At 35.0% G+C, this 504692-nt stretch overlaps 2 protein-coding genes and 1 non-coding gene across 6 annotated transcripts; all 3 read left to right on the top strand.

The window, feature by feature from the left end:
- Positions 1–10155: 10155 nt before the first annotated feature.
- Positions 10156–108210, top strand: Hn (phenylalanine hydroxylase). Of its 3 annotated transcripts, none has more exons than XM_090396729.1 (13): positions 10156–10312; positions 51904–52029; positions 52391–52568; positions 63125–63219; positions 65948–66015; positions 68068–68118; positions 69804–69949; positions 82958–83093; positions 86817–86943; positions 94267–94362; positions 94583–94716; positions 99005–99120; positions 107800–108210. In XM_090396729.1, exons 1-13 carry the CDS (start codon positions 10256–10258, stop codon positions 107841–107843), a joined length of 1374 nt encoding a protein of 457 aa, XP_090252855.1. In that variant the 5' UTR covers positions 10156–10255; the 3' UTR covers positions 107844–108210. The 3 variants fall into 3 exon arrangements, with proteins under 3 accessions (XP_090252855.1, XP_090252856.1, XP_090252854.1); XM_090396730.1 differs by lacking the exon at positions 10156–10312 and adding an exon at positions 43958–44052; XM_090396728.1 differs by lacking the exon at positions 10156–10312 and adding an exon at positions 47864–48008.
- TRNAT-CGU (transfer RNA threonine (anticodon CGU)) lies at positions 67337–67409 on the top strand. The gene has a single exon. It is a non-coding gene; the product is annotated as a tRNA-Thr (tRNA).
- Positions 108211–122601: 14391 nt separating the features above from the next.
- Positions 122602–499658, top strand: su(f) (cleavage stimulation factor subunit su(f)). 2 transcript variants are annotated; one of them, XM_090396725.1, is made up of 21 exons: positions 122602–122703; positions 128411–128521; positions 156371–156466; positions 177869–177901; positions 213167–213264; positions 252459–252560; positions 264596–264722; positions 272970–273128; positions 290499–290580; positions 305882–305991; positions 325062–325178; positions 325526–325600; positions 330448–330591; positions 388919–389021; positions 424617–424686; positions 447528–447624; positions 453757–453861; positions 461877–462027; positions 466982–467076; positions 490836–490899; positions 499217–499658. In XM_090396725.1, the coding sequence occupies exons 1-21, from the start codon at positions 122689–122691 to the stop codon at positions 499426–499428; spliced, it is 2166 nt and encodes a 721-aa protein (XP_090252851.1). In that variant the 5' UTR covers positions 122602–122688; the 3' UTR covers positions 499429–499658. The 2 variants fall into 2 exon arrangements, with proteins under 2 accessions (XP_090252851.1, XP_090252852.1); XM_090396726.1 differs by lacking the exon at positions 122602–122703 and adding an exon at positions 127301–127810.
- The last annotated feature ends 5034 nt before the right edge of the window (positions 499659–504692 follow it).

Genomic DNA, 504692 nt, shown 5'->3' with positions numbered 1-504692 from the left:
GTTTCCTAACAACTTATTTGAAAGTATCTGATAAGAGAAAATTGTTTTAAGAATGTTTGACAATATCACATCCTATTCTTTTACCTGAAGAATAAAAAAATTCCTATCCTTCTTTTAGTTCTTTTATTTCTACTAAATAGCCTTGCTAATACTTAAATCTATTTGTATTTTTTGGATATCACCTGGGTAAAAAAGATGGAATGAGATGATATCATTAAAAGTTTTATGCAAAATTTGCATTTCAAAAATCATCAGTGTGCCTTAACTTTATTCATGCAGAAATATATGTGGTATATCGTATTAGAAGAGTTAGAATTTTGTTTCATAAATTAAATCACAAAACATCTAATTATTTTATAAAAGTAATAGTGACCGTGATAGTCTGTTTTTGTATATATGATTACTTTCAGTTTCTCTATGGGAGAGAAATATATGGTTATCATTCAACACTCATTTTACAAATGAGTTCTAAATTATTGCAATTTAGTGAATTCATTAAGTTGAAACATACATACAAATTTTTCTTTCCAAAATACAGCATTCATCACCTTCTCTCTCTCTCTCAAAAAAAAAAAACTGTTAAATTAAAAATTCTTAAGTTGTAAAAAATACGTATCACAGTAGTTCAGACAAGTAGCATATGCTTTGAAATAATAATCTTTCTGTACTTAATAAAATAGGGGAGGTGGAAGGAATAGAGAGAGAGACCAATGATTGTAATGGTTGCCTTTGTTTTCTCTTTTTGCTTTTGTTCAAAGCAAAATCTTGCAGTCTTCTATAATCATAAAATAAATTTGCTTGAAATATATGTGAACTTCATTAAGAGCAGAAATCAATATATTATTATTATATGTGCACCTCCATGCAGTCCATAGACTCATCGTGGGAGGTCCACTAACCATCAGTACCAGCCCTGCCAGATTTTGCTTTGAATTTATTCATCAACAAAGCACTTACAACTGACTGACAATCCATTCCACTCATTCTCTACTCTCCAAACAAAAAAATCTAGTCCTCATGCCCATGGTAACAATGGTTGGCATGAGGCTCTCTGTAAGTTTTAAACCCCCCCCCACCCCAAACAACTTATATATCTCTCATATTCCTTCCTTTATCTGCCTATCAACCAGTCTGTGTAACCCACATATCTTCAATCTCTCCTCATGTGGAGCATCCTACAGGCCCTCCACCATCTTGGTTACTCATCTCTGAATCTGTTCCACATCTCCAAGAAACTCAGATGACCAGATCTGTGTGCAATAATCCAGATGAAGCCTTATAAATAAATAGGAACAACTTGATTATCTCCACTTGTTAGGAGGTTCTTTGATAACCATGTTATCCTGTGTGCTGTTTTAGCCACTTTTGCAATATGTTCTCTGAACTCCCCATTCACCAACACCTCAAATCCCTGACTTTATCAATTTCCTGGAGTATTGTTCCATCAATATGGTACACAGCTGGTGATCTTTTCCCTCCAAAGTATATTGTCTTACACTTTGCCACATTAAAATGACATCCGTTCCACTTTGCCCATACTGCCACTCTATTTAAATCATCCTGTAAAATATCAATTCCTTATTGACTATTGCTCTACCTAATTTTTTCATCATATGCAGACATTTGAATATTTCCCCTCAGGTTATTTCCTATATCATTCACGTATAAATTAAATAGTAGTTGCCCAAGTACAGAGCTACGTGGCACACCACTACTCACAGGCCTTCTACGGTATACTGTGTTCCTGAATAAACTACTGTCTGATATCTCACCATCTTTGCTGATATATTTCATTAATGCAACTCTGAAATAAGTTCTTGAAAATTTACCTGCATGATGTGTCTACTGTTGAAAATGTCATTTCATTAGTTATTATTTATACAGATACTCCATGGAGGCAAACAACTCATCACGTGACCCACGTTATCCATTCACACAATACCTATCATACATCTCCTTAAACCTATTCACTGTTGGACTGCTCACAAAAACATCTGGCAGTCCATTCTGCTCATTCACCACTCTCCAGGTGAATGAGCAGAGTCCTAGTCCACACACACTCTTAGATAGTTGCCAAGTGTGACCCCTTTTTTCCCCCCCTACTCCCCAAGTATTGAAAAATTTCTTTTGTTCCCATCTTATAGAATCCCTTTAGTAACTTATAAGTTTCTATCATATCTCCTCTCCTCCACTCATCAGCTAAACTGCAACCCCCACACCTTCAATCTACCCTGATAGGGAACATTCCACAGACCTGTCATGAGCTTGGTTACTCATCTCTGAATCCTCTCAGTCCCCTAAAAACACAGGTGACCAAATCTGTGCATAGTAATCAACATTTTGGCCAAAATAGCCTTATAAAGAGGGATAATAACCTCCATATCTTTACTTGTATGTGTATTCTTCAACATCCAAGTGATCCTCTGAGCTATTTTGCCAATTCTTTCAGTATGTACTCTGAATTTCAAATCTCTATCTACCATTACTCCCAGATCCCTAGCCTCATCAATTTCCTGTAATCTAGTACCATTAAATGATACAAAGTATGTAACACTGCATTACCTCACATTTTACATTAAATTGACAACCATTGGCCTTTGCCCACACTGCCAATTTATTTGTCATTCTTTAATATACAAATTAAAGAGTAGTGGTCCTAGTACAGAGCCCTGGGGCATTCCACCTCATTTGCCTTGATTCCACTCTACCATATATACCACCATCTGATGTCTGTCATTCAGTCATCCCCTTCCTATCCATTCCAACTTATGTAATAATTTTCCATGTGGTATTCTGTCACATTCCTTTGTAAAGTTCAGCAATATCATAGTGCAGCCTTTATCCAATTTCACTGTCACCTTGTTATAAATGTAAATAAATTACTGATGCAGGACCTCCCTGTTACAAAGCCATGCTGCCCCCTATAGAGTATCATATTCCTGTCCACCCATTCCTGAATTTTACTTTTAACCAACTTCTCCAATACTTTAGAAAAGTTGGTCTCACTGATGCCAATTCGAGCTAACCAATGTCAAAACTCCCCGCCTATATTTCTGATACTTGGAGCATTTGTGTAAGTGTATTTGAACACCCCCTCTTGGGCCCACAGTTACCCTCACATAATGTCATTACTTGCCCATTCAGATTTGAAACCTGGGAAACTGTAACTCAGCCCTTCACAATCATTCCTGTACTCATACCTATGCCAAATTTAGCTGTTTTCTCACAGTCATTCCTGCACTCACACTTATTTTTCCCAACGTAGCTAGACATGTTTGATTCCCCCTCCCTCCCCAAATATCTCTAGTTTTTAACTGGTTTTGCACTTCCAAACTCTCATTGAACAACACTTTCTCCAAGCATTAAACTCTAAAACCATTTAAGTGCATTCCATCAGGCATATAAAGGTCCTTTCGTCTATCAAGTTCACTCTGCACATCTATAAACTGCACTATTTGTCCCATGCAATGCAATCTTCTCATTAAGCACAGTATTGTATACTTCTTATCACTGAATCCCCCATACAATACTTTCTATTTTCTCGCACTTCTATGCTTTTCCCATTCACTTTCTCACTCCTGCTGTACCACGTGCCAGTCGTTTCTCCAGTCGCTTGAGCTCACGTTTTGTCCTGTGAAGGAGTCTGCGTAAGCTCGCAATTTTTGCACTGGCATCTCATCATCCACATTATTACTTTCATCCACTTCCTTCAAACTCTCCTATTTTGTGCTCTATCATTTACCTGCTTCCGCCACATTCTCCATAATGCTTTGACAATCCCGTGTCATATCCTGAATATTATTACTATTACTATTATTATGGGCGACTCCAGGGAGTCCTTAGACTCATCGAGGGAGGCCCTAAACATCATGTCCACACAACTATACAACATTCTCACAGTATCTATCATACCTTGCCTTGAACTCACCCACAACAGACTCTGTCAGCTTATTCCACTCATTTACCACTCTAAAAGTAAAGAACCCAGCTCTAACACCCCTGCTAACCATACTCTTGCCCAGCTTCCATAGGTGTCCCCTAGTTCTCCCACCACCACCAGGCCTGATCTCAAAAATATCCTCTGAATTAATCCTATAGAAACCCTTTAGCAATTTGAATGTCTCAATCATATGTCCCCTTTTCCGCCTATCAACTAATTTCTGCAACCCACAAATCTTCAACTTGTTATCATATTGTTCATTCCATAGACCTGCTATCATCTTAGTCACTCACCTCTGGATCCTCTCCACCTCCTCCCCATCAAGAAGGAACCTAGGTGACCAAATCTGGGTCACCTAGGTTCCTCCCAGAGTCTTACCAAGCTCGGTACAGATGTACAATAACTTGCTTGTTTCTGCTTGTCAAGGTATTTTTCAACAACCAAGTGAGTTGATGAGCTGATGATTTAACTACTTTTGCAATGTGCCCCCTAAACTTCATCTCCCTATCCACCAACACTCCCAAGTCCCTGGCGTCATCAATCTCCTGGAGTACAGTTCCACCAATGTGGTATACTGCTGCTAATCTTTTCACCCCAAAATGCATAACCTTAAATTTTGTCACATTAAATTGACATCCATTCTCCTTAGCCCAGAACTCCAATCTATCCAAGTCTTCCCAAGATTTTGAGATCTTCTGCATTCACTAGTGCCCTACCCAATTTTGCATCATCAGCAAACAAATGATCTGTTCTTCTTAGATCCTTCCCTATATCGTTAATGAACAAATTAAACAGCAGTTCCAAGAACAGAACCCTGCGGCATACCACTAGTCTCAGGCCGTCTTTTGGACTCTACTCCTGAATAAAGTACTCTTTGATATCTCTCCATCTCACCAACCCTATATCCATTCCCACATGTTGTAGTTTACGGATTAGAATTCCATGTGGTATCCTGTCAAATGCCTTAGCCAGGTCCAGCAGTATCACTGAAAACCCATTACCCTTATCCAGTTCAGCCGATCACTGTGTTATAAAACTTGAGCAAGTTACTGAGGCATGATCTACCCTTCACAAAGCCATGCTGTCCCCCCGTACAGTATCGCATTTTCATCAATCCATTCCTGTATTTTTCCCTTGACTACTTTCTCCAAGACCTTGACAACGACTCCTGATATGCTGATCGGTCGGTAATTTGCAACCATAGTCTTGGATCCTCCTTTATGCAGTGGAACTATTTTCCCCTCTTTCCACACCTTCGGGACTAAACCAGACCCTGAGACTCAGATTAAACAACATGGTCAAGGGCACTGATAATTCTTTAGCCGCTTCACGTAAGACCCGTGCCGGTATACCATCCAATCCCACAGATGTATTCACATTAAGGTTCTGTAATAGACTATTCACCTCCACTTCATTCACCACAATTCCCGTATAAACTAATGGTTCCTTCATTCTTTCAATGTCACCACCGGGATGATATACTTTTGCAAAGTGCTCGCTCAGTAACTCCACTATATTGACTGATTCAGTGACCTTCTTACCATCGTCATTCCTCAAAATCATTTTGCCGTGTAGTTTTTTTTTTTTTTTTTTTGTTTTGTTTGCAGCATATTGAAAGAACTGTTTGGGATTCTCTTTAACTTGTATAGCTAGTTTCTTTTCATAATCCGCTTTTGCTTATTTTTACCACACTCGTTACCCTTCTGGCCTTCACTTTATACCGTTCGTGTGCCTGCAGGTCACCTCTTTCTTTAAATTCCCTCCACAGTTGTTTCTTTTTTTTGCAGCTCAAGCTTAATGGTGTTATTCATCCATTTAACCCCTACTTGTTTTACTATTCATACCCTAGGTATACAATCAGCCATAACCTCCTGTAAATGCTTCTTTACCACTTTCCATGCTCTGTCGACATCCAGCCCTTGCAGTTGTACATGCCATGGCACTAATCCAAGCAATCTCCTAAGCTTGTCATACTTGCCAGCACGGTAATTCCACATATACCCTGTCTTAATCGAAAATTCTACACCTTTAGCCACCTCCCAGGCCAAGGCCTTATGATCACTCTCACCAATAGGTGGCAACATGGTCATATTCATTACAGTCAAATTCTCAGATGCTATTACCAGGTCAAGCACTCTCACACCCCCTAGTATTTTCAATTACATGCTGTCTCAGATAGTTATCCCTTAATGATTGAATAAAATCCATTTCCTTCCTCACATGTGTCCTCTCCTCCTTCCAATCAATGTTACCATTGTTGAAATCCCCCATAATAATTATCTTCCTCCCACTCATTTTATCAATTTTTTTATGCATACTATCTCCACCATCTATTCCATCACCTGGTCTTTATCTCCACCATCTATTCCATCACCTGGTCTATAGCAGCACCTGACTGTATATTTTGTTCTGCCAGTCTCAATCTCACACCAAATAGCCTCAAATGAGCTCTTTTCACTATCCTGCGATACAACTTCAATTCTTCTTGGCTGCAGTTCATCAGCTATCATCAATAACACCTCTCCCCCCATTTTATTCTCTCTGTCCTTCCTAAACATATAACCTGCACATTCTATCCCACTAACTATATCATCTTCCATAAGCCATGTTTCCCTAATGCCAATAACCTGTGGCCAGGAAGAGCCAATCAAGGCCAAAAATTCTTCCTTCTTGTTCCTAATACCCCTGATATTAGTATACATGAAATGCAGTGGTCTCTTTGTCCCACCCCTATCTTGATGCGTTATTCTAACTATCCCATTCTTTCCGATATCCGATTTTTTGTCCTTAGTACTGGCTCAGGTACATTATATACATTCTTACACTCAACTGTCTCACTGATGTCCGCATATCCACCCCCCCCCCTTGGTAGTTCTAGTTTCCTTGGTTCTGCGCATCCATTTTCACTTCATTCAGCAACACTTTTTCCCGTCTTCGCACACCGAATCCATTCAAATGCAGGCCATCCATCTTGTATAAATCCTTTCGCCCATCAAACTCATTCCACACTTTCACGAATTCCACACCACACCGTCTGTATAACCTGCGCATAATGTCATTTGCGATTATGGCCCTCCTTCTAAACTCCTCTGTCATACCGCGGCAACAGACTCACCATTCTAACTCTGTCACTCTTTTCTTTTGCTACCTTTAACAAACTTTCAAGTCCTCTCATAAAAAAATTATCTCCTTTCAAATTCATTCGTACCCGCCACAACTATCAATTCTTTCACCCTCTGGTTTTGCGCTCTAATACTCTCACTTACATCCTTAAATTTCGTACCCGGTAAGTACGATTTAGTTAAACTCCCATCTATCACTCCTCTTAATAACGAGTCACCATACAGAATCAGTTACTTCATTCTTCAGCTCCCGACATGACACATTTTTTTTGCATGCATGCTCACGAAACATTTACGACAAACATTCCATTTTCGCTCTCGTACTATAACCACACTCGGCAATGAATATATTAAGCACGTTTCATCGCACTAAATAAATCGTGCATATTAATATAGTGCGTACGTAGTGCAGTTGGAAAAAAGACGCTAGCTTTCGCCCTTCGATTGGAAAAGGCTTAAGTTCGATTCTCGTCGTGACGAGAGAAAATTATTAAATCTGTATGTTTTTATTTTCTTCAGTTGAAAGTGAGTTAGCTGATCTCATACAGAGGTAGCAGGGTTCTTCTCCGAAAACTCGTAGTTTTCATTCCGCATACAGACAAGTCGGCCTCGCGAACACACGCAATTCAAGACAAAAAATACTGGTAGTGAGCAGTAGATGGCGTTTGTGTAGGTGAGGATGGTAGTGGTGTTTCGCTGTAATTGGTGGAGAAGGAGTTGTGGTGTGGTTACCCTCCCTCGATGAGTCTTTGTACTCCTTGGAGGTTTCACGTAATAATAATAATAATTCAACATCGATTTTTCGCCATTTTTCTCGTACGCATTGGTGGCATAACGTAGAACCCTTTTGAAATAATAGTCGCGACTAAACACCATACTGAAGAACACAGTCAAAAATAATGAAAATAACACCATTTATATTTAACAATATCGCCAATGTTTACTAGAAATAAGGTATCTGAACAACACTGTACCGCAGCCAGTAGTGCACGCAGGATTTAATCTTGGGGGGGGGGGGGTTAAGTTGAAGACACGACACAACATAAATAAAAAAAAAAAGAATTGTAATTAGGAAAAGATTTTTGGAAAATTTTCTAGTGTTTGTTTTTTTTTTTTCCCTTTTTCTTTGGGGCGGCCCTGTCCCCCTCCCCTCTGGGTGCGCCACTGACCGCAGCCACTACTAAGGACGATGCTACATATATATATATACACACTGAATCACAATATACTTTCAAGGTACATGAGTTAATAATAATAATAATAAAAGGCAAAGATTTTTAACTCAACTAAATATTTTGACTTTGCATTCTTAATTTTTTTTTTTTTTGAAGAGACTAGACCGAATAGTTTTATTTCGTATTTTGTCAGAACTTCTGCAATTCCGCAACGTTAACAACGTTGTCCTTTGGTTGGAAAAAGCCGAGTTCGAATCTTGTCTAGGAAGCGAAGAATTTCTGTGAGGACTATTCAGCTAAGGCTAGTGAATGAATCTCATACGAAATGAAGGGTTTTCATTCTTCAAAAGAGACCAGAAAATGCACTCAATTTACAGACAAAATTACATTTCAATTGCATTGCCGTGGATTATTTAATAAGGTGGTGTAAATGTGATTTTCCAATGGAATCCTGAAAGCAACTATGCGCCATATTATATATATCTAACGCCATATTATATATCTAACGATTACTCTGATGGCGCATAGATTATATAATAAGCTACTTCCTTACAGTTGGATAAACTTATATAGACCAGAAAAAGTATTATAAAGTGCTAAACAAAGCACATACCCTATTGGGGATCGTGTAGCCAGATAAAACGAAATTTAATTAGCAGAACTTGTTGCGCAGTTTGATTTTGACAAATTTAAGTGTAAATCTCAGTATTTCAGATCATCCTTCTAATAAGGTGACCATTCGTCTCCGAAACAAGACTCATGGTCTAATTTTGTTCCCGCAGTTTTATTTTTCGCCTTCCGGATCATATTCGCATTACGAACCATTCCAGCAAAAATAAATATTGAATTACCTTGTGAAGCATTCAGTGAATCCAGATATATGAAGAAGATGCATTCTTCGAAAAATTATTTTGCCTTCTATTAATTACGTACTTAATTAGTGATGGGAATATCGTTCTTTTCAAAGTAGATATGTGAAGAAGAAAAAAAAAAGGCACTTTATCTTATAACCACTAGTTCGAGTTAGAGCATGGTCTGATAAGAATTATGAGCAGTGTTACCCTTAGATCCGGAAAGAGAGGCACCTTCCTCGGACCCCACGCTTTTGAGGTCCTCGCATATTACAAACACAAAAAATAAATGCATTAAATGAGGGGTAAAAAATGAAATATTCAGACTCAGTCTCATGGAAAAATAAATTGTATGTAATAAATATATGATCATTTATGAATTATGTTTTTATTTTATTACTCTTCTAAACATCGCCGGCACATCAATAGAATGCCCAGGCATGAGCAATAATAATTCATTTCGCTCATCTTTGATATTTCTTCCGTCTTTCGGTCATAATAAAATCATAGCTTTACACATTTTTCAATTTTTGTTGTTATGAAGGTATACTTGTCAAGGTAGAAGGATAAAACTTACTTTATTTAACAGTTTGCTAGCTTGATTTATAAATTTTTAAATATGTGGAAATATGGTATACGGGCTTCTATTTGTACTCTTGTACCCCACAATTGTTAGGGGAGGGCCTGATTATGAAGATGCAAATTTAGCGCTCATAATCGTTTATAACACTTATATGTATGCCGCTGAAGAGCTCTTATTTTCTTCCTCCAAAGTTCTGAATTCTGAAGTTTAATAACTTTTCAAAAACAATGATTATAACTGTTAAAACGACATCTTTTGTCGTTTTGTTAACTTAATGGACATATCTTTTACACCACTGTAAAGTATATGATTAGGTTGTACCCAGTTACAGGTCGGTGTTTCTTCTAAATATCCTGATTTATCACTTCCATTGGCTGAAATCCATAAAATTGATAACACCCGCAGGCAGATCGATAACTCGATGTAACCTCATTTGAGGTTGGCGATTCACTGATAAGTTCCTCGTGTGCCAAGGACACGTTCTTAAGGCAGAGGGAGAGGGGGGAAAAAAGAAAAGAAAAGAAACTTAAGAAGAAGAACGAACGAACACACAAAAGCCTGCAATTTTAAGTATACCTGCCGACATGGATATAATGATACAAAACGAGGAAATTAGAATTTTTGATAATGAAGATAATATGGTAAGTATATTTAAGTTATTTTTGTTAGTTGAACCAATAAGCGATTTTCGGTTACGAGAAATGGGAGAATTGAGGTTTTAATTTCATTTTTATTAATGAATAAAAATATGAAGTTAATTCTAAACAATTCTTCCTCTTAATCGGAAGAACGGCATCTTAGATTTGGTTTGCTTGTAATTGGAAACTGGATGTCAAATGCATTCTTCAATAGGCTATTATTAATTCTGGCTAAGTGTAAGCGAATGAAAAGATAGAATGTTTGACTCGATGTCTCCTCTCCCTCGTTTTCTTTAAAAATGCAAGAATAAACAAATAACCAATGATTTAGTTTTATTAACTTTATAAAATCTAAACAATTACATTTTGGAAAGACCTGGGTTTGAATCGCGAAAATCTTTTCAACGAAAGGGTGAGGTTAGGGGTTAGATGTCTCCTATAGAGATTGCAGGTTTTTACCCTTTCCCTAAAAAAAAAAAAAACTGGCAAATAAGCAGGAGCGCAATTAACAGATTTAATACACCGGCTTTGTAGTTATAGTTGCTTCTGTAATATCAGACAAATCAATTCAACGCCTGTAACATCTCAAAATTCGTTTCATTCCTTATATGCATTCAGATCCAAAGTTTTCTGGATTATATTCCTTTATTTCTAAGATAATGGAATTGATCTACTATTCCACTGTTGTCCTGGTTGGAAACATTTGCAGTCTTGCTTGCAAGTACAGGTAACCCTCGTATAACGCGGATGTTAGGTTCCAAAATCTTTTTTTTTTTTAAGATTATATAAACAATGACATATCCAACAAAAATATTTTTTTATTTAATTCAGGTAATTCATGTAAGTTAAGAAAACATAAACTATGAAACAAATACATAGTATAAAATTATAAAACATTATAAATTATAGGTAAACTTCATTGCACATAATACATAAATGTTTTAGGCAAAATAAAATAAAGTGTATATTTTAATCGTCATCACTCTCTTCAAAACTAACATTTCGTGATGTTCTTTATTTATTTACGAGTGGCCGGACGTCGTCATCACTTGAAATCTCTTGAACATCATTTACATAATTCTCATTGCATACATCGGCTGGTTTAGTTATCAAGAAGTCAGTAATAAGACCTTGTTTACCACCAGGGCCGGCTCTACCGACGATGCAAGACGTGCATTTGCACGGGGCGACAAAGTTGGCATAAACGATACGAAAAATAAGGGAGAAGGGGCGGCCCTGCTTACCACTATGCTGCAATTTTTTATTAAGTTCATAATATGGAGCTAAACAAATATCCAAATGTCTCGTGAATTTTCCGGAGCGCTCCATTCAGAGATCATTATCCATAAATTAACTTTCTTGCCAAGTCCAATCCTTCTGCTAATTCTTTAACGGATTCATCACAATCAGAATCTTTGGCAGAACTTTCCCCGCCATTTGGTTTTACGCCATCTATTAATTGTACCAGTTCCTCCTCATTTAAATCTATTTCCCTATCAAGTAATTCACTATTGAAAAGATTGGAGCACTTATGAAGAAGTTCGCGAAGTTGTCTCATGTGCTGATCAAAACCGAATGTATCTTCAGTCTTGTTCAATTGTTACCTTGGCAGTTGATATTAACACATTTATGATTTTTAATGCGCTTTCCTGGCAGAAAACGAAGACAATTTTCAACAATAAATACTTTATACGGTAAACAATTGACGAACATATCTTCAGTCTTGTTCAATTGTTACCTTGGCAGTTGATATTAACACATTTATGATTTTTAATGCGCTTTCCTGGCAGAAAACGAAGACAATTTTCAACAATAAATACTTTATACGGTAAACAATTGACGAACATACGTGCTAAAGGGTATTTCCCCTAATATAAATTCGCCACTTATATATCTACATGCGCGATAGGGGCAGACGCAAATTTAACGAAGATAAAATTTGATTTTTAAGTCGCGCGTTGAAAAATATGAAAAGATAAAGGGTTACTACAGTTTGTAGGCCGTCTTATATTGAAATCGCGTTGTATAAGTACCGCGTTCAACAAGGGTTACTACAATTTGTAGACCGCGTTGTATAAGTACTGCATTATACAAGGGTTACCTATACAGATTTTGATTCTTTTTAATCGTGATGATGTTGAATTTTTTTCCATTTTTGTAACAGTTTGAATCTTAAAAAGAAAAAAAAAGTTGGAAGAGTAAGGCTGGTTTACAACAAATCAGTCATGTTTTTTTTTTCTTGTAATTCCTGCATTAAAAAGAAATAAACAGTGAGCTGACAAAAAGCCTGTCTCCTATCTGTAGCTCATAATTTAACTGGTTACAAAATCGCCATAAATCGGCTTATCAGTATGTCACTAAGTAAATAATGCTCTGTTAAAGATGACGTAACAAAGGATACCTAATTATTTAGAAGAGTTAGAGAAAATAATAACAGTATATAGGTGAAACAAATGACTGACTGAAAATATCAGCAAAAATAAATAAATAAAATAAAAATTCAGTGCAGGAGGATGAATGCGAAATCGGAAGCATAACCCCACCACAGTGGATTTTGAAGAAATCAAACCTCAGCATAGTAAAATTTTAAAACTAAATGTAGGAGGTCTGCAAAAGTTACTAAAACAATAATTTATGAATAAATATAAATTAAACAGAAATTTGACTACAAAATAATATATATATATATATATATATATATATATATATATATATATATATATATATATATATATATATATATATATATATATATATATATATATATGTGCACATACATATAAGCGGAATTGATAATAATTGAAACCTGGTTAAAAGTTTTCGATATATTTTTCAAAACACTTTTGCCTGAGTAAGAAAAGCAACAGATACATCACAAAGACGATTCCATTATTTAAAAATCGATTTTTTCAAAAGTTGGATCAGTTTTATTTTTTCTTTTCTTTCTTTCTTTTCTTTTTTTTTTTTTTAAATGTGAATTCCATCTATGAAGAATTGTAAACTTTTACCGTCAGAGGCATGGGTAGGCTAATCTGAAAACTGTTCTAGAGACCAAACAATCGAGAAAAATTGGGGTGCTGCATTTCCGCAGTGCCTATGCACGAGACGCCCCTGCATAGGTTCTCCAAACCGCAATGTTAATGCAAGATTTAAGGAAACATATCTCTATTTTCAATATAACTCTGCATAATAAAAAAAGAAGAAAAAATCGCATTATTACGCTTAAAAACATAACTCAACTTGTACAAATTATTGAAAAGCAGTACATGCTACTACAGTTCAACCTCTATACGTATGACTTTCTCAAACTATCGTGCCGGCGATGAAGTGTTCCAATATACCAGAGTCGCTCTCCGTAACGAAACTTTATTTTCCTCAGTCCGCCCAACCCATTTAAAAATCGAAACCAACCAATTAAAAAAAAAGCGAATTGATCTTCAATCAATTGTCTTTTTTTAATTGGTTGGGTTAGAAGGCAATTGATCTTCAATCAATTGAAATTGATTTGAGGCTTCCAAAAAAAAAGTTTAATCACATCACTGGACAATGAAATTCATCTCCAATGAAGGGAATAGACACTTGACCAACAAGGCTGACAAAGTTCTGCTTTTAATAGTAGTTCGTTTATAATTTCATTTCGTTGCTGTAGAATGGTCTTCTTAGGTTAAGATCTCCTGTTTCAATTTTTAAATGGGTTGGGGGACTGAGGAAAATAAAGTTTCGGTTACGGAGAGCGACTCTGGTATGTTGGAACACTTCATCGTCGGCACGATAGTTTGAGAAAGTCATACGTATAGACGTTGAACTGTATAGCATGTACTGCTTTTCAATAATTTGTACAAGTTGAGTTATGTTTTTAAGCGTAATAATGCGATTTTTTCTTCTTTTTTTATTATGCAGAGTTATATTGAAAATAGAGATATGTTTCCTTAAATCTTCCTTAAATTAAAGAGCCTGTGTAGCTCAGTGGATGTGGCGTTTGCACACCACCGCGCTAGGCCGCACGAAGGAAGTCTTGGTTTCGAGTCTAGTCGGCGACTAGAGGAAATTTTTCTAAGCCTTTTTTCGACCGGTTCCCGAGTTAGTCGATCTCTGGCACGGGCAAGCAGGTTTTTCCTCCCGGAAACTCGGGTTTTTCGTTCTGTAAACTCAAGAAAATCGACCGTAGAACCCACATTATTTCAGACATTAAATATATTGTGTTAGGGTTAGAGACCACGAGATGGCGGCACATTTGAGCCGTCTCTCTTCACTGCGTACCGCTTAATTAGTGATAGCCTTGGGCCATCTGTCTCTGATTGGGTACCAGTGGAGATTGAACTGCCCACTCAGTCTCCAAAAAGTTAGATAGGGCTAAATGGCCTCGCCTACTCCCGTATATAAGGGAATAAAAAGGCGTTAGCTGATTTTTTTTTTTTTTTTTTTTTTTCCTTAAATCTTGCATTAACATTGCGGTTTGGGGAACCTATACAGGGGCATCTCGTGCATAGGCACTGCAGAAATGCAGCACCCTAATTTTTCTCGATATATAAATATATTTATTAATTTATTTATATTTGCTTGTAATATTTAATTTTAACATCAACAATCCTATACAATTCTCTTATTTTGTATAAACAATAATAAAAATCCATTTTGTAGCCCTTAGGAGGGCGAAGGACTTTAGCAGCACTGTGTTTACCACAGTGTCATATTGCACGTAATGTCATATTAGTGTAATGCGGGGCTGTCCGTCGCGCAGTTCCACTGTTGTTTATATGCAGTTTGCGCCAGTAGTAGAGTGTTCGTAGTGCTTATCGTGTTTACCCCGTCTCTTTAAATATTTGGACATTACAATTAAAGGATTTAATTGTAATGTCCAAAAATTGTAAATTACAATTAAAGGAATGGATTTTATTTTTAAGTAATTTTGAATTATACTAAACTGTATAATTTTATCGATAATAAACAATATTTTTTCATGTTTATTTTATTTTTTTTAATTTTTACCATAATTTTGATATTTTATCCAAATATCTATACATTGTACTTACAGTGTGTATGTATATTTCGAAAGTTGCAGCTCCCCGACGATTTCAAGCCACGAGTCGCCACTGTATATATATATATATATATATATATATATATATATATATATATATATATATATATATATATATATATATATATATATATATATATATATATATATATATATATATATATATACACACCATGTCATAACCATAATCTAAACAAAGTTGTCAAACATTGCATTCTTGGTTGTACGAATTACTGTTTTGCATTATTATAATCATAGACTTTTGTGGCTCTATATGTAACATTCGTATTTCATTCTTAAACAGTTTCAATAATAAAAAAATTCTCTTAACGGCCTTTTATTCCTCAAAGGGGATAGCCAGAACTCTTTTGGTCCTAACTTTTGGAAACTGGGCAGTTGATCTCCAACGTTAATCATCACCAATAACTGAGATCGTGGCTATATGATAATTGAAGGAATTGGAAAGAGAGGGGGAAGAGAATGTCAAACAACTTCCGCCATTTAGCGATCCTAAATTCTAGCAGTTGTATTGTTCGGTGAAATAGCGTCAGTTCTACGAGCGAGTTGATGGGTTAAAAACCCGAGTTTTCCAGGAAACGTTTTCCTGTGCAAATATCGACAAACTTGGGAACTGTCTGAACAAACAGTGACTAGAATGATAATTTGAATTAATTACATAAAGCCAAAGAGAAATAATTTAGTTCTATTATTATTGTTATTATTATTATTCTATTACTGGATTTATTATATACCTGACTATCATGTTAGTCACTGGATCTCAACCCAACTGAACATATGTGGGTTAAATTGGAAAGCAAGCTAATTGAACTTTGCAGGAATCTGATTGGGGTTCACTCTCAGGACTGAGTGAATCCCACTATTGACAAACTGAATTCCTTCTGAAGGCTAAAGAGTATAACTGCTCGCTAACAGTTAGGTTTTTCGAATAAACTAATGTAATAGTGTATACACGCACTTTAAAACAAAATAAGAAACAAACCGCAAGGATTTTCGACTCAGATCTTTGATATTCTGACAAACGGAAGAATTTTCGCTTGATGAAGAGATTTATTCAATCAGTCTTGATGCAGTTTGTGTGTTGGTTGGAAGTGGCATGTGTAAAGTACCATATCATAAAACGCCACTCAGGAGAATCGACTCTCGATAAATATAAGTTATTATTTTATTTTTTTTTTCTGTTTTTAATATGCGAAAGTAAAGGTCTATTTCAACGAACAGCGACTCTGCTATGCTGGAACACTCCATCGCCAGTACGATAGAGTGTTGCCATAATATGTTAATGCAGATTTATCAATATCTTTAACAGAAAAAGAGTTAAGATGTAAATTTTCATGTGGTCATCTCCAAACTCTAATCTTACTGTCATCAATTATCGGTAATTTGGATTGGCTACCCATAGAACCTCGCATCATTAGTCAACAGTCGGGAATTAAGGTTCCTGAGAGTACTGTAGACTTACTGACTTTCTATATTACTATATTGCAAAAAAATAAATGAATGTGGTGTCAGAATAGGCATAGTTAACTACAAATAGATTGTACAGATCTCGACAACATTGTTGACAATGGGGACCACACTTGAAATACTTGAGGATCTTTGTTGTCTTAGGCCACAGAAGCAGATTCTATGAAACTGTTGTCTTTTGACCGATTTTTTTATTTTTATTTTTATTTTATTTATTTATTTTTGCGAAGAAATCCTGTCATTTTCTCAAATAGCGTTGTGGCTTTTTAAGATTTTCCGGATATGCTGTGAAAGTCGCTAATATTACCTGATTGCCTATTCTTAACACATTCTCTTTATTACCGTTGATGCTATGTATTTGTATACAATGAAGTTTTGCAATTTTATATCGCAACTGGTGGGGGGGGGGGGAGTCTGTCGCGTTCAGTTTCTCAATACATCCGCCATCGAAATTCTGCTTCCTGTTTTTACTCTCGCTTCCGCATTTTTGCTCTCCTTGGCCACACTTGTTTATTCTACTGCCCTTAGCTGATCTAGAATCTCGTCTACGTCATGGATGAGGCGATCAGGGTTTTATCTCTCTTTCTCACTATCTGTTTTACAAAATGAGATAAATGTAAAAATCTCAAAGAGCACGTTCAGCACATATTAATCAATGTTTGTATTTCATTACGGCTGGGATCAACACCCAATCAGCAAATCAAAAAATAGATAATTTCTGGATGTGCAGACAAACAGTAGTATTTACAAAAGATTAATTTTGCGTTACTTCTGATTTTTTTCGGTAATCCATGTCGTCGTAAATAAAAATGAGATACGGGGGAAACATATAAAATGCAATTAATTTTATTACAATATTATATTTAAAATATTACAAGGGAAAAAACATGATTGTAGATTTATTGCGATGATTCCCAAATTTTTCGTCCATGGCCAAAATTTGAATTCACATTCACCTTGTTCTCACTCAGAAGCCAATCAAACGGCTATTGATTTATGTTATATTAAAGGAAACATTCATCATCATCATCATACATATCAAGGATTTAGGCCTAGTATGGCCTGTTCCGGCCTTAGAAGTCATCGTTGAATCGTTTAAGAGGACGTCCTGGTTTTCTTTTTCCTAATGGCTTGTACTTTAAGGCTTGTTTTGGTCATCTTTCTGTTTTCATTCTTTGAACGTGTTCCATCCATCTATGTTTATATATTTTAATTTTTTCAATTACTGGTTCTTGGTTTAATTCTTTCATAATATCTTCGTTTCTTTTGTGATCAAATAGGGTATACTTTGCAGTTTTTCTCATAAACTTCATTTCTGCTGTTGTTAATCTTTGTTTGTCTTTTTGTTTTATTGTCCAGATTTCGCTTCCATACATTAAGACCGGTAGGGCTAATGTATTGTATACTTTTAGCCTGGTTTGTTTTTGAACTAGGTTTGGTTTAAATATAGAGTTAATTACTCCTGTTATTTTTAAATATTTTGCAATTTTTATGTTTATATCTTTTTCATTTTCATAAGTGATCATACATCCTAGGTAGTTAAATGAATTCACCTGTTCTAAGATCTTGTTATCTAATACTATTTTAGTTCTTGCTGGATCTTGTCCTTTAAATGCCATAGTTTTTGATTTTTCCGTTGATATTATCATACCATAATCTTTGGATATCTCATTTAGATTTAAAATAGCTTTCTGTAAGTTATCTTCAGAATTTGTAATTATTATTTGGTCGTCTGCAAAGAGGAGAGTGTTTAAGTTAACTGTAGGTGAAAGTTTAATTACTTGATGTAAATCTTTACTCCATTTTATTATTATTTCATTTAAGTAGATATTAAAAAGAGTTGCTGAGAGGGGACATCCCTGTCGGACCCCTTGGTTTATCTCTCTTGTATATGATAGCTCGTGATTTAATCTTATTTGTATTTGATTATTTTCATATATACTTGTGACAGCTTTTAGGATATTATTTGGTATTTGTCTTTCTTTTAATATGTTAAATAATATGTTTCTTTTAACTTTGTCAAATGCTTTTTCAAAGTCAATAAATGCAATATGTGTTTCTAAATTATATTCTCTTCTTTTCTCTATTAATTAAAGGAAACAATATTATATTAAAGGAACAAATACAACTGCATGCATAGTTCACTTGAAATCAAATGGTTTTAGTTGTTGTTGATATTATATACTGATTGGCCAGTGTGGAAATATTCATGTGATAATGTGTTAGATCACTATAACTCTTCAAGAACATCTTGGGATATATTGGTGAATCGATTCTATGAGACACCAGAAGCAATCTACAGATGTCCTACCCCATTCGGTTTGTAATATTAGTGAATTTCATTCAGGATGGAGGTTTCTAATATTTTGGCCACTGAATGCAGAAAATATTGTTTAAACACTTCGTGAATATTCATAAACATTTTTAATTGCATACTTTGACTTCAAAAAAGGAAGTACAACATTGTTGGCGTCGGTGTTAAAACAGAGGTCTTGTTTATTTAAAAAATAAATAAAACTGAAAAAGTTAAGTAGCCTTCAGTTACAAATAAAATAAAACTTAAAAGTTTTTAAAGAACATTTTGAACTTAAAAGTTTCATTATTTGTTATTGTTGTTGATATTTATTATCAGCGAAAAATCAAATAAAACTCAATAAATGATAATAAATTAGTTATTTTTATATTTCCAGACACACTGCTCTCCAAATATATTCGGAATATAATTTAAAATTACAGGATTACATTTATTTTATTTTCTTCTCACTTCTGTAAAAGGAGTGTATAATATATAGTAGTGTATAATAGTTGAATGATATTAAGCATGTTTGGAACTCTGGACCTCCTCTTGCTAATTTTCCTTCATATGACGTCACAAAAGTAAAAAAAAAAAAAAAAATCCATAGTCGGGTAGGAAGAAAAAATACCTAAAACTTTAGGTTTTTTTTTTTTTTTTTAGATAAGTTTATTTCTGTTTTTGTGGCTTCCGCAGTCATAAAGCACATTTAAACAAAAAACAACAAAAAAAAACGGCTTTATGTGTTCTGGTAATGATTATCACACCACGAGAATGCTATTATGAATATATACCGTTTTATCATTGACTATGATCATTTCTAGATTTATTTATTTATTTATTTATTTATTATCACAAAAATTGCACTTTTCTGATACGTTGATAAAATTTACAATACATTTTTACGATTATTTAAAAAAAATGAATATTCTTTATACTGTATTATAATAATGCCCAATCGTCTGCCACGTCAAAAAAGCAACAAAATAAATTTAAAGATGCCTTTTAGGTAATGAAATCCCTTTTGAATATTAGTGGTTGGGCAGCAGATTAAGGTCATACTATTCGAAATGCATTTTGAAGACCTCGAATACATTTAAACCTTGTTATTATTTTTTTCGCTGCACTTGCCGACGGCGCTGAACTGTTTATTTTCTATACGAAGCTTCATTTGATGGATGGATGCAAATCACCATCGCTGACGATATTCTTGACCTTGAATTAAAGGAGATTAAAATGTTATCAGAAGAGAAGAAATAGGAAACCGCGGAGATACCAAACGCAGCAAAATAGCAAAGAGCGATAGCATCGCCATCTCGTAACTATCATGAGACTTCATATCACAAAGCACAACCAATGTGGTAATCACTTATTTGCTATCCTTGGAAGGAGCCTTCTAGGGTTCGTTTGAAACGATGGCCTCGCAGAACTGTCCTGTCCGATCTTTTCTACTGCCTCTTTTAGTTATACATTGTATAATACAAAACATAGTATCATAATGTATATTTTATATCCTCACCATAAATACTTTCGTTTCCTCCTCTTCTTCAGTATCCAAATCGACTTTCATATACTTTCACGACATGATTAAACGATTCAATGTGTATAGTACGAAGAACAATGATCTAGTTTTAAGGTGTCTAGTTATCACATACGTGGTGTATGTGGTTCACGACTTCAATTGTATCGTTGTAATATTAAGCAACTTCAATCCGGGTATCCAATTTGAATGGCGTGGAAATAGTTAATTGCAAAATCTAATCTCAGAAAAGAGATTACATTTTGCAATCGGAGTTTCAGACTTTTCCGATTGCAAGTAAATTTTAAAATAATTTATAAATGGGTATTGTAATACTGTATTTTATTTCCGTAGCAACAGCTACGATGAGATTGTGGATCCAACTTTTTTTTTTCTTTAATGTAAATACCATGCATAAATGGTTACAGATCTATCGAGCAATAATACAATGAGGAAAGAAAGGATTAGATCAGCCTTTCTCGATATTTTTACCGTGGAGTAACCAAATCCCGAGCCCGAAGAATAAAATTGGGGGGGGGGAGCAATGGTGAACTATCCTGTAAAAAATCTCACCAAGAACACTTTATGAGATATGCCGACAAAGTCACCTAGGGTCGGAAACGACTGAAAGGGGAAACCACCACTATATATATATATTATACGATGTTTATTTATTTATTTTTAATCATCATCTCTCACTGAACCATTAGCGACATCTTGCCGGAAGGTTGAGAAACCCTGGATTAGAATATACGGATACCATGAGACAAAACAAGAAATTTTTTCAAGTCACTTGAGGGGTTACACTGGTGGCGCCATTGGTAACGCTGGCTGTGGAAATCATCTACTGCTTAAAAATCTTCACGACGATCCATACCACAGTGGGATTTCAACGCCAGTCTTTTAGCTGCAAAGCGAACAGGCTTTCTACTCAAATGCCAAGACTTTGTTGGATCCTCTATCCCCATCTCCTCGGACTGTTTTTTTTTTTCATTTAGATAAATGAAAAGATATATATATATATATATATATATATATATATATTAAACTATATATAGAAGGGCGATACATATTTTTGTCAAGTCAGATCTGAAACGTAGAATCCCCTCTATACGATCTACTCTGGCTCACCTTTCTATCTTTACCTCTTCCCTAATTAGATCACAATGGTTATTTATCTCTGAGAGTTGATTTCATGCAGCCTAATTAACCAAACTGTGAGATTACTTTCTGGAGATATAAATATACGTCAAACTTGCTCTCCTTGTCTAACTTCACCTTCACAGATCAAACTGGAAGGGAAGCTGAAATTATTTGCTATCAATCAAGATCTAACACAAATTGTTCAGATGTCAACCACAATACCAGATAATTTTCATGATTCCACTAACACACCCTGAACCCTTTCTAAACCACATCTCTCTCCAAATACGTTGTAGATGTTTGCTCTCCTCTTGGCATCTCTAACCATAAACTTATCCAAGTTTCCTTTTTTTTTCCTTTTTTTTTTTTTTTTGCAGATCGATCTTCTCTCAGCCTCGTATTCCAACTTGGATAACCAGGATTTCTACGTCTGTTTCCCAAGGTCTTATTACTATTTTCGCTCTAATGATTCAAACATCCGAAACAATCCTTAGTGACATAGGGATTTTCATTCCCTGTCCCACTGCAAATCGTATACTTCTTATCCAATCTTATCCAACTTCCAATTCTCTAAAAATGTGCCAAAGCGGTCCAAGATGAAAATTCAGAATATATTCAATAGTTCAAGTCGAAAACTTCAGTTTTTCATTCAGCTTGTATTACAGCCCGAAATTGGCGTAAGAAGATTATCAAATCCAGAACAAACTTCATAAGGGCAAAATGCAAAAAACTCGCTTCGTGTTCAGATAACAGCTGAATCTTATGATCCTTCACCAAGGCTGTTGGGCGTAATTTTTGCCTTTCTTTGTTTTCATCTCTGATATCTTGATAGTAACATACCATGGCGACATCACCCAAAGATAAGGCAAATCTCTTGGCATCAGTCTTTTCCTATAGCTCTTGTATAGATGACCTCACCAAATCACCTCCTACTATACCACAAGATGCTCACAGCAAAGCTCCTCTGATCTTTGGCCAGAAGGACATTAGAAAAATCTTCACTAGTTGTGATACTAATAAGTCGCCTGGTTCAGATACTGTCTCTCACCTATACAAGCTATCGTGCTCATCTGGCCTCACCCAACAGTATGGTAGCAATCCATTATCCAGCCTATCCCTAAGAAGGGAGATTTTGTCAGCCATCACACAATCATCCCATTGCCTCAACTCAGTACTCTTAGGCATTGTGTAAAAGTCCATTAACAGCCAGCTTCTTCACTAACTGAAGACCCATCAGTTAATTAGTAATCAGCAATATGAATTTCACCATTCTCATTCTACAGCAAACCTCCTCGTTTACCCTTCCTACCTGTGGATGACACAGGCTATAAAATATCTGGAATAAGATATTCACGTGATTGCTCTTGATATTCCAAAGGCATTTGATTGTATCAGGAGGCTTTTTCAACAAACTACTATCTGCTGGTCTCTCTCAAGTCTTTTGGATTGGACTGCTAGCTTCCTCTTTGGTTGTTCACTGAATGCTATGTTGGATGATTTCCTCTAGTCAGATTTTTTTTTTTTTTATCAATGCCGAATTTACCCCAGAGTTCTGAATAATCTTCCCCAATCAATGACGTTCTCTCACTCTCTGTAACTTCAAATCTCATTCGTATATTTTCCTGATAACAGTACTCCCCATTCCTTTTCTTCATTCGAAAAACTTTGTCGCACTCAAATGATTCAAGCTTCAAGATCTTCCATAACCCAGATGCTGCCATTTCCCTCTCGCTCAGATGCCCTCCCATCACTTTCTCAGCGATGCTTTCTGCATTATTTTGTATATGCTACTTCAAGTCTCTCTCTCCTAAACTGCTTTTCCCACACGGCACTTTTGTGTTATAGGCAGTGGTGAGCTATGGAAATTTTAACAAAGGGCTCGCATCGACGAAAAAAAAAAAAAAAGAAAAAAAAAAAGAAATGAAAGCCGTATTTCACACAAAAACTTTTATTAATACAGCTTGTGTACAAATTCCAATCAAAAAGTGTGAGAGAACAATCGACCTGTAAAAGCTATCACTTTTAAACAAATATTTCATGATCTAAACATGAAATATTTGCACATAAGAAAAACATTTTTTAACTATCAAAATATAAATCTTTTATAAAACATTTGATTGGTTACTAGTTTTACCATACGATTGGCTACCAGAAGGGAGAAGGGTAAAGATAGCGCATGCGCTTATTTTATTTTCAAACTTGGGCGCATTCGTTATAGAGGAGTTGAAACAATAATTCCAAATAATCCCCACACTGCCGAATAGACTAATTTTTGTTAGTACCGTATGAGTTTGTCGCTTAATATGTTTAACAAAAAAAAAACAATTCTTTTTTTGAAAAAATAAAAAAGTAAACAAAAAGAATAAGGGGCTCGCAAATTTGAGAAAAATTTAACAAAGGGCTCGCGCGAGCCCCCGCGAACCCCTTTTAGCTCACCACTGGCTATAGGTTGTGATCTCTTGAGTGTGGAGTTATATAAAAGTGTAAGAAAATTATTTATTGCTATTTAACACTCGGTGTCATTCGCCTTTACGTAAATATATTATTTTCCATGGTTTCCCATTTTTCATCAAGATCATGCAACGAGATAGCAATTTTTGTCAGATTTAGAAAAATAATTTAAAAAAATATATTTGAAATATAAAACACTGCTGAATTAGGAAAATTTCGAAATTCTCTTTATTATTTTAGCAATTGACTAATGTACTTTCTGTCAGGGTAGCTGTAATGAATTAAACACGGCAACAGTTTGATTCTAAGGTCAATAGCATTGAATTATTATCATTGCTTGTCGTAATAGCGTTACGACACACGTCGCCACACTCCATGATTAATTTATTACCATACACTACAATTATGTAAAAAGTTTCAAATCGAAAACTACACGTTGGTTTTCGTAATTTTTTTTTTTTTTAATGGAGTTCTCTAAAAGTTCTTGTACGTTTAACTGTGAACTGGAACTTCGGTACTTCATTATTAACTCTACAGAGGCCCAATTATTATTTAATTATTAAAGAATATTTTTTTTTCCGGCAAAAGGTGTGGAAGCTTGGCTGAAAAAAAGGACGAGAACTGCCTTGGGAGGTAATTCAGCTATTTTTTTTTACGATCGAAATGCGAGTAGGTATCAAAACTTGCCCTCAGCGATAAACTAGTTCATGAGATACATGAACTGCGCCACTTTATGTCATGATAATCTGCAAAACGTGAGAAAAATTTGAAAACTTTGCACTTAAGAGCAAATCGCTATCGCGTTACAAGAACGTTCGCTATATAATATTATATACAAAGCTCAGCAGTAAATGATTATTTCGTGGTGACTTATCGTCGACTCTATTGGCAAAAGTTTGCGACGATTTCAGAAGAATGCAGAAATTATGCAGTGCGTGTAATAAATGGCGCGGATTTTTTTTTAATATACTTTCCCCGACAAATAATATGGGGATCATGCGAATGAATAAATATTCTAGACATCTTTCAAATTGAATTCCATTCCATTACTAGTAAACGGACAAAAATAAATAAATAAATAAAATATCCACCACACACCACTAATTTTATTTCCTCTGTTGTGCTGATTTCATACTCCTTCAGTCTCCAGAAGTTAGACAAGACTAAAACGGCTTTGCCTACTTCCTATAAGGGAATAAAAGGCGTTAACGGATTTATTTTAATTAATAGAGACTATTTTCTTAAATAGACTTTAAATCAGCAGTTTCTTTATCAGAACTTGAAAAAAGAATTATTATTTCCCAGAACTTGATAACAAAGGTTTTTGGTTCCATTATGGTTTACCATAATGGAACCAAAAGCAATGGAATCTTTTGAAGAGCTGCAGGTTGTAGTTGTTTGGGAATACTTCATGAGGAAGGCTGTTCCAGAGAACAGAGACAGACAGAATAAAAGAGGAAGAGGAGAGGCAAGTTCGTTGTGTTTGCAGTTGCACAGTAAAGGGATGCTGGGAGGCTGCTGCTCTATATTAACAGGTGCAATAGAAAGTGGAGGAATGATAATTGCCAATTCACTGGACCATAGAATTGACACAGTGCTGAAACACTGTGCTTATGAGATGTCCTCTTGAACGAAAGAGAATGACTAGTTTTTCGGATGTCGAGGAGGCTATTGATGGAATGTGTTTATGCCAGGAGAGACTGGAGGCAAACTTTAATCTAAGCTGATCTTGTCTGGTGAGATTTGATTACTCGGTGGCTCTGACCACCGAGAAATTGACGGTATAACCATAGCATTTGGATTGGGAGAAATGCCTTTTCTAGTGTATGTCCGAGACTAAGGTGGAAACCCCAATGTGGGTTCGCCACCTTGATTATCACATTTTGGTTGGTAACCAACTTAAGGGAAATTATTTTTCGAAAATATCGAAATAAATTTATCAGACAGCCCTTTTGGATAAAGACTAAAGACAGCATTATTTTTATTGAAAACAGATATTCTAAACTATAAGTGCACAAATTCAGTACCATGGACTAATCTTGCCCATTCTCCAGTCCTATACTGCCCGCAAAACAAATAAAGGAATACTTAAAAAAATTCTTACAAGTAATGTGATATGAAATGCATCACAACACACACGATAAAATCTTGCATTATTGCTTTTTGGTGTATTGCTAATTAATTATGCAGAAATTTTAATACTGTCGGTATTTTTTTAATACATGAACTAGAACCCTTTATGCAGATATACGTAAACGTCACTTACGGCGCGTATGTGCAAAATAGTTAGTGACGTGCGTCACCACGTGCTCTAGGCAACTGTTTAAAATGCTACTAGTCAGTAATCGTCAATTGTATTGATCAGAATGGGAAAAACAGGATCTTTCAGAGTTCGATAAAATACTTATTGTGGGTGCCGGTCTGGCTGGAGATGATTTTGAAAACAGCAGAGTAGAAATGATTTCTCAAAAGGTAAGATATTCTGGATGTGTAATCAGTGGAAAAATAACCCATTTGCTTGTCTAAAAGACGTAACTGTGGTTCTAAAGCAGTTTGTTAGGAACGAGATCGGCGTCGTCTGAAGACTTGTACGGACAAACAGAACTTCCTGTGTGCAACAATTGACCAAAGCATTTAATGAAGACTTTCCCGACCCACAACTCACCGAACTATGCGCAGGAGAATTGAAGAGGATCGGTATTGGTAATCCTATAAGTAAAAATGTCCAATTAAGTGGCCAGTATGAGTACTTGCATAATAATGTAGAAATGTGTCGCAAATAATACATTTGTACATCTGTCATTTAAACGGTATAACTGACATCAGTAGCTGGTAGAGTAGTTCGTTATCGTAGGTGGGCCCCCCCCCCTCCACATCCACACAAAAACGCGCGCTGAAAAAAAATCATGGTAAAGTAAGTTTGCTATTAAATTAATGAGATAAGAAGCGAACAGTAATATTCAAAGAAAATATAGTGGATGGTTTTTTCTGATTGTAATATATAAATAATATATAAAAGTTAATTATCAATAGCGTAATTTTAAAACTGAAACCTTTCATTGTATATTAAAATATTACAAAATAATTTTATTATTTTAAAATACATCATTTATAATCTTATATGAATAAATAAATTAAAGAATTTATAAAGGCCTCACCTAATTGTAGAATGAAAACATTATACGCTAAAATTTAGGAAATTTTTAACATTTAGAAAATCAAAAGAAAATGAACTCATACAGATTTCGCAAAGATTTCAAATTTATGGGTTACATACAGCCAAATGTTTTTTTTTAAATATTAGAATTCATCGTATATATACATGATGCATATCAGAGAAGATTACGCTGGGGGAGGGATCGTAATATATCAAGGTATTTGTGAGACTGAACCATTAGCTCCTTAAGTGTCCTAATAAGATTACATCCTTTAAATCTCTGCAAGCTTATATATTTCTTGTTGCTTGAAAATTCTATCTGCGAAATGGATAGTGATGCCTTCTTCGAATGAAAACTAACTATAAGTTTAGTGTGTGTGCGTGTGTGCGCGCGCTGACATCTTGTGATTACAGTGAGCAATATTCCAGGAGAGCTATATTTTCTTTCTTCGAACATTTTTTTCATATCCAAGGTAATCATAAATGCACAAACGAGGGTGCGTAATGTTAATAAGATTAATTCTACACAACGAGACCTTGCATTTAAGAAGGTATTCTCTGCGATTAAGTTTACTAGCATCTTACTGAAATGTGTCAGCACTAATCCTGTAATCTGATTTCTTAAAAATCTTTCCCCCCCCCACCTCTTAATCTTATCTCCGAACGTCATTGAAAACGCATACAAAAGTAACATCGCAGTTTTCTTATAAACATACATATCAAATGGAGAAATCCACACACGCACACACACACATAAGATCAACTTCCAATGTTTGTAATCTAACATAAATTACTGATATTGTGTGAATTATATGGTGTTAATATATCGATATATAAAAATATAAATATGAATATTGATACAAAAATATAAATGTTAATCAGTACTTGTACGCTACATGTAATATATGCATTATATGCAATGGAGCATGTAGGAATAAATTACCTCCTGGTAGGGTTACTATTGGGAGGAAAATGCAAAACACACACACACACACACACACACACACAGAGAGAGAGAGAGAGAGAGAGAGAGAGAGAGAGAGAGACAGAGCGGCTTACAGAAAACTGGAGAATGTATACAGGTAGTTGTTATCTAGAAACATTCTGTTAGTTCTTTCGGAAATTTAGTTTTGGCATGATCATTTGTCATGTACAAAAACAGTCTTGATCGGATCACATAATACTCCTAAATGTAGCGTAAAATGCTGTCCTATAGCGGAAAGTGTATGACTGTTTTAGTTTCAGTTTATCTCATTTCCCATTACGTGTTCAGCTGATTGCTTACCGCTGCCAAGTAATTCGGCTTCATTTATACTTTGATATTGCGATTAATCCTACAATCCTACTTGCATTGTCTGTCAACTGCTTGGGTCTGCCGATTTGTCACGGGATAAGAAACTTAATTTATTGGGAGAAAATCTCGCCACATCTGTATGGGACCTTACCTTCACTTAAAAAAAAAAAAAAAAAAAAAAAAAAAAACTTATAAAGATTCTTGCCGTCGACGGGATTCGATCCGAGGGCTGTTTAAATTTGAATTCATTTAAATTCAAATTTGAATGTGAATTCAAATTTAAATTCCCGATAGGAATTCAAATTTAAATTTGAATTCTGTCTGTCTCAATTAAATGTTCTGTCTCAAAACGGTTCTGTCTCAATTAAATGTTCTCAAATCTGCACCTTTTATTATTATTTTTTTTTGGTTTGCTTTTTGCGGTTTTAAATTTTGCGTCCTGGTGGTCAATTTCTCCACTTGCTTATACCTATAGTCAGCATACAAAGAACGTTCCATTGCGATATTAACTAACAAGTATATTCACATACTGCTGAGAGCAAATTTTTTACTTGTATTTTTCCACTTCTATGATAGTAGGAAGAATAACTTTCTAGTGAAGGGTAACAAAAACCCAAAGTGATCTTAATGTACTTCTGTAAGATATATATTATAATATAAATAAAATAAATATCGGACATATTTACTTCAATTAAGAATACCCAATTTTATGCGTTTATAAAAATAATGTTTATAAAGGAAAGCGACCAAGCTAGGTCGATTAATTAATACTTCTCAAAATAAAGAAATACTTCTACTGTATGATGCTTTGTTGTTGCTTCATCTGAAGTTGCATTTCAGCTGCAAGTGAATTATGCAGTTCGTTCTAATACAGAAGTGGCGGGGTTTTAACTTTCGTAAACTGCGCCACTGCATGTGGAACAATATGCTTACATCATTCGAACAAAGTGGATGCAATTAAAAAAAAAATTGTCAAAATCCTTAGAAATAATAACAAACTATGACCCCAACCCATACTACACATACACCACATCCCTACCTACACCAAAAATACAACAGATAAACTGAGTTTGCTTCTAAAACAACACAGAATTAGAGCAGTCTACAAACCACCTCTGAAAAACGTTTCCACCTTAATGAGTCAAATCAAGTACCACCAGGATCCTTTCTCATTCCCAGGTGTCTACAGTATTCAGAAAAAAATATCAGAAAAAAAAAATTACATTCGATATGGACAACCAAAAACGAACTAGCACCACATGCATTGAAACATGCTTTATTTAATCATAGATCAAATGAAGAACGTTTTTGTCTCCTTTATGCACATGAATATCCTTATTCTCGAGGTCACTTCATTCTTAGCCTTTATTCAGTGGGTGCCTTTAAAGTGCCTTTGATAATGTTAACTTGAGCTGGCGAAACGTCTGTGTGTAAATAGTTTCATTACGGTTCCATTTAATTGTTTTTTTTTTCAAAAAATTCCCCATGAATAAATGCAATAACTAAATAAATGTAAACATAAAAATACATTAATTAATATTAATTGAATTTTAAGTGTTTCCAGAATTTTCATTGAAAATTCCTCCTTACAAAAGGATCAAAATCTTTCATAGCTTCCTCTATGATAACATGATTTACATGATACATGAGTCTACAACACTCCCACATCACGAGGTCACTGGTCTGTGTAGATTCCACCATACTTTTCAATTTATTTGAGAAATATCTTAATTCCTTGATGTACAGTTGATGAATACTGAGAACTCTGCGTTTCTTTCCCTATTTGGCATAGTAGTTTCTATGCATTTTAAATACACGCTCTCAAGTAATATTTAAAATAAAAATAAAAAAAAGCGAATCTGGTTGGGATTTAATTTCATCTCTCTACACTTATAATCATCCATATATATATATATTGTTCGATACAAATTAATAAATCTCATCAGAAATCTCATCTCATCTTCCTTTTACCCTCTTTTACTTTGTGGTGTCGAGGGTTTATTAATCATCGGACCTTAAACCGTTCACAGGATAAGGTGGTCAGCCCTACGCCCCGGTGTGTCCGATGTCCGTAGTGTTGAGTTCTCAAGGCCGGTTTGCCTGCTTTGCGGGATGAAAAAAAACCCAGGATAAACTGGGGAAAAAAACCTACTGTCCACGCCCAAGACCAGGTAACTTGGCTACGGCTGAGGAAGATCCTTCAGCTCCTCACGTCACCGACGGGAATCGAACCTAGGACACTCCTTCCCCAGGCATCGTGCTGCATATCAGTCTCACAGAAGGTGTAGAACTAGTAAGCTCCATTGTTGGAGTATTCTGCAACTAGGCTAACCACGCGGACTTAATAAACAGAAATATGGTGATAAAAGAATAGAATCCGTTGTTATTTCAATTAACCGTATCCGATGTTTAACCAACCATATCAGAAAAGCATTCCAAAAGAAAAAAAAATTGTTCTCCGAATTTCATCATATATATTGTTAGTTAATATATTATTAATATATTATTAGATATTGCAGGAAAAAAATCAAATGCAAAAAATTATGAAATGTGAAATTAGTTTTGGCTAGCTAATGTGAAAAAAAGGACTGCAGTAGATTTAGTAGATGCCGACTACACACTTTGTAGAGACCGCTTTGATGCCAAATACATAAGTCTGAATCCCTTCTAGGTCAGACAAACTTTTATCGTCATCATCATCATTCATATCAAAGATTTAGGCCTAGGAGGACAAACTTTTATGGGCACTGGATTACTATAGCTGGATTAGCTACTGTCATATACAGGTAGAAGGGTATCAACGTTCCAGAAATTCCAGTGTCATCCTATTAAACAATCGGGAAAGACTCTCCTATCATACCATATAATCAGTAAATTGCAGCATATGGGAATGGACATAGGGTTGGTGAGATGGATAGGAGGGTGGTTGACGGAGAGATATCAGAGAGTGGTTTACTCGGGAGTAGAGTCCACAAGACGGCCTGTGACTAGTGGTGTGCCACAAGGATCTGTTCTTGGACCACTGCTGTTTAATTTGTTCATAAATGATATAGGAAATGATCTGAGAGGAACAGTTCATTTGTTTGCGGATGATGCGAAGTTGGGTAGGGCAATAGTGAATGCAGATGACGTCAAAATTTTGCAGGATGATTTGGATAGATTGGAGGTCTGGGCTAAGGAGAATGGATGTCAGTTTAATGTGGCAAAATGTAAGGTTATGCATTTTGGGGTGAAAAGATTGGCGGCAGTTTACTGCATTGGTGGAACCGTGCTCCAGGAAATTGATGAGGCACGAGATTTAGGAGTGTTGGTAGATAAGGAATTGAAATTTAGGGGACACATTGCAAAAGTGACCAAAGCAGCTCATCAAATCACTTGGTTGCTGAAGAATACGATGACAAGCAGAGACAAGCAGGTTATTGTTCCTCTGTATCGAGCCTTGATAAGACCCCATCTAGACTACTGTGCTCAGATTTGGTCACCTAGGTTTCTTCTTGATGGGGAGGAGGTGGAGAGGATCCAGAGGCGAGTGACCAAGATGATAGCAGGTCTGTGGAATGAACCGTATGAGAACAGGTTGAGGATTTGTGGGTTGCAAAAATTGGTTGATAGGCGGAGGAGGGGAGATATGATTGAGACATTCAAATTACTGAAGGGTTTCTATAAAATTAATTCAGAAGATATTTTTGAGAACAGGGCTGGTTGTGGGAGGACTAGGGGACATCCATGGAAAGTGGGCAAAAGTGTGGTTAGTAAAGGTGTTAGAGCTGGGTTCTTTACTTTTAGAGTAGTGAATGAGTGGAATGCGCTCCCTGAGTCTGTGGTGGATGCTGTGACAGTGAATGAGTTTAAGGCGAGGTATGATAGATACTGTATGAATGTCAAATAGTTGTGATGAATATGATTTGGGGCCTCCCTCGATGAGTCCAATGACTCCCTGGAGTTGCCTAATAATAGTAATAGTAATAATACCAGGATTAAGTTTATACGAAATGGCGTTATCTGGCAATGGTTCATTAGGCCTAAAACGTTTTTAAAAAGAACGCAGAGTGGAAAGGAATATGAAATATATGGAACAACGATTATCAGTAAAACACAATATATAGTAATTAAATATAATTATCAAACGATTTAATTGCAAATGAAGTGAATACCAAATAATGACTAAATGATAACCGGCATTGTCACAACTGAATGTAGTCTGCGATCAACTTTATAATTACAGGTATCCCTCGTTATACGTGATCTCACGTTACGCGTTTTCGCTATAACGCGATTTTAAAAAGTTAATTTCAAAAATCGCAACCGGTAACAATTTCGCAGTCACGCTGTGCGTGGTCTTTGTGCGCGCCGCTTTGACAAGGCGACATCGTGCTGCATGTCCGTCTCACAGAAAGTGTAGAACTAGTAAGCTCCATTGTTGGAGTCTTCTGCAACGCAAACATTATGGAAAAAAGAGGTAATTGTGATCAAAATACTTCCAGGACTAAAAAAACAGAGAAAAGCTATAACACTGGAGGAAAAATTAGAAGTTATAAAGAGGTATGAACGTAAGGAGCACACAGTCGACATAGTCAGCGCTACAGGAATTTCAGAATCAACTTCAAGAACAATAAGAAATCAACGTGCTGTTCCGTTATCCATCTTGATTATCCAGGCTAAAGCGAAAAGTTTGTTTGGTGATTTGCAATTGATCCTGATCCTAAAGTGCAATATTTTGCTGCAAGTGCAGGACAGTTTGAACGTTTCAAGGTGCGACATGGATTCCATAATCTCAAGTTGACTTTCGAGGCTGCGGGAGCTGATGTTGTTGCTGCTGAGAACTTTCCAGCAAAATTTCTAAGTGTAATTCAGGAACATGGTTATTTGCCTCAGCAAGTGTTCAATCTCGACGAAATTTGTGTGTTTTGTTTATAAGTTTAAATAATTCCCTATCCATATCTCACCCATGCTAAATTTTAGTGATTTCATGTTACGAAATTATTTCATAGAACCAATTACTCGCGTAAAGCGACGGACACCTGCATTCGGAATTACTTGAATAATTATCTGGGTTCTAATTATATAACACTATATTAGAACTTCAAAGTATGTCTTAATTATTTATTTATTCAGAAGGTATTACTGTTAAATACATATTTTTAGTCAAGTATGGAAATTACTACTTCGAATAACGAAAATTGTAATAGTTTGTTTTCTTTCTAAACCTTTTTTTTTTTAAAATAATTGAAATACAGTACTTTGAAAGGAAAAAAAAACTACCTTTTCTGATGCAATCAGCTAAGCATTGTTTAAAAACAGGTTTTGCATAAACGATTTTAAGAACGAATCAGCTATTAAGAATATTGTTTTTATTTTTTAGATTTTATTTTTGCCTTACTTGGGATGATGAAATACGCAGTAGAGTTACTGATATAATGCCACTTAAATTACGGGATATATATACTGACTAGCAAGATTTGCTAGATAGGATTAAATAAAAGAAATAGAATACTGAGAACCTCAGTTCAGTTTATACTATTGCATGTTATGATATGGCATAAACTTTTCAGCTGTCGGCATTTATTTTAGCTTCTCGCTTTTAATCTTCTTGACCCATTTCCTTTGAGGGAATCATGGGAGTATAAATTACACGAGTAAAGTTTTTTCTTTTTTTTCATTTAATAGATAGACTTGGGAATTGTAAGTATCAAGGTAGTTAGTTGGATCACCTATCCCAAGTGAAAGGTAAGGAATAATGTCTAGTTAACAAGGCACGGTGACAAGTGGCCTAAACGGCCTACTTGCCATTCTGGAAAAGTGATTAACAGACTATAAATAAGTGACTACTTGTTTTGTACAAATCAAGTGATAGAAGTACTCTCTCAATGTTGGTAGAGAACATCGATTAATTTTAATACAGGTAAAGCAGTACAATCTACCAGTTCTATGTCACTGATAACCACTTTAAGTTATTGTCTGAGTTAGTTTTAACTTTATCTAGATCTTACAAACTATAAATATCCAGTTTTCCGGGTTTTTTTAGTAGTTGGTCCCAATATCTTGAAGTACAACTTAATAAATGGGATAGCCTACGATTTTAATGCTATATTAAATATTTACTGGTGAAATCCTAGTACGGCGTTTAAAGATAAATAACTGGAATTCCTCATGCGAGATATACCAAAGAGGCAAATTATATCGAAGGCGAGCACATTTCCAAATAAGAATCCTGACTATCGCATTCTAGAAACTTCGATTTTATAAGGAATATAGTATACAGCATTGGTTGTTTTATTTTGGAATAAAAATAGAAACTGATTTCGGAGAAGTGTATATATATTTCGCTTATATTTTAGATTCTTCATTAAATTTCAGATATTTTTATTGCCATTAACGGCGATTTTTGAAGAAGAATAGCATCTTTGTTTTGGTGAAATGTCTGCCGTTTCTGAATATTCGACTCAAATACAACGATTTTGTTTGCTACGTCATTAAATAAATGTATATATTCGTAGCACATAATTAAATATATATGTTTATTTAACAGCAGTCATTTTCCTTCTCATAATGGTTGAGTATTAAAAAAAAACTTGGCTACTATTGCCTCCAAAAAAAAAAAAGTGATATGTATTTTATTATTATTTAGTGCTCGCTTACATATGAAGAAAATATAAGCATTTTTTTAAACATTTTTTTATATAACTAACTTTCACACGAGTATAAATTCTGCTGTTAATTTGGGGAAACATTTTACGAATTAACAAATCAGTTTCGCTAGCCATATGTTTTCATCAATTCACCCTTTAAGATAACTTTTATCAAATGTATTAAATATATAATGTTTATGTTAAAAAAGAAAGCATGCAAATAATATTCAACTGAGGTTATAGAAAATTAGTCTTGCAGAGAATGACTATGGAATATTAATTTGGTAGGACAGGATGAACAAATAAAAAGAATAAAACTTAGTAAATAGTCAAAAATATTTTTTCGAGTGCATATAATTTTTTCTAGTGTAATTAGGTAACCTTTCCAGAATAACAGATAGTGCTATTTATTGAAACGAGATAGTGCTTGTCAATCAACAATCCGCTTTGCATTTCTCGCCAATCAACTCAATTTGTAGAGAATTTGCTGTATCACGCCTTTATCTTTACATCTCTAGTCATTGAAGAAGTGCATGAACTTTCTAATTAAATGAACTGTCATATCCAATAAACCAAACTGTTATTTACAGTATAATACCAGGCATAGTTTTACGTGGTTATGGTTAGGATTTTTACCGCACTTACACTATTATTATTATTATTATTGTTGTTGTTGTTGTTGTTGTTGTTATATTCAATTAATAGAGTTCATAGTCAAAGAATAATGGCATATTATGTTCAAGATGTCTATCTGTCTGAATTTTAAAATCCCATATAATATCTTGGCATTTTCGTTTTCAATAACTTTTTCAACTGTGTGTTACTAAGGGATTTGGCAAGTTGGGAAACCATATTTCCTGTACAAGCTCCAGTGTATACAGATTTTGCTACCCGATCATGCCTTTGTTTATAGCTTTATGGGCAATCTTGCTGCAAGAACTAATTAGATAGTCCACTGTCTCTTCTTTGTCTCTGCTCTGCTGAGTTGGCATTTGTTGTTGTTGTTGTTGTTGTTCTTCTTATTATTATTATTATTGTTATTTGAGAGAGTATTGCAGTTTAATCCTGACCTTTTTTTTTTAAGATAATACATTCACGACGAGTGGAATGATTCATGTTATTGGTCAGGTGATGCATTATTGGTATGTGTACTTAATATATAAAGTTGCAGTCTCTAATAAATGAAGTTCATTTCCATGGCCAACTATATCTTCGGGTATAACTCATGTTTTTCATTCCATTTTTCATTCAATTAAGAAAATAATGGAAGAAATTTGGGTTTTTCTTCTCTTAAAGAGGAGCGCTTCTTGGAGTGGTCCTGGGTTGGAAGCTCACTTAGGATGCTAAGAATATTTATAAGGACTTTCCCTCTGAAGGCGAATTAGCTGCTCCTCCTAGACAGTGAGTGAGTAATGGATTTTCATCTGCTCTGAAAACTCGAGATTTTACTCCATTCCTCCGGAAAAACACACAGTTAACAAACATAATACTTTTCCCTCTTGGCCTTAGCAATCCCATTTTTACTGAAGAAGTACACCAAAAATATTATCTGCATATCGTTGGTACACATCGCATTTTTTTCATTGCTTCAAATGTTTCCGTATGAAACGTATATTAATGATTTGTGTAGATAACACTTATTCAGTCTTTGCGTTTGGTCATAGATATTGTCACAATTCACTACAAATACGCTTTAGGCAATAAACAGACTTTATCTGGACGAAGTTTTTAGCAATTCGGCATTTCGGTGGTTGAGAATTTTTTTGTGTCTTACTTGCTATATCTGTGGTTTTTGTTATATATCTGCAAACGATGGAACCTCTTTCAAAATGAAGAAGGAAAAATATTGTGTGTATGTGAATTGCGCCATTAACTTGCTTTATTTTTCTCTTTAAATACATAGTGCAATCGATCGATGATCGATTGCACTATGAGAACAATTCACCTCTTAAAAGCAAACACATCAATCAGCGTGTTCATTCGGCAACTGCTTTGAAGAGGGGGGGGGGGATTGTTCAGATATTCCATAATATGACAATGTGTGGTTAAGTAATCTGTATGTACACCAAAACCATACGGTACTATGTGTATTGAGTAAGACACTTGAATGTTGCCTAGACTTGAATGTTCCGTTACATGTCAGAAAGTAAATATTCAAAGTTAAAAAAAATCCCAAGCATCTTTTCCGTTCACCGGGCAATGTTAGACTATAAAGCGGTAAGATTTACTTAAATCTGAATATCTGATGATTACATAATATATAGAATTAATTCTTTATGAGCAAATATAATTAATTCTATTTAATAATAAAAAAAGCAAACAACTCTACTATCATGGATGCCAATTAATACTGAGAAAAATGAAAAATCTGTTGGCTGATCTAATCCAGTAGTGTTAGCTGAAGATACCTTTTGAAACGTGCAAAAATGTGTTAGGCCTTAGTACTCATAATTGATAGAACGGCTTATAATAAAGAAATAGAAAATACTCCGAGATTGTAAACGCAGTACTTATTACTTTGTGTGGACGGTCATACCTAGCTTGTACTGGAAAAAGCTATTGGAGACGACTAACCAACATAATGTTGGCTCATCTGTGTTACGCAATATTTTACATACTTGTAAATAATGCAAAATGATGTGCTTATTTTTCAAGCAGCTAGCGCAAAGAATTTTTTTTTTTTTTTGTGAAAGCGACATCAACTCAGTATTCAGAAAATGTAAGACCTCATAAAGGGATGATGAGTATGTAGATTTTTCGTAGGAATAGTTACATAAAATTAAAAATAAAACAGAAACACGTGGACCGTGGAAGCTAGCACGGGTCAGTTATTGTTCTATACGTATGCATGATAGTTGGTAGAAATGTTAGTCTGACGTGTGGAAAGATCTAATAAGTGACTTCCAAATATCACATAAAATCATTCCTTGGTTTCTGTTGAGTGTGCTTTGCGAGTGGATAACCATCTTAGACTCTTTGATGTTGCAGGCACTGAAGTTGTCTTCTATGTAAGGCATGGCGCGCTTGTCCCATTCAATGCTGTGGTGAGTGTTGGAGAAACAGAAAGCCAGGCCTGAGCTGTCTTCTCTGTTGTTATTAGCGTCTCCAATAGGCTTTTTCTGTCTAATTTCTCAACTTCTAGATGTTTGTCCTGTGACCAAGGCCACAAGAACATGGAATATTGAACTCCAGGATGTTTGTTGAAAGGGTTGTGGTCCTTAGGTGAACATAACAGAGTTCGTATAATCACAATGAGCTTGAAAGTTACTCTTATGTCGCGAGATTTCATGAGATTGGCGATTTTGAGAGAAAGTTTGCCAATGTAAGGAATGGAAATGGAGGCTCTGTACTGAATGTCAGGGATGATTTGTTGTCGTGGAGGTGGAGGAAGAGAATATTATTCTTTGTACCATTTTCTTAAAATATGCATTGCTCACCAATAGTTGGAAAAGCGAATGTAATTCTTATTTTAGTGTTTCTTCATCTTCTGTAATAGAGATCTCCCTTTTTTCAACGTATGTATGATACCTAATTGTTGCGATATATGGTGGAATGAAGAGAAATGTATGAGTAGGCTTACGGTATGCGCTAAGAGAGAGAGAGAGAGAGAGAGAGAGAGAGAGAGAGAGAGGCCTCTTGCTTTTTTTTTTTTTCGAAATGAAAACATCTAGGAAAGGAAATTTTCCTTCATTTTCAAGTTCTAAAGTGAATTTAATTTTATGATTGAAGGAGTTAATGGATGAAAGAAAATCGTCTAAATCAGCCGCACTGTGTTTCCAGATTATAAATACGTCATCTACGTATCTCCACCAAAGTGAACGGTTTTGGATTTGTGTAGATAGCCGGAAATCTTTTCCAGTGTTTTCCATGAATAAGTCAGCATATAGAGAAGATAGAAGGATTCCCATTACAATTCCAGATAGTTTGTAGATTATTCCATTCAAATAGAAATAATTTGAGTTGAGACAATGTCTAAATATTTGGGAGATATCAGGAGGGAACAGATAATTTGCAAGTCCGTCACTTCGTCTACAGGATGGGAACAAAGATAGAAATTTCTCCCAGTTTTTCTACAAAACTGGGGAAAATTTCTTTATAATCGTGGAGTTAAGGAGTGTATTGATTTCAACCTTTTTTAAAGAACGGTAAACTACGTGGCCATGTTGCGTAAAAGGTTATTGGTTTCTTTATGGTTTGTCCAAGTAGGGTCATAATCTAATGGAGTGTAAGTAGAGGTATCTGAGAGTAAAAATGAAATTTTGGACATATCAACAGTTGTATTCATGATAATAGTTGAATTGCCTTTATCAACCTTAAGTATTATAATATATTTGTTCTTCTTTAAATTTGGAAGAACTCTTTTTTCTGAGGAATTGATGTTCTTTTTAGGAGGACGAGAAAGAGAGAAGGATCGCAGTTTTCAATCTAATGTCATTTGCAGCAAGTTGAGGTAGAAAGTAAAGAACCTTTTCTACGTTGCTAAATAATACATATCTATTTTAGGAATGTGCTCTGGCGTGACAGCAAATTTGAATCCTTTCTTTAAAATGCTAACTACCGCTGCTGCCAAATGATGATTAGAAATAATTAATTGTACTTTTTTCATCCTTTTCTCTTACGCGTTAAATTTTTTGATTTGCCTGTTTTTGGAGGCTAGAAAAATGTTATTTTAAGTAGTGCTGATCTAAACAAAACCATAGGTCAGCATCGAAGCAGTTAGATATAATACAAGTGAAGACACGATTAATCAAATGATCAAATGCTTTTTGATAAATCTATTTAGCTCTTCTACAATGGAAACATTCTTTGAAATATAAAAACTTATTCGGAATTACATTATTGTTCCTCCTATATCTTTTTAGGAATGTAAGTTGATTCAGAAGTCTGACCTTCTTGCATTTTAATTGTTCTAATTTACGCACGTTTCTTTTTACTTCCCCATCAAGTCTGTTCATGATGAGTATGTAGATTTTTAGACCAAAAAAAAAAAAAAAAAAACTAACGTGACAAATGATAACTGACACCAGGTTTAATAGATCCTGATAATATAGACAGTTAAACCGACTTTTTGTTTTTGCATTGTATCAAAGACACACACTCTCTCTCTCTCTCTCTCTCTCTCTCTCTCTCTCTCTCTCTCTCTCTCTCTCTCTCTCTCTCTCTCTCTCTCTCTCTCGGTAATGACAATACCTTTTGATTGGAAAGATCTGGATATCAATTCCATCTACTAGGAAGTGAAGTTTATGAGGACGTTCCAACTCATAAATGTGAGTTAGTAGGTCTCATGCGGTGGTAGAGGGTTTAATCTCCCGGAAACGAGAGTTTTGCATCCGACAAGAACCTAAACCGGCGAGGAGAACAAATAACAGTCATAATAGACTAGCCTTATAGTTGTTTCCACCGTAATGCTACAACAATAACTGACACATTCCAGCATTGTTCTGACCACATTTATGACTAACTCTATAGAAGTAAACTTTTCAGGCTTGCTACTCTAACATTGTGGTTGCATTCTGTGAGAAGCTCCCTGTATATCAAGCATCCACATGTACTGAATAAAATGCGTCACTTTTGTAGAAAATTAGGGAGAACTTTATCTTTAATCAACGTTTCTAGAAAGAGGCGAATATTAAACAAAACAAAACTCTTTCATCATATTGATCGTAGTTGTCAAACAGTCACAATGAAAATTAAAGTATGAGGTTAAACTTTGATTCATGAATGCTTTTGTTAAGTTTCTTCTATCAGGGTGCAATATATATACAAAATATAGGTGCTACAAAGACATTCATGTGGCTAGCTGTACTTACCAATCGAAAGAAGGAAATGGTGTGTTTGGATAGTCTCAAAATGTTACTGACCTATTTTGATGCAAATCAAGAAAATTTCAAAATACTCCTATCTGATTTTTCAGCTTATTTTGCAAAGTCAAGGACAAAAAAAGAAATAAAAAAACAAACAAACCGTAATTTATAAAGTAAACTCAACAGCGATAAGATCTAATAAAGTGATAGAAATGGTGGACAACAGTATATAAGATACCACCACACACACACACACAGTTACTTAACTTATTGTTGCTCAACTTCATTTGAAAAGAAAAGTGCAATAATATTTAGTTTTTCTATACGGGAGAAAGCGAATTGCTCTGAAATAATTGCTTCTCAATAATTCACTTTTTGAGGTCATGGTTTTTCTTTTAATAATACGACCATCTTTTGCTCTAAATATATTGTGCTTTGTTTAGAATTATTGACGAGGAAACGTGTATAATATCATCATTGCACCTGTTATTAGACTGCAGGTTAGCTACGATCAGTTAATTCGTCTCTTCTTGGTCTTGGAGTTCTTTCGTCACAGGTATGAACTCAGTCAAATGCTAATAAATTTATATGTGATGATAAAACTGCTCATTCACAGAAGCTTAGATTCGGTTTAATTGCTTAGAATTGATCAGGTTCAAGAGTGCATTTTTACTTTGTTCCTTTTTAAACGCAAAGTAACGAAATATCGTAAACTGGGACTCAATGTATGACAAATTTTGGAGGCGTCTTTAAGAGTCATCATGCATGACGAGATGTATAAAGAATTTTGCTGAGCTCCGGCTTGTTACTGTGGTCTATGATTGATTATAAACCGATTTTGAACTATAGAATGCTTTATTTCCACAGTTTTCCACACTTTATTTCCAAAAAAGAACGTCTAAATCTTGAATAGTTATAGTTTCGTAGACTGGAGCGTGAAGATACTGATGTCATTTAGGTTCCGGAATAGCTTAGAGAATGGTGATTATCCGGATTTCAAAAATAAATTACGTAAAAACAAACTGCTTGAATCTTATTGGTTGATCTTATAATGATTGTGATTGTTTAACGTCACAGGAGACAACTATGACCACGCCCCCATTTATTATATCCGCTAACTGTGTATGTGTGTTTGTTCTATGGCTGACGTGTGTGTTTTGCTGACGGAAATAAAATACCCTGCTACCTCTGTATGAGACCGCCTTCAGATTCATTAAGTCCTAGAACGGACTCATCTATCGTATGCTTAAAGTTCGAATGAGATGGTATTATTTTAGATTAGCATGGTTTTAATTAATGCAATGAAACAGCTATCAAGCTGCATGCATTTTGAGACGAAACCTGTATCAGTGAGAAGAAACTAACGTTTCCAAAGGGTAAACTTGCCATTTTCTAAAACCGGATTATTCTGAATAAAGCAACTATGGTAGTAGTATTTAATCCTTTATCTGTATTTTTATCCAATAGGCATATCATTTGGAAAAACCATCCCATTGGCATACCTGAGAGCAGCTAAATTTCTATCAAGCGTTTGGTTATTCCCACTAATGAAAGAAACCCTCATCAGTGGAATGACTTTCAATGTGGGTGTAAGGATTACGGCAATATCAAGAAGTTGTGCGTATAAAAGACACAAGTCCTTAGAAGGCGGAGGTGGATTTCCTTTGTTTGTCACAATAGATAAATAACTCAAGATCATATAGATTGCATCATGTCTTATGTAATTCGGTTGAAACTTCCCCCTAATAAGTAACTGCGGTAGAGCTGCAGTACATGCATAAACATCATATGAGGATTATTAATATTGATACATTCCAGACATGATAAATGTCTGGAAAATGTATTTTGCGTCGTGGAATGGTGACGTATTTTGGACTCGGATTGACTGAATTCCTAACTATAATTTGCACAGATTAATATTCGGAACAATTTTCAACTACTATAACAATGTTCTGGATAATCTTGCATCAAAATACTAATTGCTCGCTATCAGTAAATTGACACTCTAAATGGTTGAAGTGATATTAATTTTCTGAAGCCATGCGGTATTGATAATTAGTAGGATCCAAATATCTTTTTTTTTTCAGTATTAAAAGAATTTTCCAGAGAACAATAAACATTTCGTGAACAAAAAAAAGAAGGAAACGATATACAATTGAATTTGAGATCGTTATATCTGATACTGAACAATTCATCAATAAACTTCGAGAATCATCAAATGTTTTGGCATTTTTTAAATAAAATTAAATTATTCGATTTAAATTTTTTTAAAGTGAATTTATGCATCTTAAAAAAACGGAAAAAAAATGTGCAGCATGTTGTTCGATCCTCTAAATTTCTTACTATTTCCCATTTTTGCAGAATATCTCATGGAATAAATGGCTATTCAAGATAAAAGTATTTCAAGTATTTCCTTTAAAGTGTGCTTCTCATGTATTATTCATGTTTTTTTTAACGTCTAGTGTTATGTTGGTTATTTAACATCCGTAATTTTTCTCTTTTTTTAATACGAATGCCATTTATATAATAAAATAATGGCGTAAGTGACTTTCAGGAAGTGACAGATAATTTAGCTCAAGGTGATCTCCCCTGAAAACTAATGAATCCTGAAAGAGCTGTTCCAGCTTAATATGCCCTAATATTTGACATGGGGGGGGGTAGTCCAGTGAAAATTGTCTCTTTTTCTCTCTCTGTAAAATCAGGGCACTTGAAACCTGTATATCAAGGTCACCTGATGAAATCTGATAATAAGATGACATCATACAATAGGATATAACTATGCTTCCTCTACTTATGCCCATCGAAAGCATGTACTCTCCTATAATTTCTCCGGCAAAATCCTATTTGGCGCATTTCCTAACCATTGAAAGACATGAACAACAGTGCTTAAAATCCCTTTCGTTACATTCCGATTTTGAGATGTCAAGGTATGCTTTAGTTTAGCAGTCAATAATAATGATTGTATTAGCATATGTATGATCTTTTGGTCTATACATTTTCTAAGTTGTAACTCAAAATGTTAATTATTTAAACATACTTTCACTTGAGTATTCCGAATTATTAATATTGCTTGTGAAGGAAAAGATGTTCAAATATTTCATTAATCTTAATTTATAATAGAAAAATGATCTAATCAAATTATGTATTTGTTTACTGATGCCATCGTCAAAACAAAAGCAGGCCTGTAATACAATCTGCTTTTCAATAAATAAATAAATTAGGGTTCAGTCCCCTAATGAGGGGGGTTTACGACGAATTAATGCAGCCGGCTCGTCCCTCCTCTGCTGCATTCCTCTAAGGGCAAGTATTCCTAACTGTAGATCCGTGTGTGTTCACTGGGACGCTTTAGCTGTTCTGAGGGACAAAAAACCCGAGTTTCCGGGTAAAAAAAAAAAACACTGTACCTCCGGCTAACTCACGTTTAGTCAAAGAGACCAGATAAAGGTTCCTTAAGTCATAGACGGGAATCGAACCCAGATCTTTCCGACTGAGCTACGGAGGCGCTGACAATAACATATGATTAAATTATATATTATATCGTATAACAAAATGCAAGATTCTACAAGAAATTTAAATTATAACAAAATCAATGCTTAAAAAAATAATTAACGTTTATGTATGTCCTTAATGTAAAAGTAAATTCTAAAGTAAGTATGTGCATTCCGGAATTGGTCAACTTTAGCTGAGTTAAGCGAACCTCACCCTAGAAATTCGAGCACCTTCCAAATTCAGAAAAATAAGAAAACAAACTGTAATATAATTAGGATTAGGGACGTGCAATGGTGTCAGTAACTGCCCTATTCTGAGTTCACATTTCGATTAATATCCTGCTAGGAACACACTGAATTTCCAGAATGGGAAAGAATAATATATATTTCATTTTCTTTGCGTGTCAAGGCTCAATGGCCTAATTTAATGCCCTGATAAGGCAGTTAATCCTATCTATGCAGTGTATTAATATGGCATCAACTGTGCGTGTTCTTCTGACCAGTTTGCTTGTTTTGCGGGATGAAAAATGCTACTTTCAGAAAGGAAAACTTTCCGCTGCCTTATAAGATCGCAAATTCATCTTCATTTGTAAAGCTTCTATACACTGCTCAAAACAATTAGGGATATTTTAGTTTCTGTCGGATAATTATAAATTTCTGCAAATAATTATAACTATTGGATACTTTATACATGAATAAATATTACTTACTTATGGATAGGATATTATTGATGAGATATTGTTTAAATAATCGATATTTATTACAAATTTAACAAATTATCATTTTAGCGTGAAATAATTTTAATAAGAATAACAACACGAATAGCCGAAAACGCTTTTATTAATTTTTAATAGGGCGTATGGTCTCCGTTAACAGCCAAAACAGCGGTACATTTTGATTGCATGGACCGGACAAGATGATCCAACAGTTCTTGTGGGTTATTTCCCCACTCTTCTGTGAGAGCAATTTCGAGCTCTTGAAGAGATCGTTTCGACAAGTCTTAACATGATTTTGTACGCAGTTGCATTTTCTACACTGTTGTATATTAAGAATATTTTGAAATAAATGTGTTACATTTGTAAATTACTTTTATAACTTTATAATTAAATGAAAACCAAAATATCCCCTAATTGTTTTGAGCAGTGTAGTTCCTAGCATCCTATGTTGGATTCGAACTCAGAGCTTTCCAACCAAATGGAATTGGTGAAACCGACTCAGTTGCGAAGGCTCAGTCATAAATATATAAGTAAACAATAGAAAAAAAGTGTGCCCACACACAAAATTAATAATAATAATAATAATAATAAGTGACCCCATATGACTTACAAAAAACAGCATTAATTGGAACAGTCCATATTTTACGACGCTACCTGACGGACTATTCTTAGATTCTTGGGTAGAATCTGAATTGATCTGTATCACCAGTCAAATTTTTGTTTATATGATATCTGGTTTTGACTGTGTATCAATTATGTGAATAATAATAATAATAATAATAATAATAATAATAATAATAATTTTTTTAACATTTTATTGTCTCAGATAAATTACATACATAGATACAACAATAGTTTTATATACACGTATATATATATACATAATATTTATAATACATTACAATTGTGAATAACAAATACTGGTGAGTTATTAATATTTTTAAATAATAATAATTTTTTTAAATAAATAATATTTTTGTTCACTGCTAAAATATTTACACATATATATACAATAGTTATCTTGAGTATAATAATAATAATTTATTTATTTATTTATTATTTTTTTTTAAAAAAAAATATTTTATTATGTCTCAGTATAAGTTACATACAATAATAATATTTACAGTATTTACAATAAGGATTATACAGAATTTTTGAATTTAGAATATACATAATTATAATAATAACAATAATAATAATTTATTTATTTTATTTATTATTATTATTATTTTTAATGTCTCAGATGAATTGCATACATAGTTGCTGTAGTAATTATATATATATATATATATAATATTTATAACGCATTACAAGTGTGTATAACAGATACTTGCAAGTTAGTAATTTTCTTCCTCGAAGCTCAGCAGAGCTTATCTGAGGAAGATAATAGATGACAGAGGGTGGTGGTTTCATGGTTGTGTTCCTATACTGGTCACAAGCCAGGTGTTGATTTTACTGTTTGTTGGTACGTGCTTGAAAGACTTTGACTGCTATTACAGTTTAACTTTTTTTTTGTGCAAATAGGGTTGGATTTAGACATGGTGTGTGTGTGTGTTCTTGTAGTGATAGTTTTTGAGAGGGGGGTTGTCATAGGTTTGTGTGTGTGTGCATGTGTGGTGGGGGAGAGAGAAACAGGAATTGCTCTAATTTTCATTCTCGCTATAATATTTATATAGTGCCTGTTTCAGCTCTCTGTATGTTCCTAGGTTTCTGTTGTCGAACGGCAGTTTGTTTACATGTCACGTACGTAGAAGTTTCGGGTGGCTTTGCCGTTGTGATTGTTGTACTTATATGTTATGTAGTTTGTTGACCGTGGTCTTGTTATTTGATATATTGTTCTGGTTACTCTATATTTTGGGCTGTAGTAGTGTTTTAACATGACTGTGTAGTGGCATAAGTGTTTCACCTTAAATATTTTGTGTTTTGTCCGTGCTTCCTGCATAAGAGTGGGTTGTTCCCAGAATATCAGTTTTATCATTTTATCTTGCAACCATTGTAGCCTGTTAAGTCTGTAATCTGTGCAGAATGCGTATGATGTGATTGCATATCTTAAAATGTTTTCACATAATGCTTTATAGATTAGTATTTTTATGTGGGTTGGGGCAATGTGTTTTAATCTGTATAGTTTGCTTGCTATTATCCTAAGCTTGGTATGTAGGTAGTTTGTATGGCTATTCCAACTTTGATCAGCATCGAAGTGAAGTAAGATAGCGTGTTGTTTTCACCTGTGTGATGGTTGTGATTTTAGGTTCTGCACTTTGTGTATAGGAGGATGAATGTTTGATAGTGAGATATTTAGTTTCCATGGGCAGGGTTTGGGGGTTTTTGAATATCATTAGCTTTGTTTTTCCAGGGTTTATATCTATGCCGTTTTCGGTTAACCAGTTAGTGATTTGATTGATGTCGTGTTGCATATTTTTGTAAGCGATATTTGCATTGTTGTGAATGGATACTATGGCAGTGTCGTCTACATACTGGAAGATTTTACTTTTTAGAGGGAGTTGGCTTATGTCGTGTGTGTATATGTTAAATAGAATGGGAGATAGGACAGCTCCTTGCGGTACTCCACAGGTTACATGTACCTCTTTGCTGTGTGCTGATCCTATACGTGTGATGTGCTTTCTGTTTTTCGTGTATGCTTTAAACCACTGGAGTAGACGACCTCCAATTCCGATTTGGGTAAGTTTCGTTAACAAGGTTTTATGTGTTAGTGTGTCAAATGCTTTTGTTAGGTCAATGAATACCACTAATGTTATTCTGTTTTTATCCAATGAAGCGTTTATTAGATTTGTGAAATCTTCCAGGAGTGTTGCTGTTCCTTTATTTTTTTGAAAGCCATATTGTGTTTTGGGTATGATTTGAAATTTTTCAACGTATGTGGAGAGTTTCTGATGTACAATGCGCTCCATGATTTGGTTGATTACAGGCAGCGTGGCGATAGGTCTGTAATTACTTATTATGTTTCTTTTTCCCTGTTTGTGTATGGGTGTAATTAATGCAGTCTTCAGTGTTTCAGGCATGTGTCCCGTTTCGAATATTTTATTTAACAGTTTTTGTATAACTGGAAGTAGGTCGGTTGAGTGTTTCTTGATGTCTTTTGGTCTGATTCCGTCTATCCCCGGTCCTTTGTTAGGATTAATTTGTTGAATTGCCAGTGATAGTTCTTCTTTTGTTACTGTGGGGAACCACATCGACTGTGTTGCTCGTGGACTTAGTGGAGAATGTTCGTTTGTGTGAGGAAAGGTTGTTTCTTGTAGCTTTTGGACAGAGTTCACGAAGTGCTGATTAAAGTTGTTTGCCAACTGTTTGAGGGATTTGGGATCGCAGGCAAAGCTGTGTTTTATTGTTTCTGAGGCAGTGGTTCTGTGTATATTGTCCAGTATTTCATTAATCAGGTGCCAGGTTTCCTTTATGTCATTCTGAGCTGTTGTTAATTTGTTGCTGTAATAGTTTCTTTTTGCCGTTCTAATCTGGGTTGTTAGGAGATTCCGTTTTCTTTTGTATTCAGCTTTTAAAGTGATATTGTTCGGCGACTTCTTAAGTTGTTTCCATAGGGCATCTTTTCTTTGTATGTCTGTTAGTATGTTGTCTGTTATCCATGGATTTTGTTTCGTTTGGGGGCGTATTTTTATTTTTGTTAATGCTTTGTTATATATTTTGTTAAATGCAAGTTTAAGATTATTATATACAGCTTCAGCAGAGTCTAAAGATGCTATCTGCATCCAGTCTGTTTTTCTGATTTCATCGTTCACTATTGCTTCGTTTACAATGCTATGATACTGTTTTGTAGTCTCAGTGATTTTTATGGGTTCTGGTTCAGTGTGTAACTGCAATGCTGTGAAATAATGATCTGCTAGTTTGCATGTTATGACGGCTGCTGTGTGGCTGTTTGGAGGGGCCCTTATATATATATGATCAATGCAGGTTGAGGTTGTTGTGTTTCCGACTATCTCTTCTCGTGTATACGACTGTATGGATGGAGTTATGTTATATGCCGATAATAGGTCTAGGTATTGTTCTGTGTTGTTATTTATGTTCCTAATGTTTATATTAATGTCTCCTATTATTATCAAGTATTTTGAGGTGCCTTCTTTCGTGGCTTAAAGCCATCTGTTTAGTTCTTCTAGGAATTTTTTGGTGCTTAAGTTGGGTGGTCTGTATATTGTGTTTAATATCAGGGAGTTTTCTTGTTTGGTGTTTTTAATTTCGATGCATATGTTTTCTGCGTATTCTAATTTATAGTTTATTTCTGTTACTTCTAGTTTATGTTTGGTAAATATTATTATACCACCGCCTCGTTTTGTTTGTCTGCAGTGTTTGTATTGTTGGAAGTGTGGCATTTGGTTGGAGGATGCCTCTTCGTTTGTCGTAGATACTTCAGTCAGTATTAAAATGTCTATTTCGTCTATATCTTCCTTCAGATAAGCTTGCAGGGTCAGCCAGTATTTTTGAATGCTTCTGATGTTGATGTGGAGAATAGATAGTCCTGTTTTGGGTATTGTCAGTTGTTTCCATTCTGATATTGATTTCAGAATGTGGCAATTATCATGTTCCGGGGTGATTACGTCTGCTTGATGGTGTGCATTCATGTTGGTTGGTGTGCTGTTCCTTCTTTACGAGTTGTCAATATTCCTTTCAATGTGACAGCCTGTTGAGGTCATCTACGGATTTTATTTCGATTGGTTTTGCGTCTTGTGTCTTTCTAAGGAATATTTTGCTGTCTCTTATCCATATAAACTGGTAACTGTTTTCTATTTTTACTTTCCTTGCTTGGTAGAATATTTTCTGATAGTGTGGAGTAAGGTATTCAGACAAGTATATTGGAGTGTTGTCGTGGTCTCCTTTCAGATCCTTTACTACTGGATTTTTAATCCTGCTAGCTTTTATAAGTGTAGTTTTTGTTAGGCTGTTGGTGAGTCGCACTACGACGGGAGAAGGACGGGTATTATTTTCTCTTTTCCTTTTTTGTGGTAACCCATGCACTGACTGGATGTCTCTTGATTCAATGGGAGAACCGATTTTTTGGCTTAGTTGTATTACAGTGTCTCTTAGATGTTCCGTAGCTATTTCTGGGAGACCATTTATGAGGAGGTCATTTTTGTGCTGCTGTTGGTCTGAGAGCTCGTACTGTTGCTTTAGAGAGTTTAGTTCTTGCCGTAGGTCCGTTGTCTCTTGAATTAAATTATGCTGTCTTTCAGTTAGCTCTTTGACGCAGTTTTTAATTTCTCTAACGGTCTGTAACATATCTTCTACCGAGTTATTATTAAATTTAATAAGTTCCTCATATTGGTTGAATTTTTCTGTAATTTGTGCGGTATGTTTTTTAAATAGTTCTCCAACAAAATCGATTAAACAGTCTTTTAGGTTTTGTAATCTATTTTCAAGTAATGCATTTAAAGATGGCTCACCTGGGTTTCCGTTGTTGTTTTCTTTGTTTTTAATTCCCTCTGTTGTTGATAGCTGTTTACTGCCTGCGGTTGTTTTCTGCATTGGCTGTTTTCCGCCTGCGGTCGAAAGCGACGTTCCTTTGTTGTCTCTGCAAAGGGGACACTTCCACTCGTCACGATTCTTGTTTGATTTTCGCTGCCAAGTAGTCTCAGACAATCCTGAACATAAAAAATGCATGTTTCTTTGGCAGTTCCTACATGTTACGTGGTTTTCTTCCCCCGTTAGGTCTTCTTGGCATTTGTATTTCATATTTCTTGTTTGACGATCTTGCTGTAATTTCTAATATGGCGTCTTCCTTTGTTCTCTTCTCGCGTAGTTGACCAACGTATACTTCGAACTTTTAATACTTATATTTTACTTATTACTTAACAGATACTTACAGCTTTTACATCTATATGTTCGTCTTGAAGAACGGAGTTCACTGATGTACTTTAAATTTTAATTCACAAGAAAAGATCTACTTTGCAACTTAAAATATGGGAGCATCGAAATAGCGTGCTTGAGACTTCTTGCTGCTAAAGCGCCCTCTTTAATAATAATAATAATAATAATAATAATAATAATAATAATAATAATAATAATAATAATAACAATCCCATAGTACCATTTATTGTTATATCAATCAATTTTAAAACAAGTTTTAGCTTGCCAAACTTGAAAATTAAAAGAATACACCAACAGTTTTTACTATAAAAATTTTAAAACTTTTTATTCCCCAAAGAACGAGGTACTTAATTTTTAGAAATCTGTTTATCAGTCTGTCTCAACCCGTCTTCATCGCTGATGTTAGTACGATCTCTGGCAGGTGTGCACAGATGAATGCAACGCAAGAATACTTCTCATATTCTCCATTTCACCTTTTTTATCCTAAGTAATGATATTGCTTGAATATCACTACTAGCCTATGCAAAAGATCAATTAACTTGAGAACGAGCTGGAAAAAAAAGCCTTAGAAAAAGTTCATAAAGAATAAACTATTTTAGAATTCCAACAGTCATTAAGATTACTGCTATGAATGTCGTATAAGTTTAAGAGTTTAGACTATGTCGATAGATTGAAATTAATATGATCATCATCCAATTTTCTTCCTCAAAAATGTATGCAGATCACTGTTATTTCTGTTTAGCATCCTAGCCGAAAAACTGGTGGTTCGTACATCATGGAAGGAAACGGAGAATTACATGTGATGAGCGTGATATTTTCCCTAAAAGAGGATGTGGGAGTGTTAGCAGAAGCCTTGAAAGTTTTCAAGGTAAGACTATTCAATTCCTTTCATAATATAATAATAATCAAAAAAAGTTAAAAACACTAGTAAACTGGATTTCGTTCTTCGTTCATTTCTTGTTATATTAAATTGCATATTTATTGCATATTAAATCCATTATTTAAACTTAGATTCCCAGCTAAGTTTCGATTAACGAACGAATTATTTGCTTTCCTCAAAGGGAAGCTTTTATTCAGAACTTAAGATTTTAAAACCCATGTGATTATGTGTTCAAAAGGGAAGTCAAGTTGTTTATTTGACTCTTCGAAATAAGCCATTTTTGGAGAGAAAAAAAAAAAATTCCAGTGAAAGTTTTTTGGCTTCTCATGATCAATACTCTATCTTTCAGGACAATAAAGTTAACCTCCACCACATCGAATCTCGGTCTTCCAAACGATTTGAAGATGATTACGAATTCATCCTTGAATGCGATACCAGATCCGGTAATTTGAATGCAGCGTTGGAAAAACTTCGGAACAAATCTCAATATATGACAATAATATCAAGAGACCACAAGGATAATGCCGGTGAGTTTGAAGCAACTTGAAGAGTTTGTATTTAAAGAAAAAAAATGAATTAATATTATTCAAATTATCAAAAAGCGTATAACAATAAAATTCTCCCACAAAAAAACTGCTTTAATTAGGAATAAACATCATATAACAGATTTGCTCTATCCAGAACAATAATGTGTATATTCTCTGATTGGTTTGTTACAGACAATGCCAATCGCATACGGTATATTCGCTTGAACCTTAGTTGTTTTGTATATTCCAAAACAACTACAGATCCCCCCCCCCCGCGCAGTTTTTGAAAACTGCGCGGAGAACTGCGGGGATTCATTTTCTTAATACCATCAAGATAGCACATAGTGTAATTATTATTTTGTCATAATATATTATCAAATGATGTTATATTTCGACTGATCAAAGATAAAACATTACGATTATGTTATCGATAGATAATATTTCTAAATAATAAATGAAATGACAGGTTATCAGTTGCTATTATGCGAGAGAAAATATTATAGTCATATCTCGTGATATAACAATTACAGCTTAGGCCAGATAAAATATATTACCAATTATATGGTTACCCGCTGCCTGTAGTCCTTTAAAGAACAAAAGAAGTTTGGTCTAATTATCTATGTTGTCCAGAATTCGGTATCAAGACAACAATAATGTTATATTTTTTTTTTTGTGACTAGATGGGTGAAGCAAGAATGTTTTACATATTGCCCTTTATCTGTAGAAGAAGATGTATGGATGGGAGTGTTATTGAGCTATAAGCTCTGGTCATGGAGGTATAACGGCAATTGCCGACCTTCAGTTAAAACTTCATTGGCTACAGCATTGTTGTCATCCATATTCACCAATGTTATCAATTTGCATAACGCTACTGTCAGGATGGGTGAAGCACATGTGCTTTTCATATTCCCCTTTGTCTGTGCTGGAAGTTGTTTGGGAAAGGGAGTTTTGTGAGCAATTAAGCTCGCCCACTGGGGGCAGTTGTGTTAGCTATGAACAGTTGGGAGTAGAATAGCCTTCGGTCTTTTATATTTGTAGTAATCTGTTTCATTGTAATTGACAGCTTGTACGATCAGCGGGTTTGATTGCGAACTTGACTTGACGAAGAATTTTTCTGTGAGATCACGAAGAAAGGAGAAGATGTATGGAATGTCGGTTTCTCAATGAAAATGTGAATTTCTGATTAAACATGGGGTCTAGAATAATCCTTAGGCATTTATTTTGGATCTTTGTAGTTTTAAAATGTTTGATCGTGACGTGTGACTCTATGCTGGTGAGGCGTAGCTTATAACTGGACGTATAACCATCCGGTAAAGTAGATTTATTTTGTAAGTTCAGTTTGCTCTTAAGGTTGATCATTGGGTTGTGCTGGGCGTTGCTTTGGATGTCTTGGAGCGAATGAGATTGATGTGCTTATTAAAAAGGAGTTTCTTGTCCAGTATTACCCCGAGATATTTGGTCTCTGATTGCCATGGGATCTTTTGACCAGAAAACAAGATGTCCTCTTTGATGCAGACCTTTTTTCTAGAGAACAGCATGGCTGAGCTTTTGAGGGGGGGGGGGTTTACTTGAATCCTCCAGTTTGTGAACCAGTCTTCCAGCGCGTTGATACTTCCTTGGAGTCTAGAGATTGTCAGGCGAGGGCTGAGAGATCTTGCTAGAATAGCGGTGTCATCGGCATAAAGGGCCGTAATGGTTGTTCCTGAGTTAAGAGGGATGTCTGATACGTAAGTTGTGAACAGTAGTGGGGCAAGGAGGGAACCTTAAGGTACACCAGCGCGGATTTTGCGTCTTGATGAGACGATTCCGTAAATCTTTACTTGCATGTGTCTGTCTTTAAGGTATGAATAAATAACGTTCACTAGCTTAATTGGGATGTTGTTTACAATTAGTTTGAAGATAAGGCCTTGATGAAGATAAGACCTTATCAAAGGCCTTGACTACATCCAAGAATATAGCAGCAGTGTGAAGGTGCCAGTTAAAACCATGGGTTATGCGTTCTGTTAATCGGTGAATTTACTGTGCTGTGCTGTGAGCTTTTGCGAAAACCAAATTGCTCATTAGGGATTATTTTATGATTGTCAACTGCTAATTGAAGCCCTACTAGGATGACTTTTTCTGTTACTTTACCGAGGCAGGAAAGAAGACTAATGGACATGTGGCTTTGGGGGGGTTGTGGGTTGTTACCAGGCTTTTTCAGAGGGATGATATCAGCAGTTTTCCAGGCTGTAGGAAAGTACTAGAATCTTAAAATGGAATTGGTAATATTAACTAGATGAATTATGGCCTTCCTTGGGAATAATTTTATTATTCTATTGGTGATACCATCGGGACCAGGAGCCTTTTTATTCTTCAATTGGGATATAATATTAATTATTTCTGTTGGAGTAGTGGGGATGACGGATACTGAATCATCCTTAGACTGACTTAAGGCTTTTCTGACTTGACGATGAACTTTATAAATGAGATTAATATTTAAGTTTTCGTAAGATGAGCTGCATTGATTTTCCAGATTGTCAATAAGGGCATCTACTTTTTCACCATCTGAGTGTGCAATTCCAAGTTTGGTCTTTATAGGAGGGGGAGGTTGTCTTTTGTTACGAAGAGATTTTAAAAATTTCCACATGGAGTTATCTTCTGGGTTGATATCTATGAGTTTAAATTCCCATTCTGAATTCCTGTGATTCTGGAGAGCTTCTCGAACGAACCCGTCTGTTTAGGTTGTTTAAGGTTGTTTTGTCCTGTGAGCTCTAGTGTTGTGATATCGCTTTCTGGCTTTGTTTTTGGCCCTTAGGTCCATTATCTCTTCTGGGATCTGGTTGGATGCGAGAAGACAGTGGTTTGAGTGACTGACTATTGCTGTACTGATTTGCTTAGTTAGGTTGCTTACAACTATGTCTTCTTTTTTTGCGAATGACAGGATGTGGGTCGATGTGGACTGGGAGGACCATAGAGAACTTGTCCCATGCTAAGAAAGAATGTTGAGGAGAGAGCTGATCCTCGATTCCTAGCTTGAGCTGAATGGGATTATGATCTGAGTTAAGCTCTTCTAGTGTCTCCAGCTGGTACTGATATCTGATGTTCCTGAGGATAACTATGTCTAGTACGTCAGAACTTCTTGATGGACTGTAGTGGGTGGGGCTCAGTAGGTCCAGCTACTATTGATGAGTTGAGTGACGTGTAGTTAAATAAAGTACGGCCTTTCGAGTTGATTGATGAACTGAACAAGCTGTATGTTTGGAGTTGAGATCACCTGCTATAATTATGGAATCCTTGGAGCCGAGGATGGAGTCGAAGTCTGTTGTCAATAGTGGAATGCTGGGAGGATTGTACGCTGCATAGATTTTAAGTTTGTCTGAGTTGTTTGTATGCACCTCTACACTTGTCACGTCAAGGTTTAAAGTTTGGGGGCCGGTCAATACATTGTGGCTTAAATAATTTTTAATAAAAATCGCTGTGCCGCTGCCACTACTAGAGTTAAACCTGTCTGTCCTATATAGAATATAACCTCTTAGTCTTGGGTTGTTTGATGGTCTGAGGTGGGATTCACTGATCAAGATTATGTCTGGATTGTATCTCTTTGCGAATTCTTGCAGCTCAAGAATTTTATTTGTCAAGCCACGTTCCATGCTATTATCATGAGGGAATTTGGTTTGAATTTTTTAAACATTATAGAGGGCTGTTAATATGGATTGAGTTTCCAGATAAAATCTCTTTCTTGAATATGGTAAAGGGCTTGCTTTACTGAATTCATGCAGCATTGTTGCAAGTGAAGAAGTTAGAGCTGATATTAGTTTGGAGCTTATTTGCTCTTGAGATGAGGGAATCTGAGTTCGTACAGCCTCTGCATATGATTTGGACATGAATTAAGGTCGAGTGCCTTCCTGTGCTGCTGAATGTGAGGTATTACGATCAGGAGGGCGACCAGCTTGGTTGTTTAGGGAGGAACATAGTTTGTTCTTGTTGACCCACGATTTTTTGGGTGGAAAAGGCATGCCCTTGTAATTTGCGGGATGTAGTCCTCTACAGTTGGCACAACAGGCAGGTATGGATCTGGGCTTGGTACATGATTTTGTCTGGTGATCCTCACCACATTTCAGGCATATGTAGGCATCTTACAGCTTTTGGGCGTGCCCGAATCTTTGGCATCTGTGACATTGCCCTGCCGATGCTTTCTTCCTTAAAGGCTCAGTTGTAATTTTGAGCCTACAAATGTCAGTTACTTCATAAATCCTTTTCTGTGTATTGCTGATTTCGACCAACACCAGCGGCATTGGCCTTTTATATGACCTCAGCATCCTGCTGACTTTGATTCTTTGATTGGGGCCAGTCCTTGACTGATGAGGTCAGCTGTGATCTTATCAGTTGTGATGCCCTCAGCAACCCCTCTTATGACCACTTTTAGATTTTTCTCGCTTGCTAGCGTGCAGGTGTGAAAGGGCACGTTGGAGTTTGTCCAGCATTTTTTTCATCTTACGATAATCTGTAACAGTAGTAGGATGAATATTTACACCCTGGTCAGTATTTCTTGCCCAGGAGAAATTGATGTTTTGTTCTCCAAGGGATCTTGAGACTGTGGTCCATTTTTCTTTATCCCGAAGAGGGACCTTTTCTTTTCTATCTTGGGTGTCATGTGTTGTTACATCCTCTTCCATGTCATCTTCGGAAGTTCTACAGTACGTCTTTTATTAGATTGTTCCTCCAGCGAAAAATCGAACTGATGGGGAGTCTTTGGAGGTGTAACAGGTGTGAAGTCACCTTCAGGGTCCACATCATCTTCTTCCGTGTCATTAACCTGAGTGAAGAGATTCAGACAACCAGGATATTCTGTTTCGAATTTCTTTAAGGTGAATTTAAGAACGCCAAGTGTCAGATCTTTGTTTAAATTTCGAATGGCGTCCTTAATATATTTTACGTTCTCCATCCTTGCACACCGTATATAATCAAGGGATATTCCGATGTCTTTAGATAATCCTGTAGACTTTGGAGAGTCTACTGACAAATTCCGTAGTCTCACGCGTGAGTATACCAGCAAAACAATATATAATCGCAAAAATAGTCACAAAACGAAGAAAGCTTACCTCTAAATATCTTGATTTCCTCCTTTACCCTTACGTAACTTAGCCATCAATTCTTAATTCAAATATCAAACTCCAATTCCTTTCAATCAATTCATCGAAAAATGGTTAAACTTCTACAACTCACCACTCAAATCCGCCATCTTCCCATTAATCTGAACAAATAATCAACTCATCGTCGCCTATCAATGGTCAATTGACAATTGACATTTATGACTTAAGGGGTGAAGCAAAAAGCTTTTCATATTCCCCGTTGTCTGTTACGGTCACAGTGAGGGAAAATATTATGAGCCGTTTGCTCACCCAGAATGGGCATGGAGATTATACATCACTGAAGGAAGTTAAAATGGCTTTTGGTCTTTTGTGTTTGAATGTATCCGTAGGCTCATAGGCTACAGCTTGCTGAACTAGATCATTAGGATGAGTGGACGTCTTTAGGAATAACTTTGCAGCTAAAGTTTGTAGGAAGGTATATTTGTATCTCGGTGAAGTTGATGATTTCTGACGAACCATGGGGCGTTTAGGATCATTCTCAAGCACTTGTTCTGAACACGTTGCAATTTGATAATATTTGTAGTGGAGGTGTGGCTCCAGGCTGGAGAAGCATTAGTAACTATAGGACGAATCGTCAGCTGGTATAAAAGCAGTTTGATTCTGATGTTTAGCTTGCTGCTTTTGTTTATTAGGGGGTAGATCTGAGCGATGGCTTTAGATGCCTTTGCACATGTAGCCTTGATGTATTGGTTAAAAGTTAATTTTTTTGTCGAGGAGGACACCTAAATATTTTGTTTCCGTCTGCCAGGGAATTTTGGTGTTGAATAATAAGATGTCTCCTACAGGAGATATCGACATTTTTGTGAAGAGAATAGCTGAAATTTTTAGGGGATTTACTTGCAGTCTCCATTTGGAGAACCATCTTTCTAATTTTAGAAGGTTTTCTAGTAACGAAATGTGGTCGGAGAGATCTGACTAATAATGCTGTATCATCTGCATACAGGGCCATGATGGATGACATTGGATTGTGCGGGATATCAGACATGTATACAGAGAACAGCAATGGAGCCAGTAGTGATCCCTGTGGCACTACAGCCAAGATGGGTCGCTGAGATGAGGTAGTGCCGTTCATCTTGACTTGCATGGTCCTGTTCTGCTGATATGAACTAACTAAATGTGTCAATTTTATTGAGATACCAGCTGAGATAAATTTATGTAACAATCCAAAATGCCATATTTTGTCAAATGCTTTAGATAGCTTCCGTGTATTGACGCCACTTGTTTCTGGTAGTAATGTATTCCTCAATTCTGTGGATTTGGTGAGTAGTACTGTGGTATTGCCGAAAACCGAACTGCTCTTTAGGAAGGATGTCTAGTTCATTTATTGAGGCTTGAAGACGTGCGAGGATGACCTTCTACGCAATCTTGCCTAGGTTGGAGATGAGACTGAGTGGACGATAATTTTGAGACAGGTAAGGATCCTTTCCTGGCTTATGTATAGGAATTACATCGGCCAGTTTCCAGGTGGATGGAAAATAGTGAAGACTTAGGATTGCATTTATAATTATGGTCAGGTGCACTCTACTTTTCGGGGCAGAAGTTTGATCTCCCGATTAGTAATGCCGTCTGGCCCTGGAGCTTTTTTATTCTTTAATTTTTTAATAATGTCATATATCTCAGCAGGTGATGTTGGTGCAATATGGTCAGTGCTAGTGTCAGGAAGTTTGAGTGAGTGTCTGACCTTGCTGTGAATCTTATATATGTGATCAAAGTCAAGGTTTTCATACGAAGACCTGCATTGCTCCTCCAAATTGTTTGCTATAACTTCTGCTTTGTCTACATCTGTGTGAGCAAGGCCCTGGTCAGAAAATATTTGGGGAAGGGATCTGTCTTTGTTTCTGATATTTTTCAGTAGTCCCCCAGATGATCAGTAGGTGAAATAGAGGCTAACTTTTCTTCTCATACTTGGTCTCTATGAGCGTTGAGTACATCTCTTACTGCCCCATTTATCCTGTTTAGAGCTGTTTTATCTTGTGGTGCACACGTGTTACCGAATCTTTTCCTAGCTCTGTTTTTGTCTCTGATCAAGTTCATGACGTTTTCAGGTAAACGATCTGGCTTGCGGACAGATTTGTAGGAGGTTGCTACCGTTACAGCAGAATTAATTGTTGTGTGAGGTTTGTAACTGCAGTTTCTACTTCTTTGGTGCATATGTGAGGAACAGGTCCAATATAATCCTTGACTGCTCTTGATAGTCCTTCCCATGCTATGTAGGAGTGAGAAGGAGGAGACAGGTATCCTTGTTTTCCCAGCTGTAGTAGAATTGGGTTGTGATCGGATGATAGTTCACCCATAGATATGATGCTGTATTGAAGTTTGATATCCTGCAGGATAGCTATATCCAGGATGTCAGCAGTGCCAAACGTACTGAGATGAGTTGGTTCGGTGGGGCCTGCCACAACAGCGTTGCTTGATCCTAAGTAATTGGAAAGGATGCAACCATTCTTGTTGGTGGTTGTGCAATTCCACGCAGGGTGCTTGGAGTTCAGATCCCCGGCTATAATGGTGGGCTCTCTGATGCATAAGATGGCATTTAGGTCAGAGTGAAGTAGAGATTTTTGGGGAGGGTTGTAAGCTGAGTAGATTTTCAGTTTGCCAGCGGAGCTGGTGACTACTTCCACGCCTGTGATCTCAAGGGTAGTGGTTGAAGGGTTCCTCAGAGAGTGGTGCTTGATGTAATTCTTAATGAAGATGGCAGTGCCGACGCCTCTGTAGAGTAATCTATCATTTCTGTGTAGGCGATAACCCCTTATTTTAGGATTGTCTGAGGGTCTTAAATGAGTTTCACTGATTAATATAATATCTGGTTGATACCTATATGTGAAATCTCGGAGTTCCAGAATTTTGTTTTTGAGGCCATTTGCGTTCCAAGCAACTATCTGAAGTGATGCTGGAATGAGAGCAGTGAGGATGACCTGAGTTTCACGAAGAAATCTTTTTGTGGAAGTTGCAGTAGGATTTGACAGGCTGAAATCTTGTGGCATGTTTGCGACGATCAATTCGTCGAATTCATCCTTAAATAAGCTCAGGTGACAAAAGATACCGAATGGTGTATTGAAACTTAACGTTATTTTTAGGAAAATAAAACATTTTAATAAAATAATTTTAAACAGTTATTTTATTATAATAAACAAAAGAAAATATAATAGTTATTTCATAAATTTATTTAAACTATATTGAGTTATTTTTTCAAATAAATAGCAAATGCTATGTTTGCTTTTTATTTGTAAAACATCTGTAATTCGGAAATGGAAAGGAAGTATTAAGTCAATCACAGGGAAAAGTGTGACACTAGAACTTGTATTAATGACTACAATTCATATCCACAATTTGCTGACGATAGCGCACGTCATTTCTTTTCTTTATCCGAAAAACTGTTCAAGCTTAAGATCTTCAATAACCAATGTGTTAAACAGTGATCACTTTACCATTCTCTAGTGAGGGAAGGATATTCTAGTGAACTTCAACACTGTAAAACATATGATTGTGTATTATTTCTTGTAAGAAAGATCCATATCGCGCTATCTTACTTGTGATCATATTTAGATCTCAACCAAAAACAAATGTATCTTCTTGGGCTGACTTACACTCCTAGCCTTTTCTGGTATATCATTTATAATCTCCGATATTACCTCTCACCTGTACAACTTTAACATTATATAATACAATATAATCTCAAATCAACCCAGCCTTTGGGATGGTGCACGAAGAATGCTTGCCGCTGTACAAAAAGAGGGTAATCTGCTCAACAGACGAATTTCTCACACACACACAGAAACTGTTTTTTTTTTTTTTTTGTAGATATTTTCTGCTCCATTTAATTGTTCACCACAGTTTGTCTAAATACGAACAGCTGCTAGTCAACATCACAATTCAACTTCAAACTTCTCATCCTGCTCTTTCGTTTTTATTTACCTCTATTCTTTTGAACAGCTTTCCTTTACCCTCCCCGCCCCAAAGAGTATGGACTCTAGTTGTGCATTAAACTCATCAACAAATTCCTTTTTTCTCTCATTAATTTCCCTCTGGTAGTGGTTTTTGCAATCTCCCGTGTGTGGGGTTGATATATAAATATATGAACAAAGTTTCAAGCAATATGATAAATTAAATGTGTTATTGATAAAAAGAAGAAATATAATTAGTTAACTTTTATAAATAGCTTATCATCGCTATCACCATAAAAAAAAAATACAATCATAGTACGATACTTACTTTTGATGAAAATCTAGTCATAAATAATAATAATAATAATAATAATAATAATAATAATAAACAAATTGCAAATAAACTGTATATTGAGTAATCACTACTACTGACGACTATGGAATTTTGTGTTATGCGTAATACAAAATTCATAATTACCATCCCACACACATTCACGCCTTTTTTTTCTCTTTCATGTTCTCATATTCTTACTTGCTAATTCTTTCTCTCTCTCTCTCTCTTAAAGTTACCTAAATGCATCACTTTCTATTGCCGAAGGTCATTACACATATTTTAGGAAAATATTTTGAATGACCTTCGGCAATAGAATAACCGTAAAATAAAAAAAAAATTCTGTAATTCATAATTAAAATATAATGACATATTTAATTTCTCTGTTTTTATTATCAATAATAGAAATAACTAAATGCCATGTTCATAAAAGGCGTACATAAGAAACAATAAATTTGTTTGACACGTTCTTGTGGATTAGAACCAATGAGTGGTGGTAATCCACAAGAACTTGTGGTCGAAAACATTTTTCAAACAAGTGGTAATCCACTTGTTTTAAAAATGTCAGCTGCCCTTTGGAGTGAATTTCATGAATTGCAATGGTTATTTTTTACAATACAATCCCCAAGAATAATCCAGCCGAACCTACAAGGTTTTACCCTTTGGATGGAAAAATGTGAGTCCGAATTACGTCATATAAAGCGAAGAAGCGTTATATGAACTGTTCAATTGAAGATGAGTTATCTGGTCATATAGTGTAGTGGGGGGGGGGGGAACCCTTAGTTGCTTTTCTATAATTACGAAAAACCTTTGTAGTTTCGAAGCACATCGAACCCTACAAATGTTAATTCTGTAGCGGATCATTTTAATTTTTTTTTTTTAATTTGTTGTTAGTTACGTGGCTTTTTCCTCCTGGAAACTTTGATTTTTTTTTTCATCCCTCAAAACAGACAAACCTACCAGAAGAACATGCTCAATTAACAAGCATAATACATTGGACTCTTAACCATAGTTGCTTCGAGTAATTCAAAACAACACAAGTCAACTCATGTTAGATAATATTTCCTTTTTCTCCAACCGATGAATACTTTAAATATTTCTGTTATGAAAGTCACTCAGCAATCATCTTTGTATATTTTATATTTCTGATATTTCTGTAAAAATATATTAGATTCTAAGATTACTTTATTTTATTATTTATTTATTTAGATACCGTACCTTGGTTTCCTCGGAAGATAGTTGAACTTGATCGTTTTGCTAATCATATCCTTTCCTATGGCTCTGAATTAGAAGCAGACCATCCGGTAAGAAATAATTTCATTTTGATTCTAAAATAGCAATGTTGAGATTGTTTTCATTATTATTATTTTTTTATTTTTTATTTTACAGGAAGAAACAGTATAATTCCATACAGAACAAGAAAAAAATGTAGTCTGGAACCTGGCGCAACAATTGCTTACAGCGACTTTTATGTTCCGTTTAAGGGCCTTTTAGTATAAGCTGCATTAAAAACTGCCTTTCTTCCCTTCGACAAGAATTAACTCTTCTTGGCACATTGCCAGCAGCGGGTCTCGCATCTGTGGTAGGAAGTATTTCGATGCTGGCTAGTGCATTTTTACTCCCTGACACCTCGTGTAATGTCAGTATAAAATTGCTATTTTAATTTTCACTTGCTCCCACACGTCAAATATATATTCTGTAAATGCTGTTTTCACTGTCCCACTCTAGTTACACAATATATACTCGTATAAAAAAGTGCAGTTAACCAAGCACTGCTTGTGACGCCTCCGTCTAACAACGAGAATGATACACTTCAAAGTTCGAATAATTAGCCTATGTGATGTGACCCACACATCACATAGGCTAATTAACATACGCGAATCATCAGCCTGTTGGTTGGAGAGCAAGTATGCTAACTATTCTGCCAACCATGACGGAACCCCAGGAAATATTTATTTTGTTTTTATTATGATATTTGGATGATTTCCATATGTATTATTTAATTGTGTGAAAGCAGTATTTGCTTTTGTAGATGTTTGCATTATATCCCTCTTAAATTCTTAACTTCTTCTACTACATGTTGAGGGATTTAATTTCTTTGTGGCATTTGTTGTTCAATTTAAGTACTTTTGTTTAAGTCATTTTTATTTTAAGACCAACCTTTTCGGATTTTTTATACAAGACTTCCTTTTTTTTGCATGTCAGTGTATTTTGATGATATCAATACTATATCGCCTACATAATCTAGATCTTCTAACTGTGACATAGGAGTCCATTTAATTCCACTTCTTAAACCTGTAACTTTTCTCATAATCCAATCAATGACTATGTTAAACAGTAAACCAAACATTACACAACCTTGTTTCCCACTAGTCCTTATCTGAAACCATTCTGATGTTGTTTTGCTGTGCAATGACACAACTTTTACTTCCCTTATACATTTCTTTGATTATTCTCACATATTTCTCAGGAATACTATAGTTTCTAATAATTAATCATAATGCATCTCTATCAATATTGTCAAATGCCTGGCAAAGTCTATAAAATTTAGATATAACGAGCTTCTAATTTCTATATTTTGTTCAATTATATTTCAATGCGAATCCCTACTTCAAAATCCGAAGCGTAGTCCTTATAAGGACTGGCTTAAAGGGGCGAAGCAAGAATGCTTTTCATCTTCCCCGTTATCTGTAGAGGACAGTGTAGGGATAAGGTGTTATTGAGCTATTAAAGCTCTGGTCATGGCAGGTGGGTAACAGCAATAGCCGAGCCTTAGTTAGAACTTCATTAGCTACAGCATTGCCATCCATTACCCTCCAAGGGTATTGGATTGAATGAATCAATCACCGCATCTCACAGTCGATTGATTCCACACAGCGATCAATCAGAAGTCATATTTTCTATATGCGAAAAGAAAAGTAGTGTACTATTATTATTAAACATATTATTAAACATTCTGTATTAAAAGGCAATATAGAAGATGTTTTGAATTTTTTTAAAAAAAGGGAAATTATATTATTGTTTTAATCTTTTATTTAAGAATAAGCAAATCAAATAAAGGTCAAAACCCGTCTAGTGGCCCTTCCCACAACGCATAGCAATATATTCATCCGGAAAAAAGAAAAAAAAGAAAACACACACACACACACACACACACACACACACACACACACACACACACATATATATATATATATATATATATATACACACACACACACACACACACACACACACACACACACGTAGTCTAGTCGTTACGATACGCCAGTAATCCCGCCGGCCTTAAGCCGATTGAATATAATCGGGTCCCAAAGCAAGAATAAAATTGAATATAATTTTGAAAGATTTTACTGAAAAAAAAAACTTTCTTTCAATACTTTTTCAATCAATCAATATTATTTAATTTTAATATTATTAATAGCATATATTCTCGATACTTAAAACGATTCTAATTGGATCCCAAATATGCTACGACAGCAACTGCACTTCACGCGCAATTTTTATTTACTCAGGTTTGGATCAAGCATTAAAACAGGAATATAATTTCTTCGCTCGTATGATTTCTTTCCAGTTAATACCGTTGCTAAAGGCAATACTATTGCTGTTGACTAAAGTCAATTCAAGTGATATTATGACAGTTATGCACTAATGAAAGAAACACTAAAAAAAGAAAAGTGATATAGAACGAGGAATATTTGAATCATCCACTGCCTGCATTAGATACCAGAAACGTTGGAAAGAATACTTTTTATTTAAAGATAAGTTTTTAGATTGTTATAAACAGACTATCAGTCAATTATAAAAACTCTTTTGTGTAATATTTCATAAAGATAATTTAAACAATCGGTAAATCTTTGGAGAAGACACACACAATCTCTCTCTCTCTCTCTCTCTCATAGTTTACCAATGAAGTTGGTAAACTATGCTAACAACTAACAACTCATAACAAAAAAAGTCAACTAAAGTTTTTATTTAAAATAAGTCATTTATTAATGTTATTAATGGTAATTTGTTTCTCATGGTTTTCAGGGCTTCAAGGATCAAGAATACCGTGCCAGAAGAAAACAATTCGCTGACATTGCTTTCCATTACAGACAGTAAGTGGCACTAACAACTAACATTAACAAAAAATAAATAAATAAAAATCATTATTTTGAAGATCAAGTTGGGATAACCAGTTTTATTTTATTTTAATGTTCGCATACTTTATTGTTTTAAATTCAATAATCTATACTTAATCGTGAACAGGTATGATAGAACCGATAATGCTGTTCTAATGATGTAAATTCAAGAAAATAGAATTTCAAGGATGAAAAAAATTTAAAAAACTCTATTAAATCTTATTTAAGTTAAGGGATATTGGATCCCATATTGTTTCATAGCCGAATAAGAAACTCAAAGAGTTTCATGCCGAATATAGAAACTATATAAAGTTCGGCGAGTCCAAGCGTAAGCAAATACCTGAATAGTGCAACTGACCCATTTGGTAGTGCAACATTGAGGCAACACATAGTAAGGGTGGAGCAAGCTCCGATCACTATTCTTGGTATTTTCCCATAATGTGAAAACCAGCTCCTAGGAGCTGTATTACTGTTCTACATTATGAGAGAAGGTTACTCCCTACCCAGACCGGTTGAAGCCGGTCTGGGTAGTGACCTAAAGGTTGAAACCGGTCTGGGTAGTGACCTTTCTCTCATAATGTAGAACAGTAATACAGCTCCTAGGAGCTAGGTTCACATTATGGGAAAATACCAAGAATAGTGATCGGAGCTTGCTCCACCCTTACTATGAGTTGTCTCAGTGTTGCACTACCAAATGGGTCAGTTATTTCCAGGTATTTGCTTACGCTTGGACTCGCCGAACTTTATATAGCTTCTATATTCGGCATGAAACTCTTTGAGTTTCTTATTCGGCTATGAAACAATATGGGATACAATATCCCTTAATTTAAATAAGTTCATGTCGCCGAATTGAAGCCTTTGGCTCTTCATATAATTAATAATCTATTAAATCTATTTATTCTATTTATTAAATTGTAACATGGATTTCAAAATTGACTTCGCGCTATACATCTTCAAAGCAATTGTCAATGTTATTTTAGTGGATCTCCACTCTGACAACATTCACCTGCTTTCATTAAGAATATCTCTTCCCCCCGAAGATGCCAAACTGTCCCTACTCTATTCACGTCTGCTTGTCGTGATCAAAAAAAAAAAAAAAAGTTCTTATGAAAAGACTAGTCACTGAACTGGTGGCACTATTTCTAGAATTTCTTTATCCGATTTTCAAGTTAATCGAGATGCAAAAAAAATTTTTCCTATTTGGAACTCAGATTTTTAATCAACCAGAGAAATTACACTTAATAATATAGTTAAGATTAAGAAAACGAGATGAAAGCAGGTGTCTGTTATATCATCAGCCACCATAGCTCAGTGGTTAGAGCACTGGTCTCGTAAACCAGGGGTCGTGAGTTCAAATCTCACTGGTGGCTAGGTTGTTAGCAAAAAAAAGTGGAATTACTTTTTTTTTTTTTTTGCCGGTCTGGTTGGCCGAGTGGTTAGCTTATCCCCTCTTCATCCAAAAGGCTGCAGGTTCGAATCCCACCGTACTCATGGTTGTTTGTAATTGTCTCTGAAAATACTAATGATGGTGATGGGATGTTGATGTAGATGATGCGGTTCGCTGTAGTTGGTGGACTGAGTGCTGGAGACGGAGAGTTGTAGAGCAGGTATCCTCCCTCGCTGACTCTTTGAATTCCTTGGAGGAGTCACTTAATAATAATAATAATAATATTCTCATACACACTTTCGTGTATGCTCGCCGGCTAAAGATCGCATTAATCTTCTGATGAGGGCGAAATGGAGACCGAACGCCAACCAAATTCCAAAAAAGTGAGGATTGAAGAATGACACTTTAGAGATGGAAGAAAAAGACGGAATAAAAAGCCGTAGCGAATTGATTTATTTATAAAAATGATTTCAACTTTCTTTTTTCTTTAATTCCACCATAAATTCGTAGTTTGCATCATAAAGAAGGATTTTGATATATTTCTTATTTGCTATTTAATAAAAAATAATGTATTATATATATTGAAAACATTAGTAAGGTATTAAATATAAAAGTGTTAATTATCAATCTCATTTGTGCAGTGGTCAACCAATCCCAAGAGTGAAATATACAGAAGAAGAAATAAAAACATGGTGAGTAATAATAAAAAATATCTAAAAATTGAAAGCTGTTGGAAAAAGATATATTATGTAACATTTAATTATACTACTGTCAAAAATTATAATACATACCCTGCCCCCGCCTTTTTTTTTTTACATAAAGTCTTTTCAGTGTTCTTTCCTTTGAGGTGTCAGTTCCAATATTTTAAATCATACTGCATGTTAAAAATATATCAATTTTGTGCTGAATTAAGGTATTTCACGTTTCAACATCGATATGAAACCTGATAACCCTACTAAGAAAGGAGGTCCAGAGTGAATAAAATGCACCTGCAAAGCATAGATTTGTCTCGAGTTGGTAAAAGTGAACACAGAAGGAAAAAATTCTGTTTATGGTAAAACATTGGGCGTCAAGGAGTCACTTGCTAGTTGGAGAGGTAAGGGTGAGGTCACCGTGTGTTACTTTTCAAGATCTCTTCTAAAATTAATGAAATATAGAATTTCTAGTCGTCTTAGAAATGACTGAAAAAAAAATTGATCGAAACATTTGTTAAATACAAAGATAGAGATAAAAAAATAAATATTTGTACCACAGATTTTCTGTGAAAAGGCTGTTAAAAGGACACTGAATAAAAAACAAGACAAGAAACTCAATTTTATAAACTAATGGCCGCTTACATTCTAAACCATATTCTACATGATTTAGAAATGTGAACTGCTAAAAAGAAAGATCCAAGTACGGGCTGCAAAAATGAAATAGACCGCATAATAATGAAGACATTAAAAGAGAGCTAGGTATTTGCCAACTAAATGAAAGATCAAAGAATATAGTGAGAAGTGAAAAGAGCATTTCTATAAAATGGAAAGATCGATCGGCTACCAAAAGAAGTAGATAAATATAGACCAAAGGGATAAAGAGAGGAAGAATAGTTGCAAGATAGAAAGACCAGTAAAGCTAAGCAGGCAAATATCAAATTCTTGATTAGAAGAAGAGGATGATGATGATGATCATTGATTAATATAATTAATAAGCATGTTGTTTTTAAAATAAATTCATGAAGCATTATGGAAATAAATAATAAAACATCATGACTTTCGGTGCAAAATAACTATTTAATTTCAGAGATAATGGCATTTAGATTTGCATTAAAGTGCTTTTATTGCATTCATTAGGAATTTGGAGTCTCTTGAACTCAGTCAGTATCAAAAATGTCGTTTGACTTAAGTTAGAAATCCATCTAGGACATGAAGATCCTTTATAAGTGCTTCCCATCTGAAAATGAGTTAGCCGGCCTCATACGCAAAAGTGGAAAACTAATTTATTCATTTATTTGCTTAGTGTTCGATACCTAAAATGTAACTTAAGACTTTAACATCTCTTTAACTAATTTTTCATATCCTATGAAACTGTATTCATAATTAATCCTGCAATTGCAAGTTTATTCGTGTGTCGTGTGCGCCCGTATGTTTTGCATCTTCCTTAATAATTCACTAAATATTTCTTTTCATGTAAATCATTTAAAATACTAGAATTTGTTTTATTTTATTTTATTTTTAATTTATACAACGTAATAATACTTTTGAAAATTATTATTATGTTATCCAAAATCGTCTCGCAATTTTGGAGAACTTCAAATTATAAATAATAAAAATTAAAATTAAAATTAAAAAAAACAAAAAACATTTCAGTGCGATTAAATGTATTAGATTTTTCTTAGGGGCCAGGTGTTCCGTCAGCTCACCAAGTTGTATCCAACTCACGCCTGCAAAGAACACAATCATATTTTCCCCTTGATGGTTGCAAATTGTGGTTATAGAGAGGACAATATTCCACAGCTCGATGACGTTTCCAAATTTTTAAAAGGTAAATGCCTTTTCTCTTTCAATGAATGACTGCTTAAATATAGTTGGCTTTTAATTATAATCAGCTTTGATTTTGAGTATTTTATTAGTGCAAATGGTTTATTATCTGTTTTAACTCCAGAGACGAAACTTTATTAATAATGATAATTGCATGACCAGACTTTAAAAGAATTTTTAAAGAAATATAAACGATATATATGAAACGATAGATGATGAAAGTAGTTGCTGTTCGTTGTAGTTGGTGGATTGAGTGGCGGAGACGGAGAGTTGTGGAGTTGGTGCTCTCCCTCGATGAGTCTTTGTACTCCCTGGAGGTGTCATGTAATAATAATAATAATAATTTTTTATTTTTTTTATTTTTAATAATATTTTTTATTGATTTCAAAATATTTACACAATTACGATAATCATCTTTAGTGACATTTCAACTTGTAATTTTTAAATAATTCAGCACTAAGTACAGCATATGCGATTCAGTTTCTACATTGCATTTCAATTAAAATTTTGATAATAATACTTTTTTGCATCTAAATTTACAACACATGTTCTTCTAATATTATTATGAAGATTATATGGAATTTTTGAATAATGGATAATAATAATAATAATAATAATAATAATGTCTCAGATAAATTACATACATATATTAATAGTAATAATAATAATTTATATATATATATATATAATATTTATAATGCATTACAAGAATACAATTGCTCATAATACGTGCAAGTACATAGTATTTTTTAAATAATAATAATTGTTCATCATTATCATCATGCATATCAAGGATTTAGGCTTAGCATGGCCTGTTCCGGCATTAGAAGTCATCGTTGAATCGTTTAAGAGGACGTCCTGGTTTTCTTTTTCCTAATGGCTTGTACTTTAAGGCTTGTTTTTGGTAATCTTTCTGTTTTCATTCTTTGAACGTGTTCCATCCATTTATATTTATATTTTTTAATTTTTTCTATTACTGGTTCTTGGTTTAATTCTTTCATAATTTCTTCATTTCTTTTGTGATCAAATAGGGTATACTTTGCAGTTTTTCTCATAAACTTCATTTCTGCTGTTGTTAATCTTTGCTTGTCTTTTTGTTTCATTGTCCAGATTTCGCTTCCATACATTAAGACGTAGTATTGTATACTTTTAGTCTGGTTCGTTTTTGAACTAGGCTTGGTTTAAATATAGAGTTAATTACACCTGTTATTTTTAAATATTTTGCAATTTTTACGTTTACATCTTTTTCATTTTCATATGTGATCGTACATCCTAGGTAGTTAAATGAATTCACCTGTTCTAAGATCTTGTTATCTATCACTATTTTAGTTCTTGCTGGATCTTGTCCTTTAAAGGCCATAGTTTTTGATTTTTCTGTTGATATTATCATACCATAATCTATGGATATCTCATTTAGATCTAAAATAGCTTTCTGTAGTTTATCTTCAGAATTTGTAATTATTATTTGGTCGTCGGCAAAGAGGAGAGTGTTTAAGTTCACTGTAGGAGAAAGTTTAATTCCTTGATGTTAATTTTTATTCCACTTTATTATTATTTCATTTAAGTAGATATTAAAAAGAGTTGCTGAGAGGGGACATCCCTGTCGGACCCCTTGGTTTATCTCTCTTGTATATGATAGCTCATGATTTAATCTTATTTGTATTTGATTATTTTCATATATACTTGTGACAGCTTTTAGGATATTATTTGGTATTTGTCTTTCTTTTAATATGTTAAATAATATGTTTCTTTTAACTTTGTCAAATGCTTTTTCAAAGTCAATAAATGCAATATGTATTTCTAAATTATATTCTCTTCTTTTCTCTATTATTAATTTTAGGCAAAAGGCTGGGTCTATACATGATCGTCCTTTTCTAAATTCATTCTGTACTTCTAAAATAAAGTTTCGGAATATTTCGTTAGTTTGCTATTTAAGATTCTGCTATATATTTTGTAACAGAAATTTAGTATACTGATACCTCTATAGTTTTATGGTCATCTCTATTACCTTTTTTAAGGATAGGAATCACAATTGCTTTTTTCCTTTCTATTGGGGGGATACCAGTTGAATGAATTTTATTTAAAAATAATAAGAGTCTTTCTTTGAATCTATTTCCTGCATATTTATATAGTTCTGAACCTATTTTATCTTCTCCAGGTGATTTTCCGTTTCTTGTTTCTTTCAGGCTGATTTCTAATTCTTCTTTAGTTATTTCCTTTTCATTTTCATTAATTGTTTGCCAGTTGTCTTTTTCAAAATATTTGTCTGTCCACAATTCTGTGTAGTAATTTAGAAATTCTTCTAATTTCAGTTCAGTTTTTAGTTTTATGTTTTCTTTGGTATCTGCATTTAAGTGTTTCAAAATTTTATATACATTGGGTCTTATTTTATATAAATCATGTTCTAAATTAGAAACAAATTTGTTCCATGATTCTCTATGTCTTTTTCTGACTTCTCTTTTAGCTATGGCTCTTATTCTTTTATATTCTATTTCATCTTCTAATCTTTTACTACTTAACCATTTGTGATAGGCTTATTTTCTCTTTTTGATTATTTCTTTCATTGTATCATCCAAGATCTTCAGTTTTTTCCTTTTATTGAATTTTTTGGTCTTTCCTAATCTTTCATTTGCTGCTGCATTTAGTATCGTTTTTATGTTAAGCCATTCTATTTCTATTTCTTCATTTTGTTTTATTTTGTCTAGATATTGGTTAATTCTTTGTTTATTGTACATTTGTGTCATTCAAAGTCTAGTTTTATAAACAAATGTTTCAATTTTTCTTTCTGTTCTTGTTACTTGTAGCCATTTAGGTGGTAATCTTAATTTTATTTTAACAAGGAAGTGGTCACTGCTTATTTCATATCCTCTGTGAACTCTAACATCTAGTGAAAATTTTGATGTCTTTTCATTTAATATGAAGTAATCTAATGTTGATTTCCATTCTCTTGCTGCCCAATTATATTTATGTATGTCTTTATGTTTATAGAAGGAATTCATTATTTTTAGGTTATTATAAACCACAAAGTCAATCAATTTTTTACCATTCCTGTTTAGAGTATGTTCTCCATGTATTCCTATATTATTATTAATTTTCGTGTTTCCAATTCTTGCATTTAAGTCTCCTACTAAAATTACGTAATCATTTTTATTTATTTTATTATATATGTTTTGTAGCTGATTATAAAAATCAATATTATCTTGTTCTCTTCCCTCTTCTGGGGCATATAAACCAATAATTGTTAAATAGCCTCTATCTATTTTTATTCTAGCTTCTATTATTCTTTCATTCCATAATTTATAATGTGTTAACTGTTTTGAAAGGGAGTTATGAATCCAAATCATGACTCCTGTTTGTGCTCTTTGGTCTCTGTCAGCTCCAACTGTATATCACATTAAAATTTTCAGTTCTCATAGTTCCTTTTAATTTCTTTTTTGTTTCAGTTATTACTGCTATTTTAAAATTTCTTTCATTTAATAATTGGTCTAATTCTATTTCTTTATATGCTATTCCTCTTACATTCCAGTTTGCTATGTGTATTATATTTTGTCGTTTCCATTTTCATTTTATCTTTTCCATTCCAGGGTCGTTTCCTATAGATTCAATCCGATTATCTTTTTCTGTCAGCTTACTAGTAGGATTATGTTCTCCATGTCAGGGGACTAGCCTGACGATGGAATAGTTCAGTGGTAGGGCTGCTACCTTAAGGCTTCTGAACTAGCCTTCTTCCGAATTTAAACCCATAGGAGGAATAGGGTATATTGAAGGGGGGAAAGAGTAGATTATAGAAGAATTACATTAAGGTTTATAGAGAGGGCATAGTTGTATGGCCAGAAATGAAAAGACCCCATGGCCCTCGAGTACTCTAATAGCATAGGGGTCATAAAATAAGAAGAGTTATAGGAAATATTAAAGTAAGTGGATCTTCCTCAAAGTAGTAGAAGGAGAGGAGATAATCCAGCTAGGGGTCCATGGGAGTGCCGCTTCCCTTACAATCAAGATGATTGCCCTTTATGGGCAATCATCTTGATTGGACCTTGATTGGACTCGTGGACCTGTTGGTCCACGAGTCCTTATTCAGTATATTCGGACCATCCCACTATATACACACGCACGCACGCGTGCACACACACACATGGTGGGCTCCCCTATCCGCCACCCAGGGGACGCGCTCTCTAGGGGTTACAGGGCCCCCGAGAGAATAATTGTTTAATTATTCTCTCGGCGGACCCTGTTGAATAATTATTGTAAACAATAATTGTTTACAACGTATATTATTATAATATTAACATTGATGGTTATTACAGACATTTTTTGCATGTTGACACATTACGTATAAAATAACAAGTTTTCTATTTTCATCGTACAGAGTATTTACATATTTACAATAATTAATGCATATTACACTTGCTGCTAAGTCGCATTATTTGAATTTGGATACAAATTCATATACTGTTTTTGATATCAGTATCTTCATTATTATTATACGCCGCCGTACTGACTGTTTTGTGACATAATTTGCAGTCTTTGATTATGAGGATTACGTGTAGATGAATGAGGCGGATTAATCCCACCTTCTTCGAAGCTTGGGTTAGCTTTTATGAAGAGAGTGGGATTAGCCTTCACTATTTATGTTGTTGTTACTGTTTATGGATGTGATGTAGGCATTGGATGCTGGTGATTTGTGATGTGCATATTAGTGTTAATGGTATTATCTTAACTTTGTTAGTATATTTTCCAGAGTTCGTGTTTTAATGTTCTGTAGTTGAATATGTTTTAAATTTCTTGGTAGGTTGTTGAGTAGCGTGAGTATCTGATGTGATCTCACAAAAGAACCGTTTGACTTGTTGAAGGATGTTGGAATGTAGAGAGTTGTTGTGGGTCGTGTTATACGATATATGTCTCTGTTGTTTCGATAGGTGATGTTGAAGTAACTCCTTAGTAATATTATGTAGTGTTTCAGATTTTTAATGCTCAGGATTCTGTGTATCGCCATGTATTGATTGGATATTGGCTATTGTATATAAAGTGTCCAAATCACTATCGACAAACAAATTTCCTATGTGGCTGTTTGATGTGTTTGCATAGACTGTTATATATATTATATATATATAATAGTTTTTAGTGTATCTGAGTAAGGATTCGCAGATACCGTAATATAGGAGTTTTTTTATGTTAGATGGAATAATGTCTTTTACTTGGAAGAGTTTTGCTGAGTTGATACGGAGTTTGGCATGTAAGTATTCTATATGTTTTGTCCATTTAGGTACGGACCAATCTAGGTACGGACCAAGGTATTTTGCATGTGTTACAGGTTTGATTTCGGGATATTGGCAGGTTTTTTTTTTTGTTGTTAATGCAACGGTGTGTGTGACAGTGTAACGATAGTGGTGCGGGGACGGATGATTCTCGGGATGTGTTATTAACATCTGTGTTTTGGTGCCGTTGATTACAATTGAGTTTTGGTAGAAGTATGTTGTGATTTCATTTAGGTCTTGTTGTGCTTTGGAGAGAGCCGTTGATGTCTGTGTGGATTGCTAGTACTGTGGTGTCATCTGCATACTGAAATATTTGACTTCTCATGGCCAGGTTATGAAAATCGTTAATGTATATGTTGAACAGAGTGGGTGATAATATGGCGCCTTGAGGGACACCGTGTTTTATTTGTATACCCCGGCTGTGACATGTACCTATATTTGTTACTTGTGTTCTGTTTGATAGTTCCTGAGCTAGGTGTGCAGTGTTCCTCTTATACCTATTGAGTATAGTTTGGTGAGTAGTATGTCATGTTCAAGTGTATCAAATGCTTTGGTTAAGTCAAGCAGTATAAGGCTGGAGTACTTGTTTTTGTCAAGAGCTTTGTTTATTGCGTCTGCGATGTCTGCTAATAAAGTGCTGGTGCTTTTTATTTTCTGAAAGCCGTGTTGGTTTTGGAAGATGATGTTGTACTTCTGTAGATAGTTCTGTAGTCTGGCGTGTGTTATTTTTTCTAGAATTTTTGAAATGACTGGTAGGGTGGCTATTGGTCTGTAGTTCTAAGTATCGTTTCTCTTACCATGTTCGTAAATTGGCGTAATTATTGCAGTTTTTAGTTGTTGTGGAATAATGCCAGTGTCGAATGTTATGTTCACGAGTTTCAAAAGTATTGGATTTATTTATTCAAAGTGGGTTAAAAGGTCTGTGAGTGTTATTTTGTCTATTCCTGGAGTGGTCTTTGGTTTTAGCTGCAAGAGTGCTTATTTCAGTTCCTGTTTTGTTACAAGTGGAATATACATAGTTTGTTGTTAACTTTGTGTCGGTAGTTTTTTGTTGATCGTTGGTAGATTGTCTTTTGAGTTGTGTGATATTGTTTGTGAATTCATGGTTGAATGAGTCTGCTAGTTCCTCTTGGTTTGTATCCTGACCGAAACTTTTTGCAATAAAATCCTGTGCTGAAATTTTCTTTTATGGCGTTACTAATTCGTTGAGTGTAGCCCATGTTTGCTTCATGTTGTCGTTATATTCCATGAATTTTTGTAAGTAGTAGTCTCTTTTTGCCCTACGAATTTTTGCTGTTAGTTGATTTCTTGTGTTTTTGTATGTTTGTAAATATGTGTGTTACTGGGTGACTTTTTTAGTTTTTTCCATAGATTTTCTTTTACAGTCATACTTTTTTAGTATATCACCATTTATCCCTGGATTATTGTCTGTTTGCCGCCTCTTTTGTGTAGGCTTTGTTGCTTTTTTGTATATTTCTGTGAACAGGCAATTCCAGTCTGTATTTTTTACGGTTGTCGACAATGCTCTTTAATATGATCGAGTTTTATTGACTTTTGTGGTGGTGAGGATGGGGGATAGGTAACCTAATAAAACGAAATTGAGACAAAGTAGTGATCGGCAATTTTGACGTTAATTACTGATGATGTATATTATGGATGGAAGCCTGTATGTTGATATGGTCAATGCATGTGAAGTGTTGAATATTTCTTCTCTTGTTGGGGAGTTTATAGTAGGATTCATTTTGTACTGACTTAGTATATCAAGGTATGTGTTAGTGGTTGATGAAGCATGATCAAGAGTATTTATGTTAATGTTTCCTATTAGGATGAGGCTACGTGTTGTAGGGGTTGTTCAATGCCGCTTAGCCATGCAATCTAACTTATGCAGAAAGTTGAGTGGATTATTATCTGGGATCTGTATATTATGTTTATTGTGTATTTGATACTATGTTTGTCGCTATTTCTGATTTCCAAAATTAGTGTTTCCGCGTTTTCGAAACGAGTTTTTTCCGGTCACATTGTATTTTTCTTTGATAAATGCCACGATACCAACTCCTCTTTTGTTTGGTCTACATAAGTTGTAGATTTGGTAATTATTAATGTTGTATGCATAAATTTCTGTGTCGTTTATTGAAACTTCGGTCAGTATTAGCGCATCCATGTTTGTCAAGGTGTAGTTGAGCAGTGTTATCAGTGTAAGCCAGTATTTTTTTATACTTCTTATGTTTGTGTGTGTATGATAGTGAAGTTGATATTCTAGCATAAGTGGCTTTGGTCTAGGGGTATGATTCTCGCTGAGATTGTGGTTGGTGGATTGAATTGTGGAGACAGATTTGTAAGGTAGGTGCCTTCCCTCGATGAGTCTTTGGATTCCCTAGAGGGTGTCAAGTGATAATAATAATAATAATAATAATAATAATAATAATAATAATAATAATAAAAACACCAAGGTGCAAGTGTCAGACCTGAGTACTTTTAACCTTCTGTTGCAATTATCAATTATTATATATAGATTAATACACACGCAAAGTAAATAATATTATTACATATTGCCGTTTTTATTCAAATTTTATAATTCATATGTGTTTATAATTATAATTTTATAATTACTATTTACAAACATATGTGTGCCTACAAATACATACATATGTAATATGCATAATACTCATTGGGGGAGAGCTTGGAGACAAATAATTACATCAATAAATTTTTATTTAATTATTTAATTAAATAATTAAATAAAATAACTAATTAATAATTAAAATAAATTCATAAATTTTAAATTAATAAATTAATTATTAATAAATAAATGAATAAATTAAAAATAAATAATTAAAAAAATAAAATACCTCCATATCCTAAAAATTCTTCCCTTATATATTTATTTTCGTCAACAAACCTAAGAGCCTGTGTAGCTCAGTGGATGTGGCGTTTGCACACCACCGCGCTAGGCCGCACGAAGGAAGTCTTGGTTTCGAGTCTAGTCGGCGACTAGAGGAAATTTTTCTAAGCCTTTTTTCGACCGGTTCCCGAGTTAGTCGATCTCTGGCACGGGCAAGCAGGTTTTTCCTCCCGGAAACTCGGGTTTTTCGTCCTGTAAACTCAAGAAAATCGACCGTAGAACCCACATTATTTCAGACATTAAATATATTGTGTTACGGTTAGAGACCACGAGATGGCGGCACATTTGAGCCGTCTCTCTTCACTGCGTACCGCTTAATTAGTGATAGCCTTGGGCCATCTGTCTCTGATTGGGTACCAGTGGAGATTGAACTGCCCACTCAGTCTCCAAAAGTTAGATAGGGCTAAATGGCCTCGCCTACTCCCGTATATACGGGAATAAAAAGGCGTTAGCTGATTTTTTTTTTTTTTTAGCTGAACCTAATGCCAAGTGAAAGCTGCTCTATCCCAGCAATATCTGCGGCTTCGTCAGCTAACATTGAAAACCCAATAGATTCATTTGCAGCAGATACAATGCTTTCTTGTATTTCCATTTCACAAAGTTCTATTAGTTGCTATTCAGTGCTTACAGAAGTATACCAACCATTTGTAGGAGCTTTCATGAAATGATCTTTTAAAATTAAGTCTCCCGCTTCGATCCGAAATTGAAATAAATCATGAATTTCCTGGAAATTCAGCAAAGGAATTCATGCTGTGGTTTGCTTTGCTGAACTTAATTACCATTTCTCACAAAGGGACAGTTATGACTGCAGCTTTGCTGGATTTTGTTAGGTGCTGGAGAAGTTTATCTAGTAGTTTTTGACTCCGTGTATGAGGCATATGCTTGGGTCGTTTGATGTGCAACTTGGGGAGATAGGCATTTCTAGAAACCCGTGAACTAGTGGGGTTCTTTGGTTTCTTTTGCTGATTTTTGAAAGGCTAAGTATTGCTTGCACCCTCTAGTTGGTATGATGTGGTCTGCTAGAGTTGACACTTTTAGGTTTGTTTTTAAATTTTGCATTAAGCTGAATTTTTGACAATGGTGGCATTGTCGAGTTGTTACCGTCCACCGTAGTGGTTCAACTTCTACAGCCTGATCATTGATAGTTATGCCATAGATTTCTCCCTATTGTTTTCCGATATCCACCAGGACAAGAGGCATTCACTATTTTTCTACTCAGAGTATATGGCTAACTTTAACTCCAAAGCCATCAGAATAATAATCCTGATGGCTTTGGAGGTTGTTTGTAACTTTCTTCATGTCTATGGGTAATTATGCTATGCAGTACCACCTGGACGTTTTTCACTTTCTAGAGCAAATATGTGGTGCTGGACATTGCTGCCCAAAAATTTAGTGGGTGCACAGTATTTGATTACTTAAAAATACATTTGCTTTTCTGGTAGACATTTTCTTTTCTTTTTCTTTTTTTTTGTGGGGGGGGGATATGGAAGGAGCTCTTGATACCCAAGAAATAAATATGAGAACCTGAAGTATATTTTCAATCTTGCTTTCTTCACAAGTGTGATGGACAAAATTCTAAAATTGGAGAAGCATAAGGCACGTTCAGTCTTGGAGTGAGAATAAAAGTAGACTGAGTGAGCATGTGTATAAACTTAGAATATAAACACCATTTTATAGGAGCACCAAGCTTGAGAATTTATTTTTTCAGTATAGTTGCTAGTGGAAATTGTACAGAAAGACTGGACTACTTCTGCTGAAATGTACCCATTGTTCTGGGAGGGGGGGAACAGATATGGGTTAGATGCTATTTAAAATTTCTGTGGTAAATGTAAAAAAGTCAGTATGCTTATTCTAAAAGAACGTAGCATATGAACAGAACATTCATAATGGTTCATGAGCTAGCTGTTCTCCCCCTGCATGCTGTTTAACTGAAGCTCGTCAAGCTGATCCACAAATGCAATTCTGTTTGCACACCACGGCACTTGGTCGCACGAAGAAAGATTTGATCTCGAGTCTAGTCGGCCACTAGAGGAAGTTTTTCTAAGCCTTTTTTCGACCGGTTCCCGAGTTAGTCGAAATCTGGCACGGGCAAGCGGGTTTTTTCGTCCCGTAAACTCAAGAAAATCGACCGTAGAACCCACATTATTTCAGACATTAAATACGAGTGTTAGGGTTATGGACCACGAGATGGCGGCACTTGTTGAGCCGTCACCTCTTCACTGCGTGCCGCTTAATTAGTGATAACCTTGGGCCTACAAGGAAAAACAAGGAAAACAATATACTGAATTTTTGCATTTAGAATACAATAACCAATTTCTGTGTATATTTTTTATTACTTAATCGTTTATAATAATAATCTGCTGAAAATGATCTGTTTTTTTTTTTATCTTTTGGGAAATCAATATCATATATTTGTTTTGGTCCAACATCTATTAGAATCATTTTGAGATTATCAGTTATTTTTAAAGGCCTCTTTCCTGGATTATCAAAATCATGCTCAAGGATAGAATTCATAAGAGAGTTTTCAGTTGTGATACTTGTATTGCACACGCTTTTGTCACCTGTTTCTTTCGGTGAACCGAGTGAGCTGTTGAGAGCTTCAGAAGTGAAGCTCTCAACAGCTGAACGATGAATTTTCTAAGCATCGTTTTTTAGCAGCTATAGACGCTTCAGTTAAATGCATGGCAGAAGAAGAAGAAGAATCTTCAAAATTTTCTCGAGCGACTGAAGATTTGTCTGTACATGAAGATGTAAATACAAAATAATTGGAAATAGGAGTCGTAAATTTTTTTTACATTTTCTTCTTTCTGTGCTCTTCGTTTTCTATATTCTGCTAATGAAAATCTTTTTCTTCTGTCTGACATCTAAAAGTAACTGTTATTAATATTATTTAGTTAAATTTTACGATGTAGGATATACCAAGAAATGAATATTATTACTATTAATGATTATACTGCATTATATAATCCAAATTAGATATTAACTACATAAAATAAATATTTGATATTTATTTCTTGCTGCCCTATCAATGTTGTCGCCCGGGTGTGGTGCACCCTCGGGTTGGCGCGGCCCTGCTTAGGATAATTCAAATTGCCTCGATACGAAAACTGACTTTGGGCTCTGCAAATGGTTGAGTCAAAACTGTCTTGTGCAGCTTCATTTTTTACATTTATTTCTTGTTTACGTATTAACTATTGTCTTTATTTATAAACTATAAGCACAATACCAATATCGTTTCCCATTCCGATAACTTAATATTCCCCAAATTTTTCTTGAACGTTTGTTAAAACTTCTATATTGTATCTTAATGTTTCTAATAAATAGCTTTCATTGCAAAAATTTTTACATATATACACTTAGATAGTTGTCGTTATTGACACTTTTTTCTTTTTTGTAATCCCATATCCAGGCAGAGGGAAAAGAACTTAGTGGACAGAAAGACTTGTAGATTGTACTCATATCAACAAAAAAATCCCTGGGGGATATCTACAGGAAATATTCCCACAAGCAAGCAGTGATGGAACGAGCTTATCTACATCAGGCTCGTTCCATTACCCTCAAAAATATTTATTCCTTATTTTTATATTAATTATTTAAGCAATAATTATTTATTGCTTAAATAATGCTAATAAGAAACTTCTCTTTGCAGAAGAACCATCCCGTAATAACTCAGAAATTAATTACAAAGCTACGGTATCTATCATACGTTGGCAATGCATCAAGAAAAATAACCCAAATATTAAAATTAGTCAACATCTGAACAGCCTTCAAACCAGTTCACACCTTACGAAGCTTCCTACATTCCCCTAAAGAAAAAATCCCACTTTTAAAATATAGGTCAAATTGGGAGAAGTTTCGAAATCTATATCAAAGACCACATGCGATGTGTGTGTGCTTGAAGTTCAGGTCTCCTGCTATTGGTACTGTTTGGATCTGGAATTTCAATTGTCTGCTTTCAGTAAATATTTACAGAGCTATATGTGGAGTACATTTTTGGGGATGGGTTGCATTGCAGTATAGAGCATACGCTATCTTGACAAGAGTATTTGGACACCTTACGTGTTATGCAAATTTTTAGCAAGTGTCTGGTAATAAAAGGTGGAATGTGCTTCATAATTTGCACTATACTTGGTGTCAGAACTAGAACTCTGCAGAGAGTTGCATGCCTTATGCCACCATGGCTGAGCTGCTGCAAAACCTCCACACATCACGCTCATCCTCAATAGAAAACGATAGTTGGACTGGTGTCTTTGTCAATTCCTGGAACGAGAATGATTTAAAAAGGAGCAACGAATCATGCTTCCAGATATTTCACTCCGATGATCGCATCTTGATCTGGAGATCACCTGGGGAACAGTTCCATCAGGACTGCATGATAATACTACTGTATAAAAACTATCATCATCATAGATAGTATTCATTTATGTAAAATTAAAATATTATTGTTACACTTTTTTGTTCACCACAGAGATTCGGTGTACAATGCTGAATGTATTTTTATATTTATTTTTAAGTATAGATTTCCCAGAGAGATTATTATTATTCAGGCTGTTCACATTTATGCAGTTAACACATTGCAATTTCTGATCTGTTCGAAGAGTCTTCCAATAGATAAAGCGCTATGTGAATATTATTAATATTATTATTATTATTACATTATTACTTTAACAATAATAACGATGGTTATGAGGATAAGCAGATTTAATGAGTGTTGAGACGATCTAATCCCATCGACTTCGAAGCTAGGGTTAGCTTTTATAAATATTTATGAACAACAACAACAGTGATTATGCATTGAAGTAAATATTCGTGATATTTAATTTTAAATATTCTTTTATTATAACCATTTTAGATTGCACTGGCTTCACCTTGCGTCCAGTAGCTGGCTTGCTGAGTTCCCGTGATTTCTTGGCTGGTCTAGCATTCCGAGTATTCCATTCTACTCAGTACATTCGACATCCTTCCATGCCACTCTATACTCCCGAACCGTGAGTTCCCTTCAATTTCATAGTTATTTCGAAACGTTTCTTCTTCTAACGGTTAATAATATTCAAAGAGCTCATTGTACATGTTCCCTTTGAAAAGTGTACATAATTGTCTTCTTCTTCTTATTATTATTATTATTAAAAAATGTTAATAGAATTACAAAACCATTCTGAACATCGTAGTTATTGGACTTAAAGCAATCTTCATTTCAATGTAAGAATTATGATGTGCCCGATCATTTGTTTATTGAATAGTCAAGAAAAAGTTATTTTGGTGATACTTTTTTTTTTATTAATCCAGGAAATGTTTTAATACATAATTTCTTTATTTTGACTGTTGTTCTAGAAAAGATCAAAGAACAATCTTTTAACACTGAGATTGAAATATTATTTGAATATGATTGAAATATTATTGATATTGCCATTAATTGAGATATTGATGCATCCATTAGGTTGTCAAAAAATTAACTAACGCCTTTTATTCCCTAATAGGGAGTACACGGGACCTTTATACCCACCTAGCTTTTGGAGACTGAGTGGGCAGTTCAATCTCCACCGGTAGCCAATCAGAGATAGCTTGCCCATGTCTATCACTAATTATAGCAGCCACCGATGAAGAGGCTGGCAAACAAGTGCTGCCATCTCTTGGTAACAAGATATGTCACTGTCTGAAATAATGTTGGTACTACGGTCAATTTTCTTGTGTTTACGGGACGAAAAACCCGAGTTTCCGGGAGGAAAAACCCGCTTGCCCGTGCCAGAGATCGACTAACTCGGGAACCGGTCGAAGATAGGCTTAGAAAAAGTTCCTCCGGTCAGCGACTAGACTAGAACCTAGGTCTAACTTCGAGCGACCAAGCGCAGAGGACGCAAGCGTCACTTCCACTGAGCTACACAGGCCTTAGGTTGTAGCTGAAAATTAGGTGAAAATGGCAAATAAAATAGTAAATCGAGCACAGAACTCAATTCAGATCTTTCAGTAAGATTATAAACAGTTTGGAAATTAAGATATAGTCATTAATAAATACGACTTACCGGTAACTCCGAGCAATTCTTTTTGGCGTCTTTTCTTCATCTGCGACCTCAAAGCTCACTTTCACGATATGATTGTTATGTTATGGTAATAGGACACTCCGACAAGGATTCAAATCTTTTTCGCTATATTTTAATTCCACCGTCTTTTGTTTAATTTCATGTCCTTGTTTTCCACAATTTGCTCCTTATATGATACAAATCGAAAAAGAATTTCTTAGCAAGAAGCAACTCATACTGATAAAGTCATAAAGTTAATTCGTCGGAGAGAATTATGATTAATAAAGTGTGGAGATAATTTTTATGGAGATGGTAAAATAATAAAGACGAAACTGTAGATATTACATCTTTTATTTTATATTTATAAGCTTTTAAGAGGAAACGATCCATTCTTCAACTTTATCTGATAAATATAATAGCCAAATAATAAATAATAATAATAATACCCCAAAAGCGTAAATACTATCAGATATTTACGTTTATCAAATAAATGTCAATACACATTTTTGCACGAATGAATTATTAATTTAAAAAACGTTTAAGACTGATAGATCAACTTAAAAAAAAGAAAACTTTTGTAGAAGACTCAGAAGTTAAAAGTGAAGAGATAGGGCTATCACCTATCGGATTGGTTACCATCGAAGTAACTTCCGACGTTCACATGCCATTGTGCATACGGAGAAACAGGATGTACCAACCAACTGGAACTAAAAATTCTAATGAATTATATTTAGTTCCAGAAGTTCGAATTAAAATTCCGTTGCATTTTATAGTTATACAACTGCCTATTTAAATAAAATAAAATGAAGTTATGCCACTTTTTGACATCACGCTGTCTGCGCATTTAAAATTGATCTGACTTTAAACAATTTATTTTAAATTTTAATAACATCTTCTTCTTCTTCCTGTTCCTTTTAATATTTTTATAATAAATTTACAAAATGGTGTTAAATATGTTCCTTAGAGGTTCATCAGCCTGCTAGAGTTTCACCAATTTGTTTTATGTATAGGCTCCTTTTAAATTGAAGTTGACTGTGTATTATCTCTGACTGCTTGGAAGAGAATGGATGGCCTTAACTAATTTGGTAGCTATTTTGCTGAAAGAAGACTAATAAAAAACGGGTTTCAATTATTACTTCGATATCATGTTTCAGTATTAATTAAAATAATAATCCTTTTTTATTTTATTTATTTTTATATACAGAAATAATCGGCTCTATACTTTACTTGATGGAGTTAACTTTTTTTAATACAAAAAATATTTTTTTTAAATGATAACAGAAATTACCTATGCGGGATTTATTCTTAGATTTATTATAGTAAACAAAACTTCTACATATTGTGCTGTTTGCCAACTAACAGCTTCATCAAGAAGATAAACGTACTAGAGAATATACTGTAAAAAAATGTGAACAGTTTTAACGAACGCTATTCTTCAGAAGTTTTGTTTATTTTTATATTCAATTCTCGAGTAAATCCTACATATCTATTTTCTGTTAATTATTGTCTTAGTCTGGTTTATAAAAATGATATTTTATATAAAAATAAGATTACATTGACATTATTTCTAACTGCTTCCTGGAATTACCATCATCATCATAGTGCCATAACAGCGTTTCACAAAGATCATGATATACCGTAAAGGACACAAACTAAACGATTCTTTAAAGGTAATTTTAGTGTTAAGGAGTCCAAAATGGATTCTCGCAATCAATGATGTAATTTATGAGTTTATGGCCACCCGTTATTATTATTATTTTATACATTATTAAATTACAAAATCAAACACAACTTCAAGGTCTTGAGTGATTTTATAATTGAGAGATAATATGTTAAGTATCGTTTATCGACATGATACATTTTAATACCATCACTCACAAACGGCAGTAAACATATAGAACGTGAAATGAGAATTCAATAGGCCAGGAATTCAGCCTTGGAGGATAAGCAGCGTACATCTTTGCCACTTCAAGTACCCAGTAGGAATAGTTGGAATTACGGAAAGGAAATGTGTTAATATGTATTCTTCTCCATCCAGTTTGTTTATTTTGCAGGAGTAAAAACCACTTTTCCAGGAGAAAAATGGAATGAGGTATTCCTTCACTTTCATATGAAACTCGCTTTCAGTTGTAAAACCCTTTGGTCCTCTCGTTCAAGACGGGATTTGAACAAAGGCCTTTCTAGAAGAGAACATCGCGTTGTCCTGAATGAAGCCCTTAAACTGGATAATGAAAATCAATCTAATTACGATGCTTATTCTGTTTACTAGAATTAATACCGTAATTGGATTACGATATATAAATATACTCTTCTTTGATAATTAGTATTAGTAATCTTACTTATTGCTACAACATTATTGTCGGATTGTAGTGTTATTAATAATATTTAAATTAGGAGCAATAATAGTTATATGACTCATTAAACTATATTTGTTAGGTTTATTAAGATTAACGTATATAGTGAAACCAGTATCCATAACTGTAGAATAACACGTATGCTACAGTAAATAACTTTTACTGTTATTAAGATTAAATCCTATTATAAAAGATCTCTACTCATTCTTTAAAGATTTAGAGAATTTCAGCTTTTATATATGTTGCAATACGTACATTCTAATCACTTAATAGTATTTGTTCAAAGATAAAAAAAAAAAAAGACGCCAAAAAATAAGATACATGTCTATTCTATTTACAGAGATGTTTGTCACGAGCTTTTAGGGCATGCGCCTTTATTTGCAGATCGTAGTTTTGCTCGTTTCTCCCAAGAAATTGGTCTCGCTTCTCTTGGAGCTCCTGATGAGTACATTGAGAAACTGGCTACAGTAAGTAAACGGGTTTCATGTTTATACTTAATTTTTTCAAATATCACAATTTGACAATAAATGAAAAGGAGACTAGGATATTAGTGATTGTGGACATTATGAACCGTGTTTTCGTTTCTCATTTAAAGACCCTTCTGTTAGTTGTACAATCTCTTTGTTTCTCTGAAGGCTTTACAAACATTCATTTCTACATCGGAATCCATAGGATAATCTTCAAGTTGTAAAATGCGGTGTGTGTCGAGAAACTTCTACTGTGCAATAGAAAACCGATTTAAAAACCTATCCTAGTTTCCTTTAACATCTACTAAAAAGAAACAATGACTTTTAAGAACTAAGAAACTAAACATCGTTCTTAAAATACAATTAAAAAAAATTAATGCAAGCAATATACTTGGCTGCATTATCTTGATTTGTTTGTCTAATACTTATCAACATTGTAAATGTTTGGTTTCTTCCGGATCCTTCAGATCATCTTTTGTTGTGGTGGTTTTCGCTAAGCGTTTCTGTCTGAAATTCGAAATGACTAAAAGAATTTTTTTGCCTTGCATTTGGTGAAATTATTTTTTTAAAATTTTGTTCAATAATCTGAAATCTAAAAAATATATTTTTGGTGTTACTCTTTTTCAACGATGATGGAGCTATACTGTTAAATCTTTAACATGAGATTCTATCTTCTTCCAGATATGTTTAATTTAGTTTAAGCCTGCAGTTCCTGGATTCTTTCATGACTACAGTTTTTAAAATTCTTTACATTGTTCTTCCGTTACACAGAATAACATAGTATTAAAAACCTGTTGGACGTTACTGTATCATATAATTAAAACTAAAATTGGACATAGCCCAGACAGATAATTCTTATAGACCTGATCAAGCAAGAACAACGACCCTCCTAGATCCTAATGCTGTCAGCTAAGAACAGGGAGATGCGGCTTCAGTGGGCACGTGATCTCCAACACTGGACTGCTGAGGACTGCAAAACGTCCTCTGGTCTGAGGTTTGTAAGGTATCATACTGATAGCAGAATCGGAATATGGCAGCAACAACGAGAACATGAGGCCATGGACTCTTTCCACCAAGTAGCAATAGCTCACTCTTGTGGTGGGGATGTAATGTGTGGGAAATGTTTTATTCTATATATATATATATATATATATATATATTACAATTCATCGTCATAACTGTTACTGATAAATATAGATTTCATGGTATTCGGTGCTGTCGCAGCAAGCCATCTGATATATGCCCTATGAACTAAGATGGTAATGATGTTCGATTTCTGCCCAGGGTAATGATATTACAAATGATGAATATTCTACTGCTTGTATGCTGTCGAAATAGTAAAGTATTTAACAGAAGCAGATTTAATTTCCTTCTTCTTGAACTAAATACGGAAACTAGATGAGGGGAAAATCATCTAGTTCTGTTTTAGAGGCGGTCGATGCGAGAAAATATCGTCCAAAATATCGGCTATACTAAGCTAAAGGATGGGAGTATCCTATCCTTTCTGTATCCTATCCTTTCTTTAGAAAGTGAATCTCAGAATCTTCAATTTAAATTGCAATCCCTTTTACCTGTATTTCATTTAGACTGTTTTATACGGCCTAAATCAAAAATATTGATTTTATTGATTAAATGCGAAGGGGAATATCACCTTAATGTTAATCGAGGTTAGCTGAGTAGACTGCGTTCTCCGCTTTTTGACCTCTACAAGCAGTAATTTGCAATCCTACTGTGGTTAGGATGTTTGTGAAACTCTTTAGGTGAAAGATGGATTTTTCTAGCCTCCCCGCTTCATTTGTGCAAAGTACTTTTTTAAGCTATTTAAGATCACTTCCACTGGATGACCGAAGTGTTTTGTCAGAGTACCACGTTTGATCTCTAGAGCATTGATATTTGATTATCTAACTATAAGCCTAACAACGTTGCTAAATGTATGATTTAAAACATTTCATTGGTGGAATTACCATAACAAAGGACAACATCCTTCATTTGGATCTTGAGAGAACTCAGTGCTGCACGATCATCTATCTCTACGAGATTAGTTGTCCAGGATCTCTGCTGGAATGAAACCAATGTTTTATTTCCTTTTTTTGGAAAGACTAATGGTGTTCAACTTTCGTTAAACTTTTACAATTTTTGGAAGTATTCTTACATAGCTATTCAGGTGTCTGATTTTATTTATTTTATCATTATTTATCATTATTGAAAGTCGACGTCAGTGTTGTTCATTTTTTTTATCACTCAGAACTCTGTTTCATTGACAATTCTTCTATTTCAAAACTATACTTTCTCGCTTACAAAGTTAAGTGTCAATTATTCACATTATTTCTTGATCATAACATCCCATGACTACTGTACTGCCTTCATTTTTTAAGAGAACATGTGAAATATCCAATTGTTATCCAAAAAAGTTATCCTTTGATTTAAATAGATACCGTTTGGATTCACAGATTTAGATTGAATATATGTTATCTAAATAAAGAATAAAATTAACTTTATAATTTCCTGCATACCATAAAATGATATAAAAAAGTATCAGCTAACGCCTTTTATTCTCGTATAGGGAGTAGGCGAAGCTGTTTTAGCCTTATCTAATTTTTGTAGAATGAGTGGGCAGTTCAATCTCCACTGGTAGCCAATCAGAGATAGAGACGCAAGGCTATTACTAATTTAAGCAGGCCCGCAGTGAAGAGACGGCTCAACAAGTGCCTCCATCTCATGGTCTCTAACCTTAACACAATATTTTTAATGTCTGAAATAGTGTGGGTTCTACGGACGATTTTCTTGAGTTTACGGAGAAAAAATCCACTTGACCATGCCAAAGATCTACTAACTCAGGAACCGATCGAAAAAAGGCTTAGAAAAAATTCCTCCAGTCGGCAACTAGACTTGAAATTAAGTCTATCTTCTGGTGGTTTAGGGCTGAGGAGTGCAAACACTACTTCCACTGAGCTTCACAGGCTCTTGTAAGATATAAAATTCTTTAAATTATTTCTTTAATTTAATATATTATATCTAGTATAATTAAAATAAATTAATATACCATATTATTTTTAAAATATAAAAATTCCCTAGTATATTTTACATAATCTTTATTTTTGTAATTGGTATATTGAGATATATTTACTATTCTTAATGGAAGGTTTTTCACTGGCTTTTCAGCTTTTAAGAAGGTGAACTAGAAGGGGCTTAGAGATCTAGAATCTCGGATGGAAAGAAGTAAATCTACCTACTCAGATCTTTTAACGCCAACAGAGTTAATTCCTAAGTAATTTTGAATTTTTTCAACAAATTGTCCACTCAGGAGTAGGGAGAATGTTAAAAAGGATATGGGACAAACAATTTAATTTTTTGGACTACTTGTAGAATATAGTAGGGCGTTAAATAGGATTTTATAAAAAGCTATGTGTAATAATATAAGTGAATAAACGAGCTACGTACTAAGGAAGCAAGATGTTGGCTGCCTTTTGGAAGCGAATAATGGCAAATTTTGTAAAACTGCAAGGAAGAGTGTCAAAGGTTATAACATTTCATTAAATTTGCAAGCATTTTAGGCTTTATACTCTATAGTGTGTATATATAATTTTGTACGAATATGATCCGATTAAAACCAAAATAAAAATAAAGCCTAAATATCATATAGCATTAAATTCCTCAGCAAACTGCAAATAAAATGCGTTGATTAAAGCCAAAATTAAACATGAACATCTTCATGTGTTTATTCCAAATCTTTTTTTTTTTTTAATTTAAGCCACTGCGGAGTCAATGCAATATTTAAATTGCAGTAGCACACCTTTTGTGCCCCTGCAAATGATTCGATTAAAACAGAAATTCGAATGTTTCGATTTCGTAATAGATGCAAGTGACCTCAGATGTGGAATTTGTGTTTTATCGTTTTGAGAAAGCGTTTAACTAGCGGAAATGAGGTGTTTTTTTTGTTGTTGTTGTTGTTTTGGTTTTTATTTTCGTGTACTTACAGCTTGCTTGCACTTTTGTTATATAATTACGAGCTATCTGGATAACATTCATTCGCACGTGTGATAGCCAAGAAATTTTATCGGCAGAGCAATTTCTTAACATACGTAACCGGATATAATTAGCTGTCGCGTGTAGATCATTCTATCTGCATCATTTACGGTGTCTACCCTAGAAAAGGTCTCAATGGAACACGTGGATGTACTGGTATTTCCCAGTTCCATTGGTTCAAAATGGCTTGATACATTGTACCATATGATTCGTGTACTCTATGAATCCATCTATCAAGGATCGAGTGTTCTTCATAAATAGTTTCGTCATCTCGAAGTTTTGGTAGCAATTGATATTGAAGGAATGAGCAATGATAGGCTGTGCGTGCACTCCATAGAATAGAATGTCCTCAGACATTTTTCTTGTTTTTTTTTAACACAAAAAATTATTCTAATTTTGTGTTCTGAATTTCTGAGTAGGCATTCTCTACTTTCTTCCAAATGCTGCACGTCACTGTATCAGATTACCAGCATTGGTAATCAAAAGCAATTTACTTTTATTCTTTTCTTTCACAATCCTCGTATTTTTATATATGCAGAATGAAATACAAACGATTTGATGAATGTTTTCATGTTTTATTAGAATACCAAACCTATTCTATTGAACTATAATTTAATAATATTATTCAAGCGTTACAAGGGTTAAATAAGAACTTTTAGGGACTTCTTAATACGATTATTATTATTATTATTATTAGTAGTAGTAGTAGTAGTAGTAGTAGTAGTAGTAGTAGTATAAAAACCTCCATGGAGTCAAAGACTCATCTTGGGAAGTCCACTGTTATACACATAGTTTATCATACCGCGCCTTAAATATATTTACTGTCTCTGCGCTCACACTCTCGGGCAATGCATTCCAATTACTCACCACTCTCTATGCAAAAAACCTTCTCCTCATTCCCTTTCCGACATCCTCCTTATACAGCTTCCAGGGATAACCTCTTGTTCTCTTCCTATCTTCACCCATTCTGTGCAAAATTTCCCCGACATTAATCTGGTAATAACCCCTTAACAGCTTATATGTCTCGATCATTTCCACTCTCCTCCTTCTGTCCACTAATTTCAGCAAATTGCATTTTGTCAATCAGTCTTCATAGTCAATATTCCAGAGACCAGAAACCACCTTAGTCAATCGTTTCTGGACTTTTTCCAACACATCTTCATCTTTTGAAAACCAAGTGACCAGCAGGAAAATGTGCACAGTAATTCATATGTGGCCTGATCAAAGCCTTGTACAAAGGAACCATAACATCCTTACTTCTACAAGTCAGTGCCCTATTCATCATTCCCATTATCCGCTGTGTTGTCTTCACAATTTTAATAACATGTCCCCGAAATTTTAGGTCCTTGTATACAATCACTCCCAGATCTCTCATCTATTCTACCACTTCCAGATATTTCCATCGATTGTGTACTCTACATCCCATTTCTGCTTCCCAAATTCAAAACCTTACACTTCGCAACACTGAATTGATATCCCCACTCATTTACCCATTCAGCCAGTGTATTCAAGTCCTCTTGTAAAGCTACAGCATTTGCTCTACTCCTGATAGCTCTCCCCAACTTTGCATCATCTGCAAACAATTGTATATCATCATTCAGACCTCTCCAAATATCATTTACATACAAATTAAACAGAATGGACCCAAAACAGACCCTTGGGATACACCACTAGACAACTCGCTGATACCTATCAGACAGCCAATCTCCAATACAACGAACTAATCTACTGTTCAGCCCCATCCGTTCCAATTTAATTACCAATTTGTCATGTGGCAATTTATCAAACGCCTTTGCAAAATCTAAATATACCACTGTATATGCAACACCCTTATCCAATGCATTTGTCACTTGATTATAAAAAGTAAGCAGATTGCTAAAGCACGATCTTCCTTTAGTAAATCCATGCTGACTGCCAAAGAGTATTTTTATGTTGTCAACCCAATTCTGAATCTTAGTCCTAACTAACTTCTCTAATACCTTAAACACAACTCCAGACACACAGACTGGTCTATAATTCAAGGCCATATTCTTATCACCTCCCTCATGAATTGGAACAATTTTATTCTCTTTCCACTCTTTGTAAAATTGATCCAGTGAGAGACTCATGTTGAAAAAATATGCAAAAGCTGTTGTTAACTCTCTCTCTGGAACATTCCCTCAAAACACGTGGTGAAATAACATAAAGTCTATTCAATTCCTCATATACCTCCTGCTCACTTACTAACAGTTCCTCCTCCTCCTCCTCCTTCTTCTTTCCCACTGTTTTCAAGTTCTGCATGATGTCACATTCACAAGAGTGAAATACCTTTATTAATTGCTCATTAAACATCTCAACTATATTCTCCGCAGCGGTTATTATTCCTCCGTTTTCACCAATCATTCCCATCCTACCATAATTATTCTTTCTTCTACTGGCCACATACCGAAAAAACCTTAGAATATTTTTGGCCGCTTTAGCTACCTGCTGCTCATATTGCACTTTTGCTACCTTTATCAAGCGAGTCACCTTCCTCGCCTGTTCTTTGTACTTCTCATGCAACTGGTTGTTATAACTACTCATCTTGTGTTTCTTCCATAATGCCTTCTTCTTCCGGATTGCATACCGTATCTCTTGATTCATCCATTTCACACCTGCTCTATTTACCCTCCTAACCTTGATATCCTTTCCATCCGTTCCTCTTTCCAATTTATCATTGCAAGCTGTTTCCCGAGCTTTTCATAATTACCAGTCTTATAATTCCACATATATCCCTTTCTAACAGACGTCCTCGAATGACTGGTCATCCTGCAAGTGATAACCTCATGGTCACTCTCACCAACTGGTGGAAGATTTGACACCTCATTTATAATAACATCATCTGATGAAATGATTAAATCCAATACTCCTTATCCTCGTGTGCCCTCCGTTACGCACTGCCTAAGATAATTGTCTTTAAAAACTCCAAAAATTAATTTTCTTTATCCCCAGATGCAGTCTCTTGATTCCAGTCTATATTAACATAATTAAAGTTGCCCATAATGGTCACTTGTCTCTTGCTGTTATCCAAATGTTTAATCTTTGTGGACTAAAGTTATATTTTATTTTCACTGTTTAATTTATTTTATTATTTTATTTTATTGTGATATTATTTTATTTTATTATTTTATTTTATTGTGATATTATTTTATTTTATTATTTTATTTTATCTTATTATTTATTTTATTTTATTATTCATTTTATTTTATTTTATGTTTGCTTATATATAAAATGAAAGCATTGGCTCCGTATAATTGACTTTATCTTTTCAATGACCAGTGCTACTGGTTTACCGTCGAGTTTGGACTGTGTAAACAAGGAGGAAAAATCAAAGCTTATGGAGCTGGACTGTTATCATCTTATGGAGAACTAGAGGTAACTATGCTTTAAGTCAATACAAATAATCGTTTTCTTTAAGTTCGTATATTACAGAAACGTGAAACACAGCTCAATTTATAATAAGCCGATTTTAAAGATATGGTAAAATTACTTCTGGAAGATTTCCGAAAAACTAATTGCTTGTTTTTTCTTCTTTCTTAATTTTATTTGTTTTGTGTATTTAAAATATTCGATAAAAGATGTGTTTATTTTCAAGTATTGTGTGAGTGGAAAGCCTGAAGTCCGACCATTTGATCCTTGCACAACAGGTGTGCAGAACTATCCAGTTACAGAGTATCAGCCGGTCTATTTTCTTGCAGAAACTTTTGAGAGCGCTCAAGAGAAAATGAGGTAAATACGAACTGTTTAAATTATATATAATTTTTACTAATATTTCAAAATATTAATTTGAAAATCCACGTTTTTCAAATATTTTCTAACTGCCAACGTCGATAAATTCCTATTCCAATGCGCTATGGAACAGAAACAGCCACAATTCATTTACTTGAACTTTTATTATATTAACAATAAGTAATGAAATTAAAAAAAATTATAAAAATACATCTAATTCAAAAGTGTGCATAAGTATTTCTTTCTTTTAAGTGTCTTTGTATGTTGTCTATCTTCGAAGTAATCATCACCAACTTCCTACCATACTAATCTCCGTTTCCCATGGTGTCGTTGCTTCATACTAATAATATGATTATGGAATCGTTCACCGTTCTGATCAACACCCACGATTTTCAAGGAAAGAAGTTTGGTGAGTATAAAGAAAGTGAGCTATCAGTAGCATCCTGGTTCCTCATCTTGAATCACTTTGTCGTAAACATTGCAAATAGTTCTTTATAATTTTCAGATTTATTGTTACCCCAGCAATCTATCCGTAGCATTTCCGAACGATTTCTAGTTTCTGTTTCAGTAACATTCTTTTCATTTTTTTTTCTTTTAATATTTCCTTAATTTTAGATCCAATAAATATATATTTCTTAAGCGTGGCTTCTGAATATTTTTGAAATTTTGAAGTTAGGTCCTGGAATGCATGCATGTACATTTTGGTCCTATGCTTGAACAAAGTTTCTCGCGAGATTTGCAATTGCGTCAATTTATGCTTGGGTGTCAACAGGGTGGCTTATGTCTTACGTTCTTTCTTCTTGATAGAAATTCTTTTGCTGTTATTATGTTTTGCAAATCTTCCTTGCATTTTCAGAAGTAACGCAATTAATTTTACATTGCCGCAAATATTCAAATAGTAGTTCTTGTGCTTGATTACGTTCATCAATTTTTTGGATATATTTATAAATGTTTCTTTCATTCTTCGTGCTTGCTTGATATGGAAGTTTTTTCTGTTTGCTGTTATGCAAAAAACTGCTTTTAAATTTGTTTAGAATGCATCAACAAATAAGAGCCAACCTTTCAGATTATTACCATCATTCATTTTTCTCCAAATAATACTTATGTAACAACCATAGTAAATTATTCTTTATCTGAAAGTATTAAGTTGAATCTTAATAGGCCGTTCAAATTGTTATTTCGATAAATTCAAATCTTAAACATGATCATTTATTTTCTTCTTGATAACTTCATAAATGCTTTCATAGGATGACAATGACTTTCTAGCACGCCAGAAGCGGATTCATCATCAATCAACATTGCAATATCTTACGATAATGATGAAGCAAGTGCTGGAAAACCTAAAGCGTGATGCACAATGGTTGATTCCAAGGTTAAACAAGAAAGTATGCAGAAAGAAAGCATTAGAAAGTATGTAGTCGTTGTGACACAAGAGATGTTGTGTCACTGATTAATAGTTGTAATAATCACAAGCACATGACAAAAACAATCTGCACATATGTTACACTATTCGGTCATGTTAAACTGGTTCAGATATGTTCAAACATGTCCAGACTATGCCGCCATTTTCAGATATTGTCATCACATGCCTTAAGAGTCATAGCAGTTATAAAAGGGCAATCGGTATTATCAATATTATTATTTAGTATTATAATTAGTATTATAAATTCTAATTTATAATAGTGGTTCATGAGAAAATATTCCAAAAACCATTAAAAAGTTTACATATTTGTAAAAATAAAAATGAACTTACGTGATGAATTTTTTTTGGATTGCAGATTTGGTACAGTACCTCGAGATACATTATAATTACCTTGATTTCGGTTATTCCCTTCGATAATAGTTGTAAAACTAGCAAAAAGTATAATAGTTCAAACATTCTAATTAACAAATACACAGAGTATGGAGAAAGACACTGTTGAAAATAGAATATAAGAGATAAGAACAGTTATGGTCACTCCTCAGCTGCCCAAAATGAGACTACATCGTTCGGAAAGCAGCTAAGCACTGTTTCGGGGAAGTCGCTAAGACGCACTGAACGATTTCTTCGGTTTTACAGTCTTGGCCACGATTAAATGGCTCAGACTAGATGAGCCAGATCAAAGTGGCATGAGCAGTGTTGTGTAGCACGAATAGGATGGTGAAGGCATCATTAAATCATTTTCTTTGAGTTGGTATTTCACTGGACGATCATGCGAACAAAAACAGTAGCAATAAAAGAAACACCGACCATCATCGAAGTGAAATCTGATTGACATAAGGTAAGTGTACTCTAGTGGACCGTGAGAATGTGTTAGAGTATCATAACTTAGTTGATTGAGTAGTCAGCACACCAGCCCTCTAAACCAACAAGCTGTGGATTTGAATCACGCCTTGGGTGAATGTTTATGTGATCTTTAGGTGGAAAATGAATTTCATCGACCCATGAGGGACTCCATCTTGCTCATTGGAGGCTTGAAATGGCTTTAAAAAGTTCCATGTTTGAAATCTAGAGCAGGATTTCCGAATTATGTAATCATTATCCCACTGACGATATTAATGTACTATAATAGGTTTATTTACAATCTCTAGTGGCAGTATTCACATTAGACAGAAAGGTGAGGGGGGGGGAGAAACTTGCTGTCGAACGATATCTTAAACTTCTTTTTTAGGAAAATAGCACACAGTGTACGGACTATAAACAGGGAGGCAAAAACATTACAACTGAAGTTATAGCATCGCCTGCATATCCTTTGCCCTTTCCATAATATTGTTAATCTTATTTATTTCCATAATTAGCAATGCCAGTTAGCGTCCAGATACAATAAAGAAGTAAATGGCTTTCCTCTTGTCTTATCGAATGTGTCAACAGAACAGCGAAAATGAATCTTCAGGGGAATCAGAAGTAGTACGATTGTTGCCCACTTATGTTTCTGGTCCTTTTTTTTTTTTTTTTTTTTTTTTTTTGTGGGGAGGTAATGGACTACATCATCAGCTGACAATCACAGTTTTTACCTATATAAAATTATGTTAGTAGAATAAATAAATAGTTCAAACTTAAACTTTCACTTGCACCTGAGAAAAATGTCGAGTATAAAATTAGTTTAACAAAGTACAGTGGATATAATATTAATATCTGGTCGACAGAGACTACACTGCTTGAATGTCCTAATCTATGCAAATTTACTGATACTTGGAACCTTGTATAATGACTCACATTATATAATATAATTATTCCAAATATAATATCCACTTTGATTTAAAAATCGAGACGTAAGTAGAAGATAGTGCATATAATATCGCGCGTTTTCAATTGAATTTATGTCCTCTTTTTTGTGATCGTTTTCGTATAATCCTATTGAAATGAAACACATCTGAAAATTCTACAAATAAAAAGATTTAAATTAACGTAGTTTAATTAAGTCAGTCGAAAATGTGTGAAATGAGATTGACTGCAACGTACATGGTAACACCTTTATTTCTGAATAGCAGTTGAAAATGATTTAGAAGGAATAGGTAAGTACGATTCCAGAATATACAAAGAAGACTGCCTCTAGAAATCCTTCAAAAACCACATAAGTTAATATTAAGCATGTATTAACTCAAAGTGGTTTCTTAATCGAGTACTAAATTTAGATTTATATGTTTGATTTTGTTTTATTTATAATTTTATTTTTATATTTGTTGTTATTTTGGAATGTATTACCACTCAGCTTTTTTTTTTTTTTTTGTATACATGCAACATACTTTTCCCATGCACTGGACTTACAAATGGGGGGGAAAAAAGTCACATTCGGCCCAGCATTCCGATTTACCTCAGATTTCACATTTGCTATTATTAAACTACATCATGATAATACATCTGGCTTCTTTGGATATAAAAGAAAGAAAACCAAGATACATTTATTATTTCTAACTCATAAAAACAGAAAAGGCGTATTAATAAATTTCAGGTTTAATATAAGAATAAAAAAAAAATTGCATATTTTTATTTGATTATGAGTTAAAATAAACTTTTTTCTAGATTTTATTTAAATAATATTTATATTAAAATAAATAAAAAATATACAATTTCGCAATTAGGAATTGTTATTTTATTAAATTTCTAGGAGAGCTAGATATCAGTGGAGAGAGAGAGAAAGACGGCAAAGGCCGCATTTCAGCCTTTCGGGCAGCAGAGGATTTAATATATTGTAATGAGGGAGGGAGAGAACACATTCAATGTAATCGTAAAAATAAAAAGAATTTAATTGTACTAGGGGTTATACTATGAACACCTCAGTTACTCCAAATGTTTATTCTTTTGTAGGGAATTTGCTTTATCTATCCCTCGTCCTTTCACCGTTCGCTATAATCCATATACTCAGAGCGTAGAAATTCTAGACGCTAAACCTCAGTTGGAAGGCTTAGCAAGAGATATTCAATGTAAGTATTCTAGTATTTAAAAATTAATTTTTTTACTCATTACTCCTCAAAATAGTTTTAGTGAAATATGAAAAACAGTATATATTATTAGTATTGGCCTTTCATCAAGAGTTAAAGTCCTACAAGGGTGATAAAGATATAATTTCATGAATTACCCATATTTACCATCACAGTGCATGAAACCGTTACCAAATGTGTTCAAGGCTGGTTTTATGTTTGTGAGGAGGAAAAAGAAAGAGAAGAAAAAACTGAGAGTAACACTCCATTGATCAAGTGATAAATGAAAGATGCAATTTTCTATTTATTTTATTTTATTTTTACATAACACAAAACACGATGTTCAAAACATAACACAATGGTATGTTGTTGAACACAAAAGTATAACATTGATAGATTCAGGGTTTCAGACTAAGTTAGATAACCATTATACATGTTTTAATTAACCTACTCCTCCAGTAATAACAGTTATAATTCATTCTTCAAGCTACTTCATTTTTTTTTTCAATAACCCATTGCTGAAGGCTATTTCCGCTTATTTTCAATATCCTAAAGTGAATTAGCATATATCTTATAACTCTTTATTATCTTTATATTATGCCTTCTAGTAGAGCCCAGAACATCTAGAAGCAAGAAACTTCCACCACATATCTCATATACCTTCTTTTAATTAATTATACAATCTGCTGAGATTTAGTAGTTTTCTTATTTAAGTTTAGGAATTAATATAATTCCTCAACTTAAATTCCTTGTCATTAACGCTTTCTATAGCCAATTTGTTCAACTTATAATGAAGGTTTATTTTCTTGATCCTGAGAATTAGTAATAATATTTTTGGTTTACAGATCAAGTGTTGATCAATTTTATTAACTTAACCAACTAGTTTCGCCAAACTTTAACTGTTGGCGACTTCAGGGCACTTACATATAGGCTGAAACAATCTCACAATTATGTGTAACTATAAGACTGACAAGAATAACTGTAAAAACTGACTAGAATAATTACAAATAAAATAGTATCGAACGTGCGTGAAACATGTATCGTGTGTATAAGATAAGCTAGCTGTTGCTAAGGGACTTTCTGTAGTTTGTATTAAAGTTCATTTCTTTTGTTTTTAAAGATTTGATTAGGGTTTTCCATATCTCTGGGAGTATTAGGCCTTGATTTCTGTTAAGGTTGACAGTAGAACTGGCGACTGTGGCTGCTTCTTTGAAAATTCTTGAATGGTAATCTTCCTCCAAGTAAGGGGAACAACTTTTGTCCCACTCGATGACATGGTTAGTTGGAGAGAAATGAGACCATAGGCCAGAAATGTCCTGTCTGTTGTTTTTGACATAGTCAATGTGCTCTTTTTGCCTGATTCCAAGGCTTCTCGAGGTCTGTCCGATGTAATTAGAGCCACACGAGCATGGAATATTATAAACTCCAGCATATTTATAGAAAGGGTGGTTGTCTTTTGGAGATCTTAGTAGTTTACGAATAGATTCTATTGGTTTAAATGTTACTCTTATTTTGTGTTGTTTGAGGAGGCTGGCGAGTTTGTAGGAGATGCCACTTACAAACGGAATTGCAATAGTTTTTATATATTGAATATCTTCTTGTTCTTTTTGTGGTGGTTCATAGAAAAGGACTTTATTGACTAGTCTTCTTGGATAACCGTCCAAGTACAGATTGTTGGAAATTAATGTTAACTCATCTTGAAGGGTCTCGTTGTCTGTTGTGATGCGAATCGCTCTCTCTTCTTTAACATGTGTACAATGCTGAGTTTATGTGAGATGTGGTGAGATGAGCTGAAATGTAGGTAGCGACCTGTATTGGTCGGTTTTCTGTACACCGATAGATTTAAACTGCCATCAATTTGTTTTTTTTTTAAGATGTCTAAATTTAATAGAATGATGGAAGGAGTTGATCTTTTTGAGAAAATCATAGAGGTCATCTTTGTTGTTGTTCCGCACGATAAAGATATCGTCCACATATCTGAACCAAATTTTAGGTTTGGGATTAATTTGGGATAGGATTTTATTTTCTAAGTCTTCCATAAAGAGGTCAGCACATGAAGGTGAGAGTGGGCTCTCCTCTCTTTACAAACGTTCCTATAGTGGAGGTCATTGACATCGTAAGTACCTTGTTCCCACAACATATAACCTCATTGTTTGCTCACTGCCTAAATTCTAACTACTCTTCGTGGAAAAGTAAGATCTACCAACAATTAACAGGCTTGGCGATGGGGAACCCACTCTCACCTTCATGTATTAACCTCTTTATGGAAGACTCAGAAAATAAAATCCTATCCCAAATTATTCCCAAACCTAAAATTTGGTTCAGATATGTGGACGATATCTTCATCGTGCGGAACAACAACAAAGTGCCCTATATGATTTTCTCAAAAAGATCAACTCCTTCCATCATTCTATTAAATTTACTCTGAAACTTGAAAGAGAAAAACAACTACCGTTTTTAGACATCTTAATCAAAAAAAAAAAAAATTGATGGTAGTATAAATCTATCGGTGTACAGAAAACCGACCAATACAGGTCGCTACCTACATTTCAGCTCATCTCACCACATCTCACATAAACTCAGCATTGTACACATGTTAAAGCAGAGAGAGCGATTTGCATCACAACAGACAACGAGACCCTTCAAGATGAGTTAACATTAATTTCCAACAATCTGTACTTGGACGGTTATCCAAGAAGACTAGTCAATAAAGTCCTTTTCTATGAACCACCACAAAAAGAACAAGAAGATATTCAATATATAAAAACTATTGCAATTCCGTTTGTAAGTGGCATCTCCTACAAACTCGCCAGCCTCCTCAAACAACACAAAATAAGAATGACATTTAAACCAATAGAATCTATTCGTAAACTACTAAGATCTCCAAAAGACAACCACCCTTTCTATAAATATGCTGGAGTTTATAATATTCCATGCTCGTGTGTCTCTAATTACATCGGACAGACCTCGAGAAGCCTTGGAATCAGGCAAAAAGAGCACATTGGCTATGTCAAAAACAACAGACAGGACATTTCTGGCCTATCGTCTCATTTCTCTACAACTAACCATGTCATCGAGTGGGACAAAAGTTGTTCCCCTTACTTAGAGGAAGATTACCATTCAAGAATTTTCAAAGAAGCAGCCACAGTCGCCCGTTCTACTGTCAACCTTAACAGAAATCAAGGCCTAATACTCCCAGAGATATGGAAAAGCCCTAATCAAATCTTTAAAAACAAAAGAAATGAACTTTCATACAAACTATAGAAAGTTCCCTAGTAACAGCTAGCTAATCTTGTACACACGATACGTGTTTGACGCACGTTCGATACTATTTTATTTGTAATTATTCTAGTCAGTTTTTTACATAAATATAAAGAGCCAATAGGCTTCAGTATTTTACAGCTATTCTTGTCAGTTTTATAGTTACACATAATTGTGAGATTGTTTCAGCCTATATGTAAGTGCCTTGAAGACGCCAACAGTTAAAGCTTGGCAAAACGATTTGGTTAAGTTAATAAAATTGATCAACACTTGATCTGTAAACCAAAAATATTATTACTAATTGTTCAACTTATATTTATCACATTTTACCTTCTTACCAAACCGCATATACTTGCATTTCTTCGCATTAAATTTCAACCCACCCCCATTTCATCGCCAGCTATTTTACGACCATCCTACAAAGAACAAAGGTCAGGAGAACAATTGATACCTTCATGTCATCAGCAAAAAGAGAAATTTTAATCTTAATAAAAACCAAACTTTCACCAAACCCTGAGATTCCGGCATCCAGCCACATTCTCTTATGACCACTCTACCTTCAAATATTAACTAATTTCCTACACATCTCACTAGGTAATAATAATATTTATTGCCTGTTTGGAAATAAATATTATAGGTTTTTAAGCAACTTCCTATGTGGAACGCTATCAAAGATTTTGCTAAAACAATGAATCACATCACATTTATTACCTGGTCTATTTTTCTCTTAACATGTTCATAAAAAAGTAAGCGGGTTTATTACATAATCGATCTCGCCCTTAAGAGAAGTTTGTTGTACTCTGCTCAACAATATCCTAGATATGATTATTAAGCAACTAATGTTTTTCTACGTATAACATTAATAAATTGATTCTTCCTAGCCCAGTAAGTGATAGTGATTTCCTGGATTTGAATTCTATTTAGGATACAAAGGATCACTCTCAGGGTTTTTCAGGTGAAGGCGAGTTAACCGGTCTCATATGGTAGCGAAAGAGTTTTCCGTCGCAAACTCGGATTTTTAATTCCGCAAACAAGTCAGAAGAACACACGCAATTTACAGACAAAATATTTTACAATAGCATAAGACAAAACACCATATCGTACTAAATAAGATTTCGGAAAGCATGGAATACTTGAACGATTATGTACCTCAAAATCCTGAAGAAGAAAAAGAAATTTCAAGGGTTAATCCAAATAAGGATGGTAGATCGCTAGGTAGTCTCCGGGTTACGAACGAGATACGTTCCTGAGAACGTCCGTAAGTCGAATTTGTATGTAACTCGGATCCTTGATGAACAGCGCATATGCGGTAATAATAATAATAATAACAATACCATAATATCTCATATGTGGCAATAATAATACAGTGTAATACTGTAATAATATTATTATTATTATTAATATTAATACCCCTGTAGTAATAATAAGAATATTAAAGTTTGCATCAATGTCTTGCTTCCTGGAAGGGGCATTTCTGAGGCAAGAAGGTAGGCTAACATTAATCGGGAGATGGTGCTGGAGAATCAGGAATTGATTATGTTTCTAGTGGAGGGGAGCTTACCACTAAAGTCGATTTTTTGAAAAAGGTATCTAGGTTTGTTTGCACAGCCTTTTTCTTTTTTTCATCATAAATGGCCTTGTAGCAGCTGATGTTCTCACTAACTGCACGACAAATCTTTCTAAACCGCTGAATGTTGGGATCTTGCTCCTCAAACTTAGCAAAATCCTGCTTCAATGAGACGAAAGGGTTCAGATAATTCTTTTGTCGTAAACTTTCTTGGCTCTAGATATCTGATTCTTCGTGTTCTTGTGTTTTTATCAGCTGCTTTTTTATCTCCATAAGGTCTTCATTGATTAATTCTTGTGAATGGGACTCTAGTAAGTCAATGATATCATTTTCATTGATGTTCAATAGCAGTGCATTGCAACTATCCACCACAGCTTTTCTGGCTTCGGCGATGTCTTCTGTGAAACCACGAAATCATCACAGAACGGAGGGCACAGTTTGTTCCGCACCCCCTTTAATTATTGATTGCTTCACTTCCTGCCAAGAATCAGCAATGTTTTTAATGGTATTATGGATGTTATAATTCTTTCAGAACTCTCTCAAGGAAATGTACGCTGTAAGTAATAAATGACTCCCTGGTCCATTGGCTGGAGTAATGTACTGTTGGGTGGTAAAAATACGACCTTTACATTAGGGTGAAGGTCATCCAAAGATGTTGGAAGTCCAGGAGCACCGCCCAGCACAAGCAGAATTTTAAAGGGAATTTTTTACGAACAATAACGTTCCACAGCAGGAATAAACAAGTTCAAGAACCAATCTTCAAACATGGAGAGTTGGAGAGTTTGACCAAGGCTTAAATTTGACTTCCAAATAACGGGAAGAGCTGCTTTAATAATGCGGCGAAGTGCGGATTTGTTTACATGCGCGAAAGAAACTAGTTCCCGAATTATTAATTTAATTATTTCATTATTAATTATCCTTATGGGGAGCCTTGGGAGCCCGTTTGTAAGTACGGTAAGTAACGCCGTAAGTCGGGTCGTCCATAATAGCTGATATCAGACATCGCCACTTCCTTCTTCTGTATTATGCTATTAGGTTATTAAAACCTGCCTCTTAAGAAGTATTTCGCCTTAAAGTGACCAATGTTCACGTATACACTAGCAAAAATACTCGTTAAATTCTTGTCCATCCCAAGCTGGATCATTCAAAATTATTTTTAGGAGTTTTTTATGCTAATTCGTTTATCTTATTCTTTTTACATGTCTATAATCGTTTTTGGATTAATCCTGGCATTTCTAGCTAGGTGTAATTCAAGTTTTGCTAAATTTTTCAGTTAACAGTTCAGTCAACGCAAGTTGTCGTATATTTATGATACTCAATAGCTGTTTTTTTTTTTTTTCCCAATTTTATATGCTTCAACTGAATTTTCTAACATAACACTAATTGCGGAATGTATCTTTCTGCCAACACAAGGGAATTTTCAAAGAGGCTAACAAGAAAGAGCGAGATAATGAGGAAAATAAGACAAAAATAATTAATCTTTTTATAACTAAATATTCTTATTTAAATATTTGTATACTTTTGTGTAATAGTTTCTCTGTAGAATACTTATGTGCACATTTTAAATTTCCGCTGCATTTGTATTCATCTGCACATTAGAACAAAGGCTGATTCTTAAGCCTATAAAGTTATCTTTCATGAAATTTCACACCTGATACTTTGGTAATTATAATTTCTCCCTTTTAATCTTAGTTTTCCTTCTAAGGTCAAATGATTACCATCACACAGACTCTGGATAATTAATATTGTTTTTCACTAATTCCTCTGATTAGTGATATTCTGCCCTTTCTAGTTGGTTCGTGTGCATGTTGCTCATATCACTATCATGAAGTATTACCTCCACAAATGTATTACCTCATATTATCAGATATTTCTTTCTCCTACTCACTATATTCATCTTAAAATTCCTTCTCTTTAAATAAATAATATTATCACTGCTTCCTCCATTAACACACTCCCATCCTCAACTATGTACACTTCATGGTTATGAAGCATCACGCTGTCTTGCATTTCTCCTTCCCTATTAAACAGAAATTGTATTTATTATCGATCTCAGGGTAAATCTTCTCTTACATCTCCTCTTTTTTTTTTCTATTCGAATTCTTCTGACAACGTTATAGTCGCCATTACGTACTTTGATATCAGCATTTTGGTTCAAGTCAGAACGAAAACCTCTCCACATATACGGCTGAGTTTCTTCAATTGTAATTAAAACCACAAGTATTTATTCTTTAACCTTTGTGCATTAGTATATCATTTCTTGAAAGCATTCAAAGTACACTTTAAAGTCGACTTTCCACTTCCGTCAATATTATTATTCCTTCATTCGCTACTTCTACAATCAATTGCCATAAATTTCTTTTGATTTATTTTCTAAATTTCTAAAGCGTATTAAAACATTACATATTTTATGGTTTTATTTAATTCGATGGGTCTAAAAACCAAAACAAAAAAAAACATTTTTTATTATTAATAAGCTGATGGCATAAAGTAACAAACTAGCTTATGTACGAAGCATAACGTAGTTTACTTAGAATTTATTTGAATTTACGTAATTGACTTAGAATAGTTAGAATTAGTTGCCATTGCTATGTCCACGGATTCCTCGCTGTTAAACTCAGAACGTCATAATAATGAAATTAATGGTTTTACTTTTGATTTAACAGCTAATATGATTACCAGAAAAAAAAAACTGTGGCATTTTAAATAATACAAGTTTTACATTATTCGTTCCCACTAGCGTGAACTCCTCAGAAGTTCTGTTACTTTCCTTTCACATAGCTTTGTTTTTTTTTTTTAGTTCACTGTTTAGCTCCAAGGGAGTGACATTCATATGATCTAACCTAAAGAAAATATTCCCTGTCTTTCTAATCACAGAATCGCCATGAATTTTCTAGCACTTATAGTGTAATCAATGATCAGTTTTCCAATTATAATGAATTCACTATCAGAAGGAAATGGTAGTTATATCATAGAACGAATAATTAATTCCTTATAGAAATATTAATTACATTGGATTTTAAGGAGAGGTAGACAGACGGACATCTAGTGAGAAGTTCAGTTGTAAAGATTGCAAATTCAGCAGAACTTAAGACGGGGAGGGGGTGAAAAAACTCTTTCGACAATAATTTAAATTCTACTTGTATTATTAATAAATGCATTTTATGACAGTACTACATGCAAAGGGTGGAAATCTATGGCCTATTAATACTGTGGGTAGCTCCTTAATTTCCTCATAATACTTTGATGAGTCTATGCGTTGACAGATTAAAAACAGTTTTAGTCATCCTTAATTCTAACGTGCAGTTTGACACCAAATGTACAATGGTAACAAACGATTGTACATAGGAAATTTAATATTCGGGCAGTTAAAAGTATTATATAGAATACAAGTTATGACGTAGTTCGTTGTCTGATTTGGAATTTTTAAAACTTGTGTAGTGGAGAAAAGAAAACGCAAGCTTAGAATATAGTCTGGATGAAGTTCTGTTTTGAATTTGATTTAGAAAAGGTTTGGAAATTACTGCAATACCAACCAACTCAACCACACACACACACACACACACACACACACACACACACACACACACACACACACACACACACACACACACACACACACACACACACACACACACACACACACACAAATTTCCCGGATTAACAATGTTTTCCAATACCATCCCATTTGATGGGAATGATACTAGCAGTGTTCCTCTTTCATTATTCCCCGCTTATGTGCATAACAGTAAAACGGCACATATTTGATACCCCAGTTTAACATTTCAACAAGTTATGAATCAAATTATTTTAGTATTGAATGAATATTGAATAATCAGTTTATATCGTTTCAGTCGAGATGCAGTTGCTAATAGATGGCATGAAGAAAGTCCACTGAATATTGGAGCGTATTTTAAAGGACATCGATTCAAATTTTGTACGTTGATCAATCAGATATACAGCGATCTGTAGCATCATATAATCGGAGGATATTTCAATGAAAACTCATCATATGGGGGTGGTGATAATATATATATTATCACCACCCCTATATGATGAGTTTTGTCATCTCTTAGGTTACCTTTAGCATTCCATTCAACTTTTAGGTTTATTGAGTTACAAATAAGTATAACATATCCTCTGAAATGTTAAACTAATGACAGAGTATTTTTCTTGTAGTTTGATTAATGCTTCAGTTTTTACACAAAATGCTATTTCATAATGTACAGAATACCATATGTAATAAACTATTGTTATTAACAGAGTGTGGTTTTAGCGTTCATATAATGTGTGTACGCACTTTAGATGCAATGCTAAATACAATAATGCATTGCAATAACGGAGCCTCCATAGTTCAGTCGTTAATGAACAAAACATTATTCTAAGAAACTGAAATTTCTGAGTGTGAAACAACATAATCACACACACACACACAAAGCTTAGTTTGCCCTTTTCACAGTATGGATGTTTTACGATAAAGAAATCTGATACAAATCGCACAAATGAACAGATTTATGGAAAAGCTCTTCAAACAGCTAGTTATTATTCTAGATAATGAAAGCAGATTTATAAAGTACAAAACTTCATTCAATTTTTGAATTTTCCTCAAATACAATGATATAAATTATATAATTTATGTGGTGCGTAGATTACTTTCTTAATTAATTTGGAATATTAACATTGAAATAAAATTTTAATATTCAGTAAACTGATCATGTATATTACTTACTATTATATATGATTAATTATAATTATTGTTTACAGTCGACTATATTCAGACACAGAACATGTTGAGAAATCAACATGTTGAGAAATCATAGCCAAGGGCCGCTAGATGGCAGCACTGACTACTGATAATTTGCACCTGTACAGCAAGACGATATAAACATATTTACGCAAAGAATTTACAGCAACGTTATTAGGGAATATGCCGTCCCCAAGCCAACACTATTTTACAACTCCTAAATTCAAGAATATATAATAAATAAATAATATAAAACAACGGTGTTTTTTTTATAATCTAATATCAAACTTTATTCTATATTTTTAAAAAAACTATTACATCCATTCCTTTAAGCAAAATATAAAATATAAAACAGCAATAATTTCCGATTTTAATATTTGAGAAACTTGAATAATACCTAAAAGTGCGTGTATCGTGAATAATACATTTACAAAAGAATCTACTGTCTTTTTTTTCTTTTGTTTAGCACCTAATAGCTAGTTGTTTGAAACCTTTTACGAAGTCAGATCTAAATATTAAATATTAATACTTGCACGAAAGTATAAAACGAAATGACCGAACAGTTAATTAAACATTTAAAGTATGCATTAATTGATATAATACTGAAAAGTGTACAAATTCCATAAGGAGTCAAGTTCATGAGCTTGTAAGTTAAGCAGAAGCTCATATAGGCTGCAATAACGCATGCAAAATCTTGCATGCGTTGTTGCAGCCTACATTCGTTAATTATTCAATAGTCCATAAAGTTAGTTTATTAGGCAATTTCCTGATAACGTTATAAGCAGTTTGACAGCGAAACATTATGTAGATGTACTCTCTTTATTCTAATTGAAAAAATATTTTTCTAACAAGTATATCCTCTGTATTTCACTTATTCATATTTAGTCATCGTGTATTTCCTTTATAGCATATATGATAGTTTCAATTTTTAATTTATGGAAAACATGATGAAATCCCGTTGGAGGATTTTTTAGCCAGTTAAAATGTGTATGGAAATAATTGTAGTTTTAAAATGATATGTCTCGTAATCACAGGAACCGCACTTAAGACATACATGTTGACCTATGTAATATGGATTTAATTCTGTCTTTATCCAAATTTGCCATTAGAGTGTTCTAATTATAGAGAAGAAAGAAAAGAAAATAGTATCATCGTTTCAAATCATTTTGCCAATAAAAACGGATTTACAATGAAATATATACGTATATATTTTCAACAATGTTTGAACTAAGGACTGGTTTAGTAATGTAAACTACTGCCCAGAAGAATATCCATTCGAATACATTGAACTTGGGATCAACTTCTCTTATAATTATTTATATACACTATAGTATTATATCAGAAATCAAAACCGAAACGAAAACAATTCCATATTTTAACAGAGACGTGATTTCATTAAATTCCATTCACCTAGAGGAATTATTAATATCAATTCAAATTATTTTTTAAATTCCATAGAGTCAAGATTGAAATATACAACATACAGTTTCGAATATGTTTTTCTCCTCCTTGTCTCTCTGGAAACGGAGGTCATCCCATCCACCCCCCACCCCCCCCAAAAAAAGGAAGGAACTTTAGAAATTTCTGCAAGGATTCCAAATACTCGATATGAGCAAAATGTACGCAATCTTACCAATCTTACAACATATTATGTACTGACAGATGGGTATCTTATAGATTCTTTGTATTTTCTGAAACTCGTCTAGAAGTGAATTATCCTTAAGTGATATAGCACTTTTATTTTTGAACATCTCTTCCATGTCACAAAATTCCAAACAGCATCAAATCATCCTTCGCCAAAGACGACCAACCCAAAGTAAATAATAACAAAAAAATAAATAAAATAAATCAAGTTGCCTATATTGTACATTGAACAGATGCAAATGGCAGTTATATTTTTCACTGTTTGTTAGGTCAGTGACAACTAAATGAAAAATAACATTTATTAAAGACATCTGTCGGACAACCGCTTTGATTATTTAGTACAAACAGAACTTTAATGAAATATGTTTTTATGTTCTCTTAATCGACAAGTACACATAATTTTTTATCATATTTATAGAAAGAAAACCAATAGAAACACTTCAGATATTTACTGTTTTGTACCTTGAATTTTCGGTTAGTTTGGATTATTTTCGAAGTCTAAGTTCACTAAAGGAAGTATTTCATTGGATCCCTCGCTCTCTCTCCCCAATGAGGATTTCATAATTTGTGTCATGAATTACCTTCCTCCATTTCAAATCCATACATGCTAGACTAAATAAATACGATTGCACGAGCAGTACCATTAGCTATGATTAGCTGTTAGATTAAAGCAATTTTGCATATTTTTTCCTAAACCCCACCCGAAATAAAGTAATGTGGTACTGCTGCATTACTCGCTGCTACCTTTATATAAACCAACTTGTTGCTACTTCAACATCATTTTCTTCTCATTCTCATTAAATACTGGAGATTCTCTATGGCTTAACTTTCAAATCCTTCACGATCTTTGTTGCTGTTGCTTAGAATGGTATTGCCAGTACATGTTTAGCAGGATGGAAGAAGGGCGACTATCTTTGTAAATTTATCTGTAAAATAATAACAACAGTCTTATTCTTTTTTCTTCTTCGACATAGTGAGTAGTAATCAGTACAAATGTTTTCAAGTACGTGAATAAATACTGTCTGACATATCATGTAACGCGAAATTCCAAACATATGTCCTGTGTGTTTAATCGGAAGAGGCTGAAATTAAAATTTGTGAAGAAAATATAGAAATATATGGAAATAGAACAAGTGGATTCTGCAATGCCTTCGAAATTGTCATAAAAATTATTCTAAATCGCTTAATGAATGGGATAATTCTTAACAGGTGCAGAATCGTTAAAAAAAAAGTTCATCGTGTGAGACTGAAAGGTAAATAATATCCAAATTAAATTGTTCTGTTTTCTAACATTCTTCAAGGATTGCATAATAGCTACTGAAAAAAAAAAAAAAAAACACGTCTGCATTTTTACTAGTAACAACAAAACAATCTCGTTTTTACATGTATTAACATTTGTAAATTCATTCACCTGATTAAAAGCAGTGCAATTTAATAATGAAACAATATCTTCTTACAAACTTCCACGAATTGGTAATAAATATTTGTGAATGAAAAAAAAAAAAAAAAAAACCACGAACTGGCAGAAAATTAGTTGGCTGTGTTTGATAATGTTGTATTGAGTAATACATCTACTGCAATAACATACTGCTGATTGTTTCTTACACATTTTTTATTTCTTAATCATTACATTACAGTACGGTTTGCCGATGGGAGCAACACGTAATATTGCAGGTCATTTGAGAAACACTAATACATACGTTCAACCAAGCTCTAGCAAGCCTCTCTCCAACACGTAGCAGCAGGGGTTTAACGAGCAAGTAGGAGGATTACATTTCTTGTGTGTGTGTGTGTGTGTGTGTGTGTGTGTGTGTGTGTGTGTGTGTGTGTGTGTGAAGAGAAGTTTTATTGTAGAAGTGAATTTTGCCTTTGTTAAATTTATTAAGAATCAAAAGTAACATCTGAAGTTGTGTTAGATTTATTAGTCAGTTTCTTCACCGTGTTTCACCCCACCCCACCCCGGAAACCCTGGCATCTCGAACGTATTTTAGATGATTCTCATTTCATACACAAGAAATGAGAATACATTTGATGTTGTATTTTAACTTTTTTTGTTATACATTTTCAAAACTGTGTAATAAGTAATAAAACAATGTGAAGCATCTAACTAAGCATGTTCCAAAGAATGCCATGAGAAATTATCATCTTCAGTTATAAACTCATTGTCCTTATGATTTTTGTTATAAAATACAATAAAAATGTATACGCAGTTTCTAATATTGTAGTTAATTTGCTTATTATTATCATTATTATATCATATTAACATCAATATATACAAACATATTCTTATATAAATTTTAGTAATTATTATGCTTTTAATATAAATGAAGGATTAATATAACCATTGCGTTTTGGGATCAATTACTGAAAGTTTTAGATAACTACCTTGCTTATATTTATTGCTCTTTATGCCTGTGAGGTGCATGAGGCCAGCCAAGAGTTTAGCGCTTCATCCTCCTTGGTCTAGTGCTGCTTCTTTTGCTCTTACCCCCCCCCCCACACACACACCCAGCTTGACCATCTAGTTTGTTTCGTTCTTCGATTACCATCCAGCGCCATGTCATTTTGAGTCTTCCCCTCTTCCTTTTTACCATTAGGTGCCCATACTAATACTGTTCTTGACTGTTCTAATATTAGCATTCTCAATACATGGCCTATCCAGTCTACTGCGTTTTTCTTTTTTCTTTTTCTTTTTTTTTTTAAGTTCTGTTGTGATGGGTTTTGTTTTTGTTTTGTTGTATATTTCAATATTTGAGATTTTATTTGGCCAGTAAATTTTGAGGATTCTGCGAAGACATTTTGTTTGGAAGGTATCGATTTTATTTTCTTGTTGTTTGGTTAATTTCCATGATTCACTTCCATAGATATCTGCCTCGGTTGGGTATATATTTCTTTAATCTAGTGTCATTTGGATGACCCTATAATTAATAATATAAGTATGATGTCATTTTTTGTTTTAACATATTAACATTGCAGCTACCATCTCTATATTCTTCTTTGTTTGTTTGTTTGTTTTTTTTTCTTTTCATTCTGCCCCTTGAAATTAGGGGGGAAAAAAGATAGGACAAAAAATTAATATAAGCAAAACAATTTGTGAACATCAGTATGAAAATTACAAAAATTAATTTTAAATGACAAAATATATCAAATAGTTCGCAAGTGAATCGTCATCGTAGTGTCTAATTAATTTCTATACTACCCAAAATGTGCAAAAGAATATAGATTCGATTCTAGTCACGTTTTCTAGGTTTTTTATAACTAATTGCACAGTTAGTCGATCGTTCACACAGGCAGTTCTCCCCCCCCCCTGTTCTCAGGAGAGACTCAAGGTTTTGGTTTCGAAACATCAGAAAAACGAACTGGACAACTCACGCTATTACTTACAATAAATATTGATTAGAATTAGAAATGAAATAGCGGCATTTCATTTCTAATTCTTTATCCAGTTCCAATTATTTATTTATTTATCCAGTTCTGTGCTGTTCTCGTGTGAGTCACTGAAGTGCACTTAACAGTGAGAAGGGCAACTACCGACCAGTGCGGGCTCAAGGGTATGTGGGGCCCCTAGGCTAGTTTTATAAACGCATTGTAAGTGAAGACAGGCATCATAAAATTCTTTATTGTTAAAAGCAGTTTATAGTTATTGCCAAATAAATGGCAACTTTTTTTTGTACTATTACTTCGACTAATACTGTTACTTTTTTTACGATGCTGGCACCCCTAGGTCGATGCGTTTTGTACCTAAGCCTACAGCAAACCCTGCTACCGACTTACAAAAATAAAATAAAATAAAAATCAAATTCCACGTAATCTCTGGTAGTTGGAAGATTTCGTTACTCAGCAGAATGACATTTCTTTCGCATTATTTTTTACATAATTACAATGCGCAGCTATAAAGTTTGTTTTATATATTTACCTGTGTGGGTACGTTTTCTGTAAATTGAGGAAGAAAGAGTGCCTTTGGAATATGTGATTAGAGTATCTAGAAAAGGCAGGCTGTTATTATTTTTCTTTTTCTGTAGTAAACTAGATTCTAATCAAAAGGAAACTACATCTATTTGGCCATATATGTAGAATGAATGATGAGAGAATACTTAAAACGTTGCTGTTTGGAATAATTGCAGGAAAGAACAAAAGAGGAAGACTAAACAGAAAATGGGGCGATGACATTGTCAAATGGCGCGGAAGCTCTATACACAAACTGAGTCATCTTGCACAATATAGAATGCAATGGAAGAATCATATCAAGATGGCAGCAGACATCTACAGGCATTGGACCCATGGTTGTTGTTGATGATGAAACTAGATTCTGAGATGCAGGAGGAATGAGTCTATTGTGTCTGAGTCATGAGGCCAAATAGAGAACATGTCATCAATATATCTGAGCCATATAAAAGATTTGAGAATAGCAGTATCAAGAACACGTTTTTCAAAATGCTTTTTGTAGAAATTGACCAGAGGAGAAGGGTAGACGGGATAGCCCATGGCTGTATCCTCTGTCTGTTACTTCCAAGTAAAGTAACTGGTATGGATGATAAAATTGAAGAGATTAATTATGCCTGGATGAAAACATTTTTTACTAAAGTTAGTGTCAAAAAGGGGCTATTGGTCAATAAAGAAGTAATAACGGCTGATCATGATATCAGCATTATTTAAAACTAAATTTTTGATTAAATATTTGCGATGGCTCAAACAAGTGTCACCATCTCGTGGTCCCTAACCCTAAAGTAATATTTAAATGTCTGAAATAGTGTGGCTTCTACAATCGATCTTCTTCACTGAGGTCCACTTAAATTAGTGATACCCATGGGCAAGCTATTTCTAATTAGCTACCAGTGGAGATTGAGCTACTCACTCAATCTCCAAAAAGTTAGATAGGGCTAAAAGGGCCTCGCCTACAGCCTATACGGGAATAAAAGGCGTTGGCTGATTTTTTTTTTTAATATTTGAAATGAGTGGAGTTGTTTATATAAGATGAAGTACGACCAGTGTGTGGAATTAAATATTCAGCTAAATGTTTGCTATTTTAAAAGATGAGTGAATGGCATCTGTTGAAGGACAAAGAGAATCTAACCACATCCACTTATTGCTTTATATGTTTATGTGTATTATTATAATTTTAGTACTATATCCCTGAAGGTTTCTGTGTCATAGAGGAAATATAGGAGCTAGTAAATCCGTGGTTAATTATTTTTGGTACTATATTTGTTCTATTAAACCTAATTACGAGTGTAAAGTTCATTAATTATTACATGTGCCGAATACATTTTATGCCAGAAACTGCTGTGATGAATGTAATAAAGAGGTTAGGCACTCCTGCTCTTTCTTTTTGTCTAAAGTGAGAGGCAAGCTCCTTCATCCCTAAGTAAGTAATTTTTGAAGATCTGTGAGCATCTGGTTCTACTTTTAGTGGTCATCGACAGCTGATCCCGAGGCTATCAATGATTTTATAGGCGACTGGGGAATAGATTAGGGAAAACAAGACCTCGTGCTACTGAACTCCAACAGTATATTTTTTTATGTAAAAATGTGTGAATTCTATAGTCATTTTTGAGCTGCGGCATTAAAAACACGAGTTTCTGGAACACAACAGTCGATCTTGAAGCAAAGATCGAACATACTTTAATATACTCAAGAAATGCCAGAGAAGATTTCTCTCCTCAGCGATGGGAATCGAACCTATAACGGACTTTTTTTTTTTTTTGACAGTCTAGCACAATCGGTGCACTTGCCATTTCTACAGGGTTATATAGTCATTCTATATTTGAAAACCAGCTGGCAGCCAATTTCTTAGTCATCTAGTTCAAGAGAGTTCAAGACTACCGAGAGTTTCCAGGCATCGGGACAAGAATACAGCAAACAACTAGCGCCATCTCGTGTTACTAAATTCTAAGTTATATATACATGTCCGAAACAGCGTAAGTTCTGCAGTCCAGTTTTCAATCATTGGGATATTTTTATTTTATTATTTATTTATTTATTATTATTACGTGACACCTCCAAGGAGTTCAAAGACTCATCGAGGGAGGGCACCTGCTCAACAACTCTCTGTCTCCAACCCACTCATTTCGACTAACCACAACAACACCAATGCCATCTGCTGTCCACCACTACTAGTATTTCTGCAGACAATCACAAACATCCATGCCCACAGCCGAATTCGAACCCGCAGCCTTTTGGCTGGAGAGCGGATATGCTAACCACTCGGCCAACCAGGCCGGCCGAGGTTTAATCCCTCAGCGATTTTTCAAAATCTGTATATATACTAGTAAAACGCTTCATGACATTGAATATGCTCGGGATTTAAGTGTTCGAATGCAGAAGTTGAGTTTAGTGGAAGTATTGCAAAGGTAGTAAAGAGGCAAATGATATCCGCTACATAGAGAACAATGATTAATATAATTAAAGAAGTTCTTGCTCTCCTTTATAAAAACGTATCTGACACTACACCACACGAACTACGTTCACCTGAAATTCAAGTAGATATGGAAACCACAGAGAAAGTCCAAAGATAAATAATATAATACAATAGTATTAAAAGGCTACATCAAGTGTATTGGCATATCAGTGATGGTACGCAAGGGACATTTCGATTTTACAGTGCTATGGTTGGACGATGGGCAGCACATTTTTTAGTATAAAAAATATTTTGACTAAAATATGATTGATGTACATTTTTAAATTGCCTTTTACAACAGAACATGTTAAAGATGAATTCAGATTAATGGAACAAATTTTTTTCTGATAAATCGAATTAGCTCACACAGGCTAGTGTAGCTCAGTGGAAGTGGCGATTGCGTCCTCTGCGCTTGATCACTCGAAGTTAGACTTAAGTTTTAATCCAGTCGCCGACCGGAGAAACTTTTTCTAAGCCTTTTTCGACCGGAGTTAGTCGATCTCTGGCACGGAAAAGCGGGTTTTTCCTCCCAGAAACTCGGGTTTTTCATCCTGTAAACTCAAGAAAATCGACCGTATTACCCACATTATTTTAGACAGTAACATATCTTGTTAGGGTTAAGTACCAAGAGATGGCAACATTTGTTTGCCAGCCTCTTCATCGGTGGCTGCTATAATTAGTGATAGACATGGGCCAGCTATCTCTGATTGGCTACCGGTGGAGAAGATTGAACTGCCCACTCAGTCTCCAACAGCTAGATAGGGTATAAAGGCCTACTCCCTATACGGAAATAAAAGGCGTCAGCTGAAAGATTTGATTCAATTAGCCAGCCTCCTTGGTTGGAAAAACCTAGATTCTAATCCTAGGTTGGTACATGAAACATTCCCATTATCCATACATGGTATTAACATACTATAAATTGATCAACCAAACTCTCGTGTATGGAATCAGCATTAAAAAAAAGTATGCAATGCTACTGACAGAAAGCGGTTAGTAGACGTATTTAGTAGTACTAGTCGTCGTCGTCGTCGTAGTAGTAGTAGTAGTAGACACAGATGTAGGAAAGGCTCTAGGCTTAGGCACAAGAGGCACTGGCCTAGGGATGCAATGGCTTTGGGGCGCGAACATCGTAAAAAATGTAATAGTATTAGTCGAAGCGTTGGTGCTACGAGCAGTGCCCCCAAAATGCTCTATACGCATAATACGTTAAACTGCTTTTAACGATAAAGAACTTTATGATGCCTGTCTTGTCTTACAATGCATTGATAACACTGGCCTATGGGCGCAAAATACCGTCGAGCCGGCACTGCATGGAGAATTCCATCATTGGGTCAGTTAGACCGTCTCTTTTACACAGAAGGTTTGACAATTTTCTTTGAAAGGATTTTGGGGTTTTTTTTTGCTTGTATTCTTATAGTGTCAGTGTTCTTTCTTGAATATTGATGCTATCAATAATTATTAACCGAAAGTACATGTTATTTTAGTTCGTTCATTAACTTTTCGTCCTGCCCTTCTATTTCCTATATGTAAAATGCTACCTTCAGAAACAAAACATCAAAACACTATTATGCCTTGGTAAGAGCTAAGATTTAATCTTCTTGGGCACTGCAGGTATTTGACCAGTAATCAGAAAAACGAGTAGAGAAAAATGGGAAACGATAACACTCAGTACCAATCATGTGTGTGTAACTTATTTCAAGAACATACTACACATAGTCTTATAATAATAATGATGATAAAGGCAAAAATTGGTCTGACAAAATTCTTAGGAAACAACATTAAAAAAAAAAAAAAAATCAGCTACCGCCTTTTATTCCCTTATTGACAATTGACATTAATGTCTTTAGGGGTGAAGCAAGAAGCTTTCATATTCCCTGCTATCTGTTACGGCTACAGTGAGGATAGAGTTTTATGAGCAGTTTGCTCACCCTGGATGGGCATGGAAATTCTACATTGCTACAAGATGTTAAAATAGCTTTTGGTCTTTTATATTTGAATGTATCAGTTGCCTCGTATGCTACAGCTTGGTGGACTAGATCATTGGGGGGGGGGGGGGTATGGATGTCTTTGAGAAGAACTTCGTTGCTAAAGATTGTAGGAAAGAGAAAATATATGGAATATTTGTATCTCGATGAAGTTGATTGTTTCTGATGAACCACGGGACGTTCAGGATCATTCACAAGCACTTGTTTTGCACACGTTGCAGTTTGATAATATTTGTAGTGGAGGTGTGGCTCCAGGCTGGAGAAGCGTAAGTGACTATAGGACGAATAATCAGCTGGTATAAATACAATTTGATTCTAATGTTTAGCTTGCTGTTCCTGTTGATTAGGGGATAGATCTGGGCGATGACTTTAGATGCCTTTGCACATGTAGCCTTGACGTGTTGGTTAAAAGTTAATTTTTTTGTCGAGGATGACACCAAAGTATTTTGTTTCTGTCTGCCAACAAATTTTGGTATTGAATTGTATGACGTCTCCTGCAGGAGATTTTTCGTAAAGAGAATGGCTGAGCTTTTTTGTGCGTTCACTTCCAGTCTCCATTAGGAAAGCAATCTCACTAATTTTAGGTTTTCTTGAAGCTTTCTAGTAATGAAATGTGGTCAAAGAGACCTGACTAACAATGCTGTGTCATCTGCACAAAGAGCCATGAGGTATGACATTGGTTGCGCGGGATATCTGGCAATGGAGCCAGTAGGGACCCTTCGGTACTCTGGCCAAGATATGGCGCTGAGATGAGGCAGTACCATTGATCTTGACTTTCATGGTTCTGTTTTGTAGATATAATTTAACTAATGTACCATTTTTAGTGAGATACCAGCTGAGATAAGTTTGTGTAGCAATCCGAAGTGCCATATTTTGTCAAATGCTCAGGATAGATCAAGAAAAACAGCTCCCGTGTATTGACGCTAGTTGTAGATGGTGGTAATATATTCCACAATTCTGTGGATTTGCTGGGTAGTAGTATGATGTTGCCGAAAACCGAACTGTTCTTTAGGAAGGATGTCTAATTCATTTATCGAGGCTTGAAGTCGTGAGAGGATGACCTTCTCCGCAACCTTACCTAGGTTGGAGATGAGACTGATTGGGCAATAATTCTGAGGTAGGTGTGGGTTCTTGCCTGACTTATGTATAGGGGTTACATCAGCCAGTTTACAGGTGCAAGGAAAATAGTGAAATCTGAAGATTGCATTTATTATTCCCTTATAGGGAGTAGGAGAGGTCTTTATACCCTATCTAGCTTTTAAAGACTGAGTGGGCAGTTCAGTCTTCACCGGTATCCAATCAGAGATAGTCGGCCCATGTCTATCACTATTTATAGTTGGCTACTGATGAAGAGACCAGCAAACAAGTGCTGCCATCTCTTGGTGCCTAACCCCAACATGATATGTTACTGTCTGAAATAATGTGAGTACTACGGTCGATTTTCTTGAGTTTATGGGACGAAAAACCCGAGTTTCCGGGAGAAAAAACCTGCTTGCCTGCCAGGGATCGACTAACTCTGGAACCGGTAGACGATAGGCTTAGAAAAGGTTCCTGCAGTCGGCGACTAGATTTGAAACTAAGTCTAACCTCGAGCAACCAAGCGCAGAGGACGCAAGCTCCACTTGTACTGAGCTACGCAGTCCTAGGAAACAATATATTTATTAACATACAGAATATTCTTATACACGCAAGTTACTGTATGTTTAGTGTTTGCTGCAGCTCAGGTAATCCATTTGGCTTCTATATGTTCAGTGTGTATGTATGGCATCAACTTTTTGAAACATCGGGGAGGTTACTCAAACAATAATGTTATTCATGTTTGTTTGTTTGTGTGTGTGTGAAGAAGTGCTTTCTACAAAAGTTATATTCATTCACTCAAATGTTTGTATTTCGTATATTACCGAAAGCTAACAACATTTCTTTTTAACCACTTATCATGATATAGCATGTCAAACACGAAGATAGATTAAGGTAGTGTAAATTGCTGATCTTGGCAAATAGGCAGATATAAAAAAATTAATGAGAAATAAATTTGTGATCGGAGTTTATAGGATAGATAGACTGTAATATTTCACTATTTGGGCAGGAGGGTAATGAATGAGCAGGAAGCATTGTAAGTGAAGCATGCACTGATGGTGAATGAAATAGACATTGTGTGAGGTAGAACAGTGTAAGTTTTTTTTTAAAAATGTGCAAATTCCACTACTTGTTGATAAATGGAACACATGTATTAATCCTCCAACAAAAGGCAACCAGTTTTTTCTCTTTCTTTCGTTTTTTTTTGTAACTTTTTTGAAAATCGATAAGTAGGCAAATGGACTGTATTTCTCTCTTGATGATTGGTATTTGAGTTTCTATCTACTGGCGATTTTTAGTCTTACGCGTGATGAAAGGACAACAGACATCTGCTGTCATCTCATATTCCTTATCTTTATTATTATTCGTGACACCGCCAAGGAGTATAATGACTCATCGAGGGAGAGCACCTACTCTACAACTCTCTGTCTCCACCACACAATCCATCAACTACAGAGAAAAGCATCATCAACACCAGCCATCTACTGCTCACCTCTACCACAGCATTTTCACAGACAATCACAAAAAACATCCATACCCATGACGGGAATCGAACCCGCAACCTTTTGGCTGGAAAGCTGATACCCTAGCTGACCACTCGGCCAACCAGGCCAGCCTTAACCGTAACTCATTATTTTCTGAATATTATGAATTCTACGTCAATATTTTTGAATTGAGAGTTAAAAACACTGAATTTTGTGGAGGAAAAAACCTATTTGGGCCAATGGCTGATTAATTATCTTAAATGATAGAAAAAATTTCTAGTCATAAACTAGAGTCTAACATATAACGGTCTTTCTTTTGCTAGTCTAATGTTAAGGAAGCAGTATTGCAACACAATACAAGAAGTTCTTAGTGCACACACATCATTTTGCATATTTTTTTAGCTCTACCGATAAGTCGTGTCGTACAGCAATCAAGTAGGGTACAATGGCAAGGGTGCACGGTGCACCCTAAATGACCGTAGTGTTGTCTATGATACAAGAAACTGTGTAGGGCTTAAAGTTGACTGATGAACTGACTTCCAGCGAGGAAGTTAGTTAAGAAGCTTGAAACACAGTTAGCACTTTCGCGATCAACAGTAGTTGACATCACTGGAAGCTGGAAAGGTTGGTGAAAAGAAAGAGTGATAGGTAATAGATAAACTGATGGAAACGATAATAGTATGATAAATATGGTACAGTCCTCGGGTCCTTCTTTGTGTGCTGCAGAGCACGCCGTGATCGGAAAGCAGATATTGGAAGCAGTAGTACACGGTGACCTTTATCATCACGTAAATAAGCATGTTAACATTCTGCACAGTTCTGTATTGCTTATGTAGCGGCTGTTCTATGGAAATAACGAGGATGCATAACCTCGTGATAATGCGCTCATGCTGTAAATCTGTGAAAACGTCGTTCGAAGCAATAGGCGTGTGCCAAAGTTAGCCTGCTCAGCACATACTTTTAATTGAGTAGGGTTACGCTTCAGCCTAATCCCTGTGTAGTAGTTACCCCTTTGGAACGATAACAATTTAGGTTTTGACCGAAAGTAGTTGGTATAACTACACACTACAGCTGACTGGCATTCTGGAAGAATGAAATAAAATGCCTGCTGATCAATTGCTATTTATTTGTAAAAATTATCCTTCAGATATTAGGTGTTGTTTGTTATTTTATTGATGATGATGTCTACTCTGATTTTTAATAGATAAGCAATCTCAGTTCATATTTAAAGTGGAACTGGATTGAAATTCGAGTACAGACAGAAGTGCATATTATGTGATCACAGCGCCCCTTTAAAATTTGAGGTACGCATGCGTGCCAGTATTTGTTGATCTGTTATCGTGTTGTGTTCGAACTTTTAGAATTTGTCTTTTGTGTTCGTTTGTGTATTTGTTCTATTTAACCGCAAAAACATGTCTACTGTAGAGGTAAGATGATTCAGAAATATTAATTAATTATTTGTAAAAAGTTATACATCTTTATTTTAACTAAAAATAGCTTAAGATCTAAATTGTAAATATTTCGCTTTCACGCTTTATGTATGTACAGTATATATATATATATATATTTCTTTTTATTGCAGACACCGTAATTGGCTTTTATATTGATGCTTTCGTCTTCTGTATTCTTGTACGCTGCTATATAAAAATGGGAGCCGATTACAGAGTTAACTTTCCGTTGAGTGATGATATCTTATTATCCTTGCTTTAGCCGCGGCGCTGGTCTTGGGAAGGTGCCTGTAGCGTACCTCATCGGAATTGCTTTTTGGTGCGGAAACCGCTGGAACATTGGCGTATCTATCGTACTCGAACCGAGGAGTTTAATGGGCCCCAAAATTCTGCGGACTATAAATGTATCGAACTGCACGCTGTTTCACTCAGCTGGTATGCAGCAGTAGCGCTACAACAACTACAAAAATTATAATTAAATGGTTTTATATCTTCCTCCCTAGCCTTCTCATGGGTCCAGATGCCATCTACAATGCTTTAATTTTTATAAACATGTTCACAGTACCGTTCTTGTAAGTTTCTTCCCCCCCTCTCCTAAAATGATATAAAAACAAGTTTTTTTTTTTTTTTTTTTTTTTTTTTTTTTTTTTTGTTGCAGGCGAAGGGATCCCACAAGTGTGACTTATTTTTTGAAAACTATATAAATATGTAAAATTGATCTATTTTTAATTTAAAAAACAGCAAAACTGGATACCATCACAATAAAATCAAAAAGAGAAGTAAGAATAAATTGTTATTTCTGTAATTTTATAAATGTAAATGAATAGCAGAGATTTTTTTTTTTGCATGGAAAGTAGTGGGCACAAGATGATAAACAGAAATGTTTCAGAAACTGTTTATCAAAGCTACTTAAGGAAACTGCAGTAACTAGTTGAACACTTATTTTGTTTCAATAAGGAAATACCATGAGTAGGCATATTTAAATAAATTATAATACTGGAATGAAATCTGCATAATCTATTATTTTATTAAAGTAAAATTTTTGTCTAAGTATCAAAGGCATCTTCAATACAAGAATGTTTAATGGTAATCAAACATTAACAGACAATTCCAAAAGATGGCATCTAAGTAACTAATGTAAGATAACTAAAAATGTCATTAAATTTCCTAACTTATTAAAAAAATTATACAATTAGATAAAATAAAGTTAGTACTTTTTAAGTTCAGCTCATCTTTCCTATCTCCCACAGAGGGAATAGATGTAGACCATCAGATCTCTTTAAGTTAGGAGAGTGAAGTAACATTTCACATTTCTTTATAAACTGTTACGGAAAGAATTGCCACGTTATTTCCACTTTTTTATTTAATATAAGGATTCTTTTATCAAAAGAGCTTTGAACAGTTTTGGTATATCTGCCTCTTCAAATACAGAAGAAATAACTTGTATTCCTATCCCTTATGTGCAAGGCATTAGTGGATGCCTAGTGAAAGTTCTAAAACCACTGAAGATTTTTGTTGCCTTTTTTCCCATCAGAAAAATCTGCACCTTTCTCGCTTCTCCTAAGGACAAGCTTCCACATCTCAATTATCCACACATCTACAAGATTCCTTGCTCTTGTGGGTTATCTTATTTTAGACAAACAAAGATCTGCTTTTATTTGGCTAGAAGAACACAAGTTTTATATTCAATATCTTGAACCTGAACAGTCTATGCTTGCGAAGCATGCTATCAACACTAGACGTGGAGTTCATTGGAAAAAGATAAGAGTCCTTCACAAAAGTCAGTTCCTCGTGGAATGGCTTTATAAAGGCGTGTGAAACTTTACTTCACTCTCTTAACTTCAACAGATCCGATGATCTACATCTATCCTCTTTATGGGAGATAGTACACTTTTTAAATCAACTAGTCTTTCTTAACTTTATTTTATCTAATTATATTCTTTTTTTTTTTTTTAATAAGTTTGGAAATTTAATGACCTTTTTAGTTATCTGACATTAGGTACATAGGTAGTGCCAATTATATATTTGGTTTAATCCTTTATCCAAGTGTAAGCAAAACAAAGTTTGCACCTGAAGTATTTTCAGGACTGGGGAAACTCATGGTAAAGGTGGTATAAGTTCTGATCACTTGCATTAGTATCCCATAATGCAAAGCACATCTCCTTGTAGACATGTATATTGCTATGCATTAAGGGAAGGGTCACTACCCAGAATGGTTTCGACCTTTATTGAGGTGCTGTTTAAGTAAAGACCTCTCAAAAAATCAGGCTGCCCCCCCCCCCCCCCCCCCCCCCCCGACCACTCCCCTATGAGTGACCAAAGGACTGTCCAACTCAGCATTGTTCCACTCAGTGATAGACTCACCCTGTCACCGGGAAGAACTTCTTAGCGTTGGCTCTACCCAGTGGCATGCTCACCCCCACCACCAGACAAAGCCATAATCTCAGCGGTTGCCCCACTCAGAGACAGGCAAAAACCTACCCAAGCAGAGCCTCTTTGCAGAGGGGAAAAATCATGCACTTATGCATGAGAGTGACTAACTCCTCCTGAAGGGGGAGTTAACCACTGTAATTAAGACTAAAATACATTTCAATGGAATTACATTGTTTTCTTAGATTATAGTGTGATATAATCCTGCAGTGAGCCTTGAGACTAGTGTCTGCTTAATATAATGAACGTTATGGCTTAATTGAATTTATAGTTAATATCACTGAAAATATCAATTACATATGAAAACTGCTAACTATAAACATTGATGCAGCAAACTTATCCTACACTGGTGTCCAAACCTAAGGATGAACACTACGAGAGTGGTCAGAAAAGTTCTCGGCCTAACAATGAAAAAACGAATTTATAATTTCAAAATTATTTTTATTTTTCAACATAATCTCCCTTAAGACTAATACATTTATTCCAGCAATGTTCCAGTGCCATTATCCCATCCCTGTAGTGGTTCTCAGTAAGATCTGCAAAATACCTCTCTATAGCTGCAATCACCTCTTGATTCAAAGAAAAACACTGACCAGCGAGGAAGAGTTTTAGTTTTGGGAAGAGGTAGAAGTCAGAGAGAGCCAAATCTGGGGAATAGGGTGGATGTTCAAACAATTTATAGTGCAGATCCCTTAATTTTCCCATTACCAAAACACCTTTGTGGGCAGGTGCATTGTCCTGATGAAAGATGATTTTTTTTTCTTCTGCAAACCGGGTCTTATCTCACAAATTTTTTCATCTGGTCTGGTTAAAAGATCGGAATAATATTCCCCAGTTATTGTTTTACCCTTTTCAAGATAATTAATAAACAAAATGCTTTTAGCATTCCAAAACACCGATACTATGACCTATCCTGCTGGTGCAACCGAGTTTGTCTTCTTTGGCGCTGAACAACCGACTTCTGTCCACTATTTTGACTGCTGTTTGGATTCTGGTATGTAATGGTGAATCAAAGTCTCATCCATAGTAATAAATTGACACACAGTTTTATTCTTGTTAAATTGCTCCAACACTATTCAGAGATTTTCATGCAAATGTGTTTTTGATATGCCTATAGTCTCAGCAATTTCATGCACTTTGACTCGCCAGTCATCCAATACCATGTCATGAACTTGACCAATGATTTCTGGTGTTGTACACTTTTTGGACGTCCTTCACATGGAGCATCTTCAAGGCTGGTACGGCCACATTTAAACTCGGCAGCCCATTTCTTAAATGTCAAGAAGGAAAGAGAAGAGTGCTCATAAACTTTTATGAGCTTTGAATGAATTCTTTTGGCGTTAAACCTTCTTTTACAAAGAATTTTATAACCGCATGATACTCAATTTTATCCATTTCAAGGGATACAGACAACACTTTTGCTTCAGAGAGATGTATAAAACAAACTACTTGATAGAATGACTTGCAATTTCACATGGATGGCTTATGACAGATGTACCAACTTAGAAAAAAAAAATCTTGCCGATAGTTTTGCCATCTATGGTCGAGGTCGAGAACCTTTCAAACCACCCTTGTATTTCTGAGGATTACAACTGCAAATTCAGATGAATTAGCTCGTTTAATTAATAATTTTGAGTAGAAAGCAAGTAAACACTCAAATTTTTGAATTGTGCACAAAGGGGTCACATGGTAGCACTCAACAGGAAAGAAGGGAAAAGGCTGAACTAAGTGAATTGTGTTTAAAGGAAGTTCTTTTCATGAAGGAATAAAGTTGCAAACTTGGATGTCTTGTAATGTCTCAAAGACATCATCTAGATTAGAAAGCTTGATGAAGGCTGCAGAATAATGATATTGTCAGAGAGTTTGGAATCTCACATAGTATTGTATACAGGCTCTGGGTAACTTATAACCAAAGACATGTTTTTGGTTATAAACAGCAAAACATAATCAATGCATCATGGGAGGTCAGCTTGCAAGTTGCCTCCATTCAAGCTTTGTAAAAATATCCATAGGTATGTGGATATTTTTACAAACTGGCAAGACATCTACAACAGGTAAAATAAAAATTGAACAAAACATCAATAAGCTAATGTACTCTTTTACAAATGACAGTCGTTTTAATCTTTTCTCTGATTCTAGATGACACTTGGTGTCTGGTGTGAAAGTATACTGCTTACCATTGCGAGAGTTCTTGAAAGGGATAGATACAGTGGTACTAGGGTCACGGTGTAGGGAGGCAGTATGCTTAATGGATGCACCGAGATACAAGTGCCAGACAAAGGGACTATGACTGGTGTACGTTATTGGAGCTGAGTTCTTCAACGTCATGTTCGATTGTTCCATGGATGACATTGCCACACCACATCGTATATGGAGACCAAGGATATTAATCAAATTGAGTAACTAGTACACTCCCCAGATCTCACCCTGATAGAAGAACAAATTTGGGATGCCATAGGGAAACACATTGCTGCTTGAAATTCCCCTCCAGAAAATAAACAAGGCCTTATCCTTGTCCTGAAGGAGGAGCAGGCTGATTTTTGCCTCAAGAACTTCTGAATCACTTGGTGCTAAGCATGGTATGACATTGCGAGAGCTGCATCACAGTTCGTGGTGGACATATTCCATATTGAAATGTCTCTCTGCATAGTTTTCTGTAAGTGGTGTGCATTACTTCCTTAACAATGTTCTTAGGAAATTTGTAACTTTTGCCAAGAATGTGTTGCAATTTAATTTGTATGAAATTTATAACACTTTTTTGTCTAATATAATTCATTAGTAATAACTTTATGTTCACATTTGTTATTTGTTCACATGAAAAATTTTTTAATATACAGATAAAAATGTACTTAGCTTTTGGACATCAGTGTATATTTGTATTGTCATTCTTACAATTATTTTGCATTTCCATTATGAGAAGATATACAATCTAATGTCATTAATATGTAACTTGTCATTAAAATAGTATTATCTATCAAAGTCATATCTTGAATTTTTTTTTTTGCATTAATGTCAATAAAGTTAAAAATATTTGCTGTCTTGTACACTGTAACACAAAATTCTGTGTGTGTTCTGTATCTACTATCCCTCCAGATAACTTCATTTTTATGTTGACTGCAATCATTTAAATTCAGTTCCTTTTGCTGCTGTGCAAAATCATGTAATATGAATTAGAATAAATTGAATCCAAGTAGTAAAATCAGTTTAATTTTATACAGTTCTACTTAACTCTTTTTTTATCTTCTTCTTTCTATAGGATCCAAAGCAACAAGGTTACATTCCAGATAGAATGAAAAAAGCAGAGAAACGGCTGGAGCAAAATCCATATGATGTGGAGGCTTGGAGCATTCTGATTAGAGATGCTCAGGTAAAGTTTACATTGCATTTTTTTATTTAGAAAAGGTGAAATTGTTTTATTCCTAAAATTTCTTAATTTATTGCAACATCAAATATTTGCTTCTGGTGAAAAATTCTTAATGAGTTGACCACTGGTTCTGTGGCTCTTCTAAGTACTTAGAAGTGTGAGATTGTAAGGATTTGGATCAGTTAGTCATTAATCTTACAGTTCATAAACCTGTCCACTCACTGAATACCATTTTTTGATAGTAAAAAGAGGATAATTAGACTCAGTGATTCATCTCTCAGTGACTCATGCTTTCTTTCATACAGGTGTCATTTTTTTTTGCTATATACATTTTATATAGTCACTATTTATGAGTATTGACCTTAGTAATTAATCTGGTAAGTTATATAATTAGCATTTAGTCATCACCCGTATACAGTTCAAAATTCACAAAAGTGGTTTTGTTCTTATGTGGTTCCTAAAAAAAATACTGAATGTAGGTCTTGAAATATAGTGTTAACCAGCCCTTTCTTCAACTTCCTGCCATAGCACACAATACCAAATCCCAAATGATACAGAATACCGCATGGAATTTTGTTTCGGAATTACTATTTATAGAAGTGATATATATAGAAATATATTAATGCCCCAGCAAAGTTATAGTTTGATTAATTTAACATAAGTTTTATATTTTTTTGTTTGGGTGTATTTTTCCATTACTGCCCAGCACTAGTGATTTTTTCCTCTATGCTTTTAGAGCATATTCTGAATCACTATTAGAAACTTTCCATATGCTTTTTTTTTTCTTTTTATTTTTTTTTTCTTGACCTCTAGCTTTCTATCCATTTTTTTCTATCTGTGCAATGCCTTCCTGGCTGAAGTATTCTGTTTTCTTCACAGTCTGCCACCTGGATTGTAGGTCTGCTAGGAGGGTTTGATTACTTGTTTCAAACTCAACTTTTTTCTCCATTAACATTTATATATTTCAGTATATGATTTGCCTCTGAATGGTGCTCAACTTTGATTTGTTTTAAAATTTGCTTATACACTTTTCTTTTCAGTGTAGTATTCAATTTAATCCTGCTCAAAACTGAATGGTGTGGTAATCACTTCCTGTTTCAAATTGCCTGTGTCCTGAACCAGCATGAAGATATCACTATCAACACAAGTAACATAGCCAATGAGACTTTTCTTATTTCCTATCTTCTCTCCGTGTAATTTGTGCACATGTTGGAACATGGTGTTAGTGATTATTAATCTGTGTTCTGAATAGAAATCGAGCAAGTATTGCCTGAATATAACATCCTGTACTTTTAAAATCTTAGAATAGAAGGAATTAACAGAAAGAAGTTCCACTTCTTTTCTATTAATATTTCTTATACTGATGGTGACTGTCTTGAATTCTGCTGATGATGAGTTAAGTTGGTGTTTGTTCTTGTAGCAGCTGGCTTTTTTATTACTCGCTTTGGTTCAGTGATGAAAACAGCAACAGCTTTGCCAGTATGACATTTCATTTGGTATCATCATCTTTCTGTTTAGGTTGATACAGAATACAATTTGGTCTGCAAAGTCCCATAATGGAATGCATCACTAGAAATTTTGATGCACCTGAACACAAGAACTCGAGGATTTGACATTAGGTCAGAAGTTGCATTCGGATCTCTGCTTCCTTTAAAAGACTATGTGGAGTGTTTCCTAGTTATCTAGCTTTGACTCTTAGCATTTCTTTATATTTTTTATCATCATCAAATTCCTGATATGTATCTTCAGGGGATGTACAGGATAATTATATGAACTACTAACTACATGAAAAAGTAACGTCATTACTAACTTCTGATCAATAATTTTCCTTCAAATTAATTTGTTATCTGTTAAGAATATAGTATTATCAGAATTATATTTCTGTTTTTTAAAGTTTATATTGTATGTCTATAGTTTTTATTGTATCAATCCATCTACATCTTGGTCTTTTTTCTGCCACCCTGGCAAAGAACACATGTTTTGCTAATCGTTCCTCTTCCGTTATGTTTAAGTGGCCATACCATTTCAGATTAGCTCTACTAACACATTCCTGAATGCTAACAATGGCAAGTTCTTTTCTAATATCCTCATTTTTGATGTGATACTCCATTCATGCCATCTGTTCACTTCACTAATCTTTCCTCACAACTCTCATATCAGAGGTCTCTAGTCTTTGATCAAGTGTTTTATTTTTAACCCAGCTCTCAGATCCATAAATTAAAATTAGTTTGAAGACTATCTAGTATATAGCTAATTTAATGTTTTGATTAATTTCTTTCTTATTTCATAAAAATTTATTTAGCTGACTTCCTATCTTACCAGCTTTACCAATTCTGTTGTCTATTTCCATATTTAATTTACCATCCTCACTAAATATTGCGCTTTAAGATCTGAAAGCACATCCAAACTCAACATCACCAGAGTTAAAGATCGGTACTATCAACATAACAAGCCTGAAAGGCAAAGAAATGGAGCTAGCTGAGGAACTAGATAAGTACCAGATCGACATAATAGGGGTGACTGAAATAAAAAAGACAAAAACTGGTGGGATCTTTCTGAGCAATAAATACAAAATGTTATATTCAGGCAATGGCAATCAAGGAAAAGAAGGAGTAAAGATATCAGAATGGGGAACTGGACAATGAGACTTATTTGTGCCAGCAGTGGAGGAATTTTTTGAGGCTCTAGAGAAAGCTACTGACACAATGAAAAAGGAATAGTTGGTTCTTGTTGTGGATCTATATAGCAGAGTAGGAAGTGATTGTCAGACATACAAAAATGTTTTGGGAAAATTTGGAGAAAAAAGTAAAGCTAATAATAATGGCAAATACCTGTTGGATTTATTTTCAGGACATGGACTGGTTATTACTAACACCATTTCCAACATAAAAATGTGCACAAACTCACATAGAAAGAAGAGGCAAGAATAAAAAAAGTATCATTGATTATATTATTGTTGATAGTGATGTTTTCTCCCTGGTGCAGGACACCAGAGTGTACAGAGGATTTGAAATTGAAAGAGATCACTATTTAGTCTTGAGCACGATAAAATCGAATTTCGTATTGCAAAAAGAATAACATGTAAGAAAGTTTTACAGCGAATAAAAGTTGAGCAGCTCTCAGATGTGAACTGTAGACTAAAATACACAAAGTTTATTGAAGAAAAAATGAAAGAGTTTCAGAACAAGAACCAAACCTTGGAGATTAAGTAGCAAACCTTGAAGAAAACCCTGATTGATTCAGCCAGAGAGGCATGTGGTGAGGTTGTCTGCAAGGATAGAAAAATCAGAACTCCATGGTGGACACAGGAAGTTAAAGAGGCAGTGAAGGAAAAGAAGAAAGCATATCAAAAGTTCCTGGCAAATAAGTCAGCTTGTGCTCTGAGAGAATACAGAGACAAATGTAAGAAAGCTAAACAGTATGTAAAACTAGCTAAACAAAATTCATGGGAGAACTTTGGCAAGAACATAGAAAATAAATATCAAGAAGGTGGTAAGTTATTCTGTGTTGAAGAAGCTTAGAAATGGAGGAAAGAGTGCTGTAAAAGGAGTTAGAGATGATAAAGGTGATATGAAAATGGGAGAAAAAGATATCCTTTAAGTATGGATTAATTACTTCGAGAAATTGCTAAATGAAACAAGCAGTGATAGTTTGTTTCATTTAACAATTAGAAGCTTAGAAATGGAGAAAAGAGTGCTGTAAAAGGAGTTAGAGATGATAAAGGTGGCATGAAAACGGGAGAAAAAGATATCCTTGAAGTATCGAGTAATTACTTCGAAAAATTGCTAAATTAAACAAGCAGTGATAGCACAGTGGTAAAAAACATTCAACAGGCATACAGTCAGGAATCCATACTTGAAGTAGAAAAAATCATCAAAGGCTTGAAATGTGGAAAGGCAACAGGAGTAGATGATATTCTACCAGAAATACTGAAGTATGGTGGTATAAAAGTCTTACAGTGGCTGCACTGCATAGTTCAGAAGGCCTGGACAGAGGAACGAATTCCTGATGATTGGAGTGGAGCTGTAATAATACCCATATATAAAAAGGGAAATAAAACTGAATGTGAGAATTACAGAGATATTTCCCTACTGAGTGTTCTGGGCAAGATTTATGTCGGCATACTTGAGAAACGGTTGAAATGAATTGTGGAAGAAAAGCTTGATAAAGAACAAGCTGGATTCGAGCCAGATAGAGACTGTCAGGATCAGATCTTCACTTTATGACAATTAGTTGAGAAAGCATGGGAATATAACAAAGATCTGTATTTAAGTTTTGTCGATCTGAGAGAGAGAGAGAGAAGCAATTCAATACACTACAGTTATATGGTGTCAAATGGGCATTATATCAAGTAATACTTCGTCTTTATTTGAGTTGCAAGTCAGCAGTTAGAATTGAAGGAAGTATGGGAAGATGGTTTAATGTTAAATTTGGTTTGAGACAAGGATGTACATTATCCCCTCTGTTATTCATTATCTATATGGATCACATTATGAAGGAAAGTGGTATTAAACATGATATCAGAATTTGGGATGTTAATATCAGCTCTTTGCTTTATGCAAACAATGTTATACTTCTAAATAAATCTGCTACAAGTTTGGAAGATTTCCTGATTAATTGAATTACTGTTGTAATAGATATAGTATGAAGATTAGCAATAAAAAGATAAAGACAATGAAAATAGGTAGAATCGTTGAAAATGTCAACTGTGTTGTGAATGGAGAACCTGTGGAACAAGTGAAACAATTCAGCTACTTAGGCATGATTTTTAATGAAGATGATAAATTAAATATGGAAATAGACAACAGAATCAACAAAGCTGGTATTGTAGGAAGTTAGTTGAATAAATTCATATGTAATAAGAGAGAGAAATTAGTCGGAACACTAAATTAGCTGTATACAAGACAGTGTTCAAACCAGTTTTAACCTATGGATCTGAGAGCTGGGTCAGAAGTAAAATACTTGGCCAGAGACTAGAGTCCACAGATATGAGAGTCCTGAGAAAGATTAGAGGCGTAAACAGATGGCATCGATGGCAACATGATATTAAAAACGAGGATATTAGGAAAGAACTTGACATTGTCTGCATCCAGGAATCCGTTAGCAGAGCTAATCTCAGGTGGTATGGTCACTTGAACAGAATGAGCGAGGAAAAATTAGCAAAACAAGTTTTCTCTGCCAGGTTGGCAGGAAAACGACCCAGAGGAAGACCAATATATAGGTGGATTGATACGGTACAAAGTACCTTAGTTGATAGAAATATAAGATCTGATAATGATGTTGGAGTCTTGACAAGTAACAGACTGATTTGGAAGAAAATTGGAAAATAGGAAGTTAGTAATGAGATAAATTTTTCATGAACTACTATCATATCCTGTACACCCCTTGAGAGTACATGTCAGGAATTTGATGATGATGACTAAATATTGTGCCTAAATAGCTGAATTGTTTTACTTGTTATGTAGGTTCACCATTCAGGATAGAGTTGATGCTTCAGTGTTCCTGCCTATTTCATTTTTTTTTATTGTTGATTTTCATACCAAACCTATTACAATAGTTATTCAATTTAGTCGGGGAATCTTGCAGACTTATACTGGAATTTATTCAGAATTATAACATCATCTGCATAAAGTAAAGAACTGAGATTAACATCACCAATTTTGATATTAGATTTAATACCACTTTCCCTAACCTTTTTAACTGCTGAGATACTAAATAATCAGTATGACCCTCCTTGCTGAGTTATTTTCACAATTATAAAATATTTTATAATAATATAAATAGTTACTATAATGTATTACACATTTTGCATTGTTTTCTTGTATAAATTGAAGTCACTGAACAAAACTGTTGAAAGTTTATTTTTCGCTTGGTTAGAGTATAATAAATTTAGTTTAATCCTTTATCCAAGTGTGAGCAAACAAAGTTTGCGCCTGAAAGTATCTTCAGGACTGGGGTAAGGTGGTACAACACCAGGGCACTCCTTGCAAAGGTAGAGCAAGCTACCAACACTCCTATCTCGGTATCTCCCATAATGCAAACACATCTCCTTGCAGATATGTCTAAGTTATGCATTAAGGCAAGGGCCACAACCCAGACTAGTTTCGACCTTTATTGAGGTCTCTTCAGTGGGAGCCAGGCCCAAGTGGAGATACCAGGCAGAAGCATTAGCAGGTCATCTCTACCTATAGGAGTTGCCAAATGATGTGCTACCCTTTTTTAATAAATTACTCTGGATTTAGAGAAAGATGTTGAAAGTTTATTTTTCACTTGGTTAGAGTATAATAAATTTAGTTTAATCCTTTATCCAAGTGTGAGCAAACAAAGTTTGCGCCTGAAAGTATCTTCAGGACTGGGGTAAGGTGGTAAAACACCAGTGCACTCCTTGCAAAGGTGGAGCAAGATACCAACACTCCTATCTCAGTATCTCCCATAATGCAGAACACATCTCCTTGCAGATATGTCTAAGTTATGCATTAAGGGAAGGGCCACAACCCAGACTAGTTTCGACCTTTATTGAGGTCTCTTCAGTGGGAGCCAAGCCCAAGTTGAGATACCAGGAAGAAGCATTAGCAGGTCACACTTGGATAAAGGATTAAACTGAATTTATTATACTCTAACCAAGTGAAAAATAAACTTTCAACATCTTTCTCTAAATCCAGAGTAATTTATTAAAAAAGGGTAGCACACCATTTGGCAACTCCTATAGGTAGAGATGCCCTGCTAATGCTTCTGCCTGGTATCTCCACTTGGGCCTGGCTCCCACTGAAGAGACCTCAATAAAGGTCGAAACAGTCTGGGTTGTGGCCCTTCCCTTAATGCACAACTTAGACATATCCACAAGGAGATGTGTTTTGCATTATGGGAGATTCTGAGATAGGAGTGTTGGTAGCTTGCTCCACCTTTACAAGGAGTGCCCTGGTGTTGTACCACCTTACCCCAGTCCTGAAGATACTTTCAGGTGCAAACTTTGTTTGCTCACACTTGGATAAAGGATTAAACTAAATTTATTATACTGAACCAAACTGTTAAATAGGAATTTTATTTTCAAGTTAGGGATGTCCAAAATTTATCTTGAAATTTATTTGTTTATTCCATGTCAAATAATGTCACACACAACTTCAAGTGAGAAACACCTCCCCTTAAATACTTCAATAATTTAGTAGTGTGTGGTAATTTTGAAAACAGGGGGTGTACACATTTGGCACAACAGCCGGCTCTGTTTTCTTTTTCTTTGCCCTAATGTGGTATTTGAACACACACCCATGACAATGCCTAGTGGGGTTTGCTTTCTTGGATGTGGGTGGCACAGGCATTAAGAAATGTCTTTCCCTCAGTCTGAGGGGTTCGTCACCCTGTGATGGTCGTCCAGGTGTAGTGGTTGGTCTTGGCATGTGGAACTTTTAAAAAATTTCTCTGATGAGAGTCAATTGAAAATTAGCATGTGTGATATTTTCTCCAGTATGTACATTATACAAAATATGTGAATTGAGAACAGTGAGATCCAAGAGATGGAAAAAGAATTTTCTATACCATTGAAGGCCTTTTGCACACATTCAAGAGAACTGACCATCATGTCTGTCCTATCCACAGCCCCCATATTCCTATTATAATCCATGACACATTCAGGTTTCATTATTGGTGTGTTTGTTGTCCTGTCAACTTTCCCTGATTATTTCATAGAGTCTGTGTGGAGTGTGGTCAACGTACAAACTTGTCGTTTGTCAATCCATTTTACCACCATCATATTATCTGTATGTCTAGATTCTACCTGTCCTTTGTCTAATTTTTTGTTCAATTTCGGCACCCCTTTCCTGTTTTTCCTAACAATCCCACATGCATTGGTACCATTTTTATGTAGCCAGTCGTACAGAAGAGAGCCAGAATACCAATTGTCTATATGTGTGCCCTTTCTGCAAATACTTTGCCACTAGGGTTTGCACCACGGCCACAGAAATCCCAAATTCACTTTCTAGAATAATGTCTGTAGTTGCCCCTGTGTACACTACAAAATCTAACACATATCCATTTTCACAGTCACACAACACAAAAACTTTGATCCCGAATCTATGTCTTTTCGAAGGATTGTACTGTTTGAACTGGAGGCAGCCCTTGAACAGTACTAAGCTCTCGTCGATACATATATTTTGATAAAGGGTAAATACTTCACTGTAGGTTTTTCTCAGATGATCGATAATTGGTTATAGTTTGTGTAGTCTTTGTCCCAGAACCTGAGTTTCATTGTCATTAAAATGTAAAATACATAAAAGTAAAAGGAATCTGTCCCTGGATATGTAGTCTGTGAACTACTCCACTGTTCACAGGCTACATGTCCTGTGAACTATGGAATCTAGACACCTATGAGGGGATCCTTGGACTGATATTCTGCTATTGTTAGTTTTTTTTACCCTAGCCATAAACATTATTATTCCAAAAAATATATATAATTCCTCTGGGGTAGTATTTTTCCATTTTTGTAAATGAGATTGCTGGTGATAGTTTCTGAGTCAAAAGTACGTAATATTTATTAGTTTCGTCAGCAATTGCTGATGAAATATTGCTGAAATACCTGCTATAATTGCTGAAATACCTGAATTATCGTTATTGAATTGGTTAACTGTTGGACAAAAATTTGTATTGCGTCATTGAAACAATGAAGCATCAATACAATTTCTTTTTCATAGATGCAGTGGTGCTGGTGGTTCATTATCTGAACTTTCACTATCACTATTTTCTAAAAAATAAATATCATCATTATCACTGAAATCTGATAAATCAGAAGGTAAAGTTTCTAATACATCTACTAATTCTGCCTCAGTAAAAGAACGCTGCCGTCTACTTGTCGAAGCCATTTTTACTAACCCTGGAATCATGGGATTACTTGGCTCCTATTTTCAAGGACGGTTCTGATAACATTGTGCATGGTCTCACAATTTTTTACGAAGTTACCGCCACAAAGCAGACAGAAGCTTGAAAATTAGCTCTTTCTAATCCTAAGAGATGGCACTATAAGCCCGCTCAATTCAAATGCTTTCACAAACTAAATTAAATGAGTATTATACATTGAAAGTTCAAATCAAGTTAGCTCGATCATATCAAGGTCGCCATTTTTTCCACGCTCGACTTAACTCAAGCGTGGTAGCTAAAGGGTTAATAATGTGATTCATATAAATAAAAGAATAACAGTGGAGATAATGTGCACTCTTGCTGCCCACTTGCTTTCAAACCATTTTCCTGTACTTCCAGTTCTAACTGCTGACTTACAGCTTAAATAGAGATTATGTGTTGCTTGATATAATGTCCCATTTATACCATATATCTGTAGCGTTTTGAAGAGCTTTCCTTTTGGCCCTCGTCACCTACCTTTTCTCATCATCATCATCATCAAATTTCTGCCATATACCCATAAAGGGTGTACAGGATATGATAGTACTACATGAAACATATATATCATTACTAACTTCCTATCTACAATTTTCCGCTAAATCAGTCTCTTACCTGTCAAGACTCCAACATTATCAGATCTTATATTTATATCTTCTAAGGCACTTTTTACCATATCAATCCACCTATATCTTGATCTTTCTCTGGGTCTTTCTTCCCTGCCAACCTGGCAGAGAACACTTGTTTTGCTAATCTTTCCTTGCCCATTCCGTTTAGGTGACCATACCACCTGAGATTAGCTTACTAATCTCAGGTAATTCTCATTTTAAATATGATATTGCCATTGATGCCATCTGTTCATGCCCCTAATCTTTCTCAGGACTTTCATGTCTACGGTCTCTAGGCTTTGGTGAAGTGACTTCTGACCCATCTCTGAGATCCATAAGTTCAAATTGGTTTGAACACTGCCTCGTATACAGCTAATTTGACTAATTTCTCTCTTATTCCTTATAAATTTATTCAGATGACTTCTTCCACACCCCAGCTTTGTTGATTCTGTTGTCTATTTCCATATTTAATGTACCATCCTCACTAAAAATCATGCCTAATTAGCTGAAATGTTTCATTTGTTCTATAGGTTTTCCATTCAAAATGCAGTTGATATTTTAACTGCTTCTGCCTATTTTTATTGTCTTTGTCTTGTTATTGCTGACCTTCATACCATATCTATTACAACAATTATTCAATTTAGTCAGGGAATCTTGCAGACTTATAGCAGATTTATTTAGAAGTATATCATCGTCTACATAAAGCAAAGAGCTGACATTAACATCTCCAATTTTGATATCAGGTTTAATACCACTTTCCTTCATAATATGATTCATATACTTTTATAATTCATATACTTCATAATGTGATTCATATATTTAGGTTGGAATAGTTGGTAAAAGTTGCAGTAAATTCAAAGAAAAATCTCTTAAATTTAAATTTGCTTCAGTGGAGTAAGGAGACTTTTGTCAGTGAATTGTGTGTCGGGTATCCAGGGCATGGTTTGCTAATGCTGAGCAGCCATAGTGATGGAAATAAATGTAATCCTGGTGCTCTGATATATGGATGTTAGCTGTTTGGCTATAGTATGAACGGTTGCAGCTGCAAGGCACCTAGTACACTTCAGGTGAATTCAGTGGTTGTAGTTGGTCATTAGGAAAGTGGATAAGGGATGCTAGCTTTCTGTGTTTTATAAATGGTCACAAGACTTTGCTTTTTTTTAAAAATCTTGGCACCTTTTCTGAGATGCTATGAATATATGGGATCTTGATGGATTTGCTGTAATCTATATTTGTAATGGGGGGAGGGGATGTGATTAGTGTTAGAATTCTTTTTATCTGGTGGGAGGTGTAGCTTTTGACCAAAAAAGTGTTTTTTAGGTGGTTGAGTTCTGAGTGAGTGTAGTGTTATCTGAGCAAATTATTTTTTCCCAGTAGGAGTGTGTGTGTGGGGGGGGGGGGGAGATGTGACTGTTGATATATTTACCTGTGTGTGTGGGTTTTCTGTAGATGCTGAGGGTTAGAATTATAACACCATGTACCCCCCCCTTCTTTCCCTTTTCAAATATAGATTACAGCAAATCCATCACCATCATGGCAGCTTGGAAAAGAAGGGGGGGGGTACATGGTGTTATTATAAGAGTTGGTAAGAGTTGCAAGAGTTGGTACATGGTGTTATAATAGTTGGTAAGAGTTGAAAGTTAACTTGCAATCACTAATAAACTGCAGAGAAAGCTAGCAACCCTTATCCTCTCCTCCAAAGACCAGCTACAACCACTGGATTTATCTGGAGTGTACCAGGTATCTTGCAGTAGCAACTGTTCATACATCCATTTCTATCTGGATACCCAGCACATGATCCATTGGAAAAAAACCTCCTTACTCCACCAAAGCAAATTTAAATTTTGAGAGGCTTTTCCTCGAATCTGCTGCAGCTCTTACAAACTATCCCAACCTAAACAAATATGGTTGTATCAAACTACCTCTCATGTGGAAACAATCATCTGAAGACAATTAGCTCAACACCCAAGAACACATCTCTCCTGTTCCATCTTTGTTGCTGAATTGTGCATGTGTATTATGTGTATTTGATACCAGTATATTAATCTCTGAAGATGCCGATTTAGCTTTGCCAAAATATAGGAAGTGATAATTTAAAATTTTTAGTTATTATTTAGTCTAAGTCTTCAATTTCCTCAAACCACACAATGCAATGTTTGTGATTTTATGCTTTTGAAAGGGTTGGAAATTGTACTTTGAAAAGTAGAAAAGCTCAAAGTAGAAACCTGACATATAACTGATTTTTGCACTTATATTCTTTGTTTTGTTTTTTATATATTTTATATATAAATTAGTTATATATAAAAATATATAATTCATGAAATTATGTTGGGCATGAAATTAATGAAATTGTGTAAAAAATATGTGCCTAGCATAACAATTGAACTAAATTTTGCTTGCATATACAGCATGCTCCAATATCCAGCTGAGCTCTTCAATCAAAATCTCTGAAGTTCTACAACTATGGGTAACCCTCGTATAACGCGGATGTTAGGTTCCGCAGAAATGCCGCATTATATAAATCGGGTTATGCGAGTCTCAGATCACATAGAAAAAGTAGGATTATGTTCCGAAATCGTTTTTTTTTTTTTTAATTATATAAACAACAATGACATCCAACAAAAATATCTATTTTTATTTAATTCAGGTAATTCACGTATGTTAAGAAAACATATAAACTATGAAACAAATACATAGTATAAAAATTACAAATTGTACTTAAAGTTCTATCTATTAATATTAATTAAGTTTTTAAATTTAAATTAATTAAATTAATTAAATTAAAAAAATTAATTTAATTAAACTTTAAAAAATTAATTACGATTAATTAATTATATTAAACTATCTAAATTCATCACCATTCCCTATATCCGAGACACCTCGATAAAAATTACAAAAATCCTAAAAAAACATGACTTAACTTCTTGTTACAGACCTTATAAAAAATTGGCATCCTTTATCCGCTCTACTAAAGACCTACCTGGTATATACCAAGTCCCTTGCAGCTGTAAGCTGTCCTACTTTGGCCAAACAGGCAGGACAGCTAATATCAGAATTTCAGAGCACAAGCACTACATCCGGTTTCACCAATACGGCCACTCTGGTCTTGCAGACCATGCACCGGATTCCTGCCATAGAATTCGGTGGAAGAAAGCCACGATAATACACCATAGTAAATTCAAATACGAAAGGCTATTCATGGAATCAGCCTCAGTCCTAAGAAACAATCCAAACCTAAACAAATTCGGTTGCATGAGACTGCCCCAAATTTGGGAAACCTACATCTGAAGACCTTCAGCCCAATTGGCCAAGAATTGCAACATTGCCTGCTAGGGGGTGCCATCAGGACATTTAGGAGAAAGAATAGCTTCCTGCTTCTTTGGCCAAACAGGCAGGATAGCTAATATCAGAATTTCAGAACACAAGGACTACATCCGGTTTCACCAATACGGCCACTCTGGTCTTGCAGACCATGCACCGGATTCCTGCCATAGAATTCGGTGGAAGAAAGCCACGATAATACACCATAGTAAATTCAAATACGAAAGGCTATTCATGGAATCAGCCTCAGTCCTAAGAAACAATCCAAACCTAAACAAATTCGGTTGCATGAGACTGCCCCAAATTTGGGAAACCTACATCTGAAGACCTGTATTTAACAAAGATCTGTATTTAAGTTTTGTCGATTTGGAAAAGGCATATGACAAGGTGCCAAGAGAGAAGCTATTCAATACGCTGCAGTTGTATGGTGTCAATGGGGCATTATATCAAGCAATACTTAGTCTTTATTTGAGTTGTGAATCAGCAGTTAGAATTGAAGGAAGTACAGGAAGATGGTTTAATGTTAAATCTGGTGTGAGACAAGGATGTACATTATCCCCTCTGTTATTCATTATCTATATGGATCACATTATGAAGGAATGTGGTATTAAACCTGATATCAAAATTGGAGATGTTAATGTCAGCTCTTTGCTTTATGCGGATGATGTTATACTTCTAAATAAATCCGCTACAAGTCTGCAAGATTCTCTGACTAAATTGAATAGCTGTTGTAATAGATATGGTATGAAGGTCAGCAATAAAAAGACAAAGACAATGAAAATAGGCAGAATCATTGAAAATGTCAACTGTGTTGTGAATGGAGAACCTGTGGAACAAGTAAAACATTTCAGCTACTTAGGCACAATTTTTACTGAAGATGGTAAACTAAATATAGAAATAGACAACAGAATCAGCAAAGCTGGTATGGTGGGAAGTCAACTGAATAAATTCATATGGAATAAGAAAGAAATTAGTCGGAACACTAAATTAGCTGTATACAAGACTGTGTTCAAACCAATTTTAACTTATGGATCTGAGAGCTGGGTCAGAAGTAAAACACTTGACCAAAGACTAGAGACCGCAGATATGAGAGTCCTGAGAAAGATTAGAGCTTTGAACAGATGGCATCAATGGCAATATCATATTAAAAATGAGGATATTAGGAAAGAACTTGACATTGTCAGCATCCAGGAATGCGTTAGCAGAGCTAATCTCAGATGGTATGGTCACTTAAATAGAATGGGAGAGGAAAGATTAGCAAAACAAGTGTTCTCTGCCAGGTTGGCAGGAAAACGACCCAGAGGAAGACCAAGATATAGGTGGATTGATACGGTACAAAGTGCCTTAGACGATAGAAATATAAGATCTGATGATGTTGGAGTCTTGACAAGTAACAGACTGATTTGGAGGAAAATTGTAGATGGGAAGTTAGTAATGATGTAATTTTTTCATGTAGTACTGTCATATCCTGTACACCCCTTGAGGGTACATGGCAGGAATTTGATGATGATGATGATGATGACATCTGAAGACCTTCAGCCCAATTGGCCAAGAATAGCAACATTGCCTGCTAGGGGGTACCATCAGGACATTTAGGAGAAAGAATAGCTTCCTGCTTCGTTCCTCATTTACTGTGTGTTGTGCTTGTGTGCACGTCTTGTATTTAAGTTCCTGTGATAATGGCAACGTGATGTTGCCGAAATATTGGAAGTGTATTAAATTTTATTTTAATGTATATTCTATTGTATGTTGTAATTTCCTTAAGCTATTTAGTAAGAAAGCACTTAAACTTCATTGCACATAATGCATAAATGTTTTAGGCAAAATAAAATAGTGCATATTTTAATCTTTCATAGCACGAGGATTTGAGGAGTGGTTAATAAACACTGGTTTTGTCATGTAATCACCTGATGCATTACTACAAAACAATAGAGTAATTCTATCTTTGGAAAATTTGAATCCAGGAGCCGATCTTTCATTTTTCGAAATATAGGTGCGTTTTTGCACTTTTTTCCAATATAACCCGGATTCACCCGCATTGAACACCTGGTCTGCCCAATAAATGTTTATAAACTTTGAGAGGTTTTTGTTTAATAAGATTTCCATCTATAGGAATTAGAATATCGCATACACGAGCAACGCGCTTTGCACTTATCGTTGACCCAACAATAAACACTTTCTCTTATTTTATGTTCATTTTGTTTGATTGTTCGAATTGTTGATTCATTTAAATTCAAAGTCCCTGTAAAAACTCCTGGTTTTCCTCCATTTTTCAACCGATCCAAGATTTTGAATGTTTTTGTTTGAGAGAAATTAATTTTGTTTTCAATGTTGGTTTTTCCCTTTCGTTGTAGTTTGTGGCCATTACTATAAAAATAATTTTTTACACAAAAAAGCAAGCATTACATATTGTATGTAACTCACCAGAAAATAAAGTGCTCAGCTTGAGATGAACACACTTATGATTTTTAATGCACTTTCCTGGCAGAAACGAGGACAATTTTCAACAATAAACGTTTTATACGGTAAACAATTGAGGTGTGCATGTGTGTGCTATGATCCGTCGAGTCGTTCCGACTCCTGGTGACTCCACGAACGTACACTCTCTATTCCGATCTGTCCCTGACCATGTCAGAACCCTCAAGCGCACTCCATTTGCTTCTTTAACTCCATCCACCCATCTAATTCTTGGTCTTCCTCTTCTCCTGCTTCCATCAACTTTAGCAAGCATCATCTTCTCCAGACTGTCATTTGCTCGCATAATATGTCCAAAGTATGACAATTTTTGCTCGATGATCATTGCTTCAAGGGAGCAATCTGGCTTTATTCTGTCTATCACTGATTTATTGGTTTGCTTTGCAGTCCATGGTATTCTTAGTAAGCATCTCCAAATCCATAATTCAAATACATCTATCTTCCTTCTTACACTCTTTCTCAGGGTCCAACTTTCACATCCATACAACACCACAGGGAATACCATTACTTTCACGATTCTGATTTTTGTTGTGAGGCTAATATCTTTATCTTTAAAGATCTTGCTTAAATTTGTCATTGCTTTTTTTTCCGAGTAATAATCTTCTAACTTCTTCGGTACAATAGCCATCTTTATCAATTCGGGATCCTAGGAACACAAGATTGTTAACTGCTTCCATTTTCTCCTCATCTACTTCAAAACAATTGAGGTACATGCGTGCTAAAGGGTATTTCCCCCTAATATAAATTCGCTACTTATAAGTACATGCGGGATACAGGCAGCCACAAATTTAACAAAGATAAAATTTGATTTTTAAGTCACTCGATGAAAAACATATGAAAAGATAAAGGATTACTACAATTTGTTGACAGTGTTTTTATCGGAACCGTGTTGTATAAGTACCGCGTTCAACAAGGGTTATTACTACTATTTTAGACCGTGTTATATCGAAACCGCGTTGTATAAGCACCATGTTATACGAGGGTTACTTGTATAAGGAACTAGCCTGTTTAAAACAATATTTTATTGGCTGGTTGCATCTTTTTAGAGTGAAGAATATGCCCATCTGAACATAATGAAATATTAAATTCATATAGTGTAACCTTATAATCTCTGAACTTTAGGTTGGTGTGTTTTGAATTGGGCCAAAGCAGCTAAAGCTATGAGATAATGTATTATGTCTTTTAATTGCATGTGTCCTTCTGTGATTGGTTTGCCAGATGAAAAACCAATTTTTGGAAGGGGGGGAAAAAAAACGATCATCATATGAGGCTAATAAACTCATCCTGAATTTAAAAAAATGCTTAATTTTGCTTAGGATGCAAAGGTTCTTTGCATCCTAAACAAGTTTCAAACCCAGATCTTTACAACAAAAGTCATTGATGACAAGCAACAGAGTGGCTCTGTGTTAACTAAGTAGGCAATGTTAGTTGGTAACTTCTCTGAATTAGGAGATGGTGTTAGTTTCTGTGATTATACACGTGTAGGAACTTTTTTTTAAAGAAAAATATGTTATTTTCTTCTCACTCTTGTGGAAAGGTGAAAATAACATTTTTTATTCTGTTCCTATCTATGAAAGGTTATCTCCAAACCTATAGTACATTTTTTTACTGTAGGTGGGGGTAAGGATTTTTTTTTTTTTTTTATCAATTTATATATATATTTTTTTTTTGTATTTTAAAAATTTGTTTACATAGTCTAGAAACCCTGCTGTATAAACGAAAGATGAAACTTTTTCAAGTCACTTCAGGTCTCCAATAAGCAAGGCACTGGTTTCACACCAGCCAATGAAATTCATTTTCCACCTAACACAATCACAAACATCCATGCCCATGGTAGATTAAAATCTGCAACTTGTTGGATGAAGAGCTGGTATACTAATTGCATACCTATTCAGCCAACCGGGCTGGCTGGGTGTGTTCCTTTGATGTGCCCACTTGAGGATAGTGTAACCACTGCTTTGTACCTACCCTGTAATCTGTGTCCGAAGAAAATGATACTTAAGTCACCATATTCTTGTTATCCCTAAATGACTGTAAACATATCAAGGATTGGTGCAATGTTATTGAAATTGTATAGTATGCAAAAATAAAATTAATTAATTCCACAGACACAAATAAACAAGTGTTTCTGTGTTTGACAAAATATAATGAAATAAATTTTATATTGCACATATCCTAGTTACATCTGCAGCCCATCATCAGCCATTTGTTTTTTTACAAAGTACAGAATAAATATGCAAAAAAAATTGGATATCGCTTGTTTCACTGTATTTTACCATAATAATACTTGCATTCTAATTCCGACTTACAGAAAAGTTCACTCCTGTTTCTTTGTGCTATATGTACTGGGTGGCCATACAATAACTTTTCCTCTTTGGAGGCATCTGTAGTTAAAACCAATAAATGGAATGAGATCAAATTTTATATTGAGACTTTTGAAGGCATGGGGAGATGATTTCTGGAAAAAAAAAAAAAAAAAAATTAGTACCAAAAGTCGAAAACAGGGGAAATTTTGCTGCTGGTGGAGCTGAAAGCAGACAAATATTTGCCGTAAACACAGGTAATAAGGATTATGCAAATTTTACTGTGCATACGTGACAGCAGTGCCACCAATTCCACCTAAAAAGGAATTGGGAACATTCAGGCAGTTATTCGAATGACACGAATTGTGCTCGATATGCGTCCTACCTTACCTCAGCGTACTTTACTTGTTAAGTTGTTTTACCTTAAACAGTGCAATACCGTAACGGCCCTTCAGGAATTTAGAAAGCTTCATAACCTGCGTACAGATCCAATGTCAGCTGTAGCACTGAGAGCTATGATTAAGAAGTTTGAAGAAACTGAATCACTAGGAGTTAGACCTGGCAGAGGACAGAAAGCAGTGCAAAAGGAGACAATAATTCTGATGAATAAAACATTATTTCCTGTAAGTTCAATCATTACATTAATTTCTGTGTCTCTCGCAAGTTGTTGTTTTAGTTTAATTATTATTCTTATTATCATCGTAACACACCACATATTCAGCTGGAATGAGTGACTCGGCTCTCGCTTACACCGTCGAAATGTTATTATTCCATTTTATCTGCCTTTAATGTAATTATCTGCTTGTTTTTGGCCCCGCCAGCGCCAAAATTTTCCCTATCGACGACTTTTGGTACTAAATCTTTTTTTCGCAGAAATCATCTCCCCATGCCAAAAGTCTCATTCCATTTATTGGTTTTAGCTACAGATGCCTCCAAAGAGGAAAAGTTATTTTATGGCCACCTGGTATTATCATTTAGTATAACTTACAGTATTATAATATAAGATTTTTTATTATTATTATTTGACACCTCCAGGGAGTCCAAAGACTCATCGAGGAGAGTGTGTCAACAGCATCGAACGATGGACCCCTTCCGACTACTAACCGTGTTCAAACTTGCTTAACTTTTTGCATGAGCCATTAGTAGCAGAGACTCTACCAATCAACCAACCTTTGCTGACACACACACATATATCAAGTGCGAATATTCAGGGTGTATAGTGCATATCCACTGAATAGCAATATCACGAATATTATATTTTTGCATTTATTCCCATTAAAGACTCCCCTAATTGTTTCCTGAATTCGCATGATTCCTAAAATTAAACACAATATAGTAATGCTTTATGATACTTTTCGACGCATAAGCATTGCATCACATTCATGTTAATCGTGGGTGTGCAGTCACAAATACGTACACCTTTAAGCCCTTTGAAAAGACGTATAGATGGTGCAGCGGGTCATTTTCTTAAGTGTTCCAGTGATTTCCAATGGAAATCAATGGCTGTGATTGGTTGTTGTGTTACCCAATCCAATTGAGCATTATCATTTTTCATGAGTTGCTGTTTTTGTTTTCTGAGTTTCATCTGTTTTGCATATGTGCAGTGCTGGATTAAGGGGCAGGCTGACTGGGCACCTGCCTAGGGCACCAAATGTAGAGGGGAGGAGTGCTGGGTGTCAAAACTTGCTGACAATTCCTATAATGGTAGTAACAGCTGAAAGAAGTTTTAGCAAATTAAAACTTATCAAAACAATTGCGATCAACAATGGGGAGTGAGAGATTAAATTCTTTAGCCTTGTTATCTATTGAAAATGCTGTTGCTCAGAAAATAGACATTAGTGAAAGAATAAAAGCTTTCACAGATTTAAAATCAAGAAAAAAAATATCTAAATTATAATTGATTAAATTAAAATTACAGTGTAAAATCGATAATTTTTGTTTGTAATCATTTTTATTTGTTTCTTTTTTATGTAGTATATCTGAGTGAATAAAAATGATAAGTAGAAATAATGAAGTTATGAAATGATTTACAATTTGAAAAAAATACTTATACTTACAATTAGAAAGTACTTAAGTATTAAAAAAACAAAAAAACTTAGGGGCATCACAGATGGAGTCTGCCCGGGGTGCAAAATTATCTTGGTCTACCACTGTGCATGTGAAATGTGAATTGGTGAGTTTAGGATACTGATATAATTTTCTAAAAATAATCTAACTTTTTTGCCCATATTTATAATGGGAAATGGTGTTGATAATTTGCTGAATCTCCCATTTTCTGCCAGAGCTTTCATGGATTGTATGACTATGATTATAGTTGAAGAAGGTTGGAACTTGTGCATAAATAAGTAAGCAAAACATTATTTCAACCTTTGTTTGGTTCAATCCGGAAAAGTAATAATTTCCCAAGTGATTACTTTTCCAATTTCTGTGCATATTATATGGTTGTATTTTAAAATTGTATCAAAATTCAAATTATCCATGTCTCACTCTAGTTTTTGCTGATGATAATCTAATCTCACCATGAAGCGTAAACCCTCTGTGCTTCTCACATAAACAGTGCACGTGAAGCATGCTATTGTTCAATTGACCTTTATGCTTTCTATATATTTAAAATTATATTAATTGATAAAGTATTCAATATTATTCTACAGTTAATTGCATTGGGCCAATTAACACGAGCGCGTATGCACTATGCATGCTTAAAACTTTTCTACATCGATAAAAATGCAATCATACCATCAAATTGTTGTGAATTTTGTAGTAAGGGTTGCATAATCCATACAACAGCACACCCAACCTAAATGGGCATGTAATATCACTGATATATATATATATATATATATATATATATACATATATATATATATACAGGTATCCCTCGATTAACGCGGTTAATTAATCCCTCGATGTTACCACGTATATCAAAATCGCATTAATCAAATCTAATAATCAGTGGTAAAAATTACAATTCATCCATGATCGATTACTGTATTAATAATTAGTTTTATATGGTACTCTTTTAGGAAAGATAAAAAATGAATGCAAAGTAAATGTTTAATAAATACTTGTACCTACATTATTTACTGCAATTTTTTTATCAAACAAAGTTATCAAGAGTCGTTTGAACAGTTTTAGTTTTTTTCTTATCAGCATAAATTCTACGATAACAAGCAAAATGACTCTCCAGACCTCGGCAAACAAGCAATAAAACATAAAGAAAAAACACTGCAAATATAATACATGATGGTACAAATTAAGTGGATATTGAATCCACTTAATTTCATAATTTCGTTATTTCATAGATGAATATAGAAACTACAAGAATTTTGTGCCGAATATATAGAAACTAAAAGTTTCGGCACATGCAAACATAAGTATCCTTATGGGCAACTCATAGTAAAGGTGGAGTAAGCTCCAGATCACTTTCCTTAATATTTTCCATAATGTAAAGCACATCTCCTAGAGGACATGTATGATAAATAAGCCTTTGGCTCTCTATTTCAGTAATACGTGATAGTTTATTTATTTTCAGTTACAATCTAAAAATTATTGAACAAAGAATAAAAAACAACAACTAAACCATACTCTACTGATATCGGAGGCCACAGTATCTTTCAGGTACAATGTAGTGTCAAATATCATAAACCTTTACATAATACATGATAAACAAAACAGTGCGGAATATCACTAGTAGCATATGAATCCACAGCTACTCATGACCTCCAAGCTATACACTGAATTGTTTAAGAATATTTATATTAAACATTTTGCGTGTACCTATCAGATCAACTGCGAGATCCCCGCAGGGTTAAAGGCATGTTAATCAAAACTCTTCCCATATATATCAAGGGATTGCCGCAATTAATTTCGCTGCGTTAATCAAATCCAGCATTAAGCAAAACCTTGTTAAGTAAAGGGATACCTGTATATATATATTCTGAACATTCATTTTTACTTGGTAGAAATATTGTAAATTATTTTAAATGACTGATACCTAGAGATAAAGAGATGACATGATTTATTTAAAACGATACTATTAGTTTACTAGTTTTGTTGAATGGATCAACTTCTTCAGGTATCAAAATCAAAGAAATATACAAAATATAACAGAGACTGAAAAATTACATTAACAATACTAGTCCACAAAAAACAGTAGTACATTTTGAAAACAGTAATGCGAGCTTGAATTCCAAATAAAAGTTGACTACGTGCTGTTACGAGTGCGCCAGTATTAAACAGAAGCAATGTGTGCGTCAAAAAGATTGAAATTTAGGGAGTTATTAATATGGGAAGAATCTAAGGCAATTTCACTGGCCTTGACAATCTTTCTTTCAAGTTCATCATAGCATACATGGATATTAGAAGTTTGTGTCCAGTCCACAATGTGTTGGCAGCCTTCATCTGAGTTAACAGAGAAAAGAATGTGGCTAGAGAGAGTGCTGGCTATAGTCCTGTTGTAGGAAATATCTCTATGATGTTCTTCCAGATGAAGAAGGATGGATTCAGCAGTTTGGCTGTAGTACGGCTTTCCGAAATCACATAAGATCTTGTAGACGCCTGGAAACTGAGTTAGATGTTTCTCTTTAAGTTTACTAAGTATGGATTGAAGTTTTGGAAACGTACTGAAGCAAGTTCTGAAGTTAAATTTCTTTAGAATTTTAGCTAGTTTTGGTGAAAGAGAGCTCATGTAAGGCAAAGAAATGAAGGCTCTGGGGGAAGAGGGATCTTCAGAAGCAGTGACGGAGAGAAAGAAATTTTTCAATATTATTAGGAGAGAAACCATTATTGATAAAAATCTTTTTAAGAAAAAGGAGTTCATTTTCGATTTCTGTTAGTAAAGATTAGGCCCAGTGAGCTAAGGTAGAAATAATACCAAATTTTTGCAGAGGGTAGTGATGGGAAGAAGCATGAGGGTATCTGTCAGTATGAGTAGGTTTTCTAAAAATTGAGATTTTAATACTTTCAGAACATCTGGTAAGCTTCAGATATAGAAAGGGGAGGCAGTCATCGGATTCTAGTTCGAAGGTAAAAGAAATTTTTTCACGAAACTTGTTTAGGTGGTCCAAAAATAAATTGAGGTTGTTGACACCGTCTTCCCAGATGAGGAATATATCGTCTATATATAAATATAACAAAATTTTGGTTTAAGGGGGAAAGAGTTAACCTCCCTACCAGCCAATGTGGATGAAATAGTGACACCAAATTGCACTTCTTATCCATGTTATTCAATGGGTTTTAGAGCTTCGTATCCAGATTTATCTCGACGTCTATAGACATCGTGGCCAGTTGGGGGGTTAATAGCTTTTTCTTCAAAATCGTTAAGAAATATATCTGCGAGAATCGGAGAGAGAGTGGGCTGCCCACGGCTTGACCTGAGTTTTGTAAGTAGAGCGTGTTGTCATATTTGAAGTATCTTGACTTTATGCAATGGGAGAGTAAAGCAAAGAGTTTTTTGGATAATTTGTTCTTAAGAAGATTGAGGACTTCTTGAGCAGGAACATTTGTGAAGAGAGAGACAATATCGAAACTAGCCATCGAAATCATGCTAGACTACCTCCAGACAACATCTCTTACTCTGAAAGAGCAACTATTTAGTCTTTAAAAAATAATAATGACATCGTGATTCTACCTGCTAACAAAGGGAATGCGACTGTCATCTTAGACAAGTCTGATTACCATAATAAAATTTTGGAACTTTTAAATAGTGATGCTTACTCTGAACTTAACAGTGATCCTACAATTGAATTACACAATAGGACTATTTATTAAAAACCACCTTGGACTTACCAAGAAACATCTGTCTTTCACTTAGATCACTTCATCCTTTAATCCATCTATATATGGTCTCCCCCAATACACACAAGGCAAACGTCCCACTCAGACTAATAGTTGAAGGGATACACTCACCTACATACACCTTTGTAAGTACCTCGCAAGTTTTTTAAGAAATCTTTCTGGAATTTCCTCTTCTCATATTAAAATCTTTGCTGACTTTTGTATCAAAAATAAAGGACATCAAACTTAAAAAAAAAAAAACAGATTTAATGTCTACTTTCGATATTCTCTCTCTCTTCACAAATGTTCCTGCTCAAGAAGTCCTCAGTCTTCTTAAGAACAAATTATCCAAAAAACTCTTTGCTTTACTCTCCCATTGCATAAAGTCAGGATACTTCAAATATGACAACATGATCTACTTACAAAAATCAGGTCTTGCCATGGGCAGCCCACTCTCTCCGAGTCTCACAGATATATTTCTTAACGATTTTGAAGAAAAAGCTATTATCTCCTTCTCCCTTAAACCAAAATTTTGGTATCTTATATAGACGATATATATTCATCTGGGAAGACGGTGTCAACAACCTCAATTTATTTTTGGACCACCTAAACAAGTTTCATGAAAAAAATCTCTTTTACCTTCGAACTAGAATCAGATGACTGCCTCCCCTTTCTAGATCTGAAGCTTACCAGATGTTCTGAAAGTATTAAAATCTCAATTTTTAGAAAACCTACTCATACTGACAGATACCTTCATGCTTCTTCCCATCACTACTGTCTGCAAAAATTTGGTATTATTTCTACCTTAGCACACCGGGCCAAATCTTTACTAACAGAAGAAACAGAAATTGAAAATGAACTCCTTTTTCTTAAAAAGTCTTTTATCAATAATGGTTTCTCTCCTAATAAGATTGAAACATTTCTTTCTCTCCGTCACTCAACTGCTTCTGAAGATCCCTCCCCCCCCAGTGCCTTTATTTCTTTGCTTTACTTCAGCTCTCTTTCATCAAAACTAGCTAAAATTCTAAAGAAATTTAACTTCAGAACTTGCTTCACTACGCTCCTAAAACTTTGATCCATACTTAGTAAACTTAAAGAGAAACATCTTCCAACTCAGTTTCCAGTAGTCTACAAGATGTTATGTGATTGTGGAAAGCCATACTATGGCAAACTGCTAAATCCATCCTCCTTCATCTGGAAGAACATCATAGAGATATTTCCTACAACAGGACTAGAGCCAGCTCTCTCTCTCGCTAGCCACATTGTTTTCTAAGGTAAACTCAGATGAAGGCCGCCAACACATTGTGGACTGGACACAAACTTCTAATATTCATGTGTGCTATGATGAACTTGAAAGAAAGATTGTCGAGTCCAGAGAAATTGCCTTAGATTCTTCCCATATCAATGACACCCTAAGTTTCAATCTTTCTGATGCACGCATTGCCTCTGTTCAATACTGGTGCACTAGTGATAGCACGTATTTAATTTTTATTTGGAACTCAAGCTCACATTACTGTTTTCAAAATGTACTACTATTTTTTTTTTGGATTAGTACTGTTAATGCAATTTTTCAGTCTGTTATTTTTTGTATATTTCTTTGATTTTGATACCTGAAGAAGTTGATCCATTCAACGAGACTAGTAAACTAGTAGTATCTTTTTAAATACAAACTTATTTATTAATTACTGACCATTTACGAAAAACAAAGCTACATTAGAACTTACCAGTTTTGCCAGCAAACTCTCTGGCTTTTTCAAGGCGTTTACGGAGACATAAAAACTAGTAAATGCAAATTGAAAGAAACATAAAAAAATGTTGTAAACCAACTAGTAGCTAAGGTTACACGTTCGTGTGACAGAGATGACTTATTGTTCTTATTCATTATCACGCATGTATGTTTGTTGTAAACGTGTAATGTGATTACTGGCTAGCTGTAGTTCAGATTGAATTAGAGAGAGGATCAAGTTTTTCTGATTTCTGTTGAGGTTTCCACCGGTTATTAACCCTATTGTGGCTTCCTTGAATAAACGATGTCTGTAGTCGTCATCCAGATATGGCATGGAGCTGTTTTGCTACTTTACCGTGTGGTTATATGTACAGAAATGATGTGCTAAGCCGGAAGAGATACTTCTGTTGTGATTTACATCACCAACATGTTCTTTTTGTCTGATTTCTAAATTCCGTGAAGTTTGTCCGATGTAGACAGGACCACAGGAGAAAGGAATGTAATATACTCCTACATATTTGTAGAAAGGCACCTTCTCTTTTGGGAATCCTAAAACTTGTCTGATGCTGGTGGTTGGTTTGAAGACCAATCTGATGTAGGCTCTTAGTATTCTGGCTATTTGATAAGAAATTGACTCGATGAAAGGGATTACTACAGTGGAAATGTGCTGGGAGCGTGATTCTTCTTGTCTGGGGTTGTCACCGTATAGATATTTTTTGATGATGTTTTCACGCTCCCAGCACATTTCTACTGTAGTGATCCCTTTCGTTGAGTCAATGTCTTATCAAATAGCCAGAATACTAAGAGCCTACAACATCAGAGTGGTCTTCAAACTAACCACTTTAGGATCCCCAAAAGATAAGGTGCCTTTCTACAAATATGTAGGAGTATATTACATTCCTTTTTCCTGTGGTCTTGTCTACATCGGACAAACTTCACGGAGTTTAGAAATCAGACAAAAAGAACATGTTGGTGATGTAAACCACAACAGAAGTATCTTTTCTGGCTTAGCACATCATTTCTGTACATCTAACCACACAATAAAGTGGCAAAACAGCTCCATGCCATATCTGAATGACGACTACAGACATCATTTATTCAAGGAAGCCACAATAGTGTTAATAACCAGTGGAAACCTCAACAGAAATCAGGGTGCGATCCTAAACAGTTAGTGGAAAAACTTGATCCTCTCTCTAAATCAGTCTGAACTACAGATAACCAGTAATCACATTACAGTTTACAACAAACATGCATGCGTGATAATGAATAAGAACAATGTCCTCTCTGTCACGCGAACATGTAACTTTAGCTACTAGTTGGTTTACAACATGTTTACAACTCCATAAACGCCTTGAAAAAGCCAGACAGTTTGCTGGCGAAACTCGTAGGCTCTAATGTAGTTTTGTTTTTCGTAAATGGTCAGTAATAAATAAGTTTGTATTTGAATTATATAAACGACCAAATATGTTTAGTTTAAACCAAGGGTCGCCAAACTTCTTTGACCGTCGACCCTTTCAAGAGTTTCTTGGTGTTTTATTGACCCCCTCTATTTTACTATTACGTAATTATAATAGGACAAGCGAAAAAGACGCTTATGTGAGTTTTTGATTGTTTATTTTATAGTTACAGTGTTTATTGTATGTATAATATAGTATATATATTATTATATTACTATTACTAGTAATATTAATATATTGGTATTAATATCACTGGTATTACTACCAGCCCTTCTCAATTCTTCAACATAGAGAAGTTTAGTTCGTGAATGAATAACGATTGAATTGTAATATGTATGTTGATGAATTTTAGAACATTAACGCTCACTTGTATGTCGATGGCAAAAATGAGACTGGGATCGAATATGTGTAAGTATAAGTAAATAAGCAACCGCGCACGTGTTGCCATCTCGCTCCCGCTGCGCCGGCCGGGCAGGAACCACGGACATCCGTTCATTGGTAAATACATCATTTTGGCCTCTGTAACTATTTTCGTGACCTTGGTCCCATTCTTACAGGTCCTATTCATGTCACTGTTCCCACGATTCATTCTTAATTGCATTGTCATTCAGGATGGAGGTAATCCAAGTTAACCAAATTAAATATTACACGTACAATGATGTCTTATATTTTTCTATTGAACCTAGCCAGAATCGACCCTCTAACAATGTTATATCGACCCCTGATATAACATTGTTAGAGCTTTCGATCCCTGATATAACATGGTCGCCAAAGTGGCCGATGGCGACCACTGGTTTAAACAGTATCTTTTTAAATAAATCATGTCCTCTCTTTATCTCTCGGTACCAGTCATTTAAAATAATATATATATATATATATATATTGCACACTTTCCCTCGATGAGTCTTTGGACTCTCTGGGGGTGTCGCATAATAATAATAAAAATTATTTTTTTCTTCTTCTTTTTTAACACAAAGAAACATAATTATGAAGTTATGCTTATTTGTAAATTTGTATAATAATATAGCTATTTTAGAAGTGCTTTTAAAAACTTCTACAGAACTTTTAAAATAATTTGAGGCCATAATGCAATGTTTTTATTCTTATATCTGAATATAAATATATTCAGATAGTACTATAAGCAGTAGTAAAATTTATTTACATGTCATTGTTTTAAATTGATTTGATATATTTATAGTATTGATTAATTTAGTTATTTTTTACTGTAAGCTTCTCTTTCTTGGTTGTTTTATAAATTTCAGTTTTAAATTGACTTAACAGATGGTAATATTTAAATTCACTAGAATAAGAAGACTGAAGAGGCAAGGCCGCTATACGAGAAACTAGTCACCCAGTTTCCTAATGCAGGACGTTACTGGAAGCTGTACATAGAACACGAGGTTTAATATTGTTACTTACTTACTGATATATATTTTGCCATTTGTATTTTTTAATTACCGCAGTAAATTTCATCACATGTATACTTTAAAAGACTTGATACAGAATTGGAAAGTTCATTTGCGATTTATTCATGCATTTCATTTAGAATATAATGATGATCATTGCAGAAGTGTAATTGGGGTTATGTAAGTAGAGTAGTATAGTACACAGAAGGCTTGAATATTCTTCTTATATCTATCTAATGTAATTAGGTGGTAGATAGTTTGTCAAAAGTGCAGTGAAACTATAATTATCAGATGGAAACGGCAGTCACTTTCAAAGGTTATCTGCATATTAAATATTTTCTCCTTTCTGATTTATGAGCACATATTGCTAAAGAACTCGTTCAGTTGCACCATGTGCAATTATACAAAAACTAAGTAATGCATACATTAATTTCATGAATTCATGGTTTATCCTGAGAATCACAAAACTTCAAAAAATTAGTTATTTGGATATACTACCATTTTCAAGATCTTATTGAAGTCCTGCTTTGAAATTGCTAAGACTTCTCCATCTGCTAGATGAAATATTTAAGCAAACGTGTATGAAAGTGTGTGCACTTTCATACATGCTCCAAACAAAAGTAAAGTTTGAAAGAATATTTTAAAATGTTCATATTATAAGAGTTGGAACTGGATGTTATTTCTTTTAGATTTTACATTAACAAATCTAGAGATAAAATTAAGGTCTCAAGTTAGAAATTAGCAAAGGAAATAGAAATCTCATTTAATCCAAAATATCTTTCACTTACAAAATTTTGTTTTGCATGCTTATTTTGAAAGTACTTAAATTTTTGATTTAAGTACTAAGTTGCATCTCTATAGACCATTTAGTTTTAATTATTCAAAATATACAATATTATATCTACCTAAAAACACTTTCTATTGTGTATTTCACTTTTTTTTTCTCTCCTAAAAACAATTCAGACGAAGGTTGAATTTAAACTGATAATTTTTAACATACCAGCATGAAATGGGATCATATGGGTTCACTGACTTTTTGACTGAATATGATACCATCACTCCTAAGTGATCAGCTTTATATTCAATTATTATGCTGATTTAACTGAATAAATAAATCCAGTCTATCCAAAAGATACTCCCTTTCCTGGATTTCACTTTTTTTTTTTTTCCTAAAACAATTCAGACATTTCGAAGGTTGAATTTAAACTGATAATTTTTAACATACCAGTATGAAATGGGATGTTCATTGGCTGAATATGATATCATTGCTCCTAAGCAAACAGCTTTATATTAAACCATTATACTGATTTAACTGAATAAATAAATCCACTAAGTTGAAATAAGTTGCATTTAACCACAGTAAGACTAGCAAATAGTTTAAATTTCTCTTAATGTATGAATATTTTTCTGTATTTCATATAGTATTGTTGAAAAGGAATAAGATAAATATTCAAAAAGTAACTTGACATAACTATATGAAAATAGTGGCCATCATCTAAATACTCTCATAATATCATTAATATCATCAGTGAAAAGGAACAGGACTAAAACAATTTGAACCTTGTTCCTTTTCACTGATATATGTGGTGTATAGTGAGATATGTTAAATTAGCATAATTTAATGATTAATTTCTATTCTCTCTGCATTTGAGAGTGTCATTCTATACAGACTGCCACAAGTACTGTTATTACTTGTTCATATTTACTGAAGCCTTTATGACTGTCTGTCTCTTTTTGTTGATTGGTTTCATTTCTTTCTTTCTTTCACATAAGAATGAAAACTTCATCACATCGTTTGGTAAATAATAAAAGTTGGTCATCTGACTAATTTGCTTCAATACCTGATATTCAAGCTTTCAAATCGAAAGCTGAATAAGATAAGCCTTTCAGCTATAACAAATAACTGGATCCACATGTTTGATATTGCTTTACAGAGATATTGTACTATGCACAAAGCATGGCAATTCAGTGGAAATTGAAATTGGCACAACAGCTCAAAGGCCGTACTTTCTTATCAAAGGCTATGCATTCTTCCGAAACAATAATACCATCCCTGACTGTCGAATTTAAACAAAGGTTTCATTCAATCCAGTTCATTGCTGCATTTTCAGATGGGCCAATCTTGCACTAATAATGCTCAAACAAATTAGCTTGAGCAAATTTTTATATTCTTTGCCTTTGCTCAGAGCTTATCAGTGATATATAGGAAGACTGTTTGAAATTTTTAATCCCGAACTGTGGGCAGTCTTAATATCCTTGATGCACCACCTAAAGAATTCAAAACTAAAACCTATCACCAGAAAAAAAAAAATAAACTCTTTCAACAATGTGTCGTGCTTAGCTGTACAACATTAGCTATCCCTCATAGCTAACATTATACAGTCCTTATATCATTTTTGTTATGTGCTTCTGTACTCCTTCCAAGTTTAATATATCCCCTTCAAATCCCGGGGACCAGCCTTAGCAGAGCAGTCTGCTATGGTCTGACCAGGTCTTTATACAGTTGAATAACAACTTTTATCTCTGCTGATCAGTGTTCTCATTATTGCAGTAATCTCTGTGTTACCTTCACCACCTTTGCAATATGTGCTAGATGAACTGGAGGTGTATAGGATATTACAGAACCTTGATGTGGATACAGCTATGGAGTTAGATGGTATATTAGCTTGAGTGTTATGCGAAGGTGCTAGGGAATTGGCAGTGTCTTTGACCACATTGTTTAAGCCTTAGTTCTGGGTTAGTCCCATGGAAGGGGGGGGATAGAATAGTTCTATTGCATGAAGGAGGCCGACTACTAAGGTAGGAAATTCCTGACTGATCAGCACACACCTTAGGAGTGGTGGTCAAGATATTGGAGAAGGTAAGGGAAAAAAAATTCAGAAATGAGATGCTGAATGAATGGCAATATGGTTTTGTGAAGGGTAGGTCATTCCTCAGAAATTCACTCAACACAGGTGAGTTATCAGAGACAAGTGGTGAGTGAATTTTCAGTCTTGTTCTAAATGCATTCAAATTATTTTCTTCATATAATTTACAATTTTTTTAATATATTTTTTATTTTAAAATATTGTCTCATTCACTGTCAAGTTATTTGATTATGAGTGACTGCCAATAAATTTATTACAGAATTTTTTTTTCCCACAGAGTTCAAAATAAAACTTCTGGATCTGAACTTCTTAATCAAAATAAAATTTCTGGATTTGAAATCCTTAATTTGAACACTATAACTTTCTCTTTTATAGAATCGCAAAAACATTGAAATTTTAGTTGCTGATTATCTCTAAAAAATCATAACGTAAACCAGTCATTTTCACTTTCTTCCATCTCTTTATCTCTAAGGTTCAGAACATCATCAAATTCCTGACATGTACCCTCAAGGGGTGTACGGGATATGATAGTATTACATGAAAAATTTACATCATTACTAACTTCCTATCTACAATTTTCCTCCAAATCAGTCTGTTACTTGTCAAGACTCCAACATTATCAGATCTTATATTTCTATCGTCTAAGGCACTTTGTACCGTATCAATCCACCTATATCTTGGTCTTCCTCTGGGTCATTTTCCTGCCAGCCTGGCAGAGAACACTTGTTTTGCTAATCTTTCCTCGCCCATTCTGTTTAAGTGACCATACCACCTGAGATTAGCTCTACTAACGCATTCCATTCCTGGATGCTGACAATGTCAAGTTCTTTCCTAATATCCTCATTTTTAATATGATATTGCCATTGATGCCATCTGTTCACGCATCTAGTCTTTCTAAGGACTCTCATATCTGGGGTTTCTAGTCTTTGGTGAAGTGTTTTACTTCTGACCCAGCTCTCAGATCCATAAGTTAAAAATGGTTTGAACACTGCCTTGAATACAGCTAATTTAGTGTTCTGACTAATTTCTCTCTTATTCTATATGAATTTAAACAATTGACTGCCTGCCATACCAGCTTTGTTGATTCTGCTGTCTATTTCGATATTTCATTTACCAACTTCAGTAACAATTGTGCTTAAGTAGCTGAAATGTTTTACTTGTTCCACAGGTTCCCCGTTCACAACACAGTTGACATTTTCAACAATTCTACCTATTTTTGTCTTTGTCTTTTTAATGCTGACCTTCATACCATATCTATTACAACAGTTATTCAATTTAGCAGGGAATCTTGCAACCTTGTAGCGGATTTATTTAGAAGTATAACATCGTCTGCATGAAGCAAAGAGGTGACATTAACATCTCCAATTCTGATATCATTTAATACCACTTTCCTTCATAATGTGATCCATATAGATAATTAATAACAGAGAGGATAAGGTACATCCTTGTCTCACACCAGATTTAATATTAAACCATGTTCCTGTGCTTCCTTCAATTCTAACTGCTGACTTACAGCTCAAATAAAGACTAAGTATTGCTTGATATAATTCCCCATTGACACCATATAATTGTAGCATATTGAATAGCTTATCTCTTGGCACCTTGTCATATGCCTTTACCAGATCGACAAAACTTAAATACAGATCTTTGTTATATTCCCATGCTTTCTCAACTGTTTGTTGTAAAGTAAAGATCTGATCCTGACAGCCTCTATTTGGCCTGAATCCAGCTTGTTCTTATACAAGCTTTTCTTCCACAATTCTTCTCAACCATTTCTCAAGTATACTTGCATAGATTTTGCCAGGAACATTCAGTAGGGAAATACCTCTGTAATTCCCACATTCAGTTTTATTTCCCTTTTTATATATGGGTACTATGAGAGCTCTACTGCAATCATCAGGAATTCGTCCCTCTATCCAGGCTTTCTAAACTATGCAGTGCAGCCACTGTAAGACTTTTATACCACCATGCTTCAGCATTTCTGGTGGAATATCATCTACTCCTGCTGCCTTTCCACATTTCAAGCCTTTGATGGCTTTTTCTACTTCAAGTATGGATATATATCTCTGAATGTATTCCTGTTGAGTGTTTTTTACCACTGTGCTTTCACTGCTAGTTTCATTTAGCAAATTTTCAAAGTAATTACTCCATACTTCAAGGATATCTTTTTCTCCCATTTTCATATCACCTTTATCATCTCTAACTCCTTTTACAGCACTCTTTCCTCCATTTCTAAGCTTCTTCAACACAGAATATCTTACCACCTTCTTGATATTTATTTTCTATGTTCTTGCCAAAACCCTCCCATGAATTTTGTTTAGCTAGTTTTACACACTGTTTCCCCTTCTTACATTTGTCTCTGTATTCTCTAAGAGCACAAGCCGACTTATTTGCCAGGAACTTTTGATATGCTTTCTTCTTTTCCTTCACTGCCTCTTTAACTTACTGTGTCCACCATGGAGTTCTGATTTTTCTATCCTTGCAGACAACCTCACCACATTCCTCTCTGGCTGAATCAATCAGGGTTTTCTTCAAGGTTTGGATCCTGTTCTCAAACTCTTTCATTTTTTCTTCAATAATCTTTGTGTATGTTAGTCTACAGTTCACATCTGAGAGCTGCTCAACTTTTATTCGCTTTAAAACTTTCTTACATGTTACTCTTTTCAATATGAAATTCAGTATTATCCTGCTCAAGACTAAATAGTGATCACTTCCAATTTCAAATCCTCTGTACACTCTGGTGTCCTGCACCAGGGAGAAAACATCACTATCAACAATAACATAATCAATGAGAAATTTCTTATTCCTTGCCTCTTCTCTCCATGTGAATTTGTGCACATTTTTATGTTGGAACATGGTGTTAATAATAACCAGTCCTTGTTCTGGGCAGAAATCCAACAAGTATTTGCCATTATTATTAGCTTTGCTCTTTTCTCCAAATTTTCCCAAAATATTTTTGTATGTATGACAATCATTTACTACTTTGCTATTTAGATCACCAACAAGGACCAACTTTTCCCTTTTCATTGTGTCAGTTGCTTTTTCTAAAGCATCAAAAAATTCCTCCATTTCTACATTAGTAGAACCTTCTGTGGGACCATAGGCACAAATAAGTCTCGTTGTCCAATTCCCCATTCTGATATTTGCCCACATCACTCTACTTGAGACTGCCTGCCATTCAAGAAGATTAGCCTCATATTTTGTGTTGAATAGTATGGCTACTCCTTATTTTTCTTTATTGTCATTTCCTGAATATAACATTTTGTATGTATTGCACAGAAAGATCTCACCAGTTTTTGTCTTTTTTGTTTCTGTCACCCCTATTATGTCGATCTGGTACTTATCTAATTCTTCTGCTAGCTCCATTTCTTTGCCATTTTGACTTCTTATGTTGATAGTACCGATCTTTAATTCTGGTGATGTTGAGTTGGGGGTGTGCTTTCTGATTTGTTTCAGTAGCTGACTTTTCGACGTTCGCCCTGGTTCCCTGGCGAAAACAATGGGGGCCTTGTTTAACCGGACGACGCCCCAGCCGGCATGAAATTTTGTCATGCTGTACTATCATTTTCTATATTGGTTTAAGCCAATAATAATACAATTTGGTCAGCTAAATCCCAAATTGCCAGCCCATCTTCGTTCGTTCAGTATCCAGATATCACCTTCCCCTGTTTGATGCATCACGAGAAGGTGAGGATTGGACATTAGGTCAGCAGACCTGGTCGGTTCTCTGCATTCCTTTAAAGGCTGTGTGGAGGTCTCCTCTCAGTTATACAGCTTTGACCCTTAAGCACCCCATGTTCAGAACTTTATTATTTTTTTTTTCTATATTAAAGATAGAAAAAATGAACAGGCATTAAAAACTCAACTGAACTAAAATACAAAAATCTATATTCTTCCCACAACAGTCATCCTGTTGTCAGCAGTAACATAACAATTGATAATTTATAAACGTTTTTCTGTCTATATGAAAGGTTTTGTAGATATCCTCTATTGAGTTCCTCCTCCCTTTTTTTTTTTTTCCTCTGTCAGCGGTATTATAGCATTATTTTCATTTCACACATGCTCCATTATGCATCATGCTTTCAGTTTATGTTTCAGTCATGAAGTGAGAAAAATGATCCTTTACGTTATAGTTATGGCTCTACTTGAAAAAAAGTAAATCTCACACATTTGAAGAATGCAAGAAAAGTGTTTTATTGTAAAACAAGTAACTTTTTCATATGAATACAAATTAAATTAGTAATCATTTCCAGTAAATAAATTTTGCAGTTAAATTAGTACATTTAGTTAGTTCAATCTTACACATATATATAGCAAGCATGGCTGGCATGCTGTATGTAAAATGAGTTGTAATGAGGCTGTGTTGTGTACATTTTAAACCTACATTAAAAGAAAGCATATTTCTGTATAATTACAGAAATATGCTTTCTTTTAATATAGGTTAGTGAGAATTTAAGAATGCATTACTTAGTTTTATCATCATAACATTTAGTGTTAAAATCATCACCTTAAACAATATTTATGTAAGTTGACTGACAAATTGAGTGGGTAAAATATTTGTATGGCTAACTAATAGATATAAGTTGTATTTCTGGAATCCCGGTGACAGCTGAATTGGATAAAAGTAATGGGTATATGGTGATATTACTGAACTTTGCAAAAACTTTTCACAATATTTAGTGGATGCTGTCACCACAAGACTATTTTCAGTTATTAAGAAACTGACCCCATCATATATTTTTTGATATGTACCTTCAAGGGGATTCAGACTACTATAATAGCACTACATGACTAAGTTTACACTATTCATCTTCTATCAACAATTTTCTTCTAAATTAGTCTATTACCTGTCAGTACTCCAATATTGTCTTATCTAACATTTTGTTCTTCTATGGCACTTCTGACTGAATCATTCTACTTAGACCTCGGTCTTCATTTGTGTCTCTTTCGTGCCATCTTGGCATCAAACACATGTTTTGCTTTTTCTTCTGTTTAAGTGACCATGTCACCTTAAATTAGTCTTGCTCACACATTCTTGAATACTAGCAATGTCAAGTTTCTTCTTAATGTCTTCATTTTTAATATGATTCTACTATTGATGACATCTGTTCAGGCCAGCTCTCACATCTGTGGTGTCTAATCTTTGATCAAGTGCTTTATTTCTAACCCAGCATACTGCTAGTTTCATGTTTTGACTAATTTCTCTCTTATTCCATATAAATTTATTCAACTTGCCCTCCTGTCATGCCAGCTTTCATGTTTGTTTCCAAATTTAATTTTCCATCTTCACTAAAAACTGTGAAGTTTTTTATAGTTTTGGTCTTTTTATTGCTGATTTTCATGCCAAATTTGTTACAGCTGTTATTTAGTTTAATTACAAAATCCTGGAGGTTTGCACTGAACGTGTTTAGGAGTACATCATCTGCATAAAGCAAAGAACTAAGTTTGATCTCTCCAATTCTAATATCAGGTTTAATGCCCACATTCTTTCACAGTCAATTCATATAGATGAATAAGAGGGAAGATAATTTGCATCTAATCTGCTTATTTGCATAATAAGCAGATTATCCTTACTGATAATCTGCTTTCTGTAAAATCACGTCTTACATGTGATTTTACAGAAAGCCATCTTCTTTCAATTCTAACTGCTGACTTGCAACTTAAATATAGACTATTTATTGCTCTGTATAATGTTCCATTTACCCCTTATAATTGTAGTTTTGAAAAGCTTTTGTCATGTTTCCATGATTTCTCAACTATTTGTCGTGAAGTGAAAATCTGATCTCAACAACCGGTATCTGTCTAGAAACCAGCTTATTCTTCCCAAGTTTCTCTTCCACAGTTTTACTCAGCTTGTTTTCCAGTATGCTTGCATAAATTTTACTTGGCACTTATTCTTTTGTATACTCTGTAATACCTTTGTAATAATTTACCACATAATTTACTTAGAATCCAATTAGCTGCCATTGCTATGAGCATGGATTCCTCACTATCAAATATGATCATTATATTAATAAAATTAACCTTTTAACTCTTACCTCTGCAGTTAATTTAAATGCCAAAAAATTCCCTTCTATTGTCTTTTAAATAATCCTCGTTTTGTATCATTCATTCTCGCTAACATAAATTGAATTTCTCACTTTTCTTACAGTAGCTTTATTTAAATCATGTAGTCTAGCTCCCAGACAAATATTTTGGATATTCTTGTGATCTAACATGCATAATAATTCTCTGCATCTCTTACCATAGAATCACCATAGTTTTTAATGGATTAAATCTTACCTGGTGCACTTAGTAGAGGTATTCTTCTGTAATTCACTCTGTAATATCATGGTAATAATTTACCACATGATTTACTTAGAATCCAGTTAGCTGCCATTGCTATGAGCATTTCAAGTACTTAAATCAAAATTGCTGTCTGACATATTTCACTCTTTACTATCCCTAGTTCCTTCAGTTACCAGACCACTTATCCTCTGCCAAATCACCTTCTGCTTAATTTTTCAGTTCTGTAGATGACTCAGCCACTAGCCAGTGTTTCTCTTATCCCCATATATACGTCCGTGTGTACAGGCTTAAGTGCTGTGAGAACATCATATTAGAGGCTTAATGGAATGTATACAGCACTCGGAAAGGATTAAAATAGAATTTAATACTTCCTATATATTTCGTCTCAGTAAATGAGACATATTCAGGGATTACAAAAAAATTAATGTAACATCAAAAACAAATAACACACAATACTAAGTCCAACCACTTGGGTGACACTAAAGTCTTATCTAGGTGGAGCGCCCTCTAAGAGCATTTGTAGGTGGCCTGGAATGTAAAGTGGGACCTCTGGTGATAAGCGTTTCCAAAATCTTAGGAAGTTTGATGCAATCATATTTGTTGAGATTTGGTTGATTCCTGAGAGCTGCTGCTGATTCTAAGAATAGTCTCTCTTTTTTTGAATTTGCTGTGGTGGAGCATGATGGTTTTTTTCCATGAGATCCTGTGGGTTGTATCCAAGACATGGTCAGTCAAGCCTGACTGACCATAGTTGTGTTTGTGGATGTATGACTTATGTTCCTCCAGGCAGATAGTGGCTGATCTGCCTGTCTGTCCAAAGTACGCCAGTTTACACGAACAGGATACTTTATAGACTCCAGGTACTGAGAGAGGAGGGAGCTGATCTTTTGTAGAGCGGATAAGGGTAGCAAGTTTGCGGTGAGGCTTAAATGTTGTGTGTAGGTTGTACTTTTTTAATATCTTGGCTATTTTTTCGGATGTGCCACGGATGTAGGGTATGGTGATGGCCTTTCTAAACTCTTTCGGAAGAGAAGACCGAGGAGAGGGGGAGGACCAGATTATTTTTTTAATACTGTGATCACTAGCCATTGGAGAGGAAAGTGTTGTGTATGTGGTCAAGCTCAGTTGTAAGGGCGGTTCCACTGGAACAAAGATTGTGGGCTCTCTTGGTAAGAGTTTTAATAATACCATATTGTTGAGCAGGGTGGTGGTGGTGGGAGAGTTTGTGAATGTATCTGCCTGTGTGTGTGTGTGTGTGGGGGGGGTTCTATATACAGTGAAGGAAAGTGTACCGTTAGGAAGGAGTGTAACTAAGGTGTCTAGGAAGGGTAAATAATTGTTCTTTTCCATTGTAAACTGGATTCTTGGATGTAGGCTCTTGAGGTGACTGAGGAAAGAGCCTAATGTGTCTGGGCCATGAGGTCAAATAGAGAATGCATCGTCTACATATCTTAGCCAGATAAAAGGTTTGAGAGGGGGCTGAGTCTATGGCTCATTTTTCAAATTCTTCCATATAAAAATTGGTGAGGGGGGGGGGAGGAACCCATGGCAGTTCCCTCTATCTGCTTGTAGATTTTGTTCTTCCAAGAAAAATAACCATAATTGATTGCAAAGGAAAAGAGATCTAAGATGTCAGAAGGAAAAACGTTTTTTAAAAGTGTTAACGTATCAATTAAGGGAATATTGGTAAAAAATGAGGGTTTTAAAATGGGTAGAGTTTTTTTATATAGGATGTGGAAAGTCCAGTGAGGGGGGGGTCAGAGAGCTGGCCAGCTGTTTTGACAGCTTGTAGCAAGGTGCATTAGTGGCATCTACTATAGGTCTTAGTGGGGAATATATAGGAAGTATTAAATTCTGTTTTAATCCTTTCTGAGTGCTGTATACATTCCATTAAGCCTCCAGTATGATATCCCCATATAATTTGCTGTAGTGAAACAGTTTCTGCATTAAATAAGTGATATTGCATTAACTAATCTTGCAGCTGGGTAACATTTAGTGACTTTTCTTGCTTTACATTTTGTACTTTATTACTTTGCACTTTTTTTTTTTTTAGTCTTAATTTGGCTGTTTTTCAGCAATGCCTACAAATGTAATATTCATCACTTTCTTAGAGCTTCATACGGTCAGCATAACTTTGCCTATGACAGTTATCACAACCAGTCAATTCATATTGGAATTCTGTTTCTTCAATTACTTACCTCAATTTTTTACCTAGATTTGTTACCCTTGTCAGGGAAAATAAAAATTACAAACTCTAAACCTAATATAATACTGTACTGCTTAGCAATCTCTCATCAGTTACTTACTCTACTTTAATTCTTCTTTATGCTTAATTCAGTAGAGTTGAACAAATTCTACAATAATAGAATGCAATAATAAACAGTCACATTCAAGAGCTCAGGAAACTTACTTCCTCCTCATTCCATATATAGCATTCCATTTTTCTCTTTCATTTCATTCTCTTGCAAGAAAATGTTCACTTGAAATGCATTTTTTTGTTTTTTATAAGTTCACTAGAAATTAGCTGCTTATGGTATACCTTGATTTTATTATTCCATCATATACCTAGTTTTAATTAGTTTGTCTTCTTGACTTATTGCTATTTATTTTTTCCTATAGCACATTTAGTACATGGGTGGACTGTAAGACAATCTTGAAATCTTTACTTGAGAAACCGAATATGGAATGCTTTCAAATCACAAGCTTTCTCACATAGGCAATGAAAATCGTGTATTACTAGAAAATGTTCACGAACAGCCATGCCATATTGGTTAGAGTAGAGATACCATTCATATATCCAAACAGACTGGTTAATTCTTTTCATCTGGAGTTTCTGAATGTCAAATATGATTTCCTTTTTAAAATTTGAATATTCAAGAATTTCTCTCGGTTTTCTGATCAGTATCAGGTTGTTTTGTATTAAAGAATTGTCATCAGTTTCCTGATATGCATTGAATCATTGTCAAGGTCTTAGAGAAAATAGTCAAAAGGAAAATACAAGATTGGATTGAAGAAAATGGGATACTGTATCGGGGACAGCATGGTTTTGTGAAGGGTAGGTCATGCCTCAGTAACTTGCTCACGTATTATAACACAGTGACGGCTGAACTGGATAAGGGTAATGGGTTTATGGTGATTCTACTGGACCTTGCCAAGGCCTTTGACAGGATTCCACATGGAATTCTAATCAGTAAATTGCAGCATATGGGAATGGACATAGGGTTGGTGAGATGGATAGGAGGGTGGTTGACGGAGAGATATCAGAGAGTGGTTTACTCGGGAGTAGAGTCCACAAGACGGCCTGTGACTAGTGGTGTGCCACAAGGATTTGTTCTTGCACCACTGCTGTTTAATTTGTTCATAAATGATATAGGAAATGATCTGAGAGGAACAGTTCATTTGTTGCGGATGATGCGAAGTTGGGTAGGGCAATAGTGAATGCAGATGACGTCAAAATTTTGCAGGATGATTTGGATAGATTGGAGGTCTGGGCTAAGGAGAATGGATGTCAGTTTAATGTGGCAAAATGTAAGGTTATGCATTTTGGGGTGAAAAGATTGGCGGCAGTTTACTGCATTGGTGGAACCCTGCTCCAGGAAATTGATGAGGCACGAGATTTAGGAGTGTTGGTGGATAAGGAATTGAAATTTAGGGGACACATTGCAAAAGTGACCAAAACAGCTCATCAAATCACTTGGTTGCTGAAGAATACGTTGACAAGCAGGTTATTGTTCCTCTCTATCGAGCCTTGATAAGACCCCATCTAGACTACTGTGCTCAGATTTGGTCACCTAGGTTTCTTCTTGATGGGGAGGATGTGGAGAGGATCCAGAGACGAGTGACCAAGATGATAGCAGGTCTGTGGAATGAACCGTATGAGAACAGGTTGAGGATTTGTGGGTTGCAAAAATTGGTTGATAGGCGGAGGAGGGGAGATATGATTGAGACATTCAAATTACTGAAGGGTTTCTATAAAATTAATTCAGAAGATATTTTTGAGAACAGGGCTGGTTGTGGGAGGACTAGGGGACATCCATGGAAACTGGGCAAAAGTGTGGTTAGTAAAGGTGTTAGAGCTGGGTTCTTTACTTTTAGAGTAGTGAATGAGTGGAATGCACTCCCTGAGTCTGTAGTGGATGCTGTGACAGTGAATGAGTTTAAGGCGAGGTATGATAGATACTGTATGAATGTCAGATAGTTGTGATGAATATGATTTGGGGCCTCCCTCGATGAGTCTAATGACTCCCTGGAGTTGCCCGTAATGATAGTAATAGTAATAATAATATCAACGGAAAAATCAAAAACTATGGCTAAAAGTATACAATACATTAGCCCTACTGGTCTTAATGTATGGAAGCGAAATCTGGACAATAAAACAAAAAGACAAACAAAGATTAACAACAGCAGAAATGAAGTTTATGAGAAAAACTGCAAAGTATACCCTATTTGATCACAAAAGAAACGAAGATATTATGAAAGAATTAAACCAAGAACCAGTAATTGAAAAAATTAAAAAATATAAACATAGATGGATGGAACATGTTCAAAGAATGAAAACAGAAAGATTACCAAAACAAGCCTTAAAGTACAAGCCATTAGGAAAAAGAAAACCAGGACGTCCTCTTAAACGATTCAACGATGACTTCTAAGGCCGGAACAGGCCATACTAGGCCTAAATCCTTGATACGTATGATGATTTTCATTTATTTTTGTTTTTACTCTTGCCATTTATAATTGATTGGTCCAATATTTTTATGTTATTTCAAATTTAATATTGTGTTTTGGCACAATTATCGAATTCTGTGCAGAATATAACATTGCCTTCATCTCCACAAAATCCAGGTATTTCTAAAACTTCATTACTCCTAATATATAAAGTTTATTTTCATGATTACCTTATTTTTGGTAATTATACTTATTACTTTGTTAAAAATGTAGCATACCATTTTGATATAAAAGGGAGGCTGGCTCTGTTCCAGTTAAATAAGTTTTGCTATATACATCTTAATATCTAATTTGGAGTGACATAATGAATGCTAACAATATCTTCATTTTCAACAATTCTTCCTAATATCTTCATTTTTCATATGATTCTGCCATTGATGCTGTTACGTCATTGTTTTCTTAAATATTTTACCTCTGTTGTTCTCCTTGTGTCTACTGAGATCTGGCTTCTGAACTGACTTTCTAGGGCCTTTTCTCACTTCGAGTTCTGGCGAAATTTATTTGTTTATGCTGCACCAGTCAGAACTCTAGGATAGAAACTCTTATCCGAAGAAACTTTTCCAGAATTCAAGTAATACCTTATATAGATTAGTTAGGTAGATTGAGTTTTCAGTATACAGTCATGGCCTTGATAATCTTAAATTCCCCTTTTTTCCTCTAAACATAGGTTCGGTATTTTCGTGAGTGGTAAAATTCAATCTCTTACTCAGACAAACTCAGGTATACATGGGAAAACATATTTATTATTTATCTAAGAACATTACAATTTAAACAACACATATAATCAAGGTTAATACTAAAATACAAGTAAAGCAGGGTAGTAATAATCAAACAGACAGGCTATTCAAACACTCATGAGAATCTTATGTTCATCTATATCACAAACATGGATGTCGGTATTAAACTAGATTACTGCTACTAACGATACACATTAAACTTGGTCTAGACAACTTATGAACGTAGACTGCCAGTCCAATTCGATTTTTACATAACACGGGCAGCTGTCTCAAAAAATCTCTCTCTCTTCCTTTCTAAACTCTGTCCATTTTACGCCTTCATCACCAATAGATAACACATAAAAGGGAAGATTTGTACATTATCACCTTTAGATGTTTTCTTGATCCTTCCATGTGTTCTTTGTTATAGATTGTCCCTCTGCACAATGGATTGCTGCCACGTGAGAGTCACGCGCTCGTCCAAATTAGCCACTTGTTTCTTCTGGGCTTACGAACTTTTTGCGTTGCTGTTTCTAACATGATTTACCTTCAAAGGAATCCTTTGCTGCTTTCTCATCAGTTAGATCCACACTGATGGTCTAAAACTCGAACACTGCTGTCATCTTGTGCTATATTTTCTTCAATTCGCCTTGCTCAGCAACGGGAAACACACTGCTGCTTTGCCATCTTCACACATCTTGTCGGGTATCAGGCATGCTGATCCGCTTGGGAATTTCGAGCAGGAGATCCACGGGGAGGGCACATGTAACCAGGGAATACCACAGGAGCCAGGAGAAAAATGTAAAAGGAAGCAAAAAAAAAGGCTTCCTCTCAACGATGTGAATCCGTTTTAAACCCCATTAAAGCGCTCCCTTTCTGCACTCCAAACTTGTCTACGACTCTCTCCCATTTGCTGTCACCGAGAGACGTCACCGCCTTGCTGTACATGCATTGCTTTTTTCAGGGAACGTGAATTTCTTGTGCCTTCCACGAATGCCTACTCATCACTCATTATGTCATCTTTGGTGGTCAAACTGCAACCTTTGAACTTTTGTTCGCACGATGATATACGATTTTATACCTGGCACATTTTAACATTGATGTTTTTGACAAATTAAGATTCCATCTATTTTAGACAATAACCCTAAACATAGTACAAATTAATATTTAATTCCTCCTTCGATTTCATTTTAATTTAAGATTCAACCTTTTCTTTTATATTTTAATTCCTTTTTAAGCAAAGTTAATATCTGCATCTTCACATATTATATTTGTTTTGCCAAGAGTACAAGTGTGCTTTTGCTTGATATTGTTCTCTTGTTAAATCTTGAATGGAGCAGTTCTATTAATGATGGCTCTATCAAGAATCTAACAATGCCAACTGTTCATTTTCTTATTCTCCTGAGAATGCTTTTATCTGTGATCTCCAGTCTTTGATAAAGTGTTTTATTTCTAACTCAGCTCTGGGATCCATAAGTTAAAATTAGTGTGAACACAAGTTATTTTGAATAGATAGTTTAATGTTTTGACTAATCTCTCTCTCATTCCCAGATGAGCCTTTGACTCAATGGAGTCTTGGGTAATAATAATAATTTCATATAAATTTATTCAGTTTGACTCACTGAATTACCAGCTTTGCCAATTCAGCTAAATTAGCTGAAATATTTCTACTTGTTCTATAGGTTCTCCATTGAGAATGCAGCAGTTGAACATTTTCATGTTCTTCTCTTTTCCTAGTATTTTTTTTATTGTGAATTTTCATACGAAATTTGTTATCATTGTTATTCAATTTAGTTACTAATATTAGGTTTCTTATGTCTGATTCATCCGACAATTTTCCAATACTTCTTTCAATTCTAAGCTGACTTACAACTTAAATATAGACTATGTATTGCTTTGTGTAATGTTCCATTTACCACATATAGTAGCATCCTGAATAGTTTTTCTCTTTGCATCTTATCATTCTTCCAAGTCTACAAAACTTGCAAATCCTTATTTTATTCTGATGATTTCTCATCTCTTTGTTATAAAGCATAAATCTGACCTTGACAATGCTTGTTTGGCCTGAACTCAGCTTGTTCTTCCCAAAGTTTCTCTTCCACAATTTTTGTTAGCCTCTTCTCAAGTATGGGTGTGCAAATCTTAAATTGTTATCAAACTCATGTAGAATTTTACAAGTTTGACATGTAAAGTTTAGAGAATTAAAAAAGTTAGAATTATCTTGTTAGATCTGAAAACTAAAACATATCTGACTTTGACTGAACATAGCCAACTCTGTCACTCAATCCATAACATAGTTCTACTCACTATAAGAGACTACCAAAAAGTACTGGTTAAAGTTTCATTAGCAACCATGCTATTCTAAAGGAAGTTCACCATATCAAAAAAATTTACATTATAACAAACTATTCATTGAATTTACATTATAACAAACTATTCATTGATCATAACTGTCGCATTTTAGGGAAAGACAACATATACCAGAACATTAATTGAAAACTTTAATTAATACGTCCTATATTTCGGTGCTTAAGGGTCAAAGCTGTATAACTGAGAGGAGACCTCCACATAGCCTTTAAAGGAAAGCGGAGAAACGCCCAGGGCATTGACCTAATGTCCAATCCTCACCTTCTCGTGGTGCACCCTGTTGGGTATCTACCTGGATACTAAACGAACGAGGATGGACTGGCAATTTGGGATTTAGCCAAACAAATTGTATTCTTATTGGTTAAACCAAAATACAAAATGATGGTACATGACAAAATTTCATGTTGTGCCATCGGCTGTGGCGTCGCCCGGTTAAACAAGGCCCCCGTTGTTTTTGCCAGGGAACCAGGGCGAAAAGTTAGTTACTGGAACAAATCTGAAAACACCCCTCAACATCACCAAAGTTAAAGATCGGTACTATCAACATAAGAACCCTGAATGGCAAAGAAATTGAGCTAGCGGAGGAATTAGATAAGTACCAGATCAGCATAATAGGGGTGACTGAAACAAAAAAGACAAAAACTGGTGAGATCTTTCTGAGCAATAAATACAAAATGTTATATTCAGGCAATGACAATCAAGGAAAAGAAGGGGTAGCCATAGCATTCAACACAAAATACGAGGCTAATCTTCTTGAATGGCAGACAGTGTCAAGTAGAGTGATTTGGACAAATATCAGAATGGGGAACTGGACAATGAGACTTATTTGTGCCTATGGTCCCACAGAAGGCTATACTAAGGTAGAAGTGGAGGAATTTTTTGAGGCTCTAGAGAAAGCTACTGAAAAAGGAAAAGTTGGTCCTTGTTGGGGATCTAAACAGCAGAGTAGGAAGTGATTGTCAGACATACAAAAATATTTGGGGAAAATTTGGAGAAAAGAGCAAAGCTAATAATAATGGCAAATACCTGTTGGATTTCTGCTCAGCACATGGACTGGTTATTACTAACACCATGTTCCAACATAAAAATGTGCACAAACTCACATGGAGAAAAGAGGCAAGGAATAAGAAAAGTCACATTGACTATGTTATTGTTGATAGTGATGTTTTCTTCCTGGTGCAGGACACCAGAGTGTACAGAGGATTTGAAATTGGAAACGATCACTATTTAGTCTTGAGTAGGATAAAATTGAATTTCATATTGAAAAGAATGACATGTAAGAAAGTTTTAAAGTGAATAAAAGCTGAGCAGCTCTCAGATGTGAACTGTAGACTAAAATACACAAAGTTTATTGGAGAAAAAATGAAAGAGTTTCAGAAGAAGAACCAAAAACCTTGGAGATTCAGTAGCAGACCTTGAAGAAAACTATGCTTGATTCAGCCAGAGAGGCATGTGATTAGGTTGTCTGCAAGGATAGAAAAATCAGAAGTCCATGGTGGACACAGGAAGTTAAAGAGGCAGTGAAGGAAAAGAAGAAAGCATATCAAAAGTTCCTGTCAAATAAGTCAGCTTGTGCTCTTAGAGAATACAGAGACAAATGTAAGAAAGCTGAACAGTGTAAAACTATCTAAACAAAAGTCATGGGAATACTTTGGCAAGAACATAGAAAATAAATATCAAGAAAGTGGTAAGATATTCTGGAGGTTGTAGAAGCTTAGGAATGGAGGAATGAGTGCTATAAAAGGAGTTAGAGATGATAAAGGTGATATGAAAATGGGAGAAAAAGATATCCTTGAAGTATGGAGTAATTACTTTGAAAATTTGCTAAATGAAACAAGCAGTGATAGCACAGTGGTAAAAAACACTCAACAGGCATACAGTCAGGAATACATATCCATACTTGAAGTAGAAAAAGCCATCAAAGGCTTGAAATGTGGAAAGGCAGCAGGAGTAGATGATATTCGAACAGAAATGCTGAAGTATGGTGATATAAGAGTCTTACAGTGGGCTGCATTGCATAGTTCAGAATGCTTGGACAGAGGGACGAATTCCTGATGATTGGAGTAGAGTTCTCGTAGTACCCATATATAAAAAGGGAAATAAAACTGAATGTGAGAATTACAGAGCTATATCCCTACTGAGTGTTCCTGGTAAGATATATGCAAGTATACTTTAGAAACGGTTGAGAGGAATTGTGGAAGAAGAGCTTGGTGAAGAACAAGCTGGATTCAGGTCAAATAGAGGCTGTCAGGATCAGATCTTCACTTTACGACAATTAGTTGAGAAAGCATGAGAATATAACAAAGATCTGTATTTAAGTTTTGTCGATTTGGAAAAGACATATGACAAGGTGCCAAGAGAGAAGCTATTCAATACGCTACAGTTATATGGTGTCAATGGGGCATTATATCAAGCAATACTTAGTCTTTATTTGAGTTGTAAGTCAGCAGTTAGAATTGAAGTACAGGAAGATGGTTTAATGTTAAATGTGTTATTCATTATCTATATGGATCACATTATGAACGAAAGTGGTATTAAAGATGAGATCAAAATTGGAGATGTTAATGTCAGCTCTTTGCTTTATGCGGACGATGTTATACTTCTAAATAAATCCACTACAAGTCTGCAAGATTCTCTGACTAAATTGAATAACTGTTGTAATAGATATGGTATGAAGGTCAGCAATAAAAAGACAAAGACAATGAAAATAAGCAGAATCATTGAAAATGTCAACTTTGTTGTGAATGGAGAACCTGTGGAACAAGTAAAACATTTCAGCTACTTAGGCAGGATTTTTAGTGAAGATGGTAAATTAAATTTGGAAATAGACAACAGAATCAACAAAGCCGGTATGGTAGGAAGTCAATTGAATAAATTCATATGGAATAAGAGAGAAATTAGCCGCAACACTAAATTAGCTGTATACAAGACAGTGTTCAAACCAGTTTTAACTTATGGATCTGAGAGCTGGGTCTGAAGTAAATCACTTGACCAAAGACTAGAGACCGCAGATATGAGTGTCCTGAGAAAGATTATAGGCGTGAATAGATGGCATCCATGGCAATATCATATTAAAAATGAGGATATTAGGAAAGAACTGGACATTGTCGGCATCTAGGAATGCATTAGCAGAGCTAATCTCAGGTAGTATGGTCACTTAAACAGAATGGGCAAGGAGAGATTAGCAAAATGAGTGTTCTCTGTTTTGCTAATTTGAAAACGACTCAGAGGAAGATCCAGATATAAGTGGATTGATACGGTACAGTGTGCCTTAGACGATAGAAATATAAGATCTGATAATGATAATATTGTGGTCTTGACAAGTAATAGACTGATTTGTAGGAAAATTGTAGATAGGAAGTTAGTAATGATGCAAATTTTTCATTTTTCATACAAAAATTTTTTAGTACTGTCATATCCTGCATACCCTTTGGGGGGTACATGTCAGGAATTTGTTGATGATGATATATTTCGGTAATGTTACATTACCATCTTCAGGGATCACAAAATAATATGTGCATGCAGTCACTAATACTAAGCAAATATGACTGAAGAAAACAACTGAAATTGGTCCTAGGGTCCTAAAGGTGCCCCCTAGTCAGCTAAATTTAGTTGTCTTGACTGTTGGGCTGAGATGTTCTTAGAATGCAAGCTTCCCATATTTGGAACGGTCTCATGCATCCAAATTTGTTGAGGTTTGAGGAGTTTTTTGGAGCTGAGTGATTCCAGGAATGATTTCTCATATTTATACTTGCTGCGGTGTAGTAAAGTGGCTTTCTTCCATCATCCTGAGTGGCTGTATCTGGTTCCACCAATAAAGCCACTCAGGACTTGCTGACTGTGCTTTGGACACCCACCACAAAATATGTTGGAAGAAAGCCACTTGACTACACCACAGTAAGTATAAATATGAGAGGCTATTCCTGGAATCAGCCTCAGCTCTAAAAAAAACTCCCCAAACCTCAACAAATTTGGATGCAAGAGACTGCCCAAATATGGGAAGCTTGCATTCTAAGAACATCAGCCCAATAGCCAAGACAACGCAATTTAGCCCACTAGGGAGCAACTCTAGGACCGACTTCAGTTGTTTTCTTCAGCCATATTTGCTTAGTGTTAGTACCTGCATGCACTTATCATTATTTTGTGATCCCTGAAGATGGTGATTAACATTACTGAAATATAGGAAGTATTAATTAAAGTTTTTAATTAATATTCTAGTGTATGTTGTTTTTCCCTAAAATCTGACAGTTATGTATTACCAACGTATAAATTTATCTAAAAGAATTATTCATTTGATCATCTTTATGAGTTCATTATAGTGAGTGTTTGTAATTAATAACTCAATAACTTATATTATTTATATACTTATATAAATATTTAAGTCATTTTAAATTTATCATCTGATTTAAATTTTTCCATTGTTGCTTTTTCAGATGAAGTCAAGATATTTTGAAAGAGTTGAAAAAGTAGGTAAAATTTATTTGGTTTCATGTTTATCAGTATTTCATGTGAAATTACTTAAAAAAAAAAAAAAAAAAAAAAAGAGAGACTTAAAATCAGACAATTAGAAAAACTTTTTTGGCTACTGTATTAAAGAAAGTTCATTGAATACGAAATATGTATTATATTAAGAGTTTGTTTGTTTCCTTTAAGAACTTGGTGATACTCAGTGTATGAAATTGGATTTATATACATTCATTTTAATACCATCATATCAAAGTCATAACATTCAAATTTGCACCACTATTATACCTATAAGTATATAAACTATAAAATGCATAACGGCCAATGACACTACCATGAGTAATAGCTTGTGTATGCCCATATTACACTGAGAAAAAGCATGTATCAAGTCAGCACAGCCCTTAGTTTCCATTGTTCCATCTTCTTTACTGCCAATATTGTTTCATAACATTGTCTCCTGAGTTTGGTTAACCCTTGGTATATATGCGAGTTGTGTACAATGAATTAGGTTAATTTAGAACTTATGCATAAATAACTATTATGCATAGTGGTTATTTATGCATAATTACATTTTCATGCCCTCCTCCTCAAAGATCTTTCATTTAGCAAGGAACACAACTTGACCCTTTCTTAATGACCTCTTAATATCATCAGCATTACAAATTCTTGATATGTACCCTCATGGGATGTACCAGATATGTGTACATCATCCCCTGAGGATGTGCATATCTTGTTGACAATTTTCCTCCAAATTAATCTTTTATTTGTCAAGATTCCAACATTATCAGATCTTTTATTTCTGTCTTCTAAGGCACTTTTATTGTATCAATCCATCTACATCTTGGTCTTACTCTGAGTTTTTTACCTGCCAACCTGCTTACTGGAGGTAGAATGTGAGTTAGATATGGGAAGTAAGTGAAAAAAAGAGAACTTGTTTTGCTAATTCCTCTTCCATAAGTAACCATACTACCTGAGATTAACTCTACTAACACATTCCTGAGTGCTAACAATGGCAAGTTCTTTCCTCATTTTTAATATGATACTGCCATTGATGTGATCTGTTCACTCTTAATCTTTCTCTGAACTCTCATATCAGAGGTCTACAGTCTTTGATCTCAGATTCACAAGCTAAAGTTGGTTTGAATTTTGTGTTTTAGCTAATTTCTCTCTTATTCCATATAAATTTATTGACTTCCAACCATATCAGCTTTGCTAACTCTATTTTCAATTTCCATTTTTATTTTGCCATCTTCACTTAAAAGTGCACCTAAGTAGTTGAAATGATTTACTTTCTCTCCATTCAGAATGCTGTTGATGTTTTCAATGTTCCTGCCTGTTTTCATTTCATTTATTATAACAGTTATTCATTTTAATTAGGGAATTCTGCAGACCTGCATGCTAGATTTAAGACTATAACATCGTCTACATAAAATTAAGAGCTGAGATTAACATCTCCAATTTTATTAAAATTTTGCTGTATAGAAGAGAAAATTACAAACGTAAAAGCAAACAATAAAATTCTGATCCATTGAATAAACAAAATTATCTTAAGATATCCATCTCTCTGGGTATCTCTCGCAATTGAATACAGGAAAACCTTTCTTAACAAGATTAATTAATCCATCAATTAATGCGCGCTAAGCGAAATCACGTTAAGCAAGTACAATGAACAATAGGAATAATTATAATTCATCCATCAGCGTAAATTCAGGAAAAAAAATTACAGTATAAGCTATATTAGAGGATAATCATCAATGTTAATAAAAATTAATTGCTTAAATTTTTATTTAATGTCTAAACATTTGATTGAGCTATGTTTTTACAAAGAAATTAGGTAAAGAGGTTTGAATTGTGCTCAATTTTTTCATCTTGTCATGCAATTTGCAATAGCTGGCAATTGCTTTATCAAGATTTCAGCAGACTTTGAAGCTTCGTTCCATATCAGGATCAGCATCAAACAAAATTTCCTTAGCATACTCATTGTGATTGAAAACTAGTTCAGGTTCTTTTGCAGTTAGCTTCATAGTCGTAACATTCTCTTCTTGTTTGCACTCCTTATTTTTCATATGCACACTGTTCTTCCCACTTAAATGTTCTGAATGGGAATTGAAGTTTCTCACATCTTTATTATCCAGTTCATTAAATCCAAGTTCTTTTCCTATTGTGCTGATTTCTTCAATAATGTTAGATCTTGGATTTTGTGCATGATAAGCTAACATAGGCTTGAGTTTAAAGTCACCTACGTTGTCTCCTGAGAAAAGCGTAAAACGATCTTTAGATATTTTGTATCCTGGTTGTGAGATGCTTCAGTTTTAGCTAGGAAAGATTTTGTTGGCATACACTTCCAAAAGAGACCAATTTCATTGACATTGAATATTTCTGATCATCATAATCACCCTCCTGAATTATCCTTTGCAATTCTTCAGGAAACTTGGCCGCAGAATCTTTATTAGCACTAACAAATTCCCCAGTTATTCTTATCTTATGTACTCCAGTACGATTTTTAGAACAGTCAAACCATACTCCAGTACGATTTTTAGAACAGTCAAACCATCCCATACTCGCAGTAAAGCTTTCATATTCCTCCTGAAATTTGGTCTCTTTCAATTGGGTAAAAATATTGAGAGATTTTGCCTGAATATTCTTTGTACTAAAAAGTATTCTTTTTTGGTTATAATCCTCAATCCAGAGTGATAGAAGACGCTCATCTCGATTATTAAATGGCTTCTGTTTCGGTGATTTGCATGCTTAAAGAAGCAGTAGCAATTTTTCCTTGTTCTTTGTATTCTTTGCTTATTGATTATTTATTATATATATTAATATATGTAAGTAAGGGGGGGGTGCATAAAGGTCAAAACTGTATAACTGAGAGGAGACCTCCACATAGCCTTTAAAGGAATGCGGAGAACCGACCAGGGCTTCTAACCTAATGTCCAATCCTCACCTTCTCGTGGTGCACCCTGTTGGGTATCTACCTGGATACTGAATGAACGAGGATGGACTGGCAATTTGGGATTTAGTTGACCAAATTTTATTCTTATTGGTTAAACCAAAATAAAAAATGATGGTACAACATGACAAAATTTCATGCCATCTGGGGGCATCGCCTGGTTACACAAGGCTTTCGTTGTTTTTGCCAGGGAACTAGGGGGAACAGCGAAAAGTCAGCTACTTGAACAAATCTGAAAACACACTCCAACTCAACATCACCAGAGTTAAAGATCAGTACTATCAACATAAGAAGCCTGAATGGCAAAGAAATGGAGCTAGCTGAGGAATTAGATAAGTACCAGATCGACATAATAGGGGTGACTGAAACAAAAAAATTCAAAAACTGGTGAGATCTTTCTCAGCAATAAATACAAAATGTTATATTCAGGCAATAACAATCAAGGAAAAGAAGGAGTAGCCATAGTATTCAACACAAAATGTGAGGCTAATCTTCTTGAATGGCAGGCTGTCTCAAATAGAGTGATGTGGACAAATATGAGAATGGGGGAACTTGACAATGAGATTTATTTGTGCCTATGATCTCTACTAAGGTAGAAGTGGAAGAATTTTTTGAGGCTCTAGAGAAAGCTACTGACACAATGAAAAAGGAAAAGTTGGTCCTTGTTGGGGATCTGAATAGCAGAGTAGGAAATGATTGTCAGATATACAAATATATTTTGGAAAAATTTGGAGAAAAGAGCAAAGCTAATAATAATGGCAAATACCTGTTGGATTTCTGCTCAGGACATGAACATGGTTATTACTAACACCATGTTCCAACATAAAAATGTGCACAAATTAACATGGAGAGAAGAGGCAAGGAATAAGAAAAATCTCATTCACTATGTTATTGTTGATAGTGATGTTTTCTCCCTGGTGCAGGATACCTGAGTGTACAAAGGATTTGAAATTGGAAGCAATCACTATTTAGTCTTGAGCAGGATAAAATTGAATTTCATATTGAAAAGAATAACATGTAAGAAAGTTTTAAAGCGAATAAAAGTTGAGCAGCTCTCCGATGTGAACCGTAGACAAAGATTATCTACGGTTCAATACACAAAGATTATTGAAGAAAAAATGAAAGAGTTTCAGAACAGGAACCAAACCTTAGAGATTCAATGGCAAGCCTTGAAGAAAACCCTGATTGATTCAGCCAGAGAGGCATGTGGTGAGGTTGTCTGCAAGGATAGAAAAATCAGGACTCCATGGTGGACACAGGAAGTTAAAGAGGCAGTGAAGGAAAAGAAGAAATCATATCAAAAGTTCCTGACAAATAAGTCAGCTTTTGCTGTTTGAGAATACAGAGACAAATGTAAGAAAGCGAAACGCTGTGTAAAACTACCTAAACAAAAGTCATGGGAGAACTTTGGCAAAAACATCATCAAATTCCTGCCATGTACCCACAAGGGGTGTACAGGATATGATAGTACTACATGAAAAAATTATATCATTACTAACTTCCTATCTACAATTTTCCTCCAAATCAGTCTGTTACTTGTCAAGACTCCACCATTATCAGATCTTATATTTCTATCGTCTAAGGCACTTTGTACTGTATCAATCCACCTATATCTTGGTCTTCCTCTGGATCGTTTTGCTGCCAACCTGGCAGAGAACATTTGTTTTGCTAATCTTTCCTCGCCCATTCTGTTTAGGTGACCATACCACCTGAGATTAGCTCTGCTAACGCATTCCTGGATGCTGACAATGTCAAGTTCTTTCCTAATATCCTCATTTTTAATATGATATTGCCATTGATGCCATCTGTTCACGCCTATAATCTTTCTCAGAACTCTCATATCTGCTGTCTCTAATCTTTGGTCAAGTGTTTTACTTCTGACCCAGCTCTCAGATCCATTTCTTTTTTTTTTTTTTTTTTGGCAAAATCATGGAAAATAAATATCAAGAAGGTAATAAGATATTCTGGAAGTTGTTGAAGAAGCTTAGAAATGGAGAAAAGAGTGCTGTAAAAGGAGTTACAGATGATAAAGGTGACATGAAAACAGGGGAAAAAGATATCCTTGAAGTATGGAGTAATTACTTCGAAAAATTGCTAAATGAAACAAGTAGTCATAGCACAGTGGTAAAAAAACACTTAACAGGCATACAGTTAGGAATACATATCCATGCTTGAGGTAGAAAAAGCTATCAAAGGCTTGAAATGTGGAAAGGCAGCAGGAGTAGATGATATTCAACCAGAAATGCAGAAGTATGGTGGTATAAAAGTCTTACAGTAGCTGCACTGCATAGTTCAGAAAGCTTGGACAGAGGAACAAATTCCTGATGATTGGAGTAGAGCTCTAATAGTGCTCATATATAAAAAGGGAAATAAAATTGAATGTGAGAATTACAGAGATATTTCCCTACTGAGTGTTCCTGGCAAGATATATGCAAGTATACTTGAGAAATGGTTGAGAAGAATTGTAGAAGAAAAGCTTGGTGAAGAACAAGCTGAATTCAGTCCAAATAGAGGCTGTTAGGATCAGATCTTCACTTTACGACAAATAGTCGAGAAAGCATGGGAATATAACAAAGATCTGTATTCAAGTTTTGTCGATCTGGAAAAGGCATATGACAAGGTGCCAATATTCAATATGCCACAGTTATGTGGTGTCAATGGAGCATTATATCAAGCAATACTTAGTCTGTATTTGAGTTGTAAGTCAGCAGTTAGAATTGAAGGAAGTACAGGAAGATGGTTTAATTTTTAAATCTGGTGTGAGACAAGGATGTACATTATCCCCTCTGTTATTCATTATCTATATGGATCACATTATGAAAGAAAGTGGTATTAAACATGATATCAGAATTGGAGATGTTAATGTCACCTCTTTGCTTTATGCGGATGATGTTATACTTCTAAATAAATCTGCTACAAGTTTGCAGGATTCACTGACTAAATTGAATAACTGTTGTAATAGATATGGTATGAAAGTCAGCATTACAAAACAATGAAAATAGGTAGAATTGTTGAAAATGTCAACTGTGTTGTGAATGGGGAACATGTGGAACAAGCAAAATGTTTCAGCTACTTAGTCACGATTTTTAGTGAAGATGGTAAATTAAATATGAAAATAGACAACAGAATCAACAAAGCTGGTATGGTGGGAAGTCAATTGAATAAATTCTTATGAAATAAGAGAGAAATTAGTTGGAACACTAAATTAGCTGTATACAACTGTTCAAATTAATTAAAACTGTTCAAACCAGTTTTAACTTATGGATCTAAGAGCTGGGGCAGAAATAAAACACTTCACCAAAGACTAGAGACCACAGATATGAGAGTCCTTAGAAAGATTAGAGGCATGAACAGATGGCATCAGTGGCAATATCATATTAAAAACGAGGATATTAGGAAAGAACTTGACATTGTCGGCATCCTTGAATGAGTTAGCAGAGCTAATCTCAGGTGGTATGGTCACTTAAACAGAATGGGCGAGGAAAGATTAGCAAAACAAGTGTTCTCTGCCAGGTTGGCAGGAAAACGATCCAGAGGAGGACCAAGATATAGGTGGATTGATACGGTACAATGTGCCTTAGACGATAGAAATATAAGATCTGATAATGTTGGAGTCTTGACAAGTAACAGACTGATTTGGGGGAAAATTGTAGATAGGAAATTAATAATGGTGTAAATTTTTCATGTAGTACTATCATATCCTTTACACCCCTTGAGGGTACATGTCAGGAATTTGATGATGATGATGATGATATATTTAAGTTGATGTCAAGCAGAAAATTTCTTACAGTAATTTAATTTGATCTAAATGATTTTATTAGTTATAGACTGATACTGTAAAGTGAACTAATGAATGAATAAGAGTGGAGAAAATCTGCATCCTTGTCTTACAAGTGATTTTACATCAAACCATCTTTCAATTCTGACTGCTGACTTACAACTTAAATATAGATTAATGTTCCATTTATCCCATATAATTGTAGTATTTTGAAAAGCTTTTCTGAGTGCATCTTGTCATATGCCTTTTCCTGATCTACAAAACTTAAGTACAGATCACTGTCATATTCTCATGATTTCTCACCTATTTGTAAAGTGAAAATCTGATCTTGACAAAGTCTATTTGGCCTGAATCCAGCTTCTTTTTCTCCAAGTTTCTCTTCTGCAATCTTTCTTATGCTCTTTTCAAGTATGCTTCATAAATCTTAGTTGGAACACTTATTAGAAACATTTCTCTGTAATTCTCACATTCAGCTTTATTCCCTTTTTTATAAATGGGAACTGTTAGAGCTCAACTTCAATCTTTTGGAATTTGATCTGATCATGCCTTCTGAACTATGCATTGTCGACACTAAAACTTTTATACCTCCATACTTAAGCATTTCTGGTAGAATATCATCTACTCAAGCTTAATTTCTGCATTTCAAGATTTTGATGAATTTTTCTACCTCAAGTAATGATATGTACTTCTCTTTGCATTCCTCTTGAAAATGTTCTATTGCAGTTCTGTCACTGCTTGTTTCTTTAACAGTCTCATCTCATCTTCCTTTCCCTCTTTTACCTTGTGGTGTCGAGAGTTTATTAATCATCAGACCTCAACAGTTCACAGGATAAGGTGGTTAGTTGTATGTCCCTGTGCATCCCATGTCTGTAATGTTGAGTTCTCAAGGCTGGTTTGCCTGCTTTGCGGGATGAAAAAATCCCAGGATAACTGGGGAAAAAAACACTACTGTCCATGCCCACGACCGGCTAACTTGGCTATGGATGAGGAAGATCCTTCAGCTCCTCACGTCACTGACGGGAATCGAACCTATGTCACCTTTATGATCTTTGGTTAATTTTACAGTACTCTTTTTCAAGGGGTGTAAAGGATACTATCATATCCTTTATGCTCCTTGAGGGTACATGTCAGGAATTTGATGATGATGATATATGTAAGTGGATGTCAAGGAAAAAATTTCTTGCAGTAATTTAATTTGATCTAAATGATTTTATTAGTTATAGACTGATGATACTATAAAGTGAACTAATGAATGAATAAGAGTGGAGAAAATCTGCATCCTTGTCTTACATGTGATTTTACATCAAATCATCTTTCAATTCTGACTGCTGACTTACAACTTAAATATAGATTAATGTTCCATTTATCCCATATAATTGTAGTATTTTGAAAAGCTTTTCTGAGTGCATCTTGTCATATGCCTTTTCCAGATCTACAAAACTTAAGTACAGATCATTGTCATATTCTCATGATTTCTCAACTATTTGCAAAGTGAAAATCTGATCTTGACAAAGTCTATTTGGCCTGAATCCAGCTTCTTTTTCTCCAAGTTTCTCTTCTGCAATCTTTCTTATGCTCTTTTCAAGTATGCTTCATAAATCTTAGTTGGAACACTTATTAGAAACATTTCTCTGTAATTCTCACATTCAGCTTTATTCCCTTTTTTATAAATGGGAACTGTTAGAGCTCTACTCCAATCTTTTGGAATTTGATCTGACCATGCCTTCTGAACTATGCATTGTAGACACTAAAACTTTTATACCTCCATACTTAAGCATTTCTGGTAGAATATCATCTACTCAAGCTGCATTTCAACATTTTGATGAATTTTTCTACCTCAAGTATTGATATGCACTTCTCTTTGCATTCCTCTTGAAAATGTTCTATTGCAGTTCTGTCGCTGCTTGTTACTCTTTATAATTTTTGTCTTTTTTCTGCTGATTTTCATACCAAATTTGTTATAGCAGTTATTCAACTTCATTAAGGAATCCTGAAGACTTATTGGATTTATTTAAGAATATAACATCATCTTCACGAAGAGAGGAGTATTTGAATATTTTCAAATTTGATATCTGATTTAATGCTACTTTCTTTCATAATGTAATCCACAGGCTGCATTGTGATTAGTTGATAAATTTAGAGCTCATGTAAAATTGGTGATTTTATCTGTCTTATTGTGTTTTTCCCTTAGAAAATTAATATTTTATAGTATATTAGTTGTAAAAGGAATTAGAGATGATAAAGATGACATGAAAACAGGAGAAAAAGATATCCTTGAAGTATGGAGTAATTACTTTGAAAAATTGTTAAATGAAACAAGCAGTGATAGCACAGTGTTAAAAAACACTCAACCGGCATACAGGCAGGAATACATATCCATACTTGAAGTAAAAAAAAAAAAAACCATCAAAGGCTTAAAATGTGGAAAGGCAGCAAGAGTAGATGATATTTGACCAGAAATGCCGAAGTATGGTGGTATAAAAGTCTTACAGTGGCTGCACTGTATAGTTCAGAAAGCATGGACAGAGGGACAACTTCCTGATGATTGGAGTAGAGCTCTAATAGTACCCATATATAAAAAAGGAAGTAAAACTGAATGTGAGAATTACAGAGGTATTTCCCTACTGAGTGTTCCTGACAAGATCTATGCAAGTATACTTGAGAAACGGTTGAGAAGAATTGTGGAAGAAAAGCTTGGTGAAGAACAACTGGATTCAGGCCATATAAAGGCTGTCAGGATCAGATATTCACTTTACGACAAATAGTTGAGAAAACATGGGAATATAACAAAGATCTTTATTTAAGTGTTGTTGATCTGGAAAAGGCATGTGACAAGGTGCCAAGAGAGAAGCTATTCAATACACTACAGTTATATGGTGTAAATGGGGCATTATATCAAACAATTCTTAGTCTTTATTTGAGTTGTAAATCAGCAGTTAGAATTGAAGGAAGTACAGGGAGATGGTTTAATGTTAAATCTGGTGTGAGACAAGGATGTACATTATCCTCTCTGTTATTAATTATCTATATGGATCACATTATGAAGGAAAGCGGTATTAAACATGATATCAAAATTGGAGATGTTAATGTCAGCTCTTTGCTTTATGCAGATGATGTTATACTTCTAAATAAACCCGCTACAAGTTTGAAAGATTCCCTTACTAAATTGAATAACTGTTGTAATAGGTATGGTATGAAGGTCAGCAATAAAAAGACAAAGACAATGAAAATAGGTAGAATCATTGAAAATGTGAACTGTGAACAGAGAATCTGTGGAACAAGTAAAACATTTCAGTTACTTAGGCACGATTTTTACTGAAGATGGTAAATTAAATATGGAAATAGACAACAGAATCAACAAAGCTGGCATGTAGGAAGTCAATTGACTAAATGCATATGGAATAAGAGAGAAATTAGTTGGAACACTAAATTAGCTATATACAAGATGTGTTCAAACCAGTTTTAACTTATGGATCTGAGAGCTGGGTCAGAAGTAAAACACTTGACCAAAGACTAGGACTTCAGATATGAGAGTCCTGAGAAAGATTAAAGGGGTGAACAGATGGCATCAATGGGAATATCATATTAAAAACGAGGATATTAGGAAAGAACTTGACATTTTCAGCATCCAGGAATGTGTTACCAGAGCTAATCTCAGGTGGTATGGTTACTTAAACAGAATGGGCAAGGAAAGATTAGCAAAACAAGTGCTCTCTGTCAGATCTGATAATGTTGGAGTCTTGACAAGTAACAGACTGATTTGGAGGAAAATTGTAGAGAGAAAGTTATTAATGATGTCATTTAGTACTGTCATATTCTGTACACCCCTTGAGGGTAGAAATCAGGAATTTGATGATGATGATAGTATATTAGTGTAGAATTTCTAGTTTTTAGTGTATTTAGTGTTTTATAACATATTTTTGTTAAGATATTATAATAATAAATATAGTTTAAAATTGTGCCAAAAACAGACAAGAAACATAATTCTAAGAAGAGCAGAGAAGTTGAGAACAAGAAGGCTTGCCTTGCTAGGGAGGTTATTGGAGATACTGATTCCTTTTATTGAAAATGAATTAACCTCCAAAATTGTGAAATTCAAGCCAACTATTAGAGAGAGAGATGATGTGGGAATTACAGAAAGTCGAGAGGTGTTTGAATGATTATAGGGAGTAAAAGAAAATTAAGCAACAAAATGAGAATCAACAAATAACGGAATCAGATAAGTCAATAAGTATTGAAAATCAGGTAAATAATGTTTGTAAAAAGAAAGATGTTATTTGGTATGGTAACTTTATCATAGAACATGCTGTTGATAAGCGGGTTATAACTTTGAGTTTTCCAGGAGCAAAAATTAAAAATATAATGCAAGCAGTGTTCAAAAACAAAAAGGAAAGGTAAACAAGATCATAATTTTAGTAGGTACTAATGACTTAGCTAGCTATAAGCTCAGTATGATAGAGGACATGAAAAGATTGTTGGAAGAGGCAAGAGTGAGAAAGTGAAAATAGTAAGTATATTACCTTAATGTGATAAAAATGAATTAAGAAGCTATGATGGCAAATGATTCAGTTTTTTGGATGTATGGAGTGAGTTTGAGGGAAAGATTAGATTTGTATAAGAGGGATGACCTATACCTGAATGTGTTTGGTATCAGGAGTCTTGAAAAATTAATAACTGGTATTAGACCTAACACAGAGAGTCAGAAAAACTAAATTACAATGGGAGGAATGGTGAAAATATTAGTGTAAGAGCAACAATGTTATATAATTGTGCTAATGATGGGAATGGATGTTATCATGGAAATGATTACGAGGTGAGAGAGAGAGAGCAATTTCGTCTTTGTGTTCGCCTGGTTCAGACTCATCTAACGTGTCATACAAAGATGTCTACATGTATAAGCCACTAGAGAGTAATAGAGGTCTGCAAGTTGTCCAACTGTCATGCACACTGCAGACAAGAGCATACAAAAGAACATGCAGGTAGATTATTGTGTCTGTATGCGAATGCTAGGTGTATCAGAAACAAAGGGATAGAATTGTTGGGACCTCAGATTGTAGACATTAGTGAGACCTGGCTATCAGAATCACACATATTATCTGATTCTGATAGCCAGGTATCGAGTGTAAAGGGTACAGTATTTTTAGGAAGGATAGACAGGATAAGTGAGGAGGGGCATGCTACTAATGATATCGGATAACTTGAATCCAGTTAGTGTCGAGACCTGTTGTTGTAGTACTAGTAACAGTATTTCATGTGCTGCTGAATTTGAAGCCATCTGGTGGAGGTGGAATCTAACAAGATTACAGACCTGGTGGATCGGTTGCTAGTGATGAAGAAATGCATCACCAAATAGAGACGATGTGTTAAATATAATTATTTTATACTTTATTTACTTTTTATTTTTTTATTTTTACCTGGTGTGCTTATTGTAAAATATATTTTTTTCGTTAAACTTGGCTTCTATATTTTTATTCGTTATTCTTTAACCTTATCTTTTTCCTTTCATGTACTCAGTTAATCTTATTTCCTTTTCTCTACTTTCAGTATTCTTTCCTTATGCCGGAGATCTCTAGAAATTTATTTAATTATTACTAGCTGCGCCACTGAAGTTCTCCAAATGGCATAGGAAATTATTTATACTTCCAGTAAAGTTCCTCCTCTATAATTATATACAGTCATGGCTAACTCTTAACTCAAAATTTGTACCAAATTCCAATTTGTACCAAATTCCAATTTGGTACAAATTGGAATTTGTACCAAATTTTCACGGGATCGGTTTTATTTGAGAACAGTGCAGTTGCGAAAAAGATCAGACGGCACTCCTTTTAAATATAACAAACATGTTTATTTATACTAAAACAGTAATACAAGGTATGCACTAAAAGAATGCTACTTTCCTTTCCTCTCTAAGCTAAGCACAAAAAGAAAAACATCATATAGGACAAATTCTCAGGCATTCAACAAAAATACTAATGACATAATTTATTAAACAATAAAATTAGATAACCATTAACTGTCAGCCCATTTAGTTTAGGAATTTCCATGCCTTGATTAATTATGATCTCCAATTCTAACCTTCACATAAAATATAACACTCTTTAAGCAAACTACTTCTCATAACATTATATTTCTTATATCTATAATCTTGTCAGTTCTTCTGAACCATTTCTTTACAATACAACATAAGTTAAATTTTTCATTAATGTCTTACAATTACTTTAAACAAACAGATTCTCTCTATGCGAACAAGTTATCAATCTACTGTATATAGCAGGTCTATAAATTCAGTCTTCCTAAACAGTTCTTCACATCATAAAAAAAAAAGTTTACAACAAAATTCAACTCGCATGCCTCCTCCATAGATACAGTACACTTAGTCTTATGTGATCTATCACTTTAGACTTAAGGGGTGCTTAAGGGTCAAAGCTGTATAACTGAGAGGAGACCTCCACATAGCCTTTAAAGGAATGCGGAGAACCGACCAGGGCTTCTGACCTAATGTCCAATCCTCACCTTCTCGTGGTGCACCCTGTTGGGTATCTACTTGGATACTGAACGGACGAGGATGGGCTGGCAATTTGGGATTTAGCCGACCAAATTGTATTCTTATTGGTTAAACCAAAATATAGAATGATGGTACAACATGACAAAATTTCATGCCGGCTGGGGCGTCGCCCGGTTAAACAAGGCCCCCGTTGTTTTCGCCAGGGAACCAGGACGAACAGCGAAAAGTCAGCTACTGGAACAAATCTGAAAATAAACCCCAACTCAACATCACCAGAGTTAAAGATCGGTACTATCAACGTAAGAAGACTGAATGGCAAAGAAATGGAGCTAGCTGAGGAATTAGATAAGTACCAGATCGACATAATAGGGGTGACTGAAACAAAAAAGACCAAAACTGGTGAGCTCTTTCTGAGCAATAAATACAAAATGTTATATTCAGGCAATGACAATCAAGGAAAAGAAGGAGTAGCCATAGTATTCAACCCAAAATACGAGGCTAATCTTCTTGAATGGCAGGCAGTCTCAAGTAGAGTAATGTGGGCAAATATGAGAATGGGGAACTGGACAATGAGACTTATTTGTGCCTATGGTCCCACAGAAGGTTCTACTAAGGTAGAAGTGGAGGAATTTTTTGAGGCTTTAGAAAAAGCAACTGACACAATGAAAAATGAAAAGTTGGTCCTTGTTGGGGATCTAAATAGCAGAGTAGGAAATGATTGTCAGACATACAAAAATATTTTGGGAAAATTTGGAGAAAAGAGCAAAGCTAATAATAATGGCAAATATCTGTTGGATTTCTGCTCAGGACATGGACTGGTCATTACCAACACCATGTTCCAACATAAAAATGTGCACAAATTCACATGGAGAGAAGAGGCTAGGAATAAGAAAAGTCTCATTGACTATGTTATTGTTGATAGTGATGTTTTCTTCCTGGTGCAGGACACCAGAGTGTACAGAGGATTTGAAATTGGAAGTGATCACTATTTAGTCTTGAGCAGGATAAAATTGAATTTCATATTGAAAAGAATAACATGTAAGAAAGTTTTAAAGTGAATAAAAGTTGAGCAGCTCTCAGATGTGAACTGTAGACTAAAATACACAAAGATTATTGAAGAAAAAATGAAAGAGTTTGAGAACAGGAACCAAACCTTGGAGATTCAGTGGCAAACTCTGAAGAAAACATTGATTGATTCTGCCAGAGAGGCATGTGGTGAGGTTGTTTGTAAGGATAAAAAAATCAGAACTCCCTGGTGGACACAGGAAGTTAAAGAGGCAGTGAAGGAAAAGAAGAAAGCATACCAAAAGTTTCTGGCAAATAAGTCAGCTTTTGCTCTTAGAGAATATAGAGACAAATGCAAGAATGCTAAACACTGTGAAAACTAGCTAAACAAAAGTCATGGGAGGACTTTGGCAAGAATATAGAAAATAAATATCAAGAAGGTGGCAAAATATTCTGGAGGTTGTTGAAGAAACTTAAGAATGGAGGAAAGAGTGCTGTAACAGGAATTAGAGATGATAAAGGTGACATGAAAACGGGAGAAAAAGATATCCTTGAAGTATGGAGTAATTACTTTGAAAAACTGCTAAATGAAACAAGCAGTGATGACAGCACAGTGGTAAAAAACACTGACCAGGCATGCAGTCAGGAATACATATCCATACTTGAAGTAGAAAAAGCCATCAAAGGCTTGAAATGTGGAAAGGCAGCAGGAGTAGATGATATTCGACCAGAAATGCTGAAGTATGGTGGTATAAGAGTATTACAGTGGCTGCACTGCATAGTTCAGAAAGCCTGGACAGAGGGACGAATTCCCGATGATTGGAGTAGAGCTCTCATAGTACCCATATATAAAAAGGGAAATAAAACTGAATGTGAGAATTACAGAGGTATTTCTCTACTGAGTGTTCCTGGCAAGATCTATGCAAGTATACTTGAGAAACGGATGAGAAGAATTGTGGAAGAAAAGCTTGGTGAAGAACAAGCTGGATTCAGGCCAAATAGAGGCTGTCAGGATCAGATCTTCACTTTACGACAAATAGTCGAGAAAGCATGGGAATATAACAAAGATCTGTATTTAAGTTTTGTCGATCTGGAAAAGGCATATGACAAGGTGCCAAGAGAGAAGCTATTCAATACGCTGCAGTTATATGGTGTGAATGGGGCATTATACCAAGCAATACTTAGTCTTTATTTGAGTTGTAAGTCAGCAGTCAGAATTGAAGGAAGTACAGGAAGATGGTTTAATGTTAAATCTGGTGTGAGACAAGGATGTACATTATCCCCTCTGTTATTCATTATCTATATGGATCACATTATGAAGGAAAGTGGTATTAAACATGACATCAAAATTGGAGATGTTAATGTCAGCTCTTTGCTTTATGCAGATGATGTTATACTTCTAAATAAATCTGCTACAAGTCTGCAAGATTCTCTGACTAAATTGAATAGCTGTTGTAATAGATATGGTATGAAGGTCAGCAATAAAAAGACAAAGACAATGAAAATAGGCAGAATCATTGAAAATGTCAACTGTGTTGTGAATGGAGAACCTGTGGAACAAGTAAAACATTTCAGCTATTTAGGCACGATTTTTACTGAAGATGGTAAATTAAATATAGAAATAGACAACAGAATCAACAATGCTGGTATGGTGGGAAGTCAATTGAATAAATTCATATGGAATAAGAGAGAAATTAGTCGGAACACTAAATTAGCTGTATACAAGACATTGTTCAAACCAGTTTTAACTTATGGATCTGAGAGCTGGGTCAGAAGTAAAACACTTGACCAAAGACTAGAGACCACAGATATGAGAGTCCTGAGAAAGATTATAGGCGTGAACAGATGGCAACAATGGCAATATCATATTAAAAACGAGGATATTAGGAAAGAACTTGACATTGTCAGCATCCAGGAATGCGTTAGCAGAGCTAATCTCAGGTGGTATGGTCACCTAAACAGAATGGGCGAGGAAAGATTAGCAAAACAAATGTTCTCTGCCAGGTTGGCAGCAAAACGACCCAGAGGAAGGCCAAGATATAGGTGGATTGATACGATACAAAGTGCTTTAGACGATAGAAATATAAGATCTGATAATGTTGGAGTCTTGACAAGTAACAGACTGATTTGGAGGAAAATTGTAGATAGGAAATTAATAATGATGTAATTTTTTTCATGTAGTACTATCATATCCTGTACACCCCTTGAGGGTACATGGCAGGAATTTGATGATGATGATGATGATGATCACTTTAGACGTTTCATGGACACCGTGTTCTCCTCTGGAATTTCTCGCGGGGCTGGAGCGCGATTTTCCAGCGTTGTAGGCACTGGAACGTAAGGTCTGACGGTCAAAGCTTTGTCATCCTGGTCCTGGGCCGCTATTCACTCTGTAAGGTTTCGCTTCCGTTACCCTCCACGACTTCATCCGAGATGTAACATAGTCCATGGATCAACTCCCTCCTTTTCTCCTGGCATCAAATCTGCCGATGCTCGATAGTTGATTCTATCATCCTTTTATTTGGCTTCTCACAGGACCCTGTGTGAGGATTTTAGACCCCAGATATTCCCGTGCAAACATTGAATTAAGGTCTGAGATCCCCGTACCTTTCACGTGCAAATTCTTATCCTTCTACAAAGTGCAGACTTCTAGATCTCCTTGAAGTGTATGTTTAATCCATTTTACAGCATAGCGTAACAGCTTCTGATGTATACCGCCCTCTTTTGCTATTGACCTTGAAGGCGGTATCAGACTGCTTTGGTTACAGTAGGTTTCTTTTTCGCCCAATACTAAGTGATAACAAATACATTTCCGAATTCTAAATTATTGCCCCTGGACTTCTATTTTAAAATATCTGTTTACGCTATTCTAGCATGTTTAATTCCTCTGGGTCTATATAGATGGGCGTTGTTATTTACTTACATAGATAAATTCTAACATATTTCTGATTTCTAGGGCATTTTCCCTTGAACTACATATTAGCATTACACAGTGTCATGCTAATTTATATGAGCTGTTAGTATTATTATTTACATATAAAATTTACAAGTTTACTTTTTTTGAATCTTTGATGTGACTCCTGTAAAAGCCGATGCAATAAAATTTTGGAAAAATTATGACGCTGCATCAAATTTTACAGATGGGCACGAAAAAGCGTAATCATAATGAGAGACTTTATTATCTAAATATTGATTGGGTAGTAGTAAAATCTCATGAGAAGAATGAAACTGAATTTATTGAGCTGTTGCAAGACAACTTCCTCAAGCAGCATGTGACAGAAGGAACTCAAGGTCAAAAAGTGTTAGATTTGATTAGTGTCAGAGGATGTTTCAGTTAAAGACGTAACATTCTGTCTCCAATTGGTGACAGTGATCATGCGATACTCACTTGGGAAGTGACTAAGTTTATGAATGTTCCATTTAGAAAATGTTACATGCTGGACTTCAAAGCAGGAAATTATGACCAGTTGAGGAGTATGCTGAGTTCAGGGGAATAGTCATTACTGGGTGGGAAGAATATCAACAGTGCATGGAAAGCATTTAAAAAATACTTTAATGATGCAATATCAGAATGTGTCCTGAGAGTTCAAAGAATAAATAGGCTAGAAGTTAAATGGATGTGTAAACTTATTAAGCAAAAGATTCGTAAGAAAAGGATGTTGTGGAAGATATACTGTGTGCATATGGATAATGTCCGGCAGGCTAGAATAGTCACAGCTGTTGTACCGAAAGCTAAGTCTGAATCCAGACAGGCTCAACATGCTAAAGACAACCCACAAGAATTCTATTGATATGCTGCAAGTAAAAGAAAGAATGAATATGAAAGAATAACTCTTCTGAATGCAGATGGTGTGAGGGTGACAAATGCAGAAGAGATTGTTCAACTAATGAGTGCCCATTTTGCCAAGAGCTATCAACCTGGTGTATGCAACATTGAGTTCACTGCTTCGTCTTCACTGAATGAAGAAACTCATGTGTATGAGAAACAGGTATTAGAGCTGTTGCACAAACTGAATAACATTTCATCAGTAGGGATTGATGGGATATCAGCATGGTTGCTAAAAGAGAGTTCCAGCTGAACTGGCTATTCCTTTGACCAGGCTATATAATTCATCATCATCAAATTCCTGACATGTATCCTCAAGGAGTGTACAGGATATGATAATACTACATGAAAAATTTACATCATTACTAATTTCCTATCAACAATTTTCCTCCAAATCATCTGTTTCATGTCAAGTCACCAACATTATCAGATCTTATATTTCTATCATCCAAGGCACTTTGTACCGTATCAATCCACCTATATCTTGGTCTTCCTCTGGGCCGTTTTCCTGCCAACCTGGCAGAGAACACTTGTTTTGCTAATCTTTCCTCGCCCATTCTGTTTAAGTGACCATACCACCTGAGATTAGCTCTGCTAACGCATTCCTGGATGCTAACAATGTCTAGTTCTTTCCTAATATCCTCATTTTTAATATGATATTGCCATTTGGAGGAAAATTGTAGATAGGAAATTAATAATGATGTAATTTTTTTCATGTAGTACTATCATATCCTGTACACCCCTTGAGGGTACATGGCAGGAATTTGATGATGATGGTGGTGGTGTACCACAATGATCAGTTCTTGGTCCATTGTTATTCAATCTGTACATAAATGTATAATGATATTGGGAATGATTTGACAGGCAACGTATAGCTCTTTTCTTATGCTGCAAAAATAGTTATGCTATTGCTGATATGCAGTACTTGCAGAATGATTTGAATAGGCTGGAATTGTGGGTATGGGAAAATGGAATTTTGAATTTTATGGAGGTTGGGGAAAGGACGATAAGGCATCCTTGGAAGCTGAGAATGAATGCCACTAAGAATGTGATGAGGGCTAGATTTTTCTCTCATAGGGTGGTGCGCAAGATTGGAATGGATACCATTGGATGTTGTGTGTGCAAATAGTGTGAATGAGTTCAAGAATAAGTGTGATAGTTGGTACATGTAGTATGTGTCCTCCTTTATCAGTCCCTGACTCCCTAGAAGTCTCTCTCTTAATAATAATAATAATATTGATGATGAATAACAATGGGGGTAACATGCATTTTTGTCTTACACCTGATTGTACATCAAAGCATTTTCATGTATTATTTCATTTGCAACTGCTGACTTACGCCATTTGTACTTTATAATTGAGCATTATGAATCTCTTTGCACCTTGTCATATAAGATCTAGAAAATTTAATTACAGATCCTTGTTACATTCTCACAATTTCTAAACTACCTGTTTTAAAGCGAAATCTGATTCTGAGAATATGTTTGACTTAAACCCAACATTATTCTTCCCTAAGTTTCTCTTCTACTTTTCTTCTTAAGTATGCTAGCATAAATCTTTCCTAGAAAAAATGAGAATTATAGAGGAATTTCGCTTTTTAATATGTGTTATGAATGCTCTACTCCAATCATTCAGAATTTGATATTCTGACCAGGTTTTCTTAATTATGCAGTTCAGCCACTAAAATTATACCTTTATATATTAGCATTTCTGGCAGATATCTTATACCCCAGCTGCCTTTCCTCATTTTAGATTTCTGATGACTTTTCTACGTCAGTTATGGACAAGTACTGCTAATTGCATTCCTTGAATATTTTCTACTCTCATCATAATCAAATTCCTGACCTGTACCCTCAAGGGGTGTACAGGATGTGACAGTACTTCATGAAACTTACATCATTACTAACTTCCTATCTACAATTTTCCTCCAAATCAATCTGTTACCTGTCAAGATTACAACATTATCAGATCTTATATTTCTATCTTTTAATGTACTTTTTACTGTATCAATCCACCTATCTCTTGGTCTTATTCTGGATCTTTTTCCTGCCAACCTTGCAGAGAACACTTATTTTGCTAATCTTTCCTCTTCCATTCTGTTTAAGTGACCATACCACCTGAGATTAGCTCTGCTAACACATTCCTGGATACTAACAAGTTCTCAAGTTCAAGTAGTCAAGTTTTTTCCTAATATCCTTATTTTTAATATGATATTGCCACTGATGCCATCTGTTCACGTGCTTAATTTTTCTCAGGACTCTCATATCTGCGATCTCTAGTCTGGTCAAATGTTTTATTTCTAACCCAGCTCTCAGGTCTATAAGTTAAAATTAGTTTGAACACTGTACTGTATATAGCTAATTTAGTGTTTTGACTAATTTCTCTCTTATTCCATATAAATTTATTCAGTTAACTGCCTACCATACCATCTTTATTGATTGTCTATTTCCGTATTTAATTTACCGTCTTCACTAAAAATCATGCCTAAGTAGCTGAAATGTTTTGCTTGTTCTATAGGTTCTCCATTCACAAGGCAGTTGATATTTTCAATGTTCCTACCTATTTTCATTGTCTTTGTCTTGCTATTGCTGACCTTTATACCATATCTATTACAACAGGTATTCAATTTAGTCAGGGAATCTTGCAGACTTGTAGAAGATTTATTTAAAAGTATAACATCATCTTCATAAAGTAAAGAAGTGAGATTAAACTCTCCAATTTTGATATCAGGTTTAATACCTCTTGACTTCATAATATGATCCATTTAGGATAATGAATAACTGAGGGGATAATGTACATCCTTATCTGACACCAGATTTAACATTGAATCATCTTCCTCTCTCCTTGAATTGTACTTTCTTTCGATTCTAACCGCTGACTTACAACTCAGTTAAAGACTAAGTATTGCTTGATATAATGTACCATTGCCACCATACAACTGTATTATTTTGAATAGCTTTTCTCTTGGCACCTTGTCATATGCCTTTTCCAGATCTACAAAACTTAAATACAGATCTTTGTTATATTCCCATGATTTCTCAAATATTTCTCATAAAGTGAAAATCTAATCCTGACAGCCTCTATTTGGTCTGAATCCAGCTTCACTAAGCTTTTCTTCCAAAATCCTTCTCAATCATTTCTCAAGTATACTTGCATAAATCTTATCAGGAATGCTCAGTAGAGAATAAAGAAATACTTCTGTAATTCTCACATTCAGTTTTATTTCCTCTTCTTGTATATGGGTACTATGAGAGCTCTACTCCAATCATCTGGAATTCATCCCTCTGTCCATGCCTTCTGAACTGTGCAGTGCAGCCATTGCAAGACTTTTATACTCCCATACTTAAGCATTTCCAGTCGAATATCATCTACTGATATTCATCAGTAGATGATATGTTATGATATAGCTGCCTTTCCACATTTCAGGCTTTTGATGGCTTTTTCTACTTCAAGTATGGATATGTATTCCTGACTGTATGCCTGTTGTTTTTTACCACTGTGCTATCACTGCTTGTTTCATTTAGCAATTTTTCGAAGTAATTACGCCATACTTCAAGGATATCTTTTTCTCCTGTTTTCATGTCACCTTTATCATCTCTAACTCCTTTTACAGCACTCTTTCCTCCATTCCTAAGCTTCTTCGACAACCTCCAGAATATCTTACCACCGTCTTGATATTTATTTTCTATGTTCTTGCCACAGTCCTCCCATGAATTTTGTTTAGCTAGTTTTACAGTGTTTAGCTTTCTTACATTTGTCTCTGTATTCTCTAAGAGCACAAGCTGACTTATTTGACAGGAACTTTTGATATGCTTTCTTCTTTTTGTTCACTGCCTCTTTAACTTCCTGTGTCCACCAGGGAGTTCTGATTTTTCTATCCTTGCAGACAATCTCACCACCAGTCTCTCTGGCTGAAACAATGTTTTCCTCAGGGCTTTCCACTGATTCTTCCAGGTTTATTTCCTGTTCTCAAATTCTTTCATTTTTTTTTTGAATGATGTTTGCGTATTTTAGTCTATAGTTCACATCTGAGAGCTGCTCAACTTTTATTCGCTTTAAAACTTTCTTACATGTTCTTCTTTTCAATATGAAATTCAATTTTATCCTGCTAAAGACTAAATGGTGATCACCTCCAATTTCAAATCCTGTGTACCAGGTGTAGTGTTCTGCACCAAGAAGAAAATATCACTATCAACAATAACATAGTGAATGAGATTATACTTATTATTTGCGTCTTCTCTCCATGTGATTTTGTGCACATTTTTGTTTTAGCATTGTGTTAGTAATAACTAGTACATGTCCTGAGCAGAAATCCAGCAGGTATTTGCCATTATTATTAGCTTTGCTCTTTTTTCCAAATTTTCCAAAAATATTTTTGTATATCTGACAATCATTTCCTACTCTACTATTTAGATCCCCAACAGGTACCCACTTTTCATTTTTCAGTATGATGGTTGCTTTCTCTAAAGCCTAAAAAAATTCCTCCACTTCTATGTTAGTAGAACTTTCTGTCAGACCATAGGTACAAATAAGTCTCATTGTCCAGTTCTCCATTTTCATATTTGCCCACATCAGTCTACTTGAGACCTTGCCATTCAAGATTAGTCTCGTATTTAGTGTTGAATACTATGTCTGCTCCTTCTTTTCCCTGATTGTCGTTGCTTGAATATAACATTTTGTATTTATTGCTCAGAAAGATCTCACCAGTTTTTGTCTTTTTTGTTTCAGTCATCCCTCTTATGTCGATCTGTTTCTTATCCAATTCCACAGCTAGTTCCATTTCTTTGCCATTCAGGCTTCTTATGTTGATAGTACCGATCTTAAACTCTGGTGATGTTGAGTTGGGGTGAGTTTTAGGATTTGTTCCAGTCGCTGACTTTTTGCTGTTCAGCCTGGTTCCCTGGCGAAAACAACGTTGGCCTTGTTTAACACTTTCATTGCCATGCTGAAAATTGGAATTTCGTGTGGTGGCCAAATTTTTTAAATTTTTTTATTTAGTTAGTGACGTCCACGTGATAACGCATGATCGGCCGTTTGGTGAGAACTCACATCGCGTGATCGCGCTATGTCGTTCATTGCCAAGCTGAAAATTGGAATTTCGTGTGGTGGCCAACTTTTTTTAATTTTTTTATTTAGTTAACGACGTCCACCCGATAACGCGTGATCGGCCGTTTGGTGAGAACTCGCATCGCGTGTTTGGCAATGAACATGTTAACAGGGCGACACCCCAGTCATTATGAAATTCTGTTAAGTTGTACCATCATTTTATGTTGTGGTTTAAGCCACAATATAAAATGAATACAATTTGGTCTGCTAAATCCTAAATTATCTACCACTGCTCTGTCATTGTTTCAAGGGACTTACTGTAAACAGTACCTTAAGTAGGTAGGTGCAATGGGTGCATAGGCACAGGGCCACGGACAAAGGGAGGGGGCCTGAAATGGGGTATCAATAAAATAATCAGTATTATATTTTTATTTTCAAATTTTAAATTTTTCCACTGGTGTGGATTATTATTATTCCATAATGTTTTTGGTTAAAATTAACCGATCTATTTTTATCGTATTTGTTTTTTTTAAATTGTTTTTCCAAAAAAAAAAGTGGGGGCAAAAAATAAAATCTTGCACAGGGCCCATGAAAAGCTAGTTATGGCACTCACACAAACATCTAGAATATCTGTAGTTTTCATGTCATCTTGATTGTCTCTGATTATTTTTACAATACTCTTTCTTCCATTTCAAAATTTTTTTTGGTAATCTCCAGAGCATTTATTTAACATTTTTTTACCAAAGTTTTTCTGTGACTTTTATTTAACTGATTTCACATAGCTTTCTTACATTTTTGTCTTCTGTTGAAGCACAATTCTGTCTTGCTTGCTTAGAACTTTTCATTAGACTTTCTTCTTTTCCAGGACTATGTTAAACTTCATGTATACTGAAGAAGTTGGCATTTCTTTGTTTTCGGAAAACACTTCACTGCATTTCTCCATGAATAAATCAGTGTTTTCTTTAGTCTTCCACAGAATCTCCAAGGTTTGGTTCTTGTTTACATTTTTTTTTTTTTTTGATCCTACAATTTGACTCTAAATGCTGCTGGACTTGGATATTTTTAAAAATTTTGTACATGCACGCACCCATGCCCACACACACACACACCAATTTGTATTATTGAAAAGAACAAAAATTCTCAATTAAAAAAAAAATTCACAGACATCAGGTAGCACACATATCATCATTAAATTCTTGATATATAACCTCAGGGTATTATCATTAGTACTACATGAAAAAGTTACTTCATTACTAACTTCCTGTCAACAATTTTTCTCCAAATTAATCTGTTATCTATCAAGACTCCAATATAATCAGATCTTATATTTCTCTCTTGTATGGAATTTTTTACTGTAAGTCCATCTACATCTTTTTCTTCCTCTTGGTCTTTTTCCTGGCAAAACAGAAAACATTTGTTTTGCTAACCTTTCCTCTCCCATTCTGTTTGCTGTCATAGCACTTGAAATTAGCTCCACTAACACATTCCTGGATGCTTACAATGTCAAGATCTTTCTTAATAACCTCATTTTTAATTTAATATGAAACTGCCATCGATGCTACCTGTTCACTTCCCTAATTGTCCTCAAAACTCTTGTATCTGTGGGAAATAAAACAATATTTTTGTTTTATTTCTAACCCAGCTCTCAGATCCATATATTAAAATTGGCTGGAACATTGTCTCTGTTTAATTCTGCTGTCTTTTTCCATAATTAATTTGCCGTCTTCACTAAAAATTGTGCCTAAATAGTTCTGTTTACAGCTGTTACTCAGTGTAGTTAGAGAATCCTGGAGATTTGCACTGGATTTGTTTAGTACTATAGCATCATCTGCTTCAAACAAAGGGCAAAGTTCTCAGATTTTAATATCAGGTTTAATACCACTTTTCCTTCATGATGTGATCCATAAAAGTAGAGATAATTTACACTTTGTCTCACACCTGGTTTAACACCAAACTATCTTCCTGTAATTTCGTCAAGTCTAACAGCTGACTTACAACTCAAATATAAACTAAGTAATTGCTTGATATAATGTCCTATTTACTATTTACATCACATAACTTAGTGCTTTGAACAGCTTCGTGGCATTTTGTCAAGGTAAATATGCCTTTTATAGATCTTAAAAAACTTTAAAATACAGATTCTTATTATATTTTCATGTTTTCTCAGCTATGTCTCTTAAAATAAAAATCTGATCCTGACATCCTCTGTTTGGCCTGGATCCAGCTTGTTCTTTCTTTCCACAAATTTTCTCATCTGTTTCTCAAGTATACTTGCATAAATCTTCCTAGGAATGCTCACTAGGGAAATTCCTCTATAATTCCAATATTCAATTTTATTTCCCTTTTTATAAATGGGGTACTATAAGATCTATAATCCATCATCAGGAATTCGATTCCCTGACCAGGCCTTCTGAATTATGCAGTGTAACCACAAAAACTTTTATATCTACATATTTGAGCATTTCTGGTCACCCATCATCTACTCCAGCTCAGCTGCCTTTCCACATTTCCGGTTCTTAATGGCTTTTTCTATTTCAATATTGATATGCGTTACTGTGTGTCTTCTACTAACATTCTATCACTGGTTGTTTCATTTAGCAATCCTTCAAAGCAATTACTCCAATCTAGGATCTTCAGATTTCAAGTTACTGTGATAATCCCTGATTCCTTCTGTACTACTCTTTCCTCCATTTCTAAGCTTTTTCAATAGCTTTTGGAATAAATTATATATTTAGTTTAATCCTTTATCCAAGTGTAAGCAAACAAAGTTTGCACCTGAAGTATTTTCAGGACTGGGGCAACTCGTGGCAAAGGTGGACAAACTTCACATCACTTGCCTTAGTATCTCATAATGGCACATCTCCTTGCAGACATGTATAATGCTATGCATTATGGGAAGGGTCACTACCCAGACTGGTTTCGACCTTTATTCAGGTCTCTTCAGTAGGAGCCAGACCCAGAGGTGATACTAAGGTTGAAGCAATGCAGAAGTCATATTTACGTATACGAGTTACCAAAAGTTATACACCTTATTATTAGATTACTCTGGATTAGAGAAAGATGTTGGAAGTTTTTTCCCACTTGGTTAGACTATAAATTATATATTGTTGGGATATCTTCTAGGATTTGTTTCAGTAACTGACTTTTTACTGTTCATCCTGGTTTCTTAGACATTGTTTAACCGGATGATGCCCCAGGCATGAAATTCTGTCACGTTGTTAAAAGTTTTTCCCACTTAGATATACTATAAATTAAAGATACCAAGAAATTATATACTTGGTTTAATCCTTTATCTAAGTGTAAACAAACAAAGTTTGCCTGAAATTTAATCAGGACTGGGGCAACGCGTATATAGAAGCTGATGACTTCACATCACCTGCCTTAGGTATCCCATAATGCAAAGCACATATCCTTACGGGTATGCTATGCATTAAGGGAAGATACTTCCTTTATGTATAATGCTATGTATTAAGGGAAGCATCCTGCCTTAATGCATAGCATTATACATACCCGTAAGCAGTGATGAGCTATGGAAATTTTAACAAAGGGCTCGCATCGTCGAGCAAAAAAAAAAAAAAAAAGCCAACTAGTCCTTATAATGCTTATATTGCAACTTTGTAGAGCTTCTGACAAAAATTCCAAATTGAGATGTCAGTTTAAAAAGCCCTTATATTTATTGTTCGATGCCAAACACACGGCCGATCTTTAAAATTTCGATACCAAGGTCGTATTTAATTATCGTTGAATTTTTGGTGATTGATGATATAAAACATATAATTTATCCATAAATATTTCAAAATGATTTATTTCTTTTAATGTTTTTTATCGAATCATCTAATGCTAATTGTAAACAATGAGCAACGCAATGCCAAATCACAATGTTGGGAAATTTTTGTAGAAGTTTGATTGTAACACCTGATTTGGCTCCTAACATTACACTAGCTCCATCAGAACAAAATGCAATGAGATGATTTTTTAAATAGTTATCAGAAAATCCATATGAATTTAAAGTAGCAATTATAGTAGCCTGTATACATTCCGTGGTGGTATTTTCTAGTTCTACGAGATTATTAAACAAGAACAAGGGGCTCGCAAATTTGAGAAAAATTTAACAAAGGGCTCGTGCGAGCCCCTTATAGCTCACCACTGCCCGTAAGGATATGTGATTTGCATTATGGGATACTAAGGCAGGTGATGTGAAGTCATCAGCTTCTATATATGAGTTGCCCCAGTCCTGATTATATTTCAGGTGCAAAGAAACAATATTATACTTGGATAAAGGATTAAACCAAGTATATAATTTCTTGGTATCTTTAATTTACTGTCAGGTTGTATCATCATTTTGCATTCTGGTTTAAGCCAATAAGAATACAATTTGGCCAGCTAAATTCCAAATTGCCAGCCCATCCTCATTCATTCATATCCAGATAGATACCTAACAGGGTGCATCACGAGAAGGTGAAGATTGGACATTAGGTCAGAACACCTGGTCGGTTCTCCACACACATATACACACAAATTTTTTTTATACTTTATATAGTAGTACAGCAATCCCTCGATTAATGCGCCCCTGATTAGTGCGTCATTTTTTTTCGATACCCAAATTTGATTAGTGTGCCTATATACATCTTAAAAATAAATGTTACAGGTTTTAAAAATTTTCGATCTATATTTTTTTATGGCTAACTATTTTAAAAAATCATTCACCAGGATGAAATAATTTAGTTACCAATTTGAAACATTTTACAAAGTTATTTTTTTAATGGCATACTACACTCTTTCCATGTACACTATGTTCCAAATTTACCGCCAAAATTTATATTGTCTGCTTTACATAGCATTTTGCTGATCATATCACTTGCAATTGTTTTCCTTACTTTTTTATTTTAAATTATTTTCCTAACCTTTAATCATGAGTAAAAGAATTAGTGAGCAAAAAATAGAAGTGTGAAAATGATTTGAAAAGTAATCTCATTGGAAGAAAAACTTGAAATAATAAAGAAAAATGAACAAGGCAAGTCCAGAGCAAAGATAGGACAAGAACACAAAAATGGGTGAATCAATTGCTGATTACAAAGAGAAAGGTAAGGCTGCTTCAAATTCATCATGCATGCACTCGAAATCAAAGTATTATGATGATTGAATTAGAGAGACTTCTTTTTACATGGATCGAATATTGTAACCAAAAATGGATCCCGCTAAACACTGGCCTTGTTAAATCAAAAGCATTGTCTCTTTGTAACCTGGCAAGAAAGGGCTAAGCAATGATAGAAAAGAAGAAGAATTCCATGTTAGTGCTGGGTGATTTGAGCATTTCAAAAAGAGAAATGGCCTACATAATGTTCTAATCACAGGAGAAGCTACAAGTGCAGATAAAGAGATATCCAGAGAATTTGAAGAAAATTGTGTAAGAGGGAGACTATTGTGATCAACAAATATTTAATGTCGATGAAACCAGCCTTTTTTGGAAGCAAATGCTTTCCAAGACTTTTCTAGCCAAATCAGAAAAATCTCAGTCTGGTTATAAAGTCGCAAAGTCAAATGAAATTACTGCTAGCAATATGCGAACCGTTTGGAAGCACATTATGCAAATGATTTTAGAGGCTTTTCAAATGAAATCTAAGTTAATTAAATCTCATTCTGAGAAGTTGAGTGATTCTGACCTGCTAAATTTAGATACACAGCGGGAAGATCCTGAAGAATATGAAGAAAATTTAATCACTGACAAGCACAAAGCAGTTTCACAGAAACAATTTGAAAATAGTTTTTGTACAATCGAAGTTTTTAAGCAGCAATGCTTAGAAACTGACCCTGGTGAAGAGAGAACCAGTAAAATTTGCAAAAGAGGCAATAGGGATACCATCAGTTGTATGAAAAAAAAAAGAAAGAGAATACCTGCTAAACTACGTTAGCTCAATTCTTTGTTAAGAAGCAGAATAATAAATTTGTATTCTGAATATGTTTTATTGTCATTCAGCTTCATGGTTTTCCTTTAACTATACCCTGAGACATACCCTAATTCTTTTACAAAAAAAATTAAGGGTCAAAAAAGAAATCTGAGGAACGAATTATACATTTTCCCATAGGTTATTATATTCGATTAGTGCGTTTTCGATTAATGCTGTTTTAAAGAATGCATTAGCCTCTCTAATCAAGGGATTGCTGTAGTCTATTTCTCATATGATCCTGTAGTCTTTCTCTTTATTTTCAGATACACTGCAAGTTTTATTTATTTATTTTTTTTTATTACTTCCACACGTGAAAGACAGAAGGGCCAGTAACAAATAAGTACCGTGTGTGGGCAGGGATCAGGAGTAATTTGTTGATAGTCTTCTTGAACTGGTGTAGGTTGTTGTTCTCTGGAAATGATTCACAGGCAAGGCTGTTCTACAGAATTGAGGTGATGGAATGAAAGATGACTGGGAGTAGCAGGTTTCATGAGCATGCAGTTTGACTGTGAAGAGATGTTGAGCAGATGTTGCTTGAGTTCCTGTAGATCTAGTAGAAATGGGAGGCATAATGGGTACTAGTTCTGCTGAACAGTGGCCATGGAATTATCTGTAGAAAAGAATGCAGAGAATAATCTGTGTAAAAGTGGCTGAAGAATTTAAGAGATGTCATTAATGAACTGAACTGTCCTGTTTTGAACAGCATCAAGCATTTTTAGTAAGGTCTTAAGTACACCACCCCAAACATAAGAGCAGCATTCCATTGTTTGAATGAAATACTTTAATTTCTGTACATTGTGCTTATTACCAGGCATTTTGTATTATGATTCCTGCTTAACATTAATGTAATTAACAGGTATGGTTTTAAGTGATAGCATTGTTTTCTAGTAATAATATCCTCCAAAAAAATGAAAGAGCATGTCTGTTCAACAAACTTAGTACTAATAATGACTTCATTTAAAAAAAAATTCTGCTAAGTTAAAGACTTAAAATATTACTAATATAAATTTATCTTTAAGGTTTTATAAATTTTTGTGCTGTTGCTAAGTGTCAGTAGATTTTATATTTTGGTAATAGATTTAGATAACTAAAGTAAGACATTTCTTAACATTCTTTATTCTCTAAACTGTGTAGGTGAGGCCATTTAGCCTTAACTTTTTTTTGAAGACTAGTGGGTAGACTAGGGCATCTAGTCTTCATCTAGCTATTCTGTGCTTGGTTATCAGTGATTTTAAGTGACACCCAAAGAAAGAGAGTACCAACACCTGCTGTGGTAAAATCCTCTCTATGGATTTTTGGAAGTCCATAAATCCAGGGGAGTCTGAAATTATAAGGTTTTAATTTGTTAGTCACATCTGCCAACCAGGAAATGATATTTTTTAGGGGTATGTGGATGGTCGTGATCATCCTCTTTATGGACTTTCAAAAATCCATAAAGATGTACCACTGCACCCAGTTGTAGATGGTATAGAATCTCTCACCTACAAACTAGTTAAACATTTGGCCAAAGTGTTTTCTTATATTACTGGCAACACTTCTTCACTTATTTGCAAGACACTGTCTTTTGTTCTAATTCAAGCAGAATTTCTTTCCAGTATCCCAGCACTGTTTCAGTTCACTATGAGCTTGGACTATTTCATTTGGTAAGGAAAACTCTACAAATAAATAGAGGGCACAGCCATGGGCTCCCCTCTTTCTCCCTCTTGGCACACTTTTTCACGGAGACATTTGAAAATAATGTTTTAAATTCTGCCCCCCCCTCTCAAACCTACTATTTGGCCACATGGCCTTTGACACCTTGGATGTTAGCTGTTGAACCATGTTCAACAGCCAACATCCAAGAATTCAATTCACAACAGAAATAGGAAGTAATAAGTCCTAGACACCCTTGTTACAAAGACAACTAAATGGGTCTTTGGCCTTTAATATCTACAGAAAACTCACACATACAGGTAAAAAAAAAAAACAGTCACATCATCCCCCCCTTCCTTCCAACAATACAGCACTATAAAAATCCTAGTCCAAAGGGCAAAATTTATTTGCTCAGATAACACTGCACTCACCACATAACTCCTTTTTGGCCGTCATCATCATCCACTATATTCATGGCCTCTCAGAAATGGTCACCAAGATTTTAAAGAAAAAAAAAGCACAAACATTTGAATATTTACACACCACACAGAAATCTAGCATCACTTATTCACTCTTTCAGAAATCAACTACAACCTCTAAATTTACCTAGGGTGTGCCAGGTACCCTGCAGCCATTCATACTATGGCCAAACAGGCAGGAAATCTAACATCTGTATATCAGAACACCAGGACTACATCTGGTTCTATGACTGTGGCCACTCAGGATTGGCAGACCATGCCCTGGGTATCCGTCACTGGATCCATTGGGAAAAAGCCACCTTACTCCACCAAAGCAAATTTAAATTTGAGAGGCTTTTCCTTGGATTTGCTGCAGCTCTCACCAACTATTTCAATCTCAACAAATATGGTTGTATCAAACTGCCTCTCATATGGGAAACCCTGAAATGCAGACATTGTTATAGGACTTTGTTAGATGGACTGCTATTCAATCTAACTTTGTCAGATGGAATAGCAGTCCATCTAACAAAGATGGACTGCTATTCCATCTTTGTTACTGATATGTGTCTGTGTGCACATGGTTGATACCAGTGTGTTAATACCTGAAGATGCCTATTTCATTTTGGTGAAATATAAGAAGTAATAATTAAATTATTAGTTATTGTTATTTAGGGACTGATCTTAAAGGTTATCTGCTGTAGAAAATCTTCATTTAGATGCCAAGAAAATGCTAGGAACCTTAATTTAGGGACACAAAATATTGGAATCTCAGATAGAAGCTACCTGACAAGGTTACCTACACAAGTTTCTTTGGCCTAAATTAATAACTTGAACTATCAAACTGCATATTGTAGGAGTTTTTGAAATTATGGCTTTAATGACGAGGTTTTGATGAAGGATTGCATGAGAAGAATATGAGGAATGTTATTGTAAACCATGAAACTGATTGTTTAAATTCACAGAGAGAAAGAGAGGACTTAAAAGCAGTATAGTTTGATAGGTATTGTAAAATTGAAGAATAGGAAATATTACTGATATAGAAGCTAGCATTATCATTATGTGCTAGTTTCATGCATTAAAAAATTGCAAACTGTTAATTATGAGGGATTTTTTATTATTGGTGATACTGACTTGAAAAATGAAATGCCCATAAATAGAATAGGTAAGAATTTTTTGGTGTTACTATGGGATGGTAGGGGGGGGGGAGTACTGAAGTTTGACATTCCCTTCAGTACATGCACTATGAGATATGCCATTCAACTGCATGCATATTAATAGAAGAGCACATGTAGAGTCGCTTGCATTACTGTAAGCATGCCCCTAACAATAGTGTCATCATTACCTTAATTGAGAGGTTCCGACATATCCAGAGTGCTCTACTGCATTTGGGGAGACCACGAACTGTTAACACAAATGAGAATCACGGGTGTGTGTGTGCTGGAACAAGTGTTAGTCTCTGAAATGCAGTCAGTGCCCAACAGCAGAATCCTTATGGAGCTGGGTGCCTTTTGATATGTCATTCAGGTGGGTCATTGTTTAATAGCAATGGATTATGCTGTATGGTTGGAATACTGTGCACTCATGCTGCATAGTATTCATGTGCACTGGCCAATGTCTATGAAGATCCATCCTTCCTCCATAATGTCTGGTTCTCAGTGTGACCACTTAGATCAAAGTGTACTTCCATCTAAGTGGTCATGTAAACAGATGAACCTACAGGTTTCTCAAAACCTGAATTTGTCCAAGAGAAACCTCTTCACAGCGAGAAGGTAGCTGCATGGTATGCAGTAACCTTAATCATTGGGATCAAGGATTTATTAATAACATCAGAAGAATTATCTTTCTAATGTGGGAGTTATCTTTGGGTTGCAGAGCCAGTTTCTTTTCATGCTCACACTTAGCTTTTCAGGCAATATTTGTTAATCTTCTGGCCTGTGCCTTTATAACTTTCATAACTGATGTCATCCTTAGTAAGTAAGAGAGTCTTGTTTACTAAAATTGCAAATCCATTTTGCTCCTACCATAATTATTCTTCAAATTCTAGGACACATTTCTGTATAGCACCATTGATATATATTTTTTAATACCTCTCATGGATTACCTATATCCTTCCCATCTAGCAATCTGATTCTATGAAACCAAACCTAGTAATTCTGCTCATTTGGTCATAATTTCTTGCCTTATAATTCAGCATGCAGCCTTTTCTGCATCAAAACACCTTTCAACTTTTACGTTCCTACATTCCATCATGCAATTTTTCTTTGTGCATCTTTACAGACCTTATATTACACTATATAGTCATTGAAATATTACCAAAGATGCATCATTTGCATAGATTTATTAAGTTTACTGTAAGCACTGAGAAGTGTGGAATGCTTCCATCCACATCTAGTGCTCTCTCATATTCCAACATCTGTTACGTCACACAAAAAGGCTCCATCTGGATATCTGCCTTTGTTCAGTTCTAAGTGATATTGGAATCTAGAGAAATAAGGCTACAGATACTGCAGCTAACTCACATTATCCTCTATGTGTTTTATGCCTGTTCCTCACACTGATTACAGGCAGATTATCAGACAAGAACTTACCTCAGTGTCAAACCCGAAAAAGAGATTAATGACCTACTATACCAGAGATGAGCCTGAAATCAAACCATGGTAGTCCATTTTGTGCAAGGATTGTAGAGAGAGAGATTTTTTCTCTGCTTTGCATATATCATACCTATATAGCACATTCCTTCCTATTGTGGGGGGTAATGATGATTCCCTTGTATGAGTTGTGGATCCATATTTAATTGTTTATCACCTTTTTAACGAACTGCCTTCATTTTGCTAAATAGTGCAGTCATCATTTCTCCACATTTTAGTGATGTATGAGCCTTATATATGAGACAATTTTATCAAAATTAGGAAATTTATCTTGTGTTTTTAAGTTTTTACAAAAATCTAATCTGTGTGTATATATATATATATGTACAGATTAGTGAGTTAATGATGTGAGCGATTAGAAACATTTATTAACCAAAACTATTGAATACAACAATACGAAATTTGCATTAGCTGAAATAGTAACTGAAAGTTTTTGTATCTGATTTATAAAAGTTCAATGTGCACACCACATGTTGCATAACACATGTCAAAATGATATGCGACTTCTTGCCATGCAGAAACCAATATCTGACAATCAAACATTTCTAAAGCTCTGCATATGCGCTCCTTCAGATCAACAGTTTTGTGGCAAAAGTGACACATAAACTGTCCTTTATGTACCCCAGAAGGGGAAAAAAAATCTATGAGCATAAGATCTGGTGACCATGCAGGCCAGGCTGTATGACCCATCTGCCAGGAAGTTGGATGCTCAAAAGGGACATGACTTCATGATGGAAGTGTGGCAGTGCTCCGCTGAAAGATAGTAAGTAATCTTGCATAATCTGAAACTCTTTGAGTTCTCTTTCAATTACTGCATGTTGCATTTTCCTATCGTTAATAATTTCTTCATAAAAATAGGCAGAAATCGCTTGCACCATTTTGATTAACCCTGTGTGTGTGTATTAATGTTTTAAATCAATATACTTATATCAATTTACACTTTATCTTAGGAAATCCTTTTTTTTTATTATGTATACAAAAATTTCACACGCACGAACACACACACACACACATAATGTTCTTTATTTCATTTTAACCTAGAATTTAGTGCATTGTAACCCAGTAAAAATTTAAACAGCAACATCTTATCAGCCTAAATTTGAATTTCTAAAGCCTGATGTATTAGTTTATTTATAATTGAGTAATTTGTCCTTCAATACCTACATTTCTTGGTTATTTGTATTGTCGAAGATAGTATTTAATATTTAGACTACTTATTGTAATTCTATTTCCCAGTGTTTTTCACATTGTTTGTATTTGATATGAAATTTGTTCATATAATATTTTAAATCATTTTTATTTTAACAAGATAAAAAAAAAGTATTGAATCCTCGTTGCATCAATAAGCCAAGAATTTAATTTTTTTTTCTTTTGTTGTTGTTAGGAACATAGTTTTATTTTACTCTTTTTCTTTAATTTAATGAACTATGCTGATTAAATATCAGATATGTGACTGTGTAGTGTTGTATTAGTTATTTCAGCGCTGCCTAATGAAGGTATTGAATATTGATTTATGGAGATGCTACCTCAATTATGTAAAGGAGACCAAAGGAAGTTTACCATCCTATAGGTAAAAATATATATAATATTCAAGTCATAACATTTTGAACTAAATAAATATATTTACCTGACTGAACTGTTTTCTCTGTGTGTGTGTGTGTGTGTGTGTGTGTGTGTGTGTGTGTGTGTGTGTGTGTGTGTGTGTGTGTGTGTGTGTGTGTGTGTGTGTTCCCCATCCCCAAGGGGGGGGGGGCAATGATTCTAAAATTTTCTTCCATTGATTGTATACTATTTCTACTTGTTTAGTTATATGCATTATAATCAGCACAGTGAATCTGAAATTCCACAAATGAATAGTGGTATTCAAAGAGTGCCAAGTTATTAATCTCATTAATATCTATAAAAAAATATGATATGTAAAAATCAGTCTCATATAATTATATCATGGGAATTATCAGATAGATTAAGCTGAAAAGCTGGCTAATTGAGAGAGAAAGAGAGAGATTCAGATTGTTGTTAAAATGTTTAATGTCTAAACCTGGAATTGGTGTGGCTTATCAGCATGGTAAAATTTTTTTGTCTCCACTTATTGCAGCTTGATGACAAATTTGTTTCATTATAAATATTATAATGCAACAAATAATAAGTATAGGATGTTGTTTTCAGGCAATAAGGATCAAGGAAAAGGAGTAGCGATAGTATTCATTACCAAACATGAAGATAAGTTCTTGATTGGAAGGCAGTTTCAGGTAAAGTTATGTGAGCAAACTTCAAAATGGGGACATGAACAATGAAATTTATTTGTGCCTATGGTCTCACAGAAGGTACTTCCAAGGAAGAAGTGGAGGAATTTTTTTGAGTCATTAGAATAGGCAGTTGACATAAAGAAAACAGAAAAAAGTGGTCCTTGTTGGATATATGAATAGCAAAGTAGGAAATGAATCTCACCAAGCATATAAATACATTTTGGGAAAATTTGGAGAAAAGGACAAAGCTAATAATAATGGTAAGTATTTACTGGACTTCTGCTCAGGACATGGACTAGTCATTACTAACGCTGTTTCAATATAAAAATGTGCACAAGTTCATGTGGAGAGAAGACACAAGAAATGAGAAAAGTCTCATCGACTGTGTCATTATTGGTGGTTATATCTTCATGCTGGTTCAAGATACTAGAGTGTACAGGGGATTTGAAATTGAAAACGACCATTACTTACTGCTAAGCAGGATTAAATTAGTTATCACATTGAAAAGAACAGTATGTAAGAAAGTTTTAAAAAGAATTAAAGTTGAACAGCTTTTACAAGTAAATTGTAGACTCAACAAACATTATTGAAGAAGAAATTAAAGAAATTGAAAACAAGAACCAAACCTTGGAGTCTCAGTTGTAAATTCTGAAGAAGACACTGATTGATTCAGCTAGGGAGGTAGTGGTGAAGTTGTCTGTAAGGATAGAAAAATAAGAACACCAAGGTGGACACAAGAAGTTGGAAAAGTCCTGGAAAAGAAGAAAGCATACCAAAAGTTCTTAGCAAATAAGTCAGCAGATGCCCTAAAAGAAAACAGAGAAAAATGTAAGAGAGCTAAGCTGTGCGTAAAAGTAGCTAAACAAAAGTCATGGGAAAACTACGGTAAGAATAATGAAAACAAATATTAGTTAAGTGGCAAAATGTTCTGGATGCTATTGAAGAAGCCTTAGAAATGGAAGAAAGAGTACTTTAAAAGGAATCAAAGATGCTGAAGGTGACATGAAAACTGAAGATAAAGATATCCTAGATATCTGGAGTAATTACTTTGAAGGACAGTTAAATGCAGTGACAGAACCATACTAGAAAATTTTCAAGAGGAATGCAAAGAACATGATGAATGAGAAAATGATGGTACAACATGACAAAATTTAATGCTGGCTAGGGCGTCGCTCTGTTAAACAAGGCCCACATTGTTTTCACCAGGGAACCAGGGCGAATAGCGAAAAATCAGCTACTGCAACAAATCTGAAAACACACCTCAAGTCAACATCACCAGAGTTAAAAATCGGTACTATCAACATAAGAAGCCTGAATAGCAAAGAAATGGAGCTAGCTGAGGAATTAGATAAGTATCAGATCGACATAATAAGGATGATTGAAACAAAAAAGAAAAACAAAAACTGGTGCGATCTTTCTGAGCAATAAATATATAATGTTATATTCAGGCAATAACAATCAAGAAAAGAAGGAGTAGCCATAGTATTTAACACTAAATACGATGCTAATCTTCTTGAATGGCAGGGAGTCTCAAGTAGACTGATGTGGGCAAATATCAGAATGGGGAACTGGACAATGAGACTTATTTGGCCTATGGTCCCACAGAAGGTTCTACTAAGGTAGAAGTGGAGGAATTTTTTGAGGCTTTAGAGAAAGCAACTGATACAATGAAAAAGGAAAAGTTGGTTCTTGTTGGGGATCTAAATAGTACAGTAGGAAATGATTGTCAGACATACAAAAATATTTTGGGAAAATTTGGAGAAAAGAGCAAAGCTAATAATGGCAAATACCTGTTGGATTTCTGCTCAGGACATGGACTGGTTATTACTAACACCTTGTTCCAACATAAAAATGTATACAAATTCACATGGAGAGAAGAGACAAGGAATAAGAAAAGTCTCATTGACTATGTTATTGTTGATAGTGATGTTTTCTCCCTGGCGCAGGACACCAGAGTGTACAGAGGATTTGAAACTGGAAATGATCCCTATTTAGTCTTGAGCAGGATAAAATTGAATTTCATATTGAAAAGAATAACTTGTAAGAAAGTTTTAAAGTGAATAAAAGTTGAGCAGCTCTCAGATGTTAACTGTAGACTAAAATACACAGAGATTATTGAAGAAAAAATGAAAGAGTTTGAGAACAGGAACCAAACCTTGGAGGTGGTATGGTCACTTAAACAGAATGGGCGAGGAAAGATTAGCAAAACAAGTGTTTTGCTAATCTTTCCTCTGCCATCCTCTAGGTTGGTAGGAAAACGATCCAGAGGAAGACCAAGATATAGGTGGATTGATTCGGTACAAAGTGCCTTAGATGATAGAAATATAAGATCTGATAATGTTGGAGTCTTGACAAGTAATAACAGACTGATTTGGAAGAAAATTGTAGATAGGAAGTAGTAATTATGTAAATTTTTCATGTAGTACTATTATATCCTGTACAACCCTTGAGGGTACGTGGCAGGAATTTGATGATGATGAATGCAAAGATAAGTACATATCAATACTTGAGGTAGATAAGGCTATCAAGAACTTGAAATGTGGAAAGGCAGCTTGAGTAGATGATATTTGACCCAAAATGCTTATGTATGCAGGTATAAAAGTTTAGCAGTGGCTACAATGCATAATTCTAGACTAAAGTCTATGTGGATTGATTCAGTCAGAGGTGCCTTAGAAGCAAGAAATGTTAGATATAACACTAGTGGAGGGCTCACAATTAATAGATTGATTTGAAGGAAAATGGTTGATAGGAGATTAATAATAATGTAAACTTAATCTTGTAGTGCTGTCAGAGTATCCTGAACACCCCGTTTGCAGGTACATATCAGGAAATTGATGATTATTTCCAACTTCATTATTTTTGTGTTGTACTTGACATTGGATGTACATTAGGGGATTATGCAAGCTTTTTTTTTATTTTTTATTTTTTGTTGTTTGTTGATTACATTTTGGATCATTTTACCTGAAAATATCTTTTACTTTTTTATGTAACTGTTTTTGAAGATGAAATATCTAATACAAAAAAAGAAAAAGAAAAAATAATTGATCAATAAGTGGTTCAGATTATGTCAGAAACTTGTTCGTGTTCTTAAAAGAAAAAAAGTGGCTGATAGATTTTGAACCTAGTATACATATCCATAATATTAATTTATTTACTGTGCATCATTAGTGAATAAGAGTTTATATGACTTAAAAACATATATACCCATCGTAAGATTACCTAAGTTATTTGTGTATATCTTGGTATTAAAGAAATTCAATCTGTCCAATGGGAGGAATAAATTGGCTCACAGATGCTGCTCTGGTGACGGAGTGCATAGCATCACATCTTTGTTCTTAACATGCTGGATTCAGATCTTACTTTGACATGAAGGTAAAAAACCTTAAGATACTAAATGAATTTTGTTTAGTGTATGACTTCACCACCTTGTTTATTGAAATAGCATGAAAAGTGGGAATTCTAGATCATAGTTCTTTGATGATAACTTTTGGTCCATCCAAGATTCTAATGTACTATAGATTTGCAATGATTCTTTTGTGGAATCAACAAAGATGATTGGGTAAAATGCTTTCTGTAGGAGATGTGTTAATATTATTGTGTAGTTAATGATTACTTGCTCTGGATCATTTAATCATCTGCTTATTGTTATTTTGCAATTAACAAAGTTGTTACAGTATGCTTATTTAATGGCAAATAGCTTTATTTTCATAGTTTGAACCAGTGTACTATTAATAATTGATGCCCAACATGCTTTTGTTTATATGGTGTTTTATCATAAGCATTTTATTTACTTTAAAAAAAGTCAAAAGAGAAAGTGACTAAGATACTGATAGAGACATCCAAGTTCTTGAATGATTATTCTTGGTACATATTTATCGAGCAATTTCTAATCATCCTCCCCTTAACATGTTAGGTTCTGTAGTCTGTCATGGCCAAGTTACTAGAGTTTTTCAGAAACCTAATTCATGTTATGATGAGAAAGTTAATCCTGTTTGCTTAGTTGACTGGATCATTTGCATGATTCTCTGGCTGTTTTGCCTGTCTTGCAGGATGACAAACTAGTTTCATGCCACTTTCCCTCCATATAAGAAATGCCCATTCAGATGGACGAAAAACCCTATAAAAGTTCATGTTGTAGACGAGATTTCAACCTAGGTCTTTTCAGCTCAATTTAGGGCATCATTGCTATCAACTTGGCTGCAGCAGCAATTAGGTATATCAAGTAATTTTTTCAAGAATGTTCAAGACCTGAAAGGTTACTCAGCAATATGCTGGCTCGGATAAAATGTGTGTTTGTGTGTGTGTGGGGGGGGGGGAGAAATGATGAACTACCCTGTAAAAATTTCACCTGGAACACTTTGTGGGCAATGCTTACAAAGTCACCTAGGGTCAGAAACGACTGAAGGGAAAACCACCACTGTGTGTGTGTGTGTGTATATGTATACACACACACACGCATCTCTATTTGCTTAAGAAGAGGATTGTGTCTGGTTATCTCCAAGAAAATGCAATGCTAACATGTGCAGAATACCTATGAAACACTCCGGTACCGTAAGTCTACTCCTTTCCTCTGGTTGCTTGTTCTTTCTTACATCACTTCTCCATGCTTCAGAAGAGAAGAAGCTACCATCAAAGAAATAAATAAAATCAAAAATAACATGTACCGTCCTATACATCAAGAAATATCTCCATCTGCAGCTCACCACCCAACCCCCCAGATCTCCCATCTTGCATGTGGAAATATCAGATGATGGTCTGGTGGAAAAGACTATGGAACAAACTAAAACAAGTACCTGATTACAGATCCAACTATCAAACAGGATTTTTATGATCAGGTATTTTATGTGAACCAGGCAGCCTTGCATTTTTCATGTAGAATGAGAGCTCTGATCACTCCAGGTTTTTGATAGAATTTTCAGACACAAAATGTCATGGAAACATTTCCTATAATATAATGTCATCACAAAGATACTGTATGATTACCACTTCATCCTTGTTGTAAGCCATTATCATTGTTAACTTAACTTTTGATTATTCGATTGTTAACAATTTTTTGGATGAGGAGAGATTTGATGTTTTTGCTCTTGAGCACTGACATTTCAGTTTTCATTTGTGAACTGTTTGCTAGTCTTCTGTCAGTTGGTGTGCGACTTATTGTCAGCAACTTTTCTGTACTTTAAAAAATTTTGGTCAGAATTCAAAAAGCATGCAGTTGTGATGTTTGCTTTGTTTCTCCTTTCATCACCTTTTGTACCCACTTCTTCAACAAGCTGAGGATGATGATAACCACTGATATATTATCTATAACTATAGGTGGTCTGCAGCGTCTTGAATTGTGTTTAATTTTTGTCCAACCTTCATTGAAATGAGATACCTACCACGATACCTCTGCTATCGTGGTGGGGATGATGATACCATAATACCTCTGCAATCCACTTTGCTGTCTACACAAACTTCATGTAAAGTGTTGTGGATCTTAGTTGGGATTTTTCATGTAAAGTTTCAGTTTAAATGTATGGCTTCTGTCATTGCATGATATTTGAGTCAGATTCTTCCTCCATTCCGAAGTCTTATCAGAAACAGAAAATGAGCACATGAAGGTGGAAACTACCACATCAAATTGCTAGCCATACATACATGATATGCAGAACTTTTGAAATAACCCTTATACATAAAGTGCCTCAAAGACTGCTAATAGTGGTCTGACTTAACATACATGGATTAACATTGTTTTCTGTTAAAGGTACTTCAACTGGTTGATATCATTCTATCATAAATTTTCTAGAAATGGATTTATGATTGCATGGTCATTTGCAAAATGCTTTAAAAAGTGCATTCATGTTATCAACTTACTACTCCACTTTGTGTGTGTGTGTGTGTGTGTGCGTGTAACAAAAAAGTATTCATACATGAAAAATTTTTCAAACATTAGCTGATATGCCTATTGAAATGAGTATGGGATATGGGAAAGCTTTATTACTTGATCCTGTCCCTACCTTTGGCATTGATTATCTGTTTTAAATGCATTTATTAATAAATTGGTATTTATCTCTTTTCCTTCACTAATTTTTCTAGATTCATATTTGTGGCCTAGAAAAGTATGTTGAAGTTTAGTGAAGTAAACATATCTAAACATAATTAACTAACTCAATTTATTTAGGTAGTTATTACTGAAAATATGAGATTTTTAGTAATGACTGAAAATGATTACCAAAAATCATTTTGAGATCTTCAGCAAGATTCCATCACCTCAACCATAGCGGTGCCAGTTAGGACTGTAGCCATTTACACTCAATCTGTGTTTGCCTTCCTGTGCATATTTGGTATATTTCTTTGTGTCCATGAAGGCACTTTGGTGAACAAGGCAAAGTATTGGCTTAATAGTATTGGATTTTGCATCCAATTAAGCCAAAGTATTGGCTTAATTGGATGCAAAATCCAATTAGCTTAATATATTTAGCTAATTGGATTTTGCATCCAATTAGCTAAATATATTTAGCTAATTGGATGCAAAATCAGAGATGCTAGGACTATACAGGGAAGAGAGTGGACACGTGCACTCGCCTTTGAGCATTATCTTTACACTTGCATTTTCTCCATTAAAATCAACATGAATTATAATTTAAATTTAATTTAATATAATGCTGTGTCATTTCATTATCTAACTAAATTTAATTTTATTTTAAATCACTTATTTTAAATGTGGATCTTAATTAAATTATCTTTTATTGTAACCACCCACTAGGTGGCATCTGGCAAGGGCTCAGCTTTGTAAATAGGATTAACATTCTTAGTTGTAGCTTTGCTTTGTGATTATGCTGATGCACTGATGATGACCAGTTAGTTTTTGGTTGAAGTACTTGCAGTAATAAAATTACTATATTCTTGTGAATACGTGTGTATAATAAATTAATATTTTCATGTTCCTAGTTTTTGTAGAACATGAAAAATATCAACTGCATCCCCAATTTCAATGCTTAATTTATTACAGTAGTTACTCAACTCAGTTCAGAAATCCCAAAGACTTGTACTGGATTTACGAATATAATACTTTATAAAGTAAAAAGCTGAGATTAACATTTTCACTTTTGAAATGAAGCTTAATGCTGTTTCCTTCATGTGATCCATATAGATGATGATTAAAAGTGTAGATAATGCGCATGCTTATCTATATCTTTTTACATTAAATCCTGTTCATTGCTTAGTAATGTCATGTTTACTCCATATAATTGAACAGCTTTTTTGTTTTACAAAACTTCACTACCTATCTTGTTATATTCCAGTGATTTCTCAACTGTTTTCTTAAGTTGGAAATATAATCCTGATTAACTCTCACTTGATCTGAACTCAGCTTGATTTTTCTCAAGTTTTTCTTACACAATATTCTTAGCATCTTCTCAAGTATGCTTGCATAATTCTTACTTGGAACAGTCATAGTGAAATTCCTCTGTTATTCTCATATTTAGTTTTATTTCTCTTCTTTATAAATAATTATTAAAGAGAGCTCTGCTTCAGTCAGTTTCTATGTTTCTTCTTTATCATTTCCCTTTACGGCATCATTCCTCCATGTTCAAGCTTCTTTTTTTTTTTTTTTTTACTAGTTTTCAAAATATTTTTTCCATCTTCCTTGTATTCTGTTTGCTTACCAAAGTTGTTTCATGACATTTGTTTAGCTATTTTCACATACTTAGCTTTCTTACATTTTTCTCAGTATTGTCTTGTGACACATCTTGCTTGCTTGGAAATTTCAATATGTTTTATTTTCCAGGACTCTCTCCTTAAATTCTTTAGTATATATGATATTTGTATTTTTCTATCCTCACAAACTACTTCACTCCATGCCTTACTGGCTGAATCAATGTTTTCTTCAGTCTACCACTACATTTCCAAGGTTGAGGGTCGTTGTTTTCAACCCTTTTCATTTTCATACATACTAATTATATTATGCACGTGTACATGCATTTGTTGATATGCATTTACATTCATAATTGCATCCCCATTTTAATAATGTATGTATGTACATTACATTAATGTAATGTAATGTAATGTATGTACATTACAGTGAAAATTTAGATAAAATTATTTCTTTTTACAACTTCTATCTATAATGATTATTATTTATGTTGCTTATATGCACCTATTTTTCAGTCCATGTTTACATTGCTGTATTTACAGTAAATGAAATGTTTTCATTTTTATAACCTTGCTTCTGGATGAGGTATGACATTACAGCACACAGCTTTGAAGCTTGTGTTAAACTTATCTGAGGATGACATTGATTTATTGGTTCTTTTGTTGTGTTGTCAAGAATTCAGATTGACGGTAGCATGGAAAACATATTTGCACATACCTGATACTTCTGTGATGTGTCACTGAATAGAAAGCCTGAACCTGTATATTACATTACATTGCATTAAGTGTATTGGGTATATAAATTGTGTTTCTCTTTCATAATATACCCTTGTAGTTCACTAAATGTTTGCTTTCAAATCTTCTGTTTTCAGTTGTCTGGAATACAGTTGCCAGCCAGGTTGGCCGAGTGGTTAGCATATCTGCTCTCCAGCCAAAAGGCTGCGGGTTTGAATCCGACTGTGGGCATGGATGTTTGTGTCTGTGAAAATACTAGTGGTGGTAGTGCATTAGCATTGCTAATGTTGGTATGAATGGTATGGCAAAAAAAAGATCAAGATATGTGTGCATTGATTCACTTAAAAGCCTTAGATGTAGTATTGTCTAATATTGGAGTCTTGAAAATTAGACTAGCTATCATACAAGGAAAATTGCTAATAAGAAGTTGTTAATATCTGAACTTAATCATGTAGTGTTATAGTATCATGTACATACCTCTTCAGGGTAAATGTCAAGAATTTGATCATGATATTACATTGGGTCATTCAAAGGCAAGAGTTGGATAACTGGGAGGAGATTTCCACATAGCATTTTAAAAATCTGGATTACTGATCTGCAATTTGCAATGTCTAATCCTCACCTTCACATAGTACTTTCCATCCACTGAATACAAAATGAGGATAAACTATCAGTTTGGGACTTAGCGAACCAAATTATATTCTGTATTGGCTTAAACCAGAAATAAACATGATGGTACAAGATGACGTTTCATGCTGACTTGGGTGTTGCCCTGTTAAACAAGGCCTCTTTTTTTTTTTTTTTTTTTTTTTTTTTTTTTTTTTTGTCAGGGGAATCAGATGAACAACGAAAAGTCCGATGTTGGGACAAACTCAGTGGAATTGAAGATAGTGTTATGTCGTTGTTTCTCTCTACTTTCTTAACTTATATACTTCTTTAACCTCTTATCTTTTCTTGTGTGTAGCCTAACTAGATTCTACCTAGGAATATTTCTTTTTTAGATACTGGTAGATTTGTATTTATACTGTGCCAGCCAGTATCCTATAACAGGAATTTATTCAAGTTCAGGGAAATATTCCTAGATTCATTGGCATACACTCTAACACACACTTAAATAGATATCGGTACTTTGCAGTCGTGACCAATGATCTATTCTTAAACATATATATACTAACATTTCTCCCGCTGTGGTTCTAATTTTATAAGTGGTAATTTGATATCTCGAATTCAGGCATATGCAATAAAACATGTTTATTGGAACTAAATGACAATTACAACTAAATTGAATCAAAATACTAAAACTTCTAAATCTCATCCTAAGATAGTTAAACAATTCTAAAGTTATCAAATTCACTTGGATAGATCAAAGTATTAATCATACAAAACAATGGAAAGCAATGACAATATCACACTAAATTAAGATTCTTTCATACATGCTATTCATAAAGTAGATATTACACAACTTGTTGCTATCTCAGTTAAGGTTATCTACTAAACAAAATACACTTATGTCTTCAGTCACATACAATTAGATTTGTTCCTGACAATTCCTTGTCCAACAGAATTTGCTGTCTCAAAATGCGAAATCTTATCAATGTTCTCTAAGGATTGTTCACATTACTTCATCAAACACAAATTTCTATCTTTTATCACTTCCGTAACAAATAACAAAGAGCTCTACATTACTCAGTTCTTTCCGAAGGTCTATTAACTACCACATGTTGTTCTGGTCATCCTTCAATCGGCTATCTCGGCACCTGGCTTTTAGCTACGTCGTCCTTTCTACTGTTCCCAGACTCGGACTAATTCTGCCGCGACTGAGGGCTATCTCCGCCTCCTTTCCAATGGGACATTCAGCGACTGGCATGATTCTGCATAAGCTGATGATTTGCATACGGCTCCACGTGGAATCTTCTTCAGTATAATCATGAAAACAGCCCACTGTCTGACATCATAGAACCCTGCCTCATCCTTTCTCTGACCACTGGTCAAGAATCCTCGAGATGAAATTCAGAACAAAAAAAGTCCTTGCAATATGGCGTGCATTGCCTTATATTCTGTGTTCTAGCACCCTCTTTTTGCTGTATTCCTTTTCGCACGACTCTTAGTTTTAATGCCCTTAAGATGATCCTTATTCTCCCTGTTGCTATTAGGTGCTGTCTTCGAGGAAAGCACGCATATGTTATTTTCCGTGTATGCTGTAGCCTCCGGCGTTATGACCGATACGTGCGTTTCAGATGCAACCTTTGCACTGTTACTCATTACTGTCTGGCGATTTATATTATTTTAGATAGCTTAATAGGACACAAATTTAAGCCAATATTTCCTTTACATATAATCACTAATTTGACATAATTCTCTAGTTTAGTTTTCCGTTTTGACTACAAATATTTCTAATACATTACACATATTAATGCACATTCTCATATACAACAAACAAGGTCTTTATTACTTTCTGCTGATGTGCAGGTATTATCTCAAATTAGTTAAAATTTTCATGTTAGATTCTGAATGAACAACTTCTTAGAAAATCCTCCATTTAGGATCTAATAATAGGCACCATCAACATGAGTATATCAATGGAAAAGAGATCAAACTAGTAGAGGACCTAGATAGGTATCACATAGAGTTACTGGATAATTGGAGTTACTGAGACAAAGAAGACACGTGAGGTCTTGCTAAGTAACAAATATAGGATACTATTTTCATGAAATAATGATCAAATGAAGGAGTAGTGATAGCATTCAGCACCAAACACAAAGATAAGCATTTTGATTGGAAGGCAGTTTCTAGTAGAGTTATGTGGGCAAATTTAAAATGGACTTAGACAATGCAACTTATTAATGCCTGTGATGCAGTTCTCCTAAGGAAGAAATGAGTGAATTTTTTAGTCATTGGAGAAGGCAGCTGGCATAAAAAAAAAAAAATAAAGCTAGTCCTTGTTGGGGATAATAGCAGGTAGGAAATGAATCCCAGGCATAGTGATGTATTTTGGAAAAATTTGGAGAAAAGGGCGAAGCTAATAATTAAGTGCCTGCTAGATTTCTGTTTGGGATATGGACTAGTCATTACTAACACCATGTTCCATCATAGAGATGGAACATGGTGTTCCATCTTTATGATAGAACAGAACTTATCACCGCCTAGTTTTAAGAAGGATAAAAATGATATCACATGAAAGAACAGTATGTTAGAAAGTTTTAAAAAAGAATTAAAGTTGAACAGCAGTTACAGGTAAACCAGACTGAGTTATACAAATGTTATTCAAGAAAAAAGGAGCGTTTGAAAACAAGAACTAAACCTCAAAGTCTCAGTGGCAAACTCTGAAGAAAATATTGATTAATTCAGTTGGAAAGGCATAATGGTGAAGTTATCTGCAAGGATGGGAACCTAAGAACTCCTTGGTGGGCAAGAGGTTAAAGAAGGAATCCTGGAAAAAAAAAAAGAAAGCATATCCAAGTTTTTAGCAAGTAAGAATAAGAAAATGTAAGAGAGCTGAGCTATGTGTAAAAGTAACTAATAAAAGTCAAGTCATGGAAAGACTGGTAAAAATAAATAGCATGAATATGGCAGAATGTTCTACAGGCTACTGAAAAAGGCTTAGAAAAATGGAGAAAAGAATACTGTAAAAGGAATCTGATGATGAAGGTGATATGAAAACCAAAACTAAAGATATTCTGACCAGTAGTGGCAAAACCATGGTAAAAAATATCTAAGCTGAACATAACCAGGAGTACATATCAATAATTGGGGATAGAAAAGCTGTCAACAACCTGAAATGTGGAAATGAAGTAATGATATTTGACCAAAAATGCTCAAATGTGAAGATATAAAAGCTTTATGGTGTCTCCCCTGCATAATTCAGAAGGTGTGATTCCAGATGATTGGAGTAGAGCTCCTTTAGCATCCATCTATAAAAGGGAAAATAAAATAATTAAGAATTACAGAGAAATTTCTCTTCTAAGTGTTTCAGGTAAGATTTATACCAACATACTTGAGAAGAACAAGCTAAGAAAAGTTGTGAAAGGAAAACAGAATAACAAGCTGGGTTCAGGTCAAACAGAGATTGTCAAGATCAGATTTTTACTTAATGATAAATAGTTGAGAAATTGTGAGAATATAACAATAATTAAAGAAAAAAGCGTTTCATATATGAGTCAAATATAACTAAGGCACCTGAGGCAAATAAGGCCCACCTTATTTGAAATTTGAATAAGACAATTGTTTAGATTAATTGAAACAACAATGTTCATGTTAAGGTTTGTATTATCACTAATTAAAAAAAAAAACACAAATAAGAACAATTCTTGCAGTAATTTATATTTTAATTAAGTCTTTAAAAAACACCTTGTGTGGGCCTTATTAAACCATAGCAGTTTAATAAAGCCCTTGAACAAAATTAAATATTTAAAAAAAAGAATATAATTAATTTTAATCATAATTATTAGCTTAAGAACAGTCATAAGGGCATACAAATATGCCACATTCTTCTTGGTGAGACCAACACACTCTTCACGGTACCATTTAAGACACAGTGTGCATTGCCTCATATCAGCAACTTTTCTTCTCTGCATCCATGGCAATACCACCCCTCTTTTGACACTCTGTTTATTATTTTTTATTTTATTTATTTGTTTTATTTATTTTTTGGTTCTTCCTGTTTTTTAGTGATAGCCTTCTCTTTCTTACTATCCTTTTTTTTGAAAAGATCTTTGGTCACTCTCTGGCTCTTATAATTTAATGCTTTTCTTCGTGGTTTTGCCTTTACAACTGCATAATTTGGCGTTGGCATTAACTCCTGAAACGATGACTTCAAAGAGTTCTTTGTTTTTAGATTTGCCAATGGAATCTCATCATTGGAGTTATCTGAATCACAAGATGGAGGATTAGGACATGTTCTTAGAGCTTGACCAGGATTCAAAAATTGAGCTTTACATTTAGAAATTGTTGGGTTTCTCTTTAAAAATACTTCAACCTATCTTTTCCTGTGAGGTCACTTTCTTTATTGAAGTTATTCCTAATTTCATTTTGTTCGCAAAATATAAAAGTTTGTCTGCATATAGCTTTTGGAGTTAAAGGGATGCCAATTGAAGCAAACTTTACTATTCTTTCTACCGAGTTCTTCTCTTGTTCTTTAGTTAGCACAGTATTTCTTTCTAATCTTTTTGTCATCTTCTCTGTCTTTAAATGGTTCCTCAATGTTCTTCTAGGTACTCCATAGCGTTCTGATGCTGCACATTGTTATATATATATAGATAGTTGTCCTCTTTGCACAGCTTTCATAGCTGCTTCTAGTCTTTCATCAAGACCCCGTTTCTTCTGTTATTTTGTAGTTTTTTCCTTGTATCTCTTATCATAATTTCCTTTCTTTTGGTTATATTTTATTATCTCATCCTTGATTTACTTTAATTCTGACTTACATTGACTACCCTGAAAATCCTATCTTAACACTTGGCCGAATACTAAGAGTAATCACATGTATTGAACTCTCAGACAAAGAGCCTATCTCCTTGTTGTAAAATCCTTTGTAATTATTGTCTGGAGTTGTTTCCGCATCAGATACTGGCAAATTTATTTGTTCTGCTGCACCAGCCAGTATCCTTAGGTTAGGAGGAAACCTTAACCAGGGAACTTCTCTCAGAAATTATACAGAGGTGATCATCCTTCGGCACCTAATTATTTAAACTAATTATTTTCAATGATGCTTGCAATTGTGGCCTATATATTCAAATATACTCCGCATTAGGTTCCGAATTTTATGAGCGATGAGTTAAATTGAGGCACAGGCTACTTTCAGGTTAAAACATAAAGAACATTTTATTAAGATCATTAAATTGTACATAGCTACATTCATTCTCATTATTAGATTAAAGTCATACTCAGGTGAGGAGCTATTATTGATATTTAGAACTTAATTGGAAATCTAACATAAGCTCCCTTTAAAGACTCCACTCATTTGACGGTACACAGTACATTTATCAAAATTCTAATCTTCCCAATTTATCTTATTAATCCTATGTTAAAAGTTACAAATCATGATTATCACACTCTACCTAATTCACAATCTTAGACAAAGTTACCAATAGAGCTAAACCTTTGCAGTTAATGCTGATCACCTAAAGTTCCTTACTAGAATGTCCATTCACACTTAATACTTAACTACAATTCACACTTATTTCACAGCATGCTTCTCTTTTAACATAAAGGTGAATAAAACATTACTGTACCAAGATAGTCCACATTCTGCATACTGTGCTAGGTTCTCCTTCCTTGAAACTGGGTCTGGAACAGCGTAGAATTACCTTTACACACATAGTCATACATGGTGTTCGTCTCATCTGTCCCTTCAGCATGGCTGGTTCTGTTGCCGGTTGTCCTATTCCACATCGCTGTCTCAGTGGTCGCATATACGGGAACTACGGCTGCCAATATTGAACATCTACAGGCTATCCTGGATCCATCACGAGGCGAGATAGAACTGCTTGTCTGAGAAGAGCAGGTCAATAATCCAAACGGTCAAGACATGAGCAAGGGGGAAAAGACGACCAAAAAAAAGCCCTCTGCAAGGGGGCAAATCCTTTTTATTTTGCGCCCTCTTTTCTCTTACGAATTTTCGCCTAACACTCATCTTCCTTTCCTGCTAGTCCATCTGGATCACCACATCTCCTTAGGTTTGCAAAATCGAGCGTGAGCTGCTTTCCAATAATTTACACTGCCGCAAGCGTAATGCTCGCCCAAGCACCTTGAACCTTAGATTACATACGTTTCACATAGAACATATTATGGTCGTTACAACTTACCAAAACATAATTCTTCACAAAGAATAATTGACATATCTGATTCATGCTTTGTATCTTTACATAAATTATTCATTCTGCATATTCTTTTCACAATCAGTTTCTATACTAAAGCTCAAGTATCTCTTAATTGTTTTCTAATTCTTGTTGAATCCTGAATAAATCAAATTAAAATTTAAAATTTTCCATTCAAGATTCAACACCTCTTAACTTCTGACATTTTCAGAGGCCTTTAGCAATAAAATAACTATTATGAGCAATCACCAAAAAATAAAATCATAAATTACAGCAGTTTAATAAAGCCCATCAACAAATTTACTGGGCCTTATTAACTACCATGAACTAGATTAGATCACATCTATTTTCAATGTAAAATATGAATTCAAATCAATTAAAATATTTTTTATCATAAAACTGAATAAAACCGTAAAACTTACGAATTATTGCGTCATAATATTATTAAACGGGAAGACACGACCACCTCCCACAAAGGTCTAGGTCAAACTGACATAATACAGTCACTAGACAACATGGCACCACTGATTTGCCATTGCTTATTGCGTCCTGCGTTTGTGTATAAGAAACCAAACCGGCACAACTTACCGTAAATGTGATTTTTTTTTAAGCAGACCTTATTAGACGCTGGGCCTTATTTACCTCAGGTACCTTATGTATATATAGCAGTTATATGAGTAATGTAACTGTATATACAGAACAAGATGAGACAAAGGTCCTCTCTTATTCATCATCTACATGGATCACATTATGAAAGAAAGTGGCATTAAACCTGATACCAGAATTGGAGATATCAAACTTATCTTTTTTTTTATGCAGATGATGCACTCCTAAACCAATGTATATATATATATATATATTATTTTGGCCAGACAGACAAATCTATTGAATTACGCATGAAGGAACACATGAGGGACATTTGCTTACAAGAGACAGCAAGCCAGTGCTTTATCAAGCCATATCCTTTTCTCAGCTAATCCTATTGCTGAAACCTCAAGTCATACAGTCTGCTGGGACAGATCTACTAACATCTTTCATTGCCATAATGAGTTGGAGCGAACAATCGTAGAATCTAGGGAAATCGTCCTCAACCCTGAATGATAGTCATTCAGCTGTAATCAACTGGCATTCACGTAATGCTGCAAGCACGCACTCTCCTAACAATGCAACAAACGAAAGAACAGCTTTAAATACAACTACAACGTTTTCATACTAATTATGTATAGAGACTCTTTATGTTGTTCATAGTGTTTTTAATCTTCAGTGTGTAGTGTTTTTTCTTTTATAATGTCACCTGATGAATAATTGTAAAACACGACTAGTTTCGGCTGTTATAAGCCGAAACTAGTCGTGTTTTACAATTAAACCCCCTTTTACTTAGCTCTCGGTTTAAGTCATTCAACTCTTTTCACAATATATATATATATTGTGAAAATATATATGCAAGTCTTCAGGATTCTTTAACTAAATTGAATAAAAGCTGTAGCAAATTTGCAATGAAAATTAGTAATAAAAGACACAACATGGGAAAACTTCAGCTGCATTCTCAATGGAGAACCTATAGAATAAGTAAAATAGTTTAGTTGTTTAGGCAGAATTTTAAGTGAAGATGGTGAATTAAATATGAAAATAGACAACAAAATAAACAAAGCTTTTTGTTTGACCTAATTGAATAAATTTATATGGAATAAGAGAAAAATTAACCAAAACAATAAATTAACAGTATACAATGTAATGTTCAAATCAGTTTTAACATATGGATGTGAGAGATGTTAGACATAAATCAATGTGATTTCAGAGAACAAGTTGAATGTTGTGTCCAATGCTGTCACAAAATAGACAAACCAGCCCAAAGAATACGTGCATTTAACAGACAACACACCAGCCTCATTGTCTTAGTTGCTTTATCCATTTCAAACAGCTGCTGATGTTGATATATGCATTTAAAAACATAAAAAGCCACATATATGAGAATTCTGAGAAGGATCAGTTTACTCCTTTTTTAAAATTTGTTGTCTTTTTATTTATTTTTATGATTTTATTTCTTTTTATGATGACACCACACATGAACGGTTACAGGACCTTTAACACTACAGTGTCATGTGTGGGTAAGTGATTAAGGAGAAAAAGTTACCCTGTTGTACTCAATGAGGAAAAATAAAAAAAGCACGGAGGAGATTGTTCTGAAGAAAAGAAGTGAATGGAGTGAAGGAATATGATGAGAAGTTTGTTCGGCATGTTTAGAGTTGGACAGTATATGGGGTGGTGACCAGTGGCTGATTCGGAGGAGCTACACCCATGAAAACACTTATAGAAAAGGTACAGTACAGAAACAAAGTGCCTGTGGGAAAGTGACTGAAGGGAGTCTGTGAGGGAAGAGTCATCTGTTAAGCAGATTGCCCTCTTCTGAATATCATTAAGAATTTCTTAGGAGGGTCTTGGATGCACCCCCAAATGTGGAAACAATATTCCAAGGTCAGTCAGATCTGAGACTTATGAAGTGTAAGAAGTTCAGAGGAAGAGATGTAATGTTTTGAATTGGGAAAAAAAAACAAAAAAAACACAAAGCCTTTTTTGAGGCTGAGGAGGTTATACATGTGTAATATATTTGTACCAGGATAAATTGGATATGACAGTCAACTCATGAAGAAAAAGCTGATCTTGCAAGGAAATAGAAATATCAAATGTCAGAGGGAGTAAGATAGGATCTTTCTGGCAGGTAATAAGGCAGGCTTGAGTTTTTATGGTATTGAACTTTACTAAGTTATCTTCAACATCCCCCATTTGAGGATATTGAAGATTAGTATTTTTCATTGGTTATGTAAGAGCTTCAGGCTTCTACATGGTTTTTTGATTGAAGAATACCATAATCAGTAAAGCTGTGAACAGGATTTGGATTCAGAGAGAGAAGGTTACTGATGTAAAAGAGGAAGAGGCATGGGTGAGAGTACAGAACCCTGGGGTACTCCAGCATTGATAGAGAAATCTGATGAGAGGGAGTGATCCACCATGACGTACAACAAACGACCAGTGAATAAGCTGGTAATCGAATAAAAGCAGGAGATTGGCCATAAGATGGTAGTTTGTTCAGGAGGCCTTGATGCAAATATCTTTGAAATATCAAAAGTGATAAAATGGATTTCTCCGAACCCTTTCATTGTCTGTGTCCAAAGGTGGACGAGATTAGCTAAGAGATCACCTGTAGAAGAATGGCAGAATCGATATTGGTGATCACTAATTAACTGATGTATCTTTGTGTAGTGAAGAAGCTGGTTGTTGATAACCTTCTCCATCACAATTTTAAAGTACTGAGGTGAGAGCAATGAGACAATAGATAACTGACTTTTGTCTGTTTTTTTGGGTACTGGCTGGACGTAGTCTTGCTTCTCTGCTGGTGGGTAGAGATGCCACTAGAATATGATAGCTTATATAGTTGATACAGGATGGTTGTTAATTCAGGAGCACAACTGAAGGAATACCATCTGAATTAGGAGCCTTATTAGTATTGAGATTAATCAGGGTCTTCCTGATGTCTTTCTAGTGAAAGTTCAGAGGAGGCATGCAGTTGGGCAGTTTGTTGTAGTGCAGGATGTGATTTGCCTTGGTCATCCAGGCAAGAGTTGGAGGGGGGGAAAATTGATGCAAGAGAGATGAGAACAGGGAAGAACCGAAGTTACTCCTGACAGCCATAGCAAGGGATCAGAAGACTTGACAGCTGGTTTAGCAGGAGGCAAGTTTATTGCATTTCATTCTTATGAAGTCTACTTTTTAGTCATAACTGTTTTTACCCTAGTTTTGGACTGTTGTATAAGCTGAATGAGAAGCTGGAGTTTAATTTAATCCATTGAGTGTATGCAGCATTTTTATCATGGACTGCAGAGGTGTATTTTTTTGAGAACCAGGACTTGGATATGGGTAGGAGGTTCGCAGTGGAGTGGGGAATGAAGCTACTTATTCCAGTGAGGATTATTTCAGTTATTAGTTGAGTGCAGATGTTTGGATTTGGGATAGTGAAAGCAATAATCTGACAATGGAAAAGAAGCATACAAATTCTGGAGATTCTCAGTTTCCACAGTTGTACTGCCATAAGGTACTAGGCTGGGAGGAGAATGAACTGTAGAGGAGACTTGAATAAGATTGAGGTCAGAGTTTCCGAGGAGAGAGTAGACATCCACGGTGTATTTGGAGGGAGAGCTAGCTAAGTAGAGGTCCAGATGGTTGGAAGAATGATGTGTGTCTGGTATTCTAGTTGGTAAGTTAACTATTTGTGTTGGGTATTACTGATGGCAAATGATTCAGCTGCTGGCTCACTGTATATGTAACAGGGTTTTTATTCCTTTTATTTCTCATTTCTTACAAATCCATAATTTGAGTAATTCATCTTTTCCGTGTTGATTTTTTTTTTTTTTCCCGTCATTGGTTTTATTCATGATTTTTTTATTTAACTGAATGTATTCCTGCACTCAGTTGTTGGTATTATTGGTATTCTCACCACTTTTAATTGTGTACTGTCTCGGCTCTGGTCAACTCTTGTGCCAAGTTTTTTACCATCTTTACCTTCAAAAATTTTCACATAGGAATGGAAATTGATATTCTTTATTCATAGTGAAGAATTTATGGAGACACAACGCATGTTAGAATAATTACTTTACTTAAAGTTAGGAAAGTAACATCTGACCTTTCAACCTCTGTATTTGTCATCTTCAGGAAAAATACATATGTATAAGATACAAGCTACATGACACTGCACTATACAAAAGTAAGATGAATCTAAATGCTTGATAATCACTTAACCTAGCCTGATGTTTTGTGGAAAAAAAAAAAAATAAAATAAAATAAAAGCAACCTTAACTTAGGGGAACTCGCACTTCTGAAAAACAGCCTGAACTATGCCATTGCACCAAGGTCAGTTAACAAATTAGATTTCATATATCATATAGAAAGAGGTCTAAGATCCCTCCCCTTCAATTTAGCCGACAAAATATGCATGGAAACACCATACATATTAAACTCTAACAAACAACTAAAGTGCAACTAACCAAAGCAGAAAAATTGGCCCTTAAAACCTTAAAAAAAACAAAGACATTGTAATTACAAAAGCAGATAAAGGTAATACTAACATTGTCCTCAGTGAGACAGCATACCTTAAAAAAAAAAAAAAAAAAAAAAAAAAAAAAAAATTGGTATCTGACCTCAACACATACCAAATGGTGAACTATAACCCTACAAACCACATAAAAACAACAACAGAATTAATCAAATCGGTAATCATGTGACCAGAAGAAACAACCAAAAAACTAATACTGCATTATTGCCTACACTCCCAGAAATTACGACCTGCCAAAAATACACAAAAGAAACACACCACTATGACCAGTAGTTGAAGGAATCATCATCAAATTCCTGGTATATACCCTCAAGGGGTGTACAGGATATGAAAGTACCACATGAAAAATTTACATCTTTACTAACTTCCTGTCTACAATTTTCCTCCAAATCAGTCTGTTACCTATCAAGACTCCAATATTATCAGATCTTATATTTCTGTCTTCTAAGGCACCTCTTACTGTATCAATCCACATATACCTTGGTCTTTCTCTAGGTCTTTTTCCTGCCAACCTGTCAGAGAACACTTGTTTTGCTAATCTTTCCTCGTCCATTCTGTTTAAGTAACCATACCACCTCCAAGGTTTGTTCCTGTTCTCAAACTCTTTCATTTTTTCTTCAATAATCTTTATGTATTTTAGGCTACAGTTCACATCTGAAAGCTGCTCGGCCAGCCTAAAGCCCAAAGTCTGACTTGGATATGTTGATGATATTTATGCCATTTGGCCCCACTGCCATGAAACATTAAATACATTCCTAAGCCACCTGAACAAACAACACAAAAAATCAAGGAGTCATCAGCACCTTCAAAAATTCAAAGAAGTTTGTGAAATGCTGAAACATTATCCAAATCTGAACAAAAATGGTGGATTAATCATTCCAAGAATGTGGAGGATCCATCTGCAATCTGTATAGCAACAAGAACAAGCCCAAACAGAAGAAAATCAATATGAGAGGACTTTAGAAATGTTTAATGTAGTTCCATTTATATATTATTTTTATTGTAAAAAAATATATATATATATATATTTTTGGGCTAAGGAGAATGGATGTCAGTTTAATGTGGCAAAATGTAAGGTTATGCATTTTGGGGTGAAAAGATTAGCGGCAGTTTACTGCATTGGTGGAACCGTGCTCCAGGAAATTGATGAGGCACGAGATTTAGGAGTGTTGGTAGATAAGGAATTGAAATTTAGGGGACACATTGCAAAAGTGACCAAAACAGCTCATCAAATCACTTGGTTGCTGAAGAATACGTTGACAAGCAGAGACAAGCAGGTTATTGTTCCTCTGTATCGAGCCCTGATAAGACCCCATCTAGACTACTGTGCTCAGATTTGGTCACCTAGGTTTCTTCTTGATGGGGAGGAGGTGGAGAGGATCCAGAGGCGAGTGACCAAGATGATAGCAGGTCTGTGGAATGAACCGTATGAGAACAGGTTGAGGATTTGTGGGTTGCAGAAATTGGTTGATAGGCGGAGGAGGGGAGATATGATTGAGACATTCAAATTACTGAAGGGTTTCTATAAAATTAATTCAGAAGATATTTTTGAAAACAGGGCTGGTTGTGGGAGGACTAGGGGACATCCATGGAAACTGGGCAAAAGTGTGGTTAGTAAAGGTGTTAGAGCTGGGTTCTTTACTTTTAGAGTAGTGAATGAGTGGAATGCGCTCCCTGAGTCTGTGGTGGATGCTGTGACAGTGAATGAGTTTAAGGCGAGGTATGATAGATACTGTATGAATGTCAAATAGTTGTGATGAATATGATTTGGGGCCTCCCTCAATGAGTCTAATGACTCCCTGGAGTTGCCCGTAATAATAGTAATAGTAATATTTTTTAATATTTTAATTTAATTTAATTTTATTATTTTTTTTCCACATGAGGTCAGGTTAGGTTAAATGATTAACAAGCATTTAGATTCATCTTACTTTTGTATAGTATAGTGTCTTGTAGCTTGTATCTTATACATATATATTTTTGCTGATGATGAGGTCGAAATGTCGAATGTTACTTTTCTAATATTAAGTAAAGTAATTATTCTAACACGTGTGTTGTCTCTCCATAAATTCTTCACTGTGAATGCTGACCACCGTGTAACTTTAAAGGAAATAATTTTCTTTAATCAAAACTCATTTAATTTTTTTTTTTTATAGCCTAGTTGTTACCAAAAGGGACTGCTCTATTGTCAAAATAGCTTGGGTTTTTTTTTCAACCATACAGTTTTAGGAGCATCATGATTTTTCAGAAATGTTTCATTACTTACTATGTATTTTTGAACATCTTTCACAGAATTTGATTTGGTTATTATTATTACATACAGGAAGAGTAACACATTTAAAATTAGTCCTTAGAATTATGAATATTTCATTGTACTACGTTAACAGTTAATTACAGATGTCGGAAAATGTTGTTAGCAGTTAAAATTCTGGATACAAGAAGAGGATTTGATGTTAAATCAAGTATGAGACAAAGGCGCACTTTATCTTCACTATTAATCATCTGTATGGACCACATGAAAAAAAAGTGGCATTAGGGGCCTTATATCAAAATTGGAGATATTGAGCTTGGCTTTTTACTTTATGCAGATAATATACTCTTAAATAAATCTTGTACAAATCTGCAGGATTCCTTAATTAAATTGAATAACTGCATTGTTATAAATTTTGGATGAAAATTAGCAATAAAAAGGATAAACACTGAAAATAGGCAGGAACAATGAAAACATTAACTGTACCTCTGAATGGAAAACCTACATGAACAAGTAAAGCATTTCAGCACAATTTTTAGTGAGAGTGGCAAATTAAATACAGGTAGTTCTCACTTTACGAATTCCTGCATTAAACGAATTTTTATCTTTACGTTTTTTTGGATCAGAATTTTTATTTTAAATTGTGCGTGGCGAAGGCAATTAAGGGTGTGTTCGAGGAATTATGCAGTATGTAATGACGTAATGATCAGTTAAAACGAGTCTCAGTCACTCACTAGCCTTGGGAACACGCGAGTGTGTTATTCATAGTTTTCTTCAGTTTCACCTGATTTTTTATTTTTTAACTATAACCCTTACACTTTTCCAACAGTGTCAAAAAGAAGCAACAGTGCAAAACCAGAAAATGAGCAAGCAATTATGTTAGAGAAAAAATATGAAATTATTACCTACTATCAAGTAGGTAGCACTGTTAAAGCTCTTTCTGAGAAATTTTCTCTTGCTGCTTCTACAGTTTGCATCTTTATCCTTTAAAATGTTGTAAATTGTAGAAGCAGCAAGTGAAAAATTTTCAGAAAGAGCTTTAACAGTGCTACTTGCTATCAAGAAGTAACAAATGTGCAATTTTTGCAGTCTACATTGCATGGTTGCATAATAAAGAAACAAGGAGTATAATTCTTCATATGGAAAAACTGTTAACTACTTGGATAAGCAACCAAACCCAATGATTAAACATGCTCATTACCTATGCAACAATTTGTACTAAAGCATTAGCCATTTTTAAAATGCTGAAAGTCTAAAAAGGGGATGACTGCAAAGAGACTTGCTGCAAGTAGTGGGTTGTTTGACTGCTATAAAATGTGAACTGTTTGGCAAAACATTAAAAGAACAAGATAAAGCTGCAAGCACCAATAGTGAAGCTGCAAAATCTTATCCAGAAAAATTAGAAGTAATTAAAGAAGGAAATTATCACAGATTTTTAACATCAATGAGATGGGCCTTTTTTGGAAATGGATGTTTGCAAGAACTTGCATTGCAAAAGAAGAATTCTCACCGGCAGGTTTTAAAGCATCAAAAGATTGCATCACTCTACTATTAGGAGGAAATGCTGCTGACGATTGCAAGTTAATACCATTAAATGTGCATCGATCAGAAAATCCAAGAAGCTTAAAAGGAATTAATAAAGATACTCTCCCAGTAATATGGAAGGCAAATAAGAAGGCTTGGCTCACTGGTTCCCTATTTGAAGATTGGCTTATGCATCACTTTGTTCTTGAAGTGAAACTTTATTGTGAAAAAAAAAAACAAATTTCATTTAAAGTGCTTCTGATAATTGACAATTCACTTAGCTATCCCTCATCAGTAACTTACTGGTAATTAGTTTACGGAATTAACAACGCATATAAAGTATATTAATTAAAGGTAACTTTAATGAATAACTTCTATATTTCGGCAATGTCACATTGCCATCTTCAGGAACATAAAGATATGGTATGTGCACTCAGGAACTAACACAAAGCAAATGAGGAAGAAAGCAAGAAACTAATATTGTTCCTAAAGTCCTAATGGTGCCCTCTTGCGGGCTAATTTGGTAGTCTTGGCAGTTGGGCTGAAGTTCTCATAATGAAAGTCTCCCAAATTTAGGGCAGTTTCATGCACCCAAATTTGTTGAGGTTAGGAACGTTTTTTATAGCTGCTGAAGATTCTTTGAATAATCTTTCGTATTTAAACTTGCTGCGATGAATTATTTTTGTTTTCTTCCAACGAATTTTATGGTGGGTATCTAAGGCATGGTCTGCCAGCCCAGAGCGGCTGTACTGGTGAAACCGGATGTAGTCTTGGTGTTCTGAAATCCTGATATTTATTGTTCTGCCTGTTTGGCCAAAGTAGGACAATTTGCAGCTGCAAGGGACCTGGTATACACCAGGTAGGTCTAGGGGAAGTGGTTGGTCTTTGGTAGAGCGGATAAGGGATGCCAACTTTTTATATGGTCTGTAACAGGAAGTAAGGTCATATTTTTTGAGGATATTGGTTATTTGAGGTTTGGCTTTAGTGAGAACACCGACTACATCCCGCCAACAACGTAAGACTGGATGTAGTCGGTGTTCTCACTAAAGACAAACCTCCAAAATCCAACTTATCTAAAAACGAATATACAGCCCTACAAGAATTGAAAAACAACAAAAAAATAGTAATCACCAAAGCTGATAAGGGAAGCGCCACTGTGGTACTCAATCAAAAAGACTACAAAGGTAAGCTAAATTCTTTAGTACTAGACCGTACTACTTACCTCCCCATTGAATATAATCCGACCAGCTCTCAGATTAGAACTGTCCACAGACTCCTTAAGAAAGTCACTTCTTGGCCTGTGGAATTCACCAACAAACTTAAACCTTATAACTCTAGACCCCCCCCCCCCTGATTATATGGACTCCCAAAAATACATAAACAAAATGTGCCATTGCGTCCCATAGTGGATGGCATTGATTCCCTCACATATAAATTAGCCAAACATTTAGCCAAAACGCTCACACACTACACTGGCAACACACCATCACACATAAAAAACTCAGCCCACTTTAAAGCCAGTATAGAAAACCTCACACTCCAACACGCTGACATAATGGTCAGTTTTGACGTCTCCTCCCTATTCACTAATGTCCCACTCAAAGAAACCCTTGAGCTCATCCAAGCCAAGTTTCCTCCTGATAGCTCAGCCCTATTTCAGTTCACAATGAACTCAGGCTATTTCGTTTGGCAAGGAAAGTTCTACAAACAGATAGAGGGGACAGCCATGGGTTCACCACTTTCCCCACCCTTGGCCAATTTCTTTATGGAGACATTTGAAGAGAAAGCCTTAAATTCTGCCCCACAAAAACCCACTATTTGGCTTCATTATGTGGATGATGTGTTTGCTATTTGGCCACATGGCTCAGACACACTCCACTCCTTCCTAACACACTTAAACAACCAACACCCCAGAGTCCAGTTCACCTTAGAAAAAGAGGAAAACAACACCCTCCCCTTCCTAGACACTTTAATCACCTGCCAGCTTGATGGATCTTTGGTTTTCTCTGTTTACAGAAAACCCACCCACACTGGCACCAGCAATCCCCCCCCCCCTCACAACAATATGGGGTGATAAAAACACTATATAACAGGGCAAAATTAATCTGCTCAGATGACAAGGCCCTGACTAATGAACTAAACCACATCCTCAACACTTTCTTAGCCAATGGCTATAACCCCAAAAAAATCCAAAAAATACTAAAACCTGTAAACCACAACCCCCCTCCACAATAAAGATTACACCAAGTCTATCACCATCCCCTACATCCAGGGCACCTCTGAGAAAATAACCAATATCCTCAAAAAATATGACCTTACTTCCTGTTACAGACCATATAAAAAGTTGGCATCCCTTATCCGCTCTACCAAAGACCAACCACTTCCCCTAGACCTACCTGGTGTATACCAGGTCCCTTGCAGCTGCAAATTGTCCTACTTTGGCCAAACAGGCAGAACAACAAATATCAGGATTTCAGAACACCAAGACTACATCCGGTTTCACCCGTCCAGCCGCTCTGGGCTGGCAGACCATGCCTTAGATACCCACCATAAAATTCGTTGGAAGAAAACAAAAATAATTCATCGCAGCAAGTTTAAATACGAAAGATCATTCAAAGAATCTTCAGCAGCTATAAAAAATGTTCCTAACCTCAAAAAATTTGGGTGCATGAAACTGCCCCAAATTTGGGAGACTTTCATTATGAGAACTTCAGCCCAACTGCCAAGACTACCAAATTAGCCCACAAGAGGGCACCATTAGGACTTTAGGAACAATGTTAGTTTCTTGCTTTCTTCCTCATTTGCTTTGTGTTAGTTCCTGAGTGCACATACCATATCTTTATGTTCCTGAAGATGGCAATGTGATATTGCCGAAATATAGAAGTTATTCAAAGTTACCTTTAATTATTATTATTATTATTATTATTGTTCCGGGAAATTCCAAGGAGTCGACAGACTCATCGAGGGAGGCCCTAACATCATGTCTGGAACAACTATTCAACATTCACACAGTATCTATCATATCTTGCCTTGAACTCATTCACGGTCGTAGCACCCACAACAGACTCTGGAAGCTTATTCCACTCATTCACCACTCTCCAAGTAAAAAACCTAGCTCTAACACCCTTGTCAACCATGCTCTTGCCCAGCTTCCATGCATGGCCCCTAGTCCTCCCACCACCAGTCATATTTTCAAAAATATCTTCTGGATCAATCTTATATAAACCCTTCAGTAATTTGAATGTCTCAATCATATCACCCCTCCTTCGCCAATCGTCCAATTTCCACAACCCACAAATCCTCAACCTATTCTCATAAGGTTCATTCCACAGACCTGCTATCATCTTGGTCACTCGTCTCTGGACCCTCTCCACTTCCTCCCCATCACGAATAAACCCTGGTGCCCATAACTGGGCACAGAAGGCCAGATGGGGTCTTATCAAGGCTCGATACAGAGGAACAACAACTTGCTTCTCTCTGCATGTTAAAGTATTTTTCATAAGCCAAGTGATTTGGTGAGCTGTTTTAGTTACTTTTGCAATGTGCCCCCTAAACTTCAACTCCCTATCCACCAGCACTCCCAGATCCCTGACCTCATCAATCTCCTGGAGTATGGTTCCACCTATGCGATATACTGCTGCTATTCTTTTCACCCCAAAGTGCATAACCTTACACTTTGCCACATTAAACTGACATCCATTTTTCCTAGCCCAGTCTTCCAAACTATCCAAATCATCCTGTAAAATTTTGACATCCTGTGCACTTGCAATTGCTCTACCCTACTTTGCATCATCAGCAAACAAGTGAACACTTCCTCTCAAATCCTTTCCAATATCATTGAACAAATTGAAAAGCAGTGGTCCAAGAACAGAGCCCTGCGGCACTCCACTAGTCACAAGACGTCTTTTTGACTCCACTCCTGAATAAACCACTCTCTGGTATCTCTCCTTCAACCACCCTCCTATCCATCTTACCAACCCTATACAGGGTGTTCGGGATAAATTTGACATATTTATAATTAATTATATTTTTCCGTAAGTTACATGTATTAACACACACTTCTCTTCATTTAAAAGTTTGGACCCTTCTTCATTCATATACAAGATGTCAGAAAGGATGGATAGCTGGAACCCACCTGAATCATGGAAGAGAATAACTTGTATCATGATGATTCGTGCCCGCCATCAAAATAAGGATATTACGACTGCTGCCCAATGCTCCCTGAATACAGTAAAAACAATCAGCATGAACTAGAGACTTGCAATGGTGACTACGAGGATGTAGCAAGAAGAAAGATCCCTAGCAGACGATCTGATTGCGTTCGTACAGCAGAATTCCTCGCAAATCTGCAGGAACAGGTGTTGACAAACCCTGGCATTGGAATTCGGGCTTTGTTCGTGGAGTTGCTAACTGTAGTCAAGCCCTGGATAACAAGGGTAGCCAATGGTAGGCCGTATGTATGGCAGCAGGATTCGGCCCCTTGCCACACCTCTGGGAAAAGTCAAAAATGGTTGTCTGAAAATTTCTATGACTTCACCAGTCCAAATGTTTGGCCTCCAAACTCCCCAGACCTTAACCCCATGGATTATTTTGTATGGGGCGCAGTTGAAAAAGACACCAATCGCACTTCCAGTAATACAAAAGCCCAGTTAATGGATAAAATTAAAACAGTTTTTGCGGCCCTTCCCAGGGAGACTGTAGCATCAGCTTGTTCGAGGTTCCGAAGCAGAATTGAAGCTGTGATCGATGCTAATGGTGGTTATTTTGAGTAAATCTTGTTGATAGTATTGTAATTAACTCTACCTGTAATGTTTTTTTGTCAATTCATTAAATTTAATAGATACAAAGAAGATTTTCTTTTTCCTTACGAAACTGTCAAATTTATCCCAAACACCCTGTATCTATCCCCATCTGCTCCAGTTTACTGATTAGGGTTCCATGTGGTATCCTGTCAAAGGCCTTGGCAAGGTCCAGTAGTATCACTGTAAACCCATTACCCCTATCCAGTTCAGCTGTCACTGTTGTTAATTCCGTAAACTAATTACCAGTTATGTCTAACCAACGTATAAGTCTTACTACTAGAATCAGTAACTTACATTTACCTTAATGTAAAAATAGCCTTTTTACCTCCAAATACAACTTCTCTTTTACAACCAATGGATCAGGGAGTTATTGTGATGTTTAAAGCACATTATCTCAAAGAGACATTTGAAATGTTAATAGAAGCAACTGATAAACATGGAAACTTTTCTATCCAAGAGTTTTGGAAGAGATTCAACATTTTAGATACAATTCGAGTAACGCAGAATGCATGGCATAAAATTTCCGAAAAAACTATGAAAGAAGTATGGCATTGTCCTCAGTTTAATGATAATTTCAAGGACTTTGAAGACCCAACAAAGATTGTGAATTCTGAAACTCAAAGGATCTTAGGTATGGCTAACCACTTGCAAATGGAAGTTTTGTAAGTGATGTTAATGAGCTGCTTCAATCTCACACTATGGAATACACCTTGAATTGGAGTAACAAGAAAGAAATGAAGAAGAAAAAGACAAAGAAGATAACGAATATGAAGCTCCAACTCAGTTTTTCGCTTTAAAAGACCTAGAAGAAGCATTTAAACCTCTCGAAAAAACTCGAGCAATCTTTGAATCACAAGATTCAGACTTTGAACAATTTAGTAAATTTTCAAGTGAAATGAGTAATGCTTCTGCTTGCTATTGAGCTATTTTAAATGAAAAGAAGCGAAAGTCAATGAAGCAGATGACACTTGAGGTCTTCTTTGTAAAAAAAAAAAAGATGCACTGAAGCTTCCTAATATATCTCCTACTACCTCGACAGCTGCCAGTCCAGTTCATCCAGTGATATAGAAATGAGCTAATTTTTTTTTCAAAGAATCTTTTTAAATTAAAATTTTTTTCTTATGTTATTTTTTAAATATGTAAATATTTAGCCAGTAAAGTCTTATTATCATTTAATATTCATTTTATATTTTACATATTCCTTCTTATGAATGTAACTCTCACTTATAGCATTATTTCTAAGGCAAATAAACTCCTGCTTTATCAATTCTCGATTTACGAAAGGTCGCCAGGAACCAATTAATTCGTAAAGGTGGGAACTACCTGTATAGAAATAAACAGAATAAGTAAAGCTGGTAGGCTTCATTTCGGCGATATAAACATTATTTAAATTAAGGGGATATTAAATCCCACATTGTTTTAAAACCGAATAAGAAACTCAAAGATTGGAATCAGAGAGTTTCATGCCGAATATAGTATAATAAACTATAAAAGTATCGGCGATTACTAGCATGAGCTAATGCAAGTAGTCCTGGTATGTAGTACAAACTCGGGCAACTCGCAGCAAAGGTGGTAAAGTTCTGATCACTATTCTTGGTATTTTCCATAATGTAGAAACACATTTCCAAGGAAATGTATGCTGTTATTACATTATGGTGGGAGGTTACTACCCAGACCGGTTTCAGCCTTTTTTTGCTGCTTCATCAGTGAGTAACTAGACCAAATCAATACCAAAGGGTATAGTGAAAAGAACTTATATACTCTGCTATACGAGTTGTCAAAAAGGTGCACCATTAAGTTATTTAAATATAAATAAAGAGCCAATAGGCTTCATTTTGGCGATATAAACATTATTTAAATTAAGAGGATATTAAATCCCACACTCTTTTAAAACCGAATAAGAAACTCAAAGATTGGAATCAGAGTTTCAAGCCGAATATAGTATAATAAACTATAAAAGTATTGGCGATTACTAGTGTGAGCCAATGCAAGTAGTCCTAGTACGTAGTACAAGGGCTACGGTTTTAAAACAATGTGGGATTTAATATCCCCTTAATTTAAATAATGTTTATATCGCCGAATTGAAGCCTATTGGCTCTTTATTTATATTTAAATAACTTAATGGGTGCACCTTTTTTACAACTCGTATAGCAGAGTATATAAGTTCTTTTTCTTTTCGCTGTACCCTTTGGTATTAATTTGGTCTAGCTACTCACTGATGAAGCCTCAAAAAAGGCTGAAATCAGTCTGAGTAGTGACCTCCTATCATAATGTAATAACAGCATACATTTCCTAGGAAATATGTTTTTACATTATGGAAAATACCAAGAATAGCGATCAGAACTTTACCACCTTTGCTGCGAGTTGCCCGAGTTTGTACTATGTACTAGGACTATTTGCATTAGCTCACACTAGTAATCGCTGATACTTTTATAGTTTATTATACTGTATTCGGCATGAAACTCTGATTCCAATCTTTGAGTTTTTTATTCAGTTTTAAAACAATTGGGATTTAATATACCCTTAATTTAAATAAAGCTGGTATGATAAGAAGTCAGCTGAATAAATTTATACAGAATAAGAAAGGAATTGGTCAAAACAGTAAACTAGCTTTATACATGACTAACTATGGGTCTGAGATGTGGATTAGTAATAAAACACCTTATCAGAGATAGTTTGATGTTAAATCAAGTTTAAGATAAGGGTGCACATTATCTCTGCTTGTAATCATCTGTATTGATCACATTATAATAGAAAGTGGCATTAGGGGCTCGATATCAAAATTGGAGATACTCATCTCAAATCAGAAAACAGATATTAGAGTTCTGAGAAAATTTAAGGGAGCAAACAGATGGCCAGATGATTAGAACCATAACAAATGAGTATATTAGGAAGGAACTTGACATTGCTATTCTTTCCTTTAGTGTTACACAGTGATCAGCATTCATTTTAGACAAATCTATAATCGTGTTTAGAAATAATAATTTTCATTTTTTGATGTTTCAACCTATTTTGAAGCTGGCCTGTCTGATCATGCTCTGGATACTTTACGTCAGGGCTATCCAACCTTAGGTAATCAGAGGGCTGCATTAAAAAAAAAAAATTATCCAAGGGCCGCATAACAGTGCATATCTAGTAATTTGGTGAGCAGCAGTGACACAACCTCAAAAGATATGCATTAGATTCAAATTGTTATTTTATTTTTTTGCTAGTAAAAATCAAAACCCACAGGCAGACCGCACAAAATCACACTGCAGACTGCATGTGGCCCACAGGTGGTACTTCGGACAGTCCTGCATTACATGGAATTGACTGGAAAAGCACCTGTTGTTTACATCACACCAAAACGTGGTATGAACGTAAATTTAAGGAGGTCTGTGAAATTCTTATAAACCACCCTAATCTTAACAATAATGATGGTCTAAAAATCCCAAGAACATGGAAGACACGTATTCTACCCACATAACCTCTCTCTCTCTAAGAATTAATTATAAATGGGACTATAGGTAATTCAGGATCTTAAATCTAATATAACAATTTTCGTATTAAATTAGGATATCAGTTTGCTGTATTAAAACTATCTATAGGAAAAAAAATTTACCTAATGCTGTCTTAAATAGAATGTAACTTTGATGTAGTTATTTTATTTCATTTATTTTAATTCAATTTAATCTAATTTTTCACTAGATATCAGGCCAATAGAATATCCGTTGATCAAATCTTTGCTCAACGGATTTCAAATTTAGCATACTATGTGAAATGTAATATAGATGTCTCTGTGTGTGTGTGTGTGTGTGTGTCTGTATGTGTGTGTGTGTGTGTGTATATATATATATATATATATGTGTGTGTGTGTACTCCAGTTGATGATCTTAATATCAAGGTTGAAACATCGGGAAATTAAAATTATTATTTCTAACATGGTTGTAGAGTCCATAATATGTCTAAAATGAATTGACATTGCTATCATTCAGAAATGTGTGAGCGGAGCTAATCTATGGTGGTATGCTCACTTTAACAGAAAACTTAGCAGTATAAGTTTTTTTTTGCCAGGATAGCAGGAAATGAGGAAAACCAAGGTCTAAGTGGACTGATACAGTAAGAAGTGTCTTAGAAAACTGAAAAATATTAAGATCTGACATTCATATAAGATATGATGGATAATTAATTAGTTGGAAATTTGTTCATAAGTTACTACTACATGAAAAGTTTAAATCATTACTGTCATAATATCCTCTACTTTCCTCTGAGGGTGTGTATTAGAAATTTTATGATGGTAAATGCAAAAGAATGATTACAAAGAATAGAAATTACCCAGTCAACCTTTAAAATGAAAAGTATACAAGACAAATGTAAAAAAAAAAAAAAAAAAAAAAAAAATTAAATTAGATTAAGAATGATGGTTTATTTAGTCTGCTTTTCTCTATGAAAAGTAGACTATGTTTTTGAAAATTTTCATAAGTTTTCAGAATAGATTGGAGGAGATGGGAAGAGGAAAGGAAGATAACACACCTTTCAGACCGATCGTGTTTTTTTTTTTTTTTTTTTTTTTTTTTTTTTTTTTTTTTTTATGTAAAAATTAAGAGAGTTGCCCAAGACAGAAATATATGGCAATGCATAATTGCCAACCCAGATACCTGTTGGATTTCTGCTCAGGACATGGACTGGTTATTACTAACGCTATGTTCCAACATAAAAATGTGCATAAATTCACATGGAGACAAGAGGCAAGGAATAAGAAAAGTCTCATTGACTATGTTATTGTTGAGAGTGATGTTTTCTCCCTGGTGCAGGACACCAGAGTCTACAAAGAATTTGAAGCGATCACTATTTAGTCTTGAGCAGGATAAAATTAAATTTCATATTGAAAAGAATAACATGTAAGAAAGTTTTAAAGTGAATAAAAGTTGAGCAGCTCTCAGATGTGAACTGTAGACTAAAATACACAAAGATTATTGAAGAAAAAATAAAAGAGTTTGAGAACAGGAACCAAACCTTGGAGATTCAGTGGCAAGCCTTGAAGAAAACCCTGATTGATTCAACCAGAGAGGCATGTGGTGAGGTTGTCTGCAAGGATAGAAAAATCAGAACTCCATGGTGGACACAGGAAGTTAAAGAGACAGTGAAGGAAAAGAAGAAAGCATATCAAAAGTTCCTGGCAAATAAGTCGGCTTGTGCTCTTAGAGAATACAGAGACAAATGTATGAAGGGGAAACAGTGTGTAAAACTAGCTAAACAAAATTCATGGGAGGGCTTTGGCAAGAACATAGAAAATAAATATCAAGAAGGTGGTAAGATATTCTGTGTTGAAGAAGCTTAGAAATGGAGGAAAGAGTGCTGTAAAAGGAGTTAGAGACGATAAAGGTGACATGAAAACAGGAGAAAAAGATATCCTTGAAGGAGTAATTACTTTGAAAAATTGCTAAATGAAACAAGCAGTGATAGCACAGTTGTAAAAAAACACTCAACAGGCATACAGTCAGGAATACATATCCATACTTGAAGTAGAAAAAGCCATCAAAGGCTTGAAATGTGGAAAGGCAGCAGGAGTAGATGATATTCAACCAGAAATGCTGAAGTATGGTGGTATAAATGTCTTACAGTGGCCACACTGCATAGTTCAGAAAGCCTGGACAGAGGGACAAATTCCTGATGATTGGAGTGGAGCTCTAATAGTACCGATATATAAAAACGGAAATAAAACTGAATGTGAGAATTACAGAAGTATTTCTCTACTGAGTGTTCCTGGCAAGATCTATGCAATTATATTTGAGAAACGGTTGAGAAGAATTTTGGAAGAAAAGCTTGGTGAAGAACAAGTTGAATTCAGGCCAAATAGAGGCTGTCAGGATCAGATCTTCATTTTATGACAAATAGTTGAGAAAGCATGGGAATATAACAAAGATCTGTATTTAAGTTTTGTCGATCTGGAAAAGGCATGTGACAAGGTGCCAAGAGAGAAGCTATTCAATACGCTACAGTTATATGGTGTCAATGGGGCATTATATCAAGCGATACTTAGTTTAAGTGAGTTGTAAGTCAGCAGCTAAAATTGAAGGAAGTACAGGAAGATGGTTTAATATTAAATCTGGTGTGAGACAAGGCTGTACATTATCTCCTCTGTTATTCATTATCTATATGGATCACATTCTGAAGGAAAGGATATTAAATATGATATCAGAATTGGAGATGTTAATGTCAGCTCTTTGCTTTATGCGGATGATGTTATACTTCTAAATAAATCAAGTTTACAAGATTCCCTAACTAAATTGAATAGCTGTTGTAATAGATATGCTATGAAGGTGAGCAATAAAAAGACAAAGACAATGAAAATAGGTAGAATCGTTGAAAATGTCAACTGTGTTGTGAACGGGGAAACTGTGGAACAAGAAAAACATTTCAGCTACTTAGGCACGATTTTTACTGAAGATGGTAAATTAAATATTGAAATAGACAACAGACTCAGCAAAGCTGGTATGACAGGAAGTCAATTGAATAAATTTGTATGGAATAAGAGAGAAATTAGTCGGGAACACCAAATTAACTGTATACAAGACAGTGTTCAAACCAGTTTTAACTTATGGATCTGAGAGCTGGGTCTGTAGTAAAACACCTGACTAAAGACTAGAGACTGCAGATATGAGAGTCCTGAGAAAGATTACAGGCGTAAACAGATGGCATCGATGGCAATATCATATTAAAAACGAGGATATTAGAAAAGAATTTGACATTGTCAGCATCCAGGAATGCGTTTGCAGAACTAATCTCAAGGGTGTGGTCACTTAAACAAAATGGGCGAGGAAAGATTAGCAAAACAAATGTTCTCTGCCAGGTTGGCAGGAAAATGACCCAGAGGAAGACAAAGATATAGGTGGATTGATACTGTACAAAGTGCCTTAGACGATAGAAATATAAGATCTGATAATGTTGGAGTCTTGACGTAACAGACTGATTTGGAGGAAAATTGTAGATAGGAAGTTTGTAAATTTTTCATGTAATACTATCATATCCTGTACACTCGTTAAGGGTACATGTCAGGATTTTCATGATGATGATGATAATTGCCAATTCCTGGGTAATAGGGTGGATGTTCCAGCAATTCATAGTGCAGATCCCTTAATTTTTCCATTGCCAAAACACCTTTGTTGGTGAGTGAATTGTCCTAATGAAAAATGATTTATTTTTCCTTCTGCAAACACTAGGTCTTTTCTCACAAATTTTTTCATCTAGTCTGGTTAAAAGATCGGAATAATATTTCCCGGTTATTGTTTTACCCTTTTCAAGATAATTAATAAACAAAATGCTGTTTGCATCCCAAAACACTGCTGCCGGAACTGAATTTGCCTTCTTTGGTGCCTAACAACCAGCTTTGCTTTTGTCCACTGTTTTGACTGCTGTTTGGATTCTGATGTGTAATGGTGAATCCAAGTCTCATTCATAGTAATAAATCGACGCACAAAATAAGTTTTATTCTTGTTAAAACACTCCAAGCACTGTTCAGTGATTTTCATGCGAGTGCATTTTTGATCTGCTATGAGCCAGCGTAGCACCCATCTTGTGCAAAGCTTTTTCATTTTCAATTCTTCATGCAAAATATATTCTACATTATTTAAATTAAGGGGATATTAAATCCCACATTGTTTTAAAACCGAATAAGAAACTCAGAGAGTGGAATCAGAGTTCCATGACGAATATAGTATAGTAAACTATAAAAGTATCGGCGACAACTAGCACGAGCTAATGCACGAAGTCCAAGTATGCATTACAAACTCGGGCAACTCGTAGCAAAGGTGGCAAAGTTCTGATCGTTATTCTTGGTGTTTTCCATAATGTAAAACACATTTCCTAAGAAATGTAAGCTGTTATTACATTATGGTGGGAGGTCACTACCCAGACCGGTTTCAGCCTTCATTGAGGCTTCATCAGTGAGTAGCTAGACCAAATTAATACCAAAGGGTATAGCGAAAAGAACTTATATACTCTGCTATACGAGTTGTCAAAAAGATGTACCCATTAAATTTGGTCTGTATTCGTCATGAAACTCTCTGAATAATGTGAATAATTTAAATAATGTGTATATCACCGAAATGAAGTTTATTGGCTCTTTATATTTAAATATTCTACATGTTTTTTTGAAATGCCTATAGTCTCAGCAGTTTCATGCACTTTGACTCGCCAGTCATCCAATATGATATGTGCACTTGATGAACGATTTCTGGTGTTGTTATACTTTTTGGACGTCCTTCATGCGGATCATCTTCAAGGCTGGTATGGCCATGTTTAAACTCGGCAGCCGATTTCTTAATTCTTAAAAACAAAGGAGAAGAGTGCCCATAAACTTTTATGAACTTCGAATGAATTTCTTTTACAAAGATTTTTATAGCTACGCGATACTCAATTTTATCCATTTCAAGGGATATAGTCAACACTTTTGTTTCAGACAGCTGTATAAAACAAACTACTAGATAGAATGATTTGCAATTTCACATGGATGCTTATGACAGATGTACCAACTTAAAAAAAAATCTTGCTGATAGTGTTGCCACCTATGGTTGAGGCCGAGAACTTTTTACACCACCCTCGTACTTAAATTTGGTTCTTATGCTGGAAAGAATTATTCTTTTATATATATATAGTGTGCTGTAGAGTACGTATACACAAATATTAAATTTTTTGGCACCTCACTGTTTTATTTTCAGATAAAGAATTGGTAAAAACCTTAATGCAACCTTGGATGTGATGACAAATAACACTGAACTTTCTACTAGTTCTTTATAAACAAACATGAGCATTTTGGTCCTTTGATTTAGTCAGTGTTGTAATTCTTTTTGAAGTTGAAGTAGAGCTTCAGCTCAGGACACACACACAGTGCTAGTCATTCTAAACCTCTCATTCACACTTTCAGTCTCTCAGTCATTCTTTCACTGCCCTTATAGTGCATTATCATGCTTTGGTATTTGATTGGATCATATCCATAGAATTGTCAAGCATATGCAACATAAAATTGTTCAGAATGTTATAACATTAAGTGCTTTTTTTTTTTTTCCAGAACTGTAACAAAGGAACCTTAGTCCAAACAGAAGTCACATCTTACCACTACCCAACAGATGGGATGATGTGCTCTGCTGAATAATGTTCTCCGGGCCACATCCTGTCTTGATATACAAAACAGGATGTGGCATGATTAGGCAATTGTCTATTGCCTAATCATGAGCTCAGCGCTATGTGTTTCAAGCTTGATGATTGTTTGAGGTGATGTTTGGCTTGTACACAATGGTTCTTTTGTAGAAACTGTGAAGTTAAATGTGTATAATATTCTGATGCAAATTTCTGCAGCTGTGAATTCTAATTTAGGAGTTAAGGTCATTCATAGTTCTCCTCATTGTGCTACAATCATATAAACTGATGAATAATGTGACATCTTATTTTAACACCACTCAAAATTAATTAGCTGTAAACCAAATCCATTTTTCAGTGTTATATCCTGTATTATCCAGGTACAGTAACACTTTTTACTTGCTGTGCCATGCAATTTGTCACTGTATGTGCGAGAAAAATTATGATTTATCCATATAATTTTTGCATGACAGCATGTGTGTGTAATTATTATTTTTTCATAATGAAGAAAATTTACTGAACTGTAATTTTTTTTTATTAGAGAGAAAATGGCTCAAGCTTATGATTTTGCATTAGATAAAATGGGGATGGACATATTATCATATCCCATCTGGAATGACTATATCAACTTTTTAAAGAGTGTGTAAGTAAAGTTGTTTTAAAATTCCTTATTTTTTGTTATAGGATAACCCATTATTAGTTTTGATTTTAAAACTTAACTACTTGAATCTTGATGCATAATCGATTTAGTTGCAGACTTTATATAATTTGTGCATAAACCTTTATGGGACTGTATCACCATTTTGATGAAGGATTGGAAGAAAGCAAACTTAACATATTATGCTCAATATTTTGTCATATCCAAGAAACTTTGGCTTCTTATAAACCTATTTAATGCTATACTAGGTGTTTAATAGAGGTCAGTAGTTTGCTTTGTAAATGAGAATTGTGTATGTTCTTTTGGATAGTTCCTGTTTTGTGGGATTACAAACTAGTTTCCTGAAGGAAAACCTTGGCATCTCTGTATGAGACTGGTCTTCAGTTAAAGACATTGATAAAGATTTCTTGACAAGATTCAGACAGGTCTTATCAAAGTGCATCGTTTCTTAACCTTACCTTAGAACATCCACAAAATGTTTTTAGGAAATGCAGTTTGAAAGCTATTTCAAAGAAGGGACAAGAGGTGAAGACAAGTTAGCCTGATGAACTTGAGGTCAACTGTTAATTAATTGCTTGAACTTGACACATTTTAATTGTTGATATATACCACAAAAACCAAACCAAAACAAAACCTAATACTGGGAGTTGTTTAAGGGTCAAGGCCAACTAACTGGAAGAAATCCTCTATATAGCTTGAACTATCTGGAGCCTTTCACCCAATGCCCAGTCCTTGCACTAAACATTAACTGCACAGTAGTGAAGAACATTGCAGTAGTGATATCACTACTGGAATATTCTCACTCAACAGAAGAACTGAAGATAGCCACCATCAGGAGTAGGAAGCAACGGCAGAAAAGAGGCATAGCTAATGGAAAATTTGCAGAATTATTACCTAGACATAATTAGTGTTACCCAAATTGAAGGAGACTAAAATAGAAAAGTTCTAAACTATAAATCTATTCATGCAACAGTGATCAGAGAACAGGAATAGGTGTAGTATTCAGTACAAAACTTGAATATAAACTTTATTGGATTGTATCCAATTTCAAGTAGTGATGATGTTTTCTCATCTCTAATCTACGGACTCCATACCTTTCCCTAACAAGCTGATATTCATTTGATCTTCTTTATCTGCTACTCTCATTTTTCTGACTTGCACATTCTCTGACTCTCTGTGATGTCAGAGAGTTAACAACTTAAATCTTCACTGTTTGATCTTTGTTCAAAAATTGTTTTGGTTTATACCTTAAAATTCATTTGCTATGTTTTTTTCTAGCATCTATTCGAAACTTTTTGATTTCCTTTATTTAAATGTTAATTTTTTTTTTTTGTCTAATTTTCTGAATTGTATAGTTTTCATTCAGCTTGGAAATTTTCATGTTCACAGTTCTAATTGGCTTTTCTTTAACAAGTTTATCAGAGCAATTAGTGATGCATTTACTTTCAGCAGTAATCTTGTGCAAATTGCCAACACATACCAGAATACCAGATAATTCTAACCACACTTTCCTGGTTTGGTTGGTCAAGTAGTTGGCATACCACTGTCCAACAAGTTGTGGGATTTTGCTGTGAGCGTGGATATTTGGGATGTCTTTATGTGGGAGATGAATGTTACTGCCCAGTTTGAGCTCACCATTCTGCTTATTGGATGCCTGAAGTGGCTTGAAAAATCTGTTTGTCTCCAGAGTTTTTTTGGATTATCTAAAAGCAATTAATAAAATTCAAAGTTGCCTTAGCCCATCCATTGTACTATTGGTTTTCTAACTTTCATGGATGGGAGAGTCACATAAATCCCTCTCCAGACGTGATCTCTTCTTCACTAGTGATTGTTCTAAGTATACTGTATATGTAATCCTTCTTCCATGGAGCAACACAGCCACTCTCTCATTGACATGTCTGCCTACAAGATTGCCAGGTGATATGAACTTTGATTTCTATGCTCTGTTTCTTTAGTTGTATTACTGTTTTTTTTCTGATTCAAACATTTGCACTGAACTCATCTTGCAGTTCTTATTAATAAAGAAAATTTTCTTCCCTATTTCACTTTTTATTGTCTTTCTCTAAGTGTGTCAGAGATGTACAAGAGAAGAATCAAGCTTATTGCATTTGGCTTTAAATGCCTCCCCCCCCTCTTCTTTTCTGTTTATACCAAAGCTTGAAATGGTTGCATGCAAGTATTAACACATCTGAAACTGGTTTTAAAATCACCAAAATCATGAAATTGGCATCATTTCCATATGGGTGTTTTCTATTCCTTTTCCAAAGCTGTTAACTAAGATTTTTATACCTGTACTATTTCCATCTCTTTTACATTCAAGTGATTTTCTGTTGCATAGAAATATTCACAGGAAGCTAATCTTCTCCTGGCTTCTTACTTTTCTTGTTCTTGCATGATGATCTGGGTAAATGTCCTCCTACCATTCTAATTTCACAACATTAAGTGTTATTTAATGTCTCAATTCATCCCATTCCTAAGAAGAGTGATAAATCTTTGCTATCGAATTACTGAATTTCATCTACTTTGTTTCTTTTTAAAGTAATGAAAGGCTCATTAACACTTAATTTCTACACTACCTTCAAGAGTTGAACTAGTAAATGATTCCCAGTATAGATTCTGTCACTGTCACTCAAAAGGGATTTTCTTGCTTATTTCATTCATCTTTTGACAATCATGGAAAAATTTTGGGAATCTCAAGTGGGCACTTTTTTTAATCTTTAAAGCATTTTATCACATTTGGCACAGAGGCTAATTAAAGTAGCTATGCATTCTTGAAAATTATTCAAGTAAAATACACATTGCTTTAATTAATTATTTATATAATATATTTTATTGTAATGTATACATTGTGAAATATCAATAATATAAAAGTGGCCAGGAATCAAATTTAATTATTTAGAGCAACATATATATCAGACATCCATGCTCATAACAGAGCACTTCTGTAACCATCATCATCATCAAAATTCCTGATATGCTCTCCCAAGGGGGGGGGGGTACAGGATATTATTGCATAAAAAAAATACATCATTACTAAATTCCAATCAACAGTTTTCCTCCACTTCTGAAACCAAAAGTAAATTCCTCCATTGTGTGGAGCATTTCAGGTGCATGGCATGAAAATATTGGAGAAAAGATAAAAATTACATTATAGTTCAGTTATAAAAAGTAATTACCACTAGCAGAGGCACACATTGAAAGTGATACTACTTGCCAGTATCATGGGACTGAAGAATCTGGATGTGACTAGCATAGTTTGTATAATGTCACATAGCATAATTATTTACTTGCAACAGTAAACAACTGGGAGCTTGCACAGAGAGAGAGAGAGTGTCAGAAGATGAAATTGAGGTAAAAATTTTGAATGTTATGGGATAATATGGATTGAGACATGCCAATAAAATTAAGAAATGAAAATTTGATTAATAAGTGCATGGACATACAGTCTGTTAAAGACAATTGATAATGAAGTTTGTTATGGATCATTGAGTATTTCTGGTCAAATACCATTTTCTTAAGTTGCCTTTCACATTTCATGTTTATAATGCCCTTTTCTACCTCAAGTTTTGATATGCACTCCTGAATGCATTCCACTTGCTTATTTTCTACCAATTTTCTGTCACTTATTTCATTTGTTAGTCTTTCAAAGCAATTACTCCAGGCCTCCAGAATATCTTTCTTTAGTTTTTATATCACCTTTGTCATCTCTTATTCCTTTCACAGTACTCTTTCCTACATTTCAAAGCTTCTTCAATAGTTCCTAGAATATATTGCTGCCTTCGTCATATTTGTTTTCCATATTTTATCAGTATTCCCATAACTTTTGTTTAGCTACTTTTACACATAGTTTAACTCTCTCTCACACTTTTTCTCAGGACATTGTCAACTTGATTGCTAGGAATTTTATATATGCTTTATTCTTTTCCACAGCTACCTCTTTAACTTCTGTCAACAATGAAGTACAGACATTTCTATCTTTAGAACTTCAATAATGCCTCCCTAGCTAAATCAGTCAGTGTTTTTCTTCAATTACATGTACAGTTTACGTCTGAGACTTGCCTGACTTTAATTCTTTCAAGCTTTCTTGAAGAGTTTACTTTTAGATATGATATTTATTTTTATCCTGCTTAAAACTCTGTGTTAATCACTCCCAGTTTCAAATCACCTGTATATTCTTGTTTTGTGAACCAACATGAAGATTGAAGATATCTATATCAATAATTACATAGTCAGTAAAACTTCTTTTTTTCTTGTGTCGTCTGTCCATATTTTCACGTTCACACCAGGCAGTGTCTGCATATGAATAAACTGTTAGCAAGAACTAAAGCTGGATTAGCTTTAATATATGTATGCCATTTCTGCATTAGGTGGTTGCTTTTTCAGAAAGCTTATACAGCATGTTACTTGCAACTTTTTTTTTTTTTTTTGATAGAATTTTATTTGTAAAATTAGCATTTTGAAGTGTCTGGATGATATCAAATATCGCAAATGTAATTCAAACTGAATTCAAGTTATATATAATAATAATAAAAAAAAAATATATATATATTCTTATGTGCATCTTTTTTGCTTTAAATAAATTGTGTGCATTCTGTATCCAGTGGCTGCATTATAAACAGCTGTTATTTTTTGGAACTGAAAATTGATAGAGGATGTCAGGACCAATGTGTTTAGTTAGCTGCTATATTTAGTGCTATGATAAACCTGTTTTGCTTGCATGCATGCAGCAGAGTCTGTGGGGGTGGATTCCATTATGATGGTCATTCCAGTTGTCTCTAATTACACTGACAATAAATCTACTTGTTTTTCTTGCTTCTCCTCTGTTGAAGTTGGAATGTTTTTCATCGTATAGGAAACATTTTTATTCCAGCCTTCAGAAATAAGAGACATAATAAAATTCTGTCTTTTCCTGAATAAAATTAATACCTGTATGTATTATAAGAAGTGGTTGATCTACAACAAAATACTAACATGTGAGATCTATTGTTGATAAGACAGAAGCTGTGCTGGGGAAAAAAAAGTAATGAATGTAGGATTCGCGAAAGGGTGGATAAATCAATGATGATCAGAAATTATTTACCTATTAAATTATGTAAAATATATACTGATCCTTAGTAAGCAACAGAAAATTCTTAGAAAACCAAGCAAAATATACATAAAATGGAGAAATACACATAATGAGGACAGCAAATTCAACAAGAGAATTTGCTGCTCCATCAATCAATGTGTATTCCTGTCACACTTAAATGAATCACCTGATCATCATTATTAGTTCATTGGATTAACCCCTCCTTGTAGTTATTTATACTTTGAAGTATATTGTACTTCATTATATTTATACTTTAAATATACTTATATTTAAAGAAATTGTGCTGAATTTCTATAATGACTTTTATGCAACTAAATGCCAAGTCTCAGAACTTATCATTCCAAAACCAAGCAATATACCAGATGTACTTCCTGAAGAAATAGAACATGCCCTTAAGAAAATGAATAAAGGTAAAGCCTTAGGACTTGATCATGTTAAGGCTGAAGAAATCCAACAAAGTGGACCAACTATATTTCAAAGCTTTGACTACCAGATTCATGTGGTACTTCAAAGAAGGAAAGATTCCAGAGGAATGGAAGATCTCAAAAACCATACTTCTATTCAAAAAAGGGAACAAGGAAGTCATAAAAAAATTATCATCTAATCTGTCTGCTTCTTCTTTTTCTACAGCTTGTCCCACTTAAGTAGGGTCACTGTTCTCAGTGAGTCTCCTCCACATCCTCCTGTCTTGGACTGTAACCACATCCAAGTTCTTCATCCTCAAGTCTTCCTCCACCAGCTCCTTCCATCTCTTCTTTGGCCACCCATGCTCCCCCCCCCCCCCTTCCTTGCACATCCATCTGCATGACCTTTCTTTCCACACACTCATCCTCTCTTCTCATCACATGACCAAACCATCTCAACCTTCCCTCTTGTATCTTTGCTCCTAGGTTCGTTACTTTCATCATTCCCCTTACATAGTCATTTCTTAGACAATCTTTTCTGGTCACACTGCACATCCACCTAAGCATTCTCATCTCTGCTACCTCCATCTTGCTGATGTTATTTTTCCTCAGGGCCACAGTTTCCATAGCATACTTCATAGCCGGTCTCACTACTGTCCTGTAGTTTTTGCCTTTTAGATTGATTGGCAACCTCTTGTTGCATAGCACTCTAGCCATCTCTCTCTTTCTCCAGTTCCTCCATCCTGCTTGTATCCTGGATCCCACTTCTTTCTCACCCTCTCCATCCTCTTTCACTGTTAAACCTAAGGATTTAAAGTTCCTAACCTTCCTGATGACATTTTTTTCCAGCTCCAGATCTGTCTTCTGGCTGCCATCCACTTTGCAACACACATACTTTATCTTACTTCTGCTCAGTCTCATACCTCTCTCTTCCAGTACTTTCCTCTACCTTTCCAATTTAGCTGCTACTTTTCTTGATTCTGCACATAGCATGATGTCATCCTCATACAACATTGTCCAAAACGCATCTTCTCTCACCTCCTCCGTCACTGCCTCCATCACAATAATAAACAGGAATGGACTTAATGCTGACCCTTGATGCAAGCCAACTGTCACTTGAAAACTTTCTGTCTCTCTCTCTCAGGCAGGTCCAAACTTTTGTCTTCACATTTCTGTACATCACCTGCAGCAACTGACATATTTCTCCAGTACCTTCTTCTCCTTCAGCCATCTCCAGACTTCTTGCCTTGGCACTCTATTGTAAGCTTTCTCCAGATCAGTAAACACTAGATGTAGTATCCCCTTTGCTCTTGTAGATGGGGACAAGAGTACTTTCCTTCCACTCTGTATCCACATAAGATACCTAATCCCAAGATCCTAATCCTGTTTCCTCTTTATTGATTTAAAAAAAAAAAGCATTTAATAAAATAGAACACAATGCGGTCATCGGTGCCTTATTGGAAATAAATGTGGATCCTATTTACATGAAGATGATAAAAGAAATTAACAAAAATCAGACCACACAAATAACCCTATTTGATCAACCTATAAATAAATAGATATAAAGAGAGAGGGGGGTAAGCCAAGGTGATGTGATCTCCCCAAATCTATTTACCAGCACTTTAGAATATATTCTAAAAGAATAGACCTAAACGGAGGAATAAGCATAGATGGTGAAAAACTACAAATACTTGTTTGCTGATGATCTAGTACTGATATTTCAAAACCCAAAAGATCTAGAAGAAATGGGTGAAAAAATATACATAAACAGCAATGAGATAGGCTTAGAAATGAATCTAGAGAAAACAGAATGGATTAAAAACATCTACACAAGTGCCAGTCACCTATGTATTAATAACATCCCTATAGAACAAGTTGACTCTTACAATTACTTAGGACAAACAATAAAAATGAATAATGATGATTTATCTGAAGAACTAGTAAAAAGAAAGTTGCACGGCTATCATTCAGCAGACTGTTTAACATTCTTCCATCAATCACATATGGATCAGAAACATGGAACACAACAAGAAAATAAGAGACACTCAGGATAATTCAGCATGCAATAGAACATAGGATTTGTAACATCAGTAGTATGGAACTAAAAGAGAGAGAGAGAGATCAGGTGTAAAAGATGTAATAACTGCAGTATACAAAAGCAAGATGAGATGGGCAGCCACATAGCCAGACTCAGGGATAACAGATGGACATATAGAATATTCAATTGGCAACAAGAATAAAGAGAAAACCAGGAAGACCACCTATAAAATGGAACAACCCATTAGTGAAATCTATGGGTATAACAATGAAGAGAGAGCAAGAGTCTCAAGATTGAGATCATTGGAGACATCTTTGTGACCTGCACTCATGGAGAAATCTTGAATGAAACGCAAGTCCGAGTTAATCAAGGTAAACAGATTTCTTTCCCTTTATTCATAATTTTTTTAAAAATTATCCCATCATAAATTCACTTATGCATTCCTAGAAATTATAGGATCACATGCTATTTTCTCCACCCAACAACTTATAGGACACGATACATTATAAATGTTAATTATTAAGAATTCGTTTACCAGTAATGGAAGTATTTTTTTCTTTTCTTTTCTTTATATTTCCCTATTCTCATGTGGCTTATTAATGATGGTTACATATTTACACCTTTTAGTAATCCAAATATACCAACTAAATATACCACTCTCCTACATTATTGTTTTCTAATATATCCTAAAAGAGATGCCCCCCCCCCTCCCCACATGCAGATTTGGTTACAATTAATGAACCATCATGATAGTAGTATGTCTGCTGAAATGCAACTACAAAATTTCTGCAGAGCACAGTGTTTTTTCTTGCCCCATCTTCTGCTATACTATTGATGGTGAGAGATGATTGCCCTGATGGGAATGTGTTATTTTGCGTAGATCTTTATGTTGAAGCATGGTGGTATTAGTGTTGACTAGTCCATCCAATAAATCCTTCTATGCCAAATTGTATGACGATTCCCAGGACAAACCAGTATGAAAACAAAAAAAGTAATATCCAAAAATGGAACAGGAAGAAATATGTCCTGAAGTTTTAAAAGAAGTTCAGTATGCAGTGGGTAGCATGAGTGGTGGAAAGACACCAGGTGAAGATGATTTTCAATAGAACTTCTAAATGTATGTTGTGAGCCTGTCATGACTATGTTAAGTAAAATTTATACATCCTAGCTAAGATAGAAGAGTATAAAAGTGGTGGAGTAATGCTATACTTAGTATAGTTTTTAAAATGGGGATAGAGAAGATATTGAAAATTACTGCCCTATCAGTTTCTTTTCAACAATATACAAAATATTTTCGAAAATCATTAGCAGCCGAATGCAAAATAAAGTCAGAAACAAATATGAAATTTCCTATAAAATAGGAGTTAGACAAGGAGATGCCATTTCACGTAAATTATTAGCATCAGCCCTAGAAGAAATTTTTAAAAATGTGGATTGGAAAATAGAGTAATTATAGTAAATGGGAAAGAACTAAATCACCTGTGATTTGCTGATGACATTGTTCTTTTAGGAAACTCTGCAGAAGAACTTCAACAAACGATCAATGAATTGAATGCTGAAAGTAAAAAGAAAGGATTAAATTTAAACAGATAAATGAAACATTAATGTATAATAAATACATCACCAAAAAACCACTACAAATGGAGTTTTAGTAGACAGGAAGTAGAAGGGTCATATAACCAAAATTATAAATACAACTCAGAGAATAATTGCAATGCTGAAACAAACCTTGACATGTAAAGATAAGGAAGTCATTTTGCCTCTTTACAAGGCCTTGATAAGATCTCCCTTGGACTGTTGCATGCAGATCTGGTTTCCATGGCGATTTTGATACAGTGGGGTGAGTGCAATGGAGAATGTCAAAAATTATATCAAAAATGATATGATTATGAAGACAGATTGAGAATTTGTAGGCTGCAGACACTGGCAAACAGGTGAAAGAGGGAGTGATATGATCAAGAGTTACAAACTTCTGAAAGGGTTATACAGAATTTCAGTGAACGGAATTTTTCATTTTATGGAGGATAGGGAAAGGATGTGAAGACATCTCTGGAAGTTGAGAATGAATGCTGTCAAGAAGGGGAGTGAGGCAAGATTTTTCTCGCATAGGTTGATGTGTGATTGGAATGGATTGCCATTGGTGCAAATAGCCTTCCTGGATGAACTCCTAGTATTATTATTAGTATTAAAAGAGACCCTCTTTTAATACTAATAATCATAAAATAGAAGGTCTCTTTTAATACTTACTAATAATAATAAAATAGAACACCAGGAAACTGAAATAGTAAACACCTATGTTTACTTAGGAAAAAAGATTATAGAGGGAAGCCTAAAAAGAAGAAATTATACATAGAATTCAAACTATGTTGGATAGCCTTTGGAAAACATGAAGCAGTCCAATGAAACCAACATTCCTTAAAAGAAAAATATTTGACAGTTGGATACTTCCAGTCTTGACATGGAAGCGAAATGTGGACTTTGACTGAAAAAAATGACCAAACAAGTTGAGGACTACCCAGAGGAAAATGGAAAGATCATTACTCAGTATTACCATTCTAGATAAAAAGTGTAATACCTGGGTCAGAGCTCAGACTAGGGTGAGAGACATAATGATCTTCCCATCAGTGCAATCCTCATTGCACTAAGGATTATGCTCCAAATGGCAATTGGCAGGTCAAGTGACAACAGTAAATTATCAGGTTTATTATTACCCTGCAAAAACTCAATCCTTAGTGCAATGAGTTCACTCAGTTAAAGTAAGATATAAATGATGAAAGAAACAGTGTTGCTTCATACAACTGAAATCTCATCTGTTCAAACTTACTATTAGCCCAGTGAACAGTATCATTGACATGGTTATTGCTGAGATCAAATTAACTAAAAAAAAAAAAAACACAAAAAGAAGAAATATTAGCTCTTATTTCTAGGTGGCATAACATTGTATAAAAGGAAGATTATTTAGGACAAAAGTGGGACATGACTCAGTTAGCCCATACAGAAATGGGTTGGCAGACAAGTTATACTTTGCAAGGAACAGCATGGGCTTACTAAATGGAGATCATATTTTAACAATTTGCTCATATTTTGTAATAATGTTATGGCTGAGTTGAATAAGAGGAATGGTTACACTATGATATGATACTGTTGGACTTGGCTAAGGCATTTGATAGGATACTACATGAAAGGCTGCATAAACTTGGAGAATGCAGGATTGGAATATTGACTTGGATAAGTGGGTTGATAGTGATTGATAACAACTATCAATTCAATATTAGTAAGTGTTGGGTCATGTCCTTTAATGCAGTGAGATATCCAGTGGCATATTATATTAGTGGGATTATGCTACAAAACAACTGATGAAACTAGTAATCTTGGCTGTATGATGGATAGAAATTTGAAGTTCAAAGATCACATTTCAAAAATTGCAAATACAATTCAGAGGATAATTGCAATGTTAAAATAAACATTGATATGTAAGGATAACGAAGTTATTTTGCCCCTTTACAAGGCCTATGACCACACCTGGATACTGTGTACATATTTGGTCTCTTGGATTTCAGAGGGGAAGAAGTAGTTTTGGAAAGAGTGCAAACAAGAGGAACAAGAATAATACCGTGATTATGGAATATAGATTGAGGACAAATTGAGTATATTGACTTAAGATGCTTAAACAGGAGAAAGAGGGGATGATATGATAAACTTCTGAAAGGGTTTTTATAGGTTATCAACTGATGAAATTTATTTTTTGTTATGTGGAAGGTGAGAAGAGGGAAAGGGGACAAGAGCTAGATTTTTCTGTGACAGAGCAGGAGCGAGTGGAACAGTTTGCCTCTTGAAGTATTGAGTGCATCCACTGTGAACAAGCCCAATGAAGTTATGACAGCTGGTGTAGGTGATCTGTGGCCTCCTTTGATGAGTCCTTGACTTCCTGCAGGTCTCAGATGATAATAATAATAGTAATCAGTGTGTGTAATAAATACTGCTACATAAATTTTGAGGTCTTTATGAAAGATAAAAGTAGGGATAAAAAAAGGAATAGTCCTTATATTATACAGTTCATTTGAACCTATGTATGTGAAAATGGCTTTAGGAAGATCTTCACCTTCCCAAAGCCTACTTTATAGAAAGTAAAGGATTTGAAATCGTTGAATTTTAAATTTTTTTCTGAAATGGAATATAGGGACATTAAATATAAATCAATTAATTGATTTTAAATATTGTTAGTATTTTCTAATCAGCATGTTATTGATAGTTTTTTTTTTTTTTTAATAGAAATGTTCATCCTTGCAAATGGATGGGGAAAAAAATATTTACGAGGTTTGGTATTTGGGAATAACACTGGTCTACTTAATTTACAGAACATATTTTGTGAACGTTATTTTTCATGACAAATCATTTGTATCATCTACTTTAAATTTCTCCAAAACAGTGGGAACTGAGTGTGACTAAGCTTTTTTTTCTTTTTTCTTCTTCTTCTTTCTTTTTAAAGGGAAGCAGTTGGCTCCTATGCTGAAAACCAAAGGATTACTGCAGTTCGTAAAGTATATCAAAGAGGAATTGTTAATCCAATGATAAACATTGAGCAGCTTTGGAAAGATTATGTTACCTATGAACAGGTAATATCAAATTATCTTTCACTTAATTTGCAGATTAATTACAAGTTTCTTAAAGATTCAGTGAGTTGGAGTTTGATTCAAGATTCGGAATTCATATTAAAATTTTATCATGTGTGTGTAATCAAAAGTAATGGTAAAAGCTGATTTTTTTTTTTTTTTTTTTTCTTCAGAGAAAGGTCCACTTGATAATTGTAGCATTAAAAAAAAAAAATAACAAAGTTCTGAGTTTCATATATAAATGTAATTAAAATCAAAAGTAAATTAAAAATAATATTGCTATGTAAAAATTATATAATGATATAATAAAATTGACCAGCTTTGGAAAGATTGTTACCTACGAACATTAAATTTATATTTTTAATTTATAAATTTATAATTTATATTAATATTAAATTATCTTTCACTTAATTTGCAGATTAATTACAAGTTCTTACAAGATTCAGTGAGTTGGAGTTTGATTCAAGATCAGGAATTCATATTAAAATTTTATCGCGTGTGTGTGTAATTGAAAGTAATGGTAAAGCCTGGCAGAGAAGCTATCAAAAGAAAATAACCATGGATTATAAACAAATAGACCAAATTAGTAAGACAGATGGGAAGAATACTTATATAATAAAAGACATATAATAAGAGATATAATAAAAACAGCTCTCAGGATATTACTATTCCAGCCACTGAAATGGAAGAGGAAACAAATATCTTTACCAAAGAAATAATAGCACACAACATAGATAAACTTAAAACTAGAAAAGCACCTGGTATTGATTGGATAATGCAGAATTCTTAAAAGCAGGAAAGGAACAACTTTTGAAACCATTAAAAACATTATTTGAAAGGATCTACAAAAATGAAGCATTGCCTACTGATTGGACCAAATCAGTTATAACTCCTATATACAAAAAAGGAGCTAAAACAGATGCAATAATTACAGAGTATTCTTGGAATACTGAGTACTCCTCAGTATTCCAAGTAAGGTTTTTACAAAAGTACTCCAAAACAAATTAAACCATATATAGAACTAGCAATAGGAGAAGAACAAGCAGGTTTCAGACCAGGATGAAGCACAGTTGATCAACTGTTCACCTTAAGATAGCTAATAGAAAAGACACTAGAGCAACCAAAGTTGCTATATAAATTTCATAGACTTTCATCAGGCATTTGATTCAATCCGTGGAAGAGAACTATGGAAAACTATGAAAGAATTAGGAATTCCTAATTATAAAGAAATAATAATAGACTGGTTCCACACAAAGAGTGGAGTATGACAGGGATGCAATCGATTACCAGAATTGTTCAGTCTTACACTGGAAGAAGCAACCAGTAAGGTCTTAAACAAAGAGGACTCCGGAATCAAAATATATGGGGAAAAATATAACAAATTTAAAATTTGCAGATGACATTGCATTACTTGCAAGCACAGAAGAAGATCTACAACGAATTTCTGATAAAATAAAGGAAGAATGTATAAAATTTGAATTAAACATAAATATAGACAAAACAAAAATTATGCAAATAGAAAAAAGAAACACCAATCTGAAAATTGAAATTGATAGTAAGAATCTAGAGGGTAGAACACCTACCTTGGAGGAGTAATTGAGTACAATGGTGACATTACAAAATATATAAACAGACAAATCAGTCACGTATCCTAAACTTTTGGAACTTAATAAAATATGGAAGTCAAGAGACATCAAACAAACAACAAAAGTAAGAATCTATGAAACAATGATCCTCCCAACTCCTCTTTGGAAGTGAATGCTAGAATCTCAAAAAGGCTGAAGAGAAAAAATTATTAACTACTGAAATAGGTTGGCTAAGTAGATTACTAGGAGTATCTCTGCTGGATAGACTAAGAAATGAAGACATAAGGAAATGACTAAAACAAGAAATAACAATAGTAGACAAAATCCAAGAAAGAAGACTGCGATAGTTTGGCCATGGGAACAGAAAGATTACCATCTAAAGCCCTGCTTTAGATGGTAATGTGCAGAGCCGTTCAGGGATACACGAAAAATAATCAGTAATGGCAGAAAAACAAGTAAAGTAAACAAAATGCAAAACGTTAGTTATGGAACAATAAATGTCAATATTTAAAAACAACTATTTTACAAGCAGTACAATTTATAGAAATGGGTTTAAAAGGGGTACCCAAGTGGAAAAAGGTTGGGAACCACTGCTCTAGGCAACAAGATGAGCATGAACAACAAGTTTTCAGAGAAGAAATTTTCCTCCATATTAAGTCATTGACAGGATTTCAAATTACTACACCAACAGGCTATCAAGGTTGATTTTTTCCCCTTCCCCCACAGCATGATTTCTGATTTTAGGCCTCTAGAACTTCCCTATCCACTACTTAAAGAAACCTGCCATTTACAAGATCACTACCTATAATAAAATTAGTTTAATCCTTTATCCAAGAAGATACTTTCAGGTGCAAACTTTGTTTGCACCTGAAAGTATCTTCAGGACTGGGGTAAGGTGGTACAACACCAGGGCAACTCGTTGCAAAGGTGGAGCAAGCTACCAACACTCCTATCTCAGTATCTCCTATAATGCAAAACACATCTCCTTGCGGATATGTCTAATGTTATGCATTAAGGGAAGGGCCACTACCCAGACTAGTTTCGACCTTTATTGAGGTCTCTTCAGTGGGAGCCAGGCCCAAGTGGAGATACCAGGCCGAAGCATTAGCAGGTCATCTCTACCTATGTTGTACCACCTCCCCAGTCCTGAAGATACTTTCAGGCGCAAACTTTGTTTGCTCTCACACTTGGATAAAGGATTAAACTAATTTTATTATACTCTAACCAAGTGAAAAATAAACTTTCAAGATCACTACCTGTTGTTACACAGGATAGGGAGGTCAGGGGAGATCCACATGTTAAAACATTTCAAGTTAGTTATTTATTATGTGACACCATTTTGATGCCATATGGTTACTTCCATACCTCATTGGGTGTCGGGAGTGAAGTCATACTAGAAGTAGTAGTAGGGTTGCAGATGCCCTTTCCACAAAGAGTTAGTAGGACTATTACACTTTTTTATAAAATCTTTATCAAGTAGCTTTATTTTTATCCTCCTACATGTTTTGCCAATCTGTTTCTATTGGCATCCTCAGGGAATACAAATCAGTAAGCACAAAATGAAGGTTACAGACTAGGTTATAACCGATGGTTCTAAATCATACAAAAATTGGTATTGTGCGTGTCTCGTTAACGTGATTTATTCGTGATGACTCATGACGTAATTGTTATGAAAGTTCATTTCTTTGATATTTAATGATCTGATAAAAGTTTTCCAAATTTCTGGTAAAATTAGACCTTGATTCTTGTTTAGGTTTTCAGTTTTACGGACGACTGTAGCTGCTTCTTTAAAGGTTCTTGAATGGTAGTTATCTTCTATGTATGGCATATGGCTCTTATCCCACTCAATGTGATGGTTAGTCGAGGCAAAGTGACATGAAAGGCCTGAAATGTCTTGTCTGTTATTTCTGACATATCCTATGTGTTCTTTCTTTCTCGTTTCGAAGCTTCTAGATGTCTGACCTACATAACTAATACCACATGAGCAAGGAATATTATATATTCCAGGGTATTTGTAGAATGGGTGAGGATCTTTCGGTGATCTTAAAAATTTCCGAATAGTATTGATTGGTTTGAATGCTACTCTGATCTTGTATGGTTTTAAAAGGTTAGCTAATTTTTTGGAAAGGTTGTTGACAAAAGGAATTGTAATTGTACTGATGTATTGGACGTCATCACGTTGTCGATGTGGTATATCAGTAAATAGAATCTTGTTATAGAGTCTTTTAGGGTAACAATTTAAAGAAAGTTCTCTGGATATTGTGGTTAATTCTGTTAGTAGGTCATCCTTGTCTGTCGTATACTGTATAGCTCTTTTCTTGAGACTATGGATAATGCTAAGTTTCTGAGCTATGTGATGAGCTGAGTTGAAATGGAGGTAACGTCCAGTATTTGTAGGTTTTCTGTATACAGATAGGTTGATACTATTATTGGATTGTTTCTTTATTAAAATGTCAAGGAATGGCAGTTTTTTATCTTTTTCCATTTCTAATGTGAATTTGATGGTATTGTGGAAACTATTGATTTGGTTGAGGTAATTCATTAGTTCTTCTTTTGTATGATCCCAAATGATAAAGATGTCATCTACATATCTGTACCAAATTTTCAGTTTTGGAAAGATCTGGGTTAAGATTTTTTTCTCTAGATCTTCCATGAATAAGTCAGCACAAGGAGGTGAGAGGGGGCTATCCATAGCTAATCCAGTGAGTTGTTTGTAGATCGTTTCTTGCCAAATGAAATAGTTAGAAGTTAAACAGTGATTGAACAAAGTAGTGATGTTTCTTGGGAACAATTTGTCTAAGATGTTGATGACTTCAACCACTGGAATGTTAGTAAACAGAGATGTGATGTCCAGGCTTGCTAGTGTATCCTCTTCAAAAATAGGGATGTTTTTTATTTTATCTATAAAATGTTTTGAGTTTTTAATATAAGTATCCGAGACGTGAATGTGTTGTAAAATCTTCGCAAGATACTTGGATAGTTGGTAAGTGGGAGAATAGATTCCATCAACTATTGGACGTAATGGTATACCTTCTTTGTGAATTTTTGGAAGGCCATACAATCTAGGAGTAAGTGGGTGCATAGATTTTAATTTTTTTATAATTTCTATAGGCCAATTATTCATTCCACGTAATAATTTTCATAACAATTTCATAACATTGAACTTTCATAACAATTACATCATGAGTCATCACGAATAAATCACGTTAACGAGACACGCACATTGTCACGCACAATACCAATTTTTGTATGATTTAGAACCATCGGTTATAACCTAGTCTGTAACCTTCATTTTGTGCTTACTGATTTGTATTCCCTGAGGATGCCAATAGAAACAGATTGGCGAAACGTGTAGGAGGATAAAAATAAAGCTACTTGATAAAGATTTTATAAAAAAGTGTAATAGTCTTATGAATAATTGTCAAGAAAAAATTCAGCATAATGAACACGAGTTAGTAGGACATTCAGAAACATGTCTCTTCCAGGATTCGAACCCAAAGCAGGCTGGAGAGTAGATTTGCTAACCACTCAGCCAACTAGGCTGGCGAACATTTCAAGGATGGTCAGAAAGATAACAGAAATCACAATTGGCAACACATACAACAGAATCCAAACATGAAGTATTTTGACAGGGCACTGAAATGATCCATATAGATTACAATTTCTACTCTAGAGCAGTGATGGCGAACCTTTTTATCTACATGTGCCAAAAATTCACAAATCGAGTTGCTGATGTGCTTCCAGGCAGATTTTAATAGTGGAAAAATTAATAGAAAATTAATTTAACAAATATAAAAGTACGTTTAAATTAGTTATCATTCACTGAACTAATGAAATCTTTGTAGCATATTGTAGTTTCCTTAACCCAACATCATTAAATTAATAATGTTCTAATTTTCATTGACATTTCCAATTCTGATTACCAATATTTTATATTATTCAGTGTAAAATTGATTATTGTATTATTAAATTGATTTTAATGATGTTGGTTTGGAAAAAAACGTTAGTGAGAAAAATATTTATTGTCAACTTGTCGGTGGAACATTTACCGTATTTACTTGAATATAACTTGCCCTCACTTATAACTGCACTCTGATTTTATTTTACAAAAAAATATATTAAAAAGTTTTACATATACATCACACACGAAAAATGTTCGTCAATAGTAACTTGCTCACTACAGCTAACAACATGCCATTATACTGCAGATGCAAGAAAAACGAGTAGTTTTGTTGTATCCCTGAATAAGGTACAGAGGCTTTTGCAGTCTGTGTAATATGTTTCTCAACAAATAGTGCAATTAGAGACAGCTGGAATAAGAACAGCGCTAACTAATGAATCACATGTCCCCTCTCACAGAAAGTATACTGTATAGACTCGAGCAAAATCATATGCTGCACCAGAAACACAGTATCTAACTACAAACCACTGTACAATTTTTCAATTGCACGAAATAAGTATTTATTTTATTGCATTTGAAATTCTCGATGTCATTATGACAGATCACAAAGGTTAACGTCAAATAAAAATTCTACCACGAATTGAAACATGCCATATAATGAGTGTGTGAATTTGCTTGCCAGCTCAAACGCAAACAAGCAGCAATAAAATTCAACTAAGAGTTGAAACTTTGTGCAAGTTGAGCCTGCCGGTAATGAGAAGTCCCATTGGAACAATAAATGACACCGCATCGTGGATGTGTTAAAACTAAAATATATGGAGTGAATGTTGTTATGACAGTTTCAAATGTTATGGAATTCGTTTGAAGAGAATTAACATTTCAATTCAATAATTTTCAGTTGCCTTTGTCTTTCGGTCGTGCAATCTTTTGATAATACCGCACCAATCATATGCACGTCTTCATAGTTGCTCTCTCATGTAAAATAAAATTTAACTTGTACATATTGTAACAATTAAAAAAAAAATTTAATAATTTATAAGCGTATAAAAGGATATCACCTGTAAATCATTGGCGTGCCAGCAAAATTCTCGGATGTGCCATCTCTGGTATGCATGCCAAAGGTTCGCCATCTATGCTCTACCGCATTCACAGTCACCTGAAATACTAAAACATCCACAACAGTGCAACAAGAAACAAGGCATATTACACAGCCTGGACTGCTCTCAAAAACATTTAACATACACACAGAAGCCAGTGGTGTGCATAATGCCACTAGCTATCAAATGTCTAAGTAGATCTTGGAAGTTTATTTTCCACTTGGTTAGACTATAATAAGTTTAGTTTAATCCTTTATCCAAATGTAAGCAAACAAAGTTTGCACCTGAAGTATCTTCAGGACTGAGGCAACTCGTAGTAAAGGTGGACCAAGCTTGCATCACTCCTTGTCTCAGTATCTCCCATAATGCAAAGCACATCTCCTTGCAGACATGTATAATGCTATGCATTAAGGGACAGGCCACTACCCAGACCGTTTAAACTATAATAAATTTAGTTTAATCCTTTATCCAAGTGTAAGGAAACAAAGTTTACACCTGAAGTATCTTCAGGACTGAGGCAACTCGTAGTAAAGGTGGACCAAGCTCTCATCACTCCTTGTCTCAGTATCTCCCATAATGCAAAGCACACCTCCTTGCTGACATGTATAATGCTCTGCATTAAGGGAAGGGCCACTACCCAGACCGGCTTCGACCTTTATTGAGGTCTTGTCAGTGGGTGCCAGACCCAGAAGTTATGATCTAAGGCAGAAGCAATGGAGAAGTCATTGACGAGACCTCAGTAAAGGTCGAAACCGGTCTAGGTAATGGCCCTTCCCTTAATGCATAGCATTATACATGTCTGCAAAGAGATGTGCTTTGCATTATGGGCGATACTGAGACAAGGAGTGATGGGAACTCTGTCCGCCTTTACTACATGTTGCCTCAGTCCTGAAGATACTTCAGGCTCAAACTTTGTTTGCTTACACTTGGATAAAGGATTAAACTAAATTTATTTAGTCTAACCAAGTGGAAAATAAACTTCCAACATCTTTCTCTAAATCCAGAGTAATTTAATAATAAGGTGGTACACCTTTTGGCAACTCGTATAAGTAAATATGACCTCTCCATTGCTTCTGCCTTAGTATCTCCACTTCTGGGCCTGGCTCCCACTGAAGAGACCTCAATAAAGGTCGAAACTAGTCTGAGTAGTGGCCCTTCCCTCAATGCATAGCATTATACATATCTGCAAGGAGATGTGCTTTACATTATGAAAGATACTGAGACAAGGAGTGATGAGAGCTTGGTCCACCTTTACTACGATTTGTCTCAGTCCTGAAGATACTTCAGACACAAACTTTGTTTGCTTACACTTGGATAAAGGATTAAACTAAATTTATTATAGTCTAAGGAGACCATTCATGCATTCTGTTATTAGTTTCTCATTTATAAAATATTTACATTGTTATCTTTATCTGCATTTAGCTTAATTTTTTTATTCATTCCTCCTAACAGTGTTCTGACCACAGAATGTTGATCACATATATGGGATGGTGCACCAAAATCCTCTAAGATTGCATAATGCTATCCAAAAGAGGGCAATCCATTTAATTAATGATCCCTCCCTCATGGAAATACACACACACACATGTATGTGCATGTATTTTATATTTTCATTATTTGCAGCTATTATTGCATATTTAATGCAAATTTTGAATTTTTTTTATAGAGTGTAAATCCAATTATCGCTGAGAAAATGATTCAAGATAGAAGTCGGGATTATATGAATGCTCGTCGAGTTGCTAAAGAATATGAGGCAGTAACAAGGGGATTGAATCGAAACGCTGCATCTGTTCCTCCTCAGGGCACCCCAGAAGAAGTGAAACAAGTAAAATTTTTAAGAACCTGTTATTAGATTTAGTTTTCCGATTTAAACGTATAGCTGCTATGTTTTTAATGAAATTAGAACTACAAATTTAAAAATATAATGTCACTTTATATCCCAGTTTTCTAAATTTATTACGATATAATATTGCACAAACATATGTAAACAAAGGAAATGGCAAGAAACAGAAAAAAAGGGAAAAGGTAGGGAATCATATATTGATAGCAGAACACACAATGCAAAGGATTGATTGGCAGGACCCAATAATTTTACACAAGTAGAGAAATGCATTCTCTTACATGAGCAAAACATAACAGACTTGGATTGAGTAATAATCAGGTCTTGTAATCACCTAAAGGTTAATCCCTTAATCTTTGGTTGAATTTCTTAAATGTGCTGAAGTTAATATTGATAATTATCTTTCAGAATGACCCAGCCTCACATCTAGCAGTATAAATATAAAAATATAAAACAAAAATATATTAAAAAAGTCACTTCTGAAGATTGATGGCTATGAAAATACAAGTTAATTCTATTCAGCCAATATTCTTCTTTCTGTCTAATAAAATTATCTAAAAAGAAGGACATTCTTTCTTCTTATTCAGATTTTTTAGCTTTTGTTAGATATTTTTCTTAAACAGCATTTGATAGAGGTCAAGATGAAAGAGTACTACTAGACCTGAATATATGGTGTCTGAAGGAGTTTCACTTAAAGATGTGGCATCTATCTCCATTTGGTGGCAGTGATCATGTGTACCGATCTTGGAAGTAGCTAAAGGATGTTGCATTTGGAAAAGGTTACATGCCAAACTACAAAGCAGGAAATTATGACTGGCTGAGGAGAATACTAGGTTTGATCACATGGTATTGGCTGCTAGGTGGGAAGGATATCAGCATTGCATGGGAAGTATTAAAGTACATCAAGGATGTGATATCAGAATGCATCCCTATGGTTCAAAGAATAAATAGGTGGGTCAGGAAGTGGATCATCATCATCTCTATCTAGGAGGTTGACTACCATGTATCTCCACCAACTTGTTCCTGTGCCTCTCTTGCACCTTCCTCATATGCCAGATATGCCCAGTTTGCTGCACCAAGTAATTCTTTGCATTTTTCATTTCCTCTTTCTCTCTACCATTCCTTCCAGGACCACTTTTTGTAGGCTGTCATGTCTTAGCAAATGTCTGAAATATTTGGCCTTTCTTCTTTTGATAGTTTTAAGAAGGCTTCTTTTTTCTTCCCATCATTTGTACAACTTCTGCATTCATTTTCTTCTGAGTCCATGATACCTTCATAATTCTTCTTAAAATCCACATCTCAAAAGCTTAATTTTATCTTCAGCTTCCTTTAATATTGTCTATGTCTCAGTATACCATACCATACCATACCATAGTATTGACTATATATAGCATTTTGTCAACCTTATCCTCATTTTTATGCTCAGATCTCTAGATGTCAGGCCATTTTTCATTGTGTTAAATTTCTCTCTAGCTATTTCAACTCTTCTTTTTATTTCTCTTGGTACTGCTTCCATCTTCTGTTATTAAAGTGCTGAGATACGTAAATTTATCTACTTGCTGAATAGGTATGTCATCTATTTTTATATCAATTTTATGTGTCTTTTTTTCTTAAGCAAGAGATATGCATAAGGATGTTGTCAGTTATGAAAATTTATATAGTACAGGCTAATAGTGTTAGTATTGCATGGAAATACTAACACTATGCAATAGTGTTAGTATTGCATGGAAAGCTCTCACTATGAAAAGAAACGGGCTCTTCTTGATAAACTGAAAGAATTCTTGTTATGCTGCAAGTAAAAGAAAGAATGAATAACTACTTGAACTACATATGTAGTTTAAAGAAAAAAATTCTTGCAACTACATTTGAATGCATTAGAAAATTTTACATCCCTTTAGATTGCTTATATACATTCTTGAATGCTAACAATGTAAAGTTCCTTATATCTTCCTTATTAATATAATGCTGCCATTGATTGCATTGTTCACTTCTATAGTTTGTCTCTCATCAGCTCTTCTCTTTTTAACCCAACTTTCAAAGAAGTTAAAATTGGTTTGAACATTATCTTATATACAACTAGTTCACTGTTTTGAGTAGTTTTTCCCTTGTGCAATATTAATTTATTAACTAGCTCTCCATTATATCAGGTTCATTTTTTCTGTTGCCTCTTTCAATATTTAATTCATCTTTACAAAAAATTTTCCTAATGGCTAAAATATTTTACTTGTTCTGTAAGGTCTCCATTTATAATGCAGGTTAATGTTTTCCTTGTCCTGCCTATTTTCATATATTTTATCTTTATATTTCTGGTTTTCCTGCCAAATTTGTTACAGTATTTCTTCAATTTAGTGATAAATCCTGAAGTCTTTGTACTGGCTTTAAGAGTATAACATCCATTCTTTACTTATGCAATGATTAGCATCTCTGATTTTGCTATCAGGTTTAATGTCACTTCCCTTCATAATGCGAGGGCTGTTTGAAAAGTTTGATAAAAAAAATAAGTTAAACACTTTTTTTTTTTTGATAAAAATCACCTTTATTTCTCAACATAGTCTCCATCAAAGTCTACACATTTGGTCCAGCAAGTTTCCAATTTTTTCATCCCATCTAAAAAGTAGGATTTGTCAAATTGCACAAAATAGTCATTTGACTGCCTTGATTACATCCTCGTCCAAAGAAAATTTTTTCCCATTGAGCCAAATATTTAAGTTTGGGAACAAGAAGAAGAAGTCACACAGGGCGTTGTCCGGAGAATATAGTGGATGTGGAACCAATTCGAACCTCAATTCGTACAATTTTGCCATTGCGATGGCTGATGTGTGGGACGGTTCATTGTCTTGATGAAAGAGCACTTTTTTGTGCACCAATCTTGGCCATTTTTTTTCCTTCAGTTCTTCTTTTAAACAGTCCAACAATGATACATAATAGACTCCTGTTATTGTTTTACCATTTTCCAAATAGTCTATCATGATAATTGCTTGGGAATCCCAAAAAAACAGTGGCCATCACCTTCCCAGCTGATAAAAGGGTCTTTGCTTTTTTCAGTGCTCTTTCATCGGGCATTGTCCACTGTTTTGATTGCTGCTTGGATTCAGGTGTGTAGTGGTGGATCAAAGTTACGGATCGAGTTTTGTAGATCTGGAAAAGACATAAGACAAAGTGCCAAGAAAAAAATGCTGTTTGAAACACTATAGTTATATAGTGTAATTATACATTATATTGAACAATGAATAGTCTGTATTTGAGTAGTTTGATGTTAAATCAGGTATGAGACAGGGGGTGTAACTATCTCCACTGTTATTCGTTCAATCACAAATCCTGCGAATTGTGATTAAACTTTGCCAAACACTGTGTCAAAATGTCTTTTCGCATGCATTTTTTGTTCAACAGTCAACAATCATGCACTCAGATTTTTCATGTGCAATTTTTCGTTCAGGATATTATGCACCCATTCAGTTGAGATGCCTACAATCTCATGCACTTTCACTCAGCATTCTTCCATAATGATACCATGGATTTTGTCAATCATTTCCTTCGTAGTGACCTCAGTCGGGTGTATGGAGTGTGCTTCATCTTCGATGGACTTACGACCATGTTTAAACTCATTTATCCAAAAATAAATAGTCTTTAATGCTAATGCAGAGTCCCTGTGAACTGGGACTAACTTGGCTTTGATCTGCACGGTCATCCACTTCTTCAGCTAAAAGTGTTTTATCACTGTACGAAACTCAGTTTTCTCCATTTTTATGAAAAATGCAAACACAACCATTTTAAATCTTTGCCAAACAAGAATTACGCTTCGCACATGGCTAAAATTTTGCCAGGGATCATGAAAAAGATGATACATGCCAACACTGGTATGAATGAATGAATGATTGTGTCACCATCTATTGGAAATTTACCAAACTTTTCAAACAACCCTCGTAGATAATGAATAACAGTGGAGATAGTTACACCCCCTGTCTCATACCTGATTTAACATCAAACTACTCAAATACAGACTATTCATTGTTCAATATAATGTATAATTACACTATATAACTATAGTGTTTCAAACAGCATTTTTTTCTTGGCACTTTGTCTTATGTCTTTTCCAGATCTACAAAACTTAAATGCAGATCCTTTTATAATTTATAATTCCCATGATTTCACAGCTGTTTGTCTTAATCCAATCCTGACAACCCCTATCTAGTATGAATCCAGCTTGTTCTTCTCTTCAACAGTTTTTCTTAGCTTCAGTAAGACTGTTCAGAAGGTTGTATTCCATATGGTCAGCTTCATCCATTTCTACTTCGTGGGAAAGCTTGAAGGAACACTCAGTAGGGAAATTTCTCTGTAATTCTCACATTAATTATTTCCCTTTTATAGAATGGTACTAAGGAAAGGACTATGAGAACTCTACTCCAATCATATGGAATACAACTTTCTGAGAAGTCTTACTGTGAATTACACAATATAACCATGAAAATATTTTACTTCTCCATATTGGAGCATTTTAGATCAAATATCATCTACTCTACTTTATGCCTTTCTATATTTCAGGCCTTTGATATCCTTTTCTATCTTAAGTATTGATATGTTCTCCTGATTGCATTTCTCCTCTTGAATGTTTTCTATCACTTTGCCATAATGAATAACATTACTGTTTGTTTCATTTAGCAGTCTTTCAAAGTAGTTACCCCAGACATCTAGAACATCTTTATCTTCAGTTTTCGTGTCATCTTGATCATCCCCGATTCCTTTTACAGTTCTCTTTCATAAGCTTTTTGTGAATAGTGTCAAGAATATTTTGTCATCTTCTTTATATTCATTTTCTGTGTTCTTGCCAGCTCTAGCTAGTTTTATACAATACTTCTTTTTCTTACGATTTTTTCTGTAGTCTCTCAGACAGTATGCTGACTTGCCAGAAAATTTTGGATATGCCTTCTTTTCCTTGACTGCCTTGATTGGAGTTTCTGTGGGAAGATAATTCATCAGTAACCCTTCATTTTTACTGGAGTAGTTATTTGTAGCAGGAAATTGCATTATAAAGAGAACAAAAAACTCTTCACTACATTGTTGCAGTTGAAATTACATCATTTACAGCAAAGAGTTTCAGGACTTTTTTGTGATCTTATCAATCTCTACTTATCCAACTCCCATGCTGAGATTGCTAATCAGATAATTGTTATCTTATTATGAAGAGAAAAAGCAGTGATTGCCAATGGCAGCATCAAGCTTTCCCACCAAGTAGAAATGGATGAAGCTGACCACAATGTGCAGCAACATCCATTTCTACTTGGTGGGAAAGCTTGATGCTGCCATTGGCAATCACTGCTTTTTCTCTTCAAATCTCCTGAAGTTGTGATGTACTTCTGGCTGTAGGTTTTTCTGGCTACTTTTCCAGATCGTTGAGTTCCAGATAATTTTTCTTTCATCAATACTGCTCTGTTGGATAGAAACTGGAGATGAAGTGCTGCTGGAAGATTGTCAATCTTCCAGCAGCACTTTTCATCTTCAGAAAATTAAGGTCTTTGTTTTACTTGAAGATGACAAACAGGTATTTTTTAGAGAATATCCTTGCTTTATCTCAGATATCAATGAGTGATGGATAAGCTAAGGCTTCTGCTCACCAACAGCATAAAACAGACCTTTTTTTGTCTTTGATCTCTAATACATGCTTTTTAGTTCGTAGCTACTATGCCTAATGGTTGCCTTGAACATGTCAGGGAATTCAAACACTGATGGGTGGTTTGCACTCATTGCTTTGCCAGCAAGTTGGCTCCAAAGGTTTCTTTATCATCATCATCATCATCATCATCATCATCATCAAATTCCTGTCATGTACCCTCAAGGGGTGTACAGGATATGACAGTACTACATGAAAAAATTACATCATTACTAACTTCCTATCTACAATTTTCCTCCAAATCAGTCTGTGTTACTTGTCAAGACTCCAACATTATCAGATCTTATATTTCTATCGTCTAAGGCACTTTGTACCGTATCAATCCACCTATATCTTGGTCTTCCTCTGGGTCGTTTTCCTGCCAACCTGGCAAAAAACACTTGTTTTGCTAATCTTTCCTCTCCCATTCTATTTAAGTGACCATACCATCTGAGATTAGCTCTGCTAACACATTCCGGGATGCTGACAATGTCAAGTTCTTTCCTAATATCCTCATTTTTAATATGATATTGCCATTGATACCATCTGTTCACGCCTCTAATCTTTCTTAGGACTCTCATATCTGCGGCTTTAGTCTTTGGTCAAGTGTTTTACTTCTGACCCAGCTCTCAGATCCATAAGTTAAAATTGGTTTGAACACAGTCTTGTATACAGCTAATTTAGTGTTCAGACTAATTTCATTCTTATTCCATATGAATTTATTCAATTGACTTCCCACCATACCAGCTTTGCTGATTCTGTTGTCTATTTCTATATTTAGTTTACCATCTTCAGTAAAAATTGTGCCTAAGTAGCTGAAATGTTTTACTTGTTCCACAGGTTCTCCATTCACAACACAGTTGACATTTTCAATGATTCTGCCTATTTTCATTGTCTTTGTCTTTTTATTGCTGACCTTCATACCATATCTATTACAACAGCTATTCAATTTAGTCAGAGAATCTTGCAGACTTGTAGCGGATTTATTTAGAAGTATAACATCATCCGCATAAAGCAAAGAGCTGACATTAACATCTCCAATTTTGATATCAGGTTTAATACCACATTCCTTCATAATGTGATCCATATAGATAATGAATAACAGAGGGGATAATGTACATCCTTGTCTCACACCAGATTTAACATTAAACCATTTTCCTGTACTTCCTTCAATTCTAACTGCTGACTCACAACTCAAATAAAGACTAAGTATTGCTTGATATAATGCCCCATTGACACCATATAACTGCAGCGTATTGAATAGCTTCTCTCTTGGCACCTTGTCATATGCCTTTTCCAAATCGACAATACTTAAATACAGATCTTTGTTATATTCCCATGCTTTCTCGACTATTTGTCGTAAAGTGAAGATCTGATCCTGACAGCCTCTATTTGGCCTGAATCCAGCTTGTTCTTCACCAAGCTTTTCTTCCACAATTCTTCTCAACCGTTTCTCAAGTATACTTGCATAGATCTTGCCAGGAACACTCAGTAGAGAAATACCTCTGTAATTCTCACATTCAGTTTTATTTCCCTTTTTATATATGGGTACTATGAGAGCTCTACTCCAATCATCGGGAATTCGTCCCTCTGTCCAGGCTTTCTGAACTATGCAGTGCAGCCACTGTAAGACTCTTATACCACCATACTTCAGCATTTCTGGTCGAATATCATCTACTCCTGCTGCCTTTCCACATTTCAAGTCTTTGATGGCTTTTTCTACTTCAAGTATGGATATGTACTCCTGACTGCATGCCTGGTCAGTGTTTTTTATCACTGTGCTGTCATCACTGCTTGTTTCATTTAGCAGTTTTTCAAAGTAATTACTCCATACTTCAAGGATATCTTTTTCTCCTGTTTTCATGTCACCTTTATCATCTCTAATTCCTTTTACAGCACTCTTTCCTCCATTCCTAAGCTTCTTCAACAACCTCCAGAATATTTTGCCACCTTCTTGATATTTATTTTCTATATTCTTACCAAAGTCCTCCCATGACTTTTGTTTAGCAAGTTTTACACGCTGTTTAGCTTTCTTACATTTGTCTCTGTATTCTGTAAGAGTAAAAGCTGACTTATTTGCCAGGAACTTTTGATATGCTTTCTTCTTTTCCTTCACTGCCTCTTTAACTTCCTGTGTCCACCAGGGAGTTCTGATTTTTTTATCCTTGCACACAACCTCACCACATGCCTCTCTGGCAGAATCAATCAATGTTTCCTTCAGAGTTTGCCACTGAATCTCCAAGGTTTGATTTCTGTTCTCAAACTCTTTCATTTTCTTTTCAATAATATTTCTGTATTTTAGTCTACAGTTCACATCTGAGAGCTGCTCAACTTTTATTCGCTTTAAAACTTTCTTACATGTTATTCTTTTCAATATGAAATTCAATTTTATCCTGCTCAAGACTAAATAGTGATCACTTCCAATTTCAAATCCTCTGTACACTCTGGTGTCCTGCACCAAGGAGAAAACATCACTATCAACAATAACATAGTCAATGAGACTTTTCTTATTCCTAGCCTCTTCTCTCCATGTGAATTTGTGCACATTTTTATGTTGGAACATGGTGTTAGTAATAACCAGTCCATGTCCTGAGCAGAAATCCAACAGATATTTGCCATTATTATTAGCTTTGCTCTTTTCTCCAAATTTTCCCAAAATATTTTTGTATGTCTCACAATCATTTCCTACTCTGCTATTTAGATCCCCAACAAGGACCAACTTTTCCTTTTTCATTGTGTCAGTTGCTTTTTCTAAAGCCTCAAAAAATTCCTCCACTTCTACCTTAGTAGAACCTTCTGTGGGACCATAGGCACAAATAAGTCTCATTGTCCAGTTCCCCATTCTCATATTTGCCCACATTACTCTACTTGAGACTGACTGCCATTCAAGAAGATTAGCCTCGTATTTTGTGTTGAATACTATGGCTACTCCTTCTTTTCCTTGATTGTCATTGCCTGAATATAACATTTTGTATTTATTGCTCAGAAAGATCTCACCAGTTTTGGTCTTTTTTGTTTCAGTCACCCCTATTATGTCGATCTGGTACTTATCTAATTCCTCAGCTAGCTCCATTTCTTTGCCATTCAGGCTTCTTACGTTGATAGTACCGATCTTTAACTCTGGTGATGTTGAGTTGGGGTTTGTTTTCAGATTTGTTCCAGTAGCTGACTTTTCGCTGTTCGCCCTGGTTCCCTGGCGAAAACAACGGGGGCCTTGTTTAACCGGGCGACGCCCCAGCCGGCATGAAATTTTGTCATGTTGTACCATCATTCTATATTTTGGTTTAACCAATAAGAATACAATTTGGTCGGCTAAATCCCAAATTGCCAGCCCATCCTCGTCCGTTCAGTATCCAAGTAGATACCCAACAGGGTGCACCACGAGAAGGTGAGGATTGGACATTAGGTCAGAAGCCCTGGTCGGTTCTCCGCATTCCTTTAAAGGCTATGTGGAGGTCTCCTCTCAGTTATACAGCTTTGACCCTTAAGCACCCCGGTTTCTTTATCATCATCATCAAATTCCTGACATGTACCCTCAAGGGGTGTACTAGATATGATAGTACTACATGAAAAATTTACATCATTACGAACTTCCTATCTACAATTTTCCTCTGATCTGTTACCTGTCAAGACCCCAACATTATCAGATCTTAGAAATATAAGATAATCTTCTAAGGTGCTTTTTACCATATCAATCCACCTATATTTTGGTCTTCCTCTGGGTCTTTTTTTTTTGCCAACCTGGCAGAGAGCACTTGTTTTGCTAATCTTTCTTCTCCTATTCTGTTTAAGTGACTACCACCTGAGATTAGCTCTGCCTGGATGCTAACAATGTCAAGTTCTTTCCTAATATTCTCGTTTTTAATATGAATTGATGCCATCTGTTCATGCCCCCTAATCTTTCTCAGGGCTTTCATAGCTGCAGTCTTTAGGCTTTGGTCAAGTGTTTTACTTCTAACCCAGCTCTCAGATCTATAGGTTAAAATTGGTTTGAACACCATCTTGTATATAGCCAATTTAGTGTTTTAACTAATGCTCTTTCTTTTGTTGTGGTGGGTCTAACATTCAGTTTGCAAATATTTTGTTAAACCATTTTGGGTCAAAACTATGTTCCAGAACATGTCACTGACATGATACCATTTTGATATAAATAAACATAACATTTCAGTGAGCACTACTGAATTCATAGTATCATGGTCAAATGCAGATCAGTTGACAATGTACAGTGCATGCAATCTGACCTGTTGACTGAATGATAATGTACACACTGCTGTGCAGTACTGTATTATTTGCTGCCTTACCATATAGCTCTTTAATTAGGGATCCCATTTTTTGAAAACAAAAACCCGGGACACAATAAATTTTGTAGAATTAAGGGTTAAGAGGAGTAAATTTTATTCGTTAACATTATGTATTTTAAAATAAAAAAATTAAATATTAATTTGAATTTGATTTATTAATGTAGATAACATAAATGTTTATACATATGTCAAATAAATAGAATTCTAATAACAACACTTAAACACAGATGACAATACTTAAACACATAACACTTAAATCATATGAAATTAAGTATATGAAATATGAAGACATAGAATAAAGATATAAAATGTTAATATGTCAATAAAATGGGAACTACAATATAAATACAATAAAATATAAACAATACGAGCCTTATGCGTATTGTGTAGATGCATAATATCTGAAATTATATGAAAAATAAATTAATTTAATTTATTTAATTAAAAAAAATTTATAATTAATTTTTAATATATACCTCCTCTCTTCTTTATTCTGCCTCTTCTTGTACATTACAGCTGGTCGTTGCCTGTTCCATTTTACTGCTATTTGCAGAATCATTATTATATTTGGTTGAAGAATGGATTTTGTGCAAGAGTTGTCGATTCTTAGATACTATTTCGAAAAACTCTGAGCATGACATGTTTCTGTAATGGGTTTTAACAAGCATGATAGATTTAACTGTGTCCAGTTGCAAGTGATTCCTTTCGTTTGTCCATAACGAATTTATCAATGAAAAAATTCGTTCAGTAGAAGCATTTGATCCTGGTAGGTCAAACAAAAACTTATAATTGAAGCTATTTCACTGTAAGTAATTTGTTCCTTTTTAAAATGACCAAAGATTTCTTTCCACCTATCCTCAAGTTTACAGCTGGCATTATTCCATTCATTAATTTTATACTCAGTTGCATACTCTTTAATATGGCGGTACTCATCTCTTCATTTAAGTTGAAATTTAGTAAGATGGTCTTAATTTCTTTGACACATTCCATTAAATTTTCACAAGATACAGGTGTGTTCAAGCAAGCCCATTCCATTTTAGTAAATACATTAAACTGATTTTGAGTCCATTCTTGAATATATTGAATTGCAGTGAAGTAGAAATTGGAGATGTTGTCTCTAAATGATGATTCAGTCATTAAACCTTCTTCAAAGATTTTTCATTTCGATTTTCACTTCACTGGGTAAATACTTCTCATTTTCACGCAATAAAATTTTCGTAATAAGAATGTCTATCTCTTTTTTTACTTCACGACCCGTAGCATATTCTCTTTCGATTTGCTGGATTGCCTCAGAAAACATTTTCATCTGATTTTTTAAAAATAGAAGATAAATGAAAGACTTCTTATCACTGAAAAATGTATTCAAAATAGTTGGACATTTATCTTGAGACAAGAAATAGGATTTAAGCCCATCGTACATTTCAATAAAACAAATTAAACATAGCTGCAGTGAAAGCCATCATGTTTTGCTGTGACCTAAAATAGTCTTGTATTCAGTTTCGACAAAATCACAAAAGATTTCAGACTTTTGACTCTGACAGTGAATTGGTGAAAATGCTGGAAAACTTTACCCAAAATTGTTTGAATATCTATTGGTAAGATATCAGCAGCAGTTTGTACAGCATTATGTATAATGTGAGCTGCACAACCTACACCTATTAATTTTCTGTTTAATTTGTAATTTAGTAAAAACATTCATTTTACCTTTCCTTTTTAATCCACCAGAATTTGGGTTGGTATTATCTGCTGAAATGCCTATTATTTTATCAGTAATGTTATATTTTTGGGCAGCATTTAAAATATGATTACAAATTAGATCAGAAGTTTCTCCAGGAAGGCTAGAAAATTCTAATATTTCTGTTGAAATCCCTTTATCAACAGTGAAATACCTCACATTGATAGGTACAATCTTAAGATCAATATGATTAGATGCATCTATGGATATGCAATAATATTTTACATTCCTCAGATCTTCCAATATTTCACTTTTTACATGTAGTGATACGACATTGGTAATAATAGCCTTGCACTTTGTTTGTGCACATGAAAATTTCTTATTCAAGAATTTTTTTTAAAATAGAGGACATACAATCCATTGATTGGAAACTGTGATTGTGTTTAACTGCATGAAAAACAAATGTAGCCGTTTGTGCAACCAACTCCATTTCTTGGCTACCTAACTTTTGATACCCAAAAAATGATGTCAGTGATTGACTTAACTTTTTGCAGACACAGCAGACTTGTGCTTTTTTGTATTGACATGGTCAGTTATATCTGCATTACCTCCATGGCCAATGTCAAATTCTTCATGGCACACACTACATTTCACTCTTGAGCTATCATCACAATCACTGTTTTTTGTTATGAAAATGAAAAGATCCTTCAATTTTTCATTGAAATTACGCTTTCTTTTGGGCATTTTGTAACAAACGGTACAACTTTATTAATTTAAAAAATACAATATTCACAATTAATACGAGAATGCAAGAATACGAAATGAACAGTTCAAAACTAGGTTATATCATATACCCTGTAGCGATATAAAAACAATTTAGCGCCTGATGCGTGAAGCTTAGTTCGCATAGCGTACGATATCTGACGGTCCGAAATGTTTCTCATTGGTTGAAAGTAAATGAACTATCGTGGTGCATTGATATTCAAAAACATGTCGACCAATGAGAAACATTTCGGACCGTCGGATATCATACGCTATGCGAACTAAGCTTGAGACAAAAGATTGCTAAAAATTTGCGGCCGACCAGACAAACGAAATAGATGCCGTGGTTGCGATTAGTTAAACATACATTTGGGTGACTGTCTCCCTCATTCTGACATTCTTTTCTCTGGTCGAATGAAATATATGGAAATAAATCGTTTTCCCAAAATTCTAACATTCTGGTAATTCACCGAACTACAAAATAAATATGTCTCTGATTTTTGTTTTGTAAACATACATTTTTAAAAGCACCCAAAAAGGGGTGCTTAAGGGTCAAAGCTGTATAACTGAGAGGAGACCTCCACATAGCCTTTAAAGGAATGCAGAGAACCGACCAGGGCTTCTGACCTAATGTCCAATCCTCACCTTCTTGTGGTGCACCCTGTTGGATATCTACTTGGATACTGAACGAACGAGAATGGGCTGGCAATTTGGGATTTAGCTGACCAAATTGTATTCTTATTGGTTAAACCAAAATATAGAATGATGGTACAACATGACAAAATTTCATGCCGGCTGGGGCGTTGCCCGGTTAAACAAAGCCCCCGTTGTTTTCGCCAGGGAACCAGGGTGAACAGCGAAAAGTCAGCTACTGGAACAAATCTGAAAACAAACCCCAACTCGACATCACCAGAGTTAAAGATCGGTACTATCAACATAAGAACATTGAATGGCAAAGAAATAGAGCTAGCTGAGGAACTAGATAAGTACCAGATCGACATAATAGGGGTGACTGAAACAAAAAAGACAAAAATTGGTGAGATCTTTCTGAGCAATAAATACAAAATGTTATATTCAGGAAATGACAAACAAGGAAAAGAAGGAGTAGCCATAGTATTCAACACAAAATACGAGGCTAATCTTCTTGAATGGCAGTCAGTCTCAAGTAGAGTAATGTGGGCAAATATGAGAATGGGGAACTGGACAATGAGACTTATTTGTGCTTATGGTCCCACAGAAGGTTCTACTAAGGTAGAAGTGGAGGAATTTTTTGATGCCTTAGAAAAAGCACCTGACACAATGAAAAGGGAAAAGTTGGTCCTTGTTGAGGATCTAGATAGCAGAGTAGGAAATGATTGTGAGACATACAAAAATATTTTGGGAAAATTTGGAGAAAAGTGCAAAGCTAATAATAATGACAAGTACCTGTTGGATTTCTGCTCAGGACATGGACTGGTTATTATTAACACCATGTTCCAACATAAAAATGCGCACAAATTCACATGGAGAGAGGAGGCAAGGAATAAGAAAAGTATCATTGACTATGTTATTGTTGAGAGTGATGTTTTCTCCCTGGTGCAGGACACCAGAGTGTACAGAAGATTTGAAATTGGAAGTGATCACTATTTAGTCTTGAGCAGGATAAAATTGAATTTCATATTGAAAAGAATAACATGTAAGAAAGTTTTAAAGCGAATAAAAGTTGAGCAGCTCTCAGATGTGAACTGTAGACTAAAATACACAAAGATTATTGAAGAAAAAATGAAAGAGTTTGAGAACAGAAATCAAACCTTGGAGATTCAGTGGCAAACTCTGAAGAAAACATTGATTGATTCTGCCAGAGAGGCATGTGGTGAGGTTGTCTGCAAGGATAAAAAAAATCAGAACTCCCTGGTGGACACAGGAAGTTAGAGGCAGTGAAGGAAAAGAAGAAAGCATATCAAAAGTTCCTGTCAAATAAGTCAGCTTGTGCTCTTAGAGTATACAGAGACAAATGCAAGAATGCTAAACATTGTGTAAAAGTAGCTAAACAAAAGTCATGGGAGGACTTTGGCACGAACATAGAAAAGAAATATCAAGAAGTTGGTAAGATATTCTGGAGGTTGTTGAAGAAGCTTAGAAATGGAGGAAAGAGTGCTGTAAAAGAAGTTAGAGATGATAAAGGTGACATGAAAACTGGAGAAAAAGATATCCTTGAAGTATGGAGTAATTACTTTGAGAAATTGCTAAATGAAACGAGCAGTGATAGCACAGTGGTAAAAAAAAACACTCAACATCCATACAGTCAGGAATGCATATCCATACTTGAAGTAGAAAAAGCCATCAAAGGCTTGAAATGCGGAAAGGCAGCAGGAGTAGATGATATTCGACCAGAAATGCTGAAGTATGGTGGTATAAAAGTCTTACAGTGGCCTTCTGCACTGCATAGTTCAGAATGCCTGGACAGAGGGACGAATTCCTGATGATTATAGTAGAGCTCTAATAGTACCAATATATAAAAAGGGGAAATAAAACTGAATGTGAGAATTTCAGAGGTATTTCCCTACTGAGTGTTCCTGGTAAGATCTATGCAAGTATACTTGAGAAATGGTTGAGAAGAATTGTGGAAGAAAAGCTTGGTGAAGAACAAGCTGGATTCAGGCCAAATAGAGGCTGTGAGGATCAGATCTTCACCTTACGACAAATAGTCGAGAAAACATGGGAATATAACATAGATCTGTATTTAAGCTTTGTCGATTTAGAAAAGGCATATGACAAGGTGCCAAGAGAGAAGCTATTCAATACGCTACAATTATATGGTGTCAGTGGGGCATTATATCAAGCAATACTGTCTTTATTTGAGGTTTAAGTCAGCAGTTAGAATTTAAGGAAGTACAGGAAAATGGTTTAGTGTGAGACAAGGATGTACATTATCCCCTCTGTTATTCATTATCTATATGGATCACATTATGAAGGAAAGTGGTATTAAACATGATATCAAAATTGGAGATGTTAATGTCACCTCTTTGCTTTATGCGGATGATGTTATACTTCTAAATAAATCCGCTACAAGTCTGCAAGATTCTCTGACTAAATTGAAAAGCTGTTGTAATAGATATGGTATGAAGGTCAGCAATAAAAAGACAAAGACAATGAAAATAGGCAGAATCATTGAAAGTGTCAATTGTGTTGTGAATGGAGAACCCGTGGAACAAGTGAAACATTTCAGCTACTTAGGCATGATTTTTAGTGAAGATGGTAAATTAAATATAGAAATAGACAACAGAATCAGCAAAGCTGGTATGGTGGGAAGTCAATTGAATAAATTCATATGGAATAAGAGAGAAATCAGTCGGAACACTAAATTAGCTGTATACAAGACAGTGTTCAAACCAGTTTTAACTTATGGATCTGAGAGCTGGGTGAGAAGTAAAACACTTGACCAAAGACTAGAGACCGCAGATATGAGAGTCCTGAGAAAGATTAGAGGCGTGAACAGATGGCATCAATGGCAATATCATATTAAAAACAAGGATATTAGGAAAGAACTTGACATTGTCAGCATCCAGGAATGCGTTAGCAGAGCTAATCTCAGGTGGTATGGTCACTTAAACAGAATGGGCAAAGAAAGATTAGCAAAACAAGTGTTCTTGCCAGGTTGGCATGAAAATGACCCAGAGGAAGCCCAAGATATAGGTGGATTGATACGGTACAATGTGCCTTAGACGATAGAAATATAAGATGTGATAATGTTGTAGTCTTGACAAGCAACAGACTGATTTGGATGAAAATTGTATATAGGAAGTTAGTAATGATGTAATTTTTTAATGTAGTACTATCATATCCTGTACACCCCTTGAGGGTACATGGCAGGAATTTGATGATGATGAAAAATATTATGACTTGTACTTATTCTTATTAGAAATGTTAATATTTTTATATTCTAAAAAATCCGGGACATTTAGCGTCTTGAACTAAACATATCGGGATGCGGGACAGAAGTAATAAAACTGGGACATATGGAATCCCTATCTTTAATGAATCAATACAATATTTGTATATTCTTTCAAGATGTTTTCATGCTTTCAAAAACAGAAATAGCCATACACACACACTAGAAAAGAAAATTGTTTCTCTCACTTAAAGATTTTTAGATGAGAAATAATTTTCTTTGAATACCACAACCCATACTATTGTGGGTTTGAATCCCACATCCTCTTGATTGGAGAACAAGTGCACTATCCACTTCCAGGCTGACAGTTGATTCTGGATTCCTTCATAGCTAATCGTAATTAGTTGAAATATTCAAGAAAGAATATTGGAAATACAGTTAATGGTTAAATAAATGCATTAAAGGGTTTTTATGAATGGAAGAAGATTGTCTTCAGGAAGAACAGAAATGTCTTCTTAGTACTAATGCTATTCTAAATTTTCCTTGTGGATTGGGTGGAACATCTTCAGAAAATGACAGATCTGGTAATGTTTCTTGCAGAAGTAAGTCAGCTGCTAATTAGTCATGGGCCAGAAGAAAAACTTACAGCAGTGATTTTGATAACTTTTAGTCCTGCATTATTCATAATTTTAACATGTGAACCCCATATTAGCCGGCCTGGTTGGCCGAATGGTAAGCGTATCCGCTCTCCAGCCAAAAGGCTGCGGGTTCGAATCCTGCCGTTGGCATGGATGTTTGTGATTGTCTGTGAAAATAATAGTGGTAGTGGTGGGCGGTAGATGGCGCTGGTGTAAGTGGTGATGATGGTAGTTGTGGTTCGTTTAGTTGGCGGATTTGAGTGGTAGAGACAGAGCTCTAGAGTAGATGCCCTCCATCGATGAGTCTTTGAACTCCCTGGAGGTGTCGTGTAATAATAATAATATTGCAATTACATAAAGATCCTTGATTTAAAAAAAAATAAATGCAGGTATCTCAAAAATTAGTGTTTATGGTGTACAACGTAATTGTATAGATTCATAATATGACATGAATATTTTAGGTTGAACTTTGGAAGAAGTATATTGCTTGGGAAAAAAGTAACCCCCTGAGGACAGAAGATCATGCTACTATTACTAAACGAGGTAACATGATGAAATTGTTTTTAATTGATATACAGTAAGTTTTTTTTTTCTTCTAAGAATGCTTCAAAGTTTTTTTTTTTGCTAGACTCATGTTTTCAGGTTCTGATAATGCAGATATAAAACTTCATGTTACTTTTTTTGTAGGACTATTTTGTTATATACCGACGTTTTGTACCATCATTTTATACTTTGTTACAAAAGTCGGTATATTACATTTGTAAAACTGGAAATGGATAAGTACCAGATCGATATAATAGGGTTGACTGAAACAAAAAAAGACAAAAACTGGTGAGATCTTTCTGAGTAATAAATACAAAATGTTATATTCAGACAATGACAATCAAGTAAAGAAGGAGTAGCCATAGTATTCAACACAAAATACAAGGCTAATCTTCTTGAATGGCAGGCAGTCTCAAGTAGAGTGATGTGGACAAATATCAGAATGGGGAATTGGACAATGAGACTATTTGTGCCTATGGTCCCACAGAAGATTCTACTAAGGTAGAAGTGGAGGAATTTTTTGAGGCTGTAGAGAAAGCAACTGACATAATGAAAAATTAAAAGTTGGTCCTTGTTGGGGGATCTAAATAGTAAAGTAGGAAGTGATTGTCAGACATACAAAAATATTTTGGGAAAATTTGAAGAAAAGAGCAAAAGTTAATAATAATGGCCAATACCTATTGGATTTCTGATCAGGACATGGACCGGTTATTACTAACACAATGTTCCAACATAAAAATATGCACAAATTCACATGGAGAGAATTGGCAAGGAATAAGAAAAGTCTCATTGACTATGTTATTGTTTATAGTGATGTTTTCTCCCTGGTGCAGGACAGGTTGAAGATCCTGTGCTCTGCAGCTTGGTTTTCCTCTTCATAGGAAGATTTGGTCATCTGTCAACAGAATCAGAACTAACCAGGACAGATGTGGCTATCTACTACACAAATGGAAACTGTCAGACCACCCTTATTGTGATTGTTCCCCCATAGCCCATATGATCACTTGTATTGTGAACAACTGCCCAAAGTGCCAATTTCATGGTAACCTCCAAGACATTCATAAGGTGACGGATGAGGCCCTGGAGATTCGCTTTCTGGACTAGACATTTACCTATAGCTGCATTGTATTCTTTTCACCATACGAATAAATGAATAAATTGGCATGTCAACATGTTACAGCTCTTAGTGTGGTTAAAGTTATATAGATATGGTTGTGTATGGTGGAACAATGGAAACTTAGAAGCCTTTTGTTTGAATTTGAAATGAAAAACTTCATTTGATGTAATGTAAAGATTAAAATATTTTTGAACATCTTTATATGATCTTTGTTTAGGGCAGATTATTATTGTTAGTTTAGTTCAGAGGTCTTCAACTCATGGCCCGCGAGCCACCTCTGGCCTGCATAGCTCTTTACCATGGCCCTCCGGCCGTTTTGAAAAAATAACTACTTAACATTAAAATGCGATTAAATAAAAAATAATTTCAATGAAGCCTGCAGGCCACTAAGCTATACTGCAGTATTTGGAATTGTAAGATGCTTTCCAGATTCACAAGGAACGCTGTGCATTTGATACTTTACATAAAATCCTATAAAAATAAATATTAAATAGACATGTTTCTTCAGCCATCTACCAGTGCCAAGCAGTACTTAAGTACTAGTACTAACTTCGCAGGTAGATTGCTGAAGCAGTAGTTCATTCGAGTGCGCTGTCTAGTGCCTTCCAGATACATCTCAAAGGTTCTCGATACTTCATTATTTTCATATAAATACAAGAGGATCTCATCCACAGTGAGTCAATCAGTCATGAACAGTGTGATATTCGTGTATAAGCACATGCAGGTTTGTCGTGTCAGCCATAGCATAATGTGGTTTTATATTGCCAGACTTTTTTCATTAGTGTGAGACATATTCAGTGGATAATAACTGTTACACGACCATTTTGGATCATTTTTTGGGTTCACCTTCCATCACTGTGGCGTCTACAAGTGAAAAGCATAAATCAAGCGATTCTTGTTGGGTTTTTAATGAAAAGTGGACCAATTTGTACTTTTTTATGTCGATTGACGATAAGCCAGTGTGTTTAATTTGTCATGAGTCAATGTCAGTATCAAAAGAATACAATATAAAATGATACTATGAGACAAAGCATGCGTCCAATTTCAATCACCTTCAAGGGCAGCTTCATGTGGACAAAGTGAACTGTCTCCAAATTGATTTAAAATACCAGCAGGGTATGTTTAAAAGGCAGAGAGAAGAGAGCGAAGCGTGCATCAAAGTAAGTTATGTAATAGCTGAAAAAATTGCTAAAAAATCAAAAGCCTTCTTGGATGACGAGTTTGTGAAAGAGTGTCTCATCACTGCTGGGGATATTCTGTGCCCAAATAATAAGGAAGTGTTTAAAAATCTGATTTTGTCTGGGATAACTGTAGCACGACGGGTCTAAGAACTTGCCAATGACATTGAAGAAACTTTAAAAATCGGTTGCCCGATTTTATGTCATATTCACTTGCTTTAGATGAGAGCACAGACATGAAGAATAGAGCACAGCTAGCTATCTTTATCCGTGGCATTGATCAACAATTCAATGTGACAGAAGAACTGCTAGTGCTCATACCTATAAAGGGAATGACGAAAGGCACTGATATTCTTGAAGCCGCCAAGAAAACGCTCCAGCATTTCAACCTCAGCTTAACCAACCTCGAGGGCAGGGTAACTGATGGTGCCCCTGCTATGGTGGGAAAGAACGAAGGGTTTGTTGTGCTGCTACGGAAAGAACCGAACTAAAAGGAAAAGATTTCGCCCATTGCCACTGGAGAATTATTAATCTTATTAAACCTTATTAATATTAATCCACAAGGAGAATTTGTGTGCGAAAACTATTGGATTTGAGAATGTCATGAAAGTTATTGTGACTGTCGGCAACATTATTAGGGCAAGAGGATTGAATCATCGTCAATTCCAAGAGTTTTTCACCCAAGAGTGCGAAGCGGATCATGGGGATGTGATTTATTATAGTGATGTGTGTTGGTTGAGCAGCGGGAAGGTTCTTAAAAGAGTCTTTGACTTAAGGAGTGAAATACAGCAGTTCATGCAAGCCACGGGGAATCCGATTGTCCGAAGTGGACGACAGACTTTGCCTTTGTGACCGACATCTCGTTGCATATGAATGACTTAAATACGTGGCTACAATCCAAAGATCAACTGGTGCATACAATCCAAAGACTCCAATCCAAAGATCAACTCAGATCATAGCAACTTCCAACACTGATGCACACACTGTTTGATCACATCAAAGTTTTTGTGGCCAAGCTCAAACTTTGGGGGAGACAACTCGCAAAAAAAGACTTATCTCATTTTCAGCTTCTTGCTGAGTCAAACTGTTCTTCTCTTGATGAATACGCTACAAAATTAGCCATGTTGCAAAGTGAGTTCGAAGAGAGATTTAGTGATTTTTCATAACCAGCAGTCTTCATTAGATTTATTTCCAATGCCATTCATTGTCAATGCTGCCAAAATGCCAGGTTTAGTACAAATGGAGCTGCTTGAACTCCAAAACAACTCTTCTTTGAGAAAAAAATTATTCAGTGTGCCCTTGTTTACATTTTACAAAGACTACATTTCTGAGGACGCATTCCCTAATCTTCGCCGCATGCTTTGAAGATGTATGCTTTTTAGGAAGTACATACTTATGTGAGCAGTTCTTCTCCAGAATGAAGCATGTGAAGTCCAAGACAAGAACTCAGATCATGGATCAACATCTCAAGAATACTCTGCTCATAGCAATTTCCAACACTGATGCCAACATCGACAAGCTGGTCAAGGAAAAACATTGCCAAGTTTTCCATTGACATTGTAAGAATGTTTTCTTCATTAAATTATCTTTGTTTCAAGTATTGATTGTATGCTTATAATGAACCTGACTCCTACATATGCTCTTAAAGCTGAGTTTGTTTATTTTTATAGGATTTTATGTAAAGTATCAAATGCACAGCTCTCCTTGTGAATCTGGAAAGCATCGTACAATTCTAAATTCCGCAGTATAGCTTAGTGGCCCGCAGGCTTCATTGAAATTTTTAATGCGGTCCACACTGTCTGAAAGGTTGAAGACCCCTGGTTTAGTTCATTAAAAATTGGAATAAAAGATTTATACAAATATTGTTATGTTGATAAAAATTATATTTATCAAAATGATATTCTCGTGTAAGAAGAATATAGCAGCAGTGCTTGCAGTTTTGTTATTGATAGATGATCAGTGAGGACTAACCACTCCAAATGATTAGTATCATTGATGGAAACAGTTTTTTAGTTAGCAACAACATCAATAGCCAAGATTTGCATATCTTCCTACATTCTTCTTCTTCTTTGAGTTTTAACTTGCAAAACAATTTTTAACCATTCTTTTCTTTTCTGTGCAATATTCTTCCAATTCTTAACTTTTAAAGTTGTGAGATCTTTTTGTACATCATCAATCCATCTTTTTCTTGGTCTACCTTTCTTCCTTTGTCCTAATGGTTTCCACTCAAATATTTTTTTAATTCCTTTAATTTTTAATTTTTTAATTTCCGTTCTTTCTATATGCCCCACTCATGCTGTTCTTTGTGTCTTTATATATCTTACTCTATCTTCACCATTAATTATTTTTTCTAATTCTCCATATTCCATTTCCTTATTTTATTGGTCCATATATTTTCCTTTCAAAAATTCTCAGTCTATCTATATCTTTTTGTGTTAATGGCCACATTTCGCATCCATATGTTGTTACAGGTCTTATAATTGTTTTATAAAGTTTTAATTTAGAATTACGATTAAGAATCTTATTACTCATTTACTTTTTATAAATATAATAACACTTATTTCCAGCCATGATTCTACTATTAATTTCATCAGATATATCATTCTCAGTCTATATCTTTTTGTGTTAATGGCCACATTTCACATCCATATGTTGTTATAGGTCTTATAATTGTTTTATAAAGTTTTAATTTAGAATTACAATTAATTATTATTATTATGTACGTAACACCTCCAGGGAGTCCAAAGACTCATCGAGGGAAGGCACCTACTTTAAGGCACGGGATTCGAACTCACAGCCTTTTGCTGGAGAGCTGATGCACTAATACTCAGCCAACTAGGCCTTACTCATTTACTTTTTATAAATATAAGAACTACTATTGATTTCATCAGATATATCATTGTTTGTTATTAATGAACCTAAATATTTAAAACTAGCCACAACTTCAAAACTGTATTCACCTATATTATATATTGTAATATTTTTATTTATTGTCCTTCCACATTGCATATATTTTGTCTTCTGTTCGTTAATTTGTAATCCAAACTTCTTTAGTGTTTCTATTAAGTTCTTCAAATTTCTCTTCTAAATATTTTCTCCTGTGACTTATTATTGCTATATCATCTTCATATGCACATATTTTTATTGATTTATTATTAATAAATCCTCTCATATTTAGCTTTCTTATTAGTGCTTCAAGTACCAAATTAAATAAACTTGCTGAAAGGACATCTCCTTGTCTTACTCTACAGTTTATTTCAAAGGGATCCGTTAATTCCCTCATATTTATCTACTGCTTTGAATCCTTCTAATGTAATTTTAATTAATCTAATTAATTTTCCTGGTATTCCCAGTGTTTTCTTTTTTTTTTTTTCTTCTTATTCCTTCTTTCCTCCTCTTTTACCTTGTGGTGTTGAGGATTTTTCCACACTTAACCACTACCATATTGAGGATAAAGTGGTTAGCCCTATGCCTCCTGGTGTGTCCTATGTCTGTAGGTGTAAGTGTTCACAAGCTGGTTTGCCTGTTCTGGGAGACGAAAAACCAGTCTCTGGGTAGGGGGAAAAAAACCTTACCTCCGTATGAGACCGGCCAACTTGCTTTAGTCGAAAGAGACAAAAGTTCCTCACATCACTGACGGGAATCAAACCCAGGTCTTCCCAACCCAAGGGCTTTGTCTATACTGACTGAGCTGCAGAGGCTCGTGTTTTCAAGCTATGTATTATTTCTTGTCTATTTAATTTATCAAATGCTTGTTGGAAATCAATATATGAATTATGAAGTTCTATATCATATTCTAAACATTTTTCATATATATTTCATAGCATAAATATATTAACAATTGTGGATCTTTTATTTCTGAAACGGTACTCTCCTATTATTGTTTCTATATATGGTTCTAATCTTTTATATATTATACTTGATAAAATTTTGTATGTAACATTCAATAATGTAATTCCTCTATAGTTCTGACAATTTCATCTTATCTCCCTTTTTATATATTGCTTGGATTATTCCAATTTTCCAATTATTTGGCATTTTTTCTTCTTTCCATATATCTAATATCAAATAATAAATTTCTTTCCATAAAATTTCACCTGCATTCTTTCTAAGTTTATAAGTTCTGTTATCCCATTTACTCCTTGTGCTTTAAAACTTTTAATTTGTTTTATTATTTCCACTATTTCTTTATAAGTTGGTTCTTGAATGCTTTCTCTATATTTTTACAATTACTGTATTTTTCCATGTATAAGATGAACCCTACTTTTTCAAACTCAAAATTAAGAAATCAATATTTAAACATAAAACAGAACACATTTGATATTTTTTTAAATATTCAAAGTATATTTAGTAATTAGGTAATATTTTTAAGATACATACTAAGATGCATTTTTAGGGATGCATTTGAGATGCATTTTCTGGCCTAACTTGGTTCATGTTCTCATGGCCAACCCTTTTTTCCTCGTGAAGTTGAAGCACCATTTTGCCTTTCCTGTGAAATCAACAATGTTCATTTCTCTTGCAAACCTTTTTGCCTCATATTGAATATTCTTGGTTGACATCACACATATCTCACTCTGGCGCTGCTCCATAATCCAAGTCTTAAGCCTCTGCTCCAAGTTTGGCCATTTTGCTGGTTTTCCTCTGACCCCTCTTCATTTTTGGCATCTTGAGTAGTTGTTCTTCCTATTTTCTCTACTGTCTAATCATACACTCAGTGGGAGGAGATCCAAAGTCTCTCTGAAGCTTATTTCCATGTTCTTTTGCATAATCGATGACTTTTAACTTGAATTTTGAAGAATATGACAATCGCTTTTTATTTTTGGACATTTTTATGGGCTAGTGCTCAAAATATTGTTAATGCATTAACTCACCCCACCAACGAGTTGCAGACGCATGAATGCTTTCAGAGTTCTGATTGGTTTATTCAGAATCAGCCGTTATTGACGTCATTCGACAGAGTTAACAAAGGCTAGTAATTGGCGGAAGCCTGTTCGCGGAGACAAGGTATTGGCAGTTTCGCCACGGAAACTGCAGGTCTCTCAACTGGTTATCCCCCTGTGTATAAGATGATCCCCAATTTTTGGTCTAAAAATTTTAGAAAAAAGTATTGTCTTATTCATGGAAAAATATGGTATTTTGATTTTCACATTCTTTATTTTACTTTCATTCTTTATTTTATTTTCATATGCTTATTTTTCTTCTGTCATCATAAATAATTCTCTAAAATATTCCTTCCATCTTTCTTAAACTAATTCTTTCTCAGTTAATACTTTTCCTTCTTTATCCTTACATCCTATCGTTGGTGTATCAAAATTATGTATTAACTGTTTTAATTCTTTATAAAATTTTCTAGTTTTACTTCTCTCATTATACTGTACTATTTGTTCTACTTTTTTCTCCATTTCTTTCTTTTTCTTTTTACAAATTTTATTTGCCTGTTTTCTTTTCTCTTCATATTCTTCTCTATTATTTCTTGTGTTCTTTTGAAAATACTTTTTCCTTGCTTTGTTTTTCAATTCAGTTATTTCCTTGCATTCATCATCAAACCATTCATTTTTATTTTTCCTACACCATCTTATTTATGATTGTTTGTTGGATTAAGTCCCATTTTCTTCTATATTTCATTTTTCTATTGTTTCAATATTATCTTTTATTTTTTAATATTTATCAATTATTTCTCTATTTTGGAATGCTTCAGTGCTCTTTTCTTTATCTTTGCAGTTTTCTTTTGGTATACATTTGATATTCTGTATATAAATTTAATTTTAACTAGTGTATAATTAGAGTCACAATTTGCTCCTCTATATGCTCATACATCATTGAACTTGCCCAGCTTTTCAAAATCAGGACATCTTATTTCTTATTTTTGACTACATTCTTTGGTTGTTGGAATGGTCCAGGTCCCCAAATGTTATCTTATGTTGAAAACATATACTCATTATTCTAAGTAGTGATCCTTCCTTTAATGCATAGCATTATACATGTCTGCAAGGAGACGTGCTTTGCATTATGGGATACTAAGGCAAGTGATGAGAAGTTATACCACCTTTGCCATTGCCCCAGTCCTGAAAATACTTCAGGCACAAACTTTGTTTGCTTACACTTGGATAAAGGATTAAACCAAATATATAATTGATAAATAATAGTCTAGATAACATTTACTTCATAGGATTTCGAGAATAGATAAGTTTGGTACTCTCCAGGGAACCAAAAGCAGAAACTTACATCCAGTAATCATCTGCATTGGTGTTCTTTTTTTTGGGGGGGGGTCAAAGTTCCTCTTCATGCTGTTGTAAGTTACAAATTTTTATCCATTTCATAAAAATCCAGCCATAAAGAAAACAGCTACATTTGTATTTTTAAAGTGCTGACTAGTTTCACCACAAGGAGTGGTTGAGTGACTTCTTCAGGCTATATACATCTAGATGACAAATGAAATCAAAATTATACAGGGAGCCAGTGAAGTGTGGCATACATCATCTGTTGTCTAGCATTGTTTGAGGTGATTAGCTGAAAAGTTGAAGTTAGGTATGTCATCATCATCATCAAATTCCTGCCATGTACCCTCAAGGGGTGTACAGGATAAGATAGTACTACATGAAAAAAATTACATCATTATTAATTTCCTATCTACAATTTTCCTCCAAATCAGTCTGTTACTTGTCAAGACTCCAACATTATCAGATCTTATATTTCTATCGTCTAAAGCATTTTGTACCGTATCAATCCACCTATATCTTGGTCTTCCTCTGGGTCGTTTTGCTGCCAACCTGGCAGAGAACACTTGTTTTGCTAATCTTTCCTCGCCCATTCTGTTTAAGTGACCATACCACCTAAGATTAGCTCTGCAAACGCATTCCTGGATTCTGACAATGTCAAGTTCTTTCCTAATATCCTCGTTTTTAATATGATATTGCCATTGATGCCATCTGTTCATGCCTATAATCTTTCTCAGGACTCTCATATCTGCGGTCTCTAGTCTTTGGTCAAGTGTTTTACTTCTGACCCAGCTCTCAGATCCATAAGTTAAAACTGGTTTGAACACTGTCTTGTACACAGCTAATTTAGTGCTCCGACTGATTTCTCTCTTATTCCATATGAATTTATTCAATTGACTTCCCACCATACCAGCTTTGCTGATTCTGTTGTCTATTTCTATATTTAATTTACCATCTTCACTAAAAATCGTGCCTAAATAGCTGAAATGTTTTACTTGTTTCACAGGTTCTGCATTCACAACACAGTTGACATTTTCAATGATTCTGCCTATTTTCATTGTCTTTGTCTTTTTATTGTTGACCTTCATACCATATCTATTACAACAGCTATTCAATTTAGTCAGAGAATCTTGCAGACTTGTAGCAGATTTATTTAGAAGTATAACATCATCCGCATAAAGCAAAGAGCTGACATTAACATCTCCAATTTTGATATCATGTTTAATACCACTTTCCTTCATAATGTGATCCATATAGATAATGAATAACAGAGGGGATAATGTACATCCTTGTCTCACACCAGATTTAACATTAAACCATCTTCCTGTACTTCCTTCAATTCTAACTGCTGATTTACAACTCAAATAAAGACTAAGTATTGCTTGATATAATGCCCCATTGACACCATATAACTGAAGCGTATTGAATAGCTTCTCTCTTGGCACCTTGTCATATGCCTTTTCCAGATCGACAAAACTTAAATACAGATCTTTGTTATATTCCCATGCTTTCTTGACTATTTGTCGTAAAGTGAAGATCTGATCCTGACAGCCTCTATTTGGCCTGAATCCAGCTTGTTCTTCACCAAGCTTTTCTCCCACAATTCTTCTCAACCGTTTCTCAAGTATACTTGCATAGGTCTTGCCAGGAACACTCAGTAGGGAAATACCTCTGTAATTCTCACATGCAGTTTTATTTCCCTTTTTATATATGGGTACTATGAGAGCTCTACTCCAATCATCGGGAATTTGTCCCTCTGTCCAGGCTTTCTGAACTATGCAGTGCAGCCACTGTAAGACTCTTATACCACCATACTTCAGCATTTCTGGTCGAATATGATCTACTCCTGCTGCCTTTCCACATTTCAAGCCTTTGATGGCTTTTTCTACTTCTAGTATGGATATGTATTCCTGACTGCATGCATGGTCAGTGTTTTTTACCACTGTGCTGTCATCACTGCTTGTTTCATTTAGCAGTTTTTCAAAGTAATTACTCCATACTTCAAGGATATCTTTTTCTCCCGTTTTCATGTTTTCATGTCTTTATCATCTCTAATTCCTTTTACAGCACTCTTTCCTTCATTCTTAAGCTTCTTCAACAACCTCCAGAATATTTTCCACCTTCTTGATATTTATTTTCTATATTTATTTATTTTCTTGCCAAAGTCCTCCCATGACTTTTGTTTAGCTAGTTTTACACAGTGTTTAGCAATCTTGCATTTCTCTCTATATTCTCTAAGAGCACAAGCTGACTTATTTGACAGGAACTTTTGGTATGCTTTCTTCTTTTCCTTCACTGCCTCTAACTTCCTGTGTCCACCAGGGAGTTCTGATTTTTTTATCCTTACAGATAACCTCACCAGAATCAATCAATGTTTTCTTCAGAGTTTGCCACTGAATCTCCCAGGTTTGATTCCTGTTCTCAAACTCTTTCATTTTTTCTTCAATAATCTTTGTGTATTTTAGCCTACAGTTCACATCTGAGAGCTGCTCAACTTTTATTCGCTTTAAAACTTTCTTACATGTTATTCTTTTCAATATGAAATTCAATTTTATCCTGCTCAAGACTAAATAATGATCACTTCCAATTTCAAATCCTCTGTACACTCTGGTGTCCTGCACCAGGGAGAAAACATCACTATCAACAATAACATAGTCAATGAGACTTTTCTTATTCCTAGCCTCTTCTCTCCATGTGAATTTGTGCACATTTTTATGTTGGAACATGGTGTTAGTAATAACCAGTCCATGTCCTGAGCAGAAATCCAACAGATATTTGCCATTATTATTAGCTTTGCTCTTTTCTCCAAATTTTCCCAAAATATTTTTGTATGTCTCACAATCATTTCCTACTCTGCTATTTAGATCCCCAACAAGGAACAATTTTTCATTGTGTCAGTTGCTTTTTCTAAAGCCTCAAAAAATTTCTCCACTTCTACCTTAGTAGAACCTTCTGTGGGACCATAGGCACAACTAAGTCTCATTGTCCAGTTCCCCATTCTCATATTTGCCCACATTACTCTACTTGAGACTGACTGCCATTCAAGAAGATTAGCCTCGTATTTTGTGTTGAATACTATGGCTACTCCTTCTTTTCCTTGATTGTCATTGCCTGAATATAACATTTTGTATTTATTGCTCAGAAAGATCTCACCAGTTTTGGTCTTTTTTGTTTCAGTCACCCCTATTATGTCGATCTGGTACTTATCTAATTCCTCCCTAGCTCCATTTCTTTGCCATTCAGGCTTCTTACGTTGATAGTACCGATCTTTAACTCTGGTGATGTTGAGTTGGGGTTTATTTTCAGATTTGTTCCAGTAGCTGACTTTTCGCTGTTCGCCCTGGTTCCCTGGTGAAAACAACGGGGGCCTTGTTTAACCGGGCGACGCCCCAGCCGGCATGAAATTTTGTCATGTTGTACCATCATTCTATATTTTGGTTTAACCAATAAGAATACAATTTGGTTGGCTAAATCCCAAATTGCCCGCCCATCCTCGTCCGTTCAGTATCCAAGTAGATATCCAACAGGGTGCACCACGAGAAGGTGAGGATTGGACATTAGGTCAGAAGCCCTGGTCGGTTCTCCGCATTCCTTTAAAGGCTATGGAGGTCTCCTCTCAGTTATATAGCTTTGACAGAGCTTTTACCTGAGATATTATTTAAGATGAGTCCCTGGTTTTTGTTGTGAGATGCACGTGGATGAATGACAATGATATATTTTTTAATTCTGCCAGCAAGAAAGTTTTCAAGATATGGCATAGAGGCTTTGCCCCAATTGATATCATGTGCTGAAAGAGAGTTAGGGCAACTCTGATTATTCCTCTGTTACAAGCTACATTATAAAGATGTTTCTTCTTTCTTATTTTGAAAGTTCTCTTTATAATCTTACTTATAGTATAGAAATTTTTTTTCACTTGGTTATAAATTAGGCTAAAAACGCTAAGAAATTATATTCTTGTTTAATCCTTTATCCAAGTATAAACAAAGTTTGCACATGGAGTTTCTTCACAACTAAATTACTTGTATATAGAAGCTAATGGCCTCACATTAATTGCATTTGCATCCCATAATGCAAAGCATACACCTTTTAGGATATGTATAATGCTGTGCATTATGGGAAGCGCTACTACTCAAACCAGTTTCAGTCTTTATTGAGGTCTCATCAGTGGGAGACAGAAGGATGAGTGCTTTTCATTATGGAATATTAAGACAATTATTGTGAAATCATCAGCTTCTATATACAAGTGGCTTAGTTGTAAAGAAACTTCACATGCAAATTTTGTTTGCTTACACTTGGATGAAGGATTAAACAAGAATATAATTACTTGGCATTTTTAATTTGATCTCATTTATATAGAGAGGACTAAAAGATCAAGAAATTCTATATACTCCTGGATGTTTGGAGGATTTACTCTCCTTATGAGAATGAAGAAGGCTACGTATAATAAGAATAGTCTTATATGCCACTGTTATGAATTTTAAGACGGTTGGCAATTTTAATGGAAACATTACCTATGTCAGGTTTGAAACAGATGCTTTATAACAAATGTCAAGATTTAGAGGAGGAATAGAAAGTAGTATTTTATCGATGGTTCTTTGATTGCCCTTTGAGGACAAACTGACTGAATAGAATTCCTTTTCCTGTTTATCCTTTTTCTGTGATGAATGTCAATCCTCATCTTTTAAGATCAAGATGAGGATAGAACAGAAAAGTGTTTACCATCAAACTGTCAACTTGCTGCTCTCACCTCAATTTTATCTCTAAAGTATTAGAGAAAGTTATCAATAGTTAACTTATTCAAAACCTGGAAACTATCAGCTAATAAGCGACCACCAATATGGATTTTCGAAATCAAAATCGCAGCAGATCTCCTCACTTACATCATCTTCTCTAGACATGTGCCACACAAAAGTTTGGAGAAACTTGTGCTGTTGAACTTGATATTTCCAAGGCATTTGATAGGTTTTGGCATCAAGTGCTTCTCAGCAAATTGCTATCTTATGATCTGTCTTTCTCCCTTTGTACTTGGGTTGCCAGTTTTCTTTCAGGTCATTCATTGCGTATCATAGTGGAGGATGTTCTCCCTTCAGATTTTCTGATTAATGAAGTGTTCCTCATGTATATAAATGACTTTTCTTATTTGACTTCAAACCTCATCCACAAGTTTGCTGATAATTCTCTTCATTCATCCTATTCATATGACAAACCTTGCAATGCTCAAATGTCAAGCTTCAAGATCATCTACAATAAATGTTCTAAATACTGATTTGTACATCATCCATCAGTGGGACAATAACAGTCTAGTAACGTTCAATGTTTCCAAAACAGTTTTCTTTCTTTCTTTTTTTTTTTTTTTTCATGCAAAAAAAAAAAAAAAAAAAAAGACCCCAGTTCTCATCTTTTTTTTTTTTTTTTTTTGATAATGCTTAACCCTCGAGACTAGATCTGGACTGTCCCTGGCATAATTACATCACTTCTGTAGCATCCTCAACTTCCGGTAAAAACCTGTCATCCTTTTGCATCTGTCCGGTTGCTTTGTATAAATCCCAAATCTGCCCAACCTTGGAATAATGTTTTCACATTTGAGGTGGTTCATCTAAAACCTCTCAGCTTCTGGATACTGTTCAGAAGAGGAAATTTTGGTTGATTGATGACTTCTCTTTCACAGACTATCTTCACAGTCTGTGAAGAGATCTTCAGCCACTGCCTCACACATGGTCAATGTCCACATTGTGTCTTTTTTACAGATATTTTCCTGGATGGTGTTTATCAGAACTGGCATTTATCATGCCACCCATTTCTGCCAAACCTATAGTAACATTAGCAACAGCTGTCCAACATCTTTTTGCAGCAAACTGCTGACTTATTGAACCAACTATTCTCATTCAGCTTTGATTACATCAACCTCAGTTTTGTGAAACAACCTTCCCCATAAACTATTCCCTACAACTGTGATCTCGAGATCTTCAAAATGAATATCAACAGATTAGTTTGCTCTTGACTCCAGCTCATTCATAGCATTTATTTGTATAGGCCTTACTAGTGTGTGTGTGTGTGTGTGTGTGAGAGAGAGAGAGTCATATATTAAAAAAAAATCACTTATCACACCAGAGCTTCTCTCTGTTTTTTTTACATCCCATAACGTATTTCACAATACCTACTTCATCATACTTTATAAAATTTTGTATTGCACTTTGAATATTTAGTTCACTGGCATCCAGTAAGCAGGGCAGTAATCTTGACAATAAACAGGGAAATTCATCCCCTTTATTTTATATACCCACTTGGTATTTTATATTCTCTCTTGTCTTCTATAATTAAAGAAACTGAATTTATCTATTCAGCTTCTTTAAAAAATTAAAATTTTTGTTTCTACAAAAATGTAGCACATTTATTGGGCATCATTACAAAAACAACAATCCTTGTTAGCAGAAAATCAGAGGGATTAGCAGAATTAAAATGTTAAACCTCCTAAGTAAAACCTAATCTTTGTGTTTAAATGCCATTTTTAGTCCTGGAAGTACAGCACTGTGATGGTGATTGGTAAATATGACTTATTATGAATTATTGTATGTGTAGCTATAGCAATCACACAGATTTATTTCTCAGTGTTTCACTTCACTTTGCTTTCTTTCTTTCTTTCTTTCTTAGAAATGCATGTATATTTATCCTATGAGCTTTATTCATGTATTTCACATTGCCCTTAACTTTTTATGTAAACTTGATAATTAAGTCATCTGGTATATAAAGACTAAAACTGAAGATCAAGTATAATTTATTTTCAGTTATGTTTGCCTATGAGCAGTGTCTTTTATGCCTTGGACATCACCCAGATATTTGGTATGAAGCAGCCCTCTTTTTAGAACAGTCAAGCAAGTTGCTCACAGAGAAAGGAGTAAGTATAGTGCCTGCTGTTTGAAATTCCCAGACATTCCTTTACTTAAGAAACTTGTGAAATTAAATTTCAATGGCTATTATGTTAACCTGGGTTTACAGACTTCGGCCTGTGTGGCTCATTTTAAATTTCTCTAACTTTCAGAGCAGTTGAGTAATAATAATGTATTTATAAAATGTAATTTTAAAATCTGTCTTAAATAATGAAAATATGTGCTAAGTATATACTTAAAAATATTTTTAATAATTTATTCTAACTTTTCATTAGGAGACATTAGTCTAAGGATGCCACTCCACATAAGGTATAAACTCCACAAATTACCCAGTTCCTGCTATCTACTGACATTTGTTCAAAGCTTGATAATAGTTCATTCATACCAAAGCAAATGAACCATTCTGCTCATTTACCACTTTCCAAGTAAAACATTATTCCTTACCCCTTGCTTAACCACAAATTAGTATCTACTCTATAAAACCCTTTTAGTAATTTAGATTTCTCTATCATATCCTCTCTTTTCTGCCTGTCAGCTATACTTTGTAACCCTACAAACTTTTAATCTGTCCTCATAAGGAGAATTCCACAAACCAGTCACCATTTTGGCCACTCGCCTCTGAATCCTGTAAATTACGAGAAATAATAACTTTCTTATCCATGTTGTTGGTGTACATCTTAACAACATACAAGTGATCCTTTGAGCTATTTTGCTCATTTTTGTGACGTCTTCTGAGCTTCAATTCTCTGTGGGTGTTATTATTCCTAGATCCTTAACCTCATCAATTTCATCCCAAAGTAATACTTTGGGATGAAGTACAGGCTATATATTATATAGATGAAACTGCAAAGAACAATGCTGAATTGACAGCCATTGTTCTTTTCCCCAACTACTAGTTTATTTAGATCATCCTACAGGATTTCTGCATCACTTTTATTGTTGCTCTCCCAAGTTTAGGCAAACAGCAGGATATTCACTTCCAAATCATTCACTCTCAAATCATAGGAAATTTTAAGCTTAGTTCTTTACTCTATTCAGGTATTATCCTCATAAGTAAATTTACAAGTTCTGTCTTTTACCAAATTAAATAATTGCTGTGACAGATTCGGTGTGAAAATCAGTAATCAAAAGATTAAAACCATTAAAATAGGAAGGAAACTAAAAAAAAGATGAACTCCACTTTCTGTAGTGAGTATGAAACAGAGTACATATTTTAGCTATTTAGGTGCAAATTTTATTGAAGATGCCAAATTAAATATGGAAATTGATAATAAAATAAGTCAGAATAGTGTGGTAGGAAGCCAGGTGGGCAGGAATACATATATATGGAAATAAGATAAATCAGATGTGTGTCTAAGCTAGGGCATGATACAATATAGCATATAAACCAGATTTTATATATGAATAGCAGAGTTAAGCTAGAAATAACTTATTCAGTGGCTTATTCAGAGACCACAGATATAAGAAATTTGAGGAAAATTAGAAGCTAATAGATGGCATTAATGGTAGAACTATATTAAAAATGAAAATATCAGAAAAGAATGTGATATTAATATTTGAAACCATGTAAGCAGAACTAATCTAAGATGATCGGGTCACTTAAACAGAATGGGAGATTTAGGATTAACAAAAAATGACTAAGGCTAAATCTGAAAACACACCCCAACTCAACATCACCATAGTTAAAGATCGGTACTATCAACGTAAGAAGCCTGAATGGCAAAGAAATGGAGCTAGCTGAGGAATTAGATAAGTACCAAATTGACATAATAGGGGTTGACTGAAACAAAAAAGACAAAATCTGGTGAGCTCTTTCTGAGTAATAAATACAAAATGTTGTATTCAGGCAATGACAATCAAGGAAAAGGAGTAGCCATAGTATTCAACACTAAATAAATACAAGCTAATCTTCTTGAATGGCAGGCAGGCTCAAGTAGAGTGATGTGGGCATATATCAGAATAGGGAACTGGAGAATGAGACTTATTTGTGCATATGGTCCCACAGAAGGTTCTACTAAGATAGAAGTGGAGGAATTTTTTGAAGCTTTAGAGAAAGCAACTGACACAATGAAGAAGGAAAAGTTGGTCCTTGTTGGGGATCTAAATAGCAGAGTAGGAAATGATTGTGAGACATACAAAAATATTTTGGGAAAATTTGGAGAAAAGAGCAAAGCTAATAATAATGACAAATACCTGTTGGATTTCTGCTCAGGACACGTACTAGTTATTACTAACACAATGCTAAAACAAAAATGTGCACAAAATCACATGGAGAGAAGACGCAAATAATAAGTATAATCTCATTCACTATGTTATTGTTGATAGTGATGTTTTCTCCCTGGCGCATGACACCAGAGTGTACAGAGGATTTGAAATTGGAAGTGATCACTATTTAGTCTTGAGCAGGATAAAATCGAATTTCATATTGAAAAGAATAACATGTAAGAAAGTTTTACAGCGAATAAAAGTTGAGCAGCTCTCAGGTGTGAACTGTAGGCTAAAATACGCAAAGATTATTGAAGAAAAAATGAAAGAGTTTGAGAACAGGAACCAAACCTTAGAGATTCAGTGGCAAGCCTTGAAGAAAACCCTGATTGATTCAGTCAGAGAGGCATGTGGTGAGATTGTGTGCAAGGATAGAAAAATCAGGACTCCATGGTGGACACAGGAAGTGTTAAAGAGGCAGTGAAGGAAAAGAAGAAAGCATATCAAAAGTTCCTGTCAAATAAGTCAGCTTGTGCTCTTAGAGAATATAGAGACAAATGTAAGAAAGCTAAACACTGTGTAAAACTAGCTAAACAAAAGTCATGGGAGGACTTTGGCATGAACATAGAAAAGAAATATCAAGAAGGTAGTAAGATATTCTGGAGGTTGTTGAAGAAGCTTAGAAATGGAGGAAAGAGTCCTGTAAAAGGAGTTAGAGATGATAAAGGTGACATGAAAACTGGAGAAAAAGATATCCTTGAAGTATGGAGTAATTACTTCGAGAAATTGCTAAATGAAACAAGCAGTGATAGCACAGTGGTAAAAAAACACTCAGCATCCATACAGTCAGGAATGCATATCCATACTTGAAGTAGAAAAAGCCATCAAAAGCTTGAAATGGGGAAAGGCAGCAGGAGTAGATGATATTCGACCAGAAATGCTGAAGTATGGTGGTATAAAAGTATTACAGTGGCCTTCTGCACTGCATAGTTCAGAATGCCTGGACAGAGGGACGAATTCCTGATGATTGGAGTAGAGCTCTAATAGTACCAATATATAAAAAGGGGAAATAAAACTGAATGTGAGAATTTCAGAGGTATTTCCCTACTGAGTGTTCCTGGTAAGATTTATGATAGTATACTTGAGAAACGGTTGAGAAGAATTGTGGAAGAAAAGCTTATTGAAGAACAAGCTAGATTCAGGCCAAATAGAGGCTATCATGATCAGAACTTCACTTTATGACAAATAGTCGAGAAAGCATGGGAATATAACGAAGATCTGTATTTAAGTTTTGTCGATCTGGAAAATGCATACAACATGGTGCCAAGAGAGAAGCTATTCAAAACACTACAGTTATATGGTGTCAATGGGGCATTATATCAAGCAATACTTAGTCTTTATTTGAGTTGTAAATCAGCAGTTAGAAATGAAGGAAGTACAGGAAAATGGTTTAATTTTAAATCTGGTGTGAGACAAGGATGTACATTATCCTCTCTGTTATTCATTATCTATATTTATCACATTATGAAAGAAAGTGGTATTAAACATAATATCAGAATTGGAGATAATGTCAGCTCTTTGCTTTATGCAGACGATGTTATACTTCTAAAGAAATCCACTACAAGTTTGCAAGATTACCTGACAAGATTGAATAACTGTTGTAATAGATATGGTATGAAGGTCAGCAATAAAAAGACAAAGACAATGAAAATAGGTAGAATCGTGAAAATGTTAACTGTGTTGTTAACGGAGAACCTATGGAACAATGAAACATTCCAGCTACTTAGGCACAATTTTTAGTGAAGATGGTAAATTAAATATGAAAATATATACAACAGAATCAACAAAGCTGGTATGGTAGGAAGTCAATTGAATAAATTCATATGGAATAAAAGAGAAATTAGTCGGAACACTAAATTAGCTTTATACAAGACAGTGTTCAAACCACTTTTAACTTATGGATCTGAGAGCTGGGTGAGAAGTAAAACACTTGACCAAAGACTAGAGACCGCAGATATGAGAGTCCTGAGAAAGGTTAGAGGCATGAACAGATGGCATCAATAGCAATATCATATTAAAAACGAGGATGTTAGAAAAGAACTTGACATTGTCAGCATCGAGGAATGCGTTAGCAGAGCTAATCTCGGATTGTATGGTCACTTAAACAGAATGGGCGAGGAAAGATTAGTAAAACAAGTTTTCTCTGCCAGGTTGGCAGGAAAATGACCCAGAGGAAGACCAAGGTGTAGGTGAATTGATATGGTACAGAGTGCCTTAGACGATAGAAATATAAGATCTGATAATGTTGGACTCTTGACAAGTAACAGACTGATTTGGATAAAAATTGTAGATAGGAAGTTAGTAATGATGTAAATTTTTCATGTAGTGCTATCCTGTACACCCCTTGAGGGTACATGGCAGGAAGTTGATTATGATGACTAAGGCTAAAATAGTAGAGAAAAGATTTATAGGATGTTTGTGATTGGTTGGGTTAATGGAGTTGGAGTGTTTTAGAAGATTGAAATGATAAGTGTCAATCAAATGAGAGACTTAATAAATAACAGATGAACTTTGTGGGGGGTGGGGATTTGATTGGAAACTAATAATGAAATGTGTTAGATTGGTGTAATACCTGGAGCACTCCATGAGAAGATTTACTTGTTTTCTTTGTTTTGCTATGCTGCTCTGATTTAAAATAAATCTGTTATGACATGGCAAAAGTGGCTGAAAATAATGCAGAGAATTAATTTAGGTGACCATTATTGTGATGTGTTCATTTAGAATGTTTGGATAATTATTGCTCACCATACCTTATTATATTTAATCTGTTAATTTGGCAATTATGTTAATCTTTAATCTCAAACATTGTATATTTTATCCATGAAATGAAGCTGTTAACTTATTTTTATTCTGTTTTTATATACAAACAGGTAGTGTTAAATTCTGAATGAAAGAAAATTTAATCCATAAGTATTTCATTCAGATTTAACAAGCAACCACATTTCCAGAGCTAATATTTGTATATCAGAAAATGTGAAACTGATTGTAAACAACCAACAAAATTCATAATTTAGGTATTTTTCTCTGTACATTATAGTTATTCATTGTACAATTTCCAGAAGTTAAAACTATGTGAACTTTGTGTAAATATTTGTGTCATGAAGCGAATAAGATAATCGGATTAAGAAGTAAAGGCCTGAAGCAATTCGCATACACCGGAGGGGAATTGCGTGCGGAAGTTTCCCGCGAAGTCCACTAGGGGAGACAGCAGCACTGGGTGCAAAGGAGAAGTGAGGTGCCTTGGGCAAAGGAGAAAGAACGTGACGTAAGAAGGTAAACATGGTGCCTTGGATATATAGAGCGTGGCGGCACCAGCTCGTGGCTTTTTTTCCCTTTTTTTGACTGGTCATCAAGTTCGGGAGAACCCAAGGAGGTCTTAGGAGCACGCAGAAGTGTCTATAGGCAGCCCACCGGTCAAGCAGTAGCTCAGCAAAGTACAGATCCTGTTCCTGCAGAAGGCACAGCACAGATCGACGTCATTCCGAGCCACTTGACCCGATAGCGGCAAGCCAGAGTTATTTACTTCGAAGGAGGCAAATCATGTCTGAGCCCACCAGTTGATTCTTTTAGATGAAATCAAGTAGGAGCATGGTCAATGAGACGGAAGCACTCCCAAGACAAGTGTGGAGAAGGCCAAGTATTTCTACGGTCCCTGGTAATGTAAAACTTTGTTATGTTATGTAATTGTGCTAAGAGGGATAATTATTGTTCGCACAAAGAACTTTCCGTTATTCATGTCTCGTTAAATGAAAGGACTCTAGCGCTTATGCAAAGTGAGAAAGGGGAACCTTATGTTCTAAGAAAAAGGATTGTGTTGGAATATATTAATACCATAAGGTGTACACAGTTTAAACCAATAGCCTTTAGGCTGAATGAATTAACATTAATATAATTACTGAATGACTGTTTAGCTATTAATTGAAGCTCTAATCTATATTCATGTTGTAAAATGTTAAGAGAGAGTTTACATTTAATTAATTGAACTTATTCTCGAGGATAGTTGTGATTCTCTGCCAGTAATTGTTGTTACCTGTAAAATATTTGACTCGATAATTAAATGTCTTTCTTTTGTATTAATCTAATGACTTGCCTGATTTTGTTCCTATTGCACTGCTCATAAAAGTCAGTACCAAGGTGGGAGGTTAAACATGAAGGTGGCTACAACTGCAATGGAAATTTAGTTGTTGTATGATTTAAGTACTTAACGAATTTGTCTACAAGTTATATAATAGTGTACTATTCGAGTGTTAATTGTCTGATTTTTGAGATATTCTCTTGTCTAGGATTTAGGGTGGCACAGCATAATATAAATTTTCCCTAAATCCAAAAAGGGATTAGCACCAGGAACAAAACAAAAGAATTGGCGCTACCCAAAGGCAATCCCCTTTGTCTTCCCTACTTTGCACACTATTATTAAATTAATTGGCAGCCTTGAATTGTAGTGCGACTGCATGCGAATACAAAAGTTAACACGTTTGCTGCCAACTACGAGTATACTCGTAGTTGGTAAACCAGCCACACAAGCCTGCTATGAGTATACTCATATGACGCTTGCCGTCGGCAACAAGATTACTGTACTGACCTTGAAGAAGTGAAAATGCTTGGCTTGTGGAGCTAGCATCAAAACTGTGTATTCTCATAGATGGTATATGCGCTGCACAAGCCAACTACGAGTATACTCGTATGATGCTTACTGCTGGCAATGAGATTACCGTACTGACCTGTAGAAGTGAAATTACTCGGCGTACGGGAACAGACTATGCTGAAGTAGCGTGGCAGCGAACGTGTTAATAATAAACAAGTAGAAATTAGAACAATAAAGAGTAAGAAAATATTACAGTAGTATGATATGTTAAACCCAGCCTTTTCCAAAATTTTGATGGAACACCTTGGTTATTTTGTAATGTATTAATAATTAATTATTAATACATTATAATATTAATAATTATGGCATAATCATAAAGAGTATTAGTACGCTTATGTTGACAAATATAAAATTACATTTAAATCATTTATCAATCACTGGACTAATGAAATCTTTGTAGCATATTGTAGTTTTCTCAGGCCAACATCATTAAATTAATTTGTGCTGCTTTTCATTGACATGATCCCATTCTGATCACCAAAAATTTATTATATTATTATAAGTACTTATGAGTGAATGCAGATTTTTTTTCTCCTGTGTGCTGGTAGTTTTCCCCTCCTTTTGTACATCCTGGAGATTGCTTTGTAGGCTGGAGGTGGATGAATCACTATCTGTTGCATCACAAACATCTTCAATAAGAGATTTCCTTAACATCAAAATTAAACAAAGTCCCTTGTCTCTTATTCATATTAAAATTTAAATCTGTAGGCCTATTACTTTTAAAAAATCACGGCACTACAGTTTCTAAACAAGCACTTTCACCCTACAATACGAACTTGCGAAGAAAGTATTCAGTATTACTAGATTTGAGAACCGGATAAAAGACTACCTTGATCTTCAATTTCAGTGGAAAAATTTTCTTTATACTTCCTTGCTGATTGGTTACTAACATTTGCAACACAGGTGTTATTTCGTTCAGTTTTGAGAACAGAGGATACGCCGCCCGTTGTTGTAATTGGCTTGCAGGCAATTTTTATGACCAGTCATAAACAGCGGTATTCCCTTTCCTGAATTACTTCAATGTTTAAAAATACACGACTTGGCCACTGACATCATGGAACACTTATTCACTTTCTGCAGAACACAATTTGAGTAACCCTGGTTAAACCTATTGGAACTAGCTTTAAATGAATGCAAAAATGCTAGATTTTTATATTGTTGAAATTGAAATTTAAATAATAAGAGAAAAATCTTAGTTTGTTTGAAAATTAATTTTATTTCTGTCTTATGCATAGCATTGAGAACATTTTTTAATTTGCACATTTCACACAATATTTCTGTATTGTATTCAAAATTGTGTAATTGATTAGTAAAAAAATACATGAGATATCATTTTCAGTTATTTTGAATACACAGTCTTGCCATAAATACTGTTACAGTATATGCATACCTTCACATTGTCCACAAAATTGCGCAAGCCTGGTTCTGTTGGTGCTATGCACACCAATGTTTGCATGCATATCAGTAGAGAGAGTGTTTCTAGCTGTATGGGTTAACATGCTGTGGGAAGATAATGAAAACCGTAAAACCGTGTAGCTGTAATAGCACTTCACGAGGTTGCAATGCAGCCATCTGTTATTGTCAACATGCTGAAAACACTCAGGATTAGCAAGACGTTTGTGTATTGAACTATTAACTGTTATAACAATACAGAAGATGTATCTGACCACCAAAGAACAAGTTGACCACACTACGCTGCATTAGGATGCGACAGCTGTGATGGCAAGCCATCACTGTAATCCTGTGATAGCACAAAAAGTAACACTGCAAGAGATGAACATTCACAGAGAATGATGTCACTGTATTAACTGATGACTTGGGGGTGAGAACCTATTATCATTCTACTAGACATTTTTAACGTCGCAACTTATGCAGCAAAGGGTAATAAAATTAAGGGCATTTTTCTCTGGTGATACATGAACAACAGACACAGAGATATCCACTTCATTAGAAGAGTGAACTGAATATCTCACACTTCACATTGAAGAATTATTTAACTGCCAAAAGGATTGGGTATTTGTCCCAGATGATCATATAGCACTTAGGATTCAGAGAGGTCATTACCCCCACATCAGTGATGTATGGGGGGGGGTATCAAAGTTGCATTCCTGCAAGAAAAGGATCAAACCCTCTGTCAAAGTGTATCAAGACACACCATGCTGGAACCTGTGGTACGGGCCCCTTATTTCATGGTATCTTTAATTTATAGTATAACCAAGTGGAAAAACTTCCAACAACTATCTCTAATCCAGAGTATTTTCATTTATTATTTATTTAGCATATGGCTCACACATGAAAAGTTACATTAATCCTTAATATATATGGACATAGTAATAGACATATGTACAATAATAAGGCATAATACAGTCAAAGAGACACTCAAGAATCAAGAATAGGCCACAACTGAATGTCTAGGTTGATTATCCAGTCAACTGCACTTGGTGTAGCATGGGTGAAGTCTGACAGGTTTCCACTGTATGCACGTTGGATACATTCTGCTGTAATATGATTAATTGTCTGGCGGGATGATCCACAGTCGCACCTGGGTGAGGCAATCATGCCCCATTTGTAAAGGTGGTCTGCACATCTGCCATGGTTGGTGCGGATTCGGTTAAGAGCAGACCAAGTTTTCCGAGGTAGGTCAAAACCCGAAGGTATCTGTGTTGGGTCCACTAATTCATGGAAGATCCCTGTTGAAGTGTTACACCAGGACTCTTTTTACTTCTCCTTCATGTTGAAACTTGTCTTTGCAAGATTTTTTGCTGTTAAGATTGGGGGTGCCTTGAGTTTAGCCTGTTTATTTCTAGGGGTGGGATATCTTCATGGATTGGAAGATTTTGGATTCCCATGATTTTGCTATATTCATGTAGAACAAAGTTGGATGTGTGGAGCCTGGATGTTGCTTAGCAATGGAGGCCAATAGGCTGGAGTCAGTTTTACAGTTTCAGAAATAAGGCACATAGTGGTGTTAAGCTGGGCATCAACCAAATACACAGAGGTGCTGTTCAGCCATACGGGTGAGCAGTATTCAGCTGTAGAGTACACGAGGCCAAGAGCAGTGCAGCGAAGCATTGTTGCTGAGGTACCCCAAGTTGTTCCACATAGTTTTTGCAGTATATTGTTTCTTGTTTTTAACTTGGATGCTGTGTTAATGACATGTGGCTTAAAAGATAGTGTTCTATCCAGAGTGACGTCCCGATATTTTGGGAATCTGTTGTACCGTAGCAGTTTGTGGTTGAAGTAGACCATGAGTTCTTTGTTTGCCTGGTTATTGTTCAGGTGGAAGCACGAAACTTCTGTTTTGCTAGGATTTGGGCATAATCTCCATTTGCTGAGGTATTCATCTAGGACTGTAAGGTCGTTTGTTAGTGCATCCATTGTAGTAAAATTGGTGTGTCTGGTGGCTAAAGCAATGTCATCAGCATAGCAAAACTTCTTGGAGGCTGTATTAGGCAAATCTGTGATGTATAAGTTAAAAAGGAGGGGAGCCAGAACTGACCCTTGTGGTAGTCCATTATCCAGTGTTCTTTGTTTACTTTTGTTCTCGTCCATACACACTTGGAACAGGCGGTTGCTTAGCATGTTATTGATTAGTTTTGCTATTGTTTTTTCATGGGACTACATGAAGCAACTTGCAGACTGCACCATATCTCCAGACTGTATCATAAGCTGCAGTAAGATCTACAAAAGCTGCAGCTGTTTTCGGGCATTGTTTATGCCGGAAAATAGCACACATATAGTGCCTCTATATGTGTGGTGAGTGACAGAACCTGATCACAGCAGTTCGTTTATGTCTGAATCCGGCCTGTTCCACTGAGACTTGTTCTATTATCTTAGGCGCAATTCTATTAAGGATGAGCATTTCTAGGAGCTTAAAACAGGTGCTAAGCAGGGCGATTGGTCAGTAGTTTTCTGGTTTGTTGTTGGCTTTTCCTGGTTTTAAGATGGGGATAATTTTTGTCCTCTTAAACTTTTTTGGAAGTCTACCAGTCTGGAGGATGTCAGAGAAAAAAGCAAGCCAACCACTGAGCTTTTTGGCCTGTCTTCAACAGGAAATCAGGATGAATTCCATCGAAACCAGGAGCCTTGCCTAGTTTCATATCCATTAGAGCAGTGTTAATATCTTCAAGAGTGAAGGGTCATGAATATAGAGGGTCTGTATTTTAATAAAGTGTGGCACCTTTTGTCTACTTGTATATGAAAATATGACTTCGTCATTACTTCAACCTTAGTATCACTTCTGGGTCTGGCTCCCACTGATGAGACCTCATTAAGATCGAAACTGGTGTAGTGACTCCTCCCATAATGCATAGCATTATACATACCCGTAAGGATATGCGCTTTGCATTATGGGATACTACAGCAAGTGATGTGAAGTCATTAGCTTTTATATACGAGTTGCTCCAGTCCTGAAAATACTTCAGGTGCAAACCTTGTTTGCTTACACTTGAATAAAGGATTAAGCCAAGTATTTAATTTCTTGGTATCTTTAATTTATAGTATAACCAAGTGGAAAAACTTCTGACAACATATGCCATGGTGCAGTTGTTGGAAAACCATGACTTGGGATAGTAGTCTGGGGTTTTGAATGAAATGTGGAATGAAGGCATTCAAGTAAGAATTATTTCCTGTATGTGGTGTAGGTATGAAAAGAGCAGAAATTGTAGCTTTAAGGACAGAAGTAGAAATCATGAAATCCTGTTTGGCACCATTGTAGTGCCAAAGGACAGTGAGTAGCTGAATGAGAAGATTCTGTTTTTTTAAAAAAGTGAGTTATTAGAGGAGAACTAATATCTTCCGATTATATAAATCAAGTGGATATTAAATCCAACGTTTTCAAAGCCGAATACAGAAACTGTAAAAGTTTCGTGCGAAAATTGACCAGAGCTTGCGTGAATACGCTTGCCACCATACTACGAGTTGCTCTAGCCAACTCTTATAGGAGATATGCATGCTCAAAGGGCCCGTATGTTTACCTCCTATTGGTGGTCCATTTTGATAAGGTTTCACTGGTCTGACAGTTCTTTCAAACTCATTGGTTTTCATCAGAAACTAGGCAGAAACCTAAGAGAGCAAAAACTCTCAGTACTAAGGAACTTGAATTGTCGGAGAGGTATATTTTCCATAAGCGAACTCTGGGTTGGTGCGTAAAATATTTACTAAGGGCTAGGGCAACTCATAGTATGGCGATGAGTGTATTCCCGCAAGCTCTGTGGTCAATTTTCATGAAACTTTTATAGTTTCTGTATTCGGCTTTGAAATGATGTTGGATTTAATATCCATTTCATTTATATAATTTTGTATCGCTGAAGTGAAGCCTTTTGGTTCTTTATTTTAGTAATATCTACAGTATATTTGAAAGGAGAACTAGTTCAGGAGAGAGCAGAGGTGTTGGGAGTGTTGAGCAGATTATCAGATATTCTGGTGGGTAAATTGTTGATAGCAGATATCTCAACATTTCTACCATCTCGATTAGGAAATTGGAGAATGAAAGTCAGTTTGAGTTATAAATGTTGAAGTCTCCAAGAAAGATGATCTCACTGGGTGTTTTGATTGCAGAAAATCAAGCTTCAAAAGAAATAATAAAGTTCACAGTGGTTATCACAGTTTGGAGGACAAGAGACAACAAACAAATATACAACTAAATGGGGAAAGGAAAATTTTATATCGGAGCAGATTGAAAAGAGAATTCTGTGACATGAGATCAGTTCTGACAAATGCACAAGTTCCACCATTTTGATGGAAGAAATAATGCAGGCATCATCATAATCAAATTTCCAATATGTACCCTCGAGTTCTTTTGAATTTTGACTGAAACAGCTAAAGGGTATAAGGTATGTATAGTCTTTTAATTGCATGTGTTCTGGTCAGTTTGGCTATTTTGTGAGAAACCCTCTGAGCTACAGAGGAGTTCTCCTTACCATAAAAAAAGTGTACAGAGTACTGTGATATTTCTGTATCTGGGCCTTTTTCCTACCATTTTTGCCTCAAACATTTCTTTTGATGATCTTTCATCTTCCATTCTGTATAAATGAGCTTAAGAATAGCTTAGTTCACATATTCTAGAATAGCAGTAATGTCAGTTGCTTTTTTTAATATTGAAATTTTTAATATGATTCTGTCATTAATGACATTTATTTACTTCCCAAATTTCTCCAAATTCTCTTATCACTGTTTTCTAATCTGATTAGTTGTTATATTTTTTAACCCAACCAAACTCAAATCTATAAGTTAAAATTGATTTTTAACACTGTCTACTAGTTAAGTGTTTTGGAAGATCATCTCCTATTTCATATATATTTATTCAGCTGAATTCCCACTACCTGTTGTGCTTATTCTGTTATTTATTTAATATTTATCTTCTTCTTCTTTGAGTGCCATCTCCTATCATAGGTCGGCGACCACCTTGGCAAATTTTGAGCGATCCTCAGCCACTCTAAACAGTCCCTCAGAGCTCATGCTGGTCCACTGTCTGATGTCTGCCAGCCAAGATTTTCTTCATCTTCCTTGTCTTCTTCTTCCATCTTCCCCTTTATAAGCAATTGAAGTATTTTATATTTTTCATTATGAAGTAGATGACCAAGACATGCAGTTTTCCTTCTTTTTATGGTATCTAAAAGTTCACGTGATTTCCCCATTTGTTCCAGTACTTTCTGATTGGATGTTTTTGCTGTCCATGGGATTTTTAACATTTGTCTGTATAATTAGTCTGTATAATCATCATTCCGCTTGGTGTCGCACTTATTAGATCGTCGGCTTGTCGAGAGCTCCTGAAAAGATTAGTATTATTTTGTGTTAACATTAGATATTTTACTAGAATTTTAAGTAGTATTGTTTGCTTTTTGTTTCTTGATGTGTCTGTACAATTTTTGCGTGTTTTCTGTTATTTTAATTATTATTTTTAAGAAAAGATAGCGCACACATGGCACCGATAAAGAAAAAAATGGCGGCCAGATCGCCATGTTTGTTTAAGAGTTTTGATGTAAACGAATTTATGCAATGTGCTGTCTGTGAGATGTATGCCTTGCGAAGAGCGGTGGGAGTCTGGTTAGAAAGTGATAGTGGAGTTAATATGTGTAAAAAGTGTAAAGAGAATGAGGACTTCAAGCGTGTTTCGTGTGTCGAGAGCGATATCGTGAACGATAGTCAGAATGTAGAAAATGGCGGTGTGCTAGAGAATTGCGTGGTAGTGCCAGATAGGTGTGAGAGCGTCGCCGAAAATGTAATTGAAGGTAGAAACACAGAAAGAATGGATGATTTGATCGATAATGAAAATGGTGAGATAAATGTGAGTAGCGAAATTGTCTGTTTGAATGGTGCCATACACAGAGCTAAAAGACAACTGGAGCATATGGAAAAATGTGTGTTGAACGTACCGACAAATAACCGGCGGAAGTCTGCGACGGCAAATAATAGAATGTTTTCAAACGTCAATAAAATGAAGGAGCGAGTGCTGTATGGGGATTCGCTATTAAGAGGCGTAATAATTGAGAATTTAACGAAGTCGTACCAGCCGGGTGCGATCATAAATGACGTCAGCGAATCTATTCGACTGCAAAAACAGAGGGTGAAAGAGATGATAATCGTGGCAGGAATGAATGATTTGAAACAGGACAAAATGGAAATGATAGAGGATGTGAGGGAGTTGTTTGAGGTAGCAAAAGAGAAGAGTGAGAGAGTTAGGATGGTGAGTATCTTACCGCGGTATGATAGTGAAGTGTTTAGAAGGAGGGCCATAATTGCCAATGACTTTATGCGTGGGTTATGCATGGAGAGTGGTGTGGAATTTGTGGAATGAGTTCGATGGGCGAAAGGACTTATATAAGATGGATGGATTGCATTTGAATGGAGTTGGTGTACGGAGACTTGAAAGAGTGTTGATGAATGATGTGGAAGTGGATGTACAGACTCAGGGAAACTAGATTTATTAAGAGGGGGGGGGTATATGTGCTGACTTTAGGGGGGCAGTTAAGTGTATGAATGAGTATATTATGCCCGAGCGAGTACGACGGACAACAAGTCAGAATGGGATAGTTAGTATAACGCATCAAAGTAAGGATGGGACAAATGGGCTTCTGCGATTCATGTACACTAATGCCAGGAGTATTAGGAGCAAGAAGGAAGAGTTTTTGGCCATGGTTGGCACTTCCAGGCCAGAGGTTGTCGGTATTAGTGAAACATGGCTGACAGAAGATGATAAAGCTAGTGGGATTGAATGCGACGGGTATAGCGTGTTCAAGAGTGACAGGGTGAATAAAAAGGGGGGAGGAGTGTTATTGATGATAGCTGATGATCTTCAGCCAAGGAGTATAGAAGTTGAACTGCATGATGGGGAAAAAAGCACATTTGAGGCTGTTTGGTGTGAGATACAATCCAGCAGAACAAAATATACAATTGGGTGCTGCTATAGACCGGGTGATGGAGTGGATGGTGGGGATAGTATGCATAAGCAAATAGAAGAAATGAGTGGAAGGAGGGTAATTATTATGGGTGATTTCAATTATGGTAACATTGACTGGAAAGAGGAGAGGGCACATGGGAGGAAGGAATTGGATTTTATGTGGTTATTAAGGGACAACTATCTACGGCAACATGTATTGGAAAATACCAGGGGGCAGAGAGTGCTGGACCTAGTAATTGCAACCAAGAATGTGGCTGTAATGAACATGACCATGTTGCCACCAATTGGTGAGAGTGACCATAAAGTCATGACTTGGGAGGTGGCTGAAGGAGTCGAATTTACAATTAAGACAGGGTACATGTGGAATTACCGGGGTGGTAAGTATGACAAGCTTAGGTGTGTGCTTGGCTCAATGCCATGGCATGTAAAACTGCAAGGGCTGGATGTTGATAGTGCATGGGAGGTGGTTAAGAACTGTTTGCAGGAGGCAATGGTTGACTGTATACCAAGAGTCCGAATAATAAATCAATTAGGGGTTAAATGGATGAATAACACTATTAAGCTTGAGCTGCAAAAAAAGAAACAATTGTGGAGGAATTTTAAGGAGAAGGGTGACCATCAGGCACAGGAACAGTATAAAGCTCAGGCCAGGATGGTAACAAGGGTGGTAAGAAAAGCAAAAGCAGATTACGAAAGGAAATTGGCCACGCAGGCTAAAGAGAATCCCAAACAGTTTTTTCAATATGTTGCAAGTAAAAGGAAAAATGCTCATGGTACAATGATCTTAAAAAATGCTGAGGGTAGGGAGGTAACTGAATCAGTCGATATTGTGGAATTACTGAGCGAGCACTTTGCAAGAGTATATCATCCAGGTGGTGACTTTGCAGGAATGGAAGAACCAACAGCTTATACTGGAATTGTGATGAATGAAGTAGAGGTAACTAGTCTATTACAGAACCTCAATGTCAATACATCTGTGGGATTGGATGGTATACCAGCTCGTGTCGCACGTGAAGCGGCCAAAGAATTGTCAGTGCCCTTGACCGTTTTGTTTAATTTGAGCCTCAGGACTGGGTCAGTCCCAAGGGGGTGGAAAGAGGGGAAAATAGTTCCACTGCACAAAGGTGGTTCCAAGGCTGCTGTTGAAAATTACCGGCCAATCAGCATAACAGGAATCATTATCAAGGTCTTAGAGAAAATAGTCAAGAGGAAAATACAAGATTGGATAGAAGAAAATGGGATACTGTATCGGGGACAGCATGGTTTTGTGAAGGGTAGGTCATGCCTCAGTAACTTGCTCACGTATTATAACACAGTGACGGCTGAACTGGATAAGGGTAATGGGTTTACGGTGATTCTACTGGACCTTGCCAAGGCCTTTGACAGGATACCACATGGAATTCTAATCAGTAAATTGGGGCATATGGGGATGGAATTAGGGTTGGTGAGATGGATAAGAGGGTGGTTGACGGAGAGATATCAGAGAGTGGTATACTCAGGAGTAGAGTCCACAAGACGGCCTGTGACTAGTGGTGTGCCACAAGGATCTGTTCTTGGACCACTGCTGTTTAATTTGTTCATAAATGATATAGGAAAGGATCTGAGAAGAACAGTTCATTTGTTTGCGGATGATGCGAAGTTGGGTAGGGCAATAGTGAATGCAGATGACGTCAAAATTTTGCAGGATGATTTGGATAGATTGGAGGTCTGGGCTAAGGAGAATGGATGTCAGTTTAATGTGGCAAAATGTAAGGTTATGCATTTTGGAGTGAAAAGATTGGCGGCAGTTTACTGCATTGGTGGAACCGTGCTCCAGGAAATTGATGAGGCACGAGATTTAGGAGTGTTGGTAGATAAGGAATTGAAATTTAGGGGACACATTGCAAAAGTGGCCAAATCAGCTCATCAAATCACTTGGTTGCTGAAGGATACGTTGACAAGCAGAGACAAGCAGGTTATTGTTCCTCTGTATCGAGCCTTGATAAGACCCATCTAGACTACTGTGCTCAGATTTGGTCACCTAGGTTTCTTCTTGATGGGGAGGAGGTGGAGAGGATCCAGAGGCGAGTGACCAAGATGATAGCAGGTCTGTGGAATGAACCGTATGAGAACAGGTTGAGGATTTGTGGGTTGCAGAAATTGGTTGATAGACGGAGGAGGGGAGATATGATTGAGACATTCAAATTACTGAAGGGTTTCTATAAAATTAATTCAGAAGATATTTTTGAGAACAGGGCTGGTTGTGGGAGGACCAGGGGACATCCATGGAAACTGGGCAAAAGTGTGGTTAGTAAAGGTGTTAGAGCTGGGTTCTTTACTTTTAGAGTAGTGAATGAGTGGAATGCGCTCCCTGAGTCTGTGGTGGATGCTGTGACAGTGAATGAGTTTAAGGCGAGGTATGATAGATACTGTATGAATGTCAAATAGTTGTGATGAATATGATTTGGAGCCTCCCTCGATCAGTCTAATGACTCCCTGGAGTTGCCCGTAATAATAGTAATAATCACATTTCAAAGGCTTCAAGTTTTTTTATTGATGTTGTCTTCAAGGTCCAAGTTTCTGCACCATACAGCAGTATAGACCATACGTAACATTTAACCATGTGTGCTCTAAGTTTAAGTTGCGGTTACTCAGTGTTGATTTCATCAGGAGAAAATGTTTTCTTGCCATTTTAATTCTAAGTTTTATTTCCATTTCTGGATTGCATTCTTCATTTAGCCAGCATCTGAGATATTTAAACCTTGTCACTCTTTCTATTCGTTTCCCATTTAAAGAAAGTGATGAATTAAGAATTGGTTTCTTGCTTATGACCATGAATTTAGTTTTGGTGATATTTATTTTTAATCCCATTTTTTCACTCTCTTCATTCACTAGTTCCAGAAGATTTTGAAGATCCTGAATATTGTCAGCCAGGAGAGCTGTGTCATCAGCATATCGGATGTTACTGATGATTTCACCATTTGCATTAATCCCTTCCTCTCTTCCTTTTAAGATTTTTTGAAATATGGCTTCTGAGTATATGTTAAAAAGAAAAGGTGACAGCACACATCCTTGCCTTACTACTCGTTTGATGTTAATGGGATCTGTAATAATGTCATCAACTTGAACAGATGCCTTTTGGTTCCAATATAAGTTTTGAATGATCCTGATGTCTTTACCATCTAATCTAATTCTCTTCAATAGCAATCATTTTAGTATGTTGGACTTTATCAAATGCTTTCTCAAAGTCAATGAAGCAAATGAATACTTCCTTGTTTTGATCAATATATCTTTGGAATAAGATTTGAGACCAGAAAAGAGCCTCTCTTGTTTCCAAACTGTTTCTAAAGCCGAACTGGGTATCACTGATTATGTCTTCACATTTTCTGTATATTCTTTTTTGAATTATTTTCAGGAACATTTTGAGAACATTACTCATTAGGCTAATCATTCTATAATATTTATGACAATTAAATAATTATTTAATTGCCATCTTCACTAACAGTTGTGACTAAATAGCTGTGAAGTTTACTTGTTCTTAAGATTATACATTGAGAATCAAAATGCAGTTTATATTATCCATCTTCCTGCCTGTTTGAGTGATGCTAGATTAAACTCTCACTAAACTTATAGCCAAGTTTAAACTCTACCTGGTATTCTCATCTTAAATAATTAAGCATAAGTAAAAGAAACTGAGATTTGATATTACACTATTAGATATGTTTTCTGTTTATATTAGACATGTAAATTGGAGATGATAACTTCATAATAAATGATTGTCTTTTAAGGATTTGAATGCAGGAAAAATGTTCAGCGATGAAGCTGCTGCCATTTATGAAAGGGCTACAACAACAATGTTAAAGAAAAATATGCTCCTATATTTTGCATATGCTGATTTTGAAGAGGTTCGTAAGAGACTTGAATAGTTTATAATTTTACACTACATGTATAATTTGGAGTACTTAAGAGTTTGCTTATTTTAATCTTATATAACTTATAGTTCAGTTCACTAATATTGAAATAGTGAATACGAGATTGTGCTTATTTAAAAATTAAAAAACAATATTAAGTTTAATTGATTTAATTAGGCATTTATTTTTCTCTAAAGAGATGTTATAAATAGATAACTGATGAAATTAATTGAAATAGAAATGTCAACTTTTCGTATTTTGATTTCACAATCTTCATTTGCTATTCTTTAAGATTATTAATTATTCATATATTTTCAGTATTATATATATGATTATTTTAGGGACGAATGAAACATGAAAAAGTCCATCAGATCTATAATAAATATATCGACATTCCTGAAAATGACCCCACACTGGTAAGTTTCTCCCCCTCTTTTGTAAAATAAATTTCCTTGCTTTCGCTTTAATTAGGCATCATGAAGTTTTATAGGTATCATGAAATGAAATTTTGTATAATCATGAATTGATAATTTCATGATTATACAAAACCCTTTCATTTTATATTGTGTATGATCTTTTCATTTATCATGAAGAATGAAAACACTTAATTTGAAAGTTTGCATTAAAAAAACCCAAGGAATGTTATTTCTTTCTGCACTGAAGACAGCTAAGTACATTAAATAGGACTGTCAGGTGTGAGTTGTGATGAAGCTGGAGCTTCAATGAGGGAAAGCTTGAACTAGCAGCATTCAGTATATTTTTGCCATGTTGGTGGGGGGGGGGGGGGAAGCATGATCCTTCAGCATGATTTTCTGAAATGAATACCCAACTGAAATTTGGAGAGTTATCAATTTTAACTAGTAATAAATGGAGTGTTGAGGTGAGATAAAATTTATTTCTGGACTCTCCAAAGCCAGAGAGGTAGTAGACCTAAAATTATTTACTATTTGCAAAGCTATATATAGCAGTCTGGTGTAGAGTATGGTTATGGAAAACCAGCTGAAATGATTCTGTATGTTCAGCAGCTGTGAGTTGTGAGGTAGCATGACATTGGCTGTACATACCATTGAAAGCTTCTTTCTCCAAGAGTTTTGGAGATAAAAACCTTTCCACATCTGTGTGACTAACTTGTGACCTCTCATCTGTTCTAGGCTGTATAAAGTAGATATTGAGAGATAGTACATGTGTACACAATTATTCAAATATATTCAAATCATGAGCCAACAGCATGACCTAAATCAATGTTTTTCAAACTTTTTCGATCATGACTCACAATAAAAAAATACATTTTAGATCTTGATTTAACACACACACACAAATATATATATATATATATATATATATATATATATATATTGTGTGTGTCTGCACAGTTAGCCTAGTGGCTGAAAGTTTATTTTTCTTTGATGGCTGTGCGCTTCAAAGAAAAAATATGCCTGGGGAAGGAGTGTCCTAGATTCGATTCCTGTCAGTGATGTGAGGAGCTGAAGGATCTTCCCCAGCCATAGCCAAGTTAGCTGATCTTGGGTGTGGACAGTAGGGTTTTCCCCCCAGTTTATCCTGGGGTTTTTCATCCTGCAAAGCAGGCAAACCGGCCTTGAGAACTCAACACTACAGGACATAGGATACACCAGGGTGTAGGGCTTACCACCTTATCCTGTGAACAGCTTGAAGTTCGATGATTAATAAATCTTCGACACCACAAGGTTAAAAGAGGGTAAAAGGAAAATGAGAATGATGAGATATATATTGTGATCCAAAATTATTTACAATTGCTATGATGAGCTTGAAAGAAAAAATCATAGAATAATGACATTAAGGTGAATCTCATATTCACTTTAATGTCAACCTCAGCCACAACCTTTCTGATTGCTACTCCTCTGCTATTCAGCTATGGTGGTTGCAAAACTACATCCTTGTGTATGAGAACAACAACAACACAGCTAGTCCACGAATTCATTCTGATGTGAGCAATCCGTTAATAATTTAGAACTTCAGTGATACTTAAGTAATGTTTTTTATGAATCTCTTTTTTCTTTCTATGTATTATGCACCTGATGAAGTCTTCTAGAAAGATGAAACTAGTAGTGTCTTTGAAAATAAATTAGTTATTTTCTATTTTAACATACTTCCATGGTATGAATTAGCGTGTATGTATTGGCCAGCGTGTTTCGGTTTGCGGTAGACTGCCTGAAGGAAGACGTGTGACCATTGTTGTATCTAGGAACGGGAGCGAGTTCTTATTTTCAATTTTGATGGTAAATTGTATGCATTCATGTTGTTTCTTCAGGTGGCTAAGGAATGTGTTTAGCGTTTGTCACCCATGCGGCCAGATAATGAACACATCGTCAACGTATCTAAGCCACACTATAGGTTTTAGAGTGACGGAATCAAGAGCACTTTGTTCAGAAGTTTCCATATAGAAGTTAGCGATTGGGGTTATAGTGACAAACCCATGGCTGTACCTTCTTTTTGTAGGTAAAATTTATTTTGCCACACGAAGTAACCAGACCGTAGTCAGTGGGCAAAGATGGCCATAATGTCGGGCAGAACTTTGTTCCATAGTAGAAGGATTGTATCATTGATTGGGATTTGTGAAAAGGGCAGAAACATCAAAACTGACTAATAAGTCATCTTTGTCAAGTGTTATGTTTTTAATTTTGTTTATAAAGTGTTGTGTGTTCTTTATGATTCATCATTAACCATTAGCCTGCATTTCTTAGTTTTTCGGAAGAAGACTGATATAAACCACTATGTCCATGTTGAATTTCATAATCATCCTAGTCAGAGGCTGGAACTACTAAGACTTTAGTAGATTGTGATTATTCTTTAATCACGAAGATACTTTCATGCACTGTTTGCTTACACTTGTACAAAGTATTAAAAAACAATACAATTTCTTGGTAAGTATAATTTACTTTGTAACCAACTGAAAAAAAAACTTTCCATGTCAATACCCTGATGAATTGTTTGCACTTCAATTATGCTCTTGTCAGCAGTTACCAATCCACAATTTTCATCCATTACTTCAATCCTCCTACAGGGTGGCCATAAAATAGCTTTCCTTCTTTGGAGGCATCTGTAGCTAAAAACCAATAAATGGAACGAGACCAAATTTTATATTGAGACTTTTGAAGGAATGGGGAGATGATTTCTGCGAAAAAAAGATATAGTACCAAACGTCTCCAATAGGGGAAATTTTTGCGCTGGCAGAGCCGAAAAAAAGCAGATAATTACATTAAAGGCAGATAAAATGGAATAATAATTTTGGCTGTGAGGTATTTGAAATCCATTGTGTATGTTGGTGGTGTTCCCAACTTGCATGTCTTGAAAGAGAACATAAAAACAGCTGTTATGAACATCCAAGCCGACTCCTTATGCTCAGCTGTAGAGCATGTCGCACACCCGATGCAATTTGTTGTACATAAGAAAGGTCAGCACATTGAAAGTCGTGTATGTGGTCTAGGGGACCCTGATTCTGATGAATAAAACATTATTTCCTGTAAGCTTAATCACTACATTAATTTCTGTGTCTCTTGCAAGTTGTTGTTTTAGTTTAATTATTATTATTATTATCATTGTAATGCACCACATATCCAGCTGGAATGAGTGACGCGGCTGTCGCTTACACCGTTGAAATGTTGTTATTCCATTTTATCTGGCTTTAATGTAATTATCTGCTTGTTTTTGGCCCCACCAGCGCCAAAATTTTCCCTATCAGCGACTTTTGGTACTAAATCTTTTTTTCGTGGAAATCATCTCAATATAAAATTTGGTCTCATTCCTTTATTGGTTTTAGATGCATATGCCTCCAAAGAGGGAAAGTTATTTTATGGCCACCCTGTACTTACTACATAAAAATAAATAAATAAAACAAATAGGATTTTCCTTCGCCTGATTTGCTAATTTCTCCTCATACTTTACATTTGCTGTCCTTAACAAATGAGTCACTTTCCTAGTCTGTCCCTCATACTCTTCATGCAACTAATTAATTGCATAAATTGGAACAAATGCAGATGGATATGAATCTGGCAATTTGGATTAGAAAGCGGCTTATAGACAGATATCAAAGAGTGGTTTATGGAGGAGTTGAGTCCAGGAAAAGGCAAGTGACCAGTGGTGTACCACAGGACTTAGTACTTGGTCCTCTTGTTTAATTTGTATATCAGTGATATAAGAAATGATTTGACTGGAAATATTCAGTTGTTTGGGAAGACTTAAATAGACTAGCAGTATGGGCAAAGTTAAATGGCTGTCAGTTTAATGTGGGCCTAGTGTAAGGTGATTTGGGAAGAGATTACAAACCATGTACTATACTGATTGAGCTGAACTGCAGGAAACTGATGAGACCTGGGAGTTAAAATTTAGATGGCATATTGTGAAAGTAATCAAGGTAACATGTATTCAGGTTACATGGTTGTTGAAGATCAAACTAACATGCTGGGGTAGAAGGTATTGTTCCTCTTTATAAGGCTTTAATAGGGCCATATCTGGACTTCTGTGCACAGATCTGGACATCTGGATTCTGTAGGAATGAAGTATTGGAGAGGATCCAAAGGCAAGTGACAAAGATTGTGGCAAGTCTATGGAATGCTCCCTATGATAACAGATTGATGGTATGCAGACTTCAAAAACTAGCTGATAGGCAAAAAATGAGGAGACATGACAGAAGCATTAAAGTTATTAAAGAGATTTTATAGGATTGATACTGAAGGTGTTTTTTTTTTTTCTTTTCAGTACATGGCAGGAAGGAGAGGAGGAGAAGGGAGAGAACAAGGAGTCATCAGTGGAAATTGTGTAAGAGTGTGATTAGCAAGGGTGTTAGGACTAGAAGTTTTGCTTGTAGTGTGGTGAATGGGTTGCCAGGGGGTGGTTGTGAGTGCTTCATTAGTGAATTAGTTTAAAGAAAGATATGATGGCTAGGTATTGTGTGAATAATGGATCTCCTGTGATGAGTCTTATGACTGCATGAAGATAACCTATAATAATAACAATTATTATTATAATTATTTTCATCTTGGATTGTTGGGTTTTGATTTTTCTGTTATCTGTATACATAATTTGAGCAAAAGTAGTTGAAAAGTATCAAGATAATTCCGATGCCCAATAATGGGAATTGATAAATTTTATTTTTGTCATTAGAGATCTGTAAATATTTAAAATTGTTTTCCTGGTGGATTTATTTCAGTTGGTAATAAAATAATATTTAATTCTTTCTTATTTTCTCCAGGCAGCTTGTTTATTTATTTCATTATTATCTTAGGCTTACATTCAGTACATGAAGTTTGCCAGGCGAGCCGAAGGTATCAAATCGGCACGTGCTGTGTTCAAGAAAGCACGAGAGGATCCAAGATCAAAACACCATGTCTATATTGCTGCATCACTAATGGAGTATTACTGTAGTAAGGTAATATTATTAAAATTTATATTTTAGTTATATTTAAATTTAAAAAATTCACACATGCACACGTACTACACACACACACACACACGTACATTTCAATTTGGTATGTATTTATTAACAGTAAAAGTGCTTCTTTCTTTGAGTTTTTGATGTTATAGAAACCTTAAAAAAGAAATTTCTCTACATAACTGGATTCTTGTTGATTTAAACTTTTTTGCTTAAGGAATCAACTCTTGAATTATTAAAAATATTTTTGAATAATAAAAAAACAAAAAAAACCTTAGAGTGTACTGCTTGCATACTGCAAAAGTTATTCAGAATCCCTAGTTAGGGTTGGGTTGTTTGGGAATTACAGTTAAGCAACTAAAGTTATGAAGCCAATGTATTATATCTGTTAATCACTGTGATCTTCTGGCCAGTTTTCATGTTTTGTGGGATGCAAAAAAAACCAAGTTTCCACTAGGGAAAACTTTCCCTACATGTGAGATGGCTAATTCACATTGGAAAACGCTTATAAAAGTTCTTTTTGTCTTGGACGGGATTTACACCCTGATCTTTCTAACCAAAGAGCATCAATCATTACCAGTGAGCTATGATGGTGTCTAAATCTTTCATTATGTTTAGTATAAAAAATCCACACCACAATTATAATCAGATTCAGAAATGTATTTATTCCTAACATAGCACTGAAATGCAGAATTAACCGACTTCAACTGGTTACCATAACATATCATTGAAAATGCTTTGCAGATATCTGCATTGAGTAGCTGCAGATTTCAGCATGTGTGTTTCTTGATTAGAACAGTACATGCATTCCAGAAAAATAGTATTCTAAATTCTAAATGGCATGTAATTTCTGTAGGGGAAAAAAAATGGTTACAAAGCATCTTGTATCAAAATCAGTATTATCTCAAAAGCTGAACAGATTTGTTTTTTTTTAAACCAACAGTGTTATGTTGTTGCTGGCTCGCAAAATTATTCAATTTTCTTGATTGTGAGTTGTGCATGAAAGCCAAAATGAAACTTCTTGCAAACTCAGTTCTTGCATTTCTTGCAATAGGATAGCAGAGTCACAGGAACCATGGAAATAGTTTGTTATAGGGAATTTTATCACTTGGAATAGTGATTTTGTCATAATAGCAGATGCTATTATGACAAAATCTACTTTTACAAGCCATTCCTATGTCTCCCCCACAAATTTGCTAGCAGGGGGGAGGCATAGGAATCATAGGGGAACAAATCTACAGTAGACTAGTTTGTTTTAACAGTGTTTGCTATAGAAATGGTCAGCTGTAGTACATATACTCTCACAAACTCATGACTTGGTATTTTACCAATTGTTTTCAGAACATAGATGCAATTGCTTGGACACTGAAAGCGGTAATTGCTATTTTTTCTTTTTCTCTGTGAGATCACAAAAAAATAAATAAATAAAAATCACTGGTAGCAAAATAAGTAGCAGTACTAATTTACTAATTAAAAGTAATTATGTAAATGTTTTTATTTCCTCATCTGTTGACTTTCATATAGATTCTCATAAGCTGGATTTTTCTGGATAAGGTGGTAAGAACAGTTCTTCTCCTTATCTGGAGAAAATGAAATGAAACTTGAAAATGAAACGCAATTACTAGATAAATCTGGCATTTTCAAGTTTCATATTAATGTCTCTGTACTAATTATGTTTGCTTGTTCTGAAGTATTTGAAAAAATTACTATATATGTTAAGCATCAAAACTGTATAATTTGGAGGAGACCTCCATGGTAGCCTTTTAAGAATACAGACTAGAATTCTGACCTAATGTCTAATCCTCGCCCTCTCTTGGTGCACCCTGTTAGGTATCTACCCAGATACTGAATGAATGAGGATGGGCTGGCAATTTGGAATTTTGCCAACCAATTGTATTCCTAATGGCTTAAACATCAAGCAAAATGATGGTATAGAATTTCATGCCAGCTGAGGCGTCGCCAGGTTAAACAATGCCCATGTTGTGTCTATGCCAAGAAATCAGCAAAAAGTCTGTTACTGGAACAAATCCCAGAAGATATCTTAACTTGACATCAGCAAAGTTCAAAATTGGCACTATCAACATAAGAAGTATCAATGAAAAAGAAATGAAACTAGCAGAAGAATTGATAAGTACCAGATCGACATAATAAGGATGACTAAAACAAAAAAGACAAAAACTGATGAGATCTTTCTAAGTACTAAATACAAGATGTTGTATTCAGGCCATAATAATCAGGGAAAAGAAGAATTAGCTATAGTATGAGGATTGTTTGAAATGTTTGATAAAAAAAATTAGTTAAACACATTTTTGTGAAAAAAAATAACCTTTATTTCTCAACATAGTCTCAACAAGGTCTACACATTTGGTCCAGCAAGTTTCCAATTTTTTCATCCCATCTAAAAAGTAGAATTAGTCAAATTGTGCAAAATAGTCATTAACGGCCTTCGTGACGTCCTCGTTCAAAGAAAATTTTTCCACACTGAGCCAAATTTTTAAGTTTGGGAACAAGAAGTAGTCGCACAGGCCAAGTCTGGAGAATACGGTGGATATGAAACCAATTCGAACCTCAATTCATGCAATTTTGCCATTGTGACGGCCGATGTGGGAAGGTGCATTGTCCTTAATGAAAGAGCATTTTTTTTTTGTGCACCAAACTTCGGCGTTTTTTCTTCAGTTCTTTTAAACAGTCCAACTGTTATTGTCTTACCCTTTTCCAAATAGTCTATCATGATAATTTCTTGGGAATCCCAAAAATACAGTGGCCATCACCTTCCCAGCTGACAAAAATGATCTTCACTTTTTTCAGTGCTCTTTCATCGGGCATTATCCACTGTTTTGACTGCCGCTTGTACTCAGGTGTGTAGTGGATCCAAGTTTCATCTACAGTCATGAATCGATGCAAAAATTCTTGCAAATTGTGATTAAACATCGTCAAACACTGCATTGAAATGTATTTTCACATGTGTTTTTGATGATCGACAGTCAACAATCGCGGCACCCATCGTGCACATAGTTTTTTCATGTGCAATTTTTCGTGCAGGATATTATACACCCAATGTTTCTTCTAAACTGTGTGCATGTGCGTGCACACACGTTTTACAACTGGCACACAAAGCAAAAAATATGCGCATGCTAAATTTTCAAGATGAAATTAAAATTTATTAATTAAAGAAGTTCCACCTAAACATTAGCTTATAAATTATTTAAAAAATACAGTAACTCGGCAATGCTCGCCTATAACCTCACATTTTTTATTACTTCTCGAAGTTGCACAAAACTTATAAATTATTAACAGTAACCCTATTTGAAGCTAGTGATTTGATGCCAAAGTGAAGTGGTTTCATAATTTTAATTAAAAATATTGTAGCATTTCAAAATTCTCTAATTTTTAAAAGGAATTTTAAAATAGTAGACTAAATAATAACATTCGTGTACGTGCATTGAGATACAACCAAGTTAATTAAATTTAGCCTCTAGGCATATCTTTTAGCTCTTGTGTTGCCCTCAGCAGCAATGTTTAGTATTGGCTCAGCTTTTGCCTTGCCTTGTTATTCAGTGAATAGTGTACATTTGTAAATTTATAAAAACATAAAAACTGATGCACCATGTTAAATTCAAAGGAAGCAAAAGGTGTGAAGTGAAAACGAACTGCTAGCTAGCTGCTTTGAAAGTGACTGGCTGGATGAAATGGTGAAAACTGCTACGCCAAAAGCTCATGAGTTGATAAACATTCAGCTGCGTGAAATATTTATGTGTGATGCTACAATTGGTGTTGTTTGTATTTATTGTCGTGATGCAAAGGTTGCTGGGGATTTTGCTAAGGGGAAGAAGTTTGATGTCACTTGGAAGTTGGACCTTTTGAAACGCCATTTGACAAGTAAAATACATCTGGATGGTGTACACAAACTTAGGCAACAAAATTGTTCATTGTCAGCTACAGGAGTACTGCATATGCTACGTGAAAGTTCAGATGACCGAGAGAGAAAATGATCAAACCCAGAGCGGATTAAAGTTCTTATCGACAGTGTCTTATTAGTTAAGATGAATAACTCTTTACTTTCAGTTCAACATATTAATGAACATATGCAAAAGTATGTTCAACTGCCAGACAGCTAGTGAAGCAAAAATTATGTGTTTGAATTTCTGGAAACAATCAATTTAATTGTTGAAAATGACATGTTTGAGCAAAAAATTGCATCTGCAAATTTCCAAACCTTAACCATTGATGAAAGCACTGATATAACTGTTAACAAATGTCTCATTCTCTATTTTAAGTTTAGACCTAAAGATTGTAATGAATATAAAGCATATTTTGGCAGAATAATTCAGTTGCAGACATGTGATGCCTCCTCCATTGTGTTAGCTATTAAATAGTTTTATCAAGAAAAGAAACTTGATCTCTAAAAAATGGTGATGTTTACTTCCGATGGAGCCGCAGTGATGCTGGGCAAAGTTAATGGTGTCACTGCAAAACTTAAATTAGAAGTTCCACATCTTGTCTAGCAAAACTGTGTAGCTCACCATGAGGATCTGGGGATACGTGGAAGGAAATTAAACTAATCAGAGATATTGATACATTAATGAGAACAGTGTACACACTCTTTTCTCGTTCCACAGTGAAAAGACATGAATTTAAAGAAATTATCAAGGCGTCTGAAAATGAGGCTGTTGCCTTCAGACCACTCAATGAAGTTCAGTGGTTATCCAGACATTTTGCATTACAAACAATAATAAGAAACTATAAGGGACTGATCGCATATTTTGAAAAAGACAAATCAAATGATTCTGTGGTTAATTATTGTCACAATAAATTAACTACGTGACATTCAAAGTAGCTGTTAATGTTTTAAGTGATGTTTTTGAAGAAATGGCTTCCCTGTGCAAAATCTTACAAAGGAGTAATCTTACACTAGACAGTCATCATTTTGCCAGAGGGAAGATTAACAAAATCATGAATCAGTATTTAGAAGGTGATGCTTGCTGGAGTGACAGAGTAAATGCTTTACTTAAACAAGAAAGACTGAACCAGTAGATACTAGGCCCCTGTTAAATTTTATAAATTGTTTATGTGCACATTTAGAGGACAGATTCCCTGAGAATGAGATACGAGAATGGTCGGTGTTTGATATCTCCTCTATTTCACATTGTGATTTCTCATTTGGTAGTGAACATGTTAATGCCCTTTGTCTTAAATATCATGATTTTCTGGATGATACTACAGAAATAATTAGTCAGTTTAATGATTTCAAATTTTCTGTACAAGAAAAATGGTAAATGCAAAATGATATCAAATTTTACACAAATGGTTGTATTTGCTCTTCAAAATGAGCAGTTTTGTGATTTGGTAAAGTTGATGGATATTGGAGGAACCCTCCTTGCATCTAGTGCAGACTGTGAGCGAGGTTTTAGTCTAATGAATCAAATAAAAAACCAACTTAGAAACCGTTTAGGAGAATGTCATTTGGATATGCTAATGAGAGTGAAAAGTTACCAATTATATGGAAATTCAATTAATTTAGATAGTGTGTATAAAGAGTGGGGGAATGCCAAAGACAGAAGAGAGAGAAAATAAAGAGATAGAAGCTAGAACTAAACAAGATGAGAATTAGTAATGGGAATATTTTATTATGTATGTTTAGAGTTATTTGCAAAGTTAGAAAATTTAATTAAAGGCAATCGGTCACTAGTGTTATCTTTTTTTTTTTTACTTTTTTTCTTACTTCTAATCAGATCAATATTAAATACATATAAAATATTTATGTTAGTTCTGTGATTGATGTCACACAACTTACTTGGTGATGGTAATAATACACACACTTAGAATCCTATCTAGTGCAGTCGGTATCGTGTTGGCCTCGCATGCGCAAATTCCCCGGATTGAGTCCTGCCCAGGGCTTGTGAATCGTGATTTCCGACTGTTTACTGGGGAGGCTACTGCCATGTGTGGGAACACGGTGGTGAGTTGGGATGACCTGGCTGACATCCCATTGACACCAGAAGGTAAAGCGTGAACTAAAATCTTTTCACTTTTTTGCTTAAATGATCAGTATGGTGACTCGTATGGGTGCACACATACTTTTCAAAAGAAGGCAAATTTTGCACATGCAAATTTCTGCACACACGCACAGCAAAAAATTAGAGAGAGCATTGTATACACCTGTTCAGTTGAGATGCCCACAATCTCATGCACCTTCACTCGACGGTCTTCCATAACATTCATAGTGATGTCAGTCAGGTGTCCGGAGCACGCATCATTTTCGATGGACTTATGACAACGTTTAACTCATTTATCCAAAAATAAATAGTCTTTATTGATGGTGCAGTCTCCATGAACTTCATCTAACTCAGCTTTGATCTGCATGGCTCACTTCTTCAAATAAAAGTGTTTTATCACTGCACAAAACTCGTTTTTCTCCATTTTTATGAAAAATGAGAACAGTGTCATTTTAAATGTTTGCCAAATGAGAACTACGTGTCGCACATGGTTAAAATTTTGCCAGGGGTCATGAAAAAGATGATATGTGCCACCACCGCCATGAATGAATGAATTGTGTCAGTGTCTATTGGAAATTTACCAAACTTTTCAAACAACCCTCGTATTCAATACTAAATATGGGGATAATCTCCCTGAATGGCAGGCAGTTTCAAGTAGAGTGTTGTGGGCAAATATCACAATTGGGAATGGACAGTGAGATTTATTTCTACCTATGGTCTCACAGAAGATAACACTAAGGAAGAAGTGCAGGAATTTTTTGAGGCTTTAGAGAAAGCCCATCTGACACAACAACAACAACAACAACAAAAAAGAGATGGGGGGAGGGGGGTTGGTCCTTGTTGAAGATCTAAACAGCAGAGTAGAAAATGATTATCAGACATAGAAATATTTTGAGAAAATTTGGAGAAAAGAGCAAAGCTAATATTTATAATGGTAAATACCTGTTAGATTTCTGTTCAGCACATATAATAGTTTTACTAACACAATGTTCTGACATTAAAATGTGCACAAAGTTCACATGGAGAGAAGATTCAAGAAAATAAGAAAAGTCTCATTGATCATGTTATTCTTGATAGCCATGTTTGCCCACTGGTTCAGGACACTAGTGTATAGAGATTTGAAACTGGAAAGTGATCACCATTTACTATTGAACTGACTAAAAGTGAACTTCATATTGAAAAGAAGAGTGTGTATATACAAAAGTTTTAAAACAAATCAAAGCTGAGAAGCTTTCAGAGGTAAACTGTAGACTCGAAAACATAAACATTATTCAAGAAAAAATGAAAGAGTTTGAAAACAATCAAACCTTGGAGATTCAGTTGCAAACCCTAAAGAAAACATTGACTGATTGAGCCTAAAGAAAATTGGTGAGGTTGTCTTCAAGGCTACAAAAATCAGAACTCTCTAGTGGACGCAGAAAATTAAAGAGACAGTCAAGGAAAAGAAGAAAGTATATCAAAAGTTTCTGGCAAGTAAGTCACTGTGTGATCTTAGAAAATACACAGAAAAATATAAGAAAGCAAAACTGTAAAAACTAAGCTAAACAAAAGTTATTGGAAGGCTTTGGTAAGAATATAGAAAATCAATATCAGGAAGGTGGCAAAATAGTCTTGAGGCTATTGGAAAAGCTTAGAAATGGAGGAAAGAATATTATAAAAAGGAATGATTGATTACAAAAATGACATTAAAAGCGAAGATAAAGATGTTCTAGATGTCTGGATTGATTACTTTGAAAGATTGCAAAATGAAAAAAGCAGTGACAGAATGTAAGCGACAGAACCTGAAATATTGGAAGGCAGCTTGAGTATATGATGTTCAACTAGAAATACTCAAATATTGGAGTGTAAAAGTTTTACAGTGATTGTACTGCATAATTCAGAAGGCCCAGTCAGATGTTTGGAGTAGAGCTCTCATAGTACCCTACTGAATGTTCCTTTTATCTGTTGGATTTCTGCTCAGGACATGGACTAGTTATTACTAACACCATGTTCCAACATAAAAATGTGCACAAATTCACATGGAAAGAAGAGGCAAGGAATAAGAGAAGTCTCATTGACTATGTTATTGTTGATAGTGATGTTTTCTTCCTGGTGCAGGACACCAGAGTGTACAGAGGATTTGAAATTCGAAGTGATCACTATTTAGGATTGAGCAGGATAAAATTGAGTTTCATATCAAAAAGAATAACATGTAAGACAGTTTTAAAGTGAATAAAAGTTGAGCAGCTCTCCGATGTGAACCGTAGACTAAAATACACAAAGATTATTGAAGAAAAAATGAAAGAGTTTGCGAACAGGAACCAAACCTTGGAGATTCAATGGCAAGCCTTGAAGAAAACCCTGATTGATTCAGCCAGAGAGGCATGTGGTGAGGTTGTCTGCAAGGATAGAAAAATCAGGACTCCATGGTGGACACAGGAAGTGTTAAATAGGCAGTGAAGGAAAAGAAGAAAGCATATCAAAAATTCCTGTCAAATAAGTCAGCTTGTGCTCTTAGAGAATATAGAGACAAATTGCAAGAATGCTAAACACTGTGTAAAACTAGCTAAACAAAAGTCATGGGAGGACTTTGGCAAGAATATAGAAAATAAATATCAAGAAGGTGGGAAAATATTCTGGAGGTTGTTGAAGAAGCTTAAGAATGAAGGAAAGAGTGCTGTAAAAGGAATTAGAGATGATAAAGACATGAAAACGGGAGAAAAAGATATCCTTTTCTTCCACTTCTTCAACAACCTGGAGGTTGTTGAAGAAGTGGAATGGAGGAAATAGTGCTGTAAAAGGAGTTAGAGATGATAAAGATGACATGCAAATGGGAGAAAAAGATATCCTTGAAGTATGGAGTAATTACTTTCAAAAACTGCTAAATGAAACAAGCAGTGATGATAGCACAGTGGTAAAAAACACTGACCAGGCATGCAGTTAGGAATACATATCCATACTTGAAGTAGAAAAAGCCATCAAAGGCTTGAAATGTGGAAAGGCAGCAGGAGTAGATGATATTCGACCAGAAATGCTGAAGTATGGTGGTATAAGAGTCTTACAGTGGCTGCACTGCATAGTTCAGAAAGCCTAGACAGAGGGATGAATTCCCAATGATTGGAGTAGAGCTCTCATAGTACCAATATATAAAAAGGGAAATAAAACTGAATCTGAGAATTACAGAGGTATTTCTCTACCGAGTGTTCCTGGCAAGATCTATGCAAGTATACTTGAGAAACGGTTGAGAAGACTTGTGGAAGAAAAGCTTGGTGAAGAACAAGCTGGATTCAGGCCAAATAGAGGCTGTCAGGATCAGATCTTCACTTTACGACAAATAGTCGAGAAAGCATGGGAATATAACAAAGATCTGTATTTAAGTTTTGTCGATTTGGAAAAGGCATATGACAAGGTGCCAAGAGAGAAGCTATTCAATACGCTGCAGTTATATGGTGTCAATGGGGCATTATATCAAGCAATACTTAGTCTTTATTTGAGTTGTAAGTCAGCAGTTAGAATTGAAGGAAGTTCAGGAAGATGGTTTAATGTTAAATCTGGTGTGAGACAAGGATGTACATTATCCCCTCTGTTATTCATTATCTATATGGATCACATTATGAAGGAAAGTGGTATTAAACATGATATCAAGATTGGAGATGTTAATGTCAGCTCTTTGCTTTATGCGGATGATGTTATACTTCTAAATAAATCCGCTACAAGTCTGCAAGATTCTCTGACTAAATTGAATAGCTGTTGTAATAGATATGGTATGAAGGTCCGCAATAAAAAGACAAAGACAATGAAAATAGGCAGAATCATTGAAAATGTCAACTGTGTTGTGAATGGAGAACCTGTGGAACAAGTAAAACATTTCAGCTACTTAGGCACGATTTTTACTGAAGATGGTAAATTAAATATGGAAATAGACAACAGAATCAGCAAAGCTGGTATGGTGGGAAGCCAATTGAATAAATTCATATGGAATAAGAGAAAAATTAATCGGAACACTAAATTAGCTGTATACAAGACAGTATTCAAACCAGTAACTTATGGATCTGAGAGCTGGGTCAAAAGTAAAACACTTGATCAAAGACTAGAGACGGCACATATGAGATTCCTGAGAAAGATTATATGTGTGAACAGATGGCATCAATGGCAATATCATATTAAAAAACGAGGACATTAGGAAAGAACTTGGCATTGTCAGCATCCAGGAATGCGTTAGCAGAGCTAATCTCAGGTGGTATTGTCACTTAAACAGAATGGGCGAGGAAAGATTAGCAAAACAAGTGTTCTCTGCCAGGTTGGCAGCAAAACGACCCAGAGGAAGACCAAGATATAGGTGGATTGATGCAGTACAAAGTGCCTTAGACGATAGAAATATAAGATCTGATAATGTGGGAGTCTTGACAAGTAACAAACTGATTTCGAGGAAAATTGTCGATAGGAAGTTAGTAATGATGTAATTTTTTTCATGTAGTACTATCATACCCTGTACACCCCTTGAGGGTACATGGCAGGAATTTGATGATGATGATACTTGGGAAACAACTAAGAAAAATTGTGAAAGCGAAACTTGGTGAAGAACAAACTGGATTCAGGCCAAATAGAGGTTGTCAGGAATCAGATCTTCATTTTAAGAGAAATACGGTTAATTTATCAATACAGATATTATGGTGCCCCCCCCCCCCCCCCCCCCAGTCGAAAATCGAATATAACTTTTGACTCCCCAAAAATTTAACTACTAATAGCCTACTGTTGACTGGAAGCCTTACTGATAGCATAAACAGCCAATTAGCACATATTTTGTATGTTTTATGTATTATATGCTGTATTCTTACAATAAAGTAAGCGAGAGAAAAGAAAATATTATTAAGAAAATAATAAGGAAGAGAAAATACATTTACAGTGCTATACTATATTTATCAATACCGTAAGTTTATAGATGTTATACATATTACTAATACTGGACATCAAAAATGAAAAGATAATGTGAAAAAGAAATTCATATTTATTTACAGGCATAATACTTCGTACATTGATAATGAAGAAGCAGCAATATTTCTTTATGGTAACCTAGTGTAATCGATACGATTGCTTCACAGTAGCCTAGTCTACTGTGAAGCAATAATGAAAAATTTTATAATGAATCATTATAAAATATTTATGGCATAACAGTATTACAGTCATATTTATAACATAGTATTGGAAATATTGCTACATTAAACAACAACAAAAAAACAACAACAACACTTACCTATGATACTTGTTGTTCAGGCCTTCTTGTTGTATGATCAAAAGACTGGCAGCTTGTGTTTTTCCTTTCCCTTCAATCTCAGGGATTAGCAGCTTTATAGATAAGGGTAGTCATGCATTTGAATAAAACAGTAGAGTTAGCCTATCCCTTTCTACCTTAAATCCTGATGCTTGCTTCTCTTCCGTACTAATAAATGTCCTTTGTGGCATTCATTTTTTCCTGGAGTAGGACACTTCATCTGCATTAAAAATCTGTTTAGGCAGATATCCTTTCTCCTCAATGATTTTTCTTAATGGCATCTGGGAACTTGTCTGCTGCCTCTTTGTCTGCAGAAGGCGCTTCTCCTGTTATCTTGACATTATTTAAGCCAAACCTCTTTTTAAAATTATCAAACAACACAGTTGACATTTTCAACGATTCTACCTATTTTCATTGTCTTTATCTTTTTTATTGCTAATCTTCATACTATATCTATTACAACAGTAATTCAATTTAGTCAGGGAATCTTGCAAACTTGTAGTGGATTTATTCAGAAGTATAACATTGTCTGCATAAAGCAAAGAGCTGACATTAACATCTCCAATTCTGATATGTTTAATACCATAATGTGATCCATATAGATAATGAATAACAGAGGGGATAATATACATCCTTGTCTCACACCAGAGTTAACATTAAACCATCTTCCTGTACTTCCTTCAATTCTAACTGCTGACTCACAACTCAAATAAAGACTAAGTATTGCTTGATATAATGCCCCATTGACAACATATAACTGTAGCTTATTGAATAGCTTCTCTCTTGGCACCTTGTCATATGCCTTTTCTAAATCGACAAAACTTAAATACAGATCTATGTTATATTCCCATGTTTTCTCGACTATTTGTCGTAAGGTCAAGATCTGATCCTCACAGCCTCTATTTGGCCTGAATCCAGCTTGTTCTTCACCAAGCTTTTCTTCCACAATTCTTCTCAACCGTTTCTCAAGTATACTTGCATATATCTTACCAGTTACACTCAGTAGAGAAATACATCTGTAATTCTCACATTCAGTTTTATTTCCCTTTTTATATGAGCACTATTAGAGCTCTACTCTAATAATCATGAATTCGTCCCTCTGTCCAGGCCTTCTGAACTATGCAGTGCAGCCACTGCAAGACTTTTATGCCACCATACTTCAGCATTTCTGGTCGAATATCATCTACTCCTGCTGCCTTTCCACATTTCAACCCTTTGATGGCTTTTTCTACTTCAAGTATGGATATGTATTCCTGACTGTATGCCTGTTGAGTGTCTTTTATCACTGTGCTATCACTGGTTGTTTCATTTAACAATTTTTGAAGTAATTACTCCATACTTCAAGGATATCTTTTTCTTCTGTTTTCATGTCACCTTTATCACCTCTAACTCCTTTTACAGCACTCTTTTCTCCATTTCTAAGCTTCTTCAACAACCTCCAAAATATCTTACCACCTTCTTGATATTTATTTTCTATGTTCTTGCGCAAGTCCTCCCATGACTTTTATTTTGCTAGTTTTACACAATGTTTCACTTTCTTACATTTGTCTCTGTATTCTCTAAGAGCAAAAGCTGTGTTATTATTATTATTTTTTTATTTATTTTGGTTTAACCAATAAGAATAAAATTTGGTTGGCTAAATCCGAAATTGCCAGCCCATCCTCGTTCGTTCAGTATCCAGGTAGATACCCAATAGGGTGCACAATGAGAAGGTGAGGATTGGACCTTAGGTCAGAAGCCCTGGTCAGTTCTCCACATTCCTTTAAAGGCTATGTGGAGGTCTCCTCTCAGTTATACAGCTTTGACCTTTAAGCACCCCTTAAAAATCAACTAACACCTATTTGTTCCCGTATAGGGAGTAGGTAGGGCATTTAACCCTAACTTTTGGAGACTGAGTGGGCAGTTCAGTCTCCACTGGTAGCCAATCAGAGAGATAACTGGCCCAAGGCTATCACTGATTCATCGATATGCAGTGAAGAAGGCGGCACACTAGTGCCACCATCTCTTGGTCCCTAACCCTAACACAATATTTTTTAATGTCTGAAAAAAGTGTGGTTTCGACAGTCAGTTTTCTTGAGTTTACGAGACAAAAAAACCCGAGTTTCCGGGAGAAAAAAACCCACTGGCCCGTGCCAGAGATCAACTAACTCGGGAACCGGTCGAAAAAAGGCTTAGAAAAATTTCCTCTAGTCGGCAACTAGATTTGAACCACCAAATCCTTTCTTCGTGCAGTCAAGTGCCATAGAGTGCAAACGCCACTTCTACTGAGCTACACAGGCTCATTTGCCAGGAACTTTTGATATGCTTTCTTCTTTTCCTTCACTGCCTCTTTAACACTTCCTGTGTCCACCATGGAGTCCTGATTTTTCTATCCTTGCAGACCACCTCACCACATGCCTCTCTGGCTGAATCAATCAGGGTTTTCTTCTCGGCTTGCCACTGAATCTCCAAGGTTTGATTCCTGTTCTCAAACTCTTTCATTTTTTCTTCAATAATCTTTGTGTATGTTAGTCTACATTTCACATCTGAGAGCTGCTGAACTTTTATTCACTTTAAAACTTTCCTAAATGTTATTCTTTTCGATATGAAATTCAATTTTATCCTGCTCAAGACTAAATAGTGATCGCTTCGAATTTCAAATCCTCTGTACACTCTGGTGTCTTACACCAGGGAGAAAACATCACTCTCAACAATAACATAGTCAATGAGACTTTTCTTATTCCTTGCCTCTTCTCTCCATGTGAATTTGTGCACACTTTTATGTTGAAACATACCAGTCCATGTCCTGAGCAAAAATCCAACAGGTATTTGCCATTATTAGCTTTACTCTTTTCTCCAAATTTTCCCCAAATATTTTTGTGTGTCTGACAATCATTTCCTACTCTGCTATTCAGATCCCCAACAAGGACCAACTTTTCCTTTTTCATTGTGTCAGTTGCTTTTTCTAAAGTATCAAAAAATTGCTCCACCTCTACTTTAGTAGAACCTTCTGTGGGACCATAGGCACAAATAAGTCTCATTGTCCAGTTCCCCATTCTCATATTTGCCCACATCACTCTACTTGGGTGAATGAACAGATAGCATCAATGGCAGAATCATATTAAAAATGAAATTAAAGAAGTTGATATTAGCATTTCGGGTGGTATGCTTACTTAAATGGAATAAGAGAAGGGAAAGTTAGCAAAACAAGTATTTTCATCATAGTATCTTGTACATCCCTTGAGGTGCACCAGGAATTTGATGGTGATGCTTTAAGTGTTCAAAAGACCTGTTTAATCCTCACACATGCAGAGATTATTGCAATTGCAGCATTTAAGAAAAGTTAGTCAGTTGAGAAATCTAGCATGTTGCACACATAGCTTGTTTGAAGGCTTTCGTGTCTTTGTTGGCAGAAAATTCAAATTTCTTTAACTGTTATGTTCACATAAGCTGAAGTTTTTCAAAGGACTATGTGTAGTAAGAATGAAACAAATAATTTATTAACAGAATTAAATATTTACATGCTAACATTTCACCAGCTCAAGCTAACATTATCTCATCACTCAAATGGTGTGCTCTCAACAAAACAAAAAAGACCTACAGAGCAAGGAAGCTGGAGGTGAGAATAATTCCTACAGTTTCCTTTGGAGTACTGTTTTATCTTCTAATCTACAGAAGATCTTTTGAAGATGTTAACAACAGAAAAAATCTTGCCAAGAAATTATATTATTTTAATCTTTTATCTAAGTGTAAGCAAACAAAGTTGGTATGGTGACTCTGGTTCCCATTTATGAGACTTCAATAAAGGTTGAAACTGGTCTGCTGACTGATCCTACCAATAATGCATAACAATATATGCTTCTGAAAGGAAGTGTGCTTTGCATTATGGAATACCAAAGCAATTGATGTGTGAAGTCATCAGTCTCTCTATATAAGTAGTCTAATTGTGAAGATGTGCAAGTGTTTGAACTTCATCTGCAAACTTGGCTTATACTTGGATAAAGGATTAAACAAGAATTTAATGTAAACATTTAATTTTTGTTGATAAATTTGTTTCATTCTTGCTATACATGATTCTTCTATCTACTATGCAGAAATTTCAGTATGAGTGAACTCCTGTAAAGAGCATTTGCACTGTATTAAAATTATCGGAGTTCAGTATGCTATATTCAAGAAACACTCCACTAGACTGAACTTTTGAGGCTAGTGGAATCCTTAAAAAGGTGATAACATTATCACATCCATTTGTTTTTGCAACTGTTGAATCAGAAGCCCAAGAATTTATTGAATTTGGTTGTTAATGCTTACACAGTCCATAAGTAGTTTCACAGCTTCAATTTTTACCCAATATAGTTATAGCATATAAGCCCTACAAAATTAACTAATATGAAATGGTTATTGGAGGTGATGCATAGTCCATTGTATTAAACTGGAATGAGGTGGTCCAATATGATACATGATATGTTTAGTCCATCAGTCCTGCTTGGATTTAAAGATTACTTGGAACATCTTGATCGTAAGGTTAATCTCAACAAAAGCAGAAAAGTTGGTTATGAAAAGGGGAATGATCATTTTCACATCATTCAGACAATTAGTTGCAGTACCTGAAACTAATTCAGGTACTGCAACAATTTCCTACTGAGCACACTAGCAGTTTAGTGAAGTTAATGAATTAGTAGTATGAAATCTCAAGCTACAAAACAGATTCTGAAAATGTGGCATTGAGGATAACTGTGTTGTAAATTTTAACTCCTGTTTCATGATATATCATTATCTGTTTAGCTTTATAGTTTGCTTGAAAGATCAGGTCATTTGTTATGGTGATTAATCTGACATTTATACTGTTGGGATTTTGTAACAACCCATTGTGTTGCTAAGCAAAATAGTGGAAAATAAAAACACAAGCATTTGTGCTCTAAATTCAAAAGTATTATTTATAAATGGGACATGTTTGGTACAAAGTGGCTAAGTTGTACCATAAGTACAACATCCAAGTGTTTTTTTTTATTATCCTTTGCATAAGATCTCCAGATACTTGCATCTGCCAAAACCTCCACATCATCCCATGAAAAAGCCAGGTGTTCTTGTGGCATTTGCTATGTAGGCCAGACAAGAAGGTCAGGGAAGATTTGCATCTCTGAACATGTAAAACATATCAAAAAAAGAAGACTGCATAAATCAGGCTTAGCAACAAACAAAAATACCATATATTGATCATAATTGTTTTACAAGAACGTTTCAAGGAAGCCTCACAAATGCTTAGGATTCCCACACAATGTAATTCAAGGCTTAGTGAAGTTAACGAATTTGCAGTATGAAATCTCACACTACAAAATAGATTCTAAAGCAGATCATACACCAAGTTTGGTCTGCTTTCATTAAAAATCTAACTGCCATGGACCTGGAATACAACACATGCAATGCCACAAAACATGACAGCAACAACTAGCTGTGTTCCAGCACTCATACAGCAATGAATTTAGCATTTTTATTCTGGTTACTTATATGTATGTACCAATTGTGAAGTTCTGATAACATCTAATATTTGTAATGGTTTCTAGTCTTTTTTTTTACTAGTACCCCTGATGTTATATACGTTCTGTTTTCTATTACGTTTTTCCACTACCCTGCTTTAACCTTGCTCTGTCTTTGTTTTCTTTAGTATTCAGTAATGGTCAGTTGCCTTTACTTTCGACTGCTGCCATTTATCTATTTCCACTATATCTTATTTCTCTAGCTCTATAGTCTAACAAATTTATTTGTTTTAACGACTGCACCACTTAGACTATATATTGAGTATGAGAATATAAGATCTTAAATCAAAGATCAAGCAGATATTGTTTATATTCCCTGCTTATATTATTCTTATTTTAAACTAGTCATAGCTTAGATATAATTCATATAAACTATCTTATGCAGGTTCGAATTTTTTAAGATAGTACATTGACAGAATCAGTCCACTGTGTTGTTTACAAACCACAATGTCATTACAATTCTCTTGTTAGTCTCAATTCTTTCTAATCTAACCATAGTTTTAAGCTGATTCACAATCTAGCATACCTTAGTTAAGACTAAATCACCATTAATATATATTATCTCATAAACATAGACACTTGACATACATTCTTGTTCAGTAATACAGCTACTTACAATTCTTGTTTAGCAGACAGTCTTTCACATTAATCTTTTGTTCACACTTAATTCTTCTTCTTCTTGGCTTTTTTTCCACTTGATGACACGTTCCTGTTTTTCTGCTAAAACTCTTCCTTGTCAGAGTTGTTGACAGCTGCAACGTACAGCTTCTTCCCTTCGAGATGAATGACACAATATTTCTTGCATGGCGATGTGCCCAGGTAGAAAACTCAGAACCCTCGACACTTCTCTTTAGATTTTTAACAGCAATTCTTGAGACTTCCCTTCAAGACTCAGGTAAGAGAAGAAATAGAAAACCCTATGACAAACAATGCTTCTCTTTTGCTTCCAACAGCGAACTTGGCATAATGGGTAAGCAAAGGCCAAAAAAAATCCTAAGGCAAATGATGCCTCTCTTTCAACTCCCGACAAGAAACTTGGCATGATGGGGACTCAGATAAGAGAAAGCTTAGAAAATCCTCAGACAAAATTCCTTCCCATGACTTGCCTTATATAGGCCCGCACCTCTGTTGTATGCATGCGCATCTCTCGAAATTGGTCACGTACTTACCTTTGGACATGCTGACGTCATTTTTCATGAGTCTTTGGAATTCTTTATCCATGGCAACTATGGTCACATATTGACCTTTGGACATTGTGATATCATTCTTCACAAGTCTTTGGAAATTTCATCTATAGCAATTTTCAGAATTCTTCACTAATCTTAGCACTAGATTAATATTATTCATTATTATTAATAACCTTACATGATGATGTCATGCACCACATTATTTTTACAAAGTTCAATACAATATTATTATTACAGAAAAGATGACTTCAGTCAAAAAAATTAGCATCCATTCTAAGTACATTCTCCTAAACAAAAAAAAAATGAAAAAATGAACATGATAAGTTACAAAGTCACATATCATGAGAGATTTTACACACACACACACACACACACACACACACACACACACACACACACACACACACACATATATATATGGGTAAATTTTATGAAGTTGACTAACATCATAAAATTTAACCATATATATATAAGATTATATTGTTAAAGGTAATCATATTTGAATTTCTGAGAGACTTATGAAAGATCAGTGCGCTCGGGTCTTCTTACATTGAGTTGTGGTCCCAACTTTTAAACTTCCCCAGAATTTTAAACATTGCCACTATCACATATTTCAAAGTTCCTATCTAGAGATAAAGCATTGAACACACACAATTTAAATGTCACATGTAAATTAATCACCAAATTAAACATCTTTATTTTCTCTTCTCCTGATAAACTTTGGTCCTCATTCAACCAAGAATCTGGTATTTTGATGAGAATAACACTGGGAACATCATATTACATTTGTTCAAATATTTCAAATTATGAAATCTCTAGGAATGTAGTGGAAGAAGAGCAGTGCATTTTACAAACCCCCCTGAGGGTACATATCAGGAATTGGATGATTTTTAAATAGGAAAGATTTTTACAAGCAAATGAAGAAGTCCTAGAAAACGCTCTTCCTTTAACAAAAACGATTTTGACTTATTAAACGAAGTTTTCAGAAACCCTTCTTAGGTAGCATACAGAGTCCACACAGAACAATAGCAACCAAGGTTATATTCACACAACTTGGATATTTCATCTTCCTCGTAGTTATTTTTACCTTATTACTATGCTAAAGTTTTGTTATTACTTGTCTGAGTCATCCTAATTCACTGTATTGCATTTTGTTACATGTAATCTGTAATAGCATTTGGCTAGATTAACCATTTTCAATGGTGATTGCCTTTAGATTACAACTAGATTTTTAATCGGTGTGTGCATTCCAAAGCTTTCTTTACTGGATTTGTCACTTTTGTATGTTATTGAGTGATTGGATGCTAAGGTTTCAAGTGCCATTACACTTTATAAGCAAGAGATTCTCCTTCTAGTGAGGATTTCCTTTGAAGATGCAGTCATTTGATGCATAGGGATATTACATCCTGCTATTTATCCCACTTCTTTAGTAATGTTGTCATTTAAAAAATGTAATGTTTCTTCATTTAAAAAATAAATTTATAATAAAGATGTGACTTTTACATATTTATTTCACAAAAGTCTACATTAATTCATTTGATACCTGTTAAATTTTTTCATTGCTAGATATGTTATGTAATTCCTAATGGGATGGTTGACTCATCTTGCATGATATTTTCCAGTATTACTTTTTTTAAAGGTTAGATACATGTATGAGGTCGGGAGGCTGGAAAGTTCTGATAAACACCTAAACAAAAATGATATTAAAGCAACTGATATAACAACAAGAAAGAACCCTGTGCTTTAATATCATTTTTGTTCTAGGTGTTTATCAGAACTTTCCAGCCCCCCCCCCCCCCCCCCCCCCCCCCCAATATTAAAAGATTGGATTTTTACTGAATATGCATCTGGTTTACTCCAGTATTTTATTTTGGATTTGTATATTTTGAGTTTTTTTGCATGTTGTAGTTAGAAAGGAAAGTAATTTGCATATAACAAGGTTTGAAATTTCAAACTCCTGCTGCAGTTAACTAGTAAGCTACTGCTGAATGTATCATTGATTCTGGTCTATAAATAATGATCATTAACTGCTCAATTCACGTTTGAAATTTTGCAGTAATTTTACTGGAGAATTAAGTAGTGAGGGAGATGGTGAGATGCGTGTAACCGTGTAGAGTAGAGTAGAGGGCCCTCTTGTGATGAGTTCTTGGACCACATAATAATAATATATAAGTAGGTTGTGGGATTAATTAATTAAAGCCTTTCATTTCATTTCAGGTGAAACATATCTGATAATTGCAAGCTTGCACAGATAGCTCATAATCTGAGCAAATTATAATCCTCTCTTGCAATATTCTTATCTACCTAACTGCTGAATAAGAGTATTGTGGTTATGAACAAATAGTTGATATCTATGTTATTTCACTGATATCTCGATAGTATTTCAGTAGAGCATTTTGCATCCATGTTTGGAGTGACATTGAAACACATCAGGGCCAAACAGAATGGTTAAATAATACTAATCGGTTTTTCACATGTGATTCAAAATATTATGGGCATCCTTCAGGTGATAAATTGATCTGTTTAATTTAGTACTAATATTTGCAAGATATGCTGGTCTTTAAAAACTGCATGGGATCCACACACAAAAGTATCTGAATACATTGTTCTATTCATTTACTAATGAACAGGCATGACACTTTCATTTTCAGAAGTAAAGTATTGTTATCCATTTTGGTCACAGCTGGATAAAAGCATGGAAGTGAAAAGTTGCACCCATTAGTCTTGGCCAAGGACTGAAATCTCAACTGCCATTTGAGCAGAAAGTAAGTTTCCTGTATTCTTGTGTAGTCAGATTTGTTGATGTTTTTTTGTAGATGTTGTGAGCTGCATTGTAGTCGGAGTATAGTGCTAGAGTTTTTTTTTTTTGGAGGCTTGATTTTATACATTTTTTAATGCCATGAGTAATATTGTCAAAAATAACAGAATGAAATGGACTTTTTTTACAGCCATGGAGTATTCCTATATCCATTGCTGCAAGTCATTAATTCATTATGTTCTTTTCTTGACAGTATTACCTATTGTATTGAAAATTCTATTTAAAATTTGCACTCAAAAATCCTGATAGGTTGTTCTTGCATACATGGGTAATGTTTTCATAAGTAGCAAGTACTCATCCAAAAGCAACAAATGTAATAGCTTACTTTGTATGATGCATTGCCATTTGATTCTTCAGTTGCATGTAATAAACAGTAATTTTGCAAGCATTAGTGAACTCTTATCAAAATTCACATGCACGATGTGCATTATCAGTTGCACCAAACTCATCAGTAGAAAGACATTAGTTTCACTGTCACCAAGGGTGACTCTGAAACGACCACACCTTGGTTTTTTCTTCATTTCTCATCGTAAAATAATTGTCTTTCACAGAGACAAAATTTAGTTGTCATTAAAACAGTTATTTATTACTGTCGCACCAAAGAGTATGAATATCTTCAGGATAAGCAAAGATGAGGAACAAGCACTCCTTGTTCGTTATCATAGAACAAGGAATAAATTTGGAAAAAAAATTTAAAAAGTTAATCATAATACTCAAGCTTCAGACAAGATTTGTCATTGAATATAGGTATATCATTTTATTCCTGAAAGAGGAATATCATTTTTTTTTTTACTCAGAGAATTACATAAACATAAGAGTTAATGATCACTGGAATTATTCTATGTTGAATATAAGAATATCATTTTCAGTGTATAATTAAAAAAACAAAACAAAAAAAAAAAGTCATGTAAGAATGAAGGAATGATTTTATTAACCATTAATGGAAATATTCCTCTTATATCCATCAGAATCCATTTAAATGAAAGTGTTTAAAGTTTGATAAGGAATGGTTTTTCAATGAAATATGATTTTATATGATAGTTGTAGTAGGGATTAAGATCAGAGAAGATAGGAAGACTGCTCAGTGTGCTGTGGAAAGACGAGTTAAAATTTTATATTTGCTGTATGGTAGTATCAATGGTTTGTCAATTAAATTTTGTTGTGTGGCAGTTGTAATTGGTTGGCAGTGTTCAGTCAAGTTCAGATTCTATGTTAATTAATTTCTGTATTCTTTGTGTGGGGCAGTGAGATGTAAGTCAGCACAAAAGATGAATGTATGTGGTCTAAATTTTCAAAAATAGTAAGATGCTATGAATGCAATATGTATGTTTGGGGTGATGTTAAAGATACCTGTGTGGTGAGATTTAATAGGAGAGATGAGAGTGTGTGTGGGTACTAACTCTGTAAGAAGTATAATATGATTATGGACTATGAAGTGTCTTTAAATGTGAGTGGTAGCGAGCAGAAGAACAGGATAGGATATAATGAGTGTATCTACAAAAGCAAGTGAGGTTGACAGTAAGTTATTGTCTGAGAAAGACAATGCAGTTGACAATAATAGTAACACAGTGTGCAAGACTAGTAGCAAAAAGGGACTGCAACTGGGTGTGGCAATGATTGGGAGTGCAATAGTGTGCAGGCATGAAAGGCAGCAAGAGTGTGAATGGCAGTGAGAAAGTGATTGAAGAGATGAAAGTGGGTTTAAGGACATGGAGCATATGAGAAGAATGACTTTTGCATGGAAGGAAGAATGGGCTGAAAGATCCATGTGAAAGAAATGTATTGAATGATTCAAGAATAATTGTATAGAGGGATTCAGTTATTAGAGGTGTGGTGAATGAAAATGTGCACAAGGTTTATTTCCCTGGAGGTAGAATGAGCAGAGTGATTGAGGCATTGGATATCTGAAGGATAAATCGGCAAGTAGGAATGAATTGTTTGGTTGGGAAGAGAATGTGAGGTTGGATATCAGGTGGTTGTCAAAGAGAGTAAAAGATAAGAGTAGCCGGAAAGGTAGTCAATATGTTGCTCAGGTATGACAGTGATGAGTTGATGCAGAGAGAAAGGAATTCATTTTGTGAATTTGAAGGATGGATGGAACTATAGCACACTGTTGAAATGGTTTTTGGTGTGTGTGTCAGTTGGAGAAAATATTTATGGCAGGGAGAGTAATGACTGCAGTGAATAGATCTGAGTATGTGGAATAGCAGAGAAATAAGGTACAAGAGCTTCCAAATGGAGAAATAATAGTGTGGATGAAGAGAATGGGAGGGGCAGGAACACAATACAAGGCAAGAAATGAGGATCAGGGTAGCTAGAGAGACACTGCACATGAAGTGTGCATGCTATATTTAGAAGTAAATGTGTGAGTGGACAAAAGTTCGAGATGGTGTAGGATATGCAGAGTGGATGGGTCTGGAGAGGATTGTACAATTGCTGGTGATAGAAAGGAATGGTCAGGGGAAGTATGGAGGAGTCATATTTGTAGTGTCCATGGGAGTTGTTATAGAACCAGAAATGAGCAATTATGTTTGTATACAAATGCTAGAAGTATCTGTAATAAGGAGAATGAAATTATTGCATTGATCAAGTATACGTTTGCCCCAACATTGTCGGAATAAGCAAAATGTAGTTGGATGAAGACAACATCCTCACAAGAATAGAGATTGAGAGACATAGTGTTCTTTGTGAGGATAGGACAGAAAGGGAGTAGTGCTGTTGATAATAGCAGAGGATGCTCATGCAAGGGGCAGATAGTGGCAGTGACTTTCAGCCAATATGGTGTAAGGTAGAGGTGGACAGGGTGAAGTATTTAGTTGTGTTGCTATAGACCTGGTAATGTAGAGGGCAGTGAGTAGGAAATATGTAAATTAGCCTTAGAAATGAGGAAAGGGTGATCATTATGGGTGACTTTAATAATGGTAATATACAATGGAATGAATAGACAGTATCCAGGGATAAAGAGAATGAATTTCTGGAGTTTTTGAGAGACAGCTCAAAAGACAAAAGCATTTGATATACAACCACCTTGGGGCAGTATATATAACAGAAGGCACACAAAGATCAAGGATCCTGGATTTGATCCATCTCATCAGAAGATATTATAAATGAGGTGTCATATCTTCCTCCATTTAGTGAAAGTCACCGTGAAGTGATCACTTGGTGGTGGCCGGTCATATGAAGACTCTTGTGAGAAAGGGATATATGTGGAACTATAAGGCTGGTGATTATGGCAAACTCAGGAAATTGCTTCCAGCTATATCATGGATATAGCATGAGCTCTACTCAGGTACTATCTGACAGAGGCAGTGTCAGGAGGTTAAATAAATCAGGTGTAAATGGATGATTGAAAAGGTGGGGCATGCATGTTGAAGAAGGTATTACAAGTTTAGTGGCAATAATCAGTTGTATGAGGAATACAAAGAGCAGATGAGAAAGGTTACTTGCTTGGTAGGAATTGAGCCACAGTTAGCTAATGAGGCCAAAAGAAATTTCAGAGAGTTCTCTTGATAGGTGTTCTGTAGAAGAATGAATGATTATGGAATGGTGATATTAACTAGTGAAAATGGTAAAATGATAACCACTGTATAGGATATAGTTCAGATGTTAAATGAGCCCCCACGAATGTGACATCATGTAGAACTATAGTTCCTCCTCTCCCATTCCCAGTGCATTCATTGTGAGTGAACTGGAGATATATGAGGACTTGAGTAAACTTGATGTGAATAAGGCCGTGGGGCTTGATGATATATCACCGTGTGTTTTGAAAGTTTGACATACCTTTTTAACATAAGCGTAAATTGGGCAACATTCCAAAGGAGTGGAAAGATGGCAAAATTGTCCTGCTTCATAAGGGAGGTGATAACTTTAAATTACAAACCACTCTGTTTGTCTGGAGTTGTAGTTAAAGTTTTAGAGAAGTTAGTCAAGAATAAGATTTGGAATTGGGTTGATAACAGAAGTCTCCAATTCGATGGGTTTGCTAAAGGAAGATCATGTTTTAGTAAGCTGCTTATTATAACAAGGTGTCATGCATTGGACAAGGCAGATGCATACACAACAGTATATTTAGATTTTGCAAAGGCCTATGATAAGCCATGTTACAAGCTGGTAGCCAGAGGAGTCAGATTGGATAGCAGATTAGTTTTCTGGATTGGAGATTGGTGATCTGGTAAGTTGTGTATGAGGAAGCAATATGCCAGAAGAGGAAAGTCACTAATGGTGTATCCCAAGGATCTGTTTTGAGACCATTGCTGTTTAATTTTTATTTTGATAATATCAAGGAAAGTTTGAATGGTGATGTGCAGAATTGGGAAGAACTGCGAATGGTAGAGTATATGTATAGGACTGGCTGAATGGGAAGATGAGCGGAGTTGACAGTTCATCACAAAGTGTAAGCTGTTAAAATTCAAAAAGCATAGATAAAATGCAGAGTATGCAATTGGTGGAGAGATCTTAGAAGAGGTGAGGGATCTATGGTGATAGTGGACAAGAACCCAAGGTTTTGGGGACACATTACTAAAATTTTGAGGACAGCACAGCAGATTATGGCAGTGATAAGGACATGATGTGTAGAAGTGAGGAAGCTCTTATTTGATCAGACCACATATCGACTATTATTGTGCACAGACGGTTTTCAAAAAGGATGCAGAGATATTGGTAAGGATCCAGAGATTATTGGCAAAGGTGGTTGCTGGTTTCTGGAATGTCAACTGTGGAGACAGATTGAAGGAATGCAATTTGCAGTCTATAGGAAGAGGGGGAGGGATATGATTGAGATATTTAAGTTGGTAAGGGTTTGTTACCAGGTCGATGGAAATGAGGTTTTTCATAGAATGAGAGAGAGAAAGACAGGGAGGACAAGAGGCCATTCCTAGATGCTGGTATAAGGAAGGTGTGAGTGGGGGGGGGGGGGTAGGATTTTTGCATGGAGAGGAGTGGGTTTCAAAAAGGATGCAGAGATATTGGTAAGGATCCAGAGATTATTGGCAAAGGTGGTTGCTGGTTTCTGGAATGTCAAGTGTGGAGACAGATTGAAGGAATGCAATTTGCAGTCTATAGGAAGAGGGGGAGGGATATGATTGAGATATTTAAGTTGATAAGGGTTTGTTACCAGGTCGATGGAAAGGAGGTTTTTCATAGAATGAGAGAGAGAAAGACAGGGAGGACAAGAGGCCATTCCTAGATGCTGGTATAAGGAAGGTGTGAGTGGGGGGGGGGGTAGGATTTTTGCATGGAGAGGAGTGGATGAGTGGTTGTAATGCATTGCCTGCAAGTATGTAGATAGTGAATACATTTGATGAATTGTGTGTGTATCTGTGAATAAAAGAGAGAGTGAGACAAAGACTCAACGAATCTTTGGACTTCATGTTTGTATGATAAGAGATTGATGTAAATTTATTTCTCAAATTCACTTACCACTATGTAATTCTGAAGTATTTGCTTCACTTTACATAGTGTGTGTGTGTATGCGTGCATAACGCGCATTCACACACACACACATTCCTGTACTTTGTGGTTATGGTATATTAAATTGTCCAGTATTAAATTATGTTGATATGTGACATAATCCAGCATGTAAATAATTCCATGTATCTTTCAGTATAATATACATATTAATAAACATTTGAATCAAATGTTTATGCAACTTAGAAAACTAGTGATCACAACTTGTAAAAAGATTATATTAAAATATCCTAGTTCACCAAAGTCTTTCAGTCTGATTTTTCATCATTCAGTGTGTTTGTAGTGTTATTACAATTTTATTTATTTTTTGACATAACTAGAAGCACAACCTTAAAATTACATCTCTATCACCTAAGCAAGGGAGAGTATGTGAAATGCTGTGTGGGATGTATAATAGAAACTTTAGGAGATAAGCATTGTATGAACTAGATTTATCAACATTTTAACTGTCATTACAATCATTCTCTCTCTCTCTCTCTCTCTCTCTCTCTCTGTGTGTTCGTTCGTTCGTGCATATTCACACACTATATTGGATAAGTCATTGCCAACACATTCAGTTATCAAAGGTTATGGCTTTGGCAAGGCCTAAAGTTCTGATTGCTAGAATTAAGATACTGCATGGTTACAACTTTTATGAATGGAAATGTCTGATATAATAAATAGGACTAGTTTGGACTGGTAAAGACATCAGCATTATTGCCACATTTTGAAGTCTGGTGGTAAGGCTTATATATTAGATATTCATGACTGTATTTTTTGTCCTGAAGAAGCCACACATAATTTTGGGTGTGATATGATATATGAATATATAGATATATTCACAGTCCCCCCCCCTCAACAGTATGGGATTATAAAAACTTTATATAACAAGGATAAATTAATTAGTTCAGATAATGGCCCTCTCCATAGAACTTGACCACATCCACGAAACCATAGCCAGTGGCTACAATTCCCCCCCCCCCCCCCCATATCCAAAAAAATATTAACCCCCCCCTAAAACTATCACCATTTCATATATCCAAGGCACATATGAAAAACAAAAAAAATCCTAAAAAGAATACTACCTTCCAGCCACTTACAGACCATATAAAATATTAACAACCCTTATCTGTTCCACCAAAGACTGCCAGGTGTATGCTTGGTCCCTTGCAGTTGTAAACTATCCTACTATGGCCAAACAAGCAGGACAGTCAACATCAGAATTGTTGAACATAAGGACTACATCTGTTTCCACCATTACAGCCACTCAGAACTTGCTTTAGGCACCTGCCCTAGGATATGCTGGAGGAAGGCTACTCCATTGCAGCAAATATCAATATGAAAGACTTTTCTTTGAATCTGCTTCTACTTTAAGAAACTACTATAAACTCAACAAATTTGGTTGCATGAAACTGCCACAAATTTGGCAAGCTCTACTTCAGCCAAGGATGTCCAATTTAGCCTCCTAGGGGTGCTATTTAAGACTTTAGCTTACTGCCATTTGACATGCTTCAGACTCTTTACTGGGGTAGCACCTTCTTGCACACATCTTATTATACTTTGTTACCTCATGATGGCAATTTGGCTTTGCTGAAATATTAAAAGTATTAACTTTCTTTTAGTTAATATATTATTATATTAACTAATATTTAAGTGTGAAATAAAACCTCTCTCTCCTATAAAGCCTAGAATCATAGGTTTTGGTTACTGGAATGGTTCAGGAGCAATTAATTAATATAACAACACCTGGAATCCATTCCTGTAAAAAGGGATGGATTGGTGGAATGGTTTGTTGAATACATGCAGACCAGATCTTAATGAAAATAAAAAGAACTGTTTTTATTAACAAACAAATGTTAAATATATAGCAAATGTTAAATGCAAGTTAACAAGTGAAGCTTGCAAGAATCATCAGTGTAATATAAGTAAATAAAAACACTTGGAGTCAGTGGAAAGTGGTATTAATCATCAGCTTTCCAGCATTGGTTGGAAATGATTATCTGAAAAGTTGAAATCTGGCATGTGCAGAGATCTGATGAAGGATTTCCAAATGCTGCTAAGAATCAGCAATAAGAACCTTCAGAAAAAATGACCATGGTGGATTGTTTTATCTGATGCCATTATCACTCTTCCCATGCATGCCATGATGTGCCTTGGAAGAGTGATAAGCCAATCCTGAGCTTTCTTCTCTATTATGAATGATATCTCCAAGATATTTTCTTGCCTCAAAACTTCTAGACCTACAGGGTGTCCCAAAATTCATGCAAGAAGTCATTTTGATAGAAAACACAGGTTTTTAATTAAAAATTGTAATTTCTTATTGATTCATAAAATATACAGTATAGGGTTATGCACGGAATAGCATATCGGGTAAATGGCCTCCACAGCTTTGCTGGCACATACGCACTCTTTTGTCGAAATTTTCCATGACCGTTTTGCATAAATGTGGCGGCATTTCATTGATACAGCGCTCAATTTCCTCCTTCAAGGCGTGGGTGGTCGTGGGCTTGTTGGCATAAACTTTAGACTTCAAAAAACCCCAAAGAAAAAAGTCCAACGGCATTAAGCCACATGATCTTGGTGGCCAATTCTGATCACCAAAACAGGAAATTACACGACCAGGAAATGACTCATGCAGTAATTGAATTGTTTCTCAGGCTGTATGGCATGTGGCACCGTCTTGTTGAAACCACATGTCGTCCACATCCATATCTTGAAATTTAAGCACAAAAAACTGGATTATCATGTCGCGATAGCGAGCACCATTAACTGTTATTGCTTTACCAGCCGCATTTTCGAAGAAGAATGGACCGATGATGCCTCCAGCCCAAAATCCGCACCAAACAGTGACACATTGTGGATGCATTTGTTTCTCAACAATCACTCGTGGATTTTCTGAACCCCAAATGCGACAATTTTGTCGATTAACAAAGCCATCAAGATGAAAATGAGCCTCATCGCTGAAGATGATTTTGTTCGAAAAATAAGCATCCACTTGTTGTTGTTCCATAATCCATTCAATGAACTCTCTTCACTGTGTGTGGTCACTAGGCTTCAGTTCTTGAGTCAATTGAACTTTGTAAGCATAAGGATGCAAATCTTTCGTGAGAATACGCTGTAGAGAGCTTCTTGAAATGCCCAATTCAAGACCACGTGCCGAATTGATGTTCCTGGACTCTCAGCAATACTCTCACAAACTTCTTCGATGTTTTCTGTTGAACGACTTGTTGAAGGACGGCCAGAGTGTATAAGATCACTAATTGATCCAGTTTCCTTGAATTTTTTAATTAATCTTTTCACAGTTGATGAAGTTAAATCACTATTCTGACCATATTTTGTACAACACTTTACCGCACAAATGGAGCTAAATTTAAATCTTGCGTGAATTTTGGGACACCCTTTATATAGGTAAAAGCCACATGAACAAGGAATTTTGGAAACCTCGGGATGTTCGTAGAAGAAATTCTCTTTGGAAGAGTGGAGGAGATGTTAAAAGATTTGCATACCACTCTGATATCATGAAAATTGAGGATATTATCAATTTTGCTTGAAAGCCTACCAGTGTAATGAATTGAAATTGAGTATAGTGCATGTCAGTATTTTGCTGCAGAGTAGGATTGGAGAAAAGTATTTTTGGACCAGTTTCCTTGGATATTTAAAAGTGAGTTGGTGGAGTTTAAATTGCAGTTCATTTATCTTCTGATCATCTTTTAGGAGAGATAGGTAGCACATTTTTTGAGTATGAATGAAGTGAATGTCTGATATGAATAGGCTTGTGGTAAACATCTAGCATGAAACAGTTTTTTTAGAGATAAGATGTCCAAAAAAAGGTATTCAACCTTCTTTCTCAGTTTCCACTGGGAATTTTATTTTTTGGTGTAATGAATTTAGCAAGGTAAAGAAGCTGTTCAGGACATCTATAAAACAATACAATTACCTGAGGTTTTTACAACATCTATCAGCATACCAATTCCAAAGAAAAATACTGCACAAAATTGCAAGGATTACAGAACTGTGAGCCTAATATCCCATGCATCTAAAATATTTTAACCATTGTTAACAAATTGAAAGAGCCTTAAGCAGTGAATTGAGTAAACAACAGAAAGGCTTCAGAAGAGGAATGGTAACCATTAATGCTATCCTGGAACTAAAAATACTAATAGAAAGATCACTTGAAAGAAATAGGAACATTTACATATGCATCATAGACTTTCGGAAGGCTTTTGACCAGGTAAAACATAATAAAATGTTCAATATATTAGATAAATTAGACATAGAAGATCATGTACTTAAGATTATAAAAATGAATTACACCAAATAGAAATTGCAGCTGTTTAACTCTGAGACTTCTGTAGTGAAAATAAAAAGAGGAGTTAGACAAGGTTGTATCCTTTCACCAAATCTATTTAATATCTATAGTGAGACAGTGATGAAAAAGATTGAAAAACAAAATATAGGAATTAGTATCAATCGTATAAAATACAACAATCTTAGATATGCTGATGATACCATTCTAATAGCAAAAAACAGAAACAAATTAATCAAATTACTGCAGCTACTAATTGAAGAAGGTAAAGAATTTGGATTAGATATAAATGCAAAAAAGACCAAATTTATGAAAATCACAAAAGAAAGCAGATCCGAGCCAGAAATATTCATAAACAATATAAAAATTGAACATACAACAGAATACAAATATTTAGGCACCTACTTTACTGGAGATGGAAAGCAAGATAAAGAAATAAAAATAAGAACAGCCATAGCTAAAGATGCATTCTGGAAAAATAAAGATCTGCTCAGAAGTTCTGAGTATCGAGTCAAAGAAAAGAATGATAAGAACATTAGTGTGGCCAATTTTCACATATGGTATGGAAGTGAGACCTGGATATTCAAGAAGAGAGTAAGGCAACAGATAATGGTCTTTGAAATGTGGTGCTATAGGAGAGCTCTGAAAATCTCACGGACAGAACATGTGACAAATACAGATGTCCTACAGAGAATGAGAACACAGAGATCTTTATTACAGGAAATGATCCCGAGGAGATTGGCAGGACATGTACTGAGAGATTCAGCAGGACAGAGGATATTAACAGTTTTATAAGGAAAAATTATGGGAAAAGGATCATGAGGCAAAGGACATGGTGCTGCACCCTCTCGCTGAGGAAGCTACATGAAGAAAGAAGCTATTTAGTTTAATTCAACAATCCTTTGTTTACAGATAATGGAAGATGTCCAATGTATTTCAACCAAATCAAAGGTTTTGGATTGGCTAGTGCTAGAAACCTATCAGTTTTAAGGGTATATGGGCCTTTTGGCTCCTGTGGTTAAAAGATGCATGGGAGATAATATATCTAAGTTTATTGTCTGAATTTCATCATTTTGACATTCAAATAATTATTACTGTATATGTATCATTGTATAACCAATGATGGCATCTGTCCAGTATACAAGCAAAAATAAAATTCTCTTCAACATTTTTATGTTTGTTATTGAAGAAATCACATTTTAATGAGCATCAAATGGGTGTTTGCATTTATATGGATACCCTTTTAGTTTTAGAATAGACTTGTTTCACTGTATCAGTATAGCATATCAAATTGAACTTTTTTTTTTTTATCTGAGTCTCGCAACTTATTGAAAAATATATCGTGGTTTGATAGTAATTATATTTGATTCTACAATTGACAGCTTTTCTGGCACAGAAACAGCAGTGTCTTTGCTGCTTCTGTAAACAGCAGTTTAAGTTAATCTTTTGCAGTGATACTCTTGTATGTAAACTACACTACACTGATATCAGATTTGGTGATAGACACACAATTAGGGGAAGTCACTGAAGTAAGCAGGTTATTTTGTGGTATGTAACTAGCAGTATTCCACTCACTACAGTTATGTGAATAGAATTACTGCTTGCATAGCTGCGCTTTTTTGTCAGTAATCAAAGAAACATTAGTTCGACAACATGGAAACCAGATCTTCAGTGGCATGGTTTTCATTACCTGGTGTGAGTCTACCATCCTGTTTAGAGGCCTGAAGTGGCTTGAAAAAGTACCGTGTTAATTTCTAGAGCAGGGTTTCCAGGTAATTTAACCTTTAGACCATCTATGACACTTATGTACATAGGTTCACAACCTTTTGTATGTGGGAGTAAAAAAAAAAGGGGGGGGTGCAGTATCTGGAACAACTGTAAATTTCCTAAGAAGTAACACCAGTGACTTCTATGAGATTTGTGTCATTACTTGAACTCATGATGTGCTAATAGTACAAAATGCTTTGCATTTGAGAAGTCCAGATCCTTTCCAAGTCTGTGTTCATATATAATTTCATCATTACTTCATAGTCTTTCATTTAATCTTGCTTTTGGTTTTAGTTTGCAGCTAAACAGACAAGGTACTTTCATTTTTGACAGTGGAGGTTGTTTAAGAGGTTCACTAGTGTAGAGACTTGTATTTCGTTTTGGTAGAGTATTATAATTTTATTCCCCTCTCAAACACTTTTTTCTTTGTTTATATGGTCAGTTCATTAATATTAAGTAAATAACCAAGGGATTCAGCAGTCTTTCATCTTTTACACCAACAGATAATGTGCAACTTCAGCTATAAATGGATAGCAAACTGTTTGAAACTGTTTGCTGTATTTATTGCTAACATCATTATAAAGATTAAAAAACATTATCAAGTTTTCTTATTTGTTCTCAAAAAACTATGATTTAAAAAAAAAAAAAAAACATGAAGAGTAAATGTCATTTTTAAAATTGCAAGGCTTCACCCAAACACAGAGGAATTGAATTTTATTAATTTTGTTCTCAGTCTAATATGCTTTTAAACCTGTGCTAAAATAATTTTGTATGAATCTTCAATTTTTTAATCCAAAATGCCATTTCAACACTCCTTTTACTCAGACCATTTGGAAATTGTAGTACGTTGCTGTTAATAAAAGTGAAACATGAGTGTTACCAGGGAAATATTACATCATGTATTTCTTTAGTTTAAAAAAGGCAACAACTATTAATATCTATATAATAAGTAAAAACAGTTCTATTTGTATACTGTTTCATTTTAATATAATAGATGGCATGATAAATTTTTGTACTGTGATATATGGGAAGTGGTTATTATTCAGATTATAATATGTTAAATATTTTATTTTGCAACATATATATTTAAGTAATTATGATAAGATTTTTTTTTACCTTCAGTGTTGTGCAGTTTTTTCCTGTGGATTTTTTTTTTTAAAATCAGTATCAGTTAAAATTGAGTTTATAATTCTGAATTTTATGTATAATCTCAAATTTATAATAAAAAAAAGTCCATTGTAACAGTGTAGTGATTGGGTTTATATTTTGAAATTGCTAATATGAAGTAATTTTATTTTGACTGAACCTGTAAATGCACAATATTTATTCAGTTATTTATGTATATATATATATATTTAAAAAAAAAACAGTTAATTTTGTAGCAGCATATGCTTATTTTTTGTAGTTAGATTTAAAATAAATATTGCACCACTGGAAATAAACTGTTACTCCATTGACTAGTGTTTGTTACTTTTGTAACTGAAAGTGTGTGTAATTTATTTTAGCTTTTTTTCCTTCACTTTTCATTTTTTGATAGAAAGAAGGTAATCATGCCTGAATGCTAAAAAAAGTAGTATTCTGCTGTGCCTCTTTATGCCTTTGATTTATGCTTGTTTTCCATATTAAATGCTTTGTGAAATACTATAATGTATTTAATTGTTCACTGTAAATACCATAGTAAATAGGAATGTTCATACAGCGTGGATGTTTTAGCAATGAATTCCTTCTTAAAGGTGTAGTAATGAAAAATATATTTTTTTTCTTATTAATTTAATATTAATTTTGGTGTTTGTCTAAAAAAGATATTGTAGATATCTTCATCAAGTTTCAGAGAATTAGAATATTATATATAACACAGATAAATCTTCAGGTGAGAGTACTTAATACATTACTCACACACACAAGTGCCTCCCCTGCTCTGCCACTCTAATGAATACATTCATTCAAATAGCCATGCAAGGTTATATGCAAGTCTTATTGCACCAGGCAGTAATCAAGACTCACACCTCTGCGTGTGACACACACATACACACACGCGCACCCAACATATGCACAGAGAACACCTTGAACTTTGAAAATACTGAATGTTAGTTACCACCATTTTTGTTAAAATAAATTGTTAGTCATTTGTATTTCAGATTTATAATGCAGTTTGTAATATAACAGAATCAGTATGCTTCATTCTCTGTTTGACTCTTTACTGAGCATTTCTATTATATTAAAAGATTCATTGCATAAATTGTGAAATGAAATATCATTCTATTACACTTAATAGCACTTACTGCAATATTTCAGAGACCAAATGTAAGTTCTTAAGCAATGAAGAAAATTAGTGATATTAAATAGCTCTTATTACAGTTCATTTACTAAGGGAAAACATAATTATAGCCAACTCATCCAGACTATCAAAACTTTATTATAGCATGAATGCTATTCTCAATGAAATCAGAGTATTCCTTACATATTTGCAATAGTGAGAGCTGACTATATGGAAGACAATTATTAATTAACTTTCTCGTTAATGGCTAATTTGACAACGTGTAACATTTTACATAAAGAAAATTAAAACAATTCATAATATGAATCAGTTCATAATATGAAGTTATAGAGAAATGCTTAATAAATAATATTATGAAAACAAGGTTTAGAACTAAACTTATTTTAATGGTATTACACCACCAAACAAAATGCAAAAAAAAAAAAAAGTTTATTAGCTGGCTTATATTTTGTTGGATTTCAAACGAACATCTTCAGAGCAAAACATGTTATAGTTTAGATGTGGCAGTTTGTCAGTGAAACAGTTCAAGTTATATAGGACAGAAGATCTAAAGTCTTAATTTCTTGCTTACCAATGAAAGTAATGCAGTTGAGTAGGAGTTAATCTTCAGATGACTATCGCCTAATGATTTGGTAGAATAATGCAGTCATACTTGTTAAAGTTTGGCAAGAAAAAATCTACAAACAAATTAATGGTACTGCAAGTGGTCCCCCCCCAAGCTAACTTCTACATGGAGCATTTGTTCTCAAAGTACTTACCACACTACTTTTTAAACCCTTACTATGGTTACACTTCTTTGAAGTGTTTCTGCCATTTGGCCCCATGGATAAATCACTTTGGAAACTTAGCTTAATAGCCAACGCCCCCCCCCCCCCACACACACACTTGTGAATATATCTGCCTCTCTCAGTGGGTTTCTGTATACTGAAAAGGATAACCTGCCATTAGGTAGGTATGTTACCAAGGTGTCTAGAAAGACCAGATTAGTATTAGTTTCCTTTTCCATTGTAAACTGAATTCTAAGGTGGAGACTATTGAGTGACAGAGGAAAGAGTCTAATGTTTCTGGGCCATAGAACACGTCATCCACATATCTTAGCCAGATAAAAGGTTTGAGAGGAGCTGAGTCAAACGCTTGTTCTCCAAAATCTTCCATGAAAAAATTGGCAATCTGTTCATAAATTTTATTCTTCCAAGATAGCAAAGGAAAAGAGATCTGTGATATCAGGAGAAAAAATTTTTTAAAAAAATGTAATAAGGTGCCATTTAAGGGAATGTTGGTAAAGTGAGATGATGTTAAAGCTGACGAGGATATCCGTGTTGTTAACAATTAGATTTTCAATAGACGTTTTAAAATGGGTAGAGTTTTTTTATGTATGATATGGTATGGTCAGTAAAGGGGAACAAGAGATTTTGCTAAATGTTTGGATTTTATTTGATTTTTTTATGATGCATTAATATCAAGGGTCATACTGCACCAGGACACAGGTCACAGCAATACATATAGTAATCGGTTAGTAGGACAATCGCAAACATCCCTGAACTTGGTGGGATTCGAACCTGCAGCCTCTTGCTTGGAGAGCAGATATGCTAACCACTTGGCCAACCAGGCCAGCAAATGTTTGGATAATTTATAGCAGATGGAATGAGTAGCATGGCGACATCAAACCTAATGTTAGCTATTTCTGGAACTAAGGTATGGATTGCACATTCAGTGTTTGAACATTAAGGTCTAGTGCCAGTACTTGTTTCAGTGCAACAGAAAAATTGTGGCTGAAACTTAAGACACTGATGGCAACTTCTAGATTCTTTCTAGATCTTCTAAACAAAATATATCATCCTGCCAACTCAATGCCATTAAGAAACTATGCAAAAGTAACAGTATAGATATCATCAGAGTTAATAAGAAGTGTTACTGTTATCCCTAATGTCAGTGAATAGAATAGAAAAATTGGATATCACTCTCAGAGACCACTCCATCTACAAACCTTTATATTATTATATCACTAAATCTCAGATCAAGAAATTAAAAAGTCTACTCAAAAGAAAAGTTTCTTCTTAGCTTCCTGACATTATAAAAAAATATAAATCCTTCACTTCTCACCCTCTCACCAGATATACAGCATACCTAAAATACACAAATCCAATTTTCCAAGAAGACCAAGACCCACAGTAGATGCTGTGGGTCTTCCTTTCTCAGTGCTGTTTTATATTTTTCTCTATTCGGATTCTAATATAAGTTTCCCCAGTGCTTAAGCATTAACACATAGACTAAGAGAAAGAATCAAGTTTTTTTTGTGAACAGCTGGAGGTCAGTCTTTGGGGAAAATGGTATTGTGAAGGCTGTCCCAAAGAACAGATAGCTGGAAAGAAAGGAGAATGAGAAGTTGATTTGATAAGTTTGAAGGCTAACTTTGTGTAGATTGAGAGGAAAGAGGTAGAAAGGTAGTACCCAGTTCCAATAAACTGAGTACTTCCTTTGAAAATGCAGAAATAGCTATGAGAAAAGTGATTGGAGGGGAATCTGTGAGAGAAGAGGATCCTCTTCTGGATCAAGTATTCTGAAGTAGACATTCTGGTGCAGTACCCAAAATGTGAGAACAGTGTTGCAAGGTTGAGCAGATTTGGGATTTAAAAATGTTAATAGTTGCAGAGGTGAGGAAATAGTGTCTCGAATGGAAGAGGACAGTTTTGGAGGCTGAGAAAGTTATGGATTTTTTTTCTGGTGGAAAGGTTAGAGGTGTCAGTTAATCCAAGAAGGTAAATTTGATCCTGACTACAGATATGAATATGCAATATTACATTTCCTGTGGCAGTTTTATGGAACACTTAAAGCATAACATTATACCTTGTCAGGCTGCAAGTGTTGTTGCAATATGGTTTGAGAAATGGTGACAAACTTGACTTGCCTACACAGAGACATGTCTCAGTCTAGTTTTGAACACCTGTGGAGTAAACTGGATTGGATGTAGGCTAGACCTGTAGATCCAGAAATGGCATCCAAAATATCTGCATTATCATCAACTGTTGAATTACTACACTTAGAAGAGTGGAAATTGTGATCAGAGACCAAAGGATGGCCATCTACTGTTGAACGAATGTGAGCAATTTCAGTTTTTCTGAAATATACTACTGTCTCCAATATTTATTTCTACATAGTATATTCTCTGCGCGGTTAGCCTAGTGGCTATGTGCTTCGCAACCATATGCCTGGGAAAGAAATATCCTTAGTTCGACTCCCGTTTTTGGCGTGAGGAACTTAAGGATCTTTCTCAGACATAGCCAAGTTAGCCTGTCTTGAACGTGGACAGCAGAGTTTTTCTCCCCAGTTTATCTTGGGTTTTTTCTCCTGCAAGCAGGCCAACTGGCCCTGTGAACAGGGAGCATAGGGCTAGTCATCTTATCCTCAGGATGGGTATGACTTATAAGGACTTAAGATAGCTCTGTAACAGGGCAGTAGGCCGAATGTAGAAGGAAGGAAAAGATGAGATAGTATGTTCTGGTCAAGTAATTTATGTTAGGATACTCCAATTAATGTTATCTCTACAGCATGCTATGGCTATTAACCATAGCAGCAGTATCTTAACATGAGCTTCATTTTTTAGGAAATGTTCTTTTTTTTTTTTTCATTAATATTAGCACACTGTTTTTGAGATCTTTTGGCATTCATAAATTAAGAAAATAATACAAATAAAAAATGACGTTGAAAAACAAGTTATCCTCGTTTTTTTCTTAGATCCATACACAAAAAAGTCACAAAACCTATATCATGTCAGTTCCTGTGTGGGAAACAAGGAATCTCTTGATGTGTCTCATGAATAGCTGAAGGTTGCAGTCTTGGGAGAACAGAGTAAGGGAGGCTTTTCCGAAGAACTGAGGTAGATGCAGTGAAAAAGGAGGAATAAAGTTGGTTCATAAAGTTCAGCAATTACTTGTATTCTTACAGTTTTGCAAGAAAATGAAGGAATGATTGTAGCCAGTTTCACAAAATATCAAAATGGAGGAATGATTGTAGCCAGTTCCACAAAATATTGTCCATGGAAATAGCCAGGGCTCAACAAATGAAAGATTCTACTTACCATGAATGCCCTCCCAATTCTCCCTCCCTTCTTTTTTTTTGAAAGCTAATAGGAGTTCCATAAGTGATTACCTGCTGTATCATTTCCTGTAGAGCATTTCCTTTGTGTTAGATCATTCCAAGAAGGAGAATTATAAATTTTGAAAACTTAACTCATTGCATTAGTTTTTGTTACTAGAATGGTCCTTTATATTATGCTTATTTTTGCATTTTCTTGAAGTTAAAAAAAAAAGTTCAAACATTTTTTCATTAAATAAAAATATTCTATTTGGTCTGGTCTGCAGTTGCTTACCAACTGGCAAAATCTACCCATCATAGGCAAGTGGGTGAGTGTATTTACCATACCCTGGAAATAACTAGAAGATACATAAAGCAGAATGTCTGTTAGAGACTGATTGGAATAAATCTGTATGAGAGAAAGAGAGATCATCAGATGATCTGATTGTGTCTTATGGATATCATCAAACATGCTTAGAGAGATTTTAGGTGTGCACTGCCCCAAATGTGTGAACAGTGCTTCAATATTGGGTAGATGTAGGATTAATATAGTGTTAGGAGTTGTATGGGTGAGCTGTCTTGAAATGAAAAAGTACATAAATTTTATATTATCCTAACCTTTGGTTCATGTAGCTCCTTTTTATAATCTTCGATATAAGGAGATAAGTAAATCTTTATTTTTATGGAACATCCTTAGATCAAGAATTTTTTTTGAAATTAAGAAACTATTAAAAATATTAATGAAATGATCACACATCAGTATTATTGCCTGCCTTTGCCATTTGTGGCAGTTACAATCTTTAGAAGTTGAAGTCGAAATTGTAAACGTAGATGGTGATAAACGAATATGATATAGTATTAACCTTCTCTTTCAGGATACTGTCCCTCCATATACAACTTTCTGATGTCTATCTAACAGCTAGTCCAACTCAGGTCTGTTATCCAATCCCATCTGTTTTATTTAAGCTGTTATATTTAACAGCTTGTTGTGTTGCAGACTATCAAAAGGTTTTGCAAAATCTAAGTATACCACTGTATATGCATCTCCCTTGTTATGTACTATAACAAGATGACAAATGTCATCTTGTTATAGTACATAAGTAAGTTAGTAAAACATGATCTCCCCTTTAACAAACCCATGTTGACAACTACAGAGAATACTGCTGTTATCAATCCATTTCTGTATCCTAGTTCTCATAAATCTCTTTAGTACCTTCACCACAACTCCAGATATACATATTGGCCTATAATTTGTAGCCTTATCAATACCTTTATGCAGGGGAATAATTTTTCCTTCTTTCCACTCTCTTGGAAAGAAGGAAAAATAACAGACATGCCAATGCTACTACCACTTCCCTGGAACATTAACATCATCTTACCATAATCATTCTTCCTTCAGTTTGCCACATATCTTAAAAAAAAAAAAAAAAACTAGGTTTTTTTCTTTGCCTGATTTGCTAATATCTGCTCATACTGCACACTTTTGTTGTCATTACTAACTGAGTCACTCTCTCCTGGCTTGTTTTTTATATACTCTTCATGTAACTGATTATTATCATTATTCATCTTGTACTGCCTCCAGAGTGCCTTCATCTTCCATATTTCGTGTTTAAGCCATTCATCCATTTTTCACCTACCTTATTTGGCCTTTTGACCTTCAGAATACATTCACATTTGATGCTGTTATGTTTTTTTTGTCAGTTCTCAAACAGCATTTATTTCCTTACTGCTCAATCATTCCATGCTATAGTTTCAAGCTGTCTCCTAAGCTTGTCATAATCACCAGCCTTGTACTTCCACATATATCCTTTCCTCACAGAAGTCTTCATATGGCTAGCCACAACCCAGGTGATAATTTCATGATCATCTCACCAACTGGAGGAAAGTGGGAAACTCCACTCACAATTACATCTTCTGATGAAATTATCAGATCTAAAACTGTTAATTTCTGCTTGCGCTCCTTTATGTGCTGCCTGAGATAGTTATCTCTCGAGAACTTGAGCAATTCATTTTCCTTATTCCCAAATGCTGCCTCTTCATTCTAATCTATACTGCCATAATTAAAATCACCCACAATAATCACCCTTCCCTTGTTCACCAAGCCAAGTTGTTTATACATTTCTTCATCACCACCATCCACATTCCCTAGTCTATAGCAACATCCAACTAAATATCTCTTCCTGTCAACCTCCACCTCACTACCTCATAACCATCGCAACTATTTCCCTCTTCCATATCTACCTTCTGTGGACATAATTTCCCTACTATCATCAGCAGCACTCCCCCCCCCCCCCCCTTGTTGTCTTTCCATCCTTATGAAAAAGACTGTACCCTTCCACCATTTCTATTCCTGTTAAGATATCTCCATTCAACCATGTTTCACATATTTCAATGATTTTGGGGTGAATAAATTCAAGTGAAGCCATTTCATCTTCCTCATTTCTGATACTCCTGGTATTTGTAAATAAACACAGCAGTTCACTTTTAGGCCTATAACCAGTCCTACCCAAGCCACTTGCTGGTTGTGATTTCCCCACACCTTCCCTTGCTCAATCACTTTTATCACCACTTACCATATATGTTCAGTCTCAACTACCCCACTCACATCCCAATCTTCTCCATTTCTGTGTTGATCATCTCCTTACATACATTTGCTACTACGTCCAGCATCCACTCTCCTTGTTTCCCTGTTCCTCTTTATGCTCTCTCACTACTACGTTTTTCTCTACCATCTGTCACACTGCAGTTCTGCCTCTTCAATACCACTCTCCTGATTTTTCACTTCATCTCTTACTTCTGATCTGTTGTTTGCATTACACAGTACACTTCCATCTAGCAGCAGTTTCTCCAATTCATTCGCCCAAAATCCCAAATGCAATCTCTCACGTCTGTATAATTCCATTCTTTTTTCAAATACATGCCATACATCCAAAACTGCACTCCCTTCTCCTCACACAACTCCGCTAGCATCCATTCATCTGTATGTCGAGTTAAATCATTTGTTCTCAGAACGACCACTAATTCTCTTTCTTGTTTCCTTCTCATGTTCAAAGCATGGATTATCTTGTTCATTCTCCCTCCTGGATAGCAGACTTTATGGACTCTCTCATTAACCAATGCTGTAATAATGGAATATCCATACACTGCTATTCTTGAATCACTCGTCACCTCTTTTACCTTTTTTTCTTTTATGAATTCCATTTATTTCATTAATTAAATTTCAGTTATTGAATTTATTTTTTGTTCATATTATATCTTTTAACCATATTTTTTATTCTTTTCAATTCTCTCACTTATTAAAAAAGTTTAATGGAGTTCTCTCTCTCACTGTTTTACTCACCATTAATATTATATGCATTCATCACCATCTACATTTACAATTTTGGCTTCAACTTCTAAAGATTGTAATTGCTAAATGCAGCAGAGGTAGGCAACTAATACCAAAAATTTGATATCTCCTAGAATGCTTCTAAGTACAAATATCATCTTACTGAACAATGAAATTTCTGCAGTACAATATTATAAAGCATTTGGATGTCATATTGCTGGTTTTCAAATCCATGTTTCTTTCTGTTGGAAGTTTATTTTGCACTTGGTTAGACTATAATAAATTTAGTTTAATCCTTTATCCAAGTGTAAGCAAACAAAGTTTGCTCCTGAAAATATCTTCAGGACTGAAAATACTGTCCTCTCCATTGCTTCTGCCTTAGTATCACCACTCTGGGTCTGCCTCCCACTGATGAGACCTCAGTAAAGGTCGAAACTGGTCTGGGTATTAATGCATAGCAGTATACATGCATGCAAGGAAATGTGCTTTGCATTATGGGAGATACTGAGACAAGGAGTGATGAGAGCTTGGTCCACCTTTGCTCTGAGTTGCCAGGGGATGTACCAACTTACCTCGGTCCTGAAGATATTTTCAGGTGCAAATTTTGTTTGCTTACACTTGGATAAAGGAATAAACTAAATTTATTATAGTCTAACCAAGTGCAAAATAAACTTCCATCATCTTTCTCTAAATCCAGAGTAATTTAATAATAAGGTGGTACACTGGTTGGCAACTCGTATAGGTAAATATGACCTCTCCATTGCTCCTGCCTTAGTATCGCCACTCTGGGTCTGCCTCCCACTGACAAGACCTCAATAAAGGTCGAAACTGGTCTGGGTAGTGGCCCTTCCCTTAATGCATAGCAGTATACATGTCCCCAAGGAGATGTGTTTGCATTATGGGAGATACTGAGACAAGGAGTGATGCGAGCTTGGTCCACCTTTGCTCCGAGTTGCCAGGGGATGTATCACGTTAGCTCAGTCCTGAAGATATTTTCAGGTGCAAACTTTGTTTGCTTACACTTGGATAAAGGATTAAACTAAATTTATCATGTTTCTTTCTAACCTTCCATAAATGGTATTTTAATTAATTATGAAAATCAAAATTCTCTTTTTGTTGCTGACAGGTGGTGGGTACTGCAAAAAAAAAAAAAACTCCTGTTCTGTTGTAAGTAATGGAAATGCCCAACACATTACATAATCTGTTCCAAATACACAGGGCAAGAGGGCAGTTGTAGAATGCATGTTCTACTGTTTTTAATTGGTAACAGATTGGATCTCCAATCTCAAAGTACCTCCATTTGATGTTATTGATTGGAAGGTGGCCATATGCAATTTTCCAAGCAAGATCTCTCTCTCTCTTGTATGGTATCCTAGGAACTTCAGTAAGTTATGAAACAAAGTGTTGTTGTCAGTACCCAACTGTGGAAGTTTGCAGCAAAAGAGATTAAAGATTTCTTTATATTTTACTAAATTTTATTTACATTATACATTATATTTTGTTTATACTTTAAATTTTACTTTATATTTTACCAAATTATACTTTTTTTTTAATGGAAGGAATGTCATGCTAGCAGTCTTAGAGTTAAGCACAGAGTGTTGTAGTATTCAGGAATAATCTCAGCTTTTGGACCCATGTAAACATTTACTCCAGAAAGGAGATGATGAAAACCTGGATAGTACCAGAGAAGGTCTGCACATGTGTGATTTGTCTGCAATATTTTATGGATTTTTGAAGCTTTATTGCTTAAATAGCAGAATTTTAAGACTAGAAGCCCAAATCCTCCATGTTTCTTTGATAGTTGAAGAAATTCCTTTTTAATTTCTTGGTATTGGCTAGACCAAAAAAATTGCACAGACTTACTATGTAATTGCTTTTCTTCAGTTTCTGTGATGTCTGTAATATTTATTATGTACAACTGAGTAGGAAAGATTATGGTTCTGAGTACTATGTCTTTAGAAGAAAAGGAAAAGTGGCCCTATTTTCCAGTCTCCTAAGGTTTCAAAGTTATCGAACTGGTAATATTGGGTAAGTGGAGAAGGGAATTCCAAATATAATGAGGGGTTCTCTTTTAGGGGTTATTTTGGATCTAGGAAACATTCCAAAAGGAATGTCTCCAAGATCCCACTTTCCAAAAACTTTTAATTTTGTTTTGTCTGCATTAGTAGTTAATCTTTTGCTTAAAAAAAAAAAAAAAAAAAAAAATTTATATGGAATTGTTATCTTTCAAAATGCCCACTCCATCATCGGCACATGCAAACCTTGTTTTCTTTCATAGTTGAAGAAACTGTTATTCCTCATACTGATATTCCACATTCCTTATAGGCTGTCTTAAGTTCAGATGCTGTAATGGGTGTGTCGAGCCCATCTTGGATATGAACAGGAAAGCTATTAATGCTCCAAGAGTTATAATTTCCAACAGTACTATTGTCTTCAAACAGATTTTTTAGTGTTTTTGAAAGGAGTTAAGGATGTCTCGAGTGGTGAACATGTCTTCACCATCAATGCAGATTTGAGTGATAGCCCTTTCTTTGCAAAATTTAGTGAATTGTTTATTGAAGAATGCAGTTGAAGGGCTATCTGCTAAGTGCTGCTGTATTCTTATTTTAAAATTTTTTCTTCTACTTTTTTGTCTCTTTCCAGTTCTGTCTCGATGTTAATGTTTCTAATGATGTTGCTACATTCTATACCATTGCGTTGGTTTGTTATGAACCAGCTTCTCTCTTTATACAGGTCTTTCAACTTTTTTCTTTTGAAGAAAAGCCTGTTCCTTTCCCCATTCCATCATATTCATGGTTTAATCCTTTATCCAGAATAGGATAAAGGATACATTAGTAAAGCCAACTGTTATCACATACCTATATCTTGTATACACCCGTTCACCAATCAGGAATGGTGGACTGGTCTATTACTGCAGTTCTAAATTGGACAGGTCTTTTATTCTTTGTGAACAAGTCATATCATTCAAGATGTTTTTAAATAGGTTTTATATATAAAAGAAATTTAAATTTTAACATAGTCCCCTTATATGTTAGTATGTTGTGGTTGTGTCCACTTATTTTGTATTTAAATTTTTCTGTAACTTATAAATAAGTTCATAACCATTTTGATGAACTCTGGTATAGCAAATTATCAGCTGAAAACACATTTCAGCTGATTCATTGTTAAGATTAGATTTTAAAGTGGGCATTTCAAGTTTCTGATTCCCTTCTGGATCAAGTTTAAGGATTTAGATGACAACATGCTTCTCATGGATATTACTGGATAGTTATAGAAAATTTTTCACACATGATGTTTACACTATTTACTCCTCCATATAAACAATACATAACCTAGTAATATTTTTGTCTGGATGCTGAATGAAAAACCCCAAGTTTCCTGAAGAAAAATTTCCATATGAGGTTGGCGGTAGTAGGTTACTTGTATATGAGGGCAAGATGCTTTCAAATCATATTGTCTCAATATTCCATAATGCAAAAGCATACTTCCCCAATACCCCTTTACATTATGGGATCATACCTTATAGTGCCAATTATTAAAATACTCTGAATTAAACATTGCGGTACAAAGTAAATTATACTAGGTAAGAAATTATATCCCTGTTTACTTACCCAAGCATAAGCAGATATAGGTAACTCTCGTTATATATGGGGATTGCTTAAGCGAGATTCTGATCTTTCAAAATTAATTTACTGTATATTATCGCGTATAATGCGATCCACGTATAATGCGAACTAGAAATTTTGTTTGAAAACTAGCCCTAAAATGCCATGTCCACTTATAATGTGATCTGTTAATCTTGTTCCATAACATTATAAATAATACAATACGAATTAACGAAAGAAACATTTATTTTAAAACAAAATGTCAAAATCCTTTAAATTCTTCATCTTTTGAGTCATCAAACATTTCATTTATAAATTCATCTGTAGGGATTGCGTCATCAGTGCAGCAGTTGTCGTCATCGTCTTCATCCTCTCCATTTTGTTGTGCGTCATCCTCGCTTTCGCATATGACGTGATCTTCGGATCCATCCACTGAATTGCTTATTCCACATTTAAGAAATGAGCGTTGAATCATTTCAGATGGGATCGAATCCCATGCTTCTTTAACCCAGCTGGTGACTAGGGTGATCTCAGGCTTCTGAAAATTCCCACCCTTTGTCATCTTCACCAAACCAGATGACATCCATTCTCTCCATTTTTCACGTAAGTGATCTTTAAACGGCTTATTCAAGCTGACAACAAACGGCTGCAAAACGGAAGTTAGACCACCTGGCATGACTGCTAGGTCTGTACGTAGCTCACGTGCTTTCTCTTTGCTTGCCTCTATTAAATGCGCCCGGAACATATCGTGGGCGCATTTAATAGAGGCGCGAACAATTACACCTGGTGGAAATTTCATGTGCTTTGGAATTTTCTTCCTTTTAAATATCACTGTTGGCTTTAATTTAGTTCCGTCTGCCATGCATGCTAGAACAACAGTAAAATGCATATTTTCATGTCCTGTTGTTTTTATGAAGACACCCTTTTCACCAACTGAGTTAACTGTTTGATTCCCAGGCATATCAAAGTACATGGGCATCTCATCCATATTGTCAATTTGGGAAAGTTCATAAATTGCAGTCCTTCCATAAATTTTATGAAAAATTTATGGAGGGACTGCAATTTTTCTTCAAACTGCTTTGGTAACTTTTGCGCAATTTTTGTTCGGTGTCGTAATGTTAATGCTTTGCGTTCCATAAATCTGTTGCACCACCCAGGTAAAGCAAGAAAAGATGAAATACCTGGTGTGTCCTTGAATTTACCATTCTTGAGTTGTAGAGCTTGAAAACGAATTGCATTTCTTGTTACTATAATGCCATCTTGTTGTTGCGTCAAAATCCATTCATTTAGCTCTTCTTCGAGTTCTGGAAAGGATGCTACATCTCCACGACGGGCACATTTTGTTTTGGGGATTTTTTCAAGACTGTCTTTTTGCTTACGCCAAAGTCTAATATTACTCTCTGCTACACCAAATTCTCTCATAGCAACACTGTTATTATGTTCTTCTGCAAACTGCACGACACGCAATTTAAATCCTGCTTCAAAAGATGATCGTTTACGTTTCTGTTGGCTCATTTTCAGGATAGGTTTGTTTAATGAATAATATTTAAAATGAACTGTTGTTAAACCGATATATAACTGTGCTCTATCTATCTCACTGTGCTCTATCATTCGGCGACGGAGCTTGCATAAAGCCAGTAATGTCAGTAGCTTTATGTGCAGATACGATGCGTGCTCGGTCGCCGAATGCGAGTGGGTCAAGTAGATTTGGTTGCATAGGCATTAAGTAGTGTATATTGTGTGTGCAAGTCTAATAAGATGTTATATTTTTTAGGATCCGCATATAATGCGAATCCCTAGCTTTAAGTAGTATTTTTTAATATAAATTTTTCGCATTATACGTGATAATATACGGTAATAAAAAATGAACATTTTTTATACATATTAAGGCATAGGAGAAGTAAATAAAATATTCAGTACATATAAAACAAATAATAAAGTAGTTCTTAATTAACACATATCTATATTTTAATCACATCTTCTTTAACTGGCATGCTGTATGCTTAATTGGCATGCTGCACTTGAAGACTCGTTGGAGGCTGAGGCTACTTTTTCAAGAATCTCATTGGAAACTAGACTTGAAACTTCTGATTGTAACCCCTTGGTGCATAGCCTCCTTCTGCTATCTTTGTTTTGAAGAGAAATTCGTGAACTTCTTTAGTTGCAACATGATTTACAGCTGCAACCTCTCTAGTCATGTTGAGATTGTGGAATGCATGATGACTAATAGCAGTCAAACTACCCACAGCTTGTAGCAAATGGTATCAATTGCTTTTCATCTTACTTGAGATCTTCATACACATTTTTTGCTTTCTCTTCTATGACTGCCCAACACAAAGGCATATTCTGCTGGTTCTGATGCTTGATACTTGTCTGTAGATGTGAGTGTTCGTGGGGCTGGTTTGCCTCTTCTGGGGGACGAAAAACCTGAGTTTCTGGGTAGGAAAAAACCCTACCTCTGTATGAGACTGGCTAACTCACTTTTAGTCAAAGAGGTCAGATAAAAGTTTCCGCACATGTTGGACGGGAATTGAACCAAGGGCTTTCCGACCAAAGGGCTTTGTCTATACTGACTGAGCTATCGAGGCATTGATGTGAAGTCATCAGCCTCTATATATAAGTAGCCTAGTCTTGGAGATACTTCACGTGTAGATGTTGTTTGCTTACACTTTGAATAAAAGATGAAAACAAAAATGTAATTTTTATATATTATAATTTACTCTAGATATATTGATCGCATGCCATATTAAATTGAGCTATTGTATCTATACTGAAGCAAAGCTTGTATAAAAAAATGACTTCCCATTATATTATATATAACCATCATTAATTCTAAACATAATGGAACATAGTGAGAATTTATGAAAAAAAAATCTGATACCTGTAGCAGCTTTTGCAAATGGATAATCAATACCATTTAATATAATTATGACTACAAAGCTTCTTGAAATCTCAAGAATCATGTATATAATATAAAATTCCCTATGAAATAAACCAGTGCAAATATAATCTTTCTGAAACAATTAAGTATTGTTGTCCTGACTTCTGGAAATAAATGATTTCCAGAAGTCAGGATTATCTGATTGAATTTTCACAAGGAAAGATTTTGTGAGTGAAATGTCTGAAAATTTTTTCTTGGTTTTGTATGAACAGTTTCTTGTCAAGTATACATGTTTCAAATGAGACTTGAAATAAGTGTTGGGAATAATGTTCCCTATAAGCTGTGCACGTATACACCTGTCAGCAAGGTAATGTACATGACTAGTAACCACATGCACAAAATTTTTGCTTTCAGAATTTATTTTTGAATGTACTATAAAAACAAATTATATGATAAATCATACTTGTCACGTTTTATTTAGCAATTTCTCCAGTGATTCCACTCCAGTATTCTAACCCATTACAACTTAACACTAATTAGTTACTTTTAACCTGCACTGTATGGATAAACTGACACTGACATCAACAAATTGCAAAGGTGTATGTGTTTAGAGTGGCTGTAGTCGAGATAGTACAGTCATCACTTGAACTCATGCAATTGACAATAGCTTTTATTAGCTACACAGATTTAAGTTGAAAGTTTATTTTTCACATGGTTAGACTATAATAAATTTAGTTAATCCTTTATCCAAGTGCGAGCAAACAAAGTTTGCATCTGAAAATATCTTCAGGACTGGGGTAAGGTAGTACAACACCGGGCAGCTCGTAGCAAAGGTGGACCAAGCTAACATCACTCCTATCTCAGTATCTCCCATAATGCAAAACACATCTCCTTGCAGATATGTATAATGTTATGCATTAAGAGAAGGGCCACTACCCAGACTAGTTTCGACCTTTATTGAGGTCTCTTCAGTGGGAGCCAGGCCCAGAAGTGGAGATACCAGGCAGAAGCAATACGAGTTGCCCGGTGTTGTACTACCTTACCCCAGTCCCAAAGATATTTTCAGGTGCAAACTTTTTTTGCTCACACTTGGACAAAGGATTAAACTAAATTTATTATAGTCTAACCAAGTGAAAAATAAACTTTCAACATCTTTCTCTAAATCCAGAGTAATTTAATAAAAAGGTGGCACACCTTTTGGCAACTACTATAGGTAAAGATGACGTCGCCATTGCTTCTGGCTCCTACTGAAGAGACCTCAATAAAGGTTGAAACTAGTCTGGGTAATGGCCCTTCCCTTAATGCATAACGTTATACATATCTGCAAGGAGATGTGTTTTGCATTATGGGAGATACTGAGATAGCAGTGATGTTAGCTTGGTCCACCTTCGCTACAAGTTGCCCAGTGTTGTACTACCATACACCAGTCCTGAAGATATTTTCAGGCGCAAACTTTGTTTGCCCACACTTGGATAAAGGATTAAACTAAATTTATTATAGTCTAACCAAGTGAAAAATAAACTTTCAATAATAATTAATTGGTAATTCAGCTGATTTTTATTATTAATCAATAATTGATAATTAATTAATAATTAATTAAACATCAATTAAACCATCATGAAATTAATTTGTGCTGATAAATTAATTTAAAAATGACAAATTCCAGAACTTTTCGTGGAATGCCTATTCACCTTCCGCGGGGCACCAGTGTTCCGGGGAACACCGTTTAAGAACCACTTCTCTAACATATTCTTATTAAAGCAGTATATATAGTTAGATTCAAAACAGTTATTTACAAAAACATTCAATACAAACTATTCCGAGACAAACAAAGTTTATTTTTTTACAATATTCACATGGGACTTAACCTAAGTAAAAAAAATCGATGTAATGTGCTTTGGAATATTTAAGCTACAATCGAGTTTTTACACTTTGCTTATAATCACATTCACTCGGCTCACTGTTTGACTTCCACTGATCCAAATTAATTCATTTACCCAGACTTATAAGAAAATTACTGATTTGACAATTTTAACGAAAAATAAATAAACAACAGAAATACGCTTAAAGCGAATTAAAAATAATATAAAATAATGATAAATAAAATATGTTTTCAGTTTTAATTAAATTTGTAAGTAAGGAGGAATATACAAGAGATCAACCAAAAATCACTCCACGATCAACCGGTCGATCATGATCGATGGGTTGAATAACCCTGGTATAGGGCATTTCTGTTTGCTGTTCAAGTACTTCAAGTTTACTTGATGTATGAAAGGCTAGTTTGGTTTTCTGTTTTTTCAACATCTCTGATGTTATATATTTATTTAGTTTTTGTTACATTATACCAGACATTAAACTGCTTTGAATTTTCTGATGAAAGTTGTTGTCACTATAGGACATTGCTCAAATACTTCAAGTTTACTTGCTGTATGGAAGGCTAGTTTGGTTTTCTGTTTTTTCAATATCTTTGATAGGTTAAAATATCAGTTTCCCTAGATTAAAGATCAACACCGGCTTGGTTGGCTGAATGGCTAGCGTATTCACTCTCCAGCTGTAGGTTCGAATTCTGCTGCAGGCATGGATGTTTGCAATTGTCTTTAGGTGGGAGATGAATTTCATCACCCAGCATGAGACCACCATCTTGCTTATTGGAAGCCTGAAGTGGTTTGAAAAAGTTCCACATTTGGTCTTTACATCAGGGTTTCTGAAGGTAAAAAATGAATAAAAATACAATTATATATATATATATAAATAGATAAGGCTTTACAAACTATGTAAAATCATACTTGCCCAAGACCTCCCCTCATCCTCTTGTTTTTTTAATGTTTCAATAAGTCAATAAAGGTAGTGCTGCAATTATATTCTTTAAATTTAAAAAGAGTATGTTTAATGAGTTATATTTTATTATTTGTCTGCAGCTACCCACTAGTGGTGAGTGTATTTGCCAAGTCCACAGTGTGAATATAGGTTCACATTGTGAGTGGCTAAGGACTTTAATCTGGCTCCCACCAACATATGTGGGAGCCACATTAAAAAAAAAAAAAAGAAATCTAAGCTTCTTTGATATTTTGCATATTACATGTTGGATATATGGCAGGCTTAGTTCTTGTAATTGACAGTTCATACATATTCAAACTGAAAGAAAAACTTCATTTTTCTCTGGCACTTTTTCTTTTCACTTTTTCTGGCAAATACACTCACCACTAGCTACCCACTAGTGGTGAGTGTATTTGCCAAGTCCTTAGCCACTCACAGTGTGAATATAGGTTCACACTGTGGGTGGTTAAGGACTTCAATGTGGCTCCCACAACATATGTGGGAGCCACATTAAAAAAAAAAAAATCTAAGCTTCTTTGATATTTTGCATGTTACATGTTGGATATATCGCAGGTTTAGTTCTTGTAATTGACAGTTCATACATATTCAAACTGAAAGAAAAACTTAATTTTTCTCTTCACCTGCTTAATACATGATTTCCAAGAAGAATATTATCACACTTTTATCTTTCAAAGAGAAATTTGCTATTTTGGTATTAGAAATTGGGTTTGTGATAGTCAGTAAGTAAGTAAATTAACAATGATATGCACCTTCTTATTATAAGATATTTAATCACCTTGCATAAATTATCAGATTTCATCATAATCCTTTTAATATTTATTATTGCAAAAATATAGACTATCGTGTTGTACCAGGAGTCAGTTGACACTTGTAAATTGACACCTGGTATTCATCATGAGGAATACACGTGTATGAACATAGACACTAGTCACATAACGATTCACTGCATAATGCTGTAGCCTAATCAACCTGACATATGGCGAGGGACAGATAAAATTAAATAAAAATTAATTAAACAAAAAATTAAAAAAAAATAAAATGCATAACAAAAAATGATATATGTAGAACATAGTTTTATATATATGAGCAATGTAGAACTAAGTTATTTTTGAGTCCTATTATCTTGCTTGAAGAACATTGATTAAGTGGTTAGCCGATAGTTATTCTTGCTGATTTCTTGATCTGATCTGTGGGCTTGGTTATGATGTTTCATGCTTTGAGTGACTTTGTTTTGGGGATTAGTATTGTATGATCTTGTTCTTTTATTTGTGACTTGGTTGATTTGGTTATGTTATACTTTTAATCTTTAAATTGATGTTATGTGGGCTATGTGATTAAAATTTTTATTTGCATTTATTTATGAATATTTTTCACTTTTTTCACAATAATTTTTATGAAGTTTTCATTTTATACCTGTTCATTGCCAGAGGTCAGGCTAGGGTCAGCATTTGACCAAAGTAGTAATGCTATAATATACTGTAGTGAATCATTATATAACTTGTGCGCATGTATACCAGATGGTGACCTTAATAGCGAAATGCTGAGTAATCATTTTATATTTTTACATTAAAGAATTTTTATTCCAATGGCAGTTGGCTTCTTAGTTTTGCCAAAATGAATGCTGATTATCTTGTGTTTCTTGTATAACACATTATTACATTTGAAAAGAAGACTCATTACTTTCAAAAGCTAAAGTAGGTTACTTGATATTCTTAACAAATGACATACTAGGTTTTCAAGAATTTCAGTATTTTACATGCAAATATTTCTTGAGTTAAAAGTGTTGTGAATGACAGTTTGGAGTTTTTCTGCTTTTCGTTATTTTAGGGTTGACAAATTCAGTGCATGCTCCAATATTTCTGTTTCAACCTGTAGAATCAATATCTCTAAAAAGGAGCTGGCCAGAGAACATGTGCTTAAGACAAAAAATATGTTTGCAAGGTAGATTAATATGGTGTGAAATGGTTTCCTACATTGAGTCCTGCAAGTCTATGGAATTGCCATGTCATAATAATAATTTTATGATGTTATGGTGAAAGGCACTTTTGATATGCACTCATCACCCTTAACATAATCCAGTGTGGGGGGGGGGATTCTAAGAGTGGAACATTGGGATGGTTAGGAAATGAGTATCCAAAGAAGTTATTGAGTGAACATTAGATTTACATTTTTTAAAATTAATTAAACATTGCTTGTAACAACTTATAAGATGGACTGCCCTGAGAGATTTGTCTTAATTCACATTGCATCTGAATTAAAAATTGTTTTATTGTATACAATACAACACTGAATTTTTTCATGAACTTCCACTATCTTGACACTTGCTGATTAGGATGGAATGGCCATGTATATATATACTAAATACTATGTTTGATTTAGATAACTATCAACAGTTTGGCTTGCAAAATATTTGTATTTAAATTACTGGATTTTTTTTGTAAAAAATAGCTATATGAAATAGTACCAAGGAGATTTAATTTGTTTCTAACCTATTTATAGTATACTGCGCAATCTTCTTGAATAAGTTTGCAAATATTGCCTATTCTGGGAAATGGAACAATATTTAAAAACTTTTCTTAATTAAATCATACGATCTGCTGAGAGTGCATTGCATTCTAGTTTTATCAGCCTCTTGGACTTTTATGTAATTTTCTCTTTCTCCTCTCATATCCATCCTGTTACATAAAAAAATAAGCTGCATTCTACATCAAAGAACTTTGGAAATTAAGATATGTTCAACCTACCTCCTGGTGACATCATTGTTAAAAATTATCAGATATAATATTTGCTTATTTCCGATAATTCATTTGCTCTTTATTTCATGGTATGTTGTTTTATCTTTGAACCAGTAACATTGATCTTCCTCTCTCCTCACAAAGGGGGGGGGGGGGGAACACGCATGTGACCTGGAAAAGAAAGTAATGAGAATATCCTAAAGAATTATATGCCAAATATCAAAGTTTAACAGAATTAATAGTTAATCTCTCACTCCTGATCAGCAATTATGGAAGTTGGCCTTTTAAATTTGTGACATCTCCAATTTGATCAGCTGTTATATTCGAGTCTTCTAAAGCATTCTTTAATGCTTTTGACTTAATGTATTAACTTGCCACCTGGTGCTAAATGGTTGTTAGTATTTTCTCTTCAAAATATATGTAATGCTGTTAAATTTTTCTCTTTGTCACTATAACTACAAATTTTGTTTTAGTAAAAAAAAATATTCTCAGTTCTACACAGAAGGGAGTGTCAAGCTCATTAGAAGCTGGTGGCACCAAGCTTGCACAAAAATCAGCACACATTTACAATAAGCTACTTATCAACTTGTTGCTCTTGACAAAATTGTTAATATTTTTTTGTACAGGAACCAGAATTGAATTATCTGATGTTATCATATGAATAAATAATTATTTTATGATATATATGCCACATACAAGATTACACCTCATAAAGAGATAAGTAACTTATGGTAACTGCATATCAATGTTAGTGTGTCCTTGATTCCAGTCTCTTCTTATGCTCACATTCTGTACTGGTCTATAAACTTTAAGTTAATATAAGCATTCAAGCTGTGACAGCGTGTTAGCACAACTCTGGTGGTGTTGTTACAATTTTTTCTATTTAGTTTATAAGTCTTTTGTTGTGTTTTCTCTCTTCTCTCATTTATTTGCTTGAAAAAGAAAAATTAATTTGATTTCTTTATGCCAAGCTTCCCATTCACTCATTTGAAATACCTGCATCAGCTATAGATTATCTTGTAGTCCATGACAAAGTAGTTCAGTATGATATATATGAAATAATTCCTAGTCAGCTTCCTAGTTCAGAAGGCCAAATACAAATTATCTTGTAGTTTGCAGATAGTGTGTAAACTACATTTACCCATCTATATTTTGCTCATTACTATTTTTGCTTCAAACGCTTTTGCTAATTTTTCATCTTACATATTTATAAATGACTACATCATACAGGTGTCTCAAAGGTCACTTAATAAAGAATTAATTTCAGACAGATTTCTTAATGATATGATTATATATATTTTTATACAAAATGCAAATACTTAAATTATAAATAAATTTAACAGAATCAGACCTGTATATGATGAACAGAGATGGATGCCCAAGGACAGCATAAGAAAGCATTGAAACTGTTCCCCAAGTCTTTGAAGAGGATCAGAAATTATCAGTCAGATTCATCCTGCAGATTGAGTATAGCCAAAACAATTCATAGAATCTTGTGCACACATTGCTGTGCTTCTTGGATAATCTACATGCAAGTCATGCATCATTTTAATATGTTAAAACTTTTTCTTCAGAATCAGGTCAAGATTCTGTCAATTGTAGTGGGTGTGTTTCAATATGCAAGATGCATTCCTAATTGATAATTTATGATACTCCTCAAAGACTTGATTGGTTCAGTGCTTTCTTGGTCTGTCCTTGGGCATTCAGATCTTTGTCATGCACAAATACATTTATTTTGAATTTATTCACAATTTAAATAGTATTTTATATAAAAATATATATATAATCATGTCATTAAGACATTTATATGATTTCCTCATTTTACCGAAATGAGCAGTGATTTTGAGACACTCAGCATTAGATTAGTTCTGTTTACAAATCCTTGAATATTCATAATATCAGACTTCTTTTCTGATATCTTCATTTTTATTTGCCATTGACAGCATTTATCCCATCCCACCCTTACTTTTTTCTCAGGAGTCTCATATCTAATGCCTTCAGTATTTGATCAACTGTTTTGTGGATGGTTTTTCTCTTGTTCCCCAAAAAACTCATTCAGCTCATTTCACATGTTTTTCTTATTCAGTTTTTCTTATTCTGTCATCTAATTCTATATTTAATGTATTGTTTTCCCTAAAAAGTTTTGCTTAAATAGTTAAAATGTGATTCTAAACGTATAGAATTCACTACTGAGAATGCTGTCCTCTGCACATGTTTTCATTGCTTTTGTCTTTTTATTACAGACATCATACCAAATTTCTTATAGTAGTTAATTGAATTTTTCTAAAGATCCTTAGAAGACTTGGAGCTGATATAAGAGGATAATGCCAGTTGAATATGAAGTTCTGCTGCTTTCAACTCAGTAGCAATAGCATACACTGCTATGTTTATATACCTCATTTTTGGTATCAACTTCTTCTTTCATTCTCTAATTGCTAATTTGCAACTTGATTATACTTAAGTTGCAAATCTGTGTATTGCTATACTGATGTTTTAAAAAGTTTTTCTATTGATGCTTTGTTATCCTTTTAAACATCAATAGATACTCATTATACTCAACAGATACTTAAGCAGATACTCATGTTTTCATAATTTGTTTTAAAGTAAAAATGTTGTCATGTCGACTTGCATTTTCCCTAAAACCCACCTTGCTCTTTGCATTGTCATTTTTATCTATCAAAACTATACTTTTAAATCTGTCCTAAAATAATCAGTAAGGATATATAAATTCCTCTGTAATTTTCAGTGATTTATTTCCCTTTCAGTAAATTGGTATGGTGAGAGTTCTCATTTTGTTACCTGGATTTTGCAGTATGATACTGCATAACTTTTATATCATCATGTTTAAGCATTTCAGATTTCTAAGCAAGCTTTCTAATGGATTTTTCTACTTCAAGAAGAATTGATATGTACTTGATATTGCAACCCTTCTGGATATGTTCAGAAGGCATTAATCCATAAATCGTCTGGGATTATGATTGCAGGGGATGGATTTGTATCATCCTGTTCTTTCCTTGTTTGCAGGCAGCAACAGAACTTGGTTTATATCAGTGGCCTCTTTTTTTTTTCCATGAGATTAAATGGAAACTATAAAAAATATAATAGATGGTAATACCAGAACTTACAACTTGGAAGATTAATGAGATTAGCAGAGCCTAGTAAATTCAGCAAAATTTCATTTTGTTGCTGCAGATGCCAGCATCTCACAGAATTGTACTCTTCAGTCTGGATTATTGTTCACTGCCTATAAAGAGATATGGAATGTATGATTTCCATGATTCATCATTACACTAATTTGCTTATCCCAGATTTGTTAACACTTCAGCAGGCATTTACTTTTCTTTTGTACTTCCATTTTTCACTCTGCATTTTTCCATATCGTTCCTGCAGTTGTTTGACTTATAATGTTAGTTGAGATATTAACTCATTGCCCCTCCAAATGTTCTGTATTCTTAGTTCTTGAATTTTCATATTTTGGGCACCTCTTTATACTGCTTAAAACATGCTCTGTGCTGCCATGTTATCTATATAATACACTCATATTATTCACAGTTGTGGCTACTATGGATTTTTCAGAGGCAGTGCCCAAACAGTGAAGCTAAAATTTCTTTATGGGAACCTGTGAAAGTGTCCTAACATGTGACACTTGTGATAATAACAAGAAGAAACAATCATTCAGAATTAATTGTCAATTAGTTAAGTATATCATCCTTGTTTTTTGTACAATTTGATGGCTAAATAAAATTGCTGATTAATCTCTAATTCTTTGTTCCAATATAAAATCTTGTTAAAAATTTACGGTATTCACTTTTTAAAATAATTGGTAGTTCTCAAATATGATAATGTATATAAAATGTTTATCATGACTTATTTTATGCAGAAATGTAATTTTATTATCAGAAATGACATGTATATGTATATAATTTTTTATTGTTAAAAATGGTTTTAAGTTTTACTTCAATAAAATGTGTTGTGTGTTTTGTTATTTTTTACTCTATTATATTAATAAAGATGTCAATGATAGCCTTTTTCTTACTTATTTCATAACATATAGGAAATTGATTTGTATTAATTCATTGCTTGTCCCTTGTATATATTATTAATTACTAGTGATCATCAGTATTTATTGTTCAATAAGTTCTGTGTATACTGAATAAAATATTTTGAAATCTAGTATCTCTGTGTAAATTACAATGTTTTCATAACACTTGCTGCAGAGTTAGATCTTATCCTTCATGATTTCAAAGTGGATTTCCATTCTAATTATTCCCATGTTTTTTAATGCCTTTCCTTTTATTTCAGGATAGAAACATTGCCTTCAAGATCTTTGAATTAGGTCTGAAAAAGTATGCTGATAATCCTGATTACATTATGGCCTATATTGATTACCTCTCCCATTTAAATGGTAGGCACTTGGTCATGCATCACTTTGACTGCTTTCCATGATTACGTTTGATTTTGTACAGGATATTACATCATATAAACTTCATTCTGTTCTACCCTATTAGGTGTTGCATATGTTTCTGGCATATATAATACATTATGTTTTGGTATACAAAATCTTTCATTTATTTGGAAAATATACTTGACAGTAATTTTTTTTTTTTAATATGATTATTATTATTCATCTCAGACTGCTGTGTTTCAGCAGTATTTGTCAAGCAAACACCAGATTTAAACATGGTTATAATTAATCCTACTGATAATGTGTAAATATGCCGGACAATATGTGATTCATTTGAAATGTCTTCAAAGGCACACTGAACAATAAAGGAAGTGCTCACTAAGATTTTGATTATTTTTAATATAGCTAATATATTGTCAGTTTTTTCATTGTTAAAATTAACTTATATTGCCACTCTTTGGTATTTGGTGATGCTTGAAGTTCCATAATCACAGTCATTGCTACACTATTTCACTTTTTATCTGTTGAATCAATTCTTATATAACAAACTGCATTTCAGACACAGAAGCATCTTATTTATTGATCCATCCTGATTTACACTTACACATAGACCTATACTTCACTGTGCAGGCATTTGGAAATGGAAATCTCACAGAATAGGTCGGTTAATTCAGAAATGTCCTGTGCCTGTAGATGCGTGTGTTCACAGGATCGTTTTGCCTGTTCTGAGGGACAAAAAAAAAACCTGAGTTTCTGGGTGAAAAAATCCTTTACCTCCATATGAGACCGGCTAACTCACCTTTAGTTGAAAGAGACCATATGGATGGTTCCTCACGTTATCAGGTCTTTCCGACCAAAGGACTTTTTAAGGAAAATATTTAAACACTAAATTTTTAATCACCAACTTGAGAGGGTGAAATATTTTTTTTTGTGTTTGTATGTGTATTTCTGCATTTATTATTATTTTTTTTTAAGTTGAAAAGTTTTTAATAATTTCACTAAAATGAAGGAAGGTCATGCAGTTAACTTTTGTGAAAGAAAGTTAATCTCCTCCTGTAATCAGTACTTAAATGCACCTGAGTTGAATAATGGTGAGGTGGAAGATTAGTCAAGCACATTATTTAGCAACTAATCACCAGAAAACATTTACACAAGAAACTATGCATTCTGTCTTATTTCAAGTTTCACAAAACTTCTTATCATTTTTCAGAGCTTAAATTTTATTTAAAGTGTCATCTTCATTAACAGTATGGGAGAAAAATGCCTTAGTTTGGAAACATAATGAGGTTATTTTTGCTGGAAATGACCTTCATCATCAGTATGAGCTTTAAGTTGGAAAACTCTCAGTGATTTTTCTCAAATCTCCAGAAAATCTGTCCAAAACTTCTACCAGTTTTCTTCATTTAGTTGATTCATAGGACATCGTGTAGATCTTCAACACAACTTCACAGTATCCCAGAGAGATGAGTTGGCATCCATATTTATTGAAGAGATGAAATGCAAGAAGCCTCTGTACTGGAACAGAATCCTGTTGTAACATCCCTTCTCCAGAATTAATTTTAATTAAACTGTGGATGTATGGTTCAAACTTCCTCCATGATGAAATCAAATGGAATTTTACCATCACTTGTTAACTCAGAAAATGAGACTTCAATTTCTTACTGTGGCCATCAATTCAACTTTCAAGAGGAGCTTCAGCTGTCCAGAGCCAGTCATTTTGATGATAGTGTATATCACCAATTCAAAATTATTTTAATTATTTTTATCTGTATTTGATTATTTTTAATTTTTATCTTTTATGTGGAGGAAATCTGGGAAAAGTCAGTAATAAGTTTTCAAAGGGATCGCTTACCTCTGATATTAATATCTTTCTTTTCAAGCCATTATGACCTCATTTTGTTCCCATGAGTATAAATGTATAAATTTGCTTACAAAAATAATCATCTGAAGTAAAACTTTGTCTTGGGATAAAAGGTAAACATTGAAATTCTACAGAATCATTTAAGTGGCTTTGCAGCTAATTAGAAAACCCAGTTAAATGAAATTACTTGATATAAAACACTTGAGAAACATTATTTTATCGAATAACAATGAACTAATAAAGAAATGAATGGAGACTGTTATAAAAAGGTATGTTTTGTAATATTAGCATTATACATAGATCCATTTGGTATATACACTCTACACATAATTTTGCTGCTGAAAAGATCCAATTGAAATAACTCAACAAATTTTAGTTCATATCCTAATATCAAATTTCAGATTTTCAAAACTAGTTTCTAGTGTTCCCAACATCATTGAAATAGCATTTCTCTCCTTCCACCATTATTAGAGATAATGCATAGTATTCCATTGAATTACTAAAGATATAGATTAGCAGCCTTTTATAAGTTTTTTTCTTTTGTTCATGGTTTCCATGAGTATGTGGACAATGTGTCAGCCTTCCAGATAATGAGAATTCACAAATCATTGCATATGTGCTTGAGTATAGCAGAAATTTTCCACTCGTCAACTATTAGAGTGTTGCTTCATGTGGACAATTTTTTATATTTATGTAACATTTTATCACTCTCTCTCTCTCTCACACACACACACACACACACACACAATCTACTCTTAATTCTTGGTGATAGGTGATCTTCAGATATGACACCCCACTACTTACATTCTGCTTGTTGAGTGGCTAAGCAGTCATAATTGGTGTTCGTTGAAGAAAGAGGAAAACATGTAGCAGATAATAATAGAGTAATTTCTGCAAGTATTGTGCAGAACTGAATTCAATGATAATGCATCAGGAAGCAGCACCAAAGAAGACAAAGTCGGTTCCATCAACAGGAAAGGTCATGGCATCAGTATTTTGGGATGCTAAAGGCATTTTGTTTATTAATTATCTTGAACAGATTAAAACAGTAACCGGGGAATATTATTCTTATCTTTTAACCAAACTAAACAAAAAAATTCGCGAGAAAAGACCCAGTTTTCTGAGAAAAAAATCATCTATCATCAGAACAATACACCTGCCCACAAAGGTGTTTTGGCAATGGGAAAATTAAGAGATCTGCACTATGAATTGTTGGAACATCCACCCTATTCCCCAGATTTCACTCCCTCTGACTTCTATCTCTTCCCGAAACTAAAACTATTCCTTGCTGGTCAGCGTTTTCTTCGAATCAAAAGGTGATTGCAGGTGTAGAAGAGTATTTTGCAGATCATACTGAGAACCACTACAGGGACAGGATAATGGCGCTGGAGCATCACTGGAATAAATGTATTAGTCTTAAGGGAGATTATGTTGAAAATAAAAATAATTTTGAAATTATAAATTTGTTTTTTCATTGTTAGGCTGAGAACTTTTCAGACTACCCTAGTGAGTATACAGAATGCTTACAGGTGTCCTCAAATTCCATAGAACTGTTCCTTTAGATGAAACACTTAACTTCGTCCAGCAAGATTTTCCGATGGATTTTGTCAGCCTATTTGTCTTTGTCATTCATTCTGACTACTTCACATTCCAGAAAATTACGAACAAATTAAGTGCTGATCAATGGGTTGTCTTCTTTCTCCCCACTAGCTAACTAGTTCATGGAAAGATTTGAACAACAGATACTAAATAGCTTCAGTCCTTATGGTACAGATAAGTTGATGTTTTCTCATTTTGGCTTGGACTCTGTGCAGATCTACTAGTTCATCAATAAGATCAATACTTTCACGAAACATCGTATTCCGTTCACTCTTTGGTTAGAAGAGAACAATCAGATTGCCTTTTTAGATCTCCAATTACTTCATCAGCCAGATGGCAAATTTCCTTTCTTAGTGTTGTTCAGAAAGAAGTCACAAAAGACTTTATATTCATCCTCTTTCATCCCATCATAATTTTCAAAAACTGGTATCATTAAGACATGAGCACATTGAACACACACTTTTGCTCCCCCAAATCCACCTTCCTTACTAATGGCTTTACTGAATCATATGTCAACAAGATAATAATTATAGAGTTTCTTTGTCATCTGCCTCTCATTGTAATAGTCAGAGGTGGTCCATTATGTTATTATTTCCTATGCTAAAGATGTCTCAGAAGGTATAGTCAAATTACATAGATCTGTTGACAACTAGTGTCTTTCCATCGTGTCAACAATATATCTACTTTTGTTGGTTCAGCAAAAGATGAACTTCTGCAGCTCTACATCGTGATGAACATTTAGCTTATGTTAAGTTTCATGAGCCAGAGCAATTGCAACTTGTGGAGCAGGCTATTGCTACCAGACTCCAAGTTCTTTGGAAGAAAATTAAAGGTCTCCATAAAAGTAATAATCTCTTGGAATGTTTATACAAAGTGAACTGTCAGACCTTGCTACATCGACTGAATCTATATAGAAACGATGAACTTGAATTATTCTTTTTATGGGAAATAGTTGTTCTTCACAAATTCCAGAATTAAAGTTATTTTTACTAGAACTTTCATATGATTAATGATGCCCTACATCATGTATGTGCAGTACACATTGTGTGCATTTTGTTGTTGAATATACCAGTTTCTGTTCTTGTTGTTTAATTTGAAAGTCATACTGAAGATGCCCTTCATACTAATGCAAAAATTTTCTACCAATAAAAATATATACATAAGTTAAATCAGTTTTATGTTATTTATTAAGTATCTTAACAAAAGAGAATACTTAGTTTTTTGGGTACTGAGGAAGCTACTGATGTGATGTGTTTATACCAGAAGAGACTTCAGATTAATATAGTCCAAGTAGAAATCTGATCTTATCTGATGATTTGTGTATTACTGAGGGTAAGGATAGGCAAGTTGAAATCTCTTTTGCAAGAGAAAAAAGGACTATTTTTGTAGCATTGAATATGACCAGATTGTCCTCACTCCATTGAAGGATGGTATATATGTGGGTGGTCTGAAAAGTTCTCGGCCTAACTATGAAAAAACAATTTCAAAATTATTTTTATTTTTCAACATAATCTCCCTTAAGACTAACACATTTATTCCAGCGATGCTCCAGCACCATTATCCTGTCCCTGCAGTGGTTTTCAGTGTGATCTGCAAAATACTCCTCTGCTGCAATCACCTCTTGATTCGAAGAAAAACACTGACCAGCAAGGAATAGTTTAGTTTTGGGAAGAGATAGAAGTCAGAGGGAGTGAAATCTGGGGAATAGGTGGATGTTCCAACAATTCATAGTGCAGATCCCGTAATTTTCCCATTGCCAAAACACCTTTGTGGACAGGTGCATTGTCCTGATGAAAGATGATTTTTTCCTTCTGCAAACTGGGTCTTTTCTCACGAATTTTTTCGTCTAGTCTGGTTAAAAGATCAGAATAATATTCCCCAGTTATTGTTTTACTCTTTTCAAGATAGGTAACAAAATGCCTTTAACATCCCAAAACACTGATGCCATGACCCTGTCTTCTTTGACGGTAAACAACCGGCTTCTGTCCACTGTTTTGATTTCTGTTTGGATTCTGGTATATACTGGTGAATCCAAGTCTCATCCATTGTAATAAATCGGTGCACAATATCAGTTTTATTCTTATTAAACTGTTCCAACACTGTTCAGAGATTTTCATACAAGTACATTTTTGATCTGCTGTGAGCAAGTGCGACACCTAACTTGCGCAAAACTTTTTTTTGCAATTCTTCATGCAAAACATATCCTACACGCTCTTTTGAAATGCTTGTAGTCTCAGCAATTTCTTGCACTTTGACTCGCCGGTCATGCTATATCATATTGTGCACTGATCAATGATTTCTGGTGATGGTACACTTTTTTGACATCCTTCATGTGGATCATCTTCAAGGCTAGTACGGCCATGTTTATACTTGCCAGCCCATTTCTTAATTGTCGAAAATGAATTAGAAGAGTGCTCATAAACTTTTATGAACTTGGATTGAATTTCTTTTACCATTAAACCTTCTATTACAAAGAATTTTATAGATGCCCAATACACAATTATATCCATTGCCAAGGATACAGACAACACTTTGACTTCCAGCAGCTGTATAAAAAAAGACTGCTTGATTTGCAATTTCACATGGATGCTTTATGACAAATGTACCAACTTAGAAAAATAAAATCTTGCCAATAGTGTTGCCATTTATGGTCCAGGCCGAGAACTTTTCAGACCACCTACGTAGATTGTTGTTTAAGGGTTGTAGATTATCTTGAAGCTTGGGATGTCATAGTATTGTTCTCTCAAATGAGTAGGATGAATGGGAGTACTATCATCTGCATAGCTGTGGATTGTATTAGTAGGTGATTGAAACTTGTGATATACACAAAAGTTTTCTTGCCTTTTTCATCTGACAAATATCATGAAAAGATTCATAGAAACATAACCTGTTGGTCTTGATACTTTAGGAGAATTTGTTCTGATCTGACATGTTCTTTTGAGTAACCTCCTGTCCTGTGGTTTTACTTCTGCCTTTTCAGATGGTAACAGCTAGTTTCCTTTATTGTTGTTCATTCTTTATCACAGTGGACAGCTTTTGACGTTCAAGTATTCTTATAGCTTTGTTCTTTTATCTGTCCTTTTCCTTATTAGGTCTTCACTGATGATGAATCCTATTTATAGTTTAGCTCATCACAATATCTTACATTTCTTTTTTTCATTTGATTAACCTTAAAATGCATGAACAGTCAAAACTTAAATAGCATCAGCAAAGAAGTGCCAATCTCTGAACATCTTCAGTGATATCCCCAGTGGAAAATAAATAACCTAACCATCTTCAGTGCAACTCAGACGAAGTCCTGTCTCTTTTTACACACACACACACACACACACCACACCTTCACTTTATTATAATAATGAACCAGTTCTCACTATAGCAAATACCATCATAGTGAGTTTTTTGTTACACCAAACTGTTCCTTTGTTCCCTTGTGTTTGCTATTGTGAGAGTTGGCTTCATATAGAACTTCAGACAATCAAGATATCTTTAGTAGATGAACATAGGCCTTTTTGTTGAATAAATCCATGAGTCCTATATCTCATTCTCTAGAAAATGACTCTCTTCTGCTCCAGGTATTATCACTTTTTTCCTGAACTGATACTGATCAAAAGTCAAGTATTCATCCTACCTTAGAATACTGCTTCTGCATTTGCCTATATATAGTCTAGTATCAAACTCACTGATGATCAGCTTTCTATCTTCAATATTTTATTTCCTAAAGACTGTGTGCTGAAGTTAATCATGAGATATGCAAGTCACATTTTCCCTTCCAAACTTTTAACCTGTTACAAGAGAACTGGAATACTGTAAGTTGTACACTACCATATATGCAGAATTGATGTTTAAAAATAAATAAACAACCATGAGCAAAGTTTACTACATAAGCTAGTACTTATGTCTGATTTATCATAGTTGGATAACTGGATATCAAATACAGTGCATAATATCAAAGATGCCATTGTCAAGAAGGAGGGTGAGATTGGATATGCTGATCACAACGTTTAGTAATTTCTTGATGTTCCAAATTAAAAGAACATCTTATTTGTTGTTGGTGAAAGCAGTTGTAGTTTTATATATAAAAAAATATAAAATTTTAATAGTTGAACTTTTCAGCATGATATGTTATTTTATTCAGAATTCACACTTCAATCTCATGTTGTTCCAAATTTTCTGTGTACAATTTATTTTTAACTTTTCTATGTCAAAAAAAGTTTTTTTTTTTCCAAAAAAAATGTTGTATCATAATCAATTAATCTGATAAAATCCTCTCACTGACTTAAATGTCTCTATCATATCATCTCTCTTCCTCCTATCCACCAAACTCTGCAATCCACATTTTTTCAACCTTTCTCCATAGCTAGCATTCCAAACTCTTGATATTGTCTTAGTCACTCGTCTTCTCTGGATCCTCTCCAATGTCTCCACATCACATTGAAAACCAAGTGACCAGATCTGAGCACAATAGTCCAGTTGTGGTCTGACCAGTGCCTTATACAGTGGTACCACTTCCTTATCCTTGCATGTTAGAGTACTTCTTATAGCAGCACTATGATGTGCAACCTTTGCAACACTAGCAATATGCCCTCTAAACTTCAGTCTAGTGTCAACCATCACTCCCAAATCTCTAATCTCATCCACTTCCTGCAGTACGGCACCATCAATATAGTACACAGCCTTATATTTCAGCACTCCAAAATGCAACACCTTTCACTTATTGATATTAAACTACAGTCGCACTCTTTTGTCCAAGTAAAAAGTCTATTCCTGAAGGAAATTAATATCAGCAGTGCTACTTATAATTCTTTCCAACTTTGCATCCTCAGCAAGCATTGGAAGATCCCCACTCAGTGCACATGATATATTGTTTACAAACAAATTAAATAGCAGGGGCCCCAGAACAGAATCCTTGGGCATACCACTGGTTACCTTCCTTTTTCAAGACACTGCTCCGTCATAGACAATTTGCTGGTATTGTTCAGAGAGCCAGTCTTTGATCCATCTAACCAATATAATCTATTCCCCTCCTCTGCAGCTTGTACACCTACTTATCATGTGGTAATCTATCAAACGCTTTTGCAAATTCCAAGAATATCACTGTATATGATTCTCCCTTATCTAACATACTTGTCACCTTATCATAAAATGCAAGTAAATTACTAAAGCATGACCTGCCCTTTACAAATCCATGCTGACCATCATAAAGAATGCTATGTTCATCAATCCAATCCTTACCAATCTCTCCAAGATCTTGACCACAACTGCAGTTATACAGACTGGCCTATAACCCTACCCACTGCAAGACTTTCATTAAATAGCCAGGTCAATGGATGACATATCACCACATTCCTTAAGAATATGTGGTGATATGTCATCCATTCCCACATCCTTATTCACATCTAACCCAACCAACATCTGATACACCTCTGGTTCTTTCACTTCCAATTCTCCTAATACATACCTCTCTTCTATATATTGTACTTGATCATTTATACAAGTATGATATACACTGTAAGTGCTTGTTCAATAATTCCACTATATCCTTTGCAGCTGTTAGTCTGCTGCCATGACTGTTCACCACTGTTAGTCTGCCATAATTATTCTTCCTCTTGCTTGCCATGTAAGTGGAAAAAATTCCCTTGAGTTAACCTTGGCCTGACAAGCCAATCTCCTCTCATACTGCACCTTTTCTTTCTTTACCATACTTGTCACCTTTCTAGCCTGCACTTTATACTCTTCATGAATTCGATCACCACTACCACCAACTGTCTTGTACCTCCTCCATGATATTTTCTTTTCCAGCACAACTTGCTTGATTTCACTGTTCATCCATTTTCACTCCCACTCCCACTCTATTTACTCACTTAACCCATGGTATGCAGTCATGCATTGCTTTTGTCAGATACTGCCTTGTGAGTTTCCATACATTGTCAACTTCTTTTCCAATCAACTCATCTACACAACATACTGATGTTAACTGACTACAGAGCTTCCTACAATCACCTGCTTTATACTTCCACATGTATTCATTTTTGATAGTGACCTTTTCTTTTTCATCACTTCCCAAATCAGTACCTCATAATCACTCTCACCAACTGGCAGCAGTGTCAACACTTCATTAACAACTACATCTTGTGAAGTTATCAGCAAATCCAAAACATTAAAACCTCTAATTGCTTCAGTCATGTACTGCTTAAGATACTTGTGTCTCAGAAATTCCACAAACTCACTCTTCTCATTCCCATACACTCTCTCCTCTTTCCAGTCTATATTCCTGTAATTAAAGTCTCCCATCAGGATCACCTTCTTTTTACATGCTCAACTAATTTGTAAACATTTCACAATTAGTATTTTCTGCATTCCCTGGTCTATAACAGCATTCTATCAGATATACTAACCTTTTTATTTCAACTTCTCACCACACAGATTCAAAATCTGTGCATGCACTAACAACTTCCATACTTTGCAGACACAATTCCTCTGCAATCATTAACAGCACATCCCTCTTTTCACATCTCTAACCTTCTGGAAAATTATATATCCTTCTAATTCTATTCCCGACATCACATCCTCCTCAGACAACCAAGTTTCACTTATTCCAATTACTTTTGGGCATACCGTCTCAATCAGTGCAACAAACTCAGCTCTCTTGTTTCGAATACTCCTTGCATTTGTGTATAAACATAACAATCGCTGTGTGTCTGAGGCCATTCTAGCTGCTATACTACACCTCTCTCTCTTTGGTTTGACCACTCCTGTTTCCCTGATCCTGACTGCGATTTCCATTCCTGCCTGTCACATCATCACCTTTCTGCATTGCATTATGCTGCTACATCATATCCATCTTCCTCCTGCTCTACAATCTGTTGATTTGTGCTATCCTCTTTCATAGGTAGATGCTGATCATTTGCTAAATTAATTCCTTGACTCTGTTCCTTCTCAGAAAACAATAGCCTTTCTAAATGCCCAACACCAAACCCATTCAAATGAAATCTATCAACTTTATACCATTCAAACTTCCCTTCAAATTCACTCCATAGATTTACAAATTGAATCGCCTTTGCCTCACACAACTCAGCCATCTTACTCTTCATTATCTCTGGCCTCCTCCTCAATTCACTGTTATCATATCTGGGCAACACACCTACGACTTTCCCAACAACACTATTCTTCTTTACCTGCTGCAACGACTTCTCAAGTTTATGTCAACATTCTTCTTCTCTCCCCCAACTAAGTCATTTGTGCCCACAACTACCTAATTTTGACACTTGGTATTTCCTTTTCTGCAACGCATCAGTTATTTGCTTCATTGTTTCACCAGGAAAGCATGTTTTGTGCACTTTATTAGTAACCATACCTCTAATGATCGAGTCCCCCATACACTGATATACAACTATCCTTTGGTTCTTTCTTTATAAGATTAACATCCTCCTTCTCATCAGCCAATCTCTCCTTTAGCTGTTTAATATCCTCTTCCAGGATATTAAATGTTTTATTTCACTTTTCATTTTCACTAATTCCTGCCAAAGCTCTTCTACTACAGTCCTGACATTTGTTTACATTTCTAATCACTCTAATCTATCCAACACTTTTCACATACATTAATGCTTTCCTTCTCATTTATCCTTACAGTCCACAGATGGTTCACATTTTTTGGTGCATACATATAGCAGTTTTTGCAACACATCCACTGCAAAAAATCCAAGGCAGAACCAGACTTTCGTACAGAAGCCTTCCGTGCTGCTGACATACATTTCTTTATAGATGCCATCTTTAGAAGCTGAAATAGTACAGCAGACAAGTAGCAAAACACAATATAAACAACAAAAAATTTCAACATCACCACCACTGAAGGACACTTTTATTCAAACTGAAAAAAAATGCAGCACAATTTACAACATAAAACCACACTATACACTAATTAAAAATCTTTTTTTAACACAGCTCAAATCTAAATTAATTAAAAAAGTTGTAAACAATTAACAGGAATCACTTCTCAAAAGTTAGACATAGGCATATGTCTAACTTTTGACATACAGTCAAAAGCATACAGTCTGTCCGATTTAAGATACAGTGGAATAGAGCTTCACACAATTCAAAAAATAGACTATCAAATTTGAACCTGCTGTAGTGTAGCATCTTGGGTATGGTTCCAGTGAGCTCTGTATCTGGTGCTGATGGCATGAGAAGCAAGGCCTGAATCTTCAGATTCCAAATATCTTATATAATCTTGATGTTCTTGGATTCTAATAGTAGCAGAATGGCTAGTCTGTCCAATGTAGCAAAGGTGACAAGAACGGAGTATTTGATAAACACCAGGCAAGGATAGAGATATCCTTTCATCTCTCGTACTGCGTATCAAAGATACATTATCACATCCATCCTTGCCTCGTGTTTATCAAATACTCTGTTCTTACCATCTTTGAAACTTTGTACAAATTAGCGATGCAGCTTAACTGTTATTATTTTTTAAAGGTTTCCTATATATTTTACTTTTCGATACAATATTTATTTCTGTGCTGCTCAAAAAGTAAAAGTGGTGATTGCGTCTAATTTAAAATCATGTGTATACTGTATATACTCTTCAATAAAACTTTTCTTAATTTCTTGTGTGTGCTCTAGATACAAATTCATGCACATCTTTATGTTGGAACATAGTAATGACTAGTCTGTCTCCTGTGCAGAAATCAAACAGTCCTTACTATTATTATTGGCTTTGCTCTTTCTTTCCATTTTCCTCAAACATTTTTATGTTTAATATTCAATTCCCACTCTGTTGTGTACATCTTCCTCAAAAGATATATATACACACATTTTCCTTTTTCTTTAACCCAGCTGCTCTCTGTAGTGACTCAAAAAATTCATCTGCTGCTTCATTCCTATTAGAGCCATATATGGGACCATAGGCACAAATAAATAATTTTCTAATTTCCCATTCTGAAATTTGCCCATATTAATTCACTTTAAATTGGCTGTTATGTAGAAATTTATCTTCATGTTTAGTTTTGATACTATAACTACTCCTTCGTTTCTCTGATCAGAACAGGTAAGATGCTGATCGTCATCTTAGCAAAACAGTAACACCAAGTATGTTAACATGGTATTCTATAATTCTTCAGTTAGTTGTATCCCTCTTTTTCATTGAATACTTTTTATGTTACTTGTGGGTATCTTTAATTCTGCTGCAGTTCCAGTAGCTTGTTCCAAGTAACTGATTTTTCACTGCTTTTTCACTCTGGTTCCCTGAATAGTGGGAAGTCTTGTATAACCAGATGATGTTCCTGCTGCACTGATATTTGTTCATATTGTACCATCATAATTCCTTCAGCATTCCAAAATATGAAATGCTAAAAGAATTGAGACAAAAATCAAATTAAAAAGAAACATTTTTTTCCTAATAACAAAATGAGAAAAATTCTTTCTTCTGTTTTACTTATATCTAGTTTACTACATTGCATAGTTTTGAAAGGCTATCTGAGATGTTCTTATTGTTAAATATCAAATTTTCCATGAGTTTGCAATTTTTTTTTTTTTTTTTCCATAATTCACAATATAGCTGAAAAAGTCAGTCATGATCATGTGTCACTTTGTTGCATTTTCCAGAGGTTTCATGATTACTAGTCCTCCTAATTCATGCTTCTTAGTATAGCTTGAAGAACACGTTTTTTGGATCCTGCATTTGATGCAAGCTTGGATGTCTTCCAAAAATTTACTATCAGTTATTATTTCACTGAAATACTTGTTTCATCAGCTTTGCAGTTATTGTAAACTACCTATTAAAAGTTCATCCTTATGCACATTGACAATGTCCACTCTCCTTTTACTAGAATTGTTATGAAGAAAATGTGTAATAATGTTTTTGCATTCTTCAGTTTCTTCCAGTGACTTGTTCTTCTTACAAAAATGGAGTAAATCTTAAGACATTGCTAAATTTTTTTTTTATGATTCAGCATATGATGTTATTGCAGGTCAGTATACATAAATGAAAGAATATCTTTAAAGCAGTTTTTCATACCCTCCAAATTTTTGTGACATCTTCATTGTTCACAATTGTTTTATTTCATCTGTCACAGAATGTGATCATTGTTGACATTAGTTCAGCCACATTAAACCTGTTCATATTTAGGTTTCAGTTAATAGATTCTGCTCATCATTATCCACTGTACAGTCTTAACAAATAGCAGTATGCATAATGAGGAAAATTTGTTTAAAATTGCATCTTTTTAAAATAAATAAACAAAAAAACAAAACTGTGGAACCAGTGGCGGCAGTGAAAATTTTAAGTGGGGGTGCTGCATATACAAAAAAAAAAAAAAAACCTTTCTTTTTCCTAATCAGTAACAAATTTATTAATAAATAAATTTACATATTAAAAATCACTTTATTAAAAATAATTCAGCCTCACCACAAACAAACACCAATAATAAAAGATTCGTATCAATAGCAATGACAAGTGCAAACGAATATCAGCGTTAGATTGCAGTGCATTTGTTTCGTGTAATAATAACAGTGACACTCGTCATAATTCAGCCTTGTGTCTATGATAAATAAATAATTATGTTACTTTAACAAAATAAAATAAGATTTACAAAAAATAGTTCACCAGGCACATGCACCAGTAATAAACATTTCATATCTCACAGAAATAAGGCACGTAAGCTTACTAAAAATACACTGCCATTTGAGCAGTTACAGTTGGAAATGATGTAACGTGCAATGACAAGAGCAAACGAATATCGGCGTTAGAGCGCAGTGCATTTGTTTTGTAATCTAAAGCGTTAATCAAACAATTCCAATTATTAACTATTCAATCAATGTCAAAACATAAGCTGTAACCTTTAACATGTACTGCATTTATATAATGTTGTAAGCATTGTTATTATTTATAAACACAAACAAAATTTAATTTTTTCCTTGGGGGTGCTGCAGTGTCGCAGTGCTTATGTACAGGCTGCCATTGTTGTGGACACATGTAAAGCAGCAATCTTCTTTTCTTGAAAAGAAAATTGCTGCTTTAAGAATGAAGATTGCTTTTATTGTATTTTCATTAAAAATGCAGTGAAATAAAATTTCCGCCATTCTGTAAAACAGAACAGCAATAAGGTTTCATTCTAATCCAAGAAACTATATTTATTTCTAATTTTCTATAAGGATTCTCTTTCGTTACTTTGAATGATTCTCATTCAAAGTAATGAATATGCCCTGTGCTGCACAAAATATAGAGCTTGTGCAGATGCCCATGCAGAAACATTTCATTTTCTGGAAATCTGAAAAAAAAGTAACATTCAGAAGATGTATGCAAAAAAAAGAAGATAAAAACATGAATTACCAAGCCTTTAATTTCCTGTGAGGGTTTAAGCTTCTATCATCTATTGTAAATAAAACATCTGAAAAATTACTTGAGTTTATAATGATATATAGAGGGTAAATCAAGTCTTTGTCAGCATTTTTAACATGATATTGAAGTGTTCTAGACATTTCGGTATTTCCAAATGAAGGATGTGAATCCTTAATCTGTTTTCATATTTTTTTACTAGTAGGTGTTGGTTGCATTGCACTGGCCATTGGCTGTTATGGCATTCAAAACATAGCATTCTCTGTCTGAGTCCACACTACAGGAACAAGGACTTGTTGAGATTTATGTTCTCATTTATGTCATGCCAAATATGACATTTATCAGCAGACTGTCCTTGTATGAGAACTTTGTCATAGGTTTAACACTGCAGAAACAAGTCCTGGTTTCTGCAGTGTTTACACAGACATTTGCAACATTTGCTTACTCTGATCCAAGAGAGATGTCTATATTGGCTGTATTCTTGAAGTGCTGTATTCATTACACTTTCTGGCTACACATAACAGATCTATTTCAATAATCTTTCTAATTGGGATCAGAGGTCTTTAAACATGACTGTTTCAGTCATTCTAAAATGTCTGAAATAGTCTTGACTTAGATCCTGAACAACATTGTTGAAGGCAGACTTGCTAATATTTCACAAGTGATATGAAAGTTAAAATATGGATTCTTAGGCAGCCAGCTATCTTCAGACTATTTCAGAATGTCTGAAATAATTTGCAAATTAATTTGAAAATTACTTTAAGAATTCCTCTTTGATATTGTATTGTATATTCTAAGATGTTCTTAAAATTACCAGTGTCAAAAAAATTTGGCAGACTTTTCAGTTTGCCCTTGTGCTTATCACACATTATTAATCATTTGTAAAATAGCACCTACATATGTATTAAAATTGTTGTTTTGTATACAGTGTTGCTCCTTGGAACCTCTAGAAATTCTCTCTCTTTCTCAATCATTTTCAGTTGCTTTTTTTTTTCCTGTTACATAGTTCTCATAATGAGCCTCTGTAGTTCGGCTCATTTGGACAACCATCCAAAGTCCATAGAGACATTTATTTACAGAAAGAATACCTTTCTGAATCTCAACACTGATGTTATTTTTACAGTTAACCTCTGATCCCAGGTATGTAAAGCTATGTGCAATGTAAAATTTATAGGAAAACCAATTTCAATTTGAGAAGGCTCATCATCACAAATTTTTCAAGTTTCTGGCATATATTTTGTTTTTTCTTGGTTAATCTGCAGATGCATCTTCTCTGCTGCCTTTTCTAATCTAATAAAAGTTTCTTTCTTTGCTTTTGGTATCCTTCCTATAAATCCATAAAAGTAATTTTATGGATTTGTAGGAAGAGTAATTTTTAATTATCATGTAGTAATATATAAATTAATTTCATGTTTAAGGTAAGGTGATTTTTTTATGATTTTTCACTTAATATATGAAGGAATTTGTAATAAAAGAAAAATTAGGATGTGGAGTAAACCTAATATAATTGAGAAGCAGTAGAATTAGCTAATCATTTTGAATGAGAATTAAGATTTGAATAAGGACATAACTACCATCTTCCATTACTAAGATGTACTGATATTCATAATAGAGAATTAAGACTTTTTTTTCATTAAATCTAAATTTTTTTTTACATAAGGTTCATTCTGTTTTAATTAAAATGTTGTGCTTTTGTATTTCTTTCCTTCATCTCATACACAGGTTGAAGTCAGTTGGTTAGTGACCCTTCCAATAATGTGTGGCAATATATGAAGTAATTTTCTTCCACATACAAATATAATAGTTGTGAAGTTCATGTGCAGTCTTTCGTTTGCTTATGCTTGAGCAAAGAATAATAATAAGAATATAATTTGTCAAGTATAATATAAATTATTTTAGTGAAGTCATTATTAAGCTTTAATTAAGCATTCTCAAGAACTATTTAGAATAATGAGTTTTTAATGGCATTTGTGACATAGTAACCATTATTAGAAACACATATTCACAAGAATAAAGAAAAATAAATTTAGTATTGCAAATATTTTGACCTGAAATTAACAAGAAACCATTAGTGCATCAGCATGATTACATGTGAAGCTGGAATCTTTCTTTCAGGCTGAAATGCTTGCAATAATAAAATTATTTTTCTTTATTCTTGTGAACATGTGTTTCTAATAATCAATATTTAGATGCTAAATATTCTTTATTAATTAACAGTATTGAGTCAATACCGAAATAATAAAATTAATGAGATAATTAGTACTAGCAATCAAGTAAGTGTAACACTAATTGGTTAGTGCTACAGCTGAAAGTAAGTGGTAGCACTGACATTTGAGCACAGAAATAATTCAAAATTATAATGGACAAAAGAACTAATGTACTACTATGTCATCCTGTAGTGTTGGGTGTAAAGTAATCTATACCTGTTACATTCAAGGTAGTTTTAAAATAACCATTTCCCAAATTTCTGGTGGATTAATACAGCCATACTTGTTGAGGTTCAGGGATTACTTGCTGATGCTAACTCCAGAAATAGTCTCTAGACTTGTAACAGCTTTTTTGCAGTCCTGTATTTAAGGTGCCGATTGAAGTTCATATTATGATTAATGGAATGAAGATAGCTCAAATGATGAATTAAATGCAGGTTTAATAGTTCCAATATTGTTTGTCTCACAGCATCTTCATGTGGGATACAATATAAATTGTAATAACACATGCTAACCATGCAAAACAAGAAAGGAAAAACAAGAGATCTTTTCAAAAATATCAGGTAAGTTTAATGCCAAGATGACAATATTGAAAAGCGAACACAAAGGATATCTTACAGAAACTGCAGACATCAAAGATAAATGGAAAGAGTATACAGAAGCCTTTACAGAAAGGACTCCAAAATTACCAAGAAATTTGAAGAACAGGGCAGAGAGTGAAGTGAAGTGAGTACTGCAACAGCTATCCAGTAAGAAAGCACCAGGAGGGGATGGAATACCTGTTGAGCTGCTCAAAGCACTGGGAGAAGAGGCAGTTAAAATTTTAGCAGCTCTATGTCAGCGAATTTGGATCACAACTATGTGGTCTAGGGAATGGAATAAAATCAGTTTATATATGTTTTTATAGGTGTCACACTGATATGATCGTCGGCTTGTCGAGAGCTCCTGAAAAGATCGGTAGTATTTTATGTTATCATTGGCAATTTTACTAGAATTTTACATAGTATTGTTTGCTTTTCGTATCCTAGTGTGTCTGTGCGATTTGTGTGTGTTTTCTGTGTTATTTCAATTATTATTTATAAGATACGATAGTGTCCACATGGCACCGATTAAAAAAAAATAGTGGCCAAGTCGCCATGTTTGTCTAAGAATTTATTTTGATATAAAAGAGTTTATGCAGTGCACTGTCTGTGAGATGTATGCTTTGCGGAGAGCGGTTGGAGTCTGGTTAGATGGTGATAGTGGAGTGAATATGTGCAGAAAGTGTAAGGAGAATGAGGATCTAAAGCGTGTTTCGGGTGGCGAGAGTGATATCGTTAAAGAAAGTCAGAATATAGAAAATAGTGATGTGAAAGAAATTGCGAGGTAGTACCAGATAGGTGTGAGAGCGACGTTGAAAGTGTAAATGAAGGTAAAAATACAGAACGAATGGATGATTTAAATTATAATAAAAATGGTGAGATAGATACAAGTAGTGAGATCACACGGTTGAGCGGAGCAATACATAGAGCAAAGCAGCAGCTGGAGCATATGCAAAAATGTGTACCGAACGTACCAACTAATAAACGGTGAAAGTCTGATACGAAAAATAAGAGAATGTTCGTAAACGTAAACAAAATGAAGGAGCGAGTGCTGTACGGAGATTTGTTATTAAGAGATGTGATAGTTGAGAGTTTGACAAAATCATACCAACCGGGTGCGAACATTAAAGACATCAGTGAGTCTATTAGAGCGCAAAAACAAGGGGTGAAAGAAATGATAGTGGTGGCAGGAACAAATGATTTGAAAGAAGACAAAATGGAAATGATAGAGGATGTGAAACATCCTTCGACATGTGAGGGAATTACTTGAAGTAGCAAAAGAGAAGAGTGAGAGAGTTAGGATGGTGAGTATTTTTCCACGGTATGACAGTGAAGTGTTTAGAAGGAGGGCCATAATTGCCAATGACTTTATGCACAGGTTATGCATGGAGAGTGGTGTGGAATTTGTGGATGTGTGGAGTGAGTTCGATGGATGAAAGGATTTATATATGATGGATGGTTCACATTTGAATGGATTTGGTGTACGGAGGCTTGAAAAAGTGTTGATGAATGAAGTGAAAGTGGATGTACAGACTCAGGGAAACTAGATTTATTAAGCGGGGGGGAGTAGATATGCAGACTTTAGGGAGGCAGTTGAGTGTATGAATGAGTATAATATGCCCGAGCAAGTACGAAAGACAACAAATCAGAATGGGATAGTTAGTATAAGGCATCAAAGTAGGGATGGAACTAACAGGCTTCTGCAATTCATGTACACTAATGCCAGGAGTATTAGGAACAAGGAGGAGGAGTTTTTGGCCTTGGTTGGCACTTCCAGGCCACAGGTTGTTGGTATTAGTGAAACATGGCTGGCAGAAGATGATAAAGCTAGTGGGATTGAATGTGACAGATATAGCGTGTTCAGGAGTGACAGGGAGAATAAAAAGGGGGAGAGGAGTGTTATTGATGATGGCTGATGAGTTGCAGCCAAGGAGTATAGAAGTTGAACTGCAGGATAGAGAAAAGAGCACATTTGAGGCTATTTGGTGTGAGATAGAGGCTAGTAGAACAAAATATACAATTGGGTGCTGCTATAGACCAGGCGATGGAATAGATGGTGGGGATAGTATGCATAGACAAATTAGAAGAAATGAGTGGAAGGAGGGTAATTATTACGGGAGATTTCAATTATGGTAACATTGACTGGAAGGAGCAGAGGGCACATGGGAGAAAGGAATTGGATTTTATGCAGTTATTAAGGGACAGCTATCTGCAACAGCATGTAATGGAAAATACTAGGGGGCAGAGAGTGCTTGACTTAGTAATCGCATCTGAGAATGTGGCTCTAACGAGTTGCCACCAATTGGTGAGAGTGATCATAAGGTGATCACTCTCACCGATGACTTGGGAGATGGCTAAAGGAATGGAATTTACAATTAAGACAGGGTACATATGGAATTACCGGGCTGGTAAGTATGAAAAAGCTTAGGAGTGTGCTTGGCTTAGTGCCATGGCATGTAAAACTGCAAGGGCTGGATGTTGATGGTGCATGGGAGGTGGTTAAGAAGTGTTTACAGGAGGCAATGGTTGACTGTATACCAAGAGTCCGAATAATAAATCAAGTATGGGTTAAATGGATGAATAACACCATTAAGCTTGAGCTGCAAAAAAAAGAAACAATTGTGGAGGGAATTTAAGGAGAAAGGTGACCAGCAGGTGCAGGAACAGTATAAAGCTCAGGCCAGAAAGGTTACCAGGGTAGTAAGAAAAGCAAAAGCGGATTATGAAAGAATATTGGTTATGCAGGCTAAGGAGAATCCCAAACAGTTTTTTCAATATGTTGCAAGTAGAAGGAAAAATGTTCATGGCAGAATGATTTTAAAAAATGCTGAGGGTAGGGAGGTAACCGAATCAGTCGATATAGTGGAATTACTGAGCGAGCACTTTGCAAGAGTATATCATCCAGGTGGTGACATTGCATGAATGGAAGAACCAACAGCTTATACTGGAATTGTGATGAATGAAGTAGAGGTAAATTGACAGAACCTCAATATCAATACATCTGTGGGATTGGATGGTATACCAGCTCGTGTCATACGTGAAGTGGCTAAAGAATTGTCAGTGCCCTTGATCGTTTTGTTTAATTTGAGCCTCGGGTCTGGGTCAGTCCCAAGGGGGTGGAAAGAGGGGAAAATAGTTCCGCTGCATAAAGGTGGTTCCAAGGCTGCTGTTGAAAATTGCGGGCCGATCAGTATAACAGGAATCATTATCGAGGTCTTGGAGAAAATAGTCAAGAGGAAAATACAAGATTGGATAGAAGAAAATGGGATACTGTATCGGGGACAGCATGGTTTTGTGAAGGGTAGGTCATGCCTCAGTAACTTGCTCACTTATTATAACTCTGTGACGGCTGAGCTGGATAAGGGTAATGGGTTTACAGTGATTCTATTGGACCTTGCTAAAGCCTTTGACAGGATACCACATGGAATTTTAATCAATAAAATGCAGCATATGGGGATGGATATAGGGTTGGTGAGATGGATAGAAGGGTGGTTGACGGAGAGATATCAGAGAGTGGTTTATTCAGGAGTGGAGTCCAAAAGACGGCCTGTGACTAGTGGTGTGCCACAAGGATCTGTTCTTGGACCACTGCTGTTTAATTTGTTCATTAATGATATAGGAAAGGATCTAAGAGGAACTGTTCATTTGTTTGCTGATGATGCAAAGTTGGGTAGGGCAATAGTGAATGCAGATGATGTCAAAATTTTGCAGGATGATTTGGATAGATTGGATGTCTGGGCTAAGGAGAATGGATGTCAATTTAATGTGGCAAAATGTAAGGTTATACATTTTGGGGTGAAAAGATTAGCAGCAGTTTACTACATTGGTGGAACTGTACTCCAGGAAATTGATGAGGCAAGAGATTTAGGAGTGTTGGTGGATAAGGAGTTGAAGTTTAGGGAGCACATTGCAAAAGTGGCCAAATCAGCTCATCAAATCACTTGGTTGCTGAAGAATACTTTGACAAGCAGAGACCAGCATGTTATTGTTCCTCTGTATCGAGCCTTGATAAGACCCCATCTCAACTACTGTGCCCAGATTTGGTTTCTTCTTGATGGGGAGGAGGTTGAGAGGATCCAGAGGCGAGTGACCAAGATGATAGCAGGTCTGTGGAATGAACCTTATGAGAACAGGTTGAGGATTTGTGGGTTGCAGAAATTGGTTGAGAGGCAGAGGAGGGGAGATATGATTGAGACATTCAAATTACTGAAGGGTTTCTATAAGATTAATTCAGGAGATATTTTTGAGAACAGGGCTGGTGGTTGGAGGACTAGGGGACATCCATAGAAGCTGGGCAAGAGTGTGGTTAATAAGGGCATTAGAGCTGGGTTCTTTACTTTTAGAGTGCTGAATGAGTGGAATAAGCTGCCAGTGTCTGTAGTGGGTGCTGTGACAGTGAATGAGTTTAAAGCAAGGTATGATAGATACTGTGTGAATGTCGAATAGCTGTGATGAACATGATTTGGAGCCTCCCTCAATGAGTCTAAGGACTTCCTGGAGTTGCCCGTAATAATAATACCTTTATTGAAGAAAGACGATGCAAGAGAGTGCAAAAATTACAGAACTATAGCACTGATTTTTCATGCAAGTAAAGTCTTACTTAAGATCATTTAGAAAAGACTGGAACCATTCATGAAGAGAGAAATGCCAGATGAAAAACTAGAGGAACAAGAGATCAGATCACAATGTCAGATGGATAATAGAAAGAGCACAGAAATATCAAAAGAATGTCTACCTTTGTTTCCTTGACTATAGTAAGGGTTTTGACTCTGCAGATCATGTGAAGCCGTGGAATGTGTTAAGAACAATGGGCATACCAGAGCATTTCATTATCCTTCTGAGGAATCTTCATTATGCACAAGAAGCTACTGTCCAAACAGATCTTGGAGAAACTGAGTATTTCACAATAGGTAAAAGGGTGCAACAAGGATGTATTTTATCTCCATACCTGTTTAACTTGTACAGCAAATACATTTTATGAATGTCAGGGCTGGAGGAGTCTTCAGTTGAAATTAAAATTGGTGGAAGAAATATTAATAATTTGAGGTGTGCAGATGATACCACCTTGCTAGCAGAATGCAAAGAAGATTTGGAGGAACTTCTTATGAAAGTTAAAGAAGAAAGTACTAAATATGGCCTTAAACTTAATCTTAAAAAGATAAAAGTTATGCCAACATGCAAACTGAATGATTTTTAAGTAGATGGGGGGTAGTTTACAATTTTGTGCTCCTAGGATCCCATGAAAAAGATGGTTATTGTACTAAAGAAGTTAGAAGAAGATTATTTGGAAAGAAAGCAATGACAAGTTTAAGCAAGATTTTTAAAGATAAAGATATTAGCCTCGTAACAAAAATCAGAATGGTGAAAGCAATGGTATTCCCTGTGGTACTGTATTTTTGTGAAAGTTCAGTGATAGACAGAATAAAGCCAGATTGCTCCCTCGAAGCTATGATCATCAAGCAAAAATTGTCTTAATTTGGACATGTTATGTGAGCAAATGACAGTCTGGAGAAGGTGATGATGCTTGCCAAAGTTTATGGAAGGAGGAGAAGAGGATGACCAGAAATTAGATGGGTGGATGGAGTTAAAGAAGCAACTGGAATGAATGTGTTTGGAAATTCTGAAAGATATGTCCAGGGACAGATCTGAATGGAGAGTGTATGTTCATAGAATCACCAGGAGTCGAAAACTACTCGATGGAACATAACACCCACACACAACCATGCAAATAAATAAATAGAAGATGTTAGACTAGAAGATTAGTCCTCAGAAGTGTATCCTGTATGGGGATGTTGGATGGGAAGTTTCACACAGCCATATTTTTTGAGGTTGTGTCAGTTTGTAAATCTGCTAAGTCAAAAAAAAAATCATGTTTGTATTTACTATAAAGTGGTGAAGCATGGTATATATATTGAAAAATTTAACTTCCATCAAATTTATAAAAACCCTTTTAATATCTTAAACGTTTCTATTATGTCCCCTCTTTTCTGCCTTCAACTAAACTTTATAACCCACAGACTTGTCACTATCTTGGTCACTTGTCTCTGAATCCTATCTACCTTCTCCTGGTCCCCAAGAAACCCAGGTGACCGAATCTATGTGCAGTAGTCAAGATGTGGTCAAATCATAGCCTTATAAAGAGGGATAATAACTTCCCTATCTTTACTTGTTAGCATTTTTTTTCAACATCCAAGTAATCCTTTGAGCTATTTTGCCAACTTTTGCAAAATGTCCTCTGAACTTCAGCTCTCTGTTCACCATTATCCCCAAGTCCCTAACCTCATCAATTTCTTGCAATCCAGTACCATCAATATTGATGTGCGATATGCAGCCTTTTCACCCTGAAGTGTATAACCTTACATTTTGCAACATTAAATTGACAATCATTGTTAACTTATGCCTCTGAAAACTGGATATTATTAATGGTAAATGAAAGATTGCTAGGTCTCTTTGAAAGAAGAGTTCTCAGATATATTTTTGGAGCATTACAAGAGAATGATGTGTGGAGGAAAAGATATAACCATGAACTACACAGATTATTTAATGAGCCAGACATTATTAAGTACATAAAAATAAACGGATTAAGTTGATCTGTGGACACATTATATGCATGGATAGTAATAGAATAGTTAAGAAGATGTTTAATGCTAAGCTGGAAGGGAAAAGAAAAACTGAAAGACCTAAATTAAGATGGGAAGATGGAGTGATGCATATTAAGGTTTTAGGAGTCAAAATTGGAGGAGTTTGGCATTGAATAAGGAAGGCTGGCAGAAGTTTCTGAAGGCACACACACAGGGCTGTTCTGCCAATGATGATGATGATGAAATTGACAATCATTATTTTTTGTCTGCAATGCCAGTTTATTTAAATCATCCTGCAGGATATCTACCAGTGGCATTGCATGCCCATTTAGGTTGGGTGTGCTGTCGTGTGGCTTATGCAATCTGTGCTAAAAAATTCAGGCCAATTTGACTATGATTGCATTTTTATTTATGTATGAAAGTTTTAAGAGTGCATAGCACATCAACACTCATCTTAATTGGTCCAATGCAATTAATTATAGGATAACTTTGAATACTTCAATTTATCAATTAATATAATTTTAATTTAATATTAAATGTAATTTTAAATAAGGAAAGCATAAAGGTCATATGAGCAATAACTGTGCTTCACATGTGCCATTTATGTGAGAAGTACAAAGGGTTTACACTTCATGGTGAGATTAGATTATCATTGGCAAAGAACCACACTAGAGACTACGTAGTTGATGATTACATGCATAGATTATTCAAAGAAGCGGCAGTAGTGCTACATACAGGCAGCAACCTAAACAGAAATCAAGGGGCCATACTGAACGATACTTGGAAAAATCTAATTAATTCCCTCAGTTCAACAGAACTACAGTATGTGAATAATAATCATATTACGTATTTGCATGTAACGTGTGTTCATGATACTGAGTAGAAAGTCACAATGCATACAGACATGTCACACGAACATGTTACCTTAGCTACCTAATAGGTACTAACGTTTTTTTGTATTCTTTAACCTTTTTTGCATTTATCAATTTTTTGTACTGTTGCAAGCCTTGAAAAAGCTAGTCAGTTACTAGCGAAACCGGTAGGCAATATTGTATAGAACATACATACGAATTAAAAATCTATGGTCATATAAGTCTTATTATTTTTTAATGTACAGAAATCAGAAAAAGTAATTATTTGGGAAATTATTATTTTTCTGGATTGAACCAAAGAAAGGCTGAAATAACTCATTTTACTTACTTATTTATACTCCAACCTCCTTTGACTATAATTGTACAATCTGCAAAAGTTCTGGCAGAAAATGGGACATCCAGTATATCATCGACACTGCTTCCCATTGTAAATATGGACTAAAAAGTTATAAATTACATATTAAAAACTTGTCTATATCGATGTCCTAAACACATCAGTTCACACTTCACGCACGCAAAACTAAAAACAAAATGAAACTCAGAAAACAAAACAGCAACTCATGACAAACGACAATGTTCAATAGGATTAGTTGACACAATAATTAATCACAGCCACTGATTTCTGGGTGCTATTGTCTCAGTGCACACCTCCTGGCTCACCTTCAGGGTGGTTTAAAACCACTGAAACACTAAAAATTTGACATGTATATGTCTGTTCAAAGGTGTCCATATTTGTGATTGCACACTGGGCTATTAACATGAATATGATGCGATTTACATGTTGAAAATTGTCCTCTTCATAAAACAGAAATCAGAATACTATAGTGTGTTTAATTTTAGAAATCAAGCAAAGCTAGGAAACAACTAGGGCAGTCTTTAACGGCAATAAATGTAAAAATATAATATCAGTGATCTTGCTATTTCCATGGATGTTCGCCATACGCAGTAGCACACCTGGAATATATGTCATAAATAGTTATATCACCTTTATCAACTATTGCTGTCCCCAGTTTTGCATCATCAGTAAACAACTGAATATCCCCTCTAAAATCTTTCCTTATGTCATTAATATATAATTGTGGTGTTGAATATATTTCTTATGTTCAAGATGATGGCAGATCATTCATTTGAATTGTATCAAGGTTCCTTGTTCAAGAACCGGGAACCTTGTGCTCACTTGGAACTAATAGGGAAGGAGTTGGTCTTTAGGAAAACAGATGAGAGCAGCCAGCTTCATATGGAGTTTGAAAGTGGTGCAGAGCAGAGAATATTTCTTTGTTAAAGTTCTCGTAGATATAGGAAAGTACCTTGATGTAACATCTGTACAGATGTTACATTCTGTACAGTATGCCATAATAGTATGTTATTTCTTTAGTCCAGATATACAGAACATACAGCTTCCTATTAATTGCATTACTAGGAAGCTTGGTTGCAACATGATGGTTTTTGAATGTATCTCCCCATTTGAATAGGTTTTCTCTAAACTTAGAAAGAGCATACCTTTATGAAGAAGTGTGACTGAATGGCCTATTAAAGAGAGACTATTGTTTTATTTTTCTGGTGTACTGGATTCGGGAGTGTCGGTTATTGAGGTGGAGGGAAAAAATGGGCAATGTGTGTGTTTGCTGTGTGACTAAATGGAGCAGGTATTATGAATGTATCTGAACCAGATAGAAGGTTTGAGAACAGCAGATATCAAGAGCATGTTTTTCAAAATGTTCTATGTGAAAGTTGGCTAGAGGAGGAGAACCTATTGCTGTATCCTCTACCTGTTTATATATGGTATCCTTCCAAGTGAAGTGGTTGGTATGGGTGCAAAATTGAAAAGATTAATAATGGGGAGGGAACATTTTTAAGTAATGCTAAGGTGTCAGAAAAGGGATATTAGTGAATAAAGTTTAGCCAGTGCTCTGTATATTGGAAAAAGGGATTAAAAGGTTTGAGTTTTTAGTTAATTCAAGGGCCATAAGATAACACCCTGAATTAGCCAAACAATTAGCTAAATTTCCCCCTCCCCCAAATGCCCATACAGTGGTGCCTCGTACTTCGAACGTTCCAGAGTTCAAATGCTTGAGAACTCAAGAAATTTGATTCTCATTTCAAACGGCGTTTCTAAGCTCGAACTATAGTCCAGGAACTCAGAGTCGTATAACATTAGACGGTTTCGGCATGCCATTGGGCATGCTTCTCCCCCCACTAATTTCCCTCACTCTCTTCCCTGTGCCTGCACAGTGTGTGTGTGTGTGTGTGTGTCTGTCTCAGTCCGTGTGCGTTGTCTCTTACTTTACACAGCCTAGTCATTGCACGATATGTTTTCGTAGAGAATTTTTAACTGTTTTTTTGGCATTTTTTTTTATTGCCCATGCCTTCCAAGAATGTAGAAAGAACAAAACCTAAAAGAAAAGTTGTAGTATCGACAATTGAGATGAAAAAAGATTTTATCATGAAACACAAAAGCTGCACACGTTTGATGGATCTGGCGAAGATGTTTAAAATGTCAGTCAATGATAAGTAGCATTCTTAAGAATAAGGAAGCAATAAAAGCAGCAAATGTGGCTAAAGGTGTGACAACATTGACCTCCAGGAGATGGAAAAACTCCTTTTATTGTGGATAAACGAGAAGCGATTATGTGGTGATGTTATTTACTGAGAGAATTATTTGTGAGAAAGCCAGACATCTGCATAGTGAACTTAAGAAACGCACACCTGAGACCAGTACTGAAAATGGGGAGTTTAAAAGAAGTAGAGGCTGGTTCGATAAATTCAAAAAACAAACTCGGATCCACAGTGTTGTCATGCACGGAGAGGCCGTGAGTGCCGATGTAGAAGAAGCAGCCAAATTTGTAAAAACCTTTAAGGAGTACATGAATAGTGAGGGATTTATATCTCAAAAAAGACCTGTTTGCGATGAAACAGGTCTTTTTTGGAAAAAAATTCCCAAAAGGACCTATATCACTAAAGAAGGAAAGACGGCACCGGGATATAAACCTATGAAAGATAGAATTACTTTGCTGCTTTGTGGTAATGCTAGTGGAGACTGTAGATAAAGCCTTTGCCCATTTACCATTCTGAAAATCCACACATTTTTAAAAAGAGCAATGTCATAAAGAGCAAATTCAGTGTTATGTGGAGGGCCAACACAAAAGCGTGGATTACCAGAGAGTTTTTCACTGAGTGGATTTATCAAGAATTTGCTCCCACTGTAAAAGCTTATCTTACTGAAAAAAATCTACCATTAAAAGCTCTTCTTGTGATGGACAATGCTCCTACTCATCTCCCAAATTTAGAGGAGGATTTAGTTGGTGAATTCAGTTTCATCAAGGTAAAGTTTTTGCTGCCCAATACCACTTCCATCATACAACCCATGGACCAGCAAGTGATTTCCAACTTCAAAAAACTGTATATTAAGACTATGTTTCTGTTTCAAAAGTGCTTTGAGATAACCAGTGCCACAGAACTGACTCTTAAAGAATTTTGGAAAGAGCATTACAAGATTCTTCATTGCTTGAGGATCGTCGATAAGGCACGAAAAGAAGTTTCTATTAAAATAATGATTTCTGCTTGAAAAAAAACTCTGGCCAGATTGTATTTCAGTCAGTGAAGAAGAGTCTGTTGTAAATGAAATTGTGTCTTTGGGTAAAGCTATGGGATTAGAGGTGGGTGATGAGGATCTAGAGGAGTTAATAGATGATCATAAAACTCAACTCAGCACAGAAGAACTTCAACATCTTCACGATCAACAACAAAAAGAAGTGGAAAAATAAATTTTTATGAAAGAGATGGACACCAAAGGATGCATATCCATTGCCAACCTTCAAGAATTGTTCTCTGTTTGGGTTAGAACACAAGTTATCGTGGAAAAATGGCACCCTAATAAGACAGTAGTGACCAGGAATATCAACTTATTCGATGACAATGTGATGGGTTATTTTAAAAATATCAAAGAAAATTGTCAGCACCAAACAACATTAGATAGATTCTTCTCTGCAGAAAAAAGAGAACGTGAATCAGCATTCTCAACTCCAGTTAAGAAGCACAAAGAACTCTTAACAACGGGAGCATTATTTTCGTCTTTGTGATTTTTATATTAAAAAAATATTCTTTGCTGTTATTTTTATGTTGTAATAATTAAAATTAATAAAATAAATATATTATTGTTTAATTTTTCTGAGTTATTAACAATAAAAAACCTAAAATAGATAAAATAAAATAAAAATTATTGAAATTTTTTCGATATGGGAACGGATTATTTTGCTTTCCATTATTTCTTATAGAAATAATCGAAAGCGAAATTCGTTCCAGAAACGGGTTTCTGGAACGAATTAAATACGAACTATGAGGCACCATTGTACTTCATATTTTTTATATATATATATATATATATAATTCTACTCACTACAAATCTTTAATTCAGAATTTAATTTTAAGCAGTACTGATATCAAGGTTAGTTTTGACACGATGACTTCTTTTTCAACAATGTTCCCCTTTCTGACACCTTAGCATTATTTAAAAATGACCCCCCCCCATTATCAATCTCTTCACTTTTACTATCCATACCGAATAGTACGGATGGTAAAACTCATGAGGAAAGACAAAACGGTGATTGACTTTCATTATTATTATTCAGAATAATATTACTGAATATTATTCTGAGCTCAGTTCCCTAAGCTCAGGAAGGTTTCAGTGGGATCTAATTTTTCTAAAGGGATGTCTAACTTACTTTAAATTACTCTTTTTACTTCATCCCAAGTGTGCTACCAATTAGAACAACAATGAAATACTAAAATTGCATAAATCTTAGTCTGATCTTTTCACAGAGAAATGTACACTTAATAATGATGGGGGAGGGAAATGGATGGTCCGTGTCCTTTGGAATTACCTCTGCCCTGCATATGCTATTCATATGAGCTTGGTAAAATACTTAAAAAATATTGCATAAGCTGTTCAAAGTAAAATATGTCCCTTCATCCCTTCAAGTACCAGCTGCTGATTTCAAGTAATTTACCCACATGAGATATAGCAACTGAAAACAAATATCTGTATTTCTGTTTTAACTGATTCTTATTACAGTTGGTCTTTTTTTGTTGTTTCTTTCACAACTACATTTGATATCAAGTTCTCTAAATGTAATTATTAATGCTTAATAAGATATAAACAGTTAATCAACATCTCTGTATATTCAGCCATTTATCAATAACTTATATTATTATATATTTTTATAAGAATTTTTTCTTTATGTTTACAGAAAATAATGTGTTGAAAACCAAAATTGGTAATATCATCAATTGAAGTGATTATAAACTGATGAAATGCCAATGAATCGACATTTCAGTCACTTATCAATCAACAGAGAATAATTGGATACATTCCACAGTTTTGACTCTTCATTTATGTGCTTGTCCCCATTTATTTGTGGAATCACAAAGTGTACAATCCTTTGTAATCAAATTGTAATAAAAGGTTAAGAAAATTATTCACATTTATAATCAAATGTTGTGTGCTCATTTGAGCTGCTGCTTTATATAGTTACTCCACCAGTAAACAACAGAATAAAGATAAAATTATTTTTTCACTTCTTGCTTCAGAAATATTGCTGAGAAGAATTGCAAAAAAAAAGTTATATAAATTGGAATGGGTTCTTGGCATGAGTAAATTTTTTAATGTATTTTTTTTTTTATTCACACACACACACACACACACACACACATACTTGGCATTCCGTTTTTCTCCAGTCATTCTGAGACATCGTTCTCTTGCTGAGACCATATTCTGTATAAAACTTATATTTTAATGTAATAAACTTGATTTGTTAATAAAGTAGATTTATTATTTCTTAATGAGTCCATAATGACAAAAAAGTATCAAATCTTTAGATTTTTTTTTTTTTACAAGAGGGAGAAAAATATATTTATTTACTTATTTTCTTTTTTTTAAATGTATAATAACTGTGTTGTTTAGCATCTTTTCTTTAGCACTGAAAAAAAAAAAACCTCATCATTCACAAGTACTCTGAAGCAAATTTATTTGGTTTTGTTTTATCATTGATTTTAACATATTAAGCATATCTTTTAAATAAAAACTGTTTTCTTTACAAAAATGACAATTTTATCTTATAAAATGAACTTTAAATAAATATGAATAACTGGCATGTATAATAATGTCTAAGGTAAAATTCTTAGTTTCTTAAAGATATTGTTTTTGTTTTACATGAATCATAATGTATTATGTAATAAAATTATAACAGCTTTAGTTCTTGTATCATTATTTGTTTTGTAGTTTGATTTAATTTTTCATTATAATTTTTATACTTCTTTGTTGTTAAGTCCATTGAATACCTTCTAGATATGACTGTGGGCCTATATAGAACTTCTTTGGCAATCTGAATTTAATAATAACAATAAAACACAATAAGCAGATGAAAAAGAGAAATTTTGTGCCATTGGTCATGGAATGCACTCTTTAGTAAACCTGTACACATTTTTTATGAATCATCCAGAAGTTGTTGCTTATTATATTACTTACTTACTGATGTGCACAATTGTTTTTCTGTTATATTTGGATGATTTCACCTCACATGAACAATAATATGTAAGTACATAAATAAACTTTGCTTTTAATATCTTTCAAATTGGTTCATGGAATTTAAAATTTAACTCTACTTTCACAGATATTTTATGAAATCCCTTGGATTTTGACTATCATGCATTTAAACAATAAATGCTTTGTTTAAAATACCTGCCCATATACTTTCTTATAACATATTGAATGCACTCATACAATTCTTTATTTTGTGTCTACATTTTGAACGTACCTTTCTTTAAGGTGAAACAATCCAGATAGTTTTAATTAATGTTAAAGCAGTCTTAAAAATTCACCTCAGCAGCCTAGTACCTACATGCTTTTCCTTCTAGCTTTTATATCATTAATATTTTATGGAAAGTTGTACAGTCTCACAAGTTATTGTTTTTAATTGAAAACTGATTAATCATTGTTTTAAAAAGAGTGACTTTACTCTTTTTTATGGGGTGTTTCTAATTCAATCTGAAAAATAATTTGCAGAAATGGTGAATATTTTAAAATTTTATTGCTCCCTCACACATTGAGAACATATAATCAAGCAGTGAAAATTCTTCGACCTCTTGTTTGATGTTACCATCCATTCTGGTTACTACTGTCAGTTACATGCTGTATTATGCATACATGGAGTCACTGTGAGTGATAGGCTTTCAGGTTTAGCATCTTTCTATGTATTCAAGCCTACTAAACTTAACAGTGAAGAAGAGACTATCATTGTAATAGCTATCTAGTTTGGTTATCACCATGATGTAAAGAACTGAATTGCTGTAGTCATTATAGTCATTATCTTCTATCTGTGTTTTGAATTAAAAAAAAAATCATATTCACCGTGTTGCACAGTATTTTGAAATGTTTCAAAAACATGTTCATTCTGTTCTTGTGGCATACAGATCTAAATTATAGCTGTTAACTCAAGCATTATTGTGTTCATTTTACAATGTATTATTTTTACTCCTTGAATAAAAGAGTTAAAATGATTTATGGAATTGTACAATTTGTAATTACAACAACTTAATTCCTGCTGATTTTCATTTTTACATTAAAAAAAGAAATGCTTACAAGATATACTACATATGACTATCTTAGCAATTCCATTGTAGTGTTCTAAAATCTAAGACGCCTACTGTGTTATCTTTTCTAGGTTCACATAATTCACATTTGATTTAATAAAGCTGATATGCTTGGAATATGAAATTACACTGAAAATATCCAATTTTTAGAGGTGGGGGGTGGATTATGTTGCATACTACTTGCTTGTAGCATAGAAAATAGTATCCAAATCAGATCAAGTTTCATTTAATTTATTTATTTACCTATATGCTTTGGTACTGATACCTTTTGATTTCTTTTAATCCTATATCATAAGCATGTATCATAAGTATGTTAATGGTGTACACTCATCAAAATTGCTATTGAAGTCTTTTAAAAGAAGATATGTTTTTTCAGAATTCCACATTTATTTTCATGACAGTATGTTCATAAATTTAAATTAGTATTTTTTAATTTTTCATGTTTGGCAAAATTCTGTCTTTATTCTGCATACAGCATGGTTGCACTAGTGACAAATGCATACACTAGTTTTAAAATTGATGAATGCATTTGTCATAAACCTCAACAAAAGGTGTATTCAGCATGTGAAACATAAATTTAAATGTGTATTTAAATATACATATAATAGGGCTTTGATAGTCTTGATTCAAAAGCTAACAAGATAAAACTTATCTTAATGGCCACTTATGAAGGACAGTTGAACAGTGTTTTATGACACTTGTAAGGCACTGTAAAAAATAAAAGACTGTTCCACACAATAACTAGATTATGAAGTTCTGAAAAATATGAACATGTTATATGTGTAGTATGGTATTTTTTACATATGAATGCATCCTATTCTTGAGTTAAAATAAATATAATTATTTCATTACCGAGAGCTTTCTGAAAATTGTTATCACCTAGTGGTGCACTGACTGTTCTGATTCTCTAGAGGGTATTCCCCCCCCTTTTTTTTTTTGAATATACCATCTTCAGATTTCCTTTATGAGATACTTTGTTGAAATTTTTTTTATAATTGTTTATATTGTCATGTAGTTTAACTGGAATAAGTTGAAGGAAGAGCCCTGAACTTTTTATTGTATGATTTCTTGAACAAAATTTGGCACTGCACCTTATGTTAATTTCTATGTCCCATAAAATGTCATTAGTATTTTCAATTTTTTATCTTTCATCATCCTTTGTTGTCTAGAAATGTTGAAATAGATATTGTGTTATCTAATATTAAAGCTAAATTTTAATTTTTAATAAATATTGAACACTACTCTCTTAACTTTTCTGTACAAATTTGTTTAATAATGAGGACATCGTCATGATAATAATTTTCTTCAGCAAGAATAAATTTTATATAGTTTGCAGTAATATGTGATGTTTATATCAAGTGTTCACTCAAAAAAGAATTTTAAATTACCAAAATTTTTTCTGAGAAAATTAAGGTGATACTTTTTTTTTTTTTAAATGAGCATGTTGTGGTTGTGTCTTTGTATATAATAGCATGCTTTTGCTTCTTAAATCCCTTGCAGTTTGAATGGTTTTAGCAATCCTTAACAAAATTATTCTCTTAATTTTAGTCCAAATTCAACACTGACTTTATCACTTTTATAGAGTAAAGTTAAGATTCATTTGCAAAAAGCAGTTCACCTAAGTTAAACAAACATCTAAACTAATTTAACTGTATTTGTTAGGAAAATTTGAGCAAATATTATCAGTGACACTAAATGGTCTAAATTGACATATTGATTTTTTTTTTCTGTTTTTATTCATCTGCCATGAAATTTTTACATTTCATTTAAAATGTTATTTGTAAGTTCAGTGATTAATATTGCAACGAGTTTTATTCTGTTACACTTTTTAACTGAGTGACTCTTAATGAGACTACACGGAAAAGTCTTGCATGACTTGTCCCTTAAAACAAAGATGTTATGCAGGATTTAAAATGGGATTTTATTACCATAAATTGAAAGTTAGAAATGAATTTTCTAAAAGGTTTTTTACCTTGGGTTAAAGATACCAAGAAATTTTATACTTGTTTTAATCCTTTTCCCAAGGAAGCAAAATAATGTTTTGTGCATGAAATATATTCACGTCTAAGCTACTTCTATGTAGAGGCTAATGACTTCATATCACTTGCCTAAGTATGTATCCCATAATGCAAAGCACACCCTTTCGGTAATGTATAATACAATGCATAATTTTTTACCCAAGGAAAAAACTTTCTACATCTTATTCAGAGATTTTTATTAATAAGGTCAAGCATCTTTTGTTTACTTGTATATGAGATATATATCACTTCTGCATTACTTCAACTTTGGTATCTCTCCTGGGTCTGGCTCCCAGTGATGAGACCTCAATGAAGGTCGAAACCAGTCTGGGTAGTGACTTTTCCCATAAACGTCCGAAAGGGTGTGCGCTTTGTATTATGGGATACATACTATGGCAAGTGATATGAAGTCATTAGCCTCTACATACAAGTAGCTTAGAAATGAATATATTTCATGGATAAAACATTATTTTGCTTCCTTGGGAAAAGTATTAAAACCAAGTATAAGATTTCTTGGTATCTTTAATGTGAATTTTCTAAAGTTAACTCACACAGTTATTCTCAGTTTTTTTTTAATGTAAAATGTAATTGCATATTTGTGTTTAGAATATCTGTAGTTTTATATAGAGTATATACTTGTTGACATTGATGCTTTCAGAGGTTAAAAAATTATCACTATATTATAGATCTGTTTATTTTCTAATTATTATATATATTAATTCTAATATAACTTATTTTTTTCATCTGACAAGTTTTAGATGGTCATCTCTAGATTTACATATCATAATAATACAGAAGACATAGTTTGGAATGGTATTTGACTTATAGCATTGTTATATTGTTTGACTACTTGTGCACATTATATTGGTTATAAAACTAAGAATTTTCTGTTTTCAGAGGATAACAATACTAGGGTTCTCTTTGAAAGAGTTCTGACTTCTGGCAGCTTGTTACCTGAAAGATCAGTGTAAGTTTAAGATTGTTCTTATGGGAAAAATTGTTGTGGTGTGTGTGATCAATAATATGTATTCGACATTTTTATTCTTTTCACGATTACAATAAAATACATAATTGGTTCAAAAAGAAAATAGTCTGTAGAATTGCTCTTAGCATTGTTATTAAGTAAACATAGTTTCATTTTCATATTATGGACAGCCTTTTATCTTCAGTGGCCTACTTGAGAGCTGACCAAATCCTATTCAAGCTGCAAACAAAAAAATATCATTAATGCCATTATCCATACCTGTCTGAAATGGGATTTTTTTTTTTTTTTTTTTTTTTTTTTTAAAATATTGTTCTGGGCCTTTCTGGCTCTGGGTGGATCTATGCACGCTGCATAGATCCACCTTAGGTTTAGTTTTACGTTTGAAGATGATCATTGGTTTTAACTTGGTTCTATCAGTTAAACATGACAACACAACTGTAAACCTTGTTTTTTCATTACCTATACTTCGAACTAGCACACTCTTACTACCTTTAGACTCCATTGTTTTATTGCTTATCATATCAAAGCTCATAGGAGTTTCATCCATATTTCCAATATTTGACAATAGAAATTTATGTTAGAAATACACTTTTATTAAAACCTACCAGTTTCGCCAGCAAACTGTCTGGCTTTTTCAAGGTATTACGGAGATATGAAAGTAAATGCAAATTAAAAGGAACATAAAAAACGTTGTAAAACCAAACTAGTATCTATGGTTACACGTTTCGCATGACAAAGATGGCTTATTGTTCTTATTCATTATCACGCATGCGTGTTTGTTGTAGACTTGTAATGTGATTACTGGCTAGCTGTAGTTCAGATTGATTGAGAGAGAGGATCAAGTTTTTCCACGAACTGTTGAGAATTATACCCTGATTTCTGTTGAGGTTTCCGCCGGTTATTAGTACTATTGTGGCTTCCTTAAATACACGATGCCTGTAGTCGTCATCGAGATATGGCATGGAGCTGTTTTGCCAATCTATCGTGTGGTTAGACGTGCAGAAATGATGTGCTAAGCCGGAAGAAATGCTTCTGTTGTGGTTTACATCACCAACATGTTCTTTTTGTCTAATTTCTAAACTTCGTGAAGTTTGTCCAATGTAGGCAAGACCACAGGAGCAGGGAATGTAATATACTCCTGGATATTTGTAGAACGGAACTTTATCTTTTGGAGATCCTAAAACTTGTCTGATGTTGGTGGTTGGTTTGAAGACCACTCTGATGTTGTTGGCTCTTAGTATTCTTGCTATTTGATAAGAAATTGACTTGATGAAAGGTATCACTACAGTAGAAACGTGCTGACGGTGGGATTCTTCTTGTCTGGGGTTGTCATTGTATAGATATTTTTTGATGATGTTTTGAGGGTATCCATTTTGTGATAATGTGTTGGCTATTAGTGAGAGTTCATTCTGTGTATCCTCCTCTTCTGATATAAACTTTTTGGCTCTATGTTTCAACATGTGGATAATACTCAGTTTGTGTGACTTGTGATGGTTTGAAGTATAGTGAAGATATCTTCCAGTATCTGTGGGCTTTCTGTAAATGGATAATTTGACACTGTTAGGTTGTTTTTTTATCAAAATATCTAAAAAATGCAGTTGGTTGTTGTTTTCTACTTCCAGAGTGAATTTTATCTTGCTATGTATTGAGTTGATTTTATCCACAAACGATTTAAGGTTGTCTAAGCTGTCTTGCCATAGGATGAATATATCATCCACATATCTCCACCATGTAGATGGTTTCGGAGAGATTACAGAGAGAATTTCTTTTTCAAGTTTTTCCATGAAAAGGTCTGCACAAGATGGTGATAATGGGCTTCCCATTGCTAGGCCTTCTAATTGTTGGTATATGGTGTTGTTAACTTTGAAGAACACCTAAAATACATCAACTATTGGACGGAGAGGTATATCCTGTTTATGTATTTTAGGTGTTCCATATAGTCTTGGGGTGATAGGATGTGAGGATTTTAATGTTCTCTTCACTTCTTCTGGCCAATTGTTACAATTTCAGATTAGTTGGTTTGTTTCATTATGATTTTTAATTGTGGGGTCTCTGTCTAGGATTTTATAAGTTGAGGTGTCTGATAGTAATACGTTTAACTTATCATAATAATCTTTAGAGTTGAGGATAACTGTAGAATTTCCTTTATCAGCTTTTGTAATAATGATATCTTTATTTTTCTTCAAGTTGAGAATTGCCTTTCTTTCATAAGGAGACATGTTGAGAACAGGTTGTTTTGCTTTGGCTAGGATTATTGTACTTTTGAATCTAATAGTGTCTGCAACGTTTTTTGGTAGTGGATATAGGCCTTTTTCAATTCCACACATAAAATCCATTTTAGGAATGTTTTTGGGTGTAATCGCGAAATTAAAACCTTTTTTTAGAATATCAGATTCATTTCTTGTGAAATTATACATTTCTTGTATCCCTTTTCACCAATGTTCCAGTAGAAGAGGTAATAAACATCATCCAAGACCTCTTTCCTCTAGACATCACACAGATGTTTAGACACTGCCTTCAATCTAATTTCTTCAAAGTTAACAACACCATATACCAACAATTAGAAGGCCTAGCAATGGGAAGCCCACTATCACCATCTTGTGCAGACCTTTTCATGGAAAAACTTGAAAAAGAAATTCTCTCTGCAATCTCTCCGAAACCATCTACATGGTGGAGATATGTGGATGATATATTCATCCTATGGCAAGACAGCTTAGACAACCTTAAATCGTTTGTGGATAAAATCAACTCAATACATAGCAAGATAAAATTCACTCTGGAAGTAGAAAACAACAACCAACTGCATTTTTTAGATATTTTGATAAAAAAACAACCTAACAGTGTCAAATTATCCATTTACAGAAAGCCCACAGATACTGGAAGATATCTTCACTATACTTCAAACCATCACAAGTCACACAAACTGAGTATTATCCACATGTTGAAACATAGAGCCAAAAAGTTTATATCAGAAGAGGAGGATACACAGAATGAACTCTCACTAATAGCCAACACATTATCACAAAATGGATACCCTCAAAACATCATCAAAAAATATCTATACAATGACAACCCCAGACAAGAAGAATCCCACCGTCAGCACGTTTCTACTGCAGTGATACCTTTCATCAAGTCAATTTCTTATCAAATAGCAAGAATACTAAGAGCCAACAACATCAGAGTGGTCTTCAAACCAACCACCAACATCAGACAAGTTTTAGGATCTCCAAAAGATAAAGTTCCGTTCTACAAATATCCAGGAGTATATTACATTCCCTGCTCCTGTGGTCTTGCCTACATTGGACAAACTTCACGAAGTTTAGAAATTAGACAAAAAGAACATGTTGGTGATGTAAACCACAACAGAAGCATTTCTTCTGGCTTAGCACATCATTTCTGCACGTCTAACCACACGATAGATTGGCAAAACAGCTCCATGCCATATCTCGATGACAACTACAGGCATCGTGTATTTAAGGAAGCCACAATAGTACTAATAACCGGCGGAAACCTCAACAGAAATCAGGGTATAATTCTCAACAGTTCGTGGAAAAACTTGATCCTCTCTCTCAATCAATCTGAACTACAGCTAGCGAGTAATCACATTACAAGTCTACAACAAACACGCATGCGTGATAATGAATAAGAACAATAAGCCATCTTTGTCATGCGAAACGTGTAACCATAGATACTAGTTTGGTTTACAACGTTTTTTATGTTCCTTTTAATTTGCATTTACTTTCATATCTCCGTAATACCTTGAAAAAGCCAGACAGTTTGCTGGCGAAACTGGTAGGTTTTAATAAATGTTTATTTGTAAAATACTGGTCTGTATTAATAAAAGTGTATTTCTATCTATAAAAACGACCAAAAATGTATACCTAGAAATTTATGTTCTTTTCTCAACTGAATAATAAATTTATGGAAACTGGTAAGTTTGTGGTCAAGATCTGCTGGTAGTTTTTGAGCAATTTTCGTTTTTTGTCTTATTACCAGATTTTGTCTGTTCATAAAATGATTACACCATCCTGAAGTAGCCTGAAATTCTATACTTTATCCAGATTCAATCTTGACCATTTTAGTGCATATGCTCTAATCATATTTCTTGTAACAAGATAACCATTCTGCCTTTGTTCGAATACCCATTCTGCAACGTGATTTTCCAGTTGCCGACATCGAGTGACCCCATTTCTCGCACATTTTTTTCTTTGGCAATTTTTTTAAAATATCTTCTTTCTTCCTCCATTCTCTTACCATCTTCTCAGTTATGTCAAACTTTCTTGCAGCAGCACAGTTCATTTAATATGCCATTTCAATTATCCCTATTTTAAATCGAGCTTCATATTGTTGCTGGTTCCATGATTTTAAATAACAATTTTAATAATCCTAAAATTTAAAAAAATGAAAAATTAATAATTAATTAAAATTGGGGCTAATCACTTTTGATTAAGGTATGTCGCATAAATACTAAATCTATGCTATGCAAAAAAAATAACGGATATGCATAGATATAAAAATAATACTTAACGATATAATACTTAACGGATATAATAACAATACTTAACATTGCATTAATACAAGAAAGAAGAAATTGGGGGTCATCTTATACAGCCGACATATACGGTATTTATCATTGATCAGAGCCACTAGTGTGTTTGATATTACTACAGACTTGCCAGTTGGAGTGGATATGCTATATGCTCTGACAACCAGACTCATATGTGAGTCTGGTTGGCAGGGCATATAGCATATCCACTCTCCAACCAACAAGCTGTAGGTTTGAATCCCACCATGGGCATGGCTGTTTGTAAATGTTTTTAGGTGGTAAGTGAATTTCAGTGGACTGAAGTGGCATGAAAAAAAGTTCCTTGTTTGATTTCTAGAGCAGCATTTCTAGATTATCTAACCTTTAGCCCACCTGTATTACTAATACCAATGTACTTTATTATTCATACCAATATACTATAGGTTTGCAACCTTTTTTATAACATGCAGTAAAAAAAAACTGCATGCTGTATAAATTTATGCAAATGAAAAAAAAATTAATTAATCGGTATAGTTTGAATAGTTAATTTTTTTTTGTGACTTTCACCCACAAAAGGTTGGAAACCTATAGTATATTAGCACCATGGCAGGCTTAAGGATTTTTTAAAAAAAAAATTTTTTTAATATTTTTACAAAACTACTGCCATCCATGAAAGGGTGTACGCCTACAGTACGGTGGATGGGATAAGGCTTTTTCTAATTTTATTATTTTCATAAAATATATATTTCAATTTTTCCTGTTTTTATAGCCTGGAAGCCCTACTTTAGCTACCAAACATGGTACTTTTGCAAGCCACTTCAGGCCTCTATTAAGTGAAGCATTGGTCTCATACTGGGTGATGAAGTTCACTTGGGCAACCAGGCTGACAGGCATAATCCAGAAAAATCTTACTCCAGAAACAAAACATTGAACTTTTTCAATGTTTCAGGCATCTGATAAGCAGGTCAATGGTCTCATACTTGATAATGAAATTCATTTACTGAAAAATATCATCCTGTGGACTTTAGAATCTTTTCTCTTCCATTTTGCTTTAACATGCAAAAATTAACTAGTGAATACAGAGATTTATATATATAAATATATTCATCTCAGCAGTTTCTGTGATGTAACCTAAACAACCATCTCTTTTGAATTTATAGAATACTGTAGTCCACCACATGGTTTCATTCCTAATTTCTTGCTTCCAGTTTTAATTATCTTTAGTCTCTTGTTTATTTGATCTCTAATTAATTCACTCTTTGTATTTTTTCCTTATTTTTGCATCAAGTACTTTTTTTTTTCCGTAATACTTCTCTTTCAGTTTAATGTCAAAACACCACTTTATGTAAATTCTGTGTTCAAAAACTGATATTCTTATTGAATAACAATGTTAGATTCTTATATACAGTTGTGACAGATGAAGCTTCAGTATCACTTTACTTAAGATTCAAGCATTGATGGATCTAATATTTGCCATCTATTGATGCATCTTTGGTCTCACTGTTAGACTTCATTATTTCATACTCAGTAATTTTCTTCAGTAGTAGCTAGGAACCTATGATACTTGGAGCATTGCTTATTGAAAATTAAGAAGCAGTTATGTCAGAGCAAAGAAAAAAGTATCACTGACTGAATGCAAAAGACCTCATTCAATTATCTGACTTTTATAACCAAATATCTGACTGAAATAAACAAAAGTCCTTAGATAACCAATCCTCAAATGGTTTACTGTATCAACTGATGTCTGGTACAGTACCAAAATAATTGTATTATATTATATTTGAGATTCTAAGACTTTCTGTGAATACATTCACGATTTTTACTTTTAGAAAGTCATAAAACTATAGTGGAAGCTCTGAACTAACAGTCAGCTGCAGCTTTTGCCAGATGCAGCCCTTACAGGGGAAAAAAAAACAAACTAGGAGCTTCAAATTGCTGTATATTTACTTTTACATATTTGACAAACAGTTCTACAAGTTTAGTAGGTTCTCACACCTGTCATTAAGTAAAACCAGGGCATTTGAAATGTAACATCTGGTAGTGTAACCAAAAAATGTATTAATGAAAGGCAAATAAACATGCTGGCTAATATCTTCCTTTCATTAAATAGTGATATATTAAGGCTACATGTGCTGATGTGACATTAATATTTTTATATATGTCCTGCATTTAAAGTAAAGTGATATATTCATAAAAGATTTTAGGATCTTAAATGTATACTTACTCATTCCTGTATGAGACGTTTGTTTTAAAAGGAATATTTTGCTTTTGACCTTGTGAAGAAGATCTGAGATGTGATCTACAAGTCTGCCTTGAGGATAGTTTTGGTGTGAAGCTTTTTTTTTTTTTTTTTAAACATATTTATTTAGTATTTTAATTTTCTCAGAGATTGTGATGGTATTACTTTGGTTTGTAGAAGAGAAGGTTGTTTTTCGATTGGCAGTATTCTTAATTTTATGTGGATTATGATATTTCTCAAAAGCTTTTTCTATAATGAAAATGCCTTGAGTGAGTAATGCTTCTATAAAGCAAATGATTGTTTTTCTTAGAAATTTTTCAGAATAGGAAAGGTTCTAAAATATTTTCCTATGTCATTAAGAACTATTTTAATTCTACTTGTGGGTTTACTTTGCCTGGAATACATGATTTTCTATTCCAGAACTGGTTCTTGAATTACTTGAGCCCACCAGGGATTTTTTTTAATTTTTTTTTTTTTAAATGCTGAAAACCTCACTGTAAGCTTCCTTATCCAAGTCTGGTTTTGCTTTTTTTTTTTTTTTTTTTTTTTTTTTTCAGATATTCTGCCACTCAATCTCTAAGTTGTGGTCATCATTTTTTTGTCCTGCTCAGAACTAGATGGCAATCACTTCTTATTTCAGATCTCCCATACACCTGTATTCTGAACTACTTTGAAGAAGCTTTTGGTATTAGCACTAATAAAAGTATTAATAGACTTGGTTTTGAGGTATAAACATCAGAACAAGATAAATAATCTCTAAGTTGTGGTCATCATTTTTTTGTCCTGCTCAGAACTAGATGGCAATCACTTCTTATTTCAGATCTCCCATACACCTGTATTCTGAACTACTTTGAAGAAGCTTTTGGTATTAGCACTAATAAAAGTATTAATAGACTTGGTTTTGAGGTATAAACATCAGAACAAGATAAATAATTTGAGTTACTAATATTTTACTAAATTTCCAACTAATGTCTTCAGAACATAAATTACAGCGAAAAGTCAGTTACTGGAACAAATCCAATGCAACATCAACAGAGTTCAAGATCGGTACTATCAGCATAAGAAGCTTGAATTTCAAAGAAATGGAGCTAGCTGAGGAATTGGATAAGTACCAGATCGACATAATAAGGATGACTGAAATAAAAAAGACAAAAACCGGTGAGATCTTTCTGAGTAATAAATACAAAATGTTATATTCAGGCAATGATAATCAAGGAAAAGAAGTTGTAGCCATAGTATTTAATACTAAATACGAGGCTAATCTTCTTGAATGGCAGTCCGTCTCAAGTAGAGTAATGTGGGCAAATATGAGAATGGGAAACTGGACAATGAGACTTATTTATGCCTATGGTCCCACAGAAGGTTCTACTGAGGTAAAAGTGGAGGAATTTTTTGAGGCTTTAGAGAAAGCAACTGACACAATGAAAAAGGAAAAGTTGGTCCTTGTTGGCGATCTAAATAGCAGAGTAGGAAATGACTGTCAGACTTACAAAAATATTTGGATAAAATTTGAAGAAGAGAGCAGAGCTAATAATAATGGGAAATACCTGTTGGATTTCTGCCAAGAACATGGACTGGTTATTACTAACACCATGTTCCAACATAAAGATGTGCACAAACTCACATAGAAAGAAGAGGCAAGGAATAAGTAAGTCTCATTGACTGTGTCATTGTCGATAGTGATGTTTTCTCCTTGGTGCAGCAGCGTACAAAGGATTTGAAATTGAAAGTGATCACCATTTAGTTTTGAGCAGAATAAAATTGAATTTCATATTGAAAAGAACATATAAGAAAGTTTTAAAGTGAATAAAAGTTGAGCAGCTCTCAGATGTGAACTGTAGACTAAAATACACAAAACTTATTGAAGAAAAAATGAAAGAGTTTGAGAACAGGAACCACACCTTGGAGATTTAGTGGCAAGTCCTGAAGAAAACAATGATTGATTCAGCCAGAGAGGCATGTGGTGAGGTTGTCTGCAAGGATAGAAAAATCAGAACTCCATGGTGGACACAGGAAGTTAAAGAGGCAGTGAAGGAAAAGAAGAAAGCATATCAAAAGTTCCTGGCAAATAAGTCAGCTTGTGCTCTTAGAGAATACAGAGACAAATGTAAGAAAGCTAAACACTGTGTAAAACGAGCTAAACAAAAGTCATGGGAAGACTTTGGTAAGAACAACAAGATAAAGAAATGAAAATAGACAGAGGCATTGAAAATATCACTACAGAACAATATCTTGCCACCAGGTTGCTGAAGAAGCTGAGAAATGGAGAAAAGAGTGCTGTAAAATGAATTAGAGATGATAAAGGTGACACGAAAACTGAGAAAAAGATATCCTTGATATATGAAGTAATTACTTCAAAAAATTATTAATGAAACAATCAGTGAAAGCATAGTGGTAAAAAATACAGACCAGGCATAAATCAGGAATACATATCACACTTGAAGTAGAAAAAGCCATCAAAAACCTACAATGTGGAAAGGCAGCTGGAATAAATGATATTTGACCAGAAATGCTCAAGTATAGAGGCATAAAAGTCTTACAGTGGCTGCACTGCATTGTTCAGAAGGGCCTGGACACAGGGATGGATTTCAGATGATTGGAGTAGAGCTCTCATGGTATCCATATATAAAAAGGGAAATTAAACTGAATGTGAGAATTACAGAGATATTTCCCTACTGAGTGTTCCTGGTAAGATTTATGCAAGTATACTTGAGAAACGGTTATGAAGAATTGTGGAAGTGAAGCTTGGTGAGGAACAAGCTGGATTCAGACCAAATAGAGGCTGTCAGGATCAGATTTTCAATTTGTGACAAATAGTTGAGAAGTCATGGGAATGTAATATAACAAATATCTGTATTTGAGTTTTGTAGATCTGAAAAAGGCATTTGACAAGGTGCCAAGAGAGAGAGAGAAGCTATTCATAACACTACAGTTGTATGGTGTGAGTGGGGCATTATATCAAGCAATACTTAGTCTTTATTTGAATAGTCTGCAGTTAGAATTGAAGGAAGTAAGAAAGGTGGTTTAATGTTAAATCTGGTGTCAGACAAGGATGTACATTATCCCCTTTGTTGTTCATTATCTATATAGATCACATTATGAAGAAAAGTGGTATTAAAAGTGATCTCAAAATTGTAGATGTTAATGTCAGCTCTTTACTTTATGTGGACGATGTTATTTATACTGTGAAATTCGATGCAGTAAGGATTTTTTTCTTAACTTTGCATCGACTTTTACAGAGGTCACGAACATTGTATATAGAAAGAAATTGTGATTTTTATGCTGCTTGTGGAACTTTTGTTTTGTAGATAATGTTTATATTAACAGTAGTTATACATTTTTTTTGTGTGTGAATCAAAATATCATTGAAGTATTCATTGAAACAGGATGTTAAGCTATGTATTTCAAGGCCAATGCCTTTGAAAGTGGCCTGTGATTTTAGTGGTTCGAAGTTGAAAGAAAGTTTAGAAGCCTTATTTGGAAATTGTAAAGTGCCTTCAGTTGTTCAGAGCTTAACCCAAGGCGTGTCTCAAGGTCAGTGCAACAACAGGCAGCGAACAAGAAAAGTAAACAACAACTGGAAGGTCACATCCCCTTTTTGTGGGGGAATGCTAGGGGTTCTCAACCCTTATTCCTGGGACTGCAACAGGGAATATAAGACAGGATCCAGAAGTATCCAAAGGGGCTTTTTTTTATCCAGGTTTCCAGCGGCAAGAGATCCACGATGTAGCAGAAGAAGGCAGTAGTATGCAGTGGTGTGGCGGCTGTATGCTGGTACGCATAGGTAGAAAGAAATAAGGAAGCAGGTACGCAGTCTCCTCTTGTAGTGTCTCAGAATCCAGCATTGCGGGTCCGTTCGGTGTCCGAAGAAAAGTAGGGAATCGTCTATGGAGGTGTCAACCGTAATATGCGTCATGCCCTGGGAATTCATCGAAGTGTGACGCCGCTAAAAGAAAGAAGTCCACACGAGTGTAAATGGCTCAGGACGATAGAGCAGTATTGGTACAACATGATCCAATCCCCCGAAAATCTTCTACAACTCGACGGAACCAGACCAAAGGAAACCAGCACGAATGATGAGACCCAGAAAGAAAAGAAGCCTGCAGAACCAGAGACAATTCAGATGATTGTGTCATGAGAAGAGCAGTGAGTGCAACCTTGAAGTGTATATATATATATATATTCGGCTAGACGTTTATAAGGTTAAATTATGTTTGTATGTGTATGTTCCGGACTATGAGACTAAAGAAATACTGGTAATGAATTAGATGTAGCATACTTGTTTTTTGAAGTATATATATATTTGGCGGGACATATATACAGGGTGTTCGGGATAAATTTGACAGTTTCGTAAGGAAAAAGAAAATCTTCTTTGTATCTATTAAATTTAATGAATTGACAAAAAAACATTACAGGCAGAGTTAATTACAATACTATCAACAAGATTTACTCAAAATAACCACCATTAGCATCGATCACAGCTTCAATTCTGCTTCGGAACCTCGAACAAGCTGATGCTACAGTCTCCCTGGGAAGGGCCGCAAAAACTGTTTTAATTTTATCCATTAACTGGGCTTTTGTATTACTGGAAGTGCGATTGGTGTCTTTTTCAACTGCGCCCCATACAAAATAATCCATGGGGTTAAGGTCTGGGGAGTTTGGAGGCCAAACATTTGGACTGGTGAAGTCGTAGAAATTTTCAGACAACCATTTTTGACTTTTCCCAGAGGTGTGGCAAGGGGCCGAATCCTGCTGCCATACATACGGTCTACCATTGGCTACCCTTGTTATCCAGGGCTTGACTACAGTTAGTAACTCCACGAACAAAGCCCGAATTCCAATGCCAGGGTTCTTCAACACCTGTTCCTGCAGATTTGCGAGGAATTCTGCTGTACGAACGCAATCAGATCGTCTGCTAGGGATCTTTCTTCTTGCTACATCCTCGTAGTCACCATTGCAAGTCTCTAGTTCATGCCTGATTGTTTTTACTGTATTCAGGGAGCATTGGGCAGCAGTCGTAATATCCTTATTTTGATGGCGGGCACGAATCATCATGATACAAGTTATTCTTTTCCATGATTCAGGTGGGTTCCAGCTATCCATCCTTTCTGACATCTTGTATATGAATGAAGAAGGGTCCAAACTTTTAAATGAAGAGAAGTGTGTGTTAATACATGTAACTTACGGAAAAATATAATTAATTATAAATATGTCAAATTTATCCCGAACACCCTGTATAATAACATATATTAATTTGTCCCGGACTTAGAGGCTAAAGAGTCATCATCATCATCAAATTCCTGCCATGTACCCTCAAGGGGTGTACAGGATATGACAGTACTACATGAAAAAATTACATCATTACTAACTTCCTATCTACAATTTTCCTCCAAATCAGTCTGTTACTTGTCAAGACTCCAACATTATCAGATCTTATATTTCTATCGTCTAAGGCACTTTGTACCACATCAATCCACCTATATCTTGGTCTTCCTCTAGGTCTTTTTCCTGCCAACCTGTCAGAAAACACTTGTTTTGCTAATCTTTCCTCTCCCATTCTATTTAAGTGACCATACCATCTGAGATTAGCTCTGCTAACGCATTCCTGGATGCTGACAATGTCAAGTTCTTTCCTAATATCCTCATTTTTAATATGATATTGCCATTGATGCCATCTGTTCATGCCTCTAATCTTTCTCAGGACGCTCATATCTCCGGTCTCTAGTCTTTGGTCAAGTGTTTTACTTCTGACCCAGCTCTCAGATCCATAAGTTAAAATTGGTTTGAACACAGTCTTGTATACAGCTAATTTAGTGTTCCGACTAATTTCTTTCTTATTCCATATGAATTTATTCAATTGACTTCCCACGATACCAGCTTTGCTGATTCTGTTGTCTATTTCTATATTTAGTTTACCATCTTCAGTAAAAATTGTGCCTAAGTAGCTGAAATGTTTTACTTGTTCCACAGGTTCTCCATTCACAACACAGTTGACATTTTCAATGATTCTGCCTATTTTCATTGTCTTTGTCTTTTTATTGCTGACCTTCATACCATATCTATTACAACAGCTATTCAATTTAATCAGAGAATCTTGCAGACTTCTAGCGGATTTATTTAGAAGTATAACATCATCCGCATAAAGCAAAGAGCTGACATTAACATCTCCAATTTTGATATCAGGTTTAATACCACATTCCTTCATAATGTGATCCATATAGATAATGAATAACAGAGGGGATAATGTACATCCTTGTCTCACACCAGATTTAACATTAAACCATCTTCCCGTACTTCCTTCAATTCTAACTGCTGACTCACAACTCAAATAAAGACTAAGTATTGCTTGATATAATGCCCCATTGACACCATATAACTACACCGTATTGAATAGCTTCTCTCTTGTCACCTTGTCATATGCCTTTTCCAAATCGACAAAACTTAAATACAGATCTTTGTTATATTCCCATGCTTTCTCGACTATTTGTCGTAAAGTGAAGATCTGATCCTGACAGCCTCTATTTGGCCTGAATCCAGCTTGTCCTTCACCAAGCTTTTCTTCCACAATTCTTCTCAACCGTTTCTCAAGTATACTTGCATAGATCTTGCCAGGAACACTCAGTAGGGAAATACCTCTGTAATTCTCACATTCAGTTTTATTTCCCTTTTTATATATGGGTACTATGAGAGCTCTACTCCAATCATCGGGAATTCGTCCCTCTGTCCAGGCTTTCTGAACTATGCAGTGCAGCCACTGTAAGACTATTATACCACCATACTTCAGCATTTCTGGTCGAATATCATCTACTCCTGCTGCCTTTCCACATTTCAAACCTTTGATGGCTTTTTCTACTTCAAGTATGGATATCTATTCCTGACTGCATGCCTGGTCAGTGTTTTTTATCACTGTGCTGTCATCACTGCTTGTTTCATTTAGCAGTTTTTCAAAGTAATTACTCCATACTTCAAGGATATCTTTTTCTCCTGTTTTCATTTCACCTTTATCATCTCTAATTCCTTTTACAGCACTCTTTCCTCCATTCCTAAGCTTCTTCAACAACCTCCAGAATATTTTGCCACCTTCTTGATATTTATTTTCTATATTCTTGCCAAAGTCCTCCCACGACTTTTGTTTAGCTAGTTTTACACACTGTTTAGCTTTCTTACATTTGTCTCTGTATTCTGTAAGAGTAAAAGCTGACTTATTTGCAAGGAACTTTTGATATGCTTTCTTCTTTTCCTTCACTGCCTCTTTAACTTCCTGTGTCCACCAGGGAGTTCTGATTTTTTTATCCTTGCACACAACCTCACCACATGCCCCTCTGGCAGAATCAATCAATGTTTCCTTCAGAGTTTGCCACTGAATCTCCAAGGTTTGATTCCTGTTCTCAAACTCTTTCATTTTCTTTTCAATAATATTTCTGTATTTTAGTCTACAGTTCACATCTGAGAGCTGCTCAACTTTTATTCGCTTTAAAACTTTCTTACATGTTATTCTTTTCAATATGAAATTCAATTTTATCCTACTCAAGACTAAATAGTGATCACTTCCAATTTCAAATCCTCTGTACACTCTGGTGTCCTGCACCAGGGTGAAAACATCACTATCAACAATAACATAGTCAATGAGACTTTTCTTATTCCTAGCCTCTTCTCTCCATGTGAATTTGTGCACATTTTTATGTTGGAACATGGTGTTAGTAATAACCAGTCCATGTCCTGAGCAGAAATCCAACAGATATTTGCCATTATTATTAGCTTTGCTCTTTTCTCCAAATTTTCCCAAAATATTTTTGTATGTCTCACAATCATTTCCTACTCTACTATTTAGATCCCCAACAAGGACCAACTTTTCCTTTTTCATTGTGTCAGTTGCTTTTTCTAAAGCCTCAAAAAATTCCTCCACTGCTACCTTAGTAGAACCTTCTGTGGGACCATAGGCACAAATAAGTCTCATTGTCCAGTTCCCCATTCTCATATTTGCCCACATTACTCTACTTGAGACTGACTGCCATTCAAGAAGATTAGCCTCGTATTTTGTGTTGAATACTATGGCTACTCCTTCTTTTCCTTGATTGTCATTGCCTGAATATAACATTTTGTATTTATTGCTCAGAAAGATCTCACCAGTTTTGGTCTTTTTTGTTTCAGTCACCCCTATTATGTCGATCTGGTACTTATCTAATTCCTCAGCTAGCTCCATTTCTTTGCCATTCAGGCTTCTTACGTTGATAGTACCGATCTTTAACTCTGGTGATGTTGAGTTGGGGTTTGTTTTCAGATTTGTTCCAGTAGCTGACTTTTCACTGTTCGCCCTGGTTCCCTGGCGAAAACAACGGGTGCCTTGTTTAACCGGGCGACGCCCCAGCCGGCATGAAATTTTGTCATGTTGTACCATCATTTTTTATTTTGGTTTAACCAATAAGAATACAATTTGGTCGGCTAAATCCCAAATTGCCAGCCCATCCTCGTTCGTTCAGTATCAAAGTAGATACCCAACAGGGTGCACCACGAGAAGGTGAGGATTGGACATTAGGTCAGAAGCCCTGGTCGGTTCTCCGCATTCCTTTAAAGGCTATGTGGAGGTCTCCTCTCAGTTATACAGCTTTGACCCTTAAGCACCCCCTTATATGAGATATGAGATGATAATTCTTTGCAACAGAATAAATGAAATCATAGATTGGAATAAGATAGTATTGCTGTATGTTCGTTATGTATTGATTTTTGGTAGTATTGCTGTGCATTTGATGTGTGGACATAAAATGAGATTATATTACTTTGCAGCAGAATGATTGAGGTTGCAGATTAGCATTTGATAGTATTGCTGTATATTTTAATGTGTAAATATATTGCATAAGATATAATTCTTAGCTTTTTATTTTCTGTAGTTCCATTTCAATTAAGAAACTGTATTAATGTGTCCTATAATAAATTTAGTTTAATCCTTTATCCAAGTGTGAGCAAACAAAGTTTGCGCCTGAAAGTATCTTCAGGACTGGGTTAAGGTGGTACAACGCCAGGGCATTCCTTGTGAAGGTGGAGCAAGCTACCAACACTCCTATCTCAGTATCTCCCATAATGCAAAACACATCTCCTTGCGGATATGTCTAATGTTATGCATTAAGGGACGGGCCACAACTCAGACTAGTTTCGACCTTTATTGAGGTAGAATGGGAGTTCATGTCTCTCATCATTGGACTTTGGAGAATAAAGCATGCTGAGGATCAGCAGACAGTAAGAGAGGAGGATAATGCAAGATAGAGTAGGATAGTAGGGTAAAAGAGGCCTCAGTCAACCTGTTTAGCCGTTTTAGGCTAATTGGTCTGTAACACAATCACAATTTATCTGTTCAAAAAAAAGATTAACCATAAAATTTTGTCTAAAGTTCGCATATAAATTTATCCAATTTAATGATTTAATCAGGTGTCTATGGAGGATATCCGTTGAACCTGTTTTTACAGTTTAAATGTTTGTTCGTAATTTTTGTTACTAAGCATAATATCCTTATTTGTATTCCAGGTAATTCAGATTTACTGCTTAAGGTCCGGTAAGTCGAAATGAATAAGAACGTTTTGAAGAACTTGCAGACCTGGTACCATTGGGACTTAAAATGGGGTAGAATCTGGCCCGGGAGATGCCGCTCACAGGGAGCGGCACCGCCTCGCTGTAAGCCTTCGCAGCCCAGGTTCTTAGATCTACCCCCCCCCCCCCCCCTATTTGGAGTAAGAGAATCCGTGCCAGCGAAAGCTTTGTGGCGAGGAAGGACAGAATAGTTATTACTTTTCCTACGGAGAGTTAGGTGGGGTTTTGTAGATTCTAAAGATATATACAGGGCTTGATGCGTCCTGTATGAGAAAGCATATTTTCGGTGGTTTGCAGTATTTGTTCACAAATTTAAAGTCTCCTAGTAAATGTCTCTCTAGTACAAGAAATTTAGGTAGATAGAAAAAAAAACCTTTCCTTATTCTTGCATACATTAAATTTGCATCCTGTACCTGGGATTTTTTCCGTACCTTCCAGATGTGATACTTTAAGATGTTAATTAAGAAGATAACGAACTTTTGGGTCTTGTTGACCGGTGGAGGGAATTGTAGACGTACGACCTCTTCTAGTGACAGCATCGGGATTCCCAATGCTGTGCTCAGTCTTTGCCAGATGCGTTGGGCTGGTAGGCAAAAATAAAAAAAATGCTCCACCGTTTCCACGCCTCGGCAGACATCACAGAAGGGGTCGCACGGACTGAGTACATACATGGATTTAACCTGTTTCACCGGGAGCCGCTCATAGGCTATTCGCCAGGCGAGATCCCAATGAAAAGGCTGTCCCCAGCTATTTTTAATGTTTCTAAAAAGAATTTCGTTGTTGGTCCTGAGATTTGGTGTATCACGCCTGGAGAGTTGGAAGAAATCCCAGTATACTGCTTTGGGTTTGTGTGTGAGGATTTCTGTTCCTTTTTCTCTGAGTGTTGTGAGCGATTTCACTAGTGTGCGGTACCACTTGGGCACAACCCTTGCGCAGGGTCCAGCATAGTCCGTGATCCCAAAGAGGGGGAGGAAAAATCCTATAAAATATCTAATGAGGAGGCCTGAAGTGTGGTTTGAGTTTAAGGCCTTCCGTACGGTTTTGAATGTGTTTGCATGGAGCAGGCTTTTGAGATCGGGCAGAGCGTACCCCCCTTCTTCATGTTTTAGTTGTAGGTATTCTTTTTTTACCTCATGTTTTTTCTCATTCCAGAAGAAGTCTATGAGTTTTTTTGATAATTGATTTTCTTGTAGCAGTGTGATGCCTGTGTGCATCAGCATTGGGGTGTGCAACTGTGTGCAACCCTTGCGCAGGGTCCAGCATAGTCCGTGATCCCAAAGAGGGGGAGGAAAAATCCTATAAAATATCTAATGAGGAGGCCTGAAGTGTGGTTTGAGTTTAAGGCCTTCCGTACGGTTTTGAATGTGTTTGCATGGAGCAGGCTTTTGAGATCGGGCAGAGCGTACCCCCCTTCTTCATGTTTTAGTTGTAGGTATTCTTTTTTTACCTCATGTTTTTTCTCATTCCAGAAGAAGTCTATGAGTTTTTTTGATAATTGATTTTCTTGTAGCAGTGTGATGCCTGTGTGCATCAGCATTGGGGTAATGATTGGTCTTATTACTGTGGCTCTTCCATAAAAGGAGAAAAAGGTTGGTTTGAACAGCTTTATCCTTTCCATGCTTGTTTCCTGTAATTTTTGAGTTGGTAATGCTAGGGTCTCAGAAAACGGAACGCCTAGTATTGTTAGGGGCTGCGTATGCAGCGTTAAACCGTAGGGAAGTGCAGTGTTATGGAAATTTCCAAAACTTTTGATTTTAGTTTTTTGTGCGTTAACTCGGAGACCACTGACTATGCTGAAATTTTGCAGTATGTCAAGATAGATGCAGTTGGACTCAGAATCTCTGAGTGTAGCCACTACATTGTCTGCATATGCCACTATTTTGCATTGTCTGGAGACTTGGGGCAGTGGAATACCGTTAATTGCAGGGGTGTTCTCAATTCTGTTGATGAGGGGTTCTAATGCTAGAGAAAAGAGGAGGGGGCTTAGCGGGCAGCCTTGCCTAACCCCTCTCTTTATGCAGATCGGTTCTGTCAGAAACCCATTAATAGACAGTTGTGTCGAGGCCTCCGCGTACATATTTTTAATTGTACGGCGAAGTCTCGGCCCACACCTATTTTTTTGAGGGTGTCCTGCAAGTACATGTGGTTGACGCTGTCAAACGCTTTTTCCAGGTCTGTGGAGAGAAGTGCCAGGGGGTATTTTTTTCCTTGGACAGTCTGATTAGGTCTCTTAACAAGAAGAGATTAAATTCCATAGATCTACCTGGGATTCCGTAGACCTGTGAGCTTGTTATTATATTTTCTATTCTACCCTTAATGCGCGTGCAGATAATTTTTGCGAAAATCTCGTAGTCTAAGTTGGTTAAGGAGATCGGACGCCAGTTATTTGACAAAGTCCGATCTCGGTCTTTCTTGGGGATAAAGATTGTATAACTCTTAACGAATTCCTCGGGGATGTTTCCCGAAGTGAGGAATTCGTTGAAGATGTTTACTAATGCTGGCAGTGCAAAATCCCAGATAGATCTATAGAATTCTATCCCTAGTCCATCTAGCCGGTCTTTTTTGTCTTCATTGTTTTGCACCTTGCCTTTATTTCTGCCGCAGTTATCGGCCTGTCATGCAGGGCACTAAGATGATCGGGAAAACGTTTGACGTCCCACTCGCTGAAGTCATCCGTGCCCTGCTGGTCAGAGAAGATGCCGAGATACTGTTGATAAAAATGGAGTATTTCATGGGTTGAGTTTAGAATCTGGCCCTTCTCTTTGATCTGGTAATTCGTTCTCTCGTCATTTGCCACCACCCGTTGTTGATTGTAGAATGCGGCGGAAGTCTCTTCAGTGGGAGCCAGGCCCAAGTGGAGATACCAGGTAGAAGCATTAGCAGGTCATCTCTACCTATAGGAGTTGCCAAATGGTGTGCCACCCTTTTTTAATAAATTACTCTGGATTTAGAGAAAGATGTTGAAAGTTTATTTTTCATTTGGTTAGAGTATAATAAATTTAGTTTAATCCTTTATTTAGTTTATTTAAATTTATTATACTCTAACCAAGTGAAAAATAAACTTTCAACAACTTTCTCTAAATCCAGAGTAATTTATTAAAAAAGGGTGGCACACCATTTGGCAACCCCTATAGGTAGAGATGACCTGCTAATGCTTCTGCCTGGTATCTCCACTTGAGCCTGGCTCCCACTGAAGAGACCTCAATAAAGGTCAAAACTAGTCTGGGTTGTGGCCCTTCCCTTAATGCATAACATTAGAGATATCCGCAGGGAGATGTGTTTTGCATTATGGGAGATACTGAGATAGGAGTGTTGGTAGCTTGCTCCACCTTTGCAAGGAGTGCCTGGTGTTGTACCACCTTACCCCAGTCCTGAAGATACTTTCAGGCACGAACTTTGTTTCTTTGTTTGCTCACACTTGGATAAAGGATTAAACTAAATTTATTATACTCTAACCAAGTGAAAAATAAACTTTCAACATCTTTTTTTAATGTATCCTAGTTAAAATAAATGTGTTTCATATGCTAGAGAAGATGTATTCACTGATCCTTATTCCAATGCACTGTTTCTAAAAAAACCTGTGTGCAAAGTTAAATAAGAGTAGCCATGACTGACAATTAACCTGAGATTGAATTAGAGAGAGATACTGCAGGTAATCTAAATTATATTTAATACCCATAAAAAAGAATCTTGGTGGCGCAGTCTAAAAAAATAAATTTTCCAGGTAGGTTCTCAAGGTATTGGATATTAGATAATCTGTGGTAACTTAGATAAAGGTATAGAGAGCATAAAGTTAGAATTAGAGTATATAAAAATAATGAAAGTAAAGTAAAGAAAGAATAGAGAAAGTTAAAGCAGGGATAATTTAGAAAAGAATTAAGATAATTGATAGAGACAGCAGAAAATATAAGTAAGAATAGATAAAAGCGTAAGATGTATATGATATACTGAAAGAACGAAAGAGCTACATTAAGCTATACGTTAAGATAATTAAAAGATACACATAAAGATTAAAAAAAAAAGATATACGCCAAGATACAATAAAAGATATATATATGAAAGAAATGAAAACAAAACCACCTGATTTTACAATACTTCTAAATAAATCCGCTACAAGTCTGCAAGATTCACTGACTAAATTGAATAACTGTTGTAATGGATATAGTATGAAAGTCAGCAATAACAAGACAAAGATAGTGAAAACAGGCAGAAGCATTGAAAATATCAACTGCATTGTGAATATAGAACATACAGAACAAGTAAAACATTTCAGCTACTTAGGCACGATTTCTAGTGAAGATGGTAAATTAAATATGGAAATAGACAACAGAATCAACAAAGCTGGTACGGTAGGAAGTCAATTGAATAAATTTATATGGAATAAGTGAGAAATTAGTCAAAAACACTAAATCAGCTGTATACAAGACAGTGTTCAAATCAATTTTAGCTAATGGATCTGGGATGTGGGTTAGAAGTAAAACACTTGATCAAAGACTAGAGACCACAGATATGAGAGTCTTGAGAAAGATTAGGGGCATGAAGATGGCATCAGTGGCAATATCATATTAAAAATGAGGATATTAGGAAAGAACTTAACATTGTTAGTATTCAGGAATGTGTTAGCAGAGCTAATCACAAGTGGTATGGTCACTTAAACAGAATGGGAAAGAAAAGATTAGAAAAACAAGTGTTCTCTGCCAGGTTGGCAGGAAAAAGACCCAGAGGAAGACCAAGATGTAGGTGGATTGATACAGTAAAAGGGCCTTAGAAGACAGAAATATATAATCTGATAATGGTGGAGTCTTGAGCGGAAAAAAATTGTAAATAGGAAGTTAGTAATAATGTAAATTTTCATGTAGTACCATCATATCTATATACACCCCTTGAGGGTACTTGTCGGGAATTTGATGATGATGATGTTGTAAAATACACAGCTTGCAACTACGTGATAGCATCTCACTCTGTATAAAAATAAAATTAAATGAAAAACATTAAAATGAATTTAACAAAATATTCTTATCCCACCAGTACTAAATGCTATAGGTTTATTACTTTTCATGAGTGGGAGTCATATATATTAAAAAAAAAAACAAAAAAAAACAGCTATTACTAATGTTCTGTCTGTAGCAAAAATCTATATAGTATTTATCGTTATTATGATTTCTTAACTTTCTTCCAGATTTTCCAGAAATGTTTTTCTTGCTTTTTTTTCATTTTTCTACATGTTCTACAATAACCAGTTCCTCCTCCTCCTCCCCTTCTTTTCCATAAGTCGTCCTTTACTAATTCAAAGGAAACTTTTATGTAATACAGTTTTAGAAAGAGAGAATGTACTCATATAAAACATGAGACCTAGTTTTTCATTTTAAAATTTGTTCAACATCACTGCTCAAAAGCTCCCCTTCCAGAATGTTTTATTTATGTGTTTAGTGTTAAATACCGTAACTATGCATGTTGTTATTCTTCTTTAGAACTATAAAGTATACATTATTCTTTAATAAGTTATTTAGTATTCAGGAATGTGTTAGCAGAGCTAATCACAAGTGGTATGGTCACTTAAACAGAATGGGAAAGAAAAGATTAGAAAAACAAGTGTTCTCTGCCAGGTTGGCAGGAAAAAGACCCAGAGGAAGACCAAGATGTAGGTGGATTGATACAGTAAAAGGGCCTTAGAAGACAGAAATATATAATCTGATAATGGTGGAGTCTTGAGCGGAAAAAAATTGTAAATAGGAAGTTAGTAATAATGTAAATTTTCATGTAGTACCATCATATCTATATACACCCCTTGAGGGTACTTGTCGGGAATTTGATGATGATGATGTTGTAAAATACACAGCTTGCAACTACGTGATAGCATCTCACTCTGTATAAAAATAAAATTAAATGAAAAACATTAAAATGAATTTAACAAAATATTCTTATCCCACCAGTACTAAATGCTATAGGTTTATTACTTTTCATGAGTGGGAGTCATATATATTAAAAAAAAAAACAAAAAAAAACAGCTATTACTAATGTTCTGTCTGTAGCAAAAATCTATATAGTATTTATCGTTATTATGATTTCTTAACTTTCTTCCAGATTTTCCAGAAATGTTTTTCTTGCTTTTTTTTCATTTTTCTACATGTTCTACAATAACCAGTTCCTCCTCCTCCTCCCCTTCTTTTCCATAAGTCGTCCTTTACTAATTCAAAGGAAACTTTTATGTAATACAGTTTTAGAAAGAGAGAATGTACTCATATAAAACATGAGACCTAGTTTTTCATTTTAAAATTTGTTCAACATCACTGCTCAAAAGCTCCCCTTCCAGAATGTTTTATTTATGTGTTTAGTGTTAAATACCGTAACTATGCATGTTACGGTATTCTTCTTTAGAACTATAAAGTATACATTATTCTTTAATAAGTTATTTAGATTTGTTTAATTTTAATCTCAGATCAAAAGTGAATTTAAAATCAATCACTTTTATTTTAGAGAAATCTGGAATAAATTTCTAGAATTTGAATCAAATATTGGCGATCTCTCAAGTATTTTAAAAGTTGAAAAGCGACGAGCTACAGTCATTGAAAAGGTAATGTAATTTAAGATTTACTTAGCACATATATCTTTTGTGTATTCATGATTCATTTTAATATGTAGAATAATATCTTAAAAAGTGCTGTTGTAACAATTTTGTATTCTATGTGTAAATTATTTTTACCAATTTTTTTTTATGCGTTACATGAGTTCTTTTGATAAACAACTAATTATCTGTCTGAAAAGCTCTCTCTTTCAAGAGAGAAACTTTCATGAAGTGAGTAGATTTTTCTCCTTGTTGTTTCTTCAGTGATTGGAGATTTCTTAGCATGTCTACTACAATTTGAGTTACATGTAACCTGTACCTCATCTGTTTCTCAGAAGATGCATAAGATAAACTAAAACCCCTGTTATGCTATAACTGACAAATTCTGTTATTGGTGATCACAGTATAATTTTATATTCTTAGACTTTGAATTATGACAATGTATATATGTTAAACATTAATTATTCTGATTCTGAGTTAAATTATTCAGAAACTTTAAGAAACAAAACATTTTATTTATACATAAATGTGGAAATTCGGAAATAATTTTAAACAAGAATGTATATGTTTTCTGAAAATATTTGTTTTGTAATTTTACAAAAGAAATAGTTTCAAAATAAAGAAAAATTAAATTTATAAATGAGTCTTTTCACAATCAGTTTTCACAGTTCTGTAGATTTATGTTGTATATACAAAAATGTTTTACAAAAATAAAATAAATCTCACATTTTCGCCTATCTGTAGCTTTTTTTTTGTCTATCATTTCAAATTATTGTAACAAAACTAGCATCTGTGTTTCTTTATTGCAGAATTGCTCATGTTGCACAAGCTGAGCAATTATTTCTTTTTTGAATTCAGTACAGTTGACTCTCACTATAGCAAAAGCTGTTATAACAAACTTATGGACTACATCAAATTACTGAAAAATCCCAGCCCAAGGTCCCATAGATAAATTGCTGTACTATTATATAAAAAAAAAAAAACTGTACTACTTATGAGTGTGCTATAGTGAGAATCAACTGTAATTTGTTTTCCTATGAGAATGTTATAGTATTATTATTATTATCATTGTGAACTGTATTTCATATCAGTACATCTGGATCACTTATCATGTAATGGAATGATAGTGCTATCTGTATTGTGTGCTCTTACACACACACACACAGTTTTTTCCCTTTTGACTGAGTTACTCTGCAAACTTGTTTTATTGTTATCAAACTTCTCATATGTGCCAATGGATATATAGATGATATTATGGGAGTAGTAGTTTCTTGTTAACGTTTTTTTTTTCCACATTAATCTTATTTGTCAAATCTTCAGTCTTCGAAGGAACTACTAACAGCACCAATCCACTTGATCTTTGTCATCCTCTGGGTCTTTCTTTTCTGCCACCATCCTGGCAGAAGAGGAACTAGGAGGGTGAGTGACTGAGATGGGCCTTTGGATCCTTCATCAAATTACCTACTCACACATTCTTGAATGTTAACACTGTCAAATTCCAAGTTCCTTTCTAATATCTTTGGTTTTAATATGATGCTGCTATTGATACCATCTGTTCACTCCCATAATTTTTCTCAGCACTCTTATTTATGTGGTCTATATGTGGTTCAATACATTGATTTAGTTCTAACCAATTCTTGCATCCAAACATTAAAATTGGTTTGAATACTATCTTGTATCTTCTAATTTAGTGTTATTGCTAATATCTTTTTTTTTTTATTCCATATATATTTATTCAACTGGCCACCCACTATACCAGCTTTGTTTACTCCTTCTTCCATATTTAATTTGTCATCTTCATTGAAAATTGTGATTAAAAAAACAAATATTACTTGTTCTGTAGGTTCTCCATTGAGAATGAAATTAATGTTTTTCAGTTTATTATTTTTTTTATTGTTGATTTTCATACTATATGTTACGCCAGCTATTCAGTACAGAGTCCTGAGGACTTGTACTGGATTGCTTTAGGAGTACTATACCATGCACATAAAGTGGCTAAGTTTAAATATCTCTAGTTTTGTTCTCAGTTTAATGCCAATATCCTTCATAATATGATCCATGTTGATGATGAATAACAGTGGAGATAATCTGTGGTCTTGTCTTGCACATGATTTTGCATTGAACTATTTTCCTGTACCTCCATTTCTAACAGCTGACTTACAACTTATTCGCTGTATATTGCTATGTATTATGTCCTATTTACTCCATTTAAGTAGATATTTAAATGACCTTTCTCTAGATATCATACCTTTTCCAGATCACAAAAACTTATACAGATCCTTATTATATTCCCATGATTTCTCATTATTTGTCTTAGAAAAATCTGATTTTTGGCAACTCCTGATTGACCTAAACCCAGGTTATTTTTCTCCAAGTTTCTCTTTCACAGTATTTTATTTTATTTTTTTATTTTAGTGTCTTCTCAACCAGGTTTGCATCAGTCATGCTTTGAACATTTAGTATAGAAATTCTTCTAATTCTCATATTCCAGTTTTATGAATGGGTACTATGTATCTACTGTCATCTGGCATAGAGCTATCATAGTACCTTTGACTTTCTGAAAAATTACTTACTTACTGTAAAAACTTTTGTACCACCATATTGAACATTTCTAGTTTAATATCACTGATTTCTGTAGCCTAGCCTTCTCATGTCTCAGGTTTCGGACAGTTTATTCTCTACCAGAAATATTGTTATTTACTGCTAATTGCATTCTTCTTGAATATTTTCTACCACTATTTAAATCCAGAGACATCAAAAAGATCCACACTTTTTTGTCACTTTATCATCTTTGATTCCTTTTACAGTACACTCTCCTCCATTTCTAAGCTTTTTTTTTTTCTTTTCTTCAAGTCTTTAGAACATTTTGCCACCTTTGTGATAGTCTTCCCATGATTTTTGTTCAGCTACTTTTACGCATAGCTTAGCTTTCTGACATTTTTCTCTGAGTGCACTTTGACTTACTTGCCAGGAACTTTTGGTGTGATTCCTTCTTTCCCAGAATTGCTCTATTATTTCTAGAGTTCACGAACTTTTGATTTTTCTATGCTAAGGAAACTTCACCAATGTCTCCCTGACTTAGTAAATGTTTTCTTCAAATTTTGCCACTGTATCTCTAAGGTTTGGTTTTAATTTTCAGACATTTTCATTTTTTTTTTTCTAATAATATTTGTGTATTTAAGCCTACAGCTGACTTCAGTTCTTTAAAAACTTGTGTGTGTGTGTGTATATATATATATATATATATATATATATTTTTTTTTTTTTTTTTTTTTTTTTCTGACTGAAACATAGATTTATGGAAAAAAAAAAGAACCCTACTGTTTTACCACATAGTCACAAATTGTCCAATTTCTCATTTTGAAATTTACTCAGATTAATCTGCTTGAATATTGTTTACCATTGAAGTTTATCTGCATATTAGTGTTCATTGCTAATATCCATTGCCACTATCAAATGGATAGTGGCAATGGATATCAAATGGGATGATCTCCAGAGCCCCTACTCGTCTTTCCCATGGTTAACTGTTGCTCCCACTCTTCTGATACAAACACCTGCTCTGTGAATGAGTTAGAGAAATTATTCTTACTGGCATGAATGCCTTGCCCCCCCCCCCCCCCCCCCAACTCCATCCAAAATTTCTTCCCACTTTCCAAGAGATGATTTTACAACAGATGTACCAAGTCAGTTCAAGAAGAAATCCAGCATTCTGCACATGGATTTTGACAAAAATACCAGCTTCATACTCAGCCTACACCAAAGAACTCAACTCGACAAAACAGCAATCAGGAAATCCAGATCTGACCTTGAAAGAGTCAACAAAAAAAAAAAAAAAAAAATCCTACTGTTGAAATGGTAGTCATGCTTTCTAGTGCATTCATTGGCCCTTACAAAAGGCCAATGGATGCAACTTTTGTTTGCCTGTGCCTCCATCTCTCTCTCTTGATCAGGTGCACCACTGTAAAATGCACCTAAAGATAATGTTAAAAGTTTTTTCGCTTGATTATGCTATAAATGAAAGATGCCAAGAAATTATATTATTGGTTTGATCCTTTATCCAAGTGTAAGCAAACAAAGTTTTTGTGTGAAATATCTTTATAACTGGGCTACTTGCATATAGAAGCTAATGACTTCACATCAATTGCCTTAGTATCCCATAATGCCAAACTCGCATCCTTTTGGGTAGTGGCGGCCAGTGAAAATTTTAAGTGGGGGTGCTGCATATAAAAAAAAAAAATAAAAAAATAAAAAAAAAACACATTTTTTTTCCTAATCAGTAACGAATTTATTAATAAATAAATTTACATATTAAAAATTTTTTCATCCTCACCACAAACAAACACCAACAATAAAAGTTTTGTATTAATAGCAATGACAAGTGCAAATGAATATCGGCATTAGATCGCAGTGCATTTGTTTCGTGTAATGATAATTGAAAAAATATAATTCTTTTCATATTTTCAACAGTGACATTCGTCATAATTCAGCTTGTATCTATAATAAATAAATAATTATATATTATTTTAACAAAATAAAATAAGATTTACAAAAAAAAAGTTCACCACAAACGCTCCAATAATAAATGTTTCATATCTCACAGAAATAACGAGCACAGGCATAAGATACACTGCCCAAGCGGCAGTGTATCTAATGACGTAACGTGCAACGACAGCAAACGAATATCATCGTTGGATTGCGGTGCATTTGTTTCGTGTAACAATAATTGAAAAAATATTATTCTTTTCATATTTTCAACAGTGACACTTGTCATAATTCAGCCTTGTATCTATAATAAATAAATAATTATATGCTATTTTAACAAAATAAAATAAGATTTACAAAAAATAATTCACCACACACGCACCAATAATAAACGTTTCATATCTCACAGAAATAAGGTGCGTAAGGATACTAAAAATACACTGCCATTTGAGCAGTTACAGTTGGGAATGACATAACGTGCAATGAAAAGAGCAAACAAATATTGGCATTGGATCGCAGTGCATTTGTTTCATAATCTAAAGCGTTAATCGAACAATTCCAATTATTAACTATTCAATCAATGTCAGAACATAAGCTGCAACCTTTAACATGTTGTACTGCATTTATATAATGTTGTAAACATTGTTATTATTTATACACACAAACAAAATTTAATTTTTTCATTTTTTCCTTGGGGCTGCTGCAGTGTCACAGTACTTATGTACGGGCCGCCACTGCTTTTCGGTGTGTATAATGATATGCATTATGAGAAGGACCACTACCCAGACCAGTTTGAACCTTTATTGAGGTATGTTTATGTGCAAGGATACCTCTCCAAAAACTCTGTTCTACAAGATCACTCTAAATCTCACTGAGTGCCCCTAACGGATCACTATTAAACTGATTACTCCTGATCTGAATCATTCTAGGAAACTCCAGGGTGGTTCCATCCAGTGATAGGCAAAAGCTCACTACCAGATAGAACCTCCCTACTCCCTGGGAGATAAGTAAATCCAGGTGATAAGCATTAATAAATGTCATTGGTGGGAGCCAGATCTAAAGTAATGCAGAAGTAATATATTTCCCCTCTATACAAATAATGAAAAGGTGTATCAACTTATTATTAAATTATTCTGGATTAGAGATAGATATTGAAAGTTCTTTTGCTTGGTTATACTATAAATTAAAGAAGCCAAGAAATTATATTCTTGGTTTTAATCCTTTATCCAAGCGTAAGCAAGCAAAGCTTGCACTTGAAGTATCTTTACAACTGGGCTACTCTTGTATAGAGGCTAATAACTTCACATCAGTTTCCTTAGTATTAAATCAACAATATAATTTCTTGGCATCTTTGGTTTCCAGGCATCTTCCTGGAGACCATTCTTATTGAACACCTGAAATCATTCACTCTGAACATCCAATCAGCTGTCTAGTAATTCTGACATTTTAGTTTTTGTCACATTCAAAATCTATTAAATCATGATTTTTTTTTTACCCATCAAAAATCCCTCATATGCAATTTATTTAGCCTTTATAAATGAGCTACAGTTTTTTATGCAAATTAATTTTGCTTCAGGTAACCATTTTCTTTTAATTAATCTAAGTATTATTTTAAATATACACATATGCTTATTTACTAAAATTTTTTCACCTTTCTAGTTAAAAGAATTTGAAGGAAAAGAAACAGCTCTTTTAGTCGATAGATACAAGTTTCTTGACCTATTCCCTTGTACTGCCTCAGAGTTAAAATCTGTTGGTTATAGGGTAAGTATATAACACATTTGCAAATTTTTAACTGTACCTTTTATTAAAAATGTTTTCTCATTTTGATAGATAACTAATCCAGATATCTTCCTCAAGAGACTTTGAACAGCAGAAAACTTCATAATAAACAAAATTGCAACAGATGGCTTGAAACAGTACAGTTTATCAAGTAAAACTACAATTTACAAGCTATACTTAACATCAAGTAATGCAAAATGGTGAATGATATTATATATGAGTTGCCATTGTTGGACAGTTATTGGAAATGATATTAATGCAGCACATTAATTTGATATATGGATATAGAATCAGATAATTGGTTGAACCTAGACTACTGAGCTATATCCTGCAATTTTGTCTTGAACATCTTTTTAATCTCTGCGCTTTTGAAATCCAATTCTTGCATGTAAAGCTGTTTGATGATGCCAGTTCTCTGTAATTGTTGTAATCAACATAGCAATGTAACAGTAAAATTTTTCATCACTAATGATTCCTAAGTCATTCTCCAAATGCTACTTGGTGAAAGTATCCTATTCATTTATTTAGTGTATGATGGTGATACAACAGCCATGAGGTCCATTTGGACAGGCATAGTGCTATTGTAAAACTAATATAAACCATCTGTTGTAATGTAATCTTTGTCTGTAAATTGTGTATATTTTCTGATTGATTGGCTGCAGGATGAAAAAACTCAAGTTTCAAGGAGTAAAACCCTACTACCTACATACAAGTATATCTACCTTAAAAAAAAAGTTATGCCTTTTTGATGATTGCTGTGGAAAGATATAATTACTACATCCAAGTTTCCTGCATTCATTTTCTTGATTATAAGCAGAAAGTCCAGTTTTCTTCTTATATTTAGTGTCTGCTAGGGTGTTCAGCATATTGCAGATGGTCTTTGCACCTTTTTTTTTTTTTTTATGTAAGCTAAGGATTTTTATGCTAAGGATTTTTTTTATCAGTTATATATATTTGTATTTTTAATTTATTTTTTACATAGTCCAGAAACCCTACTCTAGAGACTAAGCAGAACTTTTTCAAGCCTTTATTTTCCAAACCTCACACCAGATGATGAAGTTCATCTCCCACCTAAAGACAATCACAAGTATCCATGCCCATGGCAGGATTCAAGCCTGTAACCTGTTGGTTGGAGAGCACTAATGCTAACCACTCAGCCAACTAGGCCAGCAACCTGCTTTCTGTACCATGGGAGTGTACTACATCATATATTCTTTAAACAATTTTTAGTCAAGCACAATCCCCATTTGCTTTGCCCTCAAGATATTTGATCCACTGCAGCTTCTTCCTTTTCTCCAGATGAAAATCTGCAAAAGTATACAATTTCAAGTGTATTATTTCAAGACATTGTAAATATGTAACTGAATATGATACAGCTGCTTCAGATTAGACTGCCAGAATGGAATGATTTCCAGAATCATATTCACATTAAGGAGAATTGTACTTGGAAGGATAAAGAACTCATAGTAGTAGCTTGTATATATTTCATATCATTTTACAAAAAAATTCTGTCCTTGATATTTTTTTAAATTATTATTTTATTATTATTTTGTGTGTGTGTGTGTGTGTGTGTGTGTGTGTGTGTGTGTGTGTGTGTGTGTGTGTGTGTGTGTGTGTGTGTGTGAACACTTATCTTGTATTATGTTACTTTATTCCATTTTTACTTATTTTTCTTATTTAACAGTGCTATTACTGTTGATGTGCTATAACAAACTCATGAGGAGTCCTGGCCTAAGTTCCACAGAACCAATGTTATTTTATGCTCACTACTACAAACAGTAAAAGCTCAAAATGTTCATGATAGCAAACTGAATTTCCTAGCAAACGATGTCACAATCACTAGACAAAGGAAATTATGGGAGATTGTATGTTGATGACAGAACACAAAGGAAAAGTGTTGTAAATAAAAGAAAGCAGAAATAAAGCAAAATAAATTGTAAGGAGGTGGAACAGAGAAACAGACAGGAAATAAAAGAAGTTGCAGGAAACAGAATAAAGAAAATCTGGGATATAAAACAGATGAAATCACAAAAAACAGAACAAAAGATATTTTGGGAAACAGATCAAAGGAAATTACAATAAATTGTACATTTGATGACAGAATTCAAACGATTAGCATTCTGTACATAAAGCACTCAAAATTGCAACATGAAAAGTACAAATGCAAACAGTATTACAAGAGACATAAGAAAGAACTAGAAGAATATGAAATTATAAAAATGAAAATCCAGAATTAACATTATTTATGTTATTAATTATATTAAAAAAATATATTATTAATGTTATTATTTGAAATCTTTCTAATGAACTAAACATGCAAACTCTACCATTAAAATCAAAAAATTAGATCAACTCAAATTCTAAATCAGAAATTTAGAATTTTTTACCTTTTGATAAGGAATCTTTCAAATATAAAATGAGCTGTTTGCCAACCAAAATTTCATAATTTTTAATTAAAATTAAAGAAATACCACATATTGTGCAATATTTCTTTCATTTACAGTTCTAATTGTAGAGTTTGCAAATTTAGTTCATTAGAAAGATTTCATGCCAAGTATATATTATTGAGGCTCTGTGCAGTTAGGAAGCTAACATTCACACTAGCTATATGAATCATTCCCCCAACCTCCTAGAGTGACTGATGCTTATTGAGGTTCATTACTTGCATCTCCTTCTTTGTAATTGGAGGTGTTCAATTATAAAGTTGACTGACTGCTGAAGTTTCACCTTATTTTTGATTTTAATGGTAAATGCCACACATATTTAGTTTATTATGAAGCTTTCAGGTGACATTAATATAAGCTAATGTAACATTTCAATATTAATTTGGTATTTTTATAATTGCATACTCTTATAGTTCCTTATGTCTCCCTTATTACTATTACTATTACTATTATTACGGGCAACTCCAGGGAGTCATTAGACTCATCGAGGGAGGCCCCAAATCATATTCATCACAACTATTTGACATTCATACAGTATCTATCATACCTCGCCTTAAACTCATTCACTGTCACAGCATCCACCACAGACTCAGGGAGCGCATTCCACTCATTCACTACTCTAAAAGTAAAGAACCCAGCTCTAACACCTTTACTAACCACACTTTTGCCCAGTTTCCATGGATGTCCCCTAGTCCTCCCACAACCAGCCCTGTTCTCAAAAATATCTTCTGAATTAATTTTATAGAATCCCTTCAGTAATTTGAATGTCTCAATCATATCTCCCCTCCTCCGCTATATACAATTTTTGCAACCCACAAATCCTCAACCTGTTCTCATACGGTTCATTCCACAGACCTGCTATCATCTTGGTCACTCGCCTCTGGATCCTCTCCACCTCCTCCCCATCAAGAAGAAACCTAGGTGACCAAATCTGAGCACAGTAGTCTAGATGGGGTCTTATCAAGGCTCGATACAGAGGAACAATAACCTGCTTGTCTCTGCTTGTCAACGTATTCTTCAGCAACCAAGTGATTTGATGAGCTGATTTGGCCACTTTTGCAATGTGTCCCCTAAATTTCAATTCCTTATCTACCAACACTCCTAAATCTCGTGCCTCATCAATTTCCTGGAGCACGGTTCCACCAATGCAGTAAACTGCCGCCAATCTTTTCACCCCAAAATGCATAACCTTACATTTTGCCACATTAAACTGACATCCATTCTCCCTAGCCCAGACCTCCAATCTATCCAAATCATCCTGCAAAATTTTGACATCATCTGCATTCACTATTGCCCTACCCAACTTCGCATCATCCGCAAACAAATGAACTGTTCCTCTCAGATCCTTTCCTATATCATTTATGAACAAATTAAACAGCAGTGGTCCAAGAACAGATCCTTGTGGCACACCACTAGTCACAGGCCGTCTTGTGGACTCTACTCCTGAGTAAACCACTCTCTGATATCTCTCCGTCAACCACCCTCCTATCCATCTCACCAACCCTATGTCCATCCCCATATGCCCCAATTTACTGATTAGAATTCCATGTGGTATCCTGTCAAAGGCCTTGGCAAGGTCCAGTAGAATCACCGTAAACCCATTACCCTTATCCAGTTCAGCCGTCACTGTGTTATAATACGTGAGCAAGTTACTGAGGCATGACCTACCCTTCACAAAACCATGCTGTCCCCGATACAGTATCCCATTTTCTTCTATCCAATCTTGTATTTTCCTCTTGACTATTTTCTCTAAGACCTTGATAATGATTCCTGTTATGCTGATTGGCCGGTAATTTTCAACAGCAGCCTTGGAACCACCTTTGTGCAGCGGAACTATTTTCCCCTCTTTCCACCCCCTTGGGACTGACCCAGTCCTGAGGCTCAAATTAAACAAAACGGTCAAGGGCACTGACAGTTCTTTGGCCGCTTCACGTACGACACGAGCTGGTATACCATCCAATCCCACAGATGTATTGACATTGAGGTTCTGTAATAGACTAGTTACCTCTACTTCATTCATCACAATTCCAGTATAAGCTGTTGGTTCTTCCATTCCTGCAAAGTCACCACCTGGATGATATACTCTTGCAAAGTGCTCGCTCAGTAATTCCACAATATCGACTGATTCGGTTACCTCCCTACCCTCAGCATTTTTTAAGATCATTGTACCATGAGCATTTTTCCTTTTACTTGCAACATATTGAAAAAACTGTTTGGGATTCTCTTTAGCCTGCATGGCCAATTTCCTTTCGTAATCTGATTTTGCTTTTCTTACCACCCTTGTTACCATCCTGGCCTGAGCTTTATACTGTTCCTGTGCCTGATGGTCACCCTTCTCCTTAAATTTCCTCCACAATTGTTTCTTTTTTTGCAGCTCAAGCTTAATAGTGTTATTCATCCATTTAACCCCTACTTGATTTATTATTCGGACTCTTGGTATACAGTCAACCATTGCCTCCTGCAAACAGTTCTTAACCACCTCCCATGCACTATCAACATCCAGCCCTTGCAGTTTTACATGCCATGGCATTGAGCCAAGCACACATCTAAGCTTGTCATACTTACCAGCCCGGTAATTCCACATGTACCCTGTCTTAATTGTAAATTCGACTCCTTTAGCCACCTCCCAAGTCATGACTTTATGGTCACTCTCACCAATTGGTGGCAACATGGTCATGTTCATTACAGCCACATTCTCGGTTGCAATTACTAGGTCCAGCACTCTCTGCCCCCTGGTATTTTCCAATACATGTTGCCGTAGATAGTTGTCCCTTAATAACCGCATAAAATCCAATTCCTTCCTCCCATGTGCCCTCTCCTCTTTCCAGTCAATGTTACCATAATTGAAATCACCCATAATAATTACCCTCCTTCCACTCATTTCTTCTATTTGCTTATGCATACTATCCCCACCATCCACTCCATCACCCGGTCTATAGCAGCACCCAATTGCATATTTTGTTCTGCTGGATTGTATCTCACACCAAACAGCCTCAAATGTGCGTTTTTCCCCATCATGCAGTTCAACTTCTATACTCCTTGGCTGAAGATCATCAGCTATCATCAATAACACTCCTCCCCTCTTTTTATTCACCCTGTCACTCCTGAACACGCTATACCCGTCGCATTCAATCCCACTAGTTTTATCATCTTCTGTCAGCCATGTTTCACTAATACTGACAACCTCTGGCCTGGAAGTGCCAACCATGGCCAAAAACTCTTCCTTCTTGTTCCTAATACTCCTGGCATTAGTGTACATGAATCGTAGAAGCCCATTTGTCCCATCCTTACTTTGATGCCTTATACTAACTATCCCATTCTGATTTGTTGTCCGTCGTACTCGCTCGGGCATAATATACTCATTCATACACTTAACTGCCCCCCTAAAGTCAGCATATCTACTCCCCCCCCCTCTTAATAAATCTAGTTTCCCTGAGTCTGTACATCCACTTCCACATCATTCATCAACACTCTTTCAAGTCTCCGTACACCAACTCCATTCAAATGCAATCCATCCATCTTATATAAGTCCTTTCGCCCATCGAACTCATTCCACACATCCACAAATTCCACACCACTCTCCATGCATAACCCACGCATAAAGTCACTGGCAATTATGGCCCTCCTTCTAAACACTTCACTGTCATACCGCGGTAAGATACTCACCATCCTAACTCTCTCACTCTTCTCTTTTGCTACCTCAAACAACTCCCTCACATCCTCTATCATTTCCATTTTGTCCTCTTTCAAATCATTCGTTCCTGCCACGATTATCATCTCTTTCACCCTCTGTTTTTGCAATCGAATAGATTCGCTGACGTCCTTTATGATCGCACCCGGCTGGTACGACTTCGTTAAATTCTCAATTATTACGCCTCTTAATAGTGAATCCCCATACAGCACTCGCTCCTTCATTTTATTGAAGTTTGCAAACATTCTATTATTTGCCGTCACAGACTTCCGCCGGTTATTTGTCGGTACGTTCAACACACATTTTTCCATACGCTCCAGTTGTCTTTTAGCTCTGTGTATGGCACCATTCAAACGGGCAATTTCGCTACTCGCATTTATCTCACCATTTTCATTATCGATCAAATCATCCATTCTTTCTGTGTTTCTACCTTCAATTACATTTTCGGCGACGCTCTCACACCTATCTGGCACTACCACGCAATTCTCTAGCACACCGCCATTTTCTACATTATGACTATCGTTCACGATATCGCTCTCGACACACGAAACACGCTTGAAGTCCTCATTCTCTTTACACTTTTTACACATATTAACTCCACTATCACTTTCTAACCAGACTCCCACCGCTCTTCACAAGGCATACATTTCACAGACAGCACATTGCATAAATTCGTTTACATCAAAACTCTTAAACAAACATGGCGATCTGGCCGCCATTTTTTTCTTTATCGGTGCCATGTGTGCACTATCTTTTCTTAAAAATAATAATTAAAATAACAGAAAACACGCAAAAATTGTACAGACACACCAAGAAACAAAAAGCAAACAATACTACTTAAAATTCTAGTAAAATATCTAATGTTAACAAAAAAATAATACTAATCTTTTCAGGAGCTCTCGACAAGCCGACGATCTAATCAGTGCGACACCAAACACGCTCAAGCTTATTGTTGCATTTGTATTTGTTCTTGGTGTCATTTTTTGTATTGATGTATGTTGTCAGTGTACAATTTTCCAACTATTTCCTTCATTATGTTTCTTATCATTTCTTTTTATTTTCTGCAATATCTTTTGTTCTGTTCCATGCAATTTCTTAAATTTTTCTTTCCCACCATTTCCTTTGTGGATTTCTTAACTGTAATATGAGGATAAGTTGGTTACCTCTGTGTCTCAAAGTATTCTTGTCTGGAAATTGTGTCTGTTCTACTGGCCAGTTTGCCTGGTCTAATGGATGAAAAACCTGAGTTTCTCGGAGAAAAAACCCTCTACCTTCGTATGAGACAGGCTAACTCACCTTTAGTCAGAGAGACCAGATAAAGGTTCCTCATGTCATTGATGGGAATTGAACCCAAGTCTTTTCAACCAAAGGGCTTCGTCTATACCGCCTCAGCTATGGAGGCTCTTTTTCCCTAAATTCACTATAACAAATCTTTGCACCATAACAATTTCTCTTCTTCTGGGTTTGCTATAGTGAGCATTTAGTGTACTTAAGTAGTGATTTAAGCATATACATTAAAAATATGATAGATGTGTGAGTGAGTAAGAAAGTAGCTTGCATCACTGTGGAATGGCATTATTGGATGCTGGATGAGTATTAATGCCCAGTGATTCTCTAGAAGTCAATCAACAGTTAACATTACATGACAGAAATCTAGTACAAATGGAACATAGAAACATGTCATGGAATGTGGATTGCTAATCTTTTCTTTGGGAAGAAGTGGAAAGGGATATAGGACTACTTGTTAAAAGATTTAGTTTAGTATTTCCCTTACACTGCCACTATATTTATATAATTATGTTTGTGTGTCTTTTGTATTAATAATTGATTTCCTGATAAAACTATCTTTTACTTTGTTTCAGGAATTAGCAAAACAGCACGTTGTAAGTCTTCCTCCAGCTGTCAGCTGTAAACGTGAAGTTTTATTTGATGATGATGATGATGACAGAAAACCAGCTTATCCTCGTCCTGACACAGACCAGATGATTCCTTTTAAACCAAGACAAATATATCGTAAGTAGAGATCTCAAGCAGTAGACACTCAAGATAGTGAACACTGTTATAATGAAATTGTGTACTGTTACTGTAAAGCAATGCCATTTTTAGCTCAATATAACAAATAGTGGAAGATTTAACTAGAAAACTGCATTTTCCAGTAGGCAATAGAAATTACAAGGCTCCCAAGGTTTTCATTCTGTTTATTTTGCTGTTTCAGAAGTATTAATTTTAATTTGTCCTTCCTAGAGACATATCAAAGAACTGTGTTCCCATGAACAGATGTGAAAGAAAGCCATTCATCCACCTTAAATAAGAGGGAGAGTCCCAACTAAAATGTTTACAGTGATTGGTTTGTAATCCAACTACTCATCAGACTAGTCAGCAATGGGCAGTACTTTACTGTTGTGGTACCTATATCATTGCTTGTTTGAAAGAAAAACTACAAACTTTATGATGATTAAAAACTGGACATCAGAATTTATGATTAAATATTGCGCAAAATATTCTCTGATGCTGCTGAATTAAGTGTCTTAGTTAAATTCACAAAATTTTGGTTTGACCTCTAAAGATTTGAGGACCCAACTTAACCTCACCATTACCTATGAAAAAAAAAGGAATATTGTGAGAATAAGGGTGAGAAGAGTTATGAAAAATATAAAGTGCGGGCCAGAAAAATTACGAGTATTGTACAGTCAGATTATAAAAAGAAATTGGGTGTGCATTCTAAAAGAACCCAAAACAATTTTATTGTTTTATGCAGCAAGTAAAATAATGAATATCGAAGTTGAAAGTTTTTCCACTTGGTTATACCAATTAAAGAAGCCAAGAAATTATATTCTTGATTTAATCCTTTATCCAAGGGTAAGCAAACAAAGTTTGCATATGAAGTAACTTTGTGACTGGGCAACTCGTATATAGAGACTAATGACTTCACATCACTTGCCTTAGTATCCCATAATGCAAAGCGCATTATGGCCTTTAAAGGAATGCAGAGCTCCAACCAGGCATCTGATCTAATGTCCAGTCCTCACCTTCTTGTGGTGTACCCTGTTAGGTATCTACTTGGATACTGAATGAATGAGGATTGGCTGGCAATTTGGGATTAGCCAACCAAATTGTATTCTTATTGGGTTAAATCACAATATAAAATGATGGTACAACATGACAGAATTTCATGCCAGCTGGGGCACTGCCTGGTTAAACAAGGCCCCCATTGTTTTCACCAAGGAACCGGGGCAAATAGCCGACTTTTTGCTGTTCGAAAAGTCAGCCATTCTTTTTTGACTTTTTTTGGGGGAGGAAGGGGTCACTACCCAGGCAGATTTCAACCTTTATTGAGGTCTCATAAGTAGGATCTAGAAGTGATACCAAAGTTGAAGTAATGCGGGTCATATTTCCACATTAAAGTAGCCAAAAAGTGTCACACCTTATTACTAAAATACCCTAAATTAGAGATAGATGTTGAAAGTTTTTCCACTTGTTTATGCTATAAATTAAAGATGCCAAGAAATTATATTCTTGGTTTAATCCTTTATCCAAGTGTAAGTCTCCATTTGCACATGGAGTGACTTTGATCATAGCATTAAAAGGGATCTCAGTTAAAGATGTAACTGTTTTGCCACTAGTAGGTGACAGTGATCATATTGTACTGGAAGAATAACTGTACTGAATGCAGATTATACCCTTGAGTCAGAAGCAGATACGATTGTTCAGAAGAGTGTTCAATTTGCCACAATCTATCACCATGGGGGTCTGTGACATGGTACGAAGACTGATGTGTCCAATTATCAACTATCTGCATCTCTGGAGTGGTTGTGAAGATTTTAGAGAAATTGGTAAAAAAAAAAAAAAAAACACATACAGAAACAGGTTGACACACAAGCTATACTTTGGATGAAACAACATGGGTTTACTAAAGGGAGGTTATGCCTGTGCAGTTTGCCCTTATTTTATAATAATGTTATGCCTGAGTTGGATAAAGGAAATGGATACTATGATACTGTTGGACTTCTCTAAGGCATTTGATAAGATACCCCATGAAAGGCTGTTGCATAAACTGAAAAATATGTGATTGGAATATTAACTATTGAGTTGGATAAATGGGTAGCTCAGTCAGTATTGACAAAGCCCTTTGGTCGGAAAGACTAGGGTTCGATTCCTGTCTGTGACATGAAGAACCTTTATTTGGTTTCTTTCGACTAAAGGTGAGTTAACTGGTTAGGCGAGTTAGACAAGAAACCTGAGTTTCTCCTGGAAACTCGGGTTTTTCATCCCTCAGAACAGGCAAACTGGCCTCATGAACACACAGATCTACAGTTGCAAAATACATACTTAATCCTTCATTAGGAGGGCTCAATACAAAATAAGGGAACCCCATACAAAATAAAAAAGTGGGTGGCTGAACAGACAGGTATCAGAAAGTGGCATATTGCAGTGTGAATCTTCCAGATTTAAAGTAACCAGCAGTATAACCCAGGGATCAGTCCTTGAATTATTGTTATTTAATCTATAGATTAATGATGTCAGGAAGGATGTGACAAATGTTCAGTTGGTTGCTGATAATGCAAAGATAGGCAGGACAATCAGAGATGCTATTGATTTACAACACTTACAGAATGATTTGAACAGGCTGGAACTATAGGCAAATAATAATGGACTATAGGCAAAAGTCAGCTATGCACTTTGGCATGATAAGAATTCCACTGCCATATTATATTTGGTGGGATTATGCTTGAAGAAACTGATTAGTTCAGATCCTTGGAGCTATGGTGGATAGGAACTTAAAGTTCTTTTGAACTTTAACTTCCTATCCACTATTTTACATCACATAGCAGAAATTTCAAATACAACTCATAGGATAATTGTGATGAAATGAACATTGACATGTAAGGATAAGGAAGTCATTTTGTCTCCTTACAAGGCCTTAACTGCATATAACTTAACCCAAACTATATTCTCTGTTGACTAGAGTACCGTGTATATTATAACGTTATAATGTAATCAGACATGGTGCTGCCTAAGATCATCATTTTATATCTGAAATGACATAATGATTTTCAGTTATATCCTGAAAATGATTGAGAAAGACCCAATTATACAAGACTTGTTTGTGTCAAGGAGCTGGATGAAAATGAAAACCAACAGAATTGAAGAATGGCAATATGAAGCATCAGTAGAAAAGAGTGGAACTATGAGAAAAACCTAGCAGAAGAAGAACTAGTAGAAGAAAATCAGAAATACCATTTCAGCTTAATACAAGTGTTTGAAGAAGACTTCAGATACTTATATAATTCTAGATGATATTTATTCAGGTGTTAAGTATGAAAGGTATAGCTATAGTATTAGTTTTGATGTGCTTTTGATTAAGGTTCCATTTAAGGAAGAAATTTTCAGATATTAGAAAGAAAAAGCTGGTTCTTGTTGGGACCTAAATAGCAGATTAGAAAATGAATCCAGACATCTGTTTTTTGGGAAGGAGGATTAGAAGCCTAATTGCTTACATTATTGATTATTGTTAATAGTGATATCTTCAGGTTGCTTCACCCACATTACTGTAGTCATTAATTCGTATTTCATTTTAAATATGAAGTAATGACTACCTAATGTTGAGTAGGACAAAAATGGATACCTCACTGCAAAGGAAAGGGTACTGAAATTTTGAAAAGAATGACACTTTTCGGATGTTGTATTTTCATGTTCAAATTTCTTATGGCCATGTTTACTGACTAAAATGAATTATTTAAGCTGATGTCTTGCTAGCTCAAGATAACATTATTTGAGTTGCTTTAATAATACACACTCATTGAAGATACAAATCAAAATGACTTGGATAACAAGGAGAGTCACATGTATTGAGGGTGATGGTGGTGCTCTTTGTACTGATTCCTGTTATTAATGATTATGGTAAATAGGACATGGACCAAAATCTATTCATGATCTTACTGGTGGTAGTCTGTTAGTTACTTTGGTTCTGTAGAACTTGTTCTGTTTCCAGGAACAGTTTCTCCTATTTAAACTGGAATTTGTAAACTAGCCTGACTTTCTTTCATGTAATAAAGTGATCTTTCTCCAAGGAATGTTGTGAATGTCTGGTTTTTTTTTTTCCTTGCCAAAGTAGTCGGCCTTCTCTGTCTGAAATGGTGTATTTCAGTCAGACTGGACTCTGTTAATGTTAAATAGGGAGAATTGGAGCACAGGTAATTGATCTGTTGATTAAGGGCATCACAGAAAGTTCAGGGCATAATACCTGTCATGAATGCATCAGTATTTTGGTGTTTCTGAGGTACTAAAAAATGCTGGAACCTTAAAAAACAATCCTGTGATAATTTTTTCATTAACCAATGACAGAAGTCATAAATTTTCTAGCTGATGGCCCAAAATACAGTAACTTTTGCACTTTGCACATGTTCTTCTACATAAATGTATATCTTCTAGGTCCTGATATATGAACATTGTATTTATATTCACTTTGCTAGATCCTGTATAAGTAAAAATCAATCCTGTGATAATTTTTTCATTAACCAGTGACAGAAGTCATAAATTTTCTAGCTGATGGGCCCAAAATACAGTAACTTTTGCACATGTTCTACATAAATGTATAGTCTTCTAGGTCCTGATATATGAACATTGTATTTATATTCACTTTGCTAGATCCTGTATACTTGATTTAGAGTAGTTATTTAATGTTAACTAAGTAGTTTGGATTACTGATAGAAAAACACATTGAAAATGGTTAAAGTTATATTCAGATGACATAAAACTGAGATATGATGGTGGGTAGTGAAATAGAAGACAAATTGATCTGTGATATAACTTTTATACAATTGGAATGTTCTTTGATAGTAAGGATATTCTGAATATATTTCAAATATTATCAATTTTGGAGTTGTACTGCATCCACAATTTAGACCGACTTGTATGATATTTTGTTCTCAGAGAAATATAATTATTGTTGTATTTTCATTTTCAGCCACTGGTGCACATCCAGTTCCAGGTGGAATTTTCCCACCACCACCGGTGGCATCTAGTTTGCTTACAGTACTGCCTCCTCCTACTAGTTTTCATGTAAGTTTACATTGTGATGTACTATATATATGGCTGTGGTGGCCAAGTTTTCTAGAAGCCACATGGAATGTTTTTCAGATGTTTATGAGGCAAAAGATATTTTCTAAAAAAATTAATAATTAAAATATTTAATAATATATTTAATGAAATATAAATATTGCTATTTACATTTGATGTATTTATGTTTGTGAAAAATATGATACACATTGTGAATTTTTGTCTATTACAATTAACTCAATAAAAACCAAAATTGCCTCGAAAGTCACATCAAACAAACCCACAAGCTAGGATTTTGACCACTGCTGGCATATGATTTAAAAAGAATAGTCCTCATCTTTATTTCTAAATACATACAATAGCTCACTTGTTATCAGACTAGTTTGATTATCACAATCACACCATTTGGTTAGATGGCTAACCAAATGACTTTTTAAAGTTTTAAAGACTTATTTTTTAGAGGTTAATTATATTATCATTGCATATGTGTGTAAACTGGTGAGAATCTTTTATTATTTTGTAAAATTTGCTAATATTACATTTATTTCATACAAATGAGGTCATAAATTGTTATATTGCTTGCATATATGTATTCATAAAAAGAGTAATTGTTTATCATAAATAGTTCACAATACATTAGCGTATTGTGAACTATTTATGCTGAGGTCTAAAAAGGGAAACTATTTTATTGGTATATTTATACAATACCAAACTGTTTATATATATATATATATATATATATATATATTTTGCTTAAATATGCACATTCAACTGTTTATTCAATCTTAAATATACTGACTTCAGCACAGTGAGTAATATTAATATCCCTTTAGTTGAAATGATTTTGATGTCAGAAATATTTATGAACACAACTGAAGATGCTGGTCTGATATAGAATTTCAGCATCACTCCCACTGAAAAGAGTCAAGGTTTGAGAGTGCCACAATAAATATAAATGAATATTTATCTTCCAAAATTTGAAATATTTTGTAAAAGGACAAAAATATCTTGCATTTGAGTTATAATTACACAAATTCATTGTTTTGTTTACAAGTGGATAGCATTTTTTGCTTGTAGAAAATAAAAATTTGGGAAATGGCTATTGAGACTGCACTTGGATTGGAATCTAGGTACTTTCTGTGTGGAAATCATGTCCCCAATAATTTTTTTCAATATTTCACAGCCATGAAAGACGACATAAAAATTTAAAATGCCAGTAAGATTTTAAAAAATACTCCCCCCCCCCCCAAAAAAATCCAAACTTTCAGACATCCAAACCTGATCTGCTATTCATCAGTAAACATAAACTTTCCACATGACATCATACATGATGCTTTCCATACAACATGCTCTAAGGCAGAATATGTATTCTTGTATCAGGCCTTACATCCCATATTTGGAATCTCCTTTATATGATCTGCTTTTGTTCAAAATTTCCTTAACTCATTTTGTTGTCTTTGCTAATCTTGTAATTCTGGTTTCTGTATTGATCATTTTTTGTCCCCTATTTTAATTAATTTGTATATATATATTTTTTGTATATTCATTTTTTACCTGGTCAGGAAACCCTGCTCTAGAAACCAAACATGGAATCTTTTCCAGCCACTTGAGGTCTGATTAACCAGGATAGTGGTCTCATAACAAGTGAAAATTCATCTCCTGCCTACAATGCAGTCTTTACTCAAACAGTGAATAATCTTCTTTGGAGATGTCAATGCCTATAATTCCAACTAGCTCCACTTCTTGAACTTCACATGCCCAAGATGGAAGAAAATCTGAATTTTTTGCTGTTAGTAATAATCTAACACAAATCATTCAAAAAACTATAATGCCAACAACAGAAGAAAATATAGATCACCCAAAAATTTTAAAAGAAGAAGTTAGATACACAATAAAACAAATGAAAAACAATAAAGCACCAGGTATTGATACTATCCCTGCTGAACTGTGGTTACATGGAGAAGCACATCAATAGAATATTTAACAATCCTATTCAACAAAATACTAGAAACAGGAGAGATATCAAATGACTGGAAAGATCATTCCGATATACAAGAAAGATTGCAGAAACTACAGACCAATCAAATTACCCTCCCACACCTATAAAATATTCATAAGAATTATACAAAATAGATTAAAAAGCACCTATGAAGAACTGATAGACACTGAACAAGCTGGTTTATAAAGACCTATATTGTTGTTTTGTGGACTTCAAACAGGTTTTCGATAGCATCAGTAGAGAAATTCTTCTTAAAGTTCTACTAGAAAAAGCAATAGATAAATATATAATACAGTTTCTGATAACATATTACTCTAAGACAAATGCAATAATTAAAAAGGACACACAACAGAATCCATAGAGATCCAAAAAGAAGTAATGCAAGTACATCCTTTATCCCCATGCCTATTCAACATATATCTAGAAGAAGTTGTAAAGAATGCAATAGATAATGAGCTTGGAATCAATATGAAAGGTTTAAATATAAGTAATATCAAATATGGGGGGGGGGGGGGCTTAAGGGTCAAAGCTGTATAACTGAGAGGAGACCTCCACATAGCCTTTAAAGGAATGCGGAGAACCGACCAGGACTTCTGACCTAATGTCCAATCCTCAGCTTCTTGTGGTGCACCTTGTTGGGTATCTACCTGGATACTGAACGAACGAGGATGGGCTGGGAATTTGGGATTTAGCTGACCAAATTGTATTCTTATTGGCTTAAACCAATATACAAAATGATAGTACAACATGACAAAATTTCATGCCAGCTGGAGTGTCGCCTCGTTAAACAAGGCTGCCGTTGTTTTTGCCAGGGAACCAGGGCGAACAGCGAAAAGTCAGTTACTGCAACAAATCTGAAAGGACACCCCAACTCAATATCACCAGAGTTAAAGATCAGTACTATCAACATAAGAAGCCTGAATGTCAAAGAAATGGAGCTAGCTAAAGAATTAGATAAGTACCAGATCGACATAATAGGGGTGACCGAAACAAAAAAGACCAAAACTGGTGAGATCATTCTGAGCAAAAAAATACAAAATGTTATATTCAGGAAAGACAATCAAGGAAAAGTAGTAGCCATGATATTCAACACAAAATACGAGGCTAATCTTCTTGAATGGCAGGCAGTCTCAAGTAGAGTGATGTGGGCAAATATCAGAATGGGGAATTGGACAATGAGACTTATTTGTGCCTATGATCCCACAGAAGGTTCTACTAAGGTAGAAGTGGAGGAATTTTTTGATGCTTTAGAAAAAGCAACTGGCACAATGAAAAAGAAAAGCTTGGTCCTTGTTGGGGATCTAAATAGCAGAGTAGAAAACGATTGTCAGACATACAAAAATATTTTGGGAAAATTTGAAGAAAAGAGCAAAGCTAATAATAATGGGAAATACCTGTTGGATTTCTGCTCAGGACATGGACTGGTTATTACTAACACCATGTTCCAACATAAAAATGCGCACAAATTCACATGGAGAGAAGAAGCAAGGAATAAGAAAAGTCTCATTGACTATGTTATTGTTGATAGTGGTGTTTTCTTCCTGGTGCAGGACACAAGAGCGTACAGAGGATTTGAAATTGGAAGCAATCACTATTTAGTCTTGAGTAGGATAAAATTGAATTTCATATTGAAAAGAATAACATGTAAGAAAGTTTAAAAGCAAATAAAAGTTGAGCAGCTCTCAGATGTGAACTGTAGACTAAAATACACAAACATTATTGAAGAAAAAATGAAAGAGTTTGAGAACAGGAACCAAACCTTGGAGATTCAGAGGCTAGCCTTTGAAGAAAACTCTGATTGATTCAGCCAGAGATGTATGTGGTGAGATTGCCTGCAAGGGTAGAAAAATCTGAACTCGGTGGACACAGGAAGTTAAAGAGGCAGTGAAAGCATATCAAAAGTTCCTGGCAAATGTCGGCTTTTGCTCTTAGAGAATACCGTGACGAATGTAAGAAAGTGAAAACTGTGTAAAACTAGCTAAACAAAAGTCATAGGAGGACTTTGGCAAGAACATAGAAAATAAATATCAAGAAGGTGGTAAGATATTCTGGAGTTTGTTGAAGAAGTTTAGAAATGGAGGAAGGAGTGCTGTAAAAGGAGTTAGAGATGATAAAAGTGACATGAAAACAGGAGAAAAAGATATCCTTGAAGTATGGAGTAATTACCGAATTCCCGATGATTGGAGTAGAGCTCTCATAGTACCCGTATATAAAAAGGGAAATAAAACTGAATGTGAGAATTACAGAGGTATTTCCCTACTGAGTGTTCTTGGCAAGATCTATGCAAGTATACTTGAGAGACGGTTGAGAAGAATTGTGGAAGAAAAGCTGGGTGAAGAACAAGCTGGTTTCAGGCCAAATAGAGACTGTCAGGATCAGATATTCACTTTATGACAAATAGTCGAGAAAGCATGGGAATATAACAAAGATCTGTATTTAAGTTTTGTCGATTTGGAAAAGGCATATGACAGGGTGCCAAGAGAGAAGCTATTCAATATGCTACAGTTATATGGTGTCAATGGGAGATTATATCAAGCAATACTTAGTCTTTATTTGAGTTTTAAGTCAGCAGTTAGAATTGAAGGAAGTACAGGAAGATGGTTTAATGTTAAATCTGGTGTGAGACAAGGATGTACATTATCCCCTCTATTATTCATTATCTATATGGATCACATTATGAAGGAAAGTGGTATTAAACATGATATCAAAATTGGAGATGTTAATGTCAGCTCTTTGCTTTATGCGGACAATGTTATAATTCTAAATAAATCCGCAACAAGTTTCCAAGATTCCCTGACTAAATTGAATAACTGCTGTAATAGATATGGTATGAAGGTCAGCATTAAATAGACAAAGACAACGAAAATAGGTAGAATTGCTGAAAATGTCAACTGTTTGTGAACGGGGAACCTGTGGAACAAGTAAAACATTTCAGCTACTTAGGCACGATTTTTACTAAAGATGGTAAATTAAATATAGAAATAGACAACAGAATCAACAAAGCTGGTATGGTAGGCAGTCAATTGAATAAATTCATATGGAATAAGAGAGAAATTAGTCGGAACACTAAATTAGCTATATACAAGACAGTGTTCAAACCATTTTTAACTTATGGATCTGAGAGCTGGGTCAGAAGTAAAACATTTGACCAAAGACTAGAGACCGCAGATATGAGAGTCCTGAGAAAGATTAGAGGCATGAACAGATGGCATCAATGGCAATTTCATATTAAAAACGAGGATATTAGGAAAGAACTTGACATTGTCAACATCCAGGAGTGCGTTAGCAGAGCTAATCTCAGGTGGTATGGTAACTTAACAGAATGGGCAAGGAAAGATTAGCAAAACAAGTGTTCTCTGCCAGGTTGGCAGGATAATGACCCAGAGGAAGACCAAGATATAGGTGTATTGATACGGTACAAAGTGCCTTAGACAATAGAAATATAAGATCTGATAATGTGTCTTGACAAGTAACAGACTGATTTGGAGGAAAATTGTAAATAGAAGTTAGTAAAAATGTAAATTTTTCATGTAGTACTATCATATCCTGTACACTCGTTGAGGGTACATGTGAGGAATTTGATGATGATGATAATATCAAATATGCAGATGAACTTGTTCTTATTGCAAGAACCCTAAATGAACTACAAATGTTGATAAACAAGCTAAATGAAACCTGTGAAACATATGACATGACCATAAAATACAAAAGACAAAAGTGATGAAAATAGGGAGAAACAGAACTACCATCTCAGCCACCTTAAATGGAGAACAAGTAGACATCTTCATATATCTTGGATCAAAACTAACAGAAACAATAGATGAACTCGAACCAATCAAACACAGAATAGCGATAGGATGGACCACCATGGAAAAATTACAGAAAATCTGAAAATCAAACAAAATATCTAAGCAAACCAAAATCAAATTATATGAATCAGTAATTATACCAACAGTTATCTATGGAGCAGAAGTATGGACGATTAAGAAAAGAGAGGAGAAAAAACTATTGGCATTTGAAATTAAATGCTTAATAAGAATAAAACAAGTTGGATAGAAAAGAAAACAAATAGCACAGTCAGACAAGAATTATCGTATATGAAGACAATGTTAGAAAACAACAATTGAGATGGTTTGCATGCACACAGACATTATATCCTAATAAATACTTTTACAGCCGAAAAAAGAAGACTAGGGAGACCAAGAATCAGCTAGCAAATCAATAAAGAACATTTCAGGATGTAGAACTTATAATGAACTTTTTCGAAAAGCAAGGAATAGAGAAGATTGGAAGATCCTGCTCAATGGAAGACTCAACTCATCTTAGACGGATGAGAAGAAGAAGAAATTATTCACATGCTGATCAGAATACCAGATAATCCTCATCATTCTCCCATAATCCTGACTTTTTCTTAACCAGTTCTCCTTCCATATACACTATTGATATTAGCTTTGCCTTGGTAACTCTTGTCACGACCTTGTCCACATTTCGTTTTTCCCAGCCATTCCAGCCTGATATTCTATCAGTAGCGGCCAGTGAAAATTTTAAGTGGGGGTGCTGCATATACAAAATAAAAAAAATAATTCATTTTTTCCTAATCAGTAACCAATTTATTAATAAGTAAATTTACATATTAAAAATTTTCTTTATTAAAAATATTATTTGAAAATAATATTTTTAACATTATATATTAAATTTAATATTAATAACATTTTTAATAATATTTTTGCATGAAAGCATACAATTTATTTGTAGCGACACTGCTCAACGAGCAGTGTCGGATTCACTTGTTCCATGCAGAATCAACTGCAAAGAAATATCGGCGAGTCTAGCCACATCTGACTGGACGTGATGATTCCAACACTGCGTTAGATCACAGTGCATTTGTTTCATGTAATGATAATTGAGAAAATATAATTCTTTTCATATTTTCAACAGTGACACTCATTGTAATTCAGTCTTGTATCTATAATAAATAAATAATTATATGTTATTTTAAGAATAAAATAAGATTTACCAAAAATATTTCATCCTCACCATGAACACACCAATAATAAAAGTTTCGTATCTCACAGAAATAGCACGCGCAAGCATACAATTTATCTGTAGCAACTGCTCGTTGAGCAGTCGGATTCACTTTATGTGCAGTGACAAGTGCAAATGAATATCGGCGAGTCTAGCTGCAACCTACCGAATGTGATAATTCTGACACCGCATTAGATCACGGTGCATTTGTTACATAATCTAAAGCATTAATCGAAAAATTCCAAATAGTAACTATTCGATCAATGTCGAAACATAAGCTGAAACCTTTAACATTTGTATTGCATTTATATAATGTAAGCATTGTTATTATTTATAAACACAAAATTTAATTTTTTAATTTTTTTTCCTGGGGGGTGCTGCAGTGTTGCAGTGCTTATGTACCAGCCCCCCACTGTATCCTGTGGTACTACAGTAGTGCCTGGGATGACCTTTAAGATTTCTATGTCTCTTTAAAATGATTATTGCTTCCACTCTCCTGATCCAAGCACTAGCTCTGATTTAATAAATGCAGTTATTCTGCTTTGATGAGACTACCATCCCACGTATTGTAGAGTTATAGTGGTAGTCTTAAAGCTTGAAACTGTTTCTTATTTGGTCTCTGAAAATTAGCTGACTTAGATAATCATGTGAGGATAAGGTCAAGAGTATTCAGAGCTTATTACATAATAAGCTCTGAATCTAGTAGCATTATCTAGTATTTGAATTAACCCATCTCAGAAAGATTACTCACTATTAGGAAAGTTGGATTGGAGTAAGTCACTTAAAGAAAGGTGATCAAAAAGTCAAATGGTTGCCTGCCTCATTTTTTGAATTTCAAAGAATGAGGCAATATTATAAAGATTTTTGAAAACGTTGTGCACTCTCTGACATGGGATATTAGAATGAACATTTGCAAAAACACCACCTTTACAAGTAAAAGGAAGCATGTAATTTAGAAAAGTGAGATGAATAGTTATCGAAGAAGCAGAAAGTCATGTTTCTGTATTTCAAAAGAAAGTATGGTAGTTTTCAAGAAGATTAGGTCAATCAAATCAAGAAATTTCATCATCATCGGTTTTCTGATATGTACCCCCCCAAGGGGCGTTCAGGATACTATACTACATTATTAAGTTTAAATTATTATTAATCTCCTATTAGCAGTATTCCTCTAAATCAATCTATTACTTGTGAGCACTCCAACATTGTCATGTCGAACATTTCGTGCTTCTAAGGCACTTCTGACTGAATCAATCCACCTTGGTCTTCCTCTGTGGTCACTTTCCTACCACTTGGTATCAAACACACCTGTTTTGTTAACCTTTCTTTACCCATTCTATTTAAGTGACCATACTACCTTAGATTAGCTCTGTTACATATTTTTGAATGCTAATAATGTCAAGTTCATTTCTGACATCTTCATTTTAATATGATTCTGCCATTGGTTCACTCCCCTAATTTTTCTTAGAACCTTCATATCTGTGGTCTCTAGTCTTTGATCAAGTGCTTTATTTCTAATCCAACTCTCAGATCCATACCTTAAAACTGGTTTAAACACTGTCTTGTATACTGCTAGTTTGGTGTTTTGGATAATTTCTCTCTTATTCCATATAAATGTATTCAGCTGGCTACCCACCATATCATCATCAAATTCCTGCCATGTACCCTCAAGGGGTGTACAGGATATGACAGTACTACATGAAAAAATTACATCATTACTAACTTCCTATCTACAATTTTCCTCCAAATCAGTCTGTTACTTGTCAAGACTCCAACATTATCAGATCTTATATTTCTATCGTCTAAGGCACTTTGTACCGTATCAATCCACCTATATCTTGGTCTTCCTCTGGGTCGTTTTCCTGCCAACCTGGCAGAGAACACTTGTTTTGCTAATCTTTCCTCTCCCATTCTATTTAAGTGACCATACCATCTGAGATTAGCTCTGCTAACGCATTCCTGGATGCTGACAATGTCAAGTTCTTTCCTAATATCCTCATTTTTAATATGATATTGCCATTGATGCCATCTGTTCACGCCTCTAATCTTTCTCGGGACTCTCATATCTGCAGTCTCTAGTCTTTGGTCAAGTGTTTTACTTCTGACCCAGCTCTCAGATCCATAAGTTAAAATTGGTTTGAACACAGTCTTGTATACAGCTAATTTAGTGTTCCGACTAATTTCTTTCTTATTCCATATGAATTTATTCAATTGACTTCCCATGATACCAGCTTTGCTGATTCTGTTGTCTATTTCTATATTTAGTTTACCATCTTCAGTAAAAATTGTGCCTAAGTAGCTGAAATGTTTTACTTGTTCCACAGGTTCTCCATTCACAACACAGTTGACATTTTCAATGATTCTGCCTATTTTCATTGTCTTTGTCTTTTTATTGCTGACCTTCATACCATATCTATTACAACAGCTATTCAATTTAGTCAGAGAATCTTGCAGACTTGTAGCGGATTTATTTAGAAGTATAACATCATCCGCATAAAGCAAAGAGCTGACATTAACATCTCCAATTTTGATATCAGGTTTAATACCACATTCCTTCATAATGTGATCCATATAGATAATGAATAACAGAGGGGATAATGTACATCCTTGTCTCACACCAGATTTAACATTAAACCATCTTCCTGTACTTCCTTCAATTCTAACTGCTGACTCACAACTCAAATAAAGACTAAGTATTGCTTGATATAATGCCCCATTGACACCATATAACTGCAGCGTATTGAATAGCTTCTCTCTTGGCACCTTGTCATATGCCTTTTCCAAATCGACAAAACTTAAATACAGATCTTTGTTATATTCCCATGCTTTCTCGACTATTTGTCGTAAAGTGAAGATCTGATCCTGACAGCCTCTATTTGGCCTGAATCCAGCTTGTTCTTCACCAAGCTTTTCTTCCACAATTCTTCTCAATCGTTTCTCAAGTATACTTGTATAGATCTTGCCAGGAACACTCAGTAGGGAAATACCTCTGTAATTCTCACATTCAGTTTTATTTCCCTTTTTATATATGGGTACTATGAGAGCTCTACTCCAATCATCGGGAATTCGTCCCTCTGTCCAGGCTTTCTGAACTATGCAGTGCAGCCACTGTAAGACTATTATACCACCATACTTCAGCATTTCTGGTCGAATATCATCTACTCCTGCTGCCTTTCCGCATTTCAAGCCTTTGATGGCTTTTTCTACTTCAAGTATGGATATGTATTCCTGACTGCATGCCTGGTCAGTGTTTTTTATCACTGCTTGTTTCATTTAGCAGTTTTTCAAAGTAATTACTCCATACTTCAAGGATATCTTTTTCTCCTGTTTTCATTTCACCTTTATCATCTCTAATTCCTTTTACAGCACTCTTTCCTCCATTCCTAAGCTTCTTCAACAACCTCCAGAATATTTTGCCACCTTCTTGATATTTATTTTCTATATTCTTGCCAAAGTCCTCCCATGACTTTTGTTTAGCTAGTTTTACACACTGTTTAGCTTTCTTACATTTGTCTCTGTATTCTGTAAGAGTAAAAGCTGACTTATTTGCCAGGAACTTTTGGTATGCTTTCTTCTTTTCCTTCACTGCCTCTTTAACTTCCTGTGTCCACCAGGGAGTTCTGATTTTTTTATCTTTGCACACAACCTCACCACATGTCTCCCTGGCAGAATCAATCAATGTTTCCTTCAGAGTTTGCCACTGAATCTCCAATGTTTGATTCCTGTTCTCAAACTCTTTCATTTTCTTTTCAATAATATTTCTGTATTTTAGTCTACAGTTTACATCTGAGAGCTGCTCAACTTTTATTCGCTTTAAAACTTTCTTACATGTTATTCTTTTCAATATGAAATTCAATTTTATCCTGCTCAAGACTAAATAGTGATCACTTCCAATTTCAAATCCTCTGTACACTCTGGTGTCCTGCACCAGGGAGAAAACATCACTATCAACAATAACATAGTCAATGAGACTTTTCTTATTCCTAGCCTCTTCTCTCCATGTGAATTTGTGCACATTTTTATGTTGGAACATGGTGTTAGTAATAACCAGTCCATGTCCTGAGCAGAAATCCAACAGATATTTGCCATTATTATTAGCTTTGCTCTTTTCTCCAAATTTTCCCAAAATATTTTTGTATGTCTCACAATCATTTCCTACTCTACTATTTAGATCCCCAACAAGGACCAACTTTTCCTTTTTCATTGTGTCAGTTGCTTTTTCTAAAGCCTCAAAAAATTCCTCCACTGCTACCTTAGTAGAACCTTCTGTGGGACCATAGGCACAAATAAGTCTCATCGTCCAGTTCCCCATTCTCATATTTACCCACATTACTCTACTTGAGACTGACTGCCATTCAAGAAGATTAGCCTCGTATTTTGTGTTGAATACTATGGCTACTCCTTCTTTTCCTTGATTGTTATTGCCTGAATATAACATTTTGTATTTATTGCTCAGAAAGATCTCACCAGTTTTGGTCTTTTTTGTTTCAGTCACCCCTATTATGTCGATCTGGTACTTATCTAATTCCTCAGCTAGCTCCATTTCTTTGCCATTCAGGCTTCTTACGTTGATAGTACCGATCTTTAACTCTGGTGATGTTGAGTTGGGGTTTGTTTTCAGATTTGTTCCAGTAGCTGACTTTTCGCTGTTCGCCCTGGTTCCCTGGCGAAAACAACGGGGGCCTTGTTTAACCGGGCGACGCCCCAGCCGGCATGAAATTTTGTCATGTTGTACCATCATTTTTTATTTTGGTTTAACCAATAAGAATACAATTTGGTCGGCTAAATCCCAAATTGCCAGCTCATCCTCGTTCGTTCAGTATCAAAGTAGATACCCAACAGGGTGCACCACGAGAAGGTGAGGATTGGACATTAGGTCAGAAGCTGTGGTCGGTTCTCCGCATTCCTTTAAAGGCTATGTGGAGGTCTCATCTCAGTTATACAGCTTTGACCCTTAAGCACCCACCATATCAGCTTTGCTTATTCTGTTGTCTATTTTCATATTTACCTGCTATCTGCACAAAAAATTGTTCCTAAATAGCTGAAATATTTTACTTGTTCTATGGGATCTCCATTCAGAATGCAGCTTTCTATGTAGTTTTTTATGTTCCTCCCTATTTTCATAGTTTTGGTCTTTGATTTTCATGCCAAATTTGTTACAGCTGTTATTCAGTTTAGTTAGTTGAAGCCCAGAGACTTGCACCACGTGTGTTTAGAAGGAAAACATCTGCATAAAGCAAAGAGGTAAGTTTGACATCTCCAGTTCTAATATCAGGCTCGATATTAAAATTAGAAATTTTTCTTTCATAATGTGATCAATGTAGATGATGAATAAGAGTGGAGATAATGTGCATCCTTGTCTTACCCCTGATTTTACATCAAACCATCTTCCTGTATTTCCTTCAATCTGCTGCTGACAACTTAAATATAGACTGTATTGCTCTGTATAACCATTCACCCCATATAATTGTAGTGTTTTGAAAAGCTTTTCTCTAGGCATCATGTCATATGCCTTTTCCAGATCTACAAAACTTAAGTACAAATCCTTGTCACATTCCCATGATTTCTCAACTATTTATCTTAAAGTGAAAATCTGATCTTGACATCCTCTATTTGTCTTGAACCCAGCTTGTTTTTCTTACAAGCTTCTTTTTCACAATCTTTCTCAACCTCTTTTCAACTATGCTTGCATAAATCTTACCTGGAGCACTTAGTAGAGAAATTCCTCTGTAATTTTCACATTCAGCTTTATTCCTTTTTTTATAGATGGGAACTATTAGAGCTCTACTCCAATCATTGGGAATTTGACCTGAGCAAGCACTCTGAATTATGCAGTGTAGCTACTGTAAAACTTTTATATTTCCATACTTAAGTATTTCTGGTCAAATATCATCTACTCCAGCTGCCTTTCCACATTAAGTTTTTGATGGCTTTTTCTACCTCAAGTATTGATATGTACTCCTCTTTGCATTCCTCTCAGAAATCTTCTAGTATGGTTTTGTCACTGCTTGGTTCATTTAACAGTCTTTCCAAGTAATAACTCCAGACATCTAGGATATCCTTATCTTCAGTTTTCATGTCACCTTTATTATCTTTGATTCCTTTTACAGTATTCTTTCCTCCATTTCTAAGCTTCTTCAATAGCCTCCAGAACATTTTACCACATTCCTGAAATTTATTTTCAATATTCTTACCAAAGTCTTCCTGTGACTTTTGTTTAGCTACTTTTACACATAGGTTAGCTATCTTACATTTTTCTCTGTATTCTTTTAGGGCATCTGCCTGACTTATTTGCTAGGAACTTTTGGTATGCTTTCTTCTTTTCCAGAACTACTTCTTGTGTCTATCATGTGTTCTTATATTTCTATCCTTCAAGACAACTTCACCACATACCTCCCCACCTGAATCAATTAGTGTGTTCTTCAGAATTTGCCAATGAGACTCCAGCTTTGGTTCTTGTTTTTAAACTGCTGCAAATTTTTTTCAATGTTTGTATAGTCAAGTCTACAATTTACTTGTGAAAGCTGCTCACCTTTAATTCGCTTTAAAACTTTCTTATATACAGCTTTATTTCTGGGAAACTCCCATGTTACTCCTCTTAAAAACTATTTTTTTATGGCTATTTTTCCTGCTTTCGTTTAGGAGTGCCCCTTTTTTAATGTTATTGACTTTTTACTCAAGAATTCTTAGGGCATTGCAGATGTAGTTTAGAGACAAATATATGTAGCATAATAGTAGAAAATTTGCATATACCTTTTCTTGGATGTTGTTGCCTGTCTTCTTTCTGAGCATACCTCTGCTGTTATGGTGTTAAAAGGGAAGTGGGGGGGGGGGGGGGTTAGGTAATGTGGGAGAATTAATTTGAAAAAAAAAACAGGTTTTTTATGTAATATATACATATATTATTTTCAAGGGTGGGCAGAGCACTTTTTTTTTTGTAGGATGGGAAAGAGATGAAAGAGGGGGGAGGGGCTGAAAATAAAAACTTTTTTTTTTGAGGAAGGGGGGAGGATTTATGGGAAAAGGGGGAGGATTTATGGGAAAAGGGGGCTGGGAGGGTTAACAGGGTGCGAGCCGTTTTGACTGTGTGTGTGTGTGTGTGTCGTCATCTGAACTCGTGGAGGAAGTGGATGCTATGTCACGTCGGCTTGGTGTTTCTGCCTTTTGAAGTGCTTGAGTTATTGCCTATTGGTGAGAGTTGTGACCTAATTTTTATGTTATGGAGCTTCCAACACTCGGAGATTATGTAGGGTCGGTAGATGTTGATTGAGTTCTCGTCACATTTTATGGCTATGATTTCTGATATTCTAAGCATTGTTTCGTTGTCTTGTCTGTTACATAATATGATATCCATTTTTATCCTGCTTAGTACTAAGTAATGGTCACTTCCCGTTTCAAATCCTCTGTACACTTTTGTATCCTGAATGAGCATGAAAATATCACTATCAACAATGACAGTCAATGAGGCTTTTCTTATTTCTCGTGTTGTCTCTCCATGTGAACTTGTAGATATCTTTATGTTGAAACATGGTGTTAGTAATGACTAGTCCATGTCCTGAGCAGAAGTCCAGTAAATACTTACCATTATTATTAGCTTTGTCCTTTTCTCCAAATTTTCCCAAAATGTTCCTATATACTTGATAGGATTCATTTCCTGCTCTGTTGTTCAGATCTCCACCAAGGACCACTTTTTCCATTTTCTTTGTCAGTTGCCTGTTCTAATGACTCAAATAAGTTTCATTGTCAATGTCCCCATTTTGAAGTTTGCCCACATAACTCTACTTGAAATTACTTTATGTTATAAATGTTGTTTCCTGTCCTTTGACAGGATTCATTATTTAGGTCCCCTACCTAAATAATGAATCTAAGATATCATTATTTAGGTAGGGGACATTACTTTCTGATTCCTGTTTATATGCCCTATCGATACTCAAACTACCTATCAATTCTGTGGCCATTACTTAGATTGTTCATGTGTCACCTTCATTTCTTTTCAGGTTCTTGGGTTTTTCTTTCTTCTCATGACACTCTTTCTCAGCCTTAGGGTGATTTACAGAATCATTCTCTTCCTTAATTAAGTTAACAAAGCTGGTAGCAGATGTGGGACGAATGTCTCCGAGCATATGCTCCTTGTCTTTTACGGCATTGTAGCATTCTTCTAAGTTTGTTATTTTCTTCTTGAAAGCTGTCTCCCTCAACTCTTGTTTCACCCCAGTCTGAATTGATGGAAGACTGCCCAATCTAGATGTGGCTAGATTGGGCAGTCTTCTTGCGAGCACCCTAAATGTCTTGATCTTCAATCGAGACATTTAGGGTGCTCGCAAGAGTCAGCAATCTGTTGTAGAATTCCGTTACATTTATTCGGTCCTTCTGTGTACTTCTCTGCAGCTTCCATAAGTTTGGTCCTAAACTTCTTAGCTTTGAGAACTGGGAAATTAGGACTTCTTTGAATTTGGAATAATCCAGGTTTTTCCTTTAGGATAGGCGATGAATAGAGAAAATTCTTCGCCTTTCCTACGACCTTACTGCGCAGTAGTATGAGGAGCTGAAAATTCATCCACCTGCCAGCCTTTCTTAATTCTTCGACCTAGCTGAAATATGCTAAAACGTCGTCAGTCTCCTCCCCAGAAAATTGCAGGAATACCTGCTGCAGATTAATGCTCCTAAAAAATTCTCAATCATCATTCCCAGAACTTGTTGGCTGAGTCATACTTGTATCTAAGTTTACAATATACAGTGGTATCTCGTTAATCCGAACCCTCCAGTAATCCAAACTGCAGTTTGAAAGGAAAAAAAAAGTTTTATTTATTACATATTATTATTTTGTGTACTAGTATTATTTATTTTATTATTATTACAGTACAGTATTTTTTTTCATACTGTCGATTGTACGGTTATACTGTAGGCCTATTTTGATTTATTGTGTATGTTCGCATTTGTTTTTTTATACTGTACAGTACGTACTGTATTGTCAGCATGAATCACTGAATTTGAAATGAATGAGGTACAGAATGAATTAGAAGATGATGATGAAGATAAAGAATTCGAAGAAAAAAAGTAAAACATGAAGAGGCAGTTGACAGTTTTAATATGTGTATAGAATGTGCTAAGCAGAATGATACGCCATTCCACAAAATTTTATTGCTAATGCAGCTCCGAGAAGAAGCATTCGAAAAAAATTGTACATACATATCTTGTACATACAAAACTAAATTTTTTACTAAAATAAACTTGTGTACTGTATTAATTTTTAAGTTTTACATTACAGTACAGTAGCTTTTTTTCTATTAGTTACTTCATTTATTTACAGAATTAAATTGATGTACCATTAGAATCTGGTTATTTTTGTCTTAAACACTAGTTATTGTTGTCTCTTGGGGAAAATTCGCTAATCTGAACTTTTCGTTAATCCGAACGAGCCCGGTATTTATTAGTTCGGATTAGTGAGATACCACTGTATTTAATTCCTCTTAAACGCTATATTTACTATTAAACTTCTCTGTACCTTAACTGCCTGATTTGAATCCAAAACCTACTCACATTGATTTATCAATCCCTTTGGATTAATTGAAAAAATCAAATCCTACCGGCTGCACCATTGTTATAAATGTTGTTTCCTGTCCTTTGTTTAATCTAAGATGTCATTATTTAGGTAGGGCACATTACTTTCTGATTCCCCTTTATATGCCCTATCAATACTCCTGTGGCTGTCACTTAGATTGCTCACATGTGCGAATTCGATAAACAGAGAAACTGCCCCTGGATAGAGCCAATTCCTTTATTTGAAAATCTGGAGCTGTCTCCTCATTGGGTTCTGGAAAATTTGTTTGTTAATGCTGCGCCATCCAGAATCCTTAGATTAGAAAAAGCTTCTTAATCAAAGAGTGAACTCTGAGAATGACACACGGTTATACAATCTATATAATAATAGTTACCAAGTTAACTAAATCCCTTATTTTAAATTCTCATTGCAGTCGTGGTCTTCCCCAAATAACTAGTTCTGCTCAGGTTCTACTTGATGAGTGGTGCATTGGATTCATTCATCAGGCAGTTTGTTAGGTAAAAGAAAAAGAGTTTATCAAATTCACAATACAAATTTACAAGACTTGTCATATAACTAAAGTAAATCTTTCTTCTAAGCTAACAGGCTTAACTATACAAAACCTCAGTATTCCTAGTTGGAATCTACCACGAGACAATATTAATTATGGATCAAATCGCTGATTTCTAACAATCAGATCTACAACTTCTCTCAATGTTCTACTTATCAAACTTCAAGCATTACTAAGCTATAACATACTACATACAAATTAACACCACACTTGATCAGAATTCACTCTCAGAGATAAAACATTCTGGTAGGTTAAGCCCTAAAGGCCTGTTTCATATCTTATATAGGTCCCACTAATAAATATTTTTTGCACATTATTACACACAAAGGAAACTAAAAGATTCGTACATTGTGGGACCTTCGGACTTTGTCGGGTCTATCTCTCGATCCTTATAATTCTTTCCACAGATCATTCCTTCTTCTTCTTCACAGCTGTTTTTTCAATGGGTCAGCCTGGAACTCGCAATCATGAATTATCCTCTTTGATGTAGACGAGAACAGCTCTGCTTGAGTTGGTCTGCGTGGTCTAGCATGATGATCAGCTTGCGTTGATTTTCCAGCTTTCCTGATGAAATGCCTGCACTTGGCTCGTTACTCGGCTGTGTAACTCTGTCTAGACATCGTTCTGTTGACTGCTCTTACGTATTCATCTCAGGGAATTACTCAAGCTGGTCCCTCGAGTGACCTGCACCAAAGTTGAAAGAGAAGAAAAAAGCTTACGAGAGAGAGAGCAAGCTAGCGGCATCAAGCTTTTTATATCGTACCTTGAGTGGCGCTCCTACAGCGTCATACCTTTCTTCTCGGCACTACTCCTTTGCATGCGGTTCCAGTCCTCCTCGCGTCTCCTGGGAAACTCTGCACGCAACTTACTCCATGTGTACGTGACTGCCGTGGGGCATGTTACTAATCCGAGTGTCTCGTTTGCGAACTTTGAACTCACTTTTACATACTTACATAATTCTCATCAAATTTTCTTCCATTGTTAAATTTACAAGAATAGGTAATATTATCTTACATAGAATAGTCCAATATTAAAAGCGTTTATTTAAATTATTTCAAGCAATTAACATCTCTACTTATATACAAGTATTTCTCTCAGTGTTTTGATGTTTTGTAAATTCAGGATTTTACAAGCATCATGTTTTGATGCTTGTAAAATCCTGAATGAGATATTTCTCAACAAAATCTCTTCATTCACTTACAATCAAGAAGTTTATCTTTGTGTTTGGTATTTTTGTTTTTGTCTTTATCTCAGTTATGCCAATTATGTCCATGGGGTGCCTATCCAGTTCTCTGCAAGTTCGATTTCCTTTCCATTAATATTCCTTATATTGATCTTCAGTTTTTCTGATGTTAGGTTTTTTCTTCTTCTAGATGTTGAGTTGGAGCATGTTCCAGTAGCTGACTTATGACTGTTCACCTTGGTTCCCTGACAAAAACAGTGGGGGCTTTGTTTAACTGGGTGATGCCAGGGGTGGCCACGCGTCATGTGGCTCTTCACGATCTACCAGGAAAAAATAAACAAAAAGAGAAGAGGAAACAACAAAAAAGAGGAACAAAATAAAAAAAAAGACAGAGAAAAACAGGGTTAATAAAAATTACTGCAATAAAAAAAGTTTAATTCAAAACATTATTCTAATTGTTCAAAGTAAACGAAGTTTACTTTGAACAATTAGAATAATTTTCGTTATTTACTAGTAGAGGCCTTCCTTGTATCTATTTTCTTAGTAAGCTCCTTAAAATTAAGTATGTAATTAGTCAAAGCAGTTCTTACAAGCTCGTTAAAACCTTGCCATTCGCACACTCACTTGCTCTCGTACCATCACATCGGTCAAAGGTTGTAGCTCTTCTAAGTCTTACGAGAATTATTTTGGCTCCAAAAGGACGCATAGTTGGCTCCCCCTGTCATATGCATTTCTGTTTTCAGTCAATAGAAGTACAGTTTAGTTGGCTAAGTCCCAAATTGCCAGCCCATCCTCTTTCGTTCAATAACCGGTAGATAACTATTAACTGCTAACAGGGCACACCACGTGAAGGTGAGGATTGAACATTAGGTCAGAAGCCCCATTCGGTTCTGTGCATTCCTGAGAGGTGATGTGGTGGTCTCCTCCCAGTTATTTGTCTTGCTGTCAGTTTTTTAGCACATTAAATCTCAAATTACATGGCAAAATCCTGTCTAGACCCATTGCCTTATTAACATCTGAAGTACTCAGTATTTGTAGCACTCCTTTTGTACTTCCAAATCTTGAACTCTCCTCAGTGGCGCACTCAGGATTTAATTTTGGAGGGGGACGAATTGAGTAGACAATTTAAGAATACACACAGCACATTGCATATGACCTATGACTGAGCATGTGCAGTGATCGCCAATACATGATACCCATGATCTCTGGCCCGATTTGGGCAAAGTATCGCCTGAGCATTACTTCTTTCTTGCGTTCACAGTGGCAGTGATTCCTGAGAGCCAGAGGGCATTCCCCTTATGTGACCGCTAATTCATAAGTAGTATAGAAATAGAAGACACGACACATCATCATCATCAAATTCCTGCCATGTACCCTCAAGGGGTGTACAGGATATGATAGTACTACATGAAAAAATTACATCATTATTAATTTCCTATCTACAATTTTCCTCCAAATCAGTCTGTTACTTGTCAAGACTCCAACATTATCAGATCTTATATTTCTATCGTCTAAAGCACTTTGTATCGTATCAATCCACCTATATCTTGGCCTTCCTCTGGGTCGTTTTGCTGCCACCCTGGCAGAGAACACTTGTTTTGCTAATCTTTCCTCGCCCCTTCTATTTAAGTGACCATACCACCTGAGATTAGCTCTGCTAACGCATTCCTGGATGCTGACAATGTCAAGTTCTTTCCTAATATCCTCGTTTTTAATATGATATTGCCATTGTTGCCATCTGTTCACGCCTATAATCTTTCTCAGGACTCTCATATCTGTGGTCTCTAGTCTTTGGTCAAGTGTTTTACTTCTGACCCAGCTCTCAGATCCATAAGTTAAAACTGGTTTGAACACTGTCTTGTATACAGCTAATTTAGTGTTCCGACTAATTTCTCTCTTATTCCATATGAATTTATTCAATTGACTTCCCACCACACCAGCTTTGCTGATTCTGTTGTCTATTTCTATATTTAATTTACCATCTTCAGTAAAAATCGTGCCTAAATAGCTGAAATGTTTTACTTGTTCCACAGGTTCTCCATTCACAACACAGTTGACATTTTCAATGATTCTGCCTATTTTCATTGTCTTTGTCTTTTTATTGCTGACCTTCATACCATATCTATTACAACAGCTATTCAATTTAGTCAGAGAATCTTGCAGACTTGTAGCAGATTTATTTAGAAGTATAACATCATCTGCATAAAGCAAAGAGCTGACATTAACATCTCCAATTTTGATATCATGTTTAATACCACTTTCCTTCATAATGTGATCCATATAGATAATGAATAACAGAGGGGATAATGTACATCCTTGTCTCACACCAGATTTAACATTAAACCATCTTCCTGTACTTCCTTCAATTCTGACTGCTGACTTACAACTCAAATAAAGACTAAGTATTGCTTGGTATAATGCCCCATTCACACCATATAACTGCAGCGTATTGAATAGCTTCTCTCTTGGCACCTTGTCATATGCCTTTTCCAAATCGACAAAACTTAAATACAGATCTTTGTTATATTCCCATGCTTTCTCGACTATTTGTCGTAAAGTGAAGATCTGATCCTGACAGCCTCTATTTGGCCTGAATCCAGCTTGTTCTTCACCAAGCTTTTCTTCCACAATTCTTCTCAACCGTTTCTCAAGTATACTTGCATAGATCTTTCCAGGAACACTCAGTAGAGAAATACCTCTGTAATTCTCACATTCAGTTTTATTTCCCTTTTTATATATGGGTACTATGAGAGCTCTACTCCAATCATCGGGAATTCGTCCCTCTGTCCAGGCTTTCTGAACTATGCAGTGCAGCCACTGTAATACTCTTATACCATCATACTTCAGCATTTCTGGTCGAATATCGTCTACTCCTGCTGCCTTTCCACATTTCAAGCCTTTGATGGCTTTTTCTACTTCAAGTATGGATATGTATTCCTGACTGCATGCCTGGTCAGTGTTTTTTACCACTATGCTGTCATCACTGCTTGTTTCATTTAGCAGTTTTTGAAAGTAATTACTCCATACTTCAAGGATATCTTTTTCTCCCGTTTTCATGTCACCTTTATCATCTCTAATTCCTTTTACAGCACTCTTTCCTCCATTCTTAAGTTTCTTCAACAACCTCCAGAATATTTTGCCACCTTCTTGATATTTATTTTCTCTATTCTTGCCAAAGTCCTCCCATGACTTTTGTTTAGCTAGTTTTACACAGTGTTTAGCATTCTTGCATTTGTCTCTATATTCTCTACGAGCAAAAGCTGACTTATTTGCCAGGAACTTTTGGTATGCTTTCTTCTTTTCCTTCACTGCCTCTTTAACTTCCTGTGTCCACCAGGGAGTTCTGATTTTTTTATCCTTACAAACAACTTCACCACATGCCTCTCTGGCAGAATCAATCAATGTTTTCTTCAGAGTTTGCCACTGAATCTCCAAGGTTTGGTTCCTGTTCTCAAACTCTTTCAGTTTTTCTTCAATAATCTTTGTGTATTTTAGTCTACAGTTCACCTCTGAGAGCTGCTCAACTTTTATTCGCTTTAAAACTTTCTTACATGTTATTCTTTTCAATATGAAATTCAATTTTATCTTGCTCAAGACTAAATAGTGATCACTTCCAATTTCAAATCCTCTGTACACTCTGGTGTCCTGCACCAGGAAGAAAACACCACTATCAACAATAACATAGTCAATGAGACTTTTCTTATTCCTAGCCTCTTCTCTCCATGTGAATTTGTGCACATTTTTATGTTGGAACATGGTGTTAGTAATGACCAGTCCATGTCCTGAGCAGAAATCCAACAGATATTTGCCATTATTATTAGCTTTGCTCTTTTCTCCAAATTTTCCCAAAATATTTTTGTATGTCTGACAATCATTTCCTACTCTGCTATTTAGATCCCCAACAAGGACCAACTTTTCATTTTTCATTGTGTCAGTTGCTTTTTCTAAAGCCTCAAAAAATTCCTCCACTTCTACCTTAGTAGAACCTTCTGTGGGACCATAGGCACAAATAAGTCTCATTGTCCAGTTCCCCATTCTCATATTTGCCCACATTACTCTACTTGAGACTGCCTGCCATTCAAGAAGATTAGCCTCGTATTTTGTGTTGAATACTATGGCTACTCCTTCTTTTCCTTGATTGTCATTGCCTGAATATAACATTTTGTATTTATTGCTCAGAAAGAGCTCACCAGTTTTGGTCTTTTTTGTTTCAGTCACCCCTATTATGTCGATCTGGTACTTATCTAATTCCTCAGCTAGCTCCATTTCTTTGCCATTCAGGCTTCTTACGTTGATAGTACCGATCTTTAACTCTGGTGATGTTGAGTTGGGGTTTATTTTCAGATTTGTTCCAGTAGCTGACTTTTCACTGTTCGCCCTGGTTCCCTGGCGAAAACAACGGGGGCCTTGTTTAACCGGGCGACGCCCCAGCCGGCATGAAATTTTGTCTTGTTGTACCATCATTCTATATTTTGGTTTAACCAATAAGAATACAATTTGGTCGGCTAAATCCCAAATTGCCAGCCCATCCTCGTCCGTTCAGTATCCAAGTAGATACCCAACAGGGTGCACCACGAGAAGGTGAGGATTGGACATTAGGTCAGAAGCCCTGGTCGGTTCTCCGCATTCCTTTAAAGGCTATGTGGAGGTCTCCTCTCAGTTATACAGCTTTGACCCTTAAGCACCCCAGACACAACACAACATAAATAAAAAAATAAAGAATTTTAATTAGGAAAAGATTTTTGGAAAATTTTCTAGTATTTTTTCCTTTTTCTTTTGGGGGGAGCCAGGGCTCCTTGGCCCCCTCCCTGGGTGTGCAAATGACTCTCTTCATCCCTCTAGTAATAAAATCCTCTTTTTCAGGATGAAATATCTGAAGTAACTATATTCAGGTACTTCATCATGAAATCCATGTCATTTCTCCCACTGGCCACATAACAAAAGAATTAGTTTGTATTTTCCTTGGATCATGCAGCCAATCTCTTTTTCACATACAAGTTTTGCCTTCTTTACCATGCTAGTCAGTTTCCTAGCCCAAGTCATTCCTCGTGCAATAGCTCTCCACTCTATTGTTTGTTTTTTTAAATCTTTATAGTTGTTATGAGAGGCAAGTTGAAGTCTCCTTTGTTTTTTTAAAACAAGGAACGTCACTAAAAATACTCTCAGAAGAATAATATTTGCACTATCGCTTGTATCTATTGAAAATTAGATTTTCATCAAAATTGCTAATGGGAAATTGGAATGTTTCAGTTTCTATCTTGCTATTTTAAAAATATTTTAAAATAGCAAGAGAGAAACTGAATTTTAAAAATAGTGCTAGTATGAATTTTCATTTTGAATGCAAAATCGTGTAAATTCATGTTAAGAAATGTCAGATATATTTAAAGGAATTCTTATTTATTTATTTATTTTGTCTACTTGAAATTCAAATCAAAATTGTTTTTAGGGTCCATTTGTTGCAGTCGATGAATTAATGGAAATCTTCAAGAAATGTGTTCTTCCTGAAGCACGTAAGTATTGTTGCATATTATAAAATTAATTACAGTTAATTTAATTTAATTTTATTTCCTAATGTTAGATGCTATAACTGTTAAGCTTGCTCTTGATGATATGCTCTATTACAGGGGTGGGCAAGTTCTTCGGTAATAAGAGCCGCATATAATACATTTTTGAATGTTCAAGAGCTGCAGAAAATATTATTTTAAAATTGTATTTATAAATAATAAAAAATACAACTATATAGTAGTCCTACTCACCAAAGAAGAATATGTTTAATCTCCACTCGTTGAAGGCTTTTCTTGATTCTTCATTTGTGCAGTTAATAGTTTAAATTCTGGCTGGTAGGATGTCAAAACTGTTCTAAGAAGCTTGGTGAGGTGGCTGTTAGTGAGGATAGCATGATGTTTTGACTTGACAAATTTCATTACAGAGAACAGAGATTCATAGCAGTAAGTTGTCTCAAAAACAGAGAGTAGTCGAAAGCCAGTTTTCTGAAGATTGGGATGCTTTGCTTCTGGGATTTGTTTCCAAAAGTCAGTTACAGATGAGCTTATGATTATGTACTAGCTTCAAACCCACATCTTCCTGCAGTTCAGTAAGCTCTGTCTCTATTGAAGCAACATCTGCGGTAAAAGGGTGCAACAACAGGACATCCATCGTTGATGACATCAATCACACAAGGATTCACAAGAAATTCAAAACATGGCTTTAATTTTTTTAGTTTCTCAAACCTATTCTCAAAATCATTATAAAGTGTTTCTAAGTTTCCTTGGCATTATTTCCGTACTCTGAAACAATCCTTCGCATTGCTTCAGTTAAAATCGTCCCCCCATTGTTGGTTAAACACTCATTTCTTGTTCGTATTTCTGTTTTATACTCTTTTGTTGCTCAGTCATTTTAAACAAGGCTTTTATAACTTTCACTAAAATCAGTCTTAATTATTTATTAATCAGAAAAATATTATCTACACTAAAATTTACTAGTTATGTTTATCTACCACCACAAGCACGTGACTTGTGTGTACTGCACGAAGAGTGGTGATGCAGAGTCCAGGCAACAGAGGCAGTGGGTAATACAGTGATGATAGTAATCACTGATGGAACTAATTTTGGCGGGAGCGACACAGGCCATAAAATGTTGAAACATTTTTTACCAACCAAATATAATAATAAAACCCATTCAACAACCCTTTTGGCCAGTACCATTTAAAAGCTAAAAATGTAAAGTTTCAAAATATATGTTTTTTACTTATCTTTAAAGCATTTACTAAATAAAATATTCTAATATTGGTACATACTATACTATAGATTATTAAATAAAAGTTTTGAAAAAATGGCAATGAAAACCAATATTGTCTCATGAGCCACACAGAGTAGCTTTGGGAGCCACAGTTTGTCCATCCCTGCTATATTACTTTTGAGAGGATTGGGATGAAGGCATATCCTTTCAGGATACGCCTTCATATTATGGGATACTAAGGCAATTAATGTGAAGTTATTGGCCTTGATACACAAGCAGCCTAGTTGTGAAGATACTTCACATGTAAAGGATTAAACAAAAATATAATTTCTTGGCATCTTTAATTTAATTTATAACCAAGTGAAAAAACTTTCCACTAGCTCTAATCCAAAGTATTGTAATAAGATGTTACATCTTTACACTACTTATGTATGGGAAATATATTGTATGACTTCATTACTTCAACCTTGGCATTTCTTTTGGTATGGTTCCCACTAATGACATTTTGGAATTTCAACAGGATAAGTACTATGGTTTTCTTTTCTATGTTTTTCTCTTTGATATTTTATTTTACTGGTTCTAGTGGTGGTTATTGATTGTCTCTATATTACTGGGTTATTTAATTTTCAGTCTTGTGACTGAAAGATTTCTCTTATAACCAAACACACAGGTTGACCCCCCCCCCCCAATGAGATAATGGTAGCAATTCCTCCAAGGATGCAACCCCTAGGAATTTAAATTTCAGGATGTGAAGTGGTGAAACGAGTGACAAATGTTTTAAAAGACAGTATGGACTAGCAAGATTTATTCTTTCTTCTATATGACATGGGGAAATAAGTCAATGAACACCCCCTATGGGCATGGTGCATCATTCCATGAAATAAGTCACATGTTTGTAGCTGGTATAAATTGGAGGAATATGATGCTACCAAATCAGTCGAACTGTGTCCAGGTGAAATGGTGCAAGAAGGCAACTGACAGAGTTTGAAAGAGGAGCTGTGATAGGATGCCATGTTGCAGTCCTATCTGTTCAGCAAATTGTTGAAAAATAGACCATTCCAGGTCAACAATCAGTGTTACCATACTCATATGAAAGTGCAGGGATTCAACTGCAAGTGCTCCCCCACATTGGACAACCCACCACACTCACCGAATGTGACCATAAGGTGCTACGAAGGATAATATGTAAAAATCACCATATGCATGCCCCTCATATTAGTCAAAACGACATGCGGCATCATCTTAAGTGGTGCAAAGAGCATGTACAGGGGAATGTGGAAGCTTGGAAAGCTGTGTCTATGAAATTTGGATATGGCAATGTGGTATTGTTCTGTTTTTCCTGGTTTGGCCTCAGACGTCTGTTTGTGGTGCCATGAACTTTGAACTCTGAGAGGTATCTGAACATTTTGGACAATGCAATGCTTCCTACTTTGTGGTATTTCTACAGAACTGACCATTGTCTCTTTCAGCAAGACAATGCACCTTGTCATAAGTTGCTGATATAACTGCATGGTTTGTGGACATGAACGTCACTACACTTTACTGGGCTTCCACAGAGCTCTGATCTCAACCCTATTGAACATCTGTGAGATGAACTAGAGTGTTGGTTGAGGTCAATGGATGTCCACCACACAGTCCAGGATCTCGTTACATGCCTACAGGAAGAATGGTCCAAAATGCTGCAGTCGTAGTGAAAGGAGATCTTGCATCATATTAAGGTGGCTGCCATGGCTGTTTGTTACACTATGGCATCCATTGAATTCTTTCCAAGGTGTGTTCAATTGTAGTTAAAGATGGAAACAGGGTTTTACATTCCAAGGTAGCACAATAATTACTGTAATGGAATATATAGAAAACAGTGATGATATTACTATCCAGACATTCTGAAAATGGAGTAAAATCAGTAACATATGAAAGGGTATATCAAGCGAAGATCCAAACTGGTTTTCTGGTGAGGCACCTTTATAATGGATATGAAGCCATCCTTACCAAATTTTGTCTCCATTGGTACAACTTGAGTTATGGTAAATTAACCTGGAGTACACAGCCAGTGCCTGTGTTGTTCATATGATCTCTTGGGTGGCAATCCAAGGCTAAATGTTTTAACTGTATGGAGATTGGACATATCACTAATTAGTGTCTCAAACCTATCAGAAATGCAAAAGTTCTGAATGTTGCATTACCGAAAGAGTAAGAGCACCGGTATAGTCAATTAGAACAGTGTATATATATGCCTGAGAGGCATAAAAGTGAGTTCCCGGAGCTTCAAATTCAGTCTTTCATACAGACATCACTTTCAAGCAAACTATACTTGGTAAAATCAGAAAAAGTGCATGATGATAGTCCCAAAATTCTGAAACTTCAGGAACTTCTTTCCCATTCGAATATGGATAGAACAGCATTAGTTGACATTAACAATAATGAATCTAGTGTAATAACCAGAAGAGGTATAAAACTAAATGAAACTATTATACAAGGAGAAATCGGAGAAGAAACAGAAAAGCAAGTAAGACATCTGAAAGAAGAATATGTAGATGTTTCGACCAAAAAATGACCTGAAGTCTCACCCTTTTTGGAATCCCTCATCCTATACAAACTTATATCCTCTATGTCTTCCATAGAGGAGGACCATGCAAACAATTTTGCATGGTCTAATTAGTGTTTCACAAAAGTATTTTGGCAATACTTCTGTGAAACCATCAATAGACTGAACTGTAAAACTTATTCTGACATATACCAGTTAGCTCAAGATACAGATATTTGGAAGAACCATAATTTGCAATCTTTAATTTTTGATGTAAATCTCTTTTCATGTTGTATTCATATTGTGAATAAACTATAATGATGATAATCTCTACTCACCCCCCCCCCCGTTCCACTTGGTTTAATCCTCTTGACCATACCAAACTTCTTAGCTTCCAATATCTCACTCGTACGACCCATGTTTAGCAAATGATTAACTGAAATTCATATGCAAACGATTCCTCACACACATGTCAGTCCTGCAGCTACAGAAATTCTGTGCTCTCCTCAAAACCAACACATTAGGAATTATTCTAATTTTGTGAATGTGTTCAAATAACAATTTTCTTATAATTTATAAGAAGATTGTTATATAATCTACAAAGTATGTAGATTTAGATGACGCTAATTCATATTTGGTAATAATTATTTTCTATGCAATAAATTAGAATTGCAAATCATTCAACACATTTTTTTTGATTATTCTGATTTTTTAATTTGGAGGTGTAATTTGCTAAGAATGGGGAAAAAAATCTTTAGCTTATCCGTGGTAAAAAAAAATAACCTTTCATGGGTGGGTGCAACATTTAAAAAAAAAAAAAAATCTTCTGATGCTATTTATCATATCTAGCACTCAGAAACCTTCATCACTGGCATGACATGCTGTTTCAGGTAATTATCCCTTAGCGACCAACCTCATAGTTGAAATCCACTATGATATCATTTTGCACTCATTGTACTACTCTGCCAATGCATGGCATCCATATATTCCTATGAACACACTGGTCTAGCAACGAACAATATATTTTGTCTTATTGGCTTCTATCTCATACCGATAGGTTCAAATAACCATTCCCCCCCCCGACCTAAAATCCTTTTAAACTTCTAATTTTGTTGGTTGAAGTTCTTCAATTGTCATCAATAATACTCCAACCTCCTGTCCTATTCCCTCCATGACAATTTTATTCTATTCCTGTAACTATATCATTTTCTGTTAGCCAGGTCTCAGTGATGCCCATAATTTTTGGCCAAGTTGAGCTGACCAATGCCATAAACTCTTCCCCTTTATTTCTGATACTTCTGGCATTTGTATTATGTACATTTCAACATTGCTTGGACCTACAGTTACCTTTGTGTAATGTCATTACCAACCCATTTCAAGTTTGAATCCTGTGAAACTGTATTTAGCACATAATCATTCCTGTACGCACGCACACACACACACACACACTTTACTGTATCCTCCTCAATACTTTAGTTTCCCTGAATTTGCTCTTCCAACCTCTCACTGAACAACACTTTTTCCTAACATCTTACTCCAAAATTATTCAAATGCAGTCCATCAGTCATATACAAGTCCTTTCATCCATCAAATTAACTCCATACATCTATAAACTGTGCACCATTCCTCCTGCACAATTTTCTCTTTACTCATTAGCAATTATGGCTCTTCTCAATTCAGTCCTGTCATACTGAGGCAACAGACTCATGATCTTCACTTTCTCATCTGTTCTTTTTTGCCTCTATCAGTAACTTTTTCATATCTTCTCTCATTGCATATTTCTCCATTCATCCATCTTCAAGTCCCACCTTTCCTAATTGGGTTGTGTGGACATCAGCTGCAAGAGGGACTTCCAATGTTCACGAACCTCTGCCACCAAGCTCAGGTGTTCTGGTGGGACTCCCAGATGTGTCACCCAAGGTTTTGGATATAATTTATCCAGCGAGTCCTTGGCCTTTTGCATGGCCTCCCACCCTCTGGCTTGGCAAAGAGGGCCTGTTGGGGCAGTCTCTCTTGTGGCATTCTGACCAGGTGCCCTTACCATTGTAACTGTGATCTCTCAACATGGAGAAGCAGCAGTTAAGTATTGAGGGTGTCCTGAATTGCAGAGCTTCTGACTCTATTGAGTCTCGTCAGCCCCGTAACCCCTTGAAGGAACCTCATTTTGGCCGCTTGGATTTGTGTCTGAATTCTTTTGGTCATTACCCAGCTCTCATGACCATAAGTGAGAATGGGGAGATAGACTGTATTGAAGACAGCCCGTTTTGCCTTCTGGCTTAACTCCTGCTTCAATGCTACCGAATGGCCAAGCTCCCGCAATATTGCACTTGCTGAGCCAATTCGAGTATCTAGCTCTTCCCACTTTCCATCACTCGTGAATGAACCCAAGGTATTTAAACTTCTCCACCTGCCTCAGTGGGACTCTACTCACATATAGAGTGCACCGGGTTGGTTGTCTTGAGACCACAAATGTTTCCGTTTTGGCCACACTGATCTTCATTCCGGCTTCTGCACAAACAGCTACAAACCTATGTAGGGTCTGCTGGGGGTCATCTGAAAAAAGCAGACGTCCAATGCTACATCTTCCAATTCTGACACACTCACTGCCTCGGCTGTGCCTATCAATCCTGTCCATAAATATGAAAAGGAAGGGTGACAGAACACACCCTTGGCAGAGACCAACGGAGACTGCGAAAGGTTCAGACTTTGTTTACCCTCACACAACACTCCAAGCATTCATACAGGAACTTGATGGCAGCTAATAGTTGGCTATCCACTCCATACTCCTGTATTACTTGCAAAAGCTTATCCCGAGGAACCCAGTCATATGCCTTCTCCAATACACAAAACATGTGGACATTCTTGGCATATTCCGAAGATTTCTCAAAGATTTGCCTTAAAGTGAAGATTTGGTCAGTTGTGCTTCTACAAACAAAAGCCACATTGTACTTCTTGGAACTTTGACTCAACTATGCTCCTTCTTTCCAAGCACCTAGCATATACTTTCCCAGGTAGGCTGAGCAGAGAGATGCAATGGTAGTTGCTGCAATCTCTCTGGTCTCCCTTCTTGAAGACTGGTGTTATTATGCCTGTCTACCACTGCTTTGGTGCTCACCCAGATATCCAAGCAGCCTGACATGCTCGAGTCAGCCAGAGAACACCTTCTTGATTTTAGCGATTTTATTGCTAAATGGATCTCTTCTGCTATGAGACTAGTCATCGCCCTGATCTGCTCCTCTTGGATGTCCACAGCTGCCGGGCCACCAGGGTTAAGGAGGTTCTCAAAGTATTCCCTCCATCTGTGGAGATATCCTTTTCGGTTGTTAAAAGTTCGCCATCAGAGGCTTTAATTGCCCTTATTGTGCACAATTTCCTCCCTCGAAAGCGGCAGATGGTCTGCCAGAATACCTTGTTTGCATTTGCATAGGATGAGTCTAATTTTTCTCCAAAATATTCCCAAGCCCTCTGCTTTGCTGTCTTTACTACCTCAGCAGCAGCTTTTCACGCCTCAATGTACCGGAAACGCATCTCAGGTGACCTGACCCTAAGCCACGTAGGTAGGCTTCCTTTTTTGCCCAGACAGCTTTTTGGACCTCTTGGTTCCACCGAGGTGTTCTTTTCTCACTGCCCGTCGCCACGCCGAGTCACTTTTTGCCAAGCATGAGAGTACAGAGGCAGTGACAGCTGTTCTGGACAGCTCCCTCAACATCTGCAATATGTCTGGGAATCTCTTTGACCTTGGAGATGTTATCTGTAAATTTCTTCCTTGCAGCCTCATTTTCCAATGCCTCCTATTTCACATGGTATAGCTGCTTAGGTCTACCAGCGTTGATGGTAGCATTTGGTTTCTGTAGCCGTAGAGTGCAGACAACAAGGTGGTGGTCAGTTGACAGTTCTGCCCCTCTCCTCACATGAACATCCAGTACTGAGGAAAATAGGTCTGCTGAGATTATAAAGAAATCAGAGACCTTTGTCAAGGGAATCCCTGTACCAAGTACACTTATGGACTTCTCGGTGCTGGAAGAAGGTATTCATTATGGACAAGTGGAGAGAGTAAGTAAGCAAGCATTATTGTAGTTACAATTTCTAATAACGATTACTAATTCTCTAAACACTTCTTCTGACATGCAAGTGCTTCCATGCTAGTTGTGAAGATAACATATTTGCCTTCAATTGTAAAGACCTGTGTTTAAATTAAGATGCAAAGGAACATTTTCAGCTGAAAGTCAGTTAAATACTGAATTGACACAGTTTTTTATTTGTCAAACAGAAAAAGCATCTCCAGAAAACATTTAGACATATATTGACCTTCTGGCATTGCTTTTCCACTGTAATTCTATTATGACCAAAACCTTTTGATTATTACCTTGGCATCTTTGAGTGAAAGACTGTATAACTATTGAGCAAATAGGATTTTAAATATTTTTTTAATGAAAAAAAAAATCTTTATTTCATTGTACTGATTGGAATGTGATGTGTTCTTATATTATGCAATGAATTTTCCTTTTTAAACCATTTTGTAAGTTTACAGTTTTATTTCATACATTTATTTATTTTCAATTTAGCACCCAAGCCAGTTGAAAATGGTTTACCGAAAGAAGCAGAAAAATATTTTGAACATGCCATTCTTGCTATGAGCGGTGCTTTGAATGATGTTAGTAAAAAGCGTAAACTTCCTGGTGATGGAACTGGAGATGAGAGTGAAGACGAAGATAGTGGAATTATACCCCCTGTTAAAGACATTTATAGAAGTAGGCAACAAAAGAAAGTTAGATGAATGAAAAGAAAAAAAGACAATTTTGATGCTACAAAGACTGAAAAAAATTTTTTAGCTAGTGTTGGTACCGAAACTTTGCGAGTCACCGTGCTTGCTTCCTTACAAATGCATTTCATTTTACGTTCCCGCATTCATGACCAAAGTGCCATCCCTTTATTTTATGTTTTCATATTTCATGTCATACCTGCTCCACATTTGTAATGATACATTCATAAATTGATTCTGTTATATTGTGTGTGTGTGTGTATTTTGTAAGATATTTAATCAAAATTATGAACAAAATAATATTTGAAATACAACTCATTATTTCTGAATGTTTAAATTTTAAATTTGAATTAATTTAGGTGAGTCCTGAATTATTTCTTTTTATACTGATCTCATAAAAAATAAATCCTAAAAATATAAAGCAGTCCACTCTTACTATGATAAACTTATGAAAATGTTTGGTTGAAACTCCGTTGGTGCAATTCGGTATTAAAAGAAAATCACTATGAAAAATATTTACCTATTAAAAAAACTTCCTATGGGCCCTGCACGTTTGTTATACCGTAATTAGAGTGCTCTGGTATTGTAATGAGTTAGAAATTATGTCCAAAATTTAATGAAAAATGACAGGTAGATATGTAAAGTCACCGTCTATTACAAAGTAGCTTCATCTAATATTAAACTACTGTAATATTAACATTTCCAGAGAGAAAATATACTTCTACAAAAAACAAAAGTATACCAACTCAAATAGCAATGAGCAATTTAGATTCAAATAGCTGGCATTCAGTTCTTCACTAAGGTCTCTAAGGTCGCCCATACCTTAAGCAACCTGTTTCTAATTATGTTATTTTATTTGTATTGTTAACCTGTTAGAAGAATGTCATTCAGAAGCTTCGTCCTATTTGTCTGTTCTCATTGCACACTTTCCAATTTTTCATTGTTAAATTGATTTCTGGATATATTCTACAACCTTTGTTTGAAAAAAATACTGCTAAGTATTGGAAATTTGACATCAATTCAAATTATGAAATTTAATTTTTAGCTCAGAATCAGACTGAAAATCTGTCAATGTGGTTGTGACTGTACTGGCCAAATAGAATTTCAAACATGGCATTATGGAACTAAACAAATCACTTCCAAATTTCACATTCATTTCAGACAGTTTCAAGTACTCAGATGTACTGTTGGAAAGTGAAGGAATTCTACACGTAACAATTCTCACAAAATGTTCACACATAGAAATAACTTTACGATTGCTGAACAAGTACAGTCATACCCCGAAAAAGAAAGTTATTTCGATGTTGATGGTTTCATAAAATCTAATAGATTCGTCTGACAGCATAATGTCTTTTTCTTGTCACGCAAAATTTCTTCATAGCAAGCTAATGATTTTTTTATTCCTTGCCTTGTGGCTACAATTTGTTCCTCTATTAAAATCGTTAGAATCTGTGTCCTCCAAAATCTGTAAATGTTTCTTTTATGATTGTTTTCTTACTGTGGATTCCTGTTGATCAAACTTCTTTGCTAGCTCACAAATTTTCATTCTGCCTTCAAAATCCTTAATAATGTTGAGTTTTGTTTCCAAAATCAATGTTTTTCTTTTCTTGCTAGCTGTAGAAGAATCGGACTTGCTTCTTTTGGACAACATTATTATTTTTTATGTGATAAAATTTTTTATCAAGAACATAACATTAAACAATCGCAAGATTTGTAGACTATAAAAATCATGTATGAATGGAGACCATGTGAAACACATCAGTGCTTGTTCACAGAATGTGTGACACTGGCGAATTTGGCCACCACCGGAAAGATACGACTAGTGGTGAGGCGTGAAGCGGGACAGGAATACATACATATAAGAAAACGCGTAACTCCGGATTCACGTAAGTCGGGGTATGACTGTATAAGTTTATGTACAGTAAAGTTTATGGCATCTGAGTGATTTTAACTCTTAACTTTAAAATTTAACAAAAAAGACATTGGAAATGAAATTATAATTCAACCTTCCACCTACAAGAAGCATACAGATTTAGTTCCCAGGATTTCGTATAACTAACTGATCTAATTCAACTCTAAATTATTAAAAAAGTGAGTCTTCAATAACTGAATATTTTTCATTTATTAATATTCAAGAAAGTGTGAGCATGGGCAGAGTGAGAGATGAAAGATTCCAACAAATATTAAAAGCAAAAACAGCAGGAAAAACATTCAGGGACCAAGATGTATGTTGATTGCAGTTAGAAGATTTGGAATTGGATTATGCATTTGGAAGATTGAATTAAAGGACTAGTCAATTGGGAGACCTGAAAACTAATAAACCTGTTTAGAAGTCAGTTGTTGATCAGAAACAATTAATGAAATCTTGTTTTAGGCTACCATAATATCTGGCACACTCCTTGAGGACATATACCAAATATGGTGATAAAAATAAATTAAACATAGTAGTTTATTATTATGAAGTATTATTATGTGGGGGTGCTTAAGGGTGCTTTATTATTATGTGGGGGTGCTTAAGGGTCAAAGCTGTATAACTGAGAGGAGACCTCCACATAGCCTTTAAAGGAATGCGGAGAACCGACCAGGGCTTCTGACCTAATGTCCAATCCTCACCTTCTCGTGGTGCACCCTGTTGGGTATCTACTTGGATACTGAACGGACGAGGATGGGCTGGCAATTTGGGATTTAGCCGACCAAATTGTATTCTTATTGGTTAAACCAAAACATAGAATGATGGTACAACATGACAAAATTTCATGCCAGCTGGGGCGTCGCCCGGTTAAACAAGGCCCCCGTTGTTTTCGCCAGGGAACCAGGGCGAACAGTGAAAAGTCAGCTACTGGAACAAATCTGAAAACAAACCCCAACTCAACATCACCAGAGTTAAAGATCGGTACTATCAACGTAAGAAGCCTGAATGGCAAAGAAATGGAGCTAGCTGAGGAATTAGATAAGTACCAGATCGACATAATAGGGGTGACTGAAACAAAAAAGACCAAAACTGGTGAGCTCTTTCTGAGCAATAAATACAAAATGTTATATTCAGGCAATGACAATCAAGGAAAAGAAGGAGTAGCCATAGTATTCAACACAAAATACGAGGCTAATCTTCTTGAATGGCAGTCAGTCTCAAGTAGAGTAATGTGGGCAAATATGAGAATGGGGAACTGGACAGTGAGACTTATTTGTGCCTATGGTCCCACAGAAGGTTCTACTAAGGTAGAAGTGGAGGAATTTTTTGAGGCTTTAGAAAAAGCAACTGACACAATGAAAAAGGAAAAGTTGGTCCTTGTTGGGGATCTAAATAGTAGAGTAGGAAACGATTGTGAGACATACAAAAATATTTTGGGAAAATTTGGAGAAAAGAGCAAAGCTAATAATAATGGCAAATATCTGTTGGATTTCTGCTCAGGACATGGACTGGTTATTACTAACACCATGTTCCAACATAAAAATGTGCACAAATTCACATGGAGAGAAGAGGCTAGGAATAAGAAAAGTCTCATTGACTATGTTATTGTTGATAGTGATGTTTTCTCCCTGGTGCAGGACACCAGAGTGTACAGAGGATTTGAAATTGGAAGTGATCACTATTTAGTCTTGAGCAGGATAAAATTGAATTTCATATTGAAAAGAATAACATGTAAGAAAGTTTTAAAGCGAATAAAAGTTGAGCAGCTCTCAGATGTGAACTGTAGACTAAAATACAGAAATATTATTGAAAAGAAAATGAAAGAGTTTGAGAACAGGAATCAAACCTTGGAGATTCAGTGGCAAACTCTGAAGGAAACATTGATTGATTCTGCCAGAGAGGCATGTGGTGAGGTTGTGTGCAAGGATAAAAAAATCAGAACTCCCTGGTGGACACAGGAAGTTAAAGAGGCAGTGAAGGAAAAGAAGAAAGCATATCAAAAGTTCCTTGCAAATAAGTCAGCTTTTACTCTTACAGAATACAGAGACAAATGTAAGAAAGCTAAACAGTGTGTAAAACTAGCTAAACAAAAGTCATGGGAGGACTTTGGCAAGAATATAGAAAATAAATATCAAGAAGGTGGCAAAATATTCTGGAGGTTGTTGAAGAAGCTTAGGAATGGAGGAAAGAGTGCTGTAAAAGGAATTAGAGATGATAAAGGTGAAATGAAAACAGGAGAAAAAGATATCCTTGAAGTATGGAGTAATTACTTTGAAAAACTGCTAAATGAAACAAGCAGTGATGACAGCACAGTGATAAAAAACACTGACCAGGCATGCAGTCAGGAATACATATCCATACTTGAAGTAGAAAAAGCCGTCAAAGGCTTGAAATGTGGAAAGGCAGCAGGAGTAGATGATATTCGACCAGAAATGCTGAAGTATGGTGGTATAAGAGTCTTACAGTGGCTGCACTGCATAGTTCAGAAAGCCTGGACAGAGGGACGAATTCCCGATGATTGGAGTAGAGCTCTCATAGTACCCATATATAAAAAGGGAAATAAAACTGAATGTGAGAATTACAGAGGTATTTCCCTACTGAGTGTTCCTGGCAAGATCTATGCAAGTATACTTGAGAAACGGTTGAGAAGAATTGTGGAAGAAAAGCTTGGTGAAGAACAAGCTGGATTCAGGCCAAATAGAGGCTGTCAGGATCAGATCTTCACTTTACGACAAATAGTCGAGAAAGCATGGGAATATAACAAAGATCTGTATTTAAGTTTTGTCGATTTGGAAAAGGCATATGACAAGCTGCCAAGAGAGAAGCTATTCAATACGCTGCAGTTATATGGTGTCAATGGGGCATTATATCAAGCAATACGTAGTCTTTATTTGAGTTGTGAGTCAGCAGTTAGAATTGAAGGAAGTACAGGAAGATGGTTTAATGTTAAATCTGGTGTGAGACAAGGATGTACATTATCCCCTCTGTTATTCATTATCTATATGGATCACATTATGAAGGAATGTGGTATTAAACCTGATATCAAAATTGGAGATGTTAATGTCAGCTCTTTGCTTTATGCGGATGATGTTATACTTCTAAATAAATCCGCTACAAATCTGCAAGATTCTCTGACTAAATTGAATAGCTGTTGTAATAGATATGGTATGAAGGTCAGCAATAAAAAGACAAAGACAATGAAAATAGGCAGAATCATTGAAAATGTCAACTGTGTTGTGAATGGAGAACCTGTGGAACAAGTAAAACATTTCAGCTACTTAGGCACAATTTTTACTGAAGATGGTAAACTAAATATAGAAATAGACAACAGAATCAGCAAAGCTGGTATCGTGGGAAGTCAATTGTT

Source organism: Typopeltis vanoorti, chromosome 8 (assembly GCF_054136105.1).
Source record: "Typopeltis vanoorti isolate ZY-2024b chromosome 8, IOZ_Tvanoo_1.0, whole genome shotgun sequence".
Taxonomy (NCBI): Eukaryota; Metazoa; Arthropoda; class Arachnida; order Uropygi; family Thelyphonidae; genus Typopeltis; species Typopeltis vanoorti.
Note: the sequence above shows the minus strand (reverse complement) of the source record. Positions and strands in the feature narration are given on the sequence as shown.

What these genes read in the sequence shown, in the direction of transcription:
- Hn (XM_090396728.1), top strand. Translation starts at nt 47,865, where the DNA reads ATGGGAGATAGGACAGCTCCTTGCGGTACTCCACAGGTTACATGTACC. An exon ending in CGTTTCCAAATTTTTAAAAG is followed by an intron (nt 69,950 to 82,957) that starts GTAAATGCCTTT and finishes TAACCATTTTAG; the next exon opens with ATTGCACTGGCTTCACCTTG. An exon ending in CTTAGCAAGAGATATTCAAT is followed by an intron (nt 99,121 to 107,799) that starts GTAAGTATTCTA and finishes ATATCGTTTCAG; the next exon opens with TCGAGATGCAGTTGCTAATA.